Raw genomic sequence first — 576,716 nt, 5'->3', positions numbered from 1 at the left:
GCAGGGGGTTGGACCAGATGACCCAGGAGGTCCCTTCCAACTCTACCATTCTATGATTCTATGATTCTCATTTAAAGATTTTTCTGTATTTTCATGACTATGAAAATTGTACATTCACACTGAAGGCATCAAAACTATGAATTAACACATGTGGAATTATATACTTAACAAAAAAGTGTGAAACAACTGAAAATATGTCTTATATTCTAGGTTCTTCAAAGTAGCCACCTTTTGCGTTGATGACTGATTTGCACATTCTTGGCATTCTCTTGATGAGCTTCAAGAGGTAGTCACCAAAATGGTCTTCCAACAATCTTGAAGGAGTTCCCAGAGATGCTTAGCACATGTTGGCCCTTTTGCCTTAACTCTGCGGTTCAGCTCACCCCAAACCATCTCGATTGGGTTCAGGTCTGGTGACTGTGGAGGCCAGGTCATCTGGCGCAGCACCCCATCACTCTCTCTCTTGGTCAAATAGCCCTTACACAGCCTGGAGGTGTGTTTGGGGTCATTGTCCTGTTGAAAAATAAATGATGGTCCAACTAAATTCAAACCAGATGGAATAGCATGCCGCTGCAAGATGCTGTGGTAGCCATGCCAGTTCAGTATGCCTTCAATTTTGAATAAATCCCCAACAGTGTCACCAGTGTGGCGCCCCTGCTGCGCATGAGTGCCACAGATCCTAGAGGGGTGCATGAACGGATTCCTCCACAAGAGGCCCCCACAGCACACACACACCCCCACCTTCCACCTCAGACCACCAGAGGGAGCCTGTTAGGGATATAAATAGGGAAGGTGGAGCTAGGCAGTTCAGTCTGGAGTGCAGTTCAGTCTGGAGTCGACAGAGAGTCAAGTCTGTTGAGAGAGTTCCTGCAGTAGTTAAGCCTGAGAGTGGTCAGCCTGCAGTGAAGCCCAGTCCAGACTCAGTTGTAGCTCAGAATAGTGAGCTTAAGGTGTGCCGACGCCATAAGAGCGGTGAAGCGCGGCAAGCTGCCGCTAGTGTGTGTAGCCTAGTGAGGACCCCGAGCGAGGCCGAAGGCTAGAGGAGTGGGTAGCATTGGGGGCAGAGGAGCTGTACAAGCTCACCCCAGAAAACATATACCGGACACCGGGTCCGCGTCTACAGGGCCGTATACCCCCCTGTAAAGACAACCGGAGACCCCTGGAAGAGTTCAGGTCCCAGGATCACCTAAGAACTGATACATATCAGAGCCAGGAGTCACGGAGGCCCCGCAAGCTGGGAGCACATACTCCAAGAGAAGGCCCTACCACCAAGTTAGCCGGTGCAGGACAGAGACAAAGTTAGGCCTAGCTCCAGGCAGGTCAGAAACTTTCTACACAAAGGCAAGAAACAGGAGGCCCTACACCCGCTCACTGGGGAGGATCCTGATATGCACCCTTCACCCTACAGTGCTCCAGGATGTGCCTGAATTTCCATCAGTAAAAGGTACTGAAGTGTCTATCGTGTCTATCCCGGTACTTACTCTGGCTCGGCTGGGTCCCATCTGTCCTGCATCCTTACATCCCCGCTGCCCTGATGCCTAGCTCCACCTGTGGCGAGCTATACCACGCAAGCTGCCTTAACACTGGCCTCAGTGGGCTTCCGCAGCGCTGGTGATCCTCACCAGACACCACAGGTGGCGTCACGAACTTATATATATAATTAACCACCCTTTTAAAGAGAGGCCCAGGGTACGGGCCCGGGAGCCGACTACCGCGACATCCCCCAAGACCAAACAACAAGGCCCGGGCGCCAAGTCCTCCCCATCCCCTGGGCGCGACATTTCTCTTTCCTGGCGTCACGAACAGGATTCCGTGCCCGCTGAACGACGGAGTGTTATGCTCGTTGCCACCGGGTACTGTGCGCCTTTAATCAAAAACTGTGTATTTAACTGTGGCGAAGATTGCCGCCATTGTTGGGCCGCCGAGCGGGAAGAAGGGCGTAACCGCGGGAAACTGAGGGGCGTACCTGCAAAAGCGTGCAAAGCCCCGGACACGCCCCACGCCTCGACGTCAAACCAGGAAGCGCCAGGTCCTTGAAGGAGCGTTGCTGAACGCTCTGACATAGGACGCAAGCGACGCAAGGTCCTGAAGAAGACCGTCACCTGCGGAGCTGCGGCCTACCGGAAGAAAAGAAAAGAAGGTAGCCCACGGTTCGCTAGGGGGGCGCCAGAATGTCCGAGGAGCAGCACGACGCAGGGATACCGGTTAAGGTCCCTGATGTTCAACCCGCGCTCAACGCCAAGCAGGCCGAAGCAGCCGCTCCACAAGCAGGGCCTGTAACCCCTGTCATACCCATGACCCTACCGCACATCCCTGGAGCGAAGTGGCTCCCCCAGTACAGTGGCAAACCAGATACCCTGTCTGGATTTAAACGGAAAATATGCGGTATACTGGACATGTACTCTATGACAGGCAAGCAGAGAGCTGCTGTTGTATTAGGACAATTGACAGGTGCTGCGGAACGAGAAGTAGAAACCTGGTCAGCCACAGACTAGGAGTCAGTGTCCGCAATCTTTAAAAAGTTACAGACTGTCTTTGAAAATCGTACTGAGACAGACCTCCGGATGAGGTTCTACAACTGCTCTCAGCAACCGGAGGACAGTGTTCGGGACTATGCCTGGCGTCTACTAGGGGCCCTGCAAGCTCTGAAACAGGTTAGTCCAACCAGCATCAATAATGAAAATAAAATGCTGAAAGAACAGTTTATCCGGGGACTGAGGTCCCAAGAGGAGAGCAGGACTGTGCGTTGGTGGTCCCTGGATCATCCAGATGCCACCTTTGATACCCTTAAGGACATGGCTATAAAAGGACTGCAGTGCCTGCAGCGTCCACCTTTTCCCCAGTGGCTGCTGAAGCCAAGGTGCAAGCAACGTCCCCTAGTGAGCTGAACAGCCTGCGCTCTAAAGTGCGCCACTGACCACTGTGCTGAGTGCCCTGCAGCTGCGGACGGAGCCCGAGGAGGAAGGAAGGATCCTACTAGCCGACAGCCCTGAGGATGTCCCCTGGATGAGAAGGAGGAAGAGGACAACGCCACCCCCTGGGAGGATCAGCGACCAACGCAGTAGAACGAGGGACCCTGTCTGCCGCCGCTGCCACAAGTCCGGCCAAACCATCCAGAGCTGTCCTTTAAACGAGAAAACCCTGGGGCCGAGGGCCGACACCCAGGAGTAAATTCCCCAGGCCCCTCAGACTGGTACAGCAGGTTCGTGGGAGGAAGACCTTTCCTGTCCATTATGCTGGACGGGATCCCGACACATGCTCTGCTAGACACAGGATCTCAGGTAACCATCATGCCTGATGTCCTCTACAGAAGGTTCTGGTCCATGGACGATTTACGCCCGCCAGCTCCAAATCTTTCCGTTTATGCCTCAAACGGCCTCCCCCTTAACCTAGTCGGGGTTAAGGATGTGGCAGTGAAGGTGGGGAAAGTGGAACTGAAGGACCAGGGACTAATTGTAGTAGAGACTAATCCTGATGATACCAATTTGTATATGGTACTTGGCACTAATATTGTTGGTAACTGTTTGGGAGAAGTTGTGTTCTTGCTCCAACAGATAGCTGACACTGCCAGACCAGGGCAGAGGAGGGTGCTGCAGAAGGAGATCCGAGCCCTGATGTACCAGCAGCAAGTAAAGCTATCCGGTGGTGAGATTGGTAATGTGCGGGTAACAGACCCCATACCCATTGTGATTCCCCCAATGAGTGAAATGCTTATCTGGTGTAGAGCAGCAATAGGTCTTAAAGGACAGAGCTACCAGGCGGTAGTGGAACTCCTTAGCTCAGAGCACCGACATACAATATTAACTGCCAGAGGGGTAGTGGATGTACACAATGGGAGGGTGCCCGTCCGTCTTCTCAACTATGGGGAGGACAAGGTTAGATTACCACGCTATGCCACTGTGGCCAAGTTACATGCTGTAAATAACAACTCCATTCACGCGGCGGAGTCCTTAACCTCACCAGACGAAGTGGAGGATAATGACCCTGCAACCCAGGTGGAGGAATGGTGTCAACAGCTTCATGTTGGGACAGACACCACTCCTGCCCATCAGAAGCAGGGTGTACACCGGGTGGTTCATGAATACGCACAGGTATTCAGTAAACACCCACTTGACTTTGGGAGGATTAAGGGGGTTCAACACCATATCCCCACAGGTGACCATCCACCCATCAAGGAATGTTACAGGCCTATACCACCAGCACACTACCAGAAGTCCAAGGAGATGTTGCACGACATGAAGAAGGCAGGGGTAGTAAGGGATAGTAGTAGTCCCTGGGCAGCTCCCCTAGTTCTAGTCAGGAAGAAGGATGGAAACATGAGAATGTGTGTAGATTACAGACAAGTAAATTGCATTACACATAAAGATGCATACCCTTTACCACATATTGAGGAATCCTTGGCTGCCTTAAAGTCTGCAAATTACTTTTCCACCCTTGACCTCACTAGTGGGTACTGTCAAGTAGCTGTGGCTGAGGAGGATCGGGAGAAGACGGCCTTCACCACCCCGATGGGACTCTGCGAGTTCAACAGTATGCCCTTTGGACTCTGCAATGCCCCCGGAACGTTCCAGAGACTGATGGAGTGTTGCCTGGGACACCGCAACTTCGAGACTGTGTTACTATATCTGGATGACGTGATACTGTACTCAAAGTCGTATGAGGACCACTTGAAGCTCCTGGCAGAGGTATTTGAGTGACTGTCCCAATACGGGATGAAGCTGAAGCCCTCAAAGTGCCACCTGCTCAAGAGAAAGGTACAGTACCTGGGGCATATTGTCAGTCCAGAAGGGGTAGCACCAGACCTGGAGAAGGTCACTGCCATCCAGAAATGGCCGGAGCCGAAGAATCTCAAGGAGGTGCGTCCGTTTCTGGGACTAGTAGGATATTACCAGATGTTTGTAAAAGACTACACTAAGAAAGCAGCCCCTCTGCAAGACCTCCTGGTAGGACAGTCCCCCAAAGGCAGAAATCCCCCATTCCACTGGGGTAAGGAGCAAGTAGAGTCATTTCAGGAGATGAAGGAGATCCTGACAGACGACGAGATCCTAGCCTACCCTGACTATAGCCAACCATTCCTGCTGTATACTGATGCCAGCAACGAAGGACTGGGAGCAGTCCTAAGTCAGAAGCAGAATGGCCAAGAGAAAGTGATCGCATACGCAAGCAGGAACCTCTGCCCGACTGAGAGGAACCCAGAGAACTATAGCAGCTTCAAGTTAGAGTTCCTGGCTATCACTGAAAGGTTCAAGCACTACCTAGCCTTCAGCAAGTTCACTGCCTTCACTGATAACAACCCCTTGACTCATCTTGAAACAGCCAAGTTAGGAGCCTTGGAGCAACGATGGATGGCTCGGCTGTCAAACTACCAATTCACAATTAAGTACCGGGCCGGAAGCAAGAACGCCAATGCCGATGCCCTGTCCAGAATGCCTCACCAGTCAGACACAGAAGAAGAAGTGGATGACCTGGAGGAGATTGAGCTAACTGCCTTTCACCGGAATGGGATGATCAACGAGCAACGAGCCTCCAGGAGGCAGCGTGGGAAGACGTTAAACCCCCTGCCTCACCACAGCTGGAAAGAGACCCAGGACAGTGACCCGGTTGTCAGCCATGTCAAGCAGCTGATAACCCAAGAAGGTTCCTCCCTGGAGAAGGAAGCGTCTCTCCAAGCAAAGCAGCTGTGGAACGAGAGAAACCGGCTGTTTATCTACCGTGAAAAGCTGTGCCGGAGGTACGTCAATCCAAAAACCCATGAGATGGTATGGCAGATAGTGGTCCCCAAGACAGACATCCAGATGGTGTTGGAGGCCTACCATGATCAGGCGGGGCACTTTGGCTGGAAGAAGCTAGAGACCCTGCTGAAATGTCGATTCTACTGGGTAGGAATGCGCAGCTCCATTGAGCGGTGGTGCTGGAACTGTGGACCCTGTAGCTTCAGAAGAAAAGACTACAGCAGCCAGAAAGCACCTCTGCAACCCATCAAGACGACTCGACCCCTGGAGATCGTGGCCCTGGACCATGTCAAGCTGTCCCCCAGCAGGTCAGGGTACTCCTATGCCCTGACCATGGTGGATCACTACTCACGTTTCCTGGTGGTCGCCCCCGTCAAAGACCTGACGGCAGAGACAGCAGCAAAAACGTTCCTGGCATGTGTCTGCAGACCCCATGGATACCCTGAGCAGTTGCTGACGGACCAAGGCCCGGCCTTTGAGGCTGAGTTGTTCAAAGAATTCTGCCATTTGTACGGGTGTAAGAAGATAAGAACTACACCGTACCACCCACAAACCAACGGTCTCTGTGAAAAGATGAATAACATCATCATCGACCTGCTGAAGACCATCCCACTAGAGGAGAGAAACCAGTGGCCAGACCTACTACCTAACCTAGTAGATCTGTACAATCACATGCCAGTAAGTTCCACTAACTGCACTCCGGCATATCTCATGCGGGCAAGGCCAGGAAAGCTGCCCATGGACCTGGAGCTTGGTGTTGTAGAACCAGAAGTGGATGTGACCACTGAGGACTGGGACACGACCAGACAGGAGCAGTACAGAAGAGTACAGGCCTGTGTTGAAGACAGTCTCACTCGGGTGAGAGATAAGCAGGAGGCCTACTATAACAAAAGTGCGCCAGCAGAACCCTTCACACCTGGTGAAGTAGTGTTAAAAAGGAAGAGAAGAAACCACAAACTTGATGACCAGTGGGAGAGAGAACCCTACCCTGTGTTGAATTCAAGATTTTATAATAGGAAGACCTGCCTAATTAGTAGAGACGGAGGAAGAACGACTGCAACAGTATCCAGGGACCATCTGAAGTTGTGTCCAGGTCTGCTAAAGCCCCAAGAAGAAGTGCCTCTCACCGTACCGGAGGAGCCTAAAGAAGCAGTAATACACACTGACTTAGGAGATTTTCCGGCAGATTGGCCTCAACTAGTAGGAGCAATAATCATACCTGTAATCACCTTCTACCCACAGCAAGAAGAACCTGTAGGTGCCCCAGAAGAGCCTGCTCAAGAAGAGTCCCCGGAAGAAGGATCCCCGGCTGGAGCAGAGCAAGAAGGCCCAGCTAATGGTATACTTGCCAGTCCCGCAGAGAGGCCAAGGCAGTCTAGCAGCCCCTCTACACCTAGTACTGACAGAATGACAGAATGGGAGGTAGTGCAAATACTAGTGCCTCACGTATCCCAGTACCACGCAGATCCATACGTAGTACCAAAGGTCAGATCCCTGTCAGATATACTGAGTAAAGTAGTTAAACTTCTGACAAGTGTAGATAGTTACCCTTGGGGTATTGTATTATATTGAATTATATTATGTATTTTCTGGTATATGCATTTAACTTATATTTTTGCCTTTCAATGGACAATTTAAGTGATACGGACACTTCCCTTGTTACATACAGAACTTTGTGGCTGAGGACTATGTGCAGCCCAAAAACTATTTCTTGTAAATAATTGCACTCCCTGGAGTGCCCCTCTAGGTGACCTCAGAAGTAAAACCTGTCTGGAGTGACTCTCCTGGAGGTCCAGCTCAGGATCTTCATGCCCTGCAGCCACCCCAGGGCCTACGTTGATGGTTTGGGACAGGTCCCTCAAGCTACCAAGTACTCTGCCCTGTGAGATGGACATCCTTTCGGGGAACCTCACCAAAAGAGACTTCAATTCTGAGGTTGCTTTATAATGTTTTATATGCAACGTTTAAGAATGTGCCTCCCATAAAGGGAAGATGTTTATTCAAAATGTACTTCAGCCTGGGAGTGCTGAGCTTTGCTAGGGGGGAATGTGGCGCCCCTGCTGCGCATGAGTGCCACAGATCCTAGAGGGGTGCATGAACGAATTCCTCCACAAGAGGCCCCCACAGACCACCAGATGGAGCCCGTTAGGGATATAAATAGGGAAGGTGGAGCTAGGCAGTTCAGTCTGGAGTCGACAGAGAGTCAAGTCTGTTGAGAGAGTTCCTGCAGTAGTTAAGCCTGAGAGAGGTCAGCCTGCAGGGAAGCCCAGTCCAGACTCAGTTGTAGCTCAGAATAGTGAGCTTAAGGTGTGCCGACGGCATAAGAGCGGTGAAGCGTGGCAAGCTGCCGCTAGTGTGTGTAGCCTAGTGAGGGCCCCGAGCGAGGCCGAAGGCTAGAGGAGTGGGTAGCATTGGGGGCAGAGGAGCTGTACAAGCTCACCCCAGAAAACGTATACCGGACACCGGGTCCGCGTCTACAGGGCCGTATACCCCCCTGTAGAGACAAAGGGAGACCCCTGGAAGACTTCAGGTCCCAGGATCACCTAAGAGCTGATACATATCAGAGCCAGGAGTCACGGAGGCCCCGCAAGCTGGGAGCGCGTACTCCAAGAGAAGGCCCTACCACCAAGTCAGCCGGTGCAGGACAAAGACAAAGGCCTAGCTCCAGGTAGGTCAGAAACTTTCTACACAAAGGCAAGAAACAGGAGGCCCTACACCCGCTCACTGGGGAGGATCCTGATATGCACCCTTCACCCTACAGTGCTCCGGGATGTGCCTGAATTTCCATCAGTAAAAGGTACTGAAGTGTCTATCGTGTCTGTCCCTGTTCTTACTCTGGCCCGGCTGGGTCCTATCTGTCCTGCATCCTTACATCCCTGCTGCTCTGAGGCCTAGCTCCACCTGTGGGGAGCTATACCACGCAAGCTGCCTTAACACCGGCCTCAGCGGGCTGCCGCAGCGCTGGTGGTCCTCACCAGACACCACAGGTGGCGTCATGAACTTATATATATAATTAACCACCCTTTTAAAGAGAGGCCCAGGGTACGGGCCCGGGAGCCGACTACCGCGACATCCCTCAAGACCAAACAACAAGGCCCGGGCGCCGAGCCCTCCCCATCCCCTGGGCGCAACACCAGCAAAGCACCCCCACAGCATCACACCTCCTCCATGCTTCACGGTGGGAACCAGGCATGTAGAGTCCATCCGTTCACCTTTTCAGCGTCGCACAAAGACACGGTGGTTGGAACCAAAGATCTCAAATCAGGACTCATCAGACCAAAGCACAGATTTCCACTGGTCTAATGTCCATTCCTTGTGTTCTTTAACCCAAACAAGTCTCTTCTGCTTGTTGCCTGTCCTTAGCAGTGGTTTCCTAGCAGCTATTTTACCATGAAGGCCTGCTGCACAATGTCTCCTCTTAACAGTTGTCATAGAATCATAGAATCATAGAATCATAGAATGGTAGAGTTGGAAGGGACCTCCTGGGTCATCTGGTCCAACCCCCTGCTCAAAGCAGGATTCACTACATCATCTCAGACAGATGTCTGTCCAGCCTCTGTTTGAAGACGTCCATTGAAGGGGAACTCACCACCTCTCGTGGCAGCCTGTTCCACTCATTAATCACCCTAACTGTCAAAAAGTTTTTTCTAATATCTAATCTGTGTCTCCTCCCATTTAGTTTCATCCCATTGCTTCTAGTCTTTCCTTGTGCAAATGAGAATAAAGATGATCCTTCTACAATGTGACAGCCCTTGACATATTTGTAGACAGCTATTAAGTCTCCTCTCAGTCTTCTTTTTTGCAAGCTAAACATTCCCAAATCCTGCAACCGTTCCTCATAGGACAGGGTTTGCAGACCAGTCACCATTCTGGTCGCTCTTCTCTGAACTTGCTCCAGTTTGTCTATGTCTTTTTTAAAATGTGGTGCCCAAAACTGTACACAGTATTCCAGATGAGGTCTGACCAAAGAGGAGAATGTTGAAGAGATGTGTCTGCTGCTAGAACTCTGTGTGGCATTGACCTGGTCTCTAATCTGAGCTGCTGTTAACCTGCGATTTCTGAGGCTGGTGACTCGGATAAACTTATCCTCAGAAGCAGAGGTGACTCTTGGTCTTCCTTTCCTGCGGCGGTCCTCATGTGAGCCAGTTTCTTTGTAGTACTTGATGGTTTTTGCAACTGCACTTGGGGACACTTTCAAAGTTTTCCCAATTTTTCGCACTGACTGACCTTCATTTCTTAAATTAATGATGGCCACTCGTTTTTCTTTACTTAGCTGCTTTTTTCTTGCCATAATACAAATTCTAACAGTCTATTCAGTAGGACTATCAGCTGAGTATCTACCAGACTTCTGTACAACACAACTGATGGTCCCAACCCCATTTATAAGGCAAGAAATCCCACTTATTAAACCTGACAGGGCACACCTGTGAAGTGAAAACCATTTCTGGTGACTACCTCTTGAAGCTCATCATGAGAATGCCAAGAGTGTGCAAAGCAGTCATCAAAGCAAAAGGTGGTTACTTTGAAGAACCTAGAATATAAGACATATTTTCAGTTGTTTCACAGTATATAATTCCACATGTGTTAATTCATAGTTTTGATGCCTTCAGTGAGAATGTACAATTTTCATAGTCATGAAAATACAGAAAAATCTTTAAATGAGAAGGTGTGTCCAAACTTTTGGTCTGTACTGTATATACTGTACATGTGGCAGTACTGTTATTAATATAATACCAGGATCATTTATGTGTTATATCTGTACATAAATATTATTTTTCCAAGCTGTAGCTACGTGTCACGTATCACGATATTATGACTGGTCGATTAATAATGCTATTGGCACTGCTATAGTGATTTTTTTTAAGCGTATCTGCACACTATCCCTGTGGTGAGCGATGTATTGTACATTGGTTTTGTGATTTTTATTGTATGGTGGTGCAAAGAACAGCTTCATAGGACTCCAAGTGAGGGATGTATAAAGTATAAAGTTTAGGCCACATTCACATGGTCAGTATTTGGTCACTATTTTACGTCAGTATTTTTAAGCCAAAACCAGGAGTGGAACAATCAGAGGAAAAGTATAATAGAAACACCTGCACCATTTCTTTATCTCATATTCCATGCTCGGCACATTTTTTCTCTATTTCTTTACTGTGATGGGAGGGTCGGTATAAAATTCCTCTGGGTCATTATCATACTTATAGGCATTGTGCAAATATATTAATATCTGCGGACGATAATTGTGGGGTTTTTATCTAAGAGAATGCTATCATATGACAGTGTAGGGAATATTTCCGCTTCAAGCATTATCTGGCCCACGAGCATCAATAGGTTACCTATAATTATATTTTTTGTACTCGTGTGATTTTTTATGGGATTTATATATTTATGTAGTAAAGGTTATATTTTATTTATATTTTTTGCTTTGTGAAGTAGCTTTCTAGTTAGAACTTTACCCAACGCAGATTATACTTTATATTATGATAATGTCCAGAAGAGCATCACCATTATACGTATATCCACTATATTTAAAAAGTATTGGGACACCTCTTAAATACTGAATTCCAGTTTGTTATTCAGTCCCGTTACCACAGGTGTATAACATCTGGCCCATCACCATGCCATCTGCCTTTGTTAACATCTGTGACCAAATGGCTTCTTCTAAAGAGCTCACTAATACCAGCGCAGTTCTGTAATAGGACATTACCGGCGTAACAAGTCCGTTCATGACATTTCTTCCTTCCTTAATATTCCACCATCACCTGTGAGTGATGTAAGGCGATAGACAAGTGAGAAGACACTTACAGTTAAAGCCTAAGAGTGGCTGCAATCGAACACCACCATCTGCTGGTGAAAGATGATAAAGAGAAAGCAGAAAGAGTTTCAGTAGTAGTAACTCAAGAGTGAAGTGCATGTTCCCTCAGGGAAGAGATTGGAGGAGATACCAGGTAAGGTGATAGCTGTGGAGCAGTTAGTAATTATAAAAGACCCAGGAGGGCAGTGAAGGGGAGGGGTTGGCGCCCGAACCTGTAGCAGTACAGAAGTGTGGTAAAGCGGGTTAGCTTATAGTCGCAATTATGAGGGACCAGATCCAAGTAACAGAATCGAGAGACTAGATCCTATTAAATGATTCAAGAGATCAGATCTAAGTAAAGGAATTGAGAGACCAGACTAGTGAAGAACCGAGAGAAACCAGACCCGAGTGAAGACCCCAGAGAGATCAGACCCGAGTGAAGTCATGAGAGAGGCCAGACCTGAGTGAAGACCCGAGAAAGACCAGACTCGAGTAAAGGCCCAAGAGAGACCAGAAATAAGTGAAGACCTGAGAGAGACCAGAACCGGGGGAGCTGAGCCAAGTGAGCAGAGTCAAAGCTGAGGGAAAAACGATTAGGCCACAGTGGAGGGACGTTTGTGTGAGCCCTCACTTCCAGTGTAGAGGTACGGTACAAAGTGGGGACCGGGGCCGTGCTTCAGGAAACGAAGGCGGCCAGTGTGACTAGAGGGCCAAGTAACTCACCAACCTGGGACTTGCAGTCTGACGGGCAGCATCGCCGACTCCCGTTAGGGTGTGTGTGATGTTGTGCATTGCATAGAGAGTGACGACGGTGACGGGTCTTGTGTTAATCGAATAAATAGTTGTTGGTTCAATTACCGCTGTCTCCTCATTGTCTGCGCTGTTGCATCCGTGTACCTGTTAACAGTAATATTATGGAAAAGTGGAAGGAACAGCAGCAACTCAGTCACAAAGTGGAGACCACATAAAGTTAGAGCGGGGTCACCGAGTGCCGAGTGTCTCAGAGTGCATCTTCTTACAGTCACCACTGTACTTACAAGAGCTTCAATCAGCAAGATATCTTGAGTAAACAGTATTTACTTCATACTGGTTAAAAATTAGATACAATTCAGTGTCGCACAGTCCGTGTGCTGCTGACATAACACATTCAGGAAAGAAAAACACAGGAAGTAAAAACAACCAACAATTGAGAGCTTTCCTCCCCCATTACAGCAAGCATATAACTTTACACACTATCGCCATCTGCTGTCTGGTTAGTATAAAGTCCTCCTTTCACTTATAATAAGTCCTGATCTGTTGCATATGCCAACACCCTTTCTCAATAGTAAGGACTTATTCAATCAAACCTAACTTTTTTATTAGTCTCTGGTGATTATCAGCATTCAACGCCTTCGTGAAGATGTCTGCTGTCATTTCTTCAGTAGGACAATACTCTAACTTCAAGACTCCTTGTTCCTGATGATCTCTCAAGAAATGATATTTCACATCAATATGCTTGGTTCTTAGATTGACTCTTTCCATCTGAGCAAGAACAAGACATCCTTGATTGTCCTCTTTCAGTTTTGTTGGTTCCAACTGTGGTTGTCCTAATTCTGTCAACAATTGTCTTAACCACAGTACTTCTTGACTCGCATGTGCTGCGGCAACATATTCTGCTTCTATTGAAGACAGTGTCACAATTGACTGTTTCTTACTTGTCCAACTTATTGGTCCACCTGAGAGAAAAAACTATGTCCACTGGTAGATCTTCTGTCAGTTGGATCTCCAGCCCAATCTGCATCAACATATCCTGTTAAAATGCAATTATCACTTGTGGGTAATTTCAGCTTAACATTGCTAGTTCCTTTCAAATAACGCATTACTCTCTTCACGGCATTCCAATCAGCTTTATTTGGTTTTGATACCTTTCTACTCAGGATTCCTACTGCTGCGATGTCTGGTCTTGTAACGGTCGCTACATACAGTAGTTTTCCTATTGCTGTTCTGTATTCTTCATTATTTGGTAGCATATTTTTTTCACTGTTCATCTCTTTGAGATAATTAGTTTCCATTGGAGACTTTACTGTTTTTGCATCCTTTAATCCAAATTTTTCTGTTATGTCTTGAATCATGTGATTTTGATTCAGTAGGAAACTTCCGTCTTCTTCTCTTTCTACCTGTGATTTCAAAATGTTGCTTCAGGATTTTTAGAATGTTTTCTTTATCCCTTTCTTGTTTAAAACAAATCAAAATGTCGTCTACATATATGAGTACATAAATCCATCTATTTATTAATCAGCCTTTTTGTGTACAAGCATGGATCAGCTTTGCTTCTTTGAAATTTTTCATTTGTAAGTACTTCCGTGATTTTGTCATTCCACGCTTTAGCTGCTTGCTTTAAACCATATATGCTTTTCTGTAGTTTGCAAACTTTGTTTGGATTTCTTTCATCTTTGAATCCTGGAGGTTGTTCCATGTAAATGTCTTCTGTTAAATCTCTATTCAGAAAAGCTGTCTTTACATCCAGATGTCTCAGTTCCATCTGTTTCATTGCTGCAACTGTAAATAAAGTTCTTATTGTAGTGTGTTTGACAACTGGAGCAAATGTCTCATCATAGTCTTTTCCATATTTTTGAGAATACCCTTTAGCTATGAGTCTTGCTCGGTATCTTTCAGCTGTGCCATCTGTTTGGTATTTTACTTTAAAAATCCATTTACATCCTATGGCTTTTCTTCCTTCTGGCAAATCTGTTAGTGTCCATGTATTTGAATCATGCATGGATTTAATTTCTGTTTCTGTTGCTTCTATCCATTTATTAGCTTCTTCTTCAGGAGTTTAGATATGTCTTCCCAAGAGGTAGGCTCATAGATTTTTCTTATGCTTGTCTTGTATGAGAGACGTTTTGGTGGTTTCCCTTTGTTCTCTCTCATTGAACATCTTGGTTCTGTGTCTGTTTGTAGTTGTGATTCTTCACTTTCAGTATTTTGTTCTTTATTGATTTCTACTTCTTTCTCATCAGATATTTCTTCAGTTATGTCACTATTGTTTTTCTCATTTTTTGTTTCAACTGAAATCATAATGTCTTCATTTAAATCTTCAATGAATGTCACACTGTTACTCACTGTAACTCTGTCTGTTTTGGGATCTAGGATTCTATATCCTTTGCAATTTTCACTATATCCAACGAATATTCCTTCCATGGATCTGTTTTGAAGTTTGGAACGTTTTTCTGTTGGAATGAATATAAAAACTTTACATCCAAAAACTTTTAAATGATTGACACTTGGTTTCATACCTTGCCACAGTTCATATGGAGTTTTCGTCAGTTTTCTGGAAAAAAGTCGGTTCTGTAGATATGTAGCTGTCATTGCTGCCTCACCCCAATATTTCTCTGGTAGTTTGGAATCCGTCAGCATACATCTTATCATTTCTGTTAGAGCTCTGTTTTTCCTTTCTGCTACTCCATTTTGTTCAGGTGTGTATGGAACAGTTTTCTGGTGTTCTATTCCATTTTGTCTTAAGTAGTCTTCTATTCTGTGACCTGTAAATTCACCTCCATTATCACTTCTGATGACAATTGGCTTCCTTCGAAATTTGTTACTTGATCTTGTTACATAGTCTACAAGTTTATCAAAAACTTCACTTTTGTTCTCAATTAAGTATGTGACTGTGTATCTTGAGTAGTCGTCTATAAAAGTCAACATATATCTATTGCCTCCTGATGTAGTCACTTTCATCGGTCCACATACGTCAGTATGCACCAAATCAAGTGGTCTTTCACTTTTAATCTCACTTTATTTTGGAATAGATATCCTTGTGGCTTTGGATTTTATACAACATTCACATCTTACGGTAATTGAGCAATCTGATATCTTTAAACCTTTTGTCAATTCTTTTCTCCGTAGTTCCCTTATACTGTCAGGGTGTCTATGTCCTAGACGTCTATGCCACATGTGAATACAGTTTTTGTGATCATGTGTACATACCTTCATCTGTTCCTTTGGTGTGTCAAAATGATATAATTGTTCATCTGCCTTGACTTTGGTTATCACCTTGTTTCCTGCAATAATTGCACACTCATTGTTTTTGAATTTAACTGTAAGTCCTTTTGCTGTTAAACGTTTCACAGATAATAATCCGCCTTCCAATTTTGGAACATAAAACACATCCTTTACAAGTTTCTTTGAATCTTGTCCGAACTTGTTTGAACAATTTAGCATACCTTGTCCGATACCTTCTGTGGTTATTTTGCTTCTATCTGAAAGTTAAATGGCTTCTTTCTTATCTAAATCAAGATCAGTAAAGAAATTCTTGTCACGTGATGATTTCTTGTCTGTTACTTTAAATGTGCCATTCCAGTTATTCTCACATGAATCAGAAATTGTGTTTTTTACTTTCTGTGTATGCTTTTTATGTTGTAATTTTTGTTGTTCTGCTTTCCATATGGTACAGTCTTTCTTTAAATGACATTTTTTCTTACATCTGAAGCATTCTCTTGTCTCTTTATTATAGGGTTTTTAAATTCTGTAGCTTTAAGAGCATTTTCACTGTCCTTTTCAGTAGAAGAATCATTTCTTTGTTCTTTTCTTCTCTGATATTCATCTATTAGTCTTGTTTTCACAAATTCTAATGTAATGTCAGTTTCTGGTGTCGTCTCAAGGGCATTTATCAAGGCTGTATAAGAATCTGGTAAACTGCACAATAATATAGCTGCTACATGACTTTCTTTAATGTCTTCACCAATAGATCTTAGCTGTGATATCACTTCCATCATTGAGAATATGTGCTTCTGCGTGTCGTCATTTACACTCAATCTCATACTGTAAAGCTTTCTTAATAAAAATAACTTGTGATTCAAGCTAGGTCTTTCATACAGTTTTCTTAATTCTTCCCACATTCCTTTAGCTGTTTCTTCATTTCTTATATGTATTAATTGAGCATCATCCACTAATAAGCTAATGGTGGCTCTCGCTTGTCTATTCTTCTTATCCCATGTCTGACTATCTTGATCTGGTCTTTCTTTAACAATTACTTCCCATAAATCATCCTTAGATAACAACATCTCTACTTTGAATTTCCATAACTGATAATTTTCACTATTCAGTTTAGTTACTGTGAATTTCAGTTCTATGTTACTCATCATCTTTATATAGTCTTACTTGCTTAGAGAGTTGTACTGAAGATATTCTCCTGTTTTTTTCTTGCTGATAGTTCCTGTATGTCCTGCCTGTGTTGAATTCTCTGTAATTATATCCAGCTCCTGGGATCATGAATTCCTCTGTCACTCTGTATCTGGATTTATTTCCTTCTGTTTACAGAGCTTATCTGTGTGCTCCGTTATCTGGGGTTATAAACCAGGATCCTCTTGTAGTGTGGGCCTGTAGTGTCTGGGCTTTAGTGTCTGGGTTCCGGCCTGGGCCCATAACCTGTCGCAGAGTGCATCTTCTTACAGTCACCACTGTACTTACAAGAGCTTCAATCAGCAAGATATCTTGAGTAAAGAGTATTTACCTCATACTGGTTAAACATGAGATACAATTCAGTGTCACACAGTCCGTGTGCTGCTGACATAACACATTCAGGAAAGAAAAAACACAGGACGTAGAAACAACCAACAATTGAGAGCTTTCCTCCCCCATTACAGCAAGCATATAACTTTACACACTATCGCCATCTGCTGTCTGGTTAGTATAAAGTCCTCCTTTCACTTATAATAAGTCCTGATCTGTTGCATATGCCAACACCGAGGAGCATAGTGCATAAAAGTAACCAATGCTCTGCTGACCCCACAACTACAGAATCTAAACATCCTCTGGTATTAACATCAGTACAAAAAAATGTGCCAGCAGCTTCATGCCATGAGTTTTCATGGCAGAGCTGCTTCATGCATGTCTTACATCACCAAGCACAATACTAAGTGTCAGAAGAAGTGAGGTAAACCCATCATCACCGGATTCTGGAGCAGTGGGCACATGTTCTGTGGAGTGACGAATGACACTTCTCTGTTTTGCAGTCTGAAGGATGTGTCTGGGTTTGGCAATGCCTGGAGAACATTACCTGCCTGACTGCATTGTGCCATCTGTAAAGAATGATGGAGGAGGGATAATGCTATGAGGTTGTTTTTCATGGGTCGGCTCCATTAGCTGCAAAGGGACCTTGGATTTAGAATAGGAAGTCTTAAAAACTCTGTTAGGTGTAATGTGTGAGTGAGTGTCTCAAAACATTTTTCCATTTAGTGTACCTGTGTGTCTGATCACGTTTGCCAGGCAGTGACACTCTGTATAAGGAATTCTATAGACAGGCCGCCATGGTGGGAGGTACAGCCATGCTTTTCATACCTTTATACTGGGTTATATAACTCAGTCAATAGTGTACATTCCTTCCCACGGCCATTTGCACAGGGCAAGGTGTGTCTGTGCAAACTGATCTCACCCCGGGTCTTGGACCTGAGTCAATACAAAATTCCACACCCTGGGACTGTACGTGGAATTAAGATAAAATGTGCTCAAACCTACAAAGATTCCTCAGTCATAAAGTGAATGTTCACACTGGAATACCATTTTTTATTTTATTAATTAGGCTGAGTTTTCTATGCTAATTGTTGTTTTAGTATATGTTTATTACAGTCAGAGCTTTAGATTCACAGATCCAATCTTCTGTATAGATATAAGAGTTAAAGGAAATGTGCCTTCAGAAAATGACCTTTTGTTTATATCAGGTTTTTGTTTTAAATGTATTTTTTTAAAAAAGATGGTATTTTTTTTTAATACCATAATCTGTATTGAAAACAACTTTAGCAATCTCGCAACTTTCACACCGGCCACTGGGGCTTTTTTTTTCAGACTCATACTTCCTGTACTTTCAGGAAGAGTTTTCAGCAGGCTCCTTATCATCAGAGGCAGGATTACAATGAGCGATAACACCTCTATATACAGCTGATGACACAGGATCCACCAATCACAATAGGCAATATCACAACTGACCCGGCTCCCCCTCCCTTCGCAATGATCTTTGCCCACGCTCATTAGATACTTCAATATAGAAGATTGGGGAGTCTGAGTCAATCAATTGCTGCTAATCTACATGTGCAATTTCTGAAAGAACAGGAAGTATGAGTCTAAAATAGCCCCAGTGCTCATCGTGGCAGCATGTATCCAAACCTGGCTGCATGATTTCAGTCATATATGTGTATGAAATGCTGCGTGTCAAGGATAACAGCCAGGGGGGTCACGGAGATCCACCCGTTACCACTTTGTCACAAATTATACCAGAGAGATCACCCAGATCTCACCACTGCCACCAGTTTGTCAGGGGAACGCAACTCCACTGCCTCCAATCGTCAGGGCAATTACGCAATTGGCTGATGAGTGAAGGACACTGCCGCAGCTGCTTCCACTAGTAGGCCGGTTATTGGGGAACTCACAGTGAGCGTATGGTATATACACCTCCGATTCCAATGCATGAAATATATATATATACCCCGGTACGGTCACTAACAACTCCACAATAATAAAATAACTACCACCAATCATTTATACAGGCTGATTGGACACCCATTACAGGTACCATATGGCCTCAGGGGTGCGGTTTACAGAGCAAGAGGAACAGAGGTATTACATTTCATATATTTAATCCAGAAAGGTAGGCAGTGTTTATAAAAATATAAAAAGATGTTACAAAACAATACGTATATACAATTACATATAATGAAAAGGAATAGCGAAAAATGATTACTAAACATGATGTCACGCAAATGGCTCACAGCTTAGCAGAAGAAGGTACTCCTTAGAAAAAAACACTGACAAATGATCCAAACCCAAATACTGCTTTTTTTTAGATCAAGGTTATGTCCACATACCTCTCCTTGATGAGCTCATGTGGGGGCTGATTGTGGGATGTGCTTGATCTGTTTGAATTTTATGAAATCCCCAATTTACAGGATATCTTCGTCCCTGAAGATCCCAGGCAGTAGATATTGTCATCATGTTCTTTATTGCGATTTTACCTTCATATAGAGATCAAATATGACCTGGATAGCACTATCCATTGGACCAATATTAAGTTGGAGGGGTTCTGCCAGCCTTATGGTGATGTGAGTGAATGAGTTATGTTCGTCCCTTCGCTATGACACGGAAAATGTATCTCGCATAATTAGCGGATCAATGCAAATCCAACATTTATATCTGGACACTGGAGACAAAGTGTCTAATTACAATTGTCCAGCTTTTCTTTGATCAGAGGAAGCTTATGCCTGGGAAGCACACTTCTCCTTCTCTGCTAAACATATCTCAGCCTTGTTGTCTTTTCCAAGCAAATCTCCTGTTTTAATTACCTGGTCGCTGCAGGTGTCGCTACTTCAATGGAGGTGGGGATGTCAGATCTCTCTCCCTCTTCCCCTGTTATAATTAGTTTTCACTCTTCCCCATATGTTTATTGTGATGGTGAGATGTCTCCTCCCTGGAAATGTCTGTATGGATTTTAATTATTATCTATGACACTGCAGTGTTTTAAAGAAAAGCATAGTTTAATAGCCACCAGAGACTGAGATGCGCGGGAGACTAGTCAGAAAGGCGAGAACCCAGCAGATTATCCCCGCCCTCTGCCAATGATTGACAGATCTCTCCCTGTGTGCATGTATAGGGAGAGACCTGTCAATCCAAGGCAGAGAGAAGCCACCAGGGACCTGCCTCATCAACTAGTCTTTCATGTGGCTTGGTCCCCGGAAGCTATCAAACTACATCTTTCTCTGAAATGCCACAGTGTTTGAGAGTTAAACATATATGGCTGAACTCATGCAGCCAGTGTCTGATACATGCTGCTCATGTCAGGTTCACCTTAAAAAAATATATTTAACACAAAAACCTGGTTTACACAATAGGCCCTTTTCTGCTGACACATTCCCCTCAAATTATAAAGTTGTAGCTGTTTGCAGCCACCACTAGGGGAGCTTATGAGCCATCATGTACTTTGTTTAATATAATAACAGTAGTGAGCTCCATCTAGTGGTGGCAGCAAGCAAGGAGATTTTTATCATTAAAGTGAATCTGTCCTCCTAACCCGTCTATATGGCTATGTAGGTCATGGAAAGTTGAATAAAATGACACCTTGATATCTGTAGTCCGATGTCTTATTCCAGAGAAATCCACATTTTTCTTATGTAAATGAGCTGTTAAGATCAATGGGCCAGACACAGATCTTCTTGGGCATCTGCCTGCAGAGCTTATTTTAAATAAAAAGAGACATTATCAGTGTGAGACAAGTCATGAAAATACAGAAAAAATTTTAAATGAGAAGGTGTGTCCAAACTTTTGGTCTGTACTGTATGTCTGAATGATTCCACAATCTTATAATGTCGCACAACTAACAAATATCAAATCAATTAAGTTCACCTGTTTTCTTTGTGATTAAAGTTTTTTTTTAATGCAGAATGATTTCAAGAAGATTAAATGGAATCTGTCACCCCTCCCACCCAAATTATATATATTAACATGTAGCTCTTTCAAAGACAAGTCCAGAATTACCTTTACATGACCGGTCCATTTCTCCGTTACTGAGAAATCAGGGTTTCAATTTTTTGGCAAATGAGGCTGAAGAGCTATGGTAGGTCTGAAGCCTCTGTCACTCCAGCTCTATTCCACGCCCAGCGACGCTTCTTCCTGCTTGACTGATGGTTCCTTTCCATGAAGTCACACAGCACAGAGGCTGTCAGTCAAGCAGTAGAAGGTGTATAGTATTTATATGGTATATTGTATATGCAATGAATTAAGGCAATTCTACTATCATTTCGTTTTTTTATAGTGCAGAAACTTTTATGGTAAAAATGATCTACAAGATTCTCCAGGTCACGATGAACTTGCATACATTTTCAAAAAAAAAATTGAGAAGTCTGAAAAAAATTAGTTTTTTGATGCCTTATTCTGAGACGTGCAACGTTTTTATTTTTCTGTCCATGTAGCTGTTTGAGGGTTTGTTTTTTTGTGTGGGGAGCTGATATTTTTATTCATACCAATTTGGGTTTCATGCAATGTTTTTTATCACTTTTTGCTGTATTTTTTAAAAGAAATGAGGCAACCCCAAAACATACAATTCTGGCATTTAGATTTTTTTGTACTGCACATAATGGAACAACAGGTGCAAACTTTGTGTCCACATCTATAAGATCCCCTGTGGTGAAGCCATGCGGACTGGTTCCTGGGGTTATCCGCTGTAAAATAAAAAACTATTTTTTTTTGCCTTGCAGGAAATGTATTTGATACCTGGTTGCAATATTATTATTAATATTATCCCACAGGGGATCTTATAGATGTGGACACTAAGTTTGTACCTGTTGTTCTGTTACGTGCAATGCAAAGACATTTCAATCTCCTTCCAATGGTAACGTTTATTCCATCCGACAGTTTATCAATTGTAACACTTCTTTTGTTATTTATGTTGCAACATGCTCCATATGTAGTCTTCAATATGTTGGTTGTACCACAGGCCCCCTAAAATTTCCAACCTGTAGATGACACCTTTCCGATATAGGCAGCACTGCCCGTAATGTATCTGCCATATCACTTGAATTTACCACCGTACATAATAATGATCCAACTGGCTTCACTATAACAGGTATAGAAAAGGTGAATCCACCTTTAAGGGTTGCAGATCACCAACTAAATGATTTAATAGAGAAGCCAGGATATTTCTCTACATTATTAATAATATTCTTTTTCAGATGATTTATTACAATTATACTTAATGAATAAACAAATAACTTATTTTTGTCATATATATATATATATTTTTCTGTTATATAATAATAATAATCTTTTTATTTATATAGCGCCAACATATTTCGCAATGCTTTACAATTCAGACACATTATTGGCACTGTCCCCATTGGGGCTCACAATGTACATTCCCTATCAGTATGTCTTTGGAGTGTGGGAGGAAACCGGAGAACCCGGAGGAAACCCACGCAAACACGGGGAGAACATACAAACTCCTTGCAGATGTTGTCCTGGTGGGATTTGAACCCAGGACCCCAGTGCTGCAAGGCTGCAGTGCTAACCACTGAGACACCATATTTTTGACATAACGGCTACAGTATTTTTAAAAATCAACAAAGTTATTTTACATGATTTATCATGCCACACTCAGGTACTGCAATTTTTTTATTTCTGTAATTTTGTTTCTGTATATCCTGCATATTGCCATTTTTTCATCTTTCCTTGTAAGCACTATGAATACTGATTCCTTGAGGGTTAATTATCCGCCTGCTTTATTGCTCACTGTGTGTTTTTTTTTTTACCATGTGATGTATTCACTTAGTTTCTATTGGCAGTTCTTAATATAAATCGTGTGTGTTGCAATTCCATACTATGCTACAACTAAGGATACCACGTGTATCCGAAACGCATTTGGAACCGCTCTTGTCCATGTGTGTACTGTACATGCTTTTAATGGAAGAATAAAACTTATCTTTTACTCGCCTTAGTGATGGACACCTCCTCCTTTACAGTATTATAGTAGTTATATTCTTGTATATAGGAGCAGTATTATAGTAGCTATATTCTTGTACATAGAGACAGTATTATAGTAGTTATATTCTTGTACATAGGGGGCAGTATTATAGTAGCTATATTCTTGTATATAGGAAGCAGTATTATAGTAGTTATATTCTTGTACCCAAGAGGCAGTATTATAGTGGTTATATTCTTGTACCCAAGAGGCAGTATTTTAGGCTGTGTGCCCACGATGCGTTTTTTAAGCGTTTCCGCAGCAGCAAAAACGCTGCAGAAACGCTTGAAAAACACATGGTAGAAGGCCTGCCATGTTCCCCAATGATAATCCGCATGTGCTGTGTACATGCTGCGGAAGTTTCCGCTGCGGATTATCATTGCGGAAAAAAACGCAGCACTACCAATTATTTTGCAGAAGTGCTGCGTTTTCGCCACCATTGACTTGCATTAGAACGCGCTAATTCCGCAAGATTGCATCTGTACTTGTGTAATTGGCGCGTTCTAATGTGCAGATGGTAGCCGGGTGTAGAGGAGAGGAGAGTCTCATCCACACCCAGCTGTAAAAAAAGAATAAAATAAAAAATAAATGTATACTTACCTTCTGGCGGCCCGCGGTGCGCTCCTCCTTGCTTCCCGGCACTTCGCGATGGAATGAAGGACCTGCGCTGACGTCAGAGTCATGTGACGGGTCACGCGACGCTGACGTCGGCAGGTCCTTCACTCTACCGCTGCTGGCAGCTGGGACCGAGCGAAGCAAGACAAGCGCGGGCCATCGGAGGGTAAGTATAGATTTATTTTTTTATTTTTTGACATTCTCTCGGGGCACACTATATAAATCCATGCCGGTTGCATGGATTTATATAGTGTGACCAAGTTGACAAGCACTTTCCAAGTGATGCTAAAATCGCTTGGAAAGCGCTTGTCAACCCGCATGCGGAAATGCATGTGAAGAACTCTTCATATCCGCATGTCCCTGGCAGGAAAAACGCATGTACAATCCGCATGTACAATCCGCATGTACAATCCGCATGCGTTTTTTTCTGCCAGGAAGATGCAGAAACGCTCAGGAAAAAATCCTGAGCATTTCTGCATTGTGGGCACATAGCCTTATAGTAGTTATATTCTTGTATATAGGAGCAGTATTTTAGTAGTTATATTCTTGTACATAGGAGACAGTATTATAGTAGTTATATTCTTGTACATAGGGTCAGTATTATAGTAGTTATATTCTTGTATATAGGGGGTAGTATTATAGTAGTTATATTCTTGTATATAGGGTCAGTATTATAGTAGTTATATTCTTGTACATAGGGTCAGTATTATAGTAGTTATATTCTTGTACATAGGAGGCAGTATTATAGTAGTTATATTCTTGTACATAGGAGACAGTATTATAGTAGTTATATTCTTGTACATAGGGGCAGTATTATAGTAATTATATTCTTGTACATAGGAGGCAGTATTATAGTAGTTATATTCTTGTATATAGGAGCAGTATTATAGTAGTTATATTCTTGTACATAGGAGACAGTATTATAGTAGTTATATTCTTGTACATAGGAGCAGTATTATAGTAATTATATTCCTGTACATAGGGTGCAGTATTATAGTAGTTATATTCTTGAACATAGGGGGCGGTATTATAGTAGTTACATTCTTGTACATAGGGGCAGTATTTTAGTAGTTATATTCTTGTACATAGGAGACAGTATTATAGTAGTTATATTCTTGTACATAGGGTCAGTATTATAGTAGTTATATTCTTGTATATAGGGGGTAGTATTATAGTAGTTATATTCTTGTATATAGGGTCAGTATTATAGTAGTTATATTCTTGTACATAGGGTCAGTATTATAGTAGTTATATTCTTGTACATAGGAGGCAGTATTATAGTAGTTATATTCTTGTACATAGGAGACAGTATTATAGTAGTTATATTCTTGTACATAGGGGCAGTATTATAGTAATTATATTCTTGTACATAGGAGGCAGTATTATAGTAGTTATATTCTTGTATATAGGAGCAGTATTATAGTAGTTATATTCTTGTACATAGGAGACAGTATTATAGTAGTTATATTCTTGTACATAGGAGCAGTATTATAGTAATTATATTCCTGTACATAGGGTGCAGTATTATAGTAGTTATATTCTTGAACATAGGGGGCGGTATTATAGTAGTTACATTCTTGTACATAGGGGCAGTATTATAGTAGTTATATTCTTGTACATAGGAGGCAGTATTATAGTAGTTATACTCTTGTATATAGGAGCAGTATTATAGTAGTTATATTCTTGTACATAGGAGACAGTATTATAGTAGTTATATTCTTGTACATAGGAGCAGTATTATAGTAATTATATTCCTGTACATAGGGTGCAGTATTATAGTAGTTATATTCTTGAACATAGGGGGCGGTATTATAGTAGTTACATTCTTGTACATAGGGGCAGTATTATAGTAGTTATATTCTTGTACATAGGAGGCAGTATTATAGTAGTTATACTCTTGTATATAGGAGCAGTATTATAGTAGTTATATTCTTGAACATAGGGGGCGGTATTATAGTAGTTATATTATTGTACATAGGGGCAGTATTATAGTAACTATATTCCTGTACATAGGGGCAGTATTATAGTAGTTATATTTTTGTACATAGGAGGCAGTATTATAGTAGTTATATTCTTGTACATAGGGGCAGCATTATAGTAGTTATATTCGTGTACATAGGAGGCAGTATTATAGTAGTTATATTCTTGTACATAGGAGCAGTATTATAGTAGTTATATTCTTGTACATAGGGGCAGTATTATAGTAGTTATATTCGTGTACATAGGAGGCAGTATTATAGTAGTTATATTCTTGTACATAGGAGCAGTATTATAGTAGTTATATTCTTGTACATAGGGGCAGTATTATATTGACAGCTCTGGCTTTATAGAAGCCAGAGGAAGGTGGAGATAGATGAGAAATAAGTAGGTGGGAAAGTGAATTGAACTGCTCGGCCACACCAAGGGTGCACGGTTTGAACAGTCATTTTGAGCTGACAGACATGCCCTTTGTGTTTAAATAGACATTTGTATATTTCCTCTACAGCAGCCACCGTCTAGGAGTGTTTCAGGAGCCATCTATGAACATAACACGCCAAGCTGCATGTTGTTCTTGCATCTCGTGTGCACCTTGTGTATTAATTAATAGTACTACCATGGCCTGCAGCATCTCCACAATTTTCTTCCAGCATATCTGGGACGCCATTGATAAGCAATTGCAAAGGAGCTGCCAGCAGCTGATCTTGATGATTTGCCTAAGTGCATTCAGCATGGCAGAACATTCCACAGACATCCATTAATAGCTTCATCGATAGCAGGCAAGGCAAGTGTTTCTGAGTGTTGCTCAGTCATAGTCAATGCAGAATAAATCCAATGGAAACTGCAGTTTTATAGATTAATGAGGCATCATTTTGGGACAAAGGTCAACTGATTTAAATGCAAGCTCTGGATCTCTTTCAGACAGCAATTTCATATGTACAGAAATTTCTATATTAAAGGTAATCTGTCAGCAAGATGTCACAACCCAACTATTTATATGTACATGTAGTACTTTCAAAGACAAGTCCAGCAATACTTTTACTTGGCCAGTCTGTTCCTCTGTTACGGAGAAATCAGTATTTAAATTGATATGCAAATGAGGCTGACGATCTTAAGCCTCTGTCACTCCGGCTCTATTACCTGCCCTCCTCCTCCCCAAGTCAAGCAGGAGAAGCTGCAGTTGGGCAGAGAATAGAGCTGGAGTGACAGAGATCTACCATAGTCCTACAGCCTCATGTACATATCAATTCAAACACTGATTTCTCAGTAACAGAGGAACGGACTGGCCATGTAAAGGTATTGCTGGACTTGTCTGTGAAAGAGCTACATGCTAACAGATTCCTTTTAAGCAGAACAAGCTCTTTTCTATCTTCATGGCTCCTCCCTTGATCAGGATGGTGAGGAAAGTAAGGGTACTTTAAAAAAAGAATGTTTTCTACTTGTTTTTTTTTTGTGACTGGAACTTTTTTTTATCTATTTCAACTGATTTAATAGAATTTTTTTTCAAACAGAAACACCAACAGAATTAACATATTGCTTCTTTTTTCCCTGGAAAACAGCACCATGGTGTCACGCCAGGTGTGGGAAAGACTTAGTGCAACACAAAGGGAAAGGGAGCCCAGACTCTAGGGAAAGGGGGGAGTGGAGACCTCCTAGTTTGGTCTAGTGTCACCCTGTCTCAACTACCGTCCCTATATTGGCTCTTCACCACGCGTGCCTCGCCCTGACTTTCCCTGGCATTTGGCTAAGGCTAAGGAAGGGAGGAGATGAGCACTAGTTGATCTCCACTAAACTCTATAGACAAAAGGGTAGACAAACAGGGGGGGATTGCTTAGCTTTAGACGACTCCAGACAAATGCGAACTTGAAAGGATGAAGTACTGCTCCTGCTAAAGCCTCACAAGTAGTAATGAATATCGCCGGCACCTACCTCTCAGACACACCAGGTATTTATACACTCAGGCCAGGGAGCTAATTAGCCAGAGGGAGGTAGCCGCTGGGTCCTAGAGACAGCCAGCCTCTAAGAAGATGTCTGTAATACCAAACGTAGAGATCTCTTGCAACCAACTGCAGAGTGAGTGTCTGTCACCTCTGACACACCTGTGACACATGGGCACTACAGGTGTATTTTCCCATTGAAATCAATAGGAACGTATTCAACGAATATTTGAAGTTGGTTTTGATGTGGTTTTTGAAGTAAGAACTGCTCCAAAATCTATATAAAAAAAACTCTTTGGGAATAGTCTAAATCACAGATTTCCTATCCTGGGTAATATAATGGTGGTAGTAATTAGTCTCCTGATTACACACCTTGCTAGGTCTCCTATAAGACGCAGTAGTGGGTGAGGTCACAACTTTTATTGATGAACTGTCACCTACTGATAAATAAGTGGCGCCTTTTGCTAAAAAGATGTTACAGTGTAAACTTGCGTTCAGGTATTTCTGCAGACGATTAAACTCATTTGACTTGGCGTTTGTTGAGCCTCTCCTTCTATTTAACCCATTGGCGACAAACAATGTACATAGTGGCGGCAGAACACACCCAGTGGCAGAGCATGGGTTTCCAGTGCCCAGGGCAAGAAGTGTTTTGTGCACCCTAACCTTTGGATCATTAGCAGTCCTTTCCACCAACTATTATTCACTGCTTTTTCCCTAAAGCATATGTATTGTATTTTGATAAAATACTAACTTAATTAGAGTTTGCCCTTTGACCATCGAGTTATTTTCTTCTTTTTACTTAAATTTGACATACATTTTTTAAAATATTGTTATTATTTTACTTACTTTACATTTTGGTGATTTTTTTAGTGCAATTAATTTATTACTCTATCCCTAACATAAACCTAACACTATTCCTAACCCTAACCTAGTTCTATCTCTAACCCTATCTTAACCCTATTTCTAATCCTGATCATATCCTCAGTATAGGCCTAACCCCTTTCTTAGATGTAATCCTAAACTTAGTTCTATCCCTAAACCTAGTCTTAACCCTAGCGCTAGTTCTAAACCTAGCCTTAACTGCCCTAATTAAGATTAGAAAAAGTATCTGAAAACGTAAAGATTATTATAACATTAGTAGAATTTTTTTTTTTTTTTTTTTTTACAGGGAACATTTTTTACATGTGGGAAAGCTTCTTCAGCAGGTCCCTGTTTCTCCTCTCACAAAATTATAAGTGAGAGGAAAATCGGGGAGCTGTGGGAGTGCACAATGCAAAGAGATTGTAGTAGTTGAGATAAGTTTGTCATCAGCTGATGCACTGCATATGCAATTACCAAAGTTAAAACAACTGAAATTACAAAGATTATTTCATTATATTGAGAGCTCTGTCATCTCAGTTGCAGCCTATGCAGAGTGCCTCAGCTGATGACTCACTTAGACTGCTGCGCTCTGCATAGGAACTTGTATCACTACTTAATTGTCAATTTTTGACATACAGGAATAATAGCAAAGATTCAGCACAAAACAGAGCTCTCAGATAGTATCAAAGAGAATATAAGAATTTACTAAATCAGATGTGTCAGAAGAGCTAATGAGTCCTCTTTGATGGAGATAGGGGTGGAGGATCAGGTGGAAATTGCTCTCAGTTAAAACAATTTTTGACTCGATTACAAAGCTTACTGATAATAAATTCCAGAAAGGGGTTTGTATGAGATTTAAAATAAGTCTCTCCCCCTTTTTTTTTTGTCTCAGCAATAACATCACCCCTTGTCTACAGGCTCAATGATCAAATTATTTTGATTTAGCAGTAATGCTAGACAAGCCATGGTCATGGGCTGTTTCTATGACCAAGCCCAATTTTTCAAATCTGACATGTGTGACTTTATGTGGTAATAACTCGACAGCTTCAACATATCGCAGTGATTTTGAGTGTTTTTTTTCAGGACACATTGTTGTTTATGGCGGTGGTAAACTTAAGTCGATGTGTTATGCATTTATATATATGAAAATATTGAAAATTTGCCAAGCATTTTGAAAAATTTGCAATTTTCCAACTTTGAATCTTTATACTGTCAGACCACTCAAAAAACCCAGTAAAAAAAACCATTTCCCATATGTGTACTTTACCTAAGCATCATTTTTCAAATCTCCTTTTGTATGTTTTGGCTATTAAAAGGGTGAAGAGTTTAGCAACAATTTTTCTTTTTTTTTCAAGTAAATTTATAAAACTTAGTTTTTTAGGCACCTATTCAGATATGAAGTGATTTTGAGGGGCCTATATCTTGGGGAAAAAAAGTGATATCATTTTAATAACTGCACCCCTCAAAGTATTCAAAACTGCTGTCAGTTCATCCTTCAGGTTCTTAACAGGAATGAATGAAAAATTATTATTTTTTCCACTTAAAAATTGCCTAACAGGTTACGAGCTCATGGCTATGGCAACCTTTCAGACCACACGATTGCGATCACGTGGTGATGATAGGATTAAAAAATGAGTACCTGCCCTCTGTTAACCAATTAGATGCTATTTTTGCTATCAACAGCAGCATGTAGAGGGTTAAATGCCCACGATCAGTGCTAACACCGAACATGGCTGATACATGGTTTCTAAAGCAGACCCCTGAAACCAGCGGATTTTTTTGGACCGTCAGGTGGTGCTATTCTCTGACTCCAAAAGCTCAGTAAAAAGGCGGTTTGTCAGTCATTAAGGGGTTAATTAAAGATTAGCATTAACCTCAGACAACCCTTTTAATACATGCAGCTCCTTAATGTGTGTAAGGAAAACATACATCTGGTATCCACACTGGATATACAGTAGATAAGCAGCCCCTCGCCATTGATACATAACCGCTGCGGAGGAGGAATAATGGCAGGATTGTTTCCAATGTATAAAATGTTCATTAATTCCATGAGGAAAAAAATTATTTTACTAAACCAGGATAATTGACGGCAAAAAATAAAAATCTCATCAGCTATGTAAATCCCCCCCACCCACTGCTCGCCATAATACACGGATCAAGAGGAATATGTCGGATCAGTCAGCTGGGTCCATGTGTCTGTGCCAAGGCGGCTTGTGTTTGTTTTTTCCTCAATGGAGATTCATGGCTGGCAGCAAAGCAAATTGTTCTACTTTGGTTGTAAATTAAAGGGATACAATTTATCAGCTGGATCTCTCGGCTGCCTCCAGTAATGATGTGCTTTTTAATATTAGGAACATAATTAAATTTATTCCGCAGCCAACGTCTCCTGTCTTAAATCCCGCTACTTGCACTTCTCTCATAAGCGCCATCATATTTTCGCTGCTTTCTGCCGTGTTGTGGAGAGCGTTCAAAGGTAATATAAAAGACAAGAACATATTAGATGGTATATTACAGTATCAGCAAAGTGAATTTTCTCAATCTCATTAACCCCCCGGGGTAAAAAAAGTGTTACCACGGACGTCATCCTTTACAATGTATTCAGGGAATCAGGGACATTTTTAAATTTATTACAAAAATAAACATAAAAATTCCTTATTTAAAAATGAAAACGCTTAATCAATTAAAAAGTCAATAAAATGATGAGGTCAGATTAAAAATCAAATATAAACATATTCAGAATTTTGTCTGTAAAATAGACAGCATAAAGAAAAATAATCTAAACATCAAAATTGCTTTTTTGGTTTCCGCATCTCCCCCAGAAAATGCAATCAAAAGCGTCATATGTACTTCAATATGGTACCATTAACCCCTTCACCACCTTGGGATTTTCCGTTTTTGCGTTTCTGTTTTTTGCTTCCTTTCCTCCCAGAGCCATAACATTTTTATTTTTCCATTAATATGGCCGTGTGAGGGCTTGTTGACATTGCAAAAAAAGTGCAATTACAAAATTGTTTTTTTTTTTACCATGTTCACTATATGGTAAAACTGACCTGCCATTATTATTCTCCAGGTCAGCACGAGTTCAAAGATACCAAACATGTATAGGTTCTTTTTTATTTAAGTGTTGAAAAAAAAATGTAAAGTTTGTAAAAAAAAATGGTGCTTTTTTCCGAGACCCGTAGCATCTCCATTTTTTGTGATCTGGGTCTGGTTGAGGGCTTATTTTTTACGCGCCAAGCTGACGTTTTTATTGATACCATTTTGGGGTAGATGCAATGTTTTGGTCGCCTGTTATTGCATAATTCTGACGTTTTGATTTTTTTCTCGTTACGCCGTTTACCGATCGGGTCAGTTCTTTTTATATTTTGATAGATCGGGCGATTTTGAATGCAGCGATACCAAATATGTGTATTTTTGATTTTTTTTATTGTTTTATTTTGAATGGGCCGAAAGGGGGGTGATTTGAACTTTTATATTTTTTTAAATTTGTAATATTTTTAAAAACTTTTTTTTCACTTTTTACATGCTTCAATAGTCTCCATGAGAGACTAGAAGCTGCAATTATCTGCTTAACTGTGCTACACATAGCAGAGCTTCAGCCCTGCTATGTGCAGCAGAAATGATCATCTGCTGTGAACGCCGGCCATGGGGCGGCGCTCATAGCAGATCAGCAATTACAAGTACCGGGTCTCCTACAGATCCCCGATTGTCATGACAACCAGGGCCGGCTCCAGGTTTTTGTAGGCCCTGGGCGAGAGAGTCTCAGTGGGCCTCTTTAACACATACCACGACTCATGATACACAGATATCGCAGAGATATATATATATACAGTACAGACCAAAAGTTTGGACACACCTCATTTAAAGATTTTTCTGTATTTTCATGACTATGAATATTGTACATTCACACTGAAGGCATCAAAACTATGAATTAACACATGTGGAATTATATACTTAACAAAAAAGTGTGAAACAACTGAAAATATGTCTTATATTCTAGGTTCTTCAAAGTAGCCACCTTTTGCTTTGATGACTGCTTTGCACACTCTTGGCATTCTCTTGATGAGCTTCAAGAGGTAGTCACCGGAAATGGTCTTCCAACAATCTTGAAGGAGTTCCCAGAGATGCTAAGCACTTGTTGGCCCTTTTGCCTTCACTCTGCGGTCCAGCTCACCCCAAACCATCTCCATTGGGTTCAGGTCTGGTGACTGTGGAGGCCAGGTCATCTGGCGTAGCACCCCATCACTCTCCTTCTTGGTCAAATAGCCCTTAAACAGCCTGGAGGTGTGTTTGGGGTCATTGTCCTGTTGAAAAATAAATGATGGTCCAACTAAACGCAAACCGGATGGAATAGCATGCCGCTGCAAGATGCTGTGGTAGCCATGCTGGTTCAGTATGCCTTCAATTTTGAATAAATCCCCAACAGTGTCACCAGCAAAGCACCCCCACACCATCACACTTCCTCCTCCATGCTTCACGGTGGGAACCAGGCATGTAGAGTGCATCCGTTCACATTTTCTGCATCGCACAAAGACACGGTGGTTGGAACCAAAGATCTCAAATTTGGACTCATCAGACCAAAGCACAGATTTCCACTGGTCTAATGTCCATTCCTTGTGTTCTTTAGCCCAAACAAGTCTCTTCTGCTTGTTGCCTGTCCTTAGCTGTGGTTTCCTAGCAGCTATTTTACCATGAAGGCCTGCTGCACAAAGTCTCCTCTTAACAGTTGTTGTAGAGATGTGTCTGCTGCTAGAACTCTGTGTGGCATTGACCTGGTCTCTAATCTGAGGTGCTGTTAACCTGCGATTTCTGAGGCTGGTGACTCGGATAAACTTATCCTCAGAAGCAGATGTGACTCTTGGTCTTCCTTTCCTGGGGCGGTCCTCATGTGAGCCAGTTTCTTTGTAGCGCTTGATGGTTTTTGCAACTGCACTTGAGGACACTTTCAAAGTTTTCCCAATTTTTCGGACTGACTGACCTTCATTTCTTAAAGTAATGATGGCCACTCGTTTTTCTTTACTTAGCTGCTTTTTTCTTTCCATAATACAAATTCTAGCAGTCTATTCAGTAGGACTATCAGCTGTGTATCCACCAGACTTCTGCACAACACAACTGATGGTCCCAACCCCATTTATAAGGCAAGAAATCCCACTTATTAAACCTGACAGGGCACACCTGTGAAGTGAAAACCATTTCCTGTGACTACCTCTTGAAGCTCATCAAGAGAATGCCAAGAGTGTGCAAAGCAGTCATCAAAGCAAAAGGTGGCTACTTTGAAGAACCTAGAATATAAGACATATTTTCAGTTGTTTCACACTTTTTTTTGTTAAGTATATAATTCCACATGTGTTAATTCATAGTTTTGATGCCTTCAGTGTGAATGTACAATTTTCATAGTCATGAAAATACAGAAAAATCTTTAAATGAGAAGGTGTGTCCAAACTTTTGGTCTGTACTGTATATAGTACAGTGCCAAACATTTCACTTCTTACATTACATGACCGATATCTATTGTAAATTCCACAATAGCTCAGAAACCGGCGAATCGCTCCATACAGGATACTGGCCCCCATATAACGCTCCATACATGATACTGGCCCCCATATAACGCTCCTTAAAGAATACTGGCCCCCACAAAATGCTCCATACAGGATACTGGCCCCCATATAATACTCCATACAGGATACTGGCCGCTCCATACAGGATACTGGACCCCATATAACACTCCTTACAGAATACTGGCCCCCATATAACGCTCCATGCAGGCTGTGCCCCCACATAATGCTCCATGCAGGCTGTTCCCCCCACATAATGCCTCATGCAGGCTGTTCCCCCCACATAATGCCCCACGCAGGCTGTTCCCCCTTATAATGCCCCACGCAGGCTGTTCCCCCCATATAATGCCCCATGCAGGATATCACCTCCCCTTATAATGCCCCATGAAGGATGTCACCCCCCTTATAATGCCCCATGCATTGTCACCCCCCCTTATAATGCCCCATGCATTATGTCACCCCCCTTATAATGCCTCATGCAGGATGTCACCCCCCCTTATAATGCTCCATGCAGGATGTCACCCCCCCTTTTAGTGCCCCATGCAGGATGTCACACACCCCCTCCCTTATAATGCCCCAAGCAGGATATCACACCCCCCCTCCCTTATAATGCTCCATGCAGGATGTCACCCCCCCTTTTAATGCCCCATGCAGGATGTCACACACCCCCCTCCCTTATAATGCCCCAACCAGGATGTCACACACCCCTCCCTTATAATACCCCATGGAGAATGTCACTTCCCCCCTTTTAATGCCCCATGCAGGATGTCACTTCCCCACCTTGTAATGCCACGTGCAGGATGTCACTTGCCTCCTTTTAATGCCCCATGCAGGATGTCACACACCCCACCTCCCTTATAATGCCCCATGCAGGATGTCACCCCCCCTTATAATGCCCCATGCAGGATGTCACACACCCTCACCCTTATAATGCCCCATGCAGGATGTCACCCCCCCTCTCCCTTATAATGCCCCATGTAGGATGTCACACACCCCCTCTCCCTTATAATGCCCCATGCAGGATGTCATCCCCCCTCTCGCTTATAATGCCCCATTCAGGATGTCACTTCCCCCCCTTATAATGCCCCATGCAGGATGTCACTTCCCCCCCTTATAATGCCTCATGCAGGATGTCACTCCCCCCCTCCATTATAATACCCCATGCAGGATGTCACTTCCCCCCCTTATAGTGCCCCATGCAGGATGTCACTCCCCCCTCCATTATAATGCCCCATGCAGGATGTCACTTCCCCCCCTTTTAATGCCCCATGCAGGATGTCACACCCCCCTCCCTTATAATGCCCCATGCCTCCATACATTAAAAAAAAATCAAATACTCACCTCACTTCTTCTCACCTGCTGCTGATGCTCTGGACTCCAGCTTCGCCGGCGTCTTCCCGCTCTGCGGCGGCTCAGGAGAGGGCGCGGTGGAAAGACGTCACCGTGCCCTCTGACCTGAGACGTCACAGTGCAGCAGCCGCGGAAGAGACCGGAGCTGCTGCGCAGGCACGGGGAGAGGTAAGTATTGTGCCGGCTGCCGGGGCCCTGAGCAACCGGGGGGGAGAGGGTACTGCACCGCTCTTCTCCGCTCACGGGATCCATAGCGCGGCGAGGTGCCCCGCAATCATGTGACAGGGGCGCCGATAGGCATGGTTAGTGATGCGCTTCCGGCACGATCATGTTAAATGCCGCCTTCAGAGATTGACAGCGGCATTTAACATATTAGGGGCACATGACAGCTAATCAGATGAGCTGTCATGTGCCTGAAAAGATGCAGGCTCAGCGCTGGAACCCGCATCAAAGAGGAGGAAGCGACCTATGACATACCTATACGACATAGGTCATAAAGGGGTTAAAGATAATCTGTCAGCTGTTTTTTGGGATCTTAGTCTGAAATTGAGCGCAACATGATGTAGGGGCAGACACCCTGATTCCAGCGATGTGACACTTAGGGTATGTGAACACGTTCAGGAATTGAAGCAGAAATTTGCTGAGTGTTTTTGCCTCTCCCTGGCAGAAAAAAAACGCATGTGTTTTTGACGCGGTTTTTGAAGCGTTTTTGAGCATCAATGAATGATTTTTGGAGCTAAATAAAGTTATTTGGTGGGACATAGCTTAAGCCCTTGGATTACCATAAGAACTGGGGTGAGTATATTGTTTCATTTAAATTATTAAATAATGGGTCTGATGTATTTCAAATAAAGTGTTTACACTGTGTCTGTGTGTTTCTTTACTTTGTTTGGTCATGAAAAGGTCTGATTGACAAACAAAAGAGCTGGGTGTCAGCTAGTCCCATTCACCCAATCTTCATTAGCATTTCTATTCATGTAATTTATGCAAATGCTGTGAGCTGTTTTTTGTTAACCTGGGAAGGTGCCATCAGGCAAACATTTCCCTGGCCATTAAATAACATCTCACAGCTTGTTCATTAGCCACTATGTCCCCCCAATGAGCACTCAGCAGCCCTTTGGACACAACGTATTTATGTTGCGTCCAAAACGTAGTGTTCTAATGCTGCACTTTTGTTGTCGGTACATGTGAATCCACCGCATATAATGACACTTCAATTGGTCAAAATCTGCAGCGGAGACTAGCGTGTCTGCTACAGAAATTGACATGCTGCGAGTGAGTTTGGGTACGTGGCCACGATCAGGAGCCGCTGCAGGTTTGACGCTGCGTGTTTATACAGCGTCAAACCTGGAGTGTCCAGATGTTACAGCATAGTGGATGGGATCTCTAGAAATCCCATGTCCGCTATGCGTGCATCAGAGGCTGCGAACCACCCATGGACACTGACATGCGGCACGTCTTTCAGGACTGCAGCATGTCAATTTCTCTTGTGGAGTCGCTAGTCTCCACAACAGAAATTTGACCAATAGAATGTATAGAATGCAGTAAATCCGCATGGTTCAGTGAACACATGTGGATTTACCTGCGTTCAATAGAATGCAATGTTTTGAACGCAGCAAAAATATGCATCCGAAGCGCTGCTATGTCTGAATAATGGGCACAGAGCCTAAAATTTAAAAAAAAAATGGCGTGGGCTTCCGCGTAATTTTTATAACCAGCAGGAGGAAAGCCGACCGCTGGGAGCTGATATTAGTAGCCGCGGAAGGTGCCATTAGCCAACAATGTTCCATGGCTATTAGTATCAGCCCACAGCTATTTGTTTAGCCTTTACTGGCTAGATTACAGGTGACTCCAGAAAAAAATTGACGTGGGGTCCCCCTATAAAATCTAACCAGCAAAGGCTAAACTAGACAGCTGCGGTCTGATATAAATAGCCTTGGAAGGGGCCATGAATACTAGCCCCCTCCGCGGCTATTAATATCACCCCTCAGCAGTCCCAGAAATGGGGCATCCATAAGATGCGCCAAATCTGCTGCTTAGCCTCCGCTTTTCCCACTGCCCTGTAGCGGTGGCAGTGGTGTAATGGGGTTGGGGTTCACGTCAGTCTTGTATTGGCGGCTTACGTGAAGCCCATGTTAGTAATGGAGGGCATCTATAAGACGCCCCCATTACTAACCGCGTGGTAAAAAGGTTGCCGCTTCTTCAATAAAAGACACGGCCATAATAAAGTATTTTAATGAAATAAAACACACATGGTTCTACAATTTTTTTTATTACACGCCTCCACGAAGCCCTTGATCTACTGAGAAAAACGTAAAAAAACAAACAACAATATTCCTTACCTGTCCACCGTCAACGACGTAGTCCACGTAACGCCAAGGTCCCACGACGATCTGGGCCAATTCTACAGCTGTGACATCAGAAATCACTGATATCACAGCTGTAGAATACAACACTGTATACGGACAGGGGTGTAAAATCACCATCTGTCAGTATACAGGTTGCAGGATGTCACTGGGGTTCATCAGCTGAAGATCAGCTGATGAGCCCCGGTGAGCTAGAGACCGTGGAAACATTCTTGTGAATGTCCCCACGGTGAGCATCAGCTGATCGGTCATGAGACCGATCAGCTGATTACCGGTGTCAGCAATCAGGTGATGGTCACGTGACCATCAGCTGATTGTTGCCAGCAATGATCAGCTGATGGTCACTCGACCATTAGCTGACCGCTGATGTCACTGATCACCTGATGGTCGCGTGACCATCAGGTGATCAGTGACGTCACCGCAGGTCCTGGCAGTGTACCGCTGGCCACCGACAAGAGAGGATCACTGCCGGGGACCAGGAGGACACCGGGGGCCGCCGGACAGGTGAGTATAAACGTTTTTTCTTTTATTTTTACTTTTTTATTCTTTTTTTAACTACAGCGGGCACGCAGGCTGGGAAGAGCAGACTGCTGCTCCTCCCATCCACGCTGCTCTCGCTGTTATCAGCTAGCGCAGCGGTTGGATGAGAGGAGTAGCAGCCTCCTCTCCCGACCCGGGTGCTAGTTGTAGCGCGAGTCCGGCGTAATTTTGTGCCTATTGATTTTCATTGAAACGCAGCAAATCTGCATGTATAGATATTATACATGCGGGTTTGATGCGACTCAATGCAAGTCAATGGGCACAAATTCGCCGTGGAATCGCGCCTGAATGCTGCGTTTTTTGCCGCAATAATAATAATTTCTGCATCATGTGTACAGCACATGCGGATTATCATTGGTATACATGGCAGACCTATTACCAAGTGGTTTTAATGCGTTTCCGCGGCGGAAAAAATGCTGCAGAACTGCATTAAAACCACATTGTGTGCACTCAGCCTTAAACTGATTGGTGCAGTTTTGATAAAATCCCTGTTTTCTCTGCAGTAGATGTAGGAGTGCTACGAATGCTGAGCTCTGTATAACCCCGCCCACACCACTGATTGGTAGCTTTCCATGTACACTCTGCATAGGTAGAAAGCAGCCAATCAGTGTTGGGGGTGGGGTTACACAGATTAGCTGGACTGACTGGCCTGCAACACCTAGTCTTGCAGTGATAATCGCCTGCTGATGAAACACTGATTATAAGTGACACATCACTGGAATCAAGTTCTCTGCCCCAACATTATGCTGTTCTCTGATTTAATAGCAAAAACCTGCTGACAGATTCCCTGTATTAAATACAGTTTGACAGGCACAAAAAACAAGCCCTCATATGGTTCCCCAAAAAATTTATAGGTCTCCGAAACTGGTAACACAAACCAAATATGTAAAGGGGGAGAATGATAATATATAGGAGGTCACAAACTTGAAGTAACTTAGTGGAAGGAGCATGATTTCCAGCAGCACAGAGTATTTCAGAAGAGGAGAGCGCTGATTTTGGAAGAAGACAGTCTACTTATCTGTTGATGTTAGTGAGAATATGACTACATGTGACAGTAGCAGATGCGTGCTGTTGTAGCACCCCGAGGGTTCGGTTGCTACAGGGGTATTGCAACTCAACCAGAGGTGTGGTATTCCACTCCCAGGTAAGGATGGAGTATGGACCAGGGCTCGTTAGCTGCATACACACACTCACCCCATTTCCGGGGGACAGCTCGACGGTGCTCCCATTTATATATATGCAGGCACAACTGACCATGTCCCTGGCTGGAGTGGGGAGGGGGGAGAGAACCCAGTGATGTAGGAGCAGAGGGGACGGTTTCTGGAGCATAGGAAGGAGCTCATTGGGTGCAGGTCACCTGAGCTCAGACACAGAGAAGCAGATAAAAGGTGGGGGCCATCTTAGGAGGGAGTTGAGAAGAAGCAGAGCAGAGTAGCAGCTCAGTCAGAGCTGACAGGGAGCTGTGGCTCAGCCTGAGCTCAGCTCCACGAGGCAGGCCTAGGGTGAAGGCCGAAGCCAGAAGGGAGAAGAAGAGAAGAAGAAGGAAGGAAGAAAGGTGGAGAGAAAGAGGAGTAGAAAGGCTCCAGAAACAAGAAGGCAGAAGGGACCCTAAGAACCCACGAGATATCGGGTGAAAGGTCAGGCAGAATAAGGGTACCGGATTCCCAAGTTGGTGGAGGTAAATTATCCCTCAGCCAAAGACCGGAGGTCGTGATCATCTATTGGTGCGAGCCCCCCCGCCAAACCTGCTAGGAAGGTACCATATAGGATAGCGGGAAACGGGGCCCACGTTTGCTCGCATAGATCCGCGGCAGCTGGACAGAAGTTTGGTCACTGGTGGGGCACGAGAGGCCAGAGAAAGGATAGAAGGGGGTCCTGTGCCATACTCCTGAATTGCCTGGGGGTTGACCGAGCCCCTCACCTGGTGGACGCAGCACGGCTTGGGCAGTGACATGGATAATAACCGTGAGTAAAAACCCTGGACTGCATCATTGGACTCTGTGCTATTTATGCTGTGCCTGCACCATCACCCCCAGCATCCACTTACACTGCCCTGAGGCTACACTCTTCCCATGGGGAGTTATCCTATCCCTCTGCTGCACACCAACATCAGCCTCAGCGGTCTGCCTTGCAGCGGCAGTCATCCCTGACCGCAATCCACGGGTGGCGTAGTCGGACATTCAAAACCTACAAATACACTGCCACAGCATTTGGTCTGACCACCCTGAGCCACGGACCGGGTCACCGCCACGCGGAGACTACAACCCCCAGCATCCCACAAGAGACCCGGCTCCGGGTAACCCACACACGTGCACACACGGCCCAGGGGGCGCGTCAGCTTTGGCGTAGTTGGCAGGATTGTGACCAACCACCCACAAACGGGTATTGCGTGCCTGAAAAGAGACTGTTTCACTGTATTAAAAATGGCGCCCGCCCCAGAAGAACGGACGCCATAATGTGCGCGCCAAAAGACAACAGGAAGCCACCTCCCATCGTGGGCCAGGTCCCAGAATGGCGCCAAAGAAGGAGCCCACCCCCAACAGCCATGAGTGCGGCTGTAGAGATGTCCATCAAGGTGGGGGGGCTGCCCCAAAGAGTGATTGTCAGCAGATTGCCCCAAGACCACCCCCAATGGGGGCGGAAAGAGAAGAAAACTGTGGGGCAGGGTGTGGTTTGGATCAGTCTCACCAGGCCACACCCGGAGATGGAGAGAGGAACCAGCTCCAGCACCGTGGCAAGGGGCCTGCTGCAGGTCGAATCCCCATGCAGCCTCACGGAGCTGATAGCACAGCTCCCCAAGGAGGACCCGGAGTTCATGCGGACTACGCTGGAGGAGCTGGACCGGAGGATGGTCGGAGCGCAGCACGACGTCATCCCCCGGGTGGAGAGAGGAAATGGCCCGGCGGGTCGCGGCCCGGCAGCCAGAGACACTGCCAGCACCCGGCAGCGCGCCTGCCCCCGAGGACGGAGAGAGGAGACCGGAGGCCGAGGACAACGCTGCGGAGGAGGCAAGTAAGGCGGACGCCCCTGCCCCGGGTCCTGACACCATAGCCTTACCTCTGGATCCTGTCGCGGGGCCAGAAAACGCGGGAGCCGTCGCGGCTACCACGCTCCCGCCGCCTCCACCTAGGCCCCAAGCCGCGGGCACCGTCACCGAGCCGTGCCCCATGCCTTGCCCTCTGACCCAGGGCACGACCGGAAGCGGTCCGCCTCAGGCCTGGTCGCAAGGCCCGAGGCCCCAGGACGCCTCTCGCCCGTTAGCGCCCCCTGCCCCTGTAATATCACCTCTGGGCGCTGACCTGTATGCTCAATTGGCAGGTCCGGAGGAGGAGCGGGCACGGCGCCGGAAGAGAGAGCAGCTGCAGGCCCGAAGCGCGGAGGAGAAGACGCGCACCCGCCGAAACCCCCATGCAGCACGCGGTCCTAAAACATCTGGGACCGTGGTGAAGTTCCACCAGGCGAAAGGGTGGGGGTTCATTCGGGACTCTGCCACTGCCACAGACATCCATGTTGACAGGAGGGATGTGGAGAGCCACCTGCCAGAAGGCCACCCAGAACGGGATCTGTTTCCAGGAGACTTGGTGTCCTACACCCGACACCGAGGCCTAAAGGGATGGTATGCCCTTCATGTCCAGCGGATAAAAGAGGAGCAGCGCCCTGAATCAGAACCCGAATACCAAGAGGACCCTGACGGGTCTGAAGATCAATATGAGGAGGAAGAAGGAGCATCAGGAGGATACCGCTACTAATGAGCAAGTGGGTACAAGGAACTGTTTTTGTTGCACCGCGTTGGGACTGTTGCCCGTTCAAAATTAACCCCCAAGTCACCTGGCTGAGGACTGAGAGCAGCCATCCCTCTTCCCCACCTGGCCGAGGACTGGGAGCGGCCAATCCCTGTAAATAGTTGCGCTTCTTAAAGCGCCCCCTATTGGTTTTATAAAACAACAGCAACATCTACCTCTGGACAAAGTGTCCCACATGTTTGAAAGGTTGCTGAAGTTTTGCACTTAATAGGAAAATGGACACCTGGTCGCACGTTGCACAGTGGCCAGTGAAGAAGAGAATTTACTAAAATGTTTTATATGAAAAGTTTTATATGCTGCTAAAAGAGTTACATAGTATTGGAAATGTTTTATATGATATATGACAAAAGAGTTCGGGTAATATCAAAAATGCAGTATAATGTCTAGTAAGAGAAAGTATTTCCCATAAAGGGAAGTTGAATAATGCCGGCCGTTTTCTAATGTAAAAAGTTTTGAAAAAGTTTTGCATGTCTTGTAAATCAAATGTTTTTGCTCTTTTCCAGCCCGAGGACGTGCTGTGGTTTACCAGGGGGGAATGTAGCGCCCCGAGGGTTCGGTTGCTACAGGAGTATTGCACCTCAACCAGAGGTGTGATATTCCACTCCCAGGTAAGGATGGAGTATAGACCAGGGCTCGTTAGCTGCATACACACACTCACCCCATTTCCGGGGGACAGGTCGACAGTGCTCCCATTTATATATATGCAGGCACAACTGACCATGTCCCTGGCTGGAGTGGGGAGGGGGGAGAGAACCCAGTGATGTAGGAGCAGAGGGGACGGTTTCTGGAGCATAGGAAGGAGCTCATTGGGTGCAGGTCACCTGAGCTCAGACACAGAGAAGCAGATAAAAGGTGGGGGCCATCTTAGGAGGGAGTTGAGAAGAAGCAGAGCAGAGTAGCAGCTCAGTCAGAGCTGACAGGGAGCTGTGGCTCAGGCTGAGCTCAGCTCCACGAGGCAGGCCTAGGGTGAAGGCCGGAGCCAGAAGGGAGAAGAAGAGAAGGAGAAGAAAGGAAGAAAGGTGGAGAGAAAGAGGAGTAGAAAGGCTCCAGAAACAAGAAGGCAGAAGGGACCCTAAGAACCCACGAGATATCGGGTGAAGGGTCAGGCAGAATAAGGGTACCGGATTCCCAAGTTGGTGGAGGTAAATTATCCCTCAGCCAAAGACCGGAGGTCGTGATCATCTATTGGTGCGACCCCCCGCCAAACCTGCTAGGAAGGCACCATATAGGATAGCGGGAAACGGAGCCCACGTTTGCCCGCATAGATCCGCGGCAGCTGGACAGAAGTTTGGTCACTGGTGGGGTACGAGAGGCCAGAGAAAAGACAGAAGGGGGTCCTGTGCCATACTCCTGAATTGCCTGGGGGTTGACCGAGCCCCTCACCTGGTGGACGCAGCACGGCTTGGGCAGTGACATGGATAATAACCGTGAGTAAAAACCCTGGACTGCATCATTGGACTCTGTGCTATTTATGCTGTGCCTGCACCATCACCCCCAGCATCCACTTACACTGCCCTGAGGCTACACTCTTCCCGTGGGGAGTTATCCTATCCCTCTGCTGCACACCAACACCAGCCTCAGCGGTCTGCCTTGCAGCGGCGGTCATCCCTGACCGCAATCCACGGGTGGCGTAGTCGGACATTCAAAACCTACAAATACACTGCAACAGCATTTGGTCTGACCACCCTGAGCCACGGACCGGGTCACCGCCACGCGGAGACTACAACCCCCAGCATCCCACACGGCTCCGGGTAACCCACACACGTGCACACACGGCCCAGGGGGCGCGTCACTGTCAGAACAGGGGTGAAGTAGGTTATCCAGCAGCACAGAGTATTTGAGCAGAGGTACTCTTTTGGAAGTGACTCGTCTACTCATTTGATGTTATTATCTATCTTTTTACAGGGGCTGTATGTATATAGGGGACTAGAGACAAGTGCGAGGTCGCTCTGGGTGAGATATTGCCCCCATTGCCCAGGGGGTAATACAGCAAATTGTTCCCTTCAATATGAGAAAATGGCACATGATTGTCGACCTGCTACACGGCACAGTCGTCAGATTTGGCAGTAATATGGTGGGAAGAATCCGAGCAGCACAGAGTATTTTAGATTCTGCATTCTGGCTGCTGGTGTGATCATAGCAAGATTTCTTTATTCTATAATATAATATTACATATTAGTGCCCATTACCATGCTGCACACTTTATTAGAAGAGCAGCTGTTTGGCCCCAAGAGCTGCGCTTCTTATTATGGATGAAGACTTGCAGTTGTGGAAAGTCGTCACCCAGTCACTTTTTTTTTGTATTATTATTTAGTATTTTTTAGTATTGAAAAATAAGCCACTTCTACTTTGGAGGTGTCTACACCCACATGACAGAGCACAATTGCCACCAGTGATACAAAGTCATCCTCCCAGTGTTTCCATTGATGTCAGTGGAGGATGCACGCTGGGAGAAACCAGTGCAGAAGCCATTACTGGGGTCATCTGTATAAACCGGTACAACCAGATGTGTTCATCTCTTTTTCGCAGGACTGTCAGGAATCCTGAGTGGCAGAGGCACATCAATCAATTATTCATTCTCACCCTTGTATTAGCTTCCATCACGGCCTAATCAAGCAGAGACCGAGGGTCCGTCCACAAAATATTAATGCTGCATTGCTAATTGGAATAATTAGCGCAGTCGATGTCAAAGGGGGGTCAGGACCAAACCTGTCAAGTATCTGGAGTTTATACCATGGAATGATTTATACCAGTCACCTGAGACTCCGCAGCTGGTGCAAGACTACTACTTCCAGCATACCCTGACAGTTGCATTCATGCTGGGAGTTATAGTCCCACAATTGCTAGCATTCCACACAATTTGGGTTCCAAGTACATGCTCCAGAAATCTGGCTGAATTTATGTTGCTATTTCCTATGTGAACCACAGTTAATCTGGATATAAGGCCTTATTCAGACGTAAGTGATTTTCATGTATGCAAAAAATAGTCCAAGTGGCTAATCAAAAAGATGTAGAGAAAGTGTCGTGACCTAAAACACAACATCCCATGCACCAAAATTGCACCAAAATGATGCCAAATTTGGCATAACTTAGTTGACCAAAATAAGTCAACAGATGATGATGGTGGTGTAATGGTGGACTAAACTGTCTTAAACTGCACCAAATTTATCATCCACCATGACACATTTTTGGATGCAAAGTATAAGAATTGGTTTATGCTCATGTTGGGATGAGTAGCCAGTCTTAATGAGGGGCGTGCAGGGGTAAGATGTGCCAAATTCAATGTGATGTACACCACTTCGGTGTATCTTATCATTGGCGTGTGCCTTGTCAGAAATGGTACTCCAGTCTGGGACTGGAGTAAAGAACCCATTCTTAAGCATCTCACCCAGCCAAATCAGATCTCATGCTTTGCACTGGGGAGGAGCAATACCCCAAAACACCGTGCCTGCAAACTGAGATTCTGGTTTGGCCTTTATCCTAAGTCATGTGGCAAGGCTCGTTAAAGGGTTGATATTGACTTTTAGGATTCCGACTTTCAGTAGGTGGCACTAGAGTTCTAGTCCTCTTCCTCTCAGAAGAGGCAATTTGCATATTTCTGGAGTAAGGAACGCTGCCACTTTTAAAGAATTTAAGCATAGCCATACCTTTTCCCTCCCTAGCTCCTTCCAAAATTGGTATGAAAATGTTGTCCCCATCTTAAAACATAAATTAAATGTGGTTTATCACATCTTTGGGAAGTTGAGTTCAACTTCCCTAGCCACACATAGGCCTGATTACTGCCACACCTGTTCTCAATCAAGAAATCACTTAAATAGGACCTGCCTGACAAAGTGAAGTAGACCAAAAGATCCTCAAAAGCTAGACATCATGCTGCGATCCAAAGAAATTCAGGAACAAATAAGAAACAAAGTAATTGAGATCTATAAGTCTGGAAAATGTTATAAAGCCATTTCTAAAGCTCTGGGACTCCAGTGAACCACAGTCAGAGCCATTATCCACAAATGGCGAAAGCATGGAAAAGTGGTGATGCCTCCCAGGAGTGGCCGGCCAACCAAAATTACCCCATGAGCGCAGCGACGACTCATCCAAGAGGTCACTAAAGGCCCCACAACAACATCCAAAGAACTTCAGGCCACACTTGCCTCAGTTAAGGTCAGTGTTCATGACTCCACCAAGAGACTCGGCAAAAATGGCCTGCATGGCAGAGTTCCAATACAAAAACCACTGCTGCGCAAAAAGAACATAAAGGCTCATCTCACTTTTGCCAAAAAACATCTTGATGATCGCCAAGACTTTTGGGAGAATACTCTATGGACTGACAAGACAAAAGTTGAACTTTTTGAAAGATGTGTGTCCCATTGAATCTGGCGTAGAAGTGACATAGCATTTCAGAAAAGGAACATCATACCAACGATAAAATATGGTGGTGGTAGTGTGATGGTCTGGGGCTGTTTTGCTGCTTCAGGACCTGGAAGACTTGCTCTGGTAAATGGAACCATGAATTCTGCTGTCTACCAAAAAATCCTGAAGGAGAATATCCAGCCATCTATTCGTGACCTCAAGCTGAAGCACACTTGGGTTATGCAGCAGGCCAATGATCCAAAACACACCAGCAAGTCCACCTCTGAATGGCTTAAGAAAAACAAAATTAAGACTTTGAAGTGGCCTAGTCAAAGTCCTGACCTTAATCCGATTGAGATGATGTGGCATGACCTTAAAAAGGCGGTTCATACTCAGAAACCCACCAATGAGGCTGAATTACAACAATTTTGCAAAGATGAGTGGGCCAAAATTCCTCCAGAGCGTTGTTAAAGACTCATTGCCAGCTATCGCAAATGCTTGATTGCAGTTGTTGCTGCTAAGGGCGGCCCAACCAATTATTAGATTTAGAGGCAATCACTTTTTCACACAGAGCCCTGTAAGGTTTGGATTTTTTTTCCCTTAATAATAAAGACCTTCATTTAAAAACTGCATTTTGTGTTATCTTTGTCTAATATTTAAATTTGTTTTGTGATCTGAAACATTTAAGTGTGACAAACATGCAAAAGAATAAGAAATCAGAATGGGGGCAAACACTTTTTCACACCACTGTAATATGATGATTGAAATAAATTAAGAGGATAAAAACTTTGATGGGAGTGCTTCTTTAATATTTAACCTTTAAAGAACCGTGCCACATGACTTAGAGTATAGAGCCAAACCAGAAACTCTATTTGCAGACACGTTGTTATGCTAGTGTAGAAACTCATTTGGGGAAATAGGTAAAGCTAAAAAAACTGCATCTGACCCTGCCGGTTCCTGTACAGACTAGAGATCCTGACCCTGCAGTCCCTAGTGGTTCCCGCGTGAGCTGAGATAGCCCTAACCACAGTCTAGAACAATGACAACTCGAACCTGTTTACTTATTAAAAGGCCGTCGATCGGTTCACGTTCCTCCTAAAGAACCAGAGAGCAGAGCAGAGTGCAAATTACCTACAGAAGGGAAAGTGTGCAGAAAAAGGAAAAGATCCCAGTGTGAGTAACATAAACCACGAAATACAAAATAAATCATAAAGTACGTACTTTTAGATAATATGCCACCTACTTCCTAAAAAGAGACGAAGATAGGTGCAGAGTAAAGAACAGAAACAGAAAAGAGATAAACCCTAGCTGGAATTTCACTCACTGGTTCTAAACTACAGCAGAATGGCTGGATATCCAAATGACAATATCACTACCAGGAAATGCCATCAGGGGGAAAGAATATAAAGCCGCAACCGAAAGGTGATAGGGCAGACAAATAAAAATATCTGCGTTATTCTAGACAGACAGCAGGCAGGATAACAGAACCTAAACATCCGGAGAAAAGCCTACGACAAAACACAAACACAAGGTTCGAACCCAGAAGCATGACACCCAAAAGCATGTTTCAGGGGTTTTGCCTCTGATTAGTGTAGGATAGGAGAATATGTTGAGAATTTGAGGCATTTGACAGGGGACAAAACCCTTAAAACACATGTTTGCAAATTAAATTTCTGGTTTGGCTTCTTACCCTAAGTCAAAGGATTAATATTGGCTTTTACTATTGCTACTTTCAATGGGAGGCACTAGAGACCCTGCTCTCTACTCTGGGAAAAGGATGTTTGCATATCCATATAATTTATTGTGGCAATTTGCAGAGGTTGGATCATGTTGGGGGTTGTAATGTACTATATATATTAGAATTGTATCATGGTCATGTCCAGTGGTCAGGTCATGTTGGGACTTGTAGTGCTCTCTGCATAATGGAGCAGCATTATGCGCCTTTCCTCTTTTGTGTAAGGCTATGTGCCACGATGCAGAAATGCTCCAGATTTTTCCTGAGCGTTTCTGCATCTCCCTGGCAGAAAAAATGCATGCTGATTTCGCATGCATTTTTTCTGCCAGGGACAAGCGTAATTGAAGCGTTTTTCACATGCGATTTCGCATGCAGGTTGTCAAGCGCTTTCCAAGTGATTTTAGCATCACTTGGAAAGTGCTTGACAACTTGGTCACACTATATAAATCCATGCAACCGGCATGGATTTATATAGTGTGACCGTAAAAGAATGGTAAAAAATAAAAAAATAAATATTATACTTACCTTCTGACGGCCCCCGATGTGTCCGGTCTCCCCGGTGTCTCGCGGTTGTATAAAAGGACCTGCCATGACGTCATTTAGTCATGTGACGGGTCAAGCGACCGCCGATGTCAGCGGTCCCGTGATCCATCACATGACTAAATGACGTCATGGCAGGTCCTTTTAGACCATCGCGAGCTGCGGCAAGCCAGGACGGGGGCCATCAGAAGGTAAGTATAATGTATCTTTTTTATTTTAAATTCTTTTTTTTTACAGGTACTATGGTACCCGGGTCCGGAGGAGAGTCTCCTCTTCTCCAAACCCGGGTACCATCCGCACATTGAATTGCAGAATATCCGCATGTGCACATGTAGTGATGTGGTGATTCAATGCAAGTCAATGGCTGCGAAAACGCCGCGATTACGCAAAATAATTGGTAGTGCTGCCCATTTTTCCACAATGATAATCTGCAGCGGAAATTTCCGCAGCATGTGCACAGCACATGCGGATTATCATTGGGGAACATGGCAGACCTTCTACCAAGCATTTTTCAAGCGTTTCTGCGTCGGAATTGTCGCTGCGGAAACGCTTAAAGAACACATAGTGGGCACACAGCCTTAATGTTCCTGTATGTTCTATAGAGCTATAGGAGCATGTTTCATGATATCATCATTCGTTCCTAAAGTCATGTTATTAGCGGCTAAAGATGAAGTGCTCTGGGTGTATGGATTACTCCCTGACGGGCACTGCCTCTTCTCTACCTGGATCTATGTTCCACAACATTCGCCAATTGATATAATTAGCAGAGAAGCAGAACGCAGGGCCGCGGATTGATTCATCTGATGGAGAAGCCTCTCTTTTGTCAGCTCTCGGATTACCCCTGATCCGTCACCGAGAATGATTTTATTCTGCTTTATTAGTGTGAATTCCACGGCACCCTCTGCCCACAGAGTCATCCAATTCTCACTCCGAACACATGTAACAGAATCAATCGGCCCTGGGCTTGCCGCCGGTCTGGAAAAGCTCTGACAGGAGATGTATGAGAAAAGTCACAGTCATCAAGTGGCGCAGTGGCTGCTGCTTGTTGGCTGCACTTGGAGGGGGGTGCCGAATACAGATTTACACCTCACAGAGGAAGAGCCCAAAATGAGTTCTGAACACATGGCAGGGAATCCGATGGGCATGCTGGGCGATTACACAACCAGTGATGTTGCTCATAGGGGAACTGATATGAATATGAAAGGGGAACAGCAGTCAGAGATGACAAATCGGATGTACCTACTGTTTGTATCGTGCCCCCGACTGCACATCGGAAAAGCTTTGTGCTCCTGGTATTCACTGGAAGCAAGATAGCCAACCTGATGATATCTCCTAACCCGTATCCTGCTTAAAATAAAATCACAGACGTATCCATATTTGTTGTCTTTTGGATAAAATGACTTATTTTTGCAGACTGTCCAGACACGTTTGGGAGGTTGACAATCCTGACTGTAAGACCATGGACTCAGTGACAACTTTGGTCAAAGTCATGTGAATCAAGCAATCACAATGCACGAAATAAAGGTATCCCCATTTCAGACATTTAAGGTATTTCCATAGTATATGCCATAAATGTCCTATAGATGCTGGTCCCACTGCTAGGAAACTCTGGAGAATGAGGACCCATTACACATTGCTGGGAAAATAGAGGTGTTAGAAAAAGATGAGAAGCAGGCACCAGCCATGTAGTATAGAAAAAATGGGTGTTACAGACCTATATAGCAAACAAAACAGAAAAAAGGTAGCTACTTAAAGGGGTCATGCAGACTGAATTACTATTAAAGGGATGGTGCAAAACCAAAGGCGACTTTCATACTAATTGTCTATGTATTGAATTTAATAATCAAATCACTTTTCTAATATACTTCAACTAAAAATTCCCTACTGTTACCTTCCCTACTGTTAATTATTGTCTGATTTTTTTTTTTTCAGGGCGTTGATGCCTGTTTCAGGGGCTGGACGGGTCTCTGTTCCTTTTACTTGCCACGTTCTCTCCTTTTCAGTGCACTCTCTGCCCAACTCATCAATTTACTTTAGACCCGGCAATGGAGCGCAATGTCACTGCACATTCAAAGTAATATAGCACAGTGAACAGAAACAGCATACTGAGCATATGTCGAAATTAAGAACTGGTGCATGCTCAGTAAAGAAGAGACTAGCTCATCGACAGAAATGGACATTACTGATGACATTCCATTTCTGGGTGGGGACAGCAGTGGTGGCAGTGACCACAGCCCCAGCCCCCTAATGACGTCCCGTTTTGAGTATCCCGGAATGCACTGGGGATTCTAAAGAGCAGTCTAAAAGGTACCAATTCTACTTTTAGGACTCCTGCCAGTCAGGATGTCTCCTTCTCCTCTGTTCTCTCTCCAGAAATATGTAGTGCATGCATGTGGCTCTTATATTTGTAGCTTATTTGAATTGCTGACACAGCCAAGTATTTCACTGCTCTGAAAGACAATAATGACAATAGCCGCATGCACGCATTGTCTCTGCAACACTGAAGTCAGGGATCTACCTATTAAGCCACTATGTGTGGGATCCATGGCAGTGCACTCTCTGCCCAACTCATCAATTTACTTTAGACCCGGCAATGGAGCGCACTGTCACTGCACATTCAAAGTAATATAGCACAGTGAGCAGAAACAGCATACTGAGCATATGTCGAAATTAAGAATTGGTGCATGCTCAGTAAAGAAGAGACTAGCCCATCGACAGAAATGGACGTTACTGATGACATTCCATTTCTGGGTGGGGACAGCAGTGGTGGCAGTGACCACAGCCCCAGCCCCCTAATGATGTCCCGTTTGAGTATCCCGGAATGCACTGGGGATTCTAAAGAGCAGTCTAAAAGGTACCGATTCTACTTTTAGGACTCCTGCCTGTCAGGATGTCTCCTTCTCCTCTGTTCTCTCTCCAGAAATATGTAGTGCATGCATGTGGCTCTTATATTTGTAGCTTATTTGAATTGCTGACACAGCCAAGTATTTCACTGCTCTGAAAGACAATAATGACAATAGCCGCATGCACGCATTGTCTCTGCAACACTGAAGTCAGGGACCCACCTATTAAGCCACTATGTGTGGGATCCATGGCAGTGCAGTGTATCATTAGAGGGAGTCTGTCAGCATAAAATGACTCTCCACTCCCTGAGGAAGCAATGTGTGAAACGCGCGTTGGAGTGTGAGGTGGCAGGAGCAGCACTCAGCATGAACACTGGTCAGTAATCTGACTTAATTTTTGACCTCTATATTCACACTTTGTGCAACCCATCATTAGTTCACATTACAATATGGCGGTCTATTGATTACTATTTGCAGATATTTCATACTTTTTATTTACTTTTTGTTTAGACATCTTATTGTATATTTGTGCATTGCACCACTTACCAAACACCAAGTATGAGGCTTCTTTCATGCAGATGTCCTTTATTATAAGATTGCTTATACTTTGTATTGCACTTTATTTATTCCTGCAATAGAACATAGACGCCCATGTTCCTTGTGTTCCTTTAATAACTATAATATAAAAACTTTTTACACTTTATACAACTTATTGTTATTGTGTATGAATTGAGGATCATATGCACTTGCACTTTATCTGTACCCATTTGTTCTTGTTAGTGTTGCTGCTCTGCCTCCTTTTTAATCATATATGTTTTTCATATTCTTGTCTCATCATTTCAAGTATTTTATCATGTTTTGTTCTTTTTGGTGTCTCTAATAAAATCATGTTATTGATTCAAGTATACACATGTATCAGACTTTATTTAGTTTAAGCAGTTAGCAACTACCTGTCTGTTCTTAGGCCTATATACAAAAAAAATAATATAATCCTGGACCCCCTTTCATCAGAGGTGTATCTAGGGGGGCAGCAGGCAGCGGGGCACAGTCGGACCGCCTAATGCAGCGGTCCGAAGTGTCTCCCCCGGACACTGCATCTTGCTGCCCCCTGGACTGGGAGTTGGCCGTTCTCTGAGCCAGCTGTCAAGTTGACAGCCGGCTCAGAGAAGCTGCATCGTGCTGGCTCCCAGTGTTCAACTGTACTCGCATCTTTCAGATGAGAGTACAATTGAAGCTCTGACCGCCGGGTCAGAGTGACATCAGCAGCGTGATCAGGTCATGTGATCATGCTCCTGACGCCACTCGCCAACGCGCAGAAGCGCAAATAACATTTGTGGTAAGTGCTCCACATTAGTGGAGCTGAAGACACCGAAGATTAAATGTAACCGGGGGGGGAGAGATTTACTGAGTGGAGGGTGTACTTACTGTGTGGGGGTGTATTTACTGTGTGGGGGTGTATTTACTGCGTGGGGGTGTATTTACTGTATGGGGTGTATTAACTGTGTGTGTGGGTATTTGCTGTGTGTGTGGGTATTTCCTGTGGGGGGGTATTTATTGTGTGGGGGAGATTTACTGTGTGGGGGAGATTTACTGTAACGGGGCAGGGGGAGTTTTACTGTGGTGGGAGAGATTTCATGTAACGGGACTGGGGGAGATTTCGTGTAATGGGGGGATGATTTGAGGACACAAGTTTGGGGAGCAAGGAAGGGACAGGTGCAGACACAATATTGGGAGTGGTAGAAATTCACAATATGAGGACACAGTATGGGAAGTGAGGGTGATGGGATGGGTGCGGACACATTATGGGGAGTCGGGGGGATGTGTGATGAGGCAGTATAGAAATTGAGAGGGTAAATGTATGAGGAGGGTGGGGGAAACGTGTGATGAGACTATTGAGGGGAATAGTGCAAGGAGACAGTATGTGGGGAGAATAAAGACTGAGTAGTGTTTCTGGGTGGGTAGCATGGGGGGAGAGTGTAAGGGCACAGCTAGGAAGGGAGAGTAAGCGAAGGAGGGGGAGTGTAGTGAGGGGGCACAATTTAGAGACTGGGCCCTATATGGGGGACTCAGTGTGAGAGGAAAGTGTGAAGAGGGGGCCCAATATGGAAAGGAGAAGGCAGTGTGGAGGGTATGTACCATAAGAGGGACAGTGTGGGGGTGATATTTTGTGCAGGGAATATAGTGAGGGGCAGTTATTTATTCAGGGGCTCAGCGTATGGGAGATATTTTTATTTAGGAGCATTATAATGACACTGTTATCTTTAAGGGCATCGTGTGAGGATGTGCAGCACGAGACCGGAGAAGATGGAAGTTTGCAGAGACGAGCTGTGGATGAGAAAGCTCATGATGGAGTCTGGACAAGATGAAGAAAAAGATAAAGAGAACGACTCCAGAGGCAACATCATCTCTCAGGTACCTGGATGTAAATGTTTATTGTGATACTGACTAATTCTCATATTTTTATTTACGTTAGGAGCATTATAAGGGATGTCCAAGTTTGTGATGAGTCTGCAGTCATACTGTAGCGCCGGCGTCCCTGCCCTCTGCTAGGCAGGGACGCTGTTCCCCTCACCTCCCTGCTCCGTGCCCGGCGTCCTCCTCCCGCTCTGCTGGCAGCGCGCGCTCCTTCCCGTCCACAGTGCTTAGGGCGCGCGCGCGCGCTCTCCCTCCCTCTTAAAGGGGCCGCGCGCGCCGTCCTAAGGAGTCCCCGGCCAATGGCCGGAGGACTTCACCATATATAAGGCACCTCCTCCAAAATGGAGGTGCCCGAGCAATGTTGTTGCACTGTTCACTACTCTGCTTCAGCCCTCAGGTCCCGTTGCCAGTTACCTGCCAGTTACCTGCCAGTTACCTGCCAGATTCCTGCCTGATTATCTGCTACCTGCCTGCTACTCTGAGGTCCGACGGTCTGCCTTACTACTCCTGTCAGTCTGTCTAAGGACCAGCCTGCCCGCTCACCTGGGAGCGCACATCAGCCACCTGCCTGCTTGCCTGAGGTCCGACGGTCTGCCTTCCAACTCCTGTCAGTCTGTCTATGGACCAGCTTGCCCGCTCACCTGGGAGCACACACCTGCTACCTGCCTGCTAGTCTACCTGGAGGCTCCGCCGTCACGTGCTGTGACCACCTGCCTGTCCAGTGACTCCTGCTCGCTCACCTGGGAGCGCTCATCTGCTGCCTGTCTGCTAGCCTACCTGGAGGCTCTGCCGTCACGTGCTGTGACCACCCGCCTGTCCAGAGACTTCTGCCCGCTCACCTGGGAGCGCTCATCTGCCGCCTGTCTGTTGGTCTTCCTGGAGGCTCCGCCGTCACATGCTGTGACCATCCGTTCATCCAGAGACTCTCGCCTGCTCACCTGGGAGCTCACGTCTATCATCAGCCGCCACAGGTCGTACCAACCCTTTACCTAGAGACTGCCCCGGTCACTTGCCGTGACCATCTGCCCGTTCATCCAGAGACTGCCCCGGTCACTTGCCGTGACCATCTGCCCGTTCATCCAGAGACTGCCCCGGTCACTTGCCGTGACCATCTGCCCGTTCATCCAGAGACTGCCCCGGTCACTTGCCGTGACCATCTGCCCGTTCATTCAGAGACTGCCCCGGTCACTTGCCGTGACCTCCAGCCCGTTCACTCAGAGACTGTCCCGGTCACCTGCTGTGACCTCCTGCCCGTCTTCCCTGGTCGCCACCCGCTCCCTTACAAGGACTGCCCCCTTGTATAGTAGCTCAGAGGTTCTGCCTCCCAGACCCGTTACAGTTTGCTCGGGCCATGGAACCCGGTGGCACCCAAGCTCCCTCGCTCTCGGACCTGTGTCATGAACTGTCCCGTCAAAGGTCCCAACAGGAGTCCATCCTGGGTCACCTGCGGAATGTCAATACTCGCCTGGACACTCTGACTGCTCCACCAGCAACCTCCGCCAGTGCCATGTCTCGCAATCCGGCAGCTCCGCTGCCCACTAATACCATGGTATCCTACCCCGGACCCCGGCTTTCTGCACCTCCTCGCTTCGGAGGCGACTCCGCCCAGGCTCGGGGCTTCGTAAATCAGTGCACCCTGCACTTTGAACTATTGTCCCACCAGTTTAACTCCGACCGGGCCAAAATTGCATTCATCATGTCCCATCTCACCGGGGAGGCCCTGGCCTGGCTAAATCCTCTATGGGAGAGAGGAGACCCCCTGGTGTCCAACTTGCCTGCTTTTCTCACGGCTTTCCGGAAAGTCTTCGACGAACCCGGACGGAAGACCTCATTCGCATCATCACTGCTACGCCTCCGTCAGGGAAGTCTCACCGTGGGCCAATATGCTATACGGTTCCGTACCCTTGCCTCGGAGCTGGCCTGGGATAACGACGCTCTGGTATCCGTCTTCTGGGAGGGTCTGTCCGGCCGTATTAAAGATGAACTTGCCGGTCGGGACATTCCTACCACTCTCGATGACCTAATAACTCTTGCCACCCGGATTGACCTACGGTTCCAGGAGCGTGCCAAAGAGGTCACCCGTGAGAGGAGGTTACCATGTCTAGCTCCTACTTTTCAGAAACCCGTCACTCCCTCCGTCTCTACCCAGGTACACTCTCCTGAGTCTATGCAGGTTGACCAGACCAAGATGGTCAAAACCCGTCAGGACTTACGCCGTGCCGAAGGGAGCTGCTTCTACTGTGGCAGTAAGGAGCACCGGATCCGTGCCTGCCCGGAGAGGTCGGGAAACGCCTGTGTCTAGGTTCGCTCAGAGAGGTCAACCTAGACAAGAATAAATCCTCTCCATCTCTGCTGCTGTCAGTCTCAATCGTCTGCGGGGAGAACCGTTATTTCGAACTAGCCCAACTTGACTCTGGAGCAGCCGGCAATCTTATTTCACAGTCCCTGGTAGAGAAATACCGCATCCCCACCAAACCTCTGGCTGTACCCTTGTCTGTTGCTGCCGTGGATGGGGGCCTCTTACCACGCCCCATCCAACTCATCACTGAATCCATTACTCTGCAGGTGGGAATGCTGCATTCTGAGAGTATCTCCTTTCATGTTCTGCCTGGACTCTCTCACGCCCTCTTGCTAGGCCTACCTTGGCTCCAGAGACATGCACCCGTGCTTGACTGGCAGACCGGAGAAGTCCTTCGCTGGGGACAGGACTGCCATAATACCTGTCTGGTTCCCGTCCATCCCGTCCGTCCTTCTCCTACCCCAGCTAATCTACCTGGACTTCCGATTCCTTATTGGTCTTATGCTGATGTCTTTAATAAAAAGGAAGCAGAGACACTACCTCCTCACAGACCATACGACTGCCCTATCGACCTGTTACCTGGTACTACTCCTCCCCGTGGGCGTATTTATCCTTTATCCGCTGCTGAGACCCGGTCGATGTCCGAATATATTGAGGAGAATCTGGCCAGGGGATTCATCAGGAAATCTACCTCCCCGGCGGGAGCAGGCTTCTTTTTCGTCAAAAAGAAGGACGGCTCTCTCCGTCCCTGTATAGACTATAGAGGCCTTAACCAGATCACGGTGAAGAATAAGTACCCCCTTCCGCTCATTCCGGAGTTATTTGATCATCTGAGGGGGGCTAGAATCTTCACCAAACTGGACCTCCGTGGGGCGTACAACCTGGTTCGTATCCGTCAGGGGGATGAATGGAAGACGGCATTCAACACCCGGGACGGCCACTATGAATATCTGGTAATGCCCTTTGGTCTCTGTAACGCTCCTGCCGTCTTTCAAGAGTTGGTCAATGACATCTTCCGGGACCTTCTCTACTCCTGCGTAGTGGTGTACCTGGACGACATCTTGGTCTTCTCTCCGGATCTCCAGACTCACCGGAGGGACGTTCGTCAGGTCCTGCTCAGGCTCAGGCAGAATCACCTCTTCGCTAAATACGAGAAATGCCTCTTTGAGCAGACCTCGCTTCCGTTTTTGGGCTACATTATTTCTCAGACCGGCCTACGAATGGATCCAGAGAAACTGTCTGCCATCGAGAAATGGCCTCGACCGGAGGGGTTGAAGGCCATTCAGCGATTCCTGGGCTTCGCCAACTACTACCGCCTCTTCATACCACACTTCTCTTCCCGGACTGCCCCAATTTCCGTGCTCACCCATAAGGGTACTAATCCCAAAGAGTGGCCGCCCGAAGCAGAGGAGGCCTTTCTTTCCCTAAAACAGGCCTTCTCTTCCGCCCCGGTGCTGCATCGCCCGGACGGCAACAAGCAGTTCTTCCTGGAAGTTGACGCCTCCTCCTCTGGAGCCGGAGCGGTACTTACTCAAAAATCATCTTCCGGGAGAATGGTAACTTTTGGCTTCTTCTCCAAACTCTTCTCCTCTTCTGAGAGCAACTATTCCATAGGAGACCGAGAGTTATTGGCCATCAAACTGGCATTGGAGGAGTGGCGTTACCTACTCGAGGGGGCTCTTCACCCGGTAATAATTTACACTGACCACAAGAACTTGGCTTACCTCCAGCATGCCCAGAGACTTAACCCGCGCCAAGCCCGGTGGTCCTTGTTTTTTGCTCGCTTTGATTTTGTTCTTCATTTTCGCCCGGCTGACAAAAACGTCAAAGCAGATGCCTTGTCCCGATCCTTTCTGGTGTCCGATCTCGAGGAAGAACCTAAACATATCATCGATCCCGCCAGAGTAATGCAGGTGGCTCCCGTGAGCCTAAATCGTCTCCCTCCCGGTAAGACGTTCGTATCAGTACCTGATCGGGAGAAGATCCTACACTGGGGTCACTCGTCTAAACTAGCTGGCCACGCCGGTCAGAAAAAGACCCTCCAGCTTATTGCCCGGCACTACTGGTGGCCTACCCTGCACAAGGACGTTATAGACTTTGTTTCTGCCTGTGTGTCCTGCGCCCGCAACAAAGTCCCGAGACACCTGCCAGCCGGTCGCCTTCTTCCGCTTCCTGTGCCTGCTGCCCCCTGGCAGCATATTGCTATGGACTTCATAACTGATCTCCCCGTCTCTGCCGGTTGTACGGTCATTTGGGTGGTCGCTGACCGCTTTTCCAAGATGGCTCACTTTATTCCCCTGCCTGGTCTCCCGTCCGCACCCGAGCTGGCTAAAGACTTTATCCGCCACATCTTCCGTCTTCATGGCCTGCCCCTCCACATCGTGTCGGATCGTGGGGTACAGTTCACCTCACGTTTCTGGAGAGCCACTTGTAAACTGCTAGACGTCACCCTGGACTTTTCTTCCGCTTACCACCCACAGTCTAATGGTCAAGTGGAGCGGATCAATCAGAACCTGACCAGTTACCTCCGGCACTTCGTTAATGCCCATCATTCTGACTGGGTGGATCTCCTACCATGGGCCGAGTTCTCCTATAACAATCACGAGAGCGAATCCTCTTCCAAATCCCCATTTTTTGTAGTCTTCGGTCAGCATCCTCGGATTCCTTTTCCTGTCTCCACCTCTGTGGACAACCCGGCTGCGGAATCTCTCGTTAGCAAATTTTCCTCCATTTGGGAGAGTACCCGATCCGCACTCCTCCAGTCGTCCGAACGGATGAAAAGACACGCTGACAAAAAACGCCTGGATCCTCCACAATTTTGTCCTGGAGATAAAGTCTGGCTCTCGTCTAAATATGTCCGACTCAAGATACCTTCTTACAAGTTAGGGCCTCGGTTCATCGGTCCTCTGGAGGTCATCAGTCAGATCAACCCGGTGGCCTATAAATTAAAACTCCCGGCCAACTTACGGATCCCTAACTCCTTCCATGTATCTCTCCTCAAACCTGTGGTACTTAACTCTTTTTCCAAGTCTACAGGTACGCCTCCTACTCCGGTATCTGTTGAGGACGAGTTTGAGGTAGAGAACATTCTTGCCACCAAAAGGGTAAGAGGAAAGACCTTTTTTCTAGTAGATTGGAGGGGGTTTGGTCCTGAGGAGAGAACGTGGGAGCCCCGGGAGAACATCCATGCCCCTCTTATCCTAGCTAAATTTCTGTCTGGCCTAAAAAAGGGGGGGCCTAAAGGGGGGGTACTATAGCGCCGGCGTCCCTGCCCTCTGCTAGGCAGGGACGCTGTTCCCCTCACCTCCCTGCTCCGTGCCCGGCGTCCTCCTCCCGCTCTGCTGGCAGCGCGCGCTCCTTCCCGTCCACTGTGCTTAGGGCGCGCGCGCTCTCCCTCCCTCTTAAAGGGGCCGCGCGCGCCGTCCTAAGGAGTCCCCGGCCAATGGCCGGAGGACTTCACCATATATAAGGCACCTCCTCCAAAATGGAGGTGCCCGAGCAATGTTGTTGCACTGTTCACTACTCTGCTTCAGCCCTCAGGTCCCGTTGCCAGTTACCTGCCAGTTACCTGCCAGATTCCTGCCTGATTATCTGCTACCTGCCTGCTACTCTGAGGTCCGACGGTCTGCCTTACTACTCCTGTCAGTCTGTCTAAGGACCAGCCTGCCCGCTCACCTGGGAGCGCACATCAGCCACCTGCCTGCTTGCCTGAGGTCCGACGGTCTGCCTTCCAACTCCTGTCAGTCTGTCTATGGACCAGCTTGCCCGCTCACCTGGGAGCACACACCTGCTACCTGCCTGCTAGTCTACCTGGAGGCTCCGCCGTCACGTGCTGTGACCACCTGCCTGTCCAGTGACTCCTGCTCGCTCACCTGGGAGCGCTCATCTGCTGCCTGTCTGCTAGCCTACCTGGAGGCTCTGCCGTCACGTGCTGTGACCACCCGCCTGTCCAGAGACTTCTGCCCGCTCACCTGGGAGCGCTCATCTGCCGCCTGTCTGTTGGTCTTCCTGGAGGCTCCGCCGTCACATGCTGTGACCACCCGTTCATCCAGAGACTCTCGCCTGCTCACCTGGGAGCTCACGTCTATCATCAGCCGCCACAGGTCTTACCAACCCTTTACCTAGAGACTGCCCCGGTCACTTGCCGTGACCATCTGCCCGTTCATCCAGAGACTGCCCCGGTCACTTGCCGTGACCATCTGCCCGTTCATCCAGAGACTGCCCCGGTCACTTGCCGTGACCATCTGCCCGTTCATCCAGAGACTGCCCCGGTCACTTGCCGTGACCATCTGCCCGTTCATTCAGAGACTGTCCCGGTCACCTGCTGTGACCTCCTGCCCGTCTTCCCTGGTCGCCACCCGCTCCCTTACAAGGACTGCCCCCTTGTATAGTAGCTCAGAGGTTCTGCCTCCCAGACCCGTTACACATACTACATGACTGCAGACTTCTGAATTCTCACAGGGCACACTGCATGCTGTCAGGATTCTTTTGTGCTGGCGATTTGCAGCCATGTGGTCATGTGATGACTAGACATCTCACTCAATGATTATAAAGGCAGATTAAAATGATGGCAATCTGGGCTACCGCCCAGGGCTCCGGGGGGTCCATGGCCAGATTGTCCTCATTATAATATGTGTGGCGCCGCGGCACATACCGGCAGTCAGAGCCGAGGGGCCCCCGGACCGCTCCCCCAGCAGCGGCACATGGCCGCTACTTCTTCTTCGGCCGGGCCAGCACTGCACCTGTTAACTTCCCTGTGTACTGGCCTGGCCGCGTCACAGCTAGGAGACACGGCCCTGTGCACGGCCTTGTCTGCTAGTGTGACGTCATGCAGTGCGCGCTGCACTGTCGCACCGGAGAGGAGCTGGAGGACTGGAGCCGAGTGGGGGGATGGTGAGTGTGTGAGAGTGTGTGTGTGTGTGTGTGTGAGAGTGTGTGTGTGTGTTTGTGAGTGTGTGTGTGTGTGTGTGAGTGATTGAGTGAGTGAGTGTGTGTTTGTGTGCAGGCAGATATCATTGTGTGATGTCTGTTTATATGTATTTTTGTGTTTCAAATGTGTTTATGCGTGTATGTATATGTCTGTATATGTTTGTGTGAGTGCGTGACTGCGTGCGGCCTCCCGCTGTGTATAGATGGCGCCGTGCGGCCTCCTGCTGTGTATAGATGTCTACGTGTGGCCTCCTGCAGTGTATAGATGGCTACGTGCGGCCTCCTGCTGTGCATAGATGGCTACGTGCGACCACCTGCTGTGTATAGATGGTGCCGTGCGGCCTCCTGCTGTGTATAGATGGCTACGTGTGGCCTCCTGCTGTGTATAGATGGCTACGTGCGGCCTCCTGCTGTGCAAAAATGGCTACGTGCGGCCTCCTGCTGTGTATAGATGGCTACGTGCGGCCTCCTGCTGTGCATAGATGGCTACGTGCGGCCTCCTGCTGTGTATAGATGCCTATGTGCGGCTTCTCGCTGTGTATAGATGGCTATGTGCGGCCTCCTGCTGTGTATAGATGGCACCGTGCGGCCTCCCGTTGTGTATAGATGGTTACGTGCGACCTCCCGCTGTGTATAGAAGACTACGGGTGGCCTCCTGCTGTGCATAGATGGCTACGTGCGGCCTCCTGCTGTGCATAGATGGCTACGTGCGACCACCAGCTGTGTATAGATGGTGCCGTGCGGCCTCCTGCTGTGTATAGATGGCTACGTGTGGCCTCCTGCTGTGTATAGATGGCTACGTGCGGCCTCCTGCTGTGCATAAATGGCTACATGCGGCCTCCTGCTGTGTATAGATGGCCCCCCGTCTGCTTGTCTATTCTTGCCGGCAGCTCGCGGTAGATTTAAGGACCTGCCGACGTCAGCGGTCGCGTGACCCGTCACATGACTAAATGATGTCACCACAGGTCCTTTAGTCTACCGCGAGCTGCCAGCAAGCCATCCGGGGGCCATCAGAAGGTAAATATAATATTTGGAGTCTCCTCTTCTCCAGAGCCGGGTACCATCCGCACATTGAAATGCATGGATTCCGCATGTACATATACAGTGGTGCGGAATCCATGCGCTCCAATGCAAGTCAATGGCGGCAAAAACGCCGCGCTTCCGCAAAATAATAGGTAATGCTACGGATTTTTCCTCAATGATAATCCGCAGCGGAAATTTCTGCAGCATGTGCACAGCACATGCGGATTATCATTGGGGAACATGGCAGGCCTGCTGCGGAAAAGCTTAAAAAAACGCATAGTGGGCACACAGCCTAAAAAAAATTATTGTAATTAATATATTAATATTGTTCCAAATTAATTTCACGTGAACTATCACATGATCTATCACAGGGGATCATGTGACATGTGATACATCAGGTGTGTGTGTGTGGTGGGGGGGACGCGCCTTCTAAACTGCCCGTGGCCCTTGCTACTCTTAATCCACCCCTGCACATACCACTGCATATGTGGACAGATCTGCCTGGCTGGTGACAACCTCACAAGTTGAACTGGTGACCATTTTGGTTCATTCATCCTATGGCATTCTTAAATGAAGCAAGACTTTGATACAAGTTAGAAAGTGATGTGATAATGGATGTCAAAAGAGAAAAAAATAGCATTTAGTGTTATTGAATGAGCATAAAGGGTTAAAAAAAAGGGGGGGGTCCCGGGTGACTACGCTTTCCTCTCCTCCCACCATATAAATAGCATCTATTCTACTCTGTGAATGGCAGTGCTGCCAATCATCTCCTTGGAGGTTCTACTTTTATTTTTCAGTTTTTCGAGACACCCACGTTACCTCGGCAAAGACACATTGCTGCCTTCACACCGAGGCAGGATGGGAATTATACTGATTGCGAGCCCTGTGATTTTACAAATGGGCCTGAACAATTACTACAATGCAATTGTTTAATGGCTTAAGGGTGGCTGTGTGCCCACGTAGCATTTTTCAAGCGTATATGCTGCGGAATTTCCGCAGCGTAAACGCTTGAAAAACGCATGTATATCCGCACCCCATGTTCCCCAATGGGATTCCGCAAGTTCTATGCACATGCTGCGGATTTTTCCGCAGCGTTTATGCCGCGTTCAAAAATCCGCAGCATGTCATTTAATTTTGCGTTTCCGCAAGCGGAATTGCCTTAGTCCAATGCATAAAAAACGCAAGGCAATTCCGCATGTGGAAAACGCGTGATAAACGCGCGAAAAATGCGCGATAAACGCGTGCGGAATTCCGCATGCGTTTTTCCGGGAGAGGACTTGCATTTATGCAGCAGAAATTTTCTGCTTCATAAATGCAACGTGGGCACATAGCCTCAAAATAGCGCTGGATGGAGCGAGACGTTTCGTTCAGGATTGGAATGGGAAATAAAACTATTTAGAGCAACAACATACTTACGGTCCCATACCCACCGCCGGTGAGGATTCACAAGTCTGCAGTCACACAGAGTGACTGCAGACTTGTAGAATGAGACCGGACAATCCCGTTAACGTTCTAGAGAATGAACATGTATATTTCAATGTAAAGATGACTTACAATCGTTTCAGCATTGTATAACTGCTTCCGGTTTCCAAAGACGCCAAGCAGTTAAACTAAGTGAGCGGACCATTCTCCAGGCGTTTTCTGCTGTGAAGAAGCACAATACTTCATAAAAGAAGTCAATGGGAAGGCTCAAAAGACGCCTAGAACACACTCGGGCATCTTTTTCAGAGTTTTGGCAGAGTTTTTGTTTGAAAAACCACTAACGATTTCTTCAGTGTTGAGTTGAAAATTTGTCCGGAAAATGCCAGTGAAAAAGACGCCACAAAAGCACTCAAAATAAAACCACCGGTGGACAAAAATATCAAAAAAGCAAACAGGAAACCACCAAAAACACTAAAAAGGACGCTTAAAAAAAAACACTGACAATTCTTGAAATGTCTTCCTCTTGGAAAAACGTGGTGGGTTCACCCACCTGAAAAAGATGTGAAAAGGGTATCCTTAAAAGGGACCTTTCTGAAGATTCATGCTGCCCCAAACTTTAGGCCAACTACAGGCAGGCTCTGATACGCAAACACCTATGCTCAGCCTCCTTCAGAAGTCCGTTTTCATTGGGTACAGGAAGAATGGACCCTTTTTTATTAGTTTGCATTTTTAGTCTGTGTCTATTTTTTGCCATTAGTGCGGCATCTGCTTTTCAAAACATACTTATATTTTAGCTTTTTCTACCAATTAAAATTGAAAAACAGACAGGACTTGGATGACATGTGGATGCCATCAGTGTACTGTTTTTTTTTTAATCCATTGTCTTACATTGGAAAGTTTGATCTGTGACACGGACATGTATTTGGCTCAAATTCATCATTACCTTTACTCCTGTTTTTTTTGTCTAGTTTTGTGTGTTTTGCGCCTTTTTTTGTTTACATGCAATTCATCATTCTATTTGTGCCTTTTTTTCAAGTCTATTTTATACGTGATTACCTCTGTTTTTTTCCACTTTGTTGGTGAAGTCTATCAATAAGGCTACATTCACACATCATGGTTTTTTCAGTGTTTTTTGCTGCAGATTTTTATGGAAATTTTGAGCTGCCTTTTGCAGTACCAGCAAAGTCTATGAGAAACCAAAATTCTCTGTTCACACATCATGTTTTTTTTTTGTTCAGGATTTTGTGCCTTGCATGTTTTTTTTGGAAAATAGAGCATGTCACTTCTTTCAGTGTTTTTTCACCCATAGGAAGTAATGAGGAACCAGGAAGATCCAGCTGAACAAATCTTCTAAAATCCATATTTTATTGGGTCATGCAAAAAATATTTTAAAAGTCCACCTATGCAATGATTAAGAACTTTTAGTTCGAAACACGATTGCTGTTCTTCTCCAAGGTGGACTTTTAAAATATTTTTTGCATGACCCAATAAAATATGGATTTTAGAAGATTTGTTCAGCTGGATCTTCCTGGTTCCTCATGTTCGTCTAGTAGCACTCCTGGCTCCGTGCTGTTGATCTTCTAGGTGGGTGAGCTGATTTTTTTCCTTTCCTTTTCTGCCATAGGAAGTAATGGGTGTGTGAAAAAAACGCTGAAAAAAACGCATCAAAATTTGTATCAGCATTTTTTCAGCGTTTTTGATGGCAAAATAGAATGGGGTTCTTTTTTTTCACAGAATTTTATGTACATGCATAAATAGAGACAAGGACAGTGAAAAAAATGATGAAAAAACGCATAAAAAAGCACCAAAACTGCAAGAAAAATCCTGAACAAAATGCTCTTGAAGATCAGGTTTTGCTGCAGAAAATCAACGCAAAAAAAGAAGCAAAATTTGCCGCAACACCACTCCAGTCTCTTCTTAGTGTATTCTGCAGTAAGCCAGGTTTTAATTCTCAATTTTTGCAACTTTTTACCCCAAAAGTTGCAAAAAACAGCTCAAGACAGGTAGAAAGCCTATTTTTGACTTTGCGTCAAACTCATGAATTACGCACTCCATTTTGATGAATTTGGCACCAAAACAGCAATTAATACCATAAGACACAAAAGGAAAGTGATTTAAACAACTTACAAATGATGAATCAGGGCCAAAATTTGCAAAATAAAACATAGACGTGAAGAGCAACATTGACTGGCTCTTGTACACGAGCGTAAAAATCGGACAAGTGCTATCTGTCGTTTTGACGGTAGAACTCGTCCCTGTGTCAGTCTATGGGGCCGTGCACAAGGAGTTTGTATGTTGTCCCCGTGTTTGTGTGGGTTTCCTCCAACACTCCAAAGACATACTGATAGGGAATGTAGATTGTGAGCCCCAATGGGGACAGGGATGATGTCTGTAAAACGCTGCGACATATGATGGCGCTATAGAAGTGCGTAAAATAATTATTGCAAGCACACACATCTGTCTACGGCATAGATAGTACAGGATGATGCATGTTTTTTGCCAGCTGCAATGAATAGAAGTCTTTTCAGTATGTATACTATTAATACCCTGCCTTACATATGTCTTCAGCAGTATAACAGAGCTGCCATGAAATCTAATAATGCTAATGAAATAACCCTGCTGATCATGCCCCCCAAAGATAATGAGGCGACTCAAGTGATTCTGCCCTTTACTTATAATGAGATGACTCTCCTGATCCCATCCTCTAATGATAATGAAGTGATTCACATAATTTCAATGAGATGCCTCTGCTGACTTTGCCGTATATTCAGAATGTGATTACTCTGCTGTATAGAGCCCAGTCTACACAGTAAAGCTGATAACTGAATCGGCATAAAAACAGTATATGTCTGCCTAATGTATGGGCTATAAAATATTAATTAGTTCCAAAAAGTTATTTCTACAGATGAATGTAATAGATTTAATGTAGACCTCAATAAATATTATTCATTTTTCAGTTTCTGCTTTGGGATCAGTAATAAGAGGCTTAGTTCACAGTAATTCAATGTTTTTCACGTCTCTTTTTGATTTGTGGAGCCACTTCTCCCCCGTGGGTCTGTCTTACATCCTAGCCCTCCATACCAGATAGCTCAGACAGTCGAGTGATTTGCAATTTGGGTTATTTATGAGAACAGCAAATTAATTTCTCTTTGTATATTTAATACAAGGAAAAGGAGATTAATTAGCTCTGAATTTGGAGAGAAACGCTCCATGTGTTTTCTGTCTCCTGTCGCCTGTCGCTAATTATTTGTCATTAATAATAATAACGAGGGAATTAAGTCACAAAAGGAGAGGAAAACCAGTGAATGGCCTCCTTCGGCATATTTACTTCTGATGAGTCGGCCGGAGTGATTATAACCAACCGTATGAGAAGTTGCAAACAATACATGCAATGAAGTCCTAGCAAATAATCTTACATAAGACTAGAAGTTATTCTTCTTACCTAGAATAACTAAGACTAGAATAACGTGAAGGTATATGTGTTGTAAATTATAATGGTATTTTAAAGGGAATGTGTCATCAGAAAATGACCTATTGTTTAAATAAGTTTTTAGTGTTACATACATAAAACATATTGACTGTTTTTTCCATATCACAATCTGCCTGTGGCGGGCTTCAAAGGAGACCGTGATTGCTGCTATATGCAGCGGTGCTGTGGCATCGTTGTTTATAGCACAAGCAATACCACTCCCCCTTTTGGCCCATTAAAAATAAAGATATTAAAAATATTAAAAAAATACACAAATATGGTATCGCAGCATTCAGAAAAGTCTGATCTATCAAAATATAAAACTAATTAACCTGATCGGTAAACACCGTAAATGAAAAAAAAAAAACAAGAACGCCAAAATTATGGTTTTTTTTGGTTGCAGCAATTCCACAAAAAATGCTGTAACAAGCGATTAAAACATCACATCTATCCCAAAATGGCATCAATAAAAATGTTGTCTCATCCGGCAAAAAATAACCTATCACACCGTTGACTAAAAAATAAAAACGCTACGGATCTCGGAAAATATATATTTTTTCACCACTAAAATAATAAAAAAAATGGACATATTTGGTATCGCCATAATCGTGCTGATGAGAGGAATCATTTTTACCACAAAATGTACACCTTAAAAACAATTCCCCAAAAAACAATGTCAGAATTGCGTTTTTTTTTCACAATTTTTCCCCACTTGGAATGAAAATGAATGGTGTTATTCAAAAGTACAACTCATCCTGCAAAAAAACAAGCCCCCATATATCTATGTGGACAGAAAAATAAAAGAGTTATGGCTCTAAGAAGAAGAGGAGGAAAAAATGAAAACGAAAAAACAGAAAGTGGCCCCGTTGTGAAGGTGGGTAGCAAGTTGGAAAGAATATTGTGGAAAAAAAAATCGTTCAGGGTCTTTCTCATCCTGCATTAACTCCTTTACCCCCGAGGGTGGTTTGCACGTTAATGACCGGGCCCATTTTTACAATTCTGACCACTGTCATTTTATGAGGTAATTACTCTGGAACGCTTCAACGGATCCTGCTGATTCTGACATGTTTTTTTCGTGACATATTGTACTTCGTGATAGTGGTAAAATTTCTTCGATATCACTTGCGTTTATTTGTGAAAAAATCGGAAATTTGGCGAAATTTTGAAAATTTTGCAATTTTCAAAATTTGAATTTTTATGCCCTTAAATCAGAGAGATATGTCACACAAAATAGTTAATAAATAACATTTCCCACATGTTTACTTTACATCAGCACAATTTTGGAACAATTTTTTTTTTTTTATTATGTAGCTATAAGGGTTAAAAGTTGACCAGCGATTTTTCATTTTTACAGCAAAATTTGCAAAACCATTTTTTTAGGGACCACATCACATATGAAGTGACTTTGAAGTAAAAATTGCACCCCTCAAGGTGCTCAAAACCACATTCTAGAAGTTTATTAACCCTTCACGTGCTTCGCAGGAATTTTTGGAATGGGGAAGAAAAAAATGAACATTTAACTTTTTTCACAAAAATGTTACTTTAGACCCCAATTTTTTAATTTTTGCAGGGGTAGCAGGAAAAAGTGGACCCCAAAAACTGTTGTGCAATTTCCGCTGAGCATGCAGATACCCCATATGTAGGGAAAAAACACTGTTTGGGTGCACGGCTGGGCTCAGAAGGGAAAGAGTGCCATTTGACCTTTTGAATGCAAAATTTGCTTGAATAATTAGCGAACGTCATGTTGCGTTTAGAGAGCCCCTGATGTGCCTAAACAGTGGAAACCCCCCATAAGTAATACCATTTTGGAAACTAGACCCCTCAAGGATTTTATCAAGGGGTATATTGTACATTTTAAATCCAGAGGTACGACAGAATTTGATAACATTAGGTCATCAAATTGAATAAGTTGTCATTAGTCTTGAGCACAAGTGCTTGCTACTTGAGTTTGCATCGGATACTCGGGTATGCACCATGTATCACGGATGCTCGAGTCCCTGCCCCACATGTTTCACGGTTGTTAGACACCCCAAAAAAAACATGCGGGGATCGCTCGTGCATGAGAGGCAATCCCAGCAACTTTTTTTGGGCCGCAAAGCATATGGGAAAGAGACTCGAGCATGTCACTCGAACACCCACGATACTCAGTGCATACATGAGCACCTGATGCAAACTCAAGTAGCGAGCACTTGCGCTCAACACTGGTCGCCAAGTCATCATCACTTTTTTTTCTTTACTGTTGAAAAAATCCCAACCCTAATACAACCCCAACCCTAACCCTAACCCCAACCCCAACCCTAACCCTAGCCCAATCCTAACCCTAGCCCAACCCTAACCCTACCCCAACCCTAACCCTACCCCAAGCCTAACCCCAACCCTAACCCTAGCCCCAACCCTAACTCTACCCAAACCCTAACCCCAACCCTGGTCGCCATATCATCATCACTTTTTTTTTCTTTACTTTTGAAAAACTCCCAAGCCTAATACAACCTCAACCCCAACCCTAACCCAAGCCCAACCTTAACCCTAGCCCAACCCAAACCCTAACCCCAACCCTAACCCTAGCCCCAACCCTAACTCCAACCCTAGCCCCAACCCTAACCCTACCCAAACCCTAACTCCAACCCTAGCCCCAACCTTAACCCTAGCCCAACCCCAACCCTAGCCCAACCCTAACCCTAGCCCAACCCTAACACCAACCCTAATCCTAGCCCAACCCTAACCCTAGCCCAACCCTAACCCCAACCCTAACCCAACCCTAACCCTACCCTAACCCTAGCCCAACCCTAATACAACCCTAACCCTAGCACAACCCTAACCCTAGAGTTTATTTTTTACACTGTTCCTCATGTGGTATAAGTGATTAGATGACTTTATTCTTCAGGTCGGTGTGATTACAGCGATACCAGATTCATATCGGGTTTTTATGATTGACAGTTGTCACATACTAAAAGACGCTTTTTTTGCAAAGACTAGTTTTTGCATCAACATATTTTGAGAGCTATAATTTTTCCATATTTTGGCCGACAGAGTCATGTGACGGCTTGATTTTTGCGGGACAAGTTGACGTTTTTATTGGTACCATTTGAATTTTTGAATGTAAAATTTGCTTGAATAATTAGCGGATGTGCCCCTGATGTGCCTAAACAGTAGAAAACCCCCACAAGTGACACCATTTTGGAAACTAGACCCCTCAAGGATTTTATCAAGGGGTATATTGTACATTTTGAATCCAGAGGTACTACAGAATTTGATAACATTAGGTCATCATATTGAATAAGTTGTCATTAGTCTTGAGCGCAAGTGCTTGCTACTTGAGTTTGTATTGGGTACTCGAGTATGCACCATGTATCACGGTTGTTCGAGTGACATGCTCGAGTCCTTGCCCCGCATGTTTCACTTTTGTTAGACACCCAAAAAAAAACATGCGGGGATTGCTCGTGCATGAGAGGCAATCCCATCAACTTTTTTTTGGCCACAAAGCATATGGGACAGAGACTCGAGCATGTCACTCGAACACCCACGATACTCAGTGCATACATGAGCACCTGATGCAAACTCAAGTAGCGAGCACTTGCGCTCAACACTGGTCGCCAAGTCATCATCACTTTTTTTTTCTTTACTGTTGAAAAAATCCCAACCCTAATACAACCCCAACCCTAACCCTAACCCCAACCCCAACCCTAACCCTAGCCCAATCCTAACCCTAGCCCAACCCTAACCCTACCCCAAGCCTAACCCCAACCCTAACTCTAGCCCCAACCCTAACTCTACCCAAACCCTATCCCAACCACAACCCTAGCACAACCCTAACCCTAATCCTAGCCCAACCCTAGCCCAACCCTAACCCTAGCCCAACCCTAACCCCAACCCAACCCTAACCCAACTCTAACCCTAGCCCAACCCTAACCCTAGCACAACCCTAACCCAACCCTAATATAACCCTAACCCTAACCCTAGCACAACCCTAACCCTAGAGTTTATATTTTTACACCGTTCCTCGTGTGGTATAAGTGATTAGATGACTTTATTCTTCGGGTCGGTGCGATTACAGCGATACCAGATTCATATCGGGTTTTTATGGTTGACAGTTGTCACATACTAAAAGACGCTTTTTTGAAAAGACTAGTTTTTGCATCAACATATTTTGAGAGCTATAATTTTTTCATATTTTAGCCGACAGAGTCATGTGACGGCTTGATTTTTGCGGGACAAGTTGACGTTTTTATTGGTACCATTTGAACTTTTGAATGTAAAATTTGCTTGAATAATTAGCCGATGTGCCCCTGATGTGCCTAAACAGTAGAAAACCCCCACAAGTGACACCATTTTGGAAACTAGACCCCTCAAGGATTTTATCAAGGGGTATATTGTACATTTTGAATCCAGAGGTACTACAGAATTTGATAACATTAGGTCATCATATTGAATAAGTTGTCATTAGTCTTGAGCGCAAGTGCTTGCTACTTGAGTTTGCATCGGGTACTCGAGTATGCACCATGTATCACGGATGTTCGAGTGACATGCTCGAGTCCCTGCCCCGCATGTTTCACGGTTGTTAGACACCCAAAAAAAAACATGCGGGGATTGCTCGTGCATGAGAGGCAATCCCAGCAACATTTTTTTGGCCGCAAAGCATATGGGAAAGAGACTCGAGCATGTCACTCGAACACCCACAATACTCAGTGCATACATGAGCACCCGATGCAAACTCAAGTAGCGATCACTTGCGTTCAACACTGGTCGCCATATCATCATCACTTTTTTTTTCTTTACTTTTGAAAAAATCCCAACCCTAATACAACCCCAACCCTAACCCAAGCCGAACCCTAACCCTAGCCCAACCCTAACCCCAAGCCTAACCCTACCCCAAGCCTAACCCCAACCCTAACCCTAGCCCCAACCCTAACCCTTCCCAAACCCTAACCCTAGCCCAACCCCAACCCTAGCCCAACCCCAACCCTAGCCCAACCCTAACCCTAGCCCAACCCTAACACCAACCCTAATCCTAGCCCAACCCTAACCCCAACCCTAATACAACCCTAACCCTAGCACAACCCTAACCCTAGAGTTTATTTTTTACATTGTTCCTCATGTGGTATAAGTGATTAGACGACTTTATTCTTCGGGTCGGTGCAATTACAGTGATACCAGATTCATATCGGGTTTTTATGATTGACAGTTGTCACATACTAAAAGACGCTTTTTTTGCAAAGACTAGTTTTTGCATCAACATATTTTGAGAGCTATAATTTTTTCATATTTTGGCCGACCGAGTCATGTGACGGCTTGATTTTTGCGGGACAAGTTGACGTTTTTATTGGTACCATTTGAATTTTTTAATGTAAAATTTGCTTGAATAATTAGCGGATGTGCCCCTGATGTGCCTAAACAGTAGAAAACCCCCACAAGTGACACCATTTTGGAAACTAGACCCCTCAAGGATTTTATCAAGGGGTATATTGTACATTTTGAATCCAGAGGTACTACAGAATTTGATAACATTAGGTCATCATATTGAATAAGTTGCCATTAGTCTTGAGCGCAAATGCTTGCTACTTGAGTTTGCATCGGGTACTCGAGTATGCACCATGTATCACGGATGTTCGAGTGACATGCTCGAGTCCTTGCCCGCATGTTTCACGGTTGTTAGACACCCAAAAAAAAACATGCGGGGATTGCTCATGCATGAGAGGCAATCCCAGCAACTTTTTTTTGGCCACAAAGCATATGGGACAGAGACTCGAGCATGTCACTCGAACACCCACGATACTCAGTGCATACATGAGCACCTGATGCAAACTCAAGTAGCGAGCACTTGCGCTCAACACTGGTCGCCAAGTCATCATCACTTTTTTTTTCTTTACTGTTGAAAAAACCCCAACCCTAATACAACCCCAACCCTAACCCTAACACTAGCCCAATCCTAACCCTAGCCCAACCCTAACCCTAACCCCAACCATAACCCTACCCCAAGCCTAACCCCAACCCTAACCCTAGCCCCAACCCTAACTCTACCCAAACCCTAACCCCAACCCTAGCCTAACCCTAACCCTAGCCCAACCCTAACCCCAACCCTAACCCTAATCCTAGCCCAACCCTAGCCCAACCCTAACCCCAACCCAACCCTAACCCGACCCTAATCCTAGCCCAACCCTAACCCTAGCACAACCCTAACCCCAACCCTAATATAACCCTAACCCTAACCCTAGCACAACCTTAACCCTAGAGTTTATTTTTTTACACCGTTCCTCGTGTGGTATAAGTGATTAGATGACTTTATTCTTCGGGTCGGTGCAATTACAGCGATACCAGATTCATATCGGGTTTTTATGATTGACAGCTGTCACACACTAAAAGACGCTTTTTTTGCAAAGACTAGTTTTTGAATCACCATATTTTGAGAGCTATAATTTTTCCATAATTTGTCTAATAGAGTCATGTTACAGCTTGATTTTTGTGGGACAAGTTGACGTTTTTATTGGTACCATTTTCGGGCATGTGACATTTTTTGATCGCTTTCTATTCAGATTTTTGGGAGGCAGAATAAACAAAAACCAGCAATTCCGGAATTGTTTTTATGGGTTTTTTTATGCCGTTCCACGTGTGGTAAAATTGATAAAGCAGCTTTATTCTTTATTCGGTACCGCATTTATGTCTTTTTTTATGTTTTGGCGCTTTTACACAATAAAAATTATTTTCTAGAAAAAAGAAATTTTTGTATCGCTTTATTCTGAGAGCTATAACTTTTTTATTTTTCGGATAATGGAGCTGTATGGCGGCTTTTTTTTTGTGGGACAAGATGACATTTTTAGCGGTAACATTTTTATTTACATTCGTCTTTTGATCGCGTTTTATTACATTTTTTGTTTGGCGGTATGATGATAAAGCATTGCTTTTTGCTTAGTTTTTTTATATTTTTCGTGTTCACTAAAGGGGTTAACTAGTAGGACAGTTTTATAGGTCAGGTCGTTCTGGTCGCGCCGATACCAAATATGTGTACTTTTATTGGTTTATTTTATTTTTCATAATAAATAAATATTATCGGTTCAATATATTTTTATTTTTTTGGGGATTATTATTTTTTTTTTTTACAATTTTTTTTTTCACTTTTCTATTTTTTTTTTAATCTTACACATTGTCCCACTATGGGACTTTCACTTTTTGCAGCCTGATCGGCTGCATGGCATAGAGAGCAGCAGCTCCCTATACCATGCAGCCTGTCAGCGCTGCACACAGGGGAGACATTACTTTGGTCATGCACTGTGCATGACCAAAGTAACGTCCTGCGCAGTGCATGACCAAAGTAATATCCTGCCTCCTTGTGACCCGGATGTTGTCATGACGACATCGGGTCGTCATGACAACATCCGGAAGCCGCCGCAGACATCGCTGGACGCCGGCAGGAGAAGTGAGTATAGTGATCACCTCCCCTCTTGCCACCGCAATGCTGCGATCGACTTCGATCTAAGCATTGCGGGGGTTAATGTACAGAGAGCGGTGCGGGACCACTCCCTGCACATAGCACCTGGTGTCAGCTGTGACAATCAGCTGACACCCGGCGGTGATCGCCCCGCACCGCTTGTGTGCACACGCGTAATAGTTCGTAGCTGGTCCATAAGTCCCAGGGTGCAGCTACGTACTATTACTGACCTGGTTGGAAAGGAGTTAATGTATAAGCAGTGTGTGTCTTAACACCACCCATGATGTCTCCCTTGTTCTCAGGGACCCCATGGGAGCCACATGGGCTATATAAGTGGTACATATTGTCGCGGCTACACTGTTCCTGGCAGCTGTTAATAGAATTTCCACTGACAGACTTAGCACAAGCCACTCCGTTTACCAGATCCTAGGGGTTGCCTGGCTTTTACACTTTAACCTCTAGATCAGGACAGCATACTGTCAGTCATTACATGTCTCACACTGGTAATGTCCCCTTTCATTTAAAATAAACCACGGAGATAGATTCTCAGGGAGATCAGTGTTCAGCCCATAGATCTTAACAGCTCATTTACATATTAAAAAAAATGTGAATTATCTCTGGAATACGACATCGGATCACAGATGAAAGTACCATCTTATTCAGCTTCCTATGACCTACATGCCTATAAACATGGCTTAGGAGGGTTAATCCTACTGACTAGGGATGAGCGGACTCGTGAAAGTTTGGATTCGGTGGGTTCAATCGACCTTGAATCCAAAGTCCGGTTTCCAGTCTATTAATATCATCTTCCAGCTGTCTGCTTTGCCTTTGCTGGTTATTAAAAATGATTTTGGCGTTGATGTCAGCTGTATAATGTCCGCTGACATCAAGCCAAGGGATTAGTAATGGAGAGGTGTCTATTAGACACCCCCATTACTAACCCAGTAGTCAAAAGAAATAAACACACACACAAAAGTCCTTTATTTGAAAACATCGCTCACCGATAATTTCCCTCTTTTACCCATTTATTCCAAAAAGAAAATAATTCACAGTGGTCAGCCAAAGTCCATATGGAGGTCCCACGACGATCCCTGTCTTTTTCATCCAGTATATGGATCTCCGTTCAGAGAACGAAGCTCCATACACTGCATGCCGATACAGTTACACTCCGGGGCAGAGCAGGAAGACTCTATGTAGCTGCACTGTTCGGCGGCCACTATGGGGTCCTTGAGCAGGAGGGCGGGGCCCCCAGTGCCAGCATCGGGCCCCCCCGCCTGTCACCGCAAGTTAAGTGATGAGAGAGGGAGCGCGATGACAGATACAGACTCTGCCTATGGTGGGGAGCATTATACTACATACTCTGCCTATGGGGGGGAGCATTATACTACAGACTCTGCCTATGGGGGGGCATTATACTACAGACTCTGCCTATGGGGGGGAGCATTATACTACCGACTCTGCCTATGGGGGGGTGCATTATACTACAGACTCTGCCTATGGGGGGAGCATTATACTACAGACTCTGCCTATGGGGGGGAGCATTATACTACTGACTCTGCCTATGGGGGGAGCATTATACTACAGACTCTGCCTATGGGGGTGCATTATACTACAGACTCTGCCTATGGGGGTAGCATTATACTACAGACTCTGGCTATGGGGGGAGCATTATACTACAGACTCTGCCTATGGGGGGAGCATTATACTACAGACTCTGCCTATGGGGGTGCATTATACTACAGACGCTGCCTATGGGGGTGCATTATACTACAGACTCTGCCTATGGGGGTAGCATTATACTACAGACTCTGGCTATGGGGGGAGCATTATACTACAGACTCTGCCTATGGGGGGAGCATTATGCTACAGACTCTGCCTATGGGGGTGCATTATACTACAGACGCTGCCTATGGGGGTGCATTATACTACAGACTCTGCCTATGCGGGGAGCATTATACTACAGACTCTGCCTGTTGGGGGGGGAGCATTATAATACAGAATCTGCCTATGGGGGGGTGCATTATACTACAGACTCTGCCTATGGGGGGGAGCATTATACTACAGAATCTGCCTATGGGGGGGTGCATTATACTACAGACTGCCAATGGGGGGGGAGCATTATACTATATGAAGGACTATCTGGTGCATTATACTATATGAAGGTTATTTATACAGCGTGGGGATTACAGTTAGGGTCATACAGTGTGGGAGATAATGTGGGGTCTTTGCACAGTGTGGGGGCTATCTTATAGTGTGGGAGATAATGTGGGGTCTTTGTATAGTGTGGTGGCCATCATACAGTGTGGGAGATCATATGGGGTCTTTGTATAGTGTGGGGGCCATTATATAGTATGGGAGAGAATGTGGGGTATTTGTATAGTGTGGTGGCCATCATACAGTGTGAGAGATCATATGGGGTCTTTGTATAGTGTGGGGGCCATCATACAGTGTTGGAGCCATCAGATTGGAGGCTACTAAGGGGTCAATATACTGAGTGGGGGGTACTATACAGTGAGGGGGCATTATACTGTGTAGAAGAGAGCATCATACTGTGTAGAGGGGAGCTGTATATGGGGGGAGACTCAGGACATTATTAAATGTTAAGTGGACACTTATTGTTATAGGGGAACTAAAGTTATTGTGACTTTCAAAGGGGCACACAGAGGACACTATTACTTTCTACGGGGGGCAAAATGTGGGCTCTGTTTTCTAGGGCACTTGCACATGGCATTATTATATTCTAGAGGTTTGTTTTACCATCTAGAAGGCACACCGTACCACACAGTAGGTGCAGTAACAGGGACACATACAGCAACAGAGGCTCAGTATTGGGGATTGGGGTATCAGCAGGATGAGGGGTTTGGGCAGGTTGGAAGTAGATGGGGACGATGTCTGAAATGTAAGGAGTCAAATGTGTTTTTGTTGTGATCTCTGCAGACCTGAGACTCTGAGTCCTGGCTGGAGAAGTTGTCGTGTCGGTCTGGGCCAGATGGAAAAGACGGGAAAAGTGAACAATTCAGAAAGAACGTCAGCTGTAAGTCACCATATAAAACTGTGCTGTGATCTCTTATATGTTCTGCAGGACTGGCATCTATCAATATATGGTCACTATATGGCGGTAGTATCAGTGCTGGTCTGTGTATAAAGATTATTTTCAGTAACAGCGCGGTCATCTGCTGAGGTTCTCTTACATCCACTATCTGGGTGCGCCACCATAGTTGTAATCAGGGTTACCTGGTTAGAGGTCCACTCAGAAGTTTTGCCCCGAAGTATAGAAAGGGGTTAATCAGCCATCTTAGTGCTAGGGTGATTAAGCACCTGTAGAAAGGGAGGAACTCAGAGGATAAAATCACAGCCTTTCAGAGCATTTGGTGTGGGGAGGGCCTGGAGGTAAAAGCTCTGAGCTGTTTTGGTTATATGAAGTAAAGACAAACCTGGGATTGTTTGCTCTTGAAGGCTGTGGAAGGCCAGGAAGGCTGTGTTTGTTTTTGCTAACATTGCTGTAGTTTATGCAGTGCTCTTAATAAACTCAGCAGAAGATTTAAAGAGACAGTGTTCCTGTGTACTTCTATGTGCAACCAAGTGAGTCGATCTACCACAGTACATACAGTAACTATGTATAGAGAAAATCATGATCTTCTATGAACAGCTGCTAAAGGTTGGCTTTCACAGGAGTATCGTAATGACAGGCAATGGAGTCTTCAGCAGACCATCGGCTGTCATGGCAACTCATCAGCGCCCCTCTCTCACGTCATAGGCACGCCGATGGGCGCATGGAATGACACAGAAATTGACAGCGGCTGTTTTAGGCACATGATGACTGATTAAATCAGCCATTATCTGCCGGGAAAGATGTAGGCTTGACGTGTGAGCCCGTGTAACGGGTCTGGGAGGCGGAACCTCTGAGCTACTATACAAGGGGGCGGTCCTTGTAAGGGAGCGGGTGGCGACCAGGGAAGACGGGCAGGAAGTCACAGCAGGTGACCGGGACAATCTCTGAGTGAACGGGCTGGAGGTCACGGCAAGTGACCGGGGCAGTCTCTGGCTGAACGGGCAGATGGTCACGGCAAGTGACCGGGGCAGTCTCTGAATGAACGGGCAGATGGTCACGGCAAGTGACCGGGGCAGTCTCTGGGTAAAGGGTTGGTACGACCTGTGGCGGCTGATGATAGACGTGAGCTCCCAGGTGAGCAGGCGAGAGTCTCTGGATGAACGGGTGGTCACAGCATGTGACGGCGGAGCCTCCAGGAAGACCAACAGACAGGCGGCAGATGAGCGCTCCCAGGTGAGCGGGCAGAAGTCTCTGGACAGGCGGGTGGTCACAGCACGTGACGGCAGAGCCTCCAGGTAGGCTAGGAGACAGGCAGCAGATGAGCGCTCCCAGGTGAGCGGGCAGGAGTCACTGGACAGGCAGGTGGTCACAGCACGTGACGGCGGAGCCTCCAGGTAGGCTAGCAGGCAGGTAGCAGATGTGTGCTCCCAGGTGAGCAGGCAAGCTGGTCCATAGACAGACTGACAGGAGTTGGAAGGCAGACCGTCGGACCTCAGGCAAGCAGGCAGGTGGCTGAAGTGCGCTCCCAGGTGAGCGGACAGGCTGGTCCTTAGACAGACTGACAGGAGTAGTAAGGCAGACCGTCGGACCTCAGACTAGCAGGCAGGTAGCAGATAATCAGGCAGGAATAAGACAGCAAGCTGGCAGGAATCTGGCAGGTATCTGGCAGGTAACTGGCAACGGGACCTGAGGGCTGAAGCAGAGTAGTGAACAGTGCAACAACATTGCTCGGGCACCTCCATTTTGGAGGAGGTGCCTTATATATGGTGAAGTCCTCCGGCCATTGGCCGGGGACTCCTTAGGACGGCGCGCGCGGCCCCTTTAAGAGGGAGGGAGAGCGCGCGCGTGCGCCCTAAGCACAGTGGCCGGGAAGGAGCGCGCGCTGCCAGCAGAGCGGGAGGAGGACGCCGGGCACGGAGCAGAGAGGTGAGGGGAACAGCGTCCCTGCCTAGCAGAGGGCAGGGACGCCGGCGCTACAGCCCGCATCAGAGTCAGGGACACGACATATGACATAACTGAATGTTAAATGTCATGAAGGGGTCAAGACCTCCTCAAAGTTGCATGTGCAGAGAACCAAGAGCCTGTAAAAGCCAAACGTAAAAACAAATTGCAAAAATCTGTCTTCAGTGAATGCATTTCCCATTACAGACATAGGAGATGACAGTTGGTGCTTATAAAGTTCTATGTAGGATTGTAACTGTCATTTCCGGAGAACTTGCAGCAGAATGCCTGTGCCTAAATATAGAACCTCCTTCATAAAGTGTCATCTGTCATCTCAGAAATGGGGAAATCTGTCTTCACTTTATACAGATTTTACCCAAGAACTGAGTGTGAAAGATCAATCCAGGAGGAGAAAGAAGAAAATTCTCTGATAAGATGTATTACAAAGTTTATTTTCTCATGTATTATTGATTTATAAAATATGAATTAAAATTATTTCTGTTTAAGTAAAAAAAAAATTGTCCCCAAAGGTAGACAATCCATTTAAGAGCATTATACAGTGATGTCATTTTTGATGGCGTGGTGTGCTGTAGTCTCTCTTGAACGCTTTACTTGTAGGGAATATCTCAGACATTCTTAAGGAGTCTGTAATAAAAAAGAAATCAACACAACAAAAACAAAAAAAGAAATGCGAAAACAAAAAACTAAGGTTAAAAGAATTATATAGATGCGTTATTACGGATCTACACCATGTTCCAAATTATTATACAGATGCTATTTTTCTCCGATTTTCCTAAATGGTTGATGTAAATGAGTCAGTATAATGTTCAAATCATCAACAATTAGAGGATAAATCACATTTTATTCGACAAACCTCCCGATGATAACAGGATTTTTTTCAAAACTACAAAAACTCAACTGCGCTTCAAAACATTTTATAGGTTGTAAACAGGGCCGGACTGGCCGCCTGGCAATTGCCAGATGGGCTGGTACCTGCACTGGACTGTTCTGTCACTTGGTGTCTCCTGGTATCTTCCGTTGTGCAGGGATGAACGCCGCACCCCTTCTCCCACGAGACCCATGTGGCCTCTTTTTCTTCACATTCATGTTATGCACGTGAAGGGTGAAAGAGGAGATGAGGCCTCAGCCAGTCAGCTTGATCATTACCTACGGCCAGCCAGTCTTGCAGGAGCAGGCTGAGGTACATAGCTCCCACACACCAAGTCCAACTGGTAAAAAGAACATTTTCCTGGTGTGCGGAAGACATTTAGGTGAAACGCTTGTCCTCTGTTCTGTCCAGCAGCTCCTGGCTCTTATCTGCTGCTCCCATCTTGCTACACATGATCTTCAGCGTGCGAGCCATGGCGCATGACGTCACTGCCATGTTCCCCAGTCAGGGGCACACAGACGTCAGCTGCCAGCCTCTGATTGGCCAGCGGTGTATAGGGCCGTGTAGGGAGCCAGCTGGTTACCTGGGTCGCAATACATTTCAGCTGAATGTGCGACGCTGTCGCCGGACCCCTTCCACTCTGGACCCCGGTGCAGCTGCACCGGCGATATGTCCGCCCCCGCCATTACTGATCCCTGTGACCCCACTGTGCTCTGTGACCCAATCTGGGTGTGTTCCATTAATAACCACTTTTTGTTTCCTATCACTGAGCCAGTTGTTAACCCAGTTACACATATTTTCCTCTGGTCCCATTGCTCTCATTTTATGTACCAACCTTTTGTGTGGCACCGTATCAAATGCCTTTGAAAAGTCCAGATAGACAACATCCACTGTGTTCCCCTGGTCCAATGTAGAACTTACCTCCTCATAGAATCTGATCAGATCAGTTTACAGGACAGATCCCTCATAAACATATGTTGATATTGGGAAATTAGGTTATTCTTTTTGAGATTCTCCAGGATATACATTCTTAGAAAACCCTAAAAGATGTTACCCACAATAGAGGTTAAACTTACCGGCCTATAAATTCCAGGCTCAGATGTTGTCCCCTTCTAGAATATTGATAGCGCATTTGCTATGTGGCTGTAACACTGGTGAGTGAATGTAACGCTGGTGGATGTGAACCCACTGTGCCACTGGCCGGACTTACCCTGGAGGGATGTGACTAGGTGTCTACTGCGTCTTCATTAGAGCCTCTGGTGGTGGGGATAGGCTGGGCTGCCGGTAGTCACCAAGTACCACTCCAGGGCAGTCCCCAGGACTGCAGCAGCAGTCCGGGGGATCAGAGGAGCAGGTACCAGGTACAGGAGGCTGAAGACAAGGATGAGCTCAGACGGTCTGAGGTTGGGGCAGGCAGCACAGGTTCAGGATAGAGAAAGTGACGCTGCAGATCTCAAAAACTCAATGCATTTCAAATTCTTTAGTGTTAAAAAAGACCCAGGGGCATGAGATTTACTTACATGTCAGAAGCAAAAACATGCAGTGATTAAGACAAGTCGTCTGAAACATGTTTGCATAATTTTTTTTATGGGTTTTTAGAGATGACGTTGCGACTTCCTTTCTCTATTTTTGCCTTTTTGATTATATACATGTCATCCACTTTGCTGGAACTGTAATACGCTGTCTCAACCTCAGATACAGCAGCTGGTTGTAAGTGAGGTGAGGATAGGGATACCGTTATCATAGAAGTGATCATATGCTGCACAGTCTTTCCTGGGGAGGGTGAGGAAAGTACAGTTTTCTTGTTTTTAAAGGGAATCTGTCACCCCCTCGGGCGATATCAGACCTCTACTATGGGCATACAGGTTATAGAAAAGTAAATTTATACTTACCTGTATGGCCCATAGTAGAGGTCTGATTGCAGAGAAATCTGGCTTTATAAGTCTGTTTTCCAGGGGCTTGGGGTCCAGGGGACGCCATGCAAACCCCTCCTATCTGCTTACTATTCCCCTAAATCGCCACCTCTGTGCTAAATTACCATATTCCCCCCCTCCCTGCATTTCACTGGGCCCTGTGACGTGCCCTGCTCTGCCTCCCCTCCCATGCATGTGCAAAGCGCCGCTCCCATGGAGCGTGCTTTGTTTTCCTCCGGCCCCGTTTGGCTGCATATTGCGCCACAGCCTTGTATTGCGCAAGCGACGGTGAGTCACTGAGACTTCGCCTCCGCTGGCAGTACGCAGCCAAACGGGGCCGGAGGGAAACAAAGCGCGCTCCATGGGAGGGGAGGCAGAGCACGTCACAGGGCCCTGTGACATGCAGGGGAGGGGGGAATATGGTAATTTAGCACAGAGGCGGCAATTTAGGGGAATAGTAAGCAGATAGGAGGGGTTTGCATGGCGTCCCCCAAACGCCAAGCCCCTGGAAAACATACTTTATAAAACCAGATTTCTCTGAAATCAGACCTCTACTATGGGCCATACAGGTAAGTATAGATTTACTTTTCTATCACCTGTATTCCCATAGTAGAGGTCTGATATCGCCCAGGGGGGTGACACATTCACTTTAAAACGGTAACCAGGGGACAGGAATTTTTGAAACCAGAAAACTCCTTTAACGCTGCAACTTTTGCTGCTTAACTGCAACTCACACTGTCAAATCAGTCAGTGAGGATTTAGGGCACTTTTACATGGCGATATTCTGCATCAGTATTTGCTAACAGAAGCCAGGAGTGGATCCAAAACACAGAAGAGGTGATAGTGATTCTGATATTATTTTTCTCTGTGTTTGTTCCCCTCTGGTTTTTAGCTTACAAATACTGATATAAATTACTGCCTAAAATACTCACTGTGTGAATGAGGCGAGGAAGCATATAGTACTGTAATATACTGTAAGTCCTTATTCCAAGGATGAGTGCACACTTGCAGGTGCTGTGCTGTAATGCTTGTTTTCTCTGCTCCATCATAAACCCCAGAGAAGGGGCAACCTCTGAGGCAAAAACTGCGGCCGGCAGAAGTCTAGACGTATCACTCAGGGATATGTGACAGACTCAGACTCCCAAACAAAATGAATCAGACAGAAGCTCAGAAAATAAATACACGAAGCATTGCAATTAGGTGTCAAACGTTCTCAACTTTATTTAAATTTACAAGACACCGAAAATGGTACAAACCCCGACTCACAAAGAGTCACCCTCCAGCACTCAGGAGAGGAAAACCCCCTGTGGAGGAAACCTCTAGGGACCCATGGCTGGAGGATTGTCTTTCCCTTGGGCTTAGAGAGTTAGTGCCGATATTTAACAGATGTAACTGCAAAGTTTTACAATTTGTATATTTTACCAGATTTGCAGAGAATGACGTAACAAATACAGACTATAAATGTGATAAACTGGATGTGGGAGAGATCTGGCTGCGATATCTGTCACCACATTGATTGCTAGAACTAATTTGGTTGATCTAATTGCCCAGGTGCATGTACCATTTCTCCCTTACAGATCCAGGTCCGCCTGGAAGTTGGACACTCAGTTACAGTTCATTATGGGTAACCCCTAATAGGATAAATATCCCCTCCCCACCTTCCTCCTCGCCCCTCAGAATTTATCACCTATTATAGTCATAGATTGTAGAGGGTAACAGAAGGGAATCCTGTTCTGAGAACCCCACTCTGTTACCTTCCCATGCCCTGGGGGTGTCTAAAGCAGACAACCCCTTTCCATGCTAGAACCTCCAAATTAAACCAAGGTCGGCACATTACGTGGGGTGGTCCTCAGGCGCATCAGTAATGGCACTGATCATGGCAGTGCGCCCTTCTTTTATGGAATCTTCTTGATGACACTTGTTTATGACCTCATAACAGTTGTAATAGTTACTAAAAGGGTTATTACTGATGCAGGGTCTAAGTATTAACCCTTTCATCATTGGTAATTTGCTTTCATTATAGAGGCAAATAACTACACTTGTTACCAAGCAGAAGCCTTATCATTATTCCTTCCCTTAGGCACCATAAGAAATACAGATTACAGATTAAAAATTGCAAGTGTTTCAGGAGAGTTTTGCACTTTTTAGATACAGAGATTGGGTTTATAACTAGCACTTTACAAAGAAAAAAATTAAGAGTAAATTACTTGTTCAATAATATTATAGGGAATTGCATTTCAAGCATTTTCCTAATGTACATTCTACATAATTATATAGGTTGAAAAAAAAGACCTAGGACCATAAAGTTCAAACTATCTTCAAAGTTATACATTTTCTATTGCTAGATTATTTATAAGTCACAATGTCATGTTTTGTTAAAAAAGTATCCAGACCTTTTTTAAATGCTGCTATAGTGTCTGCCATTACTACCTCTTGTGGTCGTCATTCCACAGTCTGACTGCTCTAACTGTAAAGAACCCTTTCCTATTTAGTTGCAAGAATTAGTCCTCAGAAGCACATAAACCTGAAATATGCAGTGATTATACACTACCCATTATATAAGTGTCTAATGTGCTACTTACTACCATGGTTTAGCTAAGATACAAAACATACTTGTAAGGAGAGATGAAAAAGGTAGTGGGGGGATGACAGATAAATATACTGAGGAACTCCATATAACATAAAACATAAGCAAAAAAGAAAGGGAAGAATATCTGGCACATCTAATCTCAGACGTATTGTAACCACTATTTTAAATAAAGTCACAGCCATTAAAGGAGTTTTTCACCCCGAAGGAAACTTTCAGCAAGCAGAATAACTGACAGTGTGCAGTGTATACAATGTTAGGATTCGGCTCTGCTTGTGGGTCGGTTGTCACTGCAGGAATGGTAATGGCACTAAATTGGGGACATGTTCTGAGTAGATTGTCATCTGCTTTACCCAGAAGAACATTGAGAGGAGATGATGAGAATCTATACAGCGCGTAACGGCAACTGTGGACATCACAAACCTAAAGTTACATGACAAAGCTGTGGAAAGCCGTTTTATCGGCTGCAGTTGGCTGGTGTAAATGCCCCTTTCTCCTGTCCAAGATAATTGTTGGTCAGTATCTAGTAAAGATAACAGCCCATAGTCTGCAATGATTACTGGTAATGATACGGCGCAGATATGTGCACACAATAAGTATTTGCTGCAGACATTTCTGCACCATAAACCCGTCTCTTGGCAGGTATCGCCTTGATATTGCTGCGGTTTTTATGAGTTTTTTTCCTGTTCTTTAAAATGGTGAAAAACGCTGCAAAAATGCTGAAAGAATCGACGTTGCAGACATGAAACTGCTTCAAATCTGCAAGGAAAAATAATCAGCTTTTCCATGAGATTTCAGACATCTCATTCACAGTTCTATCAAACATAGCATTTTTGGGGTCATGGAGCTCTAGATTACAAATATGTCCGTCCCTCCAGTTGAAAGAAATTAACATTTTCCTGGAGGGAAATTTATATTCTACATTATGTCAATTCATTTTTTTCTGTCGACGATAAAGTGCAGTTTACAGCAATTTTTATAAAAAAAATGTGACATATACGCAAATCAGCCATAACCCACAAGTGCACAAAAAGATTTCACATTTACCCCCCACCGGGTGGGCCGGTGTGCTCTCAAATGTCAGGGCTGAGCTTCAGTTCCAGCCCGGCCCTGGTTGCATGGCACTAATCAGTAAACAATACTATTTTAAAATTTGTCTTCATATATGTCTGGAACACTGCAATAGTTTATTCTTGTAAGCACTATTTAGGAGTGGCAGAATAGTAAGTTATGCACAACTGCAAGTCTCTGAAGGATTCTACACCTTGAGGTTCATGGGACTCCAGAGGCACCAGCAGGTTCAAATACCTGTTTTCTCCTTTTTAGCAGCTGCTCTCTTAACCCTATGAACCTTCCCTATTATGCCTTTATCTGCACGAACCATGTTCAAGGCATTTCACTATTTGACACTTTTTGGAAGCAGAGAACTCCTTTTTCTTTCCCATATTGCTAGAAACCTTTACCCTGCTTACTAATATGTAACGTCCTTCTTAAGCAGTTTTTCTTTAATTGGGCTCACCTGGCAAACTAATTATCACAGGTGTCTGAAATTGATTAAAGTGATCCAAAAAAACCCTGAGACACAGTACCATCCATAGGATTATTTAACAAAAACAAAAAATTACCTCTTTATGACACTTAAATCCAATTTGCATAATAATTTGGAATGCAGTGTATATAACATTAGGCTGTAATACAACCTTATAGCTGTAGACATTGGCCAAGGTGCCCCGAGCCGTCCTTGTTAAAGTTGAGATGAGTTTAAAGCATTTTCCATAAACATTTATATTTAGAAGAATCTGATTAATAATGCAAATGTAACTGTGATGGTACAAATCCAGATTTCTTCTGATCCGCTCAATAAGTGCAGATATTATCATGGCTGGAGATACACTACAGAACTTTGGCTGCAGCATTGGGGACCTTGGCAATATAGAAGTGTCAGCTGGATTCTATGGCCCCGATTCATCAAAACAATTTTGCCAGAATTCTGGCAAAAATGGCTTTGAAAAGTTGTAAACTTTTTGGCACTTCTCGGAGTTGCGCAAAAATTTTGCAACTGGGTTTTTTCACACCAGTATTTCTACCAAAATAGGCAGATCTGGGGCGGGGTGGGGGCGCAATACCACAGCTCATCTACAGTTAGGTTCTGAAATATTTGGACAGTGACCGAATCTTTGTAATACAGTTATTTTTTATTTAAAATGAAACAACTGAGATGCAATTGTCCCTTTGGTATTACAGGAGGGGGTCACACAGCTTTCTCTTTATCTCTCAGTTTCAAATTAATATTGTTTTGTAGATTTGCAATCAATAAATTTTACCCCATCCGTCGCCTGGGGCTGGCATGCAGCAACGCCGGCCCGATGTATTTCCAACTTACACTGACAGCCACATGATCATGTCTGGAATAACACAGCAGATTCTTGTAATGCACTCATTAGTGCTCAGCGATTCCACATTCTCCTGCAGAGACGCAGCAATCCATACAAGTTAATGTGACCTGCTCGCCCTACAGTGATCTTCAACCTGAGAAAAATACAACCCACAACATGTCCTGACATCCTGAGGTTGGGTGGTAATATTTAATCTCCTACGTTGCACGGATGCTCATTTTTTCTACATAAGGTGACTGGCAGAATTCAGCTCAGCATGTAAATAGTGAGTGCAGCTCTGGAGAATAATACAGTATATTACTGATCCTGCGTTACAGTCTGTATTATGATCCAGAACTGCACTCAATATTCTGCTGGTAGAGTCATGGTGTACTTACATTATATTACTGATCCTGAATAATGAGTGCAGCTCTGGGGTATAATACAGCAGGGTTCCCCAACTCCAGTCCTCAAGGCCCACCAACAGGTCATGTTTTCAGGATTTCCTTAGTATTACACAGGTGATAATTGCATCACCTGCACAGGCAATAATTCCATCACCTGTGCAATACTAAGGAAATCCTGAAAACATGACCTGTTGGTGGGCCTTGAGGACTGGAGTTGGGGAACCCTGTAATACAGGATTTAACTCAGGATCACTACAGGATAAGTAATGTAATGTATGTACACAGTGACTACACCAGCAGAATAGTGAGTGCAGCTCTGAAGTATAATACAGGATGTAACTCAGGATCAGTACATAAGTAATGTAATGTATGTACACAGTGACTGCACCAGCAGAATATTGAGTGCAGCTCTGGAGTATAATACAAGAAGTAACTCAGGATCAGTACAGGATAAGTAATTTAATGTATGTACACTGTGACCCCACCAGCAGAACAGTGAGTGCAGCTCTGGAGTATAATACAGGATATAACTCAGGATCAGTACAGGATAAGTAATGTAATGTATGTACACAGTGACTGCACCAGCAGAATAGTGAGTGCAGCTCTGGAGTATAATACAGGATGTAACTCAGGATCAGTACAGGATAAGTAATGTAATGTATGTACACAGTGACTTCACCAGCTGAATAATAAGTGCAGCTCTAGAGTATAATACAAGATAAAACTCAAGATCAGTACAGGATAAGTAATGTAATGTATGTACACAGTGACTCCACCAGCAGAATAGTGTCACAGGTGTGTCAGGTGTGTACGTCGTCCTGGATCCAGCGGTAGAAGGTCATTGCGCTTGGCTCTGCAGGCATCTTCTTGATCTTCTCATCTCTGTAGTGTAGTGATATCCTTCTCCTTCTAGGACCTAGCAGTGACCTCCACCTTCTGCTGCTAATTGACACACCCTTGCTGGAGGTTAAAATACCTTCAGCCTCTCCAGAGAGTCGCCAGTGATAGCTTTATTTTCCTCTCTCCAGGCTTGAAATACTAGTAGTTGGCTATTGTCTTCTTGGAGTTCCCTTGGAGGATAGTTGGCCTGATCTCTCTTGTGTCTTCTCAAGCTAAGTGTTTCCCATGTCTGTTTACCTGTTTGTCTTTAGTTGCAGTGGGGGCTGACTAGTGCTTACCCCGTCCCAGGGCCGGCTCCAGGTTTTTCTGGGCCCCGGGCGAAAGAGTCTCAGTGGGCCCCTTTAATACATACCACGATTCATGATGCACAGATACCGCAGAGAAATATATATATATAGTACAATGCAAAGATTTCACTTCTTACATTACATGAGCGATATCTATTGTAAATTCCACAATAGCTCAGAAACCAGCGAATCGCTCCACACAGAATACTGGCCCCCATATAAGGCCCCATACGGAATACTGGCCCCCATATAAGGCCCCATACGGAATACTGGCCCCCATATAAGGCCCCATAAGGAATACTGGCCCTCATATAAGGCCCCGTACGGAATACTGGCCCCCATATAAGGCTCCATACGGAATACTTGGCCCCATATAAGGCTCCATACAGAATACTGGCCTCCATATAAGGCTCCATAGGGAATACTGGCCCCCATATAAGGCTCCATACAGAATACTGGCCCCCATATAACGCTCCATACAGGATACTGGTCCCCTTATAAAGCTCCATACAGGATACTGGCCCCCATATAACGCTCCATACAGGATACTGGTCCCCTTTTAAAGCTACATACAGGATACTGGCCCCCATATAACGCTCCATACAGGATACTGGTCCCCTTATAAAGCTCCATACAGGATACTGGCCCCCATATAACGCTCCATACAGGATATTGGTCCCCTTATAAAGCTCCATACAGGATACTGGCCCCCATATAACGCTCCATACAGGATACTGGTCCCCTTATAACGCTCCATACAGGCTACTGGCCCCCATATAATGCTCCATGCAGGCTGTTACCCCCCCCACATAATGCCCCATACAGGCTGTCCCCCCCCCCTTATAATGCTCCATGCAGGCTGTTCCCCCCCACATAATGCACTATGCAGGCTGTCCCCCCCCCCTTATAATGCCCCATGCAGGCTGTTCCCCACCTTATAATGCCCCATGCAGGCTGTCATCCCTCCTCTTTATAATGCCCCATGCAGGATGTCACCCCCTCTTTATAAGGCCTCATGCAGGATGTCACCCCCTCTCTCTATAATGCCCCATGCATGATGTCACCCCCCCTCTCTTTATAATGCCCCATGCAGGATGTCACCACCCCCTCTTTATAATGCCCCATGCAGGATGTCACCCCCCCTCTTTATAATGCCCCATGCAGGATGTCACCCCCTCTCTTTATAATGCCCCATGCAGGATATCACCCCCCTCTCTTTATAATGCCCCATGCAGGATGTACCCCCCTCTTTAAAAGGCCTCATGCAGGATGTCACCCCCTCTCTCTATAATGCCACATGCAGGATGTCACCCCCCCTCTCTTTATAATGCCCCATGCAGGATGTCACCCCCCCTCTCTTTATAATGCCCCATGTTGGCTGTTACCCCCTCTCTCTATAATGCCCCATGCAGGATGTCACCCCCCCTCTCTTTATAATGCCCCATGCAGGATGTCACCCCCCCTCTCTTTATAATGCCCCATGCAGGATGTCACCCCCCTCTCTTTATAATGCCCCATGCAAGATGTCACCCCCCATATTATGCCCCATGCAGGATGTCACCCCCCCATATTATGCCCCATGCAGGATGTCACCCCCCCCATATTATGCCCCATGCAGGATGTCACCCACCCCCATATTATGCCCCATGCCTTCATACATTAAAAAAAAAAAAAAAAAAATCAAATACTCACCTCCCTCCTCCTCACCTGCTGCCCGCTGCTCAGGTCCGGACTCCAGCGTCGTTCCGCTCTGCGCTCCCTGTGATGGCTCAGGGGAGCGCGCGGTGGAAAGACGTCACCGCGCTCTCTGACCTGAGACGTCACAGGGAGCGCAGAGCAGGAAGACAGCGGATCTGCGGAGGCACGGGGAGAGGTAAGTATCAGACTGCCGGGGTACTGAGCAAGCGGAGGAGAATGGCGGGCGCTGGCACCGCTCTCATCCGCCATAGCCCAGCGGGGTGCGCGACCGCCAGTGGGCCCCCCTGCCTGCTCAGGGCCCCGGCACTTGCCCGGGTGCTGACGCCGGCTCTGCCCCGTCCCCTCCCTATCTAGGGCCTATCACTAGAGGCAGTCAGGGATTAGGTTTCCTGCTCAGCGATAGGTGCGGAACCTACTTAGGAACGTTAGGGGAGCCAGGGTGTTGTCAGGTCTGCCTAGGGGGTCTCCACTCCCCCTTTCCTTAGTGCTTGGGCTTCCTCCCTCTCTTCCTGTTGTTGTGCACTTAATCTTTTCCTCACCTTGCGTGACAAATAGTGAGTGCAGCTCAGGAGTATAGTACAAGATGTAACTCAGGATCAGTAACGTAATGTATGTACACAGTGACTGCACCAGCAGAATAGTGAGTGTAGCTCTGGAGTATAATACAGGATGTAACTCAGGATCAGTACAGGATAAGTAATGTAATGTATGTACACCGTGACTCCACCAGCAGAATAGTGAGTGCAGCTCTGGAGTATAATACAGGATGTAACTCAGGATCAGTACAGGATAAGTAATGTAATGTATGTACACAGTGACTGCACCAGCAGAATAGTGAGTGCAGCTCAGGAGTATAGTACAAGATGTAACTCGGGATCAGTAACGTAATGTATGTACACAGTGACTGCACCAGCAGAACAGTGAGTGCGGATCTATATAATATATAATACAGGATGTAGCTCAGGATATGGAATATAATGTATGTACACAATGATTCCACAAGTAGAATAGTGAGTGGAGCTATGAGGATTTTCTAGACTGGATGCTGTAAAAAGTATCAAGGCTGTAAAAGGTTTATGTGTCTGGAATTAAATGAAGTCGGTCAGCACTAAATGACTGTTCAAAGCAAGCACCTTGTAGGGGTTATTGCTCTAAATCACTCTAATTAAAAATTGTACCTTTACTGTCCAAATCCACTGCTGCACTCGGCCCCTCTTGTGGCTTCTGTAAAGAAAGAGTGGGCAGGGATAGATGGAAGTTGGGAAGGTGCACCAAGGTTGCAGCAAGCACCGCATTAGCAGATTTGAATACAGAACAATTCTTTGCAAAAACAGCTATGGATTCAGCCATTAAGTTCTTATTCAGACTGATTTTTATCATTGCGCTGGAACAGATTTACATCAGTTATTTTCTGGTATGCAAAAAAATTATTTTTTGCAAAGTTTCTCCTGCACATTACATTGTTAATCATGGACAACAGACGGATTGTATATGGATGACATCCATATCTTGTCCGTGATTTTCAAGGACCCATAGACTTAGATCGGTGATTTTGACCTGTGATTGAGGTCAAAAATGAACTTTTCTCAGCGATTTTTTTGTGACCACACAGTCCGCGTAGAAACATGTAAAGGGCTCCATAGACTATAATGGATAAATGTTCTGTGAAAACCTCGGATAGAACAAGTACATGATAAATGGGCGTTTGAATGAGGCATAAAGGTACAATTTTTATTAGAATTATGACCCTGAAAAGTTTTGTGCTTGGTTTGAACAGTCATTTTGTGCTGACAGACTCAGCCTGTCAGTAATATTAATTTTGTGTAAGCAGAGATAGTGCAGGATACTGTAGTGTAAAGTTTATCAAAGATACCTATTACGGTGCCATCTGCTTTCGGTTTGTATATATATGCGAATTATGTACACAAGTGCACTTGCAGGCATTTCAGTGCACTTGCAGTGCGAGTTTTAAAGCAGAAGCAGCTTCGAGAAACTCATTACTTTCCCTTAAGAATCTTTTGTGCTGTTTTTTTCGATCATTTTCCAATCGTTTTGGTCGCCGGTGTTTCTTTGGAGTGTTTTCGCTTTGTTTTTTTATGTCCTTTGCACTGAATAATGAAGAGACAGCTAGCAGATTAGAAGCATAAAAATGGCAAAACGCTTCAGAAGACACCCGGGCTTCTTCTGAGTATCTTTTGAGCTTTCCCATTGACTTGTATTGTAAAGTACAGAGCACCTTATGAGTGGAAAACACCAGAAGGATGGACAGGTCACGGCTTATAACCGTTTGGCGTTTTTACAAAGGTGAAATGGTTAAAAGACGTTCAAAGGACTGAATATATGTACGGAATATTTCCATAGAATTGCATATGTTCATTCATTGGAGCGTTTTCTGAAAAAGAATAAAAATGTCTTCTAAAAAAGAAACACATATCCTTAGGCTCCTCTTCACTTATATCCACTGTCTTGATTGTCAGGAGGCACAAGTAATGTTACGCTCTGTCTCCACTGCTAAGTGCTCGTGCAGACAACCGTATTTTCAGTCAGAGTGCAATCCGACAAAACATCGCAGTTCGATCAATGTTATTCTATGGGGCCGTGCACATGTCCGATATTTTCCTAGGACAGAGCCGGTACGAGGAAAAACTTGCAGCAAACCCGAGTTGGGTCCGATTATTGACTCACACTCGGCCATGCAAGTCAATGAGTGAATGGAAATCTTTGGACTGCACTCAGATAACATCTGAGTGCAGTCCAATTTTCATGGACTGACAGAATGGAGAAGATGGAGACATTTTTTTCCCAATCCATGGTGCTGTACATGTGAAGAGGGTTTACATGCAAAATTCATATACAAATAACAATGAACAGTGACAGACTAGTATAGAAGGGAAAGGACCCTGCCCTCACAATCTTACTATCCACTGGATGCCCACCAGGGTACTTGCAATGCTAATTTGCATGCCAATAAAAAACAAATTTCAGCACAGTGGATGGCAGCGGTGATAGGCATCATTAGTATTGTTTTACACTGCCCTATCCAGCTTTAAGCTATGTGCCCACGATGCAGAAATGATGCAGATTTTTCCTGAGTGTTCCTGCATCTCCCTGGCAGAAAAAACGCATGCGGATTGTACATGCGGATTGTACATGCGGATTTTACATGCGTTTTTTCTGCCAGGTAGAAGTGGAAGTGAAGTGTTTTGAACATGCGATTTCGCATGCAGGTTGTCAAGCGCTTTCCAAGCGATTTTAGCATCACTTGGAAAGTGCTTCACAACTTGGTCACGCTATATAAACCCATGCAACCGACATAGATTTATATAGTGTGACCAAGTTATAGTAAAAGAATGGTAAAAAATAAAAAATAAATATTATACTCACCTTCCGATGGCCCCCAGTCTCCTCCAGTGCGTCCAGTGTGTTGGGTGGCTCGCGATGGTCTAAAAGGACCCTCCATGACGTAATTTAGTCATGTGACAGGTCACGCGACCACAAACGTTTGTGGTCGCGTGACCCGTCACATGACTAAATGACGTCATGGCAGGTCCTTTTAGACCATCGCGAGTTGCTGGGGAGCCAGAACGCATCGTACAGGAGACCGGGGGCCATCAGAAGGTGAGTATAATGTATATTTTTTATTTTAATTCTTTTTTTTTTAACAGGTACTATGGTACCCGGGTCTGGAGGAGAGTCTCCTCTTCTCCAGACCCGGGTACCATCCGCACATTGAATCACTTAATATCCGCATGTGTACATATAGTCATGCGGATATTAAGCGATTCAATGCAAGTCAATGGCGGTGAAAACGCCGCGATTATGCAAAATAATTGGTAGTGCTGTGGATTTTTCCGCAATGATAATCCGCAGCGGAAATTTCCGCAGCTTGTGCACAGCACATGCGGATAATCATTGGGGAACATTGCAGACCTTCTACCAAGCGTTTTTTAAGCGTTTCTGCGGAAGCGCTTAAAAAACACAAGTGGGCACACAGCCTTACATCTACTTCTGCGGGGGTAATGTCACAGAAAAGTTACATTTAAATAAGAATGTTCCCATTCACTGACAGCAAGCAAAGATCAGAAAACTATAAAGGTAATAGACCAGAGAGTATATTAAAAAGTCAGACATTTTCCTTAAACAATAAAGGGAGACTTGATCAGTCATTAGTTTAATTGGAATTGATTTCTAGCATGGAGTGTGAGCAGATAGCGGCAGCATTTATCTATAGACGGCTGCTGTTATCATCGGACGCAGGCTATTGTCATCATAAAACTTTATCCTATCTCCGGTAAAGAGAGCAGATTGGAGATATAAGAGTTCGAGGCTGTAACTACAGTCTAATACAAAGTATCATGCAGAGAGATATTTGTGTATTAAGCTCAGGGTTGTGTAGCCTGATAAAGGGTACATTCACACGTTGCTTTTTTTTGAATGGTGGCAAGAAATATCCTGCACACAATATGTACATTTTTACTTGTGATCTTCACCTGTTCATTTTAATGGGCGAAAAGCGCTGCAAAACCACAGAAAGAACCGACATGTTGAGTCAGTTATGTGCGGAACAAAATCTGCAGAAGCAAAAACGCAACATGTGAACATAACTAATATTGTAACAAATCCTCAGCTCTGATAACTATTGAAACAATATTCTGAAAAAACTCAAGTTATTCCCTTTCCATTGGGACCTCCAATCATTTTGAGAACGGGGCTTTGGAGCCATTAGTATGGTGCCCGACAACCCTGAATGGAGCGGAGTTGCACATGCTCAGCCTACACTCCATTCATTGTCCATGGGACTGCCGAGCGCAGGAGTCGGCTATTTCCGTTTGTTCCATAGACAATGAATGGAGCAGAACCAATGCATGTGCACCTCCGCACTATTCAGGGCCGCAGAGCACCATACTCAGGGTTCAAAAGCCCCTTTCTCAGAATCAATGGCGGTCTCGGCGATCAGTCTTTTTTGGGAATAACCCTTTACATTCTAAATACGCCTCACATAGCTAGCTCTTCTGACTCCCCCATACACGCTCTGCTCGGGGAAGAGTTCATGTGTTTTGAACAGGGATATCGGAGTAAGCAGCTCCCCGACATACATGTGTTCGATCCTCCTCACCCACATCATCTGTCAGGAGGACCCCACACACAACGCTAAACGCTCAGCTGACTTTAATCTAATGTGTATGGTGCCTTTAGACCATTGGTGCACAACCTTCAGTTCGGGGGCCACATACAGCCCCCGATACCCTCCTGTGCGGCCCTCAACCATCTGCATATGTCTGGTCACATGTATTTCCCATGTCATGGAGACGACCAGAGCAGCGTAGCATAGGGACAGGTTATTATGAATGGGGTGCTGTGTGGTCATTTCTGGACCAGCCATATTTTGGCAGAATGGGCGAGTCCTGACTCCTATAGCACATATAGGACTAGATGAGGAGAAGAAGTGACCATACACAAGTACTGCTATATTCATTGTAGTTTTCGGAGAACATAAACCCTCGACTGTCAGCGTTTGGCATATACTGCAGTGTAGAGAGCTGAATGCATGGACTCATCCTCTCTGGACTGCACAGATCCATGAGATGGGCACCTCTACCTTCCTGATAGGTGGGAGCCCTATAATCGGAACCAGCACCTATTAGCTATTTATGGCACGTGCTTTCAATATGCAAAAAATGTCTCCGAAGTTAATACCTTGATAATATTGTGGCCCATGGGGATGGTTCAATCTGACAATGTGGCCCCAGGAACAAAAAAGATTGTGCACCCCTGCTTTAGACCATCTGTCAGTGCCACTATAACATGGTACTTTCTTATGTGGCATCAGGGTCTTTTCCCCACTGAGGCGCCAGGGCCTGGGGTCTTTTTCCCCCTGATGTGCCAGGGCCTGGGGTCTCCCCCTCCCCCCTAAGGCTCCAGGGCCTGGGGTCTTTCCTCCCCTGATTCGCCAGGGCCTAGGGTCTTTCCCCCCCTGAGGTGCCAGGGCCTGGGGTCTTTACCGCCGAGGCGCCAGGGCCTGGGGTCTTTCCTCCCCGAATTCACCAGGGCCTGGGGTCTTTTCCTCCATGAGGTGCCAGGGCCTGGGGTCCCTGGCTACCATAGTGGTTGTCATTCATGAATATAATGTTGCTGTTCAGTACGCTATCCTTCAGTGGTCACTCTGGGTACTGCAGCTTCGCTCCTATTCACTTCAATCTGATTTTCCATGTAGATTTGGCGCAGAAAATCGGCCATGAACAAAACGAGCAGATATTGATGTAGCAAAACATTTTTCCACAGATTCATTGTGGATTTCGCCATTTGCAGCACAAAAGGTAAAATTGGCGTGAAACTCTGCGACACAATGCTGCATGCAAATTATGCTGCAAATGAATAATTCCTGCAGAGGCAGCCATATTGGTTTCCACCCAGCTTTCCCAGGATAGGACAGAAGCACAGCCCCACAGGAATACGGTCTCCTTATTAGTGTATATGACTCCTATGCTGCTGATTCTGGGGTTTGCACTTGCTGGCTGCTCCCCCGCGGTTACATCACTGTGACCCTCTATGTAATAATCCATGTACAGCTTCTGAGCGCTGGCTCCAGCCCTGACATCAGCTCACATGCTCCCCCAGCCGCTGCCTGCACGTCCCGCCCCTCCGGCCTCAGGCTGCTTCTCTATTGGACGCCACAGTTGCCTGTCTTCCGAACCTGGGCGGTGATTGGTGGGTGTCGGGCTGCTGGGCCTGCTAGACACTTCCGCCTGGGTGTCAGTGGAGAGAAGCTGAGTCCTGAGCAGCAGCAGGTAAATAACACAGGCCTGAGGGAGAGGGGCCTCAGCGGGGCATGCCGGGAAATCACCGAGGGGTGGGGGTGGTCTACCGGGGAGGCTGCGACCCCTGCACCGACCTGTTGTGGTCATAGTCACATGCTCGGTGCATTGTATGTGCAGCATCTCAGTGAGTGTGATGTGTCACATAGGCTGTGTATGGCATTGCTCACACATGTAGCAGAGCTGGACTGCTCGCTTTAATGGGGTATTCTTATATTTCCAATTAAAGGGGCTGTCAAGTCAGTCCTCATCCCGTCTCAGGAGGAGTTCTGTAACTTCCTCCCATCTTCTGCATCATTCCTGATTGCTGTCAGTGAATACAAACCTATAGAGGCCTGATTCTACTCACAGCTGAGGGATTGTTGCAATCCTTATTTTCCTGCAGTCCTATGTAAAAGCTCAGGCAGAGTTACCCATAATGATAAATGGGGACACTTTTTCCCCTGTCTGTGTGTATCTAATAGCGGGCTATACATATATATAGTGTCAGTGTGTATATACCTGTATATTGTAGTGTCTGAGTGTGTGTATATATATGTATGTGTGTGTGTGTGTGTATATATATATATATATATATATATATATATATATATATATATATATATATATATATATATATATATATATATGTATGTATATGTATATATATTAGTGTCAGTGCGTATATATGTGTGTATTGTAGTGTCTGAGTGTATATATGTGTGTGTATATATAGCGTCTGTCCATATATACCTGTATATTATAACGTCTGTGTATGTGTGTGTGTATATATATATATATATATATATATATATATATATATATATAAAATGTGTGTATATATAGTCTCCCCATATATACCTATATATTATAGCATGTGTGTGTATATAGTGTCTGTATATTGCAGTGTCTGTGCACATATACCTGTATATTATAACGCAGCAGTTGCCAACTTGCATCTCTTAAACTACTACTCCCTGCGAAGAGGCACAGGTGGCAGCTGATGGGATGCTGAGAGTGGTTGTTTGACCACAGGTTGTGACTATTAGTCCATACTGTGTCACAGAGTAGCAATATTTATAGCAGTCAGGCCGTGATGAGAGTTGTAGTTGGTAAATCGCTGCGGAATATGTTGGGGCTATATAAAAATAAAGATTATTGTTATCTAGAAAGTTCCAAGATACGGTGGTTCCGTGTGATGGAGTTGTTCAGGACTGGAATCACATGACTGCTCTGATCCAATGACTGTGTCTGGTATTTTAATATTCAAGTGAATGTGTGTGTTGCAATACCAGGCACAGCCATGGACACAGGTGGTGTTATTTTAGCAAGAGAGCTGCCATGTTTTCTAAGCTCATGTATTGTTTTAACACTTTCAGTAGCTGCACATTTAGCATATGGTGTAATTGACAACCTTCCCAGTAGTGCGCTATGTACTTACACCGGGGGGCGCTGCGCACTCTTGTCACGTGACTGCTATGTATAGTCTACTCTGTATCTGTGTAGCGACAGTTTAGTCTTTTTGCCCTTTAATTTTTATGTTGTGTGAACGGACATCCTGCTGAGCTTGTGGTGGAAATCTGTACAGGAAGAGCTGCAGTGTAAAGCATGGGCGAAAATCAGAGATCAGGTTTCCTATCATTTCAATGTGGAGGGATTATTGCTCTAATTATACGGTAGATTTCAGACTCCGAGACTGTGGAGCTAATCTGTCTGCGGTCCCCGGCCATGACTTTTTGGACACCCTCTTATATCGATCAGCGTCCGATAGTGACTAGCGTGCTTGACTGGGCTCTTAGTTATCATCTCACTGAGCTGTTCCAGCAGATCTGTCGCTGACTATTGTGGCCACGTGACCTGTGCTTGTTTTTCTCATGCAAGCACAGCAGAGATAACATGACAGGATCTGGAGAAGGTGTAGTCACCGATGTCCGCTGATTGTGACACGCTCATGTCTGTGTCATACGTGCTGTCTTACTCCAGGGCGACCCTTCTGTGGACGCAGTGATCAGATTTAAAGGCGCTCAATCGGTGTATAAAGAAAAGTTCTGCTGCTCTCTAATATACTTTGTGTTTTAATTCCTTATCACTTTCAAGATCTCTGCTTGCTGAGGGTCCCTCCAACATGTTGACTAGGATAGACATCGATCACTGATCATTGCATATTTGACAGCTCGGACCCCAAAATCACAAGAATGATGGGGACAGGGAAATCATGACCCCACAATCTGCACAATGTCTAGATCTGGGCAGCACGGTGGCTCAGTGGTTAGCACTGTAGCTTTATAGTGCTGGGGTCCTGGGTTCGAATCCCTCCAAGGATAACATCTGCAAGGAGTTTGTATGCTCTCCCCGTGTTTGTGTGGGTTTCTTCCAGGTTATCCGGTTTTCTCTAACACTTCAAAGACTGATAGGGAATCTAGATTGTGATCCCCAATGGGGACAATGATGATGATGATGTAAAGTGCTGTGGAATTAATAGCGCTATATAAGATAAATAAAATCAGTTGGGGTCACAGGATCATAGGTAAGAGTCAGGGTCTCAGCAGTTTTATATATACTGTATTGATATGTTGATACCATTTGACTGCCACTGATACATTGTTGCGAGATCTTTCAGAGGTTTCTCCTGCCGATGTACATGGCTAAACGGATTATATAGACTGGATATAATTTGAAGCCTCTGAATAGGAAAAGCGCAGCATTGGGCACTGATTTGTCTGGCATGTAAGGGATCCAGAGTGGGATCAGAACAAGGGGACTGAATATGCACTGACAGCAAGCAGAAATCTTGAAGATAAAATATAATGGAAACTTTCGGAACTTATTTTGCGTCAATATTCAGCCTGTGGAGTGTAATATGATTATCTTAAGTAATTGCTTGTTGAGCAGTTCCATGCTATATCCTTGTAGGTTCCCCAGGGCTGAGCTGCCCTGTGCTGTCTGTACAGGGCCGGCACTAACATTTGGGCATGTTACCCTGGTCTATAGTCCATCATTTGATCGTCTTATGATGCTTCTTCCGAGACGTTTTCTTGATTTACTCTAATTTCTGGAGAAGTTTACAGTTCAGTATTGGAAGGATCGCAGAGCTGCCCGGTAATACGCTAGATACTGCTGTAGTGGAAGGGACCCGGGCATTGATGACCATGCTTATAAATCCTGTAGTGATATTATTTAGAGAATATATGGGCCCGGCCCTGGGATCTGATTGTTGTGCCCAGTGTATATTGCATCTACCATTCATCACTCCACTTACATAGTGCTGGGTAAAAAAGGAATGTAATTAGGCGTTGTCAAACCAAAGGCTTCAAGAAAAGAAAACTTTTCAAAACTTCTGGAAACTGTTCAGGCAAAAAAAGCGATCCTAAGGGTATGTGCACAGCGTCTTTTTAGGCTCGTGAACCCACAGAGTTTTTCAAAAGGGAGACGCATCATCTAACGCCAGCGTTTTGTTCTTTTTTTTTTTCCCTGAAGAGTCCTCTTTAGCGTTTTAGGTGTCTTTCTGAGCGTTTTTTCAATGTTTTTGGCCATCTGTTGTCTTTTTTTTTTCTATAAGAGCATTTTCAGGACATATTTTTACTTGTGTTTTCCAGTAATTTTTTTTTTTTTTTTTTTTAAACATCATTCAACAATTCAGTAACCGCAAGCAGCTTTTCAAGCAAAACGCTCCACCAGATGCCCGAGTGTTTTCTGGGCATCTTCTGAGCCTTCCAATTGACATCTATTATACTGTACAGAACGTCTTCAGCGAGGAGGACGCCAGAAGAATGGTCAGATCACTTCATTTAACTGCTTTAAAAGATGCTCAAAAGACTGAAAATGTGAACAGCGAGTGGTTTTATGGTTTGTGCACACTGTTTGAGAAGTTTTTAGAGCAGAAACTGAATGGAAACGCCAAATATTCCTCATAAGCTTGATGTCGCCAATCAGTTTCTACTCCAAAAACTCTGCAAAAAACTCCGTCCCCGATCCATCAAAGTGTTTATAACCGAAATCTGGCATAAAACTATTTGATAAGTTGCAGGGGTTTTGCAACTTTTGGTGTTTTTATGGCAGTTTCAGGCAGAGCTGGGGAGGAGCCGGGGTGGGGCGCCTGTCAAATGACTAGTAGAGGGGTTTCTTACTTCAGAAATGTTACACCAGTATATATGGCGAGGTGCACGGATGCTCACGCCACTGATAAGATGTGTCTTAATAAATTCAGCTCATCTTATTCCTGAATGCCTCTTTATTAAGGGCTTGCTCACATGCGGGAGAATCGGGCCGATTATGCTAATGACACTCCGATCAAGCTCTGTCAGAGTGTGATCCCATTGTCTCACATCAGAGAGTCGCAACACAGGTGCGGAGAAGACAGAAGTCAATTTCTCCATCTCCTCCGTTCTCTCTCCGCAGATGTCGGACTGCATCCGATAACACCCAAGTGCAGTCCGATTTTTCACACGCAATCATGGACCACGTGGACTCCTACAAGTCTGATTTTCAGAGCCACTCACACCATGCTCCCGATTGTTTTCTCATGTCGAATCGTCATGAGAAAAAATATCCCATAGTATAACATTGGGCCGAGTGCTATCCGGTAAAACATCAGTCACTCACTGTGTTATACAGCAGTGTGACTTGCTAACAATATGCCAGTGTTAATGAATTGGGACCTCAGTGTGCATACATCCTCATAAAAATGCATATGTTCATTCTTCTGAATGAAGATAAAAAAACCTCCCTGTGATCATAGACCAATACAGGATGTAACTCAGGATCAGCACAGGATAAGTAATGTAATGTATGTACACAGTGACTCCACCAGCAGAATAGTGAGTGTAGCTCTGGTGTATAATTCAGGATGCAACTCAGGATCAGTACAGGATAAGTAATGTAATGTATGTACATAGTGACCCCACCAGCAGAATAGTGAGTGCAGCTCTGGTGTATAATACAGGATGTAACTCAGGATCAGTACAGGATAAGTAATGTAATGTATGTACACAGTGACTCCACCAGCAGAATAGTGAGTGTAGCTCTGGAGTATAATACAGGATGTAACTCAGGATCAGCACAGGATAAGTAATGTAATGTATGTACACAGTGACTGCACCACCAGAATAGTGAGTGCAGCTCTGGAGAATAATACAGGATGTAACTCAGGATCAGTACAGGATAAGTAATGTAATGTATGTACACAGTGACTCCACCATCAGAATAGTGAGTGCAGCTCTGGAGTATAATACAGGATGTAACTCAGGATCAGCACAGGATAAGTAATGTAATGTATGTACACAGTGACTCTACCAGCAGAATAGTGAGTGCAGCTCTGGAGTATAATACAGGATGTAACTCAGGATCAGCACAGGATAAGTAATGTAATGTATGTACACAGTGAATGCACCAGAATAGTGAGTGCAGCTCTGGAGTATAATACAGGATGTAACTCAGGATCAGTACAGGATAAGTAATGTAATGTATGTACACACTGACTCCACCAGCAGAATAGTGAGTGTAGCTCTGGAGTATAATACAGGATGTAACTCAGGATCAGTACAGGATAAGTAATGTAATGTATGTACGCAGTGAATGCACCAGAATAGTGAGTGCAGCTCTGGAGTATAATACAGGATGTAACTCAGGATCAGTACAGGATAAGTAATGTAATGTATGTACACAGTGACTCCACCAGCAGAATAGTGAGTGTAGCTCTGGAGTATAATACAGGATGTAACTCAGGATCAGCACAGGATAAGTAATGTAATGTATGTACACAGTGAATGCACCAGAATAGTGAGTGTAGCTCTGGAGTATAATGCAGGATGTAACTCAGGATCAGTACAGGATAAGTAATGTAATGTATGTACACAGTGACTCCACCAGCAGAATAGTGAGTGCAGCTCTGGAGTATAATACAGGATGTAACTCAGGATCAGCACAGGATAAGTAATGTAATGTATGTACAGAGTGACTGCATCAGCAGAATAGTGAGTGCAGCTCTAGAGTATAATACAGGATGTAACTCAGGATAAGTACAGGATCAGTAATGTAATGTATGTACACAGTGACTGCACCAGCAGAATAGTGAGTGCAGCTCTGGAGTATAATACAAGATGTAACTCAGGATCAGCACAGGATAAGTAATGTAATGTATGTACACAGTGACTCCACCAGCAGAATAGTGAGTGTAGCTCTGGAGTATAATACAGGATGTAACTCAGGATCAGTACAGGATAAGTAATGTAATGTATGTACACAGTGAATGCACCAGAATAGTGAGTGCAGCTCTGGAGTATAATACAGGATGTAACTCAGGATCAGTACAGGATAAGTAATGTAATGTATGTACACAGTGACTCCACCAGCAGAATAGTGAGTGTAGCTCTGGAGTATAATACAGGATGTAACTCAGGATCAGTACAGGATAAGTAATGTAATGTATGTACACAGTGAATGCACCAGAATAGTGAGTGCAGCTCTGGAGTATAATACAGGATGTAACTCAGGATCAGTACAGGATAAGTAATGTAATGTATGTACACAGTGACTGCACCAGCAGAATAGTGAGTGCAGCTCTGGAGTATAATACAGGATGTAACTCAGGATCAGTACAGGATAAGTAATGTAATGTATGTACACAGTGACTGCACCAGCAGAATAGTGAGTACAGCTCTTGAGTATAATGCAGGATGTAACTCAGGATCAGTACAGGATAAGTAATGTAATGTATGTACACAGTGACTGCACCAGCAAAATAGTGAGTGCAGCTCTGGAGTATAATACAGGATATAACTCAGGATCAGTACAGGATAAGTAATGTAATGTATGTACACAGTTACTCCACCAGCAGAATAGTGAGTGCAGCTCTGGAGTATAATTCAGGGTGTAACTCCGGATCAGTACAGGATAAGTAATGTATGTACACAGTAATTCTTCCAGCAGAATTGTGAGTGCAGCTCTTGAGCATAATACAGGATGCTGTAACTTGAGATCCATAAGTATTGACTCTACCAGCAGAATAGTGAGCGCAGCTCTTACAGCTGGTAATTGGATTTTATTCCCATTGACACTTCTGTGTATGGATTTGTGGCTGTAACCCTTATTTTCTGCTTTGTCATCAATCTGTTCTTCATGTATTGGTGCCTCACGCCTCTGTATAGCTAACCAGTCTGTCGCAGAAAGCGTTCACAGCTACAGTGGGGACGGAAAGTATTCAGACCCCTTTAAATTTTTCACTCTTTGTTTCATTGCAGCCATTTGGTAAATTCTGAAAAGTTCATTTTTTTCTCATTAAAGTACACTCTGCACCCCATCTTGACTGAAAAAAAAACAAATGTAGAAATTTTTGCAAATTTATTAAAAAAAGAAAAACTGAAATATCACATGGTCATAAGTATTCAGACCCTTTGCTCAGTATTGAGTAGAAGCACCCTTTTGAGCTAGTACAGCCATGAGTCTTCTTGGGAATGATGCAACAAGTTTTTCACACCTGGATTGGGGATCCTCTGCCATTCTTCCTCTCCAGTTCCGTCAGGTTGGATGGTGAACGTTGGTGGACAGCCATTTTCAGGTCTCTCCAGAGATGCTCAATTGGGTTTAGGTCAGGGCTCTGGCTGGGCCAGTCAAGAATGGTCACACAGTTGTTCTGAAGCCACTCCTTTGTTATTTTCTGGGGGGGGGTTTCAGTTAAGATGGGGTGCAGAGTGTACTTTAATGAGAAAAAAATTGAACTTTTTAGAATTTACCAAATAGCTTCAATGAAACAAAGAGTGAAAAATGTAAAGGGGTCTGAATATTTTCCGTACTCACTGTATGTCTGAGGCTCCAACAAATTCATGTAAAACTGCAAAATTACCAGTACTATGACGCAACTTCAATGTTTTCTAAAGGGAAAAAATGGATACACTGGTTGTCACTTCTTACCCCTTAAATTTATTAATATCCTTCCTTTGAATTACTCATAATTTTCAAGATTTCTACTTGAGGTTAATTATTGTAGCCTAAGGGCATGTGTTTTTTTTTTTCCCTGGCACGTACAACAGGTCTTTCATGTAATATACCCATGTCACTTGGAAATAAACAGGACAGACCTCTGGTTGTTCAAATTGTTTATATTCACTGTCAGCAAGCAGAGATCTTGAGTTATGATGAATAGCAATACAGAGTATATTAGAAAGATACAGAAGGTCTCCTTGTCTACACTGTGTGCCTAATTATTAGGCAAATGAGTATTTTGATCACATGATACTTTTTATATATGTTGTCCTACTCCAAGCTGCATAGGCTTGAGAGCCAACTACCAATTAAGTAAATCTGGTGATGTGCATCTCTGTAATGAGGAGGGGTGTTGACTAATGACATCAACACTCTATATAAGGTGTGCTTAATTATTAGGCAACTTCCTTTCCTTTGGCAAAATGGGTCAGAAGAGAGATTTGACAGGCTCTGAAAAGTCCAAAATTGTGAGATGTCTTGCAGAGGGATGCAGCAGTCTTCAAATTTCCAAACTTTTGAAGCGTGATCACCGAACAGTCAAGCGTTTCATGGCAAATAGTCAACAGGGTCGCAAGAAGCGTGTTGGCCAAAAAAGGCGCAAAATAACTGCCCATGATTTGAGGAAAATCAAGCGTGAATCTGCCAAGATGCCATTCGCCACCAGTTTTGCCATATTTCAGATCTGCAACGTTACTGGAGTATCAAAAAGCACAAGGTGTGCAATACTCAGGGACATGGCCAAGGTAAGGAAGGCTGAAAAACGACCACCATTGAACAAGAAACATAAGATAAAACGTCAAGAATGGGCCAAGAAATATCTTAAGACTCATCTTTCAAGGGTTTTATGGACTGATGAAATGAGAGTGACTCTTGATGGGCCAGATGGATGGGCCAGAGGCTGGATCAATAAAGGACAGAGAGCTCCACTCTGACTCAGACGCCAGCAAGGTGGAGGTGGGGTACTGGTATGGGCTGGTATCATCAGGTAACCTTGTGGGACCTTTTCGGGTTGAGGATGGAGTGAAGCTCAACTCCCAGACCTACTGCCAGTTTCTGGAAGACAACTTCTTCAAGCAGTTGTACAGGAAGAAGTCGGTATCGTTCAAGAAAAACATGATTTTCATGCAGGACAATGCTCCCTCACATGCACCCAACTACTCCACAGCGTGGCTGGCCAGTAAAGGTCTAAAAGAAGAAAAAATAATGACATGGCCCCCTTGTTCACCTGATCTGAACCCCATAGAGAACCTGTGGTCCATCATAAAATGTGAGATCTACAGGGAGGGAAAACAGTACACCTCTCGGAACGGTGTCTGGGAGGCTGTGGTGGCTGCTGCACGCAATGTTGATCGAAAACAGATCAAGCAACTGACAGAATCTACGGATGGAAGGCTGTTGAGTGTCATCATAAAGAAAGGTGGGTACACTGATCACTAATTTTTTTGGTTTTTGTTTTTGCATGTCAGAAATGTTTATTTCTAAATTTTGTGCACTGATATTGGTTTACCTGGTGAAAATAAACAAGTGAGATGGGATTATATTTAGTTTTTATTAAGTTGCCTAATAATTCTGCACAGTAATAGTTACCTGCACAAACAGATATCCTCCTAAGATAGTCAAATCTAAAAAAAAACCCACTCCAACTTCCAAAATATTAAGCTTGGATATTTATGAGTCTTTTCGGTTGATTGAGAACATAGTTGTTCATCAATAATAAAAATAATCCTCTAAAATACAACTTGCCTAATAATTCGGCACACAAGTGTAGTTTTGTATGACGTTGACCTCTGTATATTGGGGCTTGTCAGTTCTTGGCGTCCTGAGCCTGGGGTCTCGTTACTGTTGGTCTGTGCCCTTGTTTGCACACCTCCTTATGGCAGCCAAGGAGAGCAGTACAAGTACAGAACAAGTACAAGCGTTATGTTGACAAGTCCTTTGTTTGCCTCAGACTTTTCCCAGGAGACTTGAGTCACGTTCATCTCTCTGCTCATTGCAGTTCATTTAAGACCATTATTTATCTTGTATAGTAATGGGCTATTATGGCGTTCTCAGTTGGGCCTCATTCAGATGTTGGTGGTTTTTATTGTAAGCAAAAATAAACTGTTTTATCAGAGTTTGGTCAGTGTCAGTTGTTACAATCCGTTTTGGTTTGAGTTTCACCACTTTTTCCCAGATATGAAGAAAAAAAAAAAACCTTATGGAGGTTTCTCCATCTTCTCCTATCTAACAGTCTGTGAAAAATGGACATCCGAGGTCTGATCGTTTTTTTTTTTTCCCTATGGAATTATAGACCTACATGACGTGTTAGATCCAACACTCGGATCCATATCGGACATGTCTCCGTGGTGTTTGTGCAGACCACTTGGTCCTAGGAAAAAAATGTTTACATGTCCCATACTTGGCTGTTTACAGCCCCAAATACTATTATAAATTTAGTAGCTATTGAACCTGTTCTACGCCCGGGTGGCAAGCATTTTTATTGGTATATGGTCTCCCATGCTGGTATGTGCTGCCCCACCCTGTCTCCACCATCCTATCCTGGTATGCATGGCACCCCTCACCCCCGATCCTGGTATGCATGGCACCCCTCACCCCCAATCCTGGTATGCATGGCACCCCTCACCCCCAATCCTGATATGCGTGGCTCCCTCATCCCCAATCCTGGTATGCGTGGTACCCCTCATCCCTTTCACGCTGTAAACACATACAAAAAAATAAACACTTATACTCCCCTTTCTTCCCTGTGCTCTAGCGCTGCGGCGCCGGAGCTGTATGCGTTCAGTGCCTACGCATACCGTTATCTCCGGCGCCATACACACTCCTCTTACCTGTAACTGCTGGATGCCTGCTTCTGTCTGGAGCCAGACTGCGCGTCACGCTTGCTCAGTCTATAAAGGCTTCAGACAGAGTTACTCATCCCCGGTTATATTATAGATACTTATAAATACGAGGGCTATCCGTGGCAAGCACTTGTGCCAGAAAAGCTGTCGTCTGAATGAGGACTTGGCGCTCATTCACACGTCGGCATTTGGACAAGAAAATTGATCTGTGGTTTTTTTTTCTCTTTGACTGAGTGGTCCATGGAAAACATCGGAACATGTCCGATTTTGAGCTGAGTGTCAGATTAAAATCAGTAATGTAAGTCTATGAGTCTGATAAAAATCCAAGTGCAGTCCATGAAAAACTGATGACATTCGGACCAGAAGAATTAGTCAGTTTTTCTCATATTTTGAAAATACTGAAGTCTGAATTAGTTCTTAAGGCTGTGTGCCCACAATGCGTTTTTCATGCGTTTCCGCAGCGAAAACGCATCAAAAACGCATGGTAATTCGCACCCCATGGTCCCCAATGGCATTCCACAATGTCAATGCACATGCTGCGGATTTTTCTGCAGCATTTCTGCAGAGCTCATAAATCCGCAGCATGTTCATTAATTTTGCGGAAGCGCAGTGTAATCGCCGCCATTGACTTGCATTAAGACGCATAGAATCCGTGTCTGTACATTTGTACACGCGGATAATATGCGTTTCAATGCGCGGATGGTACCCAGTTCTGGAGGAGAGGAGACTCTCATCCAGACCTGGGTACCATTGTACCTGTAAAAAAAGAATAAAATAACAAATAAAGTTTATATTCACCTGTCCGGCGGCTTCTCTCTACTTGCCGGCAGCGCTGAAGGACCTTCGGTGATGTCACAGTCATGTGACCGCAGGCCCTTCACCGCTCTGTCTCGCAATATGCCGGCAGCCAGGAACCAGACAGGAACAAGCGCTGCAGCCACGCCGGGGCATCGGGGGTGAGTATAGCTTTATTTGTTTTCATTTTTACTGTTCACACTGTATAAATCCATGCTGTTTGCATGGATTTATACAGTGTGACCTAGTTGTCAAGCACTTTCCAAGTGATGCTATCGCCTGGAAAGCGCTTGTCAATCTGCATGCGGAAATGCATGTGAATCCGCATGTATTCTGCAGGAAAAACGCATGCACAATCTGCATGCGTTTTTTCTGCCAGGGAGATGCAGAAATTTTCTGCTTCATTTCTGCATCGTGGGCACATAGCCTAAGCGGAGAGTCCTCTGTTTAATACCTTCATCTTTTAGTTTGAGATAAGATGGTTTTCCTCTTAGCAACCTGGTATTTCCATGTATTTTAGGGGTGTTCTTAAGTTTTAAAGTTATCCCCTATCCATAGGACAGGGGATAACTTTCTGATTGCTGCGGGTCCAACAGCTGTGGACCCCAGTGATACCAATAACCGAGGCTCTGAAGAGACCTGGCTGACCGGAGCAGAGGTCACTCATGCGAACTGCCGCTCCATTCATTCTGATGGATTATTAATTTTTACTTATTATTTTTAGATATTTATATATTTTTTAAGTTTCTATAGTGCCATTTATTCCGCAGTGCTTTTCAGTCATCATCATTGCTTTCTCCGATGGGGCTCACAATCAGTATTGAAGTGCAGGAGGAAACCCACGCAAACACTGGGAGAACATACAAACTACTTGCAGATGTTGGTGGGATTTGAAGCCAGGACCCCAAAGCCTCCATGCTGCCGGAGATTGCCCAATAATGCGCTTGGCTATTTTTTGGCGCTGCCATTAGAATAAATGGAGGAGCATTGTGCATGATCGACCTTTTAATCAGGTCTCTTCAGCCCTTTTTTTTTCTACCTCCTAGGGGGCGATGGTGCTGCGGATAGGGGTTAACTTTTGAACTTGAGAACACGTGTTTAAACTTACAGCCTATTGGTTTCAATGACACCAATGTAATGCTTTATCTCTCCTGTAGGGGTGCTGCAGGGAAATTGAGCACTTGTTGTTTGCCCCCATTGATTGCAGAGGGTCCCATCAGCGGGTCATCCGTCTTTAGCACAGCAAGTATAGTAAATAGGACCTTTTCATGCAATCTTTACCATTACAAGAGCAAGATTTCTGCTTTCTGACAGTGAAAAGAATGTTATTTATTTATTTAATATTCATTGGTTGAAATCCTAACTTGGTCTAGTTATGCTGAAACAACTCATGGTATTTTTTCAATGTATTGGTGTCGGTAAGGGTTGTTGCCCTGAGATTTACAATTAAATTATGAATGTTCCCTTTCGCTGCCCAATGAGAGTTGTAGTCTTGTTTCAGCTCTACCTGACAATACTAATGATGAAGATTAATGTATGGTGCTGCTTTGACTGGAGTACTCTGATTTACTACCATGAGTACTGCATATGAAGGCTTGTACATGGCTGGCATTGTGCCCGGTGACGGCATTGATTCCTACAGAACCGATGAGCTGAATTTTTATGAGCTTATGTGAAGATGGCGACAATAGATCTTGTACTCCCAGGTGTAAGTTGAATTGAGATTGGCAGAAAAAGACCATCGGCTCTCTATATTTAGTAAATAGTTGCAATTCCCATAAGGTAAGGGGCTGTTCACATGTCCGTTTGAGTTCATATGCAAGATTGATCCGATACTTTATTTTGTGCAGAAGGGTCCGTCTAGGCAGGGCTGTGGAGTCCGTAAGCCAAACCTCCAACTAAGCATGTACATAAAGTGCAGCACAGATTCATCTCAACTACAAGCCGAGATCCTTAGATCAGGAACAGGACAGACATTTATAGGACATTTCATAACTCTCCCAAATTCTTATGAAAACATTTACAGCACATACTGCACTGAACGCTACCCAATTTATTATATATTGTCGGAGTCAGTCCATTTTATACTAATGCCAACTCCACCAAAAGAGCCTCCGACTCCGTCTTCACAGCCCTGCATCTAGGTTCTTTTTGGTTTTCATTTGTTAGAATAGAAAAGAAAGTCCTTTATGCAGAACTTTTACTTTCATACATACATTAATTATCAAGTACTGATCCTGAGTTACATCCTGTACTATACTCCAGAGCTGCACTCACTATTCTGCTGGTGCAGTCACTGTGTACATACATTACATTACTTATCCTGTACTGATCCTGAGTTACATCCTGTATTATACTCCAGAGCTGTGATCACTATTCTGCTGGTGGGGTCACTGTGTACATACATTACATTACTTATCCTGTACTGATCCTGAGTTACATCCTGTATTATTCTCCAGAGCTACACTCACTATTCTGCTGGTTTTATAGATTCTCGGGCTCAAATTGTGTGTTTACCACCAAGGAGGGCACATTTTGTGTCATCTGGACACTTACCACCTGCAAAACACTCACTGAATATATTGGTCATCCATTGAGGGTGACGACTGCCTGCTACGTCACCTTTGTCATAACTGTAACATACGATTGTCATTGTACCAAGAAAACCATTTTTATTTGTACTGCCTTGTTCCGCTTTCTTACTGTAGCTCATATACTTTTATAGTGTAGTGTCTCTTTAATACCCTAAGCACCAGGACGCTGGGCTAACACTCTAGTGTCTATCCCCTTACATGTAAAGAGAAAGATTCTAATGAGTTTCGTGCTTGTATTTTGCCTCCGGTGTGGTGTCTGCTCTATTAGCCGTACATCATTAGTCTTCGCAGGCTGGACGAAGTCTCGAGCTTCGTCTTGTCCTCAAGGCGGAGGCTTCATAACTGCTGATTTAATTTCCACTTTCGTCTGTACTAATACTTAATGTGGTGTAAGAGGCGTATTGATTGGAGGGTTCCATCCTGCGCTCGCCCGCTGCTCCCGCCAGCGGCCAGGTCGCAGATGATTGGCACTTTATTTAATCTAATCAGCAGCTTATTAGTTTCATCTGGGAAATGTGGGTGGCAGAACGGCCGCCATTACTGAAGAGGTGTTTTTGCGAATGCCATCAGTAGTGTCACCCAGCTTTCCCAAATGCCAGAATGACAAATCAACAATGCTGTATTCCCAGATACTATTTCATTGTGTAGCCAGGCAGGAATCTTAGAAAGAAGAATGGCAACCAATATGCTCTGCAGGTAGCACCAGCAATCTGAGTGACCACCAATAAATCTACCTTTACCGCTTATTCGGGGGGTTGCCGCTTGCTTTTCTTAGGCTCCTGAATGGCGCTTGTGGGATTGTTTGGTTTTCACTGCCGTTCAGAAGTCTGGAAAAGCGTTGAGCACTCCTGGGATGTATTAGATGTGATCCTCAGACAGCAGGGTGTATGTGACCTGCAAATCATTATGTTCTCTGTGTTGTGAGTGCAAGAGCTGCCAGGAGATGTTATTAAAAGTGGCACGTTCTTCTTGGCATCATGTCTAATCGGACCAAGAAACTGCTAGTGTATGATTGAGTGCCAGCAGCTACCAGCTTTCTAGATTTTTAATGGAGTCATATTTTCTCCCTGTTCTCTAAAGAAGTTACTAATTAGTTTTAACAGCTGACAACACAGTGGAGGCAATGCAACCTAGAAATATTGGGTGATAACTTCTGTGGATGAAGTGTGTCTAGAAGAACTGAGTGACAACTCTTGTAGGAGCAGTGAGGTCTAGAATGGCCAGGTGCCAACCCTCCTGAGAGAAGTATACGCTAGGAGAGCCAGGAGACAGCCTTCATAGAAGCATTGTGTGCTAGGAGAGCCAGGAGACAGCCTTCATAGAAGCATTGTATGCTAGGAGAGCCAGGAGACAGCCTTCATGGAAGCATTGTATGCTAGGAGAGCCAGGAGACAGCCTTCATGGAAGCATTGTATGCTAGGAGAGCCAGGAGACGGCCTTCATGGAAGCATTGTATGCTAGGAGAGCCAGGAGACGGCCTTCATGGAAGCATTGTATGCTAGGAGAGCCAGGAGACGGCCTTCATGGAAGCATTGTATGCTAGGAGAGCCAGGAGACGGCCTTCATGGAAGCATTGTATGCTAGGAGAGCCAGGAGACGGCCTTCATGGAAGCATTGTATGCTAGGAGAGCCAGGAGACGGCCTTCATGGAAGCATTGTATGCTAGGAGAGCCAGGAGACGGCCTTCATGGAAGCATTGTATGCTAGGAGAGCCAGGAGACGGCCTTCATGGAAGCATTGTATGCTAGGAGAGCCAGGAGACGGCCTTCATGGAAGCATTGTATGCTAGGAGAGCCAGGAGACGGCCTTCATGGAAGCATTGTATGCTAGGAGAGCCAGGAGACGGCCTTGGGGGAGCAGTGTGGTCTGGAGAGCCGGGTGACAGCCCTTGTGGGGCAGTGTGGTGTAGAAGAGCCGGGTGACAGCCATTATAGTTGCGGTTACATTTCTCATGGATTGTTTATCACTTTTCCAAGGATCCTGAATGGCAAATCTGTTGTGTTACTTGGTGATAATGGAGCCGGTGACAGTCCCTTCGGTAGAAGTCCAACTAGGTGACAACCACTGTGAGAACTGTAGCTGAGGCCATATTGATTGTCACCCAGCTTTCCCAGATACACATAATACTAAGAAATTGCTTAGATGAATGTGTAATCCGGTATATGTTTTCTCACGATTCTTATGTCTGATCCCTCCTGGTGTCGCACTCTTACCTCTCCTGTTGAAATTATGTCTCCTGTTTTTATATTTAATGTCACATTTACAATAAGGATTATTGTGGTGAGTGGAGGCGGATTGACGCTTAGGGAAATAAAACCTGAACCAAATCCATATCCTGCTGCAATCCAATAAAGGTTAGGTTATTCTATAGAACGCCATGTAGAGACAAGGGCCCGATGCTCGCGCTTACCTCCGGGCTGCGCTCTACTCAACCACCTGACCTGTCATACAAGCTGCGGGGAACCATGAATATTAATATGGAATATAATGCAAGTCAATCAGTGGGAATGTTCCCGCAATGTAACGATTGTCTTATTCCCCCATCTCCAAATTAAAGGAAAAACCGGTGATAACTTCCACAGTTCATTAGTTTTTACGCTATTTTTTTTTACACAATTAAATATCATTGACTTAAATCACATTTGCCCTTAAAAGTGCTATTTGTGTAAATCTGTATGCCGGAAAACTGGGTGACCACTAATATTGCTTCTGTTACAGCTTACATAATCAAATGGTCACCGTAATTATAACTGCACCTACAGTACTTGTCACCCAGCTTTCTGAGGTTCCTGCACAGAATCAGGGCTGTGGAGTCAAAGTCGGAGCCCATTTTGGTGGTGTCGGTATAAAATGGACCAACTCCGACTCCTAAAATATATAATAAATTGGGTACAGTAGTTCAAGTGCAGTTTGTGGGGAATATATTTTTTTAGAAGAATTTGGGAAAGTTATGAGATGTCCTATAAATGTCTGTCCTATTCCTGATCTAAGGCTCTAGACTTTTAGCTGAGATGATTCTGTGCTACAGTAAATTTATCACTTAAACACGAGCCATGAATGAGGGAGTCGGAGCCGTGGAAATTGAGGAGTCGGAGGTTTGGCTTACTGACTCCACAGCCCTGCACTGAATATCTGTCTAATAATATAACACATCTATACCTGATTCACCATTCAGGGAAGCTGGGTGACGATCATTGTGGTCTTTTTAACTGCTGCACCTACACTATTTGTCACCCAGCTTTTCTAGGCTCCAGAATAACATCCCTTGCTCTGGTATTATTAGCCATTCTTCATGATCAAGTTGCTGGAATAGTTTAGTGGCCAACAATATGGTTACTATTATTTCCCCCTACAGTGATTGTCACCCAGCTTTCCAAACCCATATAGAATAGGTCGGTCTTCTCCTATAACATATCCCTTTCACTGATATTGTTAAACCTTTCTACTGTGTAGAAAGCTAGAATAGATATTTGACAATCAGTAGTAGGGTTGCCATTACTACCCCCACAGTGGTCATCACCCAGCTTTCTCAGGCTCCTGCATTGCATTTCTGTCTGATCGTATAACAACGCATCCTCTGTTTTCACTCCATTGCATGTCCAGACATATTTAGCATTCAGGAATTTAGGAAAGCTGAGTGAGGGCCCCTTTGGGAGTCCTATGGTGGCCATATTTGTAGACACTCAACTTTCTTAGGAGCAAGTATATTTAGGAAGTGAATATCCTGGTCACAGGTCTGCCCTACACACTGAGCACCCCTAACCCTGCTATGAATACCCCAGTCACAGGTCTGCCCTACACACTGAGCACCCCTAACCCTGCTGTGAATACCCCAGTCACAGGTCTGCCCTGCACACTGAGCACCCCTAACCCTGCTGTGAATACCCCAGTCACAGGTCTGCCCTGCACACTGAGCACCCCTAACCCTGCTGTGAATACCCCAGTCACAGGTCTGCCCTGCACACTGAGCACCCCTAACCCTGCTGTGAATACGCCAGTCACAGGTCTGACCTGCACACTGAGCACCCCTAACCCTGCTGTGAATACCCCAGTCACAGGTCTGCCCTGCACACTGAGCACCCCTAACCCTGCTGTGAATTCCCCAGTCACAGGTCTGCCCTGCACACTGAGCTCTCCTTACCCATTTGTGAATATCCCGGTGGTAGGTCTGACCTGCACACTGAGCACTGCTCACTCAGTTGTGAATATTCCTGTCACATGTCTGTGACTCGCCCCCTGGGCCGTGGGGTACCCAGAACCGGGCCTTCTGGTGTACGGTGCTGATGGGGGTAGTAGTGGCAACCCGGTCCCGTGGCTCAGGGTGGTCAGACCAAATGGCGGCAGTCTATTTATCAGTGTTTTGAATGTCCGACTACGCCACCATTGGATTGCAGTCAGGGATAACCGCCGCTGCGAGGCAGACCGCTGAGGCTGGTGTTGGTGTGCAGCACAGGGGTAGGATAACTCCCCACGGGAAGAGTGTAGCCTCAGGGCAGTGTAGGTGGATGTTGGGGGTGGTGGTGCCGGCGCAGCAGAAATCACACAGAGTCCAATGATGCAGTCCAGGGTCTTTTACTCACAGTTGTTATCCAAGTCACTTCTGTCAGCAAGGACTGCCCGAGCCGTGCTGCGTCCACCAGGTGAGGAGCTCGGCAACCTCCAGGCAATTCAGGAGTATGGCACAGGACCCCCTTCTGTCCTTTCTCTGGCCTCTCGTGCCCCACCAGTGACCAAACTTCTGTCCAGCCACCGCGGACCGTGTCGGGCAAGAGTTGGCCTCCGCTTCCCGCTATCCTATATGGTGCCTTCCTAGCAGGATTGGCGGGGGGGCGCACCAATAAATGATCACAACCTCCGGTTCTTGGCTGAGGGATGATTTACCTCCACCAACTTGGGAATCCGGTACCCTTCCACAGCCTGACCCTTCACCCGATATAACGCGGGTTTGCAACGGTTGCTGTCCGTTCCGCTCTCTTAGGGTCCCTTCTGCCTTCTTGTTTCTGGAGCCTTTCTACTCCTCTGTCTCTCCTCTTTCCTTCCTTCTCCTTCTCTTCTCCTTCTTCTCTTCTCCTTCTTCTCTTCTCCTTCTTCTCTTCTCCTTCTTCTCTTCTCCTTCTTCTCTTCTCCTTCTTCTCTTCTCCTTCTTCTCTTCTCCTTCTTCTCTTCTCCTCTCTGGCCCCGGCCTTCTCTCTAGGCCTGCCTCGTGGAGCTGAGCCACGGCTCCCTGTCGGCTCCCTCTCCTTTACTCTGCTCTGCTTCTCTGTGTCTGAGCTCAGGTGACCTGCACCCAATGAGCTCCTTCCTGTGCTCCAGAAACCGTCCCCTTCTGCTCCTACATCACCGGGTTCTCTCCCCCCTCCCCACTCCAGCCAGGGACATGGTCAGTTGTGCCTGCATAAATGGTAGCACCGTCGAGCTGTTCCCCGGAAATGGGGTGAGTGTGTGTATGCAGCTAGCTGAGCCCTGGTCCACACTCCATCCTTACCTGGGAGTGGAATATCACACCTCTGGTTGAGGTGCAATACCCCTGTAGCGACCGAACCCTCGGGGCGCTACATCTGCCCTGCACACTGAGTGCCCCTTACCAAGCTCTGAATATCCCGGTGGTAGGTCTGACCTGCACACTGAGCGCTCCTCACCCAGCTGTGAATACCCCAGTCACAGGTCTGCCCTGCACACTGAGCGCTCCTCACCCAGCTGTGAATACCCCAGTCACAGGTCTGCCCTGCACACTGAGCGCCCCTTACCCAGCTGTGAATATGCCAGTCACAGGTCTGCCCTGCACACTGAGCGCCCCTTACCCAGCTGTGAATATGCCGGTCACAGGTCTGCCCTGCACACTGAGCGCCCATTACCCTGCTGATGCAGTATGCTGCCTTCAGTTAGTGGAGACAGTTTTTTGGCACGTTGTACTGTCCTCAGCGCCAATACTTTGAGAGAAGAACGGGCAAGATGTCAGTGACTCCTGGTAACCCCCGGCCCTGGCAGTGCATCTCTGCCCAGTAAGGGGAGCTGTTCCTTCTCACACAGCCGGATTCCTTGTGGGCCATGGCAGGGGCTGTGTACACGTGTTGCTTGTACTGCTGTACATGGTTACGGCCATAGAAATTTTTATACAGCTGTAACCACGTTACTGGTGTACACCACAAAGGTTGTGCTCAGCACAAAGGATCTGGTCACTATGGAGTCATCCAAAGTCTCAAAAGCAGACTGTCCTGGTGAAGCTGCTGCAGGCGAGACGTTCATCTCTGAACACCATTTTAGTTTCTCCTACTGCCACTTCCTTGTCACCTGCCAATCTCTGTGCTTCCTGCTGCAGCATTAACATCCTGACACAGACATGTGACCGCTGCAGCCAGTCACTAGTCTCAGCTGTGACCTGCTCCAGCCAGTGATTAACTGTAGTGGTCACATCTGTCTCGGGATGTCATAGCTGCAGCTAGTTGTACAGAGAGCGATGGGTGGTCAGTAAAGACAACACTCCATTATCCTGTGCCTTTTACTGTTTTAACAGTTTTTCTTCATTTTTTGGGCAAAACCCTTAACAGCTCAATGATGTTTGATACCGCAGTGCAGATCTTTAGCAGAAGATCTGTATAGAAACTGAACAAGCAGGGTGTGCTGAGAGATTTCAGCTCTGATACCTGCAGAACTATGAATGTAGCTCTGGAATATAATAGAAGATGTGACTCAGGATTAATAAAGGATAAGTAATGTGTGTACACAGTGACTGCACCAGCAGAATAGTGAGTGCAGCTCTGGAGTATAATACAGGATATAACTCAGGATCAGTACAGGATAAGTAATGTAATGTATGTACACAGTGACTGCACCAGCAGAATAGTGAGTGCAGATCTGGAGTATAATACAGGAGGTAACTCAGGATCAGTACAGGATAAGTAATGTAATGTATGTACACCGTGACTGCACCACCAGAATAGTGAGTGCAGCTCTGGAGAATAATACAGGATGTAACTCGGGATCAGTACAGGATAAGTAATGTAATGTATGTACACAGTGAGTACACCAGCAGAATAGTGAGTGCAGCTCTGGAGTATAATACAGGATGTAACTCAGGATCAGTACAGGATAAGTAATGTAATGTATGTACACAGTGACTCCACCAGCAGAATAGTGAGTGCAGCTCTGGAGTATATTACAGGAGGTAACTCCGGGTCAGGATAAGTAATCTGATGTACTCCATATTGGATATGGTGGTCACATGAGGTTGACACATGACCACACTGACTAAGCACTTTAGCGCTGCTCTTGATGAGGAGGTCACATGGCGGCTGTACTACTTGTTTTGCCAACACAGCTGTTATTATTTTGCGTTAACCCTTCTTACATGGTGATTCAGCCACATTTTGGCTCCTGATCCCCGGCAGTTGCAGCCTCTGTTGATGACTTATGCCGGGGCAGATTTTGGTGGCGTGGTTCCCTCATTGGGCTGTGCCATGCTGCTGGCAGTGCCGTGTGTGACACTTGTAGCTGGTTATTTTAATCACACGGTGACTTGTTATACTGTGCACATACATTAACTATAAATCTTTGCCCTGGGGGGCCAGTGGCGGTTGCGCAGCCTGTTTTACAAGGCCGGAAGAGCAGTGATTCAGATATAATTGACATTTGTACATGGAGCAGGTCGGATTGCAGAAATTCCAGGCCGATTATTGCTTTTCAATGCAGCAGAACTGCTTCTATTTAAAGCGAGCCTCTGGCTTTATGACTATGCATCTCGGGGAGGACACAGTGTGCTAGAACAGCTAATGACCACTTGAGTGAAAGCCCCCAGCTCTGTGCCCCCAATTACCAGGAAATATTTGGGTTTTTCCACTACAGGACAACCCCAGCATAATAATTTCAGGGTTCCATAGAAAATTAAAAACAATGGATACTCGCCTCTCGCAGTGCCGCACTTCCAATGATGTCACCACAGCTATTCCGGTGGGTCACGTGAAATTGTTTTGCCACCTGACTGCTGCAGCCAATCATCGGCAATCACTTTTGTGTAAGATCAGAATTCTGATTGGCTGCAGTGGTCACAATAATCTCACATCGCCAGCTGGGATAGCAGCGCCAGCATCGCTTGGAACTGTTTTTATTCTTCTTAGGGTACTTGAAATGGTTAAGCAGGGGTCGTCCATCAGTGGACAACCCCCATAAAACTAAGTCAGCTTATGGGTGGCCACGCAGCTTTACCAGAATGGGGCATACGGAAAGGCATCTTCTCCGGCCCCAGCTGCTGGGGGTTTTGCAGCAGATGTCCACCATATTTTTACATGTCTGCTGGTCTCTGACTTATGACTTTGACTGTATTACCTGGGATCTTTCCCATGACTTGCGTCACACACAGCCCTTGAGAGTGAATGGCTACTAAGGCCACCTGGCTAATCCTTTCCACTTAGTAATTGCGCAGGACTAATAGAACATGGTTGTTTACTTCTAGAAACAGCGCCCCCTTTTGTCTACAGGTTGTGTGTGATATTGCAGCACTGGAGCGAATATTGCTCTAGTTGTAGTACCACAAACAGTCTGTGGACAGAGGCAGCACTGTTGTGCAAGTACGCGTCACTTGATTTGTGTCTTGGCCGAGATGATCAATGGCTTCAGCACAATTCCACTGGATGAGATTAGAAGTAAGTGAATCGGACAAGGCCCGCTGGCAGCGAGTCTTTCCCTCGCACGTTGGGCATGCTGTTTTAGCGCATCATAATGCCATTACTGATGGATTTAGCGCATCATTTTATCTTTCTGTCAGCGGCGGCACAGCTGGGGAATTGTAGCTATTGGATATGTTCTCACGGAATGAACATGCTGCCGTTTTATCGATAGAAAATCCACAGCCTGTTATATTAGTTGCTAAGACATTTAACCAAATGTCTCACACTCGCTGCGAAAAAATTTGCTGCGTAAAATGATCTGCAGAGCCAATTATTCAATCCAGTGTAATGTAAAGGGTGAAAATCTATAGAGAATGCGTCCGTAAGTACGGACACTTACATGGCGTTGTAAGTCAGGCTTAGTTTATTAGTTAAGCCAGCCCCCTTCTGTTTTTACATCATTCATAATGAGGACTGTGCTGGCATAGGTAATGGACCGAGCCAGGCAACCAGCCCCTTCATCACATGCTAGAACAGTAGGGCGGGTTGTTGGCAGTGGCTTACATAGAACTATGGGGCTCCATAGCAGAAGTCCTGGCTGGGGTCTTACAGACGGTGCCTGATACATGTAGCCCACAGTTTGGGCAGTATGTATCAGGTTCACTTTAAATGTATTTATTCACCTATATGTTCCCATGTGGCACTTCAGCCCCAGCACATAGGGCCTTCTTAAACTTGTAATGGAGCTGAAAGGCCACATGTGACCATATGTATGTACTAAATACATGTGAATCACATACACATAATGTACACATATACATGGACATGACACACACAGAAATATATTAGACACACACGTGCACACACATTACACATGCACTTATCCTTTCTGCAGATGTTTGCACATGAAGCATGCTGCCCTGGACAGCAGTGGGGCCCTAACTTGCCAGGTTTTTCTTCCTGTAGCCTGTACTTCCATCTTCTCTCTGGAGCAGTGTCCCATCCTCCTGGGGCCCAACTGCAGTGTTGTCTTGCTGTAATTTCAGGGCAGGAGGGGGAGAGCGGAGCATTAATAAACTTAGAAGAGGAAGCATAGAGAGCAGCCTCTGCTCTGCTGGAGCCAGAGCTGGTGGGCGGATCCTCTTCTCCTGCTCTAACAGAGCAGACACAGAGTCATCCTCTGTTCCGCCGACATAGTACTGCCAGATCTGGATCCTTCATCCGACTCCGGCTCCCCGAATCCTCCGCTGGTTCTGATTATGCCCTAAGGATGCAGATACTGTTGAAATTGTGATGGGGGGATGGAGGAGTCCAATTCGGTTTCACACTGGGCCCCACTGTCTCACGAGTCCCATAGCAGCTGCATGGGCTGCCGCTATGGACGGTACGCCCTTGGGTGTTGGGATGCTTTTAAGGGGGTCTAAAATTGGGACATTGGTGCAGATTGCAAATTTAAAGCAGAGGAGCAAGTTGACTTCATTTCTATTGGCAAAAGCTCCAAATAACTTTTTAGATCCTCAAACCTCCCCTTTAAATGGTCTATTAAAATGTATTTTTTAAAACCAGTGTGTACACTAATACATATATGCCACAATATAGTAATTCTGCCAATTTTACCAAACTGCCTACCAAACTGTTATGTTCATATTCTTCTGTAGACGACATGGGAATGAGTTTTCCTAATGGTACAACTCCTGCTTTTGTGAAAAATTTGGTTCATTGTCTGACAAACCGCAGACTGGAAAGTCACCTGCCATCACAGCTCCGTAGAGGTAGTCACCTAGCTTTAACTGCTCCTATACAATCTCTCTAATTAGCCGTTCTGACCTTTTAAAAAGCTGGGTGACAACCCTTCATGGCATACATGTGGCCTCTACATACAACCTATAGGTCAAACTCTGGCCCACACGGTGGTTTTATTTGTCCCATGACACCAGAACCACCACCCCTATGTGGGGACATTATTCTGTATGGAAGACTATGTAATGCCTATAATACTGTATGGCGGACTATGTGGGGCCCATTTATTCTGTATGGCGGACTATGTGGGGCCCATTTATTCTGTATGGCGGACTATGTGGGGCCCATTGTACTGTATACTGGTTGGCCCTCAACTTTGTCCAAGTTTTTAATTTTGTCCCTCTGTGTGTTTGAGCTTGACATCCCTAATATACAACCTTTGGAAATGGCATTGTGATCTATTCCGATCCATCATGTCTTGCGCTCACTACGCATTTCATAGCCTGGCATATTGTGGGTGAAATTCAGTGTGAGCCTTTCATGTATTGGACTCAAGTTAGAGATGATGGCACCGAGTTGCAGAAGACTTCATGCCGTTCATATTTATACTACTGCAATTAGTGGTTTCAGTATTTATGGCGCATGTCCAACAATAACCACACAGGCCGTCTCGTATCCCTGGCACCAAACTGTGCACCGAGCGGCACCGTGACAAAGTGTAACTGTGCGGTGTCTCCTCCGCGTGGTTAATTATTACGCATCTTATTTACATCTGGTGTTTGCAGAGGATATCGGAATGGAGTCGCTATAAAGGCCATTAATTAACAGGCTTGATAAGATGATTACAAGGTGGGCACATTGATTAGCTGAGATTGCAGAGGAAGGGGCATCCATGATTTCCATGATTGTTTATGGAGAGCTGCTCCTGGCAATATTGGGTGCGTGTAGCCTGGTATCTCTTCTCCACTAGACTTGAGGACTTGCAAATCTTGAGGTGCGGGTAGTTTGGAGTTAATGGGTGACCTGCGCTACTGATGTGTATCCGATCAAGGAGTCAGAATCAGGCAAAAGTATTGGTAGTTACGTTTGTTCTCTACATGTTTCGAAGCATTCCAACTTCTTCAGGAGTACCACAGGTATCTCTATGGGGCTCCTGAAGAAGTTGGAATACTACTTTTGCCTGATTCTGACTCCTTGATCAGATACACACCAGCAGCAGAGGTCACCCGCTATATCCAAACTACCCACGACCACATTGGATATGCCAACCTGTGGAGCAGCAGCTAGACCCCTGTTTGATACCATTAAAGGGACTGCGTCCTAATTTCCTGGATAGTGCCTGGTTTACAAAGGCTATTTGAGCAGTGACAAGCTGACTTTCCTATTGCCAGTTGCTATAGGGCTACAATGCGGAGTTGCTAGGCACTTGCTTTCCTTACACGCAGCACATACCTGCTCCACCTGTCTGACCGCTCCTGATCCTCCACATTCAATTCAAAACACCTGAAGACGCAGAGCCAAGCTGGCTGCAGTGTAGGGGACAGACACCGGCCCGGCCACGTCCTGCTCAGAGGCCTTTCCTCCTTAGACTTCGCAGGTACTTCTTTATTTTCCATTTGCTTCATATTTTATTCTGAAATTTTGCTGCTTTTCTTGTCATGTGAGTTTGTGTTAAGTTTTGACGCTTGACAGAATGAAGAATGTATGTGGATGTTAATAAGTAAAGTACATGAGACTAGTCGATTTTCCATAATCATGAGGTTCGTTCAATCTATTGTTCTCTGTTATCAGCCATACATTTCCCTGGCATCACTGGAAAGTGTCCTGAAATGCGTTGTGCCATACAGAGCCTGAATGGGCGATTGGTGGGGAGGTATAGGAGTGACCCAGTGCTACTGTTGTGACCTTAATCACAGGAGGACAGGGGGCATCTTCATAATCCTGTAATGACGAGTACTTGACATTTCAGGCAAATGGATGTTTTTCTCAGTGGCGGATCTATCGTAATAGTATATACTGGTATATACTGCCCTTAGCATAGATGATAACTTCCCGGTCGCTTCTGACCGCTTTCCCTCTGGCAATGTCGGAAGGATGAATTGAGCAGCGGTGCGCATGCCTTGGATATAGATATATAGTAACTTCCACACTTTATATAAACTATTTAAATGACTCTTTCAACAAGTATTAATAGAATATGCCATAAACGTATCTGTTTGTCCAAATTTTCATCCATTCCTCTGAAGTTGATGCATCATCTCTGAAGCTTCTACTAAAAGTCCCTTTTCTAGTTTTAGGTCGAAAATTGGAACTAGGTTTCTAATACAGAGCTCCAAATCCTCTGCTTAGACATAAGTGATAAAATTCTGGCTGCCTCTACCCACCACTAGGGGGAGCTTATGTTAATTTAGAAAACATAATGCAATGAGTAACTTAGCTCCCCCCAGTGTTCACTTCAAGCATCCAGAATCTTATCTTTATGGGGAGTTAAAGACCCGTAAAACAAAAAGAAGTTCTGACTACTATGCAAACATATTCGGTAATGAATTGGCATACATTTTAGGATCTGTGGTGTTGAAAGGTGTAGATTGATATTTGTGAGTTGTGAATCTCTTCTACTTTCTTCTCTAACACAGAATTAAGATCTGTCAATGCATGTGCTCATTTTGGAATTCAAGGGGTAACGTTTCTCCTTGCAGAGAGTGACATGTCAAGCCTTGCATGCCAAGGTGAGGAGACTTAAGGCTTGCAATGCTTTTCTGGGAAATTTAATATGCAAATTGTCTCTTCAGAGCTGAAGAGTACTAGAACTCCAGCGCCACCCTTAGGAAGTAGCAATCCTAAAAGTCAATATTGACCCTTTAACGAGCCTTGTCACATGATTTAGGATTAAAGCCAAAACCAAAATCTCAATTTGCTGTCACTGTGTTTCGGGGTACTGCCCCTCGTCAGTGCAAAGTGTGAGATCTGGTTGAGAGATGTCTGACCGGGATTCGAGGGGTAACGTTTAAGTCTCATTTTAGAAGAAAGACTGAAGGGGCCACAGGACTTCAGTAGTCACTGCTGCCCATTCGTTCAGATGACAGTTAAGTGCCCAGGGGGCCCGAGCTCCACCGATTTACATTGATGTCTAGTTCAAGATGGCGTCCTAAGACCTCATCTAGCGCATACGTGTTCTGATATGACAGTGGTATCTGGAGTCCTCGTCTTCATTGCAGGATGACTAGTCGCTGACAATCTATAATGAGTCACTCAGTAACTGTGATCTGGGGAAACCTGTTTGGGTGATAAGATAAAACACGGTCCCTGGTGACACCAGGCACTCTGCGTGAGAGACCTGCCTGCCCTTTACAGACGTCTGCGCCACACCACGGATTTCAAGGTGTTATTTGTGTTCTTTCCTGGAAGTGATTCTTTAATGAAGATCTTGACTGATAAGAAAGTTGTAGAACAAAGCCAGTGATGAGGAAGATAATGGGGCTGATCTTAAAGGGATTGTACCATAAATGAAATTAATCATCTATCAACAGGATAATTGCTGAGAGCCCCATTGATTCCAGGAACTGGGATCTGGAGTGTCCCATAAATGGAGCGATGACCCTGTGTGCACACCACCATTCATTCATTCATTCATTCATTCATTCATTCATTCTCTGATTGTAATCTTGTTATAGCGTTCCGCACTTCAGAGCCCCCCTCTCTGAGTCGGAGGGGGGTCCCCTGGTGAACAGCATATTATCACCTATGTCGGGGATAGGTGATGGCTTGCATGTATGGAGCAACCCCTAGAAGGGATTTCTTTCTTTCTCGTAGGTCCTAATGACAAGCAGTCCTTAAGGTAAAGTGACATTATTTTAGCACCTCTGTGAACTATTAACATAGATTCTGGGTTATTGTTCGCTCATAGAACCTTTTGTGAAATGGACCAAAATGGCTCATTCTGACCACCCGGTCAGATACGCTCCTCTATTAGTCAGAGGACAGACTAACCAATGGCCTACATATAATACTACATTTCAGCTGCACTGGACACTCGTTTAGGCTTACTCCCTCTATACGAGTTTGGTATTTTGTATGGCCATCCATCTGGTAATACAGAATATTTGATAGTTTGTCACCTACCAGACTCGATGCTAAATCTCAGGAATTTGGCAGAAGATGTATCCATCTGCTGTGCTCAATGAGCAGCATATTGTTTGTTTGCTTTTTATAGACAGTTGGTAGATTTTGCTCATTATTGTTAACAGAAATTAAGAAAAATGTATTTTTTGGTGGAATAGATTAGGAAATCTGCAAAAGAAAAAAACAGACTGACAACAGGCCCAGATCCCTTGCCTCCATTTTTGGCACATCTGTGTACTATAGCTACCGCACCCTGGTGTTGTGAAGGCCAGGATAAACATTTTTGTCATATTTCTACGTTCTTTTAGGTAATTGCTCAGGACTTCACGGTGAAAGTGTGAGAATCCATGTAAAAAAAAACATGAAAGGTCAACAGAGATGATTAAAAAAGTACATAAGGAGGTGGTCTATTGTAAGCCCGGCCCAAAAGGTGGGTCCACAAACCTTCCTAATCCTTCAAACTAGAAGCCTTAAGGACAAATTGTGACTTCTCACCAAAGTGAACTGTGACCCTTTGTGCCGTGCGCTTAGAGCTTTACAAAGTATAGAAAATAATCCATATATTTAGTGTTTGCACGTATCTTATTCTTGCTTAGTGCTGCTGCCCTTTTTTTTCTATTTTGCGTAGTATTCCCAGCAGATCTGCACCTTACATAACTTTAGGACTAAGTTTTCTCTTGTTACCAATCCGCTGCATTTTAAAGTGCCAGCAAAGTACGTGAGCTTTTAAGAAATCTCATGCTCATGCTGCAGAATATACCTGTAGCGTATACTGCAGGAGTGGCATTTGCAACATGTCATTTTATGCTGCGGATGTAGCTTTGAGTTTCTCTCTTTTCCACGCCAAGGGTAAAATGTGCAACTTCCCTGCTCCTTTTTCGCAATGATATCTGAAGCAGTATATACCACTGCAGGACTTCTACCGCCGGACGTCCGCAGCAAATGTAGTCCCTAAGAACGTAGCCTAGGAGCTGCTGACTATTCTTTTCATTCTGTGCCCTGCTACCTCCCAGCCATCACCAGAGCTCAAAAGAGGGTGCCAGGTCACAGACGGGTATAAACCCTGAGCACACACCAGCCTGAAAAGGCCTAGTGATAGACAAACATGCAATAATAGATATGATGCATATAAAAATAATCATTGTTACATGAGGTACAGCCCTCTTATAATCAGAGCGATCCCATTGCCAGTGATTTCACCAGGTATGGAGCACTTATGCATATTACTAATCCTGTACTGATCTTGAGTTACATCCTGTATTATACCCCAGAGCTGCACTCACTATTCTGCTGGTGGAGTCACTATGTACATACATTACATTACTTATCCTGTACTGATCCTGAGTTACATCCTGTGTTATACTCCAGAGCTGCACTCACTATTCTGCTGGTGGAGTCACTATGTACATACATTACATTACTTATCCTGTACTGATCCTGAGTTACATCCTGTGTTATACTCCAGAGCTGCACTCACTATTCTGCTGGTGGAGTCACAGTGTACATACATTACAGTATTGATCCTGAGTTATATCCTGTATTATACCTCAGAGCTGCACTCACTATTCTCTTTGCTATTGGAAACTGTCAGCAATCTTTATATTCCTGAGCCCTCATAATACCCGGGTGACAGTGGCATTGTTTCCTACATTGGTTGACTTTATAGTGTCTGGTGTAGACATGACAATTCTCAGAATGCAGTTCCATCAGTGTAAACTGTGCAGACACTGAACAAGCAGGGAATGCAGGGAGATTTCAGCTTTCCTTCTGCTGAGCTGTGATTGGATTTCCCTTTGATAGATGTACAGTACAGACCAAAAGTTTGGACACACCTTCTCATTTAAAGATTTTTCTGTATTTTCATGACTTTGAAAATTGTACATTCACACTGAAGGCATCAAAACTATGAATTAACACATGTGGAATTATATACTTAACAAAAAAGTGTGAAACTACTGAAAATATGTCTTTTATATTCTTGGTTCTTCAAAGTAGCCACCTTTTGCTTTGATGACTGCTTTGCACACTCTTGGCATTCTCTTGATGAGCTTCAAGAGGTAGTCACCAGAAATGGTTTTCACTTCACATTTGTGCCCTGTCAGGTTTAATAAGTGGGATTTCTTGCCTTATAAATGGGGTTGGGACCATCAGTTGTGTTGTGCAGTAGTCTGGTGGATACACAGCTGATAGTCCTACTGAATAGACTGTTGGCTGCTTTTTTCTTGCCATAATACAAATTCTAACTAAAGAAAAACGAGTGGCCATCATTACTTTAAGAAATGAAGGTCAGTCAGTCAGTCCGAAAAATTGGGCAAACTTTGAAAGTGTCCCCAAGTGCAGTTGCAAAAACCATCAAGCGCTACAAAGAAACTGGCTCACATGAGGATCGCCCCAGGAAAGGAAGACCAAGAGTCACCTCTGCTTCTGAGGATAAGTTTATCCGAGTCACCAGCCTCAGAAATCGCAGGTTAACAGCAGCTCAGATTAGAGACCAGGTCACTGCCACACAGAGTTCTCGCAGCAGACACATCTCTACAACAACTGTTAAGAGGAGACTTTGTGCAGCAGGCCTTCATGGTAAAATAGCTGCTAGGAAACCACTGCTAAGGACAGGCAACAAGCAGAAGAGACTTGTTTGGGCTAAAGAACACAAGGAATGGACATTAGACCAGTGGAAATCTGTGCTTTGGTCTGATGAGTCCAAATTTGAGATCTTTGGTTCCAACCACCGTGTCTTTTTTGTGCGACGCAGAAAAGGTGAACGGATGGACTCTACATGCCTGGTTCCCACCGTGAAGCATGGAGGAGGAGGTGTGATGGTGTGGGGGTGCTTTGCTGGTGACACTGTTGGGGATTTATTCAGAATTGAAGGCATACTGAACCAGCATGGCTACCACAGCATCTTGCAGCGGCATGCTATTCCATCCGGTTTGCGTTTAGTTGGACCATCATTTATTTTTCAACAGGACAATGACCCCAAACACACCTCCAGGCTGTGTAAGGGTTATTTGACCAAGAAGGAGAGTGATGGGGTGCTACGCCAGATGACCTGGCCTCCACAGTCACCAGACCTGAACCCAATCGAGATGGTTTGGGGTGAGCTGGACCGCAGAGTGAAGGTAAAAGGGCCAACAAGTGCTAAGCATCTCTGGGAACTCCTTCAAGATTGTTGGAAGACCATTTCCGGTGACTACCTCTTGAAGCTCATCCAAGAGTGTGCAAAGCAGTCATCAAAGCAAAAGGTGGCTACTTTGAAGAACCTAGAATATAAGACATATTTTCAGTTGTTTCACACTTTTTTGTTAAGTATATAATTCCACATGTGTTAATTCATAGTTTTGATGCCTTCAGTGTGAATGTACAATTTTCATAGTCATGAAAATACAGAAAAATCTTTAAATGAGAAGGTGTGTCCAAACTTTTGGTCTGTACTGTAGGTATGACTTCTCTACTTATGAATCATGTCTTGTCTCCTCTGCACTCAGCACTGAGTATCCACATTTGCCTTGAGTGTGAAGCCTTGGCTCTGTGTATATTGTGACCTCCTCCTTACAATACCCTCCGCTCTTCTGTATTCATACCAGCCATCCCTGGCCTTTTGTGAGCCGCATTCCTGATGTTATTGGGCCCTATGTACTGTGATGCGGGCCTGCTCGGGCCTGCCGTGTGCTTATCTAAGACAATTATTTCTTTTGAGATGTTTTTTCCTGAATTGACAACAGAGCAGCGTTCAGCCCCATCATCACCAAGTCAGGATTTAGGATGCTCCGTTGTATACGAAATCTTCCATTCTGAGATATGATGGGGGTTCTCAATTAGTGCAGGGGGGAGGTGCTGCTTCTTCTCCATATCAGAGACCCCTTTCTACTTCTCTGCTTCTACCTGACCATAGACCTTTTTTTTTGGAGGGGATCTTGACAAGTTAATCGACTCCTGGGGGTCTGACCGATGCTGCCTAATAATTGAAGGGTCATTGACTTTTTAGTACAGCAATGATTCTTATCTGTCCCTTGAACAGCTGTAATACCCCACATGTCCTGTAGACTAGAGTGGCGCTGTTTTGGACTGAAGCAGCTTTGAATTTTTTTTATTCTTGTAAAACTTAAACGTTCATGTTCATTTTACAAGAAGATAAGCTGCTGCCAATCAAGCCTAGCGCTGCCTATTATCAGGGTAACCATTGCTCCAACAGGCAAAAAAAAGGGATAATTACAATATATTGATGGTGCGGGGGATTAAAAGGGTTAAATTGAAATCTATCCAGGGAGGTCGGGATGTGATGGCCGGGTTCTCATTGCTCAATACTCCAGGGCCAGAGCGAGCGCATTATACAGAGATCTGCAGCTGCATGTAACATATAATCTGCTTCTAACGTTACAGGACATTCACTTCTGCCTTTCACAGAATTATCTTTATCCTCCTGGAGCTCGTCCTAGGTCACAGGCAACACACGTGAGACGGGATCGTCCAAGGGTTAATCACCCAGCTTTTCCAGGCCCCGGTACGCACTTATAAGTCATCATCTCCCATATTTGTGCACCGTTATACACAATTGCCATTTAGGATTGTAATACAGGAGGTGACGTTTCAACAAGCTTTGCCAGAAAAGGATAGAAGTAAAAAAAAATAAAAGTATATCCGATTTTCCAGCACGTCAGAAAAGGCTGACTCGGGGAGTTTTAGCTTTAGTCATTTGTATACACTCTGCAACATTGAAATGGCAAGAAGAAAAAGTCATGGCATGATGGAAGTCTCAGGATGGATAGACATGTTAAAGATATTAAAGGGGTGAAAAAATGGAAAGAACGTTTTCAAAACATCTCAATTTATTCAGTATGGAGTATGAGCACCAAGTGCAGAAATCCCCCACACTTACAGCCTTGGCTGCTATCAGTGAGGTTATTAATGGATGTCGGAGAAATGTTTTGCCACTCTGAATGCACTTGGACAAATCATCAAGATCCACTGTTGGCAGCTCTTTGCAATTGCCGGCGAATAACATCCCAGTGGTACTCAGTGGGAGATAAGTCCGGGGATGCTGCAGGGCATGGTAGAAGACCATGCAGACTGATCACAGTAATACAGTTTCTGGGACACTTTGGAGATATGGCCGTATCACTGGTTTCACAACCAAATCAACGTAATATAATAAGTGTACCTGGAAAGAAGACTAGAGGTGTTGGGCTACTGTACATTATGTGACTGACACCACACACCATAATCCCGGAGTAGGACCCATCTAATGTTCCCATGGAGTTGCCCACTTGGTCTCTCCAGACCAATCTTTGGCTATCATTACGTCCAACACAAAAGCGAGACTTATTGCTGAAGAGGATAGACCTCCATTCCAGCCTCCGGTCTCCATCTGGAGACTATGTGGGCAACACCAAGAAAAAGCCTTCCGAGGGGACATCACACCTGCTCTACTCCCAGGATTATGGTGTACAGTGGCATAAAGTATGATAGCCAGACCCCTCTAGTCTTCATTCTAGGTACACTAACAACTTGGTGTTACATTGATATTGTGGGGAAACCAGTGGTTTGACCAATTCTAAAATGTGTTTTCAACACGACTGCACCACACTGCATTTTCCTTGTACTAGTGTCAGTAGCCTGCGTGGCCTAAACGTGCTACCAAGGCCTGCAGCGGCTCTAGACTTGTCTCCCATCGTGCACATTAGGGACGTCATTTGTCAGCAATTGCAAAGGAAGCTGCCAGCAGCTGATCATGATGACTTGCCTAAGTGCATTCAATGTAGCAGAATATTTCTCAGACATCGGTTGAAATTGAAATTTTTGGAAAATGTTGTTTCATCACTTGTATATCTGTAATATGTCTATCCATCCTGTGATTTCCATAACTCCACGACTTTGCCTTTATGTTGTTGCGATTTCAATTTTAAAGAGTGTACTTTCCATTCAGGATTGGTGGAAAGCTGCATGACAACTTTTAAGGACACCGTACTGGCTTCAGTTAGCAGTTGTCGCCTGACCTGTAAGACATAATCATCATCATCGTGCACTCAGAGCAGTGTGAGGGGAGCCAGCACAGAAGACTGTGACGTTTCTGTAGCTATGCTGTACTCTGTGCTGCCATATGGTGCCACAATATTAGGCTGGGGCCATACCTACGCTATATTATCCTGGCAGGGGTTTGACACTTTAAGCATAAGTATACACAGCGTATAACTCTGATTGTGCAGTCAAACAATTATAACTCCCAACTACTTAAAGCTATAATACCGCCACGTGCACCAAGCTAAAACGGACACACAGCTGAATATATTAGAACAATATAGAAAAACAACATTAATCGGCTCACTACTTAAAGGTAAAAATAGTAACTTGTTGGGTGCGGTGCACGGGTAAAGGTGTGGGCCGGTTTTCAGGATGTGAATAAGGTAACGTGGATAATTCAAGCATCCGTCAATATATTAGAAGACAACTCTGGGTTGAGGCGCTTCTATATCCAGTTTTTGTTTTAAATGGAAATTTGCTGAGGTTTTTACCTAAATGATGTATTTTACAAAGTGTGGTGACTAGGAGGTTAAGCCTTGCGTCTGCCTGATGTTTGACCACAGCACTGCTTGTATGGAGCTGACAGCAATGCCGAGCAGAAAACATATTGAAATACCCTCCGGTGGCAGTTACTTCACTAAGGAAATGTAGATTTAAAGCCTAATTAGAGCAGAAATGCTACAAGCACTGTGTTTAATCCCCAGCGCTTCAGAGAGGGAGGCTGAACAAGAATATCAATATGGCTAAACCATAATCTGCTCGGAGAACGACTGGCCTTGCTGCATCTAGTAACCTCCAAACCTGACCCAAGCCGACTTCTGACTGTCCTCTCCCGCAGTTATCAGCAGTACTGAACAATTCCTGGGGGGTTGGAAAGGGAAAGGTTAAATGGGGTTAAAGGGATTGTACAAAATTGGGATAACCTGATTAGTTCCAAAAAAAAAAACCTGCCACACCTGTCCACAGGTTGTATCTGGTATTGCAGCTTTTTTGATTACTGCAGTTGCAGTACCAGACATGGCCTTTGAACAAGGGTGGCACTGCCGTGTGTGTGTGCATATATGTACAGTGGGTACGGAAAGTATTCAGACCCCTTTAAATTTTTCACTCTTTATAGAATTTACCAAATGGCTGCAATGAAACAAAGTTCATTTTTTTTCTCATTAAATTCAACTCTGCACCCCATCTTGACTGAAAAAAAAAACAGAAATGTAGAAATTTTTGCAAATTTATTTAAAAAGAAAATCTGAAATATCACATGGTCATAAGTATTCAGACCCTTTGCTCAGTATTGAGTAGAAGCACCCTTTTGAGCTAGTACAGCCATGAGACTTCTATGGAATGATGCAACAAGTTTTTCACACCTGGATTTGGGGATCATCTGCCATTCTTCCTTGCAGATCCTCTCCAGTTCCCTCAGGTTTAATGGTGAACGTTGGTGGACAGCCATTTTCAGTTCTCTCCAGAACTGGACTCAACTCAGTTGGGTTTAGTTCAGGGCTCTGGCTGGGCCAGTCAAGAATGGTCACAGAGTTGTTCTGAAGCCACTCCTTTGTTATTTTTGCTGTGTGCTTAGGGTCATTGTCTTGTTGGAAGGTGAACCTTCGGCCAAGTCTGAGGTCCAGAGCACTCTGGAAGAGGTTTTCATCCAGGATATCTCTGTACTTGGCCGCATTCATGTTTCCTTCAATTGCAATCATTCGTCCTGTCCCTGCAGCTGAAAAACACCCCCATAGGATGATGCTGCCACCACCATGTTTCACTGTTGGGATTGTATTGGGCAGGTGATGAGCAGTGCCTGGTTTTCTCCACACATACCACTTAGAATTATCACCAAAAAGTTCTCTTTGTCTCCTCAGACCAGTGAATCTTATTTCTCATAGTCTGGGAGTCCGTCATGTGTTTTTGAGCAAACTCTGTGCAGGCTTTCATATGTCTTGCACTGAGGAGAGGCTTCCGTCGGGCCACTCTGCCATAAAGGCCCGACTGGTGGAGGGCTGCAGTGATAGTTGACTTTGTGGAACTTTCTCCCATCTGTTCTTCTCCCACGACTGCTCAGTTGGGCTGGACGGCCAGGTCTAGGAAGACTTCTGGTGGTCCCAAACTTCTTCCATTTAAGGATTATGGAGGCCACTGTGCTCTTAGGAACCTTGAGTAATGCAGAAATTCTTTTGTAACCTTGGCCAGATCTGTGCCTTGCCACAATTCTGTCTCTGAGCTCCTTGGGCAGTTCCTTTGAGCTCATGATTCTCATTTGGTCTGACATGCACTGTGAGCTGTGAGGTCTTATATAGACAGGTGTGTGCCTTTCCAAATCAAGTCCTATCCGTTTAATTAAACACAGCTCCAATGAAGGAGTAGAACCATCTCAAGGAGGATCACAAGGAAATGGACAGCATGTGACTTTGCAGCCATTTGGCAAATTCTAAAAAGTTAATCTTTTTTTCTCATTAATGTACACTCTGCACCCCATCTTGACTGAAAAAAACAGAAGTGTAGAAATTTTTGCAAATTTATTAAAAAAGAAAAGCTGAAATATCACATAGTCGTGTGTATGTATGGATATAGATTTTATATATCTATCTATCTAATCTATCTATCTATATATATATATATATATATATATATATATATATATAATCTATTTGTTTGCACTACTCACCCAACCCCCTTTCCTGGGGTACATTTGCTGTTGCCTGTAGTTTGATCTCGATATGACATATGCTACGTCAGTAACACAATGTGCTGAAGTCGAGCACAGTTGCTAATTAGAGCCATAGAATAAAGTTGTGCCCCTTGGCCAATATAAGTCCTCGAGTCATCCCTGTCTTCCAAGCTATGAAAACTTTTGTTTAACTTTTATTTTTGTTCCCAGGAAAGCTAGGTGAGAACGTTATGGCCAGAGGGCTCACCACATTTCCCAGACTCTTAAAAGTCAAACCTATTTACACTCCTTTTTGTTTCTGTAAAAATTTTCCTACCCCCCCCCTCCCAAAAAAAATTAAGTGAATGGCTACCACCTTGTTTCAGGGCCAGCATTCTGTGCATATACGAATCGTATTAATTTAACCTTTCTTGGAAATTCAGATTTCTGAAATGGAGCTCCAAAACTCCTATATAGACATAGTTTAGTCCAGAGCCTCTCATCTAGCCAAATCATACTTTGCACTGACGAGGGCCAACATCCCGAAACACCGTATCTGCAAATTGAGATTCTGATTCATATTGCACGACTTGTTAAAGGGTTGATAGTGACTTGTAGGATTGCTGCTTCCAATAGGTGGTGCTGTAGAGTTCAAGTCCTCTTTTTCTCTGAAGAGGCCATTTCCCTTTTAAATGATAAAATTCTCTCTCCCTGCAGCCACCACTAGAGGGAGCTTACAGCATATATATTGAGTTCTGTATGTAAACAGTATGCAGTGAGCTCCCTCTAGTGGTAACTGCAGGTAGTGAAAAATGTAAAATTGGAACTTTTTTTTTATGTTAATAAAACCTAATTACTATATAAATGGCTTACAGTTTTCTATGACAATTTCTTTCAAGATCTCTGTCAGCGACTAGAAAGACTTTCTTGTATGTTCAGTGGTCTTGGATAGTCCTTCTCTCAGTAGATACAGTTGTATCCAGTGTAGATAATGTGACCCACACAGCCTGAAACATTGCTGCAAAATTGCAGAGAGTTTTGTGCATTCAGTGCTGATGTGCTTAAAGGGATATTCTCATCTTCACAGTTGGTTAATGTCTGATAGCACTTTTACAATTTAACAATTATTAAAATTTGCAACTGCTCTTGCGATATTACTTTACTTTTTGTTTGTTTACAGCTGGTTGCTTAGGAGACCGACCACCACTGTGATCTAGCTTGTAAGCACTGCGCTGAAGCTGGCCGGGATTAGGAAGTAATGGTGCGCTCCAGCGAGCCTGCCCAATTTAAAAACAGTGTTTACAAGCTCAGTAGAAAAGCGCTTGTAGCGCTCTAGCTGTAGTGGTCGGTCTCCAAGGCAACAAGCTGTAAACAAAAGAAATGTAACGTATTAATATCTCAAGCATGGTTGCAAATTTTAATAAGCATTAAATTGCAAAATTGCTTGTTTTTACAAGAACTATTTCATAGTACCCATTTATGATGATGGCAATAACCCTTTAACTCGGGAGACTGGATAACATTGTAGAAAACCCTCAGCTCAGAATAGAACTAGTTACATATGCTCCTACATGGATGATTTAAAGGAAAAAAGATGTCTGTGGCCAGACATAAACGTAGTCATCATTTTCTGCTTTCAGGGTCACTGTCGGGTATCGCATGTTCTGACCTTACATAATTTCTTGTATACACGTTCTTACTTTCTGCTTGGATGCAGTGACTATGCTGCTGTTTACTTTTTACCATAGTGTCTCACTTGGCAGAGACGATCGTGTTTACCCCGGCGGCGCACAAGGCTCCCACATGTCTCATCTATAAATGGAAACCTTACCCTGCCTAGTCCTGCCCCACTGGGACCTACTATACATGCGAGTCTCGTTAGTGCTAGTTGTGGCTGACCCCCATGGTGTGCGGGAGGGGGAAGACCGGTACAGATTCCCTGCGGCGGGGTTACTGAGGAACAGCCTCAGTAGGAGCTATAATTGTGATATAGTAGTCACCCAGCTTTTCCAGGACCAGATATATACTTTTGTAAGAAGTTCCTTTATCTCCATGTGTAACTGTTCACATTGTACCATTAGTTACGTCCCACGGGCTATATATAAATGATGAACCGTGGCCGCTAGATAAGCCCATGTTTTGTTATGTGCGGCCCCCTCTGATCTGCATTTTCGTATAATCTTCATATCAGACGAATGGGGTCAGGGTGAAGGGTTTGCCATGAATTCCAGTGAAGTTGTGGAATTGCCCACGGTGTCATGGACACTTGCAGCAAGAGCCCTGGCTTAGGCCTATAAATACACATGGTGGGGGGGGAGCTTTACATTTATTATGTGAAATGAGCCATTCTTTAAAGGGGATCCTCATCCTACACAGGGGATCTCTATGACTGCAAATATATGCCCCCCCAAATATAGACCTTGTAAGAAAAGAATGACAGTTATCATTTGCGTTGTCCGTCATTCTTCTCTTACTGTGTCCATATTTGGGGGGTTTCTATTTGTTAGTCTTCCATTGAGACATGCCAAATTTATTTGAAGGTGTCCACCAGGAACAACTACAATGATATGGGTCTGTATAGAATACATGTGTGGTCCATATTAAGGGACCAATAAGGTGTCAAGCCCTTCTATATTTGATCATTGTTATGGCCTAGACATTTCATATATGTTTGCTGGTATTTGTCAAGCAGAGAATAATGAAAGTACATATGTATGTGTTTAACTTGGTTGCTATACTTCATATATATGCCCAACCTACCATTTTTTCTTAATCATAGTGAGGGTGAACATTAGGGTACTCAGGGTTACCGACGTTGAGCAGGAGCGCCATACCGTTTAACATTAGGGTGCCAACCTCCGCAGCAAGGTAGGGCAGAAGATGGTGTATATTGGGGCATTGCTAGTCCCCATTCATGCCCCACGTGTAATCTGTTGCTGATTATCCCCTGATGTTGTACCCATATTTTACCCCGTAAGTTTTTTTTTATGATTAATAATGGTTGATATACCTCATTTCTAAAACCCAAGTATTTACTTAGCACTTTGTTTACTTTATATTTGAAGTATTATTGGGGTGTTTATTAGGGCATTCAGGGAAATTGACAGTGAGCAGGGGGCACCATATCGTTAAATATTGGGGTGCCCACCTCCGCGATAGGATTAAGTGACTGCCAGGTATCCTTTAGGGCATTGTTATTCTTGCATATACCCTACGAAATATATATATATAAATAATATAGTACAGACCAAAAGTTTGGACACACCTTCTCATTTAAAGATTTTTCTGTATTTTCATGACTATGGAAATTGTACAATCACACTGAAGGCATCAAAACTATGAATTAACACATATGGAATTATATGCTTAACAAAAAAGTGTGAAACAACTGACAATATGTCTTATATTCTAGGTTCTTCAAAGTAGCCACCTTTTGCTTTGATGACTGCTTTGCACACTCTTGGCATTCTCTTGATGAGCTTCAAGAGGTAGTCACCGGAAATGGTTTTCACTTCACAGGTGTGCCCTGTCAGGTTTAATAAGTGGGATTTCTTGCCTTATAAATGGGGTTGGGACCATCAGTTGTGTTGTGCAGTAGTCTGGTGGATACACAGATGATAGTCCTACTGAATAGACTGTTAGAATTGTATTATGGCAAGAAAAAAGCAGCTAAGTAAAGAAAAACGAGTGGCCGTCATTACTTTAAGAAATGAAGGTCAGTCAGTCTGAAAAATTGGGCAAACTTTGAATGTGTCCCCAAGTGCAGTTGCAAAAACCATCAAGCACTACAAAGAAACTGGCTCACATGAGGACCGCCCCAGGAAAGGAAGACCAAGAGTCACCTCTGCTTCTGAGGATAAGTTTATCCGAGTCACCAGCCTCAGAAATCGCAGGTTAACAGCAGCTCAGATTAGAGACCAGGTCAATGCCACACAGAGTTCTAGCAGCAGACACATCTAAACAACAACTGTTAAGAGGAGACTTTGTGCAGCAGGCCTTCATGGTAAAATAGCTGCTAGGAAACCACTGCTAAGGACAGGCAACAAGCAGAAGAGACTTGTTTGGGCTAAAGAACACAAGGAATGGACATTAGACCAGTGGAAATCTGTACTTTGGTCTGATGAGTTCAAATTTGAGATCTTTGGTTCCAACCACCGTGTCTTTGTGCGACGCAGAAAAGGTGAACGGATGGACTCTACATGCCTGGTTCCCACCGTGAAGCATGGAGGAGGAGGTGTGATGGTGTGGGGGTGCTTTGCTGGTGACACTGTTGGGGATTTATTCAAAATTGAAGGCATACTGAACCAGCATGGCTACTACAGCATCTTGCAGCGGCATGCTATTCCATCCGGTTCGCGTTTAGTTGGACTATCATTTATTTTTCAACAGGACAATGACCCCACACACACCTCCAGGCTGTGTAAGGGCTATTTGACCAAGGAGGAGAGTGATGGGGTGCTACGCCAGATGACCTGGCCTCCACAGTCACCAGACCTGAGCCCAATCGAGATGGTTTGGGGTGAGCTGGACTGCAGAGTGAAGGCAAAAGGGCCAACAAGTGCTAAGCATCTCTGGGAACTCCTTCAAGATTGTTGGAAGACCATTTCCAGTGACTACCTCTTGAAGCTCATCAAGAGAATGCCAAGAGTGTGCAAAGCAGTCATCAAAGCAAAAGGTGGCTACTTTGAAGAACCTAGAATATAAGACATATTTTCAGTTGTTTCACACTTTTTTGTTAAGTATATAATTCCACATGTGTTAATTCATAGTTTTGATGCCTTCAGTGTGAATGTACAATTTTCAAAGTCATGAAAATACAGAAAAATCTTTAAATGAGAAGGTGTGTCCAAACTTTTTGTCTGTACTGTATGTATGATCATATTTTTTACGCTGAACCTATGTGTCAGTGTGCACGCGGGCAACCGAGCACTATCAATCAAGCTTAGGGCCAATGTGCCTCATGATAATGGTGAACAGGGCCCTTGGGTTTACTAAGGAAGCACTGAGGAACCCTGATTTACATATTAATCCTTTTATTTTTCTTCTTAACAGCAAAATCCGTAAAATCCATAGTACAGGCCAAGTTTTTATAGCTACTAAGTCCCCGATATGACTGTTCTAAGAGATTAATTGAAGATTTGGGGGGTAACAGACTTCCTTTAAAGTTCTTAAAGGGGCTGTCTGCACACTTTTCAATTTGGGTAATATGGGAATAGTGGGATTTATCTCTGATTGAAGGGGCTTTCTCATTTCAGTAAGTAATGGCCTACTACCATCACTGCTTTGTGACCCCGACGATCCTGGGAATGACGAGGCCTCAGTATTGTGTTCACTTTAGTATTTCCCACCACAGTGATGTTCCTGTGCCACCCGCTGAGGTAAAACCGTCAGCCATGCGCCCACTTCATGCTCTCGTCCCAAAGGTTGGACCACCCAGGGATCTTAGCAGCAGGCCAACTTCTGACATGGGAATGCCCCTTTCTGCAGATTTATGGCTTAGGAGGCTGGCAACCCATTGTGGAAGTTATACTTTTGGTAGTCACCCAAATTCATTCATTCTCTGTTTTTTCAAACAACTTTATAGAAACGGACGACCTGAAGATTTATACGTGGTGATTACCTCGCCTGTCTAATTGAAAACTCCTCGGGCAGGGTTGGTGTAAACAGCCGCCGAGGCGCTTGACATTACCGATAACCGGATCACGTCTGCTACATCTACTATTCCCTTCCGCTTGCCAGCCACAAAGATCTCTATTCTTTGTACGGATTGGCCCGGGGGAAATCTGTTTCTATTTTTCTGTTTTGTCTAAGATGTATTTTGGAGTTGTCACTTGCCCCCTCCCCATCCCCAACCATCTCCTCCCTGGGGAAATTAAAATGGCTGCCCCATTATAATAACACAGGTTGTCATGGATACCTTTGCTTGCAAACTATAGTGAGATATAAACTTTTACAAAATAAAATATCGTTTTATGGGGGGAAAAAAGCAAAAGATGGTGAAGACGACGAATCTTAATGCGATTGCCTTCAGGGGATTTTTACTAGGCGCTCGCTGGTTGACGCATCGCAGCGGGCGGCCGATCCAGTGTTCACCACTTTGTTCCAGATAAAAGTTCCAGATCAGCAGTGACTCTGAGAGCTCAGAACTCTCTTAAAGGGACATGCTTAAATATTTAAAGGAATTGCATTTTTTTTGCGATTGTCTAATTTGTTCCTATTTTGAGCCAGGAATTAATGGGTCATTAATTAGGTGTAAAAAACCCAAACAAACTGATCTTCATTAACCCACCTTGGGTTTAGTTCTGTGTCTCCAGCACTGCCCCATCTCTGTAGTTTGGCGCTGCAGTCAATCATGGAGCTCAGCAGCTCGTGCTGTCAACATCGGTGATTTGTTGCAGCGCTGCTGACATGACGACGTTACCACTGCAGCTAATTTACAGAGAACCAGACAGCGGCAGAGACACAGCACATAACCTGGGAAGGGTAAGTAAAGCTCAGGTTTTCTTTTCTTTTTATGGGGAAAAAGTTTGATAAAAAGGATAAAGCCTTTAAGCTCCCTCTGAGGTCTCCCCTAAAATTGACCAGAAATGCCACTTTTATTCAAATCTGAATAAACCATGTTTTTGTGGTTCAATTTACTGACAGTGCCATTGAAAGCAGGAATGTTTGGAGGTATGCCTTAAAGAGATTGTACACGATTACCAAAAAAATAACAGCTTTCTCCCCAAAACAGTGCCACACCTTGGTCCCCAGGATGTGTACGGTATTGCAGCCCACCTCCATTCACTTTAATGGAGCCAAGCTGGAAAACACAACTACCGGACAGAAATGGTGCTGACTTTGGCAGAAACCTCCATGCTCTCATAGAGGGTGGGGACAGATATTGATTCCATTATTGATCCCTGAGCTGTCTATATCTTAAGTATGGCATTTTATCATGAATTTTGGGTACACCTCATCCTCTTTCTTTTCCAGTTGCAGTGGGTGTGAGGTGGGAGTTCTCCCAGACGTCGCCCCCCCCGCAGGAGGATCGAGCCGTGAAGAAGATGCAGTAACCGTCTGGATAGTTGGAACCGCAGCAGAGAAGGATGAACAGCGAGGAGGAGTTTTTTGATGCCGTCACAGGTAAATAGAGGTCACGTCTGAGGTGACATGTTGGTGTGACAGGTGAAAAAGATCAGCGGTGTTAAACCGCACATCACGATGCTGAAGATTTACTGGAAACTGTAGCGTAGAATTTCCCCTGGGACATGGTGCAGATATATCTTGGGCTATAAAGATGTGTCCCAGGGATCGATTTCTTTTTCGCATTTACTAAAATTTAGAGATTTCTGGTGGCAGATCCCGTTGAATGTCAGGATGCATCTGCAGTCTAAAGGCCTAAAGGATTGGGCAGATCTGAAGGTTACTTGTTGTTTGGCCCCAACATAAGCGGCAACACACTGGAACGCCGCTTATCCCCTTCACTGAAATAACATGCAAGATGGTGCAGAGGAGAGACAGCAGATTGCGTGTACACTTGTTTACTTTTTGCTATTACGTAACCCCTAATTGATCGCGGTGTGGTGTTTTGACAGCGGCTCTTCAGACGACTCTTTCTGATGGAGCTTCAGAGGAAGATTGTAGTGCCAGGCAATGTAAAGAGCCAGTGTTCAGGCTGTTGCAAACAGCTTTGGGCATCGGACACTGACCAGATACCAATAAAGTTTGTGTCTGATCATTAAACCCCTTAGATGCCATGGTACTGTTTGACAAAGGGCCTTGTCATTGATGCATATGGCTTCCTTTGGTACATTTCCTTTAAAAAAGCGCTCCATCCATTTTTTTTTTTTTTTGCAAATATAATGTTATTTCCCACTGTTTATTTAATCCCACCTCAGTTCCATCCATAGCAACCAATCATAGGGTCTCATTTTGTATCCTGTTTTTGACAAATGAAAGCAGCGCTGTGATTGGTTACTTTTTCTGTTTGCCCAGATTTATCAAACTGTCTGTTATTTCTGCTTTAATAAGAGAGCAATGATAGTAGGTGAGACCATCAGAGGTTACATCATAAAGGATACACCGAGACAGCTGTATCCATCACATGAGATATCCCGACACTGCTGTATACATAGTCACATAGGAGACTGCGGTGTACACATCACAAAGAATACACTTAGATGACTATATATACATTACATAGGTGACACAGAGACTGCTGTATGTACATCACATAAGATACACCAAGACGGCTGAATGTACCCCACATAGGAGACACTGAGGCTCTGCTGTGCATACATCACATAGGATACACTGGGGCTGCTGTATATGCATCACATAGGATACACTGGGTCTGCTGTATATGCATTACATAGGATACACAGGGGCTGCTGTATATGCATTACATAGGATACACAGGGGCTGCTGTATATGCATCACATAGGATACACAGGGGCTGCTGTATATGCATCACATAGGATACACAGGGGCTGCTGTATATGCATCACATAGGATACACAGGGGCTGCTGTATATGCATCACATAGGAGACACTGAGGCTGCTGTATGTACATCACATAGGAGATACTGGAGCTGCTGTATATACAGCGGTGTGAAAGTGTTTTCCCTCTTCCTGACTTCTTATTCTTTTGAATGTTTGTCACGCTTTAAATGTTTCAGATCACTAAACAAATTTTAATATCAGACAAAGATAACACACGTAAACACAAAATGCAGTTTTTAAATAAAGGTCTTTATTATTAAGGGAAAAAGAAATCCAAACCTATAGAGCCCTGTGTGAAAAAGTGATTGCCCCCCCCTTAATTTATGTTATAACTGTGGTTTATCACATCTTTGGGAAGCGGAGTTCAATTTCCCTAGCCACACACAGGCCGGATTACTGCCACACCTGTTCTCAATCAAGAAATCATTTAAATAAGACCTGCCTGACAAAATGAAGTAGACCAAAAGATCCTCAAAAGCTAGACCTCATTCTGCGATCCAAAGAAATTCAGGAACAAATAAGAAACAAGTAATTGAGATCTATCAGTCTGGAAAAGGTTATAAAGCCATTTCTAAAGTTTTGGGACTCCAGTGAAACCACAGTGAGAGCCATTATCCACAAATGGTGAAAACATGGAACAGCGGTGAACCTTCCCAGGAGTGGTCGGCCGACCAAAATTACTCCAAGAGCGCAGAGACGACTCATCCAAGAGGTCACAAAATACCCCACAACAACATCCAAAGAACTGCAGGCCTCACTTGCCTCAGTTAAGGTCAGTGTTCATGACTCCACCATAAGAAAGAGACTGGGCAAAAATGTCATGCATGGCAGAGTTCCAAGGCGAAAACCACTGCTCAGCAAAAAGAACATAAAGGCTCGTCTCAGTTTTGCCTGAAAACATGTTGATTCTCGCCAAGACTTTTGGGAGAATACTCTGTGGACTGACGAGACAAAAGTTGAACTTTTTGGAAGGTGTATGTCCCATTACATCTGGCGTAGAAGTAATACAGCATTTCAGAAAAGGAGCATCATACCAGCTGTAAAATATGGTGGTGGTAGTGTGATGGTCTGGGGCTGTTTTGCTCCTTCAGGACCTGGAATACTTGCTTTGGTAAATGGAACCATGAATTCTGCTGTCTACCAAAAAATCCTGAAGGAGAATATCCAGCCATCTGTTTGACCTCAAGCTGAAGCACACTTGGGTTATGCAGCAGGACAATGATCCTAAACACACCAGCAAGTCCACCTCTGAATGGCTTAAGAAAAACAAAATGAAGACTTTGGAGTGGCCTAGTCAAAGTCCTGACCTTAATCCGATTGAGATGATGTGACATGACCTTAAAAAGGCGGTTCATGCTCGGAAACCCTCCAATGTGGCTGAATTACAACAATATTGCAAAGATGAGTGGCCAAAATTCCTCCAGAGCGTTGTAAAAGACTCATTGCTGTTATCCCAAACGCTTGATTGCAGTTGTTGCTGCTAAGGGCGGCCCAACCAGTTAATAGGTTTAGGGGGCAATCACTTTTTCACACAGGGCCCTGTAGGTTTGTATTCCTTTTTCCCTTAATGATAAAGAGCTTCATTTAAAAACTGCATTTTGTGTTACCTTTGTCTAATATTTAAATTTGTTTTGTGATCTGAAACATTTAAGTGTGACAAACCTGCAAAATAATAAGAAATCAGGAAGGGGGAAAACACTTTTTCACACCACTGTAACTACATAGGGTCCACTGAGGCTGCTGTATATAACTATATAGGATACACTGGGGCTGCTATATACATCACATAGGAGACACTTGGGCTGCTGTATATATAGTTGAAACCAGAAGTTTACATACACTATATAAAAAGACACATCTGCATGTTCTTCTCAATATCTGACATGAAATCAGAATAAACCTTTCCCGTTTTATGTCAGTTAGGATTACCATAAGTTTTAATATTTCCCAAATGCCAGAATAATGAGAGAGCATGTTTTAATGTATTTTTATTACTTACTGCAAAGTCAAAAGTTTACATACACTAAGATTACTATGCCTTTAAACAGTTCTGGACTGCCCATAGGATGATGTCATGTGTTTGGAAGCTTCTGATATAGTTTTTTTTGCAACATCTGAGTTAGACACAACTGTGGATGTTTTTAATGCACACCTGAAACACACTGCTTCTTTGTGTAGCATCATGGGAAAGTCTAAAGAAATCAGCCAAGATATCAGGGAGAGAATTGTGGACTTGCACATGTCTGGCTCATCCTTGGGTACAATTTCAAGATACCTGAAGGTGCCTCGATCATCTGTACAAACAATTATACGCAAGTACAAACCAGATGGGAATGTCCAGCCATCATACTGCTCAGGAAGGAGACAGGTTCTGTGTCCTAGAGATGAATGTGCTTTGGTCCGACGTGTATATCAACCCAAAGGCAAAAAGCAAAAGAACTTGTGAAGATGATGGTGGAAGCTGGTAAGATTGTGCCAATAACCACAATGAAACGAATACTGTATCAGCATGGGCTGAAAGGCCACTTTGCCAGGAAGAAACCATTTCTCCAAAAGAAACACAAAAAGCCAGATTAATGTTTGCAAATGCACACCGGCACAAAGACCTTAATTTTTGGAGATATGTCTTGTGGTCCGATGAAACGAAAATGTAACTTTTTGGGCATAATGACCATCGTTACATTTGGAGGAAAAAGGGAGACGCTTGGAAGCTTAAGAACACCATCCCAGCTGTGAAACACGGGGGTAGCAGCATCATGTTGTGGGGTTGTTTTACTGCGGAAGGGACTGGTGCACTTCACAAAATAGATGGCATCATGAGAAAAGAAGATTATGTGGCAATACTGAAGAAACATCTCAAGACATCAGCCAGGAAGTTAAAGCTTGGGCGGAAATGGGTCTTCCAAGTGGACAATGACCCGAAGCATACTGCCAAAATGGTAACAAAGTGTCTTAAGGATAGCAAAGTCAATGTTATGGAGTGGCCATCACAAAGCTCTGATCTCAATCCTATTGAAAATTTATGGGCAAAGCTGAAAAGGCGGTTGCAAGCAAGACGACATACAAACCTGGATCAGTTACACCAGTTTTGTCAGGAGGAATGGGCCCAAATTCCAACCAACTATTGTGAGAAGCTTGTGGAAGGATATCCCAAACGTTTGACCCAAGTCATTCAGTTTAAGGGCAATGGTACCAAATACTAATGAAATGTATGTAAACTTTTGACTTTGCAGTAAGTAATAAAAATGCCTTAAAACATTCTCTCTCTCATTATTCTAGCATTTGGCAAATATTAAAAATTATGGTAATCCTAATTAACCCAAAACGGGAAAGGTTTATTCTGATTTCATGTCAGATATTGAGAAAAACATGCAGATGTCTTTTTATATAGTGTATGTAAACTTCTGGTTTCAACTGTATATCACATGGGATACATGTAATCTGCTGTATATGCATCACATAAGAAACACGTAAGCTGCTGTATATGCATCACATAGGATACACGTAAGCTGCTGTATATGCAACACATAGGATACATGTAAGCTGCTGTATATACATCACATTGAATACACTGAAATTTCTGTACATACGTCACATGAGACTCTTCTCTGTACATCACATAGATTACACTGAGACTCTTCATCATGGGAAATGTAGTTGGAATTAGGATACCATTTTGGAGTGCAAGACTGACTGAGGATGTCAGGCAACCCTTACATGGCACATCAACTACAATAGGTAAAGACAAGGGACGTACCAGAACATCTATATAATTTAATAATGGCTTGTGCTTGGAGTTTTGTTTGTGTTGCTGGGTGCTTCTTTATGAATGCAGCATATTTATAAATCCTGCAAATTGATGTTTGTACCTAAGGAAGTAGGTTCTCCTACAATTCTATGTTAGTCTCCTCTATGTGAAATTGACCCATGGTCCTGCTCATCTTAAGCCTCCTGGTTCATGAGTACTATTCCACATTTACAGAGTCATATACAGGCAGAGCCGCCGGAAAGAAGGGGGGACATCACTCTGCAAAATTCTCAAAACCGATTTGCCTTCCAGGGTCCATGAAAAGCTACATGATATGTGAGCCACCGTCGTACAATAATGGTTTCAATTTGAGAATGACACTCAGCAGGTCCTAGAATATTGAGAGTTATAGTCTGGGGGCCACTGGTCACTGTCCATAGCTTTTATGACTATTCTGCAGTGACTAGACCCTATCAGTTGATGTGAAGCTCCGGGGGAGGCCCCTCTGAAAAATGAGTAACAGGGCTCTACACTGGCTGTACTTGACAGGGTACTTCCCAAAGAATGGTGCTCACCTTATTAGTTTGTGTTGAAGCACAACAACCTACGTGTTTTTCTTGGAAGAGATCCTTTGAATGCTGCAACCACGTGCGATTGCGATTTGGATCATCCAAACCTGGTTTGAAAGAAAAATTTGGATAAGACTCCAAGAATGTTATGCTTTTCCAATACACAAATGTCTAATCAGGTACATTGCTTCAGTCCCTTATTGGCCAAATAGATAACGCGTTTCGCGCTGTTTGTACCTCTTCTTCAAATCAACATTGACCTTGTGCAGTCCAACTATTTATACACAACTTTTAAGGCGCCAAAAGGTGAAGGTTAACCTATCACAGTAGATAATTCATAAAGCACAGACCTCTTATAAACAATATCAGCACAATATTAATAATATCTGATCTCCATTGGTGCATTGTTCCTTATGTTGTGTAGAGAAGACGTCATAAATGACCGGATAATCTCATTGGCATCACTACCAGGCTTTTCAGAATTGGCCGGTGCCATCTTGGTTGGCGGTAGATGGAACATTACACCGTTGAGTCTCCTTCGTCCATGCTTCTGTAATCAGCGTCAGTACTGCCCTTTCCAGAGTGGGGGCCATATTAGACATGGCTAGGGGGGCGCGGTACTAAACAGTGGCTCTACATAGTCATGTCCACTGAGTTCACCATAAAATGTCCATGCACCCGGGCATCTTGGATACAGTAAATGTTTTGTTCCTTGTGGATGATGAACATGTGATGTAGTTTATCTTTTGGAGTTGAGGTGCCAAGAATTCCATAGTGCAATGTGGGCCTGTCAGGACGTTTTCTCTACACAACAAAAGAAATAATGCAAGTGAAGCACCAAAGGAAGCCAGACATTTTTAGTTAGATTAAAGGGAATCTGTCAGCTGGATTTTATCTTCCAAACTATTAATATGAGCAAGTAGCTCTTGCAAAGAACTCCATCCTTACCTTTAGCTAGCCAGTCCATTCCTCCGTTACCGAGAAATTTCTGTCAATGCACAAATGATGCTGAAGTGCTCCCCATGTGACAAAGCACTTGCCAAGCTTTTACCGCTCCGGCTCTATTCCTCGCCCAGTGCCGCCTTCTCCTATTCTACGGACAGCTCTTTTGTAAAGCCGGAGAAGGCGGCACTGGGGGAGGAATAGAGCTGGAGAGACAGACGTTTTGGAAATTGCATCAAGAGTGCTTATATGTCCAGTGATTTTTCGGTATCGGAAGAACGGTCTGGCTTGCTAATTGTGTGTGCGGACTTGTCTTTGCAAAGAGTCATACAGAACATGCACATATAAACAGTTTGGTGACAGAGTATCTATAAATGATTCTAATATACACTGCTCAAAAAAATAAAGGGAACACTCAAATAACACATCCTAGATCTGAATGACTGAAATATTCTCATTGAATACTTTGTTCTGTACAAAGTTGAATGTGCTGACAACAAAATCACACAAAAATCATCAATGGAAATCAAATTTATTAACCAATGGAGGCCTGGATTTGGAGTCACCCCCAAAATTAAAGTGGAAAAACACACTGCAGGCTGATCCAACTTTGATGTAATGTCCTTAAAACAAGTCAAAATGAGGCTCAGTATTGTGTGTGGCCTCCACGTGCATGTATGACCTCCCTACAACGCCTGGGCATGCTCCTGATGAGGTTGTGGATGGTCTCCTATGGGATCTCCTCCCAGACCTGGACTAAAGCATCCGCCAACTCCTGGACAGTCTGTGCTCAATCGTATTCAGGTCTGGGGAACGGGCAGGCCAGTCCATAGCTTCAATGCCTTCATCTTGCAGGAACTGCTGACACACTCCAGCCACATTAGGTCTGGCATTGTCCTGCATTAGGAGGAACCCAGGGCCAAACGCACCAGCATATGGTCTCACAAGGGGTCTGAGGAGCTCATCTCTGTACCTAAAGGCAGTCAGGCTACCTCTGGCGAGCACATGGAGGGCTGTGCTGCCCTCGAAAGAAATGCCACCCCACACCATTACTGACCCACTGCCAAACCAGTCATGCTGAAGGATGTTGCAGGCAGCAGATCGCTCTCCACGGCGTCTCCAGACTCTGTCACGTCTGTCACATGTGTGAACCTGCTTTCATCTGTGAAGAGCACAGGGCGCCAGTGGCGACTTTGCCAGTCATGGTGTTCTGTGGCAAATGCCAAGCGTCCTGCACGGTGTTGGGCTGTGAGCACAACCCCCATCTGTGGACGTCGGGCCCTCATACCACCCTCATGGAGTTGGTTTCTAACAGTTTGTGCAGAAACATGCACATTTGTGGCCTGCTGGAGGTCATTTTGCAGGGCTCTGGCAGTGCTCCTCCTGTTCCTCCTTGCACAAAGGCGGAGGTTGCGGTCCTGCTGCTGGGCTGTTGCCCTCCTACCGCCCCCTGCACGTCTCCTGGTGTACTGGCCTGTCTCCTGGTAGCGCCTCCAGCCTCTGGACACTACGCTGACAGACACCGCAAACCTTCTTGCCACAGCTCGCATTGATGTGCCATCCTGGATGAGCTGCACTACCTGAGCAACTTCTGTGGGTTATAGAGTCCGTCTCTACCACGAGTGTGAAAGCACAACCAACATTCAAAAGTGACCAAAACATCAGCCAGAAAGCATTGGTACTGAGATATGGTCTGTGGTCCCCACCTGCAGAACCACTCCTTTATTGAGTGTGTCTTGATAATTGCCAATAATTTCCATCTATTGTCTATTCCATTTGCACAACAGCATGTGAAATTGATTGTCAATCAGTGTTGCTTCCTAAGTGGACAGTTTGATTTCACAGAAGTTTGATTTACTTGGTGTTATATTCTGTTGTTTAAGTGTTCCCTTTACTTTTTTGAGCAGTGTTATTAAAAATGTATTCACCCCACAATGTAAATTTAGCTTATCAATATTTACAAACTTTGTGCGGTTGGTTTATTGCAAGTCAAATGAGAACAATGTACGTAGCTCAAAATAACTAATTTAACAAGTGTTTTCTCAAAATTCAACACAAAAGGATACTTTTACTGAATACTCCAGTCTCAGAATTACTCACCCTTTTCATGACAAGCGTCCTTTGTACTTAGTAGAGAACCTCTTGGCTGTGATGCATGGCGAGACACCATCTTTTGGAAGTGCTCCTGAGAAATCTTAGCCAATTCTCATTGGCAATGGCGACCAGTTAAATAATATTCTTGTGTTTTGCTGCTGTACTTGCTTTCTTCAAATCCTACCAAAAATGTTCTATGTGGTTTGTGTCGCGTTGCTAGGACGGTCACTTGGGTCTTCCTGGACTTCCTCTAAAAATAAGCCTTGGTGGGATCATTGTCCTGTTGGAAGGTCCAATAACACCCAAAACCTCAGCTTCCTCACAAAGGCATGGTGTTTTCTCCTAAGATTTCATGATGCATGATTGAATCCATCTTGTCCTCCGTACGCTGCAGATTTCGAGTACCAGAGGAAGCAGAGCAATCCCAGAGTGTCACCGAGCCCCTGCCATGCATCACTGTAGGCATCACCGAGCCCCTGCAATGGTCCACTGTAGGCATCACCGAGCCAACTGCCATTGTTCACTGTAGGCATCACAAAGCCCTGCCATGGTCCACTGTAGGCATCACCAAACCACCATCATTGTTCACTGTAGGCATCGCCGAGCCCCGGCCATGCGTCGGTGTAGGCATCGTGTTCTTTTCAGTGTATATTTCATTCCTCCTCCTCCAGACTTACTGCTGCTTCAGAAGCTCGAAAAGTACCAGTTTTGTTTCACTGCTCCATAGAACAGAAACCCAAAATGTCTGTGGGTTATTTTTATGGTTGTGAACAAATTTTCTTGCTTTTGGGTCTGTAGAAGTGTATGTTTGGTTGTTCAGGCCTGGAGACCTTCAATGTTTAGTACGCGCCTCACTGAGCAAACCGAAACATCAATGTCTGCTGCCACCAAATCTCATTACAGGTGTTTAGTTGTCACTCAAGGGTTTTTGAGCAACTGCACTTAAGAAATCTGGTGACCGCTTCATCTTTCTGCCACGTCCAGGTATTGTACAAAGTTCCTATAACTTGGGACTTACCAACTCTGCTTCCATCTGTATCTCTAGGGACACACAAAAGGCATTGAATCTTTTTGTATACTTTTTCTTTTTTTGTGGCAAAGCAATGATATCTTTGCTTTACTTTTTCACTACTCTCTTGGTGTGGCCATATTTCTAGCATTTTAGAGTTGAGCAAAAAGATTAAAGCACATTGGTCCAGCAGCCAAGTTGGTCGTTTATGGCCAGTGGTTCAGAGGCTTACGAACCTCCTTGCGGGGTCCTGCGAATCTTTTTGCTCAGCTCTACAAACACTGATTCAAACGTCACAGAACAAGCCCCTAGCCAGTCCACGTAGTTAATGTGCTTTATCTCACACTCTTAATTAAACCTTTGATTATTACATAAGACAAGTGTGTGCTGTACGCAGTTTTAGGATAGGGCCAGATAGTGCAGCAGCGGACGAAGCTCTGCCCACTCACAATTGGACATAGCAGTGGGCTGACTTTTGGCAACTGTAACATCCCGAAATGCGTGATCAGTTTTGCAAATGAAGGATTGAAGCTACATGTCTGTTTGGACATCTATCTATTGGAAAACAGTTTTCTGGTGGTTTTAATCTGCTTTTTGCTTCAGCTTGTCCATTATGTGTCAGATGGGCCTTTGGACCCATTTGGGCTGTACTTGCACCACCTCTGCACCCCTTATAGCTTTCCCCCGGTCTATAGAGGATGACTGCTTTCCATAAACGGCTTTGTGTTTTCTATACTGCCGTATTCATGAATCCACTCCCCTTCAGCAGAAGAAGGGTTAATCTGTGTCTGCAGATCTTGGCTAATAACCCAGTTGTGTGGCGGTGAGGGGAGGGAAGTATCTCCGAGCACGGGATGAGCCACCCCGAGTGTTGCACATGTTAACAGGTTACTAAATGTTATGCGCTGTCACCTGCCTATTCCAAGCCGCTTGGGTTCCTCATTAAGTGAGTACACCCTGTCATTCTGCTTCGTTGTTTTCCTTGCGTTGACAGAAATGTTAGCACATCGTAAGTAGCCAACACACAAATCAGCCTAAAACAACATTGCTGATGCAAATTTCCTTAAAATCTCTTAACTCGTGAATTGAATTGTTTCCAGGAGGAGTAATAGAGGAACAATATATTGTGTTCCTACATAGTCAAACTTTGTGGTTTTGGTAGTAAGTTGGGACTCTCCCCACCTAAAGCCGGTAGTAAAACTGACACTTTGCACCATTCACAGTAGTAAGCAGAAGTTTTAGGCAGGTGTGGGAAAAAATGCTACAAAGTAAGAATGATTTCCATAATATAAGAGATAATAATAGTTGTTGGTTTTTTTTTTTTAATCAAAATGCAAAGTGAATGAAAAGCGAAATCTAAATCACCTCAATATTTAGTTTTGACCGTCTTTTACGCATCAATTCTTCTAGGTACACTTTTACACAGTCAGAGAGATGTTGTAGTATTATAGTCAGGTGTTGGATTAATCATTTATCCCAAACAGGGGATAATGATCATCATTTTCATATGTAGGTTGAAGCACAATCATTAACTGATACTGAAACCGCTGTGTATGAGATTAAAAACTACACCCAAACTCTGCTATAAAGGTGAGGTTGTGTAAGACCGTTTCATGTCACAGGTCATACACCATGGTAAGATTCAGCAAAACAACAAGACACAAGGTAGTTACACTGCATCAGCAAGGTCTCTCCCAGGCAAGGATTTCAAAGCAGAGAACCATAGACGCAGTGGTTGGTCAAGGAAACTTTGTGCCGCAGATGAAAGACACATCATGCTTACTTCCCTTCAAAATCCAGCAGTTCCATCAACTTAGACCTAACAACTTCCAGTAGGACCCAGCTACACACATCTACTGTTTGGAAAATTCAGGCCAGAAGTGGTCTTCATGGAGAAGAATTGCAGTTGAAAAGCCATATCTTTTTCATATAAACTAAGGGAAGAGACTCCACTATACCTGGAAAACATAAGAAGTTTAGTGCAGAAAAATGGCAGCAGGTGCTCTGGACTGATGAGTCAAAATGTGAAATATTTGGTTGTATCAGAAGGCAGTTTGTTCACAGAAGGGCTGAGAGCAACAATAAGGAGTGTCTGCAGGATCTGCACTTCAGCAAATGGACTTGGGGATTTGGTCAGAATAAATGGTGTCCTCAATACTGAGAAATACAGGCAGATACTTATCCATCATGTAAAACCATCAGAGCGGCGTCTGATTTGGCTCCAAATTCATTTTACTGCCGGACAATGACCCCAAACATTCAGCCAATGTCATTAAAAATGATCCTCTGCATAAAGAACAAGGAGTCCTGGAGCTGATGATACGGCCCCACAGAGCCCTGATTTCAACATCATTGGGTCTGTGTGGGATTACATGAAGAGACAGAAGGGTTTGCACAAGCGACATCCACAGAAGATCTGTGGTTAGTTCTCCAAGATGTTTGGAACAACCTCCCTCCTTTCAAAAACTGCGTGCAAGTACAAGTGAACCTAGAAGAACTGATGGTGTTTTGAATACAAAGGTGTCACACCAAACATTGATGTGATTTAGATTTCTTTTGTTCATTCACTATGCATTTTGTTTATTGTTAAAAATTAACTATTATCACTTCTATTTTTTAACTCATTTTTACTTTGCAGCTTTTTTTCCACACCTGTCTAAGACATTGGCACCGTACTGTATATATATTATGATCTATCCGTCCACCTCTGGGTCACTGTTTTCTCCTTTGTTCCCATGATTCCTTTATTTCTCCCATTGATGGATAATTTGTTTTCCTCTTCAGTTTTTCCATTTCCTCTGAATGTTCATTTCTCGAGCCTTTCTTCTTGCCCTGCTCTGCCCCCTGTGCCCGCCTCCTCCTCCCCTATAGTTTGTATGTGTTTGTAGCTGTTTATCCGCTGGCAGACAGGCGTACAAGGCGGCGGTGGTGGAATTATTCCCGACACATTATCATGTACATGTATTCAGCAGAAGGGGCTGCCCTTTCAGGTCTTGTCAGCAAATGCAAAATAGATAATAAATGAATAAATAAATGAGCTGTTTTGCATCCGCTGAAGGTTCTGCCAGCTCCAGTGTATGCCCCTGTATTTTAGGTTTACTTTTCTACAAACAACCCCAAGAACAGTGGGTAATATCACACGTAGGCCTGTAGAGCAGTGCCCCCGCCAAGATATGTGTTGGCACTACTCGAGTAATGGTATAGTCAAATGGGTACTTCCCCAGAACTTGGGGTAAGCGTTTAGGCAATGTGTGGGGTCTTAACTATTCATCAGAACGAGCCAATCCTAGATGCCCGCAGAGCTCAATTGGCACAACACAATGCTTGACATAATCTGAATGTTATAAGTTGGCACCACAGGGTAATCTGATTTGGTAGATATTGTTTGGTATGATCTGTTTAGGCTTAGTAGATGTAGCAGAGCACAGATTGTCATTCCTGTAAATCTCTCTGCTTGAATTAACCATGGGCTTATCTGCAGTCTTATGCAAAACGACAGGTAACCTCTTGTATTATCATGCCAATTGGATACTTGTCCTCAGTACAACTAGCATACACTATGCTCCTGCATCTAACAAGTTGGGCTCTGCTGCATGTGGCTGGCCCCTGATGCGTCTAATCTATACATATATTGTGCTCCATTGCTCTGCCTGTCCGGGGTTAATTTTATGGTAATATGTCCTCTCTTTTTGGTTATTAGAGGATAACAAGGAAATCCCTCTGCCATCAGGAGAAGAAAAATGATTTCTGGGGAGCTGATTTACCAAAGTAGCAGAATTGAGTTAGGCTATGTTCACACTTGGTGTTCTTTTTGCTGCATTTTTTTTTGATGCAGCCAAAACCTGCTTTCTTAGCAGTAAAGACAAAGCTCACGTTTTGCAGCGTTTTTTATGTTTGTTTTTTTTGGTTCTGATTACATGTGGTTATCCACAGTACGTGTTTCATAGTGTTAGCATTATTTACCAAAAATGTACGTTGTGTTTCTGCTGAATTTTTTTCACTTTCTGATTACTTTCTATGGGTGAAAGAATTGATTTGCTGATTTAAAAAACGCATCAGTCAAAAATAAAAAAATCAGGCCTGTGGATGAGGTCTCTGAAATCTCATAGCTTTTGCCAGTACGTTAAAAAGCAGTTTCCATTTGCATAAAAAAAAAAAAAAAAAAACTGCATGTGAACATAGCCTTAGTCACTTGGCACAACCTATAAATTTACATAGGACTGCAGCTATGGCATTACCTTGCGTCTGTAGGTTTTCCTGGTATACAAGTGAATCCGTTCACTCATTCAGCTCTGCTACATCGGTATATCTAATCCACATTACTCAGTGCATCTGCCTTTATGACGATATCCCAGAGCTGTTAGTGAAATACAATAATGCAGTGAAAGTTCAGTCCATGCAATTACAGAGGTTACTGCTGTGTGTAATGTAGCGAGCGGGCAGCCGGTCACATCCATGATACTCAACATTACTGTGTCTGTACGGGTTGTCCACCAGCATTGCATCTTGTGGAGTTTGTGTGTCAGTCTTTACTGTAGTTGTGGAATTCTCTTCCTGAATAAGGACTTTCTGTTATGATGTTATGACTTTTAGTAGATGATGTAATAGCTGAAGCCACAGTTTGTGAAGGAGAAGGTTTATGTCTGGACTTTGACCGTGACATGTCACATTGGAGTACACGTCCCTATTGTGCAATATCCAGTAACGTAAAATACACAAAAACTGGCCGACCTTCAGCTTTTTGTCAGAGCTGGGTTCAGTGTCAGCCGTACGTAACAGTTGCCCTTCTCTCACTGACAGGCACGGACTCTGACAATTCCTCCGGAGAGTTCGCAGAGATGACGCTCCCCGACCAGAACAGGGCTGCCGACGACGAGAGGGGTCCGCAGGAGAATGGAGTCAAGAAGCACCGGTAAACCTTATTTATTTAGAAAAAAATATTCCCTTGCGTGTATGTGTGTATATGTATATGTGTATATATGTGTGTATATGTATATATATATATATATATATATATATATATATATATATATATATATATATACATACAGTACAGACCAAAAGTTTGGACACACCTTCTCATTTAAAGATTTTTCTGTATTTTCATGACTATGAAAATTGTACATTCACACTGAAGGCATCAAAACTATGAATTAACACATGTGGAATTATATACTTAACAAAAAAGTGTGAAACAACTGAAAATATGTCTTATATTCTAGGTTCTTCAAAGTAGCCACCTTTTGCTTTGATGACTGCTTTGCACACTCTTGGTATTCTCTTGATGAGCTTCAAGAGGTAGTCACCGGAAATGGTTTTCACTTCACAGGTGTGCCCTGTTAGGATTTATAAGTGGGATTTCTTGCCTTATAAATGGGGTTGAGACCATCAGTTGTGTTGTGCAGAAGTCTGGTGGATACACAGCTGATAGTCCTACTGAATAGACTGTTAGAATTTGTATTATTGCAAGAAAAAAGCAGCTAAGTAAAGAAAAATGACTGGCCATCATTACTTTAAGAAATGAAGGTCAGTCAGTGCGAAAAATTGGGAAAACTTTGAAAGTGTTCCCAAGTGCAGTTGCAAAAACCATCAAGCGCTATAAAGAAACTGGCTCACATGAGGACCGCCCCAGGAAAGGAAGACCAAGAGTCACCTCTGCTTCTGAGGATAAGTTTATCCGAGTCACCAGCCTCAGAAATCGCAGGTTAACAGCAGCTCAGATTAGAGACCAAGTCAATGCCACACAGAGTTCTAGCAGCAGACACATCTCTACAACAACTGTTAAGAGGAGACTCTGTGCAGCAGGCCTTCATGGTAAAATAGCTGCTAGGAAACCACTGCTAAGGACAGGCAACAAGCAGAAGAGACTTGTTTGGGCTAAAGAACACAAGGAATGGACATTAGACCAGTGGAAATCTGTGCTTTGGTCTGATGAGTCCAAATTTGAGACCTTTGGTTCCAACCACAGTGTCTTTGTGCGAAGCAGAAAAGGTGAACGGATGGACTCTACATGCCTGGTTCCCACCGTGAAGCATGGAGGAGGAGGTGTGATGGTGTGGGGGTGCTTTGCTGGTGACACTGTTGGGGATTTATTCAAAATTGAAGGCATACTGAACCAGCATGGCTACCACAGCATCTTGTAGCGGCATGCTATTCCATCCGGTTTGCGTTTAGTTGGACCATCATTTATTTTTCAACAGGACAATGACCCCAAACACACCTCCAGGCTATGTAAGGGCTATTTGACCAAGAAGGAGAGTGATGGGGTGCTACGCCAGATGACCTGGCCTCCACAGTCACCAGACCTGAACCCAATCGAGATGGTTTGGAGTGAGCTGGACCGCAGAGTGAAGGCAAAAGGGCCAACAAGTGCTAAGCATCTCTGGGAACTCCTTCAAGATTGTTGGAAGACCATTTCCGATGACTACCTCTTGAAGCTCATCAAGAGAATGCCAAGAGTGTGCAAAGCAGTCATCAAAGCAAAAGGTGGCTACTTTGAAGAACCTAGAATATAAGACATATTTTCAGTTGTTTCACACTTTTTTGTTAAGTATATAATTCCACATGTGTTAATTCATAGTTTTGATGCCTTCAATGTGAATGTACAATTTTCATAGTTATGAAAATACAGAAAAATCTTTAAATTAGAAGGTGTGTCCAAACTTTTGGTCTGTACTGTATATATATTATACATACCTATATGTATGTATATATGTATGTGATATACATTGATTTTTTTTTTTTTTTTATAGGGGCACTAACCCTAAAACCACACTTTATCATGCAGTCAATTGTTTTCTGTTATCAGCCATTTCAGAAAAATAAATTCCGCTATTCTTTCACATACTGGCTATTGGGACATATAGTCTAGGGGTTGTTGGAAAGGACTGCAACTTTTGGCCTCACTTAGCTATAGAAAAGTGAATTTTCAATTGTGAGGACTACAGGAAAAGTGATAAATGTATAATTGGAGACAAGAACTGGGGTCCAATGTCTCTCAGGTGTCTAGAACGGTAGTTCACACGCACAACCTCCTCTTTATTCACTCCTTTGTATTCACCATAGACAGTGAATGGAGAAAGGCTCAGTCCCTTTCCAGTAACTTGAGACATATGGGACCCCCGCTGTTGTGATTGGCGAAGAATTCATCAGTCTGACCCCCACTGATAATACATTAATCACTGTGATAAATGTCATTGGTGGGATAATCCCTTTAATATCAAGAAAATCAGTACACAAAAACAATAATGGTAATCGACAGACAATGACACAGAGGGTAGAGAATCTTGTCGTGAGAGCTTAGTCTAAAGTGGAAAGGGTATGGTCATTTTCAAATATTTGTCATTGGATGTAAAGTACGTCTCCACCTATCTACATAAACTCCTGAACACTTTGCCTTTACTGTTTTTGTACCAATTGAGTTATATTATGACATTTGCATCCAGAGCTGTATTCAGAATTCTGCTAGTTTCCCTTGGAAAGAGACCTCAGTTCAGCTCCTCCCGCTGTCAGCCGTGTGATCTAACAGCGGAGTGCTGACTCTATCCCTTTCCTCTGGGGTCTCACAATGCACTGCCCCCTGGTAGTAGGACACTGGAAGTGATAGGAGAAGGGAACATCATGAGGCCCAGGACCTGTGCATGATGAGGATTTATCAAGTTGCTCAATGTTTTATCCCTATTTCCAAGTAATGTTCCCATCTTATAAATGTAACCTATTTCTAGGATCTCTGGGACCCTCAAAATGAATTAGTCCACAGTGATCAGTAAGCGTTGATACATCCAGCAATATGCCATCGCTTTCCGCTTCTCTTCTTTCATTTTTTTTTGTAGAAGATCTAAAATACATCACTTAAAGTTCATTTTGTGCACCTGCCACTTAGTAACCACATATTGTGTAATAGTAACCCATCTCACTAACAGACATCTCGTCCTCATTGTCCTTCCCCCTCTTTTTTTTTTCTCATTTTGATTGGATAAGAAATATTGCGCAAGGTTAGATGACTATAACATAAACTCGCTCACCAGCCTCCACCAATACAGCTCTGGAAAATATGAGGGTGAAATCTCAAGATTATCAGCTAAGCTGTATCTGCTGAGATAACAATTATTGTCACATAACTTCCTACTACAGTACCTGGTAGAAGAACATCTTATCTCCTGACCTCTGCTGCTGATATCACTCATATCATTAGGTCTCATGACATACAAAAATATGTGGAGTGTGGTGTCGCCGAGACAGACATAGGGCATTATTCTGCTGGTGCAGTCACTGTGTACATACATTACATTACTTATCCTGTACTGATCCTGAGTTACATCCTGTATTATACTCCAGAGCTGCACTCACTATTCTGCTGGTGCTGTCACTGTGCACATACATTACATTACTTATCCTGTACTCATCCGGAGTTACATCCTGTATTATACTCCAGAGCTGCACTCACTATTCTGCTGGTGCAGTCACTGTGTACATACATTACATTACTTATCCTGTACTGATCCTGAGTTACATCCTGTATTATACTCCAGAGCTGCACTCACTATTCTGCTGGTGCAGTCAGTGTGTACATACATTACATTACTTATCCTGTACTGATCCTGAGTTATATCCTGTATTATACTCCAGAGCTGCACTCACTATTCTGCTGGTTCAGTCACTGTGTGCATACATTACATTACTTATCCTGTACTGATCCTGAGTTACATCCTGTATTATACTCCAGAGCTGCACTCACTATTCTGCTGGTTCAGTCACTGTGTACATGCATTACTTATCCTGTACTGATCCTGAATTACGTCCTGTATTATACTTCAGAGCTGCACTCACTATTCTGCTGGTGGAGTCACTGTGTACATACATTACATTACTGATCCTGAGTTATATCCTGTATTATACTCCAGAGCTGCACTCACTATTCTGCTGGTGCAGTCACTGTGTACATACATTACATTACTTATCCTGTACTGATCCTGAGTTACATCCTGTATTATACTCCAGAGCTGCACTCACTATTCTGCTGGTGCTGTCACTGTGCACATACATTACATTACTTATCCTGTACTCATCTGGAGTTACATCCTGTATTATACTCCAGAGCTGCACTCACTATTCTGCTGGTGCAGTCACTGTGTACATACATTACATTACTTATCCTGTACTGATCCTGAGTTACATCCTGTATTATACTCCAGAGCTGCACTCACTATTCTGCTGGTGCAGTCAGTGTGTACATACATTACATTACTTATCCTGTACTGATCCTGAGTTATATCCTGTATTATACTCCAGAGCTGCACTCACTATTCTGCTGGTTCAGTCACTGTGTGCATACATTACATTACTTATCCTGTACTGATCCTGAGTTACATCCTGTATTATACTCCAGAGCTGCACTCACTATTCTGCTGGTTCAGTCACTGTGTACATGCATTACTTATCCTGTACTGATCCTGAATTACGTCCTGTATTATACTTCAGAGCTGCACTCACTATTCTGCTGGTGGAGTCACTGTGTACATACATTACATTACTGATCCTGAGTTATATCCTGTATTATACTCCAGAGCTGCACTCACTATTCTGCTGGTGCAGTCACTGTGTACATACATTACATTACTTATCCTGTACTGATCCTGAGTTACATCCTGTATTATACTCCAGAGCTGCACTCACTATTCTGCTGGTGCAGTCAGTGTGTACATACATTACATTACTTATCCTGTACTGATCCTGAGTTATATCCTGTATTATACTCCAGAGCTGCACTCACTATTCTGCTGGTTCAGTCACTGTGTGCATACATTACATTACTTATCCTGTACTGATCCTGAGTTACATCCTGTATTATACTCCAGAGCTGCACTCACTATTCTGCTGGTTCAGTCACTGTGTACATGCATTACTTATCCTGTACTGATCCTGAATTACGTCCTGTATTATACTTCAGAGCTGCACTCACTATTCTGCTGGTGGAGTCACTGTGTACATACATTACATTACTTATCCTGTACTGATCCTGAATTACGTCCTGTATTATACTTCAGAGCTGCACTCAATATTCTGCTGGTGGAGTCACTGTGTACATACAGTACAGACCAAAAGTTTGCACACACCTTCTCATTTAAAGATTTTTCTGTATTTTCATGACTGTGAAAATTGTACATTCACACTGAAGGCATCAAAACTATGAATTAACACATGTGGAATTATATACTTAACAAAAAAAGTGTGAAACAACTGACAATATGTCTTATATTCTAGGTTCTACAAAGTAGCCACCTTTTGCTTTGATGACTGCTTTGCACACTCTTGGCATTCTCTTGATGAGCTTCAAGAAGTAGTCACCGGAAATGGTTTTCACTTCACAGGTGTGCCCTGTCAGGTTTAATAAGTGGGATTTCTTGCCTTATAAATGGGGTTGCGACAATCAGTTGTGTTGTGCAGAAGTCTGGTGGATGCACAGCTGATAGTCCTACTGAGTAGACTGTTGGCTGCTTTTTTTCTTGCCATAATACAAATTCTAAGTAAAGAAAAACGAGTGGCCATCATTACTTTAAGAAATGATGGTCAGTCAGTCCGAAAAATTGGGCAAACTTTGAAAGTGTCCTCAAGTGCAGTTGCAAAAACCATCAAGCGCTACAAAGAAACTGGCTCACATGAGGACCGCCCCAGGAAAGGAAGACCAAGAGTCACCTCTGCTTCTGAGGATATGTTTATCCGAGTCACCAGCCTCAGAAATCGCAGGTTAACAGCAGCTCAGATTAGAGACCAGGTCAATGCCACACAGAGTTCTAGCAGCAGACACATCTAAACAACAACTGTTAAGAGGAGACTTTGTGCAGCAGGCCTTCATGGTAAAATAGCTGCTAGGAAACCACTTCTAAGGACAGGCAACAAGCAGAAGAGACTTGTTTGGGCTAAAGACCACAAGGAATGGACATTAGACCAGTGGAAATCTGTGCTTTGGTCTGATGAGTTCAAATTTGAGATCTTTGGTTCCAACCACCGTGTCTTTGTGCGACGCAGAAAAGGTGAACAGATGGATTCTGCATGCCTGGTTCCTACCGTGGAGCATGGAGGAGGAGGTGTGATGGTGTGGGGGTGCTTTGCTGGTGACACTGTTGGGGATTTATTCAAAATTGAAGGCATACTGAACCAGCATGGCTACCACAGCATCTTGCAGCGGCATGCTATTCCATCCGGTTTGCGTTTAGTTGGACCATCATTTATTTTTCAACAGGACAATGACCCCAAACACACCTCCAGGCTGTGTAAGGGCTATTTGACCAAGAAGGAGAGTGATGGGGTGCTACGCCAGATGACCTGGCCTCCACAGTCACCAGACCTGAACCCAATTGAGATGGTTTGGGGTGAGCTGGAGTGAAGGCAAAAGGGCCAACAAGTGCTAAGAATCTCTGGGAACTCCTTCAAGATTGTTGGAAGACCATTTCCGGTGACTACCTCTTGAAGCTCATCAAGAGAATGCCAAGAGTGTGTAAAGCAGTCATCAAAGCAAAAGGTGGCTACTTTGAAGAACCTAGAATATAAGACATATTTTCAGTTGTTTCACACTTTTTTGTTAAGTATATAATTCCACATGTGTTAATTCATAGTTTTGATGCCTTCAGTGTGAATGTACAATTTTCATAGTCATGAAAATACAGAAAAATCTTTAAATGAGAAGGTGTGTCCAAACTTTTGGTCTGTACTGTATTACTTATCCTGTACTGATCCTGAGTTACATCCTGTATTATACTCCAGAGCTGCACTCACTATTCTGGTGGTGCAGTCACTGTGTACATATATTACATTACTTATCCTGTACTGATCCTGAGTTACATCCTGTATTATACTCCAGAGCTGCACTCACTATTCTGCTGGTGGAGTCATTGTGTACATACATTACATTACTTATCCAGTACTGATCCTGAGTTTTATCCTGTATTATACTCCAGAGCTGCACTCACTATTCTGCTGGTGCAGTCACTGTGTACATACATTACATTACTAATCCTGCACTGATCCTGAGTTACATCCTGTATTATACTCCAGAGCTGCACTCACTATTCTGCTGGTGCAGTCACTGTGTACATACATTACATTACTTATCCTGTACTGATCCTGAGTTACATCCTGTATTATACTCCAGAGCTGCACTCACTATTCTGCTGGTGGAGTCACAGTGTACATACATTGCATTACTTATCCTGTACTGATCCTGAGTTGCCTCCTGTATTATATTCCAGAGCTGCACTCACTATTCTGCTGGTGGGGTCACTGTGTACATACATTACATTACTTATCCTGTACTGATCCTGAGTTACATCCTGTATTATACTCCAGAGCTGCACTCACTCTTCTGCTAGTGTTATAACTATGTATGTATATACCTTACTTATTCTATATTATACTCCAGAGCTGTACTTGCTATTCTGCAATGACTATAGTAATATAGTCGCTGCCTTTCCTGCTAGTTCATTTTCTCCCTCCAGTGGGATTTGTAGATCTAGGAGGATCTGATCACTTTGTTGCAGTCTGAATTAGTACAGTGTATGTATGGAGTTGCATTAGAGGAATGCCACTAAGCTTTTTTTTCAGGTGTATCTTAGGGACTGCTTCAAATGAGAAGCTGCAGAATAGCGAGTGCTGCTCTGGAGTATATAATACAGGATGTAACTGGACTAGTACAGCATGATCAATAACATGTATTTTTCAGGTGTAATTGATGTATAAGGGGCTGTATAATGTTGGGCATGTATAATGTTGGGCATGGGCTTTAGGGGGGCTCAGCAGTTCAGGTCAGTATATACCATCCATAACGTATGTGGATTCTGAGTGAGAAGCCATTTTTCTCCCTAATGTGTGTATAGACTGGGGGTAGGGGATGTTAACCTCTCCAGCACTGGTGTGAATGCCTCCTCTGTACTATGCAGCTGCATGTGTTGGCACTGTGTTAATAATGGAGAATAATTAAATAGAATAAAGAAATGGAAATGATGGCTGCTGTGCTAATGCTTAATGCCCAGACGACATCATTATTAGGGGGCACTTACTTTAATAATTACATATAACAGCAGCTATTTCTTACCTTTTTAATAAGAGCACAGGGGGCACCGTGTTTAAACAAAAGGTGCCAGGCAGCACGGGGCAAAGGCTTTGTATAAACCTTTTCAGTAGTGTCGGGTAATTGCAGGAAAGTGCATTAAGGTTCCCTGCTCCGCCATTTCCCCAGTAACTCTCAGTAGTAAACACTGACTAATCGGACGCTGGCTAATGCCTGACGAGGTTGATTGCCCACCATACTACCAAAGCTGCGTGATTAGAGGTCCTGGGAGTGACCACCAATATGGCCGATATTGCCACCTTCCCAGCTTGTTTACCTGGAGTCCTGATGGAAAATGGGGCACTAGTGGGACTTATGATTCCTGTATAATTAGTTTGATTTGTCATTTATGTGACATTGTATAAGAAGTTCTGCGATTTTTCAATATTCTTTGTATTTTGATTCCGAGACTGATTCAACATCTTTGCTTGCTGTCAATGAATTTAAACATTTGAGTCTTGAGAAGTGTTACATCGATACACGTTTTCACTGCTGAGGATTTGTTACAGTTGCATGTTCTTCTGGAGAAGCCAAACCATGTGGACTCCATACTGTTAGATTTTTCCCTACGCTGATACATTGTAGCAAGGTAGCTGACTGATTGTCCATTGTACTAAATCCACAGGTGTGAGAAGTATTAGTAAATCAACAAGATTTAAAAATTATGTCAAATAAATCACTTTATTAATGAAAAAAAAAGAATAATAAATGAAAAAAACATGTAGAATACAAAAAAAAAACAGATAAGAGGGGGAATGATGTTCCACGATGAAGGGGATAATAGAATACATAAATCAGTACAGATATATAAAGTGCACTGTGCATGAACATTCATAATTACAGAATATAAAAATAATAATAAATATAAAATATTTACTAAGAATATAATTTAATATCGAATGAATATTGCACAGTGCCAAAAAGTATCAGATTCCCTCAAGGGGAGCTGGAGTTTCAATGAACCCCATAAAAGGGCTAAAGACGTGATACTGACCAGAGATACCCCACAGCCCCCACCACCCCAACGCGCGTTTCACTTCCGATTCATCAAGTGAGAGGTATTAGGCCTGCATGTGAAAAAGGCACTGACCGCAAGCAGAAATCTTGAATTTAAAAATGTAATTGAAACTTTCACTCCTAAAAATAAAGCAAAAGAATGTGATGAGAATTTGTAAGGACCTGACAGGAGAGGATGATTTCGGAGTTTTATTTTTTGATGGGAGTGAAGTACTCCGCAGCACAGGACCTGCGATTGTGAATCCCTGGCTCTCGCAGTCTCAGACACAAAGCTTTTAATCTGTGCTCAGTGGTGATGCCTGGTGGAGTTCTCCAAAGACTTTTCTCCCCTATCAAATCTGTAATCTAGACGCCCCGTGTGTCCAGACTTGGCAGGATTTACAGGTCTGAACCCGGTACATCAGATCTATTCCCCGGCTCATGGATGACATTTAACCACTGCCTTTCCAGCACCTGCCTGGCTCGGGGATGCCTCTATTCATTGAGTGGTCTGGCGAATGATCACATCTAGTCATGTTTTTTTTTTTTTTTATTAGTCCTGGACACGTCGGTCCGAAATAATATTAATCCACTAACGTTAGTTAATTCCTCTAGTGGTAATTGGGTAAAATGTCATGTGATATCTGCCCCTTAGGACTTCCGGTCAGTGGTCTGACCCCCGAGCCTCTTTCGGCTGCCATTGAGTATAATGGGCTGTGCATGACAAGTGGGCGCTTACCTAGGCTCAGAAGTACACTACTACCCCCACCGTTCAGACTTCTATGGTATATCCTATCAATATGCCATGCATGTAGCAGGTGGCACAGCCGGAGCATTGCATACATGGCACTCTGCATATATAATATATATTCCTGTGTCTGATGTTTTTCAGGACCACCCTGCCTGCACCCATGTTCTCTAGAAATAATTTCAGCGTGTGGAGCATATTGAAGAAGTGCATAGGACTGGTAAGTCTGGAGAAGATCAGCGTGCTGGGGGCTGTTATGTGGAGGGACACCTAGAAGGAGTTTTAGTTACTGTTCACATCACCATCATTGACATGCATTATGAGCACATGTACCCAGCAAGTGACTGCATTGATTAGGAAGAAGCTGGAGTACTCCCCCTTGGAAAATGAAAGCTTTAATGAAGGCCATAGTGGCTGTCACTCCGCTTTCTCAACAACACATATAACTTTAAAGAGAATCCCCCAGCTCTGACCGGTCTGGTTTAGTATATACTATTGCCACCTTTTCTTAGGACTCTCTGCTGTGCTGTACCTTTGTTGTTCTTCCTGGAAATATATAATTAAAATGAGTTATCAATATCCCCCTTGTCAATGGAACATTGTCAACACTGTTAGGGCAGTGTTAAGGACAATGTCAGACCGCAAGGGATGGTAGCACCCAATTTCCAGTAGACTTCCAGGAGGAATTACAGAGGAATAACGGAATGTAGTGTTCTAAGGAAAGATGTTACAGAACTACTATGCCATGCATATTACATGTATTTGCTAAATCAAGCAAGGCACATATTCAGAGGCATGCATGTGATGTCTGGACTGTAATACCGGGCATTGCCTATAGACAAGAGTGGCGCTGTTTCTCTAGATAATTTTTGAAAAGTTCTAGTTTAATATAAAAGCTTGAGAATTTGACAGGAGCTGATATAGATCAACTGGCTTTTCACTTTTTTTTTTTCCGAGGCTATTCTCTTTAATGGTCTCATGGCACCTGTCATTATACGAAGGGGTTTGACCTGTAGTAATTGCAGATTTTTTCCTGTAAATGATATTATTTTCCTCCTTACGGCAGATAAGGATTTTAATATCCCAGGAGCTGCTCTTCCCAGTCGTCTTTTCTTATCTTTCTCTCTCTGCCTGCAGGAACTGTCGAAAATCACCATGCCAATCGTCTTTAACGAGCCCCTAAGCTTCCTGCAGAGAATCACAGAATACATGGAGCACACATACCTGCTGAACAAAGCCTGCACCTACACAGATCCGCTGCTCAGAATGCAGGTCAGTATCCGGCACGCGCTTCGCAACGCTTCCTGCATAAATCCACCGTCTGCCATAAGCAAGCTGGAAAAGGTTGGGCGCTCGGGCTGCGTGCAGACATTTCAGTCTCACCGCGGGGTTGCATGCGTAACAGCCAGCGCCGATCTTTAAAAACTTTGCTGTCAGACGTAATCTGCAAACAACAGGCATCGATCTGTCGCTGGCAGGCCTGGAAGCCGTAATAAGAGAGCAGAGATGCATGTGTGCTCCTTACTACAAAAGCTGATTTAATGAGGATGGCGGGGGGCGACCGATACAGTTGGGATTATTCTTGCGTAAATCTTCCTGGATGTACGTGAGATATTACGTCCGTACAGCAGCATTGCGGTCATCAGAGGTTTATTGTAGCGGATTGTCACTGCTGTGTAGGGACGGGAGGTATAAAGTGGTGTCATAATTGGCGTCACTTCCAGGACCCCATTATTACAAAGCAACAGCTCTAAGCATGAGACCAAATAAATGTACTAATACAATAGTGGTCGTGTATGGAGAACACCCAGAAAAGGAATGCAGTGCCAAAAAAGTGTAAGAAAACTGCGGATATGATTTGCTGTTTACTGCCGGGCTCGCCAAGACTTAAAGGGATTCTCTTCAGACCACTTTACTACTGAAACTAGTGGTATGGGTCCTAGTACAAGAATAACAATGATACATGTCTTGTGCTGAGAATTCTAGTTTTGAATCTACATGCAGATTAGCTTGGAAGTGCATTGGGGGTGTGTCAAGGTATTTGTATTGTATCGACACGCCCCCAGTGCACTTTCCATGCTAATTTCCATATGTCGAGGGCTCCATTGGTGATGAAAGTATGTTGGTACGTGATGAGCACAAGTGCTCGTTACTGGAGTTTGCCTAGGGTGCTCTTTTGTGCACCGAGAATCGCAGGTGCTCGAGTGACATGTTCAAGTCCCTGCGGCTGCTTATTTCCCAGCTGTTAGACAGCCATAAAACATGTGGGGATTGCATGAAAAACACAGGCAATCCCCACATTTTTGTGGCTGTCTAACAGCCGTGAAACATGCGGCCGCGGGGACGCAAACATATCACTCGAGCACCCGCAATACTCTGTGGATACCCGAGCACCCTAGGCAAACTCCAGTAACAAGCACTTGTGCTCATCTCTAATGTTGATCTAGTCAAAACCTTCCTCGATAGTATATAAGTTACATAACTACAGTATAGATGCGCACGTGCAGATTATTAACAATGGTAAAACATCAATGAGGAAACACAGAGAACTGTAGATGCTAAGTGCCGAAATACCTAGAGCCCCATACAAAGGGAGCAAGGGGACATGTGCCACAACGGTAGCTTAGTAATAAATTACTACATAAGGATCATGTTCGACATCAAAACCAGGCATAAAAGACCTGAGCAGCAGATGGATTGTACTCCCCCACATATATACAGTACAGACCAAAAGTTTGGACACACCTTCTCATTTAAAGATTTTTCTGTATTTTCATGACTATGAAAATTGTACATTCACACTGAAGGCATCAAAACTATGAATTAACACATGTGGAATTATATACTTAACAAAAAAGTGTGAAACAACTGAAAATATGTCTTATATTCTAGGTTCTTCAAAGTAGCCACCTTTTGCTTTGATGACTGCTTTGCACACTCTTGGCATTCTCTTGATGAGCTTCAAGAGGTAGTCACCGGAAATGGTCTTCTGACAATCTTGAAGGAGTTCCCAGAGATGCTTAGCACTTGTTGGCCCTTTTGCCTTCACTCTGCGGTCCAGCTCACACCAAACCATCTCGATTGGGTTCAGGTCTGGTGACTGTGGAGGCCAGGTCATCTGGCGTAGCACCCCATCACTCTCCTTGGTCAAATAGCCCTTACACAGCCTGGAGGTGTGTTTGAGGTCATTGCCCTGTTGAAAAATAAATGATGGTCCAACTAAACGCAAACCGGATGGAATAGCATGCCGCTGCAAGATGCTGTGGTAGCCATGCTGGTTCAGTATGCCTTCAATTTTGAATAAATCCCCAACAGTGTCACCAGCAAGGCACCCCCACACCATCACACCTCCTCCCCCATGCTTCACGGTGGGAACCAGGCATGTACAGTCCATCCGTTCCCCTTTTCTGCGTCGCACAAAGACACGGTGGTTGGAACCAAAGATCTCAAATTTGGAGTCATCAGACCAAAACACAGATTTTCACTGGTCTAATGTCCATTCCTTGTGTTCTTTAGCCCAAACAAGTCTCTTCTGCTTGTTGCCTGTCCTTAGCAGTGGTTTCCTAGCAGCTATTTTACCATGAAGGCCTGCTGCACAAAGTCTCCTCTTAACAGTTGTTGAAGAGATGTGTCTGCTGCTAGAACTCTGTGTGGCATTGACCTGGTCTCTAATCTGAGCTGCTGTTAACCTGCGATTTCTGAGGCTGGTGACTCGGATAAACTTATCCTCAGAAGCAGAGGTGACTCTTGGTCTTCCTTTCCTGGGGCGGTCCTCATGTGAGCTAGTTTCTTTGTAGCGCTTGATGGTTTTTGCAACTGCACTTGGGGACACTTTCAAAGCTTGCCCAATTTTTCGGACTGACTGACTGACCTTCATTTCTTAAAGTAATGATGGCCACTCGTTTTTCTTTACTTAGCTGCTTTTTTCTTGCCATAATACAAATTCTAACAGTCTATTCAGTAGGACTATCAGCTGTGTATCCACCTGACTTCTGCACAACACAACTGATGGTCCCAACCCCATTTATAAGGCAAGAAATCCCACTTATTAAACCTGACAGGGCACACCTGTGAAGTGAAAACCATTTCCGGTGACTATCTCTTGAAGCTCATCAAGAGAATGCCAAGAGTGTGCAAAGCAGTCATCAAAGCAAAAGGTGGCTACTTTGAAGAACCTAGAATATAAGACATATTTGTAGTTGTTTCACACTTTTTTGTTAAGTATATAATTCCACATGTGTTAATTCATAGTTTTGATGCCTTCAGTGTGAATGTACAATTTTCATAGTCATGAAAATACAGAAAAATCTTTAAATGAGAAGGTGTGTCCAAACTTTTGGTCTGTACTGTATGCCTGTTTCGCTGTTGCTTCCTCAAGGGGGTTGGTCATCCCCTATTCAGGGGGCCATTAGCTTATCACACTAGTATTCTGACAAGTTACAAACATCGTTCAGTTAAAAACCCGAGCTGTCACATGTTTTGGGGGTTACTCCCGGACCAAGCCTTTCCTCTTCCTTATTTATTTCTGAGACCTTTTGTTTCCTTCTCTCCTCCCCGCTGGCTGCTTTTTTTCTGTATTTCCTCTTCCTGTTATCCCTTTTTTTGTAAAGAAATGTTGTGGCTTACTTTTTAAATCAGACTGTTATATGAAATATAGTTTTGCAAAAATCTTTTTTGCATTTTTTTCCTGTATTTCTTTTTTAAGAAAATGTTCACACTGGCCACTGGGGCCACTTCAGACTCTTACTTCCAGTAGACTTTTCAGCAGTCTCATTATAGTTCCAGGCAGGATTACAGTGACAGGTGACACCTCTACAGCAGCTAACACAGGATCCATCAATCACAATAGGTGATGTCACAGCTGCCCTCGATCTCCCTCCACAAGGACCTTTTTGCACACGCTCATTAGACTCCTATATAAGATAGGGTTGAGATCTGTCCATTGTGGCTAATGTACATGTGAAACGGCAAGTATGAGTCTGCAATAGCCTCAGTGTGAAAATTGCAATATTTCTATTTTTCTTTTTAATACAGATCATGATATTAAAAAAAAAGTGTTTAACATAAAAACCCGATTTAAACAGTAAGTCATTTTCCGATGACACTTTAGTGTGCACATAAAATAAATGTTTTCTAATCCTAATTGAAGTCTTACTTCATACATTCCAACTGTGAAACCCTGGAATTCCTTTCCATCAGATTGCATCCAAATACACATTTGGGAGGTAGCGTGAGCCCAGAAGAGCCTTGAAGGGGCATAGTTAGAGGGAAATATTTTGGCACCAACCTGTTTGCTTCCAGTAGGCTCACTTGTCCACCTGGTTGCCTTGTACATTTGGCTTCCTTGCTGGGTGACCGTTGTTTGAGTACATGTCTTGATGTGCTCAAAAAATTTTCTATTTGCTATAAAGGGAGCTGCCTCTCTGTGCTGCACAGGCTTGCTATAGGATCTTCCCACTTTAGCAGCAGAAAACCTTAGGTAGATTTATGCTGTGTCGTGTCTATGAGAGGAGGTATAATGGATCCGCAGCACAGCAAGCACATGTAGGCTAATGTCAGGTACCGGTCAAATGGCAGATCTGCACGTAGTCCCCATACTCTGCAATAACTGAACCATTGGGATCCCAGGCCTGTATAAATGAACACACCTAGGCACGTCCAGCTATCACAACAGAGGAAGCCGCTCTGGAATGAACGCTTTCTAACACGTCCATTGGCCTGGTGCCTGGGATGTTACACTGGAATGTGGCGCTTGTGGGGAAACTGCACCGGTGTGGTCTTTACTTGCCAAATCTGAGGTCACCCGTTCCAGGACATTACAGGCCAACGGTCGCCTGCACAAAAGAATACACTGGCCCACATTCAGGGCTTTTATCTACGTAAATCTTCAATAATTGTTTCTGAACAGTTTTGCAACTTTCAAATCTACTTTGCATATAAATTCCTCACTATATTCTACACCTGCTTGCTGGTGGTTAAACAGACCTAAAACTTCTCACAGCTGTGGATTTGTTACACTTGTTTCCACTCTGTACAACATTATGTGAGGCGAGCACATGGTCAGCCCTAATGTCACCTGTACTGTGAAACCAGCCACGAGTCCATATCTGTACTAGTTACCAGATTCTGAAAGTATACGATCACTGACCGCAAGCAGACGTCTTGGAAATGGTGAAGAATTAGAAAGAAAACTATATTTGAAGGTAGTCGTTGCAATTTATCCTGCAGTGGAAGATCTTTATATTTCTATGACTAAAGACCCCCATTCAGTGTCTGAGGACGCATGCTGCCATGAGGCGTTACCACAGGAATCACATAGTAGGTGCATGCTGCCATGAGGTGTTACCACAGGACTCGCATAGTAGGTACATGCTGCCATGAGGTGTTACCACAGGACTCGCATAGTAGGTGCATGCTGCCATGATGTGTTACCACAGGACTCACATAGTAGATGAATGCTGCCATGGGGTGTTACCACAGGACTCGCATAGTAGGTGCATGCTGCCATGAGGTGTTACCACAGGACTCGCGTAGTAGATGACTGCTGCCATGATGTGTTACCACAGGACTAGCATAGTAGGTGCATGCTGCCATGAGGTGTTACCACAGGACTAGCATAGTAGGTGCATGCTGCCATGAGGTGTTACCACAGGACTAGCATAGTAGGTGCATGCTGCCATGAGGTGTTACCACAGGACTAGCATAGTAGGTGCATGCTGCCATGAGGTGTTACCACAGGACTCGCATAGTAGGTGCATGCTGCCATGAGGTGTTACCACAGGACTCGTGTAGTAGATGAATGCTGCCATGGGGTGTTACCACAGGACTCGCATAGTAGGTGCATGCTGCCATGAGGTGTTACCACAGGACTCGCGTAGTAGATGAATGCTGCCATGATGTTACCACAGGACTCGCATAGTAGGTGCATGCTGCCATGATGTGTTACCACAGGACTCGCATAGTAGGTGCATGCTGCCATGATGTGTTACCACAGGACTCGCATAGTAGGTGCATGCTGCCATTAGGTGTTACCACAGGACTCGCATAGTAGGTGCATGCTGCCATTAGGTGTTACCACAGGACTCGCGTAGTAGATGAATGCTGCCATGAGGTGTTACCATAGGATACACATTGCCATGAGGTGTTACCACAGGACTCGCATAGTAGGTGCATGCTGCCATGAGGTGTTACCACAGGACTCGCGTAGTAGATGAATGCTGCCATGGGGTGTTACCACAGGACTCGCATAGTAGGTGCATGCTGCCATGAGGTGTTACCACAGGACTCGCGTAGTAGATGAATGCTGCCATGGGGTGTTACCACAGGACTCGCATAGTAGGTGCATGCTGCCATGAGGTGTTACCACAGGACTCGCGTAGTAGATGAATGCTGCCATGATGTGTTACCACAGGACTCACATAGTAGATGAATGCTGCCATGAGCTGTTACCATAGGGATACACATTGCCATGATGTGTTACTACAGGATACAAATTGCCATTAGGTGTTACTATAGCATACACATAGGTGCATGCTGCCATGAAGTGTTACCATAGGGATACACATTGCCATGAGGTGTTACCACAGGATACACATAGTAGCTGCATGCTGCCATGAGGTGTTACCGCAGGATAAACATAGATGCGTGCTGCCATGAAGTGTTACCATAGGGATACACATTGCCATGAGGTGTTACCACAGGATACACATAGTAGCTGCATGCTGCCATGAGGTGTTACCGCAGGATAAACATAGATGCGTGCTGCCATGAGGTGTTACCATAGGGATACACTTTGCCATGAGGTGTTACCGCAGGATACACATAGGTGCATGCTGTCATGCCATGAGCACTAATATGGTGGTGTTGAGTACTGGGCAGAGCATGCTGGGAGTTGTAGTTGTGAGACGTGGAGTGCGGCCGGTTCCTGCGGTGCCACGTGCCGCTCTGCAGGTCTCTTCTTGGGGAGGTCGCTCTCTGACAGATAGCAGTAAGTGATAGAAGACGTCCTGCCGCCTGCGCTGCAGACAAGAGAAGTGCGGCAACAATGACACCAAGCTGAGCGATTCCTCTGCTCATGATCTCACTGCATTACACACTAATGACCAGGGCAGATAGTAGGGGCACAGATCTCGCCATCCCAGGGTGGGCATTCAGCACGTGATCTGGTAGCTCGGGGTTTAGAGTTTTCTAGTTCAGTTTTATGGCATAGACAGTATAGTAAGAATACAATCTACTTCTCACAGCTGAGGGTTTGTTACCATTGTATCCAATCTAGGTAATGTGCTGTGAGCTAAGTGCATCAACAGCACAAATCAGGCACCTGTTTGCTACAATGTGTCAGTGCAGCTAAAATGTACCAGTCTGGTGGGTCTAGGCTGGATACAAATGTAGCAAACCCTCAGCTGTGAAATGTGATCAATCTGAGATTTTCAGCCCTAAGTTTAAATTTTGATGTTGTTCTTGGGGAGGATGCGGCACTGGGTTTGGAGGGGATTACTAGCTAGCACGACCATCTTGTGAAGTCTTTACCAGCTGTACATGGACAGAGCTGTGATTAAAGGGGTTGTCTTATAAAAGGGAGCCCTCTCTATATGAAGCCAAATAGAAAGAGCCCCTCTCCCAGGGAACACCTTTATCCACTTTTTAAAGGAATTCAGTAATTGTGCAGCTCGTAGAAAGGTAACCCCCCTGATGACCAAAGGGGTCAGGGCACTGTACTGATCTCCATGACCCCCTAATGTTGGTGATCTATGGATAGGACATGACTTCTATTAACTTTTGGTTGAGTTCCCCTTTAATTTTTGTTTCTTCCCTGTACAGACAGTGGCCGCTTTTGCTGTCTCCGCTGTGGCATCGCAGTGGGAGAGAACAGGGAAACCATTCAACCCTCTTCTTGGAGAAACATATGAATTAATAAGGTGAGTGTGCGGGATTGGGGGAGCTCAGTAGAAGACCCCGACCCCATCTGACCACTGCTTCATCTCTTCTAGGGAAGACTTGGGGTTCCGATTCATCTCCGAACAAGTCAGCCACCACCCACCCATTAGTGCCTTTCACGCCGAGGGACTGAACAAAGACTTCATCTTCCAGGGCTCCATCTATCCTAAATTGAAGTTCTGGGGGAAGAGTGTGGAAGCCGAACCCCGAGGGACGATCACCTTAGAGCTACTCAAGTGAGCTAAGGAGAGGGTCTTGGGTGTGGGGTAGACTCCTACATCATCTCTACAGTGTGAGGACCTCCAGTCAGACCGCTCCCGATATCTCCGCTTTCTGGGGTCTTGTGATGTGGAAATTCTAGGCAAAAAATCATGCCAACCATATTGTCTGTCACCAGCCTTCTCAGAATCAGTACATCTTTTTGGGTTGTTCTTGTACACTTACAAGTTCTTTAGTGCTTTTACAGTTTTTACACATTCTTTTTGTTCCGAACTGCACATACACATAGGGGGGTCCGGCCCCCAGGAGTGCAGCTTTTCTTCTTCTAATCTGTCTATGAACGTCTTCCTATCGGATCAATCCCGTTTGCTTAGATATATTGTAAATCCATAGTATTATTCACAGCAGGCGCTGAGTTCCCTTACAAGCCTCCAGCATGTACGGTAACCGCTCACGATGATTTGTTAAATCAATATGGCGCCATTATTGTGCGCTTTTCTTTCTATTTTCTGTTATTTATCTTTCTTTATAGACAAATTCCAGATTTCTTTAACACTTGGTTTACCATGGAGATACAATAAAGGGATATTCCAGTTTGAACAAATGACCTCCTATCCACTGAATTGGTATAACTTTTAGATTGTAGTGTGTCTGTCCACTGATTGCCAAAATGAAGGTCGCAGGTCCTTCCCTCACCTCTAATTCAAGACCATACACCCTGCCACTCGTTTCCGAGCCCATTGCAATACATACAGGTTAGATGGCAGTCGGCCATTTGTTCCTCTGACACACATTTCGGCCGTCTCTCCCATACACAGGAGCGCTCGCTCTGCTGAGTGCTCCTGTGTTCTCCATGAGAGTGCCGCTGCCAGTCATGTCCAACGGAGGCTTATGTCAAGAAGAACAAAAGGATCGGCAGTAGGAAATTGGTGATGGCGAATCCTTATCTCCCCTTGCAATCAATAGTCCAGGGCCCCCATAATGTTATCAGCACATTCAGTTGACATCAGTCTAATATGTATGGGGCCTTAAGATCGCTGAGCAGAGCATTATGGCCCCTTTTAATTTAAGACTCAATGGGGTTTCTGAAGTTGGATCCCTAGTAATCATTAAAGGGGTATTCCCATCTCTCAAGATCCTCTCCCAATATGTAGTAGGTGTAATAATAATAATATTAGCAAATACCTCCAATTAGAAATATAGTATAGTTCTTCTGATTCGCTATGTCGCTTAACCCATGTGCAGGGCATTGCAGTAGCTTAGGTGTCCATGGCTATGACCACTCATATGGTGAAAGGTAATTGCTAGTGGTCGTAAGCATGGATACCTAAGCTACGGCAATGCCCTGTACATTGGGTAAGCGACATATGTTAACAGGAGAACTATACTACATTTCTAATTGGAGGAATTTGCTAATATTATTACATCTACTTATTGGGATAGGTTTTTGAGATGGGAATATCCCTTTAAAGGGGTTTTCGTGGCTGAACATACATTTTTGCAACAATTCTATCAGGCTGCAGATCGTCAAATCCAGACCGTGTGCAGTATGTACACTGTCAGGATTCCCATCTATTGCCAACTTAAGCAGTCACCATGTGATCGCAGGTATACGATTCGGCTGCTTGCAGTCTCGTGCCGACTTGTAACTTTTCCGGCTTCTCTCAAAGTTTTGAGAGAAGTGAATAAACGATGCGACTTTCATACTCGAGCTGGCAATAGAGAGGAATCCTGACAATGAGCATATTGCACAGTGTCGGGATTCAGCAATCTGCAGTCATATAAAGTGACCAAACAAAATTATGTTAAGACTGGAGAGCCCGTATAAGCGATGGCATGTCCTACCAATATGCCTTTAGTTACTAAGATGGGAATATTCCTTTAATGATCTGGCCGCTGTTTTGGCAGTTATTAGGTAAAGGCGTATAATGTGGGCACCGACATTGGCTGGTAAATGGCACATTGGTGTCCATACCAGATCACATATGTTGGTTTGCTAAATAATCATGTCAAAAGATCACATTAGTGGCAACTTTGTATCTGAGACCTTATTAAAGCACCAAACGTTCTTGGCCCAAGTGAAAAGTCTTGACTTCTGATGAGTGTTTGTGCTACCTCCAGGCACAAAGATGTCTACACATGGACGAACCCCACCTGCTGTGTACACAACGTCATCATCGGGAAGCTGTGGATAGAGCAGTATGGCACGGTGGAGATCATAAACCACAGGTAACACGCTGTATGCCTGCAGACAATAAATCACAGTGACTAAAAGCCATACATATATTCTATGCGCCTTATAACAACAGATACTTAACTAATTGCTACTGAGCTGCAATGCCAGACACAACCCATAGACAAAGAGTGGCGCTATTGTTTTGGTAAAAGAAAAATCTAATTTTATGTCTAATATTTAATGTTTTTTTTTTCCAGCACTGGTGAGAAGTGTGTCCTGAACTTCAAGCCCTGTGGCCTATTTGGGAAGGAACTGCACAGAGTAGAAGGTTATATTCAGGATAAGAAGTAAGTGGCAAGTCTTTTTCTGTGACTTAAGATTGGTAGAGACAACCTGACAAAAATGTGACTCTTTAAAGTAGCCACATAAAGGAGAGGTGGTATTTGTGTGTGGCCCTCTCCACAGAAGTCATTGGCAATAAGGGAAATTTTGGTTTTTTTTGGCCACCTCTCCTTGGTTAGATAGAATGCTGAAACCGCCAGAGAAAGAGGGTGGAAAGCCCCAGGGCATATGTCCCATGTCCACTCCTACAATCCAGGCACGGCCTTGCATCGGGCATACAGATTCTCCCTAGGATTTACCTGTTGATCTTGCTTTCTTCCCATTATATTATAATATAATATATATATATATCAGTACGATGACTCAGTGTTTAGCACTGCAGTCTTGCTGCGCCTAAGGTCCTAGGTTCAAATCCCACCAAGGACAACATCTGCAAGGAGTTTGTATGTTCTCCCTGTGTTTGCGTGGGTTTCCTCCGGGTTCGCCTGTACCCTCCCACACTCCAAAGACATACTGATAGGGAATCTAGATTGTGAGCCCCGATGGGGACATTAATGGCTCTATATAAGTGAGCAAACCTAAAGCGAAGATGCAGTTTAAAGCATGTGGGTGGTGGGGGCTAAGCAACAGCCGGAGACTTCACTTCTCTGTGATCTAATGGGTGCAGAACTAAATTGTGGTCTATACTGAAGTGGATAGATAGCAAGTATAGCACAGATTGGTGCTCGGCCAAACAATAGGGCCGATTGCATAAGAAATTAATGAAACAATCAGTATCTGAGCAGAGACTGGAGAACATGGAGAAAAGCAACTCACATACTATATGTACTACATGTTACCCCTAGAATTCTAATGGCACTGTGCCATCTTCTGTCCCTAGGCCGTATGCCATGTGTTGTGCCATCACACACTATGGATACACTTGCTGCCCCTTAACAAATGTCTTTTCTTTCACGGGACCACCCCGTGCTGTCCATGCATCTGCTCCTGGCTGTTTATTTCTGAGCACAGTCTGGATGAGAAGCAGCTTTCCCGGCTCAGAGACTCTATCTTCCAGGTTGATTTATGCCAGTGTACATACAACGCTCTCCAGACACCCCCAGTATATTGCAGCCATAACTGAATTAATTGGTGCAGTATGGACTTTTCCTCTCTAGAGCCATCTCTTCAGTCTGTCTAAAAGCCGAAATGGACCCTTAGGAGCCTCAAGCTGTAGCAGTTTCGGAGCTCTGCACAGATAACACGGGCTTTCATACCAGAAACTTCACTAGTATTTCACAGCACGTTTGGTCCAGATGGTGCTATTTGGTTCACAGGACCTAATCCAGTGGCCGCATCGGTAATCTGTGGCCGTCAGACGGGAACACTGAGAGCTGCCTCTTACCTGACTGCCTCCTCATCTCCTCTGTTCATTAGCCACCCTGGCGCGACGTCCTCATTGCTGCGTGATGCACATGTGATGACGTGCCAGGGTGATTAATCAAAAGAAGATCGGTTGATGCCAGCAGGTAAAGGGCAGACATCATCACGGTCCTCATTGCAGCTACATTTTCTACCAGTATGTCTTTGGAACGTGATAAGACACCCGGAGTACTTGGGCCCAACTATTTTCCTCCTCCTTACTTTACACTGTTGCTGCTTATATTGGTTGCTGTGTTTAGGGTACAAGCTCGGCACAATCGAACCAGATATTTTTACTCTTTTGTGAATTGTGATTGGTTTTCTACATTTTTTTTTCCTCGTAGTAAAAAGAAGCTTTGTATGATCTATGGGAAATGGACTGAGTGTTTGTGGAGTGTAGATCCCGCTACATATGAAGCATATAAAAAGTCGGAGAAGAAAGGAGGCGAACAGAAGAAAAATAAACAGGCAAGTGGTTTAAGCACCTAATTGCCTATTCCGATGCTCTAAGGCCTCCATTATCTGGCCTCCTTTCTTTGCGAGAGGTAAAGCCAAGGGTGCAAGGCTGAGGTCTGATATTTTGATCCAGTGGAAAATAGTTAGAGCTCTACAAACATCAAGACATATTACCTCAAGTGTGGTCCTTCACTTTCTTAACCTTGTCACATGTCTCTCCTGTCTCCAGAATGAGGAATCTGTGACCCCCGAAACTGATGACGCGGATGATATGCCAGATGTCCAGGAGACTGTGCAGGTCATAGCTGGCAGTAAACTTCTCTGGAGGATCAGCAGTCGACCCTCAAACTCTTCCCAGGTGAGCACAATATTCATAGGTCCTGAGTCATTTGTAAGATGGACTGCTATTATGTAAATATATATCATATCATGTATTATACTCGAGAGCTTCGCTCACTATTCTGCTGGTGCAGTCACTGTGTACATACATTACTTATCCTGTACTGATCCTGAGTTACATCCTGTATTATTCTCCAGAGCTGCACTCACTATTCTGCTGGTGGAGTCACTGTGTACATACATTACATTACTTATCCTGTACTGATCCTGAGTTACATCCTGTATTATTCTCCAGAGCTGCACTCACTATTCTGCTGGTGCAGTCACTGTGTACATACATTACATTACTAATCTTGTACTGATCCTGAGTTACATCCTGTATTATACTCCAGAGCTGCACTCACTATTCTGCTGGTGGAGTCACTGTGTACATACATTACATTACTTATCCTGCACTGATACTGAGTTATATCCTGTAGATCTTTTATTATAAAAATGAAAAACATAACAATAATAATAACAGAAACATAACAAAATTAATAACCAGAAAATAAACAGTGTAATGAAACTGGTCCAGCCGCTCCCTCTCTCCTCACACACATATTATAGATATATACACAATAATAACTACCTACACCATGACATCTGGTCCGGTTACCAAACAAATAATAACAATATAATAAACAATAACCGACAAATTATATACAAACTAATATATACTTTTTTTTTTTTTTTTTTTAATAAAATAAATACTAACTATACAAATATATACAAGACAAAACAAAACACCCCACACTCAAGCCCACACGTCCCTCCCCGGCACTGACCTGAGAGCTGGTCCTGCGCCTCATGCCTCAGTCCATGTCCAACGTCCATAGGCCAGATCAGGCAGTGCCAGTTTTTCACCCAAATAACCAGTGTCCCACAAGATGAACCCACCTCCCCCCTTTTCCCTCCACCCAACCTAACACCTACACCCAAACCCATATATACAATATATACAGAAACAAACAATACAATAACCACAACTGACAAAGCCCAAGTTCGGCGCCTGCAGCCCTACATCACTGTCTACTGATCAATAAAACAAAAATCTATGGTGTCAGCAGCAACCCACCACCAGGAGAGGAGATGACCAGACTAGGGCACACTAAAAGAAAAGCCCCTCCAGAGGAGAGCGGCCCTCCGTGTACCCAGTCTCTCATACTCCAGAGAACGCACCTTCACCAGGTCACCGAGTATGGTCCTAAACACATCGTCCACTGGGAGGATTTTCCGCTGCGTCGATACTAAGCACCGTGCGTTCCACGTGTGATACCTAACCACTGCGCTAACTAGAAATAAGGTGCAGCGGTCCCGACCACCCAGGTCCCCGAATGCTCCATAGGCCCATTCCGCATAAGAGAGACCGGCCAGCCGGGGCCAGCCAATGGAGGCGCCCACCCTGTTGTACACCTCTGTGTTAAAGGGACAATGAAGCAGGAAGTGGTCCATGCTTTCAAGCATGGTACCACAATGCTCCCGAGGACAGTTCCTGTCCTCAGAGCTCCTACACTTCAGATTGTCCCTCACACAGAGTTTCCCATGGAAGCAGCGCCAAGTCCCAAACCTTCGTGGGGATCCTGATAGAATTCAAAAGATGCAGACCCACCCCAAGATCCCGACTTGGGCAATCCCTGAGCGCCAGAGGCCTCTGAAAATGGGTCAACAGAACCCTTTTGTCAAGGAGCTTCCTTGGCAGAGTCCTGACCTCCCACATTCCCAGACCCCACCGGCGAATTACCTTCAGAACCACGGTAGCGTAAGCCGGGAGATGTCCATGCGGTGTGCGGAGATCCTTCACTTGCCCTCCTGTCTCCCATTCCTGGAAGAAAGGCTGAAACCATCCCTTACAGGAGAATACCCACGGAGGAGCCCTCTCTTTCCAGAGGTTTGCAATATTGATCTTAATGAAGGTATTCACAAGGAATACCACAGGGTTGACCATACCCAACCCTCCTAGTCTCCTCGTACGGTAAGTAACCTCCCTCTTGACCAGGTTCAGTCTATTCCCCCATAACAGTTGGAAGAACAAACTGTAGACCCGAGTCCAGAGAGGCTCTGGCAAGATGCACACACTGCCCAGATAGATCAGCAAAGGGAACAGGTAAGTTTTGATCAGGTTTACCCTTTCCCTTAGGGTCAAAGACCAACCCTTCCATTGGTTCACCTTCTGAGTGGCGATCTCTAGCCTGCTGTCCCAATTTTGTTTGGGGTAATCCCCCTGGCCAAATTCGATGCCAAGAACTTTGGGTTCTGGAAGGGTGTCCGGGAGGTCAAAACCAGGATCTCCTCCTCCCAGCCAGAGACTCTCACACTTATCCCGGTTGATCTTAGACCCGGATGCCTCCGAGTAGCGATTTACCTCTGACATCAGCCATTCTGCCTCCCCATCAGAGGAAACAAAAACGGTGACGTCATCGGCATACGCCACCACTCTCAGAGTGGCTTCCGGTGCTGCCCGGTCCATCCCGATCCCAGCCAACGGTCCACGCTCCACCCTCCTAAGAAGTGGGTCAATCGCAAACACGTACAGTAGCGGGCTCAAGGGACAACCCTGGCGAACACCACACCCAACCTCAAAAGAGCTGCCAATCCAACCGTTCACAAGCGGGAAACTCTCTGCCCCAGCGTACAAGGTCTTAAGCCAATCAACAAAGCCCCCCGGCAGGCCATATCTCAGAAGGACAGACCAGAGGTACTCATGATTAACCCGATCAAACGCTTTTGCCTGGTCCAATGACAGCATGTACCCCTTCCAGTGACCAGCCCTACCCTGCTCCACCGCCTCTCGGACACAGAGTACAGCACTAATTGTACTGCGGCCCGGAACAGAGCAATGCTGGGCCCCGAAAGGAGCTGGGGTGCAAATTTCACCAGCCGATTAAACAGCACCTTTGCCAAAACCTTCCTGTCTGCATTGAGAAGCGCTATGGGACGCCACTTCTCAATGCAAGATGGGTCCTTACCCTTTGACAAGATGATCAGGGCAGACCTCCTCATTGACTTTGGCAGAGTGCCCGAGGAAAGACACTCATCGAATAACTTAGTCAGGAGGGGAACCAAGGCGTCCTGAAAGGTCTTATAGAATTCAGATGTTAAGCCATCTGGACCGGGAGATTTCTTTAGGGCAAGCCCTTCAATCGCCAACTTAACTTCCTCTTCCCTGATCATCTCTGTCAAAACACCAAGAGAGGGGTCTACCCCTGGTTCGGGGACGGCTTCAGCCAGAAAAGCCGACATCTCATCCCAATCCAGATCCCTCTTCCCCAAGAGGTGCGAGTAGAAGGATCTGATGACCTCCAGGATCCCTGATCTGGATCTTTTCAGGGACCCCGCAGTGTCAACCAGTCCTGTAACAACTTTACTATTCACTGACATCTTGCAGTTTCTGTAAGGGTCGGGCGAGCGGTACTTCCCGTAATCCCTCTCAAAAACCAGAGATGCTTGTCTATCATACTGACACCTCATTAGCAAAGATTTCACTCTGGAGATCTCCTCGCGGCTACCTCCAGTTGAGACAAGATGCTCGAGTTTCCTCCTCAGGCCCTGATACAGGCGATACCTGTCCAGGCTCCTGAGGCTCGAGAGCTGGCGGAAGAATCTCGCTACCCTTTTCTTAAACATCTCCCACCACTCTGACTTACTACTACAAAAATCCAGTAAGGGTACCTGGCTCTGAAGAAAATCCTCAAAGGACTGTCTTTTTCCCCTCCCCCATGACAGCACACCTTGAGAGAGAGGATCCGCCCCACCAAGGACAGGAAACCGTCTGAAATAAAAGGGCGGTACCTCTCCCTCGCTTCAGTTGGTTTCCTGTCCTTGATGGGGAACCTGTCTGGAAAGGACCAGTATTCCATGCCCAGGCCAGGGGGTTCCATCTTTCGGCATGGAATTTGAGAGGTCGCTATTGAGTAGCAAGGGGTTTTCACCAGGCTTAGTTTCTACTTTATTGGGGAGCAGAAAACCGATTACAACTAAGATTTATAGCAGGGTTTGGGGTAAATTCCTAGAGTTTATAGATATTCCGCTATCGAGCAAACCTCCGATCAGAGGGATCCTGGAATTTCTGCAAAAGGGGCGGGACCTGGGTCTATCTACAGGGACCCTTAAGGTTCAAGTTTCAGCTTTGGGAGCACTCTACAATTGTAATCTGGCTGGGAATAGGTGGATCTCGAGGTTTATCAAGTCCTGTGCCAGAGCTGGTCCGGTTAGGTCCATGGGTGTTCCTCCTTGGGACCTGAATTTAGTCTTGAACGCTCTTACTAGTGAACCATTCGAACCCCTACACAAGGTTTCTCCAAAAATTCTCACCCTTAAGACCATCCTTCTAGTGGCCTTAACATCAGCCCGTAGGGTGGGGGATCTGCAGGCCCTCTCGGTTAATCCTCCTTACACACAAATCTTTGAGGATAGGGTCACCTTGCGGCCAGATCCAGCATACCTTCCCAAGGTGGTATCTAGATTTCACCGTAGTCAGGAGATTGTGCTACCCTCGTTCTGCAGCAATCCCAAGAACCCAGGGGAAGTCAGGTTCCATAGCCTAGATGTTAGGAGGTCCCTGCTACAGTACATTCACATGACTAGTCTGTGGAGGAAAGACTGTTCTCTGTTCCTGGCCTTTCAAGGGTGTAGGAAAGGTCATGGGGTGTCCAAGGGTACCATCTCTAGGTGGCTCAGGGAGGCCATTTGCTTAGCCTATACGTCCACAGGGGTTCCAGCCCCGGACAATGTGAGGGCTCATTCCACCAGAGCCGTTGCAACCTCCTGGGCAGAGAGAGCAGACGTATCGATCGAGCAGATATGTAGGGCTGCTACTTGGTCTACACCATCCACCTTCTTTAAGCACTATCGGTTGGATCTATCCTCTTCTGATCTCACCTTTGGGAGAAGGGTACTTCAGGCGGTGGTCCCTCCCTAGGGTGCTCATAAATTCTCCAAAATTCTCTCAAGGTGTGCTGTCATGGGGGAGGGGAAAACACCAAGGTTACTTACCGGTAGCCGGTTTTTCCTGAGCCCATGACAGCACCCGTAGTTTCCCCCCCTTATTTTTTCTATGTTTCTCACACCCTGGTGTGCACTGTGTGGGGTGGTGTGTATATGTATATTGTGGTGTTGGTTATGTGCCTAACCTGTTTAGGGAGGTCCTCTCAATGCTCTGTAAACAACTGAAGCGAGGGAGAGGTACCGCCCTTTTATTTCAGACGGTTTCCTGTCCTTGGTGGGGCGGATCCTCTCTCTCAAGGTGTGCTGTCATGGGCTCAGGAAAAACCGGCTACCGGTAAGTAACCTTGGTGTATCTCCACTTCTTCCAAGAGAGACGAATTGAGCCTCCAAAAGCCTCTTCCCATCCGGGGGGTCTCTGTAACATTCAGGGAAAACGAAATCAAACAGTGATCGGAGAACTCCACCTCAACAACAGATACTGCTGAAGAGACGGCTTCCTCCTTTAAATAAAACCTGTCTATCCTGGACCTACAGTTACCTCTATGATAGGTGAACCCCTCGTGGCCTGGGGTGTGCCGGATGTGGACATCCACCAGGCGAGCCTCACTAGCTATATTATTAAGGGCGACGCTATCATAAGTCAGCTTGTCTCTGGAACCTCCTCTATCCCGGGGCCTCGTGACAGTGTTGAAGTCCCCTCCAAAGACGACCTGCCGACTCGTAAAAAGGTAGGGCTTGATCCTCGTAAAGAGACACTTCCGGTCCCACTTAGATTGGGGACCATAAATGTTAATGAGCCGAAGCTCCTGTCCCTTCATGAGGACATCTAATATCAGGCACCTCCCCATTTCTAACTCAATAACCCGTCGGCATTCTACTGGTGCGGTAAAAAGAACCGCCACTCCGCTATACGGCTCGGCCGCAAGAGACCAATAGGAGGGCCCGAGTCTCCACTCCCTCTTAGCTATAAACACCTCTGCCATATTTGGCAGCCTGGTCTCTTGCAAAATGAAAATGTCAGCTTCAACCCGGCTGAGAAAATCAAAGGCCGCAAATCTAGCCATATTTGACTTAATTCTGGCGACATTAATGGACGCCAGCGTCAACGGAGTGGGTACCGCCATCATTGGTGATTGAGTTAGATGGCTTTCTTCTTCCCACTCCCCTTATCCTCTGCCTCAGAGGAGGAATCCTTCCCCCTCTTTAATGATACTGAGGTGTCCATTCCAGCATTTTTCCTTCTTTTCTCGTCCTCGTCTCCGGACTCTGGGCCAGTCCCTCCCCCCAAGGACCTTGCATCCCCAGGAGAAGGAGACTCGGCGCCCCCTGTAAGCTCCGCTGAAGCCGGAACCTCACCCTCAGCCTCCTCCTCAGAGGAAGAGATGTTATCAAGGGCTTGGAACCGGTTAAAGACCAACCAGAGGGGAGTCGGTTTTACCTTCCTTAGGTACCTTAGTCAGAGCGGGAGAAGATGTTTTATCTCCCTTCTTTTTCTTCTTTTTGGTGCCGAGCTTACGCTTGTTCTCTAGCCACCGCTTATTATCCTCATCCATACTTTCATAATGGGAGGATTCTGAAGCAGAGGCAGTTTCCTCCCTGTGGATCCTCCTGACCTCCTCATCCAACTCATCATCCCTCGGGGCCTCAGCAGCAAGACTGGCATCCAGGACAGGGGCCGCCCCGGTAGTCTGGGGCTCGCCCCGCTCCCTCTCCTGTCTGCGCTTGTCTAGACGCCTCAGCTGGGCAGGCGTCTTTTTATTGCTTTTCTTCCCTGGCCCCTCAGCTCCCCCACCCCTGCTAGTCCCCTCCCCAGCAGAATCGGCCTCACGGCTTAATCCCACCGGGGTCTCAACTGCATTAGCAAAGGAGCGAGGACAACGGCTGAATGGGTGACCTAACTCACCACACAGGTGGCACCTAATCTCCACACAAGAGGCGGCAAGATGGCCGATACCCCCACACAACGCGCATTTCTGCACAGTGCAGTTTGCACTGAAGTGTGTGGGGTCGCCGCACCTGTGACAGAGCTTCGGTTGCCCCTGGTAGAAGACCAGGATACGATCCCTACCCAGGAAGGCAGACGATGGAATGTGGGCAACCGTACCACCTGAACGCTTAAGTTTTACCATAAACGTCCAGGCCCCTGACCAGATACCAAACTCGTCGCGGTTTTTCTTTGGCATCTCCACCACCTCTCCATACCGACCAAGCCACGTCATGATGTCATAGCAAGAAAGCGACTCGTTACGAGTCATCACGGTCACTTTCTTGCTCTGGTTTTGGCGAGACACTGCCTGAACGGCAAAGTCTCTCCAGCCGGGCTCATTTTTTGCCAACTCATAATTCGCCCAGAAGAGCTCAAGCCCCTCCGGCCGAACAAAGCTGACATCAAACTCAGGCGTGGAATAGGGATGTATCAAGGCGTAGATGTCAATCGCCTTGAAGCCCATCCTCAGCAGGAGCTCCACAACTTTAGACCTTGGCGGACATGCATCACTGCCCCACCACCGAAGACGGACCACATACCTACGCACACTGCCTGGCCCTGCTGTTGGGAGGGACCACACTGTATCTCCCCCTTTTTGCTCTCGGAAGGCCCCGAGGCCATGCCTCTCTATCCAGAAGGATAGATCAACCTCTCGACCCTCTACCATTAGTGATCTCTCCCCCTTCTTTAGAGCCTCCAGAAGGCGCCGTTGCAACATGCCGTCCCCAAAGCCCGGAGACGAGGAGGATGCCCTATTTGCCCGGAGGTGACACTGGCATAACTCTGGACAGGTGTTGCCACCCCCGGGGGGGGCAACCGGACCAGTGACCACATCAGCCCCAACAGTATCACCATTACCCACCTCCATCTCACCCCCACCAAACCAGCAACCACACCACTAGACAATGAATTATCCTCATTCACCTCCACCACCACATTCATTCCTGCTGGACCAGTAACAATGGTGGATGACCTTTTGACCACCGCATCAGGCACAAGGGGCTCAGTCACCTCCATAGAACTGGAGGCGACCTCACCCCCGGTCTTATGTGTGCCCTCCACATCATCGGTCGGTAATTTCCGCTGTTTGGCATTTGGTATAATGTGCCGCTGATCTTTAGCTGCAGTTAGGCGCCGCTGATCTTTAGCATCAGGATCTTCCGGACCAGCGACACCAACGCAAAATAGCACTTTCGTGGGAGGACCGGAACGCTCAGCCCCAACTGCCCCCTCACACTGCTGCCGCTTCTCAACTAAGTGATCAGCGGCAACAGCATTCAGAGGCGCCGAGGCTACCGGAGCTGCCCCCGACACCGGGCTGCTCCCCCCTCCCACTGAGGAGCACACCACAGCATCGTGACCTGACGGAACGCCCACCGCCGGGCCGCCCTCACTGTCCAGCCTCTCGGCTGATGCACCTCCTGCTGCGTCCCCGCTACTACAAGCAGAGACGGAGCTCTGCGCCTCCCTACCGCGCTCTGTAATCTCCCCGTGCCTTTGCACCGGATCCACAGCAGAACCCGGGCTGGGCTGGGCAACGGGGCTTATACAGCGAGCTGAGCCTGCCACCGACTCAGGGGGTACAGGGAGGGGGGCATATATGTATCTTACCGCTTCCTGCAGCTTTGGCTTGGTCTTCTTTGCCTTTTTGTGGCCCCCAGGTGCCTCTTCTGGTAGATCGTCACCAAGATGGAAGTTTTGGAGGCACACTGGGGACTCCAGGATCTTAATCTCCGCCATTAGCGCCCCTCCCTGGCCGCTGCTGTCACTGTCCTCCCCAGAGCCAGCAGAACTGCGACCGGATGTCACTGTCGCCTGTCCTGCACGTGGCCTGCGGGTGACTTTGCAGGCTGCCAGGTGGGGCTTCCTGCTGGTCATCATCACTCTCATCATCCACCTGGCTCTCAGGCTGCAGCCCCATCTGCCTTTGCTCTCTGGTATCAGCCATTTCTCTGAAGCTTTCTTCATTTATAAGTTTTTCTTTGAATGGACCACTCTGCTCCCTGATGGTGGCTTTCCTTAGTTCCAGCAGGTGAATCTCGCTGGTGAGCCTCTTTACTTCAGCCTGGAGTTTAGCCTTCCTTGGTTTGGAGGCCCCTGCAGCTTTTGCGCTTGTGCAGCGCAGCTCCTCCCGGAGCCTCCTGATGAGCTTACTGGCATCTTCATACTCACGGAGGTGGATCATGACCCGGGAGGCATAGATGGACACAGACTCCCGGGGTCCCTGCAGCGCCCAACCCCCCTCAGGGAGGTCAGCCTCACCTCCGTGAGCACTCAGCTTTCCTCCAGAAGGAGCGCCATCATGCACGCTGCTGTCAGGCGCTCCTTCCTCCATGCTGGAAGCCTTGCGGCTTCTAGGGGTCTCCACAATCCCGGGGGGAGTAGGAACCACATTGCTGCGACTCCTGGTGGAGCGTCTCACCCCCGAGTCCTCTGATGTGCAGGCCGGTTGCTGGTGTCTTCTGCCCCCCGCCGGCCTGGTTCGGGAAGCGGAAGCCTGGGGCTTGGCTCCTTCACTCATACCAGAAACCTTCTCCCACCCTGGCAAAGAGAGAGAGCAGGTCCCCAGGTGGAGAGGTGTTTGTTTCTCAGAGATCAGGAGCTCACAGCAGGATCTGCAGCCACCACACCCGCAATCACCACACTGACTAGCAGCTGATCAGAGCTGCACCCAGTATGCTGCTGGTGCAGTCACTGTGTACATACATTACATTACTTATCCTGCACTGATCCTGAGTTATATCCTGTATTATACTCCAGAGCTGCACTCACTATTCTGCTGGTGGAGTCACTGTGTACATACATTACATTACTTATCCTGTACTGATCCTGAGTTACATCCTGTATTATACTTCAGAGCTGCACTCACTATTCTGCTGGAGGAGTCACTGTGTTTATACATTACATTACTTATCCTTAACTGATCCTGAGTTATATCCTGTATTATACTCCAGAGCTGCACTCACTATTCTGCTGGTGGAGTCACTGTGTACATACATTACATTACTTATCCTGTACTGATCCTGAGTTACATCCTGTATTATACTCCAGAGCTGCACTCACTATTCTGCTGGTTCAGTCACTGTGTACATACATTACATTACTAATCCTGTACTGATCCTGAGTTACATTCTGTATTATACTCCAGAGCTGCACTCACTATTCTAGTGGTGGACTCACAGTGTACATACATTACATTATTTATCCTGTACTGATCCGGAGTTACATCCTGTATTATACTCCAGAGCTGCACTCACTATTCTGCTGGTGCAGTCACTGTGTACATACATTACTGTTCCTGTACTGATCCTGAGTTACATCCTGTATTATACTCCAGAGCTGCACTCACTATTCTGGTGGTGGACTCACAGTGTACATACATTACATTACTTATCCTGCACTGATCCTGAGTAACATCCTGTATTATACCCAGAGCTGCACTCACTATTCTGCTGGTGCAGTCACTGTGTACATACATTACTGTTCCTGTACTGATCCTGAGTTACATCCTGTATTATACTCCAGAGCTGCACTCACTATTCTGGTGGTGGACTCACAGTGTACATACATTACATTATTTATCCTGTACTGATCCTGAGTTACATCCTGTATTATACTCCAGAGCTGCACTCACTATTCTGCTGGTGCAGTCACTGTGTACATACATTACATTACATTACTTATCCTGCACTGATCCTGAGTTACATCCTGTATTATACTCCAGAGCTGCACTCACTATTCTGCTGGTGGAGTCACTGTGTACATACATTACATTACTTATCCTGCACTGATCCTGAGTTACATCCTGTATTATACTCCAGAGCTGCACTCACTATTCTGCTGTTGGAGTCACTGTGTACATACATTACATTACTTATCCTGTACTGATCCTGAGTTACATCCTGTATTATACTCCAGAGCTGCACTCACTATTCTGTTGGTGCAGTCACTGTGTACATACAGTACATGACTTCTCCTGCCTTACATCCTGTATTATACTCCCGAGCAGCATTCACTTTTCACTTTGTCCATACATTACTTATCGTGAAATAAACATGTCTGCATTACACTCCAGAGCTTCACTCCGTATTCTGCTGGTTATTACTGGAAACGGTCAACCATTTCAGACACAACTCTTATAGCTTAGATTTTCTCGTATATTGTTGTTGATTCTTCCCACAGAAGATGACACTTGAATGCAAAGCCTTCACGCAAGTTCTGGTCCCTGAATCAGCAGGGAATGCTGGGAGATTTTAGCTCTGAAGGCTCCCAATACAGCTGCAGTTATAAAAGCTGTAACTTGGGCACAGTGTAGTTTGTTTTCTCAATATAACCTTGAAGGCCTCTCGTGACTGTCATGGTCCTTGATTTTGTAACATCTACATCATGTGTCTTGTATTGGTCTGACCTCTCTCATCATTGCTCTGGTAGTCTAACTTTTGGATTTTCATCTCCCTAGATGTACAACTTCACCAATTTTGCCGTGGCCCTCAACGAGCTAGACAAAGACATGGAGTCCATATTGGCCCCTACTGACTGTCGTTTAAGACCCGATATCAGGTCCATGGAGAATGGAGATCTAGGTAAACACTGCAGTCTGCCATCATTCCATGTCACGTCCGATTCCTGCTGCCTTCCTATTCGCCACCATTGGGGAACTTCTTACAATCGCTGCTCTATTTCAGATGTGGCCAGTAAAGAAAAAGAAAGATTAGAAGAGAAGCAGAGGGCGTCCCGGAGGGAGCGAGCGAAGACCGGCGAGGAGTGGAGGACAAGGTAGTGGATCATGAAAGGTTGTGCATGGGTGCTGGCTTATTTAAAGGGGGAAGAAAAGGTGTTACAGGACGCTCACGTCACAGCAGACACCTTGTAATTCACTTCATGTTGGAACTTGGCAATGCTGATGGAATGTGGATGTGTTCTTAGGGATTTATTCTCCGCCACCTCATTATCTCGTCTTCTCATGTTTCTTTCGCTCTCCTTTTCACATCGCACTCTCAAATTTCTCAAAAAAAAAGCTAAGTATACATTAATACAACCTCTGGGCCCCTCTGTCGCCATATTGTTTCTTCTTTGGTTAGTGATATTACTCTGTATTCTTTCCCCTGGTCATCCCATCATCGTGTACATATCGTCTTCTGCATGTAATATCCTCCCCTACATCCTGACCCCATTATTGGTCTACAATCTCACTCCTCTCTGCTATCTGAGTCATATTGCCCTCCATGTTATTATTTGACCTCATCTCATTCATGTCCTTTTCTTTGCAGATCACGTCATTGTCCCATCTAATGAATATCAGTCTCTACTCGCTCATGTGCTTTCATCTCTAGAACCATCTTGTTGTCTTCATTTTCTCATTCACATTTGTCACTGTACGTCACTGAGCCTCATGTCCCTCTCCCGCTCTTTCTCTATTCTGCTCCTTTCTTCCTCGTTCCTACTTTATTTGTTTCACTTTTTTTTCCTTTGTCCTCTTCTTGGTTTGTGCTCTTCTTCATCTTCTTGTCTTCCACTTTCTCTCTACTGCTTTCCATTGTTTATCCTTCTCCTCTTACCCTTTTTGCTGGCTACTGTACTTGCTCTTGTCCCTCTTCTCTCCTGCCTTGCCTTCATTTTCTCTTTTTTTTCCCTTTGTAAACTTTTTCCTTTCCTCTTTTCTATATTTTTTCTCTCTGCTGCCTTCCTCTTTTCCCTTTTCTTTTCCTGTTTGTTTTCCTAACTTCTTTCTCTCCCCCCCCATTTTCTTGCTTTTTCTGTCTCTTGCTCTCCTGACTTCCAGGCTTTGTCTGTCTCTCCTACTCTTTCTTTCCTTTCTTCTCTCCCCTGCCTTCCTTTCTCTTGCTTTTTCTTTTACTTCTTAGTATCCCCCTCCCTCCAATCTCTCCTTTATTTTCCTGTCTTTTGCCTCCCCCTCCTTTTCCCCCCTTCATTGTTTCCCATTCCTCTTTCCAGCTATGTAACTCCTTTCTCTCTTCCCCCATTTCAGTCTTTTCTCTGTAATGCTCATGTAATGTTGCTTTTTATCTCAGTCCCTCATGTACCGCTGCCATCATTCATTCTCTTTTCTGCTTCTATCTGATTTTCTTCCCTGTCTTTATCTTATTCTTTCTTAACCTCCTGTCATGATCAAATGATCCTGTAATTCTCCCGTCTCTAGTTTCATTCTTTACATCTCTTTCCTTCAACTTCACATTAACATAATTGAAGGCATCTCGTTATCTTGACAATCTTTAAGGTGCCCATAAACCTTTAATAGCTTCAGTAGCTGCACCTAGTGTGTGTGTGTGTGTATATACATATGTATGCTAATGTGCGGATGTGTGTGGATATATATATATATATATATATATATATATATATATATATATATATATATATATATATATATATATATATATATATATATATATATATATATATATATATATATCTATATCGTGCGTGTGTGTGTATATATGTTTATATACATACACAAATGTATATATACACACATACAGTGATATATATATGCGTGTGTTTGTGTATATGTATATACATACACACGTATATATTAGTGTATATGTGTGTGTGTATATATACATTTGAGTGTGTATGTATATAAACATATATACATACACAACAGCTGACTTCCCTCCCCCCACTGTAAACCTATTAACGCTCAGCTGAATGAACACACATATATAATATATATGTGTGTGTGTGTCGAGCGTACATATGTTTATAGTGGGGGGGAGGGAGTCAGCCTTTGAAATTCAATGTGCCCAATTCCTCTCTGTCCCACCATCATCGGTGGGGTAGAGTAGAAAGCCCCCCATACATACAGCATAGTCTCCCAGTGTGCCGCAGTTGATGGCTTTGGTTGTCTTTGCTGTAATGTGTACGGGGCCTTTACCCTCATGTTTTCCTCTGTGTAATGATCATTGCCATATTCACTGCGGCTGAAGGCTTCACCTCTGTCTTTTCTCTTCCAGGTGGTTTACACAAGGGACTAACCCGCACACTAAGACTTCTGACTGGCTGTATACTGGAGGATACTTTGATAGAAGCTTTACGGACTGCCCTGACGTTTATTGATCGCCCTCTCCCTGGACTTCTTGTTTTACATCAGATCTAGGCATCATATCAACTTTTGCACCGGAGCCGAGGCTCGCTAACTGTGTCTCTGCGGAGCTGGGTGTATATATATTTATATATAAGCACCTTTTTTCCTTTTTTTTTTCTTTCTTTTTAGGAAACTATATTGTTCAGCAATCAGGGAATTAATTATTTATCGACTTTGGTTGCCAAAAATAAAAGCTGATTTTGTGTTAGTTTGTATATGCGAGTTACATAGGCGTATACAGACACACAGAGATTACGCTTGTATCAAACAGCGCGGAGGATCGTTTGCTTCCAAAATCTTAAAATGACTAGTCACTAGTGAGCATGTGTCAGTCACCGCAACACTGGCCGGTCGTAGGTAATGCCTCTGTATTAACTCAATGACTGTTCTCCTAATTGGTGACTGGATCCACAAGCCGTGAAGAAAGCGTTCACCTCCAAGACCTTTCTGGGAATTAATGATTTTAGGACAAGGGACGATATAGTGCAGTACCCTCCCACAGCCTGCAAGCTGCGCTATTCCAGGTATCAATATAAAAGATTTAAACTGGGATTGACTTGACTAGCTCAGCGCCACCTATGGGTTGTGTAAGGGCACTGTTTCAAATTGTACAATTTTGTTTTTTGTGATTGTTTAGAATTTTGTAGCGCCCTTCTGATCACAGGCATCATTTTTGGAAATATTGTCCTAATTTTAATTATAGGATCTCTCTCCTCATTTATACAATTTCAGGCCATAGTGATCTCTTATGTCTGGGTGTGAGGCCTCTGGCGTTTTCGGTCTCCACCTGCATTGACATAATCATGCACACTCACTCCGACAGTCCATGCATATCAGTCATTATTACCCGCGTTATGGTCCGCTCTTGCTGACACCTCATCTCTGCACCGCACCCCCTTACCGCCTGCATGGGCATAAGCACACTCACTTTTTATGTATGTCAGTACTTATTACTGTGAATGGACCTGTTTAATGGGAAGATGTAAAATTGTTTTTAAAGTATCCACATTTAAATGTCCACCTTTTGAGCTTCATATAAATTATTTTTAGATACAATCTACATTATAACCCAGAGCTGCACTCAATTTTTGCTTCCAGAGTCACTATGCACATAGATTATGTATCCTGCAATGATGCAGAGGTATATCCAGAGCTGCATTCACTATTTTGGTAGAGTTTCTATATACAGATATTATAATACTTACCCTCTTCTGATCCTATATTTTATTACAGAGCAGCATTCACTATTCTGCAGGTGGAGTTTTTATGTACCTACATTACATACCCAATTCAGATCCTGAATTTTATCCTGTATAAAACTTCAGAGCTGCACTCACTATTCTGCTGGTGGGGTCACTGTGTACATACATTACTTATCCTGTACTGATCCTGAGTTACATCCTGTATTATACTCCAGAGCTGCACTCACTATTCTGCTGGTGCAGTCACTGTGTACATACATTACATTACTTATCCTGTACTGATCCTGAGTTACATCTTGTACTATACTCCAGAGCTGCACTCACTATTCTGCTGGTGCAGTCACTGTGTACATACATTACATTACTTATCCTGTACTGATCCTGAGTTACATCCTGTATTATACTCCAGAGCTACACTCACTATTCTGCTGGTGCAGTCACTGTGTACATACATTACATTACTTATCCTGTACTGATCCTGAGTTACATCTTGTATTATACCCAGAGCTGCACTCACTATTCTGCTGGTGGAGTCACTGTGTACATACATTACATTACTCATCCTGTACTGATCCTGAGTTACATCCTGTATGATACCCCAGAGCGGCACTCACTATTCTGCTGGGGAATACTCAAGAGCTGAACTCACTATTTTATGGGTGGCGTCACTGTGTACTTACATACATTACTTTACTTAATCTTTTACTGATACTGATCCTGTACATAGTGACTCCACCAGCAGAATAATGAGTGCAGCTCTGAAGTATAATACAAGATGTAACTCATGATCTGTGTAGGATAAGTAATGTATGTACACAATGACTTTTTACGTAGATGAATTCTACATGAAAACTTTGGTGGACATATTTTAAGTCTCTTTTTCACCTGACATGGAAACATGGAAGATTTTATGCATTAATAAACAGTCATCTTGGTAAGGGTTAGTATTTGTGAGATTTCACTAGGAGCCTATTGGTTCACAGTGTGTCTGAAATTACTTCAATATTGATGGACTCGGCCGGCTTTGCTCCATCATTGTTCCATGTGCTATTTATCAGTGAATTTCCTATTGCCCAACGACAACCAGAGCCATACATTGGGTTTTTAGCTGTAGTTTTTGCCATTAATATGCTGCTGATGGCCAGTGAAGCTGGGCACACGGTGCACCCAGTGAGCAGTAAGGGCACTAGTTGTTGCCCAGGCCACTTCTCATACAGCAGATGCATGAGAATATAATCACTACTCATAGGGACAATGCCCCATACGGCCTATATAGGAACCATAACCCCATACCGGTGTTACCAATGCAGAGAAAAAAAGAAAAAAAACAACGTCCTTCACATCCATGCATAAGAAATCTATGTCCATGGAACCCAGACACATAAGGACTGAGGCAGAAAGCAACCTGTGTTCCAAACACTATCCAATGCTTATAGTGGTCATGCCCAGAAAATGCCATTGATTATGAGGCTCCTACCCATGCAGCCCAGAAAACAAAATCTGAAACAAAAACAATGGTCTCATGCCACACTTTAACCCTGTTAAAGGGAATCTAGCAGTAGGTTTTTAGTAGGTAAAGTAAGAGCAGCACAATGTAGGGGAAGAGACCCTGATTCCAGTGATGTGTCACTTCCTACTCTGGGTGTTGTAGTTTTAATAAAATTAGCAGGAGATTATCACTACAGGACTAGGTGTCTCCTACCTCCCAGTCCTCCTGTGTGTAACCCTTCTCCCACCACTGATTAGCAGCTTTTTGTCAATATACATTGTACACAGCAAGCTGCCCATCGGAGGTGTGAGCGGGGTTATACAGGGCTCAGCATTCAGAGCACTGCTACATCTGCAGCAGAGAGATTTGAGATTTTATCACACCTGCTGCACCCACTAAAATAAGTGACACATTGTTGGAATCTGTGGTCTCTGCCCCGACATTGTGCTGCTCTCAGATGAGGTCGCAAAAACCTGATGACCGTTTCTCTTTAATTCAGGTGAGCAGAGGTAAGAACCAATAATGTACCCAGTGCTGAACACTGGCCTTTTTTTGGCCATTTTCTTAATGCCAAATGCCCAGATGGGTCCTGGGAATCTTACAAACTGTGACTAATAATGACGTTTTATTAACTCATGACTTAAAGAGCAACTGTCTATATATCATGGAGTCACCTCTTACTATCCAGCCATCTCTGGGGCAAAGTTTGGCACCTAACTTTCCTAAACTTTTGAATGGTAAATCTGCCTAGTTCTTCAGGTCAAGGATTCTAGAAAAGCTTATTCTTCAGAACAGCCATATTAGATTATTAAATTCTTTTCTCTTTGGTTGTGTTTGAGTTTGACTGTGTGACACTAAATAGGGCAGCAATGCCAGATCTGGATGGTGTCGTGTATATTTGACCCCAGTTTAGCTGAGGATTGCATACACATATGTACATAGGCCGTGCAGCCAGCAATGTTCAATGTACATCACAACCACTATGTTAGCACCGGTGTCCGTGCGCGTGTGTGATAATTATATATCTATATATATATATATATATATATCTATATATATATATATATATCTATATAGATATATATATATATATATATATATATATATATATATATATATATATATATATATATATGAGAGAAGATTGTGCATAAAGGTATATACTTGTATGTGTGTGACTATACATACATACCTATATGCGTATATGTTTATATATAGAGTACAGATATATCACAAAGCAATATTTAATGTAAAGCCAATGGGTTTAATTACAGTGGGGGGGGTTTTATAGCAAAAAAAGAGAGGGATGGGGAGGGATCAACATGGTTGAATAATATTGTGTCTAAAATGGGTTTATTAAAAAATCATTGTGATTATGATGTACCGCCATCTTATCCCTGTCCAAACCTCATTTAATGACCGTGTAACTTGTTTTGTGGCTGTGATTTGTATATTAAATTGTATAAGAACCTACTCCGGAATTAAGATGTATAGCCTGAAGCTCGATTATTTCTTGTTTTTATCATCTTAAGATATCCGCAACTGTAGTAGGAGAGGCAGTCTACTGTACAGCAGACTGAATTTGCCTGTCACCACTTAACTTCCTGTCTGGGTGACCACCATATGTAGTGAAGTAATTTCTATGCAACCTGACCTCGAGTACAATGCAGAAATGTACCTAGTAGATAGTCTACAGAGGTAGGTAATACTTCATGTGTGGTGTTACTGCAGTGGAGTTGTAAGTGATAATTTAAGGAGAGCGGTGCACCCATTTAACTACATTTTTAACAAAGCAGCCAACCCCAGAGGATCCTTTTAATAAAATGGGAATGTCCAAAATGATCAAACCCCTTATAAAGGGAATCTATCAGCAGATTATTGCTATGTAATCTGAGAGCAGCCTGGTGTAGGGGCTGAGACACTAATTTCAGTGATGTGTCACTTATTAGACTGTGTGCTGTAGTTTCAATACAATAAGTGTTTTATCAGCAGGATATAGTGATTTTATCACTGCAGGACCAGCTGCTCTCTCCAACCTTCCCCCAACAATAAGCAGCTTACTGTCAGTATATAATGTACTCAAAAGCTGTGGTGTGGACAGGGTAAGCTTTCTGAGCTCTGCTAAATATACAGCAGGAAAAACTCTTGATTGTATCACAACTACAGCACCCAGTAAACTAAGTGATACATCGCCAGAATCAGGGTCTCTTTCTCTACATTATGCTGCTCTCAGATGAGGGGAAAAAAACCTGCTGACAGATTCCCTTTAAAGCTTTTAAATGTCAGAGAAAGCTTCTCACCAACACAAAGTCCAAAAAAGTGAACTCCTATCTCAAAGAACGTATTTGCTGCAGAGGTCCCACAGTGATAGTTACAGCTGTGGGATATAGTATATTCGGATTTTCCTTGATGATTAGAATTTATTCACAGACGGATTTATGCACAGCACTCAGACCAATGTTATTCAATGGGGCAGTGAAGTTGAGCAATTTATTTTTCCTTTTTTTTTTTTCCACTATCCGAATTCGCGTATGAAAAAATGGCAGCATGCACTAGTTTCTTCCATAAACCGGATGAGACTCGCCCATTCAAGTCTATGGGTGCGCAAAAAAAAAGATTGGATGCCATACGGAGAGACAGTGTAGCCTTTGATTTTTTTACAGATACATTCCAATTGTGTAACGTAGTAAATTGTAAATGATTAATAGTGGTTGCTGTAAAAAAAAACTGATTGTCCACGGATGACAAGTGTGAAAAAAATTGTCCGAGTTTTCTGGATGAAACTCAACGTTTTTTGATACACTTATGTGAACCTATCCTAAGGGCGCAGTCAGACGGCCATATTACTCAAGCGGGGACTGCATCGCAATCCTCTGACTCATCGTCTGCTCTCCTCACCTGAGTGAGATGGCATGTATTTCTATGCAGCTGTCCTACTCCGGTGAGGATAGCCGACAGCCAGTCCGAGGATTGCGATGCGATCCTAATAAGGCCGTCTGACTGCGCTCTCAAGGTAACATTTATTAGCTCCGTCCAGGCGCCGGTCATGGCCGAGCGTGGCTGATCCGTGCTGTTTATAGAGCTTTCATTTATGTTTTATAAGCACTACGAAAACCCATCTCGGCTATAATGGCCTTAACTAGGCTTATATGCCGAACAAGCTGGGTTAATCCCATAGTGGGATATTTTAATTGTAGCCATGTTGATTACCACCCAACATTCCCAAAAATAAAAAAGACTTGTTTTTAAATAATTAAGGTTATTTATTGAGTTATAAGCTATACGATAGTTGGGATGTATAATTATTGTGGAGATGCATTGTGTCCGCTTCCTAATGCACAAACAGCAGAAATATGTCGGCACTCGGAGCGGGGCTGAGCTACTGCCGGTCATGCTGCTGTATAACTCGCTGCCAAGAAATGGCGCCATTGTCAGGAACGACGACGTCGCTGCCAAAAGCGTGAGCAGACGTTGGTTATAAGCTCAAGATACACATCCCTCGGCTGATGGCATCAGGTGCCTCACTTCACAATGGAGCGAGATGCTGCCAGATATTTGGGCAAAATATTGTCATCTGTTGCTTACTCCAGGGGGTGAGTTTGGGGGAGCAGATGCTCTGGGGGGCAAAATGGTGACACTTTGTTTCTCAGCATCGTTAATATATGCAAAAGTCTCAAAAACAGCCTGAAACGTAAAATATTCCAGCGATCATTAACTTGGGGTTCTTTAAAACTACAACTCTCAACATGCTCGGACACGGAGTTCTCACTTTCTGACAGCTGTAGGGATGCAGGACTGGTATTTCTGAGTTGACGGCTATTCTGGAAAACTCGCATGTCTTAGCATGTCGCCATTGGGCCCCAGAGGCCTGGACATACCCCTTCTAAATTATAGCATGATACATCTAAAGTGACTTAACTTTGTAATAAGACCCCTATCTACTGACTTATAATACTGGTAATTAGTGATGAGCGCAAGTGCTCGTTACTGGAGTTTGCCGAGGGTGCTCGGGTATGCATCAAGTATCGCGGGTGCTCGAGTCCCAGCTGCTGCTAGCCACAAAACATGTGCGGATTGCCTGACAAACACGGGCAATCCCCGCATGTTTTGTGGTTGTCTCGAACATGTCACTCGAGCACCCGCAATACTCTGTGCATACCCGAGCACCCTAGGCAAACTCAAGTAACGAGCACTTGCACTCATCACTACTGGTAATATGTTGGGGCCCCCTTAGACGCCCAGGCTTTAGTAGGATTACTACTGCTGCACAATCTTACTTTCTCCCCCCTACTTAATCTCTTCATTAATCTTTCTTGGCGGGTCAGCAGCACTGGGCATGCTCAGCGGTTCCTGCAATATTCCAAGTGCAGCTTTGGATGTGAACAGAGAACACAAATGAATTCTGGGTGGCCCAACAGGTTCTGTAGGTTTGTTTTCTTGTAGGTTTTGTTATATTTGTCTTTTTGTATTTTAGCACAGAGATGAAATAAAGCTGTAGATCATCTGCCGGTGTTTATTGTACCATCTCATCCCTGGTGATCACCCATCAGGTACGGTGCGGCGTTCCCTCTCTGGGCGACGCACTACCTGTTCCTGTATACAACACATCACAATAAACAAGGCTTTGTGGAACGATTGGCATTTGCATCTCATTTATTGTGCCTCGCAATAACAGCTGTGTCCAGTCATTGCCCATATTGTGCCCGGTTACCTTACACAAAGGCATTTTGGTGCGTTTGCCAGGTGAATTCACACAGTCAAATCGCCAGGGAAGAGGCTCTGATAACACTGAATAAGCAGGAAGTGCTCGGAGATTTCAGCTCTGAAGCCTGCACTATTGTTAATGCAACTTGAAAAATTATGTTCAACTCTGTGAAATGTCACTAGTGAACCGCACTTTGCTGCCGTGTAAAAGAGGTTATCCCATAAAAAATATTTATCACCTAACCACGGCGATGATTGGTAGGGATCTGCCTGCTAGGACCACTATCAATCACAAGACTGGGGTCCTGCACCTACATAGAACTGCTCCATTCACATCCTTGAGAGTGGTACTGTGTGATCTCTGCTCCCATAGAAGTTGACTAGACATGGGCCAGAATTAATCAAGTCTGGCTTTTTTTCTGCCAGTTTGATTAGGGGGTGGGGTGGAGTGCGAGGTGCCTCTTAATGAAACAGGCAAAGCACAAAGTGGCGTGTGTCTTGCCACAAATCTTACTTCAGTCAGGGACTGGAGTAAGATTTGTGGAGTAAGGAACGTTGCCGCTCGTCATGAATTTGATGAGCAGGGGGTCACCATGCACCATTCCAGCTATGCCACTTTGTTCGAGCCTTGCATAGCGCAATCATTTTGTGACTTTTCTAATTTTTTTATGCCTGTATTCTGGTGTAAAAGCATTGATGAATCGGGGCCATAAACTACCATAGCCACTCATGCACACTACGGCTCCATTCATACAAAATGGACACCTGATTTTGTAATTGGTGGGTTCCAAACAGTTGGACCCTCGTATCAAAGGGAGTTTTCTACATGCTGTTTATACTTCGAAAACAATAATATTTTAAGGTCTTGTATGGAAATGTAAATTCTTTAAGCCACAATCCTATTGACACCATCTGGACGGGTATGGAAATGAACAAATCCTCTGGTTTTCACCCACAACCCATGTAAGCAGGTACGGACATTACTGCAGATTGAGGTTCCAAGGAAATATTCACTGATTGGCTGCAAAGTAGCACTGATGCAGTGGAGATGGAAAAGCGGGAGCGTAGTCAGAAATGGCCAAGTTCAGGATCAGAATAAGGCTGCGGCCCCACTATCAGTATTTGGTCAGTATTCGGTCAGTATTTTTTCTCAGGAGTGGGATCCAAAACAGGAGTGGGTCATAAATGTAGAATTGGTGACTTGTTTCTATTATGCCTTTTCTCTGATTGTTCCTCACCTGGTTTTGGCTTCCACTCCTGAGAAAAAATACTGACCAACTACTGATAGTGGGGCCGCAGTGTCACGGGTGTGTCAGAGATGAGAAAGTCGCCCTGCAGTGGGTTGCGGGAGATCTCTACATTTGGCATTGCAGACCGCTCCTTAGATAAGAGGCTGTCTTTAGGACCGAGCGGCTACCTCTCTCTTACTAATTAGCTCTCTGGCCTGGTGTGTATATATACCTGGTGTGTCTGAGAGGGAGTCGCTGGCTATATCCATTTCTACTTGTGAAGCTTAGCAGGAGCAGTATCTCGTCCTCTCTGGAGCTTGAGGCCGTGTGCTTATTTGGAGTTCATCTAAAGCTAAGCCATTTCCCCTGTTTGGTCCACCCTTGTTGTCTATAGAGTTTGGTGGAGGTTGACTAGTGCTCATCTCCTTCCATCCCTAGCCGTAGCCATACACCAGGGAGAGTAGGGCGAGGCACGCATGTAGCGATTACTGAGGGACAATATAGGGACTTTAAGGTAGACAGGGTGACGCTATACCAGACTAGGAGGTCTCCACTTCCCCCTTTCCCTAGTGTCTGGCGTCCCTTTCCCTTTTCCCTCTGTGTTGCACTAAGTCCTTCCCACACACTTATAGCCGGCTGAGCACTTTTAAAAAAAAAAAAGGGGGGGGGGGGGGGGATTGACATTTTGGTTGTTTTTTTTTCTTTGTGTCTTTTTGGGTGTGCACCTTTTTTTTTTTTCCTTTCTCCTTTGGGTATGGGTTCAGTTGCAGAGCTTGCAGAGCGGCTGCACAGGCTGTCTCTGGAGGTGAATGACCTCCATAGTGAGGTACAGCAGCATCAGCGGTTACAGGTCGCCAATATGGGGGTCTCTACAGGTAGGCCTGTCCAGCGTGAACCCAAGGTTGCCCTCCCAGACAGGTTTTCAGGAGGTAGGGATAATTTTTTTGTATTTAAGGAGGCATGCAAATTGTATTTTAAACTTTGTCCTTACTCCTCCGGTAATGAGGAGCAATAGGTTGGTATTGTGATCTCTCTATTGCAGGGCGATCCTCAGTCATGGGCGTTTTCGTTACTGCAGGACTCTGTCTCCAATCTGTGGAGGGGTTTTTCGGAGCTCTGGCCCTTATGATGACCATGACTGAGTCGCCTTGGCTGAGTCTAGGCTACATCGCCTTCAGCAGGGGAATCGGTCAGTGGAAACGTACAGTTCGGAATTCCGTAGATGGGCAACGGATTCCAAATGGAATGACTCAGCCCTTAGAAGTCAATTTTGTGAGGGGCTTACTGAAAGGTTGAAAGATGCCTTGGCTGTATATGAAACTCCTCAGTCCTTGGAGGCTGCCATGTCTTTGGCCACACGTCTTAATAGACTCCTTTGGGATAGATGGGTGCGACTTCCTTCTCCGGGGCTTTCTTGCCAGGGTTGTGTACCTCTGGCAGGGGAGCGGTCTGGGGGTGAACCAGTACTGGGGGAGGTGAAGGAACCCATGCAGTTAGGGGGTGTCTCTACATCATACATCTCCCCGGTGATTTGCAAGAAAAAAGGCGTTTGTTTTTTTTGTGGGAAAAGGGGGCACTTTGTTGGGACCTGTCCTTCAATTCCTAAACAAAAGGAGACTCTATTAACTCTCGGTAGTCTGGAGTTGGATAAACAAGGGGTGCATTTGTGGCCAAACTGCAGTTCCCGCTTTGTCCTGACAGCAGAGATGGTGCTAGAGCAAAACCGAAAAAATTTCTGTGTTTGTTGACAGTGGAGCCTGAGTCAGCATGGTTGATGCTGAGTTTGTGAAAACTCATGGTCTTGCTTGCTGTGCTTTAACTGAATCTATCCCCATCTTTGCCATTGACTTGGTGCCACTTGCACAGAAAGCATTCTCAGATTGTACATAATGTAAAACTGAGGGTGGGGTCATTTCATTGTGAAATAATCCCTTGCTATGTCCTGGACAATCTTCCCACACCGATTGCCTTGGGTATACATTGGTTTGTTAAACATAATCCAATGGTGGATTAGCAAACCGGGGAGATTACTGCCATGAGAACTGTTTAGATATTTCCCTTGCTACTGTCTCTACGGAAATATTACCTGCTTTTCTGTCTGGTTTTGAGGACGTTTTTTCTGAGAGGGGGTGTCAGGATTTGCCTCCTCATCGTGCTTATGACTGTCCTATTAACCTGACCCCCGGAGCTAAACTAACGAAGTCCAGACTGTATAATCTTTCTGGCCCTGAGAGACAAGCCATGAAGGAATTCATTGTGGAAAGTCTGGAGAAGGGACATATCAGACCCTCATCTTCGCCCGTGGCGGCAGGGTTCTTCTTTGTAAAGAAAAAAGATGGTTGCCTACGTCCCTGTTTAGATTTCCGGTAATTAAATCAAATTAGCATCTGTGATCCATACCCTCTTCCTCTGATTCCTGATTTGTTCAGCGAGGTTGTAGGAGCTAAGGTATTCTCCATGTTGGATTTAAGGGGAGTCTACAATCTGGTTAGAATTAGAGAAGGGGACGAATGAAAGACGGCGTTCAATACCTCGGAAGGACATTTCGAGAGTCTGGTTATGCCTTTTGGTTTGACCAATGCACCTGCGGTATTCCAGCATTTCATAAATGGCATTGTCCATGATTTGGTGGGGAGGTTTGTGGTGGTCTATCTGGACGATATTTTTGTTTATTCACCCCATTTTGAGACTCATCAGGGGCATGTTAAGCAGGTGCTCCAGATATTAAGGGATAACAAAATTTATGCCAAACTAGACAAATGTGTTTTCGCTGTTCAGGAGGTGCAGTTTTTGGGGTACTTGTCATCTTCAGGTTTTCGGATGAACCCGGAGAAGATGTGTGCAGTTCTTGACTGGGAACATCCCGAGAACCTGAAAGCTCTACAACGTTTTCTGGGCTTTGCTAATTTTTACAGGAAATTCATCCAAAATTACTCTGTTATAGTGAAACCCCTTACTGACATGATGAAGAAGGGGTCGGATGCTTCCCTCCAGGCTTTTTCTTCCTTAAAGAATCATTTTGCCATGGCACCTATAGTCAGTCAACCCGATGTTTCTCAACCCTTTATTGTGGAGGTCGATGCTTCGGATGTCTAGGTTGGGTCTGTGTTTTCTCAGGGTTCATCCCCTGGTAAATGGTGTCCATGCGCCTTCTTTTCTAAAAAATTGTCTTCGGCTGAAAGAAATTATGACGTGGGTAATAGGGAACTTTTGGCGTTCAAGGAATGGCGACATTGGTTGGAGGGGGCTATCCATTCTATTACTGTTATGACAGGTTCTTATGGTCAGTAATATCTCCAGTAAGCTAAACGTCTCAACCCTAGGCAAGCCAGATGGTCCCTGTTTTTTACTAGGTTCAATTTTGTTGTCACTTTTCGTCCAGAGGTCAAAACGTCAAGGCTGATGCTTTGTCCTGGAGCTTCCCTGGTGGTGGTGACCATGAGAACCCTGCCCCGATATAAAACAAACACCAATTTTTATAAAACATTAAGCTTAAGATTAATAGGGGTGCCCAAACTTTTTCATATAACTGTATGTGTATATGTGTGTATGTATATGTATGTACAGTGGTGGCCAAAAGTATTGGCACCCCTGCAATTCTGTCAGATAATACTCAGTTTCTTCCTGAAAATGATTGCAATCACAAATTCTTTGGTATTATTATCTTCATTTATTTTGTCTTCAATGAAAAAACACAAAAAGAATTGTCCTAAAGCCAAATTGGATATAATTCCACACCAAACCTAAAAAAGGGGGTGGACAAAAGTATTGGCACTGTTTGAAAAATCATGTGATGCTTCTCTAATTCGTGTAATTAACAGCACCTGTAACTTACCTGTGCCACCTAACAGGTGTTGGCAATAACTAAATCACACTTGCAGCCAGTTAACATGGATTAAAGTTGACTCAACCTCTGTCCTGTGTCCTTGTGTGTACCACATTGAGCATGGAGAAAAGAAAGAAGACCAAAGAACTGTCTGAGGACTTGAGAAACCAAATTGTGAGGAAGCATGAGCAATCTCAAGGCTACAAGTCCATCTCCAAAGACCTGAATGTTCCTGTGTCTTCCGTGCACAGTGTCATCAAGAAGTTTAAAGCCCATGGCACTGTGGCTAACCTCCCTAGATGTGGACGGAAAAGAAAAATTGACGAGAGATTTCAACGCAAGATTGTGTGGATGGTGGATAAAGAACCTCGACTAACATCCAAACAAGTTCAAGCTGCCCTGCAGTCCGAGGGTACAACAGTGTCAACCCGTACTATCCGTCAGCGTCTGAATGAAAAGGGACTGTATGGTAGGATACCCAGGAAGACCCCACTTCTTACCCCGAGACATAAAAAAGCCAGGCTGGAGTTTGCCAAAACTTACCTGAGAGAGCCTAAAACGTTTTGGAAGAATGTTCTCTGGTCAGATGAGACAAAAGTAGAGCTTTTTGAGAAAAAGCATCAACATAGAGTGTACAGGACAAAAAAAGAGGCATTCAAAGAAAAGAACACAGTCCCTACAGTCAAACATGGCGGAGGTTCCCTGATGTTTTGGGGTTGCTTTGCTGCCTCTGGCACTGGACTGCTTGACCGTGTGCATGGCATTATGAAGTCTGAAGACTACCAACAAATTTTGCAGCATAATGTAGGGCCCAGTGTGAGAAAGCTGGGTCTCCCTCAGAGGTCATGGGTCTTCCAGCAGGACAATGACCCAAAACACACTTCCAAAAGCACTATAAAATGGTTTGAGAGAAAGCACTGGAGACTTCTAAGGTGGCCAGCAATGAGTCCAGACCTGAATCCCATAGAACACCTGTGGAGAGATCTCAAAATGGCAGTTTGGAGAAGGCACCCTTCAAATATCAGGGACCTGGAGCAGTTTGCCAAAGAAGAATGGTCTACAATTCCAGCAGAGCATTGTAAGAAACTCATTGATGGTTACCGGAAGCGGTTGTTCGCAGTTATTTTGGCTAAAGGTTGTGCAACCAAGTATTAGGCTGAGGGTGCCAATACTTTTGTCTGGCCCATTTTTGGAGTTTTGTGTGAAATGATCAATGATTTGATTTTTGCTTCATTCTCTTTTGTGTTTTTTCCTTGCAAGCAAATTAAATGAAGAAGATAATACCAAAGAAATTGTGATTGCAATCATTTTCAGGAAGAAACTGGGTATTATCTGACAGAATTGCAGGGGTGCCAATACTTTTGGCCACCACTGTATATATTTATATATATATATAATGCCCCGTCTCATGCTGCACATAACACATCTACATCTCTGGCTGCTATGGGCATAAAAGGGGACAAACTTATGGTGTGGCACCCATGCTCCCCTGACCTCAACCCCATTGAGAACCTCTGGAGCATCATCAAAAGGAGTGTCTATGATGGCGGGAGGCAGTTCACATCTAAGCAACAGCTCTGGGAGGGTATTCTGTCCTCATGCAAAACAATTGAAGCAGAAACCATCCAAAACCTGACAAATTCAATGGACGAGAGAGTTCAGAAGCTCCTTTCGAACAAGGGGTCCTATGTGCAAATGTAACATCATCCAGAATAAAGTTTTGAGCTGAAAACTGTTTGATTTCAGTTTGTAATAACCTGCTAATGCTTATAATTTCAAAAATGACCATTTTTTTGTTCTTTATTAAAATGAAAAGGTTGAAAACTCTGCTGTGCATAATAATTTGGAACATGCATTTTGAGTGCAGTTTGAGTTTTTTATTTTTTTAAAAATATACTGTTATCATAGGCAGTTTGTACAAAAACCTTTCAATTGTACTCTAATAGTTATTTGACTGGAAAATTACAATGACTGCAATTCATATAGGTAATTTGGGAAAATCTGAGAAAATATTATTTGCATAATAATTTGGAACAGTGTATATATATGCATGTACAGTACAAACCAAAAGTTTGGACACACCTTCTCATTTAAAGATTTTTCTGTATTTTCATGACTTTGAAAATTGTACATTCACACTGAATGCATCAAAACTATGAATTAACACATGTGGAATTATATACTTAACAAAAAAGTGTGAAACAACTGAAAATATGTCTTATATTCTAGGTTCTTCAAAGTAGCCACCTTTTGCTTTGATGACTGCTTTGCACACTCTTGGCATTCTCTTGATGAGCTTCAAGAGTTTGTCACCGGAAATGGTTTTCACTTCACAGGTGTGCCCTGTCAGGTTTAATAAGTGGGATTTCTTGCCTTATAAATGGGGTTGGGACCATCAGTTGTGTTGTGCAGAAGTCTGGTGGATACACAGCTGATAGTCCTACTGAATAGACTATTAGCTGCTTTTTTCTTGCCATAATACAAATTCTAAGTAAAGAAAAACGAGTGGCCATCATTACTTTAAGAAATGAAGGTCAGTCCGAAAAATTGGGAAAACTTTGAAAGTGTCCCCAAGTGCAGTTGCAAAAACCATCAAGCGCTACAAAGAAACTGGCTCACATGAGGACCGCCCCAGGAAAGGAAGACCAAGAGTCACCTCTGCTTCTGAGGATAAGTTTATCCGAGTCACCAGCCTCAGAAATCGCAGGTTAACAGCAGCTCAGATTAGAGACCAGGTCAATGCCACACAGAGTTCTAGCAGCAGACACATCTCTTCAACAACTGTTAAGAGGAGACTTTGTGCAGCAGGCCTTCATGGTAAAATAGCTGCTAGGAAACCACTGCTAAGGACAGGCAACAAGCAGAAGAGACTTGTTTGGGTTAAAGAACACAAGGAATGGACATTAGACCAGTGGAAATCTGTACTTTGGTCTGATGAGTCCAAATTTGAGATCTTTGGTTCCAACCACCAAGTCTTTGTGCGATGCAGAAAAGGTGAACGGATGGACTCTACATGCCTGGTTCCCACCGTGAAGCATGGAGGAGGAGGTGTGATGCTGTGTGGGTGCTTTGCTAGTGACACTGTTGGGGATTTATTCAAAATTGAAGGCATACTGAACCAGCATGGCTACCACAGCATCTTGCAGAGGCATGCTATTCCATCCGGTTTGCGTTTAGTTGGACCATCATTTATTTTTCAACAGGACAATGACCCCAAACACACCTCCAGGCTGTGTAAGGGCTATTTGACCAAGAAGGAGAGTGATGGGGTGCTACGCCAGATGACCTGGCCTCCACAGTCACCAGACCTGAACCCAATCGAGATGGTTTGGGGTGAGCTGGACCGCAGAGTGAAGGCAAAAGGGCCAACAAGTGCTAAGCATCTCTGGGAACTCCTTCAAGATTGTTGGAAGACCATTTCCAGTGACTACCTCTTGAAGCTCATCAAGAGAATGCCAAGAGTGTGCAAAGCAGTCATCAAAGCAAAAGGTGGCTACTTTGAAGAACCTAGAATATAAGACATATTTTCAGTTGTTTCACACATTTTTGTTCAGTATATAATTCCACATGTGTTAATTCATAGTTTTGACGGCCTCAGTGTGACTACAATTTTCATAGTCATGAAAATACAGAAAAATCTTTAAATGAGAAGGTGTGTCCAAACTTTTGGTCTGTACTGTATGTGTATGTGTGTATGTATATATATATATATATATATATATATATATATATATATAGTGTGTGCGTGTATGTATATGTATATATATGTATGTATGTATGTATATATATACTGCTCAAAAAAGTAAAGGGAACACTTAAACAACAAAATATAACTCCAAGAAAATCAAACTTCTGTGAAATCAAACTGTCCACTTAAGCCCCCGTCTCACATAGCGAGATCGCTGCTGAGTCAAGGTTTTGGTGACGCAACAGCGACCTCACCAGCGATGTCGCTATGTGTGACACTTTGCAGCGATCAGGCCCCTGCTGTGAGGTTGCTGATCGCTGCAGAATGTCCTGGACCATTTTTTGGTCTTTGCCCTCCCGCTGGTCAGCACACATTGCTGTGTGTGACCAGTGGGACCAGCGATCAGGCTGGTAACCATGATAAACAGCGGGTTACTAGGGGCACACGCGCACTTAGTAACCCGCTGTTTATCATGGTTACCACTCTGCTACAGTGAGCGGTAACCTCCCGCTCACCGTAGCAGGCTCGTAACCATGATAAACAGCGGGTTACTAGGGGCACACGCGCACTTAGTAACCCGCTGTTTATCATGGTTACCACTCTGCTACGGTGAGCGGTAACCTCCCGCTCACCGTAGCAGGCTCGTAACCATGATAAACAGCGGGTTACTATGTGCGCGTGTGCCCCTAGTAACCCGCTGTTTATCATGGTTACCAGCCTGCTCCTGCTTCAGCAGGCTGGTAACCAGGAGCGGGACATTGTGGAAAGATTCTTTCCACGATGTCGCTGCTCCCCTGATCGCTGGTGAGCCTGCCTGTTTGACAGCTCACCAGCGATCACATAGCGACGCAGCAACGATCCCTGACAGGTCGTATCGTTGTCGGGATCGCTGTAGCATCGCTAAGTGTGACGGGGCCTTTAGGAAGCAACACTGATTGACAATCAATTTCACATGCTGTTGTGCAAATGGAATAGACAATAGATGGAAATTATTGGCAATTATCAAGACACACTCAATAAAGGAGTGGTTCTGCAGGTGGAGACCACAGACCACATCTCAGTACCAATGCTTTCTGGCTGATGTTTTGGTCACTTTTGAATGTTGGTTGTGCTTTCTCACTCGTGGTAGCATGAGACGGACTCTATAACCCACAGAAGTTGCTCAGATAGTGCTGCTCATCCAGGATGGCACATCAATGCGAGCTGTGGCAAGAAGGTTTGCTGTGTCTGTCAGCGTAGTGTCCAGAGGCTGGAGGTCCTACCAGGAGACAGGCCAGTACACCAGGAGAAGTGGAGGGGGCCGTAGGAGGGCAACAACCCAGCAGCAGGACCGCTACTTCTGCCTTTGTGCAAGGAGGAACAGGAGGAGCACTGCCAGAGCCCTGCAAAATGACCTCCAGCAGGCCACAAATGTGCATGTGTCTGCATAAATGGTTAGAAACCGACTCCATGAGGGTGGTATGAGGGCCCAACATCCACAGATGGGGGTTGTGCTCACAGCCCAACACCGTGCAGGACGCTTGGCATTTGCCACAGAACACCAGGATTGGCAAAGTCGCCACTGGGGCCCTGTGCTCTTCACAGATGAAAGCAGGTTCACACTGAGCACATGTGACAGACGTGACAGAGTCTGGAGACGCCGTGAAGAGCGATCTGCTGCCTGCAACATCCTCGCCAGAGGTATCCTGACTGCCATTAGGTACCGAGATGAGATCCTCAGACCCCTGAATCCGATTGAGCATATCTGGGACATCATGTCTCGCTCCATCCACCAATGTCCCATTGCACCACAAACTGTCCAGGAGTTGGCGGATGCTTTAGTCCAGGTCTGGGAGGAGATCCCACAGGAGACCATCCGCAACCTCATCAGGAGCATGCCCAGGCGTTGTAGGGAGGTCATACAGGCACGTGGAGGCCACACACAATACTGAGCCTTATTTTGACTTGTTTTAAGGACATTACATCATGGTTGGATCAGCCTGTAGTGTGTTTTTCCACTTTAATTTTGGGGGTGACTCCAAATCCAGGCCTCCAAGTTTCATTTACTTGGAGTTATATTCTGTTGTTTAAGTGTTCCCTTTATTTTTTTGACCAGTGTATATGTCCACTGCTATACCTGACACAAGCTATGCACTGATGAAGTGGACAGGATATCCACGAAACGCGTCTGATTTTAGCTTATAAATAAATGGACTCTTAACCAAGCACTGGGTATTGCATCCCTTCTTTTGACCCGGAGGAGCGCGGAATCATTGGCACTTTCTTGCATCCACAACTTATGGTAATCAGAACTTGGAGACATAACTCGGGTGTTTCGTCTCCGAAAATCAGGAGGATTGGGCATCCTACTTACTGCTGGCAGAATTTGCCATCAATAATCATCGTCAAGAATCCACTGGCAGGTCACCGTTCTTTGGTGCATACGGTTATCATCCACAGTTTGGTACCTTCAGTGGGGGAGGAGCTTCAGGAGTTCCTGAGGAGGAACGGTTTGCTTCGTCGCTCTCCTCAGTATGGCAGGGTGGTCTGTGTAATTTAAAGACCATGGGAGACAGGTATAAACGTATGTCTGACAGAAAACGCTTGCCAGGTCCGGACCTGAATGTGAATGACTTTTTGTGGTTGTCTACCAGGAATATAAGATTGAAAGTTCCTTCTTGGAAGCTGCGACCTAGGTTTATTGGTCCCTATAAAATAACCGCCGTCATTAACCCATTAGCGTTTCGTCTTGAACTTCCTCAGGCTCTTAAGGTCTACAATGTGTTCCACAGGTCCTTACTCAAAAGGTATGCGGAATCTCTTCAGCCATCACCTCTACCACCGCCCCCAGTAATGGTTGATGGTAATCTGGAGTTCCAGATTTCGAGGATTGTAGATTCTCGTCTCCAACATCATTCTCTACAATTCTTGGTGCACTGGAAAGGCTATAGTCCAGAGGAGAGGATGTGAGTTTCAGAGTCAGAGGTGAACTCTGCCAGGTTGGGTCGCTCATTCCACACCTCTTTTCCTGAGAAACCTGGTCCTGAGTGTCTGGAGACCACTTGTAGAGGGGGAAGTACTGTCACGGGTGTGTCAGAAGTGACAGACAGTCGCCCTGCAGTGGATTGCAGGAGATCTCTACGTTTGGCATTGCAGACAGCCTCTTAGATAAGAGGCTGTCTTTAGGACCGAGCGGCTACCTCTCTCTTGCGAATTGTCTCTCTGCCTGGGTGTATATATACCTGATGTGTCTGAGAGGGAGTTGCTGGCTATATCCATTTCTACTTTTGAAGCTTAGCAGGAGCACTACTTCATCCTCTCTGGAGCTTGAGGCCGTGTGCTTATTTGGAGTTGATCTAAAGTTAAGCCATTTCCCCTGTTTTGTCCACCCTTGTTGTCTATAGAGTTTAGTGGAGGTTGACTAGTGCTCATCTCGTTCCATCCCTAGCCGTAGCCATACGCCAGGGAGAGTAGGGCGAGGCACGAGTACGGCGATTACTGAGGATGCAATATAGGGGAGACAGGGTGACGCTAGACCAGACTAGGAGGTCTCCACTTCCCTCTTTCCCTAGTGTCTGGCCTCCCTTTCCCTTTTCCCTCTGTGTTGCACTAAGTCTTTCCCACACCTGGTGTGACACGTAGCCTTAAAGAGATTTTCAGCACAAAAAGACTGTTCAAACCAAGCACAGGCGCTCAGTGCACCCTTGGTGTAGCCAAACATTTAAGTGCATCTTCCCACCTGCTTGTTTTCCCTCTATCTCCCGCCCCCTCCCACCCTTCTTTAACAGCTCTGGTTTCATAAACCCAGAGAGCAGAGATAGAAGGAAAACAAGTAGGTGGGAAGGTGCACTTAAATGTTTGAATACATTGAGTGCACGGAGCACCTGTACTTGGCTTGAAGAGTCATTCTGTGCTGACTGACTCCTTTCAAATATGAAAACACTTCTAAGTAATTCACTGTAAAGAATATTGTCAACAATAACAGGTGGGGAGGGGGGGTGGGTTGCGCAGATCCCACCACTGTCACCAATTTGTCCTGGAAAACAAAAGGGCGATCACCTGGATCCCACCACTGCCACCAGTTTGTCATGTAATATATACAGTGGGGGGAAATAATTATTTGTTCCCTTACTGTTTGTGTAAGTTTGCCCACTGACAAAGACATGAACAGTCTATAATTTTAAGGGTAGGTTAATTTTAACATTGAGAGATAAAATATCCAAAAAATACGCTGGGTGAGAAGGAGACAACTGTTGGTGCAATAGTAAGAAAATAGAAGAAATACAAAATGACTGTCGACATCAATCATGGGCACCATGCAAAATCTCACCTCTTCCTTGATCATGATCATGAGGAAGGTGAAAGATCAGCCTAAAACTACACAGGGGGAACTTGTTAATGATGTCAAGGCAGCTGGGACCACAGTCACCAAGAAAACCATTGGTAACACACTACGCCTTAAAGGTTTAAAATCCTGCAGTGCCCGAAAGGTCCCCCTGCTCAAGAAGGCACATGTGCAGGCCCATCTGAAGTTTGCCAATGAACACCTAGATGATTCTGTGTGTTATTGGGAGAAGGTGTGGTGGTCAGATGAGGCAAAAATTGAGCTCTTTGGCATTAACTCAACTCGCCGTGTTTGGAGGAAGAAGGATGAGTACAACCTAAGAACATTGTGCCAACCGTGAAGCATGGTGGGGGAAACATTATACTTTGGGGGTGCTTTTCTGCAAAGGGGACATGACGACTGCACCGACATGAAGGGAAGATGGATGGGGTCATGTATTGTGAGATTTTGGCCAACAACCTCCTTCCCTCAGTAAGAGCATTGAAGATGGGTCGTGGCTGGGTCTTCCAGCAAGACAATGACCCAAAACATACAGCCAATGCAACAAAGGAGCAGCTCAAAAATAAGCACAGTAAGGTCATGGAGTGGCCTAGCCAGTCTCCAGACCTTAATGCCATAGAAAAATTTAGTGAGATGCACCTGTAGGTTGGAGGGGTTAGACTGGCGTTACGGTGATATGAGTGAATGCATTATGTTCATTCCTTCACTATGACGCCGAAAATATATCTCCCATAAATATCAGATTGATGCAAAGCTCAATATTCATCACAGACCACTGGCTCCAAAAAGTCTGCGATCTGTGCTTCAATCAGAGGAAGCTCATACCTTGGAAGTGTACTTCTCCGCCTCTGAATAAACGAATTCCAAGCTCAGTGTCTGGCTCTCAGAGCAAATCTTTTGTAATTACCTGGTCACTGCATGAGATCCCTACTTCAATTTCGGTTGAAGTGTCCATTCTTTCTCGCTTCCCCAGTCATTATTAGTTTCACACTTCCTTAGTTATAATTATTCCCATATGTTCAATGTGAGGGTGATATGTCCCCTCTCCGAAGGTGTCTTTATGGATTTTAATTTTTCTCTACGACAAATATCAAATCCCCAAAAACACACACTAAAAAGTGATATCAAAACACTTCTAGTAATATATACAGACGAGCTGGAGAAAGGTAAACCTCAGTCACCAAGTGGGGGGCTGCAGCTGATAATGTGTTTTAAGACGTCTCCAAAATTTTAATACATAAGGTACAAGTCGCCCACTTGTATAAATCTGCCCCAACATCTGGAGGCTTGCATGCATCTCCTGCCCTCTAGACGGAGTCATCAAAGCTTTTCGTACTTTTCTCTTCAAGCTGCAATATATTTTTAAATAAGTTGTGATCAGCAGCGACATTCCGGCACCTCATCACCTGAAATTTATGAGTATTTCCTCAAACTCGAGGCTACATTCATTATGTCAGCGCTTCACTACAAATTTAATTTTCCTCTAATGCTTCTTTCCCGCCATTGTTTTGTGAGGAACGTGTATCTAGGTAATATGAAGGGTCATTATGTGCACAGTTTGTCTATGTATATAGTAGTGTTTAAAATAATAGCAGTGTGTTCAAAAACATGAGTTAAGCACAAAATCTTTATACTAGTTTTTATTTCCATGCATTGGGAACATTGCACACTATTTTCTAATTCAAAACAAGAAGAGAAATGTGTATAATTTTTAACTACTTTACAGAAAATAACAAAAAAATGAACATTGGACTGTTCAAAAAAATAGCAGTGTCTGCATTTGTCTTTACAAACTCACAATATGTACTTTTTAGCATTCCTGTGAGTCACTAACCTAATATTTAGTAGTATACCAACAGTTTTTTAGAACTGCTTCACATCTATGTTGCATAGAGTCAACCAACTTCTGGCACCTGTCAACTGTTATTCCAGCCCAGGATGCTTTGACTACATCCCACAATCTTTTTGGCATTTGTTGGCTCTGCCTCAGAAACGGCATTTTTGATGTCACCCCACAAGTATTCGATTGGATTAAGGTCCGGGGATTGGGCTGGCCACTCTAGAACCTCAATTTTGTTGGACTGGAACCAAGATTTTGCTGGTGTGTTTAGGGTCGTTGTCTTGTTGAAACACCCATTTCAAGGGCATATCCTCTTCAGCGTAAGGCAACATGACCTCTTCAAGTATTTTAATATATGCAAACTAATCCATGATCCCTGGTATGCGGTAAATAGGTCTGGTACCATAGTAAGAGAAACATGCCCATATCATGATGCTTGCACCACCATGCTTCACTGTCTTCAGAGTGTACTGTGGCTTGAATGCAGAGTTTGGGGGTCATCTGACAAACTGTCTGCGGCTCTTGGACCCAAAAAGAACAATTTTACTTTCATCAGTCCACAAAATGTTTCTCCATTTCTCTTTAGGCCAGTTGATGTGTCCTTTTGCAAATTGTATCCGCTTCAGTACATGTCTTTTTTTAACAGTGGGGCTTTGTGGGGACTTCTTGCTAAGAGTTTAGCTTCACACAGGCGTCTTCTAACTGTCACAGTGATAGATATATGTAAATGGGGGTGCACCAGTGCCAATCATAGGGCAAAAAATGACCGGGTGCAAAATACCTACATTGACAAGATAATCTGAAGCAAAAAAGAAAAAGAAAGAGACAATGTAATATGGAAATGCACACCTATGAGTCAATAGTGTTAAATCAAAAAATTCCAAAATGTATTAATGTGCACTGACACAAACATGCTAAAACCAATTAAAAACAGAAACCATACAGAAAGACCATGTCCACAAGTAATCAATAACCTGAAGGTACAGATAATGACATAGATCAATTGCTAGGTACACTCTCCCATAAGAACATGTTACAAATAACCACCATATATCAAATACTGCAGTTTGGTTGACCAAAATGGATCATATAGGCAGAAACATGTAGGTATATAGTATAATAAAGATATAGAACTCAAAACCAGACGTCCCTGGAGAAAATATTTAACCTCAGTATAGCACCTATATAATGGCTCATATAACACATATATAACTATACAAATCCAGTGTGCGAGCAAAGAACTTGAAATGCAGACTAGATATATGGTGGTTATTTGTGGACATGGTCTTTCTGTATGGTTTCTGTGTTTAATTGGTTTTTAGCATGTTTGTGTCAGTGCACATTAATAAATTTTGGAATTTTTTGATTTAACATATTGACTCATAGGTGTGCATTTCCATATTACATTGTATCTTTCTTCTTTTTTTTGCTTCTGTCACAGTACTCACAGGTAACTTGAGACTGTCTTTGATCATCCTGGAGTTGATCATTGTCTGAGCCTTTGCCATTCTGGCTATTCTTCGATCCATTCGAATGGTAGTCTTCCATGTCTCTCTGGTTTTGCTTTCCATGTTAAAGCATTGGAGATCATTTTAGCTGAACAGCCTAGCATTGTCTGCATTTCTTTACAAGTTTTACCCTCTCCAATCAACTTTTTAATCAAAGTACGCTGTTCTTCTGAACAATGTCTCGAACGACCCGTATTTCCCAGGCTTTCAAGGAAAAATGCATGTACAACATGTGCTGGCTTCACCCTTATATAAGGGCCAACTGATTCACACCTGTTTCTTCCCAGAATGATTGACCTCACTAATTGAACTCCACACTGCTATTATTTTGAACACCCCCCCCCCCCCTTTCAATTAATTATTCAAACATGAATGCTGAGTCTGTTGGTTTTCTTAGAATCTACTGCACCAACTGGTAAATTGTTTGACATGTGGTAATATAATTTATACCAAAAACAGTGATTAATCTGGTTAGTCATATTGGACTGCTATTATTTTGAACACTACTGTACATATGTTGCTTTATCTGACTGATCTACATAGGAAATGTAACTCATCACATCTAAATAAGCTTGTTGAACAATTTCTTTAAAAGGAATGTAGTAACTAGGTTTTCCACCTAATCTGAGAGACGAATGTAGATAAATAGACCCTGATTCTAGCAATGTGTCACTTACTGGGCAGCTTGCTGTAGTTTTGATAAATTCACTGTTTACCAGCAAGAGATTATCACTACAGGACGAGTTAGCTATCTGCCATGTAGTCCTCCATATTCATGAGCCCTGTATAACCCCACCCCCAGTGTACACAGAAAGCGGCCAATCAGTGGTGTGGGCGGGGTTATACAGGGTTCAGCCTTCAGAGAACTGGGAGATCTGCAGCAGATAAAACAGAGATGTTATCAAAACTACAGCAAGCAGCACAGTAAGTGATACAACACTGGAATCAGGGTCTCTGCCCAAACATCATGCTGCTCTCGGATGGGGCAGGGTAGCAAAAACCTGGTGACAGATTTCTTTTAAAAATTTGGCCATTAATGGAGTTGTTTTTTTTCTTATGAAGCTTCATAGCTTCTATGTAAAGTGATGTTCAGATCCAACAGGTCTTGCTGTAATCATGGCTGGATGTGACTATTGAAAGTGAACGCTATTGTCAATTGAATTTAGTTAACTGGTTCATTTAGTACCTAAGAGAGGGGTCTAAGGGTAACTTCTCTTCTTGTGAAGAGTGCCATGCCTGGCATGTCAGAGTGAGAAGACTTATAAGCCATGCATGTTCTTCTGGTAGCTAAGAGAGAAATTACTTTTTCACATAGGGCTGAACAGCATTTTGTTTTCTTTTAATTAATAAAATTCACATGTACAGCCCCCTGAAATGAATGGTGCTTTAAAATTAAATAATAGTCATTTAAAAACAGCATTTTGACTTTACTTGGGTTATCTTTGGGAAGGGTGCAGACACATAATATATTCACAGCACTGTCCCAACCCACACCCTTAGTGAACTGCTGAGCTATTACTCCCAGACGTTTAGGCCATGTTCACATGCGTTTTTCTGCAGCTAAGACCTGCTCTCTTGACAGTAAATACGCTGCATTTAAAACGCCCGGTTTTCTGTGTGTTTTAGTTTTTATGCGGATTACGTGTGTGCTTAGTCTACAGTAAGTTTAATATCGTTTTGTTCCAAAAAACGCTGCGAAAAACGATGTTGAGCTGTTATGTCAGCTCAATGGAGATGGCACGGCTTGATATAAAAACCTGCCCATGGATGACATGCCCATTAGCAATCGGCCCATACTTTTATTTTTCAGAATTATGATATATTTTCTTATTTAGGGCTACCTTTTAAAAAACATATTGCTACATGTAACCATTTTTACTCCACTTTTATTATGGAGCATTGTTATGAAAGTATAGGATCCCTCTAATTTAATTTGTTACTATTGATTAATGATGGACATGATCTATTTTTTTCTATATATCCTTGCTGGACCGTAGTTTTGCAGTTTACTGGATAAAAATATTTCTATTTAAATAATATATATGTTGGGTGTTTCAGTTTCTATGGGCCGTGATCTCCCGTGATATCTATAGATTGACTTATCCTGTAAGAATCGCTATTAAGAGTCAGCTAGACTCGAAACGCGTCAGATAGATTTTTTTACGCCCATGCTATTTTAATGAAGTCATAATAAAGTATTTTTGCATTTAAATCACTGTGTTGGATTGAAAAACCTCTTTTCACAACTATTTCTGTTTGAATAATACATTTGTCGGTGTATTTCAATTCGTATGGGCCGTGATCGGCCGTAATATCGATAAATTGATCTATGCTGTAAGAATCCGCTCAGGATAACCAACATGTGGACAGTGATTGAACACTTCCGCCCCTGTCCTCAGTCGGATTCACAACTGGATTTTCTACTGGTATCTTGTGCTGGGAATATTTTAGGTGTTTTCCGTATACTTCTGCAATAGATTTCTGTATTTTTGTAGATGTAAAAGCTGATGAGTTTCTTAACTTCACGCCCTTCATCTAAAAGAAGTTGAGAATCTGAAAAAGAAAATATATGCTCCCATCCCATAGCGGAAAGAAACAGCGTCATTTTTGCCTAGTAGAGAAGATAGTCACATAATTGAGGCTGAGTTGCAATACCGACCCCGGCCTATGTGTGAAGGGGGCACTTTCAGAAAGGAATCATTTATCTATAGCCTATAATGTACAGCTCATCTTCCCCGGCCTCAATGGAAGTTTCAATATAAAAATACTTTATTATTTATAACCCACAATGCCATTTGTTGTTAGAAATGCATCCAGCCTTTATTTAAATGCTGATACAGTATCTGCCATTACGACCTCTTGTGGTCGGCATTCCACAGTCTGACTGCTCTAACTGTAAAGAATCCTTTCCTATTTAGCTGCCAGAATCGCCTTTCTTCCACCTGTAATGAATGTCCCCATTCTATCTATTGACCACACGTGTATTTATACATATAAATGCGATCTCCTCTCAGCCTAAACAAGCTCAGCTTTTCCAACGTGTCATCAGACTTTCCATCCCAGGTAATAATATAGTTGACACCTTTGTACTGGCTGCAACTAAATAGAAAAAAAACCTGCTTTCTCTGTAATTAATAATCCACGACCGATTTTATGTGAAAACTTCAGCCTGAGATGATGTGGTCTGCGAGATACAACTCTGGATTTTCGCCATCTTGTCCATGTCCAGACTTGTAACTCTCAGGTGGATCTCGCATTCAATGCCTGAATTCGATATGTGGACCGGCCGTGGGTCTCCTGACCCGAACAGTCCAATATGTGCGAATGAGGAGTTGTGTTCCGGTCCCGGTCTGTATACTCATACAACGTCGGACACATGAAACCAGTCTACATGTGAGTATTGATTCTGGTCCTGACTGCCAAGAAAAGGAAGACAGCGGCAGCGTTGAAGAGTGGATTATTAAGCAAGTGATCCACCTAGAAGGCATACATGACCACCACTGGACTGTCTCCCCATAAAGGGATCGTTCATGACTGCCCACTTCCAATTAGATCTGAAGATAATCTCTGCGTCCTCATACAATGGCGGCCTGACATCCTAGCAGTAGATGGAGCCAAAATCATGTCTTCGATCTGTAGATGTTTGAGGCATCAATCGTTAGTTCAGCACAGGTTCAGCTTGATCTTTATGGCCGTGTTGAGGACACAGTCTACTCCAGCAGAGGCTGTGACCCCGTGGGCTGCATGTATGTTTTCACCAGCTGCAAAATGTCTATTTGTAAGTCAATCTTCTTCTCCTCAGGAACTTTCTTCAAGTAAGGCAGCAGAGACTGGACGAACAAGTAATCTTCGTCCTTCTCGTTATCCTTCTTCTTCTTTAGAGAGTCAACCATCCCAATAATTTGACTTTCAAAGTCTCCTAAGCCACTTCCACCTGACTTATTCCTCTTGGTACGTGGGGGTTCAGGGATCTGTGCCACCCGTTCTGGTAATGGACTCTGTGGGGGTTCTGAGTCGCTGCCCTCAGATTTAGGACTTTCCTGTGTGTCTGAAGCTTTTCCAGAAGTTCTGAAAATATAGAGATACAATTTAGTTAATTTTTGGAGTTTTGGAAAGTGGAATTCAGGGAAGTGATGGAGGTGACTCACGATCGACGCATCAAAGTGGGTTCCAGGAAGGTCAGTTGGTCGTAAAACATGTATCGTTTCCGTTTTGAAGGCGACGATCCGCTCCTCGATTCCTTCTTCTGCAGATGGAGTTCCCGTCGGAAACAGTCCTTTAAGGACCTCCACCGAGTTTGGATTTCCTTAGCTGTTGAAATAAAATATTAGATTAATATCAAAAGATAATTAATGTCAAAAGATCAGGTATGATACGAACTCCATCGACTTAAAAGGAGTCTGGCAGCGCAAAATGACTTGGCATAGCTGTGCAGACAGAAGATGATGGAGAAGACCAGGCAGTAAGGACTACTACCCCATTACAGCGGTAATGCCCCGCTGCTCAGCACTTTTACCCTTGCAGTTTCTCTCCAGCTGGCTGCTCTCCTCCCATCCCGGCACCAGCACGGCGCAGATCTCGTCCCAGCACAGCTGCTTCTTGGTGCGGTCGCTGTAGTTGTCCTCCTGCTGGTCATACACGGCCGGGCGCTTCTTCACCTCGCTGATCAGCAGATCCGTGTCCACGATCAGCCGGGACGACTTCATCTCTGGAGAAGCCAGAAACCGGGCAGCAGACGCCTGCAGAAGGAAGGGGCTATTATGGGATGTCACCATCCTGCCGGTAGAGTTATTAAGGGATGTTGTGGTTGGCCAATGATACTATTATCTAGAGTTGTGGTGGGGTTGGCTCCGGTTTTATGAAATGTTGCGCTCTGGCAGATAAACTTTGATGGGATGTCGCGGTTTGGTGACGTGATTATTGGATGTTGCAATCTGATTGGTGATGCTATGATGGGATGTTGTCTGGTCACTAGTATTATTATGGGATGTTTCTATCTGGTTGTTGGTGATAAGGGATGATGCGCACTGGTTAATGACTCTATGATGGGATGTTGCAGCCTGGTGCTATTATGGGATGTTGTGGTTTGGTTAATAGGTCAGGTGAGCAAAGTTATTATGGGATGTTGCGTTCTAGTTGGTGACGCTATGATAGGATACTGCAGTCTGGTTGGTTATTATGGGATGTTACACTCTGGTTGCTGACACTATTCTGGGATGTTATGGACTGGGTGGTACGTTATCATGGGATGTTTGTTGCGGTCTAGTGGGTGACACTATCATGGGACGTTACCAGTGGTTTTGTTATCTCGTGGTGGGATCGATTTTGTTATTATGGGATGCGGTCTGGTTGGTTACGTCATAGGATGTTGCGGTCTGGTCAGTTGTATTGTTATCTTCTCATTGGCACAATTATGGGATGTTATGATCTGGTCGGTTCACACAATTATGGGATGTTACGGTCTGGTTGGTTACATTACTATAGGATGTTGCGGTCTGGTCGGTGGCACAATTATGGGATGTTACGGTCTGGTTGGTTACATTACTATAGGATATTGCGGTCTGGTCGGTGGCACAATTATGGGATGTTACGGTCTGGTTGGTTACGTTACTATAGGATGTTGCGGTCTGGTTGGTTACGTTACTATAGGATGTTGCGGTCTGGTCGGTGGCACAATTATGGGATGTTATGGTCTGGTTGGTTACGTTACTATAGGATGTTGCGGTCTGGTCGGTGGCACAATTATGGGATGTTACGGTCTGGTTGGTTACGTTACTATAGGATGTTACGGTCTGGTTGGTTACGTTACTATAGGATGTTGCGGTCTGGTCGGTGGCACAATTATGGGATGTTATGGTCTGGTTGGTTACGTTACTATAGGATGTTGCGGTCTGGTCGGTGGCACAATTATGGGATGTTACGGTCTGGTTGGTTATGTTACTATAGGATGTTGCGGTCTGGTCGGTGGCACAGTTATGGGATGTTACGGTCTGGTTGGTTACGTTACTATAGGATGTTGCGGTCTGGTCGGTGGCACAATTATGGGATGTTACGGTCTGGTTGGTTACGTTACTATAGGATGTTGCGGTCTGGTCGGTGGCACAGTTATGGGATGTTACGGTCTGGTTGGTCACGTTACTATAGGATGTTGCGGTCTGGTCGGTGGCACAATTATGGGATGTTACGGTCTGGTTGGTTATGTTACTATAGGATGTTGCGGTCTGGTCGGTGGCACAGTTATGGGATGTTACGGTCTGGTTGGTTACGTTACTATAGGATGTTGCGGTCTGGTCGGTGGCACAATTATGGGATGTTACGGTCTGGTTGGTTACGTTACTACAGGATGTTGCGGTCTGGTCGGTGGCACAATTATGGGATGTTACGGTCTGGTTGGTTACGTTACTACAGGATGTTGCGGTCTGGTCGGTGGCACAATTATGGGATGTTACGGTCTGGTTGGTTACGTTACTATAGGATGTTGCGGTCTGGTCGGTGGCACAATTATGGGATGTTACGGTCTGGTTGGTTACGTTACTATAGGATGTTGCGGTCTGGTCGGTGGCACAGTTATGGGATGTTACGGTCTGGTTGGTTACGTTACTATAGGATGTTGCGGTCTGGTCGGTGGCACAATTATGGGATGTTACGGTCTGGTTGGTTATGTTACTATAGGATGTTGCGGTCTGGTCGGTGGCACAGTTATGGGATGTTACGGTCTGGTTGGTTACGTTACTATAGGATGTTGCGGTCTGGTCGGTGGCACAATTATGGGATGTTACGGTCTGGTTGGTTACGTTACTACAGGATGTTGCGGTCTGGTCGGTGGCACAGTTATGGGATGTTACGGTCTGGTTGGTTACGTTACTATAGGATGTTGCGGTCTGGTCGGTGGCACAATTATGGGATGTTACGGTCTGGTTGGTTACGTTACTATAGGATGTTGCGGTCTGGTCGGTGGCACAATTATGGGATGTTACGGTCTGGTTGGTTACGTTATTATAGGATGTTGCGGTCTGGTCGGTGGCATAATTATGGGATGTCGCCTGCACAGTCACTACTGCCTCCCTGGTGTTGGGGTGCCCTCACAGTGGGGCTCTGTCTGATTCCCCTATTCTGGCCACTAAGATGATGAGAAAGGGCAGCCTCCCCCCATATATGTGACTGTGACGGGATTACAAGCATTCAGTAACCCTGCTGGCTCTGCCGGTGCTATAGCCGTTAGTTTAGGCCACACCCCGCCCGGTGCCTATATCCCCCGTGTAGCCTTCTGTCCATCGCTCTGTCCAGCACCGGCTCTGTCCGTCTTGCTCTCAGTGACACAGCAATCACACAGCGCAAACTCGCCCTACACTAAGATGGCCGCCTCTGACTGGCATCCGAGTGCACCAATGAGAAGACAGAATGTACATCTCGCGGCCTGCGGGAGAGTTCACCGACCAATGGGAGCGATGGAGGAGGGTCTGTGTGTGACGTCAGAGGCCTGGCAGGCAGAGAGGCCCGTAGCAGAGTCTGTGGTGGAAGCAGTACGGAGAGTCAGGTATTGGGAGCCCGGGTCGGGGGTCGTCTGTGGCCGGGTATTCGGGGGTCGCCTCTACTTCTGCCCTTTAAATATTCCCATGTTGGTTTCCCTGTGTGCTCTGACCTGTGTGTGGCTATCACATGTGTGTACGTGTCATGTATGTGGCGAGAATATCAACCAAACTGGGCTCACACCCGGCTGTGCCACAACAACATCCTGCATTATACTCCAGAGCTGCACTCACTATTCTGCTGGTGGAGTCAATGTGTACATACATTACATTACTTATCCTGTACTGATCCTGAGTTACATCCTGCATTATACTCCAGAGCTGCACTCACTATTCTGCTGGTGGAGTCACTCTGTACATACATTACATTACTTATCCTGTACTGATCCTGAGTTACATCTTGCATTATACTCCAGAGCTGCACTCACTATTCTGCTGGTGGAGTCACTGTATACATACATTACATTGCTTATCCTGTACTGATCCTGAGTTACATCCTGTATTATACCCCAGAGCTGCTCTCACTATTCTGCTGGTGGAGTCACTGTATACATACATTACATTACTTATCCTGTACTGATCCTGAGTTACATCTTGCATTATACTCCAGAGCTGCACTCACTATTCTGCTGGTGCAGTCACTGTGTACATACATTACATTGCTTATCCTGTACTGATCCTGAGTTACATCCTGTATTTTATACTGTATAATATACATATACTCATACATTACTTATCCTGTACTGATCCTGAGTTACATCCTGTATTATACTCCAGAGCTGCACTCACTATTCTGCTGGTGGAGTCACTGTGTACATACATTACATTACTTATTCTGTTCTTATCCTGAGTTACATCCTGTATTATACTCCAGAGCTGCACTCACTATTCTGCTGGTGCAGTCACTGTGCACATACATTACATTACTTATCCTGTACTGATCCTGAGTTACATCCTGCATTATACTCCAGAGCTGCACTCACTATTCTGCTGGTGGAGTCACTGTATACATACATTACATTGCTTATCCTGTACTGATCCTGAGTTACATCCTGTATTATACATCAGAGCTGCACTCACTATTCTACTGGTGCAGTCACTGTGTACATACATTACATTACTTATCCTGTACTGATCCTGAGTTACATCCTGTATTATACTCCAGAGCTGCACTCACTATTCTACTGGTGCAGTCACTGTGTACATACATTACATTACTTATCCTGTATTATACTCCAGAGCTGCACTCACTATTCTGCTGGAGGAGTCACTGTGTACATACATTACAGTACTGATCCTGAGTTATATACTGTATTATTCTCCAGAGCTGCACTCACTATTCTGCTGGTGCCGTCAGTGTGTACATACATTACATTACTTATCCTGTACTGATCCTGAGTTACATCCTGTATTATACTCCAGAGCTGCACTCACTATTCTACTGGTGCAGTCACTGTGTACATACATTACATTACTTATCCTGTATTATACTCCAGAGCTGCACTCACTATTCTGCTGGTGGAGTCACTGTGTACATACATTACATTACTTATCCTGTACTGATCCTGTGTTACATCCTGTATTATACTCCAGAGCTGTACTCACTATTCTGCTGGTGCAGTCACTGTGTACATACATTACATTACTTATCCTGTACTGATCCTGAGTTACATCCTGTATTATACTCCAGAGCTGCACTCACTATTCTGCTGGTGCAGTCATTGTGTACATACATTACATTACTTATCCTGTTGGCAGGAAAAACGCATGTAAAATCTGCATGAATTTTTTCTGTCAGGGTGATGCAGAAACGCTCAGGAAAAAATCCTGAGCATTTCTGCATCGTGGGCACATAGCCTTAGGCTGTGTGCACACGATGCTTTTTTTATGCGTTTCCGCAGCGTTTCTGCAGCTGCGGAAACGCATTAAAAACGCATGGTAGAAGGGCAGCAATGTTCCCCAATGGAAATCCGCATGTGCTGTGCCCATGATGCGGATTTTTCCGCAGCATGTCCATTAATTTTGCGGAAGCGCAGCGTTTTCGCTGCCATTGACTTGCATTAGAACGTGCCAATTCCGCAAGACTGCATCTGTACTTGCGTTATTGGTGCGTTCTAATGTGCGGATGGTACCCGGGTGTGGAGGAGAGGAGAGTCTCATCCACACCCGGGTACCATTAAAAAATCTGTAAAAAAAAGAATAAAATAAAAAATAAATGTATACTTACCTTCTGTCGGCCCGCGCACCGCTCCTGCTTGGTTCCCGGCACTTTGCAGTGAGTTGAAGGACCTGCGCTGACGTCAGAGTCATGTGACGGGTCACGTGACGTTGACGTCGGCATGTCTTTCAATTCAATGTTGCCGGTGAGGGAGAACGGAGTGAGCAGGACACCGGGGGCCATCGGAGGGTAAAGTATACATTTATTTTTTATTTTTTACCACTCTCTCGGGTTACACTATATAAATCTATGCCGTTTGCATGGATTTATATAGTGTGACCTAGTTGTCACAAGCACTTTCCAAGTGATGCTAAAATCGCCTGGAAAGCGCTTGTCAACCCGCATGCGTTTTTCTGCCAGGGAGATGCAGAAATTTTCTGCTTCATTTCTGCATCGTGTGCGCATACCCTTAGGCTATGCGGATTGTACATGCGTTTTTTCTGCCAGGGACATGCGGAAGTGAAGCGTTTTTTACTTGCATTTCCGCATGCTTGTTGTACATGCGTTTTCCTGCCAGGGACATGCGGATTTGAAGCGTTCTTCACATGCATTTCCACATGCGGGTTGACAAGCGCTTTCCAAGCGATTTTATCATCACTTGGAAAAGTGCTTGTCAACTTGGTCACACTATATAAATCCATGCAACCGGCATGGATTTATATACTGTGACCGAAAGAATGGTTAAAAATAAATCTATACTTACCTTCCGATGGCCCCCACAGTCTTGCTTCGCTCCGTTCTGGCTGCCGGCAAATCGCGGTACACTGTGAAGGACCTGCCGACGTCAGCATCGCTTGACCTGTCACATGACTATGATGTCAGCGCAGGTCCTTCAGTCCACCGCGATCTGCCGGCATGGGAGGACGAGCGCAGCAGGGGCCATCAGAAGGTAAATATAACATATTTTTTATTTTATTCTTTTTTTAACAGGTACTATGGTACCCGGGTCCGGAGGAGAGTCCTCTCCTCTAGACCCTGGTACCATCCGCACATTGGAACGCATGGAATGCGCATCTACATATACAGTGATGCATAATCCATGCATTCTAATGCAAGTCAATGGCGGCGAAACTGCAGCGCTTCTGCTAAATAATTGGTAGTGCTGCGTTTTTTTCCGCAATGATAATCTGCAGTGGAAATTTCTGCAGCATGTGCACAGCACATGCGGATTATCATTGGGGAACATGGCAGACCTTCTACCAAGCGTTTTTTAAAGCGTTTCTGCAGTGTTTTTGCCGCTGCGGAAACGCTTAAAAAACGCATCGTGGGCACACAGCCTTATACTCCTGAGCTGCGCTCACTATCCCACAGGCTTCAGAACTGATACATGAGAATTTCCTGTGGTTTTTATTGACCTGGGGATTTCCATTCTTGCTGCCGTGTCAGGTTTATACTAAACATTAATATAATCCAGGGTCTAATTTATTTTCTTCTATAAATGGAGCTACGTTAATATTTTAGGAACAACCCTGCTGTCCACTGGAGCAGCTAACATAATTGTGAGTGCAGCTCTTGAGTATAATGCAGCCTGTAATTCATCCCTTCCGATCTAGAACTTAGTAAATTAAGCTTGTTCAATGTATAATAGAGTTCTGCAACTTTCTAATACGCTTTATTTCAAAGCTCTACTGTTATTGAGATTCCTTCTTGCTGTCAGTGAACGGAAACCTTACAGTTCTTCTTTGGTTTAATTGCCACAACTCGTTACAAGAGAATAAATCCAAAACGTCCCTTGTGTAAATGTGTTTATGCACCAGGCTGCACCCAAGAGGGATTGATGGTCATAAGAATGTTCCCAGTCAGTGTCAGCAAGGAGAGGTCGTGCCACATTGTATATTACAAAGCTGCAAAACTTCATTATGCAATTGGAGGACATCTTTAAATCCTTTGGCGCTATGTACAGTGGAAGTGTGCCATCACTGCATGTAGCGGGCGATGAAGTCTGGCCTTCTCCATGCCCTGTGTGCGGGCTGTGCTATATCATGGCACCCAAGGGTAACTGCTGCTAGCAGAGTTAGCGCCAGTTGATCAATATAACCCTTTGAATGCTGCTCTCAAGTGTTACAGCGGTGTTTTAAAAGCTTCCGATATGGCGGTTGTCACATTGGATCCCATCAGCCCCCCACATGATGCAGTCATGTGCCGATGGGTGGCCATGGCAGACGTGGGCCTTCTGTAAAGGGGGAGAAGGGGAAAAAGCTGTGGCTGTTGGGCGAAGGAGAGGACAAAACTTAATCCCAAAAAGAAAAAAAAAAGTCCCAGGGTTAGAGAACCTTTGTCATGTTGGGGCTTTTGCTCTAATTAAAATGATACCTGAGGTGAAGAAATCCTTGTGGTTCTTGTGTAATCAGTGAATGCCGTTTTGAGTTAATGATATGTCCGTGCTCCGGGACAGGACTGTAGGCAGCGTCTTATCCTGGTGCTCTAGGCCAGATCAAGACAAGACCTGCCCACTGGCCGCCCCGAAGCACAAGAATGGTCCTCATCATAGAGACAGACAGACAGGGGCGGCCTGTGGACAGGTCGTATCTTGCTGATCTGGCCTAGAGCACCAGGATAAGACCCTGCCTACCGTCCCTCCCTGGAGCATGGGCATATCATTATCTCAAAACGGCATTCACTGATTACACAAGAACCACAAGACTTATTTCTTCACCTCAGGTATCATTTTAATCAGTGCATCAGACCCAATATGACACTGCATGTAGTTTACTTAGCAAAATCCTGCTGACAGGTTCCCTTTAAGAGAAATTACTTTATTGCTTGAATATGGATTGGTGAACATTTATCTTGTATCCTGTCCTCTTTACGCCACTGTCGCCCCCACCCCCAGCTCCCTACTGGGTACTCTGTTTGTTCCCTCCTGTTCTCAGATGCAGCTTTCTGACTGTTCCCACCTGACATGTGTGACATTTCTTCCTTTCAGGATGTCTTCAGGAGCTTTGTTTCCCAGTCTGGTCCCCGGCTCCCGGGGCTCCTCCAGCAAATATTTAGTGGAGTTTAGAGCCGGTAAGATGACCCTGAAGGGCAGCACCGTGACTCCAGACAAACGGAAAGGACAAGTGTACATCCAGCAAACCGACGACTCCCTGATCCACTTCTGCTGGAAGGACAGGACGTCTGGAAATGTGGAGGATGTAAGTGTGGACAGCGGGCATGAAGGTGCCATCCTCCACTTTAATAGGTTTTATTATTACTGTTAAAGGTGTTTTTAGAGACGAGGTGAAGGAGCCTTTATCCCGCAGCAGTCGGGTGACAGACTGTGACCGGAGAGGACAGCTTATTAGTCGCTGTCACGCTGTGCCCAGCTGGTGCCCATTTAACCAGGCAGCATTGTGTTTCTCTGGCCAATATCTCCCTTCTGCTTCTCTTAACAAGCTGTGATATTGACACAGTGCTCGGCTCACTCCGCCATTCTTGTTTTTTGTTCAGGATTTGATTATTTTCCCCGATGACTGCGAGTTTAAGAGGGTGGCACAGTGCACCACCGGCCGCGTCTACGTGCTGAAGTTCAAGGCCGGCTCCAAGAGGCTGTTCTTCTGGATGCAGGTCAGTAGTAAATGGTCTTCTGCCTCTTCTACAAATATTCTGAAATACTTGCCACAGCTGAGGGTTTGTTCCAATTATATTTGCTACAATATGTGCACACGACATCTTATGTACTTTCCGAATTGGCTCCAAGGAATGAATAAGAGGATTTTTGGTACTCACTGTAAAATCCCTTTTGGTTTTCCGCGTCCCCCAATGAAACGTCTGAGAAATAAGCGTTTCTATGCAAATAGGATTTGCTGTCACGTGTTCAAGCGTTTGAACGTCTCTTAACCAGTTCAGTAAAAGAAGAGACCGGTCCATCCTTCTGTCGTCTTCCGCTCAGAAGACATTCTGTACTTTACAATACAAATGAATGAGAAAGCTGAAAGGATGCCCAGAAGACGACTGAATGTCGTGGTGTTTTTTTTTTTTTTTTTAGTGTTTTGCCATCATTTTTACTTAAAAACACTATCAGCTTTTTCATTATTCAAAGGAGTAAAACAAACAAACAAAAAAAAAAAGACTGGAAAATGAAAGCCAAAAAGACTACACCATAGGAAAGCTCTCAAAAAAACAAAGCATTCAAGGAACGACCAAAAAAACACAAATGATGCTTTAGGGAAAAAAATTTCCTGACGCGCCTTCTACTTGAAAAACTCTGCTGTTTTGCTTGTTTAATAGACGTGGTGTGCACATGGCCTTGGTCTGGTGTCCACACTGTTCATCTCACAGATGATTGTTGGGACTGGATACCATTGGAGCAAGCTGTAAGACATCAGAACATGTGCAGATGTGTTGATGGAGATCTAAAGGGTTATTCCCAAAATAACACGTTTTTCCCTTATCTATGGAATGGGCGCTCTCCAGCTCCGTCTTGAATGGAGCAGAGTTCTGCATGCTAGACCTTTGCTCCAGTCATTGTCTATGGAACTGCCAGAAGTAGCTGAGCGCCGTACTCTTCTTTGGCAGTCCTATAGACAATGACTGGAGCAGACGTCGAATGTGCAGAGCTTGCATTTTCGGAATAGCTCGGGGGTCCTAGCGCCTGAACACCTAAGGATCAGCAAGTTATCAGTTGTCTATACATAGGGGATAACTTCTTATTTTGTGAGCAAGCCTTTAATATGAGATTATACTTATATGACAGTATACTGCAAATATAAGTATTTGATCACATGTACTGATTGGTTCAAATAGTTTGTCCTGCAGCTCGATCCTCTTAGTCTCACATAAGCGCCCGATATCTCCTACAGCATTGTAATGTCCCTGACCTCCAGGATGTGTGCTCAGCACTTCTGCTCCTCTCTGGATAGCGAATGACCGTCATGTATAAATGTTTATTGACAGGAACCCAAGACTGACAAGGATGAAGAATACTGCCGCAAGGTCAATGAGTATCTCAACAACCCACCCATGCCTGGAGCATTAGGGGGCAGCGGCAGTGGTGGCCACGAGCTGTCAGCACTGGGAGGTGAATGCTTCTGCTCTAGTACTGTAAGCCTAGGTGGTCTGCCGTATGGGGGGCATAGTAAATACCTCTCTTTACAATTACATGTAGCACCATTTATAGCTTACATTCTACACTTGTGTGGCCATGACCTATTTGGTGTGAGCAGTGGCATTGTGCCGCACCGCAGAAACACAGGAGAAACCAGAGGCTTAGATAACCTAAGATAGAGGTCTGGTAAGGGGACGGATGACTTGTAGTTACCATAAAAGTATTGGGTTCTCATAAGATAGGAAAACAACCAAGACATCTTTATCCCCTTCCCGCCATGTGTTGTATGAGCTACGATCGCTTCTGTTTAACCCCCTTAAATGCCACTCTCAATCTCTGACGGTGGCATCTAAGGCTCACAGTACTGGTGGCATGTTGTGTCAAGTGTCCCCAGGAATATTATTTGCAGGGTGTCATTGGTTTACTTTCACACAGCTCCATCAACGGAAAAGGGGGAAAAAATGTTGCTTCTCGGATAGTAACCACTTTTTCTTTTTTTTTTTTAATCACCACTGGGAAAAAAAAGTTTGACATAGTTTTAATGGTACTGACTTAGATTTTTTTTTTTTACCATACAACTAACACTGTAAAAATAAAAACCAGAAAAAAAACCACGGTGTTGGTATAGTAGTTTTTTCTTTTTTTTGTCCAACTTTTGTGCTTGGAATTTTTTTTTTTTTTACCCATTTTTCTGTATTGAAAAATGAATGGTGTAAATTAAAATATAACTCGTTGTGCAAAATACAAGCCCTTGTACAGCCTCAGAAAAATAAAACGGTTATGGCTCTTGGAAGGAGGAGTGGAAACAAATGAAAGCGCAAAAAGTGAAAAATCGCCCGGTTGTGAAGGGGTTATTTAAGAGGTAATAACACCCATGCTCAGGCCATGACCTGCAGGCATTATACGTATGGTAAAATGCATCTGCTTGATTGACCCCGGGATGACGTCTTACAATAAGTGCACAGCAGATGATCCCATTACTTGTGTGGGGGCTGTCAGACTTCTCTGCAGCTTCACATACTGGAGATTTCCCTAGAAGATTCTCATATTGGGTTTTCATAGAGGCGGAGATGTCAGCTGCCACCACATCCATGTGTAACGGTGTCTGCTTTTACTTTGTGTAGGAGAAGGAGGCCTGCAGAGCCTGCTGGGCAACATGAGCCACAACCAACTCATGCAGCTTATTGGACCCACTGGGCTGGGGGGACTTGGTAAGTTTCCTGCAAATGACGTTCCACAACCTGGTGATGCCGTATATTGTCCATCATTATCTGCCATGTTGACTTATTAATTTTTAAGTGGCTGCTAATTTAAAGGGTTTTCCGGTGAAAATAAGCTATCACCTATCCACGAGATGGGTGATAACTTACTGATCGGTGAGGGTCCGACGCTGATCAGCAGAATGGGGAAATTCTATTCCCCAATGCATCCCTTTTACATAATGGGACAGAGGGTTAGATGCATAATTGCCCTGCATTCATTGTCTATGGGAAAAAGCTTAGTACTGCGCTCGGCCGCCCCTTAGGGGATGAATGGAGCAGAGGTCTGGCACACGCACTGCTGCTCAATTCTAATGGATAAGATTGCCCTGTTTGGATGATCGGAGATGGTACCAGTGGCAGACATGCATTGATCAACAAGTTATCACCTGTCCTGTAGATGAGTAATAACTTGTTTTTTTACCTCTTTAAAGGGCTTGTCTGGGGCATTTTTTTGCTTTGCTGTTTTAGTAGGTAATATACAAGTGAAAAGGACTGACTACAAGAGGTGCTTATTTCAATGTGTAAACCTATGAATTGATATGTGATATCTTGCAGGTGGCCTCGGTGCTCTGACTGGACCAGGACTGGCTAGTTTGTTAGGCAGCGGGGGACCCACAACAAGCAGCTCGTCATCCAGGTAACTTTAAAGTGCCCTTTTCTCCTGCAAGGACCACTTTGTAGAGAATTTAAGTATGTACAAAGCGGCTATTCATTGCAGTAATGTCGGCTTACTATGTGTCCTTTTCCAGTTCCCGCAGTCAATCAGCAGCTGTTACCCCATCCTCCACCTCGTCTTCCACACGAACCACCACCACCACCGCAGCGGCTCCAGCGACAGTGCCTGCTGCAACCCCTAGCCCTGCAGTGAGCTCCAGCAATGGTGCCAGCGCTGCCACCAGCCCCACACAACCCATTCAGCTAAGTGACCTGCAGAATATTCTGGCGACTATGAATGTGCCTGCCAATGCGGAAGGTGGACAAGGTAATCGGGCAATTCTAAAAGGAAAAAAAAAAATCTCTCCATACCTTCTTAGATGAAGGAATGATGGTTTCCGTTTTGACAAGTAAATTTAGGATCCAATTCATTAACAATAGTACAGGTGGCTGTGGCATGACAGTGGGTATAGAGACTGGCAAGCAATGGTTGCCAATGTATCTGCAGTTCATTCACTGTTTTACCATGAAATGGCAGCTTTGACTTTGCCAAGTGTCCTGTAGGCTGGCGAGCCATTACTTGTGAGGCGGGCATGCTAGGTAATTATTAGAGCAAGCAGCGCGAATGCCATTCTCCAGCTGTTCCTAATCTGCATGGGTATTATTGCCCTCTGCTGGATAACATGTATGACTTAACACCATGTTTCTTGTCTATCAGCAGTGGATCTGGCCAGCGTCCTCACACCTGAGATCATGGCTCCTATTCTAGCAAATGCTGAAGTTCAGGAGCGCTTATTGCCGTACCTCCCGTCTGGAGAGTCCTTGCCCCAGACAGCAGAGGAAATCCAGAATACGCTCACCTCTCCTCAGTTTCAGCAGGTATGTGGTGGGTAAATACAAGTTCGAGCTACATTAGCATCCTCATTATGCCAGTAAGATTTGGCGTCCGTGGGGGTCTTCTGATTGTAATATAGGTGATAAAATATTCCTGAACCATCAGTATGCAGCGTACACTGCTTTTTTCCTAGTCAGACCTACAATTGGGAAATCTGTAGACTGCACTAACACACAAAACCCATCAACTTGTCTCTGCGTCATGTTCACATCAGCGGGGGCCGAATCCGCCACCAATTACTAGAATGGAGGGACTGCACTTTTGCCTCTATCGGCTTCAGTTGAGATAATGATAGACTCTAAACTGTAATTAATATAATGGACCAACTCCGCATCTCCAAGCTGAGAGGGAGGGTTCTTAAGGGGGCAGCCGGGTTTTTTGGGGGTCAGCTGAGATCTTAAAGAAGACCTACGTCTCCTAACATGCGTGTTTCAGTAAATACTCGCATTGCACGAGAAATAACAATTCTGAAACCTCTTTTTTGATAACTCACCATTGTCATTACTGTGTTATTCTTTTTAGAAATGTATAAATTGACACCCTTTTGTTAAAGGGTTGTGTCTATACAATCTGACGCTGGCGGCAATGATTGGACAGTGTAAGTTTGTAGGGACTCGCATCCAACTGGAGACGCCCAATTGTCAGTCTTCATACATTACTAGGAGTGTTGTCAGCAGTGACGATGGGTCCTTATTACTGCACAGACCTCCATCTGTGAGGACCTCTGGCATGTGTATTTCCAAAATAGAACATTTCTCCATTGCATCTTGTTAAATAGTAAATATGCTTAAAGGAAATGTGGGCTTTTTCTTAATTTAAATACATGTATTTTGGTCTAAAATCAATTTTGTAATTGGGTTTCATTAAAAATGTTGCAACCTTTGGCTTTCACAGGCTCCTATTTCCCTGTCCACTGGTTGCAGAATGAGTTAACTGAGCTGTCCGTCAGTGAGCTCCTTTTGATGAGCTCAGAAAAAGACAGATAACAGAGTCTATCTGCACAGAGGAGCTCTGAAAAGAGTGTCACTTACAGATTCTCAGTTAAAGGAGTTGTTCACTACTTTCATACTGTACAGATAGGGCATCAATGTATGATCGGCCGGGGTCCGGCACGCAGCACCACCGCCGATCAGCTGTTACTGGCGGCAGCTGCAAGTGCTTACCTGCGGTGCTTGGCCATCCATCTATAGTGGCCTCCGCGGGGTACTACACATCCGCCTCCCATTCAATTGAATAGGAGGTGGATGTGCAATAACAAGCAGCAGCTACTACAACTTAACGGCCAAGCACCACAGGTAAGCCTTTGCCGCCAACACCAATACCAGCTGATCGGCGGGGGTGCCGCATGCCGGACCCCGGCCAATCATGCATTGATGCCCTATCCTATGGATAGGGCATCAATGTGAAAGTAGTGGACAACCCCTTTAAGTCACTTTGTAGCCAGCAATGTGAAGGGAACAATGAAGCAGGTAAAGCTCAAACGATGCAACATTTTTAAGTAAACCCAATAGAAAAAATTAATTTTATGGACCAAAATACATACTTTAAGTAAAAAAAAAAAAAAATTGTCTCCGAAGGTGTGCATATCCTTTACCTATGTATACCTTTTTTTTTTTTTTTTTTTCTTTTTTTCAGGCCCTAAGTATGTTCAGTGCCGCCCTGGCCTCCTGCCAGCTGGGGCCGCTGATGAGTCAGTTTGGGTTGCCAGCAGAGGCGGTGGATGCCGCCAACAAAGGAGGTAGGCGCTGCGCTCTGAGGTCTTATCCATGGCAATTCCTTTTCTTTCCTTCTCATGACCTTTGAGCCGTATGTGGAAAAGCTGTTTGCGATATACACTCCTCACATATAGCCTTCGCTAGTTGCTCTCCTATTTTTGATCTTGTGTTTTTTTTGTATTTTAATGACTTTTTTTTTTTCTCTCCACCCCATCAGACATTGAAGCATTTGCCAAGGCGATGCAGAACACGTCTTCTCAGAAAGAGAGAGAGTCCAAGGAGAAGAAGGAGGAGGAGGAAGACATGAGCTTAGATTAAGTCCTGCTGCAGATCGGTCTTGAGTGCTTCGGGCTGGCTTTATACCCCCACATGTATGTCATTTCTCTGTTTAATAAACCTTCCTCAGAGCTGCACATTTTGCTGACAACTTTTTGGTTCTTTGCTTTTCTGTGGGTGAGAAACAGAGTGGGCGCTATTCAGCTTTACCTTCCTCGGGAAAATTATACTTTATTAAACACCCATACAGTTTGTTCCCAGACCGAGAGTGGTTCTTGTGCTGATTACAGTGAGCACTCCCTGCAAATATGGTTAACCCTTTCATTGCCCAAATGAAGAATTACTGAGAGATGGAGACGGAAAAGAAAAAAGTGTTTTTATTTTAGAGGACCCAATTTTTGCACCATGAATTTACACGTCTCCAGTAGGAAGCTACAGTGAATACGGGCAGATGTCAGCGTTTAGTTTCCTGTAGGCATTACAATCCTAATGTTACGGGTACAGATAAAGGGCACCCCCTCATCTACGCCCAGCAGAGGCGGCCATTGTCGGAGGTGAATCGCACCAATCGGTCAGTGGAGTAACGGCCGCCTCTCCTGGGCCTTCACGACTCTTAACCCGATTGCCCGGGTGTTGTGTATTAAATAGGTACACACATGCATATATATATATACAGAAATTTATTGTGTAAGTGCAGAGGTGAAATCAGTGACATAGACTTAAATATATTTATATTTTTCTTAAAAATAAAAAATCACGCTGTTCTACCACAGGAAGGGGCAATATAATAAATATCTGTAGGACTGTTTCTACCCAGTGGTTATTTTATTCTTAGCATTTTCTCGGCTTAGGGCTTTATAGCAGTTTACATATTAGACCCCAGCTCTTCCTAATGTCCAGTTCGTCGCTGATACGTAGTAAGTATACAGGTTCTTAAGATGAGACGGGTTACATCTAAAATGCAAATGGATACATATAACTCCCCCTTTTCCATGTTCTGGAATTCATGAAATCGGCATCCATAACTGGATGAGCAATCTTCTGTGACCCCTTTTAGGAGACCTCCGCGCTCCACGCCGGTTATCTTCGTACGAGCACTAGTTCTGCACCCATTATTTTTAAGTTTTTACATAAAGCCGGCTGTTTTTACATTAATTACATAGCAACTTGCATTCTCATATTGCCGTCTTTTTATGCAGTAACAGCTCCCCAGTGAAAGAACTGTGAAATTAAGAAGCTGTTAAGTGGCAGAAACCGACGCATTTTGCCAATTCAAGTCAAAATCAAATGAGCGGGGCGTATTATGGGTTCAGGCCTTGCATGAAATCAGATTCTCAGCCGCAGCGAGCGTCTAATTGAAGCGAAGTGGAGGCAGATTAATATCAACCTAGCACAAACTTCTTCTGAAAAACCCTGATTAAACCACCTGTACATTGCCGACTTGTGCCAACTGCGGGTACAGTGTTCCAGTGTTTGTCTCTTAGCATATTAATGGCAGGAATGAGGAGTGCTGTCCCAGCTAAATCGTTGGATAATACCAAGTCTTACAATGCTAATATTTAATATACAGCTGTAGCACTTGTCAAAGAAAGGGTTACTGCACTGTAAGCATTCCCACAAATCTGAAATTTTTGAGAGGGGGAATTTATATTAGGTGAAGCGTGTGAGGGGCTGGGAACAGTCTGCAGAAGTAGAATGGTTCGGTAAAGTAAGAAGCACCCATGGTTCTGGGTTAGATGTCAGGGTCACCTTGTAACATGCCCTAACAACTCCCCACTAATGGCACAGTTTAGTGGTCTCTGCCCTTAAATAACAGCAGTCCCATGTCAGCGTTCATCCGCCGCTTGCTTTCAAATTAAAGGGCTGGACAGATGTTTCTTCCGGCGGATCCTGTGAAAATTCCAGATTTGTAGACCTCTATGACCTTCCTGTTGATGGTGAGATTCCTCATGCACCCTTGATAAGGAGAATGTGGGTGCTCTGCGACTGGAGTATTTGCTTTGATAAAACAATGAGAAGACATATTTAGTAATAAAGAGGCAGCAAAATTAATGTTCTGGAAGACAACGCTAAGAACTGGTCATACTGGAGCTGAATAAACCAGCTGTATAAGGTATGCTAAGCCAGTCCATGTAAGACTTTATACCTAATAATCTTAATACACATGCACATTAGTGGTCTGAATGTTCCTCATGCGGATGTTCAGTGGAAAAAAAAATTAAATCTGTGCATAATGGTAAAAATCTGCAATGTCGGTGCACTTGACTTCAACTCTAGGGGCTGAAAAAACAGAATTCTGACTTCACCCTCATTTCACAAACCTGAATAATCAGCGCAAAATGGTGAAAGTTGATGCAATATCATATTTGATTTTAATCAATGACGGGAGCAAAAGTCCAGATTGGCAAATTCACAAGATGATTCTGAATCTATGCACAGTAATGGTAGTTGCATTCAATCAAAAGTAATGCACATGACTTAAACTTTACAGATATGAAAAAGTGAAACTCCAGCCAAAAATTAGATTAAGAAATAAATGCACGTGAACTGAATTTAGTGAAAACCTATTCGCTTAATTACAAATCAGTGAAAACGATGGGAACAAATAATTCAGGACTGATAAATTCACCCAATGATTTCAAATCAATCATCAAATTTAGTGGAAAAATCTCTTCAAAAATGAATACACTCGATATCAATTCTAGGAGGAGGTGGGTGGTTATATAAGTTTACAAACTTGTAAGTTCATCCAATTTAATATGTGAAAATCCATGTAAAATCAGCTAAATTAATTTGATCAAAATCAATGTACTTTATTTTTGTGAAAAAACAAAAATGTGACAGTTTGAGTGTATGGTGGCAGTTTTATAAGCAGTGTGACTAGCCTGTGGGCATTTCTATGGGGTGCGGACCACTTGTGTTTTATCTAGAGATTATTACAGGTCTTGATCCGATCTTGGTTCTTTGCTCATACATTACATGTGGAGGCGCTCCTTGTAAGGCCATGTTCACATGTTGAGTATTTGGTGAGTTTTTTACCTCAGTATTTGGAAGCCAAAACCAGGAGTGGGTGATAAATCCAGAAGTGGTGACGTGTTTCTATTATACTTTTCCTCTGATTGTTCCTCACCTGGTTTTGGCTTACACATACTGATGTAAAAACTCACCAAATACTCAATGTGCACGTGACCTTACTAGCCGTGACGCCAGTTGCACCAGTACAGCCACAACATGCACAAGGCTAAAGACATATGCCAAATACTCACCCGGCACTCCTCCCATATAGAGGGTTCCCCAGGACCTGATGTGAGAGGAAGGACTGACTCCCACTAAATGGTTTCCTTCAGTGTCCACGTCCAATTGGATCACATTACTCCCTTTAGTGACTGTGATGGAGAAAACGAAGTAATGAGAGTAAGGAGTCGTCCATGACAATATGAAGGTGTGTGGAGCATGTCACGATACCGACCGGCAATGGTGTGCCACTGTCCGTCACACAGAGGCTGCTGCAGATGGACCGCTGTGGAGTGTTTACCCCGTACATCTGTCAGAACTACAGCCACCTGAGGAACGTGAGAAAGAATAAGAGGGGAAATCCCTATAGGAGAACAGCGATAGGAAGTGACTGTGTGGTCCGCACCTTTCTATCAGCCAAGGACAGGGTGACTGCGTAACCCTCCTCAGTGAGGACATGGAATATAAGTCCAGATGGGTGCATCGGCCGCACCTCTAATTTCAACTCTAGATCCAGCCCCACGTCAATCAAATTCTCTAAAATATGCAGGAGAGAAAGAAGTTCTGTTAGAAAAACAGCACTCCACATGGGTGGGCCTGGTAATGCAGCTCAGCTCCCTTGAACGGGTATTTCAAAACATTTGAGGCAAGTGATTTTTACGTACTAAATGTCAAGAATCCCCCATCTAAGAAAAACAACCCAGGTTCTGTGAGCCCCTCAAAACATGGCGTAACTCCTGCAGCTTTTTCTGGGTTGTCCAAGGATTTCCCATCCATCTTCAGGTTCCTCAGACATCCATGGAAACCAGTGACATCCTGAAAAATGGAAAACTAATCAGTCTTGTATATTCCTATCATGGATTTTGGCACTTGGTATGCTGTTACCAGGAGCGGTTACTTCATGTGCAATGATTTTGTTCCCCCCGCTCACCAGGTTGTCTGGACGGTTCCTCAGTGCAGGGACCCCACCGATGAAAACTGGGCTTGCTAATGACACGACGGACCCTGGTGGTAGCACCCCACTTTGAGCCTTGAGGCCATCTATAACCAGGCGGAGCTTGTGCTTCTCCTTCCCAAAGAAAATCTAAAATGCAGAATATTTCATTGTTATGGTTGGGAATTTGTGATATCGAAGCAGTTTACATGATGACATCACAGCAGGGCTATCATGATGTCACTAGTCGGCAGTATAATGAAGAGCATAACAGCGATATGATGCCATCAGAGTGGTCGTAGAGTCTATGGGACATGTCTAGCCACCACACTTAGTGCCCATCCGTTCCTCTGCTTTGGGGCCATATGTATAGTCAAATAAGTTTGGGCTGCTTTAAAACGACAATATATCTGAGCACACAATATGGTTGGCACCATACATACCCAAAGATGTTGGCATACTGCTGTATTAATTACACAATAGCTTGGTGACCACGGGTATATACCAATTACCCTCTTACCGTGTGCCACTGCCCATCTGTGTATTTTTCTTTACTTCTCAATCGATGTGTTTTTCCACGAACATTCATCATTAGGACAAATCGGGCATTGGAGACATAAAGAGACAACGAGGAGGCTCCTGGCTCATCTGCCACGAAGAAGAGGAGACCATTGGAAGAGTTCAGACGAACCTCCATGGAGAAGTGGAACCTATTATGGAAGGGAAACAGAAGATGAAAGTGGCTGCAGCTAAAACAAAAACAGATGACTGGTAGAACCAGGGGTGTAGACCCTAGTGTCTGATGAGGCCCCATTGTACCTGGGAATGGAACTAAAAATAGTGGGTGAACTATTTTCACCAAACTTCCACAAGCACCTAGGCCGACATCCCCTCTTGACATACCTGTCTTGGAAGGAACCAGGGACATCTGTAAATTCCAGATGGCTGGATGAAGAGCCCCCAAATCTTAATGCCCCTTTCAAAGGTTTTGGAACATGACATGATGAGTTTTGTGATTGTCGGTGACCCAACAGAGCCAACTTCCTCTGCCGTGCCTGCAAGAGTGGTAACATTTGTAGACACTGGAGAAAGTGGGCGATGAGATAAAGGTGTAGAGCTGACCCTTGAGACACTTTACCTTCATTTTGAGTTTATCCTTCCGCACCAAGGCTCTGATCTCTTGGGGACGTTCCTCAGGGACGTCGTCACATTTCATGGTGACATTTACACTACGAAGGTTCTGCTGCAGGTCCAGAACCATCTGAGGTCCAGTGATCCTATAACAGTGATGCAGAGGTTATTACTAGTGCTGATCGAGCATGCTCGTTGCTCGAGATTTACGAGCATGCTTGGGCGAGCATCTATTATCTTCAGCATGCTCGGGGGTTACGTTTTCGTCACTCCGTGAACATGATTTGCAACTGTTTGACAGCTTTAATACATGTGAGGAATGCTGGAAAAACAGGCATTCCTCACATGTATTAAAGCTGTCAAACAGTCGCAAATCATGTTCACGGCGCAACGAAAACTTAACCCCCGAGCATGCTAAAGATAATAGGTGCTCCCCCGAGTATGCTCATAAATCTCGAGCAACGAGCATGCTCAATCATCACTAGTTATTACAGATTAAACATTATATATGCATCTGGGACTCCAGTAATGCCTGCCACAAAATCAACATATGTTTCCTTAAATACTCTGTGCTGTTGGGTTTATACCTTTAACTTTACACCCTTGTCTTTGTCAAAAATCTAACCTTTTTACAAAGACATTGTTGATGCAACCGCTGAAATTGGTTGGTGTGGAGCTATCCGGTGCCCCTCCAAGAAGTAAATTGTTGCTTGGAGAATCCTGTCGTCTTCTTCTGCTACCCTGAGAGAGTCGCCCGCTCCCTTGTAGTTCATCATCCACATAAAGCCGCAACCTAAGCAACAAAAACTGTATCAGATACTAATTCATTGGCAGAGAGTGTCTCCCATGTTCGCGATTTATCATAAAACCACATCAGGTGGCAGAAGAGATTGCAACCTATTTTTCCATTACTATTACTCTATGTGCCCCCTTATATTAATGGGATGCACATAATATCCCACTATAGCTTGGTCTGTAATACTGTAATCGGCTCAGTCTTACCCGTTCTTGTCGTTGTACAGAGACAGGTAATGTCTGGATCCATCGGAATATGACATTTTGGAGGTTAGTCGAGTGGCCAGAAGCTTCACCGACAAATGACCATCCTGGACAGCCACCTGGCATAGTCCTTCCTGCAGAAATCAGAGCACCATTGGTATTCATACAATGGCAACCAAGTGACTGTGATGTTTGAAAATTTCATTACAGATGGCAGGACCCCTCACATCATTAGTATGGTGGTACATTAGGCCATTATGCTGAATTGTCTGGAAGCCAAAGCCGGCATAGAAGTCGTCTTGGAAGTTGGGCACATTCCTCAGGTTCATGCTCAAAAATCCATGTCCATTGAACTGAACGGACCTTGCAATCTGTGCGGATGAAGGAAATAACAGCAGTCATGAAGATCAGGAACTACAGACATGTGGGTCATAGGGTATGAAGTCCTAAGGAACTCACCAGGAGGTCCGAGGTGCAGCCATAGCTCACTCCTGTCGTGTTCATCCTCTTCAAGTCCACATATTTCCCTAAAGCCTTGAGCCCCTTCATACAACCTCTGATGGAGCCTCCGCTGGGGAAAGTTTCCTTTAGACTGGGAACAATGGAGAAGACAATAAACCTTACAGTATTAGGGGATCTGATGGGAGCACAATAGTGGTGACCCTCAAGTCTACGGATTTTTCAGGAATTTCGATTTGCTACTCTATGCAGCAACAACTGATAGGGGGCACTATGGAGGCAAAAAAGTTCTAGAGGATGAACTCACCCCTCTGGAAGTTTATCAGTTGGAAGACCCCCAAGATAAAAGAATCGTGACGACTCCAGGCTCCCACCATCATATTCCACACTAAATACATTCAACCTTTCGAATCGCACAAATATCCTTTTCTTCCCACCAATCACGGCAACTATCACCTGGATCTGAGAGAGAGAACAGACAGAAGCATTAGAAAAAAGTATGGAAGCCCCCGCCGCACAAACCACTGGGGGAGAATTTGCTGTTACCGCTTTAGAGGTGGAAGTGCTGACAAACAGCGGCGAGGATTCTATGGGCTTTGCTCTCTCGGTCCCGCTTCCGATATTGTAGTACAGGGCGAGCTGACCGTCCTGGGCCGCCAGGCACACAAACTGGTCCTGTAAGAGGAAGAGGTGACATTGGTGGTTGCCTTCATAGTCCACAGGTTCAGGTTTTTCAAATGGTAAATTTGACGTTCATTTTTCTAAGAATCCACAGCAAAAATAAGGGGCCAACACTTGGTTGTGCCGATGGACCCACACTTGGATTAACCCCATTGTTCACTGGAGCTAATCCACGCCTTTTGGTTGTGTGTATTTGTGCGTGCATTAACAGATGTAGCAGAGCTAACTCTATCATTACGTCCAACATGCAATCCTAACTGAAAAGAAAAGGTAAAAAACATATGTTCACTTCTAGTATATAGATCAATTCTGCTGGTTTGGAAGCAGTCAACAAGCTTGCCATCAGATACATCCTTCACATCTTAACAGAGCCCCTAAAATCCTGAAGGCACTTAGTTTTTCTATATCTGATTACCGTACACCCGGTTATAATGAAGATGCTTCCCAGAAAGAAAATTACTAGAAAAAGCTCTGTGCAGATATTGAACCAGCAGGGACTGCTGAGAGATTTTAGATCAGAGGGATGAAGAATAATGCAGCTCCAAATGAACCTGCTGATATCGGCGGGACTTGCTGGCAGTCTATTGTGAATGGTGCCCCCCATCCCCAACTCTTCCCAGACAGATGATGGGGGGCAGAGGGATCCAGCATATTTAGGAGATTGGCAGAAGCTTTGTCATAGAGATCACAGGAGGGCTCAGCTGAGCATTGCTGAGTATGGGAGACTAAGGGGAAAGAGCTGAATTTCAGCCATCTAACATGTATGGAGGACTTGACTGTCTGAAACTCAAGATCAGATCCAATGAATTCAGAGAGTGACAGATGGACTGTGTTCTGCAGGACTCAATGTCAGACCAGATATTTACCTCCCCTCCGAGGAAGAAGATTATTCCATTGTAAGATACTAAGCGGACATCCATCTCAAACCTCTTGACTACAGGAAGGGTCTCTAGCTTAACCTCAGCATACCCTGACCCATCAAAGTAAGAGCCATCAGTGAGCCAGGGATCTCCTGTAGACTTGGACCTACAAATAAAACATGTCATGTAAGCGAGACTCATCCATTCTGTGCAAAACGTCTACAATGTGTTACAGCTAGTGCCAGGGGCGGAATATGGCAGAGGTTCTCTCTCTGGTGGTCCTTCATTCCCTGGGTCATCCTCCACCCCTTCAGGTTCTGCACTATACATAACACAGAGTATCATTTTTGTCTTGACTATTCCTTTAAGATTAAACCAAGGTGAAAACAACCTATGAAAATTTGGCTTCAGCAACTTGAAATTTTAGCAAAATAAAGTCACCAAATCTCACAATCCAAACAGCATACCATATTAAAGATCTATTATACAAGTTGAAACAGGTGTACTTTCTTTGAAAATCCATGGCGCATTGGCTGTTTAACCCTATAATTAAAATGAACATTTTAATGCTCATTTTAATGTCAGGCAGGAAAACTTTCGCAAAGGATTATACAGTCATTGTGACATGGATTTTCAAAGTAAGTGCACCAGCCTCATCAGGTCTAAGAGTTCAATATAAGGACGACCTGTCACTTTGCACACAGTAAGTAGCATTAAGTGGTGAGCACAAGTCAGGCACCAGGGCTGTGATGGCAACTTCATCCATCGGTGGAAACAGGTTGGCATTGTACTACTAATGCCAGGCCGTCAGACTGTTTTCAACGCTGGAAGAAGTAACCACTGCAGCCCTGGTGCCCGAGCTGCTGTCCCCGCTCAATGCTACTTACAGTGTGCGGAGCGCAGCTGCCGGGGATTATTTCACTGCTGCGCTCTGAACACTAAGTAGGGGTGACTGAGGGAGAGTGCAGCTCAGCACACAGAAAAATGGTGCCAGGCTCCACCTACAGCTGGCAATTGGGCATTACAGGGAGCGTGCACATTGCAGAGCTAATACGGCCACAGCATAGGAGATTGGGTCGGAAACTACTCTACTATGACCTGTGTAAGAGTCTAGTGGCTGAAGGAAAAATAATAATAATAATAATAAAGGATATTACATTACACCAGTTTCTCTAATACTGTTAAAAATATACATGATCCTATAATTACAAATCATTAATAAAAAAAATTGTAATAGATCCTCTTTAAAGTTTAGATGAAGCAGAAAATGACAAGACAGATAATTCTGCAGTCTGAGACATAGATGCAAACGTGGACAAGTTGGTTGTGAATGGTACCTGGGACAAGGCTTGTCCTTAGTTGTGTCCAGTTGGAAGGTTTTTTCAAAGTCATACAGGCTGATGGGCTTCTCGTTCAGAGTGTCCAGCTCTATGCAACCCTTGAAATTGGGATAGTTCAGTGCTGAAGGCGGCTGGAGACAAAGGAGAGAATAGAAACATCTAATTAATGATAACAAAGATAGATAGACACTTAGACAGATAGATAGACACTTAGACAGATAGATAGATAGATGATAGATAGATGATAGATAGATAGATGATAGATAGATAGATAGATGATAGATAGATAGATATGAGATAGATAGATAGATGATAGATAGATAGATGATAGATAGATAGATGATAGATAGATATGAGATAGATAGATAGATGATAGATAGATATGAGATAGATAGATAGATGATAGATAGATAGATAGATGATAGATAGATAGATAGATGATAGATAGATGATAGATAGATAGATGATAGATAGATATGAGATAGATAGATAGATAGATATGAGATAGATAGATAGATGATAGATAGATATGAGATAGATAGATGATAGATAGATAGATGATAGATAGATAGATGATAGATAGATATGAGATAGATAGATAGATGATAGATAGATATGAGATAGATAGATGATAGATAGATAGATGATAGATAGATGATAGATAGATAGATGATAGATAGATAGATGATAGATAGATGATAGATAGATAGATGATAGATAGATATGAGATATATAGATAGATAGATAGATAGATGATAGATAGATAGATAGATAGATGATAGCTAGATAGATGAGATGATAGATAGATAGATAGATGATAGATAGATATGAGATAGATAGATAGATAGATAGATGATAGATAGAGGATAGATAGATAGATAGATAGATAGATAGGAGACACCCCTAGTCTGCTGTCTGGCCTTCAGGACATGTGGTGCTGAGGGGACGGATTTACCTTGAATTCTGCAGGATACCCCCCTACATAGAACACGACTCTCCGGGGGTCCAGGTTGAGAAGACCCTGCTCGCCACTAGCTGTACTGTCTCCTTTGATCTCATGTAAGCTATCCTTCGTTACAAAGATGGACATCTGGGCATACTGCAGGATCCTGTCAGAGAAGAAGGAGGCAAGATGAAGATGGGAGATACCAATGTGCGACATGAATCATCTAGGAGTCACAGAAGAGTCTCCTTCCCTCCATGACACCTTAGTTAACACTGCAGAGAATGTATTTTCTCAGTATTACAGAGAACGTCTATTCTCTGGTTAAGCAGTTGATGAAAATCACAAATTACAGACTTCTTTCAGAAAGCTTTAAGATACATCTATCCATCGGCCATCCATATCTATGGCTGTCACGTAGATGTGCTTACCTGCTTCATGGCGTCTCCTAAAGATCACAATAAAGTCTCCAATGTAGGATCAATAGTTAAAAGGGTTATAAATTGAAGATAAGTTATCACCCATCCACCAGATAGGCGATGACTTATTGATTGTGGTGTTCCGACCGCTGGGATCCGCACCGATCGGCTGAAAGGAGCACTTGTGTCCCAGTTATAGTGGAGCAGCAGTGCACACGCTGGACCTCCGCTCCATTCACTCCCTATGGAGCTGTTGAGCGCTGCACTTGTCTTTTTCTGGCAGCCCCATAGAGAATGAATGGAGTGGCGGTCGGGCGTGTGTATTGCTGCTTCATTTAAAGGAAATAAAAATGATCCATTTTACCAATCAGTGTGGATGCAGGCAGTCAACCCCCACCGATCAATCAATTATCACCTACCCAGTGGATAGGTGATTAGTTATCTTCACCAACAACTCCTATAAGTTCTGCTCACCTCTCAATGACGACAGTGACAAATTGCTCCTTGATGTCCTCATTAGCGGACAGGTACGTTGGTTCCTGCTCCCCGAGACGATAGATGCACTGCAGTCTGTTGCCCCTCAAGGCCAATCCGAGGTAGTCACCCTGACCCTGTGCAACAAACCCAAAGTGGTTACCTTCATTAAAAGGGGAAGAACCCAAGCCAGCAGCAACCAGCAGATGGTGATCCTGCATTAGGACGCTGCAGTCCACGGTTAACACAGCAGAGCAGGTAGCAAATACATTTATCATGTGTGGTAATGGGATAAGGATTGTGTGACTACTATATGGACAAGCCCTTTAAGAACCTTATAAATAAATCTGTACCTCTCCTGCTCTATTCTGGTTTTCCACCCTAATTATAGTTAACGTTAAAGTGACGGTCATTGGTATTGTGCCATCCTTACATCCTTGTGTCCAAGGAACATCACAAAACGCGTGTGGTCATCTTCTGCTTGTCGCTTCTTCTTATTCTGTGGGTTGGGGTTCTGGATGTGTAATTTGAGGTAGGTATGAGCTGCCAGATCAGGTAGGTTACTCGGGGTACGTAGCTGCATCCCAGAAATGCCATTAAATTTCACCGGGACCCTGACCTGGAAAGGAAAAATATATACCCCAGTTTATCATTGAACAGTATTCAGATAAAGGAGAACACCATCTTTTATATTTCACTGTGACATAACAGAATCACTACGTGGGGCGGAACAATTTAGACCGTAGGATTGTGGTGTGGTCACATATTTATTGATGGGGGAGAGGTCTTGACAACTCTGCTCACCTTGCTGGCGGCATCCCGGGCCTGTGAGATCAGTTGTCGGACACGCTGGATGCTGTCTGAGATGCTGTTGTTCTGTCCCTGCTGGTCTTCCAGTTTATTCAGCTTGTCCAGGAGAAGAGGAATGGTGTTTTCTAGGTTGGAAACTTAAAGAGACAGAGTATTTTCAGGCATTTAATTGAAGGTTGTACTAGATCACATGCCCATCATGACCACCTGATATAAGGACACCTGGCCAATGGGATCTGGAATAAGTTTGACGCTAGTGGGGAGTTTGTGGGAAGTTGCTAATTAGAGAGCCTTTTAACTTTGATATCAAATTATTGGTCATTCACCCATGTTGGACTCACCAGTGGTCTTGGCATCATCTACAGCCTTGCTTACGTCTTCATTCTTCATGTTTCCATATTTATCCTTCCAGTCATCTAGGTTCTTCTTGATATCGGCCAGCGTGCTTTGCACCCTGGTGGCCGTGTTATTGGCTTCCGCAGCTTTAGCTTTGGCTTTCGATATGTGATCAGTAACATTGTCTGGAAGACATAAAAAAAATAATTGTCAATATACAATCAAGGCCTTCATGCCAAGGTAAACCACTAACTCTGGGTATGACAGAACAGATATTTCAGACCCTGGTGCCAAGTTCCAGTACTGTAATGACATATCAATTTGATGTAACTTGTGACGGAGGCTGCTGGCGCACATGTGAACATAAGCTTAAAGAGAACCTGACATCACCAAAAACATTATTTAGCTGCAGATATAGGTTATCAGTAGGTATATGGCATTACAATACTGTCGGACACTTTACTGAAAAAGCGGCTAAAAGGAGAAAATGTACTTATTTCATCCTGGGAGCTGCCAGCTTTCAGTCACAGGGTGTGACTGGAGCAGTTATAGTCATTGCTCACAGCACTGTTCGCTGTACTGTGAGCAGCGGCTATGAGCACGCCCCGACACTATGATTGACAGCCAACTCTGTAGCGCATCTGTGCAGAGCGAGATATCAATCATAGTGTCAGGGCGTGCTCATAGCCGCCGCTCACAGTACAGCGAACAGTGCTGTGAGCAATGACTAGAACTGCTCCAGGCACACCCTAAGACTGAAAGCTAGCATCTCCAGGTAGCCGCACTTTCAGTAAGGTGGCTAGGCAGCATTGTAAGGTTATGTTCCCATGATGAGCTTTTGGTGAGTTTTTTATACTGCTTATTTTCAAAAAAATGTGAGTAACCTATTTTACTTAATGGGTGCTTAAATGGTGCAGAAATTCTGTAACATCAAAAACTCACCAAAAGCTCATCATGGGAACGTAGCCTAACACTATTTACCTGCAGAATAACCCCATATCTGCAGGTAAATAGCACTTTCCAAGGTGACAGGTTCCCTTTAGTCTGCACAAGATCAGTTTGGTAGATGTCGTCGCCCAAGAAGGTGGCATGTGGACTATACTCTGCGCTCTTCCCCTGTCCAGTCACTCTTGGCTAGAGGGATTTGGTTGCAATGTAAATGATGATTCAGTGATTTTTACCTCGGGTCATGCCGATTTTGTCCATGACAGATCTCAGCTCGGATTCAAGTTTTTCTTTTTTTGTTTGGCTGCCCTGAAGTTTCTTCTTCGCTTCTTGCAGTTTCTTCAGGACATCTGTGGAAGGAGGAGGTCAGCGAGACTTTGAATGACACAATCCGCTAAAACAAATCATTTAAAATGCCCAGTATGTGTGAAATTGGCACCGATCCGACTTTAAACCCATTATCACCAGCTCTGCGAGATGCAGAAAAATGACTTCTTTTGAAAGCGGCAGACGTCACCCTGTGGATCCTGCCGCTGAGTAAAATAACAGCATGGTGTCCAAGGCAGTGCTAGAGGAAAAGCTCCTACAGGTCTAATAATGCTGAACGAAAACCTCTAGGTGGTGCTGAATTAAGCTTTCTGCTCTGGGGTAAAATGGGGTAATCTACTTAAGCTCTGGTGTCCTACATGAGCAGCTTATGTAAAAAACAGGATTGTGACTAAAGCAGGAGTTCAGCATGTAACAGAGGTGTTAAGGTTGCAATTATACCCAGGCCCTGGTATCTAAAGGCATGCAGAAGCCTCTTAGTGCCTGGCTCTTCATGATATCTGCCCAGTAATGCAGGTATGCTGGACATAGCCTATGCCAGGCCAAAGCTCACTGTTCTATGTAGGTTTTGGCTGGGAAGAGTTATGCCTGATACAAAAAAGTTAGGGCCTCATCAAAGAAAGGTTGACTTGTTGTGGCTCGTGAGCACAGATGAATTGGCCAATTTGTGCCCTAAATACCTCTATTTTATAAGTATAGTCTATATGGCAGTAATGCAGTTAATATTTTATACACTCAAAAGTTTTCTGAACTCACCGCCATTCAGTTCATTTTGGGCAGCCTTGGCGCTGTTCTCCAATTTGGAGCTGTTGTCCTTCAACTCTTTCCCTTTCTTCCCCAGCTCCTCTGATACGATGTTCTGTTGAGACATCGGACAGTCAGCACTGATAGCATTTCTTTGTTGTATAACCCCCCCTCAACAGAGGGGGCGCTATTCAATATTGCTTACTTCCTACTACGCAACTTCTAGCCTTTGCTGTAGAGTCTCTTATAGAAGGATAGGACCCACCTTATGTGTGTCTCCTGCCACCCGGTTGGCATCCTTTGCAGCTTTATCAGCCTGCTTTATGGCCTCAATGATGCTGGAGTAAGCATTGGAGGCATTTATGGCTTTCTGGATGAACTCGTCTTGATTGGAGTCTCCGATGGCACTGAGGAAGAATGTAAAATTGTGAATAACACTTCACAAATAAATCACAATAATCCATAGCCAGTCCAAAAGAAGTCTCACTTGGCCAAGTTCACTGCTACTTGACTGAGGAGTTTTGCATGTTCCTCAGCCTGCTCCACAATGGACAGCTTGCCGCTTGCTGGGGAGAACTTCTTCACCTTGTCCATAATTGGACCCCTGGCTCCATCCAGTCCAGCTGCCAATTTCTCATATTCCTGAAGGCATCATAAATCAATGATGTGAATACTCCCTCGTGACCTGTGACCAGGTATCTTCACGGCCCATATACTGTTATTGTTTGGGTGCCCCATCTTACCTCTTTCATGTCATCTATCATTTGGAAGATGTCTAAGACCTGGGCCAAAGCTTCTTCTCCCATCTTGATGGCTCCCACCAGCTCTTTGTGTTGTGCTTTCAAGTCATTGACCTTAATCTGTAACAATAAAGTGAAGAAGTCATAGCATATGATGGATCACAAACTTAAGGGATATTTCTACCCATCATCGGGGGATTTGTCTTTACCTTGTTCTCCTCCAGGTTGTTGTAGTTCAGGCTGTTGAGACCTTCAGTCTCTATGATTTTGTTCACTGCCTCATTCATAGCGTCCCGTAAATCCATCACCTCAGCGCTGTAGATTTCCAGTTTCTTCTTGATCTCATTCAAGAGGTCCTGGTTGGCCTTCAGATTGGAGAACAGCTCAGCTTTTATCCGATCCAGCACTAAGAAGAATCAACATCATGTCAATATATGCAGAGATCACCGCCAGACCACAGTCTTTTGAGGGAATGGTACTAATGGGCAAGTCCTCCCCACACCTCAAAGAAGCACGGTGGGGAGCTCGCTCCAGCACAGGATCTACTTACATTTTTTGCCTTCGTCATGCTCTTTCTCTGCCAGGTCTTTGGCGTATCCGAAGTCTTTGTCCCTCATGTCCTTTAACATTTTCTCCACCTCACTCATGATTTGTCTAAACTCCTCGGTGGATGTGACGTTACTGGTGTTAGAAGTGGCAATCTTGTTCAGCTGATTGACAAGTCCTAATAGACAGACAGCGATTATGGTCGTAAGGTGGATACAATAATCTGAAAGGCGTTTAGTGAAGCCATTTTCATACACTGTATTAGTGATGTCCTCTGTCCAGAATCCTCATGTGTTTTCCAGAGTGGAGAAAGGTTACAAAGAGCAGCTCAGATTCTGAAGGACCTGTCCTGCCTGGCATCACACAGACAACATTTGGATGTGAATGTGCACCGTGCAATTCTTAATTTCCCCTGTGGAGGAGCTGCAGAGAAAACTTTCCGCCAGTTTCCCTACAGATTACAGCTGATGCACTGTTAATATCAAGAGAACCTTCAAAAAGGAGAAACCCTAGAACATAACTGCATAAAGACTAACTGTTTTGGACAGGCCTTGGGGGTGTGTGTCCTATGCAGTTACACAGGGTGCAACAGATGCCCCTGCTGAAGAGGGCACCTCAGAAGGCCTGGCATCCAAGGTCTGTGACTAACACTAATTTTGATATAGTAAACCGTATTATTTAGATATTGTACAGCACTATATTGTGGTATTAGAGCACTGTATGACGGTATTTGATAACAGTATGATGGTATTTGATAACTGTATGACGGTATTTGAGCACTGTATGATGGTATTTGATAACAGTATGATGGTATTTGATAACTGTATGATGGTATTTGAGCACTGTATGATGGTATTTGAGCACTACATGATGGCATTTGAACACTGTATAATGGTATTTGAGCACTGTATAATGGTATTTGAGCACTGTATAATGGTAGTTGAGCACTGTATAATGGTAGTTGAGCACTGTATAATGGTAGTTGAGCACTGTATGATGCTATGTGAGCACTGTATGATGGTATTTGAGCACTGTATGATGGTATTTGAGCTCTATATGATGGTATTTGAGCACTGTATGATTGTATTTGAGCACTACATGATGGGATTTGAACACTGTATAATGGTAGTTGAGCACTGTATAATGGTAGTTGAGCACTGTATAATGGTAGTTGAGCACCGTATGATGCTGTGTGAGCACTGTATGATGGTATTTGAGCAATGAATGATGCTATGTGTGCATTATATGATGGTATTTGAGCACTGTAGATTGTATTTGAGCACTGTATGATGGTATTTGAGCACTGTATGATGGTAGTTGAGCACTGTATAATGGTAGTTGAGCACTGTATAATGGTAGTTGAGCACTGTGATGGTAGTTGAGCACTGTATAATGGTAGTTGAGCACTGTATAATGGTAGTTGAGCACTGTGATGGTAGTTGAGAACTGTATAATGGTAGTTGAGCACTGTATAATGGTAGTTGAGCACTGTAGATTGTATTTGAGCACTGTAGATTGTATTTGAGCACTGTATGATGGTATTTGAGCACTGTATGATGGTATTTGAGCACTGTATGATGGTATTTGAGCACTGTATAATGGTAGTTGAGAACTGTATAATGGTAGTTGAGCACTGTAGATTGTATTTGAGCACTGTAGATGGTATTTGAGCACTGTATGATGGTATTTGAGCACTGTATAATGGTAGTTGAGCACTGTATAATGGTAGTTGAGCACTGTATAATGGTAGTTGAGCACCGTATGATGCTATGTGAGCACTGTATGATGGTATTTGAGCACTGTATGATGCTATGTGTGCACTATATGATGGTATTTGAGCACTGTAGATTGTATTTGAGCGCTGTATGATGGTATTTGAGCACTGTATAATGGTATTTGAGCACTGTATAATGGTAGTTGAGCACTGTATAATGGTAGTTGAGCACTGTATAATGGTAGTTGAGAACTATATAATGGTAGTTGAGCACTGTATGATGCTATGTGAGCACTGTATGATGGTATTTGACCACTGTATGATGGTATTTGAGCACTGTATGATGGTATTTGAGCTCTATATGATGGTATTTGAGCACTGTATGATTGTATTTGAGCACTACATGATAGGATTTGAACACTGTATAATGGTAGTTGAGCACTGTATAATGGTAGTTGAGCACTGTATAATGGTAGTTGAGCACCGTATGATGCTATGTGAGCACTGAATGATGCTATGTGTGCACTATATGATGGTATTTCAGCACTGTAGATTGTATTTGAGCACTGTATGATGGTATTTGAGCACTGTATGATGGTATTTGAGCACTGTATAATGGTAGTTGAGCACTGTATAATGGTAGTTGAGCACTGTGATGGTAATTGAGCACTGTATAATGGTAGTTGAGCACTGTATAATGGTAGTTGAGCACTGTGATGGTAGTTGAGAACTGTATAATGGTAGTTGAGCACTGTATAATGGTAGTTGAGCACCGTATGATGCTATGTGAGCACTGTATGATGCTATGTGAGCACTGTATGATGGTATTTGAGCACTGAATGATGGTATGTGTGCACTATATGATGGTATTTGAGCACTGTAGATTGTATTTGAGCACTGTATGATGGTATTTGAGCGCTGTATGATGGTATTTGAGCACTGTATAATGGTAGTTCAGCACTGTATAATGGTAGTGGAGCACTGTATAATGGTAGTTGAGCACTGTAGATTGTATTTGAGCACTGTAGAATGGTATTTGAGCACTGCAGGATTGTATTTGAACACTGTATGATGGTATTTGATAACTGTATGATGTTATGTGAGCACTGTATGATGCTATCTGAGCACTGTATGATGCTGTCTGAGCACTGTATGATTGTATTTGAGCACTGTATAATGGTATTTGAGCACTATATGATGGCATTTGAGCACTATATGATGGCATTTGAACACTGTATAATGGTATTTGAGCACTGAATGATGCTATGTGAGCACTATATGATGGTATTTGAGCACTGTAGATTGTATTTGAGCACTGTATGATGGTATTTGAGCACTGTATGATGGTATTTGAGCACTGTATGATGGTAGTTGAGAACTGTATAATGGTAGTTGAGAACTGTATAATGGTAGTTGAGCACCGTATGATGCTATGTGAGCACTGTATGATGGTATTTGAGCACTGAATGATGCTATGTGTGCTCTATATGATGGTATTTGAACACTGTATGATGGTATTTGAGCACTGTATGATGGTATTTGAGCACTGTAGATTGTATTTGAGCACTGTATGATGGTATTTGAGCACTGTATGATGGTAGTTGAGAACTGTATAATGGTAGTTGAGAACTGTATAATGGTAGTTGAGCACCGTATGATGGTATTTGAGCACTGTATGATGCTATGTGTTCACTATATGATGGTATTTGATAACTGTATGATGCTATGTGAGCACTGTATGATGGTATTTGATAACTGTATGATGCTATGTGAGCACTGTATGATGGTATTTGAGCACTGAATGATGCTATGTGTGCACTATATGATGGTATTTGAGCACTGTATGATGGTATTTGAGCACTGTATGATGGTATTTGAGCACTGTATGATGGTAGTTGAGCACTGTATAATGGTAGTTGAGCACTGTATAATGGTAGTTGAGCACCGTATGATGCTATGTGAGCACTGTATGATGGTATTTGAGCACTGTATGATGCTATGTGTGCACTATATGATGGTATTTGAGCACTGTAGATTGTATTTGAGCACTGTATGATGGTATTTGAGCACTGTATGATGGTAGTTGAGCACTGTATAATAGTAGTTGAGCACTATGATGGTATTTGACCACTGTATAATGGTAGTTGAGCACTGTATAATGGTAGTTGAGCACTGTAGATTGTATTTGAGCACTGTAGAATGGTATTTGAGCACTGCATGATTGTATTTGAACACTGTATGATGGTATTTGATAACTGTATGATGCTATGTGAGCACTGTATGATGGCATTTGAGCACTGTATGATGCTATATGAGCACTGTATGATTGTATTTGAGCACTGTATAATGGCATTTGAGCACTATATGATGGCATTTGAGCACTATATGATGGCATTTGAACACTGTATAATGGTAGTTGAGCACTGTATAATGGTAGTTGAGAACTGTATAATGGTATTTGAGCACTGTATAATGGTAGTTGAGCACCGTATGATGCTATGTGTGCACTATATGATGGTATTTGAGCACTGTAGATTGTATTTGAGCAATGTATTGATGGTATTTGAGCACTGTATGATGGTATTTGAGCACTGTATAATGGTAGTTGAGAACTGTATAATGGTAGTTGAGCACCGTATGATGGTATTTGAGCACTGAATGATGCTATGTGTGCACTATATGATGGTATTTGAGCACTGTAGATTGTATTTGAGCACTGTATGATGGTATTTGAGCACTGTATAATGGTAGTTGAGCACTGTATAATGGTAGTTGAGCACTGTATAATGGTATTTGAGCACTGTATAATGGTAGTTGAGCACTGTAGATTGTATTTGAGCACTGTAGAATGGTATTTGAGCACTGCATGATTGTATTTGAACACTGTATGATGGTATTTGATAACTGTATGATGCTATGTGAGCACTGTATGATGGCATTTGAGCACTGTATGATGCTATCTGAGCACTGTATGATTGTATTTGAGCACTGTATAATGGTATTTGAGCAGTATATGATGGCATTTGAGCACTATATGATGGCATTTGAACACTGTATAATGGTATTTGAGCACTGAATGATGCTATGTGAGCACTATATGATGGTATTTGAGCACTGTATAATGGTATTTGAGCACTGTATGATGGTATTTGAGCACTGTATGATGGTATTTGAGCACTGTATGATGGTAGTTGAGAACTGTATAATGGTAGTTGAGAACTGTATAATGGTAGTTGAGCACCGTATGATGCTATGTGAGCACTGTATGATGGTATTTGAGCACTGTATGATGCTATGTGTGCACTATATGATGGTATTTGAGCACTGTAGATTGTATTTGAGCACTGTATAATGGTATTTGAGCACTGTATAATGGTAGTTGAGCACTGTATAATGGTAGTTGAGCACTGTGATGGTATTTGAGCACTGTATAATGGTAGTTGAGCACTGTATAATGGTAGTTGAGCACTGTAGATTGTATTTGAACACGGTATGATGGTATTTGATAACTGTATGATGCTATGTGAGCACTGTACGATGGCATTTGAGCACTATATAATGGTATTTGAGCACTATATGATGGCATTTGAGCACTATATGATGGCATTTGAACACTGTATAATGGTAGTTGAGCACTGTATAATGGTAGTTGAGAACTGTATAATGGTAGTTGAGCACTGTATAATGGTAGTTGAGCACTGTATGATGGTATTTGAGCACTGAATGATGCTATGTGTGCACTACATGATGGTATTTGAGCACTGTAGATTGTATTTGAGCACTGTATGATGGTATTTGAGCACTGTATGATGGTATTTGAGCACTGTATGATGGTAGTTGAGAACTGTATAATGGTAGTTGAGAACTGTATAATGGTAGTTGAGCACCGTATGATGCTATGTGAGCACTGTATGATGATATTTGAGCACTGTATGATGCTATGTGTGCACTATATGATGGTATTTGAGCACTGTAGATTGTATTTGAGCACTGTATGATGGTATTTGAGCACTGTATAATGGTAGTTGAGCACTGTATAATGGTAGTTGAGCACTGTGATGGTATTTGACCACTGTATAATGGTAGTTGAGCACTGTATAATGGTAGTTGAGCACTGTATAATGGTAGTTGAGCACTGTGATGGTATTTGAGCACTGTATAATGGTAGTTGAGCACTGTATAATGGTAGTTGAGCACTGTATAATGGTAGTTGAGCACTGTATAATGGTAGTTGAGCACTGTATAATGGTAGTTGAGCACTGTAGATTGTATTTGAGCACTGTAGAATGGTATTTGAGCACTGCATGATTGTATTTGAACACTGTATGATGCTATGTGAGCACTGTATGATGGCATTTGAGCACTGTATGATGCTATCTGAGCACTGTATGATTGTATTTGAGCACTGTATAATGGTATTTGAGCAGTATATGATGGCATTTGAGCACTATATGATGGCATTTGAACACTGTATAATGGTATTTGAGCACTGAATGATGCTATGTGAGCACTATATGATGGTATTTGAGCACTGTAGATTGTATTTGAGCACTGTATGATGGTATTTGAGCACTGTATGATGGTATTTGAGCACTGTATGATGGTATTTGAGCACTGTATGATGGTATTTGAGCACTGTATGATGGTATTTGAGCACTGTATGATGGTATTTGAGCACTGTATGATGGTAGTTGAGAACTGTATAATGGTAGTTGAGCACCGTATGATGCTATGTGAGCACTGTATGATGGTATTTGAGCACTGTATGATGCTATGTGTGCACTATATGATGGTATTTGAGCACTGTAGATTGTATTTGAGCACTGTATAATGGTATTTGAGCACTGTATAATGGTAGTTGAGCACTGTATAATGGTAGTTGAGCACTGTGATGGTATTTGAGCACTGTATAATGGTAGTTGAGCACTGTATAATGGTAGTTGAGCACTGTATAATGGTAGTTGAGCACTGTATAATGGTAGTTGAGCACTGTATAATGGTAGTTGAGCACTGTATAATGGTAGTTGAGCACTGTAGATTGTATTTGAACACTGTATGATGGTATTTGATAACTGTATGATGCTATGTGAGCACTGTATGGTGGCATTTGAGCACTGTATAATGGTAGTTGAGCACTGTATAATGGTAGTTGAGCACTGTATAATGGTAGTTGAGCACTGTGATGGCATTTGAGCACTATATAATGGTAGTTGAGCACTGTATAATGGTAGTTGAGCACTGTAGATTGTATTTGAGCACTGTAGAATGGTATTTGAGCACTACATGATTGTATTTGAACACTGTATGATGGTATTTGATAACTGTATGATGCTATGTGAGCACTGTATGATGGCATTTGAGCACTGTATAATGGTATTTGAGCACTATATGATGGCATTTGAGCACTATATGATGGTATTTGAGCACTACATGATGGCATTTGAACACTGTATAATGGTAGTTGAGAACTGTATAATGGTAGTTGAGCACTGTATAATGGTAGTTGAGCACTGTATGATGCTATGTGAGCACTGTATGATGGTATTTGAGCTCTATATGATGGTATTTGAACACTGTATAATGGTAGTTGGGAACTGTATAATGGTAGTTGAGCACTGTATAATGGTAGTTGAGCACTGTATAATGCTATGTGTGCACTATATGATGGTATTTGAGCACTGTATGATGGTATTTGAACACTGTATAATGGTAGTTGGGAACTGTATAATGGTAGTTGAGCACTGTATAATGGTAGTTGAACACTGTATAATGGTAGTTGAGCATTGTATAATGCTATGTGTGCACTATATGATGGTATTTGAGCACTGTATGATGGTATTTGTGCACTGTATGATGGTATTTGAGCACTGTATAATGGTAGTTGAGCACTGTATAATGGTAGTTGAGCACTGTATAATGGTAGTTGAGCACTGTGATGGTATTTGAGCACTGTATAATGGTAGTTGAGCACTGTAGATTGTATTTGAGCACTGTATAATGGTATTTGAGCACTGTATGATTGTATTTGAACACTGTATGATGGTATTTGAGCTTTGTATGATGGTATTTGATAACTGTATGATGCTATCTGAGCACTGTATGATTGTATTTGAGCACTGTATAATGGTATTTGAGCACTATATGATGGCATTTGAGCACTATATGATGGCATTTGAGCACTGTATGGTGCTATGTGAGCACTGTATAATGGTATTTGAGCACTGTATGATGGCATTTTAGCACTGCATGATTGGATTTGAGCTCTATATGATGGTATTTGAGCACTGTAGATTGTATTTGAGCACTGTATGATGGTATTTGAGCACTGTATAATGGTAGTTGAGCACTGTATAATGGTAGTTGAGCACTGTAGATTGTATTTGAGCACTGTAGATTGTATTTGAGCACTGTATGATGGTATTTGAGCACTGTATGATGGTATTTGAGCACTGTATGATGGTAGTTGAGAACTGTATAATGGTAGTTGAGAACTGTATAATGGTAGTTGAGCACCGTATGATGCTATGTGAGCACTTTATGATGGTATTTGAGCACTGTATGATGCTATGTGTGCACTATATGATGGTATTTGAGCACTGTAGATTGTATTTGAGCACTGTATGATGGTATTTGAGCACTGTATAATGGTAGTTGAGCACTGTATAATGGTAGTTGATCACTGTATAATGGTAGTTGAGCACTGTGATGGTATTTGAGCACTGTATAATGGTAGTTGAGCACTGTAGAATGGTATTTGAGCACTGCATGATTGTATTTGAACACTGTATGATGGTATTTGATAACTGTATGATGCTATGTGAGCACTGTATGATGGCATTTGAGCACTGTATGATGCTATCTGAGCACTGTATGATTGTATTTGAGCACTGTATAATGGTATTTGAGCACTATATGATGGCATTTGAACACTGTATAATGGTATTTGAGCACTATATGATGGTATTTGAGCACTGTAGATTGTATTTGAGCACTGTATGATGGTATTTGAGCACTGTATGATGGTAGTTGAGCACTGTATAATGGTAGTTGAGCACTGTGATGGTAGTTGAGCACTGTATAATGGTAGTTGAGCACTGTATAATGGTAGTTGAGCACTGTGATGGTAGTTGAGAACTGTATAATGGTAGTTGAGAACTGTATAATGGTAGTTGAGCACTGTATAATGGTAGTTGAGCACCGTATGATGCTATGTGAGCACTGTATGATGCAATGTGAGCACTGTATGATGGTATTTGAGCACTGAATGATGCTATGTGTGCACTATATGATGGTATTTGAGCACTGTAGATTGTATTTGAGCACTGTATGATGGTATTTGAGCACTGTATGATGGTAGTTGAGCACTGTATAATGGTAGTTGAGCACTGTATAATGGTAGTTGAGCACTGTAGATTGTATTTGAGCACTGTAGATTGTATTTGAGCACTGTATGATGGTATTTGAGCACTGTATGATGGTATTTGAGCACTGTATAATGGTAGTTGAGAACTGTATAATGGTAGTTGAGCACTGTAGATTGTATTTGAGCACTGTAGATTGTATTTGAGCACTGTATGATGGTATTTGAGCACTGTATGATGGTATTTGAGCACTGTATAATGGTAGTTGAGCACTGTATAATGGTAGTTGAGCACTGTATAATGGTAGTTGAGCACCGTATGATGCTATGTGAGCACTGTATGATGGTATTTGAGCACTGTATGATGCTATGTGTGCACTATATGATGGTATTTGAGCACTGTAGATTGTATTTGAGCGCTGTATGATGGTATTTGAGCACTGTATAATGGTAGTTGAGCACTGTATAATGGTAGTTGAGCACTGTATAATGGTAGTTGAGAACTATATAATGGTAGTTGAGCACTGTATGATGCTATGTGAGCACTGTATGATGGTATTTGACCACTGTATGATGGTATTTGAGCACTGTATGATGGTATTTGAGCTCTATATGATGGTATTTGAGCACTGTATGATTGTATTTGAGCACTACATGATGGGATTTGAACACTGTATAATGGTAGTTGAGCACTGTATAATGGTAGTTGAGCACTGTATAATGGTAGTTGAGCACTGTATAATGGTAGTTGAGCACCGTATAATGCTATGTGAGCACTGTATGATGGTATTTGAGCACTGAATGATGCTATGTGTGCACTATATGATGGTATTTGAGCACTGTAGATTGTATTTGAGCACTGTATGATGGTATTTGAGCACTGTATGATGGTATTTGAGCACTGTATAATGGTAGTTGAGCACTGTATAATGGTAGTTGAGCACTGTGATGGTAGTTAAGCACTGTGATGGTAGTTGAGCACTGTATAATGGTAGTTGAGCACTGTATAATGGTAGTTGAGCACTGTGATGGTAGTTGAGAACTGTATAATGGTAGTTGAGCACTGTATAATGGTAGTTGAGCACCGTATGATGCTATGTGAGCACTGTATGATGCTATGTGAGCACTGTATGATGGTATTTGAGCACTGAATGATGGTATGTGTGCACTATATGATGGTATTTGAGCACTGTAGATTGTATTTGAGCACTGTATGATGGTATTTGAGCGCTGTATGATGGTATTTGAGCACTGTATAATGGTAGTTCAGCACTGTATAATGGTAGTGGAGCACTGTATAATGGTAGTTGAGCACTGTAGATTGTATTTGAGCACTGTAGAATGGTATTTGAGCACTGCATGATTGTATTTGAACACTGTATGATGGTATTTGATAACTGTATGATGTTATGTGAGCACTGTATGATGCTATCTGAGCACTGTATGATGCTATCTGAGCACTGTATGATTGTATTTGAGCACTGTATAATGGTATTTGAGCACTATATGATGGCATTTGAGCACTATATGATGGCATTTGAACACTGTATAATGGTATTTGAGCACTGAATGATGCTATGTGAGCACTATATGATGGTATTTGAGCACTGTAGATTGTATTTGAGCACTGTATGATGGTATTTGAGCACTGTATGATGGTAGTTGAGAATTGTATAATGGTAGTTGAGAACTGTATAATGGTAGTTGAGCACCGTATGATGCTATGTGAGCACTGTATGATGGTATTTGAGCACTGAATGATGCTATGTGTGCTCTATATGATGGTATTTGAACACTGTATGATGGTATTTGAGCACTGTATGATGGTATTTGAGCACTGTAGATTGTATTTGAGCACTGTATGATGGTATTTGAGCACTGTATGATGGTAGTTGAGAACTGTATAATGGTAGTTGAGAACTGTATAATGGTAGTTGAGCACCGTATGATGATATGTGAGCACTGTATGATGGTATTTGAGCACTGTATGATGCTATGTGTGCACTATATGATGGTATTTGATAACTGTATGATGCTATGTGAGCACTGTATGATGGTATTTGATAACTGTATGATGCTATGTGAGCACTGTATGATGGTATTTGAGCACTGAATGATGCTATGTGTGCACTATATGATGGTATTTGAGCACTGTATGATGGTATTTGAGCACTGTATGATGGTATTTGAGCACTGTATGATGGTAGTTGAGCACTGTATAATGGTAGTTGAGCACTGTATAATGGTAGTTGAGCACCGTATGATGCTATGTGAGCACTGTATGATGGTATTTGAGCACTGTATGATGCTATGTGTGCACTATATGATGGTATTTGAGCACTGTAGATTGTATTTGAGCACTGTATGATGGTATTTGAGCACTGTATGATGGTATTTGAGCACTGTATAATGGTAGTTGAGCACTGTGATGGTATTTGACCACTGTATAATGGTAGTTGAGCACTGTATAATGGTAGTTGAGCACTGTAGATTGTATTTGAGCACTGTAGAATGGTATTTGAGCACTGCATGATTGTATTTGAACACTGTATGATGGTATTTGATAACTGTATGATGCTATGTGAGCACTGTATGATGGCATTTGAGCACTGTATGATGCTATATGAGCACTGTATGATTGTATTTGAGCACTGTATAATGGCATTTGAGCACTATATGATGGCATTTGAGCACTATATGATGGCATTTGAACACTGTATAATGGTAGTTGAGCACTGTATAATGGTAGTTGAGAACTGTATAATGGTATTTGAGCACTGTATAATGGTAGTTGAGCACCGTATGATGCTATGTGTGCACTATATGATGGTATTTGAGCACTGTAGATTGTATTTGAGCACTGTATTGATGGTATTTGAGCACAGTATGATGGTATTTGAGCACTGTATAATGGTAGTTGAGAACTGTATAATGGTAGTTGAGCACCGTATGATGGTATTTGAGCACTGAATGATGCTATGTGTGCACTATATGATGGTATTTGAGCACTGTAGATGGTATTTGAGCACTGTATGACGGTAGTTGAGCACTGTATAATGGTAGTTGAGCACTGTATAATGGTAGTTGAGCACCGTATGATGCTATGTGAGCACTGTATGATGGTATTTGAGCACTGTATGATGCTATGTGTGCACTATATGATGGTATTTGAGCACTGTAGATTGTATTTGAGCACTGTATGATGGTATTTGAGCACTGTATAATGGTAGTTGAGCACTGTATAATGGTAGTTGAGCACTGTATAATGGTAGTTGAGCACTGTATAATGGTATTTGAGCACTGTATAATGGTAGTTGAGCACTGTATAATGGTAGTTGAGCACTGTAGATTGTATTTGAGCACTGTAGAATGGTATTTGAGCACTGCATGATTGTATTTGAACACTGTATGATGGTATTTGATAACTGTATGATGCTATGTGAGCACTGTATGATGGCATTTGAGCACTGTATGATGCTATCTGAGCACTGTATGATTGTATTTGAGCACTGTATAATGGTATTTGAGCAGTATATGATGGCATTTGAGCACTATATGATGGCATTTGAACACTGTATAATGGTATTTGAGCACTGAATGATGCTATGTGAGCACTATATGATGGTATTTGAGCACTGTAGATTGTATTTGAGCACTGTATGATGGTATTTGAGCACTGTATGATGGTATTTGAGCACTGTATGAGGGTATTTGAGCACTGTATGATGGTAGTTGAGAACTGTATAATGGTAGTTGAGCACCGTATGATGCTATGTGAGCACTGTATGATGGTATTTGAGCACTGTATGATGCTATGTGTGCACTATATGATGGTATTTGAGCACTGTAGATTGTATTTGAGCACTGTATAATGGTATTTGAGCACTGTATAATGGTAGTTGAGCACTGTATAATGGTAGTTGAGCACTGTATAATGGTAGTTGAGCACTGTGATGGTATTTGAGCACTGTATAATGGTAGTTGAGCACTATATAATGGTAGTTGAGCACTGTAGATTGTATTTGAACACTGTATGATGGTATTTGATAACTGTATGATGCTATGTGAGCACTGTATGATGGCATTTGAGCACTATATAATGGTATTTGAGCACTATATGATGGCATTTGAGCACTATATGATGGCATTTGAACACTGTATAATGGTAGTTGAGCACTGTATAATGGTAGTTGAGCACTGTATAATGGTAGTTGAGAACTGTATAATGGTAGTTGAGCACTGTATAATGGTAGTTGAGCACTGTATGATGGTATTTGAGCACTGAATGATGCTATGTGTGCACTACATGATGGTATTTGAGCACTGTAGATTGTATTTGAGCACTGTATGATGGTATTTGAGCACTGTATGATGGTATTTGAGCACTGTATGATGGTAGTTGAGAACTGTATAATGGTAGTTGAGAACTGTATAATGGTAGTTGAGCACCGTATGATGCTATGTGAGCACTGTATGATGATATTTGAGCACTGTATGATGCTATGTGTGCACTATATGATGGTATTTGAGCACTGTAGATTGTATTTGAGCACTTTATGATGGTATTTGAGCACTGTATAATGGTAGTTGAGCACTGTATAATGGTAGTTGAGCACTGTGATGGTATTTGACCACTGTATAATGGTAGTTGAGCACTGTATAATGGTAGTTGAGCACTGTATAATGGTAGTTGAGCACTGTGATGGTATTTGAGCACTGTATAATGGTAGTTGAGCACTGTATAATGGTAGTTGAGCACTGTGATGGTATTTGAGCACTGTATAATGGTAGTTGAGCACTGTATAATGGTAGTTGAGCACTGTAGATTGTATTTGAGCACTGTAGAATGGTATTTGAGCACTGCATGATTGTATTTGAACACTGTATGATGCTATGTGAGCACTGTATGATGGCATTTGAGCACTGTATGATGCTATCTGAGCACTGTATGATTGTATTTGAGCACTGTATAATGGTATTTGAGCAGTATATGATGGCATTTGAGCACTATATGATGGCATTTGAACACTGTATAATGGTATTTGAGCACTGAATGATGCTATGTGAGCACTATATCATGGTATTTGAGCACTGTAGATTGTATTTGAGCACTGTATGATGGTATTTGAGCACTGTATGATGGTATTTGAGCACTGTATGATGGTATTTGAACACTGTATAATGGTAGTTGAGAACTGTATAATGGTAGTTGAGCACCGTATGATGCTATGTGAGCACTGTATGATGGTATTTGAGCACTGTATGATGCTATGTGTGCACTATATGATGGTATTTGAGCACTGTAGATTGTATTTGAGCACTGTATAATGGTATTTGAGCACTGTATAATGGTAGTTGAGCACTGTATAATGGTAGTTGAGCACTGTGATGGTATTTGAGCACTGTATAATGGTAGTTGAGCACTGTATAATGGTAGTTGAGCACTGTAGATTGTATTTGAACACTGTATGATGGTATTTGATAACTGTATGATGCTATGTGAGCACTGTATGGTGGCATTTGAGCACTGTATAATGGTAGTTGAGCACTGTATAATGGTAGTTGAGCACTGTATAATGGTAGTTGAGCACTGTATAATGGTAGTTGAGCACTGTGATGGCATTTGAGCACTATATAATGGTAGTTGAGCACTGTATAATGGTAGTTGAGCACTGTAGATTGTATTTGAGCACTGTAGAATGGTATTTGAGCACTGCATGATTGTATTTGAACACTGTATGATGGTATTTGATAACTGTATGATGCTATGTGAGCACTGTATGATGGCATTTGAGCACTGTATAATGGTATTTGAGCACTATATGATGGCATTTGAGCACTATATGATGGCATTTGAGCACTATATGATGGTATTTGAGCACTACATGATGGCATTTGAACACTGTATAATGGTAGTTGAGAACTGTATAATGGTAGCTGAGCACTGTATAATGGTAGTTGAGCACTGTATGATGCTATGTGAGCACTGTATGATGGTATTTGAGCTCTATATGATGGTATTTGAACACTGTATAATGGTAGTTGGGAACTGTATAATGGTAGTTGAGCACTGTATAATGGTAGTTGAGCACTGTATAATGCTATGTGTGCACTATATGATGGTATTTGAGCACTGTATGATGGTATTTGAACACTGTATAATGGTAGTTGGGAACTGTATAATGGTAGTTGAGCACTGTATAATGGTAGTTGAGCACTGTATAATGGTAGTTGAGCATTGTATAATGCTATGTGTGCACTATATGATGGTATTTGAGCACTGTATGATGGTATTTGTGCACTGTATGATGGTATTTGAGCACTGTATAATGGTAGTTGAGCACTGTATAATGGTAGTTGAGCACTGTATAATGGTAGTTGAGCACTGTGATGGTATTTGAGCACTGTATAATGGTAGTTGAGCACTGTAGATTGTATTTGAGCACTGTATAATGGTATTTGAGCACTGTATGATTGTATTTGAACACTGTATGATGGTATTTGAGCTTTGTATGATGGTATTTGATAACTGTATGATGCTATCTGAGCACTGTATGATTGTATTTGAGCACTGTATAATGGTATTTGAGCACTATATGATGGCATTTGAGCACTATATGATGGCATTTGAGCACTATATGATGGCATTTGAGCACTGTATGGTGCTATGTGAGCACTGTATAATGGTATTTGAGCACTGTATGATGGCATTTTAGCACTGCATGATTGGATTTGAGCTCTATATGATGGTATTTGAGCACTGTAGATTGTATTTGAGCACTGTATGATGGTATTTGAGCACTGTATAATGGTAGTTGAGCACTGTATAATGGTAGTTGAGCACTGTAGATTGTATTTGAGCACTGTAGATTGTATTTGAGCACTGTATGATGGTATTTGAGCACTGTATGATGGTATTTGAGCACTGTATAATGGTAGTTGAGAACTGTATAATGGTAGTTGAGAACTGTATAATGGTAGTTGAGCACCGTATGATGCTATGTGAGCACTTTATGATGGTATTTGAGCACTGTATGATGCTATGTGAGCTCTATATGATGGTATTTGAGCACTGTAGATTGTATTTGAGCACTGTATGATGGTATTTGAGCACTGTATAATGGTAGTTGAGCACTGTATAATGGTAGTTGATCACTGTATAATGGTAGTTGAGCACTGTGATGGTATTTGAGCACTGTATAATGGTAGTTGAGCACTGTATAATGGTAGTTGAGCACTGTATAATGGTAGTTGAGCACTGCAGATTGTATTTGAGCACTGTAGAATGGTATTTGAGCACTGCATGATTGTATTTGAACACTGTATGATGGTATTTGATAACTGTATGATGCTATGTGAGCACTGTATGATGGCATTTGAGCACTGTATGATGCTATCTGAGCACTGTATGATTGTATTTGAGCACTGTATAATGGTATTTGAGCACTATATGATGGCATTTGAACACTGTATAATGGTATTTGAGCACTATATGATGGTATTTGAGCACTGTAGATTGTATTTGAGCACTGTATGATGGTATTTGAGCACTGTATGATGGTACTTGAGCACTGTATAATGGTAGTTGAGAACTGTATAATGGTAGTTGAGAACTGTATAATGGTAGTTGAGCACCGTATGATGCTATGTGAGCACTGTATGATGGTATTTGAGCACTGAATGATGCTATGTGTGCACTATATGATGGTATTTGAACACTGTATGATGGTATTTGAGCACTGTATGATGGTATTTGAGCACTGTATGATGGTAGTTGAGAACTGTATAATGGTAGTTGAGCACTGTATAATGGTAGTTGAGCACCGTATGATGCTATGTGAGCACTGTATGATGGTATTTGAGCACTGTATGATGCTATGTGTGCACTATATGATGGTATTTGAGCACGTAGATTGTATTTGAGCACTGTATGATGGTATTTGAGCACTGTATAATGGTAGTTGAGCACTGTATAATGGTAGTTGAGCACTGTGATGGTATTTGAGCACTGTATGATGGTATTTGAGCACTGTATGATGGTAGTTGAGCACTGTATGATGGTAGTTGAGCACTGTATAATGGTAGTTGAGCACTGTATAATGGTAGTTGAGCACTGTATAATGGTAGTTGAGCACTGTAGATTGTATTTGAGCACTGCATGATTGTATTTGAACACTGTATGATGGTATTTGATAACTGTATGATGCTATGTGAGCACTGTATGATGGCATTTGAGCACTGTATGATGCTATCTGAGCACTGTATGATTGTATTTGAGCACTGTATAATGGTATTTGAGCACTGAATGATGCTATGTGAGCACTATATGATGGTATTTGAGCACTGTAGATTGTATTTGAGCACTGTATGATGGTATTTGAGCACTGTATGATGGTATTTGAGCACTGTATAATGGTAGTTGAGAACTGTATAATGGTAGTTGAGAACTGTATAATGGTAGTTGAGCACCGTATGATGCTATGTGAGCACTGCATGATGGTATTTGAGCACTGAATGATGCTATGTGTGCACTATATGATGGTATTTGAACACTGTATGATGGTATTTGAGCACTGTATGATGGTATTTGAGCACTGTATGATGGTAGTTGAGAACTGTATAATGGTAGTTGAGCACCGTATGATGCTATGTGAGCACTGTATGATGGTATTTGAGCACTGTATGATGCTATGTGTGCACTATATGATGGTATTTGAGCACGTAGATTGTATTTGAGCACTGTATGATGGTATTTGAGCACTGTATAATGGTAGTTGAGCACTGTATAATGGTAGTTGAGCACTGTGATGGTATCTGAGCACTGTATGATGGTATTTGAGCACTGTATGATGGTATTTGAGCACTGTATAATGGTAGTTGAGCACTGTATAATGGTAGTTGAGCACTGTGATGGTATTTGAGCACTGTATAATCGTAGTTGAGCACTGTATAATGGTAGTTGAGCACTGTAGATTGTATTTGAGCACTGTAGAATGGTATTTGAGCACTGCATGATTGTATTTGAACACTGTATGATGGTATTTGATAACTGTATGATGCTATGTGAGCACTGTATGATGGCATTTGAGCACTGTATGATGCTATCTGAGCACTGTATGATTGTATTTGAGCACTGTATAATGGTATTTGAGCACTATATGATGGCATTTGAGCACTATATGATGGCATTTGAACACTGTATAATGGTAGTTGAGCACTGTATAATGGTAGTTGAGAACTGTATAATGGTAGTTGAGCACTGTATAATGGTAGTTGAGCACCGTATGATGCTATGTGAGCACTGTATGATGGTATTTGAGCACTGAATGATGCTATGTGTGCACTATATGATGGTATTTGAGCACTGTAGATTGTATTTGAGCACTGTATGATGGTATTTGAGCACTGTATGATGGTATTTGAGCACTGTATAATGGTAGTTGAGAACTGTATAATGGTAGTTGAGCACTGTATAATGGTAGTTGAGCACTGTATAATGGTATTTGAGCACTGTATGATTGTATTTGAACACTATATGATGGTATTTGAGCTTTGTATGATGGTATTTGATAACTGTATGATGCTATCTGAGCACTGTATGATTGTATTTGAGCACTGTATAATGGTATTTGAGCACTATATGATGGCATTTGAGCACTGTATGGTGCTATGTGAGCACTGTATAATGGTATTTGAGCACTATATGATAGCATTTGAGCACTATATGATGGCATTTGAACACTGTATAATGGTAGTTGAGCACTGTATAATGGTAGTTGAGAACTGTATAATGGTAGTTGAGCACTGTAGATTGTATTTGAGCACTGTATGATGGTATTTGAGCACTGTAGATTGTATTTGAGCACTGTATGATGATATTTGAGCACTGTATGATGGTAGTTGAGCACTGTATAATGGTAGTTGAGCACTGTATAATGGTAGTTGAGCACCGTATGATGCTATGTGAGCACTGTATGATGGTATTTGAGCACTGTATGATGGTATTTGAGCACTGAATGATGGTATGTGTGCACTATATGATGGTATTTGAGCACTGTAGATTGTATTTGAGCACTGTATGATGGTATTTGAGCACTGTATGATGGTATTTGAGCACTGTATAATGGTATTTGAGAACTGTATAATGGTAGTTGAGAACTGTATAATGGTAGTTGAGAACTGTATAATGGTAGCTGAGCACCGTATGATGCTATGTGAGCACTCTATGATGGTATTTGAGCACTGAATGATGCTATGTGTGCACTATATGATGGTATTTGAGCACTGTAGATTGTATTTGAGCACTGTATGATGGTATTTGAGCACTGTATAATGGTATTTGAGCACTGTATGATGGTAGTTGAGAACTGTATAATGGTAGTTGAGCACTGTATAATGGTAGTTGAGCACTGTATAATGGTAGTTGAGCACCGTATGATGCTATGTGAGCACCGTATGATGCTATGTGTGCACTATATGATGGTATTTGAGCACTGTATGATGGTATCTGAGCACTGTATAATGGTAGTTGAGCACTGTATAATGGTAGTTGAGCACTGTATAATCGTAGTTGAGCACTGTATAATGGTAGTTGAGCACTGTAGATTGTATTTGAGCACTGTAGAATGGTATTTGAGCACTGCATGATTGTATTTGAACACTGTATGATGGTATTTGATAACTGTATGATGCTATGTGAGCACTGTATGATGGCATTTGAGCACTGTATGATGGCATTTGAGCACTGTATGATGCTATCTGAGCACTGTATGATTGTATTTGAGCACTGTATAATGGTATTTGAGCACTATATGATGGCATTTGAGCAGTATATGATGGCATTTGAACACTGTATAATGGTAGTTGAGAACTGTATAATGGTATTTGAGCACTGTATAATGGTAGTTGAGCACCGTATAATGGTATTTGAGCACTGAATGATGCTATGTGTGCACTATATGATGGTATTTGAGCACTGTAGATTGTATTTGAGCACTGTATGATGGTAGTTGAGAACTGTATAATGGTAGTTGAGCACTGTATAATGGTAGTTGAGCACTGTATAATGGTAGTTGAGCACTGTATAATGGTAGTTGAGCACTGTAGATTGTATTTGAGCACTGCATCATTGTATTTGAACAGTGTATGATGGTATTTGATAACTGTATGATGCTATGTGAGCACTGTATGATGGCATTTGAGCACTGTATGATGCTATCTGAGCACTGTATGATTGTATTTGAGCACTGTATAATGGTATTTGAGCAGTATATGATGGCATTTGAGCACTATATGATGGCATTTGAACACTGTATAATGGTATTTGAGCACTGAATGATGCTATGTGAGCACTATATGATGGTATTTGAGCACTGTAGATTGTATTTGAGCACTGTATGATGGTATTTGAGCACTGTATAATGGTAGTTGAGAACTGTATAATGGTAGTTGAGCACTGTAGATTGTATTTGAGCACTGTATAATGGTATTTGAGCACTGTATGATTGTATTTGAACACTATATGATGGTATTTGAGCTTTGTATGATGGTATTTGATAACTGTATGATGCTATCTGAGCACTGTATGATTGTATTTGAGCACTGTATAATGGTATTTGAGCACTATATGATGGCATTTGAGCACTGTATGGTGCTATGTGAGCACTGTATAATGGTATTTGAGCACTATATGATAGCATTTGAGCACTATATGATGGCATTTGAACACTGTATAATGGTAGTTGAGCACTGTATAATGGTAGTTGAGAACTGTATAATGGTAGTTGAGCACTGTAGATTGTATTTGAGCACTGTATGATGGTATTTGAGCACTGTAGATTGTATTTGAGCACTGTATGATGATATTTGAGCACTGTATGATGGTAGTTGAGCACTGTATAATGGTAGTTGAGCACTGTATAATGGTAGTTGAGCACCGTATGATGCTATGTGAGCACTGTATGATGGTATTTGAGCACTGTATGATGGTATTTGAGCACTGTATAATGGTATTTGAGAACTGTATAATGGTAGTTGAGAACTGTATAATGGTAGTTGAGAACTGTATAATGGTAGTTGAGCACCGTATGATGCTATGTGAGCACTCTATGATGGTATTTGAGCACTGAATGATGCTATGTGTGCACTATATGATGGTATTTGAGCACTGTAGATTGTATTTGAGCACTGTATGATGGTATTTGAGCACTGTATAATGGTATTTGAGCACTGTATGATGGTAGTTGAGAACTGTATAATGGTAGTTGAGCACTGTATAATGGTAGTTGAGCACTGTATAATGGTAGTTGAGCACCGTATGATGCTATGTGAGCACCGTATGATGCTATGTGTGCACTATATGATGGTATTTGAGCACTGTATGATGGTATTTGAGCACTGTATAATGGTAGTTGAGCACTGTATAATGGTAGTTGAGCACTGTATAATCGTAGTTGAGCACTGTATAATGGTAGTTGAGCACTGTAGATTGTATTTGAGCACTGTAGAATGGTATTTGAGCACTGCATGATTGTATTTGAACACTGTATGATGGTATTTGATAACTGTATGATGCTATGTGAGCACTGTATGATGGCATTTGAGCACTGTATGATGGCATTTGAGCACTGTATGATGCTATCTGAGCACTGTATGATTGTATTTGAGCACTGTATAATGGTATTTGAGCACTATATGATGGCATTTGAGCAGTATATGATGGCATTTGAACACTGTATAATGGTAGTTGAGAACTGTATAATGGTATTTGAGCACTGTATAATGGTAGTTGAGCACCGTATGATGGTATTTGAGCACTGAATGATGCTATGTGTGCACTATATGATGGTATTTGAGCACTGTAGATTGTATTTGAGAACTGTATAATGGTAGTTGAGCACTGTATAATGGTAGTTGAGCACTGTATAATGGTAGTTGAGCACTGTATAATGGTAGTTGAGCACTGTAGATTGTATTTGAGCACTGCATGATTGTATTTGAACAGTGTATGATGGTATTTGATAACTGTATGATGCTATGTGAGCACTGTATGATGGCATTTGAGCACTGTATGATGCTATCTGAGCACTGTATGATTGTATTTGAGCACTGTATAATGGTATTTGAGCAGTATATGATGGCATTTGAGCACTATATGATGGCATTTGAACACTGTATAATGGTATTTGAGCACTGAATGATGCTATGTGAGCACTATATGATGGTATTTGAGCACTGTAGATTGTATTTGAGCACTGTATGATGGTATTTGAGCACTGTATGATGGTAGTTGAGAACTGTATAATGGTAGTTGAGAACTGTATAATGGTACTTGAGCACCGTATGATGCTATGTGAGCACTGTAAGATGTTATTTGAGCACTGTAAGATGGTATTTGAGCACTGTATGATGCTATGTGTGCACTATATGATGGTATTTGAGCACTGTAGATTGTATTTGAGCACTGTATGCTGGTAGTTGAGAACTGTATAATGGTAGTTGAGCACTGTATAATGGTAGTTGAGCACTGTATAATGGTAGTTGAGCACTGTAGATTGTATTTGAGCACTGCATGATTGTATTTGAACAGTGTATGATGGTATTTGATAACTGTATGATTGTATTTGAGCACTGTATGATGGCATTTGAGCACTGTATGATGCTATCTGAGCACTGTATGATTGTATTTGAGCACTGTATAATGGTATTTGAGCAGTATGTGATGGCATTTGAGCACTATATGATGGCATTTGAACACTGTATAATGGTATTTGAGCACTGAATGATGCTATGTGAGCACTATATGATGGTATTTGAGCACTGTAGATTGTATTTGAGCACTGTATGATGGTATTTGAGCACTGTATGATGGTATTTGAGCACTGTATGATGGTAGTTGAGAACTGTATAATGGTAGTTGAGAACTGTATAATGGTACTTGAGCACCGTATGATGCTATGTGAGCACTGTATGATGGTACTTGAGCACTGTATGATGCTATGTGTGCACTATATGATGGTATTTGAGCACTGTAGATTGTATTTGAGCACTGTATGATGGTATTTGAGCACTGTATGATGGTAGTTGAGCACTGTATAATGGTAGTTGAGCACTGTATAATGGTAGTTGAGCACCGTATGATGCTATGTGAGCACTGTATGATGGTATTTGAGCACTGCATGATGCTATGTGTGCACTGTATGATGGTATTTGAGCACTGTAGATGGTATTTGAGCACTGTATAATGGTAGTTGAGCACTGTGATGGTATTTGAGCACTATATAATGGTAGTTGAGCACTGTATAATGGTAGTTGAGCACTGTAGATTGTATTTGAGCACTGTAGAATGGTATTTGAGCACTGCATGATTGTATTTGAACACTGTATGATGGTATTTGATAACTGTATGATGCTATGTGAGCACTGTATGATGGTATTTGAGCTCTATATGATGGTATTTGAACACTGTATAATGGTAGTTGGGAACTGTATAATGGTAGTTGAGCACTGTATAATGGTAGTTGAGCACTGTATAATGCTATGTGTGCACTATATGATGGTATTTGAGCACTGTATGATGGTATTTGAACACTGTATGATGGTATTTGATAACTGTATGATGCTATGTGAGCACTGTATGATGGCATTTGAGCACTATATAATGGTATTTGAGCACTATATGATGGCATTTGAGCACTATATGATGGCATTTGAACACTGTATAATGGTAGTTGAGCACTGTATAATGGTAGTTGAGCACTGTATAATGGTAGTTGAGAACTGTATAATGGTAGTTGAGCACTGTATAATGGTAGTTGAGCACTGTATGATGGTATTTGAGCACTGAATGATGCTATGTGTGCACTACATGATGGTATTTGAGCACTGTAGATTGTATTTGAGCACTGTATGATGGTATTTGAGCACTGTATGATGGTATTTGAGCACTGTATGATGGTAGTTGAGAACTGTATAATGGTAGTTGAGAACTGTATAATGGTAGTTGAGCACCGTATGATGCTATGTGAGCACTGTATGATGATATTTGAGCACTGTATGATGCTATGTGTGCACTATATGATGGTATTTGAGCACTGTAGATTGTATTTGAGCACTGTATGATGATATTTGAGCACTGTATAATGGTAGTTGAGCACTGTATAATGGTAGTTGAGCACTGTGATGGTATTTGACCACTGTATAATGGTAGTTGAGCACTGTATAATGGTAGTTGAGCACTGTATAATGGTAGTTGAGCACTGTGATGGTATTTGAGCACTGTATAATGGTAGTTGAGCACTGTATAATGGTAGTTGAGCACTGTGATGGTATTTGAGCACTGTATAATGGTAGTTGAGCACTGTATAATGGTAGTTGAGCACTGTAGATTGTATTTGAGCACTGTAGAATGGTATTTGAGCACTGCATGATTGTATTTGAACACTGTATGATGCTATGTGAGCACTGTATGATGGCATTTGAGCACTGTATGATGCTATCTGAGCACTGTATGATTGTATTTGAGCACTGTATAATGGTATTTGAGCAGTATATGATGGCATTTGAGCACTATATGATGGCATTTGAACACTGTATAATGGTATTTGAGCACTGAATGATGCTATGTGAGCACTATATGATGGTATTTGAGCACTGTAGATTGTATTTGAGCACTGTATGATGGTATTTGAGCACTGTATGATGGTATTTGAGCACTGTATGATGGTATTTGAGCACTGTATAATGGTAGTTGAGAACTGTATAATGGTAGTTGAGCACCGTATGATGCTATGTGAGCACTGTATGATGGTATTTGAGCACTGTATGATGCTATGTGTGCACTATATGATGGTATTTGAGCACTGTAGATTGTATTTGAGCACTGTATAATGGTATTTGAGCACTGTATAATGGTAGTTGAGCACTGTATAATGGTAGTTGAGCACTGTGATGGTATTTGAGCACTGTATAATGGTAGTTGAGCACTGTATAATGGTAGTTGAGCACTGTAGATTGTATTTGAACACTGTATGATGGTATTTGATAACTGTATGATGCTATGTGAGCACTGTATGGTGGCATTTGAGCACTGTATAATGGTAGTTGAGCACTGTATAATGGTAGTTGAGCACTGTATAATGGTAGTTGAGCACTGTGATGGCATTTGAGCACTATATAATGGTAGTTGAGCACTGTATAATGGTAGTTGAGCACTGTAGATTGTATTTGAGCACTGTAGAATGGTATTTGAGCACTACATGATTGTATTTGAACACTGTATGATGGTATTTGATAACTGTATGATGCTATGTGAGCACTGTATGATGGCATTTGAGCACTGTATAATGGTATTTGAGCACTATATGATGGCATTTGAGCACTATATGATGGTATTTGAGCACTACATGATGGCATTTGAACACTGTATAATGGTAGTTGAGAACTGTATAATGGTAGTTGAGCACTGTATAATGGTAGTTGAGCACTGTATGATGCTATGTGAGCACTGTATGATGGTATTTGAGCTCTATATGATGGTATTTGAACACTGTATAATGGTAGTTGGGAACTGTATAATGGTAGTTGAGCACTGTATAATGGTAGTTGAGCACTGTATAATGCTATGTGTGCACTATATGATGGTATTTGAGCACTGTATGATGGTATTTGAACACTGTATAATGGTAGTTGGGAACTGTATAATGGTAGTTGAGCACTGTATAATGGTAGTTGAGCACTGTATAATGGTAGTTGAGCATTGTATAATGCTATGTGTGCACTATATGATGGTATTTGAGCACTGTATGATGGTATTTGTGCACTGTATGATGGTATTTGAGCACTGTATAATGGTAGTTGAGCACGGTATAATGGTAGTTGAGCACTGTATAATGGTAGTTGAGCACTGTGATGGTATTTGAGCACTGTATAATGGTAGTTGAGCACTGTAGATTGTATTTGAGCACTGTATAATGGTATTTGAGCACTGTATGATTGTATTTGAACACTGTATGATGGTATTTGAGCTTTGTATGATGGTATTTGATAACTGTATGATGCTATCTGAGCACTGTATGATTGTATTTGAGCACTGTATAATGGTATTTGAGCACTATATGATGGCATTTGAGCACTATATGATGGCATTTGAGCACTATATGATGGCATTTGAGCACTGTATGGTGCTATGTGAGCACTGTATAATGGTATTTGAGCACTGTATGATGGCATTTTAGCACTGCATGATTGGATTTGAGCTCTATATGATGGTATTTGAGCACTGTAGATTGTATTTGAGCACTGTATGATGGTATTTGAGCACTGTATAATGGTAGTTGAGCACTGTATAATGGTAGTTGAGCACTGTAGATTGTATTTGAGCACTGTAGATTGTATTTGAGCACTGTATGATGGTATTTGAGCACTGTATGATGGTATTTGAGCACTGTATAATGGTAGTTGAGAACTGTATAATGGTAGTTGAGAACTGTATAATGGTAGTTGAGCACCGTATGATGCTATGTGAGCACTTTATGATGGTATTTGAGCACTGTATGATGCTATGTGTGCACTATATGATGGTATTTGAGCACTGTAGATTGTATTTGAGCACTGTATGATGGTATTTGAGCACTGTATAATGGTAGTTGAGCACTGTATAATGGTAGTTGATCACTGTATAATGGTAGTTGAGCACTGTGATGGTATTTGAGCACTGTATAATGGTAGTTGAGCACTGTATAATGGTAGTTGAGCACTGTATAATGGTAGTTGAGCACTGCAGATTGTATTTGAGCACTGTAGAATGGTATTTGAGCACTGCATGATTGTATTTGAACACTGTATGATGGTATTTGATAACTGTATGATGCTATGTGAGCACTGTATGATGGCATTTGAGCACTGTATGATGCTATCTGAGCACTGTATGATTGTATTTGAGCACTGTATAATGGTATTTGAGCACTATATGATGGCATTTGAACACTGTATAATGGTATTTGAGCACTATATGATGGTATTTGAGCACTGTAGATTGTATTTGAGCACTGTATGATGGTATTTGAGCACTGTATGATGGTAGTTGAGCACTGTATAATGGTAGTTGAGCACTGTATAATGGTAGTTGAGCACTGTATAATGGTAGTTGAGCACTGTGATGGTAGTTGAGAACTGTATCATGGTAGTTGAGAACTGTATAATGGTAGTTGAGCACTGTATAATGGTAGTTGAGCACCGTATGATGCTATGTGAGCACTGTATGATGCTATGTGAGCACTGTATGATGGTATTTGAGCACTGAATGATGCTATGTGTGCACTATATGATGGTATTTGAGCACTGTAGATTGTATTTGAGCACTGTATGATGGTATTTGAGCACTGTATGATGGTATTTGAGCACTGTATAATGGTAGTTGAGCACTGTATAATGGTAGTTGAGCACTGTAGATTGTATTTGAGCACTGTAGATTGTATTTGAGCACTGTAGATTGTATTTGAGCACTGTATGATGGTATTTGAGCACTGTATGATGGTATTTGAGCACTGTATAATGGTAGTTGAGAACTGTATAATGGTAGTTGAGCACTGTAGATTGTATTTGAGCACTGTAGATTGTATTTGAGCACTGTATGATGGTATTTGAGCACTGTATGATGGAATTTGAGCACTGTATGATGGTATTTGAGCACTGTATAATGGTAGTTGAGCACTGTATAATGGTAGTTGAGCACTGTATAATGGTAGTTGAGAACTATATAATGGTAGTTGAGCACTGTATGATGCTATGTGAGCACTGGATGATGGTATTTGACCACTGTATGATGGTATTTGAGCACTGTATGATGGTATTTGAGCTCTATATGATGGTATTTGAGCACTGTATGATTGTATTTGAGCACTACATGATGGGATTTGAACACTGTATAATGGTAGTTGAGCACTGTATAATGGTAGTTGAGCACTGTATAATGGTAGTTGAGCACCGTATGATGCTATGTGAGCACTGTATGATGGTATTTGAGCACTGAATGATGCTATGTGTGCACTATATGATGGTATTTGAGCACTGTAGATTGTATTTGAGCACTGTATGATGGTATTTGAGCACTGTATGATGGTATTTGAGCACTGTATAATGGTAGTTGAGCACTGTATAATGGTAGTTGAGCACTGTGATGGTAGTTAAGCACTGTGATGGTAGTTGAGCACTGTATAATGGTAGTTGAGCACTGTATAATGGTAGTTGAGCACTGTGATGGTAGTTGAGAACTGTATAATGGTAGTTGAGCACTGTATAATGGTAGTTGAGCACCGTATGATGCTATGTGAGCACTGTATGATGCTATGTGAGCACTGTATGATGGTATTTGAGCACTGAATGATGGTATGTGTGCACTATATGATGGTATTTGAGCACTGTAGATTGTATTTGAGCACTGTATGATGGTATTTGAGCGCTGTATGATGGTATTTGAGCACTGTATAATGGTAGTTCAGCACTGTATAATGGTAGTGGAGCACTGTATAATGGTAGTTGAGCACTGTAGATTGTATTTGAGCACTGTAGAATGGTATTTGAGCACTGCATGATTGTATTTGAACACTGTATGATGGTATTTGATAACTGTATGATGTTATGTGAGCACTGTATGATGCTATCTGAGCACTGTATGATGCTATCTGAGCACTGTATGATTGTATTTGAGCACTGTATAATGGTATTTGAGCACTATATGATGGCATTTGAGCACTATATGATGGCATTTGAACACTGTATAATGGTATTTGAGCACTGAATGATGCTATGTGAGCACTATATGATGGTATTTGAGCACTGTAGATTGTATTTGAGCACTGTATGATGGTATTTGAGCACTGTATGATGGTATTTGAGCACTGTATGATGGTATTTGAGCACTGTATGATGGTAGTTGAGAACTGTATAATGGTAGTTGAGAACTGTATAATGGTAGTTGAGCACCGTATGATGCTATGTGAGCACTGTATGATGGTATTTGAGCACTGAATGATGCTATGTGTGCTCTATATGATGGTATTTGAACACTGTATGATGGTATTTGAGCACTGTATGATGGTATTTGAGCACTGTAGATTGTATTTGAGCACTGTATGATGGTATTTGAGCACTGTATGATGGTAGTTGAGAACTGTATAATGGTAGTTGAGAACTGTATAATGGTAGTTGAGAACTGTATAATGGTAGTTGAGCACCGTATGATGCTATGTGAGCACTGTATGATGGTATTTGAGCACTGTATGATGCTATGTGTGCACTATATGATGGTATTTGAGCACTGTATGATGGTATTTGAGCACTGTATGATGGTATTTGATAACTGTATGATGCTATGAGCACTGTATGATGGTATTTGAGCACTGAATGATGCTATGTGTGCACTATATGATGGTATTTGAGCACTGTATGATGGTATTTGAGCACTGTATGATGGTATTTGAGCACTGTATGATGGTAGTTGAGCACTGCATAATGGTAGTTGAGCACTGTATAATGGTAGTTGAGCACCGTATGATGCTATGTGAGCACTGTATGATGGTATTTGAGCACTGTATGATGCTATGTGTGCACTATATGATGGTATTTGAGCACTGTAGATTGTATTTGAGCACTGTATGATGGTATTTGAGCACTGTATGATGGTATTTGAGCACTGTATGATGGTAGTTGAGCACTGTATAATGGTAGTTGAGCACTGTGATGGTATTTGACCACTGTATAATGGTAGTTGAGCACTGTATAATGGTAGTTGAGCACTGTAGATTGTATTTGAGCACTGTAGAATGGTATTTGAGCACTGCATGATTGTATTTGAACACTGTATGATGGTATTTGATAACTGTATGATGCTATGTGAGCACTGTATGATGGCATTTGAGCACTGTATGATGCTATATGAGCACTGTATGATTGTATTTGAGCACTGTATAATGGCATTTGAGCACTATATGATGGCATTTGAGCACTATATGATGGCATTTGAACACTGTATAATGGTAGTTGAGCACTGTATAATGGTAGTTGAGAACTGTATAATGGTATTTGAGCACTATATAATGGTAGTTGAGCACCGTATGATGCTATGTGTGCACTATATGATGGTATTTGAGCACTGTAGATTGTATTTGAGCACTGTATTGATGGTATTTGAGCACTGTATGATGGTATTTGAGCACTGTATAATGGTAGTTGAGAACTGTATAATGGTAGTTGAGCACCGTATGATGGTATTTGAGCACTGAATGATGCTATGTGTGCACTATATGATGGTATTTGAGCACTGTAGATGGTATTTGAGCACTGTATGACGGTAGTTGAGCACTGTATAATGGTAGTTGAGCACTGTATAATGGTAGTTGAGCACTGTATAATGGTAGTTGAGCACCGTATGATGCTATGTGAGCACTGTATGATGGTATTTGAGCACTGTATGATGCTATGTGTGCACTATATGATGGTATTTGAGCACTGTAGATTGTATTTGAGCACTGTATGATGGTATTTGAGCACTGTATAATGGTAGTTGAGCACTGTGTAATGGTAGTTGAGCACTGTATAATGGTAGTTGAGCACTGTATAATGGTATTTGAGCACTGTATAATGGTAGTTGAGCACTGTATAATGGTAGTTGAGCACTGTAGATTGTATTTGAGCACTGTAGAATGGTATTTGAGCACTGCATGATTGTATTTGAACACTGTATGATGGTATTTGATAACTGTATGATGCTATGTGAGCACTGTATGATGGCATTTGAGCACTGTATGATGCTATCTGAGCACTGTATGATTGTATTTGAGCACTGTATAATGGTATTTGAGCAGTATATGATGGCATTTGAGCACTATATGATGGCATTTGAACACTGTATAATGGTATTTGAGCACTGAATGATGCTATGTGAGCACTATATGATGGTATTTGAGCACTGTAGATTGTATTTGAGCACTGTATGATGGTATTTGAGCACTGTATGATGGTATTTGAGCACTGTATGATGGTATTTGAGCACTGTATGATGGTAGTTGAGAACTGTATAATGGTAGTTGAGCACCGTATGATGCTATGTGAGCACTGTATGATGGTATTTGAGCACTGTATGATGCTATGTGTGCACTATATGATGGTATTTGAGCACTGTAGATTGTATTTGAGCACTGTATAATGGTATTTGAGCACTGTATAATGGTAGTTGAGCACTGTATAATGGTAGTTGAGCACTGTGATGGTATTTGAGCACTGTATAATGGTAGTTGAGCACTATATAATGGTAGTTGAGCACTGTAGATTGTATTTGAACACTGTATGATGGTATTTGATAACTGTATGATGCTATGTGAGCACTGTATGATGGCATTTGAGCACTATATAATGGTATTTGAGCACTATATGATGGCATTTGAGCACTATATGATGGCATTTGAACACTGTATAATGGTAGTTGAGCACTGTATAATGGTAGTTGAGCACTGTATAATGGTAGTTGAGAACTGTATAATGGTAGTTGAGCACTGTATAATGGTAGTTGAGCACTGTATGATGGTATTTGAGCACTGAATGATGCTATGTGTGCACTACATGATGGTATTTGAGCACTGTAGATTGTATTTGAGCACTGTATGATGGTATTTGAGCACTGTATGATGGTATTTGAGCACTGTATGATGGTAGTTGAGAACTGTATAATGGTAGTTGAGAACTGTATAATGGTAGTTGAGCACCGTATGATGCTATGTGAGCACTGTATGATGATATTTGAGCACTGTATGATGCTATGTGTGCACTATATGATGGTATTTGAGCACTGTAGATTGTATTTGAGCACTTTATGATGGTATTTGAGCACTGTATAATGGTAGTTGAGCACTGTATAATGGTAGTTGAGCACTGTGATGGTATTTGACCACTGTATAATGGTAGTTGAGCACTGTATAATGGTAGTTGAGCACTGTATAATGGTAGTTGAGCACTGTGATGGTATTTGAGCACTGTATAATGGTAGTTGAGCACTGTATAATGGTAGTTGAGCACTGTGATGGTATTTGAGCACTGTATAATGGTAGTTGAGCACTGTATAATGGTAGTTGAGCACTGTATAATGGTAGTTGAGCACTGTAGATTGTATTTGAACACTGTATGATGCTATGTGAGCACTGTATGATGGCATTTGAGCACTGTATGATGCTATCTGAGCACTGTAGATTGTATTTGAGCACTGTATGATGGTATTTGAGCACTGTATGATGGTATTTGAGCACTGTATAATGGTAGTTGAGAACTGTATAATGGTAGTTGAGCACTGTAGATTGTATTTGAGCACTGTAGATTGTATTTGAGCACTGTATGATGGTATTTGAGCACTGTATGATGGTATTTGAGCACTGTATAATGGTAGTTGAGCACTGTATAATGGTAGTTGAGCACTGTATAATGGTAGTTGAGAACTATATAATGGTAGTTGAGCACTGTATGATGCTATGTGAGCACTGTATGATGGTATTTGACCACTGTATGATGGTATTTGAGCACTGTATGATTGTATTTGAGCACTACATGATGGGATTTGAACACTGTATAATGGTAGTTGAGCACTGTATAATGGTAGTTGAGCACTGTATAATGGTAGTTGAGCACCGTATGATGCTATGTGAGCACTGTATGATGGTATTTGAGCACTGAATGATGCTATGTGTGCACTATATGATGGTATTTGAGCACTGTAGATTGTATTTGAGCACTGTATGATGGTATTTGAGCACTGTATGATGGTATTTGAGCACTGTATAATGGTAGTTGAGCACTGTATAATGGTAGTTGAGCACTGTGATGGTAGTTAAGCACTGTGATGGTAGTTGAGCACTGTATAATGGTAGTTGAGCACTGTATAATGGTAGTTGAGCACTGTGATGGTAGTTGAGAACTGTATAATGGTAGTTGAGCACTGTATAATGGTAGTTGAGCACCGTATGATGCTATGTGAGCACTGTATGATGCTATGTGAGCACTGTATGATGGTATTTGAGCACTGAATGATGGTATGTGTGCACTATATGATGGTATTTGAGCACTGTAGATTGTATTTGAGCACTGTATGATGGTATTTGAGCGCTGTATGATGGTATTTGAGCACTGTATAATGGTAGTTCAGCACTGTATAATGGTAGTGGAGCACTGTATAATGGTAGTTGAGCACTGTAGATTGTATTTGAGCACTGTAGAATGGTATTTGAGCACTGCATGATTGTATTTGAACACTGTATGATGGTATTTGATAACTGTATGATGTTATGTGAGCACTGTATGATGCTATCTGAGCACTGTATGATGCTATCTGAGCACTGTATGATTGTATTTGAGCACTGTATAATGGTATTTGAGCACTATATGATGGCATTTGAGCACTATATGATGGCATTTGAACACTGTATAATGGTATTTGAGCACTGAATGATGCTATGTGAGCACTATATGATGGCATTTGAACACTGTATAATGGTATTTGAGCACTGAATGATGCTATGTGTGCTCTATATGATGGTATTTGAACACTGTATGATGGTATTTGAGCACTGTATGATGGTATTTGAGCACTGTAGATTGTATTTGAGCACTGTATGATGGTATTTGAGCACTGTATGATGGTAGTTGAGAACTGTATAATGGTAGTTGAGAACTGTATAATGGTAGTTGAGCACCGTATGATGCTATGTGAGCACTGTATGATGGTATTTGAGCACTGTATGATGCTATGTGTGCACTATATGATGGTATTTGATAACTGTATGATGCTATGTGAGCACTGTATGATGGTATTTGATAACTGTATGATGCTATGTGAGCACTGTATGATGGTATTTGAGCACTGAATGATGCTATGTGTGCACTATATGATGGTATTTGAGCACTGTATGATGGTATTTGAGCACTGTATGATGGTATTTGAGCACTGTATGATGGTAGTTGAGCACTGTATAATGGTAGTTGAGCACTGTATAATGGTAGTTGAGCACCGTATGATGCTATGTGAGCACTGTATGATGGTATTTGAGCACTGTATGATGCTATGTGTGCACTATATGATGGTATTTGAGCACTGTAGATTGTATTTGAGCACTGTATGATGGTATTTGAGCACTGTATGATGGTATTTGAGCACTGTATGATGGTAGTTGAGCACTGTATAATGGTAGTTGAGCACTGTGATGGTATTTGACCACTGTATAATGGTAGTTGAGCACTGTATAATGGTAGTTGAGCACTGTAGATTGTATTTGAGCACTGTAGAATGGTATTTGAGCACTGCATGATTGTATTTGAACACTGTATGATGGTATTTGATAACTGTATGATGCTATGTGAGCACTGTATGATGGCATTTGAGCACTGTATGATGCTATATGAGCACTGTATGATTGTATTTGAGCACTGTATAATGGCATTTGAGCACTATATGATGGCATTTGAGCACTATATAATGGCATTTGAACACTGTATAATGGTAGTTGAGCACTGTATAATGGTAGTTGAGAACTGTATAATGGTATTTGAGCACTGTATAATGGTAGTTGAGCACCGTATGATGCTATGTGTGCACTATATGATGGTATTTGAGCACTGTAGATTGTATTTGAGCACTGTATTGATGGTATTTGAGCACTGTATGATGGTATTTGAGCACTGTATAATGGTAGTTGAGAACTGTATAATGGTAGTTGAGCACCGTATGATGGTATTTGAGCACTGAATGATGCTATGTGTGCACTATATGATGGTATTTGAGCACTGTAGAATGGTATTTGAGCACTGCATGATTGTATTTGAACACTGTATGATGGTATTTGATAACTGTATGATGGTATTTGATAACTGTATGATGGCATTTGAGCACTGTATGATGCTATATGAGCACTGTATGATTGTATTTGAGCACTGTATAATGGCATTTGAGCACTATATGATGGCATTTGAGCACTATATGATGGCATTTGAACACTGTATAATGGTAGTTGAGCACCGTATGATGCTATGTGAGCACTATATGATGGTATTTGAGCACTGTAGATTGTATTTGAGCACTGTATGATGGTATTTGAGCACTGTATGATGGTATTTGAGCACTGTATGATGGTATTTGAGCACTGTATGATGGTAGTTGAGAACTGTATAATGGTAGTTGAGCACCGTATGATGCTATGTGAGCACTGTATGATGGTATTTGAGCACTGTATGATGCTATGTGTGCACTATATGATGGTATTTGAGCACTGTAGATTGTATTTGAGCACTGTATAATGGTATTTGAGCACTGTATAATGGTAGTTGAGCACTGTATAATGGTAGTTGAGCACTGTGATGGTATTTGAGCACTGTATAATGGTAGTTGAGCACTATATAATGGTAGTTGAGCACTGTAGATTGTATTTGAACACTGTATGATGGTATTTGATAACTGTATGATGCTATGTGAGCACTGTATGATGGCATTTGAGCACTATATAATGGTATTTGAGCACTATATGATGGCATTTGAGCACTATATGATGGCATTTGAACACTGTATAATGGTAGTTGAGCACTGTATAATGGTAGTTGAGCACTGTATAATGGTAGTTGAGAACTGTATAATGGTAGTTGAGCACTGTATAATGGTAGTTGAGCACTGTATGATGGTATTTGAGCACTGAATGATGCTATGTGTGCACTACATGATGGTATTTGAGCACTGTAGATTGTATTTGAGCACTGTATGATGGTATTTGAGCACTGTATGATGGTATTTGAGCACTGTATGATGGTATTTGAGCACTGTATGATGGTAGTTGAGAACTGTATAATGGTAGTTGAGAACTGTATAATGGTAGTTGAGCACCGTATGATGCTATGTGAGCACTGTATGATGATATTTGAGCACTGTATGATGCTATGTGTGCACTATATGATGGTATTTGAGCACTGTAGATTGTATTTGAGCACTTTATGATGGTATTTGAGCACTGTATAATGGTAGTTGAGCACTGTGATGGTATTTGACCACTGTATAATGGTAGTTGAGCACTGTATAATGGTAGTTGAGCACTGTATAATGGTAGTTGAGCACTGTATAATGGTAGTTGAGCACTGTATAATGGTAGTTGAGCACTGTGATGGTATTTGAGCACTGTATAATGGTAGTTGAGCACTGTATAATGGTAGTTGAGCACTGTGATGGTATTTGAGCACTGTATAATGGTAGTTGAGCACTGTATAATGGTAGTTGAGCACTGTAGATTGTATTTGAGCACTGTAGGATGGTATTTGAGCACTGCATGATTGTATTTGAACACTGTATGATGCTATGTGAGCACTGTATGATGGCATTTGAGCACTGTATGATGCTATCTGAGCACTGTATGATTGTATTTGAGCACTGTATAATGGTATTTGAGCAGTATATGATGGCATTTGAGCACTATATGATGGCATTTGAACACTGTATAATGGTATTTGAGCACTGAATGATGCTATGTGAGCACTATATCATGGTATTTGAGCACTGTAGATTGTATTTGAGCACTGTATGATGGTATTTGAGCACTGTATGATGGTATTTGAACACTGTATGATGGTATTTGAACACTGTATAATGGTAGTTGAGAACTGTATAATGGTAGTTGAGCACCGTATGATGCTATGTGAGCACTGTATGATGGTATTTGAGCACTGTATGATGCTATGTGTGCACTATATGATGGTATTTGAGCACTGTAGATTGTATTTGAGCACTGTATAATGGTATTTGAGCACTGTATAATGGTAGTTGAGCACTGTATAATGGTAGTTGAGCACTGTGATGGTATTTGAGCACTGTATAATGGTAGTTGAGCACTGTATAATGGTAGTTGAGCACTGTAGATTGTATTTGAACACTGTATGATGGTATTTGATAACTGTATGATGCTATGTGAGCACTGTATGGTGGCATTTGAGCACTGTATAATGGTAGTTGAGCACTGTATAATGGTAGTTGAGCACTGTATAATGGTAGTTGAGCACTGTATAATGGTAGTTGAGCACTGTGATGGCATTTGAGCACTATATAATGGTAGTTGAGCACTGTATAATGGTAGTTGAGCACTGTAGATTGTATTTGAGCACTGTAGAATGGTATTTGAGCACTGCATGATTGTATTTGAACACTGTATGATGGTATTTGATAACTGTATGATGCTATGTGAGCACTGTATGATGGCATTTGAGCACTGTATAATGGTATTTGAGCACTATATGATGGCATTTGAGCACTATATGATGGTATTTGAGCACTACATGATGGCATTTGAACACTGTATAATGGTAGTTGAGAACTGTATAATGGTAGTTGAGCACTGTATGATGCTATGTGAGCACTGTATGATGGTATTTGAGCTCTATATGATGGTATTTGAACACTGTATAATGGTAGTTGGGAACTGTATAATGGTAGTTGAGCACTGTATAATGGTAGTTGAGCACTGTATAATGCTATGTGTGCACTATATGATGGTATTTGAGCACTGTATGATGGTATTTGAACACTGTATAATGGTAGTTGGGAACTGTATAATGGTAGTTGAGCACTGTATAATGGCAGTTGAGCACTGTATAATGGTAGTTGAGCATTGTATAATGCTATGTGTGCACTATATGATGGTATTTGAGCACTGTATGATGGTATTTGTGCACTGTATGATGGTATTTGAGCACTGTATAATGGTAGTTGAGCACTGTATAATGGTAGTTGAGCACTGTATAATGGTAGTTGAGCACTGTGATGGTATTTGAGCACTGTATAATGGTAGTTGAGCACTGTAGATTGTATTTGAGCACTGTATAATGGTATTTGAGCACTGTATGATTGTATTTGAGCACTGTATGATGGTATTTGAGCACTGTATGATGGTAGTTGAGCACTGTATAATGGTAGTTGAGCACTGTGATGGTATTTGACCACTGTATAATGGTAGTTGAGCACTGTATAATGGTAGTTGAGCACTGTAGATTGTATTTGAGCACTGTAGAATGGTATTTGAGCACTGCATGATTGTATTTGAACACTGTATGATGGTATTTGATAACTGTATGATGGCATTTGAGCACTGTATGATGCTATATGAGCACTGTATGATTGTATTTGAGCACTGTATAATGGCATTTGAGCACTATATGATGGCATTTGAGCACTATATAATGGCATTTGAACACTGTATAATGGTAGTTGAGCACTGTATAATGGTAGTTGAGAACTGTATAATGGTATTTGAGCACTGTATAATGGTAGTTGAGCACCGTATGATGCTATGTGTGCACTATATGATGGTATTTGAGCACTGTAGATTGTATTTGAGCACTGTATTGATGGTATTTGAGCACTGTATGATGGTATTTGAGCACTGTATAATGGTAGTTGAGAACTGTATAATGGTAGTTGAGCACCGTATGATGGTATTTGAGCACTGAATGATGCTATGTGTGCACTATATGATGGTATTTGAGCACTGTAGATGGTATTTGAGCACTGTATGACGGTAGTTGAGCACTGTATAATGGTAGTTGAGCACTGTATAATGGTAGTTGAGCACCGTATGATGCTATGTGAGCACTGTATGATGGTATTTGAGCACTGTATGATGCTATGTGTGCACTATATGATGGTATTTGAGCACTGTAGATTGTATTTGAGCACTGTATGATGGTATTTGAGCACTGTATAATGGTAGTTGAGCACTGTGTAATGGTAGTTGAGCACTGTATAATGGTAGTTGAGCACTGTATAATGGTATTTGAGCACTGTATAATGGTAGTTGAGCACTGTAGATTGTATTTGAGCACTGTAGAATGGTATTTGAGCACTGCATGATTGTATTTGAACACTGTATGATGGTATTTGATAACTGTATGATGCTATGTGAGCACTGTATGATGGCATTTGAGCACTGTATGATGCTATCTGAGCACTGTATGATTGTATTTGAGCACTGTATAATGGTATTTGAGCAGTATATGATGGCATTTGAGCACTATATGATGGCATTTGAACACTGTATAATGGTAGTTGAGCACCGTATGATGCTATGTGAGCACTATATGATGGTATTTGAGCACTGTAGATTGTATTTGAGCACTGTATGATGGTATTTGAGCACTGTATGATGGTATTTGAGCACTGTATGATGGTAGTTGAGAACTGTATAATGGTAGTTGAGCACCGTATGATGCTATGTGAGCACTGTATGATGGTATTTGAGCACTGTATGATGCTATGTGTGCACTATATGATGGTATTTGAGCACTGTAGATTGTATTTGAGCACTGTATAATGGTATTTGAGCACTGTATAATGGTAGTTGAGCACTGTATAATGGTAGTTGAGCACTGTATAATGGTAGTTGAGCACTGTGATGGTATTTGAGCACTGTATAATGGTAGTTGAGCACTATATAATGGTAGTTGAGCACTGTAGATTGTATTTGAACACTGTATGATGGTATTTGATAACTGTATGATCCTATGTGAGCACTGTATGATGGCATTTGAGCACTATATAATGGTATTTGAGCACTATATGATGGCATTTGAGCACTATATGATGGCATTTGAACACTGTATAATGGTAGTTGAGCACTGTATAATGGTAGTTGAGCACTGTATAATGGTAGTTGAGAACTGTATAATGGTAGTTGAGCACTGTATAATGGTAGTTGAGCACTGTATGATGGTATTTGAGCACTGAATGATGCTATGTGTGCACTACATGATGGTATTTGAGCACTGTAGATTGTATTTGAGCACTGTATGATGGTATTTGAGCACTGTATGATGGTATTTGAGCACTGTATGATGGTAGTTGAGAACTGTATAATGGTAGTTGAGAACTGTATAATGGTAGTTGAGCACCGTATGATGCTATGTGAGCACTGTATGATGATATTTGAGCACTGTATGATGCTATGTGTGCACTATATGATGGTATTTGAGCACTGTAGATTGTATTTGAGCACTTTATGATGGTATTTGAGCACTGTATAATGGTAGTTGAGCACTGTGATGGTATTTGACCACTGTATAATGGTAGTTGAGCACTGTATAATGGTAGTTGAGCACTGTATAATGGTAGTTGAGCACTGTATAATGGTAGTTGAGCACTGTATAATGGTAGTTGAGCACTGTGATGGTATTTGAGCACTGTATAATGGTAGTTGAGCACTGTATAATGGTAGTTGAGCACTGTGATGGTATTTGAGCACTGTATAATGGTAGTTGAGCACTGTATAATGGTAGTTGAGCACTGTAGATTGTATTTGAGCACTGTAGAATGGTATTTGAGCACTGCATGATTGTATTTGAACACTGTATGATGCTATGTGAGCACTGTATGATGGCATTTGAGCACTGTATGATGCTATCTGAGCACTGTATGATTGTATTTGAGCACTGTATAATGGTATTTGAGCAGTATATGATGGCATTTGAGCACTATATGATGGCATTTGAACACTGTATAATGGTATTTGAGCAATGAATGATGCTATGTGAGCACTATATCATGGTATTTGAGCACTGTATGATGGTATTTGAGCACTGTATGATGGTATTTGAGCACTGTATGATGGTATTTGAGCACTGTATGATGGTATTTGAACACTGTATAATGGTAGTTGAGAACTGTATAATGGTAGTTGAGCACCGTATGATGCTATGTGAGCACTGTATGATGGTATTTGAGCACTGTATGATGCTATGTGTGCACTATATGATGGTATTTGAGCACTGTAGATTGTATTTGAGCACTGTATAATGGTATTTGAGCACTGTATAATGGTAGTTGAGCACTGTATAATGGTAGTTGAGCACTGTGATGGTAGTTGAGCACTGTATAATGGTAGTTGAGCACTGTATAATGGTAGTTGAGCACTGTAGATTGTATTTGAACACTGTATGATGGTATTTGATAACTGTATGATGCTATGTGAGCACTGTATGGTGGCATTTGAGCACTGTATAATGGTAGTTGAGCACTGTATAATGGTAGTTGAGCACTGTATAATGGTAGTTGAGCACTGTATAATGGTAGTTGAGCACTGTGATGGCATTTGAGCACTATATAATGGTAGTTGAGCACTGTATAATGGTAGTTGAGCACTGTAGATTGTATTTGAGCACTGTAGAATGGTATTTGAGCACTGCATGATTGTATTTGAACACTGTATGATGGTATTTGATAACTGTATGATGCTATGTGAGCACTGTATGATGGCATTTGAGCACTGTATAATGGTATTTGAGCACTATATGATGGCATTTGAGCACTATATGATGGTATTTGAGCACTACATGATGGCATTTGAACACTGTATAATGGTAGTTGAGAACTGTATAATGGTAGTTGAGCACTGTATAATGGTAGTTGAGCACTGTATGATGCTATGTGAGCACTGTATGATGGTATTTGAGCTCTATATGATGGTATTTGAACACTGTATAATGGTAGTTGGGAACTGTATAATGGTAGTTGAGCACTGTATAATGGTAGTTGAGCACTGTATAATGCTATGAGTGCACTATATGATGGTATTTGAGCAGTGTATGATGGTATTTGAACACTGTATAATGGTAGTTGGGAACTGTATAATGGTAGTTGAGCACTGTATAATGGCAGTTGAGCACTGTATAATGGTAGTTGAGCATTGTATAATGGTAGTTGAGCACTGTATAATGGTAGTTGAGCACTGTGATGGTATTTGAGCACTGTATAATGGTAGTTGAGCACTGTAGATTGTATTTGAGCACTGTATAATGGTATTTGAGCACTGTATGATTGTATTTGAACACTGTATGATGGTATTTGACCTTTGTATGATGGTATTTGATAACTGTATGATGCTATCTGAGCACTGTATGATTGTATTTGAGCACTGTATAATGGTATTTGAGCACTATATGATGGCATTTGAGCACTATATGATGGCATTTGAGCACTATATGATGGCATTTGAGCACTGTATGGTGCTATGTGAGCACTGTATAATGGTATTTGAGCACTGTATGATGGCATTTTAGCACTGCATGATTGGATTTGAGCTCTATATGATGGTATTTGAGCACTGTAGATTGTATTTGAGCACTGTATGATGGTATTTGAGCACTGTATGATGGTAGTTGAGCACTGTATAATGGTAGTTGAGCACTGTAGATTGTATTTGAGCACTGTAGATTGTATTTGAGCACTGTATGATGGTATTTGAGCACTGTATGATGGTATTTGAGCACTGTATAATGGTAGTTGAGAACTGTATAATGGTAGTTGAGAACTGTATAATGGTAGTTGAGCACCGTATGATGCTATGTGAGCACTTTATGATGGTATTTGAGCACTGTATGATGCTATGTGAGCTCTATATGATGGTATTTGAGCACTGTAGATTGTATTTGAGCACTGTATGATGGTATTTGAGCACTGTATAATGGTAGTTGATCACTGTATAATGGTAGTTGATCACTGTATAATGGTAGTTGAGCACTGTGATGGTATTTGAGCACTGTATAATGGTAGTTGAGCACTGTATAATGGTAGTTGAGCACTGTATAATGGTAGTTGAGCACTGCAGATTGTATTTGAGCACTGTAGAATGGTATTTGAGCACTGCATGATTGTATTTGAACACTGTATGATGGTATTTGATAACTGTATGATGCTATGTGAGCACTGTATGATGGCATTTGAGCACTGTATGATGCTATCTGAGCACTGTATGATTGTATTTGAGCACTGTATAATGGTATTTGAGCACTATATGATGGCATTTGAACACTGTATAATGGTATTTGAGCACTATATGATGGTATTTGAGCACTGTAGATTGTATTTGAGCACTGTATGATGGTATTTGAGCACTGTATGATGGTACTTGAGCACTGAATGATGCTATGTGTGCACTATATGATGGTATTTGAACACTGTATGATGGTATTTGAGCACTGTATGATGGTATTTGAGCACTGTATGATGGTAGTTGAGAACTGTATAATGGTAGTTGAGAACTGTATAATGGTAGTTGAGCACCGTATGATGCTATGTGAGCACTGTATGATGGTATTTGAGCACTGAATGATGCTATGTGTGCACTATATGATGGTATTTGAACACTGTATGATGGTATTTGAGCACTGTATGATGGTATTTGAGCACTGTATGATGGTAGTTGAGAACTGTATAATGGTAGTTGAGCACTGTATAATGGTAGTTGAGCACCGTATGATGCTATGTGAGCACTGTATGATGGTATTTGAGCACTGTATGATGCTATGTGTGCACTATATGATGGTATTTGAGCACGTAGATTGTATTTGAGCACTGTATGATGGTATTTGAGCACTGTATAATGGTAGTTGAGCACTGTATAATGGTAGTTGAGCACTGTGATGGTATTTGAGAACTGTATGATGGTATTTGAGCACTGTATGATGGTATTTGAGCACTGTATAATGGTAGTTGAGCACTGTATAATGGTAGTTGAGCACTGTATAATGGTAGTTGAGCACTGTATAATGGTAGTTGAGCACTGTAGATTGTATTTGAGCACTGTAGAATGGTATTTGAGCACTGCATGATTGTATTTGAACACTGTATGATGGTATTTGATAACTGTATGATGCTATGTGAGCACTGTATGATGGCATTTGAGCACTGTATGATGCTATCTGAGCACTGTATGATTGTATTTGAGCACTGTATAATGGTATTTGAGCACTATATGATGGCATTTGAACACTGTATAATGGTATTTGAGCACTATATGATGGTATTTGAGCACTGTAGATTGTATTTGAGCACTGTATGATGGTATTTGAGCACTGTATGATGGTACTTGAGCACTGAATGATGGTATTTGAGCACTGTATGATGGTAGTTGAGCACTGTATAATGGTAGTTGAGCACTGTGATGGTATTTGACCACTGTATAATGGTAGTTGAGCACTGTATAATGGTAGTTGAGCACTGTAGATTGTATTTGAGCACTGTAGAATGGTATTTGAGCACTGCATGATTGTATTTGAACACTGTATGATGGTATTTGATAACTGTATGATGCTATGTGAGCACTGTATGATGGCATTTGAGCACTGTATGATGCTATATGAGCACTGTATGATTGTATTTGAGCACTGTATAATGGCATTTGAGCACTATATGATGGCATTTGAGCACTATATGATGGCATTTGAACACTGTATAATGGTAGTTGAGCACTGTATAATGGTAGTTGAGAACTGTATAATGGTATTTGAGCACTGTATAATGGTAGTTGAGCACCGTATGATGCTATGTGTGCACTATATGATGGTATTTGAGCACTGTAGATTGTATTTGAGCACTGTATTGATGGTATTTGAGCACAGTATGATGGTATTTGAGCACTGTATAATGGTAGTTGAGAACTGTATAATGGTAGTTGAGCACCGTATGATGGTATTTGAGCACTGAATGATGCTATGTGTGCACTATATGATGGTATTTGAGCACTGTAGATGGTATTTGAGCACTGTATGACGGTAGTTGAGCACTGTATAATGGTAGTTGAGCACTGTATAATGGTAGTTGAGCACCGTATGATGCTATGTGAGCACTGTATGATGGTATTTGAGCACTGTATGATGCTATGTGTGCACTATATGATGGTATTTGAGCACTGTAGATTGTATTTGAGCACTGTATGATGGTATTTGAGCACTGTATAATGGTAGTTGAGCACTGTATAATGGTAGTTGAGCACTGTATAATGGTAGTTGAGCACTGTATAATGGTATTTGAGCACTGTATAATGGTAGTTGAGCACTGTATAATGGTAGTTGAGCACTGTAGATTGTATTTGAGCACTGTAGAATGGTATTTGAGCACTGCATGATTGTATTTGAACACTGTATGATGGTATTTGATAACTGTATGATGCTATGTGAGCACTGTATGATGGCATTTGAGCACTGTATGATGCTATCTGAGCACTGTATGATTGTATTTGAGCACTGTATAATGGTATTTGAGCAGTATATGATGGCATTTGAGCACTATATGATGGCATTTGAACACTGTATAATGGTATTTGAGCACTGAATGATGCTATGTGAGCACTATATGATGGTATTTGAGCACTGTAGATTGTATTTGAGCACTGTATGATGGTATTTGAGCACTGTATGATGGTATTTGAGCACTGTATGAGGGTATTTGAGCACTGTATGATGGTAGTTGAGAACTGTATAATGGTAGTTGAGCACCGTATGATGCTATGTGAGCACTGTATGATGGTATTTGAGCACTGTATGATGCTATGTGTGCACTATATGATGGTATTTGAGCACTGTAGATTGTATTTGAGCACTGTATAATGGTATTTGAGCACTGTATAATGGTAGTTGAGCACTGTATAATGGTAGTTGAGCACTGTATAATGGTAGTTGAGCACTGTATAATGGTAGTTGAGCACTGTGATGGTATTTGAGCACTGTATAATGGTAGTTGAGCACTATATAATGGTAGTTGAGCACTGTAGATTGTATTTGAACACTGTATGATGGTATTTGATAACTGTATGATGCTATGTGAGCACTGTATGATGGCATTTGAGCACTATATAATGGTATTTGAGCACTATATGATGGCATTTGAGCACTATATGATGGCATTTGAACACTGTATAATGGTAGTTGAGCACTGTATAATGGTAGTTGAGCACTGTATAATGGTAGTTGAGAACTGTATAATGGTAGTTGAGCACTGTATAATGGTAGTTGAGCACTGTATGATGGTATTTGAGCACTGAATGATGCTATGTGTGCACTACATGATGGTATTTGAGCACTGTAGATTGTATTTGAGCACTGTATGATGGTATTTGAGCACTGTATGATGGTATTTGAGCACTGTATGATGGTAGTTGAGAACTGTATAATGGTAGTTGAGAACTGTATAATGGTAGTTGAGCACCGTATGATGCTATGTGAGCACTGTATGATGATATTTGAGCACTGTATGATGCTATGTGTGCACTATATGATGGTATTTGAGCACTGTAGATTGTATTTGAGCACTTTATGATGGTATTTGAGCACTGTATAATGGTAGTTGAGCACTGTATAATGGTAGTTGAGCACTGTGATGGTATTTGACCACTGTATAATGGTAGTTGAGCACTGTATAATGGTAGTTGAGCACTGTATAATGGTAGTTGAGCACTGTATAATGGTAGTTGAGCACTGTGATGGTATTTGAGCACTGTATAATGGTAGTTGAGCACTGTATAATGGTAGTTGAGCACTGTGATGGTATTTGAGCACTGTATAATGGTAGTTGAGCACTGTATAATGGTAGTTGAGCACTGTAGATTGTATTTGAGCACTGTAGAATGGTATTTGAGCACTGCATGATTGTATTTGAACACTGTATGATGCTATGTGAGCACTGTATGATGGCATTTGAGCACTGTATGATGCTATCTGAGCACTGTATGATTGTATTTGAGCACTGTATAATGGTATTTGAGCAGTATATGATGGCATTTGAGCACTATATGATGGCATTTGAACACTGTATAATGGTATTTGAGCACTGAATGATGCTATGTGAGCACTATATCATGGTATTTGAGCACTGTAGATTGTATTTGAGCACTGTATGATGGTATTTGAGCACTGTATGATGGTATTTGAGCACTGTATGATGGTATTTGAACACTGTATAATGGTAGTTGAGAACTGTATAATGGTAGTTGAGCACCGTATGATGCTATGTGAGCACTGTATGATGGTATTTGAGCACTGTATGATGCTATGTGTGCACTATATGATGGTATTTGAGCACTGTAGATTGTATTTGAGCACTGTATAATGGTATTTGAGCACTGTATAATGGTAGTTGAGCACTGTATAATGGTAGTTGAGCACTGTGATGGTATTTGAGCACTGTATAATGGTAGTTGAGCACTGTATAATGGTAGTTGAGCACTGTAGATTGTATTTGAACACTGTATGATGGTATTTGATAACTGTATGATGCTATGTGAGCACTGTATGGTGGCATTTGAGCACTGTATAATGGTAGTTGAGCACTGTATAATGGTAGTTGAGCACTGTATAATGGTAGTTGAGCACTGTATAATGGTAGTTGAGCACTGTGATGGCATTTGAGCACTATATAATGGTAGTTGAGCACTGTATAATGGTAGTTGAGCACTGTAGATTGTATTTGAGCACTGTAGAATGGTATTTGAGCACTGCATGATTGTATTTGAACACTGTATGATGGTATTTGATAACTGTATGATGCTATGTGAGCACTGTATGATGGCATTTGAGCACTGTATAATGGTATTTAAGCACTATATGATGGCATTTGAGCACTATATGATGGCATTTGAGCACTATATGATGGTATTTGAGCACTACATGATGGCATTTGAACACTGTATAATGGTAGTTGAGAACTGTATAATGGTAGCCGAGCACTGTATAATGGTAGTTGAGCACTGTATGATGCTATGTGAGCACTGTATGATGGTATTTGAGCTCTATATGATGGTATTTGAACACTGTATAATGGTAGTTGGGAACTGTATAATGGTAGTTGAGCACTGTATAATGGTAGTTGAGCACTGTATAATGCTATGTGTGCACTATATGATGGTATTTGAGCACTGTATGATGGTATTTGAACACTGTATAATGGTAGTTGGGAACTGTATAATGGTAGTTGAGCACTGTATAATGGTAGTTGAGCACTGTATAATGGTAGTTGAGCATTGTATAATGCTATGTGTGCACTATATGATGGTATTTGAGCACTGTATGATGGTATTTGTGCACTGTATGATGGTATTTGAGCACTGTATAATGGTAGTTGAGCACTGTATAATGGTAGTTGAGCACTGTATAATGGTAGTTGAGCACTGTGATGGTATTTGAGCACTGTATAATGGTAGTTGAGCACTGTAGATTGTATTTGAGCACTGTATAATGGTATTTGAGCACTGTATGATTGTATTTGAACACTGTATGATGGTATTTGAGCTTTGTATGATGGTATTTGATAACTGTATGATGCTATCTGAGCACTGTATGATTGTATTTGAGCACTGTATAATGGTATTTGAGCACTATATGATGGCATTTGAGCACTATATGATGGCATTTGAGCACTATATGATGGCATTTGAGCACTGTATGGTGCTATGTGAGCACTGTATAATGGTATTTGAGCACTGTATGATGGCATTTTAGCACTGCATGATTGGATTTGAGCTCTATATGATGGTATTTGAGCACTGTAGATTGTATTTGAGCACTGTATGATGGTATTTGAGCACTGTATAATGGTAGTTGAGCACTGTATAATGGTAGTTGAGCACTGTAGATTGTATTTGAGCACTGTAGATTGTATTTGAGCACTGTATGATGGTATTTGAGCACTGTATGATGGTATTTGAGCACTGTATAATGGTAGTTGAGAACTGTATAATGGTAGTTGAGAACTGTATAATGGTAGTTGAGCACCGTATGATGCTATGTGAGCACTTTATGATGGTATTTGAGCACTGTATGATGCTATGTGAGCTCTATATGATGGTATTTGAGCACTGTAGATTGTATTTGAGCACTGTATGATGGTATTTGAGCACTGTATAATGGTAGTTGAGCACTGTATAATGGTAGTTGATCACTGTATAATGGTAGTTGAGCACTGTGATGGTATTTGAGCACTGTATAATGGTAGTTGAGCACTGTATAATGGTAGTTGAGCACTGTATAATGGTAGTTGAGCACTGCAGATTGTATTTGAGCACTGTAGAATGGTATTTGAGCACTGCATGATTGTATTTGAACACTGTATGATGGTATTTGATAACTGTATGATGCTATGTGAGCACTGTATGATGGCATTTGAGCACTGTATGATGCTATCTGAGCACTGTATGATTGTATTTGAGCACTGTATAATGGTATTTGAGCACTATATGATGGCATTTGAACACTGTATAATGGTATTTGAGCACTATATGATGGTATTTGAGCACTGTAGATTGTATTTGAGCACTGTATGATGGTATTTGAGCACTGTATGATGGTACTTGAGCACTGTATAATGGTAGTTGAGAACTGTATAATGGTAGTTGAGAACTGTATAATGGTAGTTGAGCACCGTATGATGCTATGTGAGCACTGTATGATGGTATTTGAGCACTGAATGATGCTATGTGTGCACTATATGATGGTATTTGAACACTGTATGATGGTATTTGAGCACTGTATGATGGTATTTGAGCACTGTATGATGGTAGTTGAGAACTGTATAATGGTAGTTGAGCACTGTATAATGGTAGTTGAGCACCGTATGATGCTATGTGAGCACTGTATGATGGTATTTGAGCACTGTATGATGCTATGTGTGCACTATATGATGGTATTTGAGCACGTAGATTGTATTTGAGCACTGTATGATGGTATTTGAGCACTGTATAATGGTAGTTGAGCACTGTATAATGGTAGTTGAGCACTGTGATGGTATTTGAGCACTGTATGATGGTATTTGAGCACTGTATGATGGTATTTGAGCACTGTATAATGGTAGTTGAGCACTGTATAATGGTAGTTGAGCACTGTATAATGGTAGTTGAGCACTGTATAATGGTAGTTGAGCACTGTAGATTGTATTTGAGCACTGCATGATTGTATTTGAACACTGTATGATGGTATTTGATAACTGTATGATGCTATGTGAGCACTGTATGATGGCATTTGAGCACTGTATGATGCTATCTGAGCACTGTATGATTGTATTTGAGCACTGTATAATGGTATTTGAGCACTGAATGATGCTATGTGAGCACTATATGATGGTATTTGAGCACTGTAGATTGTATTTGAGCACTGTATGATGGTATTTGAGCACTGTATGATGGTATTTGAGCACTGTATAATGGTAGTTGAGAACTGTATAATGGTAGTTGAGAACTGTATAATGGTAGTTGAGCACCGTATGATGCTATGTGAGCACTGCATGATGGTATTTGAGCACTGAATGATGCTATGTGTGCACTATATGATGGTATTTGAACACTGTATGATGGTATTTGAGCACTGTATGATGGTATTTGAGCACTGTATGATGGTAGTTGAGAACTGTATAATGGTAGTTGAGCACCGTATGATGCTATGTGAGCACTGTATGATGGTATTTGAGCACTGTATGATGCTATGTGTGCACTATATGATGGTATTTGAGCACGTAGATTGTATTTGAGCACTGTATGATGGTATTTGAGCACTGTATAATGGTAGTTGAGCACTGTATAATGGTAGTTGAGCACTGTGATGGTATCTGAGCACTGTATGATGGTATTTGAGCACTGTATGATGGTATTTGAGCACTGTATAATGGTAGTTGAGCACTGTATAATGGTAGTTGAGCACTGTGATGGTATTTGAGCACTGTATAATCGTAGTTGAGCACTGTATAATGGTAGTTGAGCACTGTAGATTGTATTTGAGCACTGTAGAATGGTATTTGAGCACTGCATGATTGTATTTGAACACTGTATGATGGTATTTGATAACTGTATGATGCTATGTGAGCACTGTATGATGGCATTTGAGCACTGTATGATGCTATCTGAGCACTGTATGATTGTATTTGAGCACTGTATAATGGTATTTGAGCACTATATGATGGCATTTGAGCACTATATGATGGCATTTGAACACTGTATAATGGTAGTTGAGCACTGTATAATGGTAGTTGAGAACTGTATAATGGTAGTTGAGCACTGTATAATGGTAGTTGAGCACCGTATGATGCTATGTGAGCACTGTATGATGGTATTTGAGCACTGAATGATGCTATGTGTGCACTATATGATGGTATTTGAGCACTGTAGATTGTATTTGAGCACTGTATGATGGTATTTGAGCACTGTATGATGGTATTTGAGCACTGTATAATGGTAGTTGAGAACTGTATAATGGTAGTTGAGCACTGTAGATTGTATTTGAGCACTGTATAATGGTATTTGAGCACTGTATGATTGTATTTGAACACTATATGATGGTATTTGAGCTTTGTATGATGGTATTTGATAACTGTATGATGCTATCTGAGCACTGTATGATTGTATTTGAGCACTGTATAATGGTATTTGAGCACTATATGATGGCATTTGAGCACTGTATGGTGCTATGTGAGCACTGTATAATGGTATTTGAGCACTATATGATAGCATTTGAGCACTATATGATGGCATTTGAACACTGTATAATGGTAGTTGAGCACTGTATAATGGTAGTTGAGAACTGTATAATGGTAGTTGAGCACTGTAGATTGTATTTGAGCACTGTATGATGGTATTTGAGCACTGTAGATTGTATTTGAGCACTGTATGATGATATTTGAGCACTGTATGATGGTAGTTGAGCACTGTATAATGGTAGTTGAGCACTGTATAATGGTAGTTGAGCACCGTATGATGCTATGTGAGCACTGTATGATGGTATTTGAGCACTGTATGATGGTATTTGAGCACTGAATGATGGTATGTGTGCACTATATGATGGTATTTGAGCACTGTAGATTGTATTTGAGCACTGTATGATGGTATTTGAGCACTGTATGATGGTATTTGAGCACTGTATAATGGTATTTGAGAACTGTATAATGGTAGTTGAGAACTGTATAATGGTAGTTGAGAACTGTATAATGGTAGCTGAGCACCGTATGATGCTATGTGAGCACTCTATGATGGTATTTGAGCACTGAATGATGCTATGTGTGCACTATATGATGGTATTTGAGCACTGTAGATTGTATTTGAGCGCTGTATGATGGTATTTGAGCACTGTATAATGGTATTTGAGCACTGTATGATGGTAGTTGAGAACTGTATAATGGTAGTTGAGCACTGTATAATGGTAGTTGAGCACTGTATAATGGTAGTTGAGCACCGTATGATGCTATGTGAGCACCGTATGATGCTATGTGTGCACTATATGATGGTATTTGAGCACTGTATGATGGTATCTGAGCACTGTATAATGGTAGTTGAGCACTGTATAATGGTAGTTGAGCACTGTATAATCGTAGTTGAGCACTGTATAATGGTAGTTGAGCACTGTAGATTGTATTTGAGCACTGTAGAATGGTATTTGAGCACTGCATGATTGTATTTGAACACTGTATGATGGTATTTGATAACTGTATGATGCTATGTGAGCACTGTATGATGGCATTTGAGCACTGTATGATGGCATTTGAGCACTGTATGATGCTATCTGAGCACTGTATGATTGTATTTGAGCACTGTATAATGGTATTTGAGCACTATATGATGGCATTTGAGCAGTATATGATGGCATTTGAACACTGTATAATGGTAGTTGAGAACTGTATAATGGTATTTGAGCACTGTATAATGGTAGTTGAGCACCGTATAATGGTATTTGAGCACTGAATGATGCTATGTGTGCACTATATGATGGTATTTGAGCACTGTAGATTGTATTTGAGCACTGTATGATGGTAGTTGAGAACTGTATAATGGTAGTTGAGCACTGTATAATGGTAGTTGAGCACTGTATAATGGTAGTTGAGCACTGTATAATGGTAGTTGAGCACTGTAGATTGTATTTGAGCACTGCATCATTGTATTTGAACAGTGTATGATGGTATTTGATAACTGTATGATGCTATGTGAGCACTGTATGATGGCATTTGAGCACTGTATGATGCTATCTGAGCACTGTATGATTGTATTTGAGCACTGTATAATGGTATTTGAGCAGTATATGATGGCATTTGAGCACTATATGATGGCATTTGAACACTGTATAATGGTATTTGAGCACTGAATGATGCTATGTGAGCACTATATGATGGTATTTGAGCACTGTAGATTGTATTTGAGCACTGTATGATGGTATTTGAGCACTGTATAATGGTAGTTGAGAACTGTATAATGGTAGTTGAGCACTGTAGATTGTATTTGAGCACTGTATAATGGTATTTGAGCACTGTATGATTGTATTTGAACACTATATGATGGTATTTGAGCTTTGTATGATGGTATTTGATAACTGTATGATGCTATCTGAGCACTGTATGATTGTATTTGAGCACTGTATAATGGTATTTGAGCACTATATGATGGCATTTGAGCACTGTATGGTGCTATGTGAGCACTGTATAATGGTATTTGAGCACTATATGATAGCATTTGAGCACTATATGATGGCATTTGAACACTGTATAATGGTAGTTGAGCACTGTATAATGGTAGTTGAGAACTGTATAATGGTAGTTGAGCACTGTAGATTGTATTTGAGCACTGTATGATGGTATTTGAGCACTGTAGATTGTATTTGAGCACTGTATGATGATATTTGAGCACTGTATGATGGTAGTTGAGCACTGTATAATGGTAGTTGAGCACTGTATAATGGTAGTTGAGCACCGTATGATGCTATGTGAGCACTGTATGATGGTATTTGAGCACTGTATGATGGTATTTGAGCACTGTATAATGGTAGTTGAGAACTGTATAATGGTAGTTGAGAACTGTATAATGGTAGTTGAGAACTGTATAATGGTAGTTGAGCACCGTATGATGCTATGTGAGCACTCTATGATGGTATTTGAGCACTGAATGATGCTATGTGTGCACTATATGATGGTATTTGAGCACTGTAGATTGTATTTGAGCACTGTATGATGGTATTTGAGCACTGTATAATGGTATTTGAGCACTGTATGATGGTAGTTGAGAACTGTATAATGGTAGTTGAGCACTGTATAATGGTAGTTGAGCACTGTATAATGGTAGTTGAGCACCGTATGATGCTATGTGAGCACCGTATGATGCTATGTGTGCACTATATGATGGTATTTGAGCACTGTATGATGGTATTTGAGCACTGTATAATGGTAGTTGAGCACTGTATAATGGTAGTTGAGCACTGTATAATCGTAGTTGAGCACTGTATAATGGTAGTTGAGCACTGTAGATTGTATTTGAGCACTGTAGAATGGTATTTGAGCACTGCATGATTGTATTTGAACACTGTATGATGGTATTTGATAACTGTATGATGCTATGTGAGCACTGTATGATGGCATTTGAGCACTGTATGATGGCATTTGAGCACTGTATGATGCTATCTGAGCACTGTATGATTGTATTTGAGCACTGTATAATGGTATTTGAGCACTATATGATGGCATTTGAGCAGTATATGATGGCATTTGAACACTGTATAATGGTAGTTGAGAACTGTATAATGGTATTTGAGCACTGTATAATGGTAGTTGAGCACCGTATGATGGTATTTGAGCACTGAATGATGCTATGTGTGCACTATATGATGGTATTTTAGCACTGTAGATTGTATTTGAGAACTGTATAATGGTAGTTGAGCACTGTATAATGGTAGTTGAGCACTGTATAATGGTAGTTGAGCACTGTATAATGGTAGTTGAGCACTGTATAATGGTAGTTGAGCACTGTAGATTGTATTTGAGCACTGCATGATTGTATTTGAACAGTGTATGATGGTATTTGATAACTGTATGATGCTATGTGAGCACTGTATGATGGCATTTGAGCACTGTATGATGCTATCTGAGCACTGTATGATTGTATTTGAGCACTGTATAATGGTATTTGAGCAGTATATGATGGCATTTCAGCACTATATGATGGCATTTGAACACTGTATAATGGTATTTGAGCACTGAATGATGCTATGTGAGCACTATATGATGGTATTTGAGCACTGTAGATTGTATTTGAGCACTGTATGATGGTATTTGAGCACTGTATGATGGTAGTTGAGAACTGTATAATGGTAGTTGAGAACTGTATAATGGTACTTGAGCACCGTATGATGCTATGTGAGCACTGTAAGATGGTATTTGAGCACTGTAAGATGGTATTTGAGCACTGTATGATGCTATGTGTGCACTATATGATGGTATTTGAGCACTGTAGATTGTATTTGAGCACTGTATGCTGGTAGTTGAGAACTGTATAATGGTAGTTGAGCACTGTATAATGGTAGTTGAGCACTGTATAATGGTAGTTGAGCACTGTAGATTGTATTTGAGCACTGCATGATTGTATTTGAACAGTGTATGATGGTATTTGATAACTGTATGATTGTATTTGAGCACTGTATGATGGCATTTGAGCACTGTATGATGCTATCTGAGCACTGTATGATTGTATTTGAGCACTGTATAATGGTATTTGAGCAGTATGTGATGGCATTTGAGCACTATATGATGGCATTTGAACACTGTATAATGGTATTTGAGCACTGAATGATGCTATGTGAGCACTATATGATGGTATTTGAGCACTGTAGATTGTATTTGAGCACTGTATGATGGTATTTGAGCACTGTATGATGGTATTTGAGCACTGTATGATGGTATTTGAGCACTGTATGATGGTAGTTGAGAACTGTATAATGGTAGTTGAGAACTGTATAATGGTACTTGAGCACCGTATGATGCTATGTGAGCACTGTATGATGGTACTTGAGCACTGTATGATGCTATGTGTGCACTATATGATGGTATTTGAGCACTGTAGATTGTATTTGAGCACTGTATGATGGTATTTGAGCACTGTATGATGGTAGTTGAGCACTGTATAATGGTAGTTGAGCACTGTATAATGGTAGTTGAGCACCGTATGATGCCATGTGAGCACTGTATGATGGTATTTGAGCACTGCATGATGCTATGTGTGCACTGTATGATGGTATTTGAGCACTGTAGATGGTATTTGAGCACTGTATAATGGTAGTTGAGCACTGTGATGGTATTTGAGCACTATATAATGGTAGTTGAGCACTGTATAATGGTAGTTGAGCACTGTAGATTGTATTTGAGCACTGTAGAATGGTATTTGAGCACTGCATGATTGTATTTGAACACTGTATGATGGTATTTGATAACTGTATGATGCTATGTGAGCACTGTATGATGGTATTTGAGCTCTATATGATGGTATTTGAACACTGTATAATGGTAGTTGGGAACTGTATAATGGTAGTTGAGCACTGTATAATGGTAGTTGAGCACTGTATAATGCTATGTGTGCACTATATGATGGTATTTGAGCACTGTATGATGGTATTTGAACACTGTATGATGGTATTTGATAACTGTATGATGCTATGTGAGCACTGTATGATGGCATTTGAGCACTATATAATGGTATTTGAGCACTATATGATGGCATTTGAGCACTATATGATGGCATTTGAACACTGTATAATGGTAGTTGAGCACTGTATAATGGTAGTTGAGCACTGTATAATGGTAGTTGAGAACTGTATAATGGTAGTTGAGCACTGTATAATGGTAGTTGAGCACTGTATGATGGTATTTGAGCACTGAATGATGCTATGTGTGCACTACATGATGGTATTTGAGCACTGTAGATTGTATTTGAGCACTGTATGATGGTATTTGAGCACTGTATGATGGTATTTGAGCACTGTATGATGGTAGTTGAGAACTGTATAATGGTAGTTGAGAACTGTATAATGGTAGTTGAGCACCGTATGATGCTATGTGAGCACTGTATGATGATATTTGAGCACTGTATGATGCTATGTGTGCACTATATGATGGTATTTGAGCACTGTAGATTGTATTTGAGCACTGTATGATGATATTTGAGCACTGTATAATGGTAGTTGAGCACTGTATAATGGTAGTTGAGCACTGTGATGGTATTTGACCACTGTATAATGGTAGTTGAGCACTGTATAACGGTAGTTGAGCACTGTATAATGGTAGTTGAGCACTGTGATGGTATTTGAGCACTGTATAATGGTAGTTGAGCACTGTATAATGGTAGTTGAGCACTGTGATGGTATTTGAGCACTGTATAATGGTAGTTGAGCACTGTATAATGGTAGTTGAGCACTGTAGATTGTATTTGAGCACTGTAGAATGGTATTTGAGCACTGCATGATTGTATTTGAACACTGTATGATGCTATGTGAGCACTGTATGATGGCATTTGAGCACTGTATGATGCTATCTGAGCACTGTATGATTGTATTTGAGCACTGTATAATGGTATTTGAGCAGTATATGATGGCATTTGAGCACTATATGATGGCATTTGAACACTGTATAATGGTATTTGAGCACTGAATGATGCTATGTGAGCACTATATGATGGTATTTGAGCACTGTAGATTGTATTTGAGCACTGTATGATGGTATTTGAGCACTGTATGATGGTATTTGAGCACTGTATGATGGTATTTGAGCACTGTATAATGGTAGTTGAGAACTGTATAATGGTAGTTGAGCACCGTATGATGCTATGTGAGCACTGTATGATGGTATTTGAGCACTGTATGATGCTATGTGTGCACTATATGATGGTATTTGAGCACTGTAGATTGTATTTGAGCACTGTATAATGGTATTTGAGCACTGTATAATGGTAGTTGAGCACTGTATAATGGTAGTTGAGCACTGTGATGGTATTTGAGCACTGTATAATGGTAGTTGAGCACTGTATAATGGTAGTTGAGCACTGTAGATTGTATTTGAACACTGTATGATGGTATTTGATAACTGTATGATGCTATGTGAGCACTGTATGGTGGCATTTGAGCACTGTATAATGGTAGTTGAGCACTGTATAATGGTAGTTGAGCACTGTATAATGGTAGTTGAGCACTGTGATGGCATTTGAGCACTATATAATGGTAGTTGAGCACTGTATAATGGTAGTTGAGCACTGTAGATTGTATTTGAGCACTGTAGAATGGTATTTGAGCACTACATGATTGTATTTGAACACTGTATGATGGTATTTGATAACTGTATGATGCTATGTGAGCACTGTATGATGGCATTTGAGCACTGTATAATGGTATTTGAGCACTATATGATGGCATTTGAGCACTATATGATGGTATTTGAGCACTACATGATGGCATTTGAACACTGTATAATGGTAGTTGAGAACTGTATAATGGTAGTTGAGCACTGTATAATGGTAGTTGAGCACTGTATGATGCTATGTGAGCACTGTATGATGGTATTTGAGCTCTATATGATGGTATTTGAACACTGTATAATGGTAGTTGGGAACTGTATAATGGTAGTTGAGCACTGTATAATGGTAGTTGAGCACTGTATAATGCTATGTGTGCACTATATGATGGTATTTGAGCACTGTATGATGGTATTTGAACACTGTATAATGGTAGTTGGGAACTGTATAATGGTAGTTGAGCACTGTATAATGGTAGTTGAGCACTGTATAATGGTAGTTGAGCATTGTATAATGCTATGTGTGCACTATATGATGGTATTTGAGCACTGTATGATGGTATTTGTGCACTGTATGATGGTATTTGAGCACTGTATAATGGTAGTTGAGCACGGTATAATGGTAGTTGAGCACTGTATAATGGTAGTTGAGCACTGTGATGGTATTTGAGCACTGTATAATGGTAGTTGAGCACTGTAGATTGTATTTGAGCACTGTATAATGGTATTTGAGCACTGTATGATTGTATTTGAACACTGTATGATGGTATTTGAGCTTTGTATGATGGTATTTGATAACTGTATGATGCTATCTGAGCACTGTATGATTGTATTTGAGCACTGTATAATGGTATTTGAGCACTATATGATGGCATTTGAGCACTATATGATGGCATTTGAGCACTATATGATGGCATTTGAGCACTGTATGGTGCTATGTGAGCACTGTATAATGGTATTTGAGCACTGTATGATGGCATTTTAGCACTGCATGATTGGATTTGAGCTCTATATGATGGTATTTGAGCACTGTAGATTGTATTTGAGCACTGTATGATGGTATTTGAGCACTGTATAATGGTAGTTGAGCACTGTATAATGGTAGTTGAGCACTGTAGATTGTATTTGAGCACTGTAGATTGTATTTGAGCACTGTATGATGGTATTTGAGCACTGTATGATGGTATTTGAGCACTGTATAATGGTAGTTGAGAACTGTATAATGGTAGTTGAGAACTGTATAATGGTAGTTGAGCACCGTATGATGCTATGTGAGCACTTTATGATGGTATTTGAGCACTGTATGATGCTATGTGTGCACTATATGATGGTATTTGAGCACTGTAGATTGTATTTGAGCACTGTATGATGGTATTTGAGCACTGTATAATGGTAGTTGAGCACTGTATAATGGTAGTTGATCACTGTATAATGGTAGTTGAGCACTGTGATGGTATTTGAGCACTGTATAATGGTAGTTGAGCACTGTATAATGGTAGTTGAGCACTGTATAATGGTAGTTGAGCACTGCAGATTGTATTTGAGCACTGTAGAATGGTATTTGAGCACTGCATGATTGTATTTGAACACTGTATGATGGTATTTGATAACTGTATGATGCTATGTGAGCACTGTATGATGGCATTTGAGCACTGTATGATGCTATCTGAGCACTGTATGATTGTATTTGAGCACTGTATAATGGTATTTGAGCACTATATGATGGCATTTGAACACTGTATAATGGTATTTGAGCACTATATGATGGTATTTGAGCACTGTAGATTGTATTTGAGCACTGTATGATGGTATTTGAGCACTGTATGATGGTAGTTGAGCACTGTATAATGGTAGTTGAGCACTGTATAATGGTAGTTGAGCACTGTATAATGGTAGTTGAGCACTGTGATGGTAGTTGAGAACTGTATCATGGTAGTTGAGAACTGTATAATGGTAGTTGAGCACTGTATAATGGTAGTTGAGCACCGTATGATGCTATGTGAGCACTGTATGATGCTATGTGAGCACTGTATGATGGTATTTGAGCACTGAATGATGCTATGTGTGCACTATATGATGGTATTTGAGCACTGTAGATTGTATTTGAGCACTGTATGATGGTATTTGAGCACTGTATGATGGTATTTGAGCACTGTATAATGGTAGTTGAGCACTGTATAATGGTAGTTGAGCACTGTAGATTGTATTTGAGCACTGTAGATTGTATTTGAGCACTGTAGATTGTATTTGAGCACTGTATGATGGTATTTGAGCACTGTATGATGGTATTTGAGCACTGTATAATGGTAGTTGAGAACTGTATAATGGTAGTTGAGCACTGTAGATTGTATTTGAGCACTGTAGATTGTATTTGAGCACTGTATGATGGTATTTGAGCACTGTATGATGGAATTTGAGCACTGTATGATGGTATTTGAGCACTGTATAATGGTAGTTGAGCACTGTATAATGGTAGTTGAGCACTGTATAATGGTAGTTGAGAACTATATAATGGTAGTTGAGCACTGTATGATGCTATGTGAGCACTGGATGATGGTATTTGACCACTGTATGATGGTATTTGAGCACTGTATGATGGTATTTGAGCTCTATATGATGGTATTTGAGCACTGTATGATTGTATTTGAGCACTACATGATGGGATTTGAACACTGTATAATGGTAGTTGAGCACTGTATAATGGTAGTTGAGCACTGTATAATGGTAGTTGAGCACCGTATGATGCTATGTGAGCACTGTATGATGGTATTTGAGCACTGAATGATGCTATGTGTGCACTATATGATGGTATTTGAGCACTGTAGATTGTATTTGAGCACTGTATGATGGTATTTGAGCACTGTATGATGGTATTTGAGCACTGTATAATGGTAGTTGAGCACTGTATAATGGTAGTTGAGCACTGTGATGGTAGTTAAGCACTGTGATGGTAGTTGAGCACTGTATAATGGTAGTTGAGCACTGTATAATGGTAGTTGAGCACTGTGATGGTAGTTGAGAACTGTATAATGGTAGTTGAGCACTGTATAATGGTAGTTGAGCACCGTATGATGCTATGTGAGCACTGTATGATGCTATGTGAGCACTGTATGATGGTATTTGAGCACTGAATGATGGTATGTGTGCACTATATGATGGTATTTGAGCACTGTAGATTGTATTTGAGCACTGTATGATGGTATTTGAGCGCTGTATGATGGTATTTGAGCACTGTATAATGGTAGTTCAGCACTGTATAATGGTAGTGGAGCACTGTATAATGGTAGTTGAGCACTGTAGATTGTATTTGAGCACTGTAGAATGGTATTTGAGCACTGCATGATTGTATTTGAACACTGTATGATGGTATTTGATAACTGTATGATGTTATGTGAGCACTGTATGATGCTATCTGAGCACTGTATGATGCTATCTGAGCACTGTATGATTGTATTTGAGCACTGTATAATGGTATTTGAGCACTATATGATGGCATTTGAGCACTATATGATGGCATTTGAACACTGTATAATGGTATTTGAGCACTGAATGATGCTATGTGAGCACTATATGATGGTATTTGAGCACTGTAGATTGTATTTGAGCACTGTATGATGGTATTTGAGCACTGTATGATGGTATTTGAGCACTGTATGATGGTATTTGAGCACTGTATGATGGTAGTTGAGAACTGTATAATGGTAGTTGAGAACTGTATAATGGTAGTTGAGCACCGTATGATGCTATGTGAGCACTGTATGATGGTATTTGAGCACTGAATGATGCTATGTGTGCTCTATATGATGGTATTTGAACACTGTATGATGGTATTTGAGCACTGTATGATGGTATTTGAGCACTGTAGATTGTATTTGAGCACTGTATGATGGTATTTGAGCACTGTATGATGGTAGTTGAGAACTGTATAATGGTAGTTGAGAACTGTATAATGGTAGTTGAGAACTGTATAATGGTAGTTGAGCACCGTATGATGCTATGTGAGCACTGTATGATGGTATTTGAGCACTGTATGATGCTATGTGTGCACTATATGATGGTATTTGAGCACTGTATGATGGTATTTGAGCACTGTATGATGGTATTTGATAACTGTATGATGCTATGAGCACTGTATGATGGTATTTGAGCACTGAATGATGCTATGTGTGCACTATATGATGGTATTTGAGCACTGTATGATGGTATTTGAGCACTGTATGATGGTATTTGAGCACTGTATGATGGTAGTTGAGCACTGCATAATGGTAGTTGAGCACTGTATAATGGTAGTTGAGCACCGTATGATGCTATGTGAGCACTGTATGATGGTATTTGAGCACTGTATGATGCTATGTGTGCACTATATGATGGTATTTGAGCACTGTAGATTGTATTTGAGCACTGTATGATGGTATTTGAGCACTGTATGATGGTATTTGAGCACTGTATGATGGTAGTTGAGCACTGTATAATGGTAGTTGAGCACTGTGATGGTATTTGACCACTGTATAATGGTAGTTGAGCACTGTATAATGGTAGTTGAGCACTGTAGATTGTATTTGAGCACTGTAGAATGGTATTTGAGCACTGCATGATTGTATTTGAACACTGTATGATGGTATTTGATAACTGTATGATGCTATGTGAGCACTGTATGATGGCATTTGAGCACTGTATGATGCTATATGAGCACTGTATGATTGTATTTGAGCACTGTATAATGGCATTTGAGCACTATATGATGGCATTTGAGCACTATATGATGGCATTTGAACACTGTATAATGGTAGTTGAGCACTGTATAATGGTAGTTGAGAACTGTATAATGGTATTTGAGCACTGTATAATGGTAGTTGAGCACCGTATGATGCTATGTGTGCACTATATGATGGTATTTGAGCACTGTAGATTGTATTTGAGCACTGTATTGATGGTATTTGAGCACTGTATGATGGTATTTGAGCACTGTATAATGGTAGTTGAGAACTGTATAATGGTAGTTGAGCACCGTATGATGGTATTTGAGCACTGAATGATGCTATGTGTGCACTATATGATGGTATTTGAGCACTGTAGATGGTATTTGAGCACTGTATGACGGTAGTTGAGCACTGTATAATGGTAGTTGAGCACTGTATAATGGTAGTTGAGCACTGTATAATGGTAGTTGAGCACCGTATGATGCTATGTGAGCACTGTATGATGGTATTTGAGCACTGTATGATGCTATGTGTGCACTATATGATGGTATTTGAGCACTGTAGATTGTATTTGAGCACTGTATGATGGTATTTGAGCACTGTATAATGGTAGTTGAGCACTGTGTAATGGTAGTTGAGCACTGTATAATGGTAGTTGAGCACTGTATAATGGTATTTGAGCACTGTATAATGGTAGTTGAGCACTGTATAATGGTAGTTGAGCACTGTAGATTGTATTTGAGCACTGTAGAATGGTATTTGAGCACTGCATGATTGTATTTGAACACTGTATGATGGTATTTGATAACTGTATGATGCTATGTGAGCACTGTATGATGGCATTTGAGCACTGTATGATGCTATCTGAGCACTGTATGATTGTATTTGAGCACTGTATAATGGTATTTGAGCAGTATATGATGGCATTTGAGCACTATATGATGGCATTTGAACACTGTATAATGGTATTTGAGCACTGAATGATGCTATGTGAGCACTATATGATGGTATTTGAGCACTGTAGATTGTATTTGAGCACTGTATGATGGTATTTGAGCACTGTATGATGGTATTTGAGCACTGTATGATGGTATTTGAGCACTGTATGATGGTAGTTGAGAACTGTATAATGGTAGTTGAGCACCGTATGATGCTATGTGAGCACTGTATGATGGTATTTGAGCACTGTATGATGCTATGTGTGCACTATATGATGGTATTTGAGCACTGTAGATTGTATTTGAGCACTGTATAATGGTATTTGAGCACTGTATAATGGTAGTTGAGCACTGTATAATGGTAGTTGAGCACTGTGATGGTATTTGAGCACTGTATAATGGTAGTTGAGCACTATATAATGGTAGTTGAGCACTGTAGATTGTATTTGAACACTGTATGATGGTATTTGATAACTGTATGATGCTATGTGAGCACTGTATGATGGCATTTGAGCACTATATAATGGTATTTGAGCACTATATGATGGCATTTGAGCACTATATGATGGCATTTGAACACTGTATAATGGTAGTTGAGCACTGTATAATGGTAGTTGAGCACTGTATAATGGTAGTTGAGAACTGTATAATGGTAGTTGAGCACTGTATAATGGTAGTTGAGCACTGTATGATGGTATTTGAGCACTGAATGATGCTATGTGTGCACTACATGATGGTATTTGAGCACTGTAGATTGTATTTGAGCACTGTATGATGGTATTTGAGCACTGTATGATGGTATTTGAGCACTGTATGATGGTAGTTGAGAACTGTATAATGGTAGTTGAGAACTGTATAATGGTAGTTGAGCACCGTATGATGCTATGTGAGCACTGTATGATGATATTTGAGCACTGTATGATGCTATGTGTGCACTATATGATGGTATTTGAGCACTGTAGATTGTATTTGAGCACTTTATGATGGTAGTTGAGCACTGTATAATGGTAGTTGAGCACTGTATAATGGTAGTTGAGCACTGTGATGGTATTTGACCACTGTATAATGGTAGTTGAGCACTGTATAATGGTAGTTGAGCACTGTATAATGGTAGTTGAGCACTGTGATGGTATTTGAGCACTGTATAATGGTAGTTGAGCACTGTATAATGGTAGTTGAGCACTGTGATGGTATTTGAGCACTGTATAATGGTAGTTGAGCACTGTATAATGGTAGTTGAGCACTGTATAATGGTAGTTGAGCACTGTAGATTGTATTTGAACACTGTATGATGCTATGTGAGCACTGTATGATGGCATTTGAGCACTGTATGATGCTATCTGAGCACTGTAGATTGTATTTGAGCACTGTATGATGGTATTTGAGCACTGTATGATGGTATTTGAGCACTGTATAATGGTAGTTGAGAACTGTATAATGGTAGTTGAGCACTGTAGATTGTATTTGAGCACTGTAGATTGTATTTGAGCACTGTATGATGGTATTTGAGCACTGTATGATGGTATTTGAGCACTGTATAATGGTAGTTGAGCACTGTATAATGGTAGTTGAGCACTGTATAATGGTAGTTGAGAACTATATAATGGTAGTTGAGCACTGTATGATGCTATGTGAGCACTGTATGATGGTATTTGACCACTGTATGATGGTATTTGAGCACTGTATGATTGTATTTGAGCACTACATGATGGGATTTGAACACTGTATAACGGTAGTTGAGCACTGTATAATGGTAGTTGAGCACTGTATAATGGTAGTTGAGCACCGTATGATGCTATGTGAGCACTGTATGATGGTATTTGAGCACTGAATGATGCTATGTGTGCACTATATGATGGTATTTGAGCACTGTAGATTGTATTTGAGCACTGTATGATGGTATTTGAGCACTGTATGATGGTATTTGAGCACTGTATAATGGTAGTTGAGCACTGTATAATGGTAGTTGAGCACTGTGATGGTAGTTAAGCACTGTGATGGTAGTTGAGCACTGTATAATGGTAGTTGAGCACTGTATAATGGTAGTTGAGCACTGTGATGGTAGTTGAGAACTGTATAATGGTAGTTGAGCACTGTATAATGGTAGTTGAGCACCGTATGATGCTATGTGAGCACTGTATGATGCTATGTGAGCACTGTATGATGGTATTTGAGCACTGAATGATGGTATGTGTGCACTATATGATGGTATTTGAGCACTGTAGATTGTATTTGAGCACTGTATGATGGTATTTGAGCGCTGTATGATGGTATTTGAGCACTGTATAATGGTAGTTCAGCACTGTATAATGGTAGTGGAGCACTGTATAATGGTAGTTGAGCACTGTAGATTGTATTTGAGCACTGTAGAATGGTATTTGAGCACTGCATGATTGTATTTGAACACTGTATGATGGTATTTGATAACTGTATGATGTTATGTGAGCACTGTATGATGCTATCTGAGCACTGTATGATGCTATCTGAGCACTGTATGATTGTATTTGAGCACTGTATAATGGTATTTGAGCACTATATGATGGCATTTGAGCACTATATGATGGCATTTGAACACTGTATAATGGTATTTGAGCACTGAATGATGCTATGTGAGCACTATATGATGGCATTTGAACACTGTATAATGGTATTTGAGCACTGAATGATGCTATGTGTGCTCTATATGATGGTATTTGAACACTGTATGATGGTATTTGAGCACTGTATGATGGTATTTGAGCACTGTAGATTGTATTTGAGCACTGTATGATGGTATTTGAGCACTGTATGATGGTAGTTGAGAACTGTATAATGGTAGTTGAGAACTGTATAATGGTAGTTGAGCACCGTATGATGCTATGTGAGCACTGTATGATGGTATTTGAGCACTGTATGATGCTATGTGTGCACTATATGATGGTATTTGATAACTGTATGATGCTATGTGAGCACTGTATGATGGTATTTGATAACTGTATGATGCTATGTGAGCACTGTATGATGGTATTTGAGCACTGAATGATGCTATGTGTGCACTATATGATGGTATTTGAGCACTGTATGATGGTATTTGAGCACTGTATGATGGTATTTGAGCACTGTATGATGGTAGTTGAGCACTGTATGATGGTAGTTGAGCACTGTATAATGGTAGTTGAGCACCGTATGATGCTATGTGAGCACTGTATGATGGTATTTGAGCACTGTATGATGCTATGTGTGCACTATATGATGGTATTTGAGCACTGTAGATTGTATTTGAGCACTGTATGATGGTATTTGAGCACTGTATGATGGTATTTGAGCACTGTATGATGGTAGTTGAGCACTGTATAATGGTAGTTGAGCACTGTGATGGTATTTGACCACTGTATAATGGTAGTTGAGCACTGTATAATGGTAGTTGAGCACTGTAGATTGTATTTGAGCACTGTAGAATGGTATTTGAGCACTGCATGATTGTATTTGAACACTGTATGATGGTATTTGATAACTGTATGATGCTATGTGAGCACTGTATGATGGCATTTGAGCACTGTATGATGCTATATGAGCACTGTATGATTGTATTTGAGCACTGTATAATGGCATTTGAGCACTATATGATGGCATTTGAGCACTATATAATGGCATTTGAACACTGTATAATGGTAGTTGAGCACTGTATAATGGTAGTTGAGAACTGTATAATGGTATTTGAGCACTGTATAATGGTAGTTGAGCACCGTATGATGCTATGTGTGCACTATATGATGGTATTTGAGCACTGTAGATTGTATTTGAGCACTGTATTGATGGTATTTGAGCACTGTATGATGGTATTTGAGCACTGTATAAATGGTAGTTGAGAACTGTATAATGGTAGTTGAGCACCGTATGATGGTATTTGAGCACTGAATGATGCTATGTGTGCACTATATGATGGTATTTGAGCACTGTAGAATGGTATTTGAGCACTGCATGATTGTATTTGAACACTGTATGATGGTATTTGATAACTGTATGATGGCATTTGAGCACTGTATGATGCTATATGAGCACTGTATGATTGTATTTGAGCACTGTATAATGGCATTTGAGCACTATATGATGGCATTTGAGCACTATATGATGGCATTTGAACACTGTATAATGGTAGTTGAGCACCGTATGATGCTATGTGAGCACTATATGATGGTATTTGAGCACTGTAGATTGTATTTGAGCACTGTATGATGGTATTTGAGCACTGTATGATGGTATTTGAGCACTGTATGATGGTATTTGAGCACTGTATGATGGTAGTTGAGAACTGTATAATGGTAGTTGAGCACCGTATGATGCTATGTGAGCACTGTATGATGGTATTTGAGCACTGTATGATGCTATGTGTGCACTATATGATGGTATTTGAGCACTGTAGATTGTATTTGAGCACTGTATAATGGTATTTGAGCACTGTATAATGGTAGTTGAGCACTGTATAATGGTAGTTGAGCACTGTGATGGTATTTGAGCACTGTATAATGGTAGTTGAGCACTATATAATGGTAGTTGAGCACTGTAGATTGTATTTGAACACTGTATGATGGTATTTGATAACTGTATGATGCTATGTGAGCACTGTATGATGGCATTTGAGCACTATATAATGGTATTTGAGCACTATATGATGGCATTTGAGCACTATATGATGGCATTTGAACACTGTATAATGGTAGTTGAGCACTGTATAATGGTAGTTGAGCACTGTATAATGGTAGTTGAGAACTGTATAATGGTAGTTGAGCACTGTATAATGGTAGTTGAGCACTGTATGATGGTATTTGAGCACTGAATGATGCTATGTGTGCACTACATGATGGTATTTGAGCACTGTAGATTGTATTTGAGCACTGTATGATGGTATTTGAGCACTGTATGATGGTATTTGAGCACTGTATGATGGTAGTTGAGAACTGTATAATGGTAGTTGAGAACTGTATAATGGTAGTTGAGCACCGTATGATGCTATGTGAGCACTGTATGATGATATTTGAGCACTGTATGATGCTATGTGTGCACTATATGATGGTATTTGAGCACTGTAGATTGTATTTGAGCACTTTATGATGGTATTTGAGCACTGTATAATGGTAGTTGAGCACTGTGATGGTATTTGACCACTGTATAATGGTAGTTGAGCACTGTATAATGGTAGTTGAGCACTGTATAATGGTAGTTGAGCACTGTATAATGGTAGTTGAGCACTGTATAATGGTAGTTGAGCACTGTGATGGTATTTGAGCACTGTATAATGGTAGTTGAGCACTGTATAATGGTAGTTGAGCACTGTGATGGTATTTGAGCACTGTATAATGGTAGTTGAGCACTGTATAATGGTAGTTGAGCACTGTAGATTGTATTTGAGCACTGTAGGATGGTATTTGAGCACTGCATGATTGTATTTGAACACTGTATGATGCTATGTGAGCACTGTATGATGGCATTTGAGCACTGTATGATGCTATCTGAGCACTGTATGATTGTATTTGAGCACTGTATAATGGTATTTGAGCAGTATATGATGGCATTTGAGCACTATATGATGGCATTTGAACACTGTATAATGGTATTTGAGCACTGAATGATGCTATGTGAGCACTATATCATGGTATTTGAGCACTGTAGATTGTATTTGAGCACTGTATGATGGTATTTGAGCACTGTATGATGGTATTTGAACACTGTATGATGGTATTTGAACACTGTATAATGGTAGTTGAGAACTGTATAATGGTAGTTGAGCACCGTATGATGCTATGTGAGCACTGTATGATGGTATTTGAGCACTGTATGATGCTATGTGTGCACTATATGATGGTATTTGAGCACTGTAGATTGTATTTGAGCACTGTATAATGGTATTTGAGCACTGTATAATGGTAGTTGAGCACTGTATAATGGTAGTTGAGCACTGTGATGGTATTTGAGCACTGTATAATGGTAGTTGAGCACTGTATAATGGTAGTTGAGCACTGTAGATTGTATTTGAACACTGTATGATGGTATTTGATAACTGTATGATGCTATGTGAGCACTGTATGGTGGCATTTGAGCACTGTATAATGGTAGTTGAGCACTGTATAATGGTAGTTGAGCACTGTATAATGGTAGTTGAGCACTGTATAATGGTAGTTGAGCACTGTGATGGCATTTGAGCACTATATAATGGTAGTTGAGCACTGTATAATGGTAGTTGAGCACTGTAGATTGTATTTGAGCACTGTAGAATGGTATTTGAGCACTGCATGATTGTATTTGAACACTGTATGATGGTATTTGATAACTGTATGATGCTATGTGAGCACTGTATGATGGCATTTGAGCACTGTATAATGGTATTTGAGCACTATATGATGGCATTTGAGCACTATATGATGGTATTTGAGCACTACATGATGGCATTTGAACACTGTATAATGGTAGTTGAGAACTGTATAATGGTAGTTGAGCACTGTATGATGCTATGTGAGCACTGTATGATGGTATTTGAGCTCTATATGATGGTATTTGAACACTGTATAATGGTAGTTGGGAACTGTATAATGGTAGTTGAGCACTGTATAATGGTAGTTGAGCACTGTATAATGCTATGTGTGCACTATATGATGGTATTTGAGCACTGTATGATGGTATTTGAACACTGTATAATGGTAGTTGGGAACTGTATAATGGTAGTTGAGCACTGTATAATGGCAGTTGAGCACTGTATAATGGTAGTTGAGCATTGTATAATGCTATGTGTGCACTATATGATGGTATTTGAGCACTGTATGATGGTATTTGTGCACTGTATGATGGTATTTGAGCACTGTATAATGGTAGTTGAGCACTGTATAATGGTAGTTGAGCACTGTATAATGGTAGTTGAGCACTGTGATGGTATTTGAGCACTGTATAATGGTAGTTGAGCACTGTAGATTGTATTTGAGCACTGTATAATGGTATTTGAGCACTGTATGATTGTATTTGAGCACTGTATGATGGTATTTGAGCACTGTATGATGGTAGTTGAGCACTGTATAATGGTAGTTGAGCACTGTGATGGTATTTGACCACTGTATAATGGTAGTTGAGCACTGTATAATGGTAGTTGAGCACTGTAGATTGTATTTGAGCACTGTAGAATGGTATTTGAGCACTGCATGATTGTATTTGAACACTGTATGATGGTATTTGATAACTGTATGATGGCATTTGAGCACTGTATGATGCTATATGAGCACTGTATGATTGTATTTGAGCACTGTATAATGGCATTTGAGCACTATATGATGGCATTTGAGCACTATATAATGGCATTTGAACACTGTATAATGGTAGTTGAGCACTGTATAATGGTAGTTGAGAACTGTATAATGGTATTTGAGCACTGTATAATGGTAGTTGAGCACCGTATGATGCTATGTGTGCACTATATGATGGTATTTGAGCACTGTAGATTGTATTTGAGCACTGTATTGATGGTATTTGAGCACTGTATGATGGTATTTGAGCACTGTATAATGGTAGTTGAGAACTGTATAATGGTAGTTGAGCACCGTATGATGGTATTTGAGCACTGAATGATGCTATGTGTGCACTATATGATGGTATTTGAGCACTGTAGATGGTATTTGAGCACTGTATGACGGTAGTTGAGCACTGTATAATGGTAGTTGAGCACTGTATAATGGTAGTTGAGCACCGTATGATGCTATGTGAGCACTGTATGATGGTATTTGAGCACTGTATGATGCTATGTGTGCACTATATGATGGTATTTGAGCACTGTAGATTGTATTTGAGCACTGTATGATGGTATTTGAGCACTGTATAATGGTAGTTGAGCACTGTGTAATGGTAGTTGAGCACTGTATAATGGTAGTTGAGCACTGTATAATGGTATTTGAGCACTGTATAATGGTAGTTGAGCACTGTATAATGGTAGTTGAGCACTGTAGATTGTATTTGAGCACTGTAGAATGGTATTTGAGCACTGCATGATTGTATTTGAACACTGTATGATGGTATTTGATAACTGTATGATGCTATGTGAGCACTGTATGATGGCATTTGAGCACTGTATGATGCTATCTGAGCACTGTATGATTGTATTTGAGCACTGTATAATGGTATTTGAGCAGTATATGATGGCATTTGAGCACTATATGATGGCATTTGAACACTGTATAATGGTAGTTGAGCACCGTATGATGCTATGTGAGCACTATATGATGGTATTTGAGCACTGTAGATTGTATTTGAGCACTGTATGATGGTATTTGAGCACTGTATGATGGTATTTGAGCACTGTATGATGGTAGTTGAGAACTGTATAATGGTAGTTGAGCACCGTATGATGCTATGTGAGCACTGTATGATGGTATTTGAGCACTGTATGATGCTATGTGTGCACTATATGATGGTATTTGAGCACTGTAGATTGTATTTGAGCACTGTATAATGGTATTTGAGCACTGTATAATGGTAGTTGAGCACTGTATAATGGTAGTTGAGCACTGTATAATGGTAGTTGAGCACTGTGATGGTATTTGAGCACTGTATAATGGTAGTTGAGCACTATATAATGGTAGTTGAGCACTGTAGATTGTATTTGAACACTGTATGATGGTATTTGATAACTGTATGATCCTATGTGAGCACTGTATGATGGCATTTGAGCACTATATAATGGTATTTGAGCACTATATGATGGCATTTGAGCACTATATGATGGCATTTGAACACTGTATAATGGTAGTTGAGCACTGTATAATGGTAGTTGAGCACTGTATAATGGTAGTTGAGAACTGTATAATGGTAGTTGAGCACTGTATAATGGTAGTTGAGCACTGTATGATGGTATTTGAGCACTGAATGATGCTATGTGTGCACTACATGATGGTATTTGAGCACTGTAGATTGTATTTGAGCACTGTATGATGGTATTTGAGCACTGTATGATGGTATTTGAGCACTGTATGATGGTAGTTGAGAACTGTATAATGGTAGTTGAGAACTGTATAATGGTAGTTGAGCACCGTATGATGCTATGTGAGCACTGTATGATGATATTTGAGCACTGTATGATGCTATGTGTGCACTATATGATGGTATTTGAGCACTGTAGATTGTATTTGAGCACTTTATGATGGTATTTGAGCACTGTATAATGGTAGTTGAGCACTGTGATGGTATTTGACCACTGTATAATGGTAGTTGAGCACTGTATAATGGTAGTTGAGCACTGTATAATGGTAGTTGAGCACTGTATAATGGTAGTTGAGCACTGTATAATGGTAGTTGAGCACTGTGATGGTATTTGAGCACTGTATAATGGTAGTTGAGCACTGTATAATGGTAGTTGAGCACTGTGATGGTATTTGAGCACTGTATAATGGTAGTTGAGCACTGTATAATGGTAGTTGAGCACTGTAGATTGTATTTGAGCACTGTAGAATGGTATTTGAGCACTGCATGATTGTATTTGAACACTGTATGATGCTATGTGAGCACTGTATGATGGCATTTGAGCACTGTATGATGCTATCTGAGCACTGTATGATTGTATTTGAGCACTGTATAATGGTATTTGAGCAGTATATGATGGCATTTGAGCACTATATGATGGCATTTGAACACTGTATAATGGTATTTGAGCAATGAATGATGCTATGTGAGCACTATATCATGGTATTTGAGCACTGTATGATGGTATTTGAGCACTGTATGATGGTATTTGAGCACTGTATGATGGTATTTGAGCACTGTATGATGGTATTTGAACACTGTATAATGGTAGTTGAGAACTGTATAATGGTAGTTGAGCACCGTATGATGCTATGTGAGCACTGTATGATGGTATTTGAGCACTGTATGATGCTATGTGTGCACTATATGATGGTATTTGAGCACTGTAGATTGTATTTGAGCACTGTATAATGGTATTTGAGCACTGTATAATGGTAGTTGAGCACTGTATAATGGTAGTTGAGCACTGTGATGGTAGTTGAGCACTGTATAATGGTAGTTGAGCACTGTATAATGGTAGTTGAGCACTGTAGATTGTATTTGAACACTGTATGATGGTATTTGATAACTGTATGATGCTATGTGAGCACTGTATGGTGGCATTTGAGCACTGTATAATGGTAGTTGAGCACTGTATAATGGTAGTTGAGCACTGTATAATGGTAGTTGAGCACTGTATAATGGTAGTTGAGCACTGTGATGGCATTTGAGCACTATATAATGGTAGTTGAGCACTGTATAATGGTAGTTGAGCACTGTAGATTGTATTTGAGCACTGTAGAATGGTATTTGAGCACTGCATGATTGTATTTGAACACTGTATGATGGTATTTGATAACTGTATGATGCTATGTGAGCACTGTATGATGGCATTTGAGCACTGTATAATGGTATTTGAGCACTATATGATGGCATTTGAGCACTATATGATGGTATTTGAGCACTACATGATGGCATTTGAACACTGTATAATGGTAGTTGAGAACTGTATAATGGTAGTTGAGCACTGTATAATGGTAGTTGAGCACTGTATGATGCTATGTGAGCACTGTATGATGGTATTTGAGCTCTATATGATGGTATTTGAACACTGTATAATGGTAGTTGGGAACTGTATAATGGTAGTTGAGCACTGTATAATGGTAGTTGAGCACTGTATAATGCTATGAGTGCACTATATGATGGTATTTGAGCAGTGTATGATGGTATTTGAACACTGTATAATGGTAGTTGGGAACTGTATAATGGTAGTTGAGCACTGTATAATGGCAGTTGAGCACTGTATAATGGTAGTTGAGCATTGTATAATGGTAGTTGAGCACTGTATAATGGTAGTTGAGCACTGTGATGGTATTTGAGCACTGTATAATGGTAGTTGAGCACTGTAGATTGTATTTGAGCACTGTATAATGGTATTTGAGCACTGTATGATTGTATTTGAACACTGTATGATGGTATTTGACCTTTGTATGATGGTATTTGATAACTGTATGATGCTATCTGAGCACTGTATGATTGTATTTGAGCACTGTATAATGGTATTTGAGCACTATATGATGGCATTTGAGCACTATATGATGGCATTTGAGCACTATATGATGGCATTTGAGCACTGTATGGTGCTATGTGAGCACTGTATAATGGTATTTGAGCACTGTATGATGGCATTTTAGCACTGCATGATTGGATTTGAGCTCTATATGATGGTATTTGAGCACTGTAGATTGTATTTGAGCACTGTATGATGGTATTTGAGCACTGTATGATGGTAGTTGAGCACTGTATAATGGTAGTTGAGCACTGTAGATTGTATTTGAGCACTGTAGATTGTATTTGAGCACTGTATGATGGTATTTGAGCACTGTATGATGGTATTTGAGCACTGTATAATGGTAGTTGAGAACTGTATAATGGTAGTTGAGAACTGTATAATGGTAGTTGAGCACCGTATGATGCTATGTGAGCACTTTATGATGGTATTTGAGCACTGTATGATGCTATGTGAGCTCTATATGATGGTATTTGAGCACTGTAGATTGTATTTGAGCACTGTATGATGGTATTTGAGCACTGTATGATGGTATTTGAGCACTGTATAATGGTAGTTGATCACTGTATAATGGTAGTTGATCACTGTATAATGGTAGTTGAGCACTGTGATGGTATTTGAGCACTGTATAATGGTAGTTGAGCACTGTATAATGGTAGTTGAGCACTGTATAATGGTAGTTGAGCACTGCAGATTGTATTTGAGCACTGTAGAATGGTATTTGAGCACTGCATGATTGTATTTGAACACTGTATGATGGTATTTGATAACTGTATGATGCTATGTGAGCACTGTATGATGGCATTTGAGCACTGTATGATGCTATCTGAGCACTGTATGATTGTATTTGAGCACTGTATAATGGTATTTGAGCACTATATGATGGCATTTGAACACTGTATAATGGTATTTGAGCACTATATGATGGTATTTGAGCACTGTAGATTGTATTTGAGCACTGTATGATGGTATTTGAGCACTGTATGATGGTACTTGAGCACTGAATGATGCTATGTGTGCACTATATGATGGTATTTGAACACTGTATGATGGTATTTGAGCACTGTATGATGGTATTTGAGCACTGTATGATGGTAGTTGAGAACTGTATAATGGTAGTTGAGAACTGTATAATGGTAGTTGAGCACCGTATGATGCTATGTGAGCACTGTATGATGGTATTTGAGCACTGAATGATGCTATGTGTGCACTATATGATGGTATTTGAACACTGTATGATGGTATTTGAGCACTGTATGATGGTATTTGAGCACTGTATGATGGTAGTTGAGAACTGTATAATGGTAGTTGAGCACTGTATAATGGTAGTTGAGCACCGTATGATGCTATGTGAGCACTGTATGATGGTATTTGAGCACTGTATGATGCTATGTGTGCACTATATGATGGTATTTGAGCACGTAGATTGTATTTGAGCACTGTATGATGGTATTTGAGCACTGTATAATGGTAGTTGAGCACTGTATAATGGTAGTTGAGCACTGTGATGGTATTTGAGCACTGTATGATGGTATTTGAGCACTGTATGATGGTATTTGAGCACTGTATAATGGTAGTTGAGCACTGTATAATGGTAGTTGAGCACTGTATAATGGTAGTTGAGCACTGTATAATGGTAGTTGAGCACTGTAGATTGTATTTGAGCACTGTAGAATGGTATTTGAGCACTGCATGATTGTATTTGAACACTGTATGATGGTATTTGATAACTGTATGATGCTATGTGAGCACTGTATGATGGCATTTGAGCACTGTATGATGCTATCTGAGCACTGTATGATTGTATTTGAGCACTGTATAATGGTATTTGAGCACTATATGATGGCATTTGAACACTGTATAATGGTATTTGAGCACTATATGATGGTATTTGAGCACTGTAGATTGTATTTGAGCACTGTATGATGGTATTTGAGCACTGTATGATGGTACTTGAGCACTGAATGATGCTATGTGTGCACTATATGATGGTATTTGAACACTGTATAATGGTAGTTGAGCACTGTATAATGGTAGTTGAGCACTGTATAATGGTAGTTGAGCACTGTATAATGGTAGTTGAGCACTGTAGATTGTATTTGAGCACTGTATAATGGTATTTGAGCACTGAATGATGCTATGTGAGCACTATATGATGGTATTTGAGCACTGTAGATTGTATTTGAGCACTGTATGATGGTATTTGAGCACTGTATGATGGTATTTGAGCACTGTATAATGGTAGTTGAGCACTGTATAATGGTAGTTGAGCACTGTAGATTGTATTTGAGCACTGTATAATGGTATTTGAGCACTGAATGATGCTATGTGAGCACTATATGATGGTATTTGAGCACTGTAGATTGTATTTGAGCACTGTATGATGGTATTTGAGCACTGTATGATGGTATTTGAGCACTGTATAATGGTAGTTGAGAACTGTATAATGGTAGTTGAGAACTGTATAATGGTAGTTGAGAACTGTATAATGGTAGTTGAGCACCGTATGATGCTATGTGAGCACTGTATGATGGTATTTGAGCACTGAATGATGCTATGTGTGCACTATATGATGGTATTTGAACACTGTATGATGGTATTTGAGCACTGTAAGATGGTATTTGAGCACTGTATGATGGTAGTTGAGAACTGTATAATGGTAGTTGAGCACTGTATAATGGTAGTTGAGCACCGTATGATGCTATGTGAGCACTGTATGATGGTATTTGAGCACTGTATGATGCTATGTGTGCACTATATGATGGTATTTGAGCACGTAGATTGTATTTGAGCACTGTATGATGGTATTTGAGCACTGTATAATGGTAGTTGAGCACTGTATAATGGTAGTTGAGCACTGTGATGGTATTTGAGCACTGTATGATGGTATTTGAGCACTGTATGATGGTATTTGAGCACTGTATAATGGTAGTTGAGCACTGTATAATGGTAGTTGAGCACTGTGATGGTAGTTGAGCACTGTATAATGGTAGTTGAGCACTGTAGATTGTATTTGAGCACTGTAGAATGGTATTTGAGCACTGCATGATTGTATTTGAACACTGTATGATGGTATTTGATAACTGTATGATGCTATGTGAGCACTGTATGATGGCATTTGAGCACTGTATGATTGTATTTGAGCACTGTATAATGGTATTTGAGCACTATATGATGGCATTTGAGCACTATATGATGGCATTTGAACACTGTATAATGGTAGTTGAGCACTGTATAATGGTAGTTGAGAACTGTATAATGGTAGTTGAGCACTGTATAATGGTAGTTGAGCACCGTATGATGCTATGTGAGCACTGTATGATGGTATTTGAGCACTGAATGATGCTATGTGTGCACTATATGATGGTATTTGAGCACTGTAGATTGTATTTGAGCACTGTATGATGGTATTTGAGCAATGTATGATGGTATTTGAGCACTGTATAAAGGTAGTTGAGAACTGTATAATGGTAGTTGAGCACTGTAGATTGTATTTGAGCACTGTATGATTGTATTTGAACACTATATGATGGTATTTGAGCTTTGTATGATGGTATTTGATAACTGTATGATGCTATCTGAGCACTGTATGATTGTATTTGAGCACTGTATAATGGTATTTGAGCACTATATGATGGCATTTGAGCACTGTATGGTGCTATGTGAGCACTGTATAATGGTATTTGAGCACTATATGATAGCATTTGAGCACTATATGATGGCATTTGAACACTGTATAATGGTAGTTGAGCACTGTATAATGGTAGTTGAGAACTGTATAATGGTAGTTGAGCACTGTAGATTGTATTTGAGCACTGTATGATGGTATTTGAGCACTGTAGATTGTATTTGAGCACTGTATGATGATATTTGAGCACTGTATGATGGTAGTTGAGCACTGTATAATGGTAGTTGAGCACTGTATAATGGTAGTTGAGCACCGTATGATGCTATGTGAGCACTGTATGATGGTATTTGAGCACTGTATGATGGTATTTGAGCACTGAATGATGGTATGTGTGCACTATATGATGGTATTTGAGCACTGTAGATTGTATTTGAGCACTGTATGATGGTATTTGAGCACTGTATGATGGTATTTGAGCACTGTAGAATGGTATTTGAGAACTGTATAATGGTAGTTGAGAACTGTATAATGGTAGTTGAGAACTGTATAATGGTAGTTGAGCACCGTATGATGCTATGTGAGCACTGTATGATGGTATTTGAGCACTGAATGATGCTATGTGTGCACTATATGATGGTATTTGAACACTGTATGATGGTATTTGAGCACTGTATGATGGTATTTGAGCACTGTATGATGGTAGTTGAGAACTGTATAATGGTAGTTGAGAACTGTATAATGGTAGTTGAGCACCGTATGATGCTATGTGAGCACTGTATGATGGTATTTGAGCACTGAATGATGCTATGTGTGCACTATATGATGGTATTTGAACACTGTATGATGGTATTTGAGCACTGTATGATGGTATTTGAGCACTGTATGATGGTAGTTGAGAACTGTATAATGGTAGTTGAGCACTGTATAATGGTAGTTGAGCACCGTATGATGCTATGTGAGCACTGTATGATGGTATTTGAGCACTGTATGATGCTATGTGTGCACTATATGATGGTATTTGAGCACGTAGATTGTATTTGAGCACTGTATGATGGTATTTGAGCACTGTATAATGGTAGTTGAGCACTGTATAATGGTAGTTGAGCACTGTGATGGTATTTGAGCACTGTATGATGGTATTTGAGCACTGTATAATGGTAGTTGAGCACTGTATAATGGTAGTTGAGCACTGTATAATGGTAGTTGAGCACTGTATAATGGTAGTTGAGCACTGTAGATTGTATTTGAGCACTGTAGAATGGTATTTGAGCACTGCATGATTGTATTTGAACACTGTATGATGGTATTTGATAACTGTATGATGCTATGTGAGCACTGTATGATGGCATTTGAGCACTGTATGATGCTATCTGAGCACTGTATGATTGTATTTGAGCACTGTATAATGGTATTTGAGCACTATATGATGGCATTTGAACACTGTATAATGGTATTTGAGCACTGAATGATGCTATGTGAGCACTATATGATGGTATTTGAGCACTGTAGATTGTATTTGAGCACTGTATGATGGTATTTGAGCACTGTATAATGGTATTTGAGCACTGTATAATGGTAGTTGAGAACTGTATAATGGTAGTTGAGAACTGTATAATGGTAGTTGAGCACCGTATGATGCTATGTGACCACTGTATGATGGTATTTGAGCACTGTATGATGCTATGTGAGCACTGTATGATGGTATTTGAGCACTGTATGATGCTATGTGTGCACTATATGATGGTATTTGAGCACGTAGATTGTATTTGAGCACTGTATAATGGTAGTTGAGCACTGTATAATGGTAGTTGAGCACTGTATAATGGTAGTTGAGCACTGTATAATGGTAGTTGAGCACTGTGATGGTAGTTGAGCACTGTATAATGGTAGTTGAGCACTGTAGATTGTATTTGAGCACTGTAGAATGGTATTTGAGCACTGCATGATTGTATTTGAACACTGTATGATGGTATTTGATAACTGTATGATGCTATGTGAGCACTGTATGATGGCATTTGAGCACTGTATGATTGTATTTGAGCACTGTATAATGGTATTTGAGCACTATATGATGGCATTTGAGCACTATATGATGGCATTTGAACACTGTATAATGGTAGTTGAGCACTGTATAATGGTAGTTGAGAACTGTATAATGGTAGTTGAGCACTGTATAATGGTAGTTGAGCACCGTATGATGCTATGTGAGCACTGTATGATGGTATTTGAGCACTGAATGATGCTATGTGTGCACTATATGATGGTATTTGAGCACTGTAGATTGTATTTGAGCACTGTATGATGGTATTTGAGCACTGTATGATGGTATTTGAGCACTGTATAAAGGTAGTTGAGAACTGTATAATGGTAGTTGAGCACTGTAGATTGTATTTGAGCACTGTATGATTGTATTTGAACACTATATGATGGTATTTGAGCTTTGTATGATGGTATTTGATAACTGTATGATGCTATCTGAGCACTGTATGATTGTATTTGAGCACTGTATAATGGTATTTGAGCACTATATGATGGCATTTGAGCACTGTATGGTGCTATGTGAGCACTGTATAATGGTATTTGAGCACTATATGATAGCATTTGAGCACTGTATAATGGTAGTTGAGCACTGTATAATGGTAGTTGAGCACTGTATAATGGTAGTTGAGAACTGTATAATGGTAGTTGAGCACTGTAGATTGTAGTTGAGCACTGTATGATGGTATTTGAGCACTGTAGATGATATTTGAGCACTGTATGATGGTAGTTGAGCACTGTATAATGGTAGTTGAGCACTGTATAATGGTAGTTGAGCACCGTATGATGCTATGTGAGCACTGTATGATGGTATTTGAGCACTGTATGATGGTATTTGAGCACTGAATGATGGTATGTGTGCACTATATGATGGTATTTGAGCACTGTAGATTGTATTTGAGCACTGTATGATGGTATTTGAGCACTGTATGATGGTATTTGAGCACTGTAGAATGGTATTTGAGAACTGTATAATGGTAGTTGAGAACTGTATAATGGTAGTTGAGAACTGTATAATGGTAGTTGAGCACCGTATGATGCTATGTGAGCACTCTATGATGGTATTTGAGCACTGAATGATGCTATGTGTGCACTATATGATGGTATTTGAGCACTGTAGATTGTATTTGAGCACTGTATGATGGTATTTGAGCACTGTATGAAGGTATTTGAGCACTGTATAATGGTATTTGAGAACTGTATAATGGTAGTTGAGAACTGTATAATGGTAGTTGAGAACTGTATAATGGTAGTTGAGCACCGTATGATGCTATGTGAGCACTCTATGATGGTATTTGAGCACTGAATGATGCTATGTGTGCACTATATGATGGTATTTGAGCACTGTAGATTGTATTTGAGCACTGTATGATGGTATTTGAGCACTGTATGATGGTAGTTGAGCACTGTATAATGGTAGTTGAGCACTGTATAATGGTAGTTGAGCACCGTATGATGCTATGTGAGCACTGTATGATGGTATTTGAGCACTGCATGATGCTATGTGTGCACTGTATGATGGTATTTGAGCACTGTAGATGGTATTTGAGCACTGTATGATGGTAGTTGAGAACTGTATAATGGTAGTTGAGCACTGTATAATGGTAGTTGAGCACTGTATAATGGTAGTTGAGCACCGTATGATGCTATGTGTGCACTATATGATGGTATTTGAGCACTGTATGATGGTATTTGAGCACTGTATAATGGTAGTTGAGCACTGTATAATGGTAGTTGAGCACTGTATAATCGTAGTTGAGCACTGTATAATGGTAGTTGAGCACTGTAGATTGTATTTGAGCACTGTAGAATGGTATTTGAGCACTGCATGATTGTATTTGAACACTGTATGATGGTATTTGATAACTGTATGATGCTATGTGAGCACTGTATGATGGCATTTGAGCACTGTATGATGGCATTTGAGCACTGTATGATGCTATCTGAGCACTGTATGATTGTATTTGAGCACTGTATAATGGTATTTGAGCACTATATGATGGCATTTGAGCACTATATGATGGCATTTGAACACTGTATAATGGTAGTTGAGAACTGTATAATGGTATTTGAGCACTGTATAATGGTAGTTGAGCACCGTATGATGCTATGTGTGCACTATATGATGGTATTTGAGCACTGTAGATTGTATTTGAGCACTGTATTGATGGTATTTGAGCACTGTATGATGGTATTTGAGCACTGTATAATGGTAGTTGAGAACTGTATAATGGTAGTTGAGCACCGTATGATGGTATTTGAGCACTGAATGATGCTATGTGTGCACTATATGATGGTATTTGAGCACTGTAGATTGTATTTGAGCACTGTATGATGGTAGTTGAGAACTGTATAATGGTAGTTGAGCACTGTATAATGGTAGTTGAGAACTGTATAATGGTAGTTGAGAACTGTATAATGGTACTTGAGCACCGTATGATGCTATGTGAGCACTGTATGATGGTATTTGAGCACTGTATGATGCTATGTGTGCACTATATGATGGTATTTGAGCACTGTAGATTGTATTTGAGCACTGTATGATGGTAGTTGAGAACTGTATAATGGTAGTTGAGCACTGTATAATGGTAGTTGAGCACTGTATAATGGTAGTTGAGCACTGTATAATGGTAGTTGAGCACTGTAGATTGTATTTGAGCACTGCATGATTGTATTTGAACAGTGTATGATGGTATTTGATAACTGTATGATTGTATTTGAGCACTGTATGATGGCATTTGAGCACTGTATGATGCTATCTGAGCACTGTATGATTGTATTTGAGCACTGTATAATGGTATTTGAGCAGTATGTGATGGCATTTGAGCACTATATGATGGCATTTGAACACTGTATAATGGTATTTGAGCACTGAATGATGCTATGTGAGCACTATATGATGGTATTTGAGCACTGTAGATTGTATTTGAACACTGTATGATGGTATTTGAGCACTGTATGATGGTATTTGAGCACTGTATGATGGTAGTTGAGAACTGTATAATGGTAGTTGAGAACTGTATAATGGTATTTGAGCACCGTATGATGCTATGTGAGCACTGTATGATGGTATTTGAGCACGGTATGATGCTATGTGTGCACTATATGATGGTATTTGAGCACTGTAGATTGTATTTGAGCACTGTATGATGGTATTTGAGCACGGTATGATGGTAGTTGAGCACTGTATAATGTTAGTTGAGCACTGTATAATGGTAGTTGAGCACCGTATGATGCTATGTGAGCACTGTATGATGGTATTTGAGCACTGCATGATGCTATGTGTGCACTATATGATGGTATTTGAGCACTGTAGATGGTATTTGAGCACTGTATGATGGTATTTGAGCACTGTATAATGGTAGTTGAGCACTGTGATGGTATTTGAGCACTATATAATGGTAGTTGAGCACTGTATAATGGTAGTTGAGCACTGTAGATTGTATTTGAGCACTGTAGAATGGTATTTGAGCACTGCATGATTGTATTTGAACACTGTATGATGGTATTTGATAACTGTATGATGCTATGTGAGCACTGTATGATGGTATTTGAACACTGTATAATGGTAGTTGGGAACTGTATAATGGTAGTTGAGCACTGTATAATGGTAGTTGAGCACTGTATAATGCTATGTGTGCACTATATGATGGTATTTGAGCACTGTATGATGGTATTTGAGCACTGTATGATGGTATTTGAGCTCTATATGATGGTATTTGAACACTGTATAATGGTAGTTGGGAACTGTATAATGGTAGTTGAGCACTGTATAATGGTAGTTGAGCACTGTATAATGGTAGTTGAGCATTGTATAATGCTATGTGTGCACTATATGATGGTATTTGAGCACTGTATGATGGTATTTGTGCACTGTATGATGGTATTTGAGCACTGTATGATGGTATTTGAGCACTGTATAATGGTAGTTGAGCACTGTATAATGGTAGTTGAGCACTGTATAATGGTAGTTGAGCACTGTATAATGCTAGTTGAGCACTGTAGATTGTATTTGAGCACTGTATAATGGTATTTGAGCACTGTATGATTGTATTTGAACACTGTATGATGGTATTTGAGCTTTGTATGATGGTATTTGATAACTGTATGATGCTATCTGAGCACTGTATGATTGTATTTGAGCACTGTATAATGGTATTTGAGCACTATATGATGGCATTTGAGCACTATATGATGGCATTTGAGCACTATATGATGGCATTTGAGCACTGTATAATGGTATTTGAGCACTGTATGATGGCATTTTAGCACTGCATGATTGGATTTGAGCTCTATATGATGGTATTTGAGCACTGTAGATTGTATTTGAGCACTGTATGATGGTATTTGAGCACTGTATAATGGTAGTTGAGCACTGTATAATGGTAGTTGAGCACTGTAGATTGTATTTGAGCACTTTAGATTGTATTTGAGCACTGTATGATGGTATTTGAGCACTGTATGATGCTATGTGTGCACTATATGATGGCATTTGAGCACTGTATGATGCTATCTGAGCACTGTATGATTGTATTTGAGCACTGTATAATGGTATTTGAGCACTATATGATGGCATTTGAACACTGTATAATGGTATTTGAGCACTATATGATGGTATTTGAGCACTGTAGATTGTATTTGAGCACTGTAGATTGTATTTGAGCACTGTATGATGGTATTTGAGCACTGTATGATGGTATTTGAGCACTGTAAAATGGTAGTTGAGAACTGTATAATGGTAGTTGAGCACCGTATGATGCTATGTGAGCACTGTATGATGGTATTTGAGCACTGAATGATGCTATGTGTGCACTATATGATGGTATTTGAACACTGTATGATGGTATTTGAGCACTGTATGATGCTATGTGTGCACTATATGATGGTATTTGAGCACTGTAGATTGTATTTGAGCACTGTATGATGGTATTTGAGCACTGTAGATTGTATTTGAGCACTGTATGATGGTATTTGAGCACTGTATAATGGTAGTTGAGCACTGTGATGGTATTTGAGCACTGTATGATGGTATTTGAGCACTGTATGATGGTATTTGAGCACTGTATGATGGTAGTTGTGCACTGTATAATGGTAGTTGAGCACTGTGATGATATTTGAGCACTGTGATGGTATTTGAGCACTGTATAATGGTAGTTGAGCACTGTATAATGGTAGTTGAGCACTGCATGATTGTATTTGAACACTGTATGATGGTATTTGATAACTGTATGATGGTATGTGAGCACTGTATGATGGCATTTGAGCACTGTATGATGCTATCTGAGCACTGTATGATTGTATTTGAGCACTGTATAATGGTATTTGAGCACTGCATGATTGTATTTGAACACTGTATGATGGTATTTGATAACTGTATGATGGTATGTGAGCACTGTATGATGGCATTTGAGCACTGTATGATGCTATCTGAGCACTGTATGATTGTATTTGAGCACTGTATAATGGTATTTGAGCACTATATGATGGCATTTGAACACTGTATAATGGTATTTGAGCACTGAATGATGCTATGTGAGCACTATATGATGGTATTTGAGCACTGTATGATGGTATTTGAGCACTGTATGATGGTATTTGAGCACTGTATAATGGTAGTTGAGAACTGTATAATGGTAGTTGAGAACTGTATAATGGTAGTTGAGCACCGTATGATGCTAAGAAAGCACTGTATGATGGTATTTGAGCACTGAATGATGCTATGTGTGCACTATATGATGGTATTTGAACACTGTATGATGGTATTTGAGCACTGTATGATGGTATTTGAGCACTGTATGATGGTAGTTGAGAACTGTATAATGGTAGTTGAGCACTGTATAATGGTAGTTGAGCACCGTATGATGCTATGTGAGCACTGTATGATGGTATTTGAGCACTGTATGATGCTATGTGTGCACTATATGATGGTATTTGAGCACGTACATTGTATTTGAGCACTGTATGATGGTATTTGAGCACTGTATAATGGTAGTTGAGCACTGTATAATGGTAGTTGAGCACTGTGATGGTATTTGAGCACTGTATGATGGTATTTGAGCACTGTATGATGGTATTTGAGCACTGTATAATGGTAGTTGAGCACTGTATAATGGTAGTTGAGCACTGTGATGGTATTTGAGCACTGTATAATCGTAGTTGAGCACTGTATAATGGTAGTTGAGCACTGTAGATTGTATTTGAGCACTGTAGAATGGTATTTGAGCACTGCATGATTGTATTTGAACACTGTATGATGGTATTTGATAACTGTATGATGCTATGTGAGCACTGTATGATGGCATTTGAGCACTGTATGATGCTATCTGAGCACTGTATGATTGTATTTGAGCACTGTATAATGGTATTTGAGCACTATATGATGGCATTTGAGCACTATATGATGGCATTTGAACACTGTATAATGGTAGTTGAGCACTGTATAATGGTAGTTGAGAACTGTATAATGGTAGTTGAGCACTGTATAATGGTAGTTGAGCACCGTATGATGCTATGTGAGCACTGTATGATGGTATTTGAGCACTGAATGATGCTATGTGTGCACTATATGATGGTATTTGAGCACTGTAGATTGTATTTGAGCACTGTATGATGGTATTTGAGCACTGTATAATGGTAGTTGAGAACTGTATAATGGTAGTTGAGCACTGTAGATTGTATTTGAGCACTGTATAATGGTATTTGAGCACTGTATGATTGTATTTGAACACTGTATGATGGTATTTGAGCTTTGTATGATGGTATTTGATAACTGTATGATGCTATCTGAGCACTGTATGATTGTATTTGAGCACTGTATAATGGTATTTGAGCACTATATGATGGCATTTGAGCACTATATGATGGCATTTGAACACTGTATAATGGTAGTTGAGAACTGTATAATGGTAGTTGAGAACTGTATAATGGTAGTTGAGCACTGTATAATGGTAGTTGAGCACCGTATGATGCTATGTGTGCACTATATGATGGTATTTGAGCACTGTAGATTGTATTTGAGCACTGTATTGATGGTATTTGAGCACTGTATGATGGTATTTGAGCACTGTATAATGAATGGTAGTTGAGTACTGTATAATGGTAGTTGAGCACCGTATGATGGTATTTGAGCACTGAATGATGCTATGTGTGCACTATATGATAGTATTTGAGCACTGTAGATTGTATTTGAGCACTGTATGATGGTAGTTGAGAACTGTATGATGGTAGTTGAGAACTGTATAATGGTAGTTGAGCACTGTATAATGGTAGTTGAGCACTGTATAATGGTAGTTGAGCACTGTAGATTGTATTTGAGCACTGTATGATGGTAGTTGAGAACTGTATGATGGTAGTTGAGAACTGTATAATGGTAGTTGAGCACTGTAGATTGTATTTGAGCACTGCATGATTGTATTTGAACAGTGTATGATGGTATTTGATAACTGTATGATGCTATGTGAGCACTGTATGATGGCATTTGAGCACTGTATGATGCTATCTGAGCACTGTATGATTGTATTTAAGCACTGTATAATGGTATTTGAGCACTGTATGATGGCATTTTAGCACTGCATGATTGGATTTGAGCTCTATATGATGGTATTTGAGCACTGTAGATTGTATTTGAGCACTGTATGATGGTATTTGAGCACTGTATAATGGTAGTTGAGCACTGTATAATGGTAGTTGAGCACTGTATAATGGTAGTTGAGCACTGTATAATGGTATTTGAGCACTGTATAATGGTAGTTGAGCACTGTATAATGGTAGTTGAGCACTGTAGATTGTATTTGAGCACTGTAGAATGGTATTTGAGCACTGCATGATTGTATTTGAACACTGTATGATGGTATTTGATAACTGTATGATGCTATGTGAGCACTGTATGATGGCATTTGAGCACTGTATGATGCTATCTGAGCACTGTATGATTGTATTTGAGCACTGTATAATGGTATTTGAGCAGTATATGATGGCATTTGAGCACTATATGATGGCATTTGAACACTGTATAATGGTATTTGAGCACTGAATGATGCTATGTGAGCACTATCTGATGGTATTTGAGCACTGTAGATTGTATTTGAGCACTGTATGATGGTATTTGAGCACTGTATGATGGTATTTGAGCACTGTATGATGGTAGTTGAGAACTGTATAATGGTACTTGAGCACCGTATGATGCTATGTGAGCACTGTATGATGGTATTTGAGCACTGTATGATGCTATGTGTGCACTATATGATGGTATTTGAGCACTGTAGATTGTATTTGAGCACTGTATGATGGTAGTTGAGAACTGTATAATGGTAGTTGAGCACTGTATAATGGTAGTTGAGCACTGTAGATTGTATTTGAGCACTGCATGATTGTATTTGAACAGTGTATGATGGTATTTGATAACTGTATGATTGTATTTGAGCACTGTATGATGGCATTTGAGCACTGTATGATGCTATCTGAGCACTGTATGATTGTATTTGAGCACTGTATAATGGTATTTGAGCAGTATATGATGGCATTTGAGCACTATATGATGGCATTTGAACACTGTATAATGGTATTTGAGCACTGAATGATGCTATGTGAGCACTATATGATGGTATTTGAGCACTGTAGATTGTATTTGAGCACTGTATGATGGTATTTGAGCACTGTATGATGGTATTTGAGCACTGTATGATGGTAGTTGAGAACTGTATAATGGTAGTTGAGAACTGTATAATGGTACTTGAGCACCGTATGATGCTATGTGAGCACTGTATGATGGTATTTGAGCACTGTTTGATGCTATGTGTGCACTATATGATGGTATTTGAGCACTGTAGATTGTATTTGAGCATTGTATGATGGTATTTGAGCACTGTATGATGGTAGTTGAGCACTGTATAATGGTAGTTGAGCACTGTATAATGGTAGTTGAGCACCGTATGATGCTATGTGAGCACTGTATGATGGTATTTGAGCACTGCATGATGCTATGTGTGCACTATATGATGGTATTTGAGCACTGTAGATGGTATTTGAGCACTGTATGATGGTATTTGAGCACTGTATAATGGTAGTTGAGCACTGTGATGGTATTTGAGCACTATATAATGGTAGTTGAGCACTGTATAATGGTAGTTGAGCACTGTAGATTGTATTTGAGCACTGTAGAATGGTATTTGAGCACTGCATGATTGTATTTGAACACTGTATGATGGTATTTGATAACTGTATGATGCTATGTGAGCACTGTATGATGGCATTTGAGCACTGTATGATGGCATTTGAACACTGTATAATGGTATTTGAGCACTGAATGATGCTATGTGAGCACTGTATGATGGTATTTGAGCACTGTATGATGGTATTTGAGCTCTATATGATGGTATTTGAACACTGTATAATGGTAGTTGGGAACTGTATAATGGTAGTTGAGCACTGTATAATGGTAGTTGAGCACTGTATAATGCTATGTGTGCACTATATGATGGTATTTGAGCACTGTATGATGGTATTTGAGCTCTATATGATGGTATTTGAACACTGTATAATGGTAGTTGGGAACTGTATAATGGTAGTTGAGCACTGTATAATGGTAGTTGAGCACTGTATAATGGTAGTTGAGCATTGTATAATGCTATGTGTGCACTATATGATGGTATTTGAGCACTGTATGTTGGTATTTGTGCACTGTATGATGGTATTTGAGCACTGTATGATGGTATTTGAGCACTGTATAATGGTAGTTGAGCACTGTATAATGGTAGTTGAGCACTGTGATGGTATTTGAGCACTGTATAATGCTAGTTGAGCACTGTAGATTGTATTTGAGCACTGTATAATGGTATTTGAGCACTGTATGATTGTATTTGAACACTGTATGATGGTATTTGAGCTTTGTATGATGGTATTTGATAACTGTATGATGCTACCTGAGCACTGTATGATTGTATTTGAGCACTGTATAATGGTATTTGAGCACTATATGATGGCATTTGAGCACTATATGATGGCATTTGAGCACTATATGATGGCATTTGAGCACTGTATAATGGTATTTGAGCACTGTATGATGGCATTTTAGCACTGCATGATTGGATTTGAGCTCTATATGATGGTATTTGAGCACTGTAGATTGTATTTGAGCACTGTATGATGGTATTTGAGCACTGTATAATGGTAGTTGAGCACTGTATAATGGTAGTTGAGCACTGTAGATTGTATTTGAGCACTTTAGATTGTATTTGAGCACTGTATGATGGTATTTGAGCACTGTATGATGCTATGTGTGCACTATATGATGGCATTTGAGCACTGTATGATGCTATCTGAGCACTGTATGATTGTATTTGAGCACTGTATAATGGTATTTGAGCACTATATGATGGTATTTGAGCACTGTAGATTGTATTTGAGCACTGTAGATTGTATTTGAGCACTGTATGATGGTATTTGAGCACTGTATGATGGTATTTGAGCACTGTATGATGGTATTTGAGCACTGTATGATGGTATTTGAGCACTGTATAATGGTAGTTGAGAACTGTATAATGGTAGTTGAGAACTGTATAATGGTAGTTGAGCACCGTATGATGCTATGTGAGCACTGTATGATGGTATTTGAGCACTGAATGATGCTATGTGTGCACTATATGATGGTATTTGAACACTGTATGATGGTATTTGAGCACTGTATGATGGTATTTGAGCACTGTATGATGGTAGTTGAGAACTGTATAATGGTAGTTGAGCACTGTATAATGGTAGTTGAGCACCGTATGATGCTATGTGAGCACTGTATGATGGTATTTGAGCACTGTATGATGCTATGTGTGCACTATATGATGGTATTTGAGCACGTAGATTGTATTTGAGCACTGTATGATGGTATTTGAGCACTGTATAATGGTAGTTGAGCACTGTATAATGGTAGTTGAGCACTGTGATGGTATTTGAGCACTGTATGATGGTATTTGAGCACTGTATGATGGTATTTGAGCACTGTATAATGGTAGTTGTGCACTGTATAATGGTAGTTGAGCACTGTGATGGTATTTGAGCACTGTATAATGGTAGTTGAGCAATGTATAATGGTAGTTGAGCACTGTAGATTGCATTTGAGCACTGTAGAATGGTATTTGAGCACTGCATGATTGTATTTGAACACTGTATGATGGTATTTGATAACTGTATGATGCTATGTGAGCACTGTATGATGGCATTTGAGCACTGTATGATGCTATCTGAGCACTGTATGATTGTATTTGAGCACTGTATAATGGTATTTGAGCACTATATGATGGCATTTGAACACTGTATAATGGTATTTGAGCACTGAATGATGCTATGTGAGCACTATATGATGGTATTTGAGCACTGTAGATTGTATTTGAGCACTGTATGATGGTATTTGAGCACTGTATAATGGTAGTTGAGAACTGTATAATGGTAGTTGAGAACTGTATAATGGTAGTTGAGCACCGTATGATGCTAAGAAAGCACTGTATGATGGTATTTGAGCACTGAATGATGCTATGTGTGCACTATATGATGGTATTTGAACACTGTATGATGGTATTTGAGCACTGTATGATGGTAGTTGAGAACTGTATAATGGTAGTTGAGCACTGTATAATGGTAGTTGAGCACCGTATGATGCTATGTGAGCACTGTATGATGGTATTTGAGCACTGTATGATGCTATGTGTGCACTATATGATGGTATTTGAGCACGTACATTGTATTTGAGCACTGTATGATGGTATTTGAGCACTGTATAATGGTAGTTGAGCACTGTATAATGGTAGTTGAGCACTGTGATGGTATTTGAGCACTGTATGATGGTATTTGAGCACTGTATGACGGTATTTGAGCACTGTATAATGGTAGTTGAGCACTGTATAATGGTAGTTGAGCACTGTGATGGTATTTGAGCACTGTATAATCGTAGTTGAGCACTGTATAATGGTAGTTGAGCACTGTAGATTGTATTTGAGCACTGTAGAATGGTATTTGAGCACTGCATGATTGTATTTGAACACTGTATGATGGTATTTGATAACTGTATGATGCTATGTGAGCACTGTATGATGGCATTTGAGCACTGTATGATGCTATCTGAGCACTGTATGATTGTATTTGAGCACTGTATAATGGTATTTGAGCACTATATGATGGCATTTGAGCACTATATGATGGCATTTGAACACTGTATAATGGTAGTTGAGCACTGTATAATGGTAGTTGAGAACTGTATAATGGTAGTTGAGCACTGTATAATGGTAGTTGAGCACCGTATGATGCTATGTGAGCACTGTATGATGGTATTTGAGCACTGAATGATGCTATGTGTGCACTATATGATGGTATTTGAGCACTGTAGATTGTATTTGAGCACTGTATGATGGTATTTGAGCACTGTATAATGGTAGTTGAGCACTGTAGATTGTATTTGAGCACTGTATAATGGTATTTGAGCACTGTATGATTGTATTTGAACACTGTATGATGGTATTTGAGCTTTGTATGATGGTATTTGATAACTGTATGATGCTATCTGAGCACTGTATGATTGTATTTGAGCACTGTATAATGGTATTTGAGCACTATATGATGGCATTTGAGCACTATATGATGGCATTTGAACACTGTATAATGGTAGTTGAGAACTGTATAATGGTAGTTGAGCACTGTATAATGGTAGTTGAGCACCGTATGATGCTATGTGTGCACTATATGATGGTATTTGAGCACTGTAGATTGTATTTGAGCACTGTATTGATGGTATTTGAGCACTGTATGATGGTATTTGAGCACTGTATAATGAATGGTAGTTGAGTACTGTATAATGGTAGTTGAGCACCGTATGATGGTATTTGAGCACTGAATGATGCTATGTGTGCACTATATGATGGTATTTGAGCACTGTAGATTGTATTTGAGCACTGTATGATGGTAGTTGAGAACTGTATGATGGTAGTTGAGAACTGTATAATGGTAGTTGAGCACTGTATAATGGTAGTTGAGCACTGTATGATGGTATTTGAGCACTGTATGATGGTATTTGAGCACTGTATGATGGTAGTTGAGAACTGTATAATGGTAGTTGAGAACTGTATAATGGTAGTTGAGAACTGTATAATGGTAGTTGAGCACCGTATGATGCTATGTGAGCACTGTATGATGGTATTTGAGCACTGTATGATGCTATGTGTGCACTATATGATGGTATTTGAGCACTGTAGATTGTATTTGAGCACTGTATAATGGTATTTGAGCACTGTATAATGGTAGTTGAGCACTGTATAATGGTAGTTGAGCACTGTATAATGGTAGTTGAGCATTGTAGATTGTATTTGAACACTGTATGATGATATTTGATAACTGTATGATGCTATGTGAGCACTGTATGATGGCATTTGAGCACTGTATGATGCTATCTGAGCACTGTATGATTGTATTTGAGCACTATATAATGGTATTTGAGCACTATATGATGGCATTTGAGCACTATATGATGGCATTTGAACACTGTATAATGGTAGTTGAGCACTGTATAATGGTAGTTGAGCACTGTATAATGGTAGTTGAGCACTGTATAATGGTAGTTGAGAACTGTATAATGGTAGTTGAGCACTGTATGATGGTATTTGAGCACTGAATGATGCTATGTGTGCACTACATGATGGTATTTGAGCACTGTAGATTGTATTTGAGCACTGTATGATGGTATTTGAGCACTGTATGATGGTATTTGAGTACTGTATGATGGTAGTTGAGCACTGTATAATGGTAGTTGAGCACTGTATAATGGTAGTTGAGCACCGTATGATGCTATGTGAGCACTGTATGATGGTATTTGAGCACTGCATGATGCTATGTGTGCACTATATGATGGTATTTGAGCACTGTAGATGATATTTGAGCACTGTATGATGGTATTTGAGCACTGTATAATGGTAGTTGAGCACTGTATAATGGTAGTTGAGCACTGTATAATGGTAGTTGAGCACCGTATGATGCTATGTGAGCACTGTATGATGGTATTTGAGCACTGCATGATGCTATGTGTGCACTATATGATGGTATTTGAGCACTGTAGATGGTATTTGAGCACTGTATGATGGTATTTGAGCACTGTATAATGGTAGTTGAGCACTGTATAATGGTAGTTGAGCACTGTATAATGGTAGTTGAGCACTGTGATGGTATTTGAGCACTATATAATGGTAGTTGAGCACTGTATAATGGTAGTTGAGCACTGTAGATTGTATTTGAGCACTGTAGAATGGTATTTGAGCACTGCATGATTGTATTTGAACACTGTATGATGGTATTTGATAACTGTATGATGGTATGTGAGCACTGTATGATGGCATTTGAGCACTGTATGATGCTATCTGAGCACTGTATGATTGTATTTAAGCACTGTATAATGGTATTTGAGCACTATATGATGGCATTTGAGCACTATATGATGGTATTTGAGCACTACATGATGGCATTTGAACACTGTATAATGGTAGTTGAGCACTGTATAATGGTAGTTGAGCACTGTATGATGCTATGTGAGCACTGTATGATGGTATTTGAGCTCTATATGATGGTATTTGAACACTGTATAATGGTAGTTGAGCACTGTATAATGGTAGTTGAGCACTGTATAATGCTATGTGTGCACTATATGATGGTATTTGAGCACTGTATGATGGTATTTGAGCACTGTATGATGGTATTTGAGCTCTATATGATGGTATTTGAACACTGTATAATGGTAGTTGGGAACTGTATAATGGTAGTTGAGCACTGTATAATGGTAGTTGAGCACTGAATAATGGTAGTTGAGCACTGTATAATGCTATGTGTGCACTATATGATGGTATTTGAGCACTGTATGATGGTATTTGTGCACTGTATGATGGTATTTGAGCACTGTATGATGGTATTTGAGCACTGTATAATGGTAGTTGAGCACTGTGATGGTATTTGAGCACTGTATAATGGTAGTTGAGCACTGTAGATTGTATTTGAGCACTGTATAATGGTATTTGAGCACTGTATGATTGTATTTGAACACTGTATGATGGTATTTGAGCTTTGTATGATGGTATTTGATAACTGTATGATGCTATCTGAGTACTGTATGATTGTATTTGAGCACTGTATAATGGTATTTGAGCACTATATGATGGCATTTGAGCACTATATGATGGCATTTGAGCACTGTATGGTGCTATGTGAGCACTGTATAATGGTATTTGAGCACTGTATGATGGCATTTTAGCACTGCATGATTGGATTTGAGCTCTATATGATGGTATTTGAGCACTGTAGATTGTATTTGAGCACTGTATGATGGTATTTGAGCACTGTATAATGGTAGTTGAGCCCTGTATAATGGTAGTTGAGCACTGTAGATTGTATTTGAGCACTGTAGATTGTATTTGAGCACTGTATGATGGTATTTGAGCACTGTATGATGCTATGTGTGCACTATATGATGGTATTTGAGCACTGTAGATTGTATTTGAGCACTGTATGATGGTATTTGAGCACTGTATGATGGTATTTGAGCACTGTATGATGGTATTTGAGGACTGTATGATGGTATTTGAGCACTGTATAATGGTAGTTGAGAACTGTATAATGGTAGTTGAGCACCGTATGATGCTATGTGAGCACTGTATGATGGCATTTGAGCACTGTATGATGCTATCTGAGCACTATATGATTGTATTTGAGCACTGTATAATGGTATTTGAGCACTGAATGATGCTATGTGAGCACTATATGATGGTATTTGAGCACTGTAGATTGTATTTGAGCACTGTATGATGGTATTTGAGCACTGTATGATGGTATTTGAGCACTGTATAATGGTAGTTGAGAACTGTATAATGGTAGTTGAGAACTGTATAATGGTAGTTGAGCACCGTATGATGCTATGTGAGCATTGTATGATGGTATTTGAGCACTGAATGATGCTATGTGTGCACTATATGAAGGTATTTGAACACTGTATGATGGTATTTGAGCACTGTATGATGGTATTTGAGCACTGTATGATGGTAGTTGAGAACTGTATAATGGTAGTTGAGCACTGTATAATGGTAGTTGAGCACCGTATGATGCTATGTGAGCACTGTATGATGGTATTTGAGCACTGTATGATGCTATGTGTGCACTATATGATGGTATTTGAGCACGTAGATTGTATTTGAGCGCTGTATCATGGTATTTGAGCACTGTATAATGGTAGTTGAGAACTGTATAATGGTAGTTGAGCACTGTATAATGGTAGTTGAGCACTGTGATGGTATTTGAGCACTGTATGATGGTATTTGAGCACTGTATGATGGTAGTTGAGCACTGCATAATGGTAGATGAGCACTGTGATGGTATTTGAGCACTGTATAATGGTAGCTGAGCACTGTAGATTGTATTTGAGCACTGTAGAATGGTATTTGAGCACTGCATGATTGTATTTGAACACTGTATGATGGTATTTGATAACTGTATGATGCTATCTGAGCACTGTATGATGGGATTTGAGCACTGTATAATGGTACTTGAGCACTATATGATGGAATTTGAGCACTATATGATGGCATTTGAACACTGTATAATGGTAGTTGAGCACTCTATAATGGTAGTTGAGAACTGTATAATGGTAGTTGAGCACTGTATAATGGTAGTTGAGCACTGTATGATGGTATTTGAGCACTGAATGATGCTATGTGTGCACTATATGATGGTATTTGAGCACTGTAGATTGTATTTGAGCACTGTATGATGGTATTTGAGCACTGTATGATGGTATTTGAGCACTGTATGATGGTATTTGAGCACTGTATAATGGTAGTTGAGCACTGTATGATGCTATGTGAGCACTGTATGATGGTATTTGAGCACTGTATGATGCTATGTGTGCACTATATGATGGTATTTGAGCACTGTAGATTGTATTTGAGCACTGTATGATGGTATTTGAGCACTGTATGATGGTATTTGAGCACTGTATAATGGTAGTTGAGAACTGTATAATGGTAGTTGAGCACCGTATGATGCTATGTGAGCACTGTATGATGGTATTTGAGCACTGTATGATGCTATGTGTGCACTATATGATGGTATTTGAGCACTGTAGATTGTATTTTAGCACTGCATGATGGTATTTGAGCACTGTATAATGGTAGTTGAGCACTGTATAATGGTAGTTGATCACTGTATAATGGTAGTTGAGCACTGTGATGGTATTTGAGCACTGTATAATGGTAGTTGAGCACTGTATAATGGTAGTTGAGCACTGTATAATGGTAGTTGAGCACTGCAGATTGTATTTGAGCACTGTAGAATGGTATTTGAGCACTGTATGATTGTATTTGAACACTGTATGATGGTATTTGAGCTTTGTATGATGGTATTTGATAACTGTATGATGCTATCTGAGCACTGTATGATTGTATTTGAGCACTGTATAATGGTATTTGAGCACTATATGATGGTATTTGAGCACTATATGATGGCATTTGAGCACTGTATGGTGCTATGTGAGCACTGTATAATGGTATTTGAGCACTGTATGATGGCATTTTAGCACTGAATGATTGGATTTGAGCTCTATATGATGGTATTTGAGCACTGTAGATTGTATTTGAGCACTGTATGATGGTATTTGAGCACTGTAGATTGTATTTGAGCACTGTATAATGGTAGTTGAGCACTGTATAATGGTAGTTGAGCACCGTATGATGCTATGTGAGCACTGTATGATGGTATTTGAACACGGTATGATGCTATGTGTGCACTATATGATGGTATATGAGCACTGTAGATTGTATTTGAGCACTGTATGATGGTATTTGAGCACTGTATGATGGTATTTGAGCACTGTATAATGGTAGTTGAGAACTGTATAATGGTAGTTGAGCACCGTATGATGCTATGTGAGCACTGTATGATGGTATTTGAGCACTGTATGATGCTATGTGTGCACTATATGATGGTATTTGAGCACTGTAGATTGTATTTTAGCACTGCATGATGGTATTTGAGCACTGTATAATGGTAGTTGAGCACTGTATAATGGTAGTTGATCACTGTATAATGGTAGTTGAGCACTGTGATGGTATTTGAGCACTGTATAATGGTAGTTGAGCACTGTATAATGGTAGTTGAGCACTGTATAATGGTAGTTGAGCACTGCAGATTGTATTTGAGCACTGTAGAATGGTATTTGAGCACTGTATGATTGTATTTGAACACTGTATGATGGTATTTGATAACTGTATGATGCTATGTGAGCACTGTATGATGGCAATTGAGCACTGTATGATGCTATCTGAGCACTGTATGATTGTATTTGAGCACTGTATAATGGTATTTGAGCACTATATGATGGCATTTGAACACTGTATAATGGTATTTGAGCACTGAATGATGCTATGTGAGCACTATATGATGGTATTTGAGCACTGTAGATTGTATTTGAGCACTGTAGATTGTATTTGAGCACTGTAGATTGTATTTGAGCACTGTATGATGGTATTTGAGCACTGTATGATGGTATTTGAGCACTGTATAATGGTAGTTGAGAACTGTATAATGGTAGTTGAGCACCGTATGATGCTATGTGAGCACTGTATGATGGTATTTGAGCACTGTATGATGCTATGTGTGCACTATATGATGGTATTTGAGCACTGTAGATTGTATTTGAGCACTGTATGATGGTATTTGAGCACTGTAAAATGGTAGTTGAGCACTGTGATGGTATTTGAGCACTGTATGATGGTATTTGAGCACTGTATGATGGTATTTGAGCACTGTATAATGGTAGTTGAGCACTGTATAATGGTAGTTGAGCACTGTATAATGGTAGTTGAGCACTGTGATGGTATTTGAGCACTGTATAATGGTAGTTGAGCACTGTATAATGGTAGTTGAGCACTGTAGATTGTATTTGAGCACTGTAGAATGGTATTTGAGCACTGCATGATTGTATTTGAACACTGTATGATGGTATTTGATAACTGTATGATGGTAGTTGAGAACTGTATAATGGTAGTTGAGAACTGTATAATGGTAGTTGAGCACCGTATGATGCTATGTGAGCACTGAATGATGGTATTTGAGCACTGAATGATGCTATGTGTGCACTATATGATGGTATTTAAACACTGTATGATGGTATTTGAGCACTGTATGATGGTATTTGAGCACTGTATGATGGTAGTTGAGAACTGTATAATGGTAGTTGAGCACTGTATAATGGTAGTTGAGCACCGTATGATGCTATGTGAGCACTGTATGATGGTATTTGAGCACTGTATGATGCTATGTGTGCACTATATGATGGTATTTGAGCACTGTAGATTGTATTTGAGCACTGTATGATGGTATTTGAGCACTGTAAAATGGTAGTTTAGCACTGTGATGGTATTTGAGCACTGTATGATGGTATTTGAGCACTGTATGATGGTATTTGAGCACTGTATGATGGTAGTTGAGCACTGTATAATGGTAGTTGAGCACTGTGATGGTATTTGAGCACTGTATAATGGTAGTTGAGCACTGTATAATGGTAGTTGAGCACTGTAGATTGTATTTGAGCACTGTAGAATGGTATTTGAGCACTGCATGATTGTATTTGAACACTGTATGATGGTATTTGATAACTGTATGATGCTATGTGAGCACTGTATGATGGTAGTTGAGAACTGTATAATGGTAGTTGAGAACTGTATAATGGTAGTTGAGCACCGTATGATGCTATGTGAGCACTGTATGATGGTATTTGAGCACTGAATGATGCTATGTGTGCACTATATGATGGTATTTGAGCACTGTAGATTGTATTTGAGCACTGTATGATGCTATCTGAGCACTGTATGATTGTATTTGAGCACTGTATAATGGTATTTGAGCACTATATGATGGCATTTGAGCACTATATGATGGCATTTGAACACTGTATAATGGTAGTTGAGCACTGTATAATGGTAGTTGAGAACTGTATAATGGTAGTTGAGCACTGTAGATTGTATTTGAGCACTGTATGATGGTATTTGAGCACTGTAGATTGTATTTGAGCACTGTATGATGGTAGTTGAGCACTGTATGATGGTAGTTGAGCACTGTATAATGGTAGTTGAGAACTGTATAATGGTAGTTGAGCACTGTAGATTGTATTTGAGCACTGTATGATGGTATTTGAGCACTGTAGATTGTATTTGAGCAATGTATGATGGTAGTTGAGCACTGTATGATGGTAGTTGAGCACTGTATAATGGTAGTTGAGCACTGTATAATGGTAGTTGAGCACCGTATGATGCTATGTGAGCACTGTATGATGGTATTTGAGCACTGAATGATGCTATGTGTGCACTATATGATGGTATTTGAGCACTGTAGATTGTATTTGAGCACTGTATGATGGTATTTGAGCACTGTATGATGGTATTTGAGCACTGTATAATGGTAGTTGAGAACTGTATAATGGTAGTTGAGCACTGTATGATGGTAGTTGAGCACTGTATGATGGTAGTTGAGCACTGTATAATGGTAGTTGAGAACTGTATAATGGTAGTTGAGCACCGTATGATGCTATGTGAGCACTGTATGATGGTATTTGAGCACTGAATGATGCTATGTGTGCACTATATGATGGTATTTGAGCACTGTAGATTGTATTTGAGCACTGTATGATGCTATGTGAGCACTGTATGATGGTATTTGAGCACTGTATGATGGTATTTGAGCACTGTATGATGGTAGTTGAGAACTGTATAATGGTAGTTGAGCACTGTATAATGGTAGTTGAGCACCGTATGATGCTATGTGAGCACCGTATGATGCTATGTGTGCACTATATGATGGTATTTGAGCACTGTAGATTGTATTTGAGCACTGTATGATGGTATTTGAGCACTGTATAATGGTAGTTGAGCACTGTATAATGGTAGTTGAGCACTGTATAATGGTAGTTGAGCACTGTAGATTGCATTTGAGCACTGTAGAATGGTATTTGAGCACTGCATGATTGTATTTGAGCACAGTATAATGGTATTTGAGCACTGTATAATGGTAGTTGAGCACTGTATAATGCTATGTGTGCACTGTATGATGGTATTTGAGCACTGTATGATGGTATTTGAGCACTGTATAATGGTAGTTGAGCACTGTATAATGGTAGTTGAGCACTGTGATGGTATTTGAGCACTGTAGATTGTATTTGAGCACTGTATGATGGTATTTTAGCACTGTATGATGGTATTTTAGCACTGTATAATGGTAGTTGAGCACTGTATAATTGTAGTTGAGCACTGTAGATTGTATTTGAGCACTGTAGATTGTATTTGAGCACTGTATAATGGTATTTGAGCACTGCATGATTGTATTTGAACACTGTATGATGGTATTTGAGCTTTGTATGATGGTATTTGATAACTGTATGATGCTATCTGAGCACTGTATGATTGTATTTGAGCACTGTATAATGGTATTTGAGCACTATATGATGGCATTTGAGCACTATATGATGGCATTTGAGCACTGTACAGTGCTATGTGAGCACTGTATAATGGTATTTGAGCACTGTATGATGGCATTTTAGCACTGTATGATTGGATTTGAGTTCTATATGATGGTATTTGAGCACTGTAGATTGTATTTGAGCACTGTATGATGGTATTTGAGCACTGTATGATGGTAGTTGAGCACTGTGATGGTATTTGAGCACTGTATAATGGTAGTTGAGCACTGTATAATGGTAGTTGAGCACTGTAGATTGTATTTGAGCACTGTAGATTGTATTTGAGCACTGTATAATGGTATTTGAGCACTGTATGATTGTATTTGAACACTGTATGATGGTATTTGAGCTTTGTATGATGGTATTTGATAACTGTATGATGCTATCTGAGCACTGTATGATTGTATTTGAGCACTGTATAATAGTATTTGAGCACTGTATGATGGCATTTTAGCACTGTATGATTGGATTTGAGCACTATATGATGCTATGTGAGCACTGTATGATGGCATTTGAGCACTGTATGATTGTATTTGAGCACTGTATGATTGTATTTGAGCACTGTATGATTGTATTTGAGCACTGTATAATGGTATTTGAGCACTGTATGATTGTATTAGAACACTGTATGATGGTATTTGATAACTGTATGATGCTATCTGAGCACTGTATGATTGTATTTGAGCACTGTATAATGGTATTTGAGCACTATATGATGGCATTTGAGCACTATATGATGGCATTTGAGCACTGTATGGTGCTATGTGAGCACTGTATAATGGTATTTGAGCACTGTATAATGGTATCTGAGCACTGTATGATGGCATTTTAGCACTGTATGATTGGATTTGAGCACTATATGATGCTATGTGAGCACTGTATGATGCTATGTGAGCACTGTATGATGGCATTTTAGCACTGTATGATTGTATTTCAGCACTGTATGATTGTATTTCAGCACTGTATGATTGTATTTCAGCACTGTATGATTGTATTTGAGCACTATTTGATGGTATTTTAGCACTGTATGATTGGATTTGAGCACTGTATAACAGTATTTGAGTACAATATGATGGTATTTGAGCATTGTGTGGTGGTGTGTTAACTGTATATGGTGGTATTTGAGCATTATAGGGTGGTGTTGGAACACTATTTGGTAGTTTTCACTTCAGTTGGCCACGTACATTAGATCAATGTCGGCTGAATCTGAAGGATAGGACAGACTGATTTCTCATTTTGTTCTCAGGACAGATAAGACGCCACCAGGTGTATGGCAGTGATGTAGTCCCATTATTGTCATTAAGAAAATATGCACGCCTAGCTGAGCCGAGTGTACATGAGTCGGTAGCGATTTCATGTATGGACACCTATAGCCACTAATCAGTTCAACCCACTAATTGCACAGTTATTAGGGCACCATACTGGGGCATGTGTGCAGTGGATGGCGGTACTCCATATATGGGAGCGTCTTGGTAGCAATCATAGGAATGAGCACATGATGGGGTGAAACCATGGCTGCAAGGCACAGAAGTAAAATAAAATCTCACCCAATGAAGCATTGTATAGAGATTGCACTTGGATCATGAGGTCTTTTGCTTTCTGACGGGTGTCCTTGGTCGCTTTCTGTATATTTACTGCTGTTCTGTTGGTTGCATTCACCTGGAGATAGCAAAAGTCCAATATAAGGTCATAATCGGCCAGTAAATACCTGGTGGCCACTGTCACATGTTTGTACATTGTTGCAGCACCCCCTTGTGGCAAAAAGTGGAAATTAACCCACCCACCTTCTCCTGCAGAGCATCAAAGTCCTGCGCAAGACTAAAACTATCATCTTCCAGATCGTCAGCTTTATCTTTTATACCATTAATGGAACTTTGATATTGGAGCCACAGATCCTATAAAGAAGAAGGGAAAAAAATAAGTGTTCGTCTATCCAAAAACTAACCGCTCAGTGTAGCAAGTATTCCAGCATTACCGTCAAGTTTGCAATGGAGACATTGAGGCCACTTAGACGAGTCCAAGCAATGGAACTGACACTCAAGTTGGCGAGTTGGTCCCTGATGCTGGGAATAAAGTCAGCCATACGTTGCAGGTCCTCCAGCAGCGTCACCACACAGCTATCACAGGCTGCGGGGGGCAGAAGAAAACACTCAGCACCAGAGGAGACATTTACAGATTTCTAAGCTTCAGCACAAACTAAAGGGACCATAGTGTACATTAAGGATTTGAAAACTGTTTTCTAATATCTTAATTCTAGGTTGAGATATGATTGAATAAAGTGAAAGGCGCAAAGCCTGAGGCTGCACCACTGCGAGACTGACATTTTCTCTTCTGGTTTTTCTCACACAGTGTTGCCTTGAAGACTTTGAAAGGCTCCAAATCTCCTAACACATTAATGTCCAAGCCAGAAAAGGATGTAGACAGTGTTGTGATTGGTTATTTAGATTCATACAAGTTCTCCATGAAAACATTGCACTTTCCAGTAGTGCAGACTCAGGCTTTGCGCCTGTAACTTGAAGTTATCATATCTCTGGATAGAAGCAAGATATGAAAAAGCCGTTTTTACATATCTAATGCACATAAAATGTCCTTTTCTGTTTTTTTGAGTACAACCTTAACCAAGAAAAGAATGGTAGAACATAGAAAAATAATTTACACTCTATGGAGACTCTATGGCTACCAAAGAATCAGATCTGGTGGTCCCAGATTGTAAGCTCTTGGAATCAGGCATAAAGAGCAATAAGATATGATATGGGCCTGCTGAGCCTGTCTTACACATTAGACGGCTGTCAGCCGTAAGATGCCTCGGCCGATCATCCGTCTGACAGCCATCTCGGCCGACTCTCCCAAACATAGGATAAGGTGCTTGGCTGAGGGTTCCTCTGATCTCTATGAGAAAGCCGCCGACAGACATCTCTTCCAGCAGCTTATCTCCGGGAAATTAAAGCGATTGGCAGTCTGAAATCAGACATGTCTGACCAATTCCCCCCCACCATCAGTCAGAAGGCGCCCTCTTACACATAAGATGGCTGTCGGATGAACAATGCTTCAGATCGTTTGGCCGACAGCCATCTATCCCATACACAGGAGGGCTCGCTTGGCTGAGCGTTCTTGTGCTCTCTATAAGAAAGCTGCCAACAGACATCTCTTCCGGCAATACATCTCCGGGAGAACAAAATGACTGTAAGTCCGAAATACGCCGATGTCAGATCACCATCTCCCCCTACCATCAGTCGGTCGGCGCCCCACAAACATATTAAACCGCCGAACGAACCTGTTGATATCGGTCTAAAATATATGGGGGGCTTGAGCGTGGATGCACAAAGACCCGAAAAAAGCATCATCCAATCTCATTGTCCCCCACACCGGACCCAATCCAGAACAAGCTCTGCGGGCTTCCCACACTGTATACAAAGCTCTCATGTAAACCCCTAGAAAGGTACAGAGCAGGTAATACTCACGCTCGCACTTCATCACTTCGGGCCCATGGCTGACAGGTACCTCATACGGGCGGCTACAGGTGTCACATTGCTTCCCAGACAGCCCGTCGCTACATTTACACTCTCCGGTCCGTGGATCACAGGATCCACCTTTACAGTCACATTCTAAGGAAGGACAAACAAGATCGGGTTATGAGTAGCAAGATATTATATCCAGATATCCTCAAACCTGCAAAACTACACTACACCCAGCATGCTCTGTCAGGGAAAGCTGGGAGTTGTAGTTTTGCATCAGCTGGGGAGCTGCAGGATGGAGACACTTATTAACATCACTTACTTGTGCAACCACGAGGACCAAAGCTCCAATACCCGGGGGCACACTGCTGGCAGCGGGACCCTGTTACGCCAGGGAGACAGTGACATTGACCAGTTTGGGAGTCGCAGGTAGAACTGGTTGAACCTTCACCACAGCTACATCTCTGACATCCTGCGCACCCATCAAATCCATAATAGCCCTCCTAAAAGATATAAATCAACAAGTTAGAAAAAGAAGACTACAAAAGGTTGCAACATCCACAGCTGCATTCACAATCCAGCAGGCTTCAGAGCTGAAATCTTAGTATTGCCTGGATTTTAATCACCAAATCAAAAACTGTGCATATGATCTGCATTGTGGAAAGTATTGACGATACCCCCAGTGTCACAATGCATTAGCGGGGCTCAGATATGACTTGTTTCTGATGGCAAACTTCTTGATAGTTTTCAATACCTGCAGACTTGTGAATGCAGCTCTGGAGTATAATACAACCTGCAATTTGGGATCTCTACAAGACAAGTAATGCAAGATATAGTGCTTAATAGAGAACAGCTATTGATAGCTGTGGCTGTCTATACCTCACAGCGGTTACAGGTTGGTCCTGTCACTCCAGATTTGCATAGACATCTTCCATTTCTTGGGTCACATGTGTCCGTTCCACAAGGAGAACAATTACACCCTACAGAACAATACATTTTATATTGGGAACATAGGACATAAATACATTCCTAATGATGCGCCCGCTGTCCCAGGTGGATGGTTTGTTACAGTGTATCACTCCTGTTACTTGTAATGAGCCATGCACTTGTGCCCGGAGGACGTAATAAGGAGGGTTACTATCTAGTATAGGATAAGACGGTCATCATATAGTACTTACGGGTGCAGTTTTTAGCCCCTATGGCGTCCCCATAGAAGCCGGGGGCACACACCTCGCAGTGCGGCCCGGCGGTGTTGAACATGCAGCCAGAACATGTCCCGAATAGAGGATCGCACTCATTGAACAGCATGTTGGAGTCTGTGTTCCCGTTACAATTGCAGGGCAAACAAGAGCTTCCGATGACCATAGGATTCCCGTAATAACCCGGAGCGCAGCTAATAATGGAGGATAAAGGTGAACAGGTTTATTTCATTGGACATGAAATAAAAATATATAGAAAAACATGTGTTCTCCTTCCCCTGTTTTTATTAATGTTTATTAGGACTTTCAAGATCTTTGCTTGTTGTCAGTGAATAGAACCATTCTTGTTCCCATTCGGAGGCTGAAAATCTCACCTGTTAATGATCTGCTCGCACAGATGGATGGTTTGTTACAATGTATTAGTATCATGTCTCTGAGGCCCCCTTCACATGTACATGTTTCCGGTACGTGTGGCATCCGTTTTCACATGTACCGGAGACACGTATCCACCTATTATAACCAACGGTGCTGCTCACATATCCGTGTTTTCACAGGAACAGTGTGTCCATGTGAACCACACGAAGACATATCCATTTTTTCCCGGCCGCATGGACGAAAAGGGCCACCAATAGTCTATGGGTCCGTGAAAAACACGTACAGCACAAGGATGGCATCCATGTGATGTACATGTTTAACACTGCAAAGTATAGGAGAAGCTTTGGAATTGATTTTTCTTAAGCCATACCGGAAGAAAATGGTTGGCACACTGATCCAAAACACTGATAACACCAGTACTGTTTTTTCTGGTGCCGATATTATACGGACGTGTCAGGGATCCTTATAATGAACGCACCGGATGTGTAAGCAGCACAAGATTAGGACATACTTTTTGACTGTTAGGCCACATTAACATGTTCAGTATTTGGTCAGTATTTTACATCAGTATTTGTAGCCAAAACCAGGAGTGGGTGATAAATACAGAAGTGGTGACGTGTTTCCATTATACTTTTCCTCTGATTGTTCCACTCCTGATTTTGGCTTACAAATACTGAGGTAGGAAACTCACCAAAGATTCAATGTGTGAATGTGTCCTTAGAATATTTCACCATCTAACAGCAAGCAGAGATCTTGAAAGTCGCAAAGTCGATTTGAAAGTTTAAAAACTTTTCATTTTACAATATTTAAGCTTCACTTACACTTCACTTTATAAAGACTGGCCAAGCCCCTTCAGATCATATATAGACAGTGTAAAGCGGAGTTGTAGCCAAAATGGCGGCTAACAGATAACCCATTGCGACGGGTGAGACATTGTCACTTACCGCTCACACTTCGCCCCAGCATAGCCCGGCTTGCAGAGACACTGAGTAGATGGACCTCTCTGCACACATCCAATGGCAAAACTGTAAGCACCAAAAAAATAGCACAGGTTAAGATGATGTGACATCTGAGAATTGCCACTATAACACACTAATAAATGGCACTTACTTGTTAGAGGGCACAGACAGCGGACAAGGACAGGCGGCACAATGTAACACTCCACCCACTGTGCCATTGGACACAAAGCCTTCTTTACAGCGTTCGCACTGGTTACCCTCCGTGTTGTGTTGGCATTTCTGGATATAATAAGTTGAGGTGTTAAAGGTTGTAGAGAGGAACACTGCCGTTCTGATTGGGAAACATAGAAAAGAAAAACTCACCACGCATGTGCCAGTCCCTGGTAAGCACTGGTCAGAATGCCCGCCGCAGCTGCAGGGCACACACTTGCCTAAGAAAAGACCCTTGTCCCGGTAAAATCCAGGGGCACATTCCTATCATAAGAGAAATTAGATATTCATGGACGGGTGACCAGCTAGACCAAATGTTGTATGTCTTATATGAGATACATATATCCCCCCATTAATGCATAGAGCGTGCCCACCATAGGTCAAGGGGTACAAATAGTGTCGGCATGCGTCTGTCACATGCCTTTTTCCACTGCTGCAAAGGGCACTGATATAGGAGGTAATGTTGAAAGGCTCTGCTATAGGGGCACTGTTGTTGGAAAGCTGTGCTACAGGGCAATGTTGTTAGATGGCTCTGCTATAGGGGCACTGCTTTTGGAAAGCTCTGCTATAGGGCAATGTTGTTAGATGGTTCTGCTATAGGGGCACTGTTGTTGGAAAGCTCTGCTATAGGGAAATGTTGTTAGATGGCTCTACTATACTGGCAACATTTTTAAATGGCCCTGCTATGAAGGTGATGTTGTTGGATGGCTCAGCTATTGGGGCACTGTTAGATGACTGTGTTATGGGGGAGTTGTTGTTGGATGGTTCTACTTAGGGAGCACTGTTGTTGAATAGCGTTGCTATAGAAGCACTGGTCTTATATGAGCCATGCTATACGAGAGACTATTGTAGAATGGCTCAGCTATAGATGAACTGTAGAGCATGTTTATGCTAAAAGGGCTCTGTTGGATGGCTCTGCTATAGGGGTACTGTTGTAGGATGGTTTTGTAATACAAGTACTGTTGTTGGATGGCTCAGTCATTTGTTGCATTGCTGTAAGATGGCTCTTATAGAGAGCAACTATAGTTCGGTGGCCCAGCTATGGAGACACTTTTGTAGAATGGGACCATTATATGTACACGATGTCTGAATGGTAGTAAGGCCAAGTGGCTGACACAGTAGAAGAGACAATTTCATGGACTCTGTTAAACAAGGCAGAACCTGATGCACTGGTCACTGCCAACCAAAGAAAGCTGACTATTATTCCATCTTGGAGACAAGTCCTTAGGCCCCTCCATGAACCCATGTCTCCTAATGGTGTGGTTTAGCAGTGAGAAGTGAGAAGTCACCCATCACTCTGGCAACAGCATGGTAGTCTTAGGGTGGAGTGTTCAGCAACATTGAGAAACTCTTTAAGTACCTGACAGGAGTCGCCGCGGTAGTTGGCAGGGCACATACACAGCTCCACATTGCTGGCCCTCACTCCAACACCTGTCCCCTGGCCGATCTCCAGAACAACCTGGCGCAGAGACACCATCGACGAGGATGGGGAATTCAAAGCTCGAATGTGCAACGCCTCTAAATTTGCCAAAACCATCATGATGTCTTCACGAGATACAGGATTAAAGGTCCCGATGTGAATGAAGTTACTCTGAAAACCAAAGTAACATTGGACATTTATGGATTCAGATCTTGCTTTCAGCCTGGGCAGTTATCAGAGGTCAGTGTTCTGCTCTATCAGCCTGACAGCACCAAGCTTTACCTCTATAAGTTGGACCTTGCCTTGGTGAAGGTCTCCAGGTAGAGGGTATCTTGGTTCCACGTAGGCAATACTCATCTGGTTCCCCTATGGAAAATGACACAAAACATCTCAATGTACTTTGCAATGAAATTGAAAGCATAATCTCCAAAATAAGTTGAAATTTTGTGCTCTATACCTTCAGCAAGACATCTGGTCGCCGCTCCACAGGAATGTAGATCTGGTCTCCTCTGATGGCTTCAGAATTCAGTTCGTATCTCAGCAACCCACCATAAGAAGAAACCTATACTCAAGGAAACAAATTATTAACTGTAAAAGACACCTGGCATAATATGGAAATACCACAGGGCACTTTATAATAGTGGGCGCCTACATGCAATTTTTCATCAAAGCTAAAAGTCTGAGTCACACAAATCCTGAGTTACCCAACATCCTAAAAATAAAAGTTCAGAATGCACATATGTCATACATGTAACTTACACCTATGTTTACAGTACATACACATATATTTGCATATTAACTAGAACTAAATGAAACCCAACTCTCTGCTAGTCAGAGGGCACAAATAATGCCTGGTTGGTAAGAAGGGTGATAACATGAAGAAAAGTTCCTGTGTACCCTATACCTAAGATCACTGGAGACTGTACAAGGAAGAGAAAATAACAGGCTGTGATTGATAAGTTTACAGTTCGGTGGTCATTTAATAAGGCAAAACGGAACAATATCAGCTCACTGGTGAGGAACTTGCTGTAAATTTGGGTGCGGTACAAGGAGACATCAGGCTGGTTCCTGAGTAACAAGACAAATGAAGGCAAGGTGGATCCAGGAACCGCAGGAAATAGAAGGAAAAAATATTTGGATCTAAAACATCACATTTAATAAAACGATTAAAATCAGGGAAATAGCATTAAAACATGGAAGGAAAAGAAAAAAAGACACCGGGTCTACATGTTTCAAGCTATATAGCTCTTGGTTCTGATGGTCAGCTCGAAATGCATAGATCCGATGTCTTTTTTCTTTTCCTTCCATGTTTATAATGCATTTTCGCTGTTTTTAATCGTTTGATTAAATGTGATGTTTTAGATCCACATATTTTTTCCTACAATTTCCTGCGGTTGCTGGATCCACCTTTCCTTCACTGGTCATTTAATAGCTTGTATACATGGGCAGACTGCAGTACACTATGTGCACTGGGTGATCTATACTAAATCGCTCAGTGCGCACAGGCTGCCGTGGTTCTCGGCAGTATGAGTCCTGATAAAATGCTGAGAACAATAAAGTTTTGCGTTGCACAAAAGATCATGTAACCTAAAGAATGAGCGTTTTGGTTTTTCATTGGATGATAGGCAGCTTGTTTCCACTGAAAGATTATTGTGAAACGAGTGTTCTTAAGAACGCTCATTCTTAATAATCTTTCAGTGTAAATGCAACTTATCCTTTTCACTGAGTACTGTTCAGGGGAGAGATAACAATAACAGGCTGTGATTAGTAAAAGGGGTGATAACATGAAGAAAAGTTCCTGTATCCGTCACCTGGCGTCACAGGAGGCAGTACATGTGATAGATAATAACAACAGGCTGTGATTTATAAGAGGGGGATAACATGATGAAAAGTTCCTGTATCCCTCCCCTGTGGTCACTGAGGGCTGTACAGCGGAGAGGTAACAACAACAAGCTGTGATTAGTGAAAGGGGTGATAACATGAAGAAAAGTTCCTGTATCCCTCCCCTGGAGTCACAGGAAGCAGTACAAGGGATAGATAATAACAGGCTGTGATTAGTAAAAGGGGTGATAACATGAAGAAAAGTTCATGTATCCCTCCCCTGGGGTCACAGGAGGCAGTACAGGGGATAGATAATAATAACAAGCTGTGATTAATAAGACGGGGGATAACATAATGAAAAGTTCCTGTATCCCTCCCCTGTGGTCACTGTCGCTGTGCCCTGTGGTACAGCAGAGAAGTAACAACAACTAGCTGTGATTTAGTAAGAGGGGTGATAACATGAAGAAAAGTTCCTGTATCCCTCCCCTGCGTTCACAGGAGGCTGAACAGGGGAGAGATGACAATAACAACAGACTATGGCTGTTCTTCCTGCTCGCATAGCTCCATCCCCCTTCATCCAGACACAGAACCAGGAACTAAAGCTATTCCTGCGCCCTGGCTTCATACAAGTGCTGCTCCCCAAATATTGCACCCAGAGCTTTGATCCTGATATGTGAAAGCCAATATAACGGTTTTTCTAGTCCCTATATTTTAGCTGCAGTAATCGCCTAAAGTCACGATTAATTATATGCATACATGGCAGTGAAAGGGTAAAGTAATTCAGTCACAAAATGAATAATAAACAATGGCAGCGTCGCCCTAAGCTCACCCGATCCCCGAGGTAGCTGCGTGGTGCATGCCAGTAGAACTCCTGGTAGACATCCGGAACGTCACTCAGATCAGCCTCAATGAGACCTTCAGCAAGAAGTTCTGTGATCTCGACCTCCTGGCGATCTCCTCCAACCAGAATCCATCCTCTCATGTCACTGAACTGAAAGATGTTAAAAAATGAGGCCAAGAAGTGTGGAGAAGTAGAGGTTTATTAGTGTACAGGATTGTCCCTTACCTGAGTGCGGTACTTGGACCCAGTGTGGCAGCGATCGGTGGCTCCAAAACAGAAGCAGCGGGTACAGCCCTTAGGATTGTCAGCATCCAGGAAGAAAGTGCCCAGGCGACACTGCTCACAGTTACGACCTTCAACATTTTCCTATGTATAGAAAATAAATTATTCAATTTCATTTCACTGCAGCCATCACATTGTGAGATTTAGATGGGTCACCCAGGTGCTGGCAGCAAATACTGATCCACATCACCAACCCTTCTACTATAGCATCTGTAAGGATGCAAAATAGAAAACATTGCTCCCCGCACTAGAATTAGGTTACCACAATTATGTCGTCTCCATTTGTTATAGTGCACTTGAGGTAAGGGGGTTATATATATATATATATATATATATATATATATATATATATATATATATATATATATATATATATATATATATATATATATATATATATATAAATATATATATATATACACATATATATTGTGACAGAGTCACTGGTGTTATATGCGAGGGGAGGTAGGTGTCACTCAGGATGCTTTCCTGTGTGAACTAAAACCTACTGAATTTCTGCCAGCGTGTTATATGCTGGGGGTTACCTCTTTTAAAGGGTGTGGTTTTATGGGAATGATGTAGAGATGGGAGGGAAGTCATTACCCATACCTCCACCTCAGGGTGTGGCTGAGCAAGCTTTAAATGTTCAGTCCTGTTTTTTTTTCTCTGTGTTGTGTTTGGAGAGGCAAGGTCTCCAGACTGGACAGCCATAGCTCAGAGAGTAGCTGAAGGCTGGACATAACCTGTGTGAGCGAACCGCACACACACATATGGACAGTGCTATCATTTATCTTTTGTTTTGTTGTTTTGCCAGTAAGGCCGTGTTTATGTTTGCTGGAGCTGCAGGGCTTTATGCCATATAATAAAGCCTGAAGAGAAAACCCGGTTCCTGAGTCTACTTCCGGAAGCGGCTGAGCGAGTCAACCTATCACAGTTGGTGGAGAATGCGAGAAAGATTCCAGGAACACATGTACCGGCCAAAGAGACCGGTGGATGTCCTGGGTGAAGGCCGGCAGCCAACCAGAGAAGTCCGGCAGCATGGAGGAGCTCATTAAGCACCTGGTGCAGAGCCAACATCAGATGCACCAACAGCATTTTCAGAGCCAGCAGCAGCACCAGGAGACGACCAAACTGTTGTTGCAACAGATCCAGTTGCAGCAAAAGGCGCAGCAGCAGCACCAGCACGAACAGCAGCAGCAGATACAGCTTCTGGCGGACGCTATCCATGCCAGGGCAACCACCCCACCCCCAGGGCTGACTGAGGACTCCCATTAATAATTAATTAATAATTCTTCTCACTCCTCTGTCTGAAATCTTGCGGGGAGTACCTGGTTGTAGCTGGTTTATGGTGAAATGATGTTCTTTCCACTTCTGGATTATGGCCCCAACAGTGCTCATTGAAAACTTCAGTAGCTTAGAAATTCTTCTGTAACCAATGCCATCACTATGTCTTGCAACAATAAGGATGCAAAGGTCTTGAGACAGCTCACTGGTTTTGCCCGTCATGAAATGTTTTCTGTGTGGCACCTTGGTAATGAGACACCTTTTCATAGGCCATCAGTTGAACCAGCTGATATTATTTTTCACTAAGTGGCAGGATTACTTTTTAATTACTGATCGATTCCAGCTGGTGTCAAGACTATCCATCTCGTGAGAATTTCATGTCAACAGCACCTTTAGAAATATATTTACTTCGAAAATTGGTGACATGATCAATACTTATTTCATCTGCTGTGTATATATACATACACATACACTCTGATACAGGGGTCCTCTGTTTAAGGTCCTTACTTCTTGGCCAGAGGGGTCACAACTCACAAGGAGCACCTTTGGCTCTGGAGGACATGGCTAGACCTGCTTTACTCAAAAAATACATTGCTATGAATGGGTACTGTGTAATGCCTCACTTCTCCCGTAGTGACGCTGCAGGGAAAGTAAACACTTACTGCCAAGTAACCACACCAATCACAGCTGATTCCTAGGGGTCCCAGTAAGAACATTGCGAAAAGCTTATTGTTGGCAGACCCTTTTAACAAGTCAAGATTTCCAAAGGAGGCAACGTTAAATGTATCTTAAAGTAAAGTTGCAGTTAAGCTGCATTCACACATCTGTATGTCATGGTCTGTGATTCACGGAGCGGCCGCAGGTCTTCTGACCAGAATTCAACAGCCTCCTTGTAGGCATATATCAGGCTGCCAAGTTGGGGTCAGGAGATCCACAGCCAGTCCGTGCATGATGGTCCCAGTACAATTCCCGTACCTTGCAGAGACACTGCCCTGTAACAGGATCACATATACTTTGCTCAGCTCCTGCCCGGTTGCATTCACAAGGTCTGCAGTTGGGGTATCCATAAAAACCAGGTGCGCATTTTTCACATCGGCGTCCCATTATGTTTGGTTTACACCTAAAAAAACAAATGGTTTGCATTAATATCAATAACAGATGGAAGTACTGCAAATCAAAAGACACAAGTCCTAAACCCCGTCTAGTTATAGTGTGATTTCTTCTCTATTCACAACCAAAGCTAAATGTTGGAGGTTTATCCAGAATCATTGAGCAGAGCACTACGTGTCTAACAGCGAAGAATAGACAAGTCTCGCAGTGCAAACACAATCAACAGAATTGTATTTGCTGCTTTGGATGTGGCTAGGGTATAACATCTGATTCAGCTAAAAAAAAGCAAGTAAAACAATGAATTTGCAAAGTTACATGACACGATTAAATAGAGCCAAACATTCTGGATTTTTCCATGGCCTAGAGGCGCTGTCACTTACGAGCACTGTCCCGTCTGGGTATCACATCCTGGTTGGGTTATGTTCTGCAGTCCAGTCTTGGAGCAGTCACACTCCTCACAACCCACTAGGGGGTGACAGCCAAATGTTTGGGGCTGGCACACTGTGCACTCAGGGATCACCGTGCGTGGAGGGCAGATGCACTGTCCGGTCACTTCATCGCAGAGACGAGATCCACACTCACAGGCTGAAAAAGAGGAGAAGATGGTTAGAGCATTACTCAGTATAATGTAGGGAATAATCACTGTGCAAAGAAAAGCTCGGCAACTTTCTATGTTTTGTGTATGGTTGGGATGAGTACATGCACAGACCAAATACTTCTCACCCCACTGAGGGCTTATTAAGACTGTTACTTATGTCCATGTCCTCCACTATGCAGCCATGCTCAGCATTATTTTTGGAGGAACCAGAAACTTACGTCTGCAGTCAGGAAATCCCCAGAATCCTGTAGCGCAGCGGGCACAATCTCGTCCGATCACGTTGGGTTTGCAGGAGCATTGGCCTCCATATGGCTCACACGTCGTGCTCAGAGAGCCCGCTTCATGACAATTGCAGGACTGGGCCCCATTGTTGTAGAAGAGGGACAGAGAGATGGCAGCATCTCTGCAGAATTTAGAGGTGGCCGGGCTGAAGCAAAACACGGACACGGAAGAAAAAGGGAAAAGATAAGAGGAACATTACAAGCTTCTTACTAAAGAGCTAGGGTGGACAACACTTTACATAAGTCAGGGAGAACCATTTTTTAAGATGAGAGGGTTGCTATGAAAATGGCCTCCATACAAAATATCAGTGGTCTCCAATCTGTGATGCTCCAGCGGGTGCTGAAATTGTGAAACAGTCAGCACAAGTAGAGACAGATGAGGAGACTTACTTGCTCTGGAAGCTGTTGGCTCCGCACTGACTGATGAAGTTGTAAGATTTGTCCAGAGGCTCTTCCACCAGGTAACTGGAGCTGTAACTGTCCTCCGGAATGACCAGGACGTACTCCTAAAAAAAGAGATCCGGGAACAGACGGAGAGTGAGCCTGGACAACCGACCAGATCACAACAGAAACTGACAGTCACTTACCAGCCAGATGATCTTGCCATCAGGGACGCGGACGGTGACCGTCAGGTCGTTGTCGCTAATATCTAGCATGGCGTGATCCTCAGACAGGACCAAGCTCCGACAGCCATAACCATGGGGGCAGAAAGTGGCATTAGCTGAACCTAGGAGAAGAAATAACACAATGGATTTAGAGATGGTGGTAATGGATTCTTAGGATTGGGTCCAGAGGCCACATCTGTATCTATGGCCATCAGACAAAAGTCCTGCGAAGCACCTCCTACCAGCCAGCATCCTTGGCCCTTTTTTGATTAGCCGGTCTGGCATGATATCGCATGTGCACCACACTGCAATGATAACATTGCACCAGGCCGGCTAACCAAAAGAGAAGCCGGTGATGCCGTCAGGTAAGAGGTTGTTCAAAGGGGTCCAGACCAGAGGCGACAGATTTCAGACATGGTTGCTGGACCGAGTCCTGCAAATCGATTTCCATTATTTGTTATTCTACTACTGGATTTTTATGGACTTCATGTCATCTCAAAACACCTTAAGATCTCACCTTGCCATGCGCGCCCACCATGGATTTGAACTTGGACGGTAAATGAAGGCTGTGCAGGCTGATAGTAGTGGATAATGAAAGCATAACGTCCAGGGGTCTGAACATGGCCATTATAGATCACCTCCGTCTGGATGAGAAAAGAGGAAGAAATGAAAAGAACAGTGTGTATTGTAGTAAATATGTATATCTTCTCTTATGCGTTTATTAACTGTAAAGCATGTACATAAATTAGGGTAATTGTGGTGAAGGGGTGTAGTGTTAGGAGGGCAGGGTCTCCAATGACTCCTGGGGCCCAAATGTCCTCCTGCCATAAAAGACAAAAGCATTACTACACACAGCACATCATGGTTGAGGGGACCAGGGCTGGTATCACCACCAGGCAAACTTGGGCTTATTTGGGATAGTAGGGTACACTATAATAAGTGTAAACTTTTTATACAGGTTGCTCTTCGACGGTCCACAAACCTCTAGATCTGGGCCTTATGGGACCTTGATACAATTCGGACCCAGGAGTTTCAAGCTATATATCTGTTCCAAAAAGCTGTTACCCATGATCATTATATGCCGCCAATGAAATGTGTGAGACAGGCTCAAATTTTATGAAAGGCCAAGTTTAACCCTTTCATATGTCATGTACACTAATCACTCACTTCTGGGGACTGTAACCGGATCAGCTTAGTAGCATCTACGGCTGTTGGAGGCAATGGTGCAAGGAGGGGCGGCACCTTCTGGCCATTGTTGGCATCTGTCCTAGTCTTCCCCTCAGTCAGAACCACAGATTGAGATGGTTTATGGAATCTTGATGGGGTGCAAGAACCACTGTGGACAAAGATATCAGGTGAGAAAGAACCCACGGATAAGGCGTGAATGTGCCACTCAAGATGTGACCATCAAATGGTACCTGCTAGGACTGAAGGACCCATGAACAGCAATGCAATGAACTCTTGGCTCTATGTACTCCATGGTGTACTGATCAGCAGGGATCAAGAAGATCTTACCCTGAAAGAGAATCAGACCAAGAAGCACCATAAAGCTTCAGTTCAGTGTAGTAATTAGTGGAAACTGGGGATAAGTTGAGGACAAGGGCCTCTTCAACAACACTCACCAAGTGCAATTGTGTCTTGTCTGCTGAGAAGCGAATGGTGACTTCGTTGGTCAGATCAAAAAAGGCCACCTTCTGCTGGGCATCCAAAGCCACCCCACGGCACAGAAAACTGCAACACACATGGGATCCAAGTCAAGTCATAAATTAGCTACTAGAAGAAACTGGAAGCCTCTGAATATTGACTGACCTGAACTTGCAAGGATAGAATGTGAAGGTTCCCTGCTGTGGGGTGATCTGGGGAGAGGTCACTGCCACATTGGTGGTCTGAAGATCTTCCTCATTAGCATATTCAACAACAATGGCATAACGACTCGGGTGGGGGACTGGCAGGTGGAACAGGACATCAATCTAAAAGACAATGTCAAAAGGTCAATGTTTACAAGTGTCGGCCACCAAGCAAGGAGCGCTGGCACCATACTTACATCACTTCCATAGCATCTTATGAGTGGTGGATGTCGGGGAGTGATCTGCTCAGTCTGACATGGTCGTGGAAGGCTGTTATCCATACGACAGACTCCTTCAATACCTTCCGATGATGGAAATTCATCCAGGGAGGGGTATTTGTACAACAGACAACTGGAACACAATATGATTGCATGCACATCAATGTGCATGTAGTCTTGGCAATGCATGCACATATACATAGACATAACTTTATAGCCTACACAGATCCTATAGAGCATGATGGTCATCATACACATATTAGCTTGGCAGTGCCTCTCCAACTATTGCTGCAGCACAAATCAGAGTGTAATGTCACTTGCCAAATGGCACCAGTCAATTTTTTTGCAGTGCATTTCATCATGATTCATAAATGTGGCTTTTTTGGTATGTGGCTTAAACAGTTGGAAAAAAAACTGCACATTTTTGCCACAGGGTGATTGCCTGCGTGACACATAACCACTCATTTGGCACATAGGTGCACCTTAATTGAGCACATCAGAAATTTCATGTTTTTCTTACTTTTGATTGCTCTTCTCCTGGGAGGGTGAATAGGTGCAGGCCTCAGTCACTTTCACCTGGAGGATCGGGGCCTCATAGTAAGCACTGGGGAGCAGGACGAAGTAATCCTAAGGAAGAAGAACCTCTATGAGGAACAAAGACTCAACCCAAGGAATCAGCAGCATGTGAAGAACCCAGGGTCTCACCAGAAGCACATCCTCCACCTCTATCACTACAGACCACGTGTTGGGATTTAGGACAAAGGGTTCTCCGAAACTTCCATGTGGGACGGTGACAAAGGCTGGGTCTTTGCTGGGAGGAAACACGATCTGTTTGATCTGTTCAGAACCTACAAGGGCAAAGGGGTCAGAATAATTTCAATTTTACAACCATTTAGGGGTCCCGGCTGCTAGTTTCCCACTGCCATATGATCCGTTATTAATGGAATTTTCAATTTCCATGAATATGAAGCTTAATGAGGATGTATCGGCTGTCCTATATCTGCTAGTCAATTATTGTGTTCCCCATAGTATAACAATCCTGGGGCATATTTTCTTACAACGCTGTTTTGTGCCATTCTCATTGGATGCCGATAGGCCGCTTCAACAATAGAATGTTTAAAAAAAAAAGTAAAACTATTTTTTATTGCTGCATTCGTTATAACTGGTCTGATAAAATAAACACATGGGGGTCAATTCATCAAACTTTTTTGAAGAGTTGAAAAATTTTTGCACAACGGGGGCCATTTTTAATCAGCTCCACCAAAATTGGTGGAGCTGGGGAGGGATGTGTGTGCTGTTTATCAAATTCATCAAAGGTGCCGCATTTTATACACCAGAAATGCTTCTCCAGGTCCTGAACAAAGTAGCATTTCTGGTGCGGCACACGCCACAGAGTAGATGCGAGCAATTCATTTAAGTGGCGTTCATAATGAATTTGGCGCCATGTACTCCTGCAAGGTTGGCGTCATGCGGGGGATGCGCTACGCCAGTGTTCATGAATCGGCTCCATTATTTATTCGAATGATGAACACAGTTTAAAAAATATATATATAGATCATTATTTTTTACTTGTCCTGCTTCGAAAATCAGCATAAAAAAGAAAAAAAAACCCATATATATACAGAACAGACCAAAAGTTTGGACACACCTTCTCATTTAAAGATTTTTCTGTATTTTCATGACTATGAAAATTGTACATTCACACTGAAGGCATCAAAACTATGAATTAACACATGTGGAATTATATACTTAACAAAAAAGTGTGAAACAACTGAAAATATGTCTTATATTCTAGGTTCTTCAAAGTAGCCACCTTTTGCTTTGATGACTGCTTTGCACACTCTTGGCATTCTCTTGATGAGCTTCAAGAGGTAGTCACCGGAAATGGTCTTCCAACAATCTTGAAGGAGTTCCCAGAGATGCTTAGCACTTGTTGGCCCTTTTGCCTTCACTCTGCGGTCCAGCTCACCCCAAACCATCTCGATTGGGTTCATGTCTGGTGACTGTGGAGGCCAGGTCATCTGGCGTAGCACCCCATCACTCACCTCCTTGGTCAAATAGCCCTTACATAGCCTGGAGGTGTGTTTGGGGTCATTGTCCTGTTGAAAAATAAATGATGGTCCAACTAAACGCAAACCGGATGGAATAGCATGCCGCTGCAAGATGCTGTGGTAGCCATGCTGGTTCAGTATGCCTTCAATTTTGAATAAATCCCCAACAGTGTCACCAGCAAAGCACCCCCACACCATCACACCTCCTCCTCCATGCTCCACGGTAGGAACCAGGCATGCAGAATCCATCCGTTCACCTTTTCTGCGTCTCACAAAGACACGGTGGTTTGAACCAAAGATCTCAAATTTGGACTCATCAGACCAAAGCACAGATTTCCACTGGTCTAATGTCCATTCCTTGTGTTCTTTAGCCCAAACAAGTCTCTTCCGCTTGTTGCCTGTCCTTAGCAGTGGTTTCCTAGCAGCTATTTTACCATGAAGGCCTGCTGCACAAAGTCTCCTCTTAACAGTTGTTGTAGAGATGTGTCTGCTGCTAGAACTCTGTGTGGCATTGACCTGGTCTCTAATCTGAGCTGCTGTTAACCTGCGATTTCTGAGGCTGGTGACTCGGATAAACTTATCCTCAGAAGCAGAGGTGACTCTTGGTCTTCCTTTCCTGGGGCGGTCCTCATGTGAGCCAGTTTCTTTGTAGCGCTTGATGGTTTTTGCAACTGCACTTGGGGACACTTTCAAAGTTTTCCCAACTTTTCGGACTGACTGACCTTCATCTCTTAAAGTAATGATGGCCACTCGTTTTTCTTTACTTAGCTGCTTTTTTCTTGCCATAATACAAATTCTAACAGTCTATTCAGTAGGAGTATCAGCTGTGTATCCACCAGACTACTGCACAACACAACTGATGGTCCCAACCCCATTTATAAGGCAAGAAATCCCACTTATTAAACCTGACAGGGCACACCTGTGAAGTGAAAACCATTTCCGGTGACTACCTCTTGAAGCTCATCAAGAGAATGCCAAGAGTGTGCAAAGCAGTCATCAAAGCAAAAGGTGGCTACTTTGAAGAACCTAGAATATAAGACATATTTTCAGTTGTTTCACACTTTTTTTTGTTAAGTATATAATTCCACATGTGTTAATTCATAGTTTTGATGCCTTCAGTGTGAATGTGCAATTTTCATAGTCATGAAAATACAGAAAAATCTTTAAAATGAGAAGGTGTGTCCAAACTTTTGGTCTGTACTGTATACACCTCAATTTGGCACCTATGGAAACTAACATAAAACATAAAAACCATATCAATTTAATAGTGACATAGTGAAAGTTAATCTGTCATTTATGCTGTAGGGTAAATGCCATATAAGTCTATATCCAATGGTAGAATTGGTGTGTTTTTTTCACCTAATAACCTGATAATAGCATGATGGCGTCTGGCTATTGGGACCCCAAGTAATCAGCTGTAATCCAGGAGGAAACCAACAGCACAGATGTGATTTCCCTGCAGCACTCCCGGAGGAGAAATGAAGTGCTACACGGTTTCCCCTGCAATCAATAAGCTGTGAGCTGTACTGACCTGCCGGGTCCTCCACTTATACCTCCATTATTATGATCTGATAATAGAGTGGATGAGCTGTACAGTGAGACCTTTAATAGAGCACAGGTCGACTTTTTTGGCAGGCTCCATTCTAACTATAGTCGAGGAAACATAGTCGTAAAACATCACGTGGCTACAGACCGGCTGACAGCAAAGCTTTAGGGAACTCCCAAGTCTTCCCCGCTCTATTATTAGACCACTACTACATGTAGAGGAATAGATGTCAACATTAGACATCTATTATGGAATTGCTACTCATGCAATTCCCCTATAGACAAGTGTGCTGAATGTTTTAGGTTTATCACAAGTAATGAGTTTTCACAGTTGTCCTATGACCATAGGAGTCTCCAAATGTTGGCTTCCCATGCAGCACAGCTCTTTACAGGCAGCGAGATAGATGAGCTTTGTAATTACGTTCCAGAACAAATATATCCTGTAGGAAATGAGAGCAGCTTCATTTCCATGACATTTGTGGCTAGAACAACCAGCTGATCTTGTGTTCCCACTCCCACCCCCTGGCCTTGCCTAATGAGACACTCTGAAGCCAGCAGAGCCTGTCTGTCTGCTCTGAGGAATGTACCACTTGTCACTGGCCGGGAGAGACTTACAATTGGCACAAGCATTGAACTTCTTCTCTTCAATGAGTGACACCTTTCCATAAACGCTGTCCACTCCACGATTCACATATCTGAACACGACTCGGAAGAGGTCAGGGGAAGTCACATTGATGGTTAATATGACCTTTGGCTGCAAATATGGGGAAATGTATTATAATCAATAACACATAATGTACACAGCTATACTGATTGTGACTTACAGCCTATAGTATACTCCAGAGCTGCACTCACTATTCTGCAGGTGGAGTTTTTATATACACAGACCACTTATCTTATATCATACTCAAGAGCTGCACTCACTATTCTGCTGGAGGAGTCACTGTGCACATACATTACATTACTTATCCTGTACTGATCCTGAGTTACATCCTGTATTATACTCCAGAGCTGCACTCACTATTCTGCTGGTGCCATCACTGTGTACATACATTACATTACTTATCCTGTACTGATCCTCAGATACATTCTGTATTATACCCAGAGCTGCACTCACTATCCTGCTGGTGGAGTCACTGTGTACATACATTACATTACTTATCCTGTACTGATCCTGAGTTACATCCTGTATTATACTCCAGAGCTGCACTCACTATTCTACTGGTGCAGTCACTGTGTACATACATTACATTACTTGTCCTGTACTGATCCTGAGTTACATCCTGTATTATACTCCAGAGCAGCACTCACTATTCCGCCGGTGATATCACTGTGTACATGCATTACATTACTTATCCTGTACTGATCCTGAGTTACATCCTATATTATACTCCAGAGCTGCACTCACTATTCTGCTGGTGGAGTCACTGTGTACATACATTACATTACTTATTCTGTACTGATCCTGAGTTACATCCTGTATTATACTCCAGAGCTGCTCTCATTACTCTGCTGGTGCAGTCACTGTGTACATACATTACATTACTTATCCTGTACTGATCTCGAGTTACATTCTGTATTATACTCCACAGCGGCACTCACTATTCAGCTGGTGGAGTCACTGTGTACATACATTACTTATCCTGTACTGATCCTGAGTTACATCCTGTATTAAACTCCAGAGCTGCACTCACTATTCTGCTGGTGCAGTCACTGTGCACATACATTACATTACTTATCCTGCACTGATCCTGAGTTACATCCTGCATTATACTCTAGAGCTGCAATCACTATTCTGCTGGTGCAGTCACTGTGTACATACATTACATTACTTATCCTGTACTGATCCTGAGTTACATCCTGTATTATACTCCAGAGCTGCACTCACTATTCCGCCGGTGATATCACTGTGTACATGCATTACATTACTTATCCTGTACTGATCCTGAGTTACATCCTATATTATACTCCAGAGCTGCACTCACTATCCTGCTGGTGGAGTCATTGTGTACATACATTACATTACTTATCCTGTACTGATCCTGAGTTACATCCTGTATTATACTCCAGAGCTGCACTCACTATTCTTCTGGTGCAGTCACTGTGTACATACATTACATTACTTGTCCTGTACTGATCCTGAGTTACATCCTGTATTATACTCCAGAGCAGCACTCACTATTCCGCCGGTGATATCACTGTGTACATGCATTACATTACTTATCCTGTACTGATCCTGAGTTACATCCTATATTATACTCCAGAGCTGCACTCACTATTCTGCTGGTGGAGTCACTGTGTACATACATTACATTACTGATCCTGTACTGATCCTGAGTTACATCCTGTATTATACTCCAGAGCTGCACTCACTATCCTGCTGGTGGAGTCATTCTGTACATACATTACATTACTTATCCTGTACTGATCCTGAGTTACGTCCCGTATTATACTCCAGAGCTGCACTCGCTATTCTGCTGGTGCAGTCAGTGTGTACATACATTACATGTCCTGTACTGATCCTGAGTTACATCCTGTATTATACTCCAGAGCTGCACTCACTATTCTGCTGGTGGGGTCACTGTGTACATATATTACATTACTTATCCTGTACTGATGCTGAGTTACATCCTGTATTATACTCCAGAGCTGCACTCACTATTCTGCTGGTTCAGTCACTGTGTACATACATTACATTACTGATCCTGTACTGATCCTGAGTTACATCCTGTATTATACTCCAGAGCTGCACTCACTATTCTGCTGGTGGAGTCACTGTGTACATACATTACATTACTTATCCTGTACTGATCTTGGTTATGTCCTGTATTATACTCCAGAGCTGCGCTCACTATTTATTCTGCTGGTCTCTTATCCAAAATCTCCCTTTTTGGTGACTGCACAGCATTTTTCTGGTGATCTGAAGCATTGTAATTACACCAGTAATCTAATGTACATAATTATAATCAAAAAGTGGTGTCCTACAGACATGCAATGAGTATCTAATGTACATAGCAAGAACTGCTGCTCCTGTATTATAAGAACTAAGTTTAAGAATAGGTGTGTCTCGTGACAAACTTGCTGACCGTTTCCATAGACAACCAGCTATATAGTGAGTAAATATCAACAGAATTTCCAGTGTTGACCGCGGTATACCTGGTATGGAGACATTTGAGCATATCCTCTCCAGCTGAAGTTTTCAAACTCCAGAGGATTGTATCCGAAACGCACTGGTCTTCCATCGGTCGTGCGACCATCCTCCACTTCAAATCTCAGGTGATGCAGGTCCGGAAAGTAATAGCCACTGCCTGGTCTAAAGAAAAAAGACATAACAAGAAAAAAAATATTTAATTGCTCCTGGTAGAAGAATAACAATATACAGTACTGTGCTCACGTTTTAGGCAGGTGTGGAAAAATGCTGCAAAGTGACAATGCTTTCAAAAATAGAAATGTTAATTGATAATTACATTTTATTAATTGATAAAAAATATGAATAAACATAAAGTAAATCTAAATTAAATCAATATTTGGTGTGACCGTCCTTTGTCTTCAAAATAGCATCAATACCCTCTAGGTAAATTTACACAAAGTCAGGGACTTTTTAGGATTTTAGTCAAGTCTATGAGTAACCAATTATATTAAATATGTAATAATGATCATCATTTTCATATGTAGATTGAAAAAGAGTCAGTAATTGAGTACGAGGCTTAAAACTGGGTGAGGAACAGCCAAACTCTGCTACAAAGGTGAGGTTGTAAAAGATAGTTTCATGTGGGCAGCACATTGGTTCAGTGGTTAGCTCTGGGGTCCTGGGTTCAAATCCCACCCAGAACAATATCTACAAGGAGTTTGTATGTTCTCCCTGTGTTAGCATGGGTTTCCTCCGGGTTCTTCGGTTTCCTCCCACACTCCAAAGACATACTGATGAGTAATTTAGAGTGTGAGCCCCAATGGGGACAGTGATGATGATGTCTGTAAAGCGCTGTGGAATTAATGGCACTATATAAGTGAGAAAATTAAATAAAAACTGTCACAGGTCATACACCATGGCAAGACTGAGCACAGCCACAAGACACAAAGTTGTTATACTGATTCAGCAAGGTTAGACAGCCACATAGTTAAACTTGTAACTTGCTCCAAAAAATTTAGTTAAAAACTTTGTAAAAAATCCATGAGCTCCACTGAGTCTGCTGCTCTTTTTCATTTGTGAATGTCTATGCAATGGAATGACGCAGCGCAAAATGAAAAAGAGCGTCAGAATCAGGGCAGCTCAGGGATTTTTACAACGTAATTAAATTTATTTAGTAGCAAGTGACAAGTCCTCTTTAATATGGTTGAAAAAAAGCCAAAAAGTCCATCAAATTGAACCTAAGGATGGGAATGGACACAAAAAAGGCACATTTTATGATTATGATCTAATCATGATTCATTGTGCCCCAAAAGAGCTAATCTTTTCCTCCTGGTTCCTATTGTCGATCCACTGGACCAAACATTCAGAAAAGAATTTACATACATTAATCATTTATACTATTTTCTTCTAAAAATGTGCAAAAATTGGAGAAAACTGAGTACACGGCATAAATAGAAAAAGCTTTATTGAAAATAGAAAAGTCACAATAAAAGGTAAATATCTCAAATACGTGCAAGTTGCAGGACACATCAGAATGTAGAGATAGATAAAAAGATGGCCATAGTCATACTGCAGCAAAAAATAGAAGGTACCCGTAGTAGTAGATAGTCGGAACAAAGTCCTAATGTGGACTACAAATAAATAGGTCCTCACAAAACGCAGGACTAGAGGGACGCCTCTTGATAAAGCCAATCACGCGAAACGCGCGTGAAGGCTTGCAGGTCCCACACTTGCTCGCCCCTGCCCTGTCTGCCCACTCCCTCACCTCTTCCCACGTTTCCCTTCCCCCTCTGGAGCGTTGGTGTCCACACCGGTGAGTTATTTATACCTGAAGAAATATATATCTTGGATATTTCTAAATGTTTGATGCTTGATATTTTTTTAAGCTGCTTATATGTTTACACATTTAATATCCATTTTGTCATCGGTCTTTAGAGTCATATATTGATTGCTCCTACTTTACTGCTTTAACATATACATAGGCCTTACTAGTCCTGCGCTTTGTGAGGACCTATTTATTTGTAGTCCACATTAGGACTTTGTTCCGACTATATACTACTATGGGTACCTTCTATTTTTTGCTGCAGTATGACTATGGCCATCTTTTTATCTATCCCTACATTCTGATGTGTCCTGCAACTCGCACGTATTTGAGATATTTACCTTTTATTGTGACTTTTCTATTTTCAATAAAGCTTTTCCTATTTATGCCGTGTACTCAGTTTTCTCCAGTTTTTGCACATTTACTTTTGAGTAGGCAATTTCTCATGGTTATGGAGCAAAAGTTGTATTTCCTCTATATCTCCCACCCATGATGTTTTGTATGTTGGCCGATGAGTTTACAACTATTTTCTTCTAAAAAGTATCCAAGTCCTTTTTAAAATCATCAACGGCTCCTGTTGTGACTACCTCTTGAAGAAGGCTGCGAGTCCATGTCTCTTTTAACTTATGACAATACCCTCCTGGCCTTAGAAGCTGCTAATTGACATTACATGCTTTTATTTAGTCTGTGATCTATAACTGCACTCAGATCCTTCTTTACAAGTGAATCTCCTAGTTTTACTCCCCATAGAACATATGATAGCCCACATATTAATACTGCCAAAGAGCATAACTTTACATTTCTCCACAATAAACCTCATAGGCAATGTGGATGCCCAGGCAAAAATTTCAAACAAGACTGAGGTTTTCAAGATGTGTTCAAGCTTTTTTTGAAGAAGCTTGGTCAGCCAAGTGCAGAAGATGAAAGACGCATCATACATCAAGGCTGTTTTTGGTTAGTGCTGGATCCTACCTGCACTTTAAATTTGTAGACTTTTAGACCGGGAAGGGTAGGTTTGATAAATATTAGATCTAGGGTCCCATCTACTGTTCAGAGAAGTCTGGCCAGATGTGGTCTTCATGGAAGAATAGTGGTCAAAAGCTATACGTTTGCTATAGAAACAAGGCCAAATGACTGAACTATGCATGAAAACACAGGAACCGGGGACCAAAAGAATGGCAGCAGATGCTCTGGATTGTGAAATATTTATCTGTAACAGAAGGCAGTTTGTTCGCCGAGACTGTATTTCAGCAAATGACGTTCAGGATTTGGTCAGGATTAATGGTGTCCTCAATGGTGGGAAATACAGATAGATACTTATCTATCATGTAATACCATCAGGGAGGCATTTGATTGGCTCCAAATTTATTCTACAGCATGACAACGACCCCAAACATACAGCCAATGTCATTAAGAACAATCTTCAGCGTATAGAACAGGGATGTCAAACTCAAAACACACAGAGGGCCAAAATGAAAAACTTGGACAAAGCTGCGGGCCAACCAGCATACAGTATAACGGGCCCCACATAGTCCCCCATACAGAATAATGGGCCCCACATAGTCCTACAAACAGTATATTGGGCCCACATAGCTTTCTATACAGTATACTGGGCCCCACATAGTCCTCCAAACAGTATAATGGCCCCACATAGCTTTCCATACAGTATAATGGGCCCCACATAGCTTTCCATACAGTATAATGGGCCCCACATAGCTTTCCATACAGTATAATGGGCCCCACATAGCTTTCCATACAGAATAATGGGCCCCCCATAGTCCTCCATACAGTATAATGGGCCCCACATAGTCCTCCATACAGAATAATGGGTTCCACATAGTCTTCCATACAGAATAATGGGTCCCACATAGTCCTCCATGCAGAATAATAGGCCCCACATAGTCCTCCATACAGTATAATGGCCCCACATAGTCCTCCATACAGAATAATGGGTCCCACATAGTCCTCCATACAGAATAATGGGCCCCACATAGTCCTCCATACAGTGTAATGGGCCCCACATAGTCCTCCATACAGAATAATGGCCCCACATAGTCCTCCATACAGAATAATAGGACCCACATAGTCCTCCATACAGAATAATAGGATCCACATAGTCCTCCATACAGTATAATGGGCCCCACATAGTCCTCCATACAGAATAATGGCCCCACATAGTCCTCCATACAGAATAATGGGCCCACATGGTCCTCCATACAGTATAATGGGCCCCACATACTCCTCCATACAGTATAATGGCCCCACATACTCCTCCATACAGAATAATAGGACCCACATAGTCCTCCATACAGAATAATGGGCCCCACATAGTCCTCAATACAGTATAATGGGCCCCACATAGTCCTCCATACAGTATAATGGCCCCACATAGTCCTCCATACAGTATAATGGGCTCCACATAGTCCTCCATACAGAATAATGGCCCCACATAGTCCTCCATACAGTATAATGGGCCCCACATAGTCCTCCATACAGTATAATGGGCCCCACATAGTCCTCCATACAGAATAATGGGCCCACATAGTCCTCCATACAGAATAATGGGCCCCACATAGTCCTCCATACAGAATAATGGGCCCTACATAGTCCTCCATACAGAATAATGGGCCCCACATAGTCCTCCATACAGAATAATGGCCCCACATAGTCCTCCATACAGTATAATGGGCCCACATAGTCCTCCATACAGTATAATGGGCCCACATAGTCCTCCATACAGAATAATGGGCCCCACATAGTCCTCCATACAGAATAATGGGCCCCACATAGTCCTCCATACAGAATAATGGGCCCCACATAGTCCTCCATACAGAATAATGGGCCCACATAGTCCTCCATACAGAATAATGGGCCCTACATAGTCCTGGCACTTTTCGAACCATCGGTATTATTGGTGGTCCCTCATACATCATACCTATAAGGGATAAGTGATCATGGGGGCTTTTAGTAAGGTAACTGTATATGTAAAACACGGTCAACTTTCTAATAAACGTTATGTTTGTATTCCTCTCCACTTGCTGCTGGTGAATGGAAATACAGAGGCTAATAACAAATAAGTCTGCCTTGATAGCTCTGTATCCTTGGATGAAGCCATTTTTCAGCCTCTGGCAGTAATCTGGAGAGTTTCCATGCCTGACAGCAAGCCGTGGTCTTGAAAATGATATTACTGATACTTCCAGCCGGCACTAGTTATTATACCCTCGGCCAATGTCTTCTTGCGGTAATGACCTGCCATGGTTACAGCTGACTTCCTACTGCACAAACACAGGTCGATTTCACTGTAATTTAATTAGAGGTGGCAGCTGCCGCAGCGTGAGTGACGGAACGTAACCTACACATGCAGCCATTAGTATGGTATATTAAATGCATTCGTACGATAGATTAGATGCTTCCTGTCTCCAGCAGACACTTACTGGTTACACTGGGGACCTTGCACATTTTCACGGCACTGGCATTCGCCAGTCCTCGCGTTGCATGCCAACCCGATAGAGCCTCCAATGTCACACTGGCATCCTGCAGGGGGTAAACACCTGGTTAGTTCATTCTGCCAAGCCTGGGTCCAAGGAGGCAGCGTGAAGATATTTATAGGGGTCTTAGCTCCGGAATGCGGGGGAGGCATCCGCTCTCCTAACAGGGAATTAAAGAGGAATTTCCAGATATCCAATTAGAGGGGAATTCATCCACAGGGCATGAGGCTAACAGCGACTCAGAAAGTCAAAAGAGTAACATGACAACTAGTTTTCTGTGCCTGAAATGTGCTCGGAGCAGTTGTCACAACCCTACCCACGCTCTTTTTAGCAACTCATTGCATTATACAGCAGGAGGCAGCATTGAGCACAGGGCAAGCTCATCCCAGTGGGGGATAAATAGCAATATGAAGATTTCTATGGCAATGATATCAACTTGAGGATGGGGTAAGGTTCATTTCAGAAGAAAAGCCTACCCTGGCACCCAAAGTAGCTGTTGGGCTTCAGGTTGTAGTATCCATCCTTGCACTTGTTGCATGATCCACTGCAGATGTTGGGTTTACAGAAACATTGACCAGTGACCTAGTAAACAGGGAACCAAAACATTGAAGTGTTAATGCTATAGAAGCTGGACATTCGATTTGGGCTGATAAGCTCCAAAAACTCCAAACAGATGGAAACTGATGATCCCCCATGTACATGCATGCTCTGTTAGGCCGAGCGCGCATGTATTCTCAATTAGAATATGGAAGAAGGCTGCTATCAAACACCTCTGTCCACCCCATATGCCTCTGGTGGCGGCTTATCTCCCCTAAGAATAAATGGACCCAACGCTGAAACTCATTATAATGATCCATCTTTCCACCAACTACATCTATAGGGGAAGAATCCTGAGGGCACCATACACATAAGCTGGTCATCCGTTCCTGCAGAAATTGGCAGGTCTGGGCGACTTTTTTTGATGTGTATAGGGGTCTTATATTCAATCAATTAATAAGGGTTTCCCATCACAGTCAGTTATACCTTGTGGCTTGGTCATGGCTTCCCTTACCGATCCTGAAAATGAAGGCGCACCATGCTAGTAAAGAGAATAGTGAGGATATAACTGCTACAAAAAGGGTCCATAATAGAGACTGATAGGACCCTGGTCCCGAGGTCAGGTCATTATTCCGTGGTTGCTGGATGAGACCCCGAGAACCGCTTCCTACCTGATGGCATCCACGACTCCTCTTTTGATTCTCTGGCATGGAGCGACGTCATGTGAGGAGCCCAGGATACCATCAGGTAGGAGGTGGCACACAGGGTCCCATCCAGCGACCACGTAATATTGACCCAACAACTGGACCAGGCTCCTGTAGATCAATTTTCTCATCTCTAGTTTTCAACCAATTATTTTGCCCTAACAGGTTAAAAATAACATTTTTATTTTTACTGTCCCTTTAAAACAGAAGTGACAGGAAGGCCAGACACAATCAATCAAACTCAACAGCCACCCATGTAAACGATATGGGAAAATCGGGCAGGATAACTTCCCGCTCACCGTGTCAACCCTAACGGACATGTGTCTGAAATTACACACACGTTATCCATCACCCCAGATGACCTCTGCATCTCTATGGTACATAGTCCATCACCCCTGACAATTCCCCTATACACTGCTAATCAAGTGCCTCAAACACTGATTATATTGGTTCTCCTACTTATCAGGAATCCCAATTTAGATCCGTGACAATACAGGATTTTTTTATGCTGTGAAACCATAAAGTATCGATCTCGGTTTTGCCATGCGGTTCTGAGCCACAATGCACACTACAGCCCCACAAACACCGTGTGAAGACCCAGCCTAATGTCTCCACTGTCGTAGGTGAGAAATTCTGCATCAAAACCATATTTTAAAATGTTCCAATGAGTTTTTCTGGATGTTTTTACCACTAGGTGGCATTGTTCTCTCACTCTGTAGGTAATATTATGCATTCGATTGCAGTAAAACCCTACTGATGAGTGCAAAGCTATAAAGCAGATATTAAAAATACATTCAGTGTGTAATATATACCCTTGTATGTGATATATATATAGATAACGTAAGTTGTCTTCCTACCTGCCGACACTCTCCAACTCCATTTATTGTCCCGGAGCCGCAGTCACATCCTGCAGGAGGCACAGAGAGGGTTGGTCTGAGTACTTAGATAGATGTATATAATAGTGGGGGATGAGGGCGTTAGAAAAACATGGAAAAACCTCCTTACGTTTGCAGCCTTCAGGGTGTTCAGATGATAGGTCCCAGTATAAGGGTTTACACTTGTCGCAGGCTGTGCCCTCCACATTTTCCTTGCATTCGCAGGAGCCCTGAAGGATGTGAGAGAACAGGATGAGGCTATGAAAGATCCATAGGGGGCTCCACATACTAGTCCATAGGGCATGGAGCATACTAGTCTTATAAGAGAGGAGACAGCCACCTAACCCTCAAGACCCCTTCACTCCTCCCATGGGAAAACTTTGCCCTCCCCGCACCTTTAAAGGACCAGTGCCTTACTGGTAACCCCTTGGCTGCCAGCAATGCTCAAATCATCACCACCTCTGCCCATGTGATCTCCGTCTCCGCTCAATGACACATGTCACCCGATGCCAGAGACTGAGTGCATTCCAAATGCTTGCTCCAGGAAAACAGCTGTGACCCTGCTGCGAGACCCCACTCCATTCTGCCCCTCGCGTTTTCACCCATACGTCACTGATTCACTAATGCAAGCTCAGCACGGGCTCGGGTTCTCAGCAAGTTCAACTAATGAACCCCTTACTTCCGCTTCCCAGCCCCATTATGGTTTCCAGTCTATAAGACAGTGAGAACTATCTTATTAGACGGACAACAGCTACTTAAATTGAGGTGTCTTAATCAGTGAAGTTTCTGAAAATTCTGATGGTTTATGGGAACACTGGGTAATAATTAAGAAGTTTTGTAGATGCAGCAGGACCCTGGACCATAAAAGTCCTGGAGGACCCGACACATTTGTGCCTAATATGGGACAGTCTATTGCTTTTCCTTGAAATTGTGTAATACTGCATTTTTCCTGCAGGGGTGCTGCAGAGAAATTTAATACTTGCAGTGGAATTCCTGTACTGATCACTTTGAGGATACATCTAACAAGGCAAGAATGTCCAGAGATTATAACTCATTTACAGGTTTTCATATTAACTTACCTCTGGGGGATCAACGCTAATAGAGGTGGATCCAGCTGGATTACAGGGTCCCACTGAAAGAATAAAAGGGAAATATAAAATCAGAGATTCAATTTTTGTAGTAGATTCTAAAGAGAGAGTCGTTGTGTCATGCCGTCCCGTCAGGCCCTGCACCAAGCGACTCCAGATTGAGCTCCCCCTCCTTTATTACCTTCACAATTTGGAAATCCATACGTTCCACTGGCACAGGTGTCACATCTCAGTCCGGTGACTCCAGGCCGGCACCTGCACTGTCCACTCTGGAGGTCACATATGTTGTGGAGGGAACCCTCTCTGGAGCAATGGCAAGCTATGCAAAGAATAGATGGAAAGGTAAACAGCCTGCAGCATTCCCAGAACTATCCCCCCCATCATGCTCTGTGTCCATAGTCTAATAGAATGGGAGAAACGTGGAAAGATCATGAGCATCCTCTAGTGGCCAGTAGTGGAACATGCATTGAATACTTACGTGTACAGGTGGGGAACCCATAGAATCCAGGGGCACACTGATTGCAGTTGGGTCCTGCATAATTGGGGCGACATTGGCAGTGTCCTGTTGGGGTGCAGTTATTGTCCAGTGCCCTTCGATAATCACATGAACAAACTAAGAAAAAAAAAAATAGATAAAATTACAAATTGTTCTCTGTTCATTATTTTTTGCTTTATTGATTAATGGCCTCGATTCAAAATCTGTCATATTTTAAGGGAAATATGCAGCACTATTTTTCCATCAAAAAGACAAATACCACAAAGGAACCTGACAGACCCCATTCTAAGTAACTGGGGTCCATCAAGTGTTTCAAACTTTTGGCACTTCCTGCCCCTACAAATACATGTTATACACATAATCTAGAATATTTCATAAATCAATAAGTAGTATGTCCCATTGGCACAGGGTGACACATGGAATACAAAGGCAATTAATACAGTGCATATTGGTCTAAAAGTAAAAAATCCACGTGGTATTGAATCTGTCATACCTTGGCAGTAAGGGTAGGAGTGATATCCCACAGAGCACTGCTCACATCTAGGACCATTGTATTCTGGCTTACAGTAGCAGCGCCCCCTCTCATCACAGCCTTCAGGTAACGTGCCTACGGGGCTGCACCCACATACTGTCAAGAGGTACAAGAAAACATAAGCATTGCAGTAACTTGTTTCGCCACTAGGTGGCGACAATACCTAACTACATTTAGGTTTTGCTGCACTCTGATTTCTTACTTGCACCCCAAAACCTGAAAAGTCAGGATCACTCTAATAAATGGGGGACGCCCTTATGTGACGAAACAAGCAAAGGCAGGGAGAGCATAGAGTCCTGACCATTCATCCCAGAAGTGTATGCAGTACATTAGTGGCCCCCAAAACCCTTGAGAGTCAATATAAAATGCTGAGAACAGAGGACTCACACTGGCACAGCGGATAGTTGAAATAGCCTGGAGCACATTTATCACAGAACGTTCCCTCAAATCCGCCCCGGCACGCACACTGTCCGCTGTCCTTATCACAACTTCCATCGTACACGCCAGGTCCGGAGCACTGACACGCTGCGGGTCACAGGGGCAGAGGATAATTAATGTCCGGAGGGAGAAACATATGAACTTTAATGGAAAAGACACAGGAAATAAGGAGGGGAAGAGAAGTATGGGGGGAGACGGCAGTGATTCAGTAACTCTACTATATATAATGGAGGGATGCTCACAAGGCTATGCCAGCACCATAGTGGCACACTCACCTTGGCAGGTGGCACCGTGGTAGCCTGGGGCACACGTGTCACAAGCTTCTCCCTGGAAGTTGTATTTGCAGATACAGGTGCCTGTAGATGAGTCTCGGCGACAGGCGTTTCCTTCTGTTCCCGCTACATTACAATCACAGGCTGGAGGAGGAAGATACGTCTCCATCACTGGCTGCACTGCACCGTCACATCTTATATAACCTACTGAGCATCTACCGCCACCATGCCGCATATTCCCCTGGATTAGTATAGGAGTGAGCCTTCATACGGATATAGTTACTCCTGTGCTCCACTTTGTAAGCAGCGCTAGGTCACGTCAGCTTCTGAATAGAAATAATGTACTGACAGCAAGCAGAGATAGTGCTAAGAGAAATGCAAGTTATATTGCTTCTTATTGCAGGCCGATCCCGCAGTGTACGCCCTGTAATTATGTGACAGCCATCTGTATCTTATTACAGATAATTAAAATGTATTATTCTTACTTATGAACTCCCCCGCCGGCTGATTTTGTGCCCCCGTGTTGTCAGACGTAACCGGAACAGCTGCCAGGAGAAAAGTAGAGAAAAGTTATCAGACGTCAGGGACTTACAGCGCCATCAGGTGTTATACGTGAGGTACTGCACTCTGCATCACCTCCTTTCTCCGGTGCACCTACATGTCTAATGTTTATGTTGGAGTCTAGTTTGATTCATCAGCTGCAAAAGTATTGCTGCATTATACTCTACACCAGATCTGGGTAAACTGCGGCCCCGGGGCTGCACGCTGCAGCCCCCCTCCCCACCACCGATTTCACCGGTATCTGTATCCTCTGCATGCAGATACCGCTTAATACAATGGTGGAGGAGGGAGCCGTCAGTTCCATCTTCCACCATTCAGCCTGTGTGACTGAGTCATTGGATCGCACCTCCTGTGGAGCCTCAGTGAGCAGAGCAGAAACCAACGCAGCACGCCAGGTGAAAGGGGGTGGGGTGAATTGTTTTTTATTTCATTCATCTGTGGGGCCATTATTATGTGTTTGGAGACTGTGGGGTATGTCACTGTGTAGGAGCCATCATAATGTGTTGGGGGACTGTGAGCAATCATACTGTGGGGTCATCATTCTGTGTTGAGCGGCTGAGGGGGATTATATTGTGTCAGGGGTGCTGTCTGGATCATCATTTTGTGTTTGGGGGCTATGGGGGATCATACTGTGATAGAAGTGCTATAGAGGCCATCATATTGGGTTGGGGGACTGTGGGGGAGGGGGTAATCATTCTGTGTTTGAGGTCTGTGGAGGATCATACTACGTGGGGGACCATAGGACCATCATACTATGTATAAGGGGCTATGGAAGAATCATACTCTGAGGGTCATAATTTTCTATATAGGGAACTGTAGGGGATCATACCGTGTGTAGGATCAAACTTTTTTGGGGGGTGAGAATCATCATACTGTGTTGGTGGGCTGTAGAGTCATCTTACTGTGTATACGGGCCAGAATACTGTGTGCGGAGCTGTGGACCATCATACTGTGTATGGGGGATGTGGGGACATCATACTGTTTTGGGGGGAGCTATTGATCATAGTACAAGGACTGAATAACAGGAGCAGTATGATTTACTGTTTTTTACAAACTATAAAAGTCAGTAAATTATATGGTTTTGATCTGATCAATAATAAGCAATAAAATTCAAATAAAATGTTAATGTTAATATTCAACAAAGTAAATTTCAATATATTGGTTTGGCCCTCCGCAACAGTCCCGATCTCTCATATGGCCTCTTGGGAAAATTAACACTCGCCTGCCTGGAAACAGGAACGCTCACTCCGAGGTTGTGGGGCACAACCCCAGCTACACCCGGAATTACTTTTTTCCACCAAACTAAGGCTCTCTGGACATACATATATTCAGTGTAAAGACTATGACGTGTGGCCATTTAGTGGCATATGCAGCCCATTGTCCACAATTTACATTTTTTGAGGTGGTATACTACACAGAAAAGTGCAGGAAAAAGGTCTGTAGTCACAAACAGGCCCAATGGAGGCTAAAGAGGTGGATGAATAGGGGCAATTCAACATAAGTGCTGGAGCTACTGCAGAACACGTTCACATAATGTGACATGAACTGAAACTAGAAACCAAACTTACGGTAACACTGGGGAAAGTCGGTGTACCCTTCTGCGCAGGCTCCGCAGTCCTCGCCTGTGTAATTGGGTTTACAGTAACATCTTCCGGTAAGGTCCTCGCAACTTCCACTCATGAACTCCGAGTCACAGACACATTCTGCATGGAAACACAACAGGTGAGATACTACGCTCATCATATCTATCTTTCCATCTATCTATCTATCTATCTATCTATCTATCTATCTATCTATCTATCTATCTATGGGAAGGTTTACAGTTCCATAGCATGGATCATACATTAAAGAGATTATCTCGTAATGGCACCGCTATTACAGCCTATGGATAGCATTTGGGACTGCCTCTATTGGTCAGAGCAGAGAGCTGCTGCAAAGAGTATGGCTGTATACAACCATCATATCTCATTGGATTCAATGATCATAATACAGTGGGTACGGAAAGTATTCAGACCCCTTTAAATTTTTCACTCTTTGTTTCATTGCAGCCAGTTGGTAAATTCTAAAAAGTAATTTTTTTTCTCATTAAAGTACACTCTGCACCCCATCTAGACTGAAAAAAAAACAGAAATGTAGAAATTTTTGCAAATTTGTTAAAAAAGAAAAACTGAAATATCACATGGTCATAAGTATTCAGACCCTTTGCTCAGACACTCATATTTAAGTCACATGCTGTCCATTTCCTTGTGAGCCTCCTTGAGATGGTTCTACTCCTTCATTGGAGTCCAGCTGTGTTTAATTAAACTGATAGGACTTGATTTGGAAAGGCACACACCGGTCTATATAAGACCTCACAGCTCACAGTGCATGTCAGACCAAATGAGAATCATCAGCTCAAAAGAACTGCCCAAGGAGCTCAGAGACAGAATTGTGGCAAGGCACAGATCTGGCCAAGGTTACAAAAGAATTTCTGCATTACTCAAGGTTCCTAAGAGCACAGTGGCCTCCATAATCCTTAAATGGAAGAAGTTTGGGACCACCAGAAGTCTTCCTAGACCTGGCCGTCCAGCCAAACTGAGCAATCGTGGAAGAAGAGCCTTGGTGAGAGAGGTAAAGAAAAACCCCAAGATCACTGTGGCTGAGCTCCAGAGATGCAGTATGGAGATGGGAGAAAACACATGAAGGACTCCCAGACTATGAGAAATAAGATTCTCTGGTCTGATGAGACGAAGATAGAACTTTTTGGTGATAATTCTAAGCGGTATGTGTGGAGAAAACCAGGCACTGCTCATCACCTGCCCAATACAATCCCAATAGTGAAACATGGTGGTGGCAGCATCATGCTATGGGGGTGTTTTTCAGCTGCAGGGACAGGACGACTGATTGCAATTGAAGGAAACATGAATGCGGCCAAGTACAGAGATATCCTGGATGAAAACCTCTTCCAGAGTACTCTGGACCTCAGACTTGGCCGAAGATTCACCTTTCAACAAGACAATGACCCTAAGCACACAGCTAAAATAACAAAGGAGTGGCTTCAGAACAACTCTGTGACCATTCTTGACTGGCCCAGCCAGAACCCTGACCGAAACCCAATTAAGCATCTCTGAAATTGGCTGTCCACCAGCATTGACCATCCAACCTGATGGAACTGGAGAGGATCTGCAAGGAAGAATGGCAGATGATCCCCAAATCCAGGTGTGAAAAACTTGTTGCATCATTCCCAAGAAGACTCATGGCTGTACTAGCTCAAAAGGGTGCTTCTCTCATTACTGAGCAGAGGGTCTGAATACTTATGACCATGTGATATTTCAGTTTTTCTTTTTCAATACATTTGCAAAAATGTCTAAATTTCTGTTGTTTTTTTCAGTCAAGATGGGGTGCAGAGTGAACATTAATGAGAAAAAAATGAACTTTTTAGAATTTACCAAATGGCTGCAATGAAATAAAGACTGAAAAATTTAAAGGGGTCTGAATACTTTCCGTACCCACTGTATAGTGCTCCAGGGATAACAGCTCATCCTCGGGTGCCATATAAACTGGAAATTGGGGACTCCATAGCCAACCAGCTTTGTACCCACTGGCAGTTGTATAGAAGCTTTGGAGTCCTCAGTTGCCAGTCTGTAGGGCACACCTTTGGATTATAGGGTATATTCCTAGCAGTACTTACGTTGACAAGTGTACGGCGAGTCGGTAGGATGATCTGGTGATTTGTAGTATCCGTGGCGGCATCGCTCGCAATTGATACCGTCGGTATTGTCCTAAACAACCCAATAACATGGTTTTATTCAATATCGAGAAAGCATATAGTATAATTATAATCATTATTAGAGAGCAGAGATGCCATGTACAGACAGGGGGCATCACATCCCACATCCACCCTACCTGACAATCCAAGCAGACTCCTCCGCCTTCGTACTGTCCCTGACGATTAATGCTCGCCCTGACTCTATGAACCTCGGGGTCGTAGTAGCAGTTGTAGGCATGTCCGTTACAATTGCATGCTGCAAAATAAGAAACCCGGAGTAAGAGGCCAAAGGCAAACCTATCAAAAAGGTTGTTTTTTTTACCAATTTTCATCTGTCCTACATGTTGACATTATCTGATTGCTGTCAGTGAATGTAAACTTTCTTCATTGCATTCATGGACTGTAAACCTGTCCTGAATATGTGATACTTACACTGTGACGGGCCCTACACCTTGTATCAGATGTCAGAGATGTGGAGCTGAATTTCCAGTCTCTGAAGGTAAACTATGAATATTTCCATTCAATGACAGCAAGTCAGGATCTTGGAAACCTTGGAATTGAAAGGAGGCATTAGCCCACCTTTGGGTGACTAGGTTACCTACAGCAGTTCGGTTCGGTATGGCAGCCTCACACCTATGGCGCTGCTTTAATATTCACGAACAAAGTATTTAGAAACAGATGTTGTCCAAACCATAAAATCAGCCATAAAAAAATGTGTGTGACCGCGTAGCATCGCCTCAGGAGACAGCGCTACCCACATAACTCCAGGACTTCTCATTATTCTTGGAAAATCTTCTAGAAAATACTGAGTCAGACTGGGGGGGTGAATCCGGGAGGTCAGGACTTACGTTCGCATTCATTGGGATTATCCATGGTGGCCGGTTTCCACGGTAGCTGGTGGTAGCCGGGACAGCAGCTGCCGCACGATGGCCCGCAAGTATTGTGCTGACAGTCACACTGAAGCCTTGGAGGAGGAAAAAGGAGAAAAGTCTTAAAGAAGCTCAGCGAAGTTCATTGGATTAATATAGTATTAGCCACCAAGGAGCATCTAACCCTAAGAAAAGGGTCAAGGTTAATGTCAGGGGAACAGAGGAAGGGGATACCAAGAGTAAAGAGAAGATGGGTGACATTTACGGATAGAGTAAAACAAATGTCATTGGTAGAGGCAGGAAAAGTCAAGACTATTGAAGAAGAAAGAGGATAACCTAAAGGCAAAGGGTGAGATGAAGGTCATTGAAGGGGAAGACTATCAAGTGAAGATCACTGATGGGGGAACAGCAGCAAGACGAAGGTCAGAGGATGGACAAGAAAAGTTTAGGGTGCAGAGGAAGGGCAAGGAAGTAAAGAGGGAAGGGTGGAGGGTTCTGATTCTCATAGAAGAGACCCAGCTGGTACAATATCGTCAGGGGAACAGGTATGCAAATCAGCTCTCATTCAGAAGCAAGAAAACTGACTTTTTAGTGCCACTTTTAGGAGGCAGCTACCTTATAAGTCAATGTCCAACCCACAGAAAAGGTTTGAACCGGTAATAGGAATTCAGAAAAACCAGAATCCTCTCGAAAGGGAAGAGACACAAATATTTTTAGGTAAGGAGGAATGGCAGGGAACTTTTGGGGTAAAAGAAAAAGAGAAAGGACATTTTGGGGTAAAGAAGAGAACAATAATTTGAGGATCAAGCAAAAGTGCAAAAAATTTTAGGGTATATAGGGAGGATAAGAAATTTTGGGGATGAAGAGGAAGGATAAGAAATTTGTGGGGTATAGAAAGATAAAAAGTTTGGGGTGTAAAGAGAAAAATAAATGTTGGGGGTATAGAAGAAGTATAAGACATTTTATGGTATATAGGAAAGATAAGAAATTCTATGGTATATAGGAAAGATAAGAAATGTTATGGTATATAGGAAGAATAAGAAATTTGGGCAGTAAAGAGGAAAATTGTCCAAACATCAGTGCATGTGATTTACAGAAGAGTCAAGAAAATGTGAAGTTAATGAACCTTTGTAGCACGGATGGGCATATATAATGGGCACTGCTGATAGAGACTGGACAGTGTGAAGGTAAAATAAAAGATCATGATATACAGAAGGGTTTTTAAAGAATGCAGTGAAGTTACAAGAAGTGATTTTTATAACTACACATCATAAACAGTGGCCTGTCAGGCCAGTACAGAACATATCAGTCATATACAAGGAGATATAGGGCTCAGGTAACATCTGCCAATGCAATAAATTACTGTTACGGCCCCCTGCACCTCCCGCGAGATTCACATCCTTCCACAGCAGAAATAACAGACTTATCACCACTGTTGTCTCCTCTTAGAGGAACCTGTCATAAATATCATAGCAGATTACTGCTGGGGTCATGTGTGACCCTCGGAGGAAGGTAGAACGGCGCCTTTGATCAAAAGTTTGCTGACACTGTTGGATCATGTCAATGAAGCTGCTGGAGGCAAGAAGATGTAGCTGACAAGAGGGGCAGATCCGCTGATAACCCCAGTCCATCATCTCGGCTCCCGTCAGCTGTCAAGGTGCACATAATAAGACAATTACTCACGGCTCCAGAATGATCCAGAAACTCATAATATATTCTGGGGTTCAGCCTGAACCCTATGCCTCATTGGAGTCACAGGTCCCATACAGTATGTTTATAGAGAGTCTGGGGGAGCAATTAGACTCCCATATAGATGTACAAAAAGTGCCCCCCATTTCTCTGCAGTTCTTTCTTACCTGTATGGATTAGTAGGGTCCTTGGCATTGCAGACTTCAGCATGCCCATTACAGACACAGCGCCCCCCGATGCTGATGTCTTTGATACTGTAAAAGTACTGTTAAAAAAAGAAAAAAATTCCTTTAATAAGTTTTAGCCTCATTACTGCCCTATGTCCCACAAACAGAGAATATCTTTACATGCATGCACATTAGGATGGTATTTTTTTTTGCATTGCCCCAGATGGCAATCATACAGAAAGTTGCCCAAGGTATGGAAATGTCTATGGCTTCTTATATACCCTCCGTTCTGAGTTAATAGAGGATCCTCATCGATTCGTAGTACTAGAATGGTGGTATAGTGCGTCTCTTTCACTGGAGGACAAGTCCTGTCCTGCATTACTCAGACAATCTTGAAATTTTTTGGGCACTATGTAATACTTAATTTTCCCTGTGGTGGCACGGCAGAGAACTAGAACACCTACTGCCAGGTTTTCCCACAGATTACAGTTGATCATGTGAGATCCTAGGAGGAGGATACATGATAATCAGCAGATTGTCAAAGGAGCCCTCTAAAAAGTAGGGATTATCTAAAGTAGTAGATGACCTCTGTAAGCTTCTAGGCTCTGGTGATTGCAGTTAACTGCTGACTACATTGATATCTCAAAGGCCAATAGGGTCGGAACCCATGCCATGAATGTAGTCTGTTTGTCCATTTCTCTGGCCATACACATTAGATGGCTGTCGGCCAAACGACCAATCATTTGCCAGCAGCCATTTTCACTGTCTTCCCCATCTCTACAAGAAAGCCGCCGGCTCACACCTCTGCTGGGTGAACAAAGCGATCGTCATTCCGAAATAACATCTCCTCCAACGAGTTGTCCGGCAACTCCATACACAAAATAGTGTCTGCCAAACCCGTCAATATGGTCAGGTTTGGTCGACCTTGGTCTAATAAGTATGGGGGGCTGTTTTTGTTACTCACCCTTCTGGTTACAGTGGGATCCCCCTGTGCTTTGCCCATAAGGTGCCCGAGCAGGGTGTTCGTTCTCATGAATCTTAAACGAATGTTGGTCGCTTTAGTGAAGTTCCTGAGTAGCGGAGAGTAGGAGAAGTTAAAGGCTCCAGGACGCTTGGTGACCAAAGGAACCACAATCTGAAACCACAAGAATAGAAATGTAAGGAAAACGGTGAACATAGGGGTTAAAGACCGAATATAAGGCCAGTAAGGCGCTGACCTCTCCATTCTCCAATGGCACGATGCGGGAATACTCTGTGGCACATATGACGTCATCATCCTTCGTGATCCGCTGTAAGGTCTGGGCTCCAAAGCGCTCAATGCAGTCTCTCTTGGAAGCTAGGAGATATAATTGCGGAGATGTTGCTGTTAATAATATATGGTGTAAAGCAATGATTTCACCTGCACAAGGGGGGCTAAATTTATCATTGGACCACTGGTGCCACGGGGACGAAACCCTTCTGGTACATGAGAACACACAGTACTATAAGTGATGTGCTTCCTAGGTACAAGACATATGGCGGTCATAGCGAAAAAGGAAATTTGCATGAATGGATACTGATGACCAGGAAGGACACGGGTAATTGCTCTCCTCAAAACCAGCACCATAACAGCTCTCAATGGACATCACACAGGAGGGGGCAGGAAGAGGGTCCGCCCCATAACAAGTGCAGGAACTGGATCCACCATCTGTTAGGGATATCAGTGAATGGATGGCTCCACAGCTGGATATGTAGGATCATAGCTAAGTCTCAGATTAGCGGACACAGAAACACATCATAGAGGGGATCATAAGACTGACGAAACCAACAGCGGATGATTTTGTAGGGGGCAGTGACCTGTCCAGCGATGTTAGAGAGGACATGGATGCATAAGAAAGGGCATTTCCAAGATGTGAGGACAGGAATGAAGATAAACGGGAATGAGCAAGATCACCAGCAGCACAAAGTATTTCAGGAAAGCAGTATTCTGACCGTGACAGAGATCAGTTACAATGTTCACATCTAGTTTTTTTACTAAATGTTTTACATACGCACTGGGAGAGCTATAGTGCAGATGTAGAATGTATCTAAAGCCCCCCCGTGTACCTAGCATATGGTAAAAGAGTGCTCGCTATGCCGTGCCGGCCTATGCACGGGGGACACAGTAAATCTATACTTTTCTTTACAATGGCAGTCAAAGACTGACTGACATTGGAATGAAAAAAATGAGATGTGAATAGAGTGTACCGAAGTCAAAAGGGCCGGATCAAAAGCAGCACAAAGTATTTCAGCATGGGAATGTGCTGATAGTGTGTGGGATGTACACTCAAGTGATAAAGAAAGTGAAAATAGGGGGTGTCAATGATGTGAGGGACAGTATGGAGGAAAATGGGAGCAGGTTCCTCCCAGTGAAGAATTTCTGAAGTTAACTATAAAACATGAAAGTATCTAACGCTGGGAGATGGAGGTCGGGAGATATGGGCCAGCGGACCCGAGGGATTTGTGTTTGAAAGTTGAAATTCCTGGCAAGAAATGATGCTCAGTAAAGATCTCCTCATCTTATTCCAATTAGTGGTCTCTAAACTGCGTTCTCATAGCTAAATATAACCGGGGAGAAGGATCCGAGAACAGAGAGACATACAGATTGTACGGGATGAGGTCTACAGTATATGAAGGACTCCGCAGGTCACTCAGGGGGTCATATACTTTTTATTAACATCTATAGGTTCCTTTTGTCGGTGATCAGTCTCCTTGCATCTTGACATTGTTCTATTTCCTGATAACACTCTGATTTTCTGCAGTCACCACTAGGGGGAGAGCAGAAGATTATTGAGCTCAATGTACTAACAGTATACAAAAAGCTCCTTAGCTCCCTCTAGGGTTGGCTGATGGCAGCTAGAATTGTGTCTTTTACAAAAAGGCATATAAGGAAATTATTCAGGTCATTATTTAGATAAAAAAAAAGAATAGCACAGACATTCACTACAAGACAAGAATCAACTTACATGCAAAATACTGCCAGGGGTGGTACGTGGCACCAAAATCTGTAGACCGTTCCAGCACCCATAGATCAGGTCGGGGAGAGTTTGCAAACTTGATCCATACATAAGCCACATGAAAAACCTGGAAGAGATGGAAGCAGCACAAGCCTGTTAGTTCGATTGCATTGACGATATGAACAACATTCCACGGTTGTTGTCCACGTGGCCCATTAATGGCAATAATACTAAGTAGAAATCCACAACGATCTTATAATGGTCCATCAAAATAACCAGATTTGTAAAATGATGTCAAATATATGAGAAAAATAGTCAAATTTAGTATCTCATATATACAGTAAGTTTATTGATGCATATCATCAAGACTTGGAGGTCTTAAAGGAAGAATTGAGGTTTTATTATGGGAAGCCTAGTGCAGGGCCTTGGCCCTTGGGGCACAAGAATTAAAACAGTTTTCCCTGGAGCGTTTCTTAAAGATGTCTATAGAAATCGCATAAATATTCTCACAATGGAAAGGTGCACAAACACATTAAAGCAAAGCCGCCCGAACCCAGCGATGAGGCCTCACTAAATTTCAACACCAGTCACTTTTCTTCTAACAAAAACAGCAATTTTCTTCTGTAGGTAAAAAGAGGTGGTGCAATATGTTTCAGTTGTTGCAAGCCACCCTGATGCCTATTTTGTTGCAATCCATTGCGGCAAAATTTATCTTTCTATCTACATGCAAATTAGGCTTCAGGTGCACTGGGGGCATATCCATGCACTTGCAGTTCATAGCTACATCATCACCAAAATGAGCGCCGCAGACGTTGGATTTCGGCTGGAGGCCAAGGTGACATCGCGCAGCAGAGACTCTAGTCTATACTGACAACCAAGCAGCGGAAGGCAAGGAGAAGTGAAGAGGTGCACCCATATAATTTGCATATGGATTAAAAGAGGAATTTTGCCATAATGGAGTAACAGGTAGAAACTAAACAGGTATAGTTGCAATTATTGCTCACAGCCCTACCCTGCACCATCTCTGGTTGCCTACCAAAATAGATGCTGACAAGTTCCCTTTAAGGTCTTAAGGGAGATAAGGCGGCAGAGGTGTCTTGCAGGAGCTTATTCCTCTCTCTATTCGAAACGCATGCACACTCCGCCAACTTGGGATGGAAGGGGGGCAGGAGGAATAGCTGACGGCCAAGTGAGTGTTCTGTCAACTGTTATTGGGGGTCTACTGGGCCTAGCAGACCCCTCAGGGGCTACCTCTATGTAAAACAATATGGTGTCTTATTCCTGCTCTATCATTTTTTGCTGCTAACCTTTAGAGATAAGTAGCCCAGAGGTTTCTGGTGGCCGCTTGTCTCCTCATTGCGCCATTCACATAACATGCACGTTCAACCGAGCCAAATTAATGGGCAAGGGGGGCTCCATTTAGTTGAGTGCCTATGAGCAGCTTATGGCTCACGGGTTCACACTACTATTTACCCACGTTTCTTTTCATCGGCCTTTCCCAGCTGATCGGATAACTGAAGCATAAAATATCAGATCCTCAATACGCTTCCCTGGCTGAATGGACGCATTTACGAACCAATTTGCATCCCATAGAAATGAATTGGATCGGTCAAAGGATCTGCACTATTACTTTTTGTTAAAAAAAAAAAAAGGAGGGGTGTTAAAAATGTAAAAAAAAAAACAACAACCCAGACTTCTGTTACTTAGAGAGATTTGATCTGCTGAACAAGAACTGTTCATTTTACAAGTGTGCAATTGACACAATGATGGGTAACAATAAGGGGTGCAGAGTTAGCGGTTGCATTTTGGTCCCGGTGACCCCTTTTCTACTTTGGCAGACACCAGTATTATAAATGGCGCAATGATTGGTGGCGCTGTCACAGATTTTGCATTGGGGCCCCAGAAACCTCGCACTATGCCTGAGTCATCAAATAAAAGTCTGCCCACCCCTCAATGGTTAATAAAACCCCTGGGATCCCCATAACAATAATAATGGAGACAATAAGCTCTCCTAGGACACAATGTGCCCTCGGGGAGTGATATGGTTTATTTTTGCCTAACATAAGCTCCGTTTTATGTTCAATCTCTTGTAGTACGCGGTCCGTGCTTCCTTCATCACCCTGGTAATTAAATACATTCACAGCGGAGGAGTTATCCCATACACACACATAAGCCAACTTTCCACTATCCCATCCATCAAGCTGCCAAGAGAAAGCAGCCCAGGGAAATATCACCCTGATCCGACACTGGACGACGCTGGTCACACTGCACAGGTAGAGGGACCTGGCAGAGGACAAACAGCCCTGGACAGCAAAGGGTGATGAAGTATTTGTTACATTTTCCGTTGTTCTTAAATGAGACCGGTCATTTTCCATAAACATGTAAACGCCGCTGTTCTCCTGAATTCGGCGTTGTTTTTCTTTTGTCCCTGCGCCTCTCCATGCCTGAGATATGAACCTTTCTTTCCGCAATCTAAATCTATTCTTGTTAGCCAAGTGGGGTTGGTTCTCAGAGACACTTATAGATAAGCGTTGAGGATCATGCCCCCTTGGCTAACAAGACTAGATTTATATACAGGGAAGAGAAGGCCATATCTCCGGAATGGAGGGGAGCAGGAACAAAAGAAAAACATCGCCAGATTCAGGAGAACAGCGGCATTTACACCAGACAAAAAAATATGGCAAGTGCTAGGTCCTCTTTAACCGGTATGCACAATAGTATGCACAATAAGTGAGTACACAGTTTGGAAATGACAGAACTAGTGGTTGTGCAGGCACTCGCTAAATTCACCTAGTCACTTCCTTCCTTACCTATCAAGGTGCCGACCAAGAGGTGAAAAGAATTCAGGACTTAATCACCAGGACTTGATAGTTTTTTTAAGTGAGTCTAAAAGGGGGGGGTATGTAGTGATCTTGCGCGGCCCACTTACAATGGGGACATGATATATGGCCTTTTTATAGGACGATATTTCCTTATTTGCCCCTTGGGTGGGTGATTAGTGGGCTCAATTTAAGGGTACCGTAAGATGACAGAAATAAATATTTACATCTGATTTGTTACTGTAGCTACATACATATGCCACTATTGACCACGTCCAATAAGACCAGAACATTCAATCCCAAATACTAACCACAAGGAAATCAGAAGGGGAATTTTCTGTAATAATTTAGATATTTTTGGACATAGAAGCATACATATTTGGAAATCTCTCAGGTCTACGTATAAAAAAAAGTCACAGAGACCGGACGCATTCCTCGCCAGGGCACAAGGGAGTTAAAATGGCGGAGTCTGGAAAATGACCTCGCTCTATTTCTGGATTATCTCTATAACCATGTTATATCTCCATGTAAGAAGCCATAAAAGGAGAGATCGTCCCAACGATGAGCATCCTGAGGAAATCTGCTCCTGGGATTAGTAGATCAGCTGACAACACTGACCCCCTAATTATAGGCTGAGCAAAAGAGGGCGAAAAGTACCAGCACATCTTTTTCAGAAAGAGCTAATATATATTTACATATATATATATATATATATATATATATATATACACACACAAGATGTTGCAATCCTGTGAACCACACCCCTTCGTAAAAGACCATAAAGATTAGTATTAAATAAAAAGGCCCATATCCCTGGAACCGTATGTCGGATTTATAAGAAACGAAACCTACAATACTCAGGGGGGCAGCGGAAATAAAATAAGAGTAAAAGCTAGCCACTTTTGAGCAGGTGAAAGGTCCTTTTTAAAATCCATAGTACTTCAAACACCTGAAATCTCAGAGGCAAGCAAATTGAGCACACCTTAGGGTAGGGTCACACCAGCGTATTTTTCTCCATCCAAGAGAATCTGGCCGATTATGCTAATCAGAGTTTGATCAAAGTGAAATCATAGTGTGATCTGATTTTCGCAGTTGAGGGAAAAAAATTCTCCATCTTCTCCATTCTGTGAAAATCAGACTGCACTCAGATGTAATGTTTTCAACAGCCTCATTGATATGAATGGCTGAGTGCGATCCAATAATCAGATCCAAGTCGAGCATGCTGCAATTTTTTCCTCGGACTGGCTCGATCTGAGTAAAATAGCGGACATGTGCACAGCCCCATAGAATATCATTGGTCTGAGTGCGATCCTATTGTCATGGCTCAAACTCCGGGACTCGATCTAGTGATCTCTGGTGGTGGGTCGGTTTCCCTCTCTGTTGGACTACAGCCTGTGTTGTCTCTGTCCAACTGCTGATAATGCTCTTGTCTTAGCTTTGCCGTGTTCCTTCTATGCAGGTGTTTTCACTTTCTTGTTTTGGTTTGTCCTATCACATTTTGGGAGGGGTTATCTATACTCTCCTGCCACATGTAAAAACACAAAGAAAAACTGAGTGTACAGCATATAAAAAGAGACTTTATTAATAGAAGTATAAATACACAATATTATCAATATAATGAAAAAATACAAGAGGGAGACAGTACAGAACCACGGGGGCACATAGCAGCTAACCACAGCTAGCCAATATGGTAGAATGGTATAAGAGAGAATAAGGGGAGGGGGGAGGGAGCGACCCAAGACAACATGTGCACAAAGTGGCAAGATAGGAGAGGCATCTATAGAAGGATGTCAAGCATTAAATAATGATGGGTATGTGTCCCATATTTCCCCCAAATGGGGGCAGAATAGATAAAGACCATAATACAGGATGCACTCACCAAAAAGGCCACCAAGGGGCGCTAGAGGAGGGGGTCAGGGAACACGGCAGGAGCAAACCAATGTGGGACCTGCGGGCCATGCAGACTTTGTGGGCTATATTCCAAGTTAGATGGGTGTTTGGAGTCCCAGCTCCCCAGTGAAGGATTATCTTGCTGAGGTTTTGTCTGTTGCTTCTCCTACAATTTGTTTGCGTGTTCCCCTTCTCAGCACCTTTCCCATTCGGTTACATTCAGGGTCTGGGGGTTTTCATGTATACTAAAGACCTTTTTTGGTTCCTTTCTTTTTCTTCCGTCTTCCATGTATGACTGCGTGAACACGTCTTTAGCCCTGTGTCTCACCCTCTATGTGCACTACATTAGTTGTTGTTTTGAGTTACACTCAGTGTATAGTTGAGGGTGCACTTAAGGACACTCGGGGTCAGTTGACAATGAGTGCTGGCGCCATCGCATAATTTTAGGGTGCCAACCTCCGCGGTCAGGCAGGGACAAATCAAGGTCAGATTAGGGATTTGCCTAGTCTGTATATTAACCTGTGGTGTACAGGTTTAACATCTCCCCTGGTTTGTTCATCCCCATGTGAGTGTTAGGGCTCGGTCAAAACACTGATGTTTTTATTGCACTCGGACCAAAAATACGGTCATGTGCATGAGCCCTTAGGTCTAATAATGAGCCAAGTGGTTTGACACATAAGATGTTCACAGGTGGCACACCCTTTAAAAAAAAGGCATGGATTGAAAATGACTGCGAGTTCAGATGGTCTAGTTATACAGTGATATATAAGTGAAGGAATCTAGGCAGATGTGCCACCCAGGATTAGGGACAGTGGAGGATTAAAACCAGTTTCACTCACCTTTCCACATAATCTATAAAGTAAGGTGCCAGGAAGCAGCGCAGCTGGGAGAGTGACAATTTTGGAAAATCATTCATTTATTTCTGGCATTGATCTTCAGGCTGGAATGTGAACTCTGATACCAGACTCCAGCGTCTCCTAGAAAGATATTCATACCTGACTCACCTCGACCACAAGTGTCTGATGGAAGCCATTACAAAGTACATAATGAGGGGTGCTACACGGAGGCAAAGGTTCCAATAGTATAAATCTAAAAATTTCAAAAAGAAAAAAAAAAAATAAGTAGTACTTTTTTTTTCCTTTTGAAAATTAGCACCTTTAAGAAATGTCATGCTTACGCCATAGTTCCAGGGCAATGCACATACTCTGGATCTCCGGGCAAGCACCACTGTGAACTGCATCATGGTCAACATGACGCCAAAGTAGAGGGATCCTGCAAGGAACCTGGGCCCCACTACTCTATGTACCATAGGCTACAAGCTGCTATAGGTCTATAGCCTACAAGACGTCAGAGGCCCGAAGCAGGAAGCGCAATGACGTCACTACATTGCTCTGCCTGTGCCAGTCCCGCTGTGTGTGTAGGGGCGAAGAGATTAGGTTGCTCAGATGAGTCAAGGGGTAACACAAAGGCAGCATTATTACTAAGGGGTACTCAGGGGGCATCATTGCTTTCTAAGGGGGGGATTTACTACTGTCTAAAGAGGACACTCAGGGGACATTATTAATTGGTTAGGAGGTTCAATATGTGCCTTGGGTGCTGGCAAAGCATGTTACACCACTAGTGTAAAGTATCTAAGCTTGTCAAGTGTGATCGCTGAGCTGTGTATCTGGGGCTCTGTATACCTTACATACAACCTACCATGTGACATATACTCTCAGAACATCTGTGACGGATGCCATGTAGTGAATCTGTTCACTAAAGAAAAAAATTATACCGCATGTGTTTAGAAAAGGTGGTGTGTCCAAGGGTACCATGTGAGATACTGGCAACAGTTACTTGTATCCAAGACTGTCATGTGCAAGCAGCTGAGCCAGTGCATATAAGTGTAAGCCGTGTGCCGTGGTGGGCTTCCCAGGATACAGCGAAGTCACGAACGAGAAAGACGACTCCAATACAAGTTCAACCACTAAAAAAAATACTTTAAATATGTGAATAAACCTACCAGAGAAAGGAGAAAGATTCAAAGAAGTTCACAGGCACTCAGCCAGGAGGCCAAGACCCTTGTGCAGTACAGCGTGGCGCCCTACAATATATGCCAACTATAGTCACTATATCTTTATAGTCACAGTCACCTATTACCTGTTAATATCGTTAAATATAGAACAAGTGAATGGGTGTGGGATACAGGCTCGCCTGCGGTACAGCACAACAGCTTACAATCTTACAATAATTTCACTCTATACCCCAACCAAAAACTTGAACAAATATCAAATAACTATAATGTTCCTCAGAAGCTTTCTCCTGGACAAGCTCAGGAATGGCCTAAAGTTCGTCTGTTGCGTGCTTTAACAGCACCTAGGTGTAAGGCTTAGTGCCCACGATGCAGAAATGAAGCAGAAATTTTCCTGAGCATTTCTGCATCTCCTTGGCAGAAAAAAGCATGAGGTTTTTACACGCGTTTTTTCATGCGTATTTGCCATGCGTTTTTCCAATGCATTTGTATAGGCAAATACGCATGCAGAAACGCACAAGAATTGGTCATGTCCGTATTTTTTCTGCTAGTAAAATCCACGCAGAAAAAATCCTGACCATGTGCACAGAACTTGCAGAATGTCATATGAAGTCACGGGATAAGGTATGCAATGCGTTTCTGGAGCGTTTACGCGCTGCAAATACGCACCAAAAAAGGCACCAAAAACACATCATGGGCACACAGCCTAAATTGGAGATTTATAGTAAACACAGAGTCCTTAAGAACAAGGAAATAGGTGATACAGCTGTGAAACGGGAAATCCTGGACGCTGATCTTGGCAAAAATTGTGGCCTGAAACGGTCCATTTGTCTATTTAACTAGCTATAGGCCCTGTCTCAGTCTTGGGTATTTTGGCACCAAAATGTGATAAGGTGCGTGCACCGTTACCCAGTGCGATGGTGCAGTGGGCCTTAGTTATCTTACCAACTCGGATATGCTCCAGACAATTACCAATCCATGCGGACAGATGATGCTCCCCTCCAACAGATGAGTGGTACCGCTGATGACTATGCCTGGACTCTTAAGCGGCATCCAGCACTGTCAGCTCCACTCCACCGCGGCTCTGGTCCTCAGTGGGATGCTTCTACGTGCTAATGTCACTGGAGCTCCCTCCGGCACGTCCTCTCTCTGTCCTTAGTAACTTCCAACTGCCGCCAAGATGGCCGCCCCACTTCTTCCTGTGACGCACATCCAACTGTCAACTGTCTCTGCCTCTTGTGGCCGAACAACAGTATTTTAGTCCATGTAAAGTAGTACCACGTCATTACTCACAGCAAGCAGGTGATAAAATTATGTACACATATGCGGATACAGATAAGCACATCTACACCCCGTTGGTAAGCCAGGGGCAGCACCAGATGTACAGGGTTCATCCCTTTAACCAGGTACATATATCTGCCCATGGGTAATGGGGGCTGTTTCACCATCTCACATAAGTCTCTCAATTCTGATACTTAGGAAGTTAGGTGGGCCCCAAAACAAACTGTAATGTGGCCCCCATCATATCATCATATGCCATTAATACTACTGATATTTTTAGGCCAGTTTTCACAGAAGGTAGACGGTTAATAGTGTAGACTGCGATGTCTGGACAGGTCGTAAGTGGCGTTGCATGAGGGGCTCACAAGGGTAATTGCTCCGGGCATCAAAGTCTACGAGTGCAAAATTTCAACTCTCCTTTCAAATGAGTGGCGTAGCCTATGCAGAACGCAGCATGATTACATACTCAGCTTGACTGCTGCGCTCCGCATTAGCAATGACAGAGGCTGAGCTGCTAAGGATAGAGTAAGGATAAGTAATGATAGTGTTATGGCAAGAGCTAGAGATAGGGTAAGAAACAGGACTAGGGCTAGGGTAATAAAATTGTTCCATAAAAATTAATTAAAAATGTAAGAAAATATAACAATGTACAACTTTATATTTCAAAGGGCAAACATCATTATTTTCCTCAAAATACAACACATGTTCTTTGGGGGAAAGGGGTTGAATACTGGACTGGTGTAAGGGACTCCGAGTGCTGATAATTCATGGATAAGGGGGCGCAAAATACTTATCTTGCCCCCTGTGTTGGCAACCCACGCTATGCAACTGTAGGCTGCAGGTCTTCTGACCCGAGCTTATCATCTGAATAGGCGTATATGAGGCTATGGAGGTCCAGTCAAGAAACCCGCAGCCAGTTCAGACACGGTATGTAGGCAGTCTTATGTGTGAAAGTGGCCTTAAAAGGCAGAGAGGTCTTTGGGCTCCTCCAGGCCCTACAGTCTAGGTGTGATTGTCACATCTGCACCTCCTATAACTACTCTCTTGATACCATGTGCCGTGCTGTATCTAATTTTACCATGTGTAAGGGGCCACGTTCACACGTTCAGTATTTGGTCAATATTTTACATCAGTATTTGTAAGCCAAATGCAGAAGTGGTGCACATGTTTCTATTAGGCCATGGCCCCACTATCAGTATTTGGTCAGTATTCGGTCAGTATTTTTTCTCAGGAGTGGGAGCCAAAACCAGGAGTGGGTGATAAATGCAGAATTGGTGACTTGTTTCTATTATACCTTTTCTCTGATTGTTCCTCACCTGGTTTTGGATCCCACACCTGAGAAAAAATGCTGACCGAATACTGATAGTGGGGCCGTGGCCTTATACTTTACTTCTGACTGTTCCACTCCTAATACTGTCTGCAGCTGCAATGTATCTAAGAAAAAAACACACACATTGAGCCTTTGTCTGCCCTTATTCACACAGGTCACTCTGACACATGGTAAGGTTTTTAATATTTGACAATGTAGGACTGTCCCGAATAGGGTCACCTTGCTGTGGTGGGATGGCTTTTATGCTGTTTTTGATCAAAAACAGAGATACCAAGAGTAAGAAACCTATGTTATTTAAATGCACTTTTGCTTTTTACTTATTTATTTACAGCAGGGTTTATACTCATTGTTTCTTGTTGGTTTTACAATGTATCTAAGCCTGTGATGCTGAGTGATTTTCCCTATTTTTGCCCCATTTACATACAGTTTTTTTTTTCCTTTGCCATCACCATTTTTGCCCCATACAATCCAATCTTCCTAGTGTGGCGCAGCAATACCTATCATGGAGCGCAGGAAAAGTAACAACACAAAGAGGATTCATCATTAGCTTCTAATCACATTTTATTAATAATGACATTTTCTCCCCAAAAGCAAGGAATGATGGGAACAGATAATCAGTCGCCAGGTGCACACAACGAATACTGTGCCGATATTAGGTGCTCATATGTAACATGGTGTGCGGTGGAAGCCGTGAACGAGGTTCTCTTCTCTTGTGCCCAGGCACATTACATGAAGGTGGTGGTCCTGGCTGGGTGTATGGACTTGTGCTATGAGGGTGCTACACCCTTGCAGGCTGCATGTAACCGATGATTTGGGCCAGAACTAGATGTTGAGGACTTCAGGTAGGGAGACCACCAGTCAAAAATAACCTTTTTACTTAAAGTTAACTTTCTGGGTATTACAGTTGTGCTCAAAAGTTTACATATCCCGGCAGAATTTTTCCTTTCTTGGCCTTGTTACATAGAATATGAATGATAACAAAAAAACTTTTTCTCCACTCATGGTTATTGTTTGGGTGAAGCCATTTATTGTCAAACTACTGTGTTTTCTCTTTTTAAATCTTAATGACAACCAAAAACATCCAAATGACCCTGATCAAAAGTTCACATACCCCAGTTCTTAATACCGTGTATTGCCCCCTCTAACATCAATGACAGCTTGAAGTCTTTTGTGGTAGTTGTGTATACAGTAGATAGCGGGTACACAACTTTATCAATGTTTCCTTCAACACACTGAGCATTTTTCACACGCAGTCTCAATTCCTTCCTCGTTACTCATTTGTTCTCTATCTCCACTGTTTCACTTTCTTTCACCACAACCCAGCTCAGTACTACAGTCCAGCTAGCAAGAGTCCTATTCACAACCCGCGGTTCTGCTCTTCTTTCCCCTCAAGGGAACTATGTTGCCAATATTGCCGGTACTTACCTTCTCTTCTACTGACACCTTGGAACTCCCGTCCGGGGCACTCTCTTCGCTAAACATACTCTGTCCCGTCTTGGCCCGTTACCTCTCAGAGTTATAAACTCAGGGCCGTACTGCTAGGCGTCCTGTCCCAGGACCTGTCTCCGATTGACCACTCTGTCCCCCTGTCTGTTTTCCTTTTCTCCTCACTCCGGTTCATGCTAACCACCGTCTTGGTCTCCCCTCACTTCAGGACACCCACGTCATAAGGTATTGCTTACTGTCCAGACCTTAGGTCTGTCCTGATGCACACTGGGCCCTATCTGAGGTTCTGACAGGAAACTGTCTCTGTCCCTTCACCATAGCCCCTCCCACTCTGGGCTAGTCCAAATCATTAACTCCAACTCTTCCTACTGTCAGGCAGAACACAATACTAATACTATTAACGCATGTCACAGTTCACATTACACAATACAACAATATGCGTGTTCTTCAAGGAGGAACACGGGCAATATGTCTATCTCCTTACATATATACATAGCGGTCACAAAGGATGACCACTAATCACCACGGTTTTACTGTGCGGTGTTCAGCCACTCGGCATATACAGGTGATTTGCAAAACTGGTGCAAAACCACAGTGGAGCAGTTACCATGGCAACCCATCAGATTCCGGCTCTATTTTTTTTTAAACTCCAAGGAAAATAAAAGAAGCGATGTGATAGGCTGACATGGACAACTATACGTTTAGTTTAGATACACCTCCTCTATTGCTTTATTGTACTTCACCTATACAAGCCTCGAGGCCGAATACTGTATCACAGAAAACGCAGCATTGAGGTAAAACAGAGGGCCGAAAACTGCTTATTGGTTGCTAAGGGGAACGCGTCTCCTTTCACTCCGCTCCCCCAATCTGTGCACAGAGTTAAAAGAAAAAAACATTACAAACTATGCGGGAACAGGGCCTTGAATAAGTAGTAATTTAGGCAGTCGTCTCCTGTCCCCATTAGCCACAGTCACATATTGTCCCATAAATAACAGATACTGAGCTCATATCGTTTCCCAAACTTCACAAGGAATAAAACTGCATCCACCCACAATCTGGTGGGAAGGAGTGGGGGCTCCTCATACAAAATGTAAAAAAACAAATCCCAATATGATAACTTTATATACACCATTAGGAAAAAAATAGTAATGTATAGGGGCACTGATGGGAGATATTATTGTGTGGCGCACTATTATTATTTTGGGGGCACAAATAAGTGACTAATACTGTGGGGGCAGTACTATTACTTTGGGGGCACAAATGGGAGACATTACTTTGTAAAGGCACTTATTTTTGAGACACAAATGGGTGACATTACCGTTTAGGGGCTACCATTATTATTGTGGGGGCAAAAATGGGGAACACTTATTGAGGCAGCACAAATGGGAGACATTACTGTGTGGGAGGCTCTATAACTATTGTGGGGGCACAAATCACAGAATGTTAGTGTTGGAAGGGACCTCCGGGGTCATCTGGTCCAACCCCCTGCTCAATGCAGGATTCACTAAACCATCTCAGACAGATGTCTGTCCAGCCTCTGTTTGAAGACTTCCATTGAAGGAGAACTCACCACCTCTCGTGGCAGCCTGTTCCACTCATTCATCACCCTCACTGTCAAAAAGTTTTTTCTAATATCTATCTGTATCTTCTCCCATTTAGTTTCATCCCATTGCTTCTAGTCTTTCTTTGTGCAAATGAGAATAAAGCTGACCCCTCTACAATGTGACAGCCCTTGAGATATTTGTAGACAGCTATTAAGTCTCCTCTCAGTCTTCTCTTTTGCAAGCTAAACATTCCCAAATCCTCTAACCGTTCCTCATAGGACGTTGTTTATAAATTGGTCACCATCCCGGTAGCTCTGGGGGACATTACTTTGCGGGGGCACTATTATTATCGCGTAGCACCAATTGAGGACATTACTGTGTGAGGGAACTATTATTATTTTTGGAACACAAGTGGGGGACACTACTGTTTGGGGGCTACCATTATTATTGTGGGGGAAAAAATTGGGAACACTTATTGAGGCGGCACAAATAGGAGACATTAATGTGTGGGAGGCACTATAACATTACTTTGCGGGGGAACTATTATTATTGTGGGGGCAAAAATGGGCGACATTACTATGTGAAGGGCACTATTATTCTTATGGCTGTACAGGACACCTTTCTAAATCTCCTTGAATTCCGTTCTCAGAAGTTGGCAAGTATTCTCACTAAGGCGTTCCTGCGCAAGGATGCCAGGTTCTCCTCCACTCCAAGAGTGGACGCTTGGCTTGCGTCCTGGCACTGCGCAGTCAGAGTGATTAATCAGCTACCCACAGCTGAGCATGCTCTGCTCCTCATAGCCAACAACGTTGTGCCCGTCATGACATCATAATAACACAAGCACAGAGGGTGGCATCTGTCTGCCACACTCTGACCACCTCTGGGACTTGGCAGCAAGCATGCTGTATGCTACATTCAGGGGAGTAGCTAGAGTGGGTGCAAATGTTGCAGTAGCACCTGGGTACAGGAACCTAGTGGGGTTTAAAAAATCCCTCTGACCCATATGACAAGTCCAATACTATTAAAAATCCATGATAGTTGGGTCCTTACATATGGTTCAGTGGCTTAGTTGAAGCAGGCAGCAAGACATAGTCGACTACATTTTAGTGCCTGCCTCTAAAAGACGTATATGGCCAAAAATAATATCCGACAAAGCACACTATGACTCCGTCTGCATCATTATTACCAATGGCCCCGTCAGTGTATACCCTTGTTTTGTGGGGCTTCGGACATAAGCCTTGACGGAGCAGCTGAGCGTATACTAAAACGTTATGTGAACATAGCCTAACATATACAGATTCCGGACTTATCCTATTGTCTGTGAGTTTTGCTTGTAATGAATAATGTTTACACTCACTAACAACAAGAGGGGATTTTTGAAAAGAGTGAGAAATGAAAGTTTATTGAAAAGTTGCGATGTACAATACAAAGTTATATTGTGGTACCGTGTTAGTCAAAAAAATCTATGTAAATACTTTTATGCCAGAAATGACAAAAGTATTTTGGGAGTGATACTTTTATTGGCTAACCAGAAAAAAAAAAATTATATATATATATATATATAAATATATAAGCCTCTGTGCTCTGAAAGCTTGCATGCATATATATATATATATATATATATATATATATATATATATATATATATATATATATATATATATATATATATATATTTTTTTTTTTTTTTTTTTTTTTTTTCTGATTAGCCAATAAAGGTATCACTCCAAGAATACTCTTGTCATTTCTGGCATAAAAGTATTTACATTGAAAAAGTTGCAAAACTTTTCACCAGACAATAAACTTTTCTATGGGGTCGCAATCATATTTCTCTTTTTTTTTTTTTTCTTCCACCATAAAATTTGCACATGGTTTTGTGGTACATTCTGACTTTGAGAGCGTTTTCTGTTTCTTTTTGTTATGGAGTTGATCCTATAAATGTTCCATCCATGGGTTATGAATTCTATACTGAGCTCCGAATCTCTCCCTGTTCTGCCCTCCCGCTCTCTGTGCCCACTTCATGCAGATAGCAGTGCCAGAGCTCTATCCCCCCTCCTTGCTTGTCTTTGTCTCTCACTTGTTCCCATAGCCCCCCACCTCTCCTCTCTTCCCCCCCCCCAAGTGCCCTTTCTCCAGTCTGTTGTGCACTTGTTGCTGCTGCTCTTCTCTGCTGACACTGCCTCACTGTTCTGCTCCCCAGGGCCGGACAACACACCCTGTAGATCGCCCGTATGCTGATGGCAGGATCACATGGAAAGTGTTAATACAGTAAATGATAAATGTCCACATTATTCCTATTCCAGTCGTGCTCCGGCTATGGAAAGCTTGGAGAAAAAAAACGTGCCTGTTGTGTGTCAGGCGGGGGCTGCACAATTGATGGAGGCAGTTTAGGGGGACCCTAAAGGAGAACTCTACTGAACCCCAAGTATCCCATTATAAGTATTCATTACTAGTGAAACCCCAATGAATGGGACAGATCTGCAATGCTACACACAACCTGTGGACAGATGTGGCGCAGTTATTTAAAAGCAAATTGCCATGTTTTTCCAATTTGGTACAATCAGAAATATCTGGTATCATGTAATTATAAATATTAAACCTACATTGTTTGTCGTCACCTCTCTGCCTATTTTGGCATTATTAGTTCTATGGTGGGAAGGGAGGGTAGTAATGATGAAAGTCATGTAAGACTCTGCAAGAATCCGATCCTCTATCACAAGTGTAGAGGGAAATGTAAATTGCATAAAGGTCCAGGTTACTGCTATGCGGCCTGGGCTGCGTGCCATTTCAATATCTTAATCTGCATGTCCCATACAGAGGCCAACTGTATTCTCAGGACCCCGCTCTTGTACATACGAATGGAGGGTGAACAGAAGGGGGTGACGAAACAGGAATCAGGAAACTACTGAAAAAGCCAAAACATTATTTTTATTATATGGTTATAAGAAACCATAAGAAGTAAATAAGACAATAGGCTAGAATGCCCCCTACAGTGCTAGGTAAGAGGTGTATAAAGCATGGAGCAATATTTTTTCCATAGGCCCATCTGTTTATATAGAATGCGACCCCAATTTACTGTATTTAAAAGGGATTTCTTCAAAATCGTTATCCCCTATTAATGCTGTTCGCTGTTGGTTGAACCTCTGGGACCCCCAGAAATTCTGAGAAAGGTACACCGAAACCACCGTAGAGCCCCATCTTGATGGTGCGGAGGTACACATGCCTGACCTTTTCTCCATTCACAGACCATGAAACTGTAAGAGAACCAAAATACAGAGCTCAGCTATTTCTAGCTCTCCATTGACTGCACCGTTCTCAGGATCACTGGGGGTCCCAGCAGTTGGACCCCCCAATCAAAAAGTTATGCCCTATCCAATGGACAGAGGATATCTTGCACATTTGTGAAATCCCTTATGGATTAAATAATGCATATGACCCCCTTCATCAAACTCCAATATTGACACCTTTAACAAAAAAACAGCACTACAACAGACCCCCAAACTAAATACAGACCCTTGACAAGACCACTTAAACCAATACAGACCCAAGACCACGCCCTCCCCAGTCATTTAGACCCTAGGCCAGACCCTCTAAAGTTAACCAGACCACACATCAGACCCTCTAAACAAATACAGAATAGGATTATCTAAGGACTGTATGACCAATGAAAGGTGAAGATATGGTGCCCCGAAAATATGTCAGCTCTTCTAATGTTCCAATGTTTGGAAGTTTCTCATACAGAGGGCCAGGGGACACAGTGACGCTGTGGGTAAAAGTACAAGCGGCACGCCGGTAGGTTTGTCTATGGGATGTGTTAGGAGGTTCACCTTTCTTTGGGGTCCTAGTGCTTGAAGCAACATTTCTGGGAATCACAAGTGTTTAAGGATCTCTCTATTTCTTCATTTCCGCCAAGGACACAACATGAAAGGTTCTGCACTCCATCCTCATTAAGAGGCTTTTAACCTGCCAGATTACAGGGTATCCAGATAGCGCCAGACACAGGCATGTCTAATGTCACATTAACCCTTTCACTTCTGTGACCATGCCATATGGGCACTATAATACATTTTTTGCTATCATTCTTCCAGTGGGTACTGTGGTTGGCACTGTCTGGCAGTATCGTGGCTCCTTCAAACATTTAAGGTTATTTTCCTATTAATATTTAGAGTTAATTTCAAAATTCTGCTGGTTGCCCTTGGAAACAGACAGCAAATCAGCTCCATGCCGCTGTCAGACATGTGATCTCACACTTTAGTCTTACCGGGACTTCAAGACATTTTTATTGATAACACATTGAAAGAACAGGGTGTCAATGTGTGATCTGTGTCATCTCCCCCATCTGCCCAGGTGATATATCATACATCACATCATATATACATGTGGATGTGGCAGGTAGGGCAGATCAAGGATAGGGGATAATTTTTCAATCACTGGGGGTCTGAATGCAGCCACCAATTCCAAGAACCGGTCTGAAAAGCGCTGTGTGAATGGAGTGGTGGTCAATCATGGTCAACACTGTTTCATTCACCCAACGCTCTTCAAAGCCTCAGATCTCATGATCAATGGGGGTCCCAGGAGTCGGACCCTGAGCGATTAGGAAGTTATTTATTCCCTATCTTGTGGATATGGGATAACTTCCAAACTTGAGAATACCCCTTTAAGTAATGTTTATATTTGTTTATATAAACAAACCCCTTTAAGTAATGTTTATATCACAATTTACCTAGGAGAGACAGAACAGATGAAGCCAATGACTAATGAGCAGCAGGCTATTGTATAATTATGTATAATCAGATTACCAATTACCCATATACACAGTCTGGTCCAGGGATCACAACTTATCACCTAGGGTGCGGTTCACTAAACTGCGTCGAGATACACGGCTGAACAACTGGCCAAGAAATTCCCATACAGAAAATGCAAATGTGCGCAGAAACTTGTATAGATTTTATAAACCATATGGGCCACATATAATGTACAATATATTCAGGCAAATACCGAAACTTGCCTAACCCTTAAACTAAAATATAATCTAACAGACATCCTAAATTTATGCAGACCCCAGACCAGGCTCCATAAACTTATACAAATTCCAGACCACAGACAAGACCCCTTAAACTTAAATAGATCCTAAACAGACAACCTAAACTAATACAAATGCCAGACCAGACCCCTTAAACTTGGACAGACTCCAAAACAGACCCCTTAAAGTAAAATAGACCCTACAATGACACCCTAAACTGAAGCAGTTCCAGACCAGTACCCTTAAATGAAAATATTCTCTAAACAGACACCCTAAACCATATCCCAAGTTCCCTGTGTAAAATGTAAAGAAAACAAGAATGCAATGATTTGGAAATTTCTTATTGTCATATTTTATTCACAACAGAACACAGATCACAGATTAGGAGGTGAAAGTTTGACATCTTTCCATTTCCATTTGAAAAAAATTAACTCGTTTAGAAATTGACGAGAGCAAAACGTTCTAAAAAAGTTGGGACAGGGTAAATAAAAGGCTGGAAAAATAAGTGGTAATAATTAAAACCAAACAGAGTGTCAATTTTCAACTAAGTCACATGACGGTGTAGGAAAAGAGCATGTTAGAGGGGCAGAGTCTCTAAGAAGCAAAGATGGTCGGAGGTACATCAATCTGTGAATAACTGCGACTGTTCCTCAACGTAATGTAATTACAATGTAAAATTGCAAAGACTTTGAATATCTAACCCTCTAAAGTACATAATCTCATCAAAAGAATCAGAGAATCTGGAGAAGTCCATGTGCTCACAATCTACGTGTCCTCAGGCAGCACTGCATTAAATACAGGAATGATTCGGTCATGCAGATCACGGCATGGGCTCAGGAAAACTTCCAGAAATAATTTTCTGTGAACACAGAGCTTTAACTTGCATTTGTGGATGGCATGGGCGAACTATCATGCAAAAAAAAGCCATATGTCAACACAATCCAGAAACGCTGCCATCTTCTCTGGGACAAAGCTCACTTAAAATGGACTGAGGCAAAATGGAAAACTGTTCTGTGGTCAGAAAAATCAAAATATGAAATTATTTTTGGAAACCACAGAAGTCGTGTCCTGCGGAATCAAGATATAAGAGGGACCATCCAGCTTATCAGCGCACAGTTCACAAGTCTTATAATGGTACAGGGTTGCATTAGTTAGTGCTTATTGCATGGGCAGATTACACATCTTGACAGGCCTGATCATTATATTGAAGTTTTAGAACATGTGCTTCCATCCAGACAATGTCCATTTCAGGGAAGGCCTCGTATATTTCAGCAACACAATGCTAAAGTAAACTGTATACATCATCCGTCACAACAGCCTGGCTTCGCAGAAGAAGAGTTCGGGTGATTAACTGACAGACTGCAGGACAGACCTTTCCCAAATAGAAAAAAATTGACGTGTTATAATACAATAAATTTGGCAAAGAAGACCAGGACTGTTAAGTAGTGGGAATCCGATATCTCGCTTTCTGTCCAAGAAAGGGACAACTTTCCTCACCTAAAACTCCAGCAACTGCTCTCCTCACTTTTCAGACATTTACAGACTGTTATAAAAAGAAGGGATGCTACACAATGGTAGATATGGCCCTGTCCAAACTTTTTAGAGATGTGTTCTTCCATCAATTTCTAAATTAGTTAATTTTTTCAAATAAAATGGAAAATGTCCAACATTCAACTTCTGATCTGTGTCCTATGCAGGGCTTTGGAGTCGGTAAGCCAAACCTCCGACTCCTCAATTTCCATGACACCAACTCCGACTCCCTCATACATGGCTCATGTTTAAGTGATAAATTTACTATAGAACAGATTCATCTCAGCTAAAAGTCTAGACCCTTAGATCAGGAATAGGACAGACATTTATAGGACATTTCATAACTTTCCCAAATTCTTATAAAAAATATTCCCCACAAACTGCATTGAACTACAGTACCCAATTTATTATATATTTTAGGAGTTGGAGTCGGTCCATTTTATACCGACTGTAACTCCACCAAAATGGGCTCCGACTCTGCGACTCCACAGCCCTGGTCCTATGTTCTGTTGTGAATAAAATATGGCAATAAGAGATTTCCAAATCATTGCATTCTTGGTTTCTTTACACAATGTTCCAACTTTTTGAAAACTGGGGTTTTAAGACAGCTCCAGGCCAGACCTCTTACATTAACTCCAGACCAGTTCCCTTCAAATAAAGTAGACACTAAACAGACACCCTAAGCTAATATAGTGCGGACCCCAGACCAGACCCCTTAAAACTTGTCCATAATCCATACAGGCTGCCTTAATCTAAAATAGACCCTAAACAGATACCCTAAACTAATACAGATTTCAGACCAGACCCCTTAAACTAATACAGACACCAGGCCAGTCCCCTTAAAAGTCAACCTATAATGGCACCCTAAGCTAATATGGACCTCAGACCAGACCCCTAAACAAATAGAGCCCTAAAAACTAATACAGACTCTAGACATGTATACAAAGATAAAATGCTTACAGGAATAAGGTCAGAACCTTTATAAAGTAAATAAATTTAAAAAAAAAAGAGAAACAGAAGGAATGCCGTCAAACTTGGTATAATAGTGAGACTCGAGAAAAAGGAAGTAGCTAACTTCCTCTCCATATTAGATTTCAATATAAAAAACATAGGCATTAGTTTCTTATAAATGTATGAGTTTTATTGTCCATCCTAAGACATAGTACTAAAAGGGAGGTCACTCCAGCATCAACTGGGGTTAAATAAAAGGTCAAAAGATGGCAGCAGATAGTCGATTGCTGTAGTCTGGGTAGTGGCAGGGGTATCTATTGGGACCGTTTGGGCAGAAGCTAAGCTGCCAAATAAATGGGTACCCATGGTGGAGTCAATAGAGAAGTGGGAGAGACACAGAAGCAACAATTCCTCAGATTGATGCTACTGCCTATGTTACAATATTGTGAGGAATTATTATTTAGGCAATTGCCTCCCCTTCAAGCAGCAACGTTTCACTAAGAGTTATGGGACGACCACCCCAGGAAAATTCCTTATTTTAAGGGTTTCTTGTTAGAATAACCTCCAATGAGGACGTTCCAGGGGGAGGGGAGTTGCGGATTAAAACATTTCTTTGGTTAATTAAGAGTTCTGTAAGTGTATGAGGAATTTGAAATCCTTCTTCAAAGTTTGCAGACACGGCCCCTTCTCACTCCCCCCTGCACACCTAACAGAGCCCATATAAAAGGATTCCTTACAACAGGGAATTTTCTTCTCTTCCCCCTTCCAATTGTTCGACTTGAGTGGAGAAGCTCAGGGAAAATGTTTGCAAAGTTGCAAAGGGGGAACGTTATTAACCCCTTCTTCCTCGCTGCGTATGACACAAGGAGGCTATTAACAGGTATATATATCATCAAAGAGGGAGGTGTAGAGACCAAGAACCGGAATAAGTGTTCATTTCATTGTAACATTCCTTATCATATAATGCAAATAGCCTTATGTCTTCCAAATGCAAAGTCAATAAAGAATATAATGGTACAATTGTCTCCAGCATTTCTAGCATTCACCTGATCTGTGTTCTTTGTTCTGTTGGGAATAAAATATGGCTATAAAAGATTTCCAAATCATTGCATTCTTGTTTCCTGTACATTTTTACACAGTTGCTGACACATGTATCTAAGCCTATCATGAGTGACACTGCCATGTACCTAAGCCTCAGTTCAAGTCACTGCTAAACATTTCTGGCTTTCTAACTAAATCGGCAACAAAGCAGTGGCATACCGCCAATGGCGGCAGACCACGCGACTGCTATGGGGCCCGTGAGCCGGGGGGGCCCCATAGCAGTACAGGGGTGGACATACCGCTGCCGGTGCAGCTGCGCTGGGTCCCCACCATGCAGCTGCACCAAGGGGCCCTCAAGGTGCAGCTGCTCCCTGCACACGGCGGTCAGGGAGTGATCCCTGCAGCTCCGCTGCTGTCAGGAGGAGAATAGCAGCGTAGTTGGAGGGTTCATCCTCTGCTTCCTCCCTGACCCAGGCGCGCGCAGCTTGATGACGTCATCATGCAGCGCGCGCCTGGGTCAGGAAGAAAGCTGCCGTCAACCAGGAGGATGCTGCTGCAGGGGAGCGAGCTGAGGTAAGTTGTTGTTTTTTTTACTGAAATGCTGGGGAGGGGAGGTGGGGGGGGGGAGCAATGGTGGGATGGTGGGGCTGGGGAGAGGAATGATGGGGCTGGGAAGAGCAATAATGGGGCTGATGGGGCTGGGGAGAGCAATAATGGGGTTGATGGGGCTGGGAAGAGGAATAATGGGGTTGATGGGGCTGGGGTGAGCAATAATGGGACTGGGGAGAGGAGTGATGGGGGTTGGGATAGGAATAATGGGACTCATGGGGCTGGGAAGAGCAATAATGGGGCTGGGGAGAGGAATGATGGGGTTGATGGGGCTGGGGAGAGGAATAATGGGATGGTGGGGCTGGGGAGAGCAATGATGGGTGGTGGGGCTGGGGTAAGCAATAATGGGGCTGATGGGGCGGGGGAGAGGAATAATGGAGTTGATGGGGCTGGGGAGAGGAATGATAGGGGTGCTGGAAGAGAGCAATGATGAGGGTGCTGGGACAGAGCAATGACGGGGGTGCTGGGACAGAGCAATGACGGGGGTGCTGGGAGAGAGTAATGATGGGGGTGCTGAGAGAGAGCAATGACGGGGGTGCTGGGAGAGAGCATTGACGAGGGTGCTGGGAGAGAGCAATGATGGGGGTGCTGGGAGAGAGCAATTAAGGAGGTTTCACTTTGCTTGTACTGTGAAGCCTTGAATGTTTTCCGTGTGCACATAGCCTTACAGCTAATAGGGGAGAGTCACAGAGACTGAATAATTTATATTATTGGCCGGTGCAGATTTTAGTTAATGGGGGGCACAGTGCTGCTTATAACTTTATATTTTGATTACTAAGTGGCTAATAGTATATTAATGGGGGGGGGGTTACATATCTGTATTCGAGGAGACAGAGCGGGGGAGACACATTTATGCATACAATATGTGACCTTGTTATTTTCTAGGCTGGAGATCATCGTGACAAGACGAGTCGTGGTTGGGAGATGTAGACATGAAGGTCTGACCAGATGGAGAAGAAGCAGCAGAAACCGACTGATCAGATGAGACGTCAGCGGTAAGTGCCTGGATGTAAATATTATTCTGTATCTGCACTGTGTGATTGAAGTGATAATGTTATCTGTAAAATCCCTTAGGCTGTGTGCCCACGATGCGTTTTTTAAGCGTTTCCGCAGTGGTAAAAACGCTGCAGAAAAGCTTAAAAAAGCATGGTAGAAGGCCTGTCATGTCCCCCAATGATAATCCGCATGTGCTGCGCACATGCTGCGGAAATTTCCACTGCGGATTATCATTGCGGAAAAAAACGCAGCACTACCAATTATTTTGCGGAAGTGCTGCGTTTTCGCAGCCATTGACTTGCATTAGAACGCGCCAATTCCGCAAGACTGCATCTGTACTTACGTAATTGGCGAGTTCTAATGTGCGGATGGTACCCGGGTGTGGAGGAGAGGAGAGTCTCATCCACACCCAGGTACCATTAAAAAAGCTGTAAAAAAAAGAATAAAATAAAAAATAAATGTATACTTACCTTCTGGCGGCCCGCGGTGCGCTCCTCCTTGCTTCCCGGCACTTCGCGATGGAATGAAGGACCTGCGCTGACGTCAGAGTCATGTGACGGGTCACACGACGCTGACGTCGGCAGGTCCTTCAATCCACCGCTGCCGGCAGCCGGGACGGTGAAGCAAGACAGTGCGGGCCATCGGAGGGTAAGTATACATTTATTTTTTGATATTCTCTCGGTCACACTATATAAATCCATGCCGGCTGCAAGGATTTATATAGTGTGACCTAGTTGACAAGCACTTTCCAAGTGATGCTAAAATCGCCTGGAAAGCGCTTGACAACCCGCATGCGGAAATGCATGTGAAGAACGCTTCACATCCGCATGTCCCTGGCAGGAAAACGCATGTACAATCCGCATGTACAATCCGCATGTACAATCCGCATGCGTTTTTTTCTGCCAGGGAGATGCAGAAACACTCAGGAAAAAATCCTGAGCATTTCTGCATCGTGGGCACATAGCCTTAGGCCACATTCTCACATTTGTGTGAAATGTCCGTGTGCTGCCAGATCTTTTTATCGGATGGTCCACGGACTCGTACAGTTTTATAGATCCATTCACACATCCATAAAAATCACGTATCTCAGAATGAGATCTAAGAGGGTCAGAGAATGTTTTGTTCTGATCCGATTTTGAGGATTAGAATAGGACATGCTCAATGCGTCAGTAAAACAGGGCAGCACACCGACACTGCACACAGATGCAGGAATGTAGCCTTATTATGTATAGCACAGTCCCTTAGTATATAGTGTACTCACTTATTATGTATAGCGCCATTCTTAGTTATATAGTTTCCTCTTTTATTATGTATAGCGCCGTTCCTTATTATGTACCATCCTCTCTAGCGGCTCACAGTTGAGGGATCATACTGTGTTGGGGTCAGCATACTTTACCCTGGGAGTTGAGGTGGGGTACAGTAGGGTCATTATACTGTGCATGTGGAGGAATTCACCATGGGGGTTTCATACTGTGTTTGGGGGGCCCTTTTATTGGCATCACACTTTATGGGGCAATGAAAGAGATCTAGGACGTCAGCAGGAGGAAAATTACTATGTAAAGGATGGAAAGTTGTGAGATCTGATCTTTGGTGATCCCGACAATTATTTAAATTTTTTTTTTTGGGGGGGAGCAATTAGAGCTTCTGCTATGGAGCCCCATGATTCCTATGTACGCCCCTGCAACAAAGTTTCCATTGGAGATGTAAACCTCACCTCAGCCTATCACGTGTGATTCTGACTACTGAGCCAGGTATCTACGCCTATCATGTGAGATACTGACTGCTGAGCCATGTATATAGGCCTGTTATGTGTGATATTGTGCTACTGAGCCAGGTATCTAAGCCTATTAAGAGTGATACTGACTGCTGAGATGTGTCATGTGTGATATTGTGCTACTGAGCCAGGTATCTAAGCCTATTATATGTGATACTGACTGCTGAGCCGTGTATATAGGCCTGTCATGTGTGATATTATGCTACTGAGCCAGGTATCTAAGCCTATTATAGGTGATACTGACTGCTGAGCCATGTATATAGATGTGTCATGTGTGATATTGTACCACTGAACCAGGTAACTAAACCTATTATGTGTGATAATGACTACTGAGCCATATATGTAGGCCTGTCATGTGTGATATGGTCCACTAAGCCATGTATCTGAGCCCATCAAATAGAATACTGTAATACAGAGCCAGGCATCTAAACATATTATGTGTGATACTGACTATTGAGCCATGTAGATAAACCAATCATGTCTCATACTGTGAAACCAAACCATGTATCTAAGTCTATCATGTGTGATACGGTCTACTAAATAATGTATCTATGACTATCATGTGTGATGACTGATGATCCATGTGTATAGGCCTGATGTGTGATAATGTGCTACTGAGCCAGGTGTCTAAGCCTATTATGGCTGTAACTGATAGCTGAGCCACATATATAGTCGTACGATGTGCGATATTGTTCCCGGAGCCATGTACCTAAGCATATCATGTGTGAATCAGTTCACTAAGCAGAGTGTCTAAGCCTATCATGTGTGATACTGACTGCTGAGCCATGTATACAGTATAGGCTTGTTCTGTGCAATATGGTTTCCTGAGCCATGTATCTCAGTCTATACTGCACGATATTGTGCTACCGAGCCAGGTATCTAAGCCTATTATGTGTGATACCGTCCACTAGGTAATGTAACTGTGTGACTCTGTTCACTAAGTCATGTATCACCTATTATACGTGACACTGACTACTATCATGTCTGATACAGATTACTCATTCAGTGTGGCCCCTCATGTGTGATACTGTACGCTTAGCTGGTGTACCTAAGCCTGTCATGTGATACTGTAAGCTTAGTTGGTGTACCTAAGCCCCTCATGTTTGATACTGTACGCTTAGCTGGTGTACCTAAGCCTGTCATGTGTGATACTGTATGCTTAGCTGGTGTACCTAAGCCTGTCATGTGTGATACTGTACGCTTAGCTGGTGTACCTAAGCCTGTCATGTGATACTGTACGCTTAGCTGGTGTACCTAAGCCTGTCATGTGTGATACTGTACGCTTAGCTGGTGTATCTAAGCCCCTCATGTGTGATACTGTAAGCTTAGCTGGTGTACCTAAGCCTGTCATGTGTGATACTGTAAGCTTAACTGGTGTACCTAAGCCCCTCATGTGTGATACTGTACACTTAGCTGGTGTACCTAAGCCTGTCATGTGTGATACTGTGCGCTTAGCTGGTGTGTCTAAGCCCCTCATGTGTGATACTGTACGCTTAGCTGCTGTACCTAAGCCTGTCATGTGTGATACTGTACGCTTAGCTGGTGTACCTAAGCCTGTCATGTGATACTGTACGCTTAGCTGGTGTACCTAAGCCCCTCATGTGTGATACTGGAAGCTTAGCTGGTGTACCTAAGCCTGTCATGTGTGATACTGTACGCTTAGCTGGTGTACCTAAGCCCCTCATGTGTGATACTGTACGCTTAGCTGGTGTACCTAAGCCTGTCATGTGTGATACTGTACGCTTAGCTGGTGTGTCTAAGCCCCTCATGTGTGATACTGTACGCTTAGCTGGTGTACCTAAGCCTGTCATGTGTGATACTGTATGCTTAGCTGGTGTGTCTAAGCCTGTCATGTGATACTGTACGCTTAGCTGGTGTACCTAAGCCCCTCATGTGTGATACTGGAAGCTTAGCTGGTGTACCTAAGCCTGTCATGTGTGATACTGTACGCTTAGCTGGTGTACCTAAGCCTGTCATGTGTGATACCGTATGCTTAGCTGGTGTACCTAAGCCCCTCATATGTGATACTGTACGCTTAGCTGGTGTACCTAAGCCTGTTATGTGTTATACTGTACACTTAGCTGGTGTACCTAAGCCTGTCATGTGTGATACTGTACGCTTAGCTGGTGTACCTAAGCCCCTCATGTGTGATGCTGTACACTTAGCTGGTGTAACTAAGCCCCTCATGTGTGATACAGTACGCTTAGCTGGTGTACCTAAGCCTGTCATGTGTGATACTGTACGCTTAGCTGGTGTACCTAAGCCTGTCATGTGTGACACTGTACGCTTAGCTGGTGTACCTAAGCCTGTCATGTGTGATACTGTACGCTTAGCTGGTGTACCTAAGCCTGTCATGTGTGATACTGTACGCTTAGCTGGTGTACCTAAGCCTGTCATGTGTGATACTGTACGCTTAGCTGGTGTATCTAAGCCCCTCATGTGTGATACTGTACGCTTAGCTGGTGTATCTAAGCCCCTCATGTGTGATACTGTACGCTTAGCTGGTGTACCTAAGCCCCTCATGTGTGATAGTGTACGCTTAGCTGCTGTATCTAAGCCCCTTATGTGTGATACTGTACACTTAGCTAGTGTACCTAAGCCTGTCATGTGTGATACTGTATGCTTAGCTGGTGTACCTAAGCCCCTCATGTGTGATAGTGTACGCTTAGCTGCTGTATCTAAGCCCCTTATGTGTGATACTGTACACTTAGCTAGTGTACCTAAGCCTGTCATGTGTGATACTGTATGCTTAGCTGGGTGTACCTAAGCCCCTCATGTGTGATACTGTACGCTTAGCTGGTGTACCTAAGCCTGTCATGTGTTATACTGTACGCTTAGCTGGTGTACCTAAGCCTGTCATGTGTGATACTGTATGCTTAGCTGGTGTACCTAAGCCCCTCATGTGTGATACTGTACGCTTAGCTGGTGTACCTAAGCCTGTCATGTGTTATACTGTACGCTTAGCTGGTGTACCTAAGCCTGTCATGTGTGATACTGTACGCTTAGCTGGTGTATCTAAGCCTGTGATGTGATACACAATCTGGGAGCACTCCGCTATGAATTTCCCAGCAGGAACAGACAGTTTTCAGCCGGATCGCACCGTTACCTCCACGCAGCAAGCTGTGGCAGGTAGTGCGACGCCGCGTCCTCACCACATCACACGCACCTCTGAGGTGCCACAATCCATCTGTGGAGTCTTAGTCAACTGTAAAATACACACCGAGAGCTGATAATAACATGGAAAAATACATAAAAAATAACAGCCCCATCCCCCACACTGACGGAGCTAGAAGAGGTCTAGACAAATCTGGAGGAGGAGCGCTCTTGTCTTACCACAATAATGCCAGGCAGGGAGAGAAGAATGGCGCCTTTCACCAGCTGCCAGGTATTATTCCTTCTCATGTGCCCAAGATAAGATACGGTTTTCACATTCATCTGTGAAAAGTCATTCTATCTTAGTCCATGTAAAGGCCTCATGGTGACCTGGGGTTGGATTACCTACTTTGACTATGGAAAAACTTCTGTATCTCCCTATGGGTGCAGTACCATACACAGCCTAAGGACAGGTGTGGCACTCTTCGGGGAAGCAAGTAGATTCTTTTTATTTCCTTACCTTATGTAATCCCTTCAAATAGGACTTATTACTTCTCCTGATAGATCTGTGTACTAATTCCCTGTGAAATACCAATTTTAATGCATCTTTTCTTAGAGCTTTGCATTGTGTCGTTCCTCTGTTATTTCTCCTAAATATGAATAAAATGAGAACTGGATGTTACACAATGCACCTTGTCATAGAGGCGTGTGTCCCTACAGTCTGATACTGTTAGCTTTTTTGGACAAAGTAAAAATATGCAGGGACACCGCTACAACTGTAACACCCACTTGTCAATTTATTTAAAAAAAAAATGACTGAGAATTACAGAGGAACAGCACAACGTAAAGTTCCATGAACAGATATTCCAGAATTTTTTTTTTCATGTAGAAAACCAGCATTTACTAAAAGAAACATGTTAGGAGATCTGATAGGTTCTCATTAAAGGGAACCTGCCATGTTGTACATGCAGTCTGATCTATTAACAGCATGGTATAGAGAAGAAGCTGAGCAGAATGATACAGAGGTTTGTTAGAAAAGATTGAATATAACTTGTATTTTATTCAAGTCCAGTCCTATTAGCGATTGACAGCTGTCTCTGCAGGCACAGTCATACAGGTAGACTGTCAGTCCCTAACAGAACCGCCCACTGGAACCAGGACACCAGGAATTTCAATGAATATAAGTGTCGTAGAGAAAAACTGTAAAATCCATAAAGACATCTCCGGAGAGGGGGCATATCACCCTCACATTGAATATATCAGATTAATAACTGGAGAAGTGAGAAAGAGCTGACACTTCAACCTCCATTGAAGTAGGACCTCCTGCAAAACAGGTAATTACAACAAGGGATCTCTGAGAACCAGCCAACAAGTCTAAGGTTCCATACTCACAGGCGGAGAAGTACAGTTCGAAGGAAGTATCTCAGACTCTCTGGAGCCAGTGGTCAGTGATGAATATTGGGGTCTGCATCAATCTGATATTTATGGGAGATATATTTTCTGCGTCATAGCAAAGGGACGAACATAACACAATCACTCACATCGCCGTGATGCTATCCATGCCATGCTTCATCTTTATAGAAAGGTAAAATCGTGATAGAAAACATGAGAACAATATCTTCCGCCTGGGACCTCCAGGGGTAAAGATATATTGAAAGTTATGGATCTCCTAAACTTCTAAAAGACCTAGCATATCCCATGACCATATGAGCTCACCAAGAGGAGGTATGTGGGCGTAACCTTGATCTAATAAAAATCAGAATTTGGGTTTCTGTCATTTGTCAGTCCTGGAAGGTATAGCTTGCTGTGGTTCTGCCCTTTTCTTTCGTTATCCCATTTATTCCATGTGATTGTATATACCGTATTGTACCGTATTTATAAAACATCTTTGTACAGTTTTATAAACACTGTCTACTTTTCTGGATTAAATATATAAAACTTAATAGCTCTGTTCCTCTTGCTCTGTAAACCGCACCCCTGAAGTTATAAGCTACCTGTACCTGGTGTCCAATTGGCCAGTATAAACAATTGGTGGTGGCAGCTAGTAATTTCTTTTGTTATTGTGGAGTTGGCAGTGACTTTACTGGTGTATATAAATATATTTCATGCGTTGCAATCGGAGGTGTATATACCATACACTCACTGTGAGTTCCCCAATAACCAGCCTAGTAGGTAAAACAGCCGCGGCCTCGTTTGACACTCGTCAGTCAATTGCATAATGGTCCTGACGATTGGAGACAGCGTCCCCTGACAAATTGGTGGCAGCGGTGGGATCTGCATGATCTTTCCGGTGTTCTCCCCTGACAATAACTTTTATTGAAACTTGCAAAAAAAAAGCTCAATCTGATCACTTCTTCCTGCTCTATAACATCCTGCCTGCAGATCAGATGCCATTTTCAATATGATAAGCTGCTTTTAAAAAGTCAGATAATCAACTAAAAGGCGGGGCAGATCCCTAAACTTATAACTGTTGCTCAAGAAGAACGTGGCTGATTTGTTCCAAAATCAACACCGTACGTGTGCACCGCACGTATCTAAAATTGCAGCACAGCAAAAACCAGCGTCCAATACCAGACATAACCCATGGACCGATGTGGCGCTATTTCTATACGACTTGTTTTATTATCCTAGACAGTCCCTTCAAGGGCACGTTGCTATATTTCCATGCATTCATGGAGCCATTTTATTTACTGCAGTGGCCAGATGTTACATTGTAGCAACATTCTCTATCCCCAGCAGTTTCTCCCATTGACTAATGAGTAATATGGTGACATATACAACTAAGTGGAAAAAAACGTGAGTGCCTTTTTCTATCTAAATTGTTCAATAATTTTGAAACTGGAAATTCAAGCTCAAAAGGTGATATTCATTGCAAGATCTCACAACGCACATGGTCTCCTGAGAAGTATGACCGTGACAATTCGCAAAAAAATAAGGTGCTAAACAGCATCTTAAATCTGGAATAAGAAGAATATTACTTAATGTTTGTTCTCTGTTCAGTCCGAAAGCTAAATTCATGATTCTGAAGGACACCTGTTGGATCAGTGCATTGTGGAAGGTGAGATGACAAGATATGAAAGGTCCAACCTGTGTAGTCGCACAAAGGCCCAAGAAGTAAGGGCGCTACTTCGACCTCCAAATCAGGTGGAATTGTGCATTATGAAGAGCTACTGGACTGCAAAGGGCCCAGATATTGTTCGAGCACAGGGGCCACCTTGTGTCTGTGTCCGTTCCTGGGGTCACATGACCATGTGTAGATTCAAAGAAGGAGCCAGTGGGACATATACTTACATTTATGTAATTACGTATCAAGAAATCTTGAAATGACCTTAAATCAGGACAAGATAAGTAAAGGAAAGGCACTCAGCATTTTATGTACAGTTCATCTGTGAAACAATTCTTCAAATGCAGAGTTACCCTTAAAATGTCTTTGTATTGGACAAATGATGTTTGATCATCTCCCTGAAGAACAAGCTGCCACAGGTCCAAAATTACTGCCATTTTTCACATCCATTATAACCGCAGCTTAAATTTCCTTTTCGCTGATCCAGTCCCACTGGGATAAAATAGAGGATTCCCAACAGTGAAGATTGCTGTGCTGCCACCGCTATCTGTTATCTAAGCTGGTGTGATACTGTTGTGCCGATGTATCAAAACTTATAAGGTCTGTAATCTGCTGTTGAGCCAGCATATTGAATGGGTCCCTTTAGGTGGGTCGATTCAGGCCATTTAAAGACCACTAGCCATACAGAAGCCGAGTGGTGGTCTTTTACTGGTCGGTTTGGACTGGCCGACGAATATTCTATGTGCACTGAGCATACAGTCGTTTTGTGTCCATAGAAGATCATTGCACCAAACAAACAAGCGTTTTGGACATTTGTCGGGTGACTGCTGGACTGTTTAGACAGGTCGATAGTCAAGAATGATTATTGGCTCCTCTAAATGGGCCATTAGCTTATACAATGCGATAGTGTCTGCTGAGCCATTGTATCTATGGCAATGCTGTGTGATACTGACTGCTTAGTGTATCTAAATGTATCCAATGTCAAACTGTAAAGTTGAGTGTGTGTATAAACCCATCATGTGCTATACTGTTGAGCAGTTGTATCTAAACCTACTATGGGTGATACTTAGCTGCTGTAGCTAAGCCTTTACTGTGTAATTTTACCTGCTGAGCCTCTGTATCAAAGCCATTTGGTGAGCTGTGTATTGAAGTCTAACCTGTTTGGTACTGTACTATTGAGCAATGTATCTAAATCTAGAGGTGTATCTTGAAGCTCGTGGGCCACAATTCAAAATGCCCCACAGGGCCCTAACTATGATCGGTCTTTAAATGGGTTGTCGCCTTTAAGAAAACAACCCTGCAACCAATCAATGAGGACAGCAGTGTGTAGATGGCAAAAGCCATTGAGCTCACTGACTGGCAGTAGCACTGTCAACGTGACATCAGCACTGCAGGCAAACAACAAAGTCCTAGGCAGTGGCAAAAAGCCAGCGCTTGGGAGAGTAAGTAATAGCTTGATCTTTTAATTCTACTAGTTAATATTCCATAGTTTCCAGAAAATTGACAACCCCTTTAATAGAAAGTCTTCTGTTATGAACCAAAGGGACTTTTTGGGCCACCTTGGCTCTGTGGCTCGGGTGCGAGTACAACCATTGCACCCACTAAAGTTTCAGCCCATTCTAAACGTGAGTGCATCATCTAGGTTAGTAACCACTACCTCTTTTAGAATACCCGCTCTATTATATTATGGTGTGAGATGGGTGAGACCAGGACCCATATATACACATCCTATTATGGGGTGAGGTGGGTAAGACCAGAACCCATACAACCACTCTATTATGGGATGAGGTGGGTGAGACCAGGACTCATATATACCTGCTCGATAATGGGGTGGGGTGGGTGAGACTAGGACTCATATATACCTGCTCGATAATGCGGTGAGGTAGGTGAGACCAGGACTCCTATATACCGGCTCAATAATGGGGTGAGGTGAGTGAGACCAGGACTCCTATATACCTGCTCGATAATGGGGTGAGGTGAGTGAGACCAGGACTCATATATACCTGCTCTAGAATGGGGTGAGGAGGGTGAGACCAGGACTCATATATATACCTGCTCGATAATGGGGTGAGGTGAGTGAGACCAGGACTCATATATACCTGCTCGATAATGGGGTGAGGTGGGTGAGACCAGGACTCATATATACCTGCTCGATAATCAGGTGAGGTGAGTGAGACCAGGACTCATATATACCGGCTCTATTATGGGGAGAGGTGGATGAGACCAGGACTCATATATACCTTCTCTATTATGGGGAGAGGTGGGTGAGACCAGGACTCATATATACCTGCTCTAGAATGCTGTGAGGTGGGTGAGACCAGGACTCATATATACCTGCTCTAGAATGCTGTGAGGTGGGTGAGACCAGGACTCATATATACCTGCTCTATTATGGGGAGAGGTGGGTGAGACCAGGACTCATATATACCGGCTCTATTATGGGGAGAGGTGGATGAGACCAGGACTCATATATACCTTCTCTATTATGGAGAGAGGTGGGTGAGACCAGGACTCATATATACCGGCTCTATTATGGGGAGAGGTGGATGAGACCAGGACTCATATATACCTGCTCGATAATGGGGTGGGGTGGGTGAGACCAGGACTCATTTATACCTGCTCTAGAATGGTGTGAGGTGGGTGAGACCAGTACTCATATATACATGCTCGATAATGGGGTGAGGTGGGTGAGACCAGGACTCATATATACCTGCTCGATAATGGGGTGAGGTGGGTGAGACCAGGACTCATATATACCTGCTCTATTATGGAGAGAGGTGGGTGAGACCAGGACTCATATATACCTGCTCTATTATGGAGAGAGGTGGGTGAGACCAGGACTCATATATACCTGCTCTAGAATGCTGTGAGGTGGGTGAGACCAGGACTCATATATACCAGCTCTATTATGGAGAGAGGTGGGTGAGACCAGGACTCATATATACCTGCTCTAGAATGCTGTGAGGTGGGTGAGACCAGGACTCATATATACCTGCTCTATTATGGGGAGAGGTGGGTGAGACCAGGACTCATATATACCTTCTCTATTATGGGGAGAAGTGGGTGAGAACAGGACTCATATATACCTGCTCTAGAATGCTGTGAGGTGAGTGAGACCAGGACTCATATATACCTGCTCTAGAATGCTGTGAGGTGGATGAGACCAGGACTCATATATACCTTCTCTATTATGGGGAGAGATGGGTGAGACCAGGACTCATATATACCTGCTCTATTATGGGGAGAGATGGGTGAGACAAGGACTCATATATACCGGCTCTATTATGGAGAGAGGTGGGTGAGACCAGGACTCATATATACCTGCTCTATTATGGAGAGAGGTGGGTGAGACCAGGACTCATATATACCTGCTCTAGAATGCTGTGAGGTGGATGAGACCAGGACTCATATATACCTTCTCTATTATGGAGAGAGGTGGGTGAGACCAGGACTCATATATACCTGCTCGATAATGGGGTGGGGTGGGTGAGACTAGGACTCATATATACCTTCTCTATTATGGAGAGAGGTGGGTGAGACCAGGACTCATATATACCGGCTCTATTATGGGGAGAGGTGGATGAGACCAGGACTCATATATACCTGCTCTATTATGGAGAGAGGTGGGTGAGACCAGGACTCATATATACCTGCTCTATTATGGAGAGAGGTGGGTGAGACCAGGACTCATATATACCTGCTCTATTATGGAGAGAGGTGGGTGAGACCAGGACTCATATATACCTGCTCTATTATGGAGAGAGGTGGGTGAGACCAGGACTCATATATACCTGCTCTATTATGGAGAGAGGTGGGTGAGACCAGGACTCATATATACCTGCTCTAGAATGCTGTGAGGTGGATGAGACCAGGACTCATATATACCTTCTCTATTATGGAGAGAGGTGGGTGAGACCAGGACTCATATATACCTGCTCGATAATGGGGTGGGGTGGGTGAGACTAGGACTCATATATACCTTCTCTATTATGGAGAGAGGTGGGTGAGACCAGGACTCATATATACCGGCTCTATTATGGGGAGAGGTGGGTGAGACCAGGACTCATATATACCTTCTCTATTATGGGGAGAGGTGGGTAAGACCAGGAACAATGTACAGTACTATTACTTGATATATGACATAATATATGATGTCCTTGTCTGTGGAGCCCCGGGGAAAGTGTCTGGTGAATACAACCTTGGTCAGGATCCAACAGAAACCAGTGTCAGTAAATTCCTAACATTTTATTGCATTCTTCAGAATTCCGGTATGTTGCTACAATGCTTCTTACTTGTAAACTATCAGATTTATACCGCTCTCAGTTACACTGTGCTTTATCTCACATGTCAGAAGGGTCGCAGCAGCAGTAAACATATAGGTTAAAGGTGCAGCGTTATTATTACATGGCTCTTGTATCTCCTTCTGCCCCTATTGACAACATATAACAGATCATTGATCTTTACAGCACAATCCCAATCACTCCACAAAGCACGAATGGCCGCCTACACACTTAATTAATTGCAATGTACTAGCAGCTAAAAACTATGCTCACTTTCCAACATATCAAAAATGAAAAATAAATCAGCTTTGCAATTTTTTTTTTTTAAATCCACTCCTGTTTTGGGTATGTAGCAATGATGCGTTTCTGTAGTTACAGACCACAATCAACCGAATGTAGTCTGATCCTGCAGACGAGTTACCATACACCTCTTGCGAACATAGTAAATGTATTTTAGGTAATGGACAGATATCCACTGGATTGTCTAATGTGTATGGCGGTGTCCCTACCCTCATGGCACATGTATGTAAGTACCTGGATAAGAATGAAGTGATTAACCAGAGTCAGCATGGGTTTATAACTAACAAGTCATGTCAGACTAACTTAATTTCCTTCTATGACAGAATCACTGACTGGGTGGATCAGGGAAATGCTGTAGATATAGTATATCTTGACTTCAGCAAAGCATTTGACAAAGTATCTCACACCATCCTTATTGAAAAAATGACCAAGTATGCAATGGACCAGGCAACTGTTAGGTGGATTCATAACTGGCTTAGTGATCGGACTCAAAGGGTGATTGTAAATGGCTTCACATCCAGCTGGATGAATGTCTCAAGTGGGGTACCACAGGGCTCCGTCCTGGGACCTGTATTGTTCAACATCTTTATCAATGATTTAGATGAAGGAATTGAGGGTAAACTGATTAAATTTGCTGATGACACAAAGCTAGGAGGGATAGCTAATACTAGAGAAGAGAGAGAGAGGATTCAAAAAGACCTAAATAAACTGGAGCAGTGGGCAGCAACCAACAGAATGGTTTTTAACAGGGAAAAATGCAAAGTACTACATCTGGGCAATAAAAATGAAAAAAGCATATACAGAATGGGAGGAATAGAGCTAAGCAACAGTACATGTGAAAAAGACTTAGGTATACTAATAGATCATAGACTGAACATGAGTCAACAGTGTGATGCAGCAGCAAAAAAGGCAAATACAATTCTGGGATGTATTAACAGAAGCATACAGTCTAGATCACGTGAAGTCATTATTGGTCTTTACTCCTCTTTGGTCAGACCTCATCTGGAATACTGTGTACAGTTTTGGGCACCACATTTTAAAAAAGACAGACAAACTGGAGCAAGTTCAGAGAAGAGCGACTAGAATGGTGACTGGTCTGCAAACCATGTCCTATGAGGAACGGTTGCAGGATTTGGGAATGTTTAGCTTGCAAAAAAGAAGACTGAGAGGAGACTTAATAGCTGTCTACAAATATGTCAAGGGCTGTCACATTGTAGAAGGATCATCTTTATTCTCATTTGCACAAGGAAAGACTAGAAGCAATGGGATGAAACTAAATGGGAGGAGACACAGATTAGATATTAGAAAAAACTTTTTGACAGTTAGGGTGATTAATGAGTGGAACAGGCTGCCACGACAGGTGGTGAGTTCCCCTTCAATGGACGTCTTCAAACAGAGGCTGGACAGACATCTGTCTGAGATGATTTAGTGAATCCTGCTTTGAGCAGGGGGTTGGACCAGATGACCCAGGAGGTCCCTTCCAACTCTACCATTCTATGATTCTATGATTTTGAAGGAATATGTCCGATCCTTTTGTTCTTAAGAGCCCGAGCCCGCATTGCAGATTTTTTGCTTTTTTTCATCTCGTTTATTTTAAGCGCAAATTTGTCACAAAACCTGCAGGATTTCCCACTATCAGCAAAATGAATGAAAACCCTGAAGTCTCATACACACGTTGCTTATTTTTGACTTGCAGATTTGGTGTACATTTAAATCTACAACATGTCAATTGTTTCATTGTGTTTGCTTCAGATTTCACCCATACTAATGAGTGGGGAAAAATCTGCACCAAAAACGCATGTAAAAAAACCCTGTGATTAGTAAAGCTGCCTAGTTTTGCCCAGATATATCTCCACTCCCATGTACTAGTGATACCAAAGGGGGCCACATACTAGTGATAGGCAAGGGGCCCGGTGAACCAGGGCTGTGGAGTCGGAATCGTGGCGTCGGAGCCCATTTTGGTGGAGTCGGTATAAAATGGACCAACTCCGACTCCTACAATATATAATAAATTGGGTACTGTAGTTCAATGCAGCTTGTGGGGTATATTTTTTCATAAGAATTTGGGAAAGTTCTGAAATGTCCTATAAATGTCTGTCCTATTCCTGATCTAAGGGTCTAGACTTTTAGCTGAGATGAATCTGTGCTACAGTAAATTTATCACTTAAACATGAGCCATGTATGAGGGAGTCGGAGTCATGGAAATTGAGGAGTTGGAGGTTTGGCTTACCGACTCCACATCCCTGCGGTGAACTAAGAAACCCTTTTTAAAGATAGAGGAAACCCACAATTAGTTATATTAAACATATTCAATCTGCCATTACTCACAATCCTTTGTGTACTACATTCAATGAACTGGTATAAAAATGACAGCTTACTGAGCTCGGAAGTGAGTAACCAAGTCTTAGTTAATCAATATCTGACTGCTACAAAGAAATGCATTGTAAAGTCCAACCTCACCCTCCAACTTCAAAACCTTAAAATTTAGGTGTGACTGCAGTTAATCCCATGTCACATTGAGAGGTGCAGGAGGATGAGATATGAGAGCGGTATAGTGGGGTCCGCACACTGTAAAGCAGCTTTGTCCTTGCCTGTCACAAACACAACCCGATATCACAGCTTTCTCGATCTCTGTGGGCCTGAAAAAAGGGAAATAAGGTTCTCCTTATTCATTCTTTCATCTTCCAGTCCCTACGTTCAGGTTAATGTATAATTGTGAAGGATTCTTTGTGTTCTCTGGATGACTCCAGGTTAGGACTATGGGGGCTGGGCTGCACTTTTTGAATGAGGGCCAATCTCAGGGTTTTCTCTAAAGATCCCTGACCTTCTCAATCACCTGTTATGCACTTTGTACTACCAGGAGGAGGATGCAGGCACCTATGTGAAGAATGAAACCTTTAACCCCTGCATAACCAGGGCTGCCCTTGCACTTCTCTGTCTTTTAGGTTTCCTCCAGGTAAACCAACAAAGAAGGTTTATATAAGGGTCGAGCTGTGAAGTGTCTTGAGGTTTCCCTTCCTCACTCCTTGTGAGATATTTGCTTAGCAGGAGAAAGGCAGATCTTAATCTCGGGGTGTTATATGAGGAGATGAGAGGGTCTGATAGTGTGCTAACAGGACTTCACAATGAAGGAGAAAGATGAAAGACAACTGAGAATGCATACACAGGGCCCCCCAAAGACATTTCAAAGACTTAAAACTAGAAAAAAAAAATTAAACCAAAACTTCTTTCCCACAGGTCTGGATTTATCAGTCAATTACCCCCAGCCCCGTCTCCTCACCGCTGTGATCAAATTCACAGTTTCAGGCGCAGGGTTAGCGAGCGAGACAAAACATAGGCATCAAAGAGATGGAAATAACCGGGAAGAGGGTGAACACTGCATGGAGGGTGCCTCTGAAAAATACTACATTGTCAGGTTATACAAAAGTGCCATAATATGCGGACCTGACAGCGTGAGACACAGAGTTAAGTAGGGGACCTAAAAGAAAAATTCAACCTTAAAGTACAAGTCTGCCTTCTTTATATTACACAGAATAAATGTAAAAACAAAAATCGAAAAACATTTTTTTTTTTTTTTAATTAATGTTCTGCATTAACATCCAAAGGTTCTTTCAAAATGCTGCGGCGGCGTTTTAGAAACAGTTAGCAGTTTAGCTCCACCATGTTGTCAGTTCTGTGATCTAACAGCCATAGCATATTTCCATAGCATTTCCTCAAAAAGAAGAAAAAAACTTTTTCTTTATATAGAGTACATCAGGATGGTGACATCTTCCTTAAGACGCGGGTCACTACGCCAGATTGGCTACAACGACTTGAGGCCATGTACACTAAAAGGCCAAAGGTGCTCTTACAGCTCAACATGGCAGAGAGTAGCCGTAGACCCTAATGGCCAGTCACCTCCCTCTCCTGCTTTCCTAACCGAAACTTGGTGAGTTACAGAGAGCCACCTCCATGGTCTCAATGCCAGTGTCCAAATTCAAAAGGGAGCAGCAGCAACATGGAAATAGAGTTTACTTATGTTAAAGTGGCACTGGCAATTTGCTATGGCAGTGAAGTCCAGAGAAGGGAATAGTATGGAGGCCTGATTTGAAGTGGCCTTCAAAAATGGTAGTGGTGTCCGTATTATGGGTTCTGTGGAGGTCTAAGCTGAAGTAGCAGTGGGATCTGAATTTTAGGAATTTTAGAGTAGGATCCAGATAATGGATTAATACCATGAAAAATTCTTAAGTCTTTCAAAAGAAACTCGAGTGACAACCAACATGGTGGTCATTGCCACCTCTACATAGCAAAGATAATTGCGGTTTAGACGATTGGGAAAGCTAAGTGAGGTTTGAAATGGTGGCCATAATGCTAATCAAGCATTAGGTTTTTTATTTTAGCAGGAAAGGCCCCCTATAAATCTAATGGCGACAGTGAACATGTAGCCAACATTTAAAGGTAGCCAATACAGTTTAGGAAATGTGCGATAATTAAAGGTGATGCAAGATGAGACGATTCTTAAAGGAGATGCCTGATGTTGTTTAAAAAATACAGAAAACAAATTAGAGAGGAAGGATGCATGAGTCTGTAATTTTTAGAGGTATGTTCTAGTCCTTAATGAAAGAGAAGACGTCTTAGTTCATTATGAAGATCAGAGCCAAGAATGGGGAGGTGTACGCCTGCAACAAGTTCCCACCCCTTCAGTTTACATGACACATATTGCATGTTGGGAGTCCAGCTGTGATAGACTAAAGTCGATCTTCTTTACTTGGCCAAACATTGAGCGGCAAAGTGACCGATTACAGGCCAGGTCCATCTGAGTTACCATTAATATAATAGGGGAATTGGCAGTAGCTTTCTTTCTTTAATCTATTTTCTATGAACACCAGTTATTATGGCATCAATACAAAGCCAAAAAAAGAAGAACTACGCACTGCATAAAGTTGCAAGCACTAATTCTCGGTCAGTAGCCCTCAGTTACCACAATAATACAATAGTATATATTGCTTTTACAGCGAGCCACTACTGACCTCTACAAATTTTGCAATTTTTGGCTTTTTTTACACCAGTCCCAGTCTGCTCTGTCAACATTTTGAGAAGGTGAGCATAGCTTAACCAGAAGGTGGTGTGGCTGAGCGCACCCGACAAATTCATCTAAAAATTTACGAGAAAGAAGTGCCGTAAATTACGATATAAAGTGTATTCCAGTCCCTGGTAGAGTCCATTTTTTTGTGGTAGCACCTGGCAGCTAAAATAAGTGCTCTAAATTCATTAAGAGGAGCATGTCTGTTACAGAATTTAGCGCATTTAATCCAGTTCATTAAGACTGGTGTTCAAAACTCCAGACTTGTTGAATAGGGGCCTATATGTCCCACCACAGCTGAAAAACGGTGATCAGCCTGACCTTCTTGTGACGGAAAAACAGACCCTATAAGGTCTCATTCCTGAAAGAATTCACAAGAAGAAAATTCCCTCTGCAGACTCCAGCCAAGTCCTCAACAAAAGCCTCAGCAATTTAATTATCCGGATCCGCATCCGCCTCTGCAACGCCGTGGTATCCACCTGCTGTGAACCTGCTCATTCACTGCTATGGGACACCACAGTGGAATAATCCCCTGAACCTTCACAGTCATCATTAAAAAAAATATGCTGGAATCTTACACACTTCCAAGCATAATGGGGTTAAGCTCACAGATCACTGACTGCAAGGGTCCCCCTTAAATTAATATATTCTGTGGCCACTGCAAGGTCGTCTGAAGTGCCTGAGAAGAAGAATCTGTACCTCGGAAAGTGTTAACCGCCTTGGAGTCAGATTTCCATTATGTGAGGGTAATGGATGACCAGCGTAGCGTGTATAATTAATATCCCGGCTTTAGACAATCGCTACCTGCCCAACTGGATTCAGTCTTATAAATCCCTCATGGGGCGAAATCTGTTCCCACTAAAACTAAAATGAAAATTATCTCATGTGGAATGATCAAGCTTTGGAGAACATAGAGAGAAGAAGAAGAATTTACAGTTGCAACCAAAATTATTCTAACCACACTGTAAATTAGGTTTATTAGCAAAAATTATAAACTTTCTGCTGTTTGCAATGAACTAATAAAAACAAAAACAATTGAAGAAGAATTCCCAACAAAATTGTTATTTTATAAACTGTGCTAATTACTTATGTAATGATGTGTAAGTGTATTGCTATACTTACCGATCGCCGTCTTTCCAAGTTTCCAGCGTCATCTTGGTACCACATGAGTACTCCTCTTATTTGCCGGGTCGCACAGTGACCGTTTTGAGGGTCCGAGCTACTTCCTTCAATGCAAGCCTATGGAGCCTCAGTGAAAGCAACTTCCGGCTCACAAATAAACCCTTGTGTGAGCTGCTTAGTGTATTTTCAGGTCACGCGGGCAAAAAGAGTACGGAAGCAATGCTGGAAACTGGGGAAGACGGCGATCGGAAAGGATATTAATACACTTACACACAATTACATAGACAATTAGGGCAGTTTATATAATAAAAAATTCTGTTTAAATAGCTCAACACAGCTAATATAACAACTGGTTTCTTAAAATTCATCACAAAATGTCACCTTTATTGACTACTGAAGTCTCAGAATTATTCACCCCCTTCATGACAAGCATCTTTAGTATTTAGTAGAACCCCTTTGGCTGTTATGACCCGTTGCAGACATAATGCATAGCCAGACATCAGCTTCTGGCAGCGTTCCTGAGGAATCTTAGCCCATTTCTCAAGGGCAATGGCCTCTAGTTCAATAATATTCTTGGGTTGTTGAGAGAGCTGTCCAAAAAGTTAATAGAAGAGATCATTCATTGCCTTACACAAAATGGAACAGGATACGAAAAGATAGTAAAGGCATTAAATGTTCCTAGAGATACAGTTGGTAGCAGAGTTAGCAAGTTCAAAGTTAAAGGAACACTGGCTACTCTACCTGGACGTGGTGAAAGAGGAAGCTGTCACCAGGTGCCACTAGATTTCTGAGGAGTCAGATGGGCAAATACCCTCAAGTGGTACTGAGCACTGAGATTTCCGTTTGCACAATAAAGCTTATACTAAATGCTGAAGGTCTCTATGCCCGAACTCTAAGACGTAACCTCTACTGACCCAAAGGCAGAAAAAAAAGTTGGTTCCAATATGCTCAAAACTATATACATAGATAAGCCCTGGAAGTTATGGAATTCTGTTATATTGATCAATGAAACAAAACTATTTGGGCCTATGGATCAGCGATCTATCTGGAGGAGGAAAAATAAAGCTTACGCTGAAAAGAACACTGCCTACAGTGAGAATAGTTGGTGGCTAGGTGATGCCTATATGAATCATGGCGGTAGCTAGGTGTTCCTTACAATGAAAAATGGTGGTGGCTTGGTGAGATCCTGGAGATTTTTTGCTTCCTTTGGCACTAGAAACCTGCAGACTTTGGAGGGCAAGAAAAATGCAATCAACTATCAAGAAATCTTGAGAAAACGTCATGACTTCTGTGAGGAAGCTGAAGCTTGGACATATTTAGACCTTTCACAAAGACTATGATCCCAAACATTCATCGGTCCACCAAGGTTTGTTTTCATAAGTCCTAGAAGATTCTGTAGAGGCCGTCACATGATTGGAACCCCTTTTAGTGGGTTTTGGCCAATACAGCATATAAAGCCAAGAATTTTGGTGAACTGGAGGCCACTGTCCATGAGGAATGGACTAAGAATACTCAGGAACTCTGCCAGAAGCTGGTGTCTGACTATACATTGCGTTTGCAACAGGTCATAACAGCCAAAGGTGGTCTACTAAGTACTAAAGACGTTTGTCATAAATGGTTGAATAATTCTGAGACTGCAGTATCAGTCCATCAACATGTAACCTCTCTAGGAGGTGGGAAAGTAAAAATGTTACACATTGTGTATTTTCATAAAGGATTTTGTCATAAAAATTTCAGAAAATGAGAGATTCTACTTCCTGTACTTGGACAACACACATGCAATCCCCTCACCTATAACACTTTATAGAAATGTTAATGATTGGGAAACGCCTTCAACTTCTCTGCTACAGACACAAGACAAGACTAAATGGATAATCTCTCAAGTTGATTAAAGGGGCAATGGTTATATAATAAAAAATTATCTTAAATTCATACAGTGAGATGAAGATGACATAGGGCCCAATTCATTACTGCATTTGCACCTTTTTGGTCTAGTTTTTGGCAGCTTTAGCCTGTTTTTGTTTTGTACCATATTATTTTTTTTAATTTGACTCTTTTTTGAGGTCTGATTTATATGCATTTTTACAGAAATGTACTCGATCCCCATCCCACCCCGGTGTGTTCATCTGAAATTCGTGTGCACAATTTGCAAGCTTTTAGCTGAACATAAAACTCTTTGCTTTAAAAAGGTGCCAAAAACATAAAACAAAAATAAAGAGCATTTTTGCCTTTAAAAAAATTCATGAAACATATTCACAAGTTGGAAGAATTTGCAGCAAGAAACAATCAAAAAAAAAAAAAAAAAATTAATACTCCAAGACAAAAAATGGAAAAATACAAGTGATGAATCGGGTCCTTGGTTTTCAAACATATTAGATTCCTATCTGGCGTTCTGCTTTTTCAAAAAGAATTTACTAATCATCCAATGTGCATGGGTCAGGCTTTTCTTCTAAATCCAATCTTGGTAGGAGAAGATCAGCCATGCTTGATTTTCATGAGGTCTATCAGGGATTTAAAATGTCAGATCTAGGGAAATTTATACAGAAAGATTTTGGCCAATATGGCTCACATAACTTGTTCACTTTTACCCTACTTGCTTCAACTAGCCATAGACTCTGGTAAACCTCGGTGGTGGCTAAGAAGTTGTCAGTGAATGACAGGCTATGTGCCCACGATGCAGAAATGAAGCAGAAAATTTCCGCTTCATTTCTGCATCTCCTTGCCCGGAAAAACGCGTGCGGAATTTGACACGCGTTTTTCGCGCGTTTTGCACATGCGGAATTGCCTTGCGTTTTCTAATGCATTGTAGATGGCAATTCCGCGTGAGTAAACGCACAAATAATGGACATGCTGCGGAATTTTCCGCACATCAAAAACGCTGCGGAAAATTAAGCAGCATGGGCATTGAACTTGCGGATTCACATTGGGGACCATGGGAGAAGGATTACCAAGCGTTTCCCAAGCGTTTACGCTGAAAAAATTCGGCAGCAAAAACGCTTGAAAAACGCATCGTGTGCACGGACCCACACACTGTTCTCCATTGTACGACATAGTGGGAAACTTAGTTGCTGGTTCTGGAAGACAGCCAAGATTATTCTTAATGCCCTTCTCTATTCAAAGAGGTCCGTTTTGTATTATCAGGTTTTTCTTTGTGCTCCGAAGATAAATTTCTGGTTTTACTTTGGTAAATAACAAAAGGAATAATCTAGGTGCTGATAAGTTTGCTGGGAATGTAAACCAGCTAACAATTCTACAGGGTTCTTTCATGGGAGCCTTCAAAGAGTTATCCTCAAGATTTGTTCATAATATTAAGGAATTATTAAGTTATGTCCTTAGATTACCTCTGGATCCATCTCCTCGTACTATCACTATGAGTGGTATGAAGCTGACCAAAAGCTCCATCTCACCATAGCCACGACAACCTTAGCAAACAAGAGTTTTTGGAAGACTATTTGGAAAGTGGTGAAGTTGAAAGGCGCTCGACTCTCCCGTCCTGGTAGAGAAGATTTCCTCCTCATCTCGAGGAAGGGCCCCATTTATAAAACTTGGCACTGAAAAACAGGTCAGACAAGTTTATTGAAACTTTCATTGACCCTGATTTTGCAACTTTTATCTGCTCATACAAAACTATTCCAAAGTTTGTAAGAGCAAGTTAAGATTCCTGTCGACTTTGACTCTCCACTTCCCAGTGGGTCCCAAGGGATGGGGATAATTCTGGAAACTTCATGACATGAGCAAAAATAATAAAAACAGAGCCCAGCTCTCTATCTTCAGTCCTAGTCATCTCTTTGGGTCATTCCTTTCTAAGTGACCCTTATCCTGCAAGGAGCTGAGGAATGACAGCTAAGGGAATGACCATTAAAATAGTACCCATTTAACTCTTTACACCTTTTTTCACTGGAAAAAGCCTTAAAATAAACTCAATGACCATACTACAAGGCCAGCTGGGTGGCCTGTGGAGCTTGTTAATTGGCTTGTTGAGAGCTTTGATAAATAAAATGTAAAAAAGGGCAGCCAATTACGCTGATCCAGGGGGTTCTAGCCCATAAATTTGCACTGTCTCCATTTGTCCTCACATTCTGGCCTCCTATGGGCGGAGTGCTCCTACACACACCCAATGACCTTGTCTTGTTATCGGCTTTTGTGTTCATTGTTTTGTTACTGTATATACGGCAGTACAGACACTTAACCTGTAACTTACTAGTAAAAGCCTGAAGATGTTAGACAGACCCCACAAAGGAGATGCTATGAGGTCTGGTCTTGATAGCAGAGATAAAACACTAAAATTGTATTGGGGTTATGAAGTAGCTTTATGGGTTCAATTGGAAAATTTCAGATTTGCAATTTCGTTCACTATAAAAGAGCACAACATAGTACAAATATGTAAACTTCCAAACTTAAAGGGGTTGTCCAAGATAATAACATACACATTGGAAGGATATTGGAAGACACTCTGAAGCTACAATGTAGCAGTAAAGGCCCATATAGATGAGACAATAATCAACGAAAGAGCATTCATGCAGATTCTTGCTCCTGATTATTATCCTGAGTTAAAATGGCTTTTCGGCAGGTGACTGGATACCAGTGTAAAAATCATCATTATTGTTCACACGGAGATGTGCTGCCAAAATCATGATGCCATGTATGGGGCACAGCAATCTTTTTTTTTAATGTATCATTTTTATTGAAAGTAATATAATCAATAATTTAAATGAAAACTAATCACATCCAGCATGCAGACTTGGCAAACAAAGTCAGTAATCATGGCACATATATCATTTACGAAAGATAACCACAGATATTGAGAAAATGTCCACTGAAGGAAGAAAATAATTAAATAAAACAACATAAAAGCCATCATAAAAAAGGATGCGGGGGGGGGGGGGGATTTCCCCGCTAAATGATCCAGTCCACAGCCTTTAGTGCTCAGTTATTGATACAGAGTTGGCCTAGGTTGTTTCTTAGATCTTCTAAGATATACCAGGTAGTTGTGGCAAAGGGTTCTACAATTTTCCTTTTTACCTCCGAAGTGCAAAACGTCATAATAAACTGTTTCCACTTCAAAACAAATTTACCTACTTGTGACTCTTTGTTAATAACCGCATCTATAGAGGGAGTGGTGGGTTCTAACCAATGGGTTTTCCCATGAACGAAAGTTGATTTTAATCAATAGATCTTGGAATAATAATAATTTCCACAATTGGATGTATGTGTGGCGCCCCTGAGGGTTCGGTCGCCACAGAGGTACTGCATCTCACCCAGAGGTGTGGTATCTCACTCTCAGGTAAGGAAGGAGTACAGCTCAGGACCCTAACACCTGCATCCAACACATACCTGCAGTGGGGGTAGGGCGAGATTGCTCCTAAGGGAGAGCAAAGTCCCGGGTCCCTAGCTGGGGGGCAGGAACTATGTAGTGGGTGTGGGTGGAGGAAGTAGCTTAGGGGAGCACATGAGAGGAAGGTATAAAAGGGAAGCCATCTTAGAAAGCCAGTCAGTCTGAGGAGAGATAGAGAGAGAACAGTCTACAGTGAGAGGAGTGGAGCAGGGCTCTGCAGGAGCTCTGCTCGGGCAGAGGGCATGAGGAGAGGCCCAAGATTGAAGAAAGAGGAGAGAGGGAGCAGGAAGGGCTCCAGGAACGGGAGAAGGGACCCCAGGGGTACGGGCAGTGCTGGAGGCCACCCATACGCCCGAATCTACCAGGAGGTGGAGGGGGTCAGGCCACACAAAGGGGACCGGTCCCTCAACTAGCAAAGAACTTTATGACTCAACTAGAAACTGGAGGCTGCAGTATTTCAAGTCCTGCATCCAACAGTCCATATCAGTCTCACCAAGAAGGTAGCTATAGAGGACCCAGGGGACGGAACAGACGTCGCCCGACAAGGCCCACAGGTACCGGATTGGGACACTTGGTATGAGGTGCAGGGAGACGGCCAGAGAGAGGACACAGAAGAGGTTCCTGCTAAGTACTCGGGAGATATCTGGGGGTGGACTGAACCCCTCCCTGAGTAAGCGCAGCATGACGAGGGAAGTTACTGTGGTACCTGTAATTTGGACTGCAACAACCGTGAGTAAAGACCCTGAGGACTGCACTTCATTGTCTCTGTGATTATTGCTGCGCCATCAAACCCTGCACTACAACGCCCAGCACAACCCATAACATCTACACTGCCCTGGAGCTAAGCTCTACCTGTGGAGAGCCACACCATCCCTAATGCAGTAACATCAGCTCCAGAGGACCTGCTCCACAGCGGCGGCTCCCTTTAGCCGCATACCACAGGTGGCGTCACAAACTTTGTACATAAATCCCCTGTAAAGAATTCCCTATTGAATGACCGCCCTGGGTCACGGACCGGGTCACCGCCACTGTGACATCATCCCCCCAGCATTTACCGGCCCGGCACCGGGTACCCCAAGGCCCAGGGGGCGCGTCCTATTTGGCGTCACAAACAGGATATGTAACCCACCCGTTATCACCGGGTATTGTGCGCCTAAGGACTGTGTTTTGTACTGAATGTGGCGCCCGCCCCAGAAGAACGGGCGCCATTATGTGCGAGCCAAAAGACAACAAGAAACAGCCTCCCATCGTGGGCCGGGTTCCAGAATGGCGCCAAAAGCGAGTCCCGCCCTGAGCAACAGTGACCATGTATGTGGATGTGTCTGTCAAGCTGGGGGGCCGTCCGCCCCAAAGTGTGTCCAACAGCAAGTTGCCATGGAACCGCCCCCGAAAGGGGAGAGGAGAAAAGAAACCTGGGAGACAGGGTGTGGTCTCCAAGAGTCCAGACAGACCGCACCTGGAGGGCAAGATGGAGAGTCAGGAGCCAGCTCCCATCAGTGGTCTGCAACAGGCGGCAAGGCCTCTTACCTTGGAGGAGGCCATGGCAGAGCTATCCCTGGAGGATACTGAATTCCTCCAGGTGGAAATCCAGGAGCTGGGAAGGAGAATGGAGAGGGCCCAGCAGGACGCCATCGCCGGCTGGAGAAAGGAGCTGCTGGAAAAGCTGATGATCCGGCAGCAGCCAGCGCTGCACTCCACCAGCAGCGCCCCAGCCCCGGAGGAACCTGAACGGAGCCAGGAGGCAGAGGACGACACAAGCGCGGCCGCGGGAGCAGGTAAGGAGAGACTCCCTGTCCTGGGCGCTGAGAGTGCTAGCCTGCTCCTGGGCTCCCCGGCGGAACCTCCGATTCCGGGCGCCTGCTCCACCAACCTGCCCCTGGGCTTCCAGGCGGAACCTCTGATCCCGGGCTCCTGCTCCACCGACCTGCCCCTGGGCTCACCGGCGGAACCTCCAACACCGGGCGCCTGCTCTGCCGATCCGCTGCCCGGTCTTCCGGCGGAATCTCCCGTCCCGGACACCTGCTACGCAGACTGGCTCCCAGAGCAGCTGGCGGAAACCCCGTATCCGTGCGCTTGCTCCGCTGACCAGCTCCTGGGCCCCCTACAGGAGCAACCTGCCCCCACGCCTGAGTGGATCTACGGAGACACTGGCTATGACTGGTCCGCCCGATATGAGGACCAGCAAGGACCCCCGCTCGCACCTGCGCCTGCACCCCCGGTTACATGCCCAGGAGGAGAAGAGTTCCGGTGGGATAACCGGGGAGGGGACCTCATGGGGTCCCCATGGGAAACGCAGGCCCAGGCCCTCCGGAGGGAAGAGCACTGCAGGAGGGAGCTCCTGCAGCTGGAGCGGGAACGTCATGACCGACAGGTGCGGTGGGAAAAGATGGAGGCCCGGAACATGGCGGCCAAAACCCGGGCCCGCCAAGCCAGAGGTACCACCCCTAGTCCCCGTCTGGAGGGGATCGTCGTTAAGTTCGACCTAAACGCGTGGTGGGGCTTTGTGAGGGAACCACACACCGACACAGATGTGTTTGTGAACCGGCTGGATGTGGAACCCCACTTCCAACAGGGGCATCCCGGCTAAAACCTCTATCCAGGTGACTACGTCACATTTACCCAGCACAAGGGCGAGCGCGGCTGGTATGCCCTTCAAGTATACCGCGTGGCAAAGCAAAGAGACATGCCTCCGCAGCCCCAGGCTGAAGGCCCGGCTGGATCAGCCTGCAGGAACCAAGAGTTCCCCCGGAGGGAGCATCCCTGTTAAACTGTTGAACTGTTTCTTGTTACCTGGAAGGGTACAACCCTGCCAGTTTCCAAAGTTAAAAATTGTGTGCCTTTAAAGTTTTCTAGTTACCCGTTTAAAAAAGACTACCAGGTTATGGACGGTGAATAACCAAAGAACTTTCCATTGTACATAATTGCACTTCTTAAAGTGCCCTTATTGGTTTTATGCAACAACAAAATTACCTCAGAACAAAAACCCGTTTGGCGTGGCCAAAGACGTGGTCCACCACCTGGATCACCTATGCCCTGCAGCCACGCCCAGGGCCTACATTGAGGATTTTCGGACGGGTCCCTCATGCTCATGTTTGCTAGTTTGCACCTTGATAAAGAAAATGGACACCCGGTTGCAGATCGTACTGTAACCTGTTAAAGAATGTTTTATATGAAAAATGCTTTATAAGAAGAATTTTCTATAGGTATAAAGAAAAATGTTATTTAAAAAAAGTCTTATAATGTTGTGATAAAAAACGTAACCAGTAACGTTCCAGAAAAAGTGCCTCCCATAAAGGGAAGAAAAGATGTTGTGTTTATGGTCTTCTATGTGATGCATCTAAAAATTTGCATGTCTGTAACATACCCTGTTTTTACTCTGCTCCAGCCCGCGGACGTGCTGTGTTTTACCAGGGGGGTATGTGGCGCCCCTGAAGGTTCGGTCGCCACAGAGGTACTGCATCTCACCCAGAGGTGTGGTATCTCACTCTCAGGTAAGGAAGGAGTACAGCTCAGGACCCTAACACCTGCATCCAACACATACCCGGAGTGGGGGTAGGGCGAGATTGCTCCTAAGGGAGAGCACAGTCCCGGGTCCCTAGCTGGGGGGCAGGAACTATGTAGTGGGTGTGGGTGGAGGAAATAGCTTAGGGGAGCACATGAGAGGAAGGTATAAAAAGGGAAGCCATCTTAGAAAGCCAGTCAGTCTGAGGAGAGATAGAGAGAGAACAGTCTACAGTGAGAGGAGTGGAGCAGGGCTCTGCAGAGGGCCTGAGGAGAGGCCCAAGACTGAAGAAAGAGGAGAGAGGGAGCAGGAAGGGCTCCAGGAATGGGAGAAGGGACCCCAGGGGTATGGGCAGTGCTGGAGGCCACCCGTACACCCGAATCTACCAGGAGGTGGAGGGGTCAGGCCACACAAAGGGGACCGGTCCCTCAACTAGCAGAGAACTTTATGATTCAACTAGAAACCGGAGGCTGCAGTATTTCAAGTCCTGCAGCCAACAGTCCATATCAGTCTCACCAAGAAGGTAGCTATAGAGGACCCAGGGGACGGAACAGACGTCGCCCGACAAGGCCCACAGGCAGGGGTGGATTAAGAGTAGCAAGGGCCCCGGGCAGTTTAGAAGGCGCGCCCCCCCCCACATCTGATTTATCACGTGACATGTCGCATGATCCCCTGTGATAGATCATGTGATAGTTCACGGGAAATTAATTTGGCACAATATTAGTTGTGCTGCCTCATCTGAGAGCAGCACAATATTGGGGCAGATACCCTGATTCCAGCGATGTGTCACTTTTTCAGCTGCTTGTTGTCATTTTCAGAAAATCACCGTTTCATCTGCTGCAGATCTAGCAGCTCTCTGAATGCTGCGCTCTGTATAGCCCCACCCACACCACTGATTGGCAGCTTTCTGCCCATGCTCAGTGTACACAGAAATCTACTGATCAGTGATGGGGGTGGGGTCCTACAGAACTTACTAGTCATTTAGTGATAATTACCTTCTGACAAATCAATGATTTTATCAAAACAACACTAAGCAGCCCAGTAAGTGACACATTACTGGAATCAGTGCCTCTAACCCTACATTATGCTGCTCTCAGATTAGGTGGCAAAAACCTGATGACAGATTCCCTTTAAAGGAGCTGTAAACACAAAAAAATTTGTATTAAAAAAAATACAAGCCATTTGTGAAATTAACTTTTTTTCATTGTTAATTCACATTAGACTGTATCTTCAACACTTTTGTCAGCAGGTCTTATTACAGACTCTGAATAGGGCAGCTCTCTCCCTCTCCCTCAGCAGAAAGTCACAGCATGGTTAAAAAATGGGATCTTTTATGATTTTCTCATAATAAATAAAAAAGGACATGCAAGTCCTCCAAACTATTTTCCGTTTCTCTATAGGGGAGGTCCTAAATCTTTCTTGTTCTTTAGTTGATCACATGTCAAAAAGGCAAAGCATTTACTATGAACTCGCTTAAAAAAATATACACTTGGAGAGTAATATCATCATCTGCATGTAAATATTCCTTGACTCTAAGGGCTCGCTCACACTGTCGTATAACACGGCCGAATGCTATGTGATGTTTTATCGGATAGGACTCGGCCTTATGTTATACTATGGGACAGTGCAGATCTGCGATTATCGGCATGAGAAAATAATCTCATTCGATATTCGGACCATGTGCACCCATACAAGTCTATGGGTGCACGCAAAACATTAGACTGCACTCGGATGTCATCCAAGTGCAGTCCGATGAACACTCACAGAGACTATGGAGAAGATGGAGAAAGTAAGTTCTCCATCTTCTCCATATCTGTGCTGCGAGAGAATCGGATCACACTCAGTTGAAGCTCTGACAGAGTTTGAGCCGAGTGTCATTAGCATAATTGGCCCTATTCTCTTGCATGAGAGAATATATGGCTTAGTGAGTGGACCCTAAAACTGAATAGTAGTGACGGACAGGCATCTCACAAGCGGGATCCATGTAGCTCTCAGATGTCATGTAGGTAGGGCTTCATTCCATGGGGTAGGGCTTAATTTCAAGGTATATAAAAAAATGGACTTCAAATGAAAATTAAATGAACACAAAAAGCACTAATTTAATTATTTTTTTCGTATTTATGTTTACAGCCCCTTTAAAAACCCTTTGAGGACCAAGGCACATATATGTCCCATAGTTTTAAACTGGAAAAAAATTTGATTGAATAAAATTTAAGGTCCTCGAAGGTTTAAGTAGGTCACAAATTCATATGAATACTTGCTCATACAATTGCACATGCCAGCAGATGAAGAAGAACAGAATCAAAAATATGACATTAAGTGGAGCACTTACAGGTATTCAAGGTGAAAGAGACCAGCAAAGGCATCGTCTCGAATGACAGTAAATGAGTTAGAATTCAGCAAGCTGAAAATGAAGACTGTAGGTTAGAAGCGAACCAGACTTTATGGTGCTCAGAATTAGTCAAGCAGAATTTATTGACTGCTCTTGCAAAGCACTGAGACTCCCGCGGTGTATAGATGGCGCCGTGCGGCCTCCCGCTGTGTATAGATGGCGCCACGCGGCCTCCCGCTGTGTATAGATGGCGCCGTGCGGCCTCCCGCTGTGTATAGATGGCTACGTGCAGCCTCCCGCTGTGTATAGATGGCACCGTATAGATGGCTACGTGCGGCCTCCTGCTGAGTATACGTGTATAGATGGCTACGTGCGGCCTTCTGCTGAGTATAGATGCCGCACAGCGCCCCCCCCAGAGACAGCAGGAGGCCGCACAGCGCCATCTATACTCAGCGGGAGGCTGCACGTAGCCATCTATACACAGCGGGAGGCCGCATGGCGCCCCCCCCCAGAGACAGCAGGAGGCCGCACAGCACCATCTATACTCAGCGGGAGGCCGCACGTAGCCATCTATACACAGCAGGAGGCCGCACGGCGCCCCCCCCAGAGACAGCAGGAGGCCGCACAGCGCCATCTATACTCAGCGGGAGGCCACACGTAGCCATCTATACACAGCGGGAGGCCGCATGGCGCCCCCCCCAGAGACAGCAGGAGGCCGCACAGCGCCATCTATACTCAGCGGGAGGCAGCACGGCGCCATCTATACACAGCGGGAGGCCACACGTAGCCATCTATACCCAGCAGGAGGCCGCATGGCGCCCCCCCCAGAGACAGCAGGAGGCCGCACAGCGCCATCTATACTCAGCGGGAGGCCGCACGTAGCCATCTATACACAGCGAGAGGCCGCACGGCGCCCCCCCCCAGACAGCAGGAGGCCGTACAGCGCCATCTATACTCAGCGGGAGGCCGCATGTAGCCATCTATACACAGCGGGAGGCCGCACGGCGCCCCCCCAGAGACAGCAGGAGGCCGCACAGCGTCATCTATACTCAGCGGGATTTCGCACGTAGCCATCTATACACAGCGGGGAGCCGCACGGCGCCATCTCTACACAACAGGGGGCCGCACGGCGCCATCAATACACGGCGGGGGGCCGCACGGCGCCATCTATACTCAGAGGGGGGCCGCACGTAGCCATCTATACACAGCGGGGGGCCGCACGTAGCCATCTATACACAGCGGGGGGCCGCACGTAGCCATCTATACACAGCGGGGGGCCGCACGGCGCCCCCCCCAGATACAGCAGGAGGCCGCACGGCGCCAACTATACTCAGCTGGTGGCCGCACGCAGTCACGCACACACACAAACATATACAGACATATACATGCACGCATAAACACATTTGAAACACAAAAATACATATAAACAGACATCACACAATCATATCTGCCCACACACACACAAACAGACATCACACAATGATATCTGCCCCCCCACACACACATACAAACAGACATCACACAATGACATCTGCCCACACACACACAGACATCACACAATGACATCTGCCTACACACACACACATACACACACAAACAAACATCACACAATGACATCTGCCTACACACACACATACAAACAGACATCACGCAATGACATCTGCCCACACACACACACAAACACACACACAAACAGACATCACACAATGACATCTGCCCACACACACACACAGACATCACACAATGACATCTGCCCACACACACACGCACACACACATACAAACAGACATCACACAATGACATCTGCCCACACACACACACAGACATACACACACACAAACAGACATCACACAATGACATCTGCCCCCACACACACACACAAACAGACATCACACAATGACATCTGCCCCCCCACACACACATACAAACAGACATCACACAATGACATCTGCCCACACACACACACAGACATACACACACACATACAAACAGACATCACACAATGACATCTGCCCACACACACACACAGACATACATCACACAATGACATCTGCCCCCACACACACACATACAAACAGACATCACACAATGACATCTGCCCACACACACACATCACACAAACAGACATCACACAATGACATCTGCCCACACACACGCACACACACATCACACAAACAGACATCACACAATGACATCTGCCCACACGCACACGCACATACACACACACATACACACACAGACATCACACAATGACATCTGCCCACACACACAGACATACACACACAAACAGACATCACACAATGACATCTGCCCCCCCACACACACACAAACAGACATCACACAATGACATCTGCCCCCCCACACACACATACAAACAGACATCACACAATGACATCTGCCCACACACACACACACACAGACATCACACAAACAGACATCACACAATGACATCTGCCCCCCCACACACACATACAAACAGACATCACACAATGACATCTGCCCACACACACACACACACAGACATCACACAAACAGACATCACACAATGACATCTGCCCACACACACACACACACAGACATCACACAAACAGACATCACACAATGACATCTGCCCACACACACACAGACATCACACAATGACATCTGCCTACACACACACACATACACACACAAACAAACATCACACAATGACATCTGCCTACACACACACATACAAACAGACATCACGCAATGACATCTGCCCACACACACACACAAACAGACATCACACAATGACATCTGCCCACACACACACACAGACATCACACAATGACATCTGCCCACACACACACGCACACACACATACAAACAGACATCACACAATGACATCTGCCCACACACACACACAGACATACACACACACAAACAGACATCACACAATGACATCTGCCCCCACACACACACACAAACAGATATCACACAATGACATCTGCCCCCCCACACACACATACAAACAGACATCACACAATGACATCTGCCCACACACACACACAGACATACACACACACATACAAACAGACATCACACAATGACATCTGCCCACACACACACACAGACATACATCACACAATGACATCTGCCCCCACACACACACATACAAACAGACATCACACAATGACATCTGCCCACACACACACATCACACAAACAGACATCACACAATGACATCTGCCCACACACACGCACACACACACACATACATCACACAATGACATCTGCCCACACACACACACATCACACAAACAGACATCACACAATGACATCTGCCCACACGCACACGCACATACACACACACATACACACACAGACATCACACAATGACATCTGCCCACACACACAGACATACACACACAAACAGACATCACACAATGACATCTGCCCCCCCACACACACATACAAACAGACATCACACAATGACATCTGCCCACACACACACACACACAGACATCACACAAACAGACATCACACAATGACATCTGCCCCCCCACACACACATACAAACAGACATCACACAATGACATCTGCCCACACACACACACACAGACATCACACAAACAGACATCACACAATGAAATCTGCCCACACACACGCACACACACATACATCACACAATGACATCTGCCCACACACACACACACAGACATCACACAAACAGACATCACACAATGACATCTGCCCACACGCACATACACACACACATCACACAATGACATCTGCCCACACACACACACAGACATACACACACAAACAGACATCACACAATGACATCTGCCCACACACACACATACATACACACACACACACATACACACACACATACATACACATACACACACCATCCCCTGGCTCGGCTCCAGTCCTCAGGCTCTTCGGTGCAGCAGTGCAGGCCGGGTGCGCACTGCGTGACGTCACAGCTAGGAGACACGGCCGCGCACAGGGCCGTGTCTCCTAGCAGTGACGCGGCCGGGCCAGCACAGGGAAGCTAACTGCTGCAGTGCTGGCCCGGCGGATGAAGAAGTAGCGGCAGCCGCTGCTGGGGGAGCGGTACGGGGCCCCCCCTCCCGCCACTGCTACCGGTATGTGCCGCGGCGGCCCGCACATATAATGAGGGCAATCCGGCATTAGACACCCCGCCCGGAGCCGCGGGTCCTCTGGAGGCTCGGGGCCCCGGGCGGTCGCCCGGATTGCCCTCATTATAATCCGCCTATGCCCGCAGGTACCGGATTGGGACACTTGGTATGAGGTGCAGGGAGATGGCCAGAGAGAGGACACAGAAGGGGGTCCTGCTAAGTACTCCGGAGATATCTGGGGGTGGACTGAACCCCTCCCTGAGTAAGCGCAGCACGACGAGGGAAGTTACTGTGGTACCTGTAACTTGGACCGCAACAACCGTGAGTAAAGACCCTGAGGACTGCACTTCATTGTCTCTGTGATTATTGCTGCGCCATCAAACCCTGCACTACAACGCCCAGCACAACTCATAACATCTACACTGCCCTGGAGCTAGCTCTACCTGTGGAGAGCCACACCATCCCTGCTGCAGTAACATCAGCTCCAGAGGACCTGCTCCGCAGCGGCGGCTCCCTTTAGCCGCATACCACAGGTGGCGTCACAAACTTTGTACATAAATACCCTGTAAATAATTCCCTATTGAATGACCGCCCTGGGTCACGGACCGGGTCACCGCCACTGTGACATCACCCCCCCAGCATTTACCGGCCCGGCACCGGGTACCCCACGGCCCAGGGGGCGCATCATATGTGCTTAAATAAAATGTTCCTGCGCTGAGATAATCTTATACATGTTCCCCTGTGTAATGGCTGTGTCTGACCCTGCAGGAACATGGTTTGATCATACCACAGATCATGGGCAGGGGAGGAAGCAAAAGAGTATACAGACATTACATCATTGGATCACAGCTGATTCTTTTTGTGAGGTAAAACATTTCACTGCCTGTTTTTAAACAATGCTTTACTTCAAAGAAAGAATCAGCTGTGATCCCATGCTGTCCTGTCTGTATACTCTTTTGCATCCTCCCCTGGCCAGGAGATGTGGTATGATCAGACCATGTTCCTGCACAGTCAGACACGGCCATTACACAGTACACAGCAGGGGCACATTTATGAGATTATCTCAGCACAGGAACATTTTATTTAAATACATTCGATTGTGGAACTTATTATCATTCCAAGTTCTATTGATTAAAATTAACTTTTGCTCGTGGGAAAATCCCTTTAAGGATTAGTTTTTCTGCAATTAAAAGTAGAGTATGAAGAAGCTTTGGAGGACTGTTAAATTGGTTGGTTACCAGAACGATTTAATCAATGATTGCTCTGTTCTCATCCGTGTTCATTGGTACGTATAAACAGGACAGTAACTTGTACCATATGAACAGATCAACTTGTATATAATCAATTGGACTAAATGGGATTTTAGGACAGTAGATGGAAATGAGCCTTTATGGCTATGAGAATTTTTGTGTAAAACTAGTAATTTAGGGTGAAATCACGCACAGTACCCAAGCGAGCCCCCAACTGTAAAGACAGGAGGTGTTAATACAAATAATGAAGGGCCTGGGGGTAAGAAGATGTCACAAAGAAACAATCTCTTTACAGACTTTTTCTGTCTGAGCTATGAGGGGCAAGCCGAGACTTGTGTCGGCAAATCCTATTGAAGAGGGAGGGTGGGCAGTAAGGTGCCATCTTCATGACCGGGAAACATCCTGAGTTTTTGGGACAAAGCAAGAAGGAGACAAGAAAACAAAAGACTCACATGACGGAACGCAAACTTCCTGGTTGTTGATTATATTTTTGTTTCTCCTTCCTTGGTCTTCGTAACTACCCCAAACAGAGGAACCAGGGAAAGGTTATAATGCTCAAAAGTTAATCTCTCTCCATCACTCTCCTGTTTTTTGACGGCCCAAGAAATGTCAATCCTTTTTTTGTTCAGTGCTAAATCAGGCCCTTTGTAGTAGACTTCAAGAATGACCACTCCACCCAAATAATCAAGTAGCCAAATCCATGACTTATCATTTCCTGGTTTACTGTTGTAGATAAAGTTACTGAAACACATTATACATCATGATACATGACCTGCATAATGCCATTGTAAAGGCCCCTCTAACATGGCCTTGTGACATAAAAGTGTGATTGGCTAAAGTTCCTTCACGATTCCAAATAACAGGGATGCCCTACATCACCAGCTGAGAGAATATTATTGAGCTTCACATGTCCTGAACTCAGGTGGCCATTGAGAGGGATTGGGGAAGAAGGGAGGGGGTTTAAGGTTCAGGAAATCAGCAGATGAAGAGTTAAACCAAGAAACCTACCAAGAACAGTCAAGAAATGTCAAGAGAACTTGTTGTAAGGAATAAGTGTGTAAGCTCTCCGGATGTACGGGAGACTGCACAGGTACAGACTGATCCCGGGATAACTGGCATTCCATACATATCCGCAGGACAGGAAACAAAGACATTCCTTATCCTCATCTACCTGACAGTGTAAAGGACAAGGGGGGACAGAAGGACACAGGACACTCCCAAAACTGCTACCCTTATCATCCCAACTGAAGAAGTCTGTATATAAGATTCTGTGTGTATCAGTCTTAGGCTTGTTCAGATGAGCTCATAATGGGTCCTTCTGCGTGTAAAAAAAAAATCGCAGCATTCACTATGCCTATTGTAAGTCAAAAAAAGGATCACATACAGGTTACCATCTGTATGTCATGCATTTTTCATGGATCTATTACAATTATTAACATAGGAAACCTTATTTGACCTTACATTATTTATAAAACTGTTCATGTAAAAAGGATACAAAATACAAAATTGCATACAGAAGACAATAAGGATGAAAAATCATTATTTTTTCTGGATGAAATAGGACAATTTTGCGTATGCACATCTGAACCCGGCCTTAAAGGAAGAATTGATCTAAAGTTTATCTTATCTTCATTTGATTGAACTCAAGCTACTGTTTGAAGCTATCAGTCATTTCCCATATGACCCCATACTCACCACTTTATCTTAAAGGGCTCAGATGCCCCCAAAACATAACTGCATGTTTTGAAGGTACTGCTGATGGATATAAGTTTATTGGCCCTTTAACAGAATTTGTGCACTATGTAATAGTTCATCACGTGGGTCTTTTTAGCATTCTTCTACAAGCGCGTTACAGATTTCTTGATGTTTCCAGTAGGATTCAGAAGTTATTCAACGGAGCACAGAGAATAAGATATAAGGCTGAGGCTACAAAGCGGCATGTGCTGCACAATCAAACATTTACGCAACTTGTCTGCGACGTGCTGATACAAGTATAAGACTATTTTAGAGCTATGATTTTGCTGTAAAAAATAGCCAAATTGCAGAAGACAAGTTGCATGCAATTGTAACTATTCATCAAGACCAGCATTGTTCACGCGGATCTTGATGAGGGGGCATGTTGGACAATCCCGATTTGTGAAGAGGTGCATGCCTCTTCATGAAACAGCAGTGTCTGACATGTGGCATGCGCATTCATGCACCACTCCAGAAATGTTACTCCTGTCAGGGACTGGTGTGAGATTTCCACCACGGCCCCATCCCATCCCAGCTCTGCTCATTTTGGAGGAGCTGGGAAAAGCTGGAGTGAAAACGCTAAAAGTCGCAAAATTTTGGGGCAGCTTCGAGTTGTGCCAACATTTTGAGACTTTTCAAAGCTTTTACGCCAGAATTCTGGCTTAAAAGCTATGAATCAAGCTGCTTGTGTTTTAATTGCTTGTTATCAGTCAATGACATTCTTTCATAACAACCAGAGGCTGAAATATATGTATATGTATGTGTATATATATATATATATATATATATATATATATATATATATATATATATATATATATATATATATATATATATATATATATATATATATATATATATATATATACACATACACACACATGTATATATGTGTGTTATACAAAAAAAGTAAACTTTTTTTTTCACGGCATCCTATTCCAGTGGATAAGACAAGCAAACACTGTAAAATGCACAGTGAAAGTTGCATATTTGTAAGTGAATGCAGAGAGAACTATATATCCACATTACTCTAAAAATGTAAAAAAGAAGCAAAAAAACATAACAACCTCCCAAGAAAGGCATTTATCCAACCTTTAAGGTTCTTTTGCAGTGGGACCGTTAGGAGATATACAAAATGGACCCCAAAACAAATCCATGATGTGCCTTCTAGCAACCAATCAGAGCGCAGCTTATATTTTTCCAGAACTGATGTGTAGCTGAGCTCTAACTGATTGCCATGGGAGACCCGGCCTGTTTTACTCTCAGAAGGCCTCATACAACCAGCACCTGTATAGCCGTCATGTATTATCATGGCGTTAAGGTAAACAGAATGGTTATCATTAAATTTACCATTTACAGTACTACAGAACCCATTCCTTCCTCTGCGCAACCATTTTGAAAGTAACTCATGTTCCAGCCTTTAAAGGGAATTCCTCACTCTCTTTTGCTTACTAGCAAAACTAAAAATGAGAGAAGTCAAGACAAAATGACTCCAGCTAACAGGAGCTTGAAATCTTAGGCTGTGTTCATATAGACGTTTATTAAGTTTTCAAAAAAAGAAGCAGAAAACCCTTTAGGAAACGCATTTGTGTTGGGGTTTTCTTCTCCCAAGTGCTCAAAAAAACTGTTTATGAACATAGGTTAAGGGTAAATGCACACAACGCCTTTTTCAGGCAGATTCCGCCAGGAACATGTCTGAAAATGCGCCACAAAAAATGAACAGAAAGCGCTGCAATGTAAAAACGACATTGCTGTGTACATCTTCCATATTTTGTAACTTTTTTTTGCCATTTCAGGGTTCAGAAACTGTGAAGGGGTTAAAAGAGGTAACACGTTCATTTTTGGGTAACGGAAACTGCTCACTAGTTATAGTTTAAATCATAAAAAAGATACGCCAGAGGCACAGCCGCCGCACATGCAGTAAGACCGCAAACAAAGCTACTTCAGGGAAAAAAAACGCCAGCTTTTTCCTGAAGCGGCTTCATCTAGGAAACATTGGCACATCTGTCAGTATGTAGTGATGAGCGCAAGTGCTCGTTACCCGAGTTTGCATCGGCACACCGGATACAGTTATACTCCAGGCAGAGCAGGGAGACTCTGTCCCTGCACTGCCCGACGGCCGCTATGCAGAAGGGCAGGGGGCCCCTGGTGCCAACATCAGGCCCTCCCCCGCGCGAGAGAGGGAGCGTGACGTCATCACTTGGCACCCGGCCCGCTGTGCTGAGATGTGCGGGCCGGGTGCAGCATTCAGAGCAGCGAGGGAACGAGGAGGAGAGGTGAGTATCATGCTTATTCATTTTTTTGCCAGGAGCAGGGGATGGGGGGGGGCGACATTATACTACAGACTCTGCCTATTAGGGGGGGCACATTATACTACAGATTCTGCCTATTGGGGGGGCACATTATACTACAGACTCTGCCTATGGGGGGGGCACATTATACTACAGACTTTGCCTATGAGGGGGGAGGCATTATGCTACAGACTCTGCCTATGAGGGGGGGGGCACATTATACTACAGACTCTGCCTATGAGGGGGGGGGCATTATGCTACAGACTCTGCCTATGAGGGGGGGGCACATTATACTACAGACTCTGCCTATGAGGGGGGGGGCATTATACTACAGACTCTGCCTATGAGGGGGGGGGCACATTATACTACAGACTCTGCCTATGAGGGGGGCACATTATACTACAGACTCTGCCTATGAGGGGGGGGGCATTATACTACAGACTCTGCCTATGAGGGGGGGGGCATTATACTACAGACTCTGCCTATGAGGGGGGGGGCATTATACTACAGACTCTGCCTATGAGGGGGGAGGCATTATGCTACAGACTCTGCCTATGAGGGGGGGGGCACATTATACTACAGACTCTGCCTATGAGGGGGGGGGCATTATACTACAGACTCTGCCTATGAGGGGGGGGGCATTATACTACAGACTCTGCCTATGAGGGGGGAGGCATTATGCTACAGACTCTGCCTATGAGGGGGGGGGCACATTATACTACAGACTCTGCCTATGAGGGGGGGGGCATTATACTACAGACTCTGCCTATGAGGGGGGGGGCATTATACTACAGACTCTGCCTATGAGGGGGGGCACATTATACTACAGATTCTGCCTATTGGGGGGGCACATTATACTACAGACTCTGCCTATGGGGGGGGCACATTATACTACAGACTTTGCCTATGAGGGGGGAGGCATTATGCTACAGACTCTGCCTATGAGGGGGGGGGCACATTATACTACAGACTCTGCCTATGAGGGGGGGCACATTATACTACAGACTCTGCCTATGAGGGGGGGCACATTATGCTACAGACTCTGCCTATGAGGGGGGGCACATTATGCTACAGACTCTGCCTATGAGGGGGGAGGCATTATGCTACAGACTCTGCCTATGAGGGGGGGGGCACATTATACTACAGACTCTGCCTATGAGGGGGGGGGCATTATACTACAGACTCTGCCTATGAGGGGGGGGGCATTATACTACAGACTCTGCCTATGAGGGGGGGCACATTATACTACAGATTCTGCCTATTGGGGGGGCACATTATACTACAGACTCTGCCTATGGGGGGGGCACATTATACTACAGACTTTGCCTATGAGGGGGGAGGCATTATGCTACAGACTCTGCCTATGAGGGGGGGGGCACATTATACTACAGACTCTGCCTATGAGGGGGGGGCATTATACTACAGACTCTGCCTATGAGGGGGGAGGCATTATGCTACAGACTCTGCCTATGAGGGGGGAGGCATTATGCTACAGACTCTGCCTATGAGGGGGGGGGCATTATACTACAGACTGTGCCTATGAGGGGGGGGGCATTATGCTACAGACTCTGCCTATGAGGGGGGGGCACATTATACTACAGACTCTGCCTATGAGGGGGGGGCATTATACTACAGACTCTGCCTATGAGGGGGGGGGCATTATACTACAGACTCTGCCTATGAGGGGGGGAGGCATTATGCTACAGACTCTGCCTATGAGGGGGGGGCACATTATACTACAGACTCTGCCTATGAGGGGGGGGGCATTATACTACAGACTCTGCCTATGAGGGGGGGGGCATTATACTACAGACTCTGCCTATGAGGGGGGAGGCATTATGCTACAGACTCTGCCTATGAGGGGGGAGGCATTATGCTACAGACTCTGCCTATGAGGGGGGGGCACATTATACTACAGACTCTGCCTATGAGGGGGGGGCATTATACTACAGACTCTGCCTATGAGGGGGGGGCACATTATACTACAGACTCTGCCTATGAGGGGGGGCATTATACTACAGACTCTGCCTATGAGGGGGGAGGCATTATGCTACAGACTCTGCCTATGAGGGGGGGGCATTATACTACAGACTCTGCCTATGAGGGGGGGGGCATTATGCTACAGACTCTGCCTATGAGGGGGGAGGCATTATGCTACAGACTCTGCCTATGAGGGGGGGGCACATTATACTACAGACTCTGCCTATGAGGGGGGGGCATTATACTACAGACTCTGCCTATGAGGGGGGGGCACATTATACTACAGACTCTGCCTATGAGGGGGGGGCATTATACTACAGACTCTGCCTATGAGGGGGGAGGCATTATGCTACAGACTCTGCCTATGAGGGGGGAGGCATTATACTACAGACTGTGCCTATGAGGGGGGGGGCATTATGCTACAGACTCTGCCTATGAGGGGGGGGGCACATTATACTACAGACTCTGCCTATGAGGGGGGAGGCATTATGCTACAGACTCTGCCTATGAGGGGGGAGGCATTATGCTACAGACTCTGCCTATGAGGGGGGGGGCATTATACTACAGACTGTGCCTATGAGGGGGGGGGCATTATGCTACAGACTCTGCCTATGAGGGGGGGGCACATTATACTACAGACTCTGCCTATGAGGGGGGGGGCATTATACTACAGACTCTGCCTATGAGGGGGGGGGCATTATACTACAGACTCTGCCTATGAGGGGGGGAGGCATTATGCTACAGACTCTGCCTATGAGGGGGGGGGCACATTATACTACAGACTCTGCCTATGAGGGGGGGGGCATTATACTACAGACTCTGCCTATGAGGGGGGGGGCATTATACTACAGACTCTGCCTATGAGGGGGGAGGCATTATGCTACAGACTCTGCCTATGAGGGGGGAGGCATTATGCTACAGACTCTGCCTATGAGGGGGGGGCACATTATACTACAGACTCTGCCTATGAGGGGGGGGCATTATACTACAGACTCTGCCTATGAGGGGGGGGCACATTATACTACAGACTCTGCCTATGAGGGGGGGCATTATACTACAGACTCTGCCTATGAGGGGGGAGGCATTATGCTACAGACTCTGCCTATGAGGGGGGGGCATTATACTACAGACTCTGCCTATGAGGGGGGGGGCATTATGCTACAGACTCTGCCTATGAGGGGGGAGGCATTATGCTACAGACTCTGCCTATGAGGGGGGGGCACATTATACTACAGACTCTGCCTATGAGGGGGGGGCATTATACTACAGACTCTGCCTATGAGGGGGGAGGCATTATGCTACAGACTCTGCCTATGAGGGGGGAGGCATTATACTACAGACTGTGCCTATGAGGGGGGGGGCATTATGCTACAGACTCTGCCTATGAGGGGGGGGCACATTATACTACAGACTCTGCCTATGAGGGGGGGGGCATTATACTACAGACTCTGCCTATGAGGGGGGAGGCATTATGCTACAGACTCTGCCTATGAGGGGGGAGGCATTATGCTACAGACTCTGCCTATGAGGGGGGGGGCATTATGCTACAGACTCTGCCTATGAGGGGGGGGCACATTATACTACAGACTCTGCCTATGAGGGGGGGGCATTATACTACAGACTCTGCCTATGAGGGGGGAGGCATTATGCTACAGACTCTGCCTATGAGGGGGGGGGCACATTATACTACAGACTCTGCCTATGAGGGGGGGGGCATTATACTACAGACTCTGCCTATGAGGGGGGGGGCATTATACTACAGACTCTGCCTATGAGGGGGGGGCATTATACTACAGACTCTGCCTATGAGGGGGGGGGCATTATACTACAGACTCTGCCTATGAGGGGGGGGGGCATTATACTACAGACTCTGCCTATGAGGGGGGGGGCATTATACTACAGACTCTGCCTATGAGGGGGGAGGCATTATACTACAGACTCTGCCTATGAGGGGGGGGCATTATACTACAGACTCTGCCTATGAGGGGGAGGCATTATACTACAGACTCTGCCTATGAGGGGGGGGGGCATTATGCTACAGACTCTGCCTATGAGGGGGGAGGCATTATGCTACAGACTCTGCCTATGAGGGGGGGGGCACATTATACTACAGACTCTGCCTATGAGGGGGGAGGCATTATGCTACAGACTCTGCCTATGAGGGGGGGGGCACATTATACTACAGACTCTGCCTATGAGGGGGGGGGCATTATACTACAGACTCTGCCTATGAGGGGGGGGGCATTATACTACAGACTCTGCCTATGAGGGGGGAGGCATTATGCTACAGACTCTGCCTATGAGGGGGGGGGCACATTATACTACAGACTCTGCCTATGAGGGGGGGGGCATTATACTACAGACTCTGCCTATGAGGGGGGGGGCATTATACTACAGACTCTGCCTATGAGGGGGGGCACATTATACTACAGATTCTGCCTATTGGGGGGGCACATTATACTACAGACTCTGCCTATGGGGGGGGCACATTATACTACAGACTTTGCCTATGAGGGGGGAGGCATTATGCTACAGACTCTGCCTATGAGGGGGGGGGCACATTATACTACAGACTCTGCCTATGAGGGGGGGCACATTATACTACAGACTCTGCCTATGAGGGGGGAGGCATTATGCTACAGACTCTGCCTATGAGGGGGGGGGCACATTATACTACAGACTCTGCCTATGAGGGGGGGGGGGCATTATACTACAGACTCTGCCTATGAGGGGGGGGGCATTATACTACAGACTCTGCCTATGAGGGGGGGCACATTATACTACAGATTCTGCCTATTGGGGGGGCACATTATACTACAGACTCTGCCTATGGGGGGGGCACATTATACTACAGACTTTGCCTATGAGGGGGGAGGCATTATGCTACAGACTCTGCCTATGAGGGGGGGGGACATTATACTACAGACTCTGCCTATGAGGGGGGAGGCATTATGCTACAGACTCTGCCTATGAGGGGGGAGGCATTATGCTACAGACTCTGCCTATGAAGGGGGGGCACATTATACTACAGACTCTGCCTATGAGGGGGGGCATTATACTACAGACTCTGCCTATGAGGGGGGAGGCATTATGCTACAGACTCTGCCTATGAGGGGGGGGCACATTATACTACAGACTCTGCCTATGAGGGGGGGGGCATTATACTACAGACTCTGCCTATGAGGGGGGGGGCACATTATACTACAGACTCTGCCTATGAGGGGGGCACATTATACTACAGACTCTGCCTATGAGGGGGGGGGCATTATACTACAGACTCTGCCTATGAGGGGGGGGGCATTATACTACAGACTCTGCCTATGAGGGGGGAGGCATTATGCTACAGACTCTGCCTATGAGGGGGGGGGCACATTATACTACAGACTCTGCCTATGAGGGGGGGGGCATTATACTACAGACTCTGCCTATGAGGGGGGGGGCATTATACTACAGACTCTGCCTATGAGGGGGGAGGCATTATGCTACAGACTCTGCCTATGAGGGGGGGGGCACATTATACTACAGACTCTGCCTATGAGGGGGGGGGCATTATACTACAGACTCTGCCTATGAGGGGGGGGGCATTATACTACAGACTCTGCCTATGAGGGGGGGCACATTATACTACAGATTCTGCCTATTGGGGGGGCACATTATACTACAGACTCTGCCTATGGGGGGGGCACATTATACTACAGACTTTGCCTATGAGGGGGGAGGCATTATGCTACAGACTCTGCCTATGAGGGGGGGGGCACATTATACTACAGACTCTGCCTATGAGGGGGGGCACATTATACTACAGACTCTGCCTATGAGGGGGGAGGCATTATGCTACAGACTCTGCCTATGAGGGGGGGGGCACATTATACTACAGACTCTGCCTATGAGGGGGGGGGCATTATACTACAGACTCTGCCTATGAGGGGGGGGGCATTATACTACAGACTCTGCCTATGAGGGGGGGCACATTATACTACAGATTCTGCCTATTGGGGGGGCACATTATACTACAGACTCTGCCTATGGGGGGGGCACATTATACTACAGACTTTGCCTATGAGGGGGGAGGCATTATGCTACAGACTCTGCCTATGAGGGGGGGGGCACATTATACTACAGACTCTGCCTATGAGGGGGGGGCATTATACTACAGACTCTGCCTATGAGGGGGGAGGCATTATGCTACAGACTCTGCCTATGAGGGGGGAGGCATTATGCTACAGACTCTGCCTATGAGGGGGGGGGCACATTATACTACAGACTCTGCCTATGAGGGGGGGGGCATTATACTACAGACTCTGCCTATGAGGGGGGGGGCATTATACTACAGACTCTGCCTATGAGGGGGGGCACATTATACTACAGATTCTGCCTATTGGGGGGGCACATTATACTACAGACTCTGCCTATGGGGGGGGCACATTATACTACAGACTTTGCCTATGAGGGGGGAGGCATTATGCTACAGACTCTGCCTATGAGGGGGGGGGCACATTATACTACAGACTCTGCCTATGAGGGGGGGCACATTATACTACAGACTCTGCCTATGAGGGGGGAGGCATTATGCTACAGACTCTGCCTATGAGGGGGGGGGCACATTATACTACAGACTCTGCCTATGAGGGGGGGGGCATTATACTACAGACTCTGCCTATGAGGGGGGGGGCATTATACTACAGACTCTGCCTATGAGGGGGGGCACATTATACTACAGATTCTGCCTATTGGGGGGGCACATTATACTACAGACTCTGCCTATGGGGGGGGCACATTATACTACAGACTTTGCCTATGAGGGGGGAGGCATTATGCTACAGACTCTGCCTATGAGGGGGGGGGCACATTATACTACAGACTCTGCCTATGAGGGGGGGGCATTATACTACAGACTCTGCCTATGAGGGGGGAGGCATTATGCTACAGACTCTGCCTATGAGGGGGGAGGCATTATGCTACAGACTCTGCCTATGAGGGGGGAGGCATTATGCTACAGACTCTGCCTATGAGGGGGGGGCACATTATACTACAGACTCTGCCTATGAGGGGGGGGCATTATACTACAGACTCTGCCTATGAGGGGGGGGGCATTATACTACAGACTGTGCCTATGAGGGGGGGGGCATTATGCTACAGACTCTGCCTATGAGGGGGGGGCACATTATACTACAGACTCTGCCTATGAGGGGGGGGGCATTATACTACAGACTCTGCCTATGAGGGGGGGGCATTATACTACAGACTCTGCCTATGAGGGGGGAGGCATTATGCTACAGACTCTGCCTATGAGGGGGGGGGCACATTATACTACAGACTCTGCCTATGAGGGGGGGGGCATTATACTACAGACTCTGCCTATGAGGGGGGAGGCATTATGCTACAGACTCTGCCTATGAGGGGGGAGGCATTATGCTACAGACTCTGCCTATGAGGGGGGGGCACATTATACTACAGACTCTGCCTATGAGGGGGGGCATTATACTACAGACTCTGCCTATGAGGGGGGGGCACATTATACTACAGACTCTGCCTATGAGGGGGGGCATTATACTACAGACTCTGCCTATGAGGGGGGAGGCATTATGCTACAGACTCTGCCTATGAGGGGGGGGCATTATACTACAGACTCTGCCTATGAGGGGGGGGGCATTATGCTACAGACTCTGCCTATGAGGGGGGAGGCATTATGCTACAGACTCTGCCTATGAGGGGGGGGCACATTATACTACAGACTCTGCCTATGAGGGGGGGGCATTATACTACAGACTCTGCCTATGAGGGGGGGGCACATTATACTACAGACTCTGCCTATGAGGGGGGGGCATTATACTACAGACTCTGCCTATGAGGGGGGAGGCATTATGCTACAGACTCTGCCTATGAGGGGGGAGGCATTATACTACAGACTGTGCCTATGAGGGGGGGGGCATTATGCTACAGACTGTGCCTATGAGGGGGGGGCACATTATACTACAGACTCTGCCTATGAGGGGGGGGGCATTATACTACAGACTCTGCCTATGAGGGGGGAGGCATTATGCTACAGACTCTGCCTATGAGGGGGGAGGCATTATGCTACAGACTCTGCCTATGAGGGGGGGGGCATTATGCTACAGACTCTGCCTATGAGGGGGGGGCACATTATACTACAGACTCTGCCTATGAGGGGGGGGCATTATACTACAGACTCTGCCTATGAGGGGGGAGGCATTATGCTACAGACTCTGCCTATGAGGGGGGGGGCACATTATACTACAGACTCTGCCTATGAGGGGGGGGGGCATTATACTACAGACTCTGCCTATGAGGGGGGGGGCATTATACTACAGACTCTGCCTATGAGGGGGGGGCATTATACTACAGACTCTGCCTATGAGGGGGGGGGCATTATACTACAGACTCTGCCTATGAGGGGGGGGGGCATTATACTACAGACTCTGCCTATGAGGGGGGGGGCATTATACTACAGACTCTGCCTATGAGGGGGGAGGCATTATACTACAGACTCTGCCTATGAGGGGGGGGGCATTATACTACAGACTCTGCCTATGAGGGGGAGGCATTATACTACAGACTCTGCCTATGAGGGGGGGGGCATTATGCTACAGACTCTGCCTATGAGGGGGGAGGCATTATGCTACAGACTCTGCCTATGAGGGGGGGGGCACATTATACTACAGACTCTGCCTATGAGGGGGGAGGCATTATGCTACAGACTCTGCCTATGAGGGGGGGGCACATTATACTACAGACTCTGCCTATGAGGGGGGGGGCATTATACTACAGACTCTGCCTATGAGGGGGGGGGCATTATACTACAGACTCTGCCTATGAGGGGGGAGGCATTATGCTACAGACTCTGCCTATGAGGGGGGGGGGCACATTATACTACAGACTCTGCCTATGAGGGGGGGGGCATTATACTACAGACTCTGCCTATGAGGGGGGGGGCATTATACTACAGACTCTGCCTATGAGGGGGGGCACATTATACTACAGATTCTGCCTATTGGGGGGGCACATTATACTACAGACTCTGCCTATGGGGGGGGCACATTATACTACAGACTTTGCCTATGAGGGGGGAGGCATTATGCTACAGACTCTGCCTATGAGGGGGGGGGCACATTATACTACAGACTCTGCCTATGAGGGGGGGCACATTATACTACAGACTCTGCCTATGAGGGGGGAGGCATTATGCTACAGACTCTGCCTATGAGGGGGGGGGCACATTATACTACAGACTCTGCCTATGAGGGGGGGGGGCATTATACTACAGACTCTGCCTATGAGGGGGGGGGGCATTATACTACAGACTCTGCCTATGAGGGGGGGCACATTATACTACAGATTCTGCCTATTGGGGGGGCACATTATACTACAGACTCTGCCTATGGGGGGGGCACATTATACTACAGACTTTGCCTATGAGGGGGGAGGCATTATGCTACAGACTCTGCCTATGAGGGGGGGGGCACATTATACTACAGACTCTGCCTATGAGGGGGGAGGCATTATGCTACAGACTCTGCCTATGAGGGGGGAGGCATTATGCTACAGACTCTGCCTATGAAGGGGGGGCACATTATACTACAGACTCTGCCTATGAGGGGGGGGCATTATACTACAGACTCTGCCTATGAGGGGGGAGGCATTATGCTACAGACTCTGCCTATGAGGGGGGGGCACATTATACTACAGACTCTGCCTATGAGGGGGGGGGCATTATACTACAGACTCTGCCTATGAGGGGGGGGGCACATTATACTACAGACTCTGCCTATGAGGGGGGCACATTATACTACAGACTCTGCCTATGAGGGGGGGGGCATTATACTACAGACTCTGCCTATGAGGGGGGGGGCATTATACTACAGACTCTGCCTATGAGGGGGGAGGCATTATGCTACAGACTCAGCCTATGAGGGGGGGGGCACATTATACTACAGACTCTGCCTATGAGGGGGGGGGCATTATACTACAGACTCTGCCTATGAGGGGGGGGGCATTATACTACAGACTCTGCCTATGAGGGGGGAGGCATTATGCTACAGACTCTGCCTATGAGGGGGGGGGCACATTATACTACAGACTCTGCCTATGAGGGGGGGGGCATTATACTACAGACTCTGCCTATGAGGGGGGGGGCATTATACTACAGACTCTGCCTATGAGGGGGGGCACATTATACTACAGATTCTGCCTATTGGGGGGGCACATTATACTACAGACTCTGCCTATGGGGGGGGCACATTATACTACAGACTTTGCCTATGAGGGGGGAGGCATTATGCTACAGACTCTGCCTATGAGGGGGGGGGCACATTATACTACAGACTCTGCCTATGAGGGGGGGCACATTATACTACAGACTCTGCCTATGAGGGGGGAGGCATTATGCTACAGACTCTGCCTATGAGGGGGGGGGCACATTATACTACAGACTCTGCCTATGAGGGGGGGGGCATTATACTACAGACTCTGCCTATGAGGGGGGGGGCATTATACTACAGACTCTGCCTATGAGGGGGGGCACATTATACTACAGATTCTGCCTATTGGGGGGGCACATTATACTACAGACTCTGCCTATGGGGGGGGCACATTATACTACAGACTTTGCCTATGAGGGGGGAGGCATTATGCTACAGACTCTGCCTATGAGGGGGGGGGCACATTATACTACAGACTCTGCCTATGAGGGGGGGGCATTATACTACAGACTCTGCCTATGAGGGGGGAGGCATTATGCTACAGACTCTGCCTATGAGGGGGGAGGCATTATGCTACAGACTCTGCCTATGAGGGGGGAGGCATTATGCTACAGACTCTGCCTATGAGGGGGGGGCACATTATACTACAGACTCTGCCTATGAGGGGGGGGCATTATACTACAGACTCTGCCTATGAGGGGGGGGGCATTATACTACAGACTGTGCCTATGAGGGGGGGGGCATTATGCTACAGACTCTGCCTATGAGGGGGGGGCATTATACTACAGACTCTGCCTATGAGGGGGGGGCACATTATACTACAGACTCTGCCTATGAGGGGGGGGCACATTATACTACAGACTCTGCCTATGAGGGGGGGGGCATTATACTACAGACTCTGCCTATGAGGGGGGGGCATTATACTACAGACTCTGCCTATGAGGGGGGAGGCATTATGCTACAGACTCTGCCTATGAGGGGGGGGGCACATTATACTACAGACTCTGCCTATGAGGGGGGGGGCATTATACTACAGACTCTGCCTATGAGGGGGGGGGCATTATACTACAGACTCTGCCTATGAGGGGGGGGGCATTATACTACAGACTCTGCCTATGAGGGGGGGGGCATTATACTACAGACTCTGCCTATGAGGGGGGAGGCATTATGCTACAGACTCTGCCTATGAGGGGGGAGGCATTATGCTACAGACTCTGCCTATGAGGGGGGAGGCATTATGCTACAGACTCTGCCTATGAGGGGGGGGCACATTATACTACAGACTCTGCCTATGAGGGGGGGGCATTATACTACAGACTCTGCCTATGAGGGGGGGGCACATTATACTACAGACTCTGCCTATGAGGGGGGGCATTATACTACAGACTCTGCCTATGAGGGGGGAGGCATTATGCTACAGACTCTGCCTATGAGGGGGGGGCATTATACTACAGACTCTGCCTATGAGGGGGGGGGCATTATGCTACAGACTCTGCCTATGAGGGGGGAGGCATTATGCCACAGACTCTGCCTATGAGGGGGGGGCACATTATACTACAGACTCTGCCTATGAGGGGGGGGCATTATACTACAGACTCTGCCTATGAGGGGGGGGCACATTATACTACAGACTCTGCCTATGAGGGGGGGGCATTATACTACAGACTCTGCCTATGAGGGGGGAGGCATTATGCTACAGACTCTGCCTATGAGGGGGGAGGCATTATACTACAGACTGTGCCTATGAGGGGGGGGGCATTATGCTACAGACTCTGCCTATGAGGGGGGGGCACATTATACTACAGACTCTGCCTATGAGGGGGGGGGCATTATACTACAGACTCTGCCTATGAGGGGGGAGGCATTATGCTACAGACTCTGCCTATGAGGGGGGAGGCATTATGCTACAGACTCTGCCTATGAGGGGGGAGGCATTATGCTACAGACTCTGCCTATGAGGGGGGGGCACATTATACTACAGACTCTGCCTATGAGGGGGGGGCATTATACTACAGACTCTGCCTATGAGGGGGGAGGCATTATGCTACAGACTCTGCCTATGAGGGGGGGGGCACATTATACTACAGACTCTGCCTATGAGGGGGGGGGCATTATACTACAGACTCTGCCTATGAGGGGGGGGGCATTATACTACAGACTCTGCCTATGAGGGGGGGGCATTATACTACAGACTCTGCCTATGAGGGGGGGGGCATTATACTACAGACTCTGCCTATGAGGGGGGGGGGCATTATACTACAGACTCTGCCTATGAGGGGGGGGGCATTATACTACAGACTCTGCCTATGAGGGGGGAGGCATTATACTACAGACTCTGCCTATGAGGGGGGGGGCATTATACTACAGACTCTGCCTATGAGGGGGAGGCATTATACTACAGACTCTGCCTATGAGGGGGGGGGGGCATTATGCTACAGACTCTGCCTATGAGGGGGGAGGCATTATGCTACAGACTCTGCCTATGAGGGGGGGGGCACATTATACTACAGACTCTGCCTATGAGGGGGGAGGCATTATACTACAGACTCTGCCTATTAGGGGGGGGGGGGCATTATACTACAGACTCTGCCTATGGGTGCGGGTAATTATACTACAGACTGTGCCTATGGGAAGAGGGGGGGCATTATAGTACACACTCTGCTTATGGGGGGGGAGCATTATACTACAGACTCTGCCTATGAGGGGGGGGGTATTATACTACAGACTCTGCCTATAAGGGGGGGGGGGTATTATACTACAGACTGTGCCTATGGGAAGAGGGGGGGCATTATACTACAGACTCTGCTTATGGGGGGGGGCATTATACTACAGACTCTGCCTATGAGGGGGGGGGGGGTATTATACTACAGACTCTGCCTATAAGGGGGGGGGGGTATTATACTACAGACTGTGCCTATGGGTGCGGGTAATTATACTACAGACTCTGCCTATGGGAAGAGGGGGGGGAGCATTATAGTACACACTCTGCTTATGGGGGGGAGCATTATAGTAAACACTCTGCTTATGGGGGGGGGAGCATTATACTACAGACTCTGCCTATGAGGGGGGGCATTATACTACAGATTCTGCCTATTAGGGGGGGGGGGCATTATACTACAGACTCTGCCTATGGGTGCGGGTAATTATACTACAGACTGTGCCTATGGGAAGAGGGGGGGCATTATAGTACACACTCTGCTTATGGGGGGGGGCATTATACTACAGACTCTGCCTATGACTATGAGTGGGGGGGCACATTATACTACAGACTCTGCCTATTAGGGGGGGGGGGCATTATACTACAGACTCTGCCTATGGGTGCGGGTAATTATAGTACAGACTGTGCCTATGGGAAGAGGGGGGGCATTATAGTACACACTCTGCTTATGGGGGGGGGGCATTATACTACAGACTCTGCCTATAAGGGGGGGGGGTATTATACTACAGACTCTGCCTATAAGGGGGGGGGGGTATTATACTACAGACTCTGCCTATGAGGGGGGAGGCATTATGCTACAGACTCTGCCTATGAGGGGGGAGGCATTATGCTACAGACTCTGCCTATGAGGGGGGGGCACATTATACTACAGACTCTGCCTATGAGGGGGGGGCATTATACTACAGACTCTGCCTATGAGGGGGGGGCACATTATACTACAGACTCTGCCTATGAGGGGGGGGCATTATACTACAGACTCTGCCTATGAGGGGGGAGGCATTATGCTACAGACTCTGCCTATGAGGGGGGAGGCATTATGCTACAGACTCTGCCTATGAGGGGGGAGGCATTATGCTACAGACTCTGCCTATGAGGGGGGGGCACATTATACTACAGACTCTGCCTATGAGGGGGGGGCATTATACTACAGACTCTGCCTATGAGGGGGGGGCACATTATACTACAGACTCTGCCTATGAGGGGGGGGCATTATACTACAGACTCTGCCTATGAGGGGGGAGGCATTATGCTACAGACTCTGCCTATGAGGGGGGAGGCATTATGCTACAGACTCTGCCTATGAGGGGGGGGCACATTATACTACAGACTCTGCCTATGAGGGGGGAGGCATTATACTACAGACTCTGCCTATGAGGGGGGGGGCATTATACTACAGACTCTGCCTATGAGGGGGAGGCATTATACTACAGACTCTGCCTATGAGGGGGGGCGCATTATACTACAGACTCTGCCTATGAGGGGGGAGGCATTATGCTACAGACTCTGCCTATGAGGGGGGGGCACATTATACTACAGACTCTGCCTATGAGGGGGGAGGCATTATACTACAGACTCTGCCTATTAGGGGGGGGGGGGCATTATACTACAGACTCTGCCTATGGGTGCGGGTAATTATACTACAGACTGTGCCTATGGGAAGAGGGGGGGCATTATAGTACACACTCTGCTTATGGGGGGGGGCATTATACTACAGACTCTGCCTATGAGGGGGGGGGGTATTATACTACAGACTCTGCCTATAAGGGGGGGGGGGTATTATACTACAGACTGTGCCTATGGGTGCGGGTAATTATACTACAGACTCTGCCTATGGGAAGAGGGGGGGAGCATTATAGCACACACTCTGCTTATGGGGGGGGAGCATTATAGTAAACACTCTGCTTATGGGGGGGGGGAGCATTATACTACAGACTCTGCCTATGAGGGGGGGCATTATACTACAGACTCTGCCTATTAGGGGGGGGGGCATTATACTACAGACTCTGCCTATGGGTGCGGGTAATTATACTACAGACTGTGCCTATGGGAAGAGGGGGGGCATTATAGTACACACTCTGCTTATGGGGGGGGGGCATTATACTACAGACTCTGCCTATGAGTGGGGAGGCATTATGCTACAGACTCTGCCTATAAGGGGGGGGGGGTATTATACTACAGACTCTGCCTATAAGGGGGGGGGGTATTATACTACAGACTGTGCCTATGGGTGCGGGTAATTATACTACAGACTCTGCCTATGGGAAGAGGGGGGGAGCATTATAGTACACACTCTGCTTATGGGGGGGGAGCATTATAGTAAACACTCTGCTTATGGGGGGGGAGCATTATACTACAGACTCTGCCTATGAGGGGGGGCATTATACTACAGACTCTGCCTATTAGGGGGGGGGGGGCATTATACTACAGACTCTGCCTATGGGTGCGGGTAATTATACTACAGACTGTGCCTATGGGAAGAGGGGGGGCATTATAGTACACACTCTGCTTATGGGGGTGGGCATTATACTACAGACTCTGCCTATGACTATGAGTGGGGGGGCACATTATACTACAGACTCTGCCTATTAGGGGGGGGGGCATTATACTACAGACTCTGCCTATGAGGGGGGGGGCACATTATACTACAGACTCTGCCTATGAGGGGGGGGCATTATACTACAGACTCTGCCTATGAGGGGGGAGGCATTATACTACAGACTGTGCCTATGAGGGGGGAGGCATTATACTACAGACTGTGCCTATGAGGGGGGGGGCATTATGCTACAGACTCTGCCTATGAGGGGGGGGCACATTATACTACAGACTCTGCCTATGAGGGGGGGGGCATTATACTACAGACTCTGCCTATGAGGGGGGAGGCATTATGCTACAGACTCTGCCTATGAGGGGGGAGGCATTATGCTACAGACTCTGCCTATGAGGGGGGGGGCATTATGCTACAGACTCTGCCTATGAGGGGGGGGCACATTATACTACAGACTCTGCCTATGAGGGGGGGGGCATTATACTACAGACTCTGCCTATGAGGGGGGAGGCATTATGCTACAGACTCTGCCTATGAGGGGGGGGCACATTATACTACAGACTCTGCCTATGAGGGGGGGGGCATTATACTACAGACTCTGCCTATGAGGGGGGGGCATTATACTACAGACTCTGCCTATGAGGGGGGAGGCATTATGCTACAGACTCTGCCTATGAGGGGGGGGCACATTATACTACAGACTCTGCCTATGAGGGGGGAGGCATTATACTACAGACTCTGCCTATGAGGGGGGGGGCATTATACTACAGACTCTGCCTATGAGGGGGAGGCATTATACTACAGACTCTGCCTATGAGGGGGGGGGCATTATACTACAGACTCTGCCTATGAGGGGGGAGGCATTATGCTACAGACTCTGCCTATGAGGGGGGGGCACATTATACTACAGACTCTGCCTATGAGGGGGGAGGCATTATACTACAGACTCTGCCTATTAGGGGGGGGGGGCATTATACTACAGACTCTGCCTATGGGTGCGGGTAATTATACTACAGACTGTGCCTATGGGAAGAGGGGGGGCATTATAGTACACACTCTGCTTATGGGGGGGGGCATTATACTACAGACTCTGCCTATGACTATGAGTGGGGGGGCACATTATACTACAGACTCTGCCTATTAGGGGGGGGGGGCATTATACTACAGACTCTGCCTATGGGTGCGGGTAATTATACTACAGACTCTGCCTATGGGAAGAGGGGGGGCATTATAGTACACACTCTGCTTATGGGGGGGGGGGCATTATACTACAGACTCTGCCTATGAGTGGGGAGGCATTATGCTACAGACTCTGCCTATAAGGGGGGGGGGTATTATACTACAGACTCTGCCTATAAGGGGGGGGGGGGTATTATACTACAGACTGTGCCTATAAGGGGGGGGGGGCATTATACTACAGACTCTGCCTATGGGTGCGGGTAATTATACTACAGACTGTGCCTATGGGAAGAGGGGGGGCATTATAGTACACACTCTGCTTATGGGGGGGGGGCATTATACTACAGACTCTGCCTATGAGGGGGGGGGGTATTATACTACAGACTCTGCCTATAAGGGGGGGGGGGTATTATACTACAGACTGTGCCTATGGGTGCGGGTAATTATACTACAGACTCTGCCTATGGGAAGAGGGGGGGAGCATTATAGTACACACTCTGCTTATGGGGGGGGAGCATTATAGTAAACACTCTGCTTATGGGGGGGGGAGCATTATACTACAGACTCTGCCTATGAGGGGGGGCATTATACTACAGACTCTGCCTATTAGGGGGGGGGGCATTATACTACAGACTCTGCCTATGGGTGCGGGTAATTATACTACAGACTGTGCCTATGGGAAGAGGGGGGGAGCATTATAGTACACACTCTGCTTATGGGGGGGGCATTATACTACAGACTCTGCCTATGACTATGAGTGGGGGGGCACATTATACTACAGACTCTGCCTATTAGGGGGGGGGGCATTATACTACAGACTCTGCCTATGGGAAGAGGGGGGGAGCATTATAGTACACACTCTGCTTATGGGGGGGGGGGCATTATACTACAGACTCTGCCTATGAGTGGGGAGGCATTATGCTACAGACTCTGCCTATAAGGGGGGGGGGGGTATTATACTACAGACTCTGCCTATAAGGGGGGGGGGGTATTATACTACAGACTGTGCCTATGGGTGCGGGTAATTATACTACAGACTCTGCCTATGGGAAGAGGGGGGGAGCATTATAGTACACACTCTGCTTATGGGGGGGGAGCATTATAGTAAACACTCTGCTTATGGGGGGGGAGCATTATACTACAGACTCTGCCTATGAGGGGGGGCATTATACTACAGACTCTGCCTATTAGGGGGGGGCATTATACTACAGACTCTGCCTATGGGTGCGGGTAATTATACTACAGACTGTGCCTATGGGAAGAGGGGGGGCATTATAGTACACACTCTGCTTATGGGGGGGGGGGCATTATACTACAGACTCTGCCTATGACTATGAGTGGGGGGGCACATTATACTACAGACTCTGCCTATGACTATGAGTGGGGGGGCACATTATACTACAGACTCTGCCTATTAGGGGGGGGCATTATACTACAGACTCTGCCTATGGGTGCGGGTAATTATACTACAGACTGTGCCTATGGGAAGAGGGGGGGCATTATAGTACACACTCTGCTTATGGGGGGGGGCATTATACTACAGACTCTGCCTATGAGTGGGGAGGCATTATGCTACAGACTCTGCCTATAAGGGGGGGGGGGTATTATACTACAGACTCTGCCTATAAGGGGGGGGGTATTATACTACAGACTGTGCCTATGGGTGCGGGTAATTATACTACAGACTCTGCCTATGGGAAGAGGGGGGGAGCATTATAGTACACACTCTGCTTATGGGGGGGGAGCATTATAGTAAACACTCTGCTTATGGGGGGGGAGCATTATACTCCAGACTCTGCCTATGAGGGGGGGCATTATACTACAGACTCTGCCTATTAGGGGGGGGGGCATTATACTACAGACTCTGCCTATGGGTGCGGGTAATTATACTACAGACTGTGCCTATGGGAAGTGGGGGGGCATTATAGTACACACTCTGCTTATGGGGGGGGGCATTATACTACAGACTCTGCCTATGACTATGAGTGGGGGGGCACATTATACTACAGACTCTGCCTATTAGGGGGGGGGGGCATTATACTACAGACTCTGCCTATGGGTGCGGGTAATTATACTACAGACTGTGCCTATGGGAAGAGGGGGGGCATTATAGTACACACTCTGCTTATGGGGGGGGGGCATTATACTACAGACTCTGCCTATGAGTGGGGAGGCATTATGCTACAGACTCTGCCTATAAGGGGGGGGGGGTATTATACTACAGACTCTGCCTATAAGGGGGGGGGGGGTATTATACTACAGACTGTGCCTATGGGTGCGGGTAATTATACTACAGACTCTGCCTATGGGAAGAGGGGGGGAGCATTATAGTACACACTCTGCTTATGGGGGGGGAGCATTATAGTAAACACTCTGCTTATGGGGGGGGAGCATTATACTACAGACTCTGCCCATGAGGGGGGGGCATTATACTACAGACTCTGCCTATTAGGGGGGGGGGCATTATACTACAGACTCTGCCTATGGGTGCGGGTAATTATACTACAGACTGTGCCTATGGGAAGAGGGGGGGCATTATAGTACACACTCTGCTTATGGGGGGGGTATTATACTACAGACTCTGCCTATGACTATGAGTGGGGGGGCACATTATACTACGGACTCTGCCTATTAGGGGGGGGGGGGCATTATACTACAGACTCTGCCTATGGGTGCGGGTAATTATACTACAGACTGTGCCTATGGGAAGAGGGGGGGCATTATAGTACACACTCTGCTTATGGGGGGGGGGGCATTATACTACAGACTCTGCCTATGACTATGAGTGGGGGGGGCACATTATACTACAGACTCTGCCTATTAGGGGGGGGGGGCATTATACTACAGACTCTGCCTATGGGTGCGGGTAATTATACTACAGACTGTGCCTATGGGAAGAGGGGGGGAGCATTATAGTAAACACTCTGCTTATGGGGGGGGGGGGGCATTATACTACAGACTCTGCCTATAAGGGGAAGTTTCCGCAGCATGTGCACAGCACATGCGGATTATCATTGGGGACCATGGGGCACGGATTACCATGCGCTTTTTAAACGTTTTCGCTGCAGAAATTCCGCGGCAAAAACGCTTGAAAAACGCGTAGTGGGCACGCAGCCTAACAGCCACGAAACATGCGGCCGTAGTATCTTAAAGACGTCATGTGTATACACCCTAAGGCCACATTCATACATTCAGTATTTGGTCAGTTTTTTACCTCAGTATTTGTAAGCCAAAACCAGGAGTGGGTGATAAATGCAGAAGTGGTGACTTGTTTCTATTATACTTTTCCTCTGATTGTTCCTCTCCTGATTTTGGCTTACAAATACTGAGGTAAAAAACTGACCAAATACTCAACGTGTGTGAACGTGTCCTACCAGATGTAAATACTGAAGTCATGCAGCACTTTTATGAAGACTCAGGCGGGGGGATAAGAAATCAGTTCGCTAGTCCATAGGATACAATGGACTAATCAATTCACTTATTATTTTCATAAATTCATCGTAAATGACTCATCCTTGGCCAATCAATTCACCCCTACACCTCAATGGGCAGTAAGTCTGCAGCCTATAACTGCACATCTATAAGAATGTCTGTCCCCAGACACCACAGCCTGCTCTATCTGCACAATGACACTGTCCTGAGATGTGTGTTGGGGGATGGGACCCGAACACACAATAAAATACAATTAAATGTACCATCCCCTCCTCCCCCATCACAGGCAGACAAGAGAAGCCATCTACATTGGGGGCACCTTCAAGATGGGAGTGTGAGCTCACGATTGATGAGGAGAAAAAAAAAAAGATTCCAGCAAGACCGCCAGTGAGGGAATTTCACCCCCTTCGTCCCGCAGGGAGCACAGTTTAAGAAAATGAAAAGCCATTAGCCAATCAATCTGATGTTTGCTTAGAAAATCTGCAGATTACAACTGGTGGCGTTCCAGCAGTTCTAAGACTACAACTCCCAACATGTGTTTAGAAGCTGGTCTGCGGCCTGTGCCTCTCTAGCAGAGAGACTAACAGACCCAGCATGTCCTGACACCTTAGAGGGATTTTCTACTTCCAGAAAACACCTGCTGCACTTTGCTTTAAAGAAAAAAAAACAGCAAAATCTACCTGGGTCCAATGCTGAGTCTTTGCTGCTGCTCCTAGAGTGTATCATTGTCTGCAACGCTGATGTCGACAACGCTGCAGACAATAACTGAGCTGAGCGGTTCTGAGAAGCTCATGAAGAGCAGCTGAGCTCACTGATTGGCAGCAGCAATGTTGGCGTGACATCAGTGCGGCAGACAATAACATGCACCGGGGGCAGCAGCAGAGACTCAGTGCTGGACCTGGAGAGGGTGAGTAAGCATCGTTTGTCTTTTAAACACACTTGAGCCTCAGGACATGGGATTACCGAAAACAGAAAAACCACTTCAATGTCCCAATATACATAATATTAAATTTGGCTGATCCTACAGATTTTGTCTCAATTGGCGGACCATCTATGATTTTAGGCTAGCATCCTATAAAGGTGTTATCATTTTAGTATTGCATCCTATAAAGGTGCTATCATTTTAGGCTAGCATTCTATAAAGGTGCTATCATTTTCGGCTAGCATCCTATAAAGGTGCTATCATTTTCTGCTAGCATCCTATAAAGGTGCTATCATTTTAGGCTAGCATTCTATAAAGGTGCTATCATTTTCGGCTAGCATCCTATAAAGGTGCTATCATTTTAGGCTTGTGTCATATAAAGGTGCTATCATTTTAGTATGGCATCCTATAAAGGTGCTATCATTTTCGGCTAGCATCCTATAAAGGTGCTATCATTTTCGGCTAGCATCCTATAAAGGTGCTATCATTTTAGGCTTGTGTCATATAAAGGTGCTATCATTTTAGTATGGCATCCTATAAAGGTGCTATCATTTTAGACCTGCGTCATATAAAGGTGCTATCATTTTAGTATGGCATCCTATAAAGGTGCTATCATTTTAGTATGGCATCCTATAAAGGTGCTATCATTTTAGTATGGCATCCTATAAAGGTGCTATCATTTTAGGCTAGCATCCTATAAAGGTGCTATCATTTTAGTATGGCATCCTATAAAGGTGCTATCATTTTAGGCTAGCATCCTATAAAAGTGCTATCATTTTAGTATGGCATGCTATAAAGGTGCTATCATTTTAGGTTAGCATCCTATAAAGGTGCTATCATTTTAGGCTAGCATCCTATAAAGGTGCTATCATTTTAGTATGGCATCCTATAAAGGTTCTATCATTTTAAGCTAGCATCCTATAAAGGTGCTATCATTTTAGTATGGCATCCTATAAAGGTGCTATCATTTTAGGCTAGCATCCTATAAAGGTGCTATCATTTTAGGCTAGCATCCTATAAAGGTGCTATCATTTTAGTATGGCATCCTATAAAAGGTGCTATCATTTTAGGCTAGCATCCTATAAAGGTGCTATAATTTAGAGGTGATATCCTATAAGCGTGCCATCATTTTAGGCTCGGGTCATATAAAGGTGCAATCATTTTAAGGTGGCATCCTATTTATATAATTTTATGTAATGCATATGGGGGCCTTTAACCGCTGTCAGATGATTTTAGCAGCTCCTCTCTTAAGGAGAACACAGGAACGCTCATCCGAGTATTCCTGTATATGGGGGAGTCTAGAGATATAGCTGTCAGATGAATGATTGTTCAGCTGACAGATAGCTAACGTGTATGACCAGCTAGAAAACTACAGGTTACAGATTAGACTAACACAACATGCTGGGAGTTGTAGTCTCAGACAGCTGAAGAGTAACCAGCAGCAGATTATGTAAATGGATGACTTGAAATCCAGAACATATTTATACACTGCAACATTTAGGCCGAGTTCACAAGAGCGTGTTTCATGGTCCGTATATGGACCACAATGCCCAGACTGACGGAGGGTCTCCCGGCCCGAACTTACAGCTTCATAGATACATATAAGGCTGTAAGTTCGGGTCCGACCCGCTGCCGGACTGGGCATTGTAGTCGTATACGCTGGTGTGAACCCGGACTTGGCTATATAAAATGTCACTATACAGACCTGACCCAGATCCAAGGTGACGTTGACTTCATTGTGCTCCATTCCCCGGGACAGTGGCGGGCTCTGCCACCATCGTTCAGTCCCATCAATGGCGTTAGTGATGGGGTGCGACTTATCTCCACTGCTGCCTAAGCAGATGTCACAGTATTGGCCCTGGGAACACAATTAAGACACTAATTAGAAGACTACAAGTATCAATACGTCCACAGGAAAGCATAAATATCACATTTATCAGGGACTCGGAGAACAGTAGCATTCTAAGAACTTTATTGTAATCTACCAGTTCATTTATTTTTGCTAATGCAATGAGTTTATACGATGACAACCAATATGGCGGCCATTGGGCAGTCACCCAGCTTTACATATGCCTAAATCCCTGTAGTAGTCATCTGGCCTGCCTAATTATACATTGACATTTGGGGCAGGTGTGGATCACTGTTTGACCAACCCCATGTACCATTCAGGAGTGTGGAAAGCTGGGTGATTGCCACCAAGGCAGCAGTAATGGCTCCATTGCTATAGGAGTTGGCACCTAGCTTTCCCAGAAACACATATAATGACACACAGTTGATTGACTGGTCCATAGAGGATGTCACAAAGACTTACATTCACTGGTGTTTCTGTATTTAAAGGGAAACACTCTTTAAATATTTAAGAAATATGGGCCCACTTTACATAATGGACTAATAGGCGCTATGTCTATAGGCTTTGTACAGCTCGCACAGCAGGATCTGACTGGCCCATTGTGGTGTGGTCGCTCCTGCTGGGTCACATAACTAGGTGGCATCTCAATGAGGGGAAGGTCAGTAAATTCACGGTTCAAAGAGGCTGTCAGGCTTTCAGATAAGGAAGCCATGGAGCAATTAGCAAGATCTAAGGCCGATCATTGGAGAGGGTTAGATGGTGACACACACAGCTCAGGCCTGGACAGAAGAGGGGTCAGAGGGGCGTCACTAATAATAATGGCCACATTCTCACCTGTAAACAGAGAGGCTGGAATTCCAATAATGGAGGCTGAAAAGATCAATCCATTTGGAAGCAGAGGGAGGGGGCTTATTACTTATTCTCCTATTGCCAAAGGGCAAGTAAATCACTGAGACCAGTGGGCCATAGAAACACTTTCTCCAATCACTTAGAGAGTATCACAAAGGGACAAAACAATTATGTTAAACCAGAGGAAATCTGTCTGATCTCTCGGGAGATTAATCTGGGACATTTCTAAAGTTTTCAGGAAAACACTGATAATTATTCAGGATCAGATTTTACAGGGCAGCAAAATTACTGTCTATGTACTCCATTCACATGGACCAGTTTTTTGGAAGAGGAAATGGTTGAGGTTTATTGACCAAATTGAGTCCAAAATAAAACTTGAAAAATACCAAACTTTTAAAACATTCCTAACATGAAGTAGAAAAATATAAGTCCATGTAATTAGCAGTATGCCAGCTGGATGCCTTACAGGCAGACTGGCATCATTAACATTGGATCATTTCTTTGAAAAAATGATCTCACCTTTAAATTTGCTACCTTGAGATCACCTTAAAATCACGCCACCTAGAAATGAGATCAGCTTTACATTCCAATAGGATTTTACTTTGTTAAGGAGACAACATTTGAAGTTTATGTCAATTTAAAATGAATAACCTCATCTGTAAGGTGGTAGAGAAAGGTGAAAGTATTTTAAGTTGGCACCTTATAAAAGCACAGTCATTTAAGGAAGGCATCATATAAAGGTGGTACAATTTTAGAATGGCATCATGAAAAGACGCTATCATTTTAAGGTGGCACCAAATAAAAGAACTATCATTTTAGGATGCCATACTATAAAGATGCTATCATTGTAAGATGGCACCAATCTAAACTGGCATTCTATAAAAGTGCTATCATTATAAGGTGGCATCCTATAAAAGTTCTATAATATAATTTTTGGCTTGCATCATATAAATCTGCTATTATTTTAAGAACACATCCTATTAAGGTGGTATCATTTTAGGGTGGCATCATATAAAGGTGTTATCATTTTAGGGTGGCATCCTATAAAGGTGCTATTATTTTAGGATCACATCCTATTAAGGTGCTATCATTTTAGGATAGGATTATATAAAGATGCTATCAGTTTAGGGTAGGATGATATAAAGATGCTATCATTTTAGAGTGGCATCCTATAAAGGTGCTATTATTTTAGGGTGACATCTTATAAAGGTGCTGTCATTTTAGGCTTGCATCATATAAGGGTGCTATCATTCTAAGATCACATCCTATAGAGGTGCCATCATATTTTGTTCCTTGCAGTTTCAGGGTGATATCATAGGAAGGAGTTTTTACTTTTCAGCTGGCATCAGGCCCTTCCTTCCCAGTGCAGCAGTAACAAGTGCAGCTCTCCCCTGGATTCCCGACCTCCAGCAGCAGCTTATTCAATTGTTTTGCCCTCGTTGCTAAGCAAGTAATCAAAGAGTTAAAAATCTCCCCAACTATTGAAAGTGTCCAAGGGGGAAGGGGCGTATTGCGGGGGCACTGGTTCCATCCCTGGCATCACATCTGATCTGCGGCCAAGGAGGAAGTCACTGATACAAAGTAACGAATAGGTAACAGAATGAAGGCGGGGGGGGGGGGGGTTAACCACAGAAGTGCCGGACAGGCGACAAGTACCTGGATGGTTTGGCTGGGATCCCCAGACACAGGTCCTCCCACCAACTTGCAGTAGAGATCCTCCAGCGCTCTGCCACCCTCACCCTCCCCGCAGGTGGCAGTGGCGGAAATCTTGGTGCCCTCTGCCAGATTGAAGTATGGTGGGTGCAGGCTGTAGCCATTGACTCCGTTAGTGGGCAGCTCCTGGGCACAGAGCGTCCTCCAGACCAAGCAACAGGACAGCAGCAGTAGATGCGGCAGCCGAGGGCAGGGGTGACTCCTGGGCACTGCCATCTCCCGGGACTACTGTGCGCTCCCGCTCTCCCCCTAGCTCCAAACTAAGACAAGTGATGATGATGATGCTGGGCTAGAGGTTGTCACAGGAGCAGAGGGGCGGGGGCAGCACTCAGACCTGCCCTGGGGAGAGAGAGGGGCTGCCTGCTGGGGGCACACACCCTGCACTGCTAGGGGGCAGCCATGTGCATGACTGGGGTGATCAGGGTGTAGAGGAAAGCATGTACTTTACAAATCTAGATGTGGATGGAAGTTATCAGTGACTGCTGGGAGATGGAGTTTGAGGATGCATAGATTAACCCTTGCTGTGTATAGTGACTGTAGATAACAGAACACCTCCCTTAAAATAAAACAGCTCCAATACATCAGTGGATAGCCTTGTAGCGCTGGGGTCCTGGGTTCAAATCCCACCAAGAACAACATCTGCAAGGAGTTTGTATGTTCTCCCCGTGTTTGTGTGGGTTTCCTCCTGTTTCCTCCCACACTCCAAAGACATATTGATAGGGAATGTAGATTGTGAGCCCCAATGGGGACAGGGACGATGTCTATAAAGCACTGTGGAATTAATGGCGCTATAAGAATGAGTACTATAAATAAAAGTTTTCTACCTCTGGGACTAGGGGGGGAGTGACAACCAATGTGGCACTTTATGTTGCTGCTAAAGCAGGGGCTGCAAACCACACAGGGCTGTCATTCAGGAGAATGGGAAAGCTGGAGTGATGCAAATGTCATAGATTTAGGAAAGTCCTGTGCCAGTTTTAATCTTACATCAAAGCAGTGCAGCTAATAAAACTGTAATGTTTGCGCCAAATTCATTACAGACTTTCATCATTTCTGGCACATTTCCTTGGTGTTCGTATAAAGGGGGGTCTATTTAATATGTTATATGAATTAGGCTGGGGCTAGACTCGTGACAAAGGTCGTCCGGCCAAAGATCACTAAATGCTGGAGCTACATCACTGCATAATATACATACAGTTTCCAACCGGTGCATAGTCACAAAAGTACACGAGTAGAAAAAATCACACCTATGGATAATGATAAGGGAAATCGCCCAACATGGAGATCAAATAAGAGAAAACATGCGATCAAAGAGACCCAAGAATTAATTAGTAGATATAAAAATTAGCTTTTATTACATATAATAGGATAAAAGATATCAGACAAAAGTGATGCAAAGCACATACAATGTAAAAAATCCATCATAGTGGAGGACTAACTAGGTTCATAATGTGAGAGTATGGCGCTGTGGCCAATACATTTATCACTAATGTCTCACATGGTCACAGGTAAAGTCTCAAGAGAAGCTATATTGTAAGTATCAGAATGGTTAGGGCTATCTTAAATGGCCAATTATATATTAATCATATGTTGCCTAATAGATATACCACCAGCTTCAGCCAACAAGACAGATAATTTAAAGAAAGGATGTATAAAATATATATACCTGGACTCAGAATAAGACCATATGAGGACTCACATATGAACCACGCGTCCACCCCAACGCGCGTTTCGGCGCTGCCTTCTTCAGGGGGCATAAATCACCTCCCGCGGTGTGTCATTTTAAATGTTAGCCAGCCAATCCGGGATAAGACCAGGACCTTAGATGACGCGTGCCGCGTCACGACCGTCAGGCCAATCCCCGACGCCGGCGTCATGCAAAGGGAGGTGCAGAGATCACGTGGGCCCACATGATCCCGCAGGTCCTGCATGAAGACGCCGACGTCACAGAGACGCCAGAACAGATCGCAGCGCGCACGCGCACAGGTCCGGTCTACTACATATTGTGACAAGGTATTTTTATTAGGCTAATGTACCAACATAAGCAATCGTGTCAATCTGAAGTACAAAAATGTATATATTATATTCTACCACCAAGTCAATCTTAAGGCAAGACTGCCCAAGTAATATTGTGCGATTCAAAGTAATCAATAAACATCAAGGTTGCATATTTGACAATAAAAAAAAAAAAAAAAAAAATACATCCTTTCTTTAAATTATCTGTCTTGTTGGCTGAAGCTGGTGGTATATCTATTAGGCAACATATGATTAATATATAATTGGCCATTTAAGATAGCCCTAACCATTCTGATACTTACATTATAGCTTCTCTTGAGACTTTACCTGTGACCATGTGAGACATTAGTGATAAATGTATTGGCCACAGCGCCATACTCTCACATTATGAACCTAGTTAGTCCTCCACTATGATGGATTTTTTACATTGTATGTGCTTTGCATCACTTTTGTCTGATATCTTTTATCCTATTATATGTAATAAAAGCTAATTTTTATATCTACTAATTAATTCTTGGGTCTCTTTGATCGCATGTTTTCTCTTATTTGATCACTGCATAATGCAAGTGAATGGGGTCAAACCCCCAATTTTTTTCTGTACTGATACAAGCAAGTCAGCACATATCTGGATTCTTTCCTTTTCAGGTCACAATGTGACCCCATTTACCTGCACTGTGTTGTGATGTAGCAACGACATACAGCAATTTTTGGCCACACGGCCTGAGTTGCAGCCAAATCTTCGGTGTAAACCCAGTCTTATGCACAGTAAAAAGTCCTCAAAATGTGGAGTAATTAGTGACATCTTTGCCTATATACCGTTCTTACACAAGGGGTCTCTTCTGTCTGTATCCGCTCCTGTTTTGCACTATTGATACATGTGGTTCATAATCAACATAGAAGTGTGGTGGTCAATCCAGGGAACTTTGGGACCTGCAGAAGGCACAGTGGTAGGATACGGAGAGGTATAATACTGAGACCCTAACCCAGGTGTACAGGACCAGAATAGAGAAAGCGAGGTTGCAGCCCCCAAATCTCAGACACGCTGGATTCTCATGTTGTGGACTTTATGCTGAACTTTCCACAGGGTCTTTTCTGCAGCAGAATCTACAAGTGGATTTTGCTGCACTTTTTCTTGGAGATTTCTTCCTTTCCATTCTGCTGATATTATAATATGCTGTGGATTTTAAGTGTGGAAAATCGATAGGTAAGTGTAATAAGTGTCAAAAAGATGAATTTCGGTCAATCATGAATTTTCAGGTTTTCACTTATGTTCAGACTACAGAACGTAAGATTTATAACTCATACAAAGTTAGAAAGCCACCAATATTTTAATGCAGTTTTCCTTCAATTCCCTTCAAAAGTGACTGGTTACGTCTTTTTTTTCAGCTGCTTGGATTTCAAATTCGTGGCATAAGATCTACCATGCAGAACTCCAATGAAATTAATAGGAGGCCATTTGTGGGCAGATTTTGGAGCAAGAAAATGTGCTTGAAATCCAAGTGGAAAAATGTTGTGTAAACATATTGAGAGAATTCACAAACCTAGAAATCTGCAGCTTATTCGGTTGCAAGCAAACAATCAGATTTCCAGTATGAATGTGGTGAAATCCATATAATACACATTTTCCATTGTATGTGGGAATTGCCCAAAATCTAATCTACACCATTGAGGATAATAACAAATGCGCCCTCTAGTGTTTGTAATTCAAATTAGCCCGATCAACCCTAATACTCAGCAGTAAAAAGCAGACATGTCATATCATAATTACAAGCCCCCTGTACCAGTCCTGGGGACCTGTGAGCTGGCGGCCGACGTGGACGTGTTAATAAGACAGGCTGAAGACATTGGGTGGAGGACAGGAAGGGAGTTTTTGCAGTAGAAAGTTAACAGTTGCTCTTCCTGCTTTAACAATGGAGAATAAAATGTCCGCATGGGACATAATTAGTGTTAGAGCAGCATCGAGAGGCAACCTGACCACCAGACTATAAAACTCGCTAATACTCTATAAAAGTAATAATAGTAAACGCAAAAAAAAAAATTAAACCAACTCTAATCTGGATACAGGTAGAAAAAAAGTGCTAAGAATTGTTTCAATTTTGATCCCTCAACCTTCAATATGCCCCAGGATGGAGCAGAGGTTCTACATTCTCTTTACCCCAGGGGGCGCTTTCTCTTGAGTGCATTTCTGATTAAGGCTAAGTTCCCACAATGCGTATTTCGTGAGCTTTTGATGTTGCAGATTTTCCGCAGCATTTCTGCGCTAATAAGGTAAATTAGGTTACTTGTGGGTTTTTTTTCATTGCGTTTTTTCTACTGCAATTTTTGTCTCCTTTTGGTATGTCATGTTTAAATAAAACTGCTTTGTTTTGGATACTTCCAGTTACTTTGATAGCACAGTGGGCATTAGATTCTATAAATAATATACACTTTTCTGGAACTGTAAGATTCTGTGTTTTTTTAAACGAAAATACACAGCATCAAAAACGCTAAAAAAAATACTCATCATGCAAACTTATGCATTATAATGCTGTCTATTATAGTACTTATTTTCTAATGTATTAGAAAATAGATATTATAATCCAGTCATCTATGTGCAAGAAAATAACTGCTATAATACTGCCTCCTATGTAAAGGAATATAACTACTATAATACTGCTCCTATGTAAAGGAATATAACTACTATAATCCTGCCCTCTATGTACAAGAATATAACTACTATAATACTGCCCCCTATGTACAGGAATATAACTACTATAATACTGCCCCCTATGTACAAGAATACAACTACTATAATACTGCCTCCTATGTACAAGAATACAGCTACTATAATACTGCCCCATATGTTCAAGAATATAACTACTGTAATACTGCCCCATATGTACAAGAATATAACTACTATAATACTGCCCTCTATGTACAAGAATATAACTACTATAATACTGCTCCTATGTACAAGAATATAACTACTATAATACTGCTCCTATGTACAAGAATATAACTACTATAATACTGCCCCTATGTACAAGAATATAACTACTATAATACTGCTCCTATGTACAAGTATATAACTACTATAATACCGCCTCCTATGTACAAGAATATAACTACTATAATACTACCTTTATATACAAGAATATAACTACTATAATACTGCCCCATGTACAAGAATATAACTACTATAATACTGCCTCTATGTACAGGAATATAACTACTATAATACTGCCTCTATATACAAGAATATAACTACTATAATACTTCCCCTATGTACAAGAATATAACTACTATAATACAGTACTGCCTCTATATACAAGAATATAACTACTATAATACTTCCCTTATGTACAAGAGTATAGCTACTATAATACTGCCCCCTATGTACAAGAATACAACTACTATAATACTGCCTCCTATGTACAAGAATACAACTACTATAATACTGCCCCATATGTACAAGAATATAACTACTGTAATACTGCCCCATATGTACAAGAATATAACTACTATAATACTGCCCTCTATGTACAAGAATATAACTACTATAATACTGCTCCTATGCAGGGTTGGACTGGGGTGTCTGGGGCCCACAGGGAGAACTGACTCTAGGGGCCCACCTACAGCCATATGCAAATATCTGTTATTCGCTATCCCTGTTATAGTGGAGCATTGACTGGCGACTCCTGCACATCTACTGTGCGACACTAACTGGGATGTACAATTACGGTAGTTTTCATTAAAGGGCTTCTTTGGTTAAAACAAGTTATCACCGATCCATGGGCTCTACAAGATAGGTGGTAACTTATTGATCGTTTGGGTCCGAACATTGGAAAACGCACCTATCAGAAGAATGGGGAAGTTTTATCCCTGACACTTATCCCCATTTTAAAATGCAGTGGCAGGTGGGACGTCTGACCGCAGCTCCATTCATTCTCTTGGGGGCTTCCAAAAAAGAGCAGTGCTCACAGCCACTTTAGGAATGAATGGATCAGTGGTCGCATCTCACATGCCGCTCCAGTCTAATGGGGAGAAAAACTCCACATTCTGCCAATTGTGTCCCAGCAGTCAGACCCCCACCAATCAATATTATCACTGATCCTGTGGAGAGGTGATTACTTGTTTTCCCTGGAGAACCCCTGTAAGTGCATCTCTGCCGCTCTGGTCCAAGTATTTAATCTCTAAGGCCACGGCCCCACTATCAGTATTTGGTCAGTATCCGGTCAGTATTTTTTTTTCAGGAGTGGGAGCCAAAACTAGATGAGGAACAATCAGACAAAAGGTATAATAGAAACAAGTCACCAATTCTGTATTTATCACCCACTACTTGTTTTGGCAGCGACTCCTGAGAAAAAATACTAACCAAATACTGATGGTGAGGCTGTGGCCTAATGGAAAAAAATCTTTTCCTAGTTAATATCAGCAAGAACAAAATGACCGCCATACACAACACAGTTCACTATATCAACACCAATAATACCACATACAAAAGGGACAAGTATCGCCACACCATGACTAGATCACATATTACCACCACATAGTGACTGAATAATACCACATACAAGGAACAAATACGGCCACACCATGACCAGACCACATATTACCACCCCAAAGTGACCAAATACTACAATACTGATCATGAATACAAACCACAATACTAACAACACTGTTATTGCCACCAGCGACATTATACACAGGAGCTCTGTATATAGTGTTAGTGTACAGGTAACACAGTGATCACCAGTGACATTATACACAGGAGCTCTGTATATAGTGTCATTGTACAGGTAATACACTGATCACCAGTGATATTATACACAGGAGCTCTGTATATAGTGTTCGTGTACAGGTAATAAATACAGTGATCACCAGTGATATTATACACAGGAGCTCTGTATATAGTGTCAGTGTACAGGTAACACAGTGATCACCAGTGACATTATAAACAGCAGCTCTGTATATAGTGTACGGGTAATACAGTGGTCACCAGTGACATTATACACAGAAGCTCTGTATATAGTGTATACGTAATACAGTGATCACCAGTGACATACACAGGAGCTCTGTATATACTATACACACACGTGATCAGAATTGTTGGTACCCCTCGTTTAATGAAAGAAAAACCCACAATGGTCACAGAAATAACTTGAATCTGACAAAAGTAATAATAAATTTAAAAATCTATGAAAATGAAGAAATGAAAGTCAGACATTGCTTTTCTGCTTCCACGGAATTTAAAAAAAAATTAAACTCATGAAATAGGCCTGGAAAGAAATTATGGTACCCCTGAAAATAATGTGACAAAAGGGACATGTTAAATCAAGTTGTGCCCACTAATTAGCATCAAAGGTGTCTACAATCTTGTAATCAGTCCGTGGGCCTGTATATAGGGCTACAGATACTCACTGTGAGGTTTGGTGACATGGTGTGTACCACACTCAACATGCACCAGAGGAAGCAAAGGAAAGAGTTGTCTCGGGAGATTAGAAAGAAAGTTATAGAAAAGCATGTTTAAAGGTAAAGGTTATAAGACCATCTCCAAGCAGCTTTATGTTCCTTTGACTACAGTGTCACATATTATTCAGAAATTTAAGATCTATGGGACTGTAGCCAACCTCCCTGGACGTGGCCACAGGAGGAAAATTGATCACAAATCAAAGAGACGGATAATATGAATGGTAACAAAAGAGCCCAGGATAACTTCTAATGAGATTAAAGGTGAACTTCAAGCTCAAGGAACATCAGTGTCAGATCGCACCATCTGTCATTGTTTGATCCAAAGTGGACTTCATGGGAGACGACCAAGGAGAACACCATTGTTGAAAAAAAAAAAAAAGCCAGACTGGAATTTGCCAAACTACATGTTGACAAGCCACAAAGCTTCTGGGAGAATGTCCTATGGACAGATGAGACAAAAATGGAAGTTTTTGGCAAGGCACATCAGCTCTATGTTCACAGACAGAAAAATGAAGCATATCAAGAAAAGAACACTATCCCTACTGTGAAACATGGGGAAGGCTGTTATGTTCTGGGGCTGCTCTGCTGCATCTGGCACAAGGTGTCTTGAATCTCTGCAGGGTACAATGAAATCTCAAGACTATCAAGGGATTCTAGTGAGAAATGTGCTGCCCAGTGTCAGAAAGCTTGGTATCAGTCACAGGTCATGGGTCTTGCAACAGGATAATGACCCAAAACACACAGCTAAAAACACCCAAGAATGTCTAAAAGGAAAACATTGGACTATTCTGAAGTGGCCTTCTATGAGCCCTGACCTAAATCTCATTGAGCATCTTTGGAAAGAGCTGAAACATGGAAAAGGCAACCTTCAAACACAAGACAACTGGAGCAGTTTGCTCATGAGGAGTGGCCAAAATACCTGTGGAGAGGTGCAGAAGTCTCATTGACAGTTACAGGAATCCTTTGATTGCAGTGATTGCCTCAAAAAGTTGTTCAACAAAATATTAAGTTAAGAAGAAAAACCATCATTTCTGTACAGGCCTATTTCATGAGGTTAATTTTTTTTTAAATTCTGTGGAAGCAGAAAAGCAATGTCTGACTTTCATTTGTTCATTTTCAAAAGTTTGTAATTTATCAGATTCAAGTTATTTCTGTGACCATTGTGGGTTTTTCTTTCATGAAACGAGGGGTACCAACAATTTTGACCACGTGTGTAGTGTAAGTGTACATGTAATACACTGACTCACCAGTGACGTCTCTAGGTGAAGTCCTTCATCTTCGCTTTTCTTCTTCATCAGGCACAGACAGCCATCACTTCTTCCAGCCAGGAATCGACTATGCAGAAAATAACACACAGTTATCAATAACTGATCTCTTCTAGAGAATATTCCCACTCCCCCCCGACTTCTACACTACACCAGTTGAAGAAAAAAAGCAACATAGTGCCATCCAGCACAGTAACAGGACTCCTCTTTTGTCCCATCCCATGGAAAACAGTTTCCTAAAAAGTAAATTATATTACTGAAGTAATAATGTAATAATAATAATTGGAATCTAAAGTAATAATGTTCCCCACTTGCCACCATAAACTAATAAAGTATGTTCCTCAATCTGGCCCCCAAACAGTAATTAAGTCTCTTGTCCAGCCAGGCACCCCCATATGTCCCTTCTGGCCCCCATATGTCCAGGGTGGCCTCTCCATATATTTATCCTAGCCCACATGTATCGAGCCTGCCCTCCCCCCTCCAAATATCCATCCTAGTCCCCATGTGGCCAGACTGCCCCCCCCCACATATCCATCCTTGCCTCCATGTTTCCAGCCTGCCCCTCCATATATCCATCCTGGACTCCATGTATCCATCCTGACACCCCCCTGCATATATCCCTTCTGGCCCCCATTTGTCCAGTTTGACCCCTCCATATATTTATCTTAGCACACGTGTATCGAGCCTGCCCCCTCCCATATACCCATCCTAGCCCCCCATGTGGCCAGCCTGCCCCCCCACATATCCATCCTTGCCTCCATGTTTCCAGCCTGCCTCCCCATATATCCATCCTGGACTCCATGTGTCCAGCCTACCCTCTATATATCCATCCTGCCCCCCCCTGCATATATCCATCCTGACACCTCCCCATATATCCATCCTGCCCCCCCATATATCCATCCTGGACTCCATGTGTCCAGCCTGCCCCACCCATATATCCATGTGTCCAGCCTGCTCCCCCTACATATCCATCCTGGCCTCCATGTGTACAGCCTGCCTCCTCATATATCCATCCTGACACCCCCCATATATCCAGCGTGCCCCTCCATATATTTATGTTAGCCTACGTGTATCAAGCCTGCCCATCCACATATCCATCCTAGCCCCCCATGTGTCCAGCCTGTCCCCCCCCCCATATATCCATCCTGGCCTCCATGTGTTCAGCCTGCCCCCCCCCCCATAGATCCATCCTGGCCTCCATGTGTTCAGCCTGCCCCCCCCCCATAGATCCATCCTGGCCTCAATGTGTCCAGATTGCCCCCTCCCATATATCCATCCTGGCCTCCATGAGTCCAGCCTGCCCCCCCATGTATCCATCCTGGCCTCCCATGTGTCCAGCCTGCCCCCCCATATATCCGTCCTGGCCTCCCATGTGTCCAGCATGCCCCCCCATATATCCATCCTGACCTCCATATGTCCAGCCTGCCCCCCATATATCATCCTGGCCTCCATGAGTCCAGCCTGCCCCCCCATATATCCATCCTGCCCACCCCCCCCTTTGCCTGGGTCCAGCCAGGGTCCCCCCTTGTGTGTCCAACCAGGGTCCCCCCTTGTGTGTCCAGCCAGGGTCCCCCCTTGTGTGTCCATCCAGGGTTCCCCCCTTGTGTGTCCATCCAGGGTTCCCCCCTTGTGTGTCCAGCCAGGGTTCCCCCTTGTGTGTCCATACGGGGTTCCCCCCTTGTGTGTCCATACGGGGTTCCCCTTTGTGTGTCCATCCGGGGTTCCCCCCTTGTGTGTCCATCCAGCTGGGCTTCCCCCCTTGTGTGTCCATCCAGCTGGGCTTCCCCCCTTGTGTGTCCGTCCAGCTGGGCTACCCCCCTTGTGTGTCCGTCCAGCTGGGCTTCCCCCCTTGTGTGTCCGTCCAGCTGGGCTTCCCCCCTTGTGTGTCCGTCCAGCTGGGCTTCCCCCCTTGTGTGTCCGTCCAGCTGGGCTTCCCCCCTTGTGTGTCCGTCCAACTGGGCTTCCCCCTTGTGTGTCTGTCCAGCTGGGCTTCCCCCCTTGTGTGTCTGTCCAGCTGGGCTTCCCCCCCCCTTGTGTGTCTGTCCAGCTGGGCTTCCCCCCCTTGTGTGTCTGTCCAGCTGGGCTTCCCTCCTTGTGTGTCTGTCCAGCTGGGCTTCCCTCCTTGTGTGTCTGTCCAGCTGGGCTTCCCTCCTTGTGTGTCTGTCCAGCTGGGCTTCCCCCCTTGTGTGTCTGTCCAGCTGGGCTTCCCTCCTTGTGTGTCTGTCCAGCTGGGCTTCCCCCCTTGTGTGTCTGTCCAGCTGGGCTTCCCCCCTTGTGTGTCTGTCCAGCTGGGCTTCCCCCCTTGTGTGTCTGTCCAGCTGGGCTTCCCCCCTTGTGTGTCTGTCCAGCTGGGCTTCCCCCCTTGTGTGTCTGTCCAGCTGGGCTTCCCCCCTTGTGTGTCTGTCCAGCTGGGCTTCCCCCCTTGTGTGTCTGTCCAGCTGGGCTTCCCCCCTTGTGTGTCTGTCCAGCTGGGCTTCCCCACCTTGTGTGTCTGTCCACTATCCAGCTGGGATTCCCCCCTTGTGTGTCCAGCCAGGGACCCAGACCATTACTTACATACACACACACACACACACACACACACACACACACACACACCTCTTACCTTCCTGCGATCCCGTGCGGCGTCCTCCTTCTCCTGAGTTGCGCGCCTCCTTCACAGCAGGTGCATGACGATGACGTCATAAGCCGGCCGGCGAAGGGAGACGCGCAGCTTCAGCTGCTTCACAGGGACGTGCGCCGCGGTGGTTCAGGTAATGAACGCCGCGTGCGCGCGTCCCCGCATACACTGTGCCTGCGCTTTTAAAGGGCCCGTGCCCCTTAAAACCGCAGGATTTTTTTTTTGCTCTCTTCTCCCCCTCTCCTCTGCAGCAGGGGGCGGGGCCCACCGGGAAAATTCCCGGTATCCTGCTAACCCAGTCCGACCCTGCTCCTATGTACAAGAATATAACTACTATAATGCTGCTCCTATGTACAAGAATATAACTACTATAATACTGCCCCTATGTACAAGAATATAACTACTATAATACTGCTCCTATGTACAAGAATATAACTACTATAATACTGCCTCCTATGTACAAGAATATAACTACTATAATACTACCTTTATATACAAGAATATAACTACTATAATACTGCCCCATGTACAAGAATATAACTGCTATAATACTGCCTCTATGTACAAGAATATAACTACTATAATACTGCCTCTATATACAAGAATATAACTAGTATAATACTTCCCCTATGTACAAGCATATAACTATTATAATACTGCCTCTATGTATAAGAATATAACTACTATAATACAGTACTGCCTCTATATACAAGAATATAACTACTATAATACTTCCCCTATGTACAAGAATATAACTACTATAATACTGCCCCCTATGTACAAGAATACAACTACTATAATACTGCCTCCTATGTACAAGAATACAACTACTATAATACTGCCCCACATGTTCAAGAATATAACTACTGTAATACTGCCCCATATGTACAAGAATATAACTACTATAATACTGCCCTCTATGTATAAGAATATAACTACTATAATACTGCTCTTATGTACAAGAATATAACTACTATAATGCTGCTCCTATGTACAAGAATATAACTGCGATAATACTGCCCCTATGTACAAGAATATAACTACTATAATACTGCCCCTATATACAAGAACATAACTACTATAATACTGCCCCTATGTACAAGAATATAACTACTATAATACTGCCCCCTATGTACAAGAATACAACTACTATAATACTGCCTCCTATCTACAAGAATACAACTACTATAATACTGCCCCATATGTTCAAGAATATAACTACTGTAATACTGCCCCATATGTACAAGAATATAACTACTATAATACTGCCCTCTATGTACAAGAATATAACTACTATAATACTGCTCCTATGTACAAGAATATAACTTCTATAATGCTGCTCCTATGTACAAGAATATAACTACTATAATACTGCCCCTATGTACAAGAATATAACTACTATAATACTGCCCCTATATACAAGAACATAACTACTATAATACTGCCCCTATGTACAAGACTATAACTACTATAATACTGCCTCTATATAGAAGAATATAACTACTATAATACTGCCCCTATGTACAAGACTATAACTATTATAATACTGCCTCTATATACAAGAATATAACTACTATAATACTTCCCCTATGTACAAGGCTATACTATAATACTGCCCCCTATGTACAAGAATGCAACTACTATAATACTGCCTCCTATGTACAAGAATACAAGTACTATAATACTGCCCCATATGTTCAAGAATATAACTACTGCAATAGTGCCCCATATGTACAAGAATATAACTACTATAATACTGCCCTCTATGTACAAGAATATAACTACTATAATACTGCTCCTATGTACAAGAATATAACTACTATAATACTGCCCCTTATGCTCAAGAATATAACTACTATAATACTGCCGCCTATGTACAAGAATATAACTACTATAATACTGCCCCTATGTACAAGAATATAACTACTATAATACTGCCCCATATATACAAGAATATAACTACTATAATACTGCCCCTATTTACAAGAATATAACTACTATAATACTGCTCCTATGCACAAGAATATAACTACTATAATACTGTCTCATGTGTAAGAATATAACTACTATAGTACTGCCCCTATGTAAAAGAATATAACTACTATAATACTGCCCCTATGTACAAGATTGTAAATACTATAATACTGCCTCCTATGTACAAGAATATAACTACTATAATACTGCCCCTATGTACAGAATACAGAATATAACTACTATAATACTGCCCTTATGTACGGGAATATAACTACTATAATACTGACTCCTATGTACAAGAATATAACTACTATAATACTGCATAAATATACTAGAATATACTTGAAAGAAATCCACAATCCAGCACTGGCTATGAATGATCTTGCGTGGGCACATGGTTGGTTATATCTCGTAGACTTGTGAGTTACTACAGTAGGGAATATACTAACTTCTGCTGTACTATATGAGGACAAATGAGCAGTGTAATATACTCAGAGCCAGATTCTCTACAGTTGTTAATAATCTCACTATGGAGCTCCGGTTACAGAATGGGCCCTACCAGCTGGAGAACAGCTGCCCAGTTGGCGCTACTATTGCTAGCATGCTATACCCCTGACATAATTCATGTGCTGCTACAGAAGGCAGGGGGGCCTGTGCTCCGTCACTGGGTAGGATTGGCATCATCTCGACAGGGTTGCCAACTGTCCCCAAAATACACACTGCACAGTCCATACAAATAATAGGGAATATTTTCCAGTGTCTATTAAATAAAAATTGATGAGTTGTAATATTCTGGAAGCAGGGAGAATGTATGCAGTTTAATATGTAATTATCATCATTTTACGTTTCACAGAAAATATGCTCATATTACTATTTCAGCTATCTGAAAATATCAAGTAGAATTTTATGAATACATTTTAATTTTCTAATTCATCTAAAAACAATTACATTTTTGATTTTTGGGTAAGATGGTAGTTGGACAGAATGCAAGATTGGCACATTCATAAACTGGTGGAGGAAGAACATTAGGTGGGTTTACTGGTGGTGACTCCATGAGTCAGGTATGCATCAGAGGATGTTCACCATGGCAAGTAATTGGCCAAACATAAAATATATTTTAATATCTATAGATCCTACAGCCCCCATAGTGTCACCCACCATATGGAGTGGTATATTCACCCAACTGCTTCCTTGGACTTTGTTCATAAAATGATTGTGTGGTTATTAGTGGTTACCATGATTGGACACATAAGTAGACCACAAAGATCCTACAGCAATAACTATTTACTTACAATTACTTGCCACTTTAGCTTATTTTTGTATGGGATGATTCACAAGTAACCTATTAGACCTTATAGAAGATATGTCCTGTGTGAACCTTCACAATAAAGTTTACGATGTTCTGTGTAGATAGAAGGTGGCCTCTCATAAACATTACCTCTGGTGAGCCCAAAGAACTCCAGTTCAACACTGGTAATTATTAATCCTTGTGAAATTACGTTTTTCAATCCAGCAAAGCGAATTAAAAACAAAAAAAAACACTTTATTGTGACCTCATTAATATAGTAGCATGGACTCTGGTAATTATGAATCCTGTTGAACAATATGGACATGGTTCTTCCATAATACCTTCTGTTGTGTCTTCTGGCTCCATAAAGGCATCTTCACATTGGGTGGGTTTGTCTTGATTCATTTTGTTTCTTGTCCATTTCTTCCCGTTAACTTGTTCATGGATCTGGGTCTTCTCATGGCATACTACATTAAATAAATCTCTTTATTTGCTATCACCTTGAAAATCCATTAAAGTATGTTTGCATGATGTTTTGTGAATGGTTCCCTGGCTAATATTAAAATGAGCACTTTATGAGTCTTCATACAGCCATTCTGGCATGGACTTTCATAGTAAGTACACCAGCCTCGTCAGGAAAAGGGATGCACTGTGAACTCTAGACTTTTGAATCCCCACTGGTCAATTATCAAAGATGGTTAAAGTTTCCACTCAGATGCAAACTGCAAGCTTTTGAGATTACTCAGGTTTCTTCATCAGGCATAGTCAGAGAAGAGACCTGAGTAGTCTTGAAAGCGTGTAAATTGTTACCATCTTTTCAGTTAGCCATTAAAAGGTATCAACCACTGAGGACTCTCAAATCTAAATATTTTTCTACCTACTGGCTAACACAGCACAAAGATATATATTTTTACTCAGATGTAAGTAACTTGAAACTTCTGGGCCCTAAGGCTGCGTGCCCACTATGCATTTTTTCAAGCGTTTTTTGCCGAGGAATTTCTGCAGCGAAAACGCTTAAAAAACACTTGGTAATATTTGTCCCATGGTCCCCAAAGATAATCCGCATGTTCTGTGCACATGCTGCAGAAATTTCCGCTGCGGATTATCATTGCGGAAAAATACGCAGCATGTCCATTATTTTTGCGGACACGCAGTGTAATTGCCGTCATTGACTTGCATTGAATCGCTTAATATCCGCATGACTACATGTACACATGCGGATATTAAGCGATTCAATGTGCGGATGGTACCCGGGTCTGGAGAAGAGGAGACTCTCCTCGGGTACCATAGTACCTGTAAAAAAAAGAATTTAAAATAAAAATAAGATGCGTCCGGTCTCTTGTACGGCTCACGATGGTCTAAAAGGACCTTTCATGACGTAATTTAGTCATGTGATGCTGAGGAGACCGGGGGCCATCAGAAGGTGAGTATAATGTTTATTTTTTTACCATTTTTATTCTTTTTTTTAACTTTTAACTTGGTCAGACTATTCAACTCCTGGCAAAAATTATGGAATCACCGGGCTCGGAGGATGTTCATTCAGTTGTTTAATGTTGTTGAAAAAAAGCAGATCACAGACATGGCACAAAACTAAAGTCATTTCAAATGGCAACTTTAGGGCTTTAAGAAACACTAAAAGAAATCAAGATAAAAAATGTGGTACTCAGTAAGGGTAATTTTTTTCAGACCAAGCAGAGGGAAAAAATTATGGAATCACTCAATTCTGAGGAAAAAATTATGGAATCACCCTGTAAATTTTCATTTCCAAAACTAACACCTGCATCAAATTAGATCTGCTCGTTAGTCTGCATCTAAAAATGAGTGATCACACCTTGGAGAGCTGTTGCACCAAGTGGACTGACATGAATCATGGCTCCAACACGAGATATGTCAATTGAAACAAAGGAGAGTATTATCAAACTCTTAAAAGACGGTAAATCATCATGCAATGCTGCAAAAGATGTTGGTTGTTCACAGTCAGCTGTGTCTAAAATCTGGACCAAATACAAAAGGTTGTTAAAGGCAAACATACTGGTAGACCAAGGAAGACATCAGAGCATCAAGACCGGAAACTTAAAGCAATATGTCACCAAAACAGGAAATGCACAACAAAACAAATGAGGAACAAATGGGAGGAAACTGGAGTCAATGTCTGTGACCGAACTGTAAGAAACCGCCTAAAGGACATGGGATATACATACAGAAAAGCTAAACATAAGCCATCATTAACACCTAAACAGAAAAAAACAAGGTTACAATGGGCTAAGAAAAAGCAATCGTGGACTGTGGATGACTGGATGAAAGTCATATTCAGTGATGAATCGCGAATCTGCATTGGGCAAGGTGATGATGCTGGAAATTTTGTTTGGGGCAATTCCAATGACATTTATAAAGATGACTGCATGAAGAGAACATGCAAATCTCCACATTCATTGATGATATGGGGCTGCATGTCAGGTAAAGGCACTGGGGAGATGGCTGTCATTACATCTTCAATAAATGCCCAAGTTTACATTGATATTTTGGACAGTTTTTTTATCCCATCAATTGAAAGTATGTTTGGGGATGATGACATCATTTTTCAAGATGATAATGCATCCTGCCATAGAGCAAAAACTGTGAAAACATTCCTTGAAAGAAGACAAATAAGGTCAATGTCATGGCCTGCAAATAGTCCGGATCTCAATCCAATTGAAAATCTTTGGTGGAAGCTGAAGAAAATGGTACATGACAAGGCTTCAACCTGCAAAGCTGATCTGGCAACAGCAATCAGATAAAGTTGGAGCCAGATTGATGAAGAGTACTGTTTATCACTCATTAAGTCCATGCCTCAGAGACTGCAAGCTGTTATTAAAGCCAGTGGGGGTGCAACAAAATACTACTGATGTATTGGAGTGTTCTTTTGTGTGTTTGTTTTTCATAATTCCATAATTTTTTCCTCAGAATTGAGTGATTCCGCAGGAAAAACGCATGTAAAATCCGCATGTGTTTTTCCTGCCAGGGAGATGCGGAAAAAATCTGCAGCATTTCTGCATTGCGGGCACTTAGCCTTTGCCATTCATAATTTTGTTACCTGCTTCTGTAGCAGATGGTTGCAGACCTCAGGGCCGGGAGCGACTGCAACCTCTTCACCCCCTATAACCACACCTTTTGCTTCTACACCTTCAGTATCAACTGTAAAGTTACATTTTATCACTTTTATATCTGTGGGGCTTCTTTTTAGAATATTTAGACGATTTCCCACATAGTGTAAAAGCTGTTTTTTTTTTCTGCTGCTTTTTTCCCCTATCGGTTTCAATGGGGAGCTTTTAAAAACGCTTGTAAAAAATTCAATTATGTTTTTAATTGCAAAATCCCAGCATTTGTGCAAAAAAAGCATTAAAAAAAATGCTGCTTCCAATCTGCACCAAAAAACGCATCAAAAAAGAAGAAAAAAAAAACCCATAAAGCATCAAAACCCAAGAATCACAGCAGATTACTATTCAGTATTTTCATGCGGACACCTGCAGAAAAACCGCAGCGAAAAAAAACGCAGCATTTTTGTACTTTGGAAGATGCTTTCTTTTAGAAACAGCTCTATCTTTGACCGTGAGTTGTGCATGCAGCGCAATACCAGACAAATCCCATGGTCGAGTGTGGCGCTGTTTCTGTAAAGTAATAGTAAAATGGACTATCAGTACGTACTCCACTGCTCTGAACCGGGTTTCTTTAAGTTTTCCTCCAGCTTGCAGCATCTAATCCCCTTGTTTATACCGGGACGTGACAGGAAGATCTGAGACCTCAGTCACAAGCCTCCAGGTCATGGATTCTGTGGAAAACATCAAGATTTCTGTTCTATCTGAGGGATGAAAAAAAAACTATTTGCAGCACATTCTGGCGTGTTCATATGTTGTATGTTGTTTAGGAGAAAAACTAAACCAATGGAGGACCCCCCACGGTAAACACACAAACAGAAACAACATGGGCCGGTGGGGTCACGGGTTATAGAGCTGTAAACCGTTACATTTGGAAAAACAAACCTGAAAATGTAAACAGAGACTAGAAGCCAAATCTGTAACACACCATGAGGCTCCAGTGTCCTTCTGACTGCGGCTCATCGTGTGCACCATCTTATTACCGAGGCACATCTGCTTGGAAAGTTAACAAGTCTGGAGGATCTGCTCTGAGCATCTGACTGACTGACCTACTGTAAGCTCCAATCCCCCATCCCAAATAGAGAATTCTCCCTAAAAGGGGTTGTCCTGTATACACCACATATGACCTATACACAAGCACAATCACTGGGTGTCCGTCCACTAACGTAACTACACTGTGTGCAGAATTATTAGGCAAGTTGTATTTTAGAGGATTATTTTTATTATTGATGAACAACTATGTTCTCAATCAACCCAAAAGACTCATAACTATCCAAGCTTAATATTTTTGGAAGTTGGAGTGTTTTTTTTTTTTAGATTTGGCTATCTTAGGAGGATATCTATTTGTGCAGGTAACTATTACTGTGCCGAATTATTAGGCAACTTAATAAAAACCAAACATAATCCCATCTCACTTGTTTATTTTCACCAGGTAAACCAATATCAGTGCACAAAATTTAGAAATAAACATTTCTGACATGCAAAAACCAAAACCAAAAAAATTAGTGATCAATATAGCCACCTTTCTTTATGATGACACTCAACAGCCTTCCATCCATAGATTCGGTCAGTTGCTTGATCTGTTTTCGATCAACATTGCGTGCAGCAGCCACCACAGCCTCCCAGACACTGTTCCGAGAGGTGTACTGTTTTCCCTCCCTGTAGTTCTCACATTTTATGATGGACTACAAGTTCTCTATGGGGTTCATATCAGGTGAACAAGGGGGCCATGTCATTATTTTTTCTTCTTTTAGACCTTTACTGGCCAGCCACGCTGTGGAGTAGTTGGATGCATGTGATGGAGCATTGTCCTGCATGAAAATCATGTTTTTCTTGAACGATACTGACTTCTTCCTGTACCACTGCTTGAAGAAGTTGTCTTCCAGAAACTGGCAGTAGGTCTGGGAGTTGAGCTTCACTCCATCCTCAACCCGAAAAGGTCCCACAAGTTCATCTTTGATGATACCAGCCCATACCAGTACCCCACCTCCAGCTTGCTGGCATCTGAGTCGGAGTGGAGCTCTCTGCCTTTTACTGATCCAGCCTCTGGCCCATCCATCTGGCCCATCAAGAGTCACTCTCATTTCATCAGTCCATAAAACCTTTGAAAAATCAGTCTTAAGATATTTCTTGGCCCATTCTTGACGTTTTATCTTATGTTTCTTGTTCAAAGGTGGTCGTTTTTCAGCCTTCCTTACCTTGGCCATGTCCCTGAGTATCGCACACCTTGTTATTTTTGATACTCCAGTAACGTTGCAGCTCTGAAATATGGCAAAACTGGTGGTAAATAGCATCTTGGCAGCTTCACGCTTGATTTTCCTCAATTCATGGGCAGTTATTTTGCGCCTTTTTTGGCCAACACGCTTCCTGCTACCCTGTTGGCGATTCGCCATGAAACGCTTGATTGTTCGGTGATCACGCTTCAAAAGTTTGGAAATTTCAAGACTGCTACATCCCTCTGCAAGACATCTCACAATTTTGGACTTTTCAGAGCCTGTCAAATCTCTCTTCTGACCCATTTTGTCACAGGAAAGGAAGTTGCCTAATAATTAAGCACATCTTATATAGGGTGTTGATGTCATTAGTCAACACCCCTCCTCATTACAGAGATGCACATCACCAGATTTACTTAATTGGTAGTTGGCACTCAAGCCTATGCAGCTTGGAGTAGGACAACATGTATAAAAAGTATCAAAGTGATCAAAATACTCATTTGCCTAATAATTCGGCACACAGTGTAGAGTCCGATGGGCCCCGATGCAAAATTTGGACCTGGACCCCCAACTGCATGTTGGCCAGATGTTTGAGCTCTTATAGTGTTCTAAATCCTATAATGACATACATGTTGCCACTCCATAATATAGTAATGTCTACCCATCTTGTACTAATGCTACCCATCCTGAACCTCTTCCTGGTACAATGTCCTCCATCTGAGTCCCCTTTTGGTAGTAATGTCCCCCATCTTAGGCCCCTTCCAGTAATAATGTCCCTCTTCATGGGTCCCTTCCTGGTATAATGTCTCCCCTCCTGGCCCATCCTGTAATAATGTTCCTTGTTCTGCCGCTGTACTCTAACATTCTTCTCACCTTTCCCCGCTCCCCTTCCTGGTATAATATGCCCCATCCTTGGCCCCTTCCAGTAATAATGTCCCTCATCCAGGTGTAATATCTCCATCTTTTCCCATTCAATTAATATATGGCCCCATCCTGGACCCCTTCTTTTATACACTGCTCAAAAAAATAAAGGGAACACTCAAATAACACATCCTAGATCGGAATGAATGAAATATTCTCATTGGATACTTTGTTCTGTACAAAGTTGAATGTGCTGACAACAAAATCACACAAAAATCATCAATGGAAATCAAATTTATTAACCAATGGAGGCCTGGATTTGGAGTCACCCCCAAAATTAAAGTGGAAAAACACACTACAGGCTGATACAACTTTGATATAATGTCCTTAAAACAAGTCAAAATGAGGCTCAGCATTGTGTGTGGCCTCCACGTGCCTGTATGACCTCCCTACAATGCCTGGGCATGCTCCTGATGAGGTTGCGGATGGTCTCCTGTGGGATCTCCTCCCAGACCTGGACTAAAGCATCCGCCAACTCCTGGACAGTCTGTGGTGCAACGTGACGTTGGTGGATGGATCCAAAGGCGGTGAAGGTAGAGATATACGTCCGCGCCACTGAAAAATCCTCAAGTCAGGAACATATAATAAAATCCTTGTTTATTGGTAAATGCCTACGCGTTTCTGGGTGTTCCACACCCCTTCATCAGGGCACCCCTGATGAAGGGGTGTGGAACACCCAGAAACGCATAGGCATTTACCAATAAACAAGGATTTTATTATATGTTCCTGACTTGAGGATTTTTCAGCGGCGCGGATGTATATCTCTACCTTCACCGCCTTTGGATTTATTCTGGTCCTGTGGGACACCTATTGGAGATCCGCTGCAGCTGCCTTTTATACGTTATGGTAGTTGGGTCCTCACACAACCAAACCAGGTGAGAACCACCTTTTTACTATTATTCCCTATGCCTACAGGTGTAACCCTATTGGCCTTTGCGCTCTCTCTCTCTTTGTTGGTGGATGGAGCGAGACATGATTTCCCAGATGTGCTCAATCGGATTCAGGTCTGGGGAACGGGCGGGCCAGTCCACAGCTTCAATGCCTTCATCTTGCAGGAACTGCTGACACACTCCAGCCACATGAGGTCTGGCATTGTCCTGCATTAGGAGGAACCCAGGGCCAACCGCACCAGCATATGGTCTCACAAGGGGTCTGAGGATCTCATCTCGGTACTTATTGGCAGTCAGGTTACCTCTGGCGAGCATATGGAGGGCTGTGCGGCCCTCCAAAGAAATGCCTTCCCACACCATTACTGACCCACTGCCAAACCGGTCATGCTGAAGGATGTTGCAGGCAGCAGATTGCTCTCAACGGCGTCTCCAGACTCTGTCACGTCTGTCACATGTGCTCAGTGTGAACCTGCTTTCATGTGTGAAGAGCACAGGGCACCAGTGGTGACTTTGCCAATCCTGGTGTTCTGTGGCAAATGCCATGTGTCCTGCACAGTGTTGGGCTGTGAGCATAACCCCCATCTGTGGACGTCGGGCCCTCATACCACCATCATGGAGTCAGTTTCTAACTGTAGCACCCTGAGGATTCGGCTGCTACAGGGGTATTGCACCTCAACCCAGAGGTGTGGTATTCCACTCCCGGGTAAGGATGGAGTGTGGAACTGAGCTAGTAGGCTGCATGCACTACACACATCCCATTTCCGGGGAACAGACCGATGGTACTCCCACTAGAGAAATGTGCAGGTACGACAGTGTCTGTTCCTGGCTGGAGTGGGAGGGGGGTGGAACATCCCAGTAGTGTAGGGGCAGATAGGGGGAGCAGCCTGGGTAAAGCTAGGAGCTCATTGGGTGCTGGTCACCTGAGCTCACACATAGAGGGAGTATATAAGGTGGGCACCATCTTAGATCAGGGTCAGTCAGTCAGTTGTCAGTCAGCCAGTCAGACAGTCTGTCTGAGAGCCTGAGAAGCAGAGCAGAGGAGAAGGAAGAGAGACCCAGAGGCGCAGAGGGGACCCCAAGATCCCAGAATAAGAGCTAATAGGGTGAAGGGTCGGCAACAGGGTACCGGATCCCAAGCTGGTGGAGGCTACAGCACTAATCCTCAGCCAGAGACCGGAGGTCGTGGGCAGGATCTGCCACGACCACCCACTAAATCCACCCGGAAGGCAGACCAAGAATAGGGTCAGGGAACCCAGAGACAAGGGTTTACCAACAAGAGGCCCGAGGGAGCCGGACTTAGGTGGATCCCTGGTGGGAACGGCCAGAAGAAGGGAGAGTCAGAAAGGAGCTCAGGACCACACTCCGGAGTTGCCTGGGAGTTGACCGAGTCCAGGACCTGGTGGACGCAGCACGGCTTGGGTGGTCACTGCTGTACACAGTGACCCGAGCAACACCAGTAAGTAAAACCCTGGAACTGCATTTTATGCCTCTGAGTCTCTTTGCTGCACCTTCACAACCACCATCCTCCACGGCTGACCCCCTGAGGCTATACCCCTCCCGTTGGGGGTTATACTACCCAAAGCTGCACACACACCACCAGCCTCAGCGGACCCTGCTGCAGCGGCGGCCGTAGTGACCGCAAATCAACGGGTGGCGTAGTCGACATAAAAGAACATCTAGTAACATCTATAAGGACTGCCACACACTGAGTTTGACACCCTGGGCACGGACCGGGTCACAGCCACTCGGAGACTACAACCCCCATCTGATCCGGCTCCGGGTATCCCTAACAGCACTGGCCCAGGGGGCGCGTCATAACCGTTTGTGCAGACACATGCACATTTGTGGCCTGCTGGAGGTCATTTTGCAGGGCTCTGGCAGTGCTCCTCCTGTTCCTCCTTGCACAAAGGCGGAGGTAGCGGTCCTGATGCTGGGTTGTTGCCTTCCTACGTCCCCCTCCATGTCTCCTGGTGTACTGGCCTGTCTCCTGGTAGCGCCTCCAGCCTCTGGACACTACGCTGACAGACACAGCAAACCTTCTTGCCACTGCTCGCGTTGATGTGCCATCCTGGATGAGCTGCACTACCTGAGCAACTTATGTGGGTTGTAGAGTCCGTCTCATGCTACCACGAGTGTGAAAGCACAACCAACATTCAAAAGTGACCAAAACATCAGCCAGAAAGCATTGGTACTGAGATGTGGTCTGTGGTCCCCACCTGCAGAACCACTCCTTTACTGAGTGTGTCTTGATAATTGCCAATAATTTCTATCTATTGTCTATTCCATTTTCACAACAGCATGTGAAATTGATTGTCAATCAGTGTTGCTTCCCAAGAGGACAGTTTGATTTCACAGAAGTTTGATATACTTGGAGTTATATTCTGTAGTTTAAGTGTTCCCTTTATTTTTTTTGAGCAGTGTATAATGTCTCCCATCCTGGTACAATGTCCCCATCCAATCTTACTCCAGTAATAATGTCCCCCACCCTGGGCTCCTGGTATAATGTCCCCCTCCTGGGCTCATCCAGTATTAACGTTCCCTGATTTGACACTGTTCTCTAACATTATTCTCACCTTCCCCCATTCCCACGATGTGCATCGTCCTCTTCTATAGCCGGCTCAGAGGCCAGCAGCTGATTACCCAGCGGTGTATAGTGCAGGTCAGGGATCCGGTGGATCTCTGCTCCACAATACATTAAATATGAATGTACATTTTGGGATGCACATACAGCTAAAAGAATCCATGACGTCTGTGGACTCCTCTCCTGAATGGGCCCGGTCGTGGTCGCACCCTCTATGACCACAATCATTACACCCCTGGGTCCGTCCACTTGGTCCTCCACCAATCAGGAGAACAGGGGTCCCAAAGTCCCCAGTGTAAATGTAAGAGTAGTGAGCCCAAGTGACCATCGCTCCATTCACTGTCCTTAGGAGTGGTGGTGGCACATGCTCAGTACCATTATATTCAGACAGGGACCTGTGACCCTCCAATTCTTAGCATTGTTTGAGGTCCTAGTACATTTATAATCCATACTGTATATATGTGACAAATGTTGTTTATGCTACAATCCCTTTAAAGAGGACTAGTCACTTGTCATAAATATGCAATTTATAGTGTGCGTTGGGTGTTCACTTTTTACTCTCACACCTCGGGTATGGTCCCCAGTTCCTATTCCCTGTATATAAATCTAGTCTTTTTAGCCCTTGTTAGCTTTACATAAAGGGGAGACAGGGCCATATCTCAGGCATGGAGAGGCGCAGGTAGAAAGGAAACACAACGCCAGATTCAGGAGAACAGCAGCATTTACATCAGGTAAAAAATGATATATTTATGGTAAGTGACTGGTCCTCCTTAAAGGGCATTACATGCTGTCTAATCTCCTATTGCAGACAGCCGTGGGGGAAGAGCTCCTGCGGCTGCATTACAGACAGTGGCTGGTCTGATCTGAGGTTTTGGACAAATAGAGGAAAATTGGGTGATTTTGGGGGGGATTAAAGTTGAAAAGAATGTTGCCTATTTAGAATTTTTTTGGATAGGAGTAGCCGTTACCTATAGATTGACAAGTGAAGTCTCCCCCATAAATCCCGTCTCTCTGAGTCATTGATGTATGCATATCACAGTACATAGAGAAGGGGGTGGTCCGATGCACTGCTAGTCAGTAGACACCCTTTACAATACCTCCATTTTCAGCCACCTATAAAGGTGACATACAGCGCCCCCTGTGGACAGATGTTTCTGCACTTTAGCATATGACACCTGTCACTTGAGATGATGATTATGAGCCCCTGGCCCCATCCTAGGAGCAGCTATATATGAAATATACAGAGAAGGGGTCTATATATATTTTAGGCTGGTGGAAAAAAAGGTTACAGATGTCAGATGTTTTTTTCCTAGGCTTTGCTCCTAGAGTGCACAGCTATCAGTGACTCCGGCTCAGCTGCAGAGCCTAATGCAGTCCTGAGGTGGTCTGAAATCTACCCCCTGACATTAGCTTCCCCACGGTTACAGAAATATCCATGAAGAACTAAAGGATCCGGGTTCTTCACAAAGTTATGATAATGACTAAATTAATGAGGGTCCCCAATGATAAAAGTAAAGTCCCCCTTTAACTATGGGTGTGGCTCGTGTGAATAGTAGATCTTGATGATACGCGGATATTTCTTACAACAGCTCCCTCCAACTTCTAGCTCTCCAGAATTTGTAGTTTTGCAGGTATAGGAGAGTGACATCAAGTTGTCAGGACATGCTGATAGTTGTAGTTTTTCAAAGGTTGGAGACTAACATGAGGCTCTTAGGACATGCTGGGAAATGTATTGCTGCATTGGCTGGAGAGACACAACAGACTCTTATTACATACTGGGAGTCGTAGTTATGCAATAGCCTGAGAGCCACATGATGGGTTTTGTAGTTCTCCAACAGCTGGCTAGCTACAGAAGAATGTTTGTAGGATATGTGCAATGACCGAAGAGCCAAAGAAAGCTGTCAGGGCATGCTGGGAGTTGTAGTCTTACAAATGTTGGCGAGCGCTGCATTACTGTAAGATAACAACTATGAAAAATTCACTTTCTCTCTGAATAAATCTCTTTAGTTTCACATTTCCAAATTCCAGCGAGAATGTTTTATCTGACTGATAAAACAGGTGAACTGAGTGCGGCCTGGGAACAGGGCCCCTACAGCAGCCAGAGCGGAGAGGCGGAGGTGCGGGGGAGCAGGGTCCCATAGGGGCTTCCGAGGAAAGGGGGGGGCACTGAAATATGTTGATATTTGCAAATTAGTTCTAGAGGGAGTGACATTCACTGTAGGTTCAGTAACAGATGGAGGCTGAATTCCCACATAGAATCGCCATGTGCTGCTTAATGTAGTCTGATTGCTGATCTCCTCCGGGACATCACGCTGCCAAATCCGCAACGCATGGAATCTCAGGGCCGGAACGGCAGCGCGGTTAATGAACGTCACTTTAAGAGGACGTTAGATTGACATTATGGTTATTCTGAAATAAGATGTTCTGAGGCAGCAGGATTTTGAAGTTAATCCATGGCACAAAACTAATACTTCCAACATGATTTGGTCACTAGGGGCGCTATTCAATGAAAGTCTATGGCTGTGTGCCCACGTAGCGTTTTTCAAGCGTTTTTGATGCGGAATTTCCGCAGCGGAAACGCTTGTAAAACGCTTGGTAATCCGCACCCCATGGTCCCCAATGGGATTCCGCAAGTTCTATGCACATGCTGCGGATTTTTCCGCAGCGTTTATGCCGCGTACAAAAATCCGCAGCATGTCATTTAATTTTGCGTTTCCGCAAGCAGAATTGCCTTTGTCCAATGCATAAAAAACGCAAGGCAATTCCGCATGTGGAAAACGCGTGATAAACGCGCGAAAAATGCGCGATAAACGCGTGCGGAATTCCGCATGCGTTTTTCCGGGAGAGGACTTGCAGAAATGAAGCAGAAATTCTGCTTCATAAATGCAACGTGGGCACATAGCCTATGAGAGTATCACATTTTATTTGTTTTCACATTCTTTCTTTGTTTTTTGGAAGCGGGAAATTTTATGCTACCGTGATTGCGATTTCTATAACTATAGATTTTAAGAACCATCTAATGTTTATAGTCTGCAGCTTTTATTAGTGTGATATATTCTCTTGCACTTGTATGCCATTTTTACCCCCCTTGACTTCAATGGGCAGAGTCCTGTTTGTTTGTTTTTGTTTTTTTTTAAGTTTAACTTAGTCATGAAAGGTTTAGTTACTTTTCAAAATACTTTAGCGAACAATTATTCACAAGATCTCTGCTTGCTGCTGGTAACTGAAACCATTCTAGCTAAGATGGCGATGCTAAAAAATGAAAAGTTATATTAAAAAGTTGCAAAATGTTTCATAATACAGTGATACTGTAATGCTGTATGTACTATCATCATCACATTGGATCCCATGTAAACCCCATCATCAATCCTAGCCTCGTCCTCTTATACTATACTATTGCACATTTTAACTATTTTGGGGCATCTATCAATGTCCACATTTAAAGGGAATCCTTCATCGCCCAAAATGCATTTTAAATGGGCTATACAGTTTAGTCGGGGACTTATAACAACCATAGTACAGTATCTAGGTACCTGTTACTGGTACAGTGCCAACAAAAATAACTTATCATTCATGTGCAAATAAGGTGGCATAAGGGTGCACCAAAGTCTTGGCCACACCAAGGGTGCACCGTTATGCCTCCTCATTTGCATATTGGGGCCCTTTCTCCACTTTTAATTGACAGAGCTAGCTTCTCAGACCAAGCACTATCTGAATGCCGTCGACGTGTGTGCGCTCCTTTCATCTGACGCTGCTTACTGCATACACCTGGAAGTGCAGCGAATGGAGACACTGGATAGAAGGCATGGAGGAGAACGCAAGTGGCCACTGTGTGCGTGCACGACCGCACACAAGCCAGCAGAATTTAGACAGTGTTCGCACTGGGAGCAAGCTTTGTCCATCAGTAGTGTGGGGAAGTGGCCCCAATATGCAAATGAGGAGGCATAACAATGCACCAAACTCTTGGCCACACCAAGGGTGCATCAAAGCCCCCTCATCTGCATGCGAATGAAAAGTTATTTTCTTAGGCACTGTACCAGGTACAATGATAGTATGGCTGTTATAGGGGATAAGTCTCCCACAACACTGTATAGCCCATTTAAAATGCATTTTGAGGGTGGCAGATTCCCTTTAAGAAGCGTCTATGTGAGATTGTAAATTTTGGATATATGCACAGGACTCTGATGTCCCCTTGAAGCTATGCAGTGTAGTGCATAGAGTAGGCGGCACAGTACCAGAGGCAGCACGGGGCACCTGTGAGTATGAGCTGGGGGGCTGCAGGCTGACCTTGTTCATTCATTGACAGCTTATTTATATTTAATCTCTGGATTCCGGAAAACCCTCACTCTTCAATGACTGTTTGTTCAGTACAAAAACGTTTCCTCTGGGTGAAATGTATGAGACGTAGCATTAACACTTCACTGCCCAGAGGAAACTACTGAACCCTGCATCACTAAGACAAGTAGTAAAGGTGCTGTATCTGGCTTTAATTCAGGAAAGGGTCAATGCATTGCTACTACCTCACTTACCATCCCTATCCCTAGAAACGTGTCACGAAGGTGTGTGAAAGACTAAGTGCAACACAAAAGGAAGGGGGAAAGGGAGCCCAAACTCTAGGGAAGAGTAGTGGAGACCTCCTAGGCTCATCTGAGATCACCCTGTCTCACCTATTGTACCTATATTGGTTCCTCACCAATCGCCACACGCGAACCTAAACTCTGTATTTCCCTAGCGCTTGGCCCTATATAGGGAAGGGGGAGTGAGCACTAGTCGATCCCCACTAACGACTAAAGACAACAAGGGAGACAAACATGGGGGAAAGTAGCTTAGATTTATCCGACTTCAGAGGGATAACTCCAAGCATCCTCCTAGCACCACAGAGGAAGATAGCAGCCTGAGAGCTCCAAGCATTCACAAGGAAACATGGGAGTATCATCTGCACCTTCCTGCTGCAAAGTGAAACTATTTAAACACCCAGGTCAGGGTGTCAATTAGCAGGCAGGAGGTAGCCGCTGGGTCCTAGAATGAAACAGCTAAGAAGGTGTCTGTAATGCCAAACAAGCAGATCCTCTGCAACCAACTGCAGGGCGACTGTCTGTCACATCTGACACACCCGTGACAAAACGGCTCCCTGCAGGACAATAGGGTGTTGTCACCCTCAGAATGGTTGTTTGTTCCTCTGTCAGCTAGTCTTGTGAAAAGGCAGAGCCCTGCGGTTCACATCACCCATGAGGAAGGGGATGGGTTAATCCTTAGGTGAGACCCCACAGCAGTGGCAGGGACTGATTCTATATTACACATATAACACCCACTATTGTTACACAGGGGCAAAACTATAGTTGGTACAAACGCTGCAGTGGTACCGGGCCCTTAAACCTTATGGGGCCCATATCAAAAGACCAATATGATGAAAGACCTGTGATAGGGCCCATAGTGCATCAGTGGGGACCACCAGCTTCAAGTTACAGAACTGAAAAAGGATGTGAGATGTAAAGTCTCTAGTGAAACTGATTGTAACTGTTCCATCCATATTTTCCTCCTGACATGTTGGATATATATGTTCTCTACTTTTTATAGTCCCTTTTCGTTAGAAGAGTCCCGAAAAAGCTGACCACAGGGTGTCCTGCTACTGGAGCCCCCAGTGGTCAACAGTCATCTAGAGAGGAACACAGCAGCAGGTGTTCATTTACCCTGCAGCGCCCCCATAGGAGACATAACGCATTACACAATTCCAACTGAAATCTATGGGCTGTCCTCATAATGCAAAACGTGCCGTGTCCTCCAGGAGGAACACCCTAGAGAATTTAGAGTAGGGTGTTTGAAATGGGTTCTGTAAACTAGATAACTCCTCTAATAGAAGGTAACAAAAATTCACATGGCACCATTATTACCACAAGTTGTGCCCAGGGACGCTTTGCTCAGGTAAATCCCAGATATGTTGGAATTAATTGCTTTGCCAATATAACATGGGCCAGAATGAGAATGGTGGCCATAGATGGCTAGTGTGCAGCATCCTCACTATTGGTGATGGGGTAGAGTCAGGGATGGCGGGGGACCGGAAGACACGACATGTGGTACTTTGAAGGCTCTGATACAGGTGCAATGGGGCTTTTTTGACCAGTTCAGTCAGAACTGATACCAGGAGCCACAAGCAGCCAGGGCTGCTGGTACAATGATGGGAGAATAAGAAAAATCCCACGTTCAGCAAAGTAATGAAGGGAGGAGACATTCCTGACATTCTGAACGGGCGTGGGGGGCATACATGGACCAGGTGGTTCACTGATAGACACCACTGCTCTGGGTTCTCACACTATATGAAGAGGCGGGGATTTACCTACAGCCGGCATGGAACAGCTGGAATTCCTAGTACCATGCAGTGCCCTAACCCACAGATCGCATACTCCTATATGCACAGCATATTCTGCACAGCAGCGCAGCCCTACAAATAACCCCATAATCAAGCTAATAACCATCATCATCCTTATAGAGGACATGTCCACCAGAAATCACGCATGTGCTTAAGGCTGTAAATGGATCATAAAATAACCACGTACTCCTCATTTCCTCTGCAGGAGATTCACCATAAAACGAAGGTCCAGTCAGGAACGCCAATTTCTTTTTTTCAATAATTCTGTGCCAATTCCGTTTTTAATATATTTTCATAGCGACTGGACAGCAATTTTTCTGATACATAGCTCCAAATCCCATTCTCATAACGTTACAGGGTTTTTTTAGCACTTTCAGATAGAGCAAAGGTTATCATGACCCACCACTCACCATATTGCTAACTTGTCACAGAAGGTTATCTCACAGAAGAGGATTAAAATAACCTAACATTGCACAGGCTACTAACATGTCAACGTTAGGTGTCGAATTACACTTTTTTGTTATGCCTGTTATATCCCAGTGCTGTCTTCTTAAAGGGAATTTGTCAGCAGATTTTTGCTACCTCATGTGACCACAGCAAAATGTAGGAAAAGATACCCTGATTCCAATGATGTATCACGTAGTATATTGGGTGCAGCAGCTGTGACACAGAGTTTTTATATGTAGCAGAGCTCAGAAAGCTAACCCTACCCACACCACAGCAGACCCACCCACGCCACAGCTGACCCCGCCCACACCAGAGCTCTCTGTGTACATTGCCTATTGACAGTGAACTGCTTATCAGCGGAGGGGGCGTGGTTGGACCAGAGCTCATGAGCCCTGTAGTCCAGGCAGTGATAATAATAATAATAATTTTTATTTATACACTGTGTGCAGAATTATTAGGCAAGTTGTATTTTAGAGGATTATTTTTATTATTGATCAACAACTATGTTCTCAATCAACCCAAAAAACTCATAAATATCCAAGCTTAATAGTTTTGGAAGTTGGAGTGTTTTTTTTTTAGATTTGACTATCTTAGGAGGATATCTGCTTGTGCAGGTAACTATTACTGTGCAGAATTATTAGGCAACTTAATAAAAAACAAATATAATCCCATCTCACTTGTTTATTTTCACCAGGTAAACCAATATCAGTGCACAAAATTTATAAACATTTCTGACATGCAAAAACAAAAACCCAAAAAAATTAGTGATCAATATAGCCACCTTTCTTTATGATGACACTCAACAGCCTTCCATCCATAGATTCTGTCAGTTGCTTGATCTGTTTTCGATCAACATTGCGTGCAGCAGCCACCACAGCCTCCCAGACACTGTTCCGAGAGGTGTACTGTTTTCCCTCCCTGTAGAGCTCACATTTTATGATGGACCACAGGTTCTCTATGGGGTTCAGATCGGGTGAACAAGGGGGCCATGTCATTATTTTTTCTTCTTTTAGACCTTTACTGGCCAGCCACGCTGTGGAGTAGTTGGATGCATGTGATGAAGCATTGTCCTGCATGAAAATCATGTTTTTCTTGAACGATACCGACTTCTTCCTGTACCACTGCTTGAAGAAGTTGTCTTCCAGAAATTGGCAGTAGGTCTGGGAGTTGAGCTTCACTCCATCCTCAACCCGAAAAGGTCCCACAAGTTCATCTTTGATACCAGCCCATACCAGCAGTGGCGTACCGCCAATGGCGGCAGACCACGCGACTGCTATGGAGCCCATGAGCCGGGGGGCCCCATAGCAGTCCAGGGGTGGACATACCGCCGCCGATGCAGCTGCGCCGGGTCCCCACCATGCAGCTGCACCAAGGGTCCCGCAAGGTGCAGCTGCTCCCTGCACACAGCGGTCAGGGAGTGATCCCTGCAGCTCCGCTGCTGTCAGGAGTAGAATATCAGCGGAGCTGGAGGGTTCGTCCTCTGCTTCCTCCCTGACCCAGGCGCGTGCAGCTTGATGACGTCATCATGCAACGCGCGCCTGGGTCAGGAAGAAAGCTGCCGGCAACCAGGATGATGCTGCTGCAGGGGAGCGAGCTGAGGTAAGTTGTTGGTTTTTTTTTTTTGTTTGTTTTTTACTGAAATGCTGGGGAGGGGAGGTGAGGGGAGAGCAATGGTGGGATGGTGGGGCTGGGGAGAGGAACGGTGGGGCTGGGAAGAGCAATAATGGGGCTGATGGGACTGGGGAGAGCTATGATGGGGCTGGGGAGAGAAATATTGGGGCTGGGGAGAGGGCTGATGGGGCTGGGGAGAGGAATAATGGGGTTGATGGGGCTGGGGAGAGCAATAATGGGGCTGATGGGGCTGGAGAGAGGAATAATGGGGTTGATGGGGCTGGGGAGAGCAATAATGGGGCTGATGGGGCTGGGGAGAGGAATGATGGGGCTTGGGATAGGAATGATGGGACTAATGGGGCTGGGAAGAGCAATAATGGGGCTGGGGAGAGGAATGATGGGACTGGGGAGAGGAATAATGGGGTTGATGGAGCTGGGGAGAGGAATAATGGGATGGTGGGGCTAGGGAGAGGAATGATGGGGCTGGGGAGAGGAATGATGGGGCTGGGGAGAGCAATGATGGGGATGGTGGGGCTGGGGAGAGCAATGATGGGATGGTGGGGCTGGGGTGAGCAATAATGGGGCTGATGGGGCTGGGGAGAGGAATAATGGAGTTGATGGGGCTGGGGAGAGGAATGATGGGATGATGGGGCTGGGGAGAGCAATAATGGGGCTGGGGAGAGGAATGATGGGGCTGGGAAGAGCAATAATGGGGATGATGGGGCTGGGAAGAGCAATGATGGGGCTGGGGAGAGGAATGATGGGGCTGGGAAGAGCAATAATGGGGATGATAGAGCTGGGGAGAGCAATGGTGGGGAAAGGGAGAGCAATGACGTGCTGCTGGGAGAGAGCAATGATGGGGGTGCTGGGACAGAGCAATGGTGGGGGGCTGGGAGAGAGCAATGATGTGGGGCTGGGAGAGAGCAATGATGGAGGTGCTGGGACAGAGTAATGATGGGGGTGCTGAGAGGAAATGATGGGGGTGCTGGGAGAGCGCAATGATGGGGGTGCTGGGAGAGAGCAATGATGGGAGTGCTGGGAAAGGCAATGCTGGAGGTGCTGTGATATAGCAATGATGGGGGTGCTGGGACAGAGCAATGATGGGGGCTGGGAGAGAGCAATGATGGGGGTGATGGGACAGAGCAATGATGCGGGTGCTGGGAGAGAGCAATGATGGGGGTGCTGGGAGAGAGCAATGACGGGGGTGCTGGGACAGAGCAATGATGGGGGTGCTGGGAGAGAGCAATGACTGGGGTGCTGGGACAGAGCAATGACTGGGGTGCTGGGAGAGAGTAATGATGGGGGTGCTGAGAGAGAGCAATGATGGAGGTGGTGAAAGAGAGCAATGACGGGGGTACTGGGAGAGAGCAATGATGGGGGTGCTGGGAGAGAGCAAAGATGGGGGTGCTGGGAGAGCAATTATGGGGGTTTCACTTTGTTTGTATTGTGAAGCCTTGTATGTTTTCCGTGTGCACATAGCCTTACAGTTAATTGGGGAGAGTCACAGAGACTGAATAATTTATATTATTGGCCGGTGCAGATTATAATTAATGGGGGGGCACAGTGCTGCTTATCACTTTATATTTTGATTACTAAGTGGCTAATAGTATATTAATGGGGGGTTATATATCTGTAGTCGAGAACGCAGAGCGGGGGAGACACATGTATACATACAATATATGTGACCTTGTTATTTTCTAGGCTGGAGATCATCGTGACAAGATGAGTTGTGTCTGGGAGATGTCGACATGAAGGTCTGACCAGATGGAGAAGAAGCAGCAGAAACCGACTCTGATCAGATGAGACGTCAGCGGTAAGTGCCTGGATGTAAATATGATTCTGTATCTGCACTGTGTGACTTGGAGTGATAATGTTATCTGTAAAATCCCTTAGGCCACATTCTCACATTTGTGTGAAATGTCCGTGTGCTGCCAGATTTCTTTATCGGATGTTCCACGGCTTCGTACAGTTTTATAGATCCATTCACACATCTATGAGAATCACGGATCTGAGAATGAGATCTAAGAGGGTCAGAGAATGTCCTGTTCTGATCAGATTTTGAGGATTAGAATAGGACATGCTCAATGCGTCAGTAAAACAGGGTAGCACACCGACACTGCACACAGATGCAGGAATGTAGCCTTATTATGTATAGCACAGTCCCTTAGTATATAGTGCACTCACTTATTATGAATAGCATACTCCCTTAGTTTATAGTGCACTCACTTATTATGTATAGCGCCATCCTTGGTTATATAGTTTCCTCTTTTATTATGTATAACACCCTCCCTTATTATGTTCCATCCTCTCTAGCGGCTCACAGTTGGGGGATCATACTGTGTTGGGGTCAGCATACTTTACCCTGGGAGTTGAGGTGGGGTACAGTAGGGTCATTATACTGTGCATATGGAGGAATTCACCATGGGGGTTTCATACTGTGTTTGGGGGGCCCTTTTATTGGCATCACACTTTATGGGGGCAATGAAAGAGAGATCAAGGACGTCAGCAGGAGGAAAATTACTATGTAAAGGATGGAAAGTTGTGAGATCTGATGTTTGGTGACCCCGACAATTATTTCCATTTTTTTTTGGGGGGGGGGGGGGCAATTAGAGCTTCTGCTATGGGGCCCCATGATTCCTATGTACGCCCCTGCATACCAGTACCCCACCTCCACCTTGCTGGCGTCTGAGTTGGAATAGAGCTCTCTGCCCTTTATTGATCCAGCCTCTGGTCCATCCATCTGGCCCATCAAGAGTCACTCTCATTTCATCAGTCCATAAAACCTTTGAAAAATCAGTCTTAAGATATTTCTTGGTCCATTCTTGACATTTTATCTTATGTTTCTTGTACAAAGGTGGTCGTTTTTCAGCCTTCCTTACCTTGGCCATGTCCCTGAGTATCGCACACCTTGTGCTTTTTGATACTCCAGTAACGTTGCAGCTCTGAAATATGGCAAAACTGGTGGCGAATGGCATCTTGGCAGATTCACGCTTGATTTTCCTCAATTCATGAGCAGTTATTTTGCGCCTTTTTTGGCCAACACGCTTCTTGCGACCCTGTTGGCTATTTACCATGAAATGCTTGATTGTTCGGTGATCACGCTTCAAAAGTTTGGAAATTTCAAGACTGCTGCATCCCTCTGCAAGACATCTCACAATTTTGGACTTTTCAGAGCCCGTCAAATCCAGGGGCGGAACTACCGCCCGTGCAGCCGGTTCATTGAACGGGGGCCCCGAGGGAGAGGGGGCCCCTCCAGCCTCCAGCAGGGCCGCCATCAGGGCATGTCTGCCCTGACTCCAGTGTGGGGCCCAGCCGGTAGGGGCCCCTTTGGAGCCCCGTTGGGGGACCCCTCTTGTTAGTCTCTCTCCTCATGGGGCCCCCGGCCCCATGCTAAGCGCCGGGTCCGGGACATCTCAGCGCTGCGCTGCGCTCCTGCGGCAGCTCCTTCATGATTCCCCTGATTTCCGGTCATGTGACGGCGCCGTCACATGGCCGGAAGTCAGGAGAACCTGCTGTCAGCGATTTGGACGAGCGCCAGGATTCTGCAGGGATCGCATGGGGGTAAGTATAACAAGTTTTGTTTTTTTCAAAATACAATTTACTAGGAGTGGGGGGAATGGGAGGTGTGTGTGTGTGTGTGTGTGATAAGAGATGCACATGGGGGGGGGGGAGATGATAAAAGATGCACATGGGGTGGGGGGGATGAGAGAGGTGCACATGTGGGGGGAGGGGGATGAGAGAGGTGCATGTGGGGGGAGGGGGATGAGAGAGGTGCACGTGGGGGGAGGGGGATGAGAGAGGTGCACGTGGGGGGGAGATGATAAAAGATGCACATGGGGTGAGGGGGATGAGAGAGGTGCACATGTGGGGGGGGGATAAGAGATGCACATGGGGGGAGATAAGAGATGCACATGGGGGGGGGATAAGAGATGCACATGGGGGGAGATAAGAGATGCACATGGGGGAGGGGGATAAGAGATGCACATGGGGGGATGAGAGAGGTGCACATGTGGGGGGATGAGAGATGCACATGGGGGGGATGAGAGATGCACATGGGGGGATGAGAGATGCACATGGGGGGGATGAGAGATGCACATGGGGGGATGAGAGATGCACATGGGGGGATGAGAGATGCACATGGGGGGGATGAGAGAGGGGCACATGGGGGGGAGGGGGATGAGAGAGGGGCACATGTGGGGGAGGGGGATGAGAGAGGGGCACATGGGGGGGTGGTGAGAGCTGCACATGGGGGGGATGAGAGAGGGGCACATGTGGGGGAGGGGGATGAGAGAGGGGCACATGTGGGGGAGGGGGATGAGAGAGGGGCACATGTGGGGGAGGGGGATGAGAGATGTGCACATGGGGGGTGGTGAGAGCTGCTCATGGGGGGATGAGAGCTGCACATGGGGGAATTGGGAGAAAATGAGCTGCACATGGGGGAATTGGGAGTAGGGGGATAATGAGCTGCACATAATGAATGTGGGGTGGGGGAGAGTAAATGATAAATGACGATGGGGTGGGGAGAGCACGGACATGATATAATGAATTGGGGCAGGGGGTGCATGTAAATAATGAATGCAGGGAGCAGGAAGTATAGAGTAGAGGTTCTAATTAAATTATATATTAAGTGCCTATTTACAGTTAATGGGGGCACCGTGGTGGATTACAATTTATATTTGGAATGGTAGGTTGCATAATAACTAACCATATATTGATGGTGGATGCACGTCTGTATTCAGCTGCGTAATGTAGAAGTTGGGGAATGTGCTCTAGATAACTGTGTTATTTTATGCAGAGACGAGTCCTGGCTGGAAGACGTGATGGCGGTCTGTGCTGGATGAAGGAGAAAAGCGTAGCTGAAGGACTTCACCTAGAGACGTCACCAGTGAGTCAGTGCATTACATGTACACTTACACTATATACTATGTACCGGGCTCCTGTGTATAATGTCACTGGTGATCACTGTATTACCTGTACACTATATACAGAGCTCCTGTGTATAATGTCACTGGTGATCACTGTATTACCTGTACACTGACACTATATACAGAGCTCCTGTGTATAATGTCACTGGTGATCACTGTATTACCTGTACACTGACAATATATACAGAGCTCCTGTGTATAATGTCACTGGTGATCCCTGTATTACCTGTACACTATATACAGAGCTCCTGTGTATAATGTCACTGGTGATCCCTGTATTACCTGTACACTATATACAGAGCTCCTGTGTATAATGTCACTGGTGATCACTGTATTACCTGTACACTGACAATATATACGGAGCTCCTGTGTTTAATGTCACTGGTGATCCCTGTATTACCTGTACACTATATACAGAGCTCCTGTGTATAATGTCACTGGTGATCCCTGTATTACCTGTACACTATATACAGAGCTCCTGTGTATAATGTCACTGGTGATCACTGTATTACCTGTACACTGACACTATATACAGAGCTCCTGTGTATAATGTCACTGGTGATCACTAGATTACCTGGACACTTACATTATACATACCATGTATAGAGCTCCCGTGTATAATGACACTTATGGTAATATTAGTAATGTGGTGGTAATATTAGTAATGTGGTGGTAATATGTGGTCTGGTCATGGTGTGGCAGTTTTTCTCCCTTCTGTGTGGTATTATTCGGTCACTATGTTGTGGTAATATGTGGTCTGGTGATGGTGTGGCGGTATTCCCTGTATGTGGTATTATTGGTCATTTTAAAAAAAAATGTATATGACACATTCCCTTAAAGAAAACTAAATAAAAATATATCTAAAAAGAGTATTGGATATTTTAAGAAAATTTTAATAGGTTAGAGTAGGGCCCAGCCAGAAGAGTCTACCTTATCGTGGTGGCGGCTTTAAAAATCTTTTGGCCAAAACAAAAGCTGTTGGCTATGTATGTGGCACCGTCACATGGCCGAACGTCAGGAGAGCCTGGTGGCAGCGACGTGGACGAGCGCCAGGATTCTGCAGGGATCGCATGGGGGTAAGTATAACAAGTTTTATTTTTCTTAAATACAATTAATTAACTAGGAGTGGGGGGATGAGAGATGCACATGGGGGGGGTGAGAGATGCACATGGGGGGGTGAGAGATGCACATGGGGGGGATGAGAGATGCACATGGGGGGGATGAGAGATGCACATGGGGGGGATGAGAGATGCACATGGGGGGGATGAGAGATGCACATGGGGGGGATGAGAGATGCACATGGGGGGGTGAGAGATGCACATGGGGGGGTGAGAGATGCACGGGGGGGGGATGAGAGATGCACGGGGGGGGGATGAGAGATGCATCCGGGGGGTGAGCTGCACATGGGGGGGTGAGAGCTGCACATGGGGGGGTTATGTTTACATAACTTTGTTGCCTTATGAAGCGCAGGGGGGGCCCCCAAAAATTTCTTGCACAGGGGCCCACTACAGTCTGTGTCCGCCCCTGGTCAAATCTCTCTTCTGACCCATTTTGCCAAAGGAAAGGAAGCTGCCTAATAATTAAGCACACCTTATACAGGGTGTTGATGTCATTAGTCAACACCCCTCCTCATTACAGAGATGCACATCACCAGATTTACTTAATTGGTAGTTGGCTCTCAAGCCTATGCAGCTTGGAGTAGGACAACATGTATAAAAAGTATCATGTGATCAAAATACTCATTTGCCTAATAATTCTGCACACAGTGAATAGCGCCGACATATTCTGCAGCACTTTACAATTACCCAGGGGTATATACAGATAATGAATTTAATACAAGTTATTGATAATAATAAGATAATCTCCTGGTAATAAAATATTCATTATATGGAAACAACAGCACACAGCCTAATAAATGACACATCTCTGAATTCAGTGTCTTAGCCCCTACATCATGCTGTCCTCAGATTACATAGCAAAAACCTGCTCACAGATTCCCTTTAATCATGGTAACCTTTGCTATATCTGTATTTTTAGGAAAGTAATGAAAGTAATGATGAATGAGGCAGTGTCAGCTGACGCTTCTTCCGCCATCATTTTCCCTCGGCGTCTGATGACTCAGTGCAGCAGGCGCGATGACGTCACGACATGGCTCCCGCAACGCTGAGATGTGTGGCACTTCAGAATGCTCGCTGCAGAGACTGGAGCAGTGGGGGAACGAGGAGGAGAGGTGAGTATTGTATTTATTTTTTTAAATCAGTGAGTACATTGTGGTGGCCATAATACTTTATGGAGGACTATGGGATGCATTATACTGTATGGAGGACTATGGGGTGCATTATACTGTAGGGAGGACTATGGGATGCATGATACTGTATGAAGGACTATGGGGTGCATTATACTGTATGGAGGACTATGGGGTGCATTATACTATATGGAGGACTGTGGGGAGTGCATTATACTATATGGAGGACTATGGCAAGTGCATTATACTGTATGGAGGACTATGGAGAGTGCACTATACTATATGGACAACTACGGAGTGCATTATGGAGGTCTATGGGGTGCATTATGCTATATGGAAAACTTTGGGGTGCATTATACTATGTGGAGAAATATGGGGACTGCATTATGCTATATGGAGGACTATGTGGTGCATTATACTATATGGAGGACTATGGGCCCCATTATACTATAGGGAGTGCTATGTAGGGTCATTATAATATTTCGAGGGCATTGTGTTATACTTTATAGAGGGTTATGTGAGTGTCATTATCCTGTATACAAGCAGTTATACAGTGTGAAGGTTTGTGTGGGGTCCATCATACTGTGTGGGGGCCATTATACTCTTTGGAGGGCTAGTGAGGGCCATTATACAGTGTGGTGAGGCATAGAGCCATAGTAATACAATACCCACTTAAATATAAATAAATACACGAGACACAATAGTTTTGGAATAATAATGGCCGTGATGTTTATTCAGGGTAACTAAAATCTTTTTAACCATAAAATATATTAATAATAATATAACCAATTAATTAATTTTCACTGTAATCAAACAAATCCACCTAGCAAAGACTGGGCAATTTTCCCTCAAGTAAACATCACAACATAATAATTAGAAAAAAATCCTAAAAAATAGCGACGGGAGGGTGAGATCTTCTTTCTTCTGACAGGCAGATGAGATAAATGGCAAAAAAGCCGACTTTTTATCCACAAATTCTTCCCGCACTTTTTTCAACTGACGAATCAGGAACCAGAGAAATAGCGTCAATGGAAGCCAGATAAAACCGGTTATAAAATGTTCGTGGACACCACAGCTTACATTCAAAAACCTCTTTAACCCTTTATAAACCAAAGTGACAGAAACCTGTTAAACCAATGACACTATATTAATGGGGTCTGTGTTATCATGAGCCCCTCTTTATATGTTCGTTTCATGGGAGGGCTTTCATTATACTGTATGTAGGCCTATTATACTGCATGGAGGGCTGTGTGGGAGTCACAGTTGGAGGATCATACTTTGTTGGGGTCACCATACTTTGCTGGGGGAGTTGAGGTGGGGTACAGTAGGGTCATCATACTGGGCATGTGGAGGGAGTCACTGTGGGGGTATCATCACTGTGTTTGTGTGGCACCTTTGTTATCATCATACTTTTTGGTTGCAATTATAGAGGAATCTAGGTCTTCAGTAGGAGGAACATTACTTTGTGAGGACTGCAAAGTTTTGACATATGCTTTGTGACCCCGCCAAATATTAATTATTTTTTGCTGTTGTTGGGGGTGGAAGGAGGGGCAATTAGAACTTCTACTATGGGGACCCATGATTTCTATGTACGCCCCTGCCCTCTCCACAATGCAAAAACTGTTCAGGACTGGTCTGAGGAACATAAAAGAGTTCAAGGTGATGACTTGACCCCAAATTCTCCAGATCTCAATCTGATCTACCATCTGTGTGATGTACAGAAAAAAAACAAGTCTTGTCCCTGGAGGCTGCACCTCACATTTTCCAGAATATGTTGCTAACATCTTCATTCCAGACCCAACAGGACACCTTCTCCACCCATGTGGAGTCCATATCTCCAAGAGTCAGAGCTGTTCTACAGGCACAAGGTGAAATTATTACACATTAATGTGTTGGCTGACCGGTGTAGAAAACCTCATTATCTATGAATTTATTAAAGGGACAATGTTGCAGTGTTAATCCTATTGATGTGTTGCATTCCCCTTTAAGACAGTCTCCAACAAATGAATGGAGCAGGTGTGCTATTGTCACCTTTAGTGAAGTTCACCCAGGTGACCCCATGTAACAAAAGCTATGAACTGGGCATACACAATGCAGGAGACCTACCCGACCCACCATACATTAGGGACCTTTGATCCTAGATAAAGCGAGGGGCAGGGGTCATGTGTGTTTGAAGTCACAGAAAGCACCTGCACTCTAATGTGCTCCTTTCTGATCTCTATGCCGGTCTCTGTAATATGGGCGCACATGAGGCCTACACCAATAATATCCAAATGTTAACAAGACTGCATCTACCATATGTGTCGGATGGAGGGTATGGATGGATGGAGGAGCGGATGGAGGAGCATACAAAGGTCCTAGACGCCCTTTTTACAAATTATTTTGAATTTAGATGAGTACCGACTTCTGGGACCCTTACTGTTGCCAAAAATGAGTGGCCATCTCCATAGACTGTAATGGGGACATAGAAAATTGTCAAATGAATGTGTTGATCTATTTCAGATAACCCAGTAAAGTCTATCATGAAAAGATACAAGTGAATAAGACTGAGCTATAATACCAGGCGCAACAAAAAGTATGGAGCTAAGTCTGGTAAAAGGGGACACAGCTGTTGCTGGAGCACCATAATCTCTTCATTCATCTGATCACTAGGAGTGTTTGGCGTCAGACCACCACTCATCTGATATCGATGGCCTATCCCATAGATTGGCCCCTTAGTATTGAAGTCTCTGAAAACTTCTTTAAATCAAAAAGATTCTCATAGCCAACAACCACCACTAGGTGGAGTCCATGAGCTTCCTGAATACAATGTTTTGTCAAGTTCAATGTATAGCCAGTATTCAGTAAGCTCATCAGTGGTGGCTACAGGCACAAAATAATTTAGAATTTAACTCTACATCTATGCAGAGGATTTGGAGCTCACTTTGAGACTGATTATGAAAGAGATTGACCGAAGTGAGCGAATAATACCACATACAAGGGACAAATACTGCCACACCATGACCAGACCATATATTACCACCACATAGTGACCGAATAATACCACATACAAGGGACAAATACCGCCACACCGTGACCAGATCACATATTACCACCACATTGACCGAATAATACCAAAGGAAATATGGGAGACACGAAAGGTGGATGGTAACAATTACTTGTATTGTATGGTCAACCATCAATGTAATAAATAGGGTAATCACCTAATGCTAACTGAACTATGAAATTAAGTATAGAGACATAAGTGTATTGAGTACATGGGGGTGTGTGAATAGATGATACGAGGGACCTGGTTTGAAAGGAAATTTTGTATGGGGGGAGGGGAAAAAAAAGGATAGTTAGATAAGGGAGGTGAGGCAATAGGCCAGTCTGAAAAAATGCGTTTTTAATGCACGCTTAAAACTGTGGGTATTGGGGGTTAAGCGAAGATGCGAATAATGCCCCACATTCTGCCCCCATTGTCTCCATCCTGCCCCCATTTGTCTCCATTCTGCCCCATGTCTCCATTTTGCCCCCATTGTCTCCATCCTGCCCCCATGTCTCCTTTTGACTCCATCCTGCTCCCATGTCTGCATTTGTCTCCATCCTGCCCCCAATGTCTCCATCCTGCCCCAATGTCTCCATCTTGCCCCTAATGTCTCCATCCTGCCCCCAATGTCTCAATTTGTCTCCATTCTGCCCCCAATGTCTCCATTCTGCCCCCAATGTCTCCATTCTACCCCCAATGTCTCCATTCTGCCTCCATGTCTTCATCCTGCTCCCATGTGTCCATTTGTCTCCATTCTGCCCACATGGCTCCATTTGTCTTCATCCTGCTCCCATTTGTCTCCATCCTGCCCCATGTCTCCATTTGTCTCTATTTTGCCCCCCCAATGTCTCCATCCTGCCCCATGTCTATTCTGCACCATGACTCTATTCTGCACCATGTCTCCATTTGTCTCCATCCTGCTCCATGTCTCCATTGTGCCCCCATGCCTCCATTTTTCTTCATACTGCTCTCATTTGTCTCCATCCTGCTCCCATTAGTCTCCATCCTGCCCCATATCTCCACTCTGCCCTCATGTCTCCATTTGTCTTCATCCTGCCCCATGTCTCCATTCTGCCCCCATGTCTCCATTCGTCCCCCATGTCTCCATTTGTCTACATCCTGCTCCCATTTGTCTTCATCCTGCCCCCATGTCTCCATTTGTCTCCATTCTACCCCCATTGCCTCCATCCTGCCCCGTGTCTCCATTTGTCTTCATCCTGCCCCCATGTCTCCATTTGTGTCCATCTAGCTCCCATTTGTCTCCATCCTGCTCCCATTTGTCTCCATCCTGCCCCCATTTGTATCCATTCTGCCCCCATTGTCTCCATCCTTTCCCCATTGTCTCCATTCTGCCCCCATGACTCCATTCTTCCCCCAGTCTCTCCATTCTGCCCCCAATTTCTCTCCATTCTGCCCCCCATGTCTCTCCAATATGCCCCCCATGTCTCTCCAATATGCCCCCAATGTCTTTCCAATATGCCCCCAATGTCTCCCATTCTGTCCCTATGTTTCCATCCTGCCCCCATGTCTCTTCATCCTGCCCCCATAGTGCGGCTTTACAACAACAAAAAAGTTAAAGTTTCTCCTTACCTTGCCACGCTCCAGCGGATCCGGACTGCCCCATCACCCGAAGCACGGTCATTCCCGCATGACAATGACGTCATACGCCAGCGATGTGCACGTTGACGTCAGCTGCCGGCCTGTGATTGGCTGGCGGCTGTTAACTATTGCAGAGCAGGAAGTTTCCCACACGGCAATAGATTTCAAGCGAACTTGCGTCCTGGATGCACGTTCACTAACTAAACCGGCAGAATCCTGCCGCTGGGGCCCGGTGAGCAGAAGAATGGGGGGCTGACCAGGCAGGCCCCTCTGCTCACTGGGCCCCATATGCCAGTAAGGGCAGTAATGCCCTGATGGCGGCCCTGCCACTGACCATTATATAAAACCACCTGTACAGTACCACTGACCATTATATACAACCAGCTGCACAGTACCACTGACCATTATATACAACCAGCTGCACGGTACCACTGACCATTATATACAACCGGCTGCACAGTACCACTGACCATTATATACTACCAGCAGCACATACCACTGACCATTATATACAAGCATCTGCACAGTATTACTGACCATTATATACAACCAGCTGCACAGTACCACTGACCATTATATACAGCCAGCTGCACAGTACCACTGACCAATATATACAGCCAGCTGCACAGTACCACTGACCATTATATACAAGCTTCTGCACGGTACCACTGACCATTATATACAACCGGCTGCACAGTACCACTGACCATTATATACTACCAGCTGCACATACCACTGACCATTATATACAAGCATCTGCACAGTATTACTGACCATTATATACAACCGGCTGCACAGTACCACTGATCAATATATACAGCCAGCTGCACAGTACCACTGACCATTATATACAAGCATCTGGACGGTACCACTGACCATTATATACAACCAGCTGCACAGTACCACTGACCATTATATACAGCCAGCTGCACAGTACCACTGACCATTATATACAGCCAGCTGCACAGTACCACTGACCAATACATACAGCCAGCTGCACAGTACCACTGACCATTATATACAAGCATCTGCACGGTACCACTGACCATTATATACAACCAGCTGCACAGTACCACTGACCATTATATACAGCCAGCTGCACAGTACCACTGACCAATATATACAGCCAGCTGCACAGTACCACTGACCAATATATACAGCCAGCTGCACAGTACCACTGACCATTATATACAAGCATCTGCACGGTACCACTGACCATTATATACAACCGGCTGCATGGTACCACTGACCATTATATACAACCGGCTGCACAGTACCACTGACCATTATATACTACTAGCTGCACAGTACCACTGACCATTATATACAAGCATCTGCACAGTACCACTGACCATTATATACAGCCAGCTGCACGGTACCACTGACCATTATATACAACCAGTTTCACAGTACCACTGACTATTATATACAACCAGCTGCACAGTACCACTGACCATTATATACTACCGGCTGCACAGTACCACTGACCATTATATACAAGCATCTGCATGGTACCACTGACCATTATATACAACCGGCTGCACAGTACCACTGACCATTATATACAACCGGCTGCACAGTACCACTGACCATTATATACTACCAGCTTCACAGTACCACTGACCATTGCATACAATCGGCTGCACAGTACCATTGACCATTATATACAACCGGTTGTACAGTATCACTGACCATTATATACAACCGGCTGCACGGTACCACTGACCATTATATACAAAAAGCTGCACAGTACAACTGACCATTATATACAACCAGTTGCACATTACCACTGACCATTATATACACCCAGCTGCACAGTACCACTGACCACTATATACAACCAGTTGCACATTACCACTGACCATTATATACAAGCGTCTGCATGGTACCACTGACCATTATATACACCGAGCTGCACAGTACCATTGACCATTATATACAACTGGTTGCATAGTACCACTGACCATTATATGCAACCAGCTGCACAGTACCACTTACCATTGTATACAGCCAATTGCACTTTACCACTGACCATTGTTTGTAGTCAGCTGGACATTACCACTTTTCATCTTCTACAAGAATTTCTGAATGAATACAAGTTCTCATGCAACAATACTTTGTGTTCTATAGAAAAAACTATGCATATTTCTCATATTAAAATGTGAACGGCCAATCTGTTCTTTACTCCGTCTCTATTATAATACTTTTTTAAGTGTGTTTATCCAGATATATAGGAGTCAGATGTCCTATTCTCCAGCTCCTTTATTTATTATGCACACAGCATACTAAATTAAGAATGTTCAATTGTTCTTACTGGATCTCCCCAGGTTTTCACTGTCAAAGCAGCTTCATTATGGGTGTGGGCTGAGGTGTAATGATCACGGTCACAGAGGGGCCCAGGAAGGGGCACATTATAACAGGAAGGTGCTCAGGGTGGGGGACATTATTACAGGAAGGGGACCAGAATGCTCAACATTATTACACGAAAGGGGCCAAGATGGAGGACATTATTACAGGAAGAGGTCCAGGATGGGAAACATTATTTTAAGAAGATGCCCAAAATGGGGGACAATATACCAGTAAGAGGCCCAGGATGGGGGACATTATTACAGAAATTAGCACAGGATAGTAGACATTATTACAGGAAGGAGCCCAGAATGAGGACGTTCTACCAGAAATGGGCTTAGGATGGTGCACATTATTATGGGATGGGCCTAAGATGGGGGACATTATTACTGCAAGGAGTCCAGGATGGGGGATATTATACTAGGAAAGAGTGCAGGGTCTAGGACATTATAACAGTAAGGGGCTCAGGATGGGGACATTACATCAGAAAGGGCCCCAGGATGCAGCACATTATTACTGGACGGGCCCAAGATGAGTGACATTATTACTGGAAGGGGCCAGGATGGAGCATTTTATTTAATGATGGTGGACATTATCACTGGAAGGAACCCAGTGTGGGGGGACATTATTACTTGAAGGGGGCCAGAATGAGGGACATTATTACTGGAAGGGGCCAGGATGAATCATATTATTTAAGGATGGGGGACATTATCACTAGAAGGAGCCCAGTATGGGGGACATTATTACAGGATGGGGCCCAGGATGAGAGACATTATTACAGGATGGGGAACATTATTACAGTATGAGGTCTTTATTACATGGGGGGTGAACATGAATGTCTTTACAGGATCTAGAATGCTACAAGGACCCATATATCCATTCAACATGCAGATGGAGGCCAAGGTCCAAATTTTGCACAGGGGCTCATCGGACTCTAGTTACGCCACTGAGTATGGAGAAGGCATGGAGGACAGCAGACCTGCTGTTTATGAAGGGGCCCAGCTGGGGTAGGAGGGGTAAGCCTGGTGCTGGGAACAAGGGGTTGCTAACCAGCCATACTGTCTTGGGCAGGATATTCTTATATAGGACGGGCAGTGAACTGAACATTTGTCAAGGGTGAAAAAAAAAAAGTCTAGATATGGCTCTTCTTTGTTTAATTTGGGTGACAAGACCTTTAGAAGCTGTAAATGAAGGATATGTTTGTTGTCACCCAACTCTCTTAGATGAAGATAATTAAATAATGTGTACCAAGTTTAGCAGTTTCCCCTATCCATAGTCCTGGGCTATTTATCAGAAAATGAATGGAGCAGAGCTGCGCACGCTTGACCTCTGCTTTGTTCAGACAGGGATTGGTGGGGGTCCTAGTAGTTAAACCCACAGCTACTAGGAAATAATTCCCTATGGATAGAGTATATCTTCTATATTTGGTACAAACCTTTTTAGAGTAATTTACGCATTTGATCCTTCCTACGTGCTCTTATCAATGTTTATAGACCGCTGCTCTTTATCACTTCGGTCATTGCCATTTAATAACTTTTAGCCCAAAATGATCCCTGTACAGGCAGTCGACTGGCATTCTCCCTGCACATGATCACAGACTGCTCAGTGCTCCACGTCTCCACCTGTACTGAGATGTTCTGCCCTTGGGGCTTATATGACGTCTCCAGCCTCAGGCAGGGTGTATAGGTAAACCAGTGCCCCCTCAAAATGCTGATATCACTGGGTTGGAATGCAGGAACCGTAGGGTGTGGTCTTTTCAATAATAGAGACATTTTGTAAGGCCCGGAGATCAGATCTCAAGCGCTCACCTGCTCCACTCACTATCAAAGCAGAGAAGAAAGAGGGCAAATATTTGTTTATCCTTAATACAGTGCAAAAATGAAGATGAAAGATAGAATGTTCACAATTATTCAGTCTGTAGACTTATGATCTATCTTTACTGGGGCCAGAACCAAATAGCAGGTGAGAACTTTGATTTGTTATTGTGAACCAAATCTGAGGTCTTCGACCTATGACTTTCCAGTGGTTTCACTCTGATTCACCCCCCCCCATCATGCCTCAGTATGTCAGGTCCAGAGTAGACCATTGTAGAGAAGGAGAAAATGAATATGGTTTGCTAACCCGAAACACGTAAGTTTATGGATTCTTAATCTTTTTATCTCTTTGTTTTTTTCTTACCATGTTTTTAATATCACAGTAAAAGTTATGTTTTAACTTTTTTTTCATTGGTGCTGGAGCCCAGTCCTCATGGACCTTCTCTCCTACAACCATTGTCCCAGCATCTCCTCATACAAAGGTCAGTGTGGTGAATCGCTGCGGTCAGTGATGCCTTTCGTTGGCTCGTCTGACATTAGGTACTATAAATATGTTGCACCATTAACCGGGAAATGACATCAATTTCTATTTATAAAACCCCCAAACAGAAACATCCGCTGTCATTTATCAGCTGAGGGACAATGAACTGTGCGAGTCCGGAGCTGACGCTGCACAATCCTACATTCCTTCCTAGGCCTGAATCTACGCAAAGTCCCCTATTATGTCTGCACCGCTCTCATCGGTGACCTCGAGTGGGCGACACACTTAATATAAACTCACTAGGACCATGAGACACAACAAATCACAGAAATCACTCCAGTTCCTTCCTGCACCATTAATCAGCCCCAGTCCCATATGATTTATGTTCCTAGGAAAGCTGGGTGACACCTAGTTTAGGCACTGTTATGGTTCATAGAAGGGCTACCACCTAGCGTTTCCTGACTCCTAGTTATGAGCTGATACATCTTCTCCTTACTTCTTAATTGGCCTATGCCCATTTTAAAACCACACCAATAACCATGTAACAGACACCTGTTCTCCAAGACCTCTAGATCCCAAGGATTTTTTTTCTTCCTGCTGTGCATTCTCATTTTGCTAAAAATGTTCCTTAAAGGGGCTGTCCAGAATTAGAAAAATATGTCTATTTTCTACCAAAAACAGCATCACATCTGACCGCAGGTTGTGCGTGGTACAGTAGCTCAGCTTTATTGAAGTGAAAAGGGACTGAGCTGCAGCACCACACACAACCAATGGACAGGTGTGGTGCTGTTTTTGGAAGAAAGCAGCCATGTTTTTCAATCCTGGACAACTCCTTTATTGAAACATTGATTTCAGTGCAGCTGGAATCTCCATTAAATTGCTGTAATCTAAGTAGAACCCAGCATTAAAAGGAATCTGTCAGCAGGTTTTTGCTACCTCATCTGAGAGCAGCATAATGGAGGAAAAGAGACCCTGATTCCAGTGATGTATCACTTAGTTTACTGGGTGCTGTAGTTGTGACACAGAATTCTTAGATGTAGGATGTAGCAGAGCTCAGAAAGCTCCCCCCACCCATACCAGTCTCTCTATGTACATTGTCTATAGACAGTGAGCTGCTTATCAAAGGATAGGGCATGGTTGTACCAGCGATTGCTTTCACTGTGGTTAGGGCAATGATAGTCTCCTAGTGATAAAACCTTCATTGTATGTAAACATGTAAACAGCACACAGCCAAATAAGTGACACATCACTGCATTTAGTGTTTTAACAGCTACCTCATGCTGTCCTCAGATTACATAGCAAAAAGCTGCTGAAATATTTCCTTTAAATTCTGAATTTCCCTACAGCACCTCCACAGGAGAAATTAAGCATTACACAATCAATGAGCTAGCCATATAATGATATCAGCAGGGTCTTTCAGAATGAGAGAAGTCATCAATAACTGGCCGCCTTTAAAATTCTCTAATAGAGGATGTGAAAATATATATTTTTTTATCCAGACATCACCATAAGGCCACGGCCCCACTATCAGTATTTGGTCAGTATTCAGTCAGTGTTTTTTCTCAGGAGTGGGAGCCAAAACCAGGTGAGGAACAATCAGATTAAAGGTATAATAGAAACAAGTCACCAATTCTGCATTTATCACCCACTCTTGGGGAAAAAATACTGACCGAATACTGACCAAATACTGATAGTGGGGCTGTGGCCTTAGTGTCTCAATGACATATCAATGTCTTATGACACTATTAGATCCTGAACGAGCCCCCCAATATTAGAACAGCTAGTGCCAGGAAGCTAAGTCATGAAAGGGTTAAGCGAGGTGGTTATAATAGATTACCCTGTGTGGTGTCCCCAGTGCTGGGATGGATGACTGTGAGAACAGACAAGCTGATGTTTAATTACAGGAGAGCGAAATCTCAGTCAGACGTGAAGTGATTATAAGCGTCAGACACGCTGGTTCTTGTTACTGATACCTGGAGAGGAATCCAGTTGTGCACACCTTCACTGCCAAAACTGCAACCCAATACTGAATGACCAACTCATCTACATCTTACAGCACTGGGGTCACAAGAAAAGGTGAAAAGTCACAAATCTGGAGGCTTAAATTCCGCCCAGGGGCTGCAGTGAACAGGGTATGACGGATTACAGACCCCATCATTAAATACTGTAAAGTAAGGAGAGAACAGCCAGTGTGGTAGGTAGATCGTTACAGAGGGGATAGATAACAGCATTACTATTAGGGCTCATGCAGACAACCATATTTTCAGTTTGAGCACAATCCGACAAAACATCGGATCGCACTTGGAACAATTTTATTGAATGTCTGATTTTTTTACTTAGGCAAAATTAAAAAATGCAGCATGCATGATTTGCACCCGATATTCTTATCGCACTCGGCAATGCAAGTCAATGAGTCCGTGGAAAAAAATTGGACTACACTCGGATGACATCTGAGTGCAGTCCAATTATCACAAACTGACAGAATGGAGAAGATGGGGACCTTTTTGGTTTCCATCTTCTCCTCATACGAGAAAATCAGATCACACTGTGCTGACACTCTGATCAGAGTGTAATTAGCATAATCGGTCCGATTCTCTCGGATGGGAGAAAATACAGTGGTGTGACCATAGGCTAATTTATAGCTATAACTTTAAATAATAACATTCAATGAGAGCAAGTAGGGATCATAAAAAGAGTAAGGCATGGAAACACAGAGCTAGTTAGAAAGTTGTAGAATGTTTCATTATTCAATGATTAAGATTTCGGTGCCTAAAGGGAATCTGTCACCCCCTGGGACGTATATAATTTATTAATATGGGCATACAGGTGATAGAAATGTAAATCTAGTCCTACCTGTATGCCTCATATTAATGGTTTTGATGTTTTGAAACCTTACATTATACCGTTATGGTAATGATTGCTCCAGGCCCCAAACCCGTAAGGAATCCCCACCTCCTCTCTTCATTCTCATAGTACCCCCCTCCCCACACGTCCGTGTCCTGTGACGTGCAGTTGCGGCGATGTAATCTCGCGCCTACTCGTTGAACTACCTCCACAATCCTCCCTCCCACGAGATTCCGTGACTGACCGGCGCCTGCGCAGTTGATCAGAGACTAGTGTATTCCATGATCTTCTGCACAGGCGCGTCATTGCCGACGACGTCCCCTGTGCTCTGCAACAGACAGTAAGCAGAGCCGGATTGACCCGCCCGCCATCTTCCCGGAGCCCTGTTTTACCCTATGGATGGCAGTGTCAGCGCGTCACTGCTGGCGCCTGCGCAGAAGATCACGGAATACACTAGTCTGATCTTCTGCGCAGGCGCCGATGAGTCACGGAGACTCGTGGGAGGAAGGCAGGGAGGATCGTGAAGGTAGTTCAACGCGCAGGCGTGAGATTACAGCACCGCAACAGGACACTGATGTGCAGGGGAGTGGGGTACTATGATAATGAAGAGAGGACGTGGGGGGCCTGGAAAGAATCATTACCATAAAGGTATAATATAAGATCTCACAACATCAAAACCATTAATATGAGGCATACAGGTATGAATAGATTTACACCTGTATGCCCATATTAGTAGGTTATATATGTCACAGGGGATGACAGATTCCCTTTAAACTATAACATTAGGGAATTGCACTGCAAGCAATTGCCTCATGTAATCATAATTTGTAGGGAGTTTACTATTCCAGAGGTTGCTGACATTAGGCTGGGTTTACAAGCCACGTCCGGTCTGAATCTGAGCCCACATACGGTGGAAAGTAAATCATGGCATCTCCGCTCAATGCTAGACTACAGGGTGATCGCAGTAATGCGATGGCTTTGTGGTTCTGCAGTGATTTCCGATATAGAACCCTGTTGTGTTCCCTTTAAAAATAATACAAACTTTTATGACATTATTTTCATTTAAAGGGGAAATACTCCAAACATGATAAATGTTCCAAACATCAAGTGACAAAAATGACAAATAGTCATCCAAACCTTCTGCCACAAGCAGTAACAATAAATATTTGTTCCCAGGGCTGCAGCCAGACTGATATTTTCGCAGTGCCCTGTTACAAGCTATGACTTGCCCTTCAAAAATTAGCAAGTGTCTGCAGCTTCCTGACACTTCCATTAACCCATGAATTTCACACACTTGAAAAATCAAGGAGGGGGGTGCTTGTATAGCCATGGCTCTCCATCTAATGTAAAGCAGGTCTACAAGCCTCTTATGCTTAGATCTGTAGTTCTCCAATAGTTTGCTATAAATGTAACAGCTTATCGAGAAGACATCATTTTCCTGGAACAAGGAGAACAGAGAGGAAGAGGCAAGGAGCAGCACTGTTACTGGTCCAGGTGTCAACCAGCAGGTTTTGGGAAGCTCTCTAGCGCCATCTAGTAGATGTGAGTCAGAATAACACCAGTGACTGTTAGGACTCGTGCACATGACCGGTTTTCTCGGACGAGTACTATCCATGGTTCTCACGGATAGCACTCATATCTGTGGTTGTCTAATAGGGACATGCACGGGTCTGATTTTTTCCTTGGACCGAGTAATCCGTGGAAAAAATTGTAGACGTCTGATTTAAATCCGAGTGTCAGATCAATAGGCAATGCAATTCTATGGGGCCGCGAAAAAAAAAAACCGAATCGCACTCGGATGACATCTGAGTGCAGTCCGATTTTTCCCGAACCGACAGAATGGAGAAACTTTTTTTTTCTCTCCATGTCCAAGAAAAACTGATGCCATTCTAATCAAACTCCGATAAAACTCTGATCAGAATAATTATATAATTTTTCTCAGATGTGGAGAAAGTGGTCACGTGACCCTGCCCTTACAGTGATAATTTGTGATTGTGCGTCGCTACTATAACTGGAGCATGAATTTAGGGGGTAACATTAGAATAGATCCACACACAGACATTTTTTTATTTGCAGCAAATCCACATTTGCCTCATGCAACTTTTGTTACACTGAAGGGATAAAATCAAGTACACATGCTATAGATTTTAAAATCTAAATGGCGGTATGATGTTGTATTCTTGTCCATAAAAAGCACTATAACAGTACAACCCCAATTCCAAAGAAATTAGGCCGCTATATAAAATGTAAAGAAAACAAGAATGCAATGATTTGGAAATCTCTTATCTCCATATTTTATTCACAGCAGAACAAAGAACACAGATCAGGAGGTGAAAGTTAGATATTTTTACCTTTCATTTGAGAAAAATAACTTTTAGAAATGGATGACAGCAACACATCTCACAAAAGTTGGTACAGGGGTAACAAAAGGCTGGAAAAGTAAGTCGTACTGATAAAAAAAACAGCTGGAGGGTCAACTAAGTCACATGACTGTGTATAAAAAGAGCATGTTAGAGGGGCAGAGTCTCTCAGAAACAGAGATGGTCGGAGGTACACTGATCTGAACAGCTACATCTAAGGTGACAGTCACATGTTCAGTATTTGTAAGCCAAAATCAGGAGTGGACAATCAGAGGAAAAGTATTCTAGTACAAAGGTGGCAGTATAATAGTAGTTATATTCTTGTACATAGGGGACAGTATTATAGTAGTTGTATTCTTGTACATAGGGGGCAGTATTATAGTAGTTATATTCTTGTACATAGGAGCAGTATTATAGTAGTTATATTCTTGTATATAGGAGCAGTATTACAGTAGTTATATTCTTGTATATAGGAGCAGTATTATAGTAGTTATATTCTTGTACATGGGGGCAGCATTATAGTAGTTATATTCTTGTACATAAGGGCAGTTTTATAGTAGTTATATTCCTGTATATAGCAGGCAGTATTATAGTAGTTATATTCTTGTACATAGGAGCAGTATTATAGTAGTTATATTCTTGTACATAGGAGGCAGTATTATAGTAGTTATATTCTTGTACATAAGGGGCAGTATTATAGTAGTTATATTCTTGTACATAGGGGGCAGTATTATAGTAGTTATATTCTTGTACATAGGGGGCAGTATTATAGTAGTTATATTCTTGTACATAGGGCCAGTATTAGAGTAGTTACAGTTATATGAAAAAGTTTGGGCACCCCTATTAATCTTAAGCTTAATGTTTTATAAAAATTGGTGTTTTTGCAACAGCTATTTCAGTTTGATATATGTAATAACTGTTGAACACAGTAATGTTTCTGCCTTGAAATGAGGTTTATTGTACTAACAGAAAATGTGCAATCTGCATTCAAACAAAATTTGACAGGTGCATAAGTATGGGCACCTCACCAGAAAAGTGACATTAATATTTAGTAGATCCTCCTTTTGCAAAAATAACAGCCTCTAGTCACTTCCTGTAGCTTTTAATGATTTCCTGGATGAAGGTATTTTTGACCATTCCTCTTTACAAAACAATTCCAGTTCAGTTAAGTTTGATGGTCGCCAAGCATGGACAGCCCTCTTCAAATGATCCCACAGATGTTCAATGATATTCAGGTCTGGGGACTGGGATGGCCATTCCAGAACATTGTAATTGTTCCTCTGCATGAATGCCTGAGTAGATTTGGAGCGGTGTTTTGGATCATTGTCTTGCTGAAAGATCCATCCCCTGCGTAACTTCAACTTTGTCACTGATTCTTGAACATTATTGTCAAGAATCTGCTGATACTGAGTGGAATCCATGCATCCCTCAACTTTAACAAGATTCCCGGTGCCGGCATTGGCCACACAGCCCCAAAGCATGATGGAACCTCCACCAAATTTTACTGTGGGTAGCAAGTGTTTTTCTTGGAAAGCTGTGTTTTTTCGCCGCCATGCATAACGCCTTTTTGTATGACCAAACAACTCAATCTTGGTTTCATCAGTCCACAGGACCTTCTTCCAAAAAGAAATTGGCTTCTCCAAATGTGCTTTTGCATACCTCAGCCGACTCTGTTTGTGGCGTGCTTGCAGAAACGGCTTCTTTCGCATCACTCTCCCATACAGCTTCTCCTTGTGCAAAGTGCGTTGTATAGTTGACCAATGCACAGTGACACCATCTGCAGCAAGTTGATGCTTCAGCTCTCTGGAGGTCTGAGGATTGTCCTTGACTAATCTCACCATTCTTCTTCTCTGCCTTTCTGATGTTTTTCTTGGCCTGCCACTTCTGGCCTTAACAAGAACTGTCCCTGTGTTCTTCCATTTCCTTACTATGTTCCTTACAGTGGAAACTGACAGGTTAAATCTCTGAGACAGCTTTTTGTACCCTTCCCCTGAACAACTATGTTGAATAATCTTTGTTTTCAGCTCATTTGACAGTTGTTTTGAGGAGCCCATGATGCCACTCTTCAGAGGAGATTCAAACAGGAGAACAACTTGCAAGTGGCCACTTTAAGTAGCTTTTCTCATGATTGCATACACCAGGCTATCAAGTTCAAAGCTCAATGAGGTTACAAAACCAAAAAAAGTGCTTTAGTAAGTCATTAAAAAGTAGGTAGGAGTATTTAAAACAAGAAAATGATAAGGGTGCCCATACTTATGCACCTGTCAAATTTTGTTTGAATGCAGATTGCACATTTTCTGTTAGTACAATAAACCTCATTTCAAGGCAGAAACATTACTGTGTCCAACAGTTATTACATATATCAAACTGAAATAGCTGTTGCAAAAACACCAATTTTTATAAAACATTAAGCTTAAGATTAATAGGGGTGCCCAAACTTTTTCATATAACTGTATATTCTTGGACATAGTGGCAGTATTATAGTAGTTACATTCTTGTACATAGGCGCAGTATTATAGTAATTACATTCTTGTACATAGGGGGCAGTATTATAGTAGTTACATTCTTGTACATAGGTGCAGTATTATAGCAGTTACATTCTTGTATATAGGAGGCAGTATTATAGTGGTTATATACCTGTACATAGGGCGCAGTATTATAGCAATTACATTCTTGTATATAGGAGGCAGTATTATAGCAGTTACATTCGTGTAAATAGGTGCAGCATTATAGCAGTTACAGTCTTCTATATAAGAGGCAGTATTATAATGGTTATATTCTTGTATATAGGTGCAGTATTATAGTAGTTATATTCTTGTACATAGAAGCAGTATTATAGTAGTTACATTCTTGTACATAGGTGCAGTATTATAGCAGCTACATTCTTGTATATAGGAGCAGTATTATAGTAGTTATATTCTTGTATATAGGTGCAGTATTATAGCAGCTACATTCTTGTATATAGGAGCAGTATTATAGTAGTTATATTCTTGTATATAGGTGCAGTATTATAGCAGTTACATTCTTGTATATAGGAGCAGTATTATAGAAGTTATATTCTTGTATATAGGTGCGGTTTTATGAGAAATTTCTCATGGTGCTAGCTGTAACGTCAAGAAGCTTATCGCACTTCATTGGCCGGCTCACAATGAACTGACCGTGGGAACAGCTGGCTGTGGGCTGCGGTAACCTCAATGACGTTACCACTCGTCACTGAAGCTGCGCTCTCGCGCTCAGCTCAGTGTCTCCTGGATTCATTGCTGAGCGGTCGCATCATGTCACCGCTCAGGCATGCAATCCAGATGAAGCAGAGTTGGGCTCTTCGTTGGACAAATGGATTGTTGGCAGACAGGTGAGGAATATGGTATTTTATTATTTTTAATTTTACAGTGATAAATTGGAAAAAGAAGGTGGGTGTGGAGTGTTTTTTTGCAAATAAAGAACTATGTGTGTTTATTTCAATTAAAGGACTTTACTCTGCCTGTGTCTATATTACATATGACTATAGGGATGGTAATGGGGGTGTCTGTTAGAAAATAAAACCCCATTTAGCCAAAAGTAATCTGCTCTGATTATTGCATTTTTGCTGGGGGGGGGTCTGCATTTTCCCCCTTTTTTTATTCGCTTTTGAAGTTGTGTTTTTTTTATGTGTCTTTTACTGCAGAAACTGATATTCTGCAGATAAAACCACAACTGTGTTTTTGTTATATTGTTATATGCTTTTTTAGGCTCCCCATAGAAACCTAAAGGGAATAAACTGTGGTCCCAGCTGCCTTGAGATCATTAACAAGTTCCCCTGTGAAGTTTTAGCTGATCTCTCACCATCCTCATCATCAAGAATAATGAACGAGGTGAGATTTTGCATGGTGCCCTAGATCGATGTCGATTGACAGTCATTTTGTATTTCTTCCATTTTCTTACTATTGCACCAACAGTTGTCTCCTTCTCCTAGCATCTTACTTATGGTTTTGTAGACCATTCCAGCTTTGTGCAGGTCTATGATCTTGTCCCTGACATCCTTAGAAAGCTCTTTGGTCTTGCCCATGTTGTAGAGGTTAGAGTCTGACTGATTAATTGAGTCTGTGGATAGGAGTCTTTTATACAGGTGACTATGTAAGACAGCCGTCTTTAATGCAGGTAACGAGTTGATTATGAGAGTCTGTAGGAGCCAGAACTCATAATGATTTGTAGTGGATCAAATACTTATTTCTCACTGCAAAATGCAAAAAAATGCATCTAATTTATACAATGTGATTTTCTTGATTTTCTTGGGGATATTCTATCTCTCAATGTTAAAATTAACCTACCCTTAAAATTATAGACTGTTCATGTCTTTGTCAGTGGGCAAACTTACAAAAACAGCAAGGGATCAAATAATTATTTCCTTCACTGTAAAAGTCACCAATGCTCTGCTGACTCCATAACTGTAGAGGTCATACCTCCTCTGTCATTTACATCAGTACATCAGGCTCACTAGGTGAGGTGGATTCTCAAAGCCTTATGCTGAGGTGAGTACGTGGGCCCCGGGCATTGATGCAGCAAGCAGGAAGGCACGTGAGCAGCGAGGACTTGGCACACAGGAATCTCAGAAGCAGCAGGACGGATGAAGTGGAACCCAGCAGGGATGAATTCAAGCACAAACACAAAAAGCACAGTTGGTGGAGCACATCAAACATAGGACTAGAGCATACATGTCAAACTCTGGCCTTTGGGCCAAGTCTGGCCTGCAGGGTGGTTATATTTGGCCCATGACACCACAACAGCTACCCCTATGTGGGGCCATTATACTTTATGGAGGACTATGTGGGGCCCATTTTTCTGTATGGAAGACTATGTGGGGCCCATTGTACTGTATGGAGGACTATGAGGAGCTCATTATACTGTATGGAAGACTATGTGGGGCCCATTGTACTGTATACTGGTTGGCCCGCGACTTTGTCCAAGTTTTTCATTTTGGCCCTCTGTGTGTTTGAGTTTGACATCCCTAGACCAGAGTCTCAATCCCAAGACAGAGGTGTGTGTCTAAATGGGCCTTAAATAGGTCTAGGGAAATTATGTCATTGATCCACTCTGGGCAACCTGCAAAACCCGACGTGAAGCAAAGCAGAGGGCAGCGGACCCAGGGGAAGGAAACTGAGCCCAGGATACCCTGGACAGGTGTGTAACAACGTGAACTGTGTACCAGGAGTTTCATGTCATGGGTTTTTGAGGTCGTGCAGCTGCATGCAAACCTTATATCTATGTGGGAACAGATTGGGGAAGACTATTTTCTGTTCCCCATGGCTGTGCCTCATACATGATTGGGGGAGTTTGATGAGGGAGAACATGATCGGCTGCACAGAGCCGTGACCTCAATCCCATTCAACACCTTTGGGATGAACTAGAGTGAGATTGTGAGCCCGGCCCTCTCATCCAGCATCAATGTCTGACCTCACAAATGTTTTTCTGGATGAATGAGCAAAAACTCAGACAGATATTCCTACAAGATTTTGGAGTGTCCCTCCTAGAAGAAAAGAAATGTTATACAGTTAGGTCCATATATATTTGGACAGAGACAACATTTTTCTAATTTTGGTTCTAGACATTACCACAATGAATTTTAAACAAAACAATTCAGATGCAGTTGAAGTTCAGACTTTCAGCTTTCATTTGAGGGTATCCCCATTAAAATTGGATGAAGGGTTTAGGAGTTTCAGCTCCTTAACATGTGCCACCCTGTTTATAAAGGGACCAAAAGTAATTGGACAAATGACTCCAAGGCTATTTCCTGGACAGGTGTGGGCAATCCCTTTCGTATGTCATTCTCAATTAAGCAGATAAAAGGCCTGGAGTTGATTTGAGGTGTGGGGCTTGCATTTGGAAGGTTTTGCTGTGAAGTAAACATGCGGTCAAAGGAGCTCTCCATGCAGGTGAAACAAGCCATCCTTAAGCTGCAAAAAAAAAAATAAAAAAATCCGAGAAATTGCTACAATATTAGGAATGGCAAAATCTACGGTTTGGTACATCCTGAGAAAGAAAGAAAGCACTGGTGAACTCATCAATGCAAAAAGACCTGGGCGCCACGGAAGACAACTGTGGTGGATGATCGCAGAATAATCTCCATGGTGAAGAGAAACCCGTTCACAACAGCCAACCAAGTGAACAACACTCTCCAGGAGGTAGGCGTATCAATATCCAAATCTACCATAAAGAGAAGACTGCATGAAAGTAAATACAGAGGGTTCAGTACACGGTGCAAGCCACTCATAAGCATCAAGAATAAAAAGGCTAGACTGGACTTTGGTAAAAAACATCTAAAAAAGCCAGCACAGTTCTGGAAGAACATTCTTTTGGACAGATGAAACCAAGATCAACCTCTACCAGAATGATAGAAAGAGAAAAGTATTGTGAAGGCGTGGTACAGCTCATGATCCAAAGCATACCACATCATCTGTAAAACACGGCGGAGGCAGTGTGATGGCTTGGGCATGTATGGCTGCCAGTGCCACTGGGGTCAGTAGTGTTTATTGATGATGTGACACAGGACAGAAGCAGCCGAATGAATTCTGATGTATTCAGAGCCATACTATGTGCTCAGATCCAGCCAAATGCAGCCAAACTGATTGGTCGTCGTTTCATACTACAGATGGACAATGACCCAAAACATAAATCCAAAGCAACCCAGGAGTTTATTAACGCAAAGAAGTGGAATATTCTTGAATGGCCAAGTCAGTCACCTGATCTCAACCCAATTGAGCATGAATTTCACTTGTTAAAGACTAAACTTCAGACAGAAAGGCCCACAAACAAACAGCAACTGAAAACCACCGCAGTGAAGGCCTGGCAGAGCATCAAAAAGGAGGAAACACAGCGTCTGGTGATGTCCATGAGTTCAAGACTTCAGGCAGTCATTGCCAACAAAGGGTTTTCAACCAAGTACTAGAAATGAACATTTTATTTACAATTATTTAATCTGTCCACTTACTTTTGGTCCCTTTAAAAACAGGGTGGCACATGTTAAGGAGCTGAAACTCCTAAACCCTTCATCCAATTTTAATGTGGTTAACCTCAAATGAAAGCTGAAAGTCTGAACTTCAACTGCATCTGAATTGTTTTGAATAAAATTCATTGTGGTAATGTCTAGAACCAAAATTAGAAAAATGTTGTCTCTGTCCAAATATATATGGACCTAACTGTAACAGCAAAGGGGCCAAATCCATATTAATGTCTATAGATTTTGACTATGATCTCATAAAAGCTACTGTAGGTGTAACGTGGAGTTGTCCCAATACTTTCCACCACATAGTGTATATTCCAGTCACATTAAAAACCACCATTAGTCAGATATAAAACCATCCGCATAAGAGTATCCAACAAACAGGGAGGTAAAGCTCCGCAGGTAAGAGACAGCTGTTCACAAGACCAGAGGACCACCACACCCAACTTGCCCATCGTTAGGCATTCATATGGACTTGTATTTATGAGAAATATAAATATTCAGGAAAGGTAATGAGAACCAAATTTCTAATTATCCAACTTTCTAAAACTGGATTTATCTTTATACGAAAACAATAGTACAACGAGCACATCTAACTAATGGAATGCATTGTAGGCTACGATATGGTCATGTTTATGCTGCATTATGACTTTAGGTCACTGTAAAACAAGAGGGGTGGAAGTGAGAATGGCTTCTAAGGAGAACAGGAATTTGGCAGCTTAGTGTAATGGAGCCATGTAAGGGCAGCGTGACACACGCAGCGAGACGCTATTCCCTTTAATGGACCTGAATAACTCTGGGCAGGTCAGTAAACACAGGAAGGATCTTCTGTGAACCGAGCAGATGAAGCAGAAAAGTCACAGAGGCACACTGTGCATGTGGATTTAGGGATCCATATAAAACCATACAGTTAAAAGGGGTCCTTTATTGTGCGTGTGGCACATCTGACAGCTGGGACCTAATGCAGTGGTGCGTATTGTTTGTCACTTGCAAAGAAGGGGTTAAAAGTCACTCAATACTTCGGCCTGAGGGAAAGCTGGATCCCTTTAGGACAAATCGTAGCATTACGACAATGTCCAGTATGCTCTATATGAAAAGAGCCAAGCATGCTCACCAGGGCCGGACTGGCCATCTGGCAATTGCACTGCACTGCACCGTTCTGTCACTTGGTGTCTCCTGGTATCTTCCGTTGTGCAGGGATAAACCCCTTCTCCCACGAGTCCTATGTGACCTCCTTTTCTTCACATTCACGTTATGAACGTGAAGGATGAAAGAAAGATGAGGCCTCAGCCAGACAGCATGATCATTACCTACGGCCAGCCAGTCTCGCAGGAGCAGGCTGAGGTACGTAGCTCCCACACACTGAAGAGCAGCAGCACGTTAGTACAGGAACTTTCCCCCAGTCCAGCTGGAGAGAAGGACTTTTTCCTAGTGTGCGGGAGGACGTGTTAGGTGAAATGCTTGTCCTCTGTTCTGTCCAGCAGCTCCTGCCTCTGATCGGCTACTCCCATCTTCCTATACATGATCTTCGGCGTGCGAGCCATGGCGCATGACGTCACTGCCATGTTCCCCAGTCAGGGGCACACAGACGTCAGCTGCTAGCTTCTGATTGGCCATCGGTGTATATGGCAGTGTAGGGAGCCAGCTGGTTACCTGGGTCACAATACATTTCAGCTGGATGTGCGTCGTTGTTGCGGGACCCCTCCAACTCTGGACCCCGGTGCAGCTGCACCGGCGATATGTCCACCCCCGCCATTACTGATGCCTGTGGCCCCACTGTGCACTGTGACCCAATCTGGGTGTGTTCCATTAATAACCACTTTCTGTTTCCTATCACTGAGCCAGTTGTTAACCCAGTTACACATATTTTACTCTGGTCCCATTGCTCTCATTTTATGTACCAACCTTTTGCGTGGCACCATATCAAATGCCTTTGAAAAGTCCAGATAGACAACATCCACTGTGTTTCCCTGGTCCAATCTAGAACTTACCTCCTCATAGAATCTGATCAGATTAGTTTGCAGAACAGATCCCTCATAAACATATGTTGTTATTGGGAAATTAGGTTATTCTTATTGAGATACTCCAGGATAGCAATTCTTAGAAAACCCTCAAAGATGTTGCCCACAATAGAGGTTAAACTTACTGGCCTATAAATTCCAGGCTCAGATGTTGTCCCCTTCTAGAATATTTGCTATGCGGCTGTAACACTGGTGGGTGAACGTAACGCTGGTGGAAGTGGACCCACTGTGCCACGGGCCGGACTTACCCTGAAGGGTCATGACTAGGTGTCTACTGAGTCTTCATAAGAGCCTCTGGTGGTGGGGATAGGCCGGGCTGCCGGTAGACACCAAGTACCATTCCAGGGCAGTCCCTGAGACTGCAGCAGCAGTCTGGGGGATCAGAGGAGCGGGTACCAGGTACAGGAGGCTGAAGACAAGGACGAGGTCAGACGATCTGAGGTCGGGGCAGGCAGCACAGGTTCAGGACAAAGAAAGTGTCTCTGCAGATTTCAAAAACTCAATTCATTTCAAATTCTTTAGTGTTAAAAAAGGCCCAGGGGCGCGAGATTTACATATATGTCAGAAGCAAAAACATGCAGTGATTACGTCAGTCATCTGAAATGCAATTGCATAATTTTTTAATGGATTTTAGAGATGAAGTTGCGACTTCCTCTCTCTATTTTTGCACAATAAAGTCTGGCTTTAATAGAAGATTCTGATGCTGGATCACTGTCTTTTGCTTCTGCCTACCTCTCGCCGCAATACAAGGCTCCCTGCATGGATCTTCTTATGGCTGAGCTGACATTTTTTGCCTTTTTGATTATATACATATCATCCACTTTGATGGAACTGTAATACACTGTAGTATGTTTTTTAGCATGAAAATATGCAGCAGAACTTGGCCTAACTGAGAGCGTCTCATACTCAGATGCAGCAGCTGATTGTAAGTGAGGTGAGGATAGGGAGACCGTTATCATAGAAGTGATGATATGCTGCACAGTCTGTCCTGGGGAGGGTGAGGAAAGTACAGTTTGTCTGTTTTAAAACGGCAACTGGGGGACGGGGGTTTTTGACACCAGAAAACGCCTTTAACGCGCTGCAACCTCTGCTGCTTATCGCAACTCACACGGTCAAATCAGTCAGTAAGGATTTAGGGCACTTTTACATGGCGATATTCTGCATGGGTATTTGTTAACAGATGCCAGGAGTGGATCCAAAACAAAGAATAGGTGAAAGTGATTCAGTTATGAATTTTCTCTCTGTTTGTTTCCCTCTGGTTTTTAGCTTACAAATACTGATGTAAATTACTGCCCAAAATACTCACTGTGTGAATGAGGTGAGGAAGATGCGTGTAATACTGTAATATAAGTCCTTATTCTGAGGATGAGTGCACACTTGCAGGTGCTGTGCTGTAATGCTTGTCTTCCATCACACTCCCCAGAGCAGGGGCAACCCCTGGAGAAAAACTGCAGCCGGCAGATGTCCAGACATATGACTCAGGAATATGTGATGGATCCCGACTCCCAAACAAATTGAATCAGACAGAAGAACAGAAAATAAATACACGAAGCATTGCAATTAGGTGTCAAACGTTCTCAACTTTATTTAAATTTACATGACACCGAAAATGCCACAACCCCTGACTCACGAAGAGTCACCCTCCAGCTCTCAGGAGAGGAAAACCCCCTGTGGAGGAAACCTCTAGGGAACCATGGCTGGAGGATTGCCCTTCCTTTGGGCTTAGAGAGTTAGTGCTGATATATAACAGAGTTTTAGAATTTTTGCATTTTACCAGATTTACAGAGAACTACATAACAAATATAGACTATAAATGTGATAAACTGGATGTGGGAGAGATCTGACTGCGATATCTGTCACCACATTGATTGCTAGAACAAATTTGGTTGATCTGATTGCCCAGGTGAATGTACTATTTCTCCCTCACAGATCCAGGTCCGCCTGGAAGTTGGACACTCAGTTACAGTTCATTATGGGTAACCTTAATAGGATAAATATCCCCTCCCCCATTCCTCATAGCCCCTCACAATTTATCACCTATTATAGTCACAGATTGTAGAGAGTAACAGAAGCGAATCCTGTTCTGGGGACCCCCCTCTGTTACCTTCCCATGCCCTGGGGGTGTTTAAAGCAGACAACCCCTCTCCCTGCTAGAACCTCCAAATTTCACCAAGGTTGGCACATTACGTGGGGTGGTCAAGCTCAAGGTCCTCAGGCGCATCAGTAATGGTGCTGATCGTGGCAGCGCGCCCTTCTTTTATGGAATCTTCTTTATGACACTTGTTTATGACCTCACAACAGTTGTAATAGTTACTACAGGGACTATTGCTGATGCAGGGCCCAAGTATTAACCCTTTCATTATTGGTAATTTGCTTTCATTATAGAGGCAAATAACTATACTTGTTACCAAGCAGGCACTTTATCATTATGGCTTCCCTTATGCACCATAAGAAATACAGATTACAGATTAAACGTGCAAGTGTTTCAGGAGTGTCTTGCACTTTTTAGATGCAGAAATTGGGATTATAACTAGCACTTTACAAAGAAAAAAAAATAAGAGGAAATTACTTGTAAAATATGGGAATATAGGGAATTGCATTTTCCTAATGTACATTCTACATAGTTACATAGTTATATAGGTTGAAAAAAGACCTAGGACCATAAAGTTCAAACTACCATCAAAGTTATACATTTTCTATTGCTAGATCATTTATACTCACAATGTCATGTTTTGTTAAAAAAGTATCCAGACCTTTTTTAAAAGTGTTATAGTGTCTGCCATTACTACCTCTTGTGGTTGTCATTCCACAGTCTGACTGCTCTAACACTAAAGAAGTCTTTCCTATTTAGTTGCCAGAATTAGTCCTAAGAAGCACAATAAACCTGAAATATGCAGTGATTATACACTACCCATTATAAAAGTGTCTAATGTGCTACTTACTACCATGGTTTAGCTAAGATACAAGACATACTTGTAAGAAGAGATTAAAAAGGTAATGGGGGATGACAGATAAATATACTGAGGAACTCTATATAACATAAAATATAAGCAAAAAAGAAAGGGAAGGATGGCTGGTACATCTGTTCTCAGACGTATTGTAACCACTCTTTTAAAAATTATTACAGCCATTAAAGGTGTTTTTCACCCAGAAGGAAACTGTCAGTGTGGGACCCTGCTATTCCAGGTACCACAGGACCCAAAAGGGTGCATGGACGGACTTCTCCACAAGAGGCCCTCATTACATAACAGACACCTCCACCCTTCCACCTCATACCACCAGAGGGAGCCTGTTAGGGATATATTTACTGGAGGTTGGAGTTAGGCAGTCAGTGTGTGCTGGCACAGAGATCAGTGAAGAAGCAGCATGTGAGCTGCTGTGCTGAGGGCCAGCCAGGGCCTAAAGCATGTGCTGAAGCCTCAGGGCCTACAGCGTGGCCGGAGGCAAGGAGAAGAGTGAGAGGAGTTATGGGGGCAGAGGAGCATCTTAAGCTCACCCCAGAACACAAGCCGGACACCGGCGTCTACAGGGTTCTCTACGCCCAGTAGGAATAACCGGTATACCAGGAGGATTCTAAACCCCTGGTCAACCTGAAGCTACAATCATTTAAAGAGCTAGGAACCATGAATGCCCCAGCGTCCAGGGATAGTGGTAGCCAGAAGAAAGTTCTTACCACCAAGCATGCAGGTGAGGAGAGGGAAAGAGTACAGAAGCTAGGCCTAGTTCCAGGCTGGTCAGAAGCTTCAGAGAGAGAGGAAGAAACAAATCAGGAGGCCTTATACCCACTCACTGGGGAGAGTCCAGAAGTGCACCCTTCTTATCAAGTACCCTGGACCGTACCTGCCGTCTATACCAGTAAAGGTACTGAAGTGAACCCCCTGTGTGCGTGTCCGTCATTCCCCCTGACCCGACCGGGTCACCTCTCACCCGCATCCCTTCCACCAACCCTGCCCCGGGAGCCCGCTCCTCCTGTGGGGAACAAAAACATCCCAGCTGCCATCCCATCACCCCCGGAGGTCTGCAGCAGCGCCGGTACCCATTACCAGGAACCACAGGTGGCGTCACGAGACAAAACTGTTAACAAAACCCCCTTTTAACGAGTGACCCCAGGGTACGGACCCGATAGCCGACTGCCGTGACATCCCACAGAAGGTCAAGGCCCGGGTACCGAGTCTCCCCCATATCCCCCTGGGCGAGTCATCAACAAACAGAATAACTGACAGTGTGCAGTGTATACAATGTTAGGATTCGGCTCTGCTTATGGGTCAGTTGTCACTGCAGGAATGGTAATGGCACTAAATTGTGGTCATGTTCTGACTAGATTGTCATCTGCTTTACTCAGAAGAACATTGAGAGAAGATGATGAGAATCTATTCAGCGCGTAACTGCAACTGTGGACATCACAAACCTAAAGTTACATGACAAAGCTGTGGAAAGCCGTTTTATCGGCTGCAGTTGGCTGGTGTAAATGCTCCTTTCTCCTGTCCAAGATAATTGTTGGTCAGTATCTAGTAAAGATAACAGCACATAGTCTGCAATGATTACTGGTAATGAAATGGCGCGTCTATGTGCACACACTAAGTATTTTCTGCAGACATTTCTGCACCATAAATGTGTCTCTTGTCAGGAAAATCGCCTTGATATTGCTGCGTTTTTTATAACATTTTTTCCCGTTCTTTAGAATGGGTGAAAAACCCTTCAAAAATGGTGAAAGAATCGACGCTGCAGACATGAAACTGCTTCAAATCTGCAAGGAAAAATAATCTGCTTTTCCCTGAGATTTCAGACATCTCACTCACTTTTCTGGTACTATCAAACATTGCGTTTTGGGGTCATGGAGCTCTAGATTACAAATATGTCCGTCCCTCCAGTTGAAAGAATTTAACATTTTCCTGGAGGGAAATTTATATTCTACATTATGTCAATTCAGTTTTTTCTGTCGATGATAAAGTGCAGTTTACAGCAATTTTTATTAAAAAAAATGTGACATATACGCAAATCAGCCATAACCCACAAGTGCACAAAAAGATTTCACATTCACCCCCCACCGGGTGGGCCGGTGTGCTCTCAAATGTCAGGGCTGAGCTTCAGTTCCAGTCTGGCCCTGTTGGGCCCTATCTTGCCATGAGATATCTCCTAATCATATTACTTGGTGGTATACAGAAGAGCAATACCTGCCTGCTCCAAAAAAGACTTTTCCCCCTTATCAGTAGGACAGGGGTCCTGTGAAGTCACCCACAGACTCTAATAAACAGAGTTGTGCACATTTTGTCTCAATTTTTTTGACTTGCCATATGTCGGTATTTGTGGTGCCCTCGCCTATCAAGCATTTATGGCACATTCTATGTATATATATATGTTTAAAGGGAGTTTCCAGGACTTTAATCATGGACGAATTGTAATTGGCCATCAATATCAGATCCGTGGGCGTCTGACTCTCAATTAATGGGGTTGCCCACTACTGGACAACCCCTGCTTAATCACTTAGGTGACCCCATATAGTGTAAAAACAATCAATACTCACTCACCCTCTGAAGCAGTGCTGTTCCTAAGATGTCAGCGCTGTTATTCTCTGTGTGTCATGTGACCGCTGCAGCCAATCAACGGCCGCTGAACAGCTGTAGCCTTTCAGGATCCTGTCAGACTGGACATCCGCTTTGAGAGAATAGTAAAGGCTGCAGACACTCAGCGGTCACTAATTGGCTGCGGCGATCACATGACACACAGAGAATAACATCGCTGACATCGTAGGAGTAGTGCCGCTGCAGATGGTGAGCATCAATTGCTTTTACACTATATGGGGCACTGACGTGAATAAGCCGGGATTGTCCACGGCACAGTCCTGCCTACGGTCCGTACTTTCTGTAGCGCTGGTGAGTGGTTCAGCACAGTCACCCTCATACAAGTGAGGGAGCTTGCAGTACTATTCATGGGCACTATATAATAGATGGAGTTGTGCCATTTAGCTGCTTGTGGGTGTCAGTAGTCAGAACACCACTTATCTGTTGGGTCTTCAAAAATAAAGTTCTGGAGAGCCCCTTTAATATAAAAATATTACTTCCATATTAGAACTTTAGAATGTTCTATTTTTTCATCAGGGTCCACAGGAATCTGACCTGTACATGGCCCTGGGGGGAGAAGCTGTATAATTTTATATGGACAGATAAGGCGCCCAGACATAGAGGAGTGGAGGAATGCACCCAGGACACGTTCTATGAGAGGCATGTAAATATTTAAAGGACAGCAAGAGGCTGTGAACATAATCAAGGCAACGTCATCCCGGAATGAGACACAATGGCTTCTATCACAGGACATCACCGACACCGCCACAGTCACCATCCTGCGGTCTGGGAGATCCAGATCAGTTTCCTCCACTAGATATCCATAGATCAACCAGCCGCCAAAACAAACTCACAGAATCTCAAACTTATCAAAAAGCAAGAAAATCCCCCAAGTGCAAGGAGCAAAAGGACGTGATCTGGTGTCCCAGCAAGATGACACAATCCTGGATGACAAGGAGCAACCGCATAACGTCTATGGCAGATCATGCATTTATACTGATAACTTCAAAAGTATTTGGACAGTGACATAATTTCCAAACTTTCTCCTCTCCACACATGGACAATGGATTTGTACAAAACCAACAAAATGTAAAATAATTGTAGACTTTCAGCTTTTATCTACGGTAGGAGTGGGGAATCTTTTTTTCTGCCAGGGACTATTTCAATATATACAGGTGCATCTCACTAAATTAGAATATCATAAAAAAGTTAATTTATTTCAGTTCTTCAATAAAAAAAAAAGTGAAACTCATATATTATATAGAGTCATTACAAACAGAGTGATGTATTTCAAGTGTTTATTTCTGTTAATGTTGATGATTATGGCTTACAGCCAATGAAAACACAAAAGTCATTATCTCAGTAAATTGAAATAATTAACAAAAAACACCTGTAAAGGCTTCCTAAGCATTTAAAAAGGTCCCTTAGTCTGCTTCAGTAGGCTCCATAATCATGGGGAAGACTGCTGACTTAACAGATGTCTAGAAGGCAGTCATTGACACTAAGTAAAGCACTTCATGCTTCCCTCTGCCGACAAGCTTTTTGGAGATGGAAATGTCATTCTCCAGCAGGACTTGGCACCTGTCCACACTGCCAAAAGTACAAAAACCTGGTTTAAAAACAACAGTATCACTGTGCTTGATTGGCCAGCAAACTCGCCTGACCTTAACACTATAGAGAATCTATGGGGTATTGTCAAGAGGAAGATGAGACACCAGAGCCAACAATGCGATGAGCTGAAGGCTGCTATCAAAGCAACCTGGGCTTCCATAACCCCTCAGCAGTGCCACAGGCTGATCGCCTTCATGACACGCTGCATTGATGCAGTACTTGATGCAAAAGGAGCCTCGACCAAGTGCTGAGTGCATTTACTGAGCATACATTTCAACAGGCCAACATTTTGGATTTTAAAAACATTTTTCAAGCTGTTGTTATAAAGTATTCTAATTTACTGAGATAATGACTTTTGTGTTTTCATTGGCTGTAATCATCAACATTAACAGAAATAAACACTTGAAATAGATCACTCTGTTTCTAATGACTCTATATAATATGAGTTTCACTTTTTGTATTGAAGAACTGAAATAAATTAACTTTTTAATGATATTCTAATTTAGTGAGATGCACTTGTATATTTTAACATCATTCGCGCGCCATACAAAATTATCAACTTGAAATTTATTCTGCCATATTTGGTCAAACATTTAATTAGCTCACCCTTAATGTGATGGCTGGAGCTGGTTCTCTTTGGTGAGGCTTTTATGTTAGGTGGTAATGATGGTGTTGCTATTCGCAACTGATTTTCCAGGTTTGCAACGATCAGAAGCGCAGTTGACTCTTTGCAATAAGTTTTGTAAAGAAATTGCAGCAGTAAGATCTTCTGAACACAGATGTTTATTACACTGTAGGTCTCCTCAATGTGGGAAATTCATCACTGCTCATGTTACATTTATAGACGTCAAGCAGCTGAATGTTTGCAGCATACAACACAGGAAACACCGAGACCGCAGTATGCATCACATAGGTGACACAAAGACTGCTGTATATAAATCACATAGGATACACTGAGACTGTTGTATATACAGCACATTGGATACACTGAGACTGCTGTATACACATCACATAAGAGATGCTGAGGCTGCGGTATATACATCACATAGGAGACACAGAGTGATGTATATACTTCACATAAGAGACACAGAGTGATGTATATACTTCACATAGGAGACACTGAGGCTGCTGTATATACATCACATAGGAGATGCTGAGAATACTGTTTATACATCACATAAGAGACAATGCGACTGCTAAAAACAGGATAAGTAAAAAGAAAAAATATACCAGCTCACCCTTGTTCAATGCTGTAGGTCTTGCAGTGAAGCTCGTGATCCACGCTACCATAGGGTGTCAGTCAATGCAGGGGAAGAAAGGATATGATCCAGCTCCCAGATCCATATTTTCACGATGTGTTAAAACCAATAGTCCTTTATTATAAACATTTTAAAAATTAAGGGGAAATATGACAAAATTAATGACAGGCGGTAAAACCTCTGGCAAGAGGTGGAGAGGGGACGGAGGCAGGAAAAAATGTACTCAACTATACGCATTTCAAATGGCAAGCTTTCTTAGGCTTTGGTATCAGGATATTTTTTACTGCTTCCGTTCCCCCTCCACCTCTTGCCTGAAATTTCACCGCCTGTTATTAATTTTGTCATATTTCCCCTTAATTTTTAAAATGTTTATAATAAAGGACTATTGGTTTTAACACATCGTGAAAATATGGATCTGGGAGCTGGATCATATCCTTTCTTCCCCTGCATTGACTGTTAAAGATACATCACATTGGAGACACTGAAACTGCTAAATATACATCACATTGGAGACACTGAAACTGCAGTATACATCACATAGGAGACTCTGAGACTGGTGTATATACATCACATAAGAGACACTGCAACTGATGAATATACATCACATAAGAGACTCGCAACTGATTTTCAAGGTTTGCATCTGTCTGAAGCGCAGTCGACTCTATGCGATAAGTTTTGCAAAGAAATTTGTTTTTAATGTTTATTATACTGCAGGTTTCCTCAAAATGGGAAATTCATCACTGCTCATGATACATTTATAGAAGTCAAGCCGTGGGATGTTTGCGGCATACAACACATAGGAGACACCGAGTCTGCAGTATACATCACATAGGAGACACCAAGACTGCTGTATATACATCACAAAGGACATACTGGGGCTAGTGCATATACACCACATAGGAGACACAGGGCTGGAGCATACACATCAGATAAGAGACGTTTGTGCTGGAGCATATACATCACATAGGAGACGCTAGTGCATGAGCATATACAACTCTGGCAAAAATTAAGAGACCACTACAAAATTTTCAATTTCTCTGATTTTTCTCTTTATAGGTATATTTTTGAGTAAAATGTACATTGTTGTTTTAGTCTATAAACTACTGACAACATGTCTCTGAATTTCAAAGCTAAAAATTTTGTATTTATTTGCAGCAAATGATAAAGCGTCAAAATACTAACAAAGAAACAGTGCTTTCAGACCTTAAATTACTCATGTTTTAACTCAGGAACAGTTCAGAAATAAATATTTGGTGGACTAACCATGATTTTTAATCACAGCTTTCCTGCGTCTTGGCATGCCTTCCACCATGTCTCATGACCAGTAGTCTCAAAAGCTTGCAACTTTTTACCATCTTTTCAGTTAGCCATTAAAAGGTATCAACCACTGAGGACGCTCAAATCTTAATATTTTTCTATCTACTGGCTAACACGGTACAAAGATATATATTTTTCCTGTATTACAATGGACATGAAAGCAACAGAACTGGAGCACAGAGCAATGGAAGAAGAAGGTCGTGTGTGATGAATCACTTTCTTTTATATTTGGACGGTCGTGGGACTTGTGACATCATCACATTAAATCAATTACATTCAATATAGTGACAGCAAAAGAAGAGACTAACATTGTTTAATCCAATGATTGGCTTAATTCATCACTGACAGATTTATAGGGGCATATACACTGCTCAAAAAATATAGGGAACACTTAGCAGAATATAACTCCAAGTAAATCAAACTTCTGTGAAATCAAACTGTCCACTTAGGAAGCAACACTGATTGACAATCAATTTCACATGCTGTTGTGCAAATCAAATAGACAATAGATGGAAATTATTGGCAATTATCAAGACACCCTCAATAAAGGAGTGGGGACCACAGACCACATCTCAGTACCAATGCTTTCTGGCTGATGTTTTGGTCACTTTTGAATGTTGGTTGTGCTTTCACACTTGTGGTAGCATGAGACGGACTCTACAACCCACAGAAGTTGCTCAGGTAGTGCAGCTCATCCACGATGGCACATCAATGCGAGCTGTGGCAAGAAGGTTTGCTGTGTCTGTCAGTGTAGTGTCCAGAGGCTGGAGGTGCTACAAGGAGACAGGCCAGAACACCAGGAGACGTGGAGGGGGCCATAGGAGGGCAACAACCCAGCAACAGGACCGCTACCTCCGCCTTTGTGCAAGGAGGAACAAGAGGAGCACTGCCAGAGCCCTGCAAAATGACCTCCAGCAGGCCACAAATGTGCATGTGCCTGCACAAACGATTAGAAACCGACTCCATGAGGGTGGTATGAGGGCCCAACGTCCACAGATGGGGGTTGTGCTCACAGTCCAACACCGTGCAGGACACTTGGCATTTACCACAAAACACCAGGATTGGCAAAGTCGCCACTGGCGCCCTGTGCTCTTCACCGATGAAAGCAGGTTCACATTGAGCACATGTGAGACGTAATAGAGTCTGGAGACGCCGTGGAGAGTGATCTGCTGCCTGCAACATTCTTCAGCATGACCGGTTTGGCAATGGGTCAGTAATGGTGTGGGGTGGCATTTCTTTGGAGGGCCGCACAGCCCTCCATGTGCTTGCCAGAGGTAGCCTGACTGCCATTAGATACCGAGATGAGATCCTCAGACCCATTGTGAGACCATATGCTGGTGTGGTTGGCCCTGGGTTCCTCCTAATGCAGGACCATGCCAGACCTCATGTGGCTGGAGTGTGTCAGCAGTTCCTGTAAGATGAAGGCATTGAAGCTATGGATTGGCCCGCCCGTTCCCCAGACCTGAATCCGATTGAGCACATCTGGGACATCATGTCTTGCTCCATCCACCAACGTCATGTTGCACCACAGACTGTCCAGGAGTTGGCGGATGCTTTAGTCCAGGGAGGAGATCCCACAGGAGACCATCCGCAACCTCATCAGGAGCATGCCCAGGCGTTGTAGGGAGGTCATACAGGCATGTGGAGGCCACACACAATACTGAGCCTCATTTTGACTTGTTTTAAGGACATTACATCAAAGTTGGATCAGCCTGTAGTGTGTTTTTCCACTTTAATTTTGGGGGTGACTCCAAATCCAGGCCTCCATTGGTTAATAAATTTGATTTCCATTGATGATTTTTGTGTGATTTTGTTATCAGCACATTCAACTTTGCACAGAACAAAGTATTCAATGAGAAGATTTCATTCATTCAGATCTAGGATGTGTTATTTGAGTGTTCCCTTTATTTTTTTGAGCAGTGTATATAAGGTGGAGTAAATCCTTGTGTGTCCGTTGACCAAGTCCATGCTAGCCAAGGAAGTATTGGGTGGAAACCAGATGGTTAGTCTCGGCCGCAATATTAAAAAGGACCTGTTATATGCGAGTATGAACACGCACCTACTACCTCTACCGTTAGATGGCACTGCACGTAATTAATTTCCAAACCATTGCATGATTTGCTTGCTTGTGTTCTTTACATTTTACACAGCGTCACAACTTTTTTTGGAATTGAGGCTGTATAAGATTTTTAAAGGAAACATTTTTGGAAAAGGAACCAGTCATCAGATTCATGGGCATACCTAAGCCACAGGCAGCATGAATCAGACACTGGCTATGTTATTGCAGACTTATATGTTTTACTGTGAAATGCTGTGGCACTTCAAAAGAAGATAAACTTCAAATTGCCGGCTGAAAACAAGGTGACCAGGAGGGCTAGACACAGAGGTGTTGTCCCCATTGGTTTCCCTCTGCACTGCTCAGTTAGACTGACAGATCTCTCCCGGTACACTTACATAGGACTAGACGTGTCAATCAAGCTTAGCGGGTAGGGAGAATCAACGGGGACCTGCCTTGAACTAATCATTTTAGTCACCTCGTCCCCAGCTCGCGTCTTAAAGTAAGTTTTCTTAGAAAATGCTGCAGCAATACTAGTTTCTGATTCACGATGCCCATGAGTATAAATCAGCTGAAATGCTCAATTTAAAGGGAAACAGTCAACAGGTTTTTGCTATGTAATCTCAGAGCAGCATGATGTAGGGGTGGAGGCCCCGACTCCAGCGATGTGTCACTTCATGGGCTGCTTGCTGTCATTTTGATAAAATCACATTTTTTTCTGCAGCAGATGTAGCAGTGCCCAGAATGCTGAGCTGTTTGTAACCCCGCCCACACCTCTGATTGGCAGCATCCTTTGTACACTGTGCATAGGCAGAAAGCTGCTAATCAGTGGTGGGGGCGGGGTTATACAGAGCAGTTGACTAGAAGGCAAGTGACACCTAGTCCTGTAATGATAATATCCTGCTGATAAAACACTGGTTTTATAGAAACAGTAAAACCCAGCCTAATAAGTGACACATCGGTGGAATCAGGATCTCACCCCCTACATCATGCTGCTCTCAGATTACACAGATTCCCTTTAACTTTTTATCGTAAGTAAAGAACTCTTAGTAGACCCACATAAAATAGAAAAAAAACAACTTTTAAGTAACCCAATGACAATATTCCCTCACATTCTTTGCGGTTTGACCCCTTTGGAGAACAAAGGTTACCCAACCTTATAGTTTTTATTTATTTTTTACAAATAGCCAATTGTCATTTTAAAAAAAACAACATAAAACAAAGCACAAACAATAATAATAAAGATGGAGAACCCCTTTAAGATCCAATGTGTGGCATCAGAGTTCAAAAGTGTGTCGGCTTCTCTTCAGCACTTCTAAACTAGGAGATAACCACCTTACACTGTGTACTTCTTTTCTTGGCTGCATCCCCTAAAGATATGCAGGGGCTTAAGTGATCAGAGCAAGGAGAAAGGAACAGCTTATACATCTGAGACTGCGGCCATTATCTCCTCCATGATTTGTGTGCACCACTGCCATGTTATAAACAGCCTGTCATACCCCAGATAACAGCGGTGACAGAAAGCAAAGCTCACATCAGTCCTAATCAGGACCAGGATAACCATGGCCTAGTACCAGCTACAGGGATTAGAGGGCGCTATAATGTTTATTTGCAGCTGCAGGCCACCCGAGCAGGGTTTAATGAGAGCTCAATATCAAATTGGCCAATGTGGCAGCTTTCGAGTGTTTGGTTAATGGCTAGAGGAAATATTGCATGAAGAATTGTGCGTTATACCCGATGTTGGTTGCCAATGTAGGATATCATGTACATGGTACTGATTATAGAGCATGCATGTGCGGTCCATATATACTTTTTTCCATGTGTTATAGGCTTGGTTTTAATGTTGCAATCACAGTGCGGCAATTTTTCCTTGACAACCGTGGTCATTATCAATTTAAAAATACACTGATTGCATTAACACCGCATGTCAGTGCAGGTTTCGGCTGTACCATCGTCCCTGCATGCAACTCTAACCTTCCTAATCCAATATGGCCACCGTTAGCAGTCGACTAGGATATCAACCAAAGAATTGTAAATTGGTCTGGAGACCACGTGGGCATCCTATGAACAAGCCATCAATCATGAGGGAACATCACACCGGCTCTACTCCTGGGAGTACGGTGTGTGAGGCATAATGTATGGTAGCCGGACCCCTTCATTCCAAGTACACCAACATCCATCGAACCATAGTGCCGCAGTCATTTCTCAACACAACTGCTTAGATGCTACGATCTCTACTGAATGTGAAGTCTAATGTGGGCCATTGCATCAGAAGCTCAGCTCTATACAGTGGGAAAAATAAGTATTTGATACACTGCTGATTTTGCACGTTTTCCCACCTACAAAGAATGGAGAGGTCTGTAATTTTTATCGTAGGTACACTTCACCTGAGTGACAGAATCTAAAAAGAAAAAACAGAACATCACATTGTATGATTTTTACATAATTAATTTGCATTTTAGCGCATGAAATAAGTATTTGATACAATAGAAATACAGAACTTAATATTTGGTACAGAAACCTTTGTTTGCAATTACAGATGTCAAAGGTTTCCTGAAGTTCTTGACCAAGTTTGCACACACTGCAGTGGGGATTTTGGCCCACTCCTCCATATAGGGCTTCTCCAGATCTTTCAGGTTTTGGGGCTGTCGCTGGGCAACATTGAGTTTCTGCTCCCTCCAAAGATTTTCTATTGGGTTCAGTTCTGGAGACTGGCTAGGCCTGGCTGTGTTTTTCAGGTTATTGTCATGCTGGAAGATCCAGCCACAACCCATCTTCAATGCTCTTACTGAGGGAAGGATGTTGTTAGCCAAAATCTCGTGATATATGACCCCATCCACCCTTCTTTCAATATGGGGCAGCCATCCTGTCCGCTTTGGAGAAAAGCACCCCCAAAGTATGATGTTTCCCCCACCATGCTTCACGGTAGGGATGGCATTCTTGGGGTTGTACTTATCCTTCTTCTTTCTCGAAACACGGCGAGTGAAATTGATACCAAAAAGTTCTATTTTGGTCTCATCTGACCACATGACCTTCTCCCATTCATCCTCTGGATCATCCAAATAGTCATTAGCAAACTTCAAATGGGTTTGGACATATGCTGACATGAGCAGGGGGACTTTGTGTGTCCTACAGAAATTTAATCCATGACGGTGTAGTGTGTTACTAACGATAATGTTTGAGCCTGTGGTCCTAGCTCTCTTCAGGTCATTAGGTCCTCCCCTGTAGTTCTGGGCTGATTCCGGACCTTTCTCAGAATCATCCTTAACCCACGAGATGAGATATTGCATGGAGCCCCAGACTGTGGAAGATTGACAGTCATCTTGTGTTTCCTCCATTTACTAATAATTGCGCCAACAGTTGTTGCCTTCGCACCAAGCTGCTTGCCTATTGTTCTGTAGTCCATCCCAGCCTGTGCAGGTCTACAATTTTGTCTCTGGTGTCCTTAGACTGCTCTTTGGTCTTGACCACGGTGGAGAAGGAGTGTGATTGTGTGGACAGGTTTCTTTTATACAGGTAACGAGTTCAAACAGGTGCAATTGATGCAGGTAATGAGTGCAGAGTAGGAGGGCTTCTTAAAGAAAAACAGGTCTGTGAGAACCAGAATTCTTGCTGGTTGGTATGTTATCAAATACTTATTTCATTAATTGAAATATTGATATGCAAATGAGGCTGATGAGCTATGGTAGATCTGAAGCCTCTGTGACTCCAGCTCTATTCCACAACTAGCGTTGCCTCATCCAGTATGACTAACAGCCTCTATTAATGTGTGACTTCAGGCAAAAGAGCCATCAGTCAAGGAAGCGGCAGAGCTGGGCTGTGAATAGAGCTGGAATGAGGCTTCATATCTACAGCCTCATATGTATATAATGAAACGCGGATTTCTCAGTAACAGGAGGAATGAACTGGCCATGTAAAGGTATTGCAGTACTTGTCTTTGGAAGATCTACATGTGCATATAAAAAGTTTTGTGGTGACATCCCGCTGCCAGATTCCCTTTAACTCCCACTACTGCATGACTCATATCTATGGGCCCACACTATACCCTCATGTAACCACAATGAGGTTCGATTCCTATGGATTTTAGTATACTGGCACCTTAATCTCATCCCTCTTATAACAAGATGTAAAGGAGTGGCAAGTAACGCAAAGAAAACTCTATTTCCAGAAAAAAAAACATCCATAAATACCATATTTGCCTAAATGTATTTTATCCCAGGTACTACATCTGCACTCCCATTGAAGTGAGTAGTTTTCAAGAGACCTTCATATGGTTTGTTGTTTTTTCGATTACTTACATTGTCCTGAACACAAGTACTTTTATATTCTCTACCATAAATTTTACATATCTGTAAAACCATCATCCAAATGGTGTTATTGGATGAGCTGAGGCACCGTCACGTGGTTTAGTGCCAATAACCATACTAGACCTCTACTTGCTGGGGTGTCAAGCAGCAGTGTGGTAATTCATACTAATGCCTAAATGTATGTTTACCACATGGGAAGACTCAATTGTATCCTTTTTACATGTCTGGCATTGACAAGTTGCTCTAAGTGCCAAATATTTCATTCTCCTATGAGTAAAATACAATCTATGTGATAAAACATTGAGAAAGCATTTCTATTAATAGTACACAAAAATTAACAAATCTTTCTTTCTGTATTTCCACACTTTTAACCCCTTTACCCCTGAGGGTGGTTTGCACTTAATGACCAGGCCAATTTTTACAATTCTGACCACTGTCACTTTATGAGGTAATTACTCTGGAACGCTTCAACGGATCCCACTGATTCTGAGAATGTTTTTTTCGTGACCTATTGCAGGGTTCCCCAACTCCAGTCCTCAAGGCCCACCAACAGGTCATGTTTTCAGGATTTCCTTAGTATTGCACAGGTGATGGAATTATTGCCTGTGCAGGTGATGCAATTATCACCTGTGTAATACTAAGGAAATCCTGAAAACATGACCTGTTGGTGGGCCTTGAGGACTGGAGTTGGGGAACCCTGACCTATTGTACTTCATGATAGTGGTAACATTTCTTCGACATGACTTGCATTTATTTGTGAAAAAAATGGAAATCTGGCAAAAATGTAGCAATTTTCATGCCCTCAGAGAGATATGTCACACAAAATAGTTAATAAATAACATTTCCCACATGTCTACTTTACATCAGCACAATTTAGGAACCAAATTTTTTTTTGTTAGGAAGCTATAAGGGTTAAAAGTTGACCAGCGATTTCTAATTTTTCCAACAAAATTTACAAAACCATTCTTTTTAGGGACCACATCACATTTGAAGTGACTTTGAGGGGCCTTTATGACAGAAAATACCCAAAAGTGACACCATTCTAAAAACTGCACCCCTTAAGGTACCCAAACCACATTCAAGAAGTTTATTAACCCTTCAGGTGCTTCACAGGAATTTTTGGAATGTGGAAGAAAAAAAAAATGAACATTTAACTTATTTCGCAAAAATGTTACTTTAGACCCTATTTTTTTATTTTCGCAAGGGTAACAGGAAAAAATAGACCCCAAAATTTGTAGTGCAATTCCTCCTGAGCACGCCGATACGCCATATGTGGGGGAAAATCACCGTTTAGGCACATAGCAGGGTTCGGAAGGGAAGTACCATTTGACTTTTTGAATGTAAAATTTGCTTGAATAATTAGAGGATACCCTATTGCGTTTGGGGAGCCACTGATGTGCTTAAACAGTGAAAAAACCCCACAAGTGGCACCATTTTGGAAACTAGACCCCTCAGGGAACTTATCTAGGTGTGTGCTGAGCACCTTGAACCCCCAGGTGCTTCACAGAAGTTTATAACATTGAGCCGTGAAAATAAAAAAAATCTAAGTTTTTCCACATAAATTATCTTTTAGCCCCAAAATTTTTGATTTTCACAAGGGTAAGAGAAAATGAACCCCAAAAACTGTTGTGCAATTTATCCTGAGTACGCTGATACCCCATTTGTGGGGAAAATACACTGGGTTCAGAAGAGAAGGAGCACTGCGTGACTTTTTGAACGCAAAATTGGCTGGAATCGAGAGCGGACGCCATGTTGCATTTGGAGAGACCCTGATGCGCCTAAACAGTGGAAACCCCCACAAGTGACCCCATTTTGGAAACTAGACCCCTCAAGGCTTTTATCAAGTGGTATAGTTATCATTTTGAACCCAGAGGCACATTAAGTCATCATATTGAATAAGTTGTCATTAGTCTTGAGTGCAAATGCTCGCTAACTTGAGTTTGTATCGGGTACTCGGGTATGCACAATGTATCGCGGGTGCTCGAGTGACATGCTCGAGTCCCCGTCCGCATGTTTCACGGGTATTAGCCACCCCCAAAAAAAAAACATGCGGGGATTGCTCGTGCCCGGCAGGCGATCCCCACGAGGCTTTTTTGGCCACGATGAATATTGGGAAAAGACTCGAGCATGTCACTCGAGCACTCGCGATACTCGGTGCATACCCGAGCACCCGATGCAAACTCAAGTAGCGAGCACTTGCGCTCAACAGTATTCACCATATCATTTTTTTTCTTTACTTTTGAAAAAATCCCAACCCTAGTTTATTTTTCACGCCGTTCCTCATGCGGTATAAGTGATTAGACGACTTTATTCTTTGGGTCGGTGCGATTACAGCGATGCCAGCTTCATATTGGGTTTTTATGATTGACAGCTGTCACACACTAAAGGATGTTTTTTTTTTTGCAAAGACTAGTTTTTGCATCGCCATATTTTGAGAGCTATAATTTTTCCATATTTCGGCCAACAGTCACGTGAAGGCTTGTTTTTTTGCGGGATGAGTTGACGTTTTGGTCGCTTTCTTTTAAATATGAATTACGGATATTAATTTTATTCTGAATTCTGTACCAAACATTGCATAAGATTGCATCAGCCATCGTGCTAGGGTTTCTAGATGACACGCGCTATTTGTGTATTTTTAGTTAGTACCATAAATAGAAGAACAGCTGGTATTACCGGCTATATAACCCCATGTTAGAGACAGGGGGCAGTTTCTTGCCATTTCACAGGACACTGGACGAGAACCTAGGTGTGAAGGAAACAGTTGCCGATGTAGGCCCAAAGAGACAGGTCCCTTCCCCAGACACATGGTGTCATTCTGACACACGTGCTGGACACAGACAGACGCAATCTACCATTCAGGATCCCAGGAAAAGATGGGTGAATCTCAACTATTAAGCTAATTATGGACAAATGGACAATCACTTTGTAACTATTTAATTATTTTATGTAACTAATGCAATCATTCTTTTTAATGGACATTCCAAGAATAAATCGATATTTTTTTTATAAGAATATTGTGATATAGTCTGTGATCGATCGCATCTGATAAGCCCTTGATAGAAAAAATATACAAGAATAAGTATTGGAGAATTTACAGTTAGATTCTAAGTTGGTATCTTTTCATAGAGACAGAAAAATTGAGAAATATTCTACAGTTGGTTGATGTATTTCATAGTCTTGCGTTAGAGAAGTCTAAGCAGGAAAATTGTGTAGAAGTAGTGTCAAATGGTGATACTGATTCTGACTGTAATGTGGAAATTGAGCAAAATGCAAGACACGTGTCTGTAACAAGAACTGAAGGTGACCTTGTGTCTGAGGAAGAGACGGACATACAAAAAACTGACATGGGAGGAGACATGATTGACATAAGAGAAACTGACATATTAGGTGATGTGGGTGGAGACATAATGAACCTAGATGACGTAGGAGGAATGGACGTTCAAAGGCTATTAAAAATAGAGAATTTAGTAGATACAGAGGTCCAACTTCAAATTAAAGTGAGGAAAACTTTGCTAAAATTATACAAAATTATGCCAAAATAAGATGTCAAAATCCATGTCTGTAGAAATTAAGAGATATTTGAGAACTTTGCTGATAAGTTTGATTTATCCAATGAGGAGAGGAATCAACTATTTAAAATGTGGATTCCTCTGACATTTGCCAGATGTTTAATTTTAATGCCCTGTGAAAATGACTCTCCTAATGAATGGAAAAATGACTCGGACAGATTAAAATATTTGATTTATTGTGCCACAAAGGATTTCCCAGACATACAGTACAGACCAAAAGTTTGGACACACCTTCTCATTTAAAGATTTTTCTGTATTTTCATGACTATGAAAATTGTACATTCACACTGAAGGCATCAAAACTATGAATTAACACATGTGGAATTATATACTTAACAAAAAAGTGTGAAACAACTGAAAATATGTCTTATATTCTAGGTTCTTCAAAGTAGCCACCTTTTGCTTTGATGACTGCTTTGCACACTCTTGGCATTCTCTTGATGAGCTTCAAGAGGTAGTCACCGGAAATGGTTTTCACTTCACAGGTGTGCCCTGTCAGGTTTAATAAGTGGGATTTCTTGCCTTATAAATGGGGTTGGGACCATCAGTTGTGTTGTGCAGAAGTTTGGTGGATGCACAACTGATAGTCCTACTGAATAGACTGTTAGAATTTGTATTATGGCAAGAAAAAAGCAGCTAAGTAAAGAAAAACGAGTGGCCATCATTACTTTAAGAAATGAAGGTCAGTCAGTGTGCGAAAAATTGGGAAAACTTTGAAAGTGTCCCCAAGTGCAGTTGCAAAAACCATCAAGCGCTACAAAGAAACTGGCTCACATGAGGACCGCCCCAGGAAAGGAAGACCAAGAGTCACCTCTGCTTCTGAGGATAAGTTTATCCGAGTCACCAGCCTCAGAAATCGCAGGTTAACAGCAGCTCAGATTAGAGACCAGGTCAATGCCACACAGAGTTCTAGCAGCAGACACATCTCTTCAACAACTGTTAAGAGGAGACTTTGTGCAGCAGGCCTTCATGGTAAAATAGCTGCTAGGAAACCACTGCTAAGGGCAGGCAATAAGCAGAAGAGACTTGTTTGGGCTTAAGAACACAAGGAATGGACATTAGACCAGTGGAAATCTGTGCTTTGGTCTGATGAGTCCAAATTTGAGATCTTTGGTTCCAACAACCATGTCTTTGTGCGATGCAGAGAAGGTGAACGGATGGACTCTACATGCCTGGTTCCCACCGTGAAGCATGGAGGAGGAGGTGTGATGGTGTGGGGGTGCTTTGCTGGTGACACTGTTGGGGATTTATTCAAAATTGAAGGCATACTGAACCAGCATGGCTACCACAGCATCTTGCAGCGGCATGCTATTCCATCCGGTTTGCGTTTAGTTGGGCCATCATTTATTTTTCAACAGGACAATGACCCCAAACACAACTCCAGGCTGTGTAAGGGCTATTTGACGAATAATAAGAGTGATGGGGTGCTAAGCCAGATGACCTGGCCTCCACAATCACCAGACCTGAACCCAATCGAGATGGTTTGGGGTGAGCTGGACCACAGAGTGAAGGCAACAGGGCCAACAAGTGCTAAGCATCTCTGGGAACTCCTTCAAGATTGTTGGAAGACCATTTCCAGTGACTACCTCTTGAAGCTCATCAAGAGAATGCCAAGAGTGTGCAAAGCAGTCATCACAGCAAAAAGGTGGCTACTTTGAAGAACCTAGAATATAAGACATATTTTCAGTTGTTTCACACTTTTTTGTTAAGTATATAATTCCACATGTGTTAATTCATAGTTTTGATGCCTTCAGTGTGAATGTACAATTTTCATGGTCAAGAAAATACAGAAATATCTTTAAATGAGAAGGTGTGTCCAAACTTTTGGTCTGTACTGTAGATCTGCAAAATGTAAGAATAGGTAGGAAAGAATGTACATATACATTCATGTCCATATTTGAATGGTTGTACAAAGCTCTCATCAAAAATGGAAAATTACCACAAATGATAACTTTTGTACAAAAATTCAAATTCTTAAATCCAGTATCTTGAGTTATTGCATCACAAAAAGCTTCTTTATTTGAATGTGCGCAGTTGCTTGATTTTGTTAGAAAACATGAAAATCGTGAAAAGAAAATAAATCAAGCTAAATTTGTAAAACCAGAAAAGGAAAAATATCAAAAGTCAAGGAATCATCCTCGAAATGAAATCTATATAAGATTTCATATATGTTATAAGTAGTGTTGAGCGATACCTTCCGATATCGGGAAATATCGGACCGATACCCAAAAAATATCGGATATCGCCGATTCCGATACCGGAAACCAATGCAAGTCAATGGGACACAAATATCGGAATAAAAATAAACCCTTTCTTTCCTTGTAGGTTAATTCTACATGAAGGAAAACAACTAAGAATAATGTAGAATGTACTACATGAAAAGCCGGCAATTCAGCAGCGGCATACACCGGTAACCGACAATTTAGAACAGAAAGAATAGAACATCACACATAGATTAGATAGATAGAAACATGTCAGTCACATATACTCGTATATGAAGTACAGTGACAGTGTTGGTTACTGTACTTGTCATTTAGTGTAAAGGATTTATTTAAAAAAAATAACTGTTTTCATGCACCGTCTCTTTAAAAAAGCCGGCCGGCAATTCAGCAGCGGTACCCGACAATTTAGAATAGAAAGAATAGAGAATCACACATAGATAGAAACAGGTCAGTCACATATATAAGAAGTACAGTGATCGTGTTGGTTACTGTACTTGTCATTTAGTGTTAAAATAAAGGATTAAAAAAAAAAAAAAATTAAAAATTGGCGTGGGGTTCCCCGTAATTTTAGTCTCTAGCGGAGGTTAAGCAGACGGCTGGGGCAGATGTTTGAACCCTGGGAAGGGGCTAATACCCACGGAGCTTCCCAGGCTACTAATATCAGCCCCCAGCTGAATACCTAGCCTTTACTAGCTATTAAAATGGGGGACACCCAAAAAAATTACGTGGGGTCCCCTCTATTTTAATAGCTAGCAAAGGCTAGGCAGACAGCTGGGGGCTGATATTAATAGCCCAGGAAGGGTGCCATGAATATTGGCCCCCTCCCAGGCTAGAAACACCAGCCGTCAGCTGCCCCAGAAATGGCGCATCCATAGGATGCGCCAATTCTGGCACTTAGCCTCGCTCTTCCCACTGCCCTGTAGCGGTGGCAGTGGGGTGATAGAGTTGGGGTCGATGTCAGCTTATAATGCCAGCTGACATCAAGCCCAGGTTAGTAATGGAGAGGCGTCTATAAGACACCCCCATTACTAACCCCATAGTCAAAGTTAAAAAAAAAAATACAAACACCCAGAATAAAGTCCTTTAATTGAAATAAAGACAATTCTTTATTGTTCTAAATTAAACCATACTTACCATCACGCCCATTCCAGCTGAAGCCAACGATCTCCTGCAATAAAAGTAAAATAAAGCAACCTCATCCTTACCTTTCCATGGTTCCCACGACGGCTCCAGCTCTGCTACATTCACATGACAGGCTGGATCACAGCCGAAAGCTGCCATCCAGCTTGCCATGACGCAGACACTGAGAAGCGCAGGCATGCTTGCGCTCCTCAGTGTCAGGCTGTGACGGCATCCAGATGAGCCGAGTTCATGTCCAATGAACTCAGCTCACCTCATGCACGTCACTGACAGCGTGGGAAAATTCTCCTGCTCAAGCGCTGAGCGCAGGAGAATTTTCCCACGCTGTTAGTGACGTGCATGAGGTGAGCTCATGTCCAATGAACTCCGCTCACGTCATGCACGTCACTGACAGCGTGGGAAAATTCTCCTGCGCTCAGCGCTTGAGCAGGAGAATTCTCCCATGCTGTCAGTGACGTGCATGAGGTGAGCTGAGTTCATTGGACATGACCTCGGCTCATCTTTATGCCGTCACAGCGAGACACTGAAGAGAGCAAGCATGCCTGCGCTTCTCAGTGTGTGCGGCATGGCAAGCTGAATGGCAGCATTCTGTTGCGATCCAGCCTGTCATGTCAATGTAGCAGAGCTGAAGCTGTCGTGGGAACCATGGAAAGGTAAGGATGATGTTGGTTTATTATTTTACTTTTATTGCAGAAGACATTGGCTTGAGCTGGAATGGGCGTGATGGTAAGTATGGTTTAATTTAGAACATTAAAAAATTGTGTTTATTTCAATTAAAGGACTTTATTCTGGGTGTTTGTATTTTTTTTTTTTAACTTTGACTATGGGGTTAGTAATGGGGGTGTCTTATAGACGCCTCTCCATTACTAACCTGGGCTTGATGTCAGCTGGCATTATAAGCGGACATCAAACCCAGCCCTATTACCCCACTGCCACTGCTACAGGGCAGTGGGAAGAGCGATTCCAAGTGCCAGAATTGGCGCATCCTATGGATGCGCCATTTCTGTGGCGGCTGACAGCTGGTGTTTCTAGCCTGGGAGGGGGCCAATATTCATGGCACCATTCCTGGGCTATTAATATCAGCCCCCAGCTGTCTGCCTAGCCTTTGCTAGCTATTAAAATAGGGGGGACCCCACGTCATTTTTTGGGGGGGTCCCCCATTTTAATAGCTAGTAAAGGCTAGGTATTCAGCTGGGGGCTGATATTAGTAGCCTGGGAAGCTGCGTGGGTATTACCCCCTTCCCAGGCTTCAAACATCTGCCCCAGCCGTCTGCTTAACCTCCACTAGAGACTAAAATTACTGGGAACCCCATGCCAATTTTTTTTTTTTTAATAAATCCTTTATTTTAACACTGACAAGTACAGTAATCAACACTATCACTGTACTTCTTATATATGTGACTGACATGTTTCTATGTATCTAATCTATGTGTGATGCTCTATTCTTTCTATTCTAAATTGTCGGGTACCGCTGCTGAATTGCCGGCCGGCTTTTTTAAAGAGACGGTGCATGAAAACACTTATTTTTTTTAATAAATCCTTTAACACTAAATGACAAGTACAGTAAGCTGAGCGCTGCCATCCAGCTTGTCATCCTTCAGAGACACTGCAGAGTGCAGGCATTATGGGAACTTCCGATTCCGGTATTCGATATTCTAAAAGTATCGGAACTCAGTATCGGAACTCAGTATCGGAACTCAGTATCGGAACTCAGTATCGGAACTCAGTATCGGAACTCAGTATCGGAACTCAGTATCGGAACTCAGTATCGGAACTCAGTATCGGAACTCAGTATCGGAACTCAGTATCGGAACTCAGTATCGGAACTCAGTATCGGAACTCAGTATCGGAACTCAGTATCGGAACTCAGTATCGGAACTCAGTATCGGAACTCAGTATCGGAACTCAGTATCGGAACTCCGATACCGCGAATATCGGTCGATACCCGATATTTCAGTATCGGAATGCTCAACACTAGTTATAAGCCGTATGAGATGATTCAAAAGTCAATTCCGTCACAGAGTTAAAATTCAGTCAGAACTATGACTTCTACCTAAAAAGGAAAATGGCCGAAATTGACAGGCTAGACCAGCTCACAGTGACATCGTGGAATGTAGACTGAAGAACAGTCAATTATCTGAGCTTTTGAAGGACAGGAAAATGTCTTTTCTAAACAAAGCTTTTCTGGAGATTTTTGACAAAGACATAAGATTTGGTTTAGAGAGTGGCTAAGGAAAAACTGTAGTAATATGTTGTATAAAGGTGTTATACAATGTATCATTAGTTATTTATTATTTTATACAGTAAAATTGTGAAGTTATATAGTTTTTGTAGATATATATACACACACACACTTGTATACAGTAGAGATTGTATATAACTGTATATATATTTATAGTATTAAAAATTAATACATTAGAACCTCATATATATATTAAAGTAGCAATATTTCGAATTACATTAGAACCAATATATGTATAAGATAATTAAATAATTATGTTTCTGTATGAATTTGATATTTAATTTTATCTTTTATGTTTCCTTAGTTTTCATTCCAAAGCAGGATTTGATCAAACAACTCTAAAATGGATTTATTTCTTTATTCACACAGGAAGTTGGAAAAAAATTTGCATGATTTTGTGTGTATAACATTTTAAAATAATAAAAATATAACCATATTATGTGTAACGCTTAATTATTTTGTGCTGCTAATATTTTCTGTGCATGAACTGTTTGCTTTATAACTAAAGTAACTTTACAGCATGACTTGGGACAGCTGCAGCCTTTGAACTTTGAGCAAATAATATTTTCTATTTTCAGCTGACTTAACTTAAAAACTGGTAGCCAGTAAAAAAAAAATCTAAGACATTTCTATTTTTGTAAGTCAAGAGCATTTTTTTTTTTCAAGCGTCCTAAATTTCTGAAAAATCTTATATTATACATGTACTTGGGGAATATTCAAAGAAATATTAAGATATTAAATTTAATAGTTTACTATGCGCATTGATAATTAGGATATATATATATTTAACCCAAAACTTTTGCATCTATAACTTCATATGTGGAATGTTTGAGCTGAACAAATCTGTGAATGTCAGAGTGAAATGAAGTAAATTCATCTGCTAAGTGTGATTTGTGTGACAGAGGCCTCATGTATGTTTGAAAAAAAAAAAAGCTTCTTTATGTGAAGGTACAAAAATACATTTAATTCTGAGAAAATTATGATACATAATTATTATCTACACAATATATATATTTCTTTAGTAATTATTACTTCTTGCTTTAGCCAATAGTGGATAAGGGCAACCACACATCAAAATGGTTTATAAAGCAAATTTACATTTAGAATAATTTTTCCACATATTTTTTTAGCATTCAAGGTTATTTTTTTATGGTTACCCAGATGACTACATACATGTTTAGACAAATATATTCAACAAATTGATATGAAATTTACACAAAAGATGTATAGAAGAATAATTATTTTTAATTTAGGCTCTGATATATAAATTATTTTATAAAATAATATTTTTTGGCATTAAGGGGGAAAATGTGTTTTTGATCCTGATTACATAATCACTTTTGATCAATACTTATTTTTCATACATTTTAATGAAGAAATATTAAGGTACAATGGTATAATTAAGAAGGGTATTACATGCAAAGTTGCATCATTTCATCATTTTTGGTAATACAAGTTTGACAAATATGAAGTCATCCAGATAATGGAAATAAGAGTATTTTTATGGAGAATATAATTACTCTGCGTTTGTCATCAACATATAAAAGCCTTATTTTTAGTCTTAATTGTATTTTTACATTTTCTTACTTTCTTCTTATTTTTCATTTTTAATTCTCATTTTTTATTTTATTTCAGTTCAATATCTCAATTGAGAAAACACATTCATATTTAATAAAGTAATGTCTAGTACAAGAATATTACTTCATTAAATATAATGATATGGTTCCAATATAAGAAAAATGTTTCAATTTTCTGAGTAAACAAGTCATTCTTGCATTCATTCATATATTCATTCATTTTGGTTCATGAGTATACATTCTTTGGTATTATTGGTTTAATAAAGATATAAACACTTGTTGTTTCAAAACACACTGACGCCTCTGGGTTGGAAAAGGTAATTACACCTATGACATAAAAATATTCTATCACATGAAGAA

General features: G+C 43.2%; 4 protein-coding genes across 8 annotated transcripts; 2 read left to right on the top strand and 2 right to left on the bottom strand.

The window, feature by feature from the left end:
• The first annotated feature begins 97,155 nt into the window (after positions 1-97,155).
• OSBPL2 (oxysterol binding protein like 2) lies at positions 97,156-201,596 on the top strand. Of its 2 annotated transcripts, none has more exons than XM_073682993.1 (14): positions 97,156-97,288; positions 141,606-141,755; positions 156,277-156,388; positions 166,470-166,545; positions 167,463-167,597; positions 175,146-175,243; positions 175,316-175,498; positions 177,603-177,710; positions 177,915-178,004; positions 179,745-179,868; positions 180,086-180,214; positions 191,628-191,751; positions 191,854-191,944; positions 194,143-201,596. In XM_073682993.1, the coding sequence occupies exons 2-14, from the start codon at positions 141,719-141,721 to the stop codon at positions 194,243-194,245; spliced, it is 1,410 nt and encodes a 469-aa protein (XP_073539094.1). In that variant the 5' UTR covers positions 97,156-97,288; positions 141,606-141,718; the 3' UTR covers positions 194,246-201,596. The 2 variants fall into 2 exon arrangements, with proteins under 2 accessions (XP_073539094.1, XP_073539095.1); XM_073682994.1 differs by lacking the exon at positions 97,156-97,288 and adding an exon at positions 123,303-123,443.
• Positions 201,597-220,877: 19,281 nt separating this feature from the next.
• LOC141272360 (uncharacterized) lies at positions 220,878-225,463 on the bottom strand. Of its 2 annotated transcripts, none has more exons than XM_073682992.1 (4): positions 225,318-225,463; positions 222,600-222,822; positions 222,232-222,394; positions 220,878-222,151 (listed from the first exon to the last, which is right to left on the bottom strand). In XM_073682992.1, the coding sequence occupies exons 2-4, from the start codon at positions 222,787-222,789 to the stop codon at positions 221,794-221,796; spliced, it is 711 nt and encodes a 236-aa protein (XP_073539093.1). In that variant the 5' UTR covers positions 222,790-222,822; positions 225,318-225,463; the 3' UTR covers positions 220,878-221,793. The 2 variants fall into 2 exon arrangements, with proteins under 2 accessions (XP_073539093.1, XP_073539092.1); XM_073682991.1 differs by having other exon boundaries at positions 225,274-225,461.
• Positions 225,464-225,485: 22 nt separating this feature from the next.
• ADRM1 (ADRM1 26S proteasome ubiquitin receptor) lies at positions 225,486-237,923 on the top strand. 3 transcript variants are annotated; one of them, XM_073682990.1, is made up of 10 exons: positions 225,486-225,620; positions 230,757-230,967; positions 231,263-231,379; positions 232,709-232,832; positions 233,984-234,070; positions 234,704-234,758; positions 234,871-235,103; positions 235,494-235,654; positions 237,306-237,408; positions 237,603-237,923. In XM_073682990.1, the coding sequence occupies exons 1-10, from the start codon at positions 225,523-225,525 to the stop codon at positions 237,701-237,703; spliced, it is 1,290 nt and encodes a 429-aa protein (XP_073539091.1). In that variant the 5' UTR covers positions 225,486-225,522; the 3' UTR covers positions 237,704-237,923. The 3 variants fall into 3 exon arrangements, with proteins under 3 accessions (XP_073539091.1, XP_073539090.1, XP_073539089.1); XM_073682989.1 differs by having other exon boundaries at positions 234,677-234,758; positions 235,497-235,654; XM_073682988.1 differs by having other exon boundaries at positions 234,677-234,758.
• A 91-nt stretch (positions 237,924-238,014) lies between these two features.
• On the bottom strand, positions 238,015-486,382 carry LAMA5 (laminin subunit alpha 5). Its single transcript, XM_073682987.1, has 80 exons — positions 486,025-486,382; positions 483,376-483,528; positions 398,966-399,083; positions 397,199-397,317; positions 396,946-397,116; positions 395,982-396,079; positions 394,105-394,220; positions 393,394-393,512; positions 393,179-393,269; positions 391,077-391,211; positions 389,433-389,492; positions 388,951-389,091; positions 388,625-388,762; positions 388,199-388,333; positions 387,688-387,822; positions 387,391-387,528; positions 387,201-387,253; positions 386,252-386,351; positions 386,104-386,153; positions 384,482-384,587; positions 383,952-384,051; positions 378,722-378,878; positions 376,181-376,319; positions 372,675-372,817; positions 372,490-372,596; positions 371,949-372,102; positions 371,714-371,874; positions 371,527-371,635; positions 371,323-371,420; positions 371,072-371,240; positions 370,422-370,548; positions 369,887-370,026; positions 369,690-369,805; positions 369,237-369,445; positions 368,801-369,005; positions 368,286-368,430; positions 365,970-366,110; positions 365,733-365,894; positions 363,540-363,644; positions 363,365-363,448; positions 363,023-363,253; positions 361,816-361,926; positions 361,604-361,731; positions 361,438-361,518; positions 360,098-360,312; positions 359,799-359,899; positions 359,242-359,422; positions 358,926-359,069; positions 357,440-357,591; positions 357,249-357,359; positions 357,012-357,123; positions 253,588-253,761; positions 253,247-253,443; positions 253,041-253,157; positions 252,785-252,939; positions 252,563-252,704; positions 252,310-252,412; positions 251,463-251,576; positions 250,287-250,466; positions 249,940-250,082; positions 249,569-249,754; positions 249,136-249,272; positions 248,255-248,408; positions 247,297-247,430; positions 245,966-246,125; positions 244,965-245,093; positions 244,726-244,880; positions 244,419-244,551; positions 244,187-244,330; positions 243,963-244,093; positions 243,586-243,753; positions 242,968-243,106; positions 242,733-242,884; positions 242,350-242,539; positions 241,827-241,979; positions 241,561-241,711; positions 241,302-241,432; positions 241,131-241,224; positions 240,928-241,047; positions 238,015-239,659 (listed from the first exon to the last, which is right to left on the bottom strand). The coding sequence occupies exons 1-80, from the start codon at positions 486,295-486,297 to the stop codon at positions 239,517-239,519; spliced, it is 11,016 nt and encodes a 3,671-aa protein (XP_073539088.1). The 5' UTR covers positions 486,298-486,382; the 3' UTR covers positions 238,015-239,516.
• Positions 486,383-576,716: the final 90,334 nt, after the last annotated feature.

Source organism: Phyllobates terribilis, unplaced genomic scaffold (assembly GCF_046119375.1).
Source record: "Phyllobates terribilis strain yellow unplaced genomic scaffold, ASM4611937v1 Scaffold_5__5_contigs__length_657084704, whole genome shotgun sequence".
In the NCBI taxonomy this organism is placed as follows: domain Eukaryota; kingdom Metazoa; phylum Chordata; class Amphibia; order Anura; family Dendrobatidae; genus Phyllobates; species Phyllobates terribilis.
Note: the sequence above shows the minus strand (reverse complement) of the source record. Positions and strands in the feature narration are given on the sequence as shown.

Bases quoted from the DNA above. Each gene is read 5' to 3' on its own strand.
- OSBPL2 (XM_073682993.1), top strand. From the start codon at position 141,719: ATGAACAGCGAGGAGGAGTTTTTTGATGCCGTCACAG. The intron at 178,005-179,744 runs GTAAGTGGCAAG...TTTTCCTCGTAG, and splicing joins GGTTATATTCAGGATAAGAA to TAAAAAGAAGCTTTGTATGA. The intron at 179,869-180,085 runs GCAAGTGGTTTA...TCCTGTCTCCAG, and splicing joins AACAGAAGAAAAATAAACAG to AATGAGGAATCTGTGACCCC.
- LOC141272360 (XM_073682992.1), bottom strand. From the start codon at position 222,789: ATGAAGTCGTCCCGGCTGATCGTGGACACGGATCTGCTGATCAGCGAG. The intron at 222,395-222,599 runs GTAAAAGTGCTG...TTATTTCAACAG, and splicing joins GCTGGAGAGAAACTGCAAGG to CTAAGGAAATCCAAACTCGG. The intron at 222,152-222,231 runs GTGAGTCACCTC...CTATATTTTCAG, and splicing joins CCCACTTTGATGCGTCGATC to AACTTCTGGAAAAGCTTCAG.
- ADRM1 (XM_073682988.1), top strand. From the start codon at position 225,523: ATGGGAGCGATGGAGGAGGGTCTGTGTGTGACGTCAGAGGCCTGGCAG. The intron at 231,380-232,708 runs GTCAGTAGTAAA...GTTTATTGACAG, and splicing joins GGCTGTTCTTCTGGATGCAG to GAACCCAAGACTGACAAGGA. The intron at 234,071-234,676 runs GTAAGTTTCCTG...GATATCTTGCAG, and splicing joins CACTGGGCTGGGGGGACTTG to GTGGCCTCGGTGCTCTGACT.
- LAMA5 (XM_073682987.1), bottom strand. From the start codon at position 486,297: ATGGCAGTGCCCAGGAGTCACCCCTGCCCTCGGCTGCCGCATCTACTG. The intron at 371,421-371,526 runs GTGAGTGTTGTT...ATTCTCTTTCAG, and splicing joins ACAAGACACAATTGCACTTG to GGTAAGATCTTCTTGATCCC. The intron at 360,313-361,437 runs GTAAGTGACAAT...CTCCATTATTAG, and splicing joins GCTGGGGCGAAGTGTGAGCG to CTGCGCTCCGGGTTATTACG.